The 576,716-nt window shown below is 40.3% G+C and overlaps 3 protein-coding genes across 7 annotated transcripts; 1 reads left to right on the top strand and 2 right to left on the bottom strand.

Annotated features, from left to right (window-relative positions):
• Positions 1-45,106: 45,106 nt before the first annotated feature.
• wtrw (water witch) lies at positions 45,107-57,163 on the bottom strand. The gene is made up of 2 exons (XM_067157023.2): positions 55,699-57,163; positions 45,107-47,347 (listed from the first exon to the last, which is right to left on the bottom strand). The coding sequence occupies exons 1-2, from the start codon at positions 57,130-57,132 to the stop codon at positions 45,986-45,988; spliced, it is 2,796 nt and encodes a 931-aa protein (XP_067013124.2). The 5' UTR covers positions 57,133-57,163; the 3' UTR covers positions 45,107-45,985.
• Positions 57,164-117,269: 60,106 nt separating this feature from the next.
• ArgRS-m (arginyl-tRNA synthetase, mitochondrial) lies at positions 117,270-158,362 on the bottom strand. Its single transcript, XM_068229973.1, has 8 exons — positions 158,214-158,362; positions 157,688-158,073; positions 138,450-139,285; positions 133,696-133,817; positions 132,646-132,794; positions 127,428-127,502; positions 122,313-124,491; positions 117,270-121,988 (listed from the first exon to the last, which is right to left on the bottom strand). The coding sequence occupies exons 1-7, from the start codon at positions 158,247-158,249 to the stop codon at positions 124,341-124,343; spliced, it is 1,755 nt and encodes a 584-aa protein (XP_068086074.1). The 5' UTR covers positions 158,250-158,362; the 3' UTR covers positions 117,270-121,988; positions 122,313-124,340.
• A 362-nt stretch (positions 158,363-158,724) lies between these two features.
• lap (like-AP180) lies at positions 158,725-567,063 on the top strand. 5 transcript variants are annotated; one of them, XM_067157200.2, is made up of 18 exons: positions 158,725-158,972; positions 448,576-448,718; positions 456,812-456,887; positions 478,838-478,940; positions 484,858-485,066; positions 488,802-488,908; positions 492,630-492,671; positions 493,760-493,854; positions 507,689-507,854; positions 511,315-511,470; positions 513,325-513,454; positions 517,231-517,317; positions 527,864-528,619; positions 536,374-536,518; positions 539,742-539,844; positions 540,047-540,103; positions 553,515-553,742; positions 560,419-567,063. In XM_067157200.2, the coding sequence occupies exons 1-17, from the start codon at positions 158,831-158,833 to the stop codon at positions 553,719-553,721; spliced, it is 2,724 nt and encodes a 907-aa protein (XP_067013301.2). In that variant the 5' UTR covers positions 158,725-158,830; the 3' UTR covers positions 553,722-553,742; positions 560,419-567,063. The 5 variants fall into 5 exon arrangements, with proteins under 5 accessions (XP_067013301.2, XP_067013306.2, XP_067013305.2 ...); XM_067157205.2 differs by lacking the exon at positions 527,864-528,619 and having other exon boundaries at positions 536,377-536,518; XM_067157204.2 differs by lacking the exon at positions 527,864-528,619.
• Positions 567,064-576,716: the final 9,653 nt, after the last annotated feature.

The raw sequence follows: 576,716 nt of genomic DNA, 5'->3' as shown, positions 1-576,716 counted from the left end.
TACTACTGTGCTGTCATATCGCCCCACGAAAATAATGGATACAATTAAATGCGCTTAAAAAAGTGGTAAGAATGTGGCAAAAAATAAAATGCGCTTAAGAAACAAAAGCTAAATAACAAAATCAAAAACAGAAAACTCCTGTACAGTGCAAAAATATGAGAATAAACACATAAATAATTATGTGACTTCTCTTGAATAGTGCTAAGCTGCCGGCGATCCACAGCGTAACGTATTACGAGTAACATGTACCAGAGCAAGTCGGAAGGAGCATGAAGGAAGACAACAAAGCGATGGCTGTTCCCTCCATTGTGCTTCCTCCCTGCGAATATACTTATTTAATAGACAATGTTAAGTATTTTTTAATAACTCACGGCTGAAAGCATGCCTCATCCATCTTCTTTCTTTCATAATACAATATAAAATACATTATAATATTCCTTAATCATGTTGAATTATGAATGTCTAAGAGGGGGTATGTTCACTCCTTGTAGGTCCATAAGACTAATACTGTTTTCTCAACTTGGAATGAGCTATAGTAACTAATAGTGAAGGGCAAAACGTAAGAAAAGCTGCTGAACTTCTCTCTGGCATTGTGGCTAAGGCTATATCATGTATTTTCCTGGGAATTAACATATAGTACATTTTGTACAGGTGACATGGAAAATATGCGTGGTGATTGAACAACGTAAGTTTTAAGAAGTGAATAGTTAGATTCTCGCCTTCAAGAGTGCCAGCAGTATGCTCAGGGCACGGCTGCACTAAATGAAGTTTGGTGATTGATAATGTTCCCTTTTCCCGACTTACCATAATTGATAATTTCTTGGTATCCTCAAACGGGGTTACTTGGGACTGTTTCATTTTTCAAATGACTCTACAACCTGGAAATTCAATGTCACTTTTTTTTATTTTACATAAATCCCAGTGACTGTATGTTAATGTCCATTTCCGTCAATTAATTAATGTACGGCTTTTGATTTTACCCCCCAAAAAGTATAATTTTGTTACTGTCCCAAGTTACCCTCGAGTGTAACTTAATTTTCATAATACTCTTCTGTTTTGATGTCTTAGGTTAAGCGGGACACTACAGTGACAAAGTAAAAGGGAATTAAATAATTAATTGTCAAAATAAATACATTTATCACCTAATTGTATAATTTCTTAATACAGACATAGGTACCGTAGCCTAGTTGATTCAAAGAAGGTTAGGTACATTAAATACATATCTACTTTTACTCATTACCTTAACTAGAACAATAACCTTCAAGATTTGCTTTTTCTTAACATCGTCTGTCATCAACTGTAGGAAATACAAATATTTCGTTTTTCTTTCCTTCCTAACTTCGCAGGACTTTACACTGGACGATTCCATCATTTTCTATTGAAAGAAATTGCCGTACAACAACTTTTCCTTCTGTTTCTTAGTGTCTCAGCTCAAACACACAGAGTTTTTATGGTTATTCTCTTTGAAAATGATCTACAATATATAAATTCAACCTCAGTAATACCCGTACCTTAATATTGCCTTGAAACATATAACCAGTATATATCGCTAGCAAACGTTGTGGTTCACTCGTCTGTCGAATTTTGGCGCGTACTCACTGAAGCAAGTGTCGGCAAAGAGTTCCCAAAATATGGGTTCAAACTGTCCCCAATTGGACTGTAGTCCCAAGTAACCCCGTTTGACCAAGACCAACTACAATATATCAGACCTTAACTGACCTATCGAAACTGTCCATAATGGCGGCAGCTGGAGTGCTAGCATGCGTTTGTTTTGATTTGTGTATGCCGTGTTGTTACCAAATATTTACGAAAATTTGAATATTATTAATCGCACATTAAATTTATTTATAGTCTTAAGAAGGTTACAGATCCTCTTTAAGTGTCGTAAGAAGCTGTTTGTTCTCAAAGAGCTTATTTATTCCAACACTATCGGTGGTGATAAGGTTAATGTTGATTCTCGTGTTCTTCTCTGAAAGTATTTTCTTCATTTTTAGTTACCTATGCAATATGTTTATAGTTTAATGTGCTGTGTGCCTGGATGTAAGTAAGAGCTTAAGTGTTCCCGTTTCCAAAAGACCTAGTATTAAGACAAAATTGGGTTAAGAACATTCGTAAGGAAAACTTCGAACCGAATCATAGGACTAACAATGCTGTGTGGATTAATCTTTTTATCATTTTTGAAATCAAATGTATTGTTAGGGAAGACATTATATACCCATAGAAGGTGGTTATCTAATTCGAGTGCCGCGCACACTTCCGAAGTTTAAACTAATTATGCCTATCCTAGCATTTGCCTTATCAGCCAACGTACCTTACTACAAAGAACATTAAATCAGTCCCAGAAATCATGACTAAAATTTATAATTTAGAGATTAAATTAATCTTAAACGGTGGCGCAAGAATGATGTAATAAATTTTCAACGTTTTAAAAATGAACATGCGTAAACTAAACCTAACCCCATTTCCCGTGGAGTGAACATGGGGATTGTGTTCTTTTATACAAAATACAATTATGCCATCAATCCTGGTGAGTTTTAAGCTGACGAGTGCTTTAGATGGTCAAGTGTATCATACAAATATCGCTTGTACCTACTCAACAATACAGGTGGATTATGGAGGTTTGAAATTTTGTTGGAGAAATTTGTTTGCGTGTTTTACATAATGGGCTGTGGTTAATGGTGGTGTTACATAGTATTCCATATAAGGTTACCGTAATCATGTTCTTTGTTGACATCTATATATCGTATTTGCTGACCGGAGATTCATACGAGAAATATTTTTATACTCTCTGTCTGTTTCAACCTGACGTTGATACAATAATTCTCCTTTCGTTATTTTCCCCTCTGAAATGTCATTTAGACTTACAATACGCTTTAATGCTACTTTTGGTGTTTAATTATTCATATTTTGAGTTAGTGAGTTGCATTTCATGACTTTCGACTTGTGATATTTTCTTTAGGTGACTCGAAATAAACATGCATAACTTTCCCTCAACCTCTCATATCACACACCGATGTCCGCCATGTTTATTCTGGATTACGGTCTGATGTAATTGTAGTTGGTCTTGGTTTGACGCTACCTGCTTATCTATGCCCTTGAGAGTTTATTTTTGTTGCCATCTGGTGCTGGTGTGTGATTCGTTGAAGTTTGATATTCAGATTATTTCTTGTTTTCTCTCCATAATGGTACTGAAGACTGTGTGTCATTCTCTATGTCCTGTGCTTAGTCATTGGTTTGATGTAGGCCTAATTCAGTCAAAAGTACACCGAGCTGTTTGTGGAAATTATGAAGTGTTTATAGTAAACGTGTCGTATGAATATTTACAATTAGGCTACACTTCATAATGGACAATGTTCAAGGTTACCTTTCAGCTGGTAATCTCAGTATGATAGGTAAAAGGAAAACAGAAAGTCGCCTACATTATAAAAATATTATTTTAATAATAATGTTATTTGCTTTACGTCCCACTAACTACTCTTTTACGGTTTTCGGAGACGTAAATATTATTTTACCTAGCGAGTTTGCCGTACGGTTAGATTCACGCAGCTGTGAGCTTGCATTCATAGTGGGTTCGAATCCCTCCGTTGGAAGCCCTGAAGATGGTTTTCGTGGTTTCTATTTTCCACACCAGGGTTTTACCTTAATTAAGGCCACGGCCGCTACCTTCCCAGTCCTAGCCCTTTCCCAGCCTTCTGTCGCCGAAAACCTTGGATGGGTTAGTGCGACGTGAAACAAGCTTTAAATAAATAAATAAATAAATAAATAAATAAATAAATAAATAAATAAATAAATAAATAAATAAATAAATAAATAAAATGACTAAATAAATAAATCAATAAAATAAATAAATAAATAAATAAATAAATAAATAAATAAATAAATAAATAAATAAATAAATAAATAAAATGACTAAATAAATAAATCAATAAAATAAATAAATAAATAAATTATAGTGGTACTCATGGAGATGTAATACGTTTAAAATATGATCGGAATAAGGTTGTAATCTATCGTAGGTCCCTTACGTTTTAAGGACTTCGTTCATAAATACTCTCCCCGATTTTTATTGTAATTTACGTTCAACAACAACAACAACAACAACAACAACAACCAAGCTGTTTTACGGTTTTCGGAGACGTAGATATTATTTTACCTAGCGAGTTTGCCGTACGGTTAGATTCACGCAGCTGTGAGCTTGCATTCATAGTGGGTTCGAATCGCTCCGTTGGCAGCCCTGAAGATGGTTTTCGTGGTTTCTCTTTTTCACACCAGGGTTGTACCTTAATTAAGGCCACAGCCGCTACCTTCGTGTTCCTAATTCGTGGTCTGTTCGTATGGCACTGTATGATGATTCTCCTTATAACCTTTCCGAACTACCCTACAATCAGCTGATTGTGATGTTGGCCTCGCGCTGAAACCTGCATGAAGTGTTGGTATTCGCACTCTATGATTATTAATGCTCTAAGCTTTCGGCTGACGGTCTTTAATTTTGCACTAGTATTTCTACAATGCGCATGTTCAGCTGTTTTCGTCATTCGGCAACCACGCTCCCTTGCTTGTGTGACCACTAAAAACATGGTGGACGTTCGTTCAATTAGCTTCAGCCAGGCAGCGCTTCCGCATCTCTATGTTATTCTAGCTCTTTGACTCATCCATTACACAAAACAGAATCAAACCTCGAACAGGAGAAATAAGCATAGAAACAAAACACGTTATGAATGAACCAACAACCTATATTACACTGCATAGACTGGCTGGATGCAAGACCGACTCCAATCCTCAGACCGTAATATTAAAAAACATGGCGGCCGAAGTAGCCGGATTGCTGGTATTGGCTAACACGAAAATATCACGTACATCTTATATAAACGGCGGTAATTTTACATCATAGGGAAAATAGCTTTTACACGTATGAAAACGCTTCGCCAACAAGTACGCATCACATATAATAAACTAGAATCACAGATATTCTACAACAAAAGAGCCCAACAAGGTGATTATTTAGAAATTTCAATTCGTCAAATAACGTTTTCTCTTAGATTTCAATTCGCTGGATAGATGAAAATACATGATAAAACTGTTAAAATGATATTTCTAACATCATTTTGAATGTTTAAAAATAAATTAAGGTGCGGAATTCCTCGATTTATTCGCTGTCATGAGAACTGTGAAACATAATTTGTTACCTTAGTTATGAAATGATGGACAATTTCTTAAATTCAGCACCCAATGATTGGGAAGTACACCCGAAATAATAATGTTATTGGCTTTACGTCCCACTAACTAAATTTTTTACGGTTTTCGGAGACGTCGAAGTGCCGAAATTTAGTCCTGCAGTAGTTCTTTTACGTGCCAGTAAATCTACCGACACAAGGCTGACGTATTTGAGCACCTTGAAATACCACCGGACTGAGCCAGGATCGAATCTGCCAGAGCCTTAACCGTCTGAGCCACTCAGCCCAAGTACACCCGAAATGATTATGTTAACCCAATGAACGGCCCTGGTAATGTTAACATAATTTTGACATATGGCATAACAGCACTTCACACAATGAAGGTAACCTTAGTAATGAAACGTTCAGACACTAAATATATAATGGGTTTTTACCCATTAAAGAACATGAGTGCAAAAACTCTATTGACTAAACATTGATATTTACCCACATGGGCGAGCTTCAGTTCAGCGCTGTCTGCTTGATGACAGATAACCACAGCATGAATCTGAAGGTGTTGGTAATGTAAAACCCTACGTTACAAACCCAGGTAATCCCTCAAGTCACTGTATCTTTTGTGTAACAGTATACAGATTGCTCCATCTGTCACACTTATAAGTTTTGTTATACTCCAGATCCAGCCAAACATTTCCGCAGGCAAAGCACAGATTATTGTAAAATACACTTGCATCTAAATCACTCAACATTTTGAAGCACATAACTTAGACACTGACGGAATAACACAATATCAGTTATATTCTATCTCAATATTTTTCGAGGAACACGAATTGTTTGGAAGTAGAAAAATGGCTTCCCTAACCTCAGACTTACTCTCAAAATGATGTATGCACGCTACAGTTTTCTCATGGACTTCAGAATAATCACGATGTATATTCCTAATCCATTTCTCTCTTAATGTTATATTCCGTAGAAAACTTAAGAATAGTTGTATGAGAAGCATTGCCATAGTTAGACTAAAACCTGGTCCACCTAGTGCACTCATGTTCTTTAATGGGTAAAAACACGATCAAAACAAGCACATTCTCACATTACTGTGTATAATTACAGATCCTATGTGTCCACTGACTCATATGAATACACTCGCACACTTATATTCTACAAAGAAACTAACATTCATCGTCAACTTTCATAAAAATTACACCGACTACATACGATAACAACAAACCAAAACAAACCCACATTTCCAACAATTCCGGCTACTCGATTCGCCATCTTTGAACGATCGAGAGCAGCATTAAGGTCTGAGGATTGGAGTCGGTCTTGCTGGATTGGCTCATACAGCGCTCTAATGTGAGGAATGTTGTAACACGTCCGCCATGTTTCCTGGTGGCACTCGTCAGTAGTGATGGGATAATAGAATACACTTAATAATAGAATAAACTCAACCCGATTAATTAAACAATCGAATAAAATTATCGAATGAGTTTCAAATATCATTCAGTTGTATCGCATAGATTAATTGAATACATCATGATAAAATTTTCGACTTAAGTGTGTCGGATGGATAATCGATTGAAATACATGAACGAAAAGTAGATCATCACCTTTTTCAAATTAATCTCAAAATGTTGAAACTAAATGAATGTATGAATTGTCTTAATCTTTAATATCTGTGAAATAAAGTTCCTTATTCAACTAAATGCGTCTTCTTAGCGCATAAAGGAGGTAAGTCCCGAGTACTACGAATTGGTACATTCTTTTAAATAGCAGCAGGCAATACACCTACTTCAATTGTATGTCAAAGGAAATAAATAAATGATATTAGCTTTAAGATCACAGCAGAGTATTTTGATGATGATGATGATACTAATAATAACAATAATAATAATTAAATATGTGCTAAGATCCCAACTAGAGTACAGGGTCTCTGTTATAAACCCAGACCGAATGGTGTTTGTACTCTGGGCTACGCCAGCTGCAGTATGGGAGGCGCACGCATAGTGCATGACCTTGCAAGCAGCCTGCTCGTGTTCGACCTGGCAAGCATGAGTCGCCAGTCCGAATCTCAGCCGTTAACATGGTGAGACAGTTACAATTGCGACACCGTGCTTTCTATGTAAATGTTTTGGTTTCAACTTAACGGTCGTGTGAATGGTCATGTCTCTCGCTATTGGTGTTTAGAAAATCCTAATGGTGATTATGAAGTCCCCCATTATGATAGGAAGATTGGTGTTTGGTGTGCTGTTAGTGCAAAACGAATAATTGGGCGTATTCTTTTCGAGACGACAGTAAATTCAGAGAGGTACCAAGATGACAATGTGAGGCCGTTCTTCCATCAATTAACGGAAGAAGAAAAATCGAGTGGGTGGTTTCATCAAGATTCATTCCCCGCTCATACATCAAAATATTCCTTTCTTAGAATCTCGGAAGTGTTTGCAGACGAGTGATCAGTGCTGGTGTATATCCCTCTCCTTCTCCAGATCTAACAGTGTGTGATTGTGGGGTAAACTGAAAAAAAAAGTGTATCACAGATTGGAGGAGCTGAAAGGGAACATTACGATTGAAATCAGAAACTTTACAGTGGCAGAACTCACTCGCATCAGCCAGAATGTGGTTACCAGATACAATGCCTGTATAACCCAGGAAGGATTGCATATGCGATTGTATACACGCTTAAAGTAGGGCAGCCGCGCGCGACATAACTTCGGCTGATGCAGTTGCCATAGTGCAGAGTACAAACACTGCTTTTTTTTTTCCGGGGGGGGCCCCGAAGCCCGCTCCCCCCCCCCCCCCCCGCGTGACCATCGACTCAATCTACATGGCCTCCGACATGCTATTATTTCTAAGAAGAAGAAAGAGATAGCAGGGAGGAGTGGGAGGTGATACAAGGAGTATCTGCCGGTTTCCGAGTCAGACTCGCTACCACGGCAAGAGTTTGTGTTTGGTATATGGTGTTGAAGTATGGTATTGAAGGGTCAGGGAAAAACCAGTTCAGTCTGGGTTTATAAGAGGGACCCTGTATGGTTCCATTGTATGGGACTCTCTCCAAGATTACTTGATTCGAGAACTGGAAAAAACCCAAAGACAAAAGCAGCTCGACATGTTCTTGGTGATTTCCGACACAAGAGTAGCGTTAAAAGGTTGTAAAGTTTGGAGTGGAAAGACTTGGGAGAAGGGGATGAGCTGCTTGACTAAGTGTGGCGGAGAGATATCGTGGAATGACAGTAGCAGACGAATAAGTCGAGTGGTGTTTTTAAAAGTAGGAAAGATCACAATGTGAAGATTGACCCCCTAACAACTTTGGGTTACGCTCTTCTCTCAAGAAGACAGGAAGGAGTTAGTAGTTTAGTACCAGGGGAAAGGGAAGTGGGATCTCATCACCAAAGAAAACCCCAAAACACAAAGTCATCACCCCAAAATCATCACAGAATAAATTAAACACATTAAAACTTACCTTGAACCAGGAGCAAGAAAGAAAATCTGCAAACAAATGGAAGCTGAAAAAGAGACCCACCTTTCAACAGATTAAAAGAGGCCATGTCAAGCGAGGTATACCTTATTCACAGAAATAAAACGAGAACAACACATAAAGTTTAACAATTTTAATAAAAGACAGTCTGATAAAATCTATGACAATTATTAAAAAATCCAATGATATTAAAATTTAACTTAAATATAGAGATATCCCCGATTCAATATCCAATGACAGGTTTCCCAAACTCAACAACTTAGTCATAAGGAAAAGAGAAAGCGTAGGGGATAAATGAAGGATTTATTAGGGTACCCAGCAACCAAGATTAATTGATTAGATAGATAATAAAATGAATTCATTTAATGTCCATTCAAAGTCCAAGTGAACCTCGCTGAATGCACTGGTTTTAGTGAAAAACAAAATAAAATCACTCAAGATAAGCTCAATCAACGAAATCAAACCAGTAGTGCCTTGTAAACTACCAAATTATCCACAGAATAATAAGCCACCACCCTAAATCAGCCCATAACCAAAACAAAAATACAAGACAACAATAGACACGCCCCCAGTAAAGAATATACTCCCACGCAAGACACAAGGGGTGACCGTAATACAATAAGCACATCCCCCGCATAATAGAAAAAATAAGACAGGGGAGGAAAGAGAAATAACAAGAATTAATTATCGAATGCATGCATGAGCTTCACATGAACTGAGAATTTACAGAATTTTCCCTTCTTATCCTTCATCTTCTTCTTTTTCTACCGCTTATCCCACACCTGTGGGGTCGCGGGTGCGAACTGTGTCGCACATGTGGATTTGGCCCTGTTTTACGGCCGGATGCCCTTCCTGACGCCAACCCTATATGAAGGGATGTAATCACTATTGAGTGTTTCTGTGGTGGTTGGTAGTGTAGTGTGTTGTGGGAATATGAAGAGGAAAGTGTTGGGACAAACACAAACACCCAGTCCCCGGGCTAGAAGAATTAATCAGAGACGATTAAAATCCCCGACCCGGCCGGGAATCGAACCCGGGACCCTCTGAACCGAAGGCCAGTACGCTGACCGTTCAGCCAACGAGTCGGACCCTTCTTATCCTTCATACAAACATTTAAATAATATGTTGAAAAGGAAGTAACATATTTAGTATAAAGTATGAGTTGGTAAATTTCAAGATAAAATAATAATAATGATAATACCAATATATAGCCCGTAGTTCCAATTTAAAAGAAGTAAAATATCATAAAGATTAATGCGGTCCAGAATCGAATGCAAACTTAACAATAACAATGAGTAGAAATTTACAAGGTAATGTAAACCCTTAACGTTGTAACTCAATAGTATACTGACCAATATCTTAGGAAGGTGTGCCAAGCCATCTAATGTGTTAGGGTAAAACACAGAAAGTCTATATTGTTTTTACTGGAATTTATATTTTCTATCAATGGAAAAAAGGAAAAGATATGTTAGTATCCACATTGGGACTTGTAGTTTTAAAATAGTGGTTTTGTACAGTGAAACTTACATCATTTTCACTATTCTAAACCTGTTGTTGTTATTAATAACTGAGTGTTCAGTCTATTCAGCTGGAAATTATTAAAATGCATAGCATCTATAACAGCGGCTCTCAACCTAAGGGGTGCACCTCTCCCCCTGGGGTGGCGTTGAAGAATATCGCGGGAGGCGTGGTGAACAATGAAAAACACACACGAATTTGCTAAAGACTAAAAAGTTATGACAAAGAAAAGAATTTGCTACAAAAAGTTATCTTCGTCACCGCTAAATCGTACACGTAGAAAAAAGATTTTTCTAAAATTATTATACTTCATAGTAACGTTGGGACAAACAATTCCTGTTTATGATTTGTGCAATGAAATGTGTAAAAAGTTATAAAAAAATACGAGAACTTTTATCATGAAGTATAGTAAAAATTATTGCATGTTTATAATTTTTTACACAAACTTCTCGTACTTCTATAGGAAATGTAAAAAAGTGAAAATAAAGTAATAAATCAACTTATAAATAATAATGTATGACAAATTTACAGAAAATGAAATAATGTTAACGTTGTTATTTTATTTTCAACTTGTATTGTGCAGTTTCCAACGGCATATCTATGTGAATCTGAATTTTCTTCGTTGGCTTACATCAAATCAGAATATCGAGCATGGCTAGATATTGAAAGTGAGGTGTGCACTATCACAGTTAGAACCAAACGTTAGAAAGCATGTGAAAGAGAAACAGTGTCAGCACTCTCATAATTAATTCTGTTCTTACAAATTCAAATCAAACGATGAAATGCTAATTGCAGTGAGCGTAGAATCCTCCGTAATATATTTACTGTAATTTGTTTTATTCTCTTGCTGTATAATTATTTGTGTTGTTGATTACTTGCATAATAATTATTACTTTGAAACATACAATATTATGTATTAAGCGCTCGTAAGTAATAATAAAAATAATTATAAAATATTTTTGAGTTATTAACCCTAAACGCTAACAGAAATATAGAACTTTCGTAAATCAGTACTTCATTAGGGGGCGTGAAATAATTTAAGGATGAAATGGGGACGCAGGCCCACAAAAGTTGAGAACCAATGATCTATAAATTCCCAAAGAATGATCCACAAAATCTCCCTGAAGAGAACATTGTAGTGGATTCATTTTTCATAGGGACAAAGGTATCTCTGCTAACAGGCAGTTTCTTTCTTCTGAAGGGTGTGTAACATATTGTTAATTAATCTGTTCTGTGCGGAGATCGCCTTCTTCAGTTCAGACATAGCGCTAAGTAATATTTGCTGTTCCATCATCATCTTCTTCAGTTCAGTCACTTCTTTTGAAAGGCTTACTATCGCTTTAGCACCTCCTTGAACTCCAGAAGACAAGGTTTGAATGTTAGTGACCACGTCACCGCCGGAACTAATACCATCTCTGACCAGAGATCCTGCTGCGGTGGAAATAGTGCTCAAAGTACTATAAGATCCAGCAGTGTCTTTGGATTGTCTGAGTTGGTTTGCAAGTTTGTATGCAGACTTGAGGACGTCTTTCGGCAATCTTTTCTCCGTAGGATGGAACGGATTTACGGACAATGTATAGTTTATCGAATTGGGGAAAATGAAAAATTCTTTTTTTTAGGAAAATCAATAAATCCTTGGGGAGTTTAGCATTGATCAAAGCTGATTCTATACAAGAAATCAGTCTGGTTTGGCGTTCTAACTTCAAGAGACCTGCAGATTTTTTTAATCCCTGAATGTCGTTAACAGCAATACCAACCAGTAAATTCATGAGGATGATTGTGACAAAGAGTAGAAATATGACGAATATTACATGAGCACTAACCTCCAAGAGAAATGGAGGTTCTTTGCCTTCTTCGTAAGTAAGAAGCCCTTCGAAACTCACCTCTCCAGTCATTAGCACTAACACTGCAATAAATCCAACCAGAGGATTAGAAAACTGTGCTGTTGCTGGGAATATCACACAAAAACTTATAGTAAAACCGATTAGTAAACAGGAGTATGCCACAAAGAGTTTTGCAAATTCCTTCTGTACTCTGGTGTACATAGCGACGTAAGATCCGAACAGTGGGAGCTGTCCAATCATCAGCATCAAGTTGGTCCATCCAATGAGGACGGCAAATGCACCAACGTGACATTGCCAAACATCTGTCCGCCCCGTGTAGATGAACGATATCGCAAACACGCTTACGATCACAGCCCATTCTATAAGATTCTCAGCTTGTTCAATGTACTGCCTCACACTTGAATAGGCAGTAATGACGCATAATTTGCACAGAATTTCGCACACGGTGAAGAACACAAGAATGTACCACTCCATTTCTATAGCAATTGGGTGTCTCCTAAACCATCCCCACACCGCCGAATTGTTCGGACATGGGTCAGTTACACCTTTGGTATTATTAAACGCATCTGCAGCTTGGTCGTAGCACCTGTGCGCCAAGGCAGACATCACGTACATGGTTAAACTTACCACATTTAGGAAATAAAAAATTAACCTTGCAATGTAGAATTTGCTGATCTTCTTCCACTTTAGATGCAAAAATGCCTCACACAGTGGATGCTGGAGTATTTCTTTTTGTCCTTCATCGACGAATGTTTTGAGATAACTGATCTCCCCTTGTGAAGAATGTTGAAGTAGATGCCAGAAATCTAACTTGAGCTCCACGTTTTTGTGTGATTCTTCAGGATCATGCATCGAGATAGCAGAGTCTAGTTTCTCATTCACCATGCCAAGAACTGCTGGAGTCCTGCGGATGATACTGTTCAAAGCAGTGGTGCCTTCATTGTTCTTGGCACAAACATCGGCGCCATGGCTAAGCAACGTTTGCACGCACTGAGAATTTTCGTTGAGAGCTGCGAGGTGAAGAGGGGTGTATCCGTACTTGTCCTTCGCGTTGACGTCAGACTTCTTACTGATCAGAAGCTCTGCAACGTCATAAGCTCTTAGACGCTTTCCAATGGTTGAATGCAGAGGAGTGCGTTTGTCATTATCCACGTCATGGACACCACAACCACGAACTGATAATAGGGCTTCGACACACTCCAAAGACTGAGCTCGAGCTGCTAAGTGAAGTGCTGTCTGCCCACAAGAGTTCTTCTCTGCAGCATTGGCACCTTTCGACAGCAGCAAAGAGACACATTTAGAATAGCCATTCTTGGCAGCTAAGTGGAGTGCAGTTGCCTCTATGTCACGGATCTTTACATCGACGACATCTTTGCCTACGTAGGTCAGCAAGATCTTGAGACATTCAACGTGATTGAGATCTGCAGCTAAATGAAGGGGAGACCAACCTTGGAGATCGATCGATTTTACATCAGCGAGACTTTCTACCAACAGCTGAAGACATTTCGTTGAATTTGCCCGCACAGCAGAGTGCAAAGCCGTACCATCCCCGGTCGTGCCGTCATTATAGTAATTAATCATGGCGCCATTTTCGAGCAGCAACTTCACCGTGGACGGTGAATTACCGAAGGCTGCGCAATGGAGCGGAGTGGAGCGTTTCTTGATGAAGTTCACTTTGGCTCCACTGGTGATGAGGAACTTGCACATGCCTACGTTACCATTGAATGCGGCCAAGTGGAGGGCAGTGAGGCCTTCCGTATCACAGGAGTGCAGGTCGGCGCCGCACCTAAGCAGACCTGGCAGGAGTTCACTCTTGTTCAGGAAGGCTGCCCACAGCAAGAAAATGTTCTTCTCCAGCTGGGGTTTGCTGTTCAATACGTCCACATTATCAGCAGTGATCTTGCCTTGCTCGATTTCTTCGAGATCGCGGATGCTTCCATTATTAGACCTCAAGATTTCTATAAGATTCTTGCGAATCGATTCCTTGTATATGCAAACTGTCGGTTCCTCGGGCACCATTGGCTCGAAGTTGTTATTGGACGGAGGCAACTGTTCGTAATGGATGCTATTGATATCTCCTCTCTCTACAACTTCGTTCGTGATTTCGTTGTATCTCTTGTTAATGGTGCCGTCACGACTTCTGTTGCCCAATCTCCTCAACAAGGTCGAGATATATAATGAGTTAGAGGATGACGAGTGGCACACGGGGTTGCTTTCCGGCATGCTGAAGGAGTGGTACGGCATCGCCTGTATATTGTTGCACCTGCCGATGGTCTGGCTTCTCGGCCTTTCACTATTCGCTCGCAGCATGGCGATGTGGGGATCTGGATCCTGGAAACACAAGACTAGGTTAAGAACCTATACTAAGATGATGCAAAAGAACGTATGATAAATATGTTTATGCTCGACAATGCCGAAATATAAATATTATATGCCAGAAAACTAAATCCTAATGAGGCTCATTATCGTTCAAGTGTCATTATGATACAGGTTATCCACCAATCAGAGTTCAGATTTTCATTATGATACAGGTTATCCACCAATCAGAGTTCAGATTTTCATTATGATACAGGTTCTCCACCAATCAGAGTTCAGATTTTCATTATGATACAGGTTCTCCACCAATCAGAGTTCAGATTTTCATTATGATTCAGGTTCTCCACCAATCAGAGTTCAGATTTTCATTATGATACAGGTTCTCCACCAATCAGAGTTCAGATTTTCATTATGATTCAGGTTCTCCACCAATCAGAGTTCAGATTTTCATTATGATACAGGTTCTGCACCAATCAGAGTTCAGATTTTCATTATGATACATTGTTTGACCTTCGCCCTCTACTATGACTGCGCTAATACGCCTTCCCATTCGCCAGTCACACATGTAAACGACCGAACACGGCGTAGTTACCAGTTCAGCCGCTTGGAGCGCTGAGAAGCTGGCATTAGTCTGCTTGACGAGACACGCTCGGTGATCATTGCTAAGAGCGCTGGTGTAATTTGCGAAAGTAGAAATCGAATGACCCTAGTCAATAACCTTTTCTGTTTTATAATTTCTGCGGTGACTTCAAAATAAAGGTTACGGCAGCATTTTTCTTCTTTAAGAGGCTTTTACTACAGAGCTACATACTTTAACACTCAAAACAATAAAGGAAGTCGAAGCTTGCGGGTTTTTCATGTTGCGCATTGTGAGTGATAATCATAAGACTAATGTTAGCATGATAAGAAGAATGTCTTCTTCAAAACACATTAAACCGAAGATTTGTCATCCTGTTGATAGTGAAATGCCTCTTCTTGCTTTCGACAAAGAGCACGTTCTGGAAAGTAAGAAATTCTTTACTCAAAAAATCTATTTTTGATGGTTCCCAGGATATAAATGGTGATTTTATCAAAACGGTATCAGATGCAATCAAATGAAACTGTGAAACCGGCGCATTTTCCTTACGTGCGAAAACATCGAGCCGTTTAAGTTTAAGGAAATGAATGTGTGGCGCGAGAAAGATATTTTCGGCCGATGACCTCGATGTTAGGCCCCTTTAAACAACAAGCAAAGATATTTTCGCTACTGAAGTAATAACAGCCCTAGAATATCTAAAAGACCATTCGTATACAGATATGTACGATTTTTTAATGCAGGTACCACTGTCAAATGCATGTTATCGATAAAAAGTGTATTCATGACTTTGTATTGAAAGCACAACCATTTGTGCATAAAATGCTGTTGCGTTTATGAGTGACTATTTAGTGCCTGTGTTGCGTGATTTTCCTCACTTCAGTTTTCCTGAAATCGGACATTCATAGTTACTGAGTGAAGTTATTTGCGAGTGTGCTATTCCTGTATTCTTAAATAACATAGCCACATAAATAGATCTTTGAAAGATTTGAACGCGAGAACGCGAAACACTTAAACAGAAAAGTGCGTGAAAATATTTATTTTCTACAGTATTTACTACCTACGGTTAACATTACTTTGTACGATTTCTCCGCTGCTGAGAGATACGTTCTTCAATGAATTTCTTTATAAAGGTGTAAGGTGTGATTCAAATATGTTTACTGAGTGACTGGCTATATATTTGAACAGAAATATATTACAAAATACTTAACGTGTGCTGTAATGAACAATCGTATTTCAATGCCAGCGAAGCAGCACTCGGTGATAAAAATGGGAACTAGGCCCATATCGCCACAACCGACTGGATCCCTCGCTGCGCTTCAACTAGAGCGACGCATCTAGTCGGCCGTGATATCGCTCATATTGCTGTATTGGTAAGGCGTAAACGCAGTCATAGTAGAGGGCGATGGTTTGACCAACTAGGTAGGGATAGCATCGCACCTGCGCTCAACACACTAACTTCGCACTTGTTTCCAAAATCAAACATGTCGGACACATATATTAACATTAATGCATCTTCTACTTCCAATATTCCACAACCACACGGCACATTCCCGCAAATTCACTTCACCAACTGTACAATAAACAATTTGTGTTTGAAATAAAGCTAGGTTATGATAACCTTCTATCAAAGCTTTGAAAACATATGACATTGTCAAGGTCTCTGATCCACTCATGGAAAATCAATAACCCAGCGCATGCGCTCTGTTCAGTAACCTCAACTGTGAAGCGACATCTCGACAGAAGTTTATGAATATTTAAAAAAATAGAGTTATAATTATCGTCGAGCATAAACAGCTGTATGCAAAATGGCATTGTATGGAAATTATAAAACTCGCTTCGCGCGTTTCATAAACATACTCGTGTCTTAATTATTGCCATTAGAGGCTTTCCTCATAATGCACTATTTTAAAAATACAGTCCGTGGCAAAATTGTCTTCGTTGTGAACTCAGGTGGGCTAATTTGCCAACAACGAGGACGGAACAATAGCCTTGTACCTCGATCAGGTACTGTCCTTGAACTGAATATATTTCCAGCATAGTGTGAAAGTTGTTATTTGGAAGTCAGTATCTCAATGATTAAATTGTCAGTATCTTCTTAGTGGAGTTTGTCTTTTGTGGAGGTGTTACGCAGACCCAGAAATTTGATGACATGTCATATTCTAACGTTGCTTACTTATATATACATCCTGATAATGGCCTGCTTATTGCAGAAATGCATATTCATTACCTCATTTTTGCCATAAAATCATATTTTTTAGTTTTGAGTAGAGGAGCAGTAGTGATTCCAATCCATATCGTCAGCATTTTTTTTGGTGAGTCAGCAACCGAGTTCTAGTAGAGGGGCAATGCAGGTTCTAACCCAATGTCATTGACCACTAGTTGAGTAGTAGGGCAATGTACGTTCGCGGATTTTGCATAAGAGAGCAAGCCTAACCTTACAGTCACAATCTTGAGGGGCCTAACTATAGTTTAACGGCTAGTTGCCCTTAGTTTTACGCCTACATGCCCTTCCCGACGCTGACAGTCGTTATCTTGGAGGGGCTTAACCTTACAGGACGTAGTTTAACGGCTGGAGGCCCTTCCCGACGCCATCTTGAGTAGTAGGGCAATGATGAACCTCGCGACGCTATCTTAAGTAGTAGGGCAATGGAAATTCGCATAAGGGAGCACACGTAACCACATAGAGGAGTCTAACTAAACAGGGGCCCAGTTTTATGGCCAAATGCCCTTCCCGACGTGAATTGCACAAGATGGCGGCGATACATAGGCTCTTATGAGACGGCCATGGGCGATTGCACAAGACGGTGGCTATACACGGCTTCTTATGGAGAGAGATGCCGGCTGCGGGCGATTGTACAAGATGGTGGCTACACATAGAGTCTTATAGAGAAAGATGACGGCCATGGACGGTTGCGCAAGAGAGAGGCTATACATAGACTCTTATAGAGAAAGATGACGGCCATAGGCGATTGTACAAGATGACGGCTATACACGAGATCTTATGCTATTTGCTTTACGTCGCACCGACACAGATATGTCTTATGGCGACGATGGGAGAGGAAAGGCCTAGGAATTGGAAAGAAGCAGCCGTGGCCTTAATTAAGGTACAGCCCTGACATATGCCTGGTATGAAAATGGGAAACCACGGAAAACCATCTTCAGGGCTGCCGACAGTGGGGCTCGAACCCACTATCTCCCGATTACTGGATAATGGCCGCACTTAAGCGACTACAGCTATCGATCTCGGTCGAGATCTTATGGAGAAAGATGACGGCTATGGGCGATTACACAAGATGGCGGCTATACACATGCTCTTATGGAGAAAGATGCCTGCCATGGGCGACTGCACAAGACTGCGGCTATACACAGTCTCTTATAGAGAAAGATGACGCTATGGGCGGTTGCGCAGGATGGCGGCTATACATAGACTCTTATGGAGAAAGGTGACAGCTATGGGCGATTGCACAAGATGGCGGCTATACATAGACTCTTATGGAGAAAGGTGACAGCTATGGGCGATTGCACAAGATGGCGGATATACATAGAATCTTATAGAGAAAGATAACGGCCATGGGCGATTGCACAAGATGGCGGCTATACAAGGGCTCTTATGGTGGAAGATGACGACTATGTGCGATTGCACAAGATGGCGGCTATACACAAACTCTGATGAGACTGGGTCAGTGGTTTCTGTGCAAGATGGCGGGTATACATAAACTCTTGTGAGATGGCTTAGGGACCCTTGCGCAAGATGGCGTCTATACACAAGCTCTTAAAAACTGGTCTAGGGGCTACTGCGCAGGATGACAACTATACATAGGCTCTTATGGCCGCCTCCTCCTCCTCCACCTCCGACGGGGTGAGGGCAAGAGGGCAAGAGAAAACATGTTGATATTGAACAGAAAAAACTTATAACACAATAGTTACTGTGCTGTATGTCTCTATCCTGTTACAATTAGTATACTCTAGAATTGATTGTAGAACAAACTAATGCTGTATCTCTTCATCCAACAAAGGAAAACATGTTGACTTTTTTTTTGCTAGTGGCTTTACGTCGCACCGACACAGACAGGTCTTATGGCGACGTTGGGATAGGAAAAGCCTAGGAGTTGGAAGGAAGCGACCGTGGCCTTAATTAAGGTACAGTCCCAGCATTTGCCTGGTGTGAAAATGGGAAACCACGGAAAACCATATTCAGGGCTGTCGACAGTGGGTTTCGAACATACTATCTCCCGGATGCAAGCTCACAGCCGCGCGCCCCTGTCCGCAGGGACAACTCGCCCGGTGTTGACTATTGAACAGAAAAAACTTATAAAGCAAACACAACAGTTAGTATGTGTCTATTCGACAAGTTCAATCCTGTTACAATTAGCACACACTAGAATTGACTGTAGAACAAGCTAATGTTGTATGTCTTTATCCGACGTAACAAGACATATTGACGATTAGTGTTGAGAACAGAAAAAAATCGTTTAACACTACTGTGCTGTATGTTTCTATTCGACACGACAAGGTACAATTAGCACACACTAGAACTGATTGTAGAACTAAACGAAACATGTTTACAATTAGTGTTTAGAACAGGAAAACTTATAACGCAAAACATGATGAGATTTGAAATCTGCATTATAAGAGTAATCTCTCTGTTGATACAAACGCACTTCTATGCAATCAGCGCGCACACATGGAATTGCAAATGTTGTATATCTCCATCCGACGTACTTCTTCTTAATCACTGCAGATAAAATGATTTTACTACTTAGCGCAGGATACTATGAAAACTCTTTGGCGTGAGGAGATGGATTTTTGTGAGATTCGAACACATGCAACAAAAAATGTGTATAGATTTCGAACTCTGATTTAGTTAAAATAGAAAAAAACATGGATTCAAACCTTGTTCTGTTATCACAAACACCATAGAGAAAGAAAAAAATTATAGGATTCGAACATAGATCCCAGATAAAATAACGCAAGACAATACGATTTTCTGCAACTATATCTTCTATCGATATTCATGTTAGAATTTAAAAATATCCCAACTTCTTGTAATCCCGGGAATCAAACACGTGATTACTAAATTGTGCAACGATAACGCTGTAATCATTGACAGATGGGCAACTCCAAGCCAGCGGAACGATAGAAATAGAGGATAGATGTACTTCCTCATAAAACAATAATCATTACTACTACTATTGATGTGATTAGCGCGCACAAGCTATATGCTGCTAGGAATCAAAACCCCAGCCACATAGTAGGACGTTATCGACACTTACAACAGATGTTTAGAACACACAATGTTTAAAATATATCTACGAAATACAGAATTAAACGTTACATTTCTCTTAAAACAATAATCACCACTACCACGATTAACATTACTGTTCGAACTGACTATCTTACGATCCGGAGGCTAACACGTTGCCAACCCTACAGTCTGAAGCTGATTACAGATAAGATACAACTTCTGCTATTTGCCTGGTGCGAAAATGAGAAACTACGGAAACGCATCTTCAGAGTGCAGTTCGAACCTGCCCGCTCCAAGCCGATGCAGTAGCATGTGAATAAACCGTAAAACAATAATCAATGAATGCTATTACTCTGCATCGTAAAACTACACACTCAAACACAAGATGCATCCGGTTTTCGAGGGCGTTGACGTGTAAATTATTAGCAATGTACAGTAGAAACGCACACACTTTCCTGAGATTAACAATACTTACATATCGAAAGGGAAAATAACAGATCTGCATTTAACACACAGTACATTCAAAGTAAATATTTGCATGCAACGAGCTGGCTGGCTGGCGACCGGAAATAAGCGTTAAATTACTAACGACACAGTAGTGTGCGTCGACCGCATGTCGTAGCTCAAAGAGGAATATTGTACCGAGTTAAGATTACGTGGATGTTAAATTAGCCCCCACCACATGCATATGGTGGCAACAGTGAGATTTAGCCCCGTCAGGATAGCAGCAGTGAGGTTAGCGATGTTCTGTTGTTTAAAAGGTGTCAACAAAGCACGTGGATTTTAAATTCCACGCCACTACGTGTCTAAGGTGACAACAATGAGGTTTAGCGCCGTGAAGATGGCAGCAGTGAGGTTAGCGATGCTCTATTGCCCTTTAAAGTGAGGATAGTGTCAGTCAAGACGACAGCTGTCAAAACGCACGTGGCTTTGTTTACAAACAAGAGCAGGTTGTTGTGACGTCAAGGTCACGTGGTATGCTGCGTCAGCACGCGAAGTTGAAAATCCACACCCACGTGGTTAGAACTTGTCAAAAGCACGCGGATTTTAAATTCTGCGCTCTACGTAGTTAAGTTAGTGCAGATAGATAAGACATGCTAAGATAGCAGCTGTCAGCTTAACGAGGTAGGCTCTGTTTCAGAATTCCACCAGGACCTCAAAGATGCAGAACGGCGCTACCAGAGACGTTGGGATGTAAATATGGTAAGGAGCGTGATTGTAGCGGGTGATCTCAATTTGTTGTATGTTCAGTCTTCAGCCCTAAGGCTGGTTGGATCCTCAACAGCTCTGCCATCAGCTGTCATAGATGGCCTAGGCATCACTGAAGAGGGGTACTAGGGAAATGAGGAGTGAGGTACTTTCCCGTTGCTTTCGTCACCGAGCCAGAAGTTCCTATTACATATCAGTCTGCCAAGCCCACTGAAATTCATGCACCAACCGACCCTATGAGCAACATTTTCACACCATTCATAGCAGGGACTGGATGAAGAAGGAATGGCATTACTAGCATCGCTCATACCTCAGTCACTTTCATATTGTCAAAGCCAAGGATAAGACTGAGACAGATCAATGAAAGTAACAAAATTGCTCTAGCTCATATCAGAAGACATAGTGCACAGTAAACACTAGGTCCTGCCAGCAAAGGTATGATCTCAATTTACCAAATGTCGATTGGGAAGGTAATGCGAACGACAGGAAGCATGACCAACAAATGGCGAATAAGTTCATATGGGAAGGGCAACTCATTCAGAAAGTGATGGAACCAACTAGAGGGGAGAATATCCTGGTTGTGGTGCAGGTAAAACCAGATGATCACTACAGAGAAACCGAAGTAATAGGTGGTATTAGTGATCACAAAGCAGTTTTGTGGTAGTTAAAAATATATGTGAAAGAAATGAAGATATTAAAATTAGGACTATTAGGCAGTACCATATGGTTGATAAAACAGGCATGAGGGAGTTTTTAAAAAGTAACTATGATCGGTGGAAAACGGTAAATAAAAATGTAAACTGACTCTGGAATGGGTTTAAAGCAATTGTTGAGGAATGGGAAAATAGGTTTGTACCATTCAAGATGGGAAGAAATGGTAAAGATCCAATATATTATAACAGAGAAGTAAAGACACTAAGAAGGAGGTGCAGGTTGGAAGGAAGTAGAGTTAAAATGGCTGTGGAAGTAAGGAGAAATTGAAGGAACTCACTAGGAAATTGAATCTAGCAAGGAAGTCAGTTAAGGATAACATGATGCCAAGTACGCGGTCATACAAATGTTAGTGATAAATGGAAGGGTATGTTTCCAAGAAGGATATTCCAGGAATCATTAATGAACAAGGGAAGTGTGTATGCGAGGATCTTCAAAAGGCAGAAGTATTCAGTCAGCAGTATGTGAAGATTGTTGGTTACAAGGATAATGTCCAGATAAAGGAGGTGACTAATGCTAAAGAAGTATCAAAATTTATTGTACATATGAAAACAATGACATTTACAGTAAGCTACAAAAGTTGAAAACTAGAAAAGCAACTGGAATTGATAAGGTATCGGGGGATATACTAAAGGCAATTGGTTGGGGTGTAGTACCATATCTGAAGTACTTACTTCATTATTGTTTGCATGAAGGAGCTATGACAGATGAATGGAGAGTTGCTATAGTAGCCTCTGTGTATAAAGGAAAGGGTGATAGACATAAATCTGAAAATTACAGGCCAGTCAGTTTGATATGCATTGCATATAAGCTTTGGGAAAGCATTCTTTCTGATTATATTAGACATGTTCGCGAAATTAAAAACTGGTTTGATAGAAGGCAGTTCGGGTTTAGGAAAGGTTATTCCACTGAAGCCCAACTTGTAGGATTCCAGCAAGACATAGCAGATATCTTGGATTCAGGAGGTCAAATGGAACTGTATCGCAATTGACCTATCTAAGGCATTTGATAGGGACATCATGGGAGACTACTGGCAAAAATGAATGCAACTGGACTTCACAAAAGAGTGACTGAATGGGTGGCTATGTTTCTAGAAAACAGAACTCAAAGAATTAGAGTAGGAGAAGCTTTATCTGTCCCTGTAATAATTACGATAGGAATTTCTCAAGGCAGTATTATTGGACCTTTATGTTTTCTTATATACCAATGATGTGTGTAAAGATTGCCTGCTGTCATTTCTTGACGGATGCAGTACTTTTGCATCCATCACTTGGCACAGGCCAGAGTAAAATGTAGCTTCCACCGAAGTCCCAGTTTCATCCATGGCTGTGACTATGAAAGCTGCTGGGGTTTGGGTGGTGCTTAGTAATGACATTCAGGGCATGACTAGTGCGTTTGAGTGTGATGAAATGTATTGCTCATAGGGTTAGTCGTGCTGCGCTAGCACTTTCTGGCCCAGTGGGGAAAGCAATGGCAAACTAATCCACTCCTCATCTTTCCTAGTACGCCTCATTTTGGTGCTCCCATTGTTTTTTGCGGTTTCCTTATAACCGCATAACTATTGGTGGTGCTATTTGAGGATCCAACCAGCCTCTGGGCTGATGACCTAACAGACCCAAAACCAAACCAAACCCCATGGCACTACAGCCCTTGAAGGGCCTTGGCCTACCAAGCGACTGCTGCTCAGCCCGAAGGCCTGCAGATTACGAGGTGTCGTGTGGTCAGCACGACGAATGCTCTCGGCCGTTATTCTTGGCTTTCTAGACCGGGGCCACTATCTCGCCGTCAGATAGCTCCTAAATTCTAATCACGTAGGCTGAGTGGACCTCGAACCAGCCCTCAGGTCCAGGTAAAAATCCCTGACCAGGCCGGGAATCGAACCCGGGGCCTCCGGGTAAGAGGCAGGCACGCTACCCCTACACTACGGTGACCTAACAGACAGACATGTGTAAAGAAGTGGAATCAGAGCTAAGGCTTTTGCAGATGATCTTATTCCGTACAGAGTAATAAATAAGTTACAAGAATGTGACCAACTGCACAATGACTTCGATAATGTTGTGAGATAGACAATAGGCAATGGTATGATGATAAACGGGGTTAAAAGGCAGGTTGTGAGTTTCATAAATAGGAGAAGTCCTCTCAGTTTTAATTACTGCGTTGACGGGGTGAAAGTTCCCTTTAGGGATCATTGTAAGTATCTAGGTCTTAATATAAGGAGAGATCTTCATTGGAGTAATCACATAAATATGATTGCAAATAAAGGGTACAGATCTCTGCACAGGGTTATGAGGGTATTTAGGGGTGGTAGTAAGGATGTTTAAAGGAGAGGGCATATAAGTCTCTGGTAAGACCCCAACTAGAATATGATTCCAGTGTATGGGACCCTCACCCGGGTTACTTGATTCAAGAACTGGAAAAAATCCAAAGAAAAGCAGCTCGATTTGTTCTGGGTGATTTCCGACAAAAGAGTAGTGTTTAAAAAATGTTGCAAAGTTTGGGCTGGAAAGATTTGGGAGAAAGGAGACGAGCTGCTCGACTAAGTGGTATGTTCCGAGCTGTCATTGGAGAGATGGCGCGGAATGACATCAGTAGACGAATAAGTTTGAGTGGTGTCTTTAGAAGTAGGAAAGATCACAATATGACGATAAAGTTGGAATTTAACAGGACAAATTGGGGTAAATATTAATTTATCAGAAGGGGAGTTAGAGATTGAAATAACTTACGAAGGGAGATGTTCAATAAATTTCCAATTTCCTTGCAATCATTGAAGAAAGGGCTAGGAAAACAACAGATAGGGATTCTGCCACCTGGGCGACTGCCCTAAATGCAGATCAGTAGTGACTGATTGACTGATAAGGATCTGTTTGAGACTGGAACCTATTTCACTTCATTCCAACAGCAGTGTCTTCAATGACTCAGGTAGGGGGAGTGACCTTTCAATTTTATGAGTAAGCTGGTTCTTACAAGTTCTGTTTTTCTTATAAAGTTTTATTCCAGATAGAGTCCTTTTCTGAAGTGGTAGTTGATCCTGGGGACCTAATCCATGATGGACTACTAAATCTCTCTGCTCTCTTTTCGTGTCATTATCCTCCCACCTTCCTTTTTTCTCTTAAATCTTGAATACATGCCTTGGACCAAAAAAGGATAGAATAGAACTTTGGACTTTGCCTGTCGCTCCCATGCGCTGAACGTAGTGAGCTCCCTTCTTTTTTGGAACACTTGGAACGGTTAAATGGTTAATTCCCCAGGCACGGCAACTGGGTGTATGTGCCGTCTTCATCATCATTTCATCCTCATCACGATGGGCAGGTCGCCTATGGGCGTCAAATCAAAAGACCTGCACCAGACCTCTCCGGATGCCAAACGCCATTATAATAATGGTCGTGTGATAAGCTATAAAGAAGTGACATTTTATACAAATAATGCGCCAAAAAATACACACACGTCGTCTTGTCCATGGCTAGATGTTGAAACCAAGAGAATGATGGCCCACCATGACTCGTTATTTCGACATTATAAACAAACACAGGCTTCGAATCTTACCGCATCTTAAAAATCGCTCAAAGCAGTTAATTAGAAATAAAAAATGTACATATTTCGGGAATTTAGCTAACAGCTTAAATTCTAATCGCGCATGGGACCAACTTAGAGCTCTGGGAATTGGAAAACATCAACAGACACAGACAACTCCTGACAATCCACTTGACGAACTGAACGATTATTTCAGTAGAATAAATATTCAACCTACCCCAATTAACTGCACCGACTCACCGCCCTCCCCTCCAACCAATCCACCATTCACATTTCGCAGTGTCACAGAAAATCAGGTTTAAAAGGCTTTGTACTCGATTAAATTAAAGGCTACAGGTGTAGATGATATTCCTATTACTTTTCTACATAACATAATGGGCGCTGTCCTGCCTACACTGACGTACATACTGAACTACTGTTTACTAAAGGGAACTTTCCCTACTACCTAGAAAACAGCCAATATTACACCGGTACCTAAGACTTTAGACCCACAATCGCCCTCTGACTATCGTCCAGTGTCCATACTCCCTGCGCTTTCTAAAGCCTTTGAACGTTTATTATACGAGCAAGTTCTCGAATACCTAAATAAATATGCTCTTTTGGACCCTTTGCAATCTGGATTTAAGAAGGGTCACAGCACCGCGACAGAACTTTTGAAGGTGAATGAAGGCATTAGAAACGCTATGGGCAAACGACTGCTCACTATACTTATCCTTCTTGACTTCTGTAGCGCCTTTTACACTATAGAAATTCCGACTATGATAAAGAAAGTGGGATTGCTAAATTTCGACCTGGCTGCGCTAAATTTTTTTAGTTCTTATTTGAGTAACCGTCAACAGCGTGTAACAGTAAACGACAAGGCCTCTAAATGGAAAATGAAAGTGGTGCCCCACAGGGTAGTATTCTAGGGCCCTTACTTTTCTGTATTTATATCAGTGACATACCATCTGTGACAGAAAATAACACACATCACTTCTATGCTGACGATCTTCAAATATATCGACACTGCAAGACAAGAGATATTAACAATGACCTCCGACGACTCAGTATATATGCACAACGCAATTCTCTTACGATCCTGTTTTTACTTTAAACTCCACAAAATCTCAGGCAATCATAATTCGATCACGAAAATTACTGAGCTGCTCAAACAATGTCGCAATCCCGCGTATTCTACTGAATGGTAACTGCTGCCATTTCTTGATGGATACAGTACTTTTGTATCCATCTCTTGGCACAGGCCAGAGTAAAGTGTAGCTTCCACCGAAGTTCCAGTCTCATCCATGGCTGTGACAATATGGAAGCTACTGGGGTATGGGTGGTGCTGAGTAATGACATTCAGAGCACAACCAGTGTGTCTGAGTGTTATGAAAGTTGTTGCTCATAGGGTCAGTCGTGCTGCAATAGCACTTACTGACCCAGTGAGGAAAGCAATGGCAAACTACCTCACTCCTCGTCTTGCCTAGTACGCCTCATTTTGGTGCTGCCATTGGTTTTTGCGGTTTCCTTATAACCGCAAAATCTTTGGTGGTACTATTTGAGGATCCAATCAGCCTCTGGGCTGATGACCTAACAGACAAACGGTAACATTATTCCCTACAGTAAAACGGTTATAAATTGCGACGTAATTATGAATTAAACACTTGATTGGTCTGATCACACGAAAGAAATACGTAAAAAGATGTTTAGAGTGCTTCACCCTCTTAAAGGGCAGAGGGATGTATTTCCAATTGAGCTAAGGGCCAGACTAATACAAACACTCATTCTCTCTATTCTTGATTATTGTTACGTTGTTTTAGTTTACATGACAACAGAAGAAACACTTAAACTTCAACGAGCACTGAATTCCTACCTGCGATTTATTTACAACATCGGGTACGATGTTCATACCACCCCATACTATCAGGCTGTCTCATGGCTGAAGCCTGATAAACGTCGGCAGCTACACATTTTAACGATGGTGTTTAGAGTGTTAGCTGAAATTCAGCCACTGTATATTTCTTTTAAATTCACCTTTTTATCATTTCAAACTTAAATACACATTCTAGATCCTTTCTTTCTATTCCACTGCACCGCACAAGTAAAATTAATAGATCATTTGTGGTGACCGGTGTCAGATTATGGAATTCCCTGCCAGCTCAGCTCGGAGAAACTAGCTCTTTATGAAGATTTTAGGTCACCTGCCGAGACTACCTGCAGGGTAGTATTCTAGGGCCCTTACTTTTCTGTATTTATATCAGTGACATACCATCTGTGGCAGAAAATAACACACAACAGAATGGTTGAAATATGAATGTGTTCGTGCCTAAGGATTAGTCATTTTTAAGAGTTGTTAATATTAATTAGTTTTAATATTAATTTATTTAGTAATTTATTTAAATATGTTTTCAGTTCTATTAATTTATGTAGTTTTAACTAGTTTAAGTATATCAGTATTTTATTTAAGATTTTGATTAGTATGTGGTTAACTGTAGGAGAGGGTAAATAAATAAATAAATAAATAAATAAATAAATAAATAAATAAATAAATAAATAAATAAATAAAATTAAATATAGAATCTAAGAGGTATGGGTATAGATATTTTGTTAGTTGATAAAGAAAAATACACGTCACAACATATAATAGGTAGGGTTTACCTTGTCCTATTAGTTTCTCTCGCGGTTAGGGCCGCGCGGCGGTTAGCTTGCATCCGGAAGATAGTGGATTCGAACTTCACTGTCGGCAGCCCTGTAAATGGTTTCCCGTGGTTTCCCATTTCCACACCAAGCAAATGCTGGGGCTGTACACTAATTAAGGACACGGTCGGTTCCTTCCCACTCCTAGGCCTTTCCTATCCCACCGTCATCATAAAACATATCTGTGTCTGTGCGACGTAAAGCAAATTGTTAATTAGTTCCCCTCGCAAGCCTGGGATACAGAATAGAGTAGTATAAAGTTACAGTTTTTTGACGCTAATATTTGTATGCATAATTTTTATTAACGTGCCAGAAACCAACGACATGGAGCTGTTGGCATTTCAACATCGTTTTAAAGGCCATCGACTCAAGCCGGGATTTGAACCTGCGAACTCGCACTCAAGAGGACAGCGACTCAACCAACTGAGCCACATGAAAAGGAGGCATTTGTGATTATTGTTATAAATAGATGCAGTTAGTATTTTACAAAGTTTGATAAGGAGCATTTATTAAGGCGTGAGGTGCAAGGCGGTTGGATGCGCAACAGATAGCCTCTCCAATTGCAAAAGTCACCCTCACCTTCCCGTGGTGCTTCCTGTTATCACAGACGAGGCTCTGCCGACCGACTATATGGCGGAATAACCATATCACAATTAAGGATGCAGTAAATGGCATCCTTTCCACCCTTAACATCTGAGGTGGGAGCAAGTGTCAAGGCTTAAAGGTGGCAGCCCCACCATGACACTCGATGAATGTGGGCTAATAACTCGCAGTCGCTTAAAACTAACTTTTTAAAGAAACTAAGAAAAGCAGCCGGACGGGTCCTAAGACGATGACCTTTGGCTTGAAACAGGACATGAAAATTGGATTTTGGAATGTCAGAGCACTGTATCAGACTGGGAAACTAACACAACTTGCTACCGAGGCAGAGAGGTACAGACTGGATATCTTAGGAGTTAATGAAGTAAGGGGGAATACATTTGGAGAGTTAAGAACTTTGAGGGTACAAACATTCCTCTACTCTGGTAAGCCAAATGAAGACGACCCACATCAGGAAGGAGTTGGATTTCTTATAAACAAGAGATCAAAGAACAGTCTAATAGATTAGAAGCCCATCTCATCAAGGATTATCACTGCAAGATTCAAGGGGAAGATCAGGAATGTTTCGATTGTCCAATGCTACGCACCTGCAGAAGAAGCAGAAGCAGATGATAAGGCTAAGTTTTATTCAGAACTACAGAGTACCATTCAGGCAATAAACAAAAGGGGCATTGTGATTGTTATGGGAGACTTCAATGTCAAAGTGGGTTCTGAAAATCTGGGTCTTGAACAAGTAATGGGGCGACATGGACTTGGTATTAGGAATGAGAATGGAGAACTTTTGGTAGACTTCTGCGCGAGCAGTAAACTTGTTATCGGTGGAACCCTATTCTTTCATAAAGAATGCCATAAAGTAACGTGGATCTCACCAGACCAGCGAACTCAAAACCAGATTGGTCACCTGGCAATTAGCAGAAGCTGGTGAAGGTCTCTTTTGGATGTCAGAAATCGAAGAGGTGCAGATATAGGCAGCGACCACCATCTAGTGACTGTCAACATCCGGATTAAGACTGCAACTGCAAAGAGGCGATTTGATCAACAAACGAAAAGGTTTGATGTTGGAAAGCTAGAGGATGATAGAAGTAAGGAACAGTTCAAGCTTGTCCTCAGTAACAGATTTACAGCACTACAGTTAGATGAAGATGATGTTGAAGAACACTGGAAGAAAGTTAAAACCACTTTGACAAACACAGCAGAGGAGGTACTAGGCTTCAAGAACATCAGGAAGAAAGATTGGATGACATTGAACACTTGGGAATGTATTGAACAACGTAGGGAGCTGAAACTAAAGTTGAATAATTGCAGGACACGAACCCAGAAGGTTGAACTCCAAGCGGCATACCATGCTAAAGATCGGAAAGTTAAGAAGAGTGCGAAAGCAGACCAGAAAAAAATGGGTATCAGACCTTGCTGAATTAGCGGAACCTGCAGCAAGAGGTAGAAATATGAAAGGCTTGTATGACATCACAAGGAAACTTGCCAAGAAGAAATTTAAAGAAAGCAGACCCATCAAGAACAAACAAGGAGATATGCTCACTAGTGATGAAGCTAAGTTGAATAGATGGCGAGAACACTTCATGGAGGCGTTGAACAGAGAAAATATAGAGGAAGATAGACAAGCGGTAGAGGTGAACGAAGATTGTGAAACTGATGGTATCAACACTGAACCACCCTCAAGAAATGAGATAAAAGAAGCGATCAGCCAAATAAAGAATGGGAAGGCCCCAAGAGTGGATAATGTAGCACCTGAGCTTCTAACTGTGTACCCCGATATGACAGCCGATTTTTTGCATCCGCTGTTCACAAAAATTTGGAATAAGGAAACAATGCCAAAGGAATGGAGAGAAGGACTCCTTGTGATATTACCAAAGGAAGGTGACATGACCAACTGTCACAACTGGAGAGGTATCACCTTGCTCTCGATTCCCAGTAAAGTGATGACACGGGTGATCCTGAACAGGATAAAAGCAAGGATAGAAAATCAACTGCGCAATGAACAAGCAGGTTTCAGGAATAACCGCTCATGCATAGACCAATTAAACACACTACGAATTATTATTGAACAGTTCCATGAATACAATTCTGGCCTATATCTTCTGTTTGTGGACTTTGAGAAGGCTTTCGATTCATTGAAAAGGAACACCATGTGGAGAGCGCTACAGAAGTACGGCGTACCAACTAAAATCATCAAAGAGACTTACAACGACTTCACGTGTAAAGTAATCCATGAAGGGAAGCTTTCGGAGCCTTTCTCCATAAATTCTGGTGTGCGGCAGGGGTGTGTCCTATCTGCAACTGTCTTTCTCCTTGTTCTGGATGACGTCATGAGGAAAGTTACGGAGGGAAGGCAAAGAGGCATCCAGTGGGGATTGGGTGACAGATTGGAGGTTTGGAGTCTTCTGATGACTTATGCCTATTGACTCAAAAACATACTGATATGGTGGGAAATATACAGGATCTGGAGAGAAAGGCGGGAGCAGTGGGCCTCAGGATAAATGCCCAGAAAACAAAAGCAATGAATATCGACGTGAAGAGCAAGCAGATATTTAGAGTCGGTGATGAAGAAATTAAAGAAGTCGAAGAGTTTACGTATCTTGTCAGTGTGGTTACGCAGGATGGAGGAGCAGCTGCTGATGTCAAAATGAAAATCCACAAAGCAAATGCGGCATTCATACAACTCTATCCGATATGGAAGGCCAGAGAAATATCAATGAAAACCAAACTTCGCATTTTCCGAACAAATGTAAAAACAGGACTGTTATATGTTTGTGAAACCTGGAAAGTTACCTCAGAGATTACCCACAAACTACAGGTATTCATAAACAGATGCTTAAGGAGAATTAAACGTATTTTCTGGCCAAAAGTAATTTCAAACGAAGATCTTTGGAAACAAACAGAAGAATAGCCCATTGGCATGCAAATAAAGCGGAGGAAGTGGAATTGGATCGGCCACACACTGCGGAAGCAGCAGGATGCAGTGGAGAGAAAGGCTCTGTTTTGTAACCCCCAAGGACAACGGAAGAGAGGTAGACCCACGAAGTCATGGAGACGCAGTGTGATGGAGGAGGCAAAACAAGAAAGGAAGACCTTTGGAGAACTCAAGACCCTGGCTCAAAATAGGATACGCTGACACTGCTTTGTCGAAGACCTAGGCTCTGCAAAAGAGTAAAAGGAAATAAGTCAAGTAAGTCAAGTAAGTCATTTATTAAGGCGTACGTTTTCCAATTGTCCTAAATGCACGAGATCGGACGGAAGAACTAGCTGGAAACTAAAGAGCCTTGCAGGGGTGTCGCTTCCTAGACTGTTCACTTTTCCAAACCAAACTCCATGGCGTAACAGCCCCGAAGGGCCATCGCCTACCAAGCGACCGCTGTACATCCCGAAGGCCTGCAGATCACGAGGTGTCGCTTGGTCAGCACGAGGAATCCTTTCCGCCGTTATTCTTGGCTTTCTAGACCGGGGCCGCCATCTTACCGTCAGACAGCTCCTCAATTACTTAGAATTTGCTTTACGTCGCACCGTAGGTCTTATGGCGACGATGAGAAAGGGAAGAGCTACGAGTGGGAATGAAGCGGCCGTGGCCGTAAGGTACAGTCCCAGCATTTGCTTGGTGTGGAAATGGGAAACCACGGAAAACCATACTTAGGGCTGCCGATAGTGGGGTTCGAACCCACTATATCCCGGATACAACCACGCAGCTGTGCTCCCCTAACCGCACGGCCAACTTGCCCGGTGGATACGAAAAGAAAGCCGGTCCTACCGAGTGCGGTGACGGATCTTCAGCAGATATTGATGGTTTTGATTGTTACCATGTCCAATCATAGCTTCTGTACTCTTAACATAAGCCGGCTGCATTACTGAAACTGTTCGTAAAATTGATATCGTTTTTTTGTTTGTGAGGAAGTAGAATCTTCATTTAATTTGTCTTCTTGAAAAAAAAAAATCACTTTGGTACTACACCCCATGAAGGAGGTAGATATTTCAGTTACGGGAGACTCAAGGCCAACTCAACTGCACCCACAAATATGGCTGTATCTTCCCCATCCTATACCTTTCTTAACTCTGTCAGTGCCGGAAATCGAATGCAGGATGCCTTGAGTCAAACTCTAAAATAAGGAGACCCAAAAGTAACCAGGTGACCCCGCGTTGTAGGAGTAGCGTGCCTGTCTCCTACCGGAGGCCCCGGCTCGATTTCCGGCCAGGTCAGGGATTTTTACCTCGATCTGAGGGGTGGTTCGAGGTACACTCAGCCTACGTGATTAGAATTGATGAGCTATCTGACGGTGAGATAGCGGCCCCGGTCTAGAAAGCCAAGAATAACGGCCTAGAGGATTCGTCCAGCTTACCACACAGCACCACGTAATCTGCAGACCTTCGGGGTGAGCAGCGGTCGCTTGGTAGGCCAAGGCCCTTCAAGGGCTGTAGTGCCATGGGGTTTGGTTTGGTTTGGTTTGATTTGAAAGCTTTATCTGATCCTGTAATAATTAAGAGGGAAGGCAGTATTATTGGACCTTTATGCTTTCTTACATATGTAAATGATGTGAGTAAAGTAGTGGAATCATAGAAAGGCTTTTGCAGACGATGTTATTCTGTATAGAATAATAAATAAGTTACAAGATTGTAAGCAACTTCAACGTGACCTCGATAATGTTGTGAAATGGACAGCAGGCAATGGTATGATGATAAACGGGGATAAAAGGCAGGTTGTGAGTTTTACAAAGAGGAAAAGTGCTCTCGGTTTTAATTAGTGTGTTGTTGGGATGAAAGTTCCTTTTGGGGATCATTGTAAGTACCTAGGTGTTAGTATAAGGAAATATCTTCATTGGGGTAATCGCATAAATGGGATTGTAAATAAAGGGTACAGATCTCTACACATGGTTGTGAGGGTGTTTAGGGGTTGTAGTAAGGATGTAAAGGATTACTTGATTCAAGACTGAAAAAATAAATCCAAAGTAAAGCAGCCCGATTTGTTCTGGTTGATTTCCGACAAAAGAGTAGCGTTACAAAAATGTTGCGAAGTTTGGGCTGGGAAGACTTGGGAGAAAGATGACGAGCTGTTTGACTAAGTGGTATGCTCCAAGCTGACAGTGGAGAGAGGCGTGGGAGGACATCAGTAGACGAATAATTTTGAGTGGTTTCTTTAAAAGTAGGGAAGATCACAATATGAAGATAAATTTCGAATTCAAGAGGACAAACTCGGTAAAATATTCGTTTATAGCAAGGGGAGTTAGGAATTGGAATAACTTACCAAAGGAGATGTTCAATAAATTTCAAATTTCTTTGAAATAATTTAAGAAAAGGCTGGGAAAACAACAAATAGGAAATCTGCCATCGTGATTGATTTTGACCGATTGGCAAACACAATGCGCATACCTGAAACACCACCATAATGGATATACGTTTCAAATCAATTATTTAAACAAAAATTCTGAATTAAATCATATCAAATCCCATTATGTCCATTGTCCTCAGTAAGCTGATGCCTATAAAGGAACATATCAACCAGCACAAGTTATCACACTATTATATTTCTATTCGCCCTGCTACGAGCACATGAAGCGAAGGCCTCAAATTCTGACCATTCAATCAATGCAGTCTCTGATTAGAAAATGTTAAGAAAAAGCACTCAAGGCCTCAAACAGTTCGACCACCGGGACTTCCCGACACCTATGCGGATGGTGGCTTTGCACGTGAATAATTGTGGAACGGAGGCATAACGAAATAAAGTGTCTAATACCTACACAGTAAATATAACTACAGCATATACTTTTATGCACTATATACAATATATATATACACAGAACTTACTACAAGGCAAGCACAAGCACTCCACCTGTTGCACTGTTGCACGCGGACGGAGACTGGACGGTATCCGGAAAATGAGCGTCTAATAATACTGCAGTCCAGTCCTTGCACCAAACAGCCTCTACTTCCTGCGTGAAATTATCTTATCTTGCCACAAGCGGCTGACAAGCATTCAAATGTAAATACACAAGGAAAAGAATAATGGAACCTAAATTAGGTTATAATTAATTAATGGTGCGCCTCTATGGTGTAGTGGTTAGCGTGATTAGCTGCCACCCCCGGAGGTCCGGGTTCGATTCCCGGCTCTGCCACGAAATTTGAAAAGTGGTACGAGGGCTGTAACGGGGTCCACTCAGCCTCGGGAGGTCAACTGAGTAGAGGTGCGTTCGATTCCCACCTCAGCCATCCTGGAAGTGGTTTTCCGTGGTTTCCCACTTCTCCTCCAGGCAAATGTCGGGATGGTACCTAACTTAAGGCCACGGCCACTTCCTTCCCTCTTCCTTGTCTATCCCTTCCAATCTTCCCATTCCTCCACAAGGCCCCTGTTCTGCATAGCAGATGAGGCCGCCTGGGCGAGGTACTGGTCATCCTCCCCAGTTGTATCCCCCGACCCAAAGTCTGAAGTTCCAGGACACTGCCCTTGAGGCGGTAGAGGTGGGATCCATCGCTGAGTCCGAGGGAAAAACCGAACCTGGAGGGTAAACAGATTAAGAGAAGGAGATTAATTAATGACGATCATCATCATTATCATCATCATTATCATCATTATCTAAAGGCTTCGCTTTGTCGCTGCAACCATTGATCTCTTCTCTCTGCGATCCTTTTCATCTCTCCATAACATTGGCATCCCATCATCTCAACTACCTCTTCAATGATCTTCTTCCGTGGTTTCCCTCTGCCTTTCTTTCCCATCACCTTGCCTTCGAACAAGTTCTTTATAAAGTTATTATGCCGGAGAATGTGACCGAAAACTGACGCTTTTCTCCTTTTTATCGTTGTTTATTGTTTCCTTCTCTAAGCACTGCTTCATTAGTTTTCTTCTCAATCCAGCTAGTTCTTGTCATCTTCCTCCATAGCCACATTTCCACTGCCTCTAGTCGTTTCACGTCCTCCTTCAAGAGAGTCCATCCTTCACAGCCGTATAGCAGCACACTCCAAATGAACGTTTTGATAAATAATTTCTTTTGATTTAAAGTTAAAAACTTCATGATTGTTCCGTATTGAATAGAGAAATAAGAAGATGTACAATATTATAGGGAAGGATCCATCTTTCAATACTCCGTAGTAAAAAGTAGTTACAACCTGTTTATTGGGACCGGTTTCAACACATTTCAAGTGTCATCATCAGCCAATTAGCGAAGATCTTAAAACAACTAATATATTGAACACAGGCAAAATATTAACATTGTATCATAATCAAAGTGGATATATAGGTTTTAAAATAATTTAAAACGTTAAAAAAGAATAAAGCCAAATAAAAATATATTAAAAATGGGAAGAAATAATGAAAGAAATACGAGGTTCAACTCGAAACAACTTGCCGTAGTAATTGATAAAGAAATGATAAATAGAGAAAGGGGGTGGGGAACGTTTATTAGAGGGTGGTGATGGTGGTTATTGTTATTAGGCTTGCGAGGGCTAGGGAGTCTTTCATTTTCACGCCCTTCGTGACCCTTGTCTTCCTTTAACCGATATCTTCATTTTTCGAAGTGTCGGTTCTGTTCCTCTTTTTTCCTCGAATTAGTGTTATATAAAGGATTGTTGCCCAATTTTATTTCCTCTAATAACAATAACCACCATCACCACCCTCTAATAAACGTTCCCCACCCCCTTTCTCTATTTATCATTTCTTTATCAATTACTACGGCAAGTTGTTTCGAGTTGAACCTCGTATTTCTTTCATTATTTCTTCCCATTTTTTAATATATTTTTATTTGGCTTTATTCTTTTTTAACGTTTTAAATTATTTTAAAACCTATATATCCACTTTGATTATGATACAATGTTAATATTTTGCCTGTGTTCAATATATTAGTTGTTTTAAGATCTTCGCTAATTGGCTGATGATGACACTTGAAATGTGTTGAAACCGGTCCCAATAAACAGGTTGTAACTACTGTTTACTACGGAGTATTGAAAGGTGGATCCTTCCCTATAATATTGTACATCTTCTTAATTTCTTTTGTTCAGTATTTAAGGATTTATTAGTTAAGAGCTGCTTCTTCTCCTCAAAGGCTTTCTTACACAGATATGTACGGTAATTAATTTTAGCCAAAGGAAATTATCTTCCATATTACACATTTTTGCCACTATTTTGTTTGCGGATTAATTCTGTTTTAATACATTGTCGAGCGGAGTGTTAACGCGCTATGCCTATGAAGCTAAGTTCTGAATTCGGGAGATGCGCGGGTTCGAACCCCATCGTTGGCTGTCCTCAGTATAGTTTGCCTACCACCCAAGAAGCACAAAACACAGTGACAAATTTGGTTCTCCAAGCTGGGTTTTAACATGTCTTTTGCCCGTAGATTTTGGAACGTTTGTACCGGAACCATGGCAGTGGTGGCTGAGTAATTTTTTTCCATCTACACGCGTTTCCACAGCTGTGTCCGGCTCCATGGCTAAATGGTTAGCGTGCTGGTCTTTGGTCACAGGGATTCCGGGTTCGATTCCGCTGGTATGGGGGCTGGGTGTACAGTATGTGTCGTCTTCATCATCATCATCATTTCATCCTCATCACGGCGCGCAGGTCGCCTACGGGAGTCAAATCAAAAGACCTGCGCCTGGCGAGCCGAACATGTCTCGGACACTCCCGGCACAAAAAGCCATACGCCATTTAATTTTTTCCACACCTGTGCGCCTAATGATTTTCCACCGACTTTTTCCAGGACCTGAAATTTGTGAAAGAAGTGAACTGTCGCTCTTTGGAGGCTACGTGAATATCATGGACCTCCTTGAGATGTTGAACAGTGCCTTTATCCGTAGGTGATGTAACATCGCGAATACAATAATTCAAATTCTTAACCACCAGCGAGGGAAGTAGTAACTGATGGATCCTTCGTTGATGTTTTCGAAGACCTGAAAAGTTAGCAAACCGTTTGTCACACAAATTGCATAGATGTTGTCCGAACATTCCTCATACCTATAAAGGCCGCAAGCGGTCATTTTGACCGCTGCCGCTTACTGACATACAGTCATGGGAAAAAGTATACGTACACCTTAAACGTTAAGCAATATTGTCGTTTGTAATTGACGCATTGTCCATAGGCCGCTAGAAATTTCACCACTTTCCTATATTTCGGTATTTCACGAAACATGACTATGAATATGTACCGGAAATAACAATAGTACTTTGGTAATATTTGTTTTAACAAGCATATCATCCAATAATTTCGAAATATAGATGCATAAAAAGTATTCGTACAGGTGGAAAATCTTCAGATCAAAAACCTTGATGACATCACTTGTAACGCAGGTGAGCAGTAAAGGCCACGTCTTTTACCAAGTCAGTTGTGCTTCAATCGTTGTAAACAACAAGTGATACAGTCTACCAGTAAGATGGGCCGCAAAATGAAAGAAACAACACAAGAAGGGAGAATGATTATAATTTGGACTCATAATTCCTGTAAATCTCTCTCGGAAATATCTAAATTTGTGAAGAGACCAAGATCTACAATTCAGGGAATTATTGACAGGTATGGTGAGAGAAAATCTTTCAAAAATGCACGTAGATGTGGACGTCCATGCACACTAGACGATCGAACTAAAAGACTAACCTTCAGGAAACTTAAGAAAAATGCTAGAATCAGTGCTGCAAAACTGAGGTCTGAACTAGGAAATGATTTAAAACTTCATATCTGTGCTTCCACAAGTCAAAAGGTTTTATATACGAATGACTATCATTGTAGAAATGCCAGGCGAAAACCTTTAATTACCCCAGCAAACAGGAAGAAAAGACTACAATATGCTACAGACTACAAACATGCTTCTCTACAATTATGGTATCCAGTTATACAGTATTTACGGATGAAAGAATAATTCACTTTTTCAAGAACATTGCAAAAAGGGGAGGAGGAAAAAGAACACAGAAATCGAAGAAAAAAATCGCTTCCTTCAGTGAAGCATGGTGGAGGTTGTTTAATGGTTTGGGGGTGCTTGAGCTCAGCTGAAGTAGGTTCCTTAGAATTCATAGATGGAAAGATGGACCGTAAATATTGTACTGAAGTTTTGAAGAAACGTCTAGTATCTAGTGCCGAAAAAATGGGACTTCTGGGTGATTATGTAGTCATGCAGGATAATGATCCAAACCACACGGCCCTGGATACACGACTGTGGATTTTATAAAACACACCAACATATATGGAACAACTCCCCCACCACCACCACCACCACCACCACCAATCCCCGAATATGAATCCGATTGAAGATGTGCGGGATTATCGTAAAGAGAGACTGGGCACAAGTAATATTTCATCAAAACCAGCTTTGAAAATAGCTCTCTTGGAAGAATGGGGGTAAGATTGACCCCACCTTCACCCCCAAGCTAGTTCATTCAATGCCTAGGCGGCTTGAGGCCATTGTAAAATCAAAAGGATTGCCAACAAATACTAAATATGCACTAAAATCAGTGGGGAATGAAAGTAAAACCGGTCTGTACGAATACTTTTTATGAGTATGAAATCAAGGCATTTTCATTTATTTATGTATTAATGGCAGGGACGTTCATCAATTGTATGTTTTATGGTGTATATGTCTTTACATAGTGTACATAAAGCTAACCTATTTATGTTATACAACGTACATGGCAATAAGTGCACTAAATAAAGTATTTTTTGTTTCAGTATTAAGTGTACGAATACTTTTTCCTATGACTGTATATCTAGCATCCAGGATTTGGGAAACATGCGAATGTTCAATAGTTTATTTTAAAACAACAGTTAACCAGTAAGATGTATTGTACGCAGATCAGTCCATTGTTAAATATTAATAATTGTTCATATTCTCTCACTTATAACAGGTAAAAATAAAATATTTCGGCGGACTTGCTATTGAATGCCTTTTTGAAAAATTGTGATAAAAATAACAGTTTCTATTTGTTTACAAACCTATTTAGGCACTTGACAAGCAATTTATGCAAGTTATTACCTTACACGAACATTTTCCACAGACTACTTTGTTGCACGAAGAACACGTGTCAGAGGTTTTGTTCTGTTTACAATTGGTCGCTTACGACTGGCACATTGAACCTGAATCTGAGGCTCAGGCTGAAGTGTAGGGAGTTCAATCAACCGGGATCTTGTGTTCACAAAATGAGTTCTTGTATTGCTTCAAGAATATAATCATGTCGAGAGATTCACTGTCCCGTAACTACCTTGTAGACTATCCATGAATTTATTGCTGCTAGATCAAGTACGTTGTAAAATACACCTTCGACATCCAGTTCTATCGTAGGTGCGAAGTCTACTGTGTGCATATTTTCATCAGCCGAATCACCATCACTATCCGACATATTATCACACTGTTGAGGTATAAAATCCTCATCGTCACTCATTGCGTCTATATCTGATAATGTATCCTCGTCACCTGATTCGTCTTCTCCTAGCTTTTCAAGTTCTGCTAATAATTGAACAGGAGTAAGTTTTTTTCCGCTGAGCCATTATTACGCACTATACGACACACGGGACAGGCACTAACTCGTCCACTCGCAACCACTGCTAGAGGCATACTATTTATTTACATCATACGCCCCTATAGCGCCACTTGTAAATATATCAAAATGACCGCTTATGGCCTTCCTAGGTATAAGGGACAATATCGGTGTTCCCTTATTATCTACGGATGTAATTTTTGGCGTGAAGGTACATAACCCTAAAATATTAAAAGTCACAAAAGAACAACCTCGTGCGTAAAAAATTACGAGCGTGGAAATACGTTGAAATTCGCTAACGGTCAAAATGACCGCTCTGGCCGTTCTAGTGTTAAATGTTATCTTATTATGGACTAATTTACTCACTTCAGAATAATGGCACGTTTTAATATGACTGTAAACAGATCAGTATTGATTGATATGTCCATACTGCCGATCACACTGCGATCACTTAAACATTTATAGTATTTACCTTCGACACCGTTATAAGGGCTTGCCTCATGTAGCATTGTGGCGAGCTGGCGCTGGTACTGCACTTTGGACAATTGTTTTCTGCTTGTGTAGTCACTCCCAAAGGAGATTAAGTTCACAGAATGTCGTACCCAGCGGGGGGGGGGGGCTAAATGGGCTGTAGCCTCAGGACCCGCTGCTCCACCTCTGTGCATGTATATGAATATTTACGCTCGCAAAATATCGAACACGCACTCTTCCTTCCTTATCAGCTGTCCGCGTTAGTATTTCATCACTGCTATACTGCTAATAATAAGAGTTGGCGTCTGGCATTTCTTAGGGGGAGGTCCGTTTACTGCCTGCCGAGGCGGGATAAAGGGAGTGGCTGTGTGGTTGCCATGGAAACGAGGGTGGGGCGACTGCGGTTGCCATGGAGATAAAACTTCAGGGCAGCTCGTCTTGCTGGGAGTTGCCAAACCTGTCACTGTCACTGATAAGAACCTGACTGTATAAGAGTGATCGCAAATGGGACGACACCGCCTGGCCAGGTAGTCTACAACAGATCACAGCGGTCAGAATGAAGGAGGGAACAAGTGAGCCGGAAGCGAGGGGTAAGAGCATGTAGAAAGGAATGCTGGAATAGGGCAACATCGTGAAATGGCACGTGCAGAGCTCCTCCCCCCAACCTTACCTGTCAGACACCAACTTTAGTTAAGTCTAATATAGAAGCAATTACCGTCCAGAGACACGAATCCTCGCTACTTACGTACTGTAGTTATTGTTGACAAAAATGTAAATCTGGCAGCTTGCGAGTACGGGCAGAGGGGGAAGAGGGGAAGAGGTCTAGGAAGTGAGCGAGAGGGGACAGGGGAAGCGCGCTGCAATTCGCATGCTATACTATATCTTTGCATCAGGAAGAGAACTTCCAGTTAACCTCTGATTATTGAACCATTCGTAAGTTATAACTGGATAAATGGATAGAAAATATTTTAGTGGTGCAAAAAACGTAAGTAATTTTTTGTATGTCGATTTGATAGTGATGATGAGACAAATGTAAAATATGTTTTAGCATTATGAAATATTAACATGAAAAATAGAGAAAAAATTGTAGTCTACTCCAACACTTCCCTTTTCATCAATTTAAGTGGAAGTAGTTCTATAACGACTTCAGTATGCTAGTCTTACATGATGTTACAAAGATGCGCCCCAACATTTTTAAATAGCCCAGGGCCCCCAAACACCTTAATCCGGCAGTGGTCGTACCGACTGAGCGCATGTTTGATTGCTGGTTCGAGTCCAGTCCTGTGCAAGATACGATCCACGATACACACACGATGGGGTGAGAAACTCGCTGGCTTACCTTTTAAAACAATAATCACCACATACTACAAAAAACACTGTGTTCGATATACAGTGGGCCTGTAGCTGTTACTCGGAATCCATTACGGAAAGATTCGTCCACAGTCCGACACCTCTGTATGCGTTCCAACACTGTAGGGCAATTGTGGGAATAATACACTGGCCTGTTAGGTAAATACTGTACTCTACACACACAGAACAAATATAATGTCAGCAATATACAGAGGGCAAAATATACACCGTGTAACCCAAGGTTTGTAACTTGATAAGGAAGTAGAAATTATGCAAATCTTACTTCGCATTCCCACTACAGGAGAGATGTGTTCATTGCAAAGTCCAGGAACCAACCATCCCGCCCCCAGAAGTACATTTACTTTACAGTCAAATAAATAGCAGCGCTCAGCATTCTCCATTGCTGAGAAAGTGATTATTGATAATACAGCAGACACATTTAATCATGCAAACTGGAAGAGATACAGTGGATACGTAAAGCTTTATACATTAATTTAGTCATAGCTCTGAGGCCCAGCATGCATTTTGGTATCTGACGGCGTACGTTCGCACAGCATCTCCTTTATCCTTTCTCTTTTCAAAATATCTTCTAACCGACTACCTATCTGTTTCAGGAAAAGAAAGAAAAATACATCTATTCCATTATTTTGATATCCTTTGTTTGAAATTCGATGCAGAGAACATGTCTTCTTTCTTTCTTAATCTGTTTACCCGCCAGGATCGGTTTTTCCCTCGGACTCAGCGAGAGATCCCACCTCTACCGCCTCAAGGGCAGTGTCCTGGAGCTACAGACTCTGGGTCGGGGATACAGCTGGGGAGGATGACCAGTACCTCGCCCAGGTGCCCTCACCTGCTATGCTGAACAGGGGCCTTGGTGGGGGATGGGAAGATTGGAAGGGATAGACAAGGAAGAGGGAAGGAAGTGGCCGTGGCCTTAAGTTAGGTACCATCCCGGCATTTGCCTGGAGGTGAAGTGGGAAACCACGGAAAACCACTTCCAGGATGGCTGAGGTGGGAATCGAACCCACCTCTACTCACTTGATCTCCCGAGGCTGAGTGGACCCCGCTCCAGCCCTCGTACCACTTTTTCAAAATTTCGTGGCAGAGCCGGGAATCTAACCAGGGCCTCCGGGGGTGGCAGCTAATCACACTAACCACTGCACTACAGAGGCGGGCAGAGAACATGTACCGTGTTAAAAATGATGCCTCAATTTAAATAAAAATGCTGAAAATATAACCAAATATGCCATTATGTCACTAAATTTAGTAAAATATGATCAAAGCAGTAAAAATGTCCAAAATATGCAATATAAAATTGCTTCACATACAGTTAGACCCCCATCATTCACAGTTATTTTTCAAATTTTGGTTAAATTGCCCTCAGGAAAGAAATGTGTTTTTTGAACCTTAGAAACGATTTTTATAAAAAGTTGGAATGAACGGAGCAAATCAGCGAAGAACTTGAAGGTTAAAAGAGATCGTATTCTTTGTGAAGTTTTCACATAGTCCAGCCAACACACACACTCGTATAGTGGAACCTGCAGGAGAACTCCTTCATAAAGCTCATTCCTGCATCCAAATTCATCATGTCGGCAGGACTGAACACTCACATCTTCAGTCTTGATGTGGGAAATACAGGATAAGAAGAAAGATGAATAAATACAAAATTTATTTTTCTAACTACTCAAAGACAAAAAATAAAAATGAATACCAGTGGTTATTTATTTAGTGTATGATTGATAAAATATTATATACAATATGTACAACACTTGGAATGCAAAAGAGGTATGACGGTGACATTCCTTGATTTAGAAAAGGCTCATAATAGCAAAAGTATGGGAAGTAATGCAACGGAAAGTATTTGGGAAACAAATTATAGAATACATGAAAATTTACAAAAATTGTTGCAGCAGTGCGGAGGACAGAGTGGTTTTTGGAATGAAACTAGTGTACCACAAGGAAGTGTGCTGCCTCCACTGTTATTCCTAATTATTATGGATGGTATTGTGAGGAATACAAACGTAACATATAGGGACATGGAGCTGAAGGTTTGCAGATGATACCGTGGTATGTGGCGTAAACAGAGAGGAATTGCAAGGACAACTTGACAGAAAATAATGGAATGAAAACCAGCATGATAAAGAGTTGGACAATGGTGTTGACTAGAGGAGAAATGGAGGGGAAAGGAATTATAAACATAAAGTGACAAAACCTTGAAATTGTGGAGAGCTTCAAGTACCTGGAAATCAAACTGAACCGGAATGCAAGGTTGAACATGGAGATCAGTGAGAGGATTCAACCAGGAAATGCATTCTACTAGAGTGTGAGAAACCTGGTGTGGAGGAAGAAAGTACCAACGAAGTGTAAAGAGGTGATGTATACGATGTACTGGCACATGGAGCGGAGACCTGGATACTGACAAAAAAGGCAGTAGAATAAAATTCAAGCCAGTAAAGTGAAATGAGGACATCAGAAAGGAAATTTAAGTGGAAAAGCTTGACGATAGAATGGAGAGGGATAAACTTTGAACATCTTTAGTGTATGGAAGAGGGTAGGATGCCAAAGTGGATGATGGAAACCCAGACAGAAGGAGGGAGAGCAAGAGGGAGACCCAGACTAAGGTGGTCATTGGATTCGAACACTGTTAAGGAGGAACAATGGTGGTTGGATAGAGGGATACGGAAAGGTGTCATAAACACCCCAACCCGACAGGAAATGAATGAGGGAAATGGATGATGATTATGATTATGATGACTGGCATATTTAGTGCACAGCCGCAAGACGAATTGTTCCTCCCTTTCTTCACACTCTCATAGGCATCAGATCAAATTTCATTTAGGTAGAAGTTCTCCACAACCTTGGGCACATAAATAATTTAATCTCTTGCCACACTTGTGGCACAGCCCCACATTCAATCCGACGGGAAGTAGCAGCTGGAACTGAGAAACTCGAAAAAGGTGTGGACAACCATCATCCTATCTATGAAGTACCTACTAAACATCGTCTCAGATCACGGAGGCGTTTCATTAATAACACCAGAGAGAGAGAGTCAACGTTTTGTAATATAAAACAAGAGCTAAAAGGTTTCCACCTATTCAATACTATTTATTATAACCTAAAAAACAAGTTACATATATCTGAAACTAGTTTCGGTCTTGCTGGAGACCATCATCAATCAAAATCATTAAAGTTAAGGCAAGACATGAATAATGCATTTTTCTAACTTTGCTATTTTGACTTTCAGGCTTAAGTAGGCTATTTTCTTTGCCTGGTTGGCGTTATAATTGTAGGTAATAAATTTCATATTATACCGTATTGAAGAGCCTTAATTTTAATGATTTTGACTGATGATGGTCTCTAGCAGGATCAAAAATAGTTTCAAACTATGTACATTTTTAGGTTATAATAAATAGCCTACTATTGAATAGGTGGGAAACTTTTCACTCTTGTTTTATATTATGTTGTTCTTCAATACATTATTTATGGCGTTTTCTAGTCGTACTCAAAGTCTTTGTCACTTTCACATAATTGCAGTGGGTTGTAAATGGGTCCGTCCTGTCAATATTTATTAATACGTAGTTGGCCTAATTATTCATTCATCGTACATGTTTCGAGAAATTTGTGCCATTCTCTTCATCAGCGATATTACCAAAACATACAATATTTCCTTACATTTTAAGACCCAATTTGAATAATTGCAATTATTATTACAATAATGTACAATTAGACCAACTACCTATGTTTATAAATATTGACAGGGCAGACCCATTTACAGCTCGCTGTGCTTATTTGATGGCCTCAAGTCAATATGGGTCAGTATAAGGCCAAACAATGGCCAAATTTGTTTAATTCTTTGTAACATTTTCTTGATTTTGAAAGGTATCAATGAATGCTGTAATAATTCTTCTTAATTCCATCACTTCCTTTGCCACATCTACATTGCTTTGTGAAACAGCTTCGAGACGAGATGTAAGTTCTTCCACTTTAATGGTGTTGTTGGAATGAATGAGAGTTTTCTCATCTCCAGCTTTGGCATTTGATACTGTTTGTTGTGTTCGTTTCGAGCTCTTCCTTCTCTGAGAATGCCTATAGAGCATTTGCAACAAATCCTTCGGTAACCTCTTCTCCCGAGGATTATGGGGTTTAACATGCAGCACAACTCTATAAGCTGATGGAGAGAGCAGTGCTGTATCCCTGAGCATATGGACGAAGTATTTTGGAAGGTGAAAATGAATATTGAAAAGGGACGACTCTATATGAGAAATCAATCGTGTTTGATTCTCCAACTTCAATATTCCTGCTGTCTTTTGAAGACCTTGAATGTCGTGCACCGCTATACCAACCAGCAGATTCATCAACACTATTGTAACGAACAGCACAAAAACTAAAAATAGTAGAATAAAAATCACGTTGACACCAGCTCGTTCTACTACTAAGAAGTTGATCAGATTAAGTTCACCTGTCATCATTACTAACACTTTTAAAAATCCTGTGTGGGGGTAAGTAAATTCATCAGATGTTGGTAGTATGACACAGAAACTAATAGTGAAGCCAATCAGCAGACAACTGTAAGCTAAGAAAAGTTTGATGAAGTCTTTCTGGACTCTCAAGAACATAGAAACGTAAGAACCGAAGAACGGTAACTGGCCGAGTTTAAACATCATGTTCGTCCAAGCTACAAGTATACCAGTCGATCCAATAACCTGTTGCCACGGTGTGATACAGTCAGCATAGCTAGACAGCATTATATAGATGCTCAGAATGACGTACCATTCCATGAAATTCTCAGGGATTTTCACATAGTCCTTCACTCCAGTATAACTGGATACGCTGTACAATTTCCGACCTGTTTCAAACAGAGTTAGGAACAGAAGAATATACCACTGAGGTGAAATGGCGTCCTCGTGCATGACAAACTGGTCCCAGATCATCAGCTTGTTCTCGATAGGCTTGTAGCAGAGATGAGCTATGGAGTACATGTACGCCGTGTAACTCACGGTCAAGAGAAACCAAAATAGAAGTCTCACATAAAAATACTTCCTAATCTTTTTCCATTTGACGTACAGGAATGCTTGACAGAGAGGATGTTCCAGTATTTCTTTCTGGCCTTCATCTATGAACATCTTTATGAAGCCAACTTCTCCTTCCTTTGAATGTTGAAGTAAAGGGCGGAAATCTAGCTTGAGCTCCACGTCCCGGTGGGAACCCTGCAAGATAGAAATAAACATTAGAAGAATTGTTATATAATAAAGATCTAATATTAATAATAATAATAATAATAATACATAATAATCATCATTTGTTGTTGTTTCTTCCTGGCATTTCCCTCGGACTCAGTGAGGGATCCCACCTCAACCGCCTCAAGGGCAGTGTCCTGGAGTGTGAGATTTTGGGTCGTGGATAAAACTGGGGAGGAGGACCAGTACCTCGCTCAGGCGGCCTTATCTGTGCGATGCTGAACAGGGGCCTTGTTGGGGGGTGGGAAGATCGGAAGGGATAGGCATGGAAGAGAGAAGGAAGTGGCCGTGGCTTTAAGTAGGATACCATTCTGGTATTTGCCTGGAGGAGAAGTGGGAAAACACGGAAAACCACTCCGAGGATGGCTGAGGTGGGAATCGAACCCCCCTCTACTCAGTTAACCTTCCAAGGCTGAGTGGACCCCGTTCCAGTCCTTGTACCATTTTTCAAATTGTGTGGCAGAGTCGGAAATCAAATCTGGTCGTTCAGGGACGGCAGCCAATCACACTAACCACTACACCATTTGGTGTTCACCCAACAAAATTCATTTTACTCCACCGTAATACCCAAGAGAAATTCGATTTTTACTGCCATCTAGTGGGTCTGGAGTAAAACAGAACATCATCATCGACGAGCAAACAGGCAGATGGCGTCAAATTAAAATACTTGGTCACGGTAGCTGAGGACCCCGCCTAGTGGCCATGACCGTTAAGGCGCTAAAGTCTAAACGGTCTGACACCAAAGTTAGCCGGTTCGAGTCCCGTTGGTCGAGAAAATGTTCACCATCAGAATGTTGACTGGCAGAGTAGATTGCGTGCCAAAAGCCTGGATTAAATTCCAAACCTCCCCGCAGTGCTCATATGGAGTGAGGGCATATTACGCTATTGATGGTGATTCGTCCGTCGGATGGAGACGTTAAGCCTTGAGCAGACCCCTTGGTGCTATTCGACAGGAGTAGGCTATGTGCCGGCACCGGGTTTCACCCTCTCCCCACTATCATATATCACGTCATTCATTTCATCTCATTAACTCCTCTGATGAGGTTGACGTCAGGAAGGGCATCCGATCATAAAAACCCGCCACCGACAGATTCATCTCCTCTCATACTGACCCCATATGGAAACGGGAAAAGGGTTGGACAAACAAACATCGGTAGCTGAGGCCATACATCATTATCATCTCAAGAATTACAAAGCATTAGATGAAAGGATGAGGAAAATAGATATAATATAGAATACATCACAACTTATGAATGGAGGCCTCGTATTTACAACTTGTCCACAAATACCTCGGTAAATGTAACATGTTGTAAAAAATAACAAAAGTAATCGGTATTATTACTATCAAATTCTTGCACAAGGGCCATGCCATATCTTCTGTATATTGTAACAATTTTAGTATATCGGATTAAAAGATCTGTGTGTTTCTGTTTTAATACGTAGTACAGTCATTAAGTTCTGAGACTGACCGCATGATGGCGCTGTGGTATGGTACCATATCAGTTAGTCTCTCGTCCCTGCAAGAGACAGTTGAAAGGAGACGTACGGTCGTTATTGTGACGATGATTTGAACGCGCCAGTCGGACCTAGACATGTCACAGTTTGAGCAACGGGCTAACATCAAGTTCTGCTAGAAATTAGGCAAAACCGCTGGCGAAACGTTTGAAGTGATGCAGCAGGTTTACGGTGAGAACGCATTTAGTCGCAGTTTTGTGTTTAGGTGGCACCGACATTTTGTGCAAGGACGGGATAGTTTGGAAGATGATATGCGTACTGGTCGGCCACAAACAAGATCCAAGAAGTTGCAACGTTGGTGCGTGATAAACGCTCCCAGTCGGTAGACGATCTCGCAGCAGCAATAGGGCTCAGCCATGGTACTTGTCATCAAATTCTGGCGGATGACCTCAACATGTGTCGTGTTACCCAGCTCAGTGTGCCACGAATCCTTTCGTAAGATCAACGTGATGATCGTATGACGATTTGTGGTGACCTCATCAGTAGTGCTGACGATGATCCGACGTTTCTCAACCGGATAATAACTGGATACGAATCATGGTGTTTCCCATCAGCGTTGCTTTCCAGCAGTTATACCAACGTTGGCAAACGTGCATAAAGGCCAACGGCGACAAGTCGTGTGGGTGTCTATCCTCCAGGCGTCAAGTCTCAGAACTTAATGACTGTACTATGTATGAGACCATCCTGGAGAGAAAAATCAGAAAATTTGTTGAACCTAAACTTGAGGAAGAACAACATGGATTTAGAGCGAACAGATCAACGCCAGACCTCATTTTTTTTACAAGAATGCTGTTTGAAAAATACTGGGATAAGAATAGAATTGTTATAGATGTATTCTAGGATATTGAGAAGGCATATGATCATGTACCACGTAAGAACTAATAGGAATGTCTGAGACGTAAAAAAAGTGCCAGATGAGGTTATAGTTCTAGTAAAACAACTATATCGAGAGACAAAGAGTTGTGTGCAAATTCAAGGAGGCAGAACAAACTGTTTTGAAACCAAGAGCAGAGTCCAACAAGGAAGATATCTATCACCACTTCTCTTCATTACTATAACGGATGAGGTTATAAAAACAGTGAAAATGAAGGATCAGACAACAAATGCACTTGTATTTGCTGATGATGTTATGCTACAGGGTGAGACAGAAGCAGAAGTTCAAGCTAAACTAGATCTTTGGCAAGAAGAATTTGAAAGAATGGGAATGATCATCAGCCGACCTAAAACTGTCAGTTTAGTTAGGAGTCGAAATCCTGAAGCAGTCCACTTGCGAGTGCAACATGAAGAAGTAGACATTATCAATAACTGCAAATACTTAGCGAGCTTCGTTTCTTCTAACAATACTATAAACCAAGAAATAGGCAATAGAATACAAGCTGCATCAAAATTATACCACTCTGTTCGTCAGTTACTTTGGGATGACACACTTCCCCAAGCTTGCAAGCTCACGCTGTACAAAACATATATTGTACCAATTCTAAAATACGGACTGGAAGCAGCAACGTTAACTAGATCTGCACACAGTCACTTACAGGCCAATGAAATGAAGTTCCTTCGGTCATGTCTCCAAAAGACAAGGAGAGACAAAACAAGGAATGGAAGTATTCGGCACCAACTTGGATTGGACAGAAGCCTATTGGAAACCTTAGAACAGGGCCTCTCAGGGTGCATGCACTGTGCACGGTGCAAAAGACGACTTGGCTTGGTTGACCAGAGTGCAGACCCCCCACTCCTCGATTTGGAGCAATAGCGCTTACTCTCTCTTTCCTCACGCCTGTCTCGCTCTCTCCGCCTGTCTCCCTCTGCCCCACTTGCGCCGTAGCCCTCCAAATCCGCGCTAAGTTGAACCGAGTATAGCCGAGTAGAGCCGAGCTTAGCCGAGTAGCCCAGAGACGAAGCGTTGATCCGAGTCATGCCGAGCGACACCGATGCACAGTGCACGGAGCTCTTGCGCCTCGCTCTGCACGCGTGAGATTTTGGGCGTTTGAGAGGCCCTGTCTTAGAATCAAGCAGATTACGATGGTATGGACATATGAGAAGGGTGGCTCCATTTAGGACCCCAGGGCGAACTGGAAGAGGCTCGCAAACACCCGCACCCGGCTTGCTGGAGCGGAAAATCGATTATTATGATGATGATGAGAACTCACAGGATTAGATAAGGCAAAGCATTACGTAATCCTGTAATGATAATAATAAAAATATTCGTATGGCCTCAGCTCCGTGTGCAGACATTTCGATTTGACGCCATCTGGCTGTCTGCTCGTCAATTTCGACGTTCCGTTTTACTCTAGGCCCACTAGATGGCAGACAGAGTAAACCGGATCTCTCTTGGACGACTATGGCTGAGATTTAATGAATTTTGTCGGGTAAACACCAAAAGTATCACCAGAGATCTTTTACATGCCGACATCGTACGACATGGAGTGTCGAATGGACTTTTTTCCGCCCTTCAAAAATCCGACTACCTCTGCCGGGTTTGAACCCGCTATCTTGGGATCCGGAGGCCGACACTCTACTACGGATCCACAGAGGCAGCTATCCTGTAATGATACAGAGGACGGTGCCACAAAGCAGTATTAATAGACCTTCATGTTTTCTTATATAGGGTCGATGCATACATTCGTGCGGTACTTTTGGGTTGGCAACAATGCGGAGTGAAGGGATTCCTTATCGTTATTTTAACTGAGTTTGGAGTTTGTGTGTTGTGAAACACAGGTTTTCGTGATTATAAACGATATAATTTGTGTATATTTCAGACAAACGGGTATGGAATGTCAAGTTGAGAAAAGTGAGCATTTCCGACATATTTTACTCTTTGAGTTTAATCGAGGATCCAGTGCAGCAGGAGCTGCGAGGACAATTTGTGAAGTGTACGGGAATGAAGCAATTGCTGGAAAAAACAGAACAAAAATGGTTTTCTCGCTTCGAGCAGGACTGTTTGACTTGTCTGATGATCCACGTTCCGGAAGACCTTCAGATTTTGACGAAAATCGCTTGAATGAGTTGCTTTATGAGAATCCTCGTCACACAACGCGGGAAATGGCGCAAGATTTTTAATGTGATCAGTCAACTATTGCACGCCATTTGCATTCGATGGGTAAGGTACAGAAATTGGGTTTATGGCTACCACATGTGCTAAGTGAGAGTAACAAAAATCAACGAGTAAACATCTGTTCGTCATTGCTTGCCCGGCACCGTTTGGCTTGTGATAGGCACGAAGCATTCCTTTCGAACATTGTCAGCGGTGACGAGAAATGGTGCCTGTATGTCAACATGAAGAAGAGGAAAGAGCGGCTCAGTCCATAAAAAAAAGCAACTCCCCTTGCCAAGGATAGTGCCCAGCATGTTGTGTGTTTGGTGGAACAAAGGTGGCATTCTCCGCCATGAACTTCTTCCGAAAAACGTAACGATTACCTCTGCTGTGTATAGTGACCAGCTGAGACTGCTTACCGTTGCTGTTGACAACAAAGGACAAAGATAACAACCAGTCTTATTGCTCCATGATAACTCTCGTTCACGTACAGCGCAATTGCTGAACTTGGCTGAGAATCTCTTCCTCGTCCTCCGTGTTGCCCTGAACTTGCCCCCTCAGATTTCCATCTTTTCCAATCTCCTCCTAACCACATTCAGGAGCAAGTATTTCCTGACAAAGCTCCTCTTGACCAATGGCTAACAGATTTCTTCCAGTCAAAACCAACACAGTTCTACAGGCGAGGCATTCAACTGCTTCCTGAACTTTGGCAGAAAGTCATAGAGATTGGAGGTGAATACATCAGTGAGTAACTGTGATTGTAAGTAACAATGCGTGATAGTGACAGTAAAATAAAATAATATATATAAAAAATAAGAACCGCACGAACTTATGCATCGACCCAATATATAAATAAATTACACGGTAAAGTACTGGAATCACAGATAAGGCCTTTTACAGAATAATAAATTAATGACAAACTTATGAGTGACTACAAAAAGACCACGACGAAGTTGTGATGTGGATAGGAGACAATGGTATGATGTTAAACGGGGTGAAAGTCAGGTTGTAATTTGCACCAAGAGGAAAAGTCCTTTCATTTTGAATTTCTGTGTTTATGGGGTGATTATTGTAATGCACCTAGCTGTCAATAAAAGGAAATATCTGCATTGGGGTAATCACATTAATGGGATTGTAACTAAAGGTTATGAGGTTATTTAGGGGTTGTAGCAAGGATGTGAAAGAGAGGGTGTATAAGTATCTGGTAAGACCCCAATTAGAGTACGGTTCCAGTGTTTGGGACCCTCACCAGGATTACTTTATTGGATAACTGGAAAAGATCCAAAGGGAAAGCAGGACGATTTGTTCTGGGTGATTCCCAGCGAGAGAGTATTTCCATTGCCATACTTCAACCATCAGAAGACGAACAGTCAGCAGACCTCGTCATCCGTTTCATGAGGTATACTGGGCTGTTTTATCGTATACAGGGTGTGTCCGTGATGATGTTACAAAATTTCAGGGATTATGGAGGGCGGCAAATTGATGAATTTGAGACAAAGAACCGTAGTCCGCGAACGTTTGAGTCAAAAGTTATTAATAATCCTGGATCAGACATTCCCTGCAAAGTGGATACGAAGAGGAGGCCCTGTTCCTGTTTCGTGGCCCACTCGTTCACCTGATCTCACCCCACTTGATTTCTTCTTGTGTATGAGACACCTGTCGAGAGCGAAAAGGATCTCTTGGCAAGAATTCTCGCTGTTCAATCGACATCGGGGATATTCGAACGAGTATGACAGAACTTTGTGCGACGACGCCATGCCTGCAGTGACGTAGAGGGACACCATTTCGGAACATTTACTGTAAATAGAGCAGATTTTGAAACTTGTGCAAGTAAACGGACTTAAATGAGTAGAATTTTGCTTAACTTTTGACTCGATTGTTTCCGGAATATAGTTTCTCAAATTTATCCATTTGCCATCCTCTGTCATCCCTGAAACTTTGTAACATCATTACGAATACATTCTGTATAAACGTAGTATTTCCTATTGGTCTTCACATTATTGTTTACTATGAGCACGGACAGGAATTATGTGAAGAGAACAATGAAGACGAAATATGGCGAAGTGAAGGTCACAAAGCAGTTTAAATACCTGGGAGAAATTATCAGCAGCAACGGGATGGATAAAGAGGCCATGGAAAATAGAAGACTTAAGTTGGAAAGACTAAACATTGCCACCAAAGCCATTTACAACAAAAAGAATCTCTCCATCAATGCGAAACTAAGACATTATGATGCTGTGGTAAAACCAGTGATTCTGTATGGGGTGGAAACAGCAACACTAACGAACCTGGAAAAACTACTAAAGATTGAAAGGAGAATATTGAGGAGGATTTACGGCCCAAGGGTGGTAGAGGGAAACTACAGATTACGCTCAAATAAGGAGATATACAAAATAACAGAAGACCTGGAAACAACAATAAGGAAAAGACGGTTGCGATTCTATGGACACATGGTCAGAATGGATCCAACAAGGTTAAATAAACAAATTTTCAATAAAATATACTACTTGAAGAGCCAGGAGGGATATGCCAAGCAGATGAAGGAAGAACTCAAGAGGTTAGGAATTGCAGATGAAGAATGTCGTGATAGAGACCAATTCAGGAAAAGACTTTCCAAAATAAAAGTTCTGGTTGAAGAAAAGAAAGAGCGCAGAGGGGGAAGATGGACTGAAGAGAGAAGAGCGCAACATTCTGAAAGAATGAAGGCACTGTGGAGAAAGAGGAAGGAAGAAAGGATGATTAGAAGGAAGTGAAGTGGTATTGGCGTGGTCCTAAGTTTGGCCGGTTCGCAAGAAAGAAAGAAAGAAGATATATATTACTGCTTTTCAAGGCAATGTCTTATTCTACCGCAATCTATATTTTCTATAATTTTATGAAAAACAAGGCATTGTAAATTAGATCCCCTGATTATTTTAAATTCATAATAATTTTTCATCATAATTTGTTTTAAATTCTAGTCAGTGGATACATTTTAAAAGTTTTAATTATTATGTCATTTCATTCCACCTCGTATCATTAGGGGAATGACCTAGATGTTAGGCCCCTTGAAACAAGAAGCATCATCATCACTTCAACCATCAAAATTTCACGTTTCTTTATTGTCAACTGACACTTCATACGGCAAGATGTCATTCTAAGACACTGAAGCGAACATTGCAGCAGTCGGTAAGCGGACACGTTTCCTACAGTGTCTCGTTAAAGTCAGTATTGCTATCATGCCAAAGGAGAGCATTAATGTAAAGGCAAGAACAATCATGGGGACGAGAACAGTGATGTTACTGAAATTATACTTGAGGAAAAGGAGAGGATGATAAATAAATTCCACTGTCATAAAGTTGTAGGAATAGATGAAATTAGACCTAAAGTGGTGAAATATTCTGGGAAGACAAAAAGGGGCTGTCATGATCAGATTTTCAATATGTACCACGTAACTGAAAAATGCTACGAGAGGAATAGAGCGTTATGTTTCATAGATGTAGAGAAGGCAAATGAAAGGGTACCAAGGGAAAATATAACAGCACATCATCAGCATATACCAGTGTTGTTCTGCAGACTTTATAATCTTGTTCATCACTATTATAAACAAGAATGGTGATAGGACAGTTCCTTGTGGAACACCTTTTCATGTTGCAAAGCATTTCAATTGTCATATCATGAACATTTAAATTCATTTTAACGTAATGTGAAATTTGAAAAAGTGAAATGCTTTAAAGGTGACAACAATTTATATATAAAAATTAAAAAAAAGGTTCTTACCAATAAGTGTATTACTCACCTCACCATCATGGATGGTTATAGATTTATCCATTTTCTTGTAGAATACTTCTAGGCATGCAGGAATCTTGCGACTAACGATGCTCAGAGCTGTGGTTCCAGCATTAGTACAAGCGCCGAGATCTGCGTCGTGTTCCAGTAACTCTGACACACAGTCGCTCTGCTCGTTGAGGGCTGCGATGTGTAGAGGAGTACAGCCGTACTTGTCCCTGGCGTCGACGTCGGCCTGGTGATTGAGCAACAGCCTCACTATCTCGTGATCACGTGCCTCCTTGCCTACCGCCGAATGTAACGGAGTGCGCCTGTCGTCGTCCCTGGCGTTCACGTCGCATTCCTTACACCCGAGCAACGTCCCAACACATTCTATCGCTTGTGCTCGAGCTGCTAAATGTAGGGGAGTCTGTCCATGAGAGTTCTGTTCGTCAGGATTCGCTCCTCTAGAAAGTAGTAATGAAACACAGTCCTTATACCCATTCTCCGCTGCTAAATGGAGGGGAGTAGAATCTTTATCTCTGGTCTTGACATTTAATTTGATTCCTTTAGAATCTAACATTAATTTCATGCTCTCTGTAGACCCTAAATCTGCAGCAGTGTGAAGAGGCGACCAACCTCCTGGCTCAATAGAATTGACATCTGCACCTTCTTGCATTAATAAATGTAGGCATTCTACAGCGTTGGCTTTTACAGCCGAATGAAGTGCAGTTCCTTCCCCAACAACACCATCTTTATAATATTCTACCTTAGCTCCTTTACCGAGCAACAATTTAACAACCTTAGGGGCATCTCCAAATGCAGCACAATGGAGGGGAGTGTATTTATCCTTTATGTGATTCACATTTGCTCCCTGAGAAAGGAAATATTCACATCCTGCAACGTTACCTTTATACGCACAGATGTGAAGGGGGGTGAAACCATTTGCGTCACAGCAATGTATGTCAGCACCACACTGGACTAACCCTGGGAACAGTTCGGTTTTACCAAGAAATGCTGCCCATAATAAAATAATGTTTTTCTCTAACTGGGTTTTATCACTATAAACAGACACATTTTCTGCAGTTATTCTTCCCTGTTCGATATCATCCAGATATTCTTGATTGCTAACGTTAGACTGAACGTACACGACGAAATCTTTTGTGAGATTCTCTTTGTAAATATCGATGCTGTTCCTTTGAGATGTAAGTTCATCATAACTATCGAAATAAACTAATTCATCAGTCGGTGATAAATCTAGCGCATTTAAATGTCGACTTCCTCCGTTTATGTTTAGCACGTGACTGCCCCTTGTTGGTCTCTTCTCCTTCTGCCACTGGGTATGAGAGGTCGAACCCACGGTGCGGTACACCCGGTCTGGTTCATCGTGTGGTTTGTGAGAATGAACTTCACTGGTGGATCTGTCCAGACCCGCTTTTCTTGCCTTAGATTGGATTATTTCCATGATATTCTCCGACAGTGTAACTCTTAAGGTGGCTCTGCCCTGCAACAATGAAAGAAAACAGTTCAGATATAGACAATGCCTTTATCTGCGGCAAAAATAGAGCTCTAGTCGCCTCTCTTAAGGTCACCACATACATAAAGCTAAAAGAAGCTATGCTAAGCAATGGAAAGTTATATTGTGCTATGATATGAATAAAAAGTTTTTAACATCTGAAGCCATCTCTTTGCCTGTTTCAATTCAGTTAATTTATAACAGTTTCTTCAGTCTACCGGAACTAGGGTGACCAGATACAAATAGATAAAAATTATGATGATGCTTGTTGTTTAAAGGGGCCTAACATCTAGGTCATCGGCCCCTAATGGTACGAAATGAGATGAAATGTAATAATGACTATAGTTCATTCCACGTTAAGAAAACACTATTGCTCTTATGGACCTACAAGGAGTGAACACACCCCCTCTGGGACACCCATAATTCCTCTTGATTAACGGATATTATATTATCGGCACACTTTATCTTGGTGCATTTACACCCTAGTGCTGAATCGGTCGACCTCGGCAATCTTCGAGATTCGTACTGGCAACGTTTGAAACACAAACTATGAATCACTTAAGCATCGTTGTTCGACATCTGGCGTACACTTTACGTACTAATATTCTTGTTGTTTACACAGCAAAGCTAAACTATATAATTCATTCTAGGAACAAGATTCGCATCGAGAAATGTTATATAATGTTATATCATGTTATATAATGTGTATGTGACACAGTTGTTGGCTTAAAGATAATAACGGTTTAGAAACTTAATATCGATCGATCATATTCTCGATTCAATTCAGATTTCATTTTCATTCAGTTGGCAGCACTACTGGGAGCGGGACAGCTCCCTGCTTACTCCACACCCCCGTACACAAATGCGTCAAGATAAAGTGTGCCTATAATACTGTACTTTGTCATGTATTGTATTGTATTGTATAACTACACAACATTTCATTTTCATAAATACATTTGTAGGGAGGAAGCACAATGGCGGGAACAGCCATCGCTTCGTTGTCTTCCTTCATTTTCCTTCTTCTGTGTTGCTGTGGTACAAGCCTCGAGTAGTCCCTCACTCCGTGAACCTCCGGGAGCTCACTTCTGTAGTGAAGTCATCTACAGTATTTATTTGTTGTGTGTGTGGTTTTAGGCTTTACATTAGTGCGTAATTATCTTGTGCTGAGTGAAAGTTATGCAATAAACCAACATGTGTGATTTTTCTTTAACAGTAATAATGTGATCGTTTGTTCAGTCATCTACAGTATTTATTTGTTGCATCAGTTTTCTATCCCTTATTGCCTGGAGAAATATATTAAATGCAATTAAATGCATCCCTCACCCCTCGAGGCCATAAAAAATATTTGTCTATTTTGTCCCCCAATTTGCCCTACACTTCAATGCTGAGGTTTTTTATGTGCCTAGTTTACCTCTGATTCTGTACAAACCAAAAATAGCCCCTGTAAACCCCCGTCTCCTCTAGTTCATAAAAATAATTGGTAGCTTAGTTTCTTCCGCTTATTGCCTTGAACTACAATACTGGATTTCACAAATTTATGTGACGCCGTTTTCTGTGATGCTGTTGAGCGATGCCGTTAGATATGGCAACCCTGTTGTCATAAGAGTAATACTGTTTTCTTAACAAGGAATGAGCTATAGAGCCCAGAACTTCGGACATTTCATTTTGCTAAAATAGTCACGCAAATTTAGGAAATAGGTAGTAAAATAATTGAAATTGGCATTTGTAATGACAAGAATTGGTCACTAAGATAATACAGATGCTTTAATGTAAGCTACATAACACACATCTGCATCAAATTTTAGTACTTATTCTTACATCTCTCAGTGGATGGTGATAGAATAACGTCAACGGTATCCCCTGTCTGTCGTAAGAGGAGGCGATTAAAAGGGGGAACAGGGCCTCTCAACTTGGGGGTGTGGTTTGGCGACTACGGTTCCCAGAGCTGAGACTGGCGTTGCTTCCACTTGTGTCAGGTTCCTCGCTCTTACCTTTCCTGTCTGACCCCGTTGGTCAACTCTTGTTCTTTTCCGACCTGACGGTATTAAATGTGCGAGGCCCAGGGAGTCTATCATTGGCCGATACCTTCATTTTTCAAAGTATCAGACCTCTTCCATTTTCTTTCTAATTAGTGTTATTGGAGGTTGGTTACAAGTTGTTGTTCGTCTCAAAATAATAAGGACCACCAGCACTTAATTTTACGTAGGAAGGATGTGACCTGGCAACCCTCATATCATTTATGTAAATGTTACTTTTTATCTATTAAGCTAAACATTTTTTCTTTATTATTAATACATTATATGGAATTATATAGCTTTTCTTTCCATCGCTTAATTTTAATATATAAATAATAGCAGAAAATATCCACAACTTAAAAAAGGCAAAAAGGCAACAAAAAAATAACAAAATAATAACCCGTCCTTCTGTTCCCAAACGTATGGAAATATGTTTATCTCTATTTTACACAACGATATATCCACCTAGATAAAAAGGCATTTGACTAACTTCCGAGCTCTTGTAATGCCAGTTTAAAAGTCCAAAACTCATCCACTGACCAGAATTCGAAGCGTGATGATGAAGAATGAATGGATGAATATGAATTTAAAATAATCAGCGGATCCAGCTTGCAATATTCAAAGGTAAAAACAATTCCAAAATTAATCCACTGACTAGAATTCAAGAAAAGAGACTATGAACAATGATTATGAACTTAAAACTTTCGGTGGATCCGACCTGCAATGCCCCACCTTCCCAAAAAGTATCCTAAAACAATAGTATATACTGACCAAGGAGCTGCTTCCAAAGAGCAATCCTGAATCTATGATGTTTGTTGTCTAAAGGGGTCCAAATTCCAGGTCAGCGGCCCCTCATAATAATAATAATAATAATAATAATAATAATAATAATAATAATAATAATAATAATAATAATAATAATAATAAGGGTGAAACGGACAATAATAATAATAATAATAATAACCCATTATTTATTTATTTATTTATTTATTTATTTATTTATTTATTTATTTATTTATTTATTTATTTATTTATTTATTTATTTATTTATTTATTTATTTATTTATTTATTTATTTATTTATTTATTTATTTATTTATTTATTTATTTATTTATTTATTTATTTATTTATTTATTTATTTATTTATTTATTTATTTATTTATTTATTTATTTATTTATTGCGAAGTTAAAGCTCTTGGTCCTTTCTTACACTTAACCACATTCTATGCAAAAGGTGAATTTGTCTTTTCTTACAAATTAATAAGATGATGATGGTGATTGGGGAGAGCAGCTTTTAACAAACAATCTTGTGTGTAAGTAAGTTATAATATAATATACACTATTGGTTCTAGTGTTAGGAAACTAATGATCTACGTGACTTAAAGCATCTTAATACTAATAATTTACGTCAATCAATCAATCAATCAATCAATCATTATTGATCTTCATTTAGGGCAGTCGCCCAGGTGGCAGATTCCCTATCTGTTATTTTCCTAGCCTTTTCTTAAATGATTGCAAAGAATTTGGAAATTTATTATCTCCCCTGGCAAGTTATTCCAATCCCTAACTCCCCTTCCTATAAATGAATATTTGCCCCAATTTGTCCTCTTGAATTCCAACTTTATGTTCATATTGTGATCTTTCTTACTTTTAAAGACACCATTCAAACTTATTCGTGTACTGTTATTCCACGCCATCTCTCCACTAACAGCTCGGAACAAACCACTTAATCGAGCAGCTCGTTTCCTTTCTCCCAAGTCTCCCAGCCCAAACTTCGCAACATTTTTGTAACGCTACTCTTTTGTCGGAAATCACCCACAACAAATCGAGCTGATTTTCTTGAATTTCTTCCAGTTCTTAAATCATGTAATCCTGGTGAAGGATCCCACAAACTGGAGCCATACTCTAGTTGGGGTCTTACCAGAGACTTATATACCCTCTCCTTTACATCCTTACTACAACCCCTAAATACCCTCCTAACCATGTGCAGAGATCTGTGCCCTTTATTTACAATCATATTTATGTGATTACCCCAATGAAGATCTTTCCTTATATTAACACCTAGATACTTACAATGATCTCCATAAGGAACTTTCACCCCATCAACGAAGTAATTAAAACTGAGAGGACTTTTCCTATTTGTGAAACTCACAACCTGACTTTTAACCCCATTTATCATCATACCATTGCCTACTATCCATCTCACAACATTATCGAGGTTTTTTGCAGTTGCTCACAATCTTGTAAGTTATTTATTACTCTATACGGAATAACATCATCTGCAAAAAGCCTTACCTCTGATTCCACTTCTTTACTCATATCATGTATATATATATAAGAAAACATGAAAGTCCAATAATGCCGCTTTGAGGAATTCCCCTCTTAATTATTACAGGACTGGGCGAGTTGGCCGTGCAGTTAGGAGCGCGCAGCTGTGAGCTCGCATCCGGGAGATAGTGGGTTTGAACCCCACTGTCAGCAGCCCTGAAGATGGTTTTCCGTGGTTTCCCATTTTCACACCAGGCAAATGCTGGGGCTGTACCTTAAATAAGTCCACGGCCGCTTCCTTCCCATTCCTAGGTTTTTCTGTCCTATCTGTGTCGGTGCGACGTAAAGCAAAATAGCAAATATATATATATTACAGGGTCAGGTAAAGCTTCGTCTACTCTAATTGTCTGAGATCTGTTTTCTAGAAATATAACAACCCATTCATTCACTCTTCTGTCTAGTCCAGTTGCACTCATGTTTGCCAGTAGTCTCCCTAGATCCACCCTATGAAATGCCTTACAAAGTCAATCGCGATACAGCCCAATACGTAAGTACTACGTCATTCATTCTCACATTCACTTGTGCATTCCTACAACCAGGCTACAGACTTAGGAGGAAATTCCGGCAAGTTCTTCTAAAAGTTGGCTAGTGTTGTGCAGTTCCTAACTCTCAACGGGGGAGAATTCCACAACCTGGCACCAGACACTTGGAATGAACGGGGTTATACACTGATGTACGATTTTTGGACATAGTAAGAGAGGAGGTCCGCCTCTGTGGTGTAGTGGTTAGTGTGATTAGCTGCCAATCCCGAGTTCGATTCCCGGCTCTGCCACGAAATTTGAAAAGTGGTACGAGGGCAGGATCGGGGTCCACTCAGCCTCGGGAGGTCAACTGAGTAGAGGGGATTCGATTCCCACCTCAGCCACCCTGGAAGTGTTTTTCCGTGTTTTCCCAACTCTCCTCCAGGCAAAGGCCGGGATAGTACCTAACTTAAGGCCACGGCCGCTTCCTTTCTCTTCCTTGTCTATTCCTTCCAATCTTCCCATCCTCCTACAAGACCCCTGTTCAGCATACCAGGTGAGGCTGCCTGGACGAAGTACTGGTCCTCATTCCCAGTTTATCCCCCGACCCAATGTTTCACGTTCCAGGACACTGGCCTAGAGGTGGTAGAGGGCGCGATCCCTCGCTGAGTCTGAGGGAAAAACCAACCAGTTGATGACCTAACTGATGATGATATTAACGCCATAAATGCTCATTCCCGAGTAAATCAAGTAAAATTCACTTTCAAAAAAGTTGGGGCGAACGATGTGAAGCGTGTAATTTACTCCCTCAAGTCTGATGCTCCGGGTAATGACGACATACCATTATCTTTCATAAAAAATATTATTGGTGCCATATTACCTATTCTGACGCATATATTTAATCATTGCCTTGTACAGGGAGTATTCCCAACTGTGTGGAAGCACGGTATCGTCATTCCTATCCCTAAGAAGAATTCCCCTAGTTTACCATCAGATTATCGCCCTATATCCATTCTCCCACCCCTTTCCAAAGTACTAGAACGCTTGGTACACGAACAAGTCCTCACTTACTTGACTAACTTCTCACTGCTTGACCCTTACCAATCTGGTTTCAAGAAAGGACACAGCACAACGACTGCCCTACTGAAAGTAACTGATGATATTCGACAGGCAATGGACACTCGACAAGTGACTGTACTGGTTCTACTTGATTTTTCTAGTGCTTTTGATACTGTTGTTCCTCAACTGCTACTTTCAAAATTGGATTCATTAAATTTCAGCAAGACGGCAATAAACTTTTTCAGTTCGTACCTCAAAAATCGCCGTCAGTGTGTCAAAGTAAATAATAGCAGATCTGAGTGGCTTAACAAACCCCTCGGTGTCCCCCAAGGGTCTGTACTTGGACCATTGTTGTTTGCAATTTACTTACACGATGTTGCCAAATCGATTACACATTGCAAGTATCATCTTTATGCTGATGATCTGCAGATCTACTACCACTCAAGAACTGATAAAATTCAGAGTGCTGTAGAAAAAGTTAATGCTGATTTAAGTCTCATAAGTAATTTTGCATTGAGTAACAATCTCAAAATTAATCCTCTTAAAACGCAAGCAATAATCATTGGTACTTCAAAAAACTTACACGTCTTAAAACAATACGAAATTCCTCCTGTAGCACTAAACAATACCATTATTCCATTTTGTGAAACAGTTATGAATCTTGGTGTGGCTATAAGCGAAACATTGAACTGGTCGCAACATGTGATGAAAGTGTGCCAAAAGGTATATCAAAGCCTGCATCCTCTGAAGCGGTTTAAAAATATATTTCCTCGGTCCTTGAAAATAAAGCTCATTCAATCACTCTTGTTTCCAATTCTCGAATACTGTGATACAGTTTTTATTGATATCAATAACGAGCAAAGCATGAGACTGCAACGTGCCCAAAATGCATGCATCAGGTATGCATTCGACATACAACCATACGCCCATGTATCCCCATTCTATACACAATTATCCTGGTTACGACTGAATGACAGACGTAGACTCCACGCAACTACTTTGGTGTATCAAGTGCTTTTTGAAAACACTCCTCCTTACCTATCCACCAGATTTCGCTACCTTAGTTCCCTGCACCTGTTCAATACCCGGTCAGGCTGTTCGCTAGAAATTCCTGTGCATCGAACCGCAACCTACAACAGATCGTTCACTATCACCGCCACGAGCTGGTGGAATGAACTCCCCAATGACATCAGGGAAGCTAAATCTAAGACAAAATTTAAAATCCTTTGCCAGCGTCATCTTTTAAGCACTTCCAGTCTTTCTTGAGTGTGAATGGGATGCATGAATGAGAGTGAATATGGTTGTTTATTGCAATGTGTTCCTGTATATAATTTAGTTATACTTTACTCACCTTAGTTTAGTTAGTGATACTTTAGTTGCTTTAGTTATACTTTAGGTTGTAAAGATTTCATATGTTTAAATTTTATGTAAAATATACATTGTATATACATGAAGTGGTTAAGTGTAAGAAAGGGCCGGGAGCCCTAACTTCGCCACAATAAAGACGCTTTAATAATAATAATAATAATAATAATAAATTGTTTAAGAAAGAAAGAAAGAAAGAAAGAAAGAAAGAAAGAAAGAGAGAAGGTAGGGAGAGTGTAATGCTGATGAATGGAGGAGAGGTGACTAAGATTTGAATAAACAATACAACAAATGATTATTGTGACTATTATACCACGTAAGGCACATGGTACACACGTGCACGTTAATGGTGTCCCGACATAAACAATCAACACTGCCCCACTGCAGTACTGAAAAGGAGGGGAGAGAGTGAAGGGGTAGTGTTGAAGGCCAATCCAGTACAAAACATGGGGGAAGGGAGTGAAGGGGTTGTGTCGAAGGCACAATGACTCACCTTCTCGCTTAACACATTGCTGCATGGACTGCATGCAGACAGCCCGCTACAAGACTTCGTTGTGATCGAAATGGGCACAGTGGCGGATATATTGAAGTACAGCATCAGGTTACCTACTCGTCTGGCCCCGCGGTGTACGGGGCAACGAGTCCGGCCACCCCGGGTTCGATTCCCGGCCGGGTCAGGGGGTTTTAATTGTAAATGATTATATCCCTGGCCTGGGGACTGCGTGTTTGTGTCGTCCTTAACGTTTCTCACATTCAACACTCAACACTTCCGCAATTCCAAGTACATGCAGGTTCATATATTGTGCAAGTAGGGGCAAAAGAACTCTATAGGTCGACGCCCCGGACAAATAGCATTTTAACATAAAAAAATAAAAAGTAGTCTACTCTGTTAATTACAGTATTAAGAGGTAAAGAAGGTTTTCAACCGAAAAAGTATTTTATACTAGTTAGGAATATTTTGTAGCTCCGTTATATCGGGTCTACCAATCCTTCTTCACCGCGTTCTTGCCATATTTCTATCCATCTCCAAACTGTCTTAAGACTGCATGGTATTGCTTGTGCTATTGCTTGAGGGACCATGTGAGCCTCCCACATGTCAATAATGCGGTCTCGATTCACCTGTGATAGGATAGGAGCCATCTTATTACAATGTTACAGTATAACGCCGGAATACACACACTGTGTATTTAGCACTACCTGTTCACTCCCTTCCCCTCCTTTTCAGTACTGGCCTTTAACACTATCTCTTCACTCTCTCCCCTCCTTTTCAGTACTGGAGTGGGGCAGTGTTGATTGTTTATGTCGGGACACCATTAATGTGCGTGTGTGTACGTCTCTTCAATAGTGTCTAGGCCATCTGTGACAGCTAATGGTGGAACTATTGAGGATCTAACCAGCTTTCGGGCTGAACAAACATAACACATATTATATATACATACTGTATATTGAAACTGTGTGGGAATAAAGCCAGAGCAACAGCAGGCACAAAAGCCTTACATGATATCAAAGAATGAACTAAGCTATCCCTCAAAACTGCGATGAAAACATGAAATGCCGTCCGGCTTTTAGTGCCGAGAGTGTCCGAGAACAAGTTCGGCTCGCCAGATGCAGGTCTTTTTCTTCGACGCCCGTAAGCGACGTGGGCGTCGAGGTGATGAAAGTATGACGAAGACAACACATACACACCCAGCCCCTGTGCCAGCGGAATTAACCAGTTATGGTTAAAATTGGGAATCGAACCCGGAATACCTGTAACCAAAGGCCAGCACGCTAACCATTTAGCCATGGATCCGGACACACACAAAAAAATGCGATAACAAACTACAATACAAAGATTGACCCCATTCTCACGTATGGACTGGAACTAACCTCGAACAAGCTGCCCACGAAAGACTTCTATACTCTAGAGAACCTCAAGGCTCGCCTCTTGAAGGTTACACTAGGTAGTAGTGTCCAGACACACACACACACACACACACACACACACACACACACTTTCTCCAGGCTGATGTACGTGCTTGCCTGTGAGGCCTCCTTGATAGAAGATCTCAGAATGAAACTTGATCTGCCCTACACTCCCAATTTAAAAAAGGGCAATAAACAAGAGAATAGCGTAAAGAAAAGACCGTGACCACCGATATCACCACATAATATGCAGAAATCATTCTTTCCGCGAACCGGACAACTCTGCGTGTATTTTATGTAAAAATATCTGCGTAAGATTATATATCTTATCTTGTACAAATCGGAAGATATCAGTCATTACCGTCTTAATACAGTTTAGTTTATATTTTCTACAAAGTATGTAATCATACATATTTTATGACCACTTTGGCTGACATAAATTCTTCTTAATAACAATTTTAGGCTACGAAGATTGTATTGAAACGATCTCGATTTACCCGTCATTTCGAAAATTAGGCTACTGCTGGGATAGTACCGGTAGGTATTGCCGTGCGCGTAGAGGCGCGCGGCTGTGAGCTTGCATCCGGGAGATAGTAGGTTCGAATCCCACTATCGGCAGCCCTGAAAATGGTTTTCCGTGGTTTCCCATTTTCACACCAGGCAAATGCTGGGGCTGTACCTTAATTAAGGCCACGGCCGCTTCCTTCCAACTCCTAGGCCTTCCCTATCCCATCGTCGCCGTAAGACCTATCTGTGTCGGCGCGACGTAAAGCCCCTAGCAAAAAAAAAAAAAAAAAAAGAACTTGTATGAAGTTAGCGATACTTGGCTTATGCCATTCTTTCTTTCTTAATCTGTTTACCCTCCAGGGTTGGTTTTTCCCTCGGACTTAGCGAGGGATCCCACCTCTACCGCCTCAAGGGCAGTGTCCTGGAGCTCCAGACTCTTGGTCGGGGGATACAACTGGGGAGTATGACCAGTACCTCGCCCAGGCGGCCTCACCTGCTATACTGAATAGAGGCCTTGTGGGGGGATGGGAAGATTGGAAGTGAAGACAAGGAAGAAGGAAGGAAGCGCCCGTGGCCTTAAGTTAGGCAGCATCCTGGTATTTGCCTGGAGGAGAAGTGGGAAACCACGGAAAAGCACTTCCAGGATGGCTGAGGTGGGAATCGAACCCGGAGGTGGCAGCTAATCACACTGACGACTACACCACAGAAGCGGACCTTTTGTGATTCACTGTCCTTAAATGTATATTTTACAGAAATAATGAATGCAAGTAATATTATTAATAATATTAATATAATGCCTGCCTAGTAGCTATGATGATTAAGGTGCCAAATCTACATGGTCTGACACCGCGGTTAGCCCGTTCGACTCCCGTTGGTAAAACAAAAAAAGTTTCGCCAACAGAACGTTGGCCGGCATGTTAGGGGAGGTGGTGGTATACAATTCCTAATCACTAGGTTGCGTGTCAGAATCCTACTTTCACTTCAAAACATTTCCTTCGTGGTCATCTGGAGTGAGGGCAAACGACGTTGATGGTGATTCGTGCGTCGGATTGAGACGTTAAGCCTTGAGCAGACCCCTTGGTGCTATTCAACAGAAGTAGGCCACGTGCCGGCACCGGGTTTCACTCTGTCCCTTCCTACTATCATAATTATATTACCTCATTTTCATCTAATTTACTCCTCTGATGAGGTTGACGCCAGGAAGGGCATCTGGTCATAAAACGTCACGAAGATTCACCTCTCTTCATACAAGACCCCGTAAAGAAACGGGTAATAATAATAATAATAATAATAATAATAATAATAATAATAATAATAATAATAATAATAATGTGTATGTTGGGTATTCAGCCCGAAGGCTGGTTTGATCCTCTGCAGCTCCGCCAACAGCTGTCATAAATAGCCTAGGCGTCACTGAAGAGGCGTACTAGGGAAATGAGGAGTGAGGTAGTTTCCCGTTGCTTTCCTCACCGAGCCAGCCGTTGCTATTACATATCAGTCTGCCAAGCCCACTGAAATGCATGCACCAACCGACCCTACGAGCGATATTTTCACACCATTCATAACAGGGACTGGCTGCATAAGGAATGGTATTACTAGCATCACTCATACCTCAGTCAGTCACTTTCATATTGTCAAAGCCAAGGATGAGACTGAGACAGATCAATGAAAGTGACAAATTTGATATAGCCCATACCAGAAGACATGGTGTACTGTAAACACTACATCTCGCCAGCAAAGGCATAGGCTATCATGATAATAATAATAATAATAATAATAATAATAATAATAATAATAATAATAATAATAATAATAATAACTCCTTGAAGAACTGGAGAAAGAGCGCAAAATTGTGAGAGGAATCTTAGGATCATTTCTTTTTTTTTTCTGCTATTTGTTTTACGCGCACCGGCACAGATAGGTCTTATGGCGACGATGGGATAGGAAAGGGCTCGGAGTGGGAAGGAAGCGGCCGTGGCCTTAATTAAGGTACTGCCCCAGCATTTGCCTGATGTGAAAATGGGAAACCACGGGAAACCATTTTCAGGGCGGCCGACAGTGGGGTTCGAACCCACTATCTCCCGGATGCAAGCTCACAGCTGCGCGCTCCTAACCGCACAGCCAACTGGCCTGGTAATCTTGGGATCAAAGTACAGAAATGCAATCCATCAAAAGAGATCCAACGAGGAAGTCTACAGCAAAATAGAGAAAATTACCGACACAATCCGAAAAAGACGGACACGGTTTTAAGGTTATCTGAAAAGAATGGACGAAAGAAAGTTAACTAAAAGAGATCTTTCACATTTTTTATTCAAACCCCAAAACCACAATTCCCTGGTTTAGAAATACCAAAGAAAACCTGCAAATGCTGCATATCTCAGCTGAAGACGCCCTTAACAGAGATCTCTTCCGCAAGAAAATATTGACGAACGGGCTAAACCGAGACGAGCAACCGAAGAGAAGACACGGTGGCCCTTGGACAGAGGAGCGTAAGCAGGCCCACTCACAAAGAATGAGGGAAATTTGGGCTAAGAAGGCCAAGTACTGTGTCAAATGCAACAAGACTTAACGTGGTCCTTGATGGCCCTAGCGAATTATAATAATAATAATAATAATAATAATAATAATAATAATAATAATAATAATAATAATAATAATAATAATAATAATGTGCCGCCTCTGTGGTGTAGTTGTCAGCGTGATTAGCTGTCACCCCCCGGAGGCCTGAGTTCGATTCCCGGCTCTGCCACGAAATTTGAAAAGTGTTACGAGGGCTGGAACGGGGTTCAACTGAATAGAGGGGGGTTCGATTCCCACCTAGCCATCCTCAAAATGGTTTTCCGTGGTTTCTCACTTCTCCTCCAAGCAAATGCCGGGATGGCGCGCGGCTGTGAGCTTGCATCCGGGAGATAGTAGGTTCGAATGCCACTATCGGCAGCCCTGAAGATGGTTTTCCGTGGTTTCCCATTTTCACACCAGGCAAATGCTGGGGCTATACCTTAATTAAGGCCACGGCCGCTTCCTTCCAACTCCTAGGCCTTTCCTATCCCATCGTCGCCATAAGACCTATCTGTGTCGGTGCGACGTAAAGCCCCTAGCAAAAAAAAAAACTTAAGGCCACGGCCGCTTCCTTCCCTTTTTCTAGTCTATACCTTCTAATCTTCCCATCCCCCCACAAGGCCCCTGTTCAGCATAGCAGGTGAGGCCGCCTAGGCGAGATACTGGTCCTCCTCTCCAGCTGTATCCTCCTGACCCAAAGTCTCCTGCTCCAGGACACTGCCCTTGAGGCGGTAGAGGTGGGATCACTCGCTGAGTCCGAGGGAAAAACCGACCCTGGAGGGTAAACAGATTAAGAAAGAAAGAAAGAAAGAAAGAAAGAAAGAAAGAAAGAAAGACGGGGCAAGTTGGCCGTGCGGTTAGGGGCGCGACCTGTGAGCTTGCATCAACGAGATAGTGGGTTCGAGCCCCCCTGTCGGCAGCCCAGAAGATGGTTTTCCGTGGTTTCCCTTAATCAAGGCTACAACCGTTTCCTTCCCACTCCTAGGCCTTTCCAATCCCATCTTCGCCATAAGACCTATCTGTGTCAGTGCGACGTAAAACGAATTGTAAAATTAGAAATACAGATTATTATTATTATTATTATTATTATTATTATTATTATTATTATTATTATTATTATTATTATTATCCCACTCAGTAGGTGAATGATCAGCGTTGAGACCTTCGGTTCAGAGGGTCCCGTGTTGGATTCCGACGCGCGTAGGTGAATTTAATCGCATCTGATGAATACTTCTGATCCGCGGACTGGGTATTTGTGTTTTTCCCAGCACTTTCCTCTTCATATTCAGACAACACACTACACTACCAACTGCCAGAGAAACGCGTAATAGTAATTACATCCCTCCATATAGACTTGGCGACGGGAAGGGCATCCTGTCGAAAAACAGTACCAAATCCACTTGTGCGACAAAATGAGCACCCTCGACCCCACAGATGTGGGAAAATCGGTAGAAGTATTATTATTAACTCTTTCATAATGAACACATCAACACATATATTAAGCGAACGTAGACAATGACTGCACCATCCCCAGTTACTAGATAAAGCATGAACACCATTGACAACTTAAAGGAAGGAAATACTCTGCGACCTACCTTGGTTCAACTCAGTGTCTCCATAGCGATACCTTGGCCAGAATTCTGGATGAATTAAAAGACTCTCTTCTCGTTTCTCATACGTACGTGAACATATTTCACTTTTTTTTAATGAAACGATACCTTCTTAACTGACTGTTTTTTAGTCACACACCACTACTTCAAGAACTTGCCAGCTGTGTCCTCTGGTGAAGACTACTTACTCACTGAATCAGTGTACAGTTTTCAGACTATGACATCACTCAGCAGGCCGCAAGATACTGGTGGATACTACGAACAAACACGTCACTCTTCATGGAGGCGAAGGTATGCGCTCAGCTTACAGGTAAGGTACTCCTTTGGAGCGTTGACAAAAAAAGGCTTGCATGCAGCGATTTCCTCGACGTTCAGTGGAGTGGGGAGAGACCTAAATAAGTCACCTTTTTAAAGTCCTTCGTTACGTTGGTAAAGACCCACCTTATTATAATAGAGAAATAAAGAGACTAAGAAGGAGGTGCAGACTGGAAAGAAATAGAGTTAGAAATGGCTGTGGAAGTAAGGAGAAATTGAAGGAACTTACTAGAAAATTGAATCTAGCAAAGAAGGCAGCTAAGGATAACATGATGGCAAGCATAATTGGCAGTCATACAAATTTTAGTGAAAAATGGAAGGGTATGTATAGGTATTTTAAGGCAGAAACAGGTTCCAAGAAGGACATTCCAGGAATAATTAATGAACAAGGGGAGTGTGTATGTGAGGACCTTCAAAAGGTAGAAGTATTCAGTCAGCAGTATGTAAAGATTGTTGGTTACAAGGATAATGTCGAGATAGAGGAAGAGGCTAAGGCCAAAGAAGTAATAAAATTTACATATGATAACAATGACATTTACAATAAGATACAAAAGTTGAAAACTAGAAAAGCGGCTGGAATTGATCAGATTTCTGGGGATATACTAAAGACAATGGGTTGGGATATAGTACCATATCTGAAGTACTTATTTGATTATTCTTTGGCCGAAGGAGCTATACCAGATGAATGGAGAGTTGCTATAGTAGCCCCTGTGTATAAAGGAAAGGGTGATAGACATAAAGCTGAAAATTACAGGCCAGTAAGTTTGACATGCATTGTATGTAAGCTTTGGGAAGGCATTCTTTCTGATTATATTAGACATGTTTGTGAAATTAATAACTGGTTCGATAGAAGGCAATTCGGTTTTAGGAAAGGTTATTCCACTGAACCTCAACTTGTAGGATTCCAGCAAGATATAGCAGATATCTTGGATTCTGGGGGTCAAATGGACTGTATCGCGATTGACATGTCTAAAGCATTTGATAGGGTGGATCATGGGAGACTACTGGCAAAAATGAGTGCAACTGGACTAGACAAAAGAGTGACTGAATGGGTTGCTATATTTCTAGAAAATAGATCTCAGAGAGTTAGAGTAGGTGAAGCTTTGTCTGACCCTGTAATAGTTGAGAGGGGAGTTCCTCAGGGCAGTGTTATCGGACCTTTATGTTTTCTTATATATATAAATGATATGAGTAAAGGAGTGGAATCGGAGGTAAGGCTTTTTGCGGATGATGTTATTCTCTATAGAGTTATAAATAAGTTACAAGATTGCGAGCAACTGCAACGTGACCTCGAAAATATTGTGAGATGGACAGCAGTCAATGGTATGTTGATAAACGGGGCTAAAAGTCAGGTTGTGAGTTTCACAAATAGGAAAAATCCTCTCAGTTTTAATTACTGCGTTGATGGGGTGAAAGTTCCTTTTGGGGATCATTGTAAGTATCTAGGTGTTAATATAAGGAAAGATCTTCACTGGGGTAATCACATAAATGGGATTGTAAATAAAGGGTACCGATCTCTGCACATGGTTATGAGGGTGTTTAGGGGTTGTAGTAAGGATGTAAAGGAGAGTGCATATAAGTCTCTGGTAAGACCCCAACTAGAGTATGGTTCCAGTGTATGGGACCCTCACCAGGATTACCTGATTCAAGAACTGGAAAAAATCCAAAGAAAAGCAGCTCGATTTGTTCTGGGTGATTTCCGACAAAAGAGTAGCGTTACAAAAATGTTGCAATGTTTGGGTTGGGAAGAATTGAGAGAAAGAAGAAGAGCTGCTCGACTAAGTGGTATGTTCCGAGCTGTCAGCGGAGAGATGGCGTGGAATGACATTAGTAGACGAATAGGTTTGAATGGCGTCTATAAAAGTAGGAATGATCACAATATGAAGATAAAGTTGGAATTCAAGAGGACAAACTGGGGCAAATATTCATTTATAGGAAGGGGAGTTAGGGATTGGAATAACTTACCAAGGGAGATGTTCAATAAATTTCCAATTTCTTTGAAATCATTTCGGAAAAGGCTAGGAAAGCAAGAGATAGGGAATCTGCCACCTGGGCGACTGCCCTAAATGCAGATCAGTATTGATTGATTGATTGATTGATTGATTGATTGATTGATTGATTGATTGATTGATTGATTGATTGATTGATTGATTGATTGATTGATTGATTGATTGATTGATTGATTGATTGATTGATTGATTACGTTATATCCATGGGATGTTTTCATCGATGTATACTCTATGACGTCCTGACGTAATAGAGATTATTTACATCGATACAGCCAACTGTGGACTATGGTTACACGAACTATGTACTTGTCTCTCTTTCTTTGGCTTACACCTTTTTGTTTAGATTGTAACCAAAGGTTTTTTAACCTCACACTTCTTTCCAGCCGTTGTTAACCTCGATAATGTTGTGAGATGGACAGCAGGCAATGGTATGATTATAAACCGGGTTAAAAATCAGGTTGTGAGTTTCACAAATAGGAAAAGTAATTTCAGTTTTAATTACTGCGTTGATGGGGTGAAGGTTCCTTTTGGGGATCATTGTAAGTACCTAAGTATTAATATAAGGGAAGATCTTCATTGGGGTAATCACATAAATATGATTGTAAATAAAGGCTACCGGTACAGTTCTCTGCACATGGTTATGAGGGTATTAGAGGGGGGATGTAAAGGAGAGGGTATATAAGTCTGTCGTAAGACCCAAACTAGAGTATGGTTCCGGTGTATGGGACCCTCACCAGGGTTACTTGATTCAAGAACTGGAAAAAATCCAAAGAAAAGCAGCTCGATTTGTTCTGGGTGATTTCCGACAAAAGAGTAGCGTTACAAAATGTTGCAAAGTTTGAGCTGGGAAGAGTTGGGAGAAAGAAGACGAGCTGCTCGACATGCCCGGTTTCTGGAATGGTGAGATATCTTTCCGATAGCTATTGCTTTGTTACAGCTGTCGACTCGATAAATCTTCGCTGCGTTGCACAGCGAAACAGCAGCTAACTTATCGAACTGTTAACTATTGGCTCGTTGATCAAGTTTCATAAATACACACTAGATGCCACCCCTCGTACTGCTTTGTTTTTGTGCATTAGGTGTGTTCCCTAGATTGTCAGGCGCATGCGCACAAGTAATGCATCGCATTTGAGCTTTCTGTGCAGCTCCTATTATCCCCTCTTTGCCATGCAGGAAGAAATGGGTATTCGACTAGTTCTTGCAGAAGTGGGTGTCAGTTTCGTGGTGTTTAAGGGCTGTCAGAAGAATTTGACATTGTTTGAGGATTTCTAATGAAATATGCACACGAGTGGCACATGCCACACACAATGCAGTTTGCACTGAGCCTTATGCTAATACCGTATCTCTTCCCTGTTATTACAAAATATGAACATTGTTTGATCACAGTATAACAATATATATCGGGTAATTAACATAATTGTGCGCGTAGAGGCACGCTGCTGTGAGCTTGCATCCGGGAGATAGTAGGTTCGAATCCCACTATCGGCAGCCCTGAAGATAGTTTTCCGTGGTTTCTTATTTTCACTCCAGGCAAATACTGGGGCTGTACCTTAATTTAGGTCACGGCCGCTTCCTTCCAACTCCTAGGCCTTTCCTATCCCATCGTCGCCATAAGACCTATCTGTGTCGGTGCGACGTAAAGCCCCTAGCAAAAAAAATTAACATAATTATATAACTCGTTAGTTCCATGTAATGTAATATCGTTAATTGAAAACAATCCCGCGATAAAAGTATATGCTCACTGCCAATGCAAGTAGGCCTGCAGTAGGCCTACAGCGATAAATGTGTAATTATCTGTTATACTCAGTTACTGGTACCAGTGCTTTTATGGGCACGAATGCAGTCACCGATACAAATATGATAAGACTCAGTAGTACTGAATCTTAAAGGGTATCCTAATTAAATTGATCAACAGGGGACAATGGAAAATTATTCGTAACAGGACGCAAATTGTCGCCTATAACCTCTACCAAACCTGTGACAGTATATTTGTTTAGCCTCAATCTGTCTTTGAATTAGTTTTCACTACTGTATACTTCATTAGAATATTAAGCCGTCGCTGATATAATCGTGGTCGTTCTAGAATGTTGACCGTTTCTACAATTTCTTCGTCCGAAGAAGATGAGAAAGCCATAGAAAATTTTAACAAACACAAGGTTAGCTGCTGATACTGAAGTACTGCGCACGCGTCCACCAAGTTAACAAATAGATATCTCCTGCTCAGGGCCCTCTAAGTTAGCAAGCGATTTATCGAACCGATAGCTGTATCTTACGTTCGTGCAACGCCAAAACACAAGTTAACCATTCGATACCACTGTAGGTTCGATATCTCACGTTCCAGAAACCGGGCAAAAAGTGGTATGTTCCGAGCTGTCAGCGGAGAGATGGCGTGGAATGACATCAGGAGACGGGAAGTGGTGTCTTCAAAACGGAAAAGATCACAATAGGAAGATAAAGCTGGATTTCATGAGGACAAATTGGGGGAAAATATTCGTTTATATGAAGGGGAGTTAGCGACTGGAATAACTTACCAAAGGAGATAATAAATTTCCAGCTTCTTTGCAATCATTTAAGAAAAGGCTAGGAAAACAACATGTAGGGAATCTGCCACCTGGGTGCAGATCAATATTTATTTATTGATTGATTGATTGATTGATTGATTGATTGATTGATTGATTGATTGATTGATTGATTGATTGATTGATTGATTGATTGATTGATTGATTGATTGATTGATTGATTGATTGATTGATTGATAGTGAGATTGCTCCAAGAGTCGGAAAAGAACAAGAGTTGACCAACGGAGGTCGGATAGGATAGATGAAATTGAGGAGCCTGACACACATGGAAGCAATGCCAGGACTCAGCTAAGGGCCCCGTGGTTGCCAACCCACGCTCCCAAGTTCAGAGCCCTTGGGGCCAGATGGTCCTCATCATTATGTCCTCTGGTCTTGTATCATTTACCCAGTAACGGCGGTAAGGAGCCGGGGGGGGGGTCCTCCCGCACATTGTGGTGAGAACATTACATTCTCATTATTATAGGAATTATTAAAACAAGCAACTTGTATAAGCCTTTTCTTAGAAACTTATTTTGCTATTTTCTCAATCGACTAATCTTCCATTTTTGCTGGTGTTTCTGCAGCGTAAAGGCATGCACGGTTTGGGTCAAGGGTTCGAACCCCATTGTCGGCACCCCTAAAAGATGTTTTTTTTTTCATTTTATACCAGTAAAATCCTGGGGCTGTAGCCTGTTTTAAGGAGACGGTCGATTCCAGTCCTAGCCCTTTTCTATCTCATCGTTATCGTAAGACCTGTCTCTGTCGGTGCGACGTAAAACAAATAGGAAAAACTTAGTTTATTTAAATATATTTCTCACACCTGACAATTTCACTCGAACATGCGGTGGACTCGGACTACCTCAAGTAGCTGTCCGCTACTACGCGTCGTATTCCTTAGGATGGACAACCCGAGAACTGCAAAAAATAAAATTAAAAAAAAATGTAAACATCTATGCACTCACACTAGGTAAAGAAACCACGGAGTGAAGAAATCTATCTTCTTTGAAAGAAAGAAGAAAAACTCGTGGTATTTGTCAGAGGTTCAATATACGGGACAGTTGCCGTCCCGGATAGGAACTTTTTGCGTTCCACCTGCGATAAATAAATGAATATAATTACAAATTCAAAACCTAACGTAAAATGAAACTTTAAAAAGCAAGGGAAATTAAGACGTCATTGGATTTTCTGTAGGCTTATTAGTTATTTAATGAACAACCTCCAAACTCGAGTACATATAACAATTTGGTCGACAGTAAATTGTACGTTTTAAAATGCCTATTCCCATCACACTTTATCCAGAATATTAATCTACAGGATGTATCCGTAATGATGTTACAAATTTTCAGGGATGACAGAAGACGGTAAATGGATCAATTTGAGATAAGGAATCATAGTCCCGAAACGATCGAGTCAAAAGTTAAGCAAAATTCTACTCAATTAAGTCCGTTTACCCTCACAAGTTTCACAAGCTGCTCCATTTACAACAAATGTTCGAAATGGAGTCTCCCTGCGTCAAAGCAGGCATGGCGTCGTCGCACAAAGTTCTGTCGTACCTGTTCGAACATCCCCGGTGTCGATTGAACAGCGAGAATTCTTGCCAAGATCCTCTTCAGTCTCGACTGGAGTCTCATACACAAGGCTTTCCACATGGCCCCTACAAGTGGGGTGAGATCAGGTGAACGAGTGGGCCACAAAACAGGACCTCCTCTTCCTATCCACTTTAGAGGGAATGTCTGATCCAGGTGTTCACGAACCCTCAGTCCCAAGTGAGGTCAATTGTTGGCTTCCGACACGTTACAGAACTACTGCGGGGCGAAATTCTGACATCTCGGCATCTGTTCAGAACAGAAGGGCGTTAAAAAATTGAATTATTAATAACTTTTGACTCGAACGTTTCCGGACTACGGTTCCGTTATCTTAAACTGATCCATTTGCCGTCCTTCATCATACCTGAAAATTTGTAACACCATCACGGATACATCCTGTAGAACAAGCGAGCAGGAGCCCAGGCAGGTTAGCGCGGATATCCAGAGATTAAGCTAATGAGGCCCACCCCCTGCTACAGCGACCGGAAATGTCCTTGACCGCAAATCCCCGTTTACAATCAGAGCTGGGAAGAAATCGAATACCTTTCAGTAACATTTGTTTCTAATAGTTATACGTTTTTTAAATTCAATTTTTACTCTAATTTACTTCTCAGAATGAAATTTTAATCTTTACATTCTACATAGAAATCGGTATACTTCGCTGAAAAGGGGAAAATTTAAATGATGATCAGTAGCGGTGAGCTCTCGAGAGCATGTGAGCACGTGTACAATCGCGATCACAAGAAATCCGGGTGGAAAAGGAAACAGGTAATGTTTGGGCGAAGATTTTGGCCAACCCTAAGGATGAAGGAAGCCGGCCCCGTGGTATAAAGGTAGCCTGCCTGCCTCTTACCCGGAGGCCCCGGGTTCGATTCCCGGCCAGGCCAGGGATTTTTACCTGGACCTGAGGGCTGGTTCGAGGTCCACTCAGCCTACGTGATTAGAATTGAGGAGCTATGTGACGGTGAGATGACGGCCCCGGTCTAGAATGCCAAGAATAACGACCGAGAGGATCCGTCGTGCTGACCACACGATCTGCAGGCCTTTGGGCAAAGCAGCGGTCGCTTGGTAGGCCAAGGCCCTTCAAGGGCTGTAGTGCCATGGGGTTTGGTTTTTGAGGATGAAGGAGAAGTAACCAAGGCTACGTCACATGTGTTCGTCTTCCAGGGGGTGTGGCTTGCGACGTTGCGCACTCGGAGGTCACTCCCAACTCCATTTATTCGGGAACTGATTGAGATGTCTCTATGGTTAAACATTCAGGCTATACTAGCTTTTCCTAATAAATTAATTAACTGCAATTTAATTGCGTTGAAGTATGCACGATGTAATCCCACCCCAATATATGGCATTTAATTGCTTGACCAGCGCTGACAATAACTTCATAGGAACAGTTTTCCAAACGCTCTTGCGTCTCTGATAACCATAACTGTTTAATGCCAGGTTATTTTTACTTTGGTTTTTGAGGATAATAATAATAATTATTATATTGACGATAATAAGGGTCGTTCTTTCTTACAGTGGTTGAGCGCAATGCCATTTGATAACGAAGTCATAGTCGAGACCGCTAATATTTCAGCCAGACTTCGCGCACAAGAATAACAAAGAAACTGGAGAATTTGACCCTCAATGAGCTGACATACATATTACGTCTGTTGCCTTGAAGGAGCCGTGTGGTTCCTCCCTTCATTCCCCTCTCCCTTGACTCTCCAGCCAGCGGGATGTGTGGGCAAGCGGGGAAGCAAGTACCTTCCCCTCCGCGTGTGTTTCGTTCATGCTAGACATCCTCGTACTTCGTTTTCTCCACCTCCCCTCACTCTTCAGATGTGTGCATGTGTTAACCCGTCTGATGGATGTGACCAATGAGAGAGAGTGTGTAAGCAGGTACTGGGTGGTTCTGAGGGCTGTACTGATTTCTCGCCTGAAATGAATTATTTCTGGCCACAAGATACTAATGATTTCGAGTGTACACCCGGTTCATATGCATATTCACGTATTCATGGATAATGTAAAATCGTTCCCTTTGTTTCGACCTGTTTTCAGAAATCGATTCGAAAACATTCCATTCCGTTATAAGCAAGTACAGAAAGACCTCACTGAATTAGGATCACCAGATCTGCAGGATAGAAATATAATCAGGAAAATTGTTCACACAAGGGGACTTGAGGAAGACAAGAAAAAACAAACATGACGTGCCTGGTCGGAAGAACAGATATCACAATAATCGATGAAAATGAAGAACAACTGGGCAAGGAGGAAAGCTCAATAAATGTTGATTACGAGAGGTCCTAAGTGACCCATCCTCGAATAAGAAGGAGTAGTTTAACTACTCCAACGGGTCTCGGGTTGGATTCCCGGCCGGGTCGTGGATTTTGACGTTCATTGATGAATTCCAACAGCTCGGGGACTGGGTGCTTGTGCCGTCTTCATAATTAGAATTCATCATAGGTAGGGCCCCATCCTCACAAACGTGCAGGTCTCCTATACGGCGTCCAACTCGAAAGAACTGCACCAGGCCGCACGCCATTATTATTTTTTGCTATATGCTTTACGTCGCACCGACACAGATAGGTCTTACGGCGACGATGGAATAGGAAAGGCCTAGGAATTGGAAGCAAGCGGCCGTGGCCTTAATTAAGGTACAGCCCCGGCATTTGCCTGGTGTGAGAATGGGAAACCACGGAAAACCATCTTCAGGGCTGCGACAGTGGGGCTCGAACCCACTATCTCCCGATTACTGGATACTGGCCGCACTTAAGCGACTGCAGCTATCGAGCTCGGTGCCATTATTATTATTATTATTATTATTATTATTATTATTATTATTATTATTATTATTAAGCCTCAGTGGCTCAAGCGGCAGTGCGCTGGCCTCCGTGGTTCAAATCCCGGTCACTCCATGTGAGATTTGTGCTGGACAAAGCGGAGGCGGGACAGATTTTTTTCTCCGGGTACTCCAGTTTTCCCTGTCATTTTTCATTCCAGCAACACTCTCCGCTATTATTTCATTTCATCTGTCAGTCATTAATCATTGCCCCAGAGGAGTGCGACAGGCCTCGGCACCCGGCACAATTCCCAGCCTCGCCGCTAGATGCGGGCTTCATTCGTTCCATTCCTGACCCGGTCGAATAACTGGAAACAGGCTGTGTATTTTCATGTCATTATTATTAATAATTGGGTTTACGTCCCACTAACTAATTTTGACGGTTTTTGGAGACGCCTAGGTACCGGAATTTTGTTCTGCAGGAGATCTTTTACATGCCAGTAAATCTACCGACACGAGGCTGACGTATTTGAGCACATTCAGATACCAGCGGACTGAGCCAGGATCGAACCTGCCAAGTTGGGGTCAGAAAGCCAGCGCCTCAACCCTCTGAGCCACTCAGCTCCATATTATTATTATTATTATTATTATTATTATTATTATTATTATTATTATTATTATTATTATTATCCAAGTGCCATCTCCTCACAGAAGGTCGGCTACTATCATAGAGATTCTTGCTTTAGATGATGCAGCTCAATAGTGGAACAGTTGAACCAAGTTTTCATATTCATCAATCCAAGACATGCGTCTTCTTCCTGGCCTTCTTGGGCCTTGTACGTATCTTCGCTTGAATGACCAGCTGTAGAAGAGGATATTTCTCTCCTCGCATCACATGACCGAGATACTGGAGCTTTCTGATTTAGACAGTAAGTAGTAAGTTACACTCAACTCTCGATTTACCGCAATCGGATTAACCGCGTTGCGGCTTAACCGCGATATCAAAAACACTAAAAATGCACGAGTGTTAGGAGTTATAGTACCACAGAATTACAAAGGGTCGGAATAATATTGCCAGGATGAAGCTCTCGTCACCGAAAAACTTCTTTTGAGAAACTTGAGAAACAAAATAAAGAAAAAGTGTTTCTCGGTATAAAATCAGAAAACCATGACTGATTATTTTCAAAAACAGTAATGTTACGTAGTCTGAGTTTTTTGCCTTATTAATTTCAATGAAAAGTACTGTTTATTTTTCCATTCATTAATTGTGCTAAGTGTTATATTTATTGCAACGTATTGGGTAAGTTAATAAAAAACAAAGCAGTAGTATCATTTATTGTCATTTTAACTGTACTTTCAGTACGCCTGTTCTATTTTTAACTTTTTGCGGGTAAACAGCGATTTTACTCATCCGGGATAATCAAAAGTTGAGTGCATTTAATATTTCCTTTATCTTACCTCATCGTTTGTGACCTTATCTTTCCAACTCAACCGCAGTATCCTTCTGAACGTTCATAACTCAAATCTGTCCGTTTCTGTTTTTCTTATTGGCCAGGTCTCAACTCCACAGCTCCAACTTGAATGATTATATCTCTGTACTTCAAGGCAATGCCTTATTCCATTGTAATTTATATTTTCCATAACTTTGTTAGAAAATATAGCGTTGTGATTTAGATCCACTCATAATCATTTTTCATCATCCAGACCAAATCCCGTGGCACTACAGCCCTTGAAAGCCTGCAGATTGCGAGGTGTCGTGTGATCAGCACGACGAATCTTCTCGGCCGTTATTCTTGGCTTTTGAGACCGGGGCCGTTATCTCACCGTCATATAGCTCCTCAATTCTAATCACGTAGGCTGAATGGACCACGAACCAGCCCTCAGGTTTGTTTTAAATGCTATAGTCAGTCAAGTTTAATTATCATCTTTTTCATTCCATCTTGTACCATTAGGGGCGGAAGACCTAGCTGTTAGGCCCCTTTAAACAACAAATACCATCATCAACTCCATAGAACAAGGTGGAGAAGACGTAACTATTAGATGTAAACTAAGATCTGCGCTACAGAACACTCTCCTCATTTTACTGAATGCATTTCTGGCTTGGCCGGTCCTGGAATTTGTTTCCTGAGTACAGTCAATGGTGTAGTTCACATTTGTTCCTAAATACTTGTACTGTGTCACTCTCTGCACTGTTTCTCCATTGATCATCAAGCTCTCTTGGTGTATTATTATTATTATTATTATTATTATTATTAGAATGAGATGTTATCAGTAGAGCCTTGCGCGGATATACAAAATAATATCTGCATACGAAAAATGGTTATCCGCGGATATTGTAAATATTTTACTACAGTGTATTACACCCAAGGTATTGAAATGGATAGATCTGTTAACATAATATAACAGGCCTGATAACCCCTACAGTCACAGGTTTATGAGGGATTTTCTCTTGCGACAACTACAGACGTATTGGTATTGACCTTTGTTTCTTCCTTCCATTAACTGCGGGCAGGACCCACGTAGGCTTAGGTCAGATTTACGGCTTTATGGTCTCAAGGCTCTTTATATATCACTATTCTCCCATACCAATGTCAAGGATCGCCTAACCACAAGGAAAAATAAGAGTATAACTGTATGAAAATCAATAAACATCGTTATTTAGAAATCATCGGCAAAATTATCCGCACTGCAGTTCAGTTTGTATCCGCCAAGTCATTAAAGGGGGAGACCCATCTTAACACGGGGAAAATAGGCCAATATTCATTCGATTGTTATATATGCTACAAACGTTGTTGACAAATGCTGCACATATCCCAGTATTGGCATGCTTCAGAGCAATCAGAAGCAACTGCAATAATGTCAGAATTCTATTTATAATAATTTTAAATAAAATGTTATAAATTCCCCGCCTTTTTAACAACATATCACGGTTTCCTTCATAACTATCTTACTGTTTCACAGATAATTATGTTTTTTTTTTTTTTTTTCAGGGTTTCCTTCCATAGTGTTGTACTACAATCTGTACCTCATTCAGATCAATAGGATTTATATTAGATTTTATATAACATATTTTCAATTGCTCGGAATAAAACTCGACAAAAATCGAAATCACAGTCTATGTTGGTGATTGAGGTTCATTTTGTAGGTGGAGGTTTGATACACACTTTAAAAAAGGAAAAGTACGAAAATTCTTATAAACTTGGAATTTATAAGGGAAAAGGTAGGTAAGGGTTATTCTGCCCGAAGGCAGGTCCGAACCTCCGCAAAGGTGTTCCTGAGCCGGAGTTTACGTGCGGTAGGGTGGCCAATTCCTTTCCGCTCCTCCATTCCCTTACCCCCCACCAATAGCGCGTGGCAACCCATCCAACTCCTGACCACGCCCAATGTTGCTTAACTTCGGAGATCTCACGGGATCCGGTGTTCCAACACGGCTACGGTCGTTGGCATAAGGGAAAAAAGGCGGGAAATTTTGAACATTTTATTTTAAAATATTATAATTATTAGAATTCTGACATTACTGAAGTTGCTTCTGGTTGCCAGGAAGCATGCCAATACTGGGTTATGTGCAGCAATTGCCGACAACAATTGTAGCATATTTAACAATCGAATGAACATTAACTCTGATCCAACTTGCTCGCGCATTAGACAGCTTCCGCCGGGCATAGATGGTGTATGACCTCACCTTAGTGACGTTATACAAAGCGTAAGACAACGATTAAGTTCCTAGTCCTTGACCGCTAAGGTCTGATTAAATCACCAGACGCAACGCGTATCCCATCACCATTACGGCCCCTGGTTGCGTAAAGATACCTTGTGTGTGTCCAACTCTGGTGTTCCGAGGTCGGTTATGATGAAGTTCAATGAAACTTCGTAGCGAGTTTTTATGATAAGACGAGTTAATGAGATGAAATGCAATTTTTTTTTTTTTTTTGCAAGCTGCTTTACGTCGCACCGACACAGATAGGTCTTATGGCGACAATGGGATAGGAAAGGGCTAGGAGTGGGAAGGAAGCATCCGTGGCCTTAATGAAGGTACATTCACCCAGCATTTGTCTGGTGTGAAAATGGTAAACCACGGAAAACCATATTCAGGGCTGCCGACAGTGGGGTTCGAACCCACTATCTCCCGAATACTGGATACTGGCCGCATTTAAGCGACTGCAGCTATCGAGCTCGGTGAGATGAAATAAATGAATGGGGTGATATATGATAATAGGAAGGGAGAGGGTGAAACCCGGTGCTGGCACATAGCCTGCTCCTGTCTGCTCGGGTAGTACCATGGCCAACTCGATAGGTAGATGGCTATGGTAGTACCGAACTGGTCTGACGGTCAAAAAAACATTCCAAAGATATTTTTATTCCATAGCGAAAGGTCGTGGTTGAATTGGTCCGTTGGGTAGTTGGCAGGTAGAGGAAGGAATTCTCGAATGGGTTACCGGTACTAACCTAAACCCCTGCCCCTCAACAACTGCTTCAATTCACTAGACGCAGTGTCATTTCTCAGACAGTCTCAGTGCAGTGTAGTACTAGCAGCAGTGTACAATGGTTTCCGTGTTAAATGACAGGGGCTTGAAGTCAGTCGGTTTGGACGGATTTAAATATTCAAAAGGTGACAAGACACAATCGGGTCAACAGTGCCTAAACCTAACCTAACCTAACTTAACCCAACCTAACCTAAGTTATTTGAGGAGGCCGAAAGGCCGCTACATATATTTACTATATTGTCCTGTGTCATTTTATTGGGACGGTTGGTAAAATATATGAGAGAACGATAAGGCTTTTTGGATCCAAGGAAGAAAAGGCTGAACGGCCGCTACATATACTTACTATATTGTCCTGTGTCTTTTTTTTTTTTTTTTGGACAATTACAAGTTGGTAATTCGATCCTTGGTTTTGATACTTAAGCGTCGGACCAGTTCGACCCCGCCCCCAGTGCTAAACTGTTGGACTAACTGATTAATCTACAAATTCCAGTGGCGTATGCTGGTATCAAGACGTGGGCTACCACTAGACTTAGGCTACCCCTTTTCGATAGTTGGTTTAGGGCTGTGTTGTCAAGGCTGCTTCACAAGCTACTGCCCTGGCCTCTGCCACCGTCAATACTCAACACCTGATCAATCGAGTTGGTAGCCTAAGGTTTAGCAAATTGAAGTCCAGCTTTGAGGCTAAATGGATAGAATGCTTGTCTTTGGTCCGACGGCCCCGGTTCAATTTCCCCTGACTTGGGAACTGGGTGTTTATGACGACTTCGCCATTCATTTTATTCTTATTAGGTCACCACCAAGCCTATGTAGATGCCATGCACTATTGTTATTATTATTATTATTATTATTATTATTATTATTATTAACATCGTCATCACAGGCCCCGATTTCAAGTACTTAGCCCCCTGGGCAAACAATATTTAGCCGCCCCCCAACCCCTGCTCGTTTTCCTGTTCCTCTAAAAGATAATTGTTTACAAATTAAATATTACAGTTTTCAAGATTATGAGTTTTAAAACAGCACATTATGCAAATATTGTTAATTCTCTTAATTAAACTTATCAAGCCAAATAAAGGTAACAGCCAAATAAGAATCAGGCTGTTTTTCTTTTTCTTTAAAAAGCCGTTGGTTTGTATGTAAGTAAATAATTTTAGAAAGAAGACACATTTCCTTTATAAAATGTAAATATATAGATTAAATTCAAAATGCCCAGTCCGCCCATTTGTAAATCGGGGCCTGCGTCATCATAATCGTTAACAATGTTGAATTTTACAGCGGTCGTACCCATCGTTCAATGGTTAATTATCTTCCTCGGAAGATCAGTGGTGGTGTCCGACCCATGATCACGGGTTCGATTCCAACCAACAAAAGAGAACACTAAACCTGAAAGATTGCGTTTCATTTTAGCAGATCTACCAATAAAAAGAAAACTATATTACTCCTATAACAGCAGTCCTGCAGTGTCTTCCTACAAGGATGTAGAAGTAAACGGGAGTGAAATACCAGCACTCCGTTATCTATATATTTAAGACAGAAGGATGAGGTGAGGAAGTATATACGATGAGTAACGCATGGTGATAGGTAGCAGTGGCGATCTGACGGACCGAAGCCTAGCACAGCTATCCTCCGCCGGTTCCCGCGCCTGTAGGCAGACAGCAGCAAGCCGCGTGAGGCGAGTCGATGGGAAGGGACAAGAGTCTGGGCTGCAATATCAGTCTCCGAAGCCTTGTTCTCAGAAATACGTGCGACGTGTTTTCTCATTGCTTTCAAGTTTTGCAAATGGAACAATGTGTCAGATGCTTACAATATCTTTAGACAGTGCCGGATTAAGGTGTTCGGGGGCCCTGGGCTATTTAAAAATGTGGGGCCCCTTCTTCGTAACACCACGTAAGACTAGCATACTGAAGTCGTTATAGAACTACTTCCGCATAAATTGATGAATAGTGAAGTGTTGAAATAGACTACAATTTTTCTCTATTTTTCATGTTAGTATTTCATAATGCCAAAATATATTTTATATTTGTCTCATCATCACTAGCAAATCGACATACAAAACAGAACTTACGTTTTCTGGCACCACTAAGATATTTTCTATCCATTTTACATGAACATTACAGTTGTAACTTACGAATGGTTCAATAATCAGAGGTAAACTGGAAGTTCTCTTCCTGACGCAAAGACACAATACAGAATGCGCATTCCGCCATGCTTCCCCTGTCCCCTCCCGCTCACTTCCAAGAATCTTCCCCCCTTCTCCCTCTGCCCGTACTCGCAAGCTGCCAGATTTAAATTTTCGTCAACAGTAATCTTTACAGTAATTACAGTGCGTAAGTAGCGAGGATTCGTGTCTCCGGACGGTAATTGATTCTAGCAGTGATGAAATACTAACGCGGACAGCTGATAAGAAGGAAGGAAGAGTGCGTGTTCAATATTTTGCGAGCGTAAGTATTCATATACATGCACGGAGGTGGAGCAACAGGCCTTTTTATACAATTTTAGGTTCGGCCAAGGGCCGGGGCCCCTTGGCAGGCGGGGCCCGGGGCTGCAGCCTCTTTAGCCCCACCCTTAATCCGACCCTGGCTTTAGATTTCCATCGCTCGCATTTGAGGTTTGGGCTTCACTGATAGCCTTGGTAGCCCTCTGCCAAATTCCTATAAACATCGGACAAATTTGACAACACCCCCTCTGCTCAAGGCTTAATGTCTTAATCGAACGGACGAATCACCATCAACAGCGCCATATGCCCTCACTGCATATGAGCACTGCGGAGAGGTTTGGAATGATCGAATCCAGTCCATCAGCGCATCCGGGAATCAGTACCACGGCGGGTTGATGTGCGCATCAATGTTAAGGCGACACTCCAGAGATAAAAATCGATATTTGGGTAATTTTGCTGAAATTTTTTTAATGACTGAAACTGAAAGGGTTGAGTTTCATTTTTCTTGTCACGAAGTTATTCCGCTCAATTCAAACAATTTATGACTGTAATAATGCTTTGTTTGTCAATTGTAATGCTACGTTTAAATCCCATTTTCTCCCATAATATTCTGCCAAATGTAACAAAATTTGATCACAGCTATATTAAGAAGCCTGCGTATGGAATTTTTGATTGCAGAATTTGTTCAAGTAGTAGGGATTTTTCAGTCCAACATGTTGAATGTAAAAATTACACAGAATTTAGTACGATATATCTCCTTATATAAATTATGTACAGAAAAATCGATACGAGTTAACATTAACATGTTAATTATATTTCATGAAAAAATGGAATTAAAAATTTCAAATTTTTTTGGAAAAACTATTCATTGTATATAAAAGAAATGTTCGTGATATCTCTACTTTTATGTAGGTGACATTCCCAAAAACTTTCGTGAAAATCCATGCATTGCATAAAAATATCTTTTTATCTCCGGAGCGTAGCCTTAAAGGAATGTATTTTGAACATTTCATGTGATATGCTGATAGGTTGCGTTCCTGTGTATGTTTCACATGATTAATGCACAATGCACAGTTGTAGAAAATGAGTTCTAACATGACAATAAAGCATTTCTGGAGCCATATCCGTATACACTTGTATTCCTCCGTTAGATAATCCAGCTGTAACAGGCGGCTCGCGAACGCCGTACTTTCTACTTATAAATGTCCGGCATGCACGAATGATGAATGGGATATCTACTAACTGATTTTTACAGGGGCACTACTGCCAGCGGGCAGGTTACGTCAGAATATAAAGAGATAAGAACCGGACGGTCGCTCGCAGCATGTTACTCAGCGCTACCGGTCTAATGCACCCCTTGCATTAGTAAACCTCGTTTTCCACCGCATAGTTCTAGGCTGGTGTACGGTACAGCAGCACTATATTTGCCGTCTGCATATCGGCAATAGCTAGTGTGTTCGGCAACGACGAAAACACAGACATTTTAATCTAGACAAACCTGGTCGGAATGCAGCCGAAGTTCCAACAGACATCTGTCTTCTACACACGTATTTCACCGAACAGTATTAGTGTTTGTTTCATACAAGCAACTCTTTTATCGAGTGGAATGTCTACACGTGTATAAATTAATGTTATTAAATTTCCTTTTCTGAATCTTTGGCGTGTTTACAAACAGTAGCGGCGGTTAGGGGGTGCAGCGAGGAGGGACAGTCGCTACTGTAACGGTTCAAATCCCGTTACAAGATGATATCTGTATTTTTATTATTGTATGATTTTATCTGTATTATTATTATTATTATTATTATTATTATTATTATTATTATGTCAGTATTATTATTATTTTATCTGTGATATTGTTACTATTATTGTAATTATCCGTTTTATTCAATTTTGCAATTGCCTGTTGCTTGCAAGATTGCACTTAGATGTATACACATATACGTATGTGTAGTATAACACTCAATACCTGTACAGTGAGAATTGTTGTATATATCAGAGATTAGATGTGACGTTGGGGCATTGTGCAATATTAGTGGCGATTCTGCCAAGTCATCGCCGCGCCATGGCTATGTCATCGTATTTATTTAGCAATGCGCGCACGGAGTTAGTCGCCGCGGGGCTATTTCACCACTGTATGTAATATCTGTCGCGTAGGTGGGAGTATGTCATTGTTATTTCTGGAGATTACGTAGTTGTGTCAACCAACGTCTATATAAGGTGGATGCACATTGTAGCGTCAGTCATTACTTATACGGATGCAGTACAGTGAAGTAGTCTACTAGATCAAGAGGCCTTAGGTGGTCAGCCAACCAGTGTGAACGAGAGATGGTGAAGACTCAGTGAGCCGTTATTGGTCATTGAGAGAGTGAGACCAAATGGTTGGTCCGTCACTTAGTGGAAGACGCGGACGCAAGGCTTACCAAGGAGTCAGAGAGGGCAACCCTGGACCTGCCAAGAGGTCATACCATATTGACTTACAAAGAAGTCAGATGATATGGAGAAGAAGCAGTCTCAAGGATGTATCACCACGTTAGGCGTGACACATCTACAGTAAACACCAGAGCAATGGATTACGTCGTAATTACACTCAAAGTGTTAAAGGTACAGTCAAGTGAATCAGTGAGGGAAATATTTCGTATAAATTGTTAAATGTCCGGTCAAGAAGAATTCAAATTCATGCCTAGTTTCTGTCAGTTGCAATGTCATAATTTCATATTCTCATCTGTTTTATCGCAACAAGACTCACTATTTTTTGATATATTATTTAAAGAATATATATTGTTCTATCAAACGAATTCATAGTTTCATTTCATTGAAAGTAAAATATCTTAACCTCAAAATTAATGGGGAAACCGAACGCCAATCTCCTTTTCCCAGAACTTATATGGTATGTTGTCAAAAGTAAGCTTATTACCCCACACCCTAGAGATAGTCAAGAGTCTCATTCTATTATTGCTGTACTGAGTGACAGCTGGCGCCCTTCAAATATCGTATGTGTAAGTAAGCAGGTAACAAGTAAGTGTGAGTACAAGGTTCGACGAGTGTGTATTTTATTTAATGAATGTTAATTTTCATAATTTCCATTTTAAATGCAGATATTCAGATTTCCGTATTTAATCCAGATTTTTATATATGTTTCAAAAGTAAGTCAGCAATTCAGGAACATGTTACAAATTGTCGACGCAACGTGGGACTCGAATAAATTCAGAATTTGTTCTGAATGACAGCATATCATAGGTTCATTTTGGGAGGAGTGTGCGCATTTAAGCCAACGGAAATTATTACCGGTAAATGTCAAGAGTGTAATTTTGTGATATATATTTGTATTTTGGGGATATGTCAAGGGATTTGAAGAGGGAAATTAATTTGAGATCGCGTACTATCACTAGTGAACCAAAGATGGACAAGGAAGACAATAACAAGTCATGTGACGACGAGGTCATTCATTGCTTCTGCGGACTTCCAAGGTGATATTCAGAGTAGGGAGCAGGTGAATACGATGGAAGCTTCTGAGATAATTCAGGAAAGTGCAGAAATTGAGAAGCACACTGAAACTCAAAAGGAAATCGCGGGGGGAATGAACCGAGATTTTTTTAATTTTTTTAAGGCCGAAATGATCGGGCTCAAGGAACAAATAAATACAAGTAGTGAAAATAGTAATAAACGAATGGAAAAGATGAGTGAAAATAATAAAGAGATGAAAGAATTAATTAGTACTAATAATGAAAATAATAAGAAAGAGATGAAAGAGATGAAAGAATTTTTTAGTAGTAGTTCTAGTGAAAATAATAAAGAGATGAAAGAATTAATTAGTACTAATAATGAAAATAATAAGAAAGAGATGAAAGAGATGAAAGAATTTTTTAGTAGTAGTAGTAGTGAAAATAATAAAGAGATAAAAGAATTAATTAGTACTAATAATGAAAATTGTAATAAACAGATTAACTCTCTAAGTAATAAAATGGAACAAATGATTGGTGTTAGTAATGAAAATAATAAGAAACAAATGGAAGAATTAATTGGCAGTAATAAAGAAAATTTTAATGTGACCAATGAGAAAATAGATGCTTTAAGTGAATCACTAAATTATAAAATAGATACTAAGATAGTAGAGGTAACTGGTCAAATATCTAAGTTAGAAAATAAGGTAAATAAAGAGTGTGTTGACCTTAGAGGTGAAATGGAGTTGAATCGGAGCGATCTTCATACTCAAATTGAACATGTCAAAGGAACTTGTACAGAGAATATCAAAGAGTTAAGTAATAAGATTTCTAGTAATCAGGAAGAAATTCACGAGATCATAGATAAAAGACTAGACAAGATCCATAATGCAGTGGGGCAAGATATGAGGGAATGTGTCAGTAAGGTAGAAACGTTTGAAAAAGAGCTTGGGCAGGTCAGAGAACTAAAGAATAAACAAGAAACTTTGTCGCAGAAGGTTACAGAGAAAGAGGAAAAATTACAGGAAGAATTGAGAATAATGAAAGAGAATGCGGAGAAAGTGGCGGAAGAAAAAGTTTTGAATTGCCAGAGGGTACTACGGCAAGAAATGAGAGAAGGTCAGATTACAAGAGAAATAGTAGTAACGAGTGGTTTATACAATAGGGACCAAGATTTGCCTAAGTTTACTGGAAAACAATTTAATCCTATAGAGTTTGTAAAAGTAGTTGAGAAAAGATTTGCAAGTAAGTCGAGGAATAATATTAATGAATGGGAATACGTGGTGGAAATCTTGTCGAATGTTTTTGTCGGTGAAAGTAGAATATGGTTTCGAGTATACTGGAATAATATGTCTAATTTAGGAGAGATTAAAGTGCTCATTGACAGGCTTTGGGAAGAATGTTTACGCGCGCGCGAGAGAGAGCGCATGATGTCTGGAGAAACTACTATAGTAGAGAGAAGGGGAAAAATGTTAGCCGTGTATCAGAGAAGGAGTAATCATGATCCGCAGAGGATTAATAGTTGTGTTGAAGGTGATAGTGGTCGGAAGAGTAATCAGAGAGAATCGGGAGATGGGAGGCGTATGTATTTGAGTTATGAAAGAGAGGATCAGAAGAGTAATCAGAGAGAATCGGAAGATGGGAGGCGTATGTATTTGAGTTATGAGAGAGAAGGTCAGAAGAGTAATCAGAGAGAATCTGAAGATGGGAGGCGTATGAATTTGAGTTGTGAGAGAGAGTATCAGAGGAGTAATCAGAGAGAATCGGAAGATGGGAGGCGTACGGATTTGAGTTATCAGAGAGACTATGATAGTCTTAATATGAATGTTATTCAGGTGTCGTTGTCGAGCCCGAGTATTTCAGATTCACAGGGAATCGGGTAAATTAAGTGAACAGTCCAAAGGTAGAAGATGAACAGGTATTTAGTATAAGTAGTTATGTAATGAAAGTAGATTTAAGAGTATAGTGTGATTGTGACCTAAGTAATGTTAAGTGAGATATTTAAGTAGTGACGTAGTCGTAGATAATGAAGTAATTAGTGGCAGTAGTAAGTTAGACGTAAGAAGTGTTTTGTTAAGTGATGTAAATACCTAGAATACCGAGAATATGACGTAAGTAGTGAGGTAGTAACTCCGATGATGGAAATTGTGATGTGAAGAAGGTAATATTATAACAGCCGTTGGGCAAGTCAAAGTGAGTAAATAAAATGATAGCGGTACCAATCATAATTGAAGATAATTGTAAGTTTCAGCCACGCCTTGTTGTACCAGAACTTGTGTATTCAGTTGTTTTAGGAGCTGACTTGGTTGCAAATCATGGAAGTAGAATAGACTTTAATTTAGGTAGTGTGTGTTTGTTCTGGGAGTAATCTAGCAAAGAAGTACGTGTTAATTATGATGGTTTGAGGTAAGTGTGTTGGTGACGTGTGTTCTTTGAAATATATGAGAGGTAAGTGAAGTTGTTCCTAGTGAGAGGAAATGTGTTGGGTGTGTTACGTGCCTGTACGACCAGTATCCGAGGGATAGTCGGTATGAGGCAGTGACGTGAGGTAATTTGAGTGAATTACAGGAGGAGTAATTTTGTTCGATGTTAGGTAAGCATCGAGATGTATTTAGTGGTAAGTGAGGAAGAACACGTATATGAACAGAAATTTGTAGTACATGACCATTCATCATTTGTGGGAGGTAAGTACCCCATTCAACTTAAAAATGCTAGTGAAGTCTAAGAACAAATAAACATTATGCTGGATTACGGAATAATTGAACCATCTTGTAGCTATGGTATTGGACCTTTAATTATTGTTGCCAAGGAGGATGTGATTTATTGAGACATGTAAGTTAATAAGGGCAAAATTGATTCGTTTGAGTGACAGAGTGCTACTCAGAGTTCCATTTCATCATCTGCAGAGGCGGGAAATATGTTGAAGTTATATTTTTTTATCAGGGGTATTTCACAATTGTGAACCGTATCGGGAAGTGTGCATATTCTTATAAATTCAGGAAGAGGATATTGTCGGTATTTGTAGTATTATATATGTAAAGGAGTACTTCACGTGAGATTTGTTGGGATAATAATAAGATGTTTAATTTTTGTAAGAAACTGGCAAAATAAAACTAACATATGTGAATTTGCGTGTGAACCAAGTGTCGTATTGGTGTATTGGAAGAATAAGTGCTACATTGTCATGTACTGTGTGACAAAAAAAAAGGAGAACAGGACATTGGACAGTTATCTGCGATAACAATATGCGAGAACAGTTCTCATATAAGTGATATTTCACAAAAAGTTTTGATATGTTAAAAAAAAGAAGAATGTAGTGTAATCATTTAAAATTATTTGTATGTGTTAAACTGAGTGCTGTACTCTTGTGATTTGTATGAGAGAAAAAGAGAATGGGACACTGAACAGTTATCTACGATGGCAATGTGCGAGAAAAATTCTCATATGTGATGTATTATAAAATGTATGGATGTTGAAAAAGAAAATTATTGTTGTATACTCATTTAAAGTGTTTATATGTGTCAGTGTTATATTTATATTATGTTGTTCATAAATCAATCGATTCTTTGTTCTTCGATTTATTTATGAGGGAGGCGAATTGTAACGGTTCAAATCCCGTTACAAGATGATATCTGTATTTTTATTATTGTATGATTTTATCTGTATTATTATTATTATTATTATTATTATGTCAGTATTATTATTATTTTATCTGTGATATTGTTACTATTATTGTAATTATCCGTTTTATTCAATTTTGCAATTGCCTGTTGCTTGCAAGATTGCACTTAGATGTATACACATATACGTATGTGTAGTATAACACTCAATACCTGTACAGTGAGAATTGTTGTATATATCAGAGATTAGATGTGACGTTGGGGCATTGTGCAATATTAGTGGCGATTCTGCCAAGTCATCGCCGCGCCATGGCTATGTCATCGTATTTATTTAGCAATGCGCGCACGGAGTTAGTCGCCGCGGGGCTATTTCACCACTGTATGTAATATCTGTCGCGTAGGTGGGAGTATGTCATTGTTATTTCTGGAGATTACGTAGTTGTGTCAACCAACGTCTATATAAGGTGGATGCACATTGTAGCGTCAGTCATTACTTATACGGATGCAGTACAGTGAAGTAGTCTACTAGATCAAGAGGCCTTAGGTGGTCAGCCAACCAGAGTGAACGAGAGATGGTGAAGACTCAGTGAGCCATTATTGGTCATTGAGAGAGTGAGACCAAATGGTTGGTCCGTCACTTAGTGGAAGACGCGGACGCAAGGCTTACCAAGGAGTCAGAGAGGGCAACCCTGGACCTGCCAAGAGGTCATACCATATTGACTTACAAAGAAGTCAGATGATATGGAGAAGAAGCAGTCTCAAGGATGTATCACCACGTTAGGCGTGACACATCTACAGTAAACACCAGAGCAATGGATTACGTCGTAATTACACTCAAAGTGTTAAAGGTACAGTCAAGTGAATCAGTGAGGGAAATATTTCGTATAAATTGTTAAATGTCCGGTCAAGAAGAATTCAAATTCATGCCTAGTTTCTGTCAGTTGCAATGTCATAATTTCATATTCTCATCTGTTTTATCGCAACAAGACTCACTATTTTTTGATATATTATTTAAAGAATATATATTGTTCTATCAAACGAATTCATAGTTTCATTTCATTGAAAGTAAAATATCTTAACCTCAAAATTAATGGGGAAACCGAACGCCAATCTCCTTTTCCCAGAACTTATATGGTATGTTGTCAAAAGTAAGCTTATTACCCCACACCCTAGAGATAGTCAAGAGTCTCATTCTATTATTGCTGTACTGAGTGACAGCTGGCGCCCTTCAAATATCGTATGTGTAAGTAAGCAGGTAACAAGTAAGTGTGAGTACAAGGTTCGACGAGTGTGTATTTTATTTAATGAATGTTAATTTTCATAATTTCCATTTTAAATGCAGATATTCAGATTTCCATATTTAATCCAGATTTTTATATATGTTTCAAAAGTAAGTCAGCAATTCAGGAACATGTTCACACTACTACCCCCACTTTGTGGAGTAAACATTACATTCTTTTTTCCACTTTAGCCAGCTGGAACTAGGAATTATTTAAGATAAGCTATTTGTACAAACCTTTTTGTTTTATCTGCTAATTCTTTCCTTTATTTTCTTTACTTATTAAGATAATTATTGGCGGAAATACGCACAAAATGCCGTTCGTCGCGGCTAACCGATTTGTATAGCGCTACGACAAGTAGTGGAGACTTTGCAAGTGCTGTGAAGAAGGGTAGTAGGGCTACACATTTTTGCCAAGGGCGTGAACACTGAGGTATGATTCACCCGGTTGCCACGCGCATCCATCAGGCTGGCACTCTCTTTAGTGTATGTTAGTTTCTTAGTGTGCATTCAAATACTAAATGATTTTTAATTGTATAATCATGCCGTACTTCTATTTAATTGTACCGGGTGAGCAGGCCGTGGGGTTAGGGGAGCGCAGCTGTGAGCTTGCATCCGGGAGATGGTGGTTTCGAATCCTACCGTCGGCAAACCTGAAGATGATTTTCCGTGGTTTTCCATTTTCACACCAGGCATCAATAACAATAGTGAAGGGACAGGGAAGGGAACTACCTACGTAAATCCTTAATGCCTGATAACCACGTATTACTTAATTGATAGCCAGTGTCCCTATTGAAATTGTTAGGATTTCTACGTATTTCCACAGCTTCCCGTATAATCCTGGATCTATAGTGTCTAGTGTGGGTAAGAGCTCGAGCATCTTGGAACATGACATCATGACCTGACGATAGAGCGTGCTCAGCTATTGCTGATTTGTCTGGCTGGTTGAGACGAATATTTCGTTCATGTTATTTCGTTTCGGTGTTTTCCAATCTCATACGTTCCTCGTCGCCAGATGTTTCATTCCAGGCTTGTGTCAATGTCATACTTTCAAGTGTGTACACCTGTTATGTTATGTGTCCCTCTCAGACTGATTCTGACGGTTCCGTCAGCTTCCGCTTCGAACGCTAGCGCTGTACCGCGTCCGGTGACCCATCTGGTAAGGCATGAACGTACCACTTACACTTCTATTGTAACGTCTAAATTCAGACCTCATTGTTTGAGAAGCCTTTCTCGTGGATAGTCGAGATTTTCTTCCGAAGATGTAGAGCAAACTTCTCTGTGAAACGTAAAGAATTTCACGTTATTTTCTTGACACGACATAAGCCCAAAAGCTTATAAGAACGGACCATGAAAGCATCAACGGCAACAACACATCTACTACTATTCAGGATTTCACTCCTTCCCAGAAGGGGGAGGCGGGTCACCTATATCTCGTTCCATGATAAGAAAACAGTATTGCTCTTATGACAACAGGGTTCCCATATCGAACGGCTCTTTTCAACACCAGCACGGGAAAACGGCGACACACAAATGTGTGAAATTCAGTATTTTTTAAGTTCAAGACAAAAGCGGAAGAAACTAAGTTACACATTATTTTTATGAACTATAGGGGACGAGGGGTTTACACGGGCTATTTCTGGTTTTACATAATCAGACGTAAACTACGGCGCATAAAAATCTCAGCATTGAAGTGTACGACAAATTGTGGGCGGGGGGGGGGGGGAGAAAAGAGACAAATAATTTTTATGGGATTGAGGGGTTAGGGATGCATTTAACTGCACTATCTTAATAAATTTCTCCACGCAATTAAGGCTAGAAAACCGACGCAACAAATTAAAATTGTAGATGACTCTACACAAGATCCCAGTTAAAGGAAAAGGAAAAGAAAAATCACACACGTAGGCCTATTGCATAACTCTCACTCAACACAAGATAATTACACACTGATTTAAAGCCTAAAAACATACACACAATAAATAAATACTGCAAATGACTTCATTACAGAAGTGAGCTGCCGGCGGTTCACAAATGAGGGACTACACGAGGCTTGTACCACAGCAACACAGAAGGAAAATGAAGGAAGGCAACGAAGCGATGGCTGTTCCTGTCAATGTGCTTTCTCCCTACAAATGTATTTATGAAAAAGAAAATGTTATGTAGTTATTTTAATCACTCGCGGGCAAAAAGACCTTATCCTTTTTATCTATCTTTCACAAAGTACGGTATAATATCCCTTAATCACGAGGAATTATGGGTGTCTCAGAGGGGGGTATGTTCACTCGTTGTAGGTCCGTAAGAGCAATACTGTTTTCTTAACGTGGAATGAGTTATAGTAGGGAACACCCGCTCTCTGGCCAAGAGAGTTGTTGGGGCTAATGGCGAGGTGCTCGATGTGAGAGAGGGTGAATCATTATAGAGAGTGGGAGGTTCTTCCACCATAGATAGATTCTAATATATACAAAGTATACCATTTGTTTTTGTTAAATTTCAATTCTGGTAATATATGAGTAGAGTAACAACATAAGATGATAGCTATACAGACAAATAAATGAACAAGAAATGAATATGCTTCCTGATAGCTTAGTAAGAAATTAGAATTCAACGTGCAATTACTTCCTATGAGTTATTAAACCAAATAGATATAATGATCGCCTACAATTGGGTAAGAAAAAAAATTAGTGTCTTCCACCATTGATTGTAAACTTTACAGAAAGTGTACTTTTTCTCTCTTTTACCGAGCTCGATAGCTGCAGTCGCTTAAGTGCGGCCAGTATCCAGTAATCGGGAGATAGTGGATTCGAGTCCCACTATCGGCAGCCTTGAAGATGGTTTTCCGTGGTTTCCCATTTTCACACCAGGCAAATGCCGGGGCTGTACCATAATTAAGGCCACGGCCGCTTCCTTCCAACTCCTAGGCCTTTCCTATCCCATCGTCGCCATAAGACCTATCTGTGTCAGTGCGAAGTAAAGCAAATAGCAAAAAAAAACATTTTTCTCTTTTTTGTTATTTTTTACCGAATTCATTTTTGGTCTTCTACCACTTACATTTGAACAGAAGTTTTTGTCTCTTTTTTCGGCTACACATATCATAATACAGTCTTATTTCTGTAACAGCATTGCTATTTTCTGCAGTATTATTAATGAGAGTATCTAAATAAATAGAACTAGTAGGCTTTCTGCCAATGCGAATCCTTGGCTGAATGGTCAGCGTTAAGGCTTTCGGTTCACAGGGTCCCGAGCTCGATTCCCGTCCAGGTTGGGGATTTTAATCGCTTCTGATTAATTATTCTGGCTCGGGGACTGGTTGTTCGTGTCTGTACCAACACTCTCCCCATCATCAGGCCCCGATTTCAAGTAGTTAGCGCCCTGGGCAAACAATATTTAACCGCCCGCCCCTCTGCTCGTTTTCCTGTTCCTCTAAAAAATAATTGTTTACAAATTAAATATTACAGTTTTCAAGATTATGAGTATTAAAACAGCACATTATGCAAATACAGTTCTCATAATTAAACTTATTAAGCCAAATAAGAATGAGGCTGTTTTTATTTTTATTTAAAAAGCCGTTGGTTCAGTTTGATAGTTTGTATGTGAGTAAATAATTTTAGAAATAATACACGTTTTCTTCATGAAATTTATATATATAGATTAAATTCAGGTTTTTAAGTTAGAGTAGTTTAAAGTGTTTTATATAGTCTAATAAAATAATTGGAATAATGTGTAGAATGTAAAAGTAATTTGAGTGTAATGAATTTAAGACGTAATTCACGCAGGCCATAATTACTCGATCCGCCGGCCGCCGCCCCTCAAAAACTGGCGCCCTGGGCAAATGCCCAGTCCGCCCATTTGTAAATCGGGGCCTGCCCTTCATATCAGACAACACATCACGCTACCAGCCACCACAGAAACACGCAATAGTAATTACATTCCTCCACACAGGGTTGGCGTCAGGAAGGGTATACGGCCGTAAAACAGGGCCAAATCCACAGTTCTCACTCGCGACCCCACAACGTGTGGGAAAAGAGGTAGAAGAAGTAGGCTGCCACTTAATTATATGTACAAATATGAAATTACTGTTAATAGTTATGAAAGGAATGAATGATTACTGCAGGGTATGATAACCAAAATTAAATCCGCAACCTGATAAGAAAATACTTAATGGTAAAAGAAAAGGAAGTTAAATAAAACATTGAACCATACCAACTATATACGTATATTACAATTTTCGAACTGTACAGGTTGCCACATTTTAGCAATAGGCTACATCAGTTTCTATAGCTGGAACAGCTTGTGGGTTCTAATGCTTGCTAATTGTGGCTAACGGGGAGTGCTATTTCATGGTCAGTGGTCTGGTGGTCGATGTGGTGTCTTGTGAGCAACTGCAAAAAGACTTCGAGAATGTTGTGAGCTGGACAGCGGGGTTGTCCGGCTCCATGGCTAAATGGTTAGCGTGCTGGCCTTTGGTCACAGGGGCCCCGGGTTCGATTCCCGGCAGGGTCGTGAATTTCAACCAGCATTGGTTAATTTCGCTGGTACGGGGGCTGGGTGTATGTGTCGTCTTCATCATCATTTCATCCTCATCACGACGCACAGGTCGCCTACGGGTGTCAAATAGAAAGACCTGCAACTGGCGAGCCGAACATGTCCTCGGACACTCCCGGCACTAAAAGCCATACGCCATTTCATTTCAACGGGGTTAAAAGTCAGGTTGTGAGTTTCATTAATAAGAAAAGTCCTCTCAGTTTTAATTACTGCGTTGATGGGGTGAAAGTTCGTTATGAGGATCACTGGGGTGTTAATATAAGGAAAGATCTTCGTCGGGGTAATCACATAAATGGGGTTGCAAATAAAGGGTACAGATCTCTGCACATGGTTATGAGGGTACTTAGGGGTTGTAGTAAGGATATAAAGGAGAGGCATTTAAGTCTATGGTAAGACCCCAACTAGTGTATGGATTACTGTCCGTACTGGCCTTCGGTTCAGAGGGTCCCGGGTTCCATTCCCGGCCGGGTCAGAGATTTTAACCTTCATTGGTTAATTCTAATGGCTCGGGGGCTGGGTGTTTGTGCTGTTCCCAACATCCCTGCAACTCACACACCACACGTAACACTATCCTCCACCACAATAACACGCAGTTACCTATACATGACAGATGCCGCCCACCCTCATCGGAGGGCTAGAAATAGCCACACGAAATTATTATTATTAGCAGGATTACTTGATTGCAGAACTGGAAAATACCCAAAGAAAAGCAGCTCCATTTGTTCCGGGTGATTTCCGACAAAAGAGTAGCGTTACAAAACTGTTGCAAAGTTTGTGCTGGGGAGACTTAGAAGAAATGAGACGAGCTGCGCGACTAAGTGGTATGTTCCGAGCTGTCAGTGGAGAGATGGCGTGGAATGACATTAGTAGATGAATAAGTTTTTTTTTTTTGGCTTTACGTCGCACCGACACAGAAAGGTATTATAGCGACGATGGGACAGGAAAGGCCTAGGAATGGGAAGGAAGAGGCCGTGGTCTTAATTAAGGTGCATCCCCAGCATTTGCCTGGTGTGAAAATGGGAAACCACGTAAAACACTCTTTTAACCTTCGTTAAAAGTGGTGTCTTTAAAAGTAGTTAAAATCACAATATGAAGATAAAGTTGGAAATGAAGATAACAAATCGGGGCAAATATTCGGTTATAGGTGGGGGAGTTAGGGATTGGAATAATTTATCAAGGGAGATGTTCAATACATTTCCAAATTATTTGCAATTATTTAAGAAGAGGCTAGGAAAACAACAGATAGGAAATCTGCCACCTGGGCGACTTCCTTAAATGCAGATCAATAGTTATTGATTGATTGATTGATTGATTGATTTTGTGTAGGTTACGGAGACACAGTCGTCCCTACGGTGGTGGCCGGTCTGTGTGTTGGATGAGGCTTTGGTAATAGTGGAGCGGGGATATGTCGAGGTGTGTTAAAAGTGTAGTGACCAGAGTGGGGATGTGATGGTGTTCAGCACATATAGAGCGACAGATATTTTAACTTACCGTGCGTAAGGTGTAGAAATCACGAAATATCCATATTCACTCAGACTATTTGTTGTCTTTTATAAGATACATTTAAAATTATAATATCAAATACAAACACACGACATTGAAACTCGACGGCTCACTTCCTGAAGGCCGTGTAGAAGTAACCTTCTTATTCACTACGACCTCACTGACGTTGGATTGTGCTGTGCAGATTTCTTCCCTATTCACGGTGGGAGGGACACCCGTCCCACTTCACAGAACTGGTTTCTCGATGACGAAGCCTAGAAAGCGCTCTGCGGGTAGAATCTGAAGCCACCTCACCAAGAGCAACAGAGCTTACCTCCAGATCTCTCCCTACTGCAGGCTTGTGTGGTATCTCAGTACAAGTAGTCACTGGTTGATCCTTCTGTGGGCGGGGGCGGTAGAATAACACCCACCGTATCCCCTGCCTATCGTAAGAGGCGACTAATAGGGGCCCCAGGGGCTCGAAACTTGGGAGTGTGGGTTGGCGACCACGGGACCCGTAGCTGAGTCCTGACATTCCCTCCACTTACCTGTGCCAGGCTCCTCCCTTTCATCTATCCTATCCGACCTTCTTTGGTCAACTCTTTATTATTTTCTGACCTCAACGCTGGTAGAACATTCGAGGGCTAGGGAATCTTTCATTTTCATGTCCTTTGTAGGAAGGTTCACTAGCCCCTTGCGATTTAGTTTAATGCATCCCGTCGCGTTTACTGAAAGGTAAGGTTGCATACCTGGTGGCTTCCACAGATTTATTTATTTATTTCCTAGCTGATGCACCCGTGCTTCGCTACGGAATTCTGCATTTTATACAGAATTCTATGTTAGGTAATGTTCACGTTGTGAGTAAGATTGTATTAAATTGCATAGCGCTTAACGTTACCCTAGAAACGCGACGGGTAAGTCACCATACACCTTTTCTCATGTGCAGACTGCGTTAGGGAATATTCATTGTAATTCTTGCCTACCATCAGTCACAATCAAGTTGGGGAGTTCTCATTATACTGGCAGACACTCTCCACCTGTCTTTTTACATCCTCAGTGGTTTTCCCTACTGAAATCAACATAGGTCATTGCAATGACGTCAGTAGGAATGTCGCGATTTAAAGCAATGCTATCATATGAAAAATCACACATTTTCTCGCTTTTAATAAACAGTGCTATGCTGCCGATCTAACAATCCAAAGTTCCAGAGTTGGAATGACCAGGCCGCAGACAGCCGTGAACATTCCTCTGCCATTATTCCGTTAAGTATGGACGCTGCTCATTCTAATCAGCGCCTCAGAGTAGGCATCGAATAGCTCGAATACTACGATGAAGAAGTGTGTTACGTACCAGCGGTATCAGATAATATATGACCAGAGGAATGGCATGCTAAAGAAGAAAGTTATTTAACTCCCCAGATATATCCCACCGATATTCAGGCAGGTTGTTATACTCGGTACGCAGCAGGAATCCCAACTACCGAAGATGAGTGGCAGCAGAAGAGACAATGAACATCACAACAAACTGCTCAATGTAATGTTATTGTTGATCAATTTTATGAGCTTTCAATATTGTAGGCCTCCACATTTATTTTTTTTCCGAATCTGAAATACCATTCTTATCATAGTCGCTACGGTTAAAATAAATAAAACATAAATGATCGGAAACTGTATTCTCTATAACTTTTGATACACTTAAGAAAATGGAAATTGCAACACCGTGAAGGCATTGGACGTTTGCGTTGATTTTCAAGATATGGAACGATGCCATGTAGGTATGTAAACGACCAAAGTTTCAGACCAATTGGATTGTTGCTACAGTCTCCCCACGTGATTGGTCGCGGAGGAATCAACTCCAGTATACGGACTCTGGTGTAGCGTAGTTGACTTGCAGTCTGTGCAGTGAAGTTTTCCCCGTCAAACATGCCTCGAGGACAGAGAAGAGCACGCTATCAACAACTGTCGCCGTTTGAGAGGGCTCGGATAATTGGGCTGTGTGAGGCTGGATTATCGCTAAGGACTGTCGTTGCACGTGTTGGCCGACAGGCATCTACGGTATGTATGTATGGCAGCAGTGGTCAAATGAAGGTACCCAAACTCGTAGACCTGGCACAGGCCCAGCGCGACGGACAACTGTGAGAGAGGATCGCCGCATCATTCGGATGGCCCGGATGGAACCCCATGCAACAGCAGCGCAAATTCGAGCAGCTGTGGCACCCCACGTTACACAACAAACAGTTGGTAATCGCCTGCATGCAGCTAGCTTACGAGCCCGTGTCCCTGCAGAAGGTGTTCCATTGACCCCGCAACAGCGACGTGTAAGGCTGGCCTGGTGTCGAGAAAGATCGACGTGGGGCGACGAATGACATAGGGTCGTCTTTAGTGATGAATCGCGCTTCTGTCTTGCCCGCAGTGATCGCCGGAATCGTGTGCGCCGACATACCGGGGAGAGGGGCCGCCCAGATCTTATTGTCGAGAGGCATACAGGGCCAACACCAAGCATTATGGTTTGTGGAGCTATTGGCTTTAATGTGAAATCACAATTAGTGCTTGTTGAGGGCACTATGACTGCTCGACAGTACGTTGATAGGGCACTCAATCCAGTGGTTGTCCCTATGATGGCGAACATTGCTAATGGGATGTTTCAGCAGGACAATGCCCGGGTTCACACTGGACGCATCTCCAGAGAAGCTCTCCACGACATCACAACCTTAGACTGGCCCGCCAGATCCCCGGACCTCAGTCCTATTGAGCATGTGTGGGACATGATGGGTCTACAACTGGCCAACAGTCCTCAGCCACCCACAACTCTGAAACAACTAACCCGTGCAGTGCAGCAAGCATGGGCCACACAAATCCACGGCCTTATTGACGCCATGCCTCGACGAATTCATCAATGTATTGCAGCTCGTGGTGGGCACATCCTGTATTGATTGTTGTCCAAACTTGCGGTCAGAGGGACCTGAAAGTGTAATCATCGAAGCACAACCGAACACTCGTCCTGCATGTTCAATTGCAGCAATGTAGCACCACTCCTTCTGAGTGTTGCAATTTCCATTTCTTCGGTGTATGTAGTACTTTTTGATAGGACCAATAACATAGGTATTTAAAAATTAATTGTTTGGTGTCTTTCCCTAAACTACCATTTCATCCAGGGTAAAAAAAAATATTTATAGCCTTGACTGTAGTATCTTATTCCCAGATTCTACATACCGATTTTCATTAAATTATGTTTACCCATTTTCTCGTGGCTCGGCGTTGATATAGATTTGGCAACTTGAATATCTCTGTTATCATAGCCGGTACGTTAAAATGTGTAAGAGATCGGGCGAGTTGGCCGTGCGGTTAGGAGCCCGCAGCTGTGAGCTTGCATCCGGCGGAAGATAGTGGGTTCGAACCCCACTGTCAGCAGCCCTGGTTTCCCATTTTCACACCAGGCAAATGCTGGGACTGTACCTTAATTAAGGCCACGGCCGCTTCCTTCCCCTTCATAGGCGTTTCCTAGCCCATCGTCGCCATAAAACCTACCCGTGTCGGTGCGACGTAAAGCAAAAATGTATAAGACATAAATGATCGGAAATCTATATATATAAGTTAATACTGTATAGCTTTAGTTATGTAGTATTTGTCGATAGGACCTCTAATAACACAAATATTTGAGAATTAAATTTTAGGCCTTTCCCTAAACTACCATTTCACTCAGCGTGAACAAAATTATTTATGGCCTAGATTGAAGCGGCTTATTCCTGGACTTTACATACCGATTTTAAATAAATTCTCTTCAGCCGTTTTCTCGTGTTGCGTGTACATACATACAGACAGACAGACAGAAATTATGGAAAATTAAAAGGTGCATTTCCTAGTTACTCTGGACACGGACGATACAGAAATACCGTCCTTTTAAAATTCTGAGCAATGTATAGACAATACTTTTATTTTATAATCCGTTTACTTTCCAGGGTTCGATTTTCCCTCTGACTCAGCGAGGGATCCCACCTCTACCACCTCAAGGCTAGTGTTCTGGAGCGTGAGACATTTGATCGGGGATACAACTGAGAAGGAGGTTCAATACCTCACCTGCTTTGGGAAGTTTGAAAGGGAGAGGCAGAAAAATGTGAAGGAAGCGGCCGTGGCCTTAAGTTGGTACCATCCCGGCATTTGCGAGGAGGAGAAGTGGGAGACCACGGAAAACCACTTCAAGGATAGCGGAAGTGGGAATCGAACCCCCTTTACTCAGTTAACCTCACGAGGCTGAGTGGACTCCGTTCCAGTCCTCGTACAACTTTTCAAATTTCATGACAGAGCCGGGAGTCGAATCCGGGCCTCCGGGGATGGCAGCTAATCACACTAACCACACTAACCACTACACCACATAGGCGGACTCAACTTGTTCTTACGTTCTATTAAGTAAGCATTTGTTATTCACCACACAATGCTCTTCAAGCTCTGATTCCTTCCAGAGTAGCGACACCGTAATGCAGCAGTTAGCCTCAACTTAGCGTCACAGATGATGTCCTCAAAAAGAATGACACAATTACAGTGGACAGTTTAGCGAGATTTGCTATTGGCGCACTCAGCTGATTAATATACAAAGTTTCACCTGGGCTGCTGAAAAGGTCAGTTTCTTGCAGAAAAGAGCACTGAAAATACTCTTCAATTTACCCATCTGAACACCAATTGCACAGGTCTACAACTATTGTAATGTACTATCACTAGAACAGGTTTTTGTATGATTTATAATAACAAGCAGATATTTTGTTGCCTGTTGCTTTACATCGCTCCGACATAGATAGGTCTTACGGCGACGATGAGATAGGAAAGGGCTAGGAGTGGGAAGGGAGCGACCGTGGCCTTAATTAAGGTACAACCCCAGCATGTGTCTGATGTGAAAATGGGAAACCACGGAAAACCATCTTCAGGGCTGCCGACAACGGGGTTCGAACCCCTATCTCCCGAATGCAAGCTCACAGCTGCGCGCCCCTAACCGCAAGACTAACTCGCTCCGTGCGGTAAAAAAGTTTCAGCTATTATGTTGTATAAACTGAAACAAAAAATAGACGAGCTCATTCCAACTCTCTCCTTCTTCTGTGAACCTGTCTTGAGACAGGTATCAACTGGAGATCCTCCAAAATTCTCTGTCCTGAGCATCTTGTTCCAGATGTTCATAGCTTCTCCCTTGTTTGACATCTATTAACATTCCCAACCTTCTTCTTCCTTTTCCTTTTCTTCCATCTATTTTTCCTCCATCACCCTATGTTGAAGACAATTTTTACGCAGTATGTGACCCAACCAGGGAATTTTCCTCACTCTTATCGTTTTCATCAGGTGTCTCTTCTCTCCTACTTTTCTTAGCCCTTTATCTGTCCGCTTCACTTTTACCATTCTTCTGCACAACTATATTTCAAAACTTTCCAAATACTTAGTTTCTTTCTTTCTTTCTTTCTTTCTTTCTTTCTTAATGTCCATGTTTCAGCTCCATATGACACCACTCTCTCTATGCAGCTGGATGCCAAATAATAATTTTGAGACATTGAGGCTATTTCGGTAGATGAACTAATGCGTATGAAGCCAGAAATGTGTAGATGCAGGCGGAAGACAGTTTCAACATATTCTGTGACAAGGTGAGAAAGTATTTTACTTTGATTATGGGTTATTATGTGCGCTTGTTATTTATATGCGATTTATACGGGCGCTCTCCCAGCCCCAAGCTCAGCGAGTTGCCATGTGCTCGTCCGACCTTCAGCTCGCCCATCTACCCGCTGCGCTCCGCCGGCCCCACTTTGAGTGAAAGACCCTGCATACGATTGTCCCGTTACAACGGCTAGTTTAGAAATTAAAGGAAAACAGGGCTGTTGTTAAGAGTTGACTACATATGAGCTGAATTCAAATTATATTGAGCCACAAACTGCGTCGTGGGGGTCATTAATGGCACCGTACATGTGAATAACTCCGTTATTTGAAATTTCTTAATTGCACCATTATTAGGCTATTTTACTATGATGATATATTACTTAGAGAATTTGCACATAAAGACGGGCCTTCTTAACAATGGCATTGTTTATACACGATTGTTTTACAACCATTTCATCACGAAGTCAAATTCAAACATAATAAGAAATTTAAGAGTTTCATGTAAAGAAGATCAGCATAAATTAAATGAAGTCTATTTTACGGAAAAGGCAAAACTAGAAAAATAACAATTTTGTTCATGTTTCTCATACAGTCTTATTTCACAACACTTCAATTAGCACTACACATCTCTCATCATCTTTATGCTGCTCTTCACAGATTCAATCCATCTTGTTCTAGGTCTTCCTCGTGCTCTCTTGCCCTCGCACTTTCCCTCCAGCATATGTCTTGGGATTCTATTCTCCTCCATCCTCTTTACATGTCCAAACCACCATAGTTTATTCTTCTCAACTCTCTCATTTAGCTGTTCCATCCCAACTTCCTTCCTAACATCCTCATTTCTCACTCTGTATTTCCTTGTCTTTCCTATCATACTTCTTAGGAATTTCATCTCACTGGCTTGAATTCTACTCTCGTGCCTGATAGTCAAAGTCCAAGTCTCAGCTGCATAAGTCAGTACGGGTACATATTACATTTTGTACTTAACTGTTTACTTTTCCTTGGTACTTCTTTGCCCCAAACAAGTTTTCTTACACTTTAGTAGAATGCATTATTCTGCTGTATCCTCCTGCCAATCTCCATGTCCACCCTAACATTTTGCATTAATTCACTTCCTAGGTATTTAAAGCTGTCCACAATTTCCTGACTCTGACTTCCAATGTTCATAGTGCCCTTTCCTTGCCTTTCCCCTCTCGACATCACCACAGTCTTGCTTTTCTCTGTACTGATTTTCATGCCATACTTCTCATGTTTTTCGTTCAGTACATCTAGTTGCTGTCCTTTCCCCACATCACAACAGTATCTTCATCTCTTTATCTCCATAGGCTTCCTTTGTTTTCTTTACAGTTTCGTCCATGACCATAGTTAACAAAATAGGTAACAGCACAGTCCCCTGTCTTAATCCAGTCTTATTCCTAAACCGTCTTTCCAACTGGGGTCAGTACTCTGCTAACACAGTTGTTGTACATTGCTTGCACCACATCTCTATCCCTACATTCTCGGCAAATCACCATTTGTAAATGTTTCTGCCATACACAGCTGATTATTCGCCACAGAGTGACCGCAAAGTTTCCTGTGAATTTGGTGAACTCTCCTCATTTGAGTCAAGCTCTTCTTCAGACGCAGGATCATGTATAGAATTAAAATCAGGATCGTCATCATCGCGATCACTTTGCTCCAATATTATCAGCATCCTCGTCGAGGACAACTTTATTTTCAATAATTTCCGAAAAATTAGGATCCGGAACTGAAACACAACCTTCTGCGACAGACGCCAATCACACAACCTACCCACAGACTCCTTCAGTCACTCACAAAATTTATTGCAATGAACGAACACGCATGACAACATTTACTACATAAACTGCGTGGGGTCGAATGTGGCACCACTAACGATTATCAAACTGTTACAAAACGAACTAAACTGAACAGAACCTTGCTAGCCTAGCAACAGTAACGATACTAAGGCGGGAAGAAACAGCGACTACCAACAATAGCATACGAAACTAGCAAGTTAGTTCATAAATGACCCCAAGACACAGTTTGAGGGTTATTATCAAATGATATGTTCAATAACCGTGCAGTGTTGCCAACTCGAAGGATCGAAGTGCATTTACTAGCACAGTCTAGTAACCCAGTCGCGAGTCCGGCCCCGTGGTGTAGGGGACAACGCGTCCGCCGTCCCCAGGTTCGATTCCCCGCCGGGCCAGGGGCTTTTCATTGTAAGTGATTAATATCCCTGGCCTGGGGACTGGGTGTTTGTGTTGTCCTTAATGTTCCTTTCCTCACATTCAACACTTTACACATCTTGCGCGATTTCCAAATGCATCCAGTAGGAGCAAAAGATCAGGTCGATGCCCTGAATAAATAGCATTGTTAAAAAAAAAACAGCCGCGAAACTCTAATAAGAGGAAGGTTCATCCATTTGACAGCTGGAGCGACACTAGCACCTCTAGCGGCGAGGTAGAGGCAACTTGCTAGCAAACAACAGGAAACGTACTACCACCACAGTCTAAAATGGTCCTAACTTCTAAACCATTCAAGCAAATAATGTCCTAAAAAAGTTATTGTAATCCTTATAAAATAGAGGGGGGAGGTCAAAGAATTTATTTCCATGAGGAGTTCGAAGATATCTGTTATCGTTGCCATAGCAACAGGCCATTTTCGAACAGCGTTAGTCAACTTTTCCTCGCCGGTGGCGCTAAACGTCAGACTTCAACTCTCATGGGCCCTAACTAACAACTGCCATAACATTTTGAATAATCCACGGTAGGTTTATTGTTGAATTATTGTTTAGTTTCACAGCAGATCGTACCAATCCAACTCAACCTTTCATGATTTTATAGTCATTCTGCACCCACTCTGCAATCAATCAATCAATCAATCAATCAATCAATCAATGGATTTAGAGCTATCGCCACTGCCTTCGTGATGTACAGGCCGTACTGTAGCTCTAATGACGTCACGCAAAGAGGCAAACAGTTTCTTCCGTCCGACCCACACAATGCAGGCACATGATACGATTGTGCCTTATGATTAAAAAATATTCCCAAATGTTGTATTAATATAACATATGAGAGTATTAACACCTATAATCGTTTCTTATTTCGTAAGCTAGGTCTAGGTAATTTTAGCAGAAGTAGGCTTATAATGGTATCAAATGGTCAATGCATAACGATTGATTTACTCCACCGCCTATCCAATGAAACGCTCGTAATTTCACGATTGAAAACGCCCGTGGTTGCGTTGCCAACACACGCTCCCAAGTTACGAGCCACTTTGTCGCCTCTTACGACAGGCAGGGGATACCGTGGGTATTATCAAATACAGTAGAGATAATACGCGACACTTATGGATTTCGCCTTGCTAAAATGGGAGACAATTCGACGGTGGCGCTCCTAGTGACTTGACCTGAACAAATCGCGCTGAATCCAAATATCAATGGAAATGTATATACGGAAATGGATAAATAGATTACGTCTAGAAAGAAAGTGTCATTAAGACATTAACTTCGAAGTTGCTAAGGCAATTCTGGATAAATGAATGAAGAATTATTTAAAAGGTTATTATTCAAAGACTGAAATTAGACACATAAACAAGATATGAAATGGGCTGCTGTGAAATGGCTTGATCTTTCATTTATGCATTACTTTTTTAGCTTTAGCATTCCTGCCTGAACTTTTAGGTTGGATTTGTCTTTTTTCTCATTTAAAAAACATTTTATCATTACATTAAGACACTTGTCAATAAAAATATCAGCACATTCCTTACACACATGATGCAATGAATTAACAATTAAAATCTGGACAATTTTCCTCTTAACATGAAGCCTACTAACAGAAAGAAAATCTATAAAATCCCGGCTTTAATCTGAGAAGAAGGATAAAAGAAAGAAAAGTATGAAAATGTTGTCGATAGTGATGCTTTAAGGAATATTTGCGTACAATTAGAGCAAAAATGTAACATACCCTTGGCTGTATTGTCGAGGATTTCTAAAGTCGCTGGCCTGGAAATGATCTGAACAGATCTTATAATTCTTATATAAGCGTAACGTACCTTCTTTCTTGTACACCTTATCCAAATCGCTTCTGTGACATTTCAAAACCCACAGATCACACCTACAACACATCGGTATTGAAGGTTAACTGCTGCACTATACAATAAAATATGCGTATTACATTTTATGCCAGTTAAAATATGGGTCGAGCAGGTCAGAAGATTATGAAGTACTATCAAAATCTCTGTCACTGGAAGAATATATATGCAAACACAATATTACTTACATGTTCTTGTCACGAGGGAACCTGAAGAACGACCGCGCATTTTTCTCTACTTCGTAATTACTGCAGCCAAACACAGCACATACCTTTCCCCTCGTGTTGAGAGGAGATATCAAGGAATGACACACGCTACTATTTAATTATGTCAACTCACTGAAAACGCATAAATAACACGAAAAACTTCACACAAAAATACACGTGTTCTTATGAGAGAATCAGTACTGTTCAGGTCTATCCGCTAGAGTGAGCTCCAATAGCTGTCCCTCGATATCTCGCTCAGTGTCGCGTATTGTCTCTACTGTATTTGGTATTATTATACCGCTCCCACCCCCAGGGGATTTTTGTGACGATTCCCCTTCATAGATAATATGCATTTCTAAGCAGTAGCGGTTATTGGGAATTAGAAGTGAGGGGGCAAAAAACTGCACAGACAACAAGAATAACCCGGGATTGTAGGATAATGCAATTGGGGGGGGGGGTGTACATAAAAGTGAAAAAAAATCTACAAAATGGTAAGTTTTTGAAGCTCTCTGTGCGAATTTCGACACAGTGGTAACACTTTACGAACTTAAGTGCGGTAATAAGAGTTGTTTTTTTTTTGGTCGAGATTTTGATTCAATACCATACAGTAAAATTTTCATCAAAAGAACAATTACACATGTATTACAATTTAATAGAAATAAGGCATGATAAAACAATCATTATTACTTGACTACATACTAAGAACAGACACTAAAGAGACTGTCAGACTGACGAATGCGCACGGCAAGCGGGTGAATCATACCTGTGTCCATAACGTTGGCAAATAAAAGACTGCTACCCTTCCTCACAGCACATGAAAATGCAAAGTCTTCACTACTTGCCGTGGCGCTATACAAATTGGTTAGCCACGACAAACAACATTTTGTGTGTATTTCCGCCAAAACTTGTGTAACAATTTAAGAAAATAGAGTAAGAGCTGAAAAGACAACAGGGCTTGAATAAATTGCTTTTAAAAAATAATTACCAGTTTCAGCCGGCTAAAATGGAATACAAATGCAATGTTTTCTCCACAAAGTGAGGGCAACTGCCCCCCCACCGCCGCCAGAAGTATTTCTGGTGACTTATTTTACTCCTTTCGAATAAACAACACAGCTGGCTGTTCTATGTGGCATCTCTTCAAAATAACGTACATCCATGACTTACGTTGCCTTTCGGATATCGTCATAAAGTTGATGTTACAATTAGACACAATTACGCATTGCACCATCATATAACGAAGTACCTAATTATGACGCGAATACTCTATGACATTGTAAGGAATTATTTCCTTCGTAACCAAAATATCGGTAAACACAAATAGTGGTCATATGATATTGAATGTGGGGTCTGATAACGATGTACACCTACCTGTCCAAAGAACTGGAGGAAACTCAAGCATTTTAGATAACACGTTCCACTCATGCATAATGGTGGTTGCATTTACAACGAGGCGCATCTTGTCCCGTCTCAAGTTCGAATATTGCATGTCTCTAGTATCCAGGTAGGGGTACCTACAGTAGCCATCATTTTTTGTACTTAGCCTGCTCGTTTGTGTACTCACTGCTGCATACAGTGCTTATCCTTTATAATTATGTCATACTGCATCGAAATAGACCTCGGTAGAAATGAAACAAATGAACACCCTAGCCTTTTTTTGACACGTATTGACGGCATGAAGAAGGCCCGTATTTGGCTGTTCGCATATCGGCACAAACAACATTAAGCTTAGGCTACCCGTAGGCCTACGACACTGCTCGCCACACAATGCGGGGTCAACGCTCTCGAGATCTCTTGAAATTTCTCGCGAGAAATAGTCTCGGCGCTAGAGAAATTTCGAGACCTTGTCTCAGATTGCCCATCACTACCTCCTACCTTTGGTAAGTAACAATCAGCCTTGTCAATACTTAGAATTGTTTAAATAATAAATTTTTTCATCACCTCATACACCGTACATGTTTCGAGGACCTTACTGTCCTCTTCCTCAGTGGTTTTTTCTCATTAACAATTATCTCTTGGACCTCTTATTATTACACATCAAACACCAAAGTTCTAAACATCTCTTAACCTCTCAGCGTGGGACGACTTTCGCTACCTGGCTACCCTGTGGTGCGGGAGGAGTATAGCTCCAAGCGTACTATGAGTGCAGGCTTTTAGTTAATTGGGCGTTAATGACAAGTGGTTCAATTAATTTTACCAACATGTTCGCTTTTTTATTAGTGTATAAAGACACAAACAGCATAATTTACTGGAATTATCCAAGGTCAGTGAAGTGGAGGAATCTTCTTATGCTTTCAAATCGAACAAGAGTTATGGCTGAACAACTTTTGTTTTTAATAGAAAAAAAAGACCTCGATACAGGTTTCTGTACCATGCTCATTAACATGCATAATGCATAAACTACATACATTTCCTACAAAGTAACCAGTACACATTCATTTACCCTCGATCAGAACGGAAATAACATACCGTGTGACCGCATATGATGTTAAGCATAAATATTTGCCTATTCTACTACCATCTTTACGAAATCAACACTAGAGAACAACTGAAACTTTTCGCACAGGATATAAACAGTTCTTTGCAGCATTCTGAGACCCGTAATCTGCTGTAAACATTTCCCTTTGCAATCTGTAATTATGCATGTGTTCTCACACAAACCCACCATCAACAACATTAGGCCGATATTTTCCCGTGTACCAAAGGCAACATCAATTCACGATCACTACTTTCACTCTCAAGTTCTATATCCTAGTCCTTGTTTAACGAAACTAAACTTTCTGTATCATTCCATAAAACATTGTTAATTTTCGAATTTGTGATCATAAGAAAACGTTTAGCTGCCATGTCAACAATAGAACTTGTTGGCATTTCAGACGTGATATATTTAATCTATAAGAACTCGATAGGTTTACGCATCAAATGAAAGATCAATGTTTCATCTACAGATATATCTTATTACATTAGTAATAGTTCAAGAACTATTAGCTAGATAGGAGCACAAAGCAGAAGCTGCTACGCACGTGCAACGTAAGTCACTCCGCAGCAGAGAGCGCTGGGGAGTCTGCGTGCAGTGTGCAGCACTCCATGCTGAGTGGTTAATAGAAATCTAATACGAGTCATAATTAAAATAAAATATATCCTAAATGTCATAAAACAACACTAAAACTACACTATTCTATTTACAATCTTCTTAATGTCATCCTTGTCTATTACCTAAGAATGCTATCAATTTATTAAAATTAGGCATAGCTCTGCGGAGGTTCAGACCTGCCTTTGGGCAGAATGCATCCTTACCTTACCATCCGTCCTCGAAAATCCCTACAGTTGTAGCTCTTCGCTCCAATCTAAATTGAATATGCTTTTATCATACCTACACATACTTGGCCTTAACCTTAGCGTCGGATAATATGCCCGTCAGCAGAACACCGATATCAACAACATTTTTCTCATATATTTGCAAAATGGACAATGAGTTTAATAATAAGTGAAATGCACACAAATGTGCAAAGAGTTTAATAGTTATTTGTCTTTACTGTACTCGTTGATTGATCTTGTTCTTTTTTTGCACTTAAGTATGTGGTAGCGATCACACAGCTTATGGTGGAAGCCACGGACTGCCATCCTTGTAATTATATGTCGCTGTTCGTAGTTCGCTTCTGTCCAGTTTTGCTCCAGCATGGCGTCGGTGGCATAGAATTCGAGCTTTATTTGGGCTCATTTCATTTTTCTCTCTTCAGTTATCTTTGTGCTTTGTCTTGTGAATAGGTTGAACCTCTTTATTTACTATTTCAATTTTAGCTGTGATACTTTTCAATACGGAACAATGAAATTTTTGTCTTGTGAATGGCAGAACTGGATTGATCCTTAGATCCTCAATATAGAATGGCTCTTTACAAAGTTTGTATTCTAGTCTGGACTTTGTGTATGTAGACACACCTAATGGCTGAACGATTATTTTGACACCCAAATCTAAAACTCTGTCAGTTGTTCTATTTGAAATTTAGTGTATTCACTTGTCAATCAACTGACAACCAACGGACATCGAGGGCAAGTGAATAAGTGCTCCTCGTATCGGTGTTCTGCTGACAGGCATGTTCCACAATGCTAAGATCAAGGCCAATTACGTTTATGTATGATAACAGCATATTCAATTTAGGTTGGAGTGAAGAGCTACAACTGTAGGGATTTTCAAGGACAGATGGAAATGTCAGCAAAATTTAACTGGCATGATCTCCGATTTGGAAGACTTCAGTAAAAATTTCATGAGACGCTAATTTTAATAAATTGATTGTATTCTGTAGGTAATAGACAAGGGTGGCATTTTAAGAAAATTGTAAGTAGAATAGTGTAGTTTTAATGTCCTTTAAACTGTCCAGCTCCATGGCTAAATGGTTTGCATGTTGGCCTTTGGTCACAGGGGTCCCAGGCTCGATTCCTGGCAGGGTTGGGAATTCTAACCTTAATTGGTTAACTTCCCTGGCACAGGGGCTGGGTATATGTGTCGTCTTCATCCTCGTCATGATGTGCAGGTCGTCTATGGGCATCAAATCAAAAGACCTGCCTTTGGCGAGCCGAACCTGTCCTCTGACACTCCCGGCACTAAAAGCCATACGCCATTTCATTTTTTTCAGTGTTCTTTTATGACCTTTAGGATATATTTTATTTTAATTACGACTCATAATAGATTTCTGTTAAGAGATATTTAGAACTTTGGTGTTTGATGTGTAATAATAAGTAAAGAGGTCCAAGAGATGATTGAGAAAAAAAAATGCTGAGGAAGAAGAGAGCAAGATCCTTGAAACATGTACGGTGAGTGAGGTGATAAAAAAATAATTAAACAACTCCAAGTATTGACAAGGCTGACTGTTAATTATCAAAGGTATATTTATTGGAGTAGGGCCTGCAGGTAGACTGAGCTGAATGTTGTCTGTGCCAAATATGCAAGTAGCCGACCACGGGCCTTCTCCATTCCACAGTGTTCCTTCAATAATAATAATAATAATAATAATAATAATAGTATGGCCTCAGCTACCGTGTGCAGACATTTCGATTTGACGCCATCTGGCTGTCTGCTCATCAATTTCGACGTTCCGTTTTACTCTAGGCCCACTAGATGGTAGGCCGAGTAAACCGAAACTCTCTTGGGCGTCTACGGCTGAGATTTAATTAATTTTGTCGGGTAAACACCAAATGTGTCACCAGAGATCTTTTACATGCCGACATCGTACGACATGGAGTGTCGAATGGACTTTTTTTCTGCCCTTCAAAAATCCGACTACCTCTGCCGGGTTTGAACCCGCTATCTTGGGATCCGGAGGCCGACACTCTACCGCTGACCCACAGAGGCAGCTGTTCCTTCGATAAGTGCATGTTATACATTCGTTTTAGTTAACTATTTTTATTGCGTATTTTGTCTTCTTGTGCTCAATCTTCTTACAGCTGGGGATGTCCCTCATGAGGAGGAAACATTTACTGTTAATAAATATGTAAATATATTCTGCTTATGAGTACTGAACAGTATTGGAAAGTGGACTCCTACTTCATTTTATTCAATACAAGGATTCATTGTTGATATTTCATGTAGAAGAAGTATGTCATTGAGATTGTGAAAGAAGCTTTGCCAAATCCAATCACGCCCTCCACCCTCCACACTCTTATGTGTGACCGCCTGTTCCATGCGACAATTGGCCAACTAAGTCATCAACGGAACTGTCCTATATGAATGGTGGTAAAAGGCACTGAGAGCGATCTCTGATACGAGTATCGACTGAGAAAAATATTTTCCCCTACATACACAAGGCTATGGCATTGGATGAAATAAAATACACTTTCCAGCACAAAACAGAAGCATTTATTCTCAAAATTTCACAGTTACTGCTAATATCCTACTAATACTGCATTTAATGCATTTTCAACAAATTCTTATAAAATTGGTACTTTATTTGAGCTGTGAGCAGAAAGTCAGTGTATAAATAAAACAATTCTAGTTTAAAGTCTAGGCTATCAAAAACTAGAGACTTAACTATATCTTGACTTAGTTCAGGCCCAGCTACATACACTGAGCCTTGTTTGGATTAGCTGCTCCCTTTCATGTGTTTTACAACACACGTTGTCAAACAGTGATCACTAGGCTCAGAAGTTGTGGAAAAATCCTTCTTTTTCTCTCGTCGAGTATCCAAAGACGAGGACCAACATAATATAATCATATATTCACTTTGGGTCATTGTAGGCCAGGAGATAGATTTTATTTGTCCTTTTTCGGCTTACTGGTCCTTTATCCTTTTTTTTTTAGGTCTTAGCGCCTCTTTTTTTTTCCAACATTATCTTTCTTTCGACTACATTTTTACAAGCCCATTCTCAATTCGAATCAGCATTAGTTCATCCATCACCTCAAACATCTTTTCTCTAGTAAATACATTATTTGAACCATGTCTTACAAGAAAGATTGATTGATGCTTGTTGTTTAAAGGGAGCCTAACATCTAGGTCATCAGCCCCTAATGGTACGAAATGAGACAAAATGAAATGCCAAATTAAAAACCCAAAATCCTCCACTGACCACAATTCAAAATGTGAGGACGAAGAATGAATGGATGGATATCACTTTAAAACGATCAGCGGAAGCGACCCACAGTGCCTCACATGCACAGAAGCTGGTGTAAAACAATAGTATTACTGACCAAGGGACTGCTTCTAGAGCATGATACTGAACCGATGAAGCTTGTAGTCGAAAGGTATCCAAAATCCAAGTCAGCGGCCCCTCATAATGGTACTTATTGCTAGAAAAGTACAACCATGGTATTTGTCTTGTTGCGGTACTAATCAAGAGCAGCGTAGACTCGCGGTATTCCACACATTATGGTACTACTCACAGGTAATGAAATTCGCACATGTATTACAGACCTACTGTGTTTCGCACATTGCGGCGCCACTGACAGGCAACGCAAACCTATGGTGTTCATCACCTAAGTGTACTAACCACAGGGACACGTACTATCCCATGTTGTCGCTCACATAGTGCTACTAATCACAGGTACTGTAAAAGCCGTCTCACTCTCGTTCGCTATTAATCACAAACCTACATGGTACCTAACATAGTGGTACTACGTGCAAGTAAAAGCGATCCATGGTGTTCCCTGCATGATGGTACTAACCACAAGGAGTTTCATGGTTCTAATTTGATCATCCCTTGGTCACCCCTTTTAGTCCCCTCTTACGACAGGCAAGGGATACCGTGGGTGCATTCCTCGTCTGCGGCCCCCACCCACAGGGGGTGTCTTACAAGAAAGAAGATGAAATTAAATTTAAAAATGAAAACTACAGCCTGAAAACAAAACAGGGGTATCAAATTATGTGCAAGATAAGTGATACATTGAAAGGAGGACATTTTGATGTGAATGTTTTTGAAAAGGAAGATATCAGTTGCTTCAAGTATGAACCCTGAATGTCTGCTGATGTGGAGAGATGTTTTTTGATGTTTCGCAATGTACTGTCTGAAATCCGACGATACTTTACACCTAAGAACCTGGAGATGACTATTTTGATATTCTGCAAAGACAAGTGAGGTACGGTTTCTAAATTCTAATTTATGTAACCCTAAGCCAAATATGATTCCAGCTGTAACAATTTCAATTTCTTTCTCCAAGATGGCCATTGTGGGTTTGCTGAATTCATTCTAGGTGGAAAAACATTTCATTATAAATTCTGCACGTACTTTTTTAACAAACACTTAATTCCTTTTTTTCTAATTATGTTAATCTAGAAATATATAATGTCTGAAAGAAGTATTTTACTCATATTGTTTGCATTGTATGCTATATATCACCAGAATTTTGCAAACATTAACTCTTTCGCTGCGCAAGTCGACTTTTGTCGACTTGGTACTCTCCTGCTATAACTTCCACGCGCTTCTTCAATAAAGGCCCATTTAATAATACAAACATCCATAGTCATGTATTAACTTTGTACTAAGCATTGTTTGAAAACTTTGCCGCCAATACTGGACCTATGTTTATTTGTTATCTTTCACCCGCACGCCCGCCCACCAACATCCCTGTCAGCTGTCTGGCCGATAGCAGGCTTCACTCAGTAGCTATGAGTGCGCAGAACATTAGTAACGGAAGTGAAGAAATCTTCTAGCTTTTAGTGGCCGATTCTGATTCAGACTGTTCGGAAGAAAGGGCCAACGAGGAAGATCTTCATTTTTTATCGGTCTAGTGGGATATTTGTGATGACATTGAAACTGCACCAATGAAAGAATATTGTACAATAAGCTTTAAAGGAGGGCAATTAGTGCTCCTGACTTCAGAAATTCAGTCATAATGGGACTTCTACAAGAGTATCAGCGAAGTCCGCCGACGAAACGAGGAAGAACTTCCGATTACATACCTCAAGCGTGCCTGACTGAGAGGCACTTTCTTGGGGAGCAGCAGGACAAGAGTCACAAACATAATTGTGTTGCTTGTTCCATATTACCACAAAAATGTTCAAAGAAAAGAAAGGAACTGTGCAAGAGAAAACAGACAGTATTTTTTGTAAGAATTGCCCAGGACAGCCTGGAATGTGTCCAGTTCCATGTTCGGAGATGTATCAGAGTAATGTGTATTTCAAAGTCAAATGTCACTGCTAGTTTGCCAAAGTTGAGTTAAAAATGATGCAATGGTGTTCAATGTCACGTTGAAAAAAAATAAAGTTTCAGTTCATTTGGAAAATACCAAAAAAAAATACATTTTTCTGTAAGTGTTCTGCTGAAAATTAGTGCAGCGAAAGAGTTAAATACGTCATTGAAACTAAAACTATGAATGAGTTTCGATCACATTTTACATCCCTTTTGACAGTTTTTATGTCTTCAACTTCCGAGCTCTAGTGATCACCAAGTGTGGAGCTTAATCCTACAACTGCTCGACTGTGTATCAGATAACCAGAGAGTCAACCATCTATGGTGCATCTTTTCCATATTATGACCACGTCTTTAAGCCAACTACTTTTATCTCATACAGACTGACATTTCGCACAGGACCAATGTTCAAGGTTATGAATTTCATTATTGGTTCTGTATTGAATTAAGATGATATAATTTTACCAAGTTTATTCCACCTACTCAATACAGTACAATAATTGCAAAGTCTATAAATACATTACAATATGTTATCAAGGGACTAGTTACAACCCTGTGTGGTTATCATCAGCCTAAATAAAATACACTTTTGATTTTACGATGTCCTAAAACAAAATTACATTGTGAAAATAAAAATTAAAAGAGTGAACTGTGTATGTGTTGCAGTAATATACATATAAAATGGTGGAGTGGATGAAATGTTGATAGATGCCTTCCACTGTGCCACTCCACCATTTTTTATGTACCGTATTTATGCGAATAATATCCGCATTTTTTTTTTTTAATTTGAGGCACGAAATTGGGGTGCGGGTTTTATTTGCGTCGATGTTGGCTTTTTTTTTTTTTCCAAAATCAGCCTTCCTAAATTTAGGGTGCGGGATTATTCAGTGGCAGGTATTATTCGCGTAAATACCTACACATTTTTTTAAAAATTTGAGGCATGTAATTGGGATGCGTTTTTTTTTGCCTCAATGTTGACATTTATTTTTTTTCAAAATAAGCCTACCTAAAGTTAGGGTGCGGGATTATTCGGTGGCGGGGATTATTCGCGTAAATACGGTATATTACCGCTCCATATACACAGTTCACTCTTTTCATTTTTATTTTCACACTGCAATTTTATTTTAGGACATCGGCAAATCAAAAGTGTATTTTATTTAGGCTGATGACCCACATAGGGTCGAAACTAGTCCCTTGTTAACATATTGTAATGTATTTATAGACATTGCAATTATTGTACAGTATTGAGTAGGTGGAATAAATTCTGTAAAATTATATGCAAGACCAATGTTTTTTCACCCTCTGGGATCCCAAAGTACCAAGCTGGTGATGTTGAATCAGTACTTCATACCAATAACCTATGGTATCGAAACCTGCACCTTCACTGCACTCAAGATTGAAGGCATCTGAGTTGAAGTTCCTGAGGTCCACGATTCAAAAAAAAGAAACTAACTGGACAAATTAAAGAATGACTATGTAAAGAAATAAATGAATACTGGATTAAAGCCACTATGTACATTTATTTATTTATTTATCTATCAATTTAATCCAGCATTTATTTCTTTACGTTAATACAATGAGCCACGAAAATGTATGTTCATTAAAGAATGACATTGTTAGAAAGAAAGCTGGTATTGAGACATCATTGTTAAATCGAGTCAGGTCCGACTCGTTGGTTGAATGGTCAGCGTACTGGCCTTTGGTTCAGAGAGTCCCGGCCGGGTCAGGGATTTTAATCGCTTCTGATTACTTCTTCTGGCTCGGAGACTGGGTGTATGTGTCCGTCCCAACACTCTCATCATATTCAGACAATATACCACATGACCAACCTCCACAGAAACACGCAATAGTGATTACATCCCTCCATATAGGATTGGCGTCAGGAAGGGCATCCCGCTGTAAAACAGGGCCAAATCCACATGTGCGACACAGTTCACACCTAAGTATTTATTTTCCACCTAGTCGATACAATGATTGCTTAAGGCAATTTTTAATGGTCAAAAGTGGTACATGTTTCATGTTTCGTAATTATTATTAAGGACACTTCCTCTAAAGCATTACTTTGTCAATTTTATACATTTTTCATCTAAACAGTGTTATGTGGCTGAAGATGTTGATAATATACGAAACATGTACCACTTTTGACCATTAAAAATTGCCTTAAGCAATCATTGTATCGACTAGGTGGAAAATAAATACTTAATTGTGAATCTATTGAAGTGCGATACGGACCATGAAGCTGATTTTATGTAACAGTTCACACCCGCGACCCCACAGGTGTGGGAAGAAAACAGTAACTAAAGAAGATTGTTAGATCGGGTCAGCATGTCCATATTGGGGTGGTTTGGGCACATAATGAGGATGGAGCCAACAAGGACAGCTTATGTTAACTTGGAGACAGATGTGGCACGATGATCAAAAACCTACTGGATGGACATCCTTAAGATGGGCCTTGAAGATCGAGGAAGGACACTGGAGGACGTTATTAACAATAGATCATATCTCAGAGTGGAAAAAACTCGCCAACAGTACCCGGAAAACTGGAACTCTAAAATGATGATAATTTAATTAACACGTTAACTTCTAGGACAGATACATAGAAATGGCCCGGTGGCCAAAGCTTTCTTTCTACTGAGCGTGTAGTAAATCAGAAGAAAAACAATATTTGAAGTGATATTTCACTGAAGTGTTCAGTATGCGTACTAATACAGCAAAAATTCTAGCACCCAAAGGTGCCGCTATGGCCCCACAGAAACGTTCACCGTATGGTTTTGATCAGATGGCCAGAGCAGTACTAGAAGCTTGCGTACTTCTGGTACTCATTTTAGCCAACAGACTGTACGACAATTTGTTTACTAGCGCTTGACACTACAATCCCAAGGCACTCGCTGCAGGGTTGTGAAGTGATGGTGCCAGGTTTCACCTACCCTGCAGGAAATATTCTCAAGGCAAATGTATAGACTACAAGAGTCTAGTATTATAGATATTGTAAAAAGGGTGATTTCTTATTTTCTAATGTTGAAATTTTACAAATAAATCAATACTTTTCTTGAACATGTATTTCCTATTTACTCCTTGCTAAATGCTCACTGGTATCATTCCTTTGTCGTCAATTTAGAAAATGCAAATATGCTCATGTTTATGCTAAATTTATTGAGTTAAGCAACAGGTATCAGCTCAGAGATATAGGTGCGGGTGCAAGGATTTGGAAGGAATCAGTGTGGCCTTTCGATAAGGTCAATAAGCATAAGCTTGGAGTGAAAATGGGAAACCATGGAAAACCATCTTAAGGGCTGCCAACAGTGAGATTCGAACCCACTATCTCCCGGATGCCAGCTCACAGCTGCACGCCCCTAACTGCACGGCAAACTCACCCGGTAAGGAAGAAAGTAGTATAGGCAGTTTTGCTAATGGTTCTGATAGTGCAGAAAGTGACGCAGAATATGCCCAAGAAGAGTTTTTGCCTCCTGAAGACATGCAACGTCTGCTTACAACGACATCGAGTGGGTGTTGTGCGAGTTGCAAACTGTTCATAGCAAGCAGAAGATTCCTTGTCCGGCTCGATGGCTAAGTGGTTAGCGTGCTGGCCTTTGCTCACAAGAGACCCGGGTTCGATTCCCAAGAGGGTCGAGAATTTTAATCATAATTGGTTAATTTCCCGTCACAGGGACTGGGTGCATGTGCCGCCTTCATCATCATTTCATCCCCATCACGACGTGCAGGTCGCCTATGGGCATCAAATTAAAAAGACCTGAACCAGGCCTCTCCGGAGGCCACACGGTATTTCAGATGATTCCTTTTAATGAACAATCAAGACCACAGAAGGATTTCGCTAGTCCTTTAGATGTATTTTTACTCTTCTTAGATGATGCCGAAGCGGATGGTGGGACCCAGATAGGAGGGGGAAGGGGAAGACTAAAGTGGTTGAAAACGATCAAGAATAGTATAATTAGAAGAAACCTGGACTGGAAAACAATTAAGGAGGAACAATGGTGGTCGGATAGAGGAAGATGGAAAGGTGTCGTACACATCCCAACCGAGCACAAGCTGGACGATGATGATGATGATGATGAAGTATAAATTAAAGTTTTGTCCAGTTTCTTTGTTTCAGTCATATTCATTGCCTCCCAAGTTATCTGATACCGGGAACAGTAATTTACAGGAACTTAAGGACCATTCAAATGCATTCCCTATTACTACTCAGCTACCACTCATTTACTACCTCTTCTTATGTTGGCAGGAACACCAAACGATACACTGCTGCTCACAGCACAAACCTATTTCTAGGTATCTACATCTCTTGGAGAGGACGAAGACCTAGGATCCTCATTCCTTGATTCAGCACCAGTCTGGCAGAGTGAAACAGCATGAGCCTCTGTGAGGCTATGTGACTCTCCTCATGTTTCACTGGCAACACTTTGAAGGCACGGTTGATCAGGTTGCTACAACAAAGAAATAAGTCAATTGGAATAAGTCAATTGAAATAAGTCAATTGAAATAAGTCAATTGAAATAAATAAATAAATAAATAAATAAATTGGAATAAATAAATAAATAAATAAATAAATACTGTAAATAAAAAGGAACAACTGAAAATTGAATACAGTAGGACCTTGATGCATCATTCCCAAAACAGTCGTTTTCCCGTATTCATCGTTTGATTTACGAAGGGGTACCCAATTTATTTATTTAGAGTATGACATTAAAAATAAAAACTTCAATCACGAATTAAATATACAATACACTATGTAGGTTACAATTTCACCATCAAACTCTGCAAATAGTCTATACAAGAAGGATTTGGGTCAAGAAAGTCTTTTGGGCTACCCTGATAAGCACTCAGGGGGCAATGTTCCACTATTGGCAAACTGTTTGCTTAGGGGCACCACAGCTACATTCTGGGGAGGAAAGTTTGCCCCATTTATATAGGAATAACACTGCCGTGGGTGAAGCTTGTGTAGTATGCATTTCTGCTGTTAGGCTTGTAGTATAGCACCGCCTGTGTTGTCGACCTGGCTTGTTCTATTCATCTGCAGCGATTGTTTATGCTAGCGCTCTTTTTGTTCGTTTCATTTTTTATGATGGAAAGTCTAAGTGAACATCTTGCATCTGTGAAATTTTGTTTTCTACTCGGTAAAAATGCTGCTGAAACTGTTTTACTGTTGAAAACAGCTTACAAAGATGACGCTATGGGGAAAACTCAAGTGTACGAGTGGTTTGCTCGGTTTAAAAATGGCGACGTGTCGATTGATGACAAACTTCGTTCTAGACATCCATCAACTGCTCGAATCGACAAAAATGTTGAAAAAATTTGAGAGTTTGTTCTTGCAGACCATCAACAGACAATTGATCAACTGTCAGAGATTAGTGGGTTATCTTGGAGCTCGGTTCAGCAAATTTTAACGGAAGATTTGAGAATGAAAAGGGTTGCTGCCAAGTTTGTTCCTCGGGTTCTGATTGACAATCCAAAAAAAAATTTTGAGCTGAAACATGTCTTGTTTCGGAACAACACCTTGAAACTGATCCAGATTTCCTGTCAAAGGTCATTAATGGTGATGAGCCAAAGTGTAAAATCTGCAGTAAATTAAGAAATACTATGAAATATTTTATTTGGAGAGAATAGTATGGGTACGTACTATAGTACCTGACAACTATTTTTTATGCTACGTCGCAGCGCTTCTGTATGTGTTTTGTTTCTCTAACACTTTTGTGTGTGATGTCTTTACTCACTGAAGTTGTTTGAATTAAATAGGTGTTTTCTTCATGTTATTCATTTGTTTTGTGCCCTAACTCATTCATTAAGTGATATATTTATTGGTTCAGGGACCATGCTATTTTCCTTTCAACAAAAAAGTAATTATTTATTGGTCCAGGGACCATGCTATTTTGCTGTTTGAACTGCCCGGGCTAGTCATATGGACAAAGATAATGAGAATTCACAGACATAGCACTCCCATTCGTCGGTTCTAGCCCTGGACCTCAAGAAAGAAACAGAAGACGGCACGAGCAGCGGAATGCAATATAAGGGAGTCCTGACTACAGCCCATAAGTACGTGTACATATTTCTCTAGTAACGATGGTATTTCCCAATTTACCGCAGATTTTACACTTTATTTCAGTAAAACCAATATTTATCTTCCAATTGGGACAAATATTACAGTGACTTTTCGTGGATCCAATTCGTTCACATAACCATTTAGTGGAAATGAAAGTAGTGAAAGTAGTTCCTGTGATAGTGACGCGAGAGTTGGTAGGGGTAAACAAAGTGCTGTTTTGCTGTCAAATATGTCACAATTCTAGGGCTACAACTGATGCCACAACAATGGCTCCAAATCATATTTTACACGATAGAGAATGGAACTGGGAGCACGTGAGTAATACTCATGCATTGCAACTGGTGAAATAAATAGCGTTGTTCAAAGTCACCTAGGACAATGCCCGAACAAACTGCAAGTTGTGAGCGAATTTCTTACAGCAGACTTTTGGGAACATCTAACCAATGAGACAAATGCTTATGCAAGAAATGTCTTGTGTCAGTTGCCGAGGATATCAATAGAGTAATGTCATATGAAAAGGAACACTGGTTTCCTGTATCTTGGATGAAATGAAGGCCAGATTACCTTGAAGTGGTAAAGTATGATGGAAAAAATAAGTTCAGTTGTTGATTACAACTGTGGAATGGGTGGTGTTTATTCCCATGACCAGAGACTCACATCATTCCTCTTGATGAGGAAGTACGTAAAAGGATACAAAAATATATACTTCTACATGCTAGACATGACACTTCTGAATTCCAACATCATTCATCGCCTCCTCAACCCTGACAAGAAGCGAGTAGGCTTTACCAGCTTCTGGATCAATTTGGCTGAACAGCTGTTGGCAAGTGTGACCTTGCCTGACTATCCAAAATGAGGACACACAAGCCGTGGGGATACAGCACTGAGACTTCGGGGGAGGCAATGGGGACACTTTCCAACCAAAATACCCCCCAACAACGAAGAAAGTATCCCATCACTGAGAGGCAAAGTCTGTGTGACACAGGGTCTGAGGAAGGAATCTGCGCGTATATGACTGTTTTATGATCTACCATACATATAAAGACTTCACAAAGTACATCTGACAATAGTTTGGATATTTCCTCTCATTAAGTTGCTGTAAAGCATGTTTTTTCAGTGTCTGTAATAATATCATGTAAAGTAATGAAAATAAATGGTACACCAAGGCATAAATAAGTTCAGTTAAATGGTATGTGAATGGGTTAATAGCTTAAGCAAGTGTGTAAATTTCAAATTCATTTTCAATTATATCTATCTCCATACCAAAAGTATGGTGTAGTTACATTGTTGACTCAGATGATGAACACACGTCCAGTTACTTACCACAGCTGGAAGAGATAGTTGACTAGGATGCATGCTTCCAGTTCTGCATAAGACCTTCTTAAAACTTCTTCAAATCTAGTAGAAAGATTAAAAAGGATTTTGTTATTTATCTTATGGCATACGTACATATTATTCAAGAAATATAAATATAATGAAACATTAAAGGTGAGGGATCATAAGATGCAAAATTAAAATGCAACATTGAGCCTTTCCATCTACTACTGGGCCTCGTTAGATAAAACGACAAAGTTCTTAACAGAACCATTGAATGCTACCTTGTCACATTCAAAAGTAATGTGTTGAACAGACTGGTTCTGGGAATTATCGCGTACGGTATAGTGATTCACATCTTCCATGAAATGTTCTAACTTGATTGAGCGGAACCCAAGTCTTTCAAGGACAATCAAAGTCTGAAGGGAGATTCTCCTTGTTAAACAGAGGCTGGTAGTCAAAATGAGCAGCATGGAGTCGCTCGCCTACTCTATTGTAGCCTTTGGAGTAGGGCTGCTACACGTTCTGGATTTTCTGGGAGAGGGTCGGCGGTATCAGAGTAGCTTTCAGCCCATAAATGGCCACAGCTGGCCCATGGTCTGACAGTTCTGCACTGTGTCTGTCCAACTGAGCATAAGAGGGGTGGTCACGACTCTACGTCTCTATTCAGGAGATAGACAGGGGCTGGTCCCCACCGTTGCTGTCCTGAAAATGGTTTTCCGTGGTTTTCCATTCTCCTGCACTAAGGCAAATGCCGGAACAGTTCCCAGTATACGCCATGGCCACCAACCCCGTTATCTTCTCCAAGCATCTCCTTCACTAAAACAAATCTCTTGGCTTGGGTATCAATGTCTAGATGGAATGTATACAATCTAATTTAAGTCACACCGACACAGGTCTTATCGCGACGATGGGGATGGGAGTGGGAAGGAGGCGACTGAGGCCTCAATTAATGTACAGCCCCAGCATTTGCCTGGTGCGAAAATGGGATTTGAAACCACTATCTCGCGATTGCAAGCTGATAGCTACATCTGTCCCGTAGCCCTAAAAGAGCTTACAAGAACATAAAAATGTCAGATTTCATCACAATTGAAAATATGCACTGGTTCTTACTTCATGCAATGAGACATTTAAATAATTATGTCTTCACGTACATGTTTGTTGTATGAATTACGATACCGTAAAACAGGGTAACTTCAGCCACTTTCTTGTATATTTTTAAAATTAAAATGTGAAATATTCCCTCTAATTTTCTGAAAAAAATAATATAAGTTCTGCCATGTTTGTTCTTCATTACTAAATAAGAACATAATTCAAATTATTATTCAGTAATGAATTATGATTATCAAAAGAGTGGCCGGAGTTAATGTTCTGGGCTAACTTCGGCTGCCATAAAAATAACTCAAGAAACAAAGTTTTCTTCGATGTAGTGTTACTTTGGCCACTGTAAATGTTTTTTTAAAACCTGCAGAACACCCAGTATCAACAATCACAAACAAATTAAAACGATTTGTGGAGAAACGGAAGTATAGTGATCAAATTCACATTTTCCTCAAAGAAGAAACTAGTTTATTTAGCCTAAGTGTACAAGCATTGTATGATATTATAAATTACATGTTGCATTGCATAAATATTCGTAATGGAACAAAAGATAAATAAAAGGTATAAAAATCATAAAGCCCAACTGCATGGAGAGAAAAGGAGATTGGAAAAGAAGCAATCTTGTAGACTGTTTTCATAATACACTCTCTTCTAAGTTAGAAAATATCTGAGCCATCAATCAAGTTCTTAAATGTGCATCGTCCATGTCAACAGATATCCGTCTATTTATCATTGAAAAATGGGAACAGTCTTTTCCCTCCCTGTCGGGATAAACTTCCCCGTTTATTGTTATTGTGGCTATTAATCTCTTCTAAAGCATTCTTGAAGTAAACAGGATTGTAATTACAATACCCGTGTCCGCGTAATGTTTTCCTGTATGTTCTTGACATGGCTGAAGTTACCCTGGAAGAGGACAACTTTTATCACAAAACTATTCCCTGAAAAACCTATTTGAATAAAATGCATCAAACTGGGTTGATCAGTTACCAGACATACTTACATTTTGACCCCATAAACCAGTGGAATGGAGAATCAAATGCTGGGGCTAGAGAACAGTTTGTTTTGAGTCAATTTTTTTTATTATTTTATGACTTGTGAGGTGTGGCTATATACACTGGTATTTCAATTCATGAAGTTGTTTACGTCTATATTATTATTATTATTATTATTATTATTATTATTATTAATGTAGTTATGTACGAGATGTTGTCAGTACAGACTTTATTTGGTATAAATTGTGGTTGTATCATTTATTATGTGTGTGTTGTATGATATGTCTTGTGTAACAGAACATGTGAAGTTATGTCACAATACATCTGGTGTATGTATATTAATACGACTTTATTTAATGTAAGATAATAGTACATCATTTATTATTATCAGTAAATGTGATGTATAAAGCCGATTTAATGTTGTGCAAATCAATGCATCTTTGTCACTGTAGTTTTCCAGAATGTTCTCTTCATCTGTATATAAGTTATTGGAGACTCGAGAAGATACGAGAAAGCATGTTGTGTCAAACTTTTCTGGAAGCCTGGCCAGGCAAGGTATATAAAAGGACAGTCTTGGGTTGTTTAGTTAAGTATGTGAACTCGTGCTGTGGTTTTGCCGTTAAAGTGGTTATGTTGTGTTGGTACCACATTTGATGTGAAGTGTTCCGTAGTTGGTTGACATGCTAATGCGGCAGTCGATTGAGTTCAAGATGGTGGTTCATTTGATGTGCAACGATTAATGTGTATATAACTTGTAAATAAAACAGTGTACACAAGTGACAGCATCTTGTGTGTGCGTCTTTGTGAATATGATAACTTCACGCACTGGAGTCTCATTGCTGAATCCTTGTGAATAGAAAGGAACAAATTCTGGGAAACTTTGACAAATTCCCAAACAAGATTAATTCCATTCACTCTCTAGCATAAGAAAAATCATTATGTACTGCACCTCTAGGGCTTATAGAGGATTCAACTTGCTTACAAAATACATGAATGGACATTAGGCGAATGTTGATTTGATATCAATGAATTTCCACAAGAAAATTTAGTTTATATATCCATCCGTTTACAGGAAGACAACAGAGAAGGCCGAGAACGAGATGGATGGATAGGGTGAAGGAGAGCATAGAGAAGGGAGGAGTAAAAGTAGGAGGAGGAAGGAAGGGAGTGCTGGAGAGAGAGAGAAATTTGTGGAGGTCCTTGATTCACAACCTGACCCAGAAGACTGGAAGGGGGAAAAGAAGAATACATCCACCTGTTCAATATTGTACAACTATTCATTTATAATACAGTGTAACCTCGATTTAGCGTAAACCCGCATTTAACGGAAGAAATTTCTAGTCCCGAAAAATATCCATAAGAGCAATAAAATTTTATATTTGATTTAACATAATTTGCTATAGGGCAAAACCCGCATTATGCGTTAAGAAAATGTTAAAATTCTCAAACATTTATTTCAACTCGTTTTGGTTATGGGACATTAAAAACCTATGATAAAGACATCATAGGATTTTTAAGGGTGATTCAAGGTGAAAGTTCCTGTTGGGGATCATTTTAAGTATCTAGGTGTTAATATGATGAAAGACCTTCATTGGGGTAATCACATAAATGGGATTGTAAATAAAGGGTACAGATCTCTGCACATGGTTATGAGGGTGTTTAGGGGTTGTAGTAAGGATGTAAAGGAGAGGGCATATAAGTCTCTGGTAAGACCCCAACTAGAGTATGGTTCCAGTGTATGGGACCCTCACCAGTATTACCTGATTCAAGAATTGGAAAAAATCCAAAGAAAAGCAGCTCGATTTGTTCTGGGCGATTTCCGACAAAAGGGTAGCGTTACAAAAATGTTGCAAAGTTTGGGTTGGGAAGAATTGAGAGAAAGAAGAAGAGCTGCTCGACTAAGTGGCATGTTCCTAGCTGTCAGCGGAGAGATGGCGTGGAATGACATTAGTAGACGAATAAGTTTGAGTGGCGTTTATAAAAGTAGGAAAGATCACAATATGAAGATAAAGTTGGAATTCAAGAGGACAAACTGGGGTAAATATTCATTTATAGGAAGGGGAGTTAGGGATTGGAATAACTTACCAAGGGAGACGTTTAATAAATTTCCAATTTCTTTGAAATCATTTAGGAAAAGGCTAGGAAAACAACAGATAGGGGATCTGCCACCTGGGCAACTGCCCTAAATGCAGATCAGTATTGATTGATTGAAGGCAGAAGAGGAATTTAGAGCTTGGGAACTTAGGCTGAAGTGAGATGTCGGGCTTGATACACATCCGACCGGGGCCGCTGTAATAGAAGAGAACCCACGTTTTAATGGCAATGTTGTTATTTTTCTTCAGCCAAAATGAAAGAGACAAGTTAAAATTAAAAGAGTAGAAAGACACTTAAATCAAAAATAAAACACATGAACACATCTTATTACAATAATTGAAGTTTGGATCTAAAACATTAAAAACAACCAGTTCCTTTGGTGTTCTTTGAAGCCAAAATGTTCCTTCACTTTCTTCTTACGTAGATTCTACTGCTTTAGAGAACACCAAAAGTATCGGCTTTTAGTCTTCTTTTTTTTTCTTTTTTTTTAGAAGAAAAACAGTTAAGTATTTTATGTTTTAAATATGTCCGTATGTTTAATTTTTAATTTACCAGTCTTTTTAGTATACTTTGTCAATTTTGCTTTTCAAAGAACACCAATTTTTTTTTTTACTCAAGGCCGAATTTCAACTTCCTTGTCCAGAGACCCTGGGTTCAATTCCTGGCCAGGTCAGGGATTTTAACCTGGAATTCAAGGTCTACTCAGCCTACACGATTACAATTTAGAAGCTATACGACAGTGAGATAGCATTCCCGGTCTAGAAAGTCAAGAGTAACAGCCGAGAGGATTAGTCATATGGACCACACGACACCTCGTAAACTCCAGGCCTTCGGGCTGAGCAGCGGTCTCTGCAAAGGCCCTTCGGGACTGTTGCCCCATGGGCTTTGGTTTGGAATTTCAACTTCATTTTTCTCAAATATAACTTTGCAGTGCTCGTTTCAGTATGGTTTTACATCGGCCAAAAGTTTGATACGTTCTTCTATTCTGTTAAGGTGGTGGTAAAAATGTTGTGGGACAACTTGTTGGAATACAAACCTACCTAGCAATCTCCTGTACTAGAAGAGTGACTTCAGGCTCCTGTAATACTGACGGGTCACACTCCACAGGAAGTACAGCTCGGCAGTTCTTCTCCAGACTCCACAATCGACAGTGAGTGTACTGGAGTCTCACTCCAGTGTCACCTTGTACCTACAGAACGAGATGATTCGAACTACAATTTATTTAATATGATAGCTGATATAAAAAATGCAATAAATGAAATGAAATTTTAATACATATATACAACTATTATTATAGAACAGCATTACCTTTTTCAACATGCAACACACTAGAGGAGTAATTCTAAATCCCATAGCACACTCATATGATTTTACATATTATTCTCAAATAAAGTAACATTTTTATTTAAGTTTAAGACAGAAATGTAATTAGAGAAAATTATTAAAATGTAATATAGTATAATCATTCATATACCATCATTTACTGTGGATCATACTTTACACAGACTATACTGCTTTGACTGGTATGTCGTGTCAGGAGGTCGACCAAGTCTTGCAACTTTTTTTTTTTTTTTTTTTTTTTTTTAACAAGTTGCTTTTACTTTCATAAGTGTTAAGAATTTCATTATGGTCCGTAATGACAATTGATCACCATCAAAGGGTAGAGAAGGGTCCATCTATTCAACACTATTAGTTTAATATAGTGTCCTATATATAGTGTATAGTCCACTATATTATATTAAACACTATATTAAACTAATAGTACTGAATAGGTGGAGCCTTCTCTACCCTTTGATAAGTTGCTTTTACGTTGCACCAGCACAGATAGCTATCTGCAACTGTGAGCTTACATTCGGGAGATAGTGGGTTTGAACCCCACTGTCGGTAGCCCCGAAGATGGTTTTCAGTGGTTTCCCATTTTCACACCAGGCTGTACCTTAATTAAGGCCACGTTTTCTTCCTTCGCACTCCTAGCCTATTCCTATCCCATCATTGCTATAATACCTATCTGTGTCTATGCGAAGTAAAGCCAACTGTAATAAAACAGAGTAGAAAGAATACTACACTTTTATATAAATACCAGTTATTACCTGTGTAGCCTTGTTCCAATCAAACTCATAATCTCTCTGTCTTCTCTGCTTTAAATCATTAATTATGATGGCAGATATCCCCAAAACATCAGATGTTGATTCCAGGAGGTTGGTTTTTGTTGCTGCAAGCATCAATAAGTAACAATATAGGAAAAATCAGATACTTAAAAAAATAAATCTATATGTTCTGTACAGCATGTTATTGTCTGTGTCAAATAGGGAGCTGTTTCCTTTGAGGCTGTTTGTATGACATTAAAATATTTTGGCCTGGCATAAGTAATATTTAAAGCAGATTACCTATCCATAGTGGGACAGAAAACACAATATAGCAGTTGCTTGGTTGGGCAATTTTGCGTAGCCTCTCTGGGACAAAATGCTTACCATTTAACACAGACTATAATACAATAGCTGCAGAATATATGTAAACATCAGCAGAAAAACAAAAACAGTTGCTTCCAAAGAAAAAGAACCAGTTTCCTGTAAAATTCTACCGAATAATAAGCCAGTAGAACAAACTAATTCCTTCAACTAACTTTCCTACCCCGTAACATTTGATAGGATATTGATAACATTGCAAAATAATAATACCTGCTATGGGGTCAAGTAGACCGTACAGGCAGCGGCTCAATGTTGAGTGTTGGGTGGCAGTAAATAACCTGAATATCGAAAGGGGCAGAGGAGCCAGCAGCCAGAGAGTGTTCTCCAGATTAGGGGTGGCCTCATTGAAACCTGGCAGTCAGGTATAAAATGCCTTCAGGTGTGGCGAGCCCACCGTAATAACAGTCTGCACGAAGCATCAAAACGGATCAGAACAAAGATATAAGGAGTACCTTAGAAGTGAAGCACATATCCCGTACCTCTAGGTAGATGTAAGAAGTGAATGCAGGTCAATGATCCACAGCCTGACACAGGTGTTTCCTGAATATGTCTGACAGAATAATATAGCAGATTCCCACTAACTCGACATTCCATACAATCCGACAATTTGACAGGCAATATATATTTTGAATCAATAAATGACTTTCACTTGTCAAGATATAACAGCCATGTTTCTCCCTCCTAACATGACTGGTGTGTCATCCAATGAAACAGGGGATTTTGGAAATAAATAATAATAACAATAGTAATAATAATAATAATAATAATAATAATAATAATAATAATAATATTGGCTTTACATCCCACTAACTACTTTTACGATTTTCGGAGACGCCAAGGTGCCAGAATTTAGTCTCAGAGGAGTTCGTTAACGTGCCAGTAAATCTGTCAACACAAGAATTATTTATTAGAGCACCTTCAAATACCACCAGACTGAGCCAGGATTGAACTCACCAAGTTGGGGTTAGAAGACCAGCACCTCAACCATCTGAACCACTCAGCCCTGCAATTTTTCCTTTTTTTGAAGCAGTGAAGAAGAAATACAGATGTAAACTTCTATCTTCTCTTGTATTAGCCGTGGAGGAAGGGTTTGATATGATTGATAAACTAAAGAAATTAGACATGCTGGCCGTAGTGGGGTGGATATTTGAATCTTGTAATGAAATTGAGTATATAAGCCTCGTTCATTCCTGGAGAAAGATGCTGGACCATTCAGGAAATGTGTTTCAAGAAAGCAGGGAGAAGACAGGAAATGGTGAAACAGTGGACTTAATGAAGAAAATTCCAGGCTGCAAAGATGTTACTGGTGGTGATGTTTGTGAATGAACGGGACAGGATGAATGAACAAACATGGACTGAGAGGGTGTCGAGTTTACAAAATGTCGCGTTTTACGGAATAATGGGTGGGTTATTCACAACAAACTAAAATAGAAATGGAGATGAATCAGAAGACAAGGGGAAAGTTAAAAAAGATAACTAACTGTGAAGGACTACAGGCCACTCAAGGTGCATCTACTATGGAAGGCTTGTTTCTCGTCACCTACACGACGAAGCTAGCCAGCCCCGAGGTGAGGGGTAGCGTGCTTGCCTCTTACCCAGAGACCCCGGGTTCGATTCCCGGCCAGGTCAGGGATTTTTACCTGGACCTGAGGGCTGGTTCGAGGTCCACTCAGCCTACGAGATTAGAATTGAGAAGCTATCTGATGGTGAGATAGCGGCCCCGGTCTAGAAAGCCAAGATTAACGACCGAGAGGATTTGTCGTGCTGACCACACACGACACCTCGTAATCTGTACGCCTTCGGGCTGAGCAGCGGTCGCTTGGTAGGCCAAGGCCCTTCAAGGGCTGTAGTGCCATGGGGTTTGCTTTGGTTTACACAATGAAGCTGCATGGTATGAAATGCGTGCGAGAGACAGTCAAGCATCGAGATATATTTTCCTACAAAGAACTGATCATTTCTTCAATTTTGTAATTTTCTTTTTAATTGTAATTCTTGACAATTTTAGGGTATGTTATACTTTTCTGTGTCCTGTATTATGGTAGTACTTTCATTAAAGTAACATGTAGTAAACCATCATGAGTTGTGAATAACCCACCCCTTATTCCATTAACCTTGACACCCTTTTGTCCACATTAGATTGAGTTTGTGGGACTCTACTATAGTAATAACAATTGTATCTGTAATTTTTGAAAATAGCCCCTTAACCCCAAAACTGTAATTAAGTAATAGTGGCATTCATGTTTATTTAATGGCATCCTTGTTTAATTTTAATTTTAGCAGTATTTATTCTGTACAGTCGCTATTAAATAGGTTCTCTAGCAGCTGAAGATGACCTATTTACAGGTCAAAACCAGTACTGTCTTTTTATGTAAATAATATTGACACTACGTAAAATAAAGTATTGATTAGGTGGAGAACTCATCCATCATACTTGTACTATTTTAAACTCCCAAGAATTTTGTCTCCTACAGTTAGATGACTCTCCCATTGATTTGTTTGCTCCCTCTACTGGACTAAAAAACCAACAATTGGTAAACCTTTTTCTGAGGATTTTTTTAATGTACCGAAGTTGTCAATACTTCGGCTGGTTCCTTCTCGACTGTAATCTACCTATCAGAGGCTTGTAAATATGTTCTCTAGCCTATCAAAACCAAGGGTATGTGTAGCCTATCAGCAAAGAGTTCTGGAAGCTTTCCCTTATTGAACTATAAGATAGGGCCGTCTTGTCTGAATTGCTCCAGTGCTTGGAAGTGCGACTTGACAGAAGCCCAGGAGGCAGGGGCGAGGCCTGCTTGAAGAAGATCCAGCGACACAAGGTAATGGCACAACTTACCTAGATATATGATAGCGCCTGCGGGTAGTTGGAGGGGCAGGCTTCAACCTTTCTTCTTTTAATGTAATACTGTAAACTGGTGGTTTCAATGTAGGATTATCGGCAAAGTGTGAGGACTCTGTTTCTATTCCCTACGGGGAAATATGTAATGTAAGAGAACAAAGACTGATGAGCCTCTGTTTCCCATTCAATCTTGCACTGGGTGACTTACGTTTTTAACCTGAAAATTCTGTAAATCTTGTCTCGGCTTTCAATGTTCCTCATTTAGTCACACCCTGTAGTATAGAATTAGCCTCTATATCATTGGGCCATAATTTCTATAAGGAGTGCAGGTGTTTTGCCTCCTTGCCTTTTGTTCATGACTGGTATGTGCCACCCTTTTCTTTTTACTATTGTAGTATGTAGTATGGACAATCATGCCCCTGTTTATTGTGTAACTGTTTCTGCATTTTGGTTCCCTTTAGGAACAGTGCTTAATGTTACTGTTATTGTGGAGCAATTGATGAACACACTAAAGCGGGGTCACCCGATGGGTTGCTTAGTGTAATTGCAGTGCATCAAAAGAAACCCGAGTGCCTCTGCGAGGCTAGACTAGGGTATTTTGGAGCTCAGACTCCTGTGTAATCTAACTACGAGGAGCAAATTTTGCTGTTGTAAAATATTCTAACTGTTAAGAGCAATTATGCTCTTGTCTATGAAAATTTAACAACTTGTAAATACCTTAAGTTTTGATACCTGATGTTCGGACTTCGAAGTCCCCGATATTGTTAGAGCTGACGAGCTTGTTAATAACCTGTTCTATTGATTGTTATTCATTCAGATTTTCTATCTCTCAATTTTAAAAAAGGAAAGAAATAAAATTTCCAAATTTATGTTAAATGCTGTTCTAAGTAATTCCTTGTCTAACCATTTAACCCAGGCACTTCCTATTCCTCTGTGAGCCACGGAAACCCTGGAACAACAACAACAACAACAATAATAATATGGTCTTGGGTACCGTGTGAAGGTATATTAATCCGAAGCCATCTAGGATTCCTGTGGTCAATTTCGATGTTCTTTTTACACCAAAGTAGTCTTGGGCAGCAAATGGCAAATGAATTTTGTTGAGAAAACACCAACAGTGTCACCAGAGAGCAATTTGCTTCCAAAGAACCTGGAAACTTCTCGCAGTTACATTTGTTTGAATGCAAGGTTCAGCCTTGAGGCCACCAAACACGTCGACAGCACACAGAATCTGTAGCTGTGGGAAGGGCCCAAATTTATATCTCTTTAACTATAACTGTATGTTAAAATTAGTTTTTACTTGTGTCAATATTATCCTCAAAAATTTTGAGAAAAATCTGGTAACCTTAAACTAGATGTATCGGCAAAATTCCATACTCCTGATGGTACGTTTACTAATTTTTACGATTTTTATTTTCAGATGCAAAAATAAATCACAGACAGGATAAGCAACACACGAATAATCGGGTTCTGGTTTAGTTCCCTGTTTTCTTAACAACACACTCAGCAATTAGTAATAAGAAAATAAAAACTTACATACTAGGTGATTCCTGTTGCTTCCTCTTCATAATACTCCTAGTTTCATCCAAGATATCTTTCAGAAACACAACGTTCCCTTTGCGAGTGCTCATTCCTCGCACTCTTCCGAACTTGATATGTTTGAGGGAGTTGGCCCACGGCACTGCCATTTTCCTGAGGACGCCAAACAAGGCCACGAAGTGATCGCTCTGGGCATTATCGACGATGTACAACATCTCGTCAAACTCCAGCTTCTCGTACCGGTCTATGGCAGCGGCGATATCTCTGACTAGGTACAACGTGGAACCGTCGCTCTTCATCACCGGGACCTGAAGCTTGTCGCTCAACTCTACCACCTGCTTACCGTCTGCCTTTTGCTTTAAGATGTTACTGCCCTGCAGGAGATTTAATACTGACTTGACGTCATTAGCACCGTACATAGATTCCCAGTCATACTGGGTGAACTCTACTCCTAACCTCCTGTACAGATTTTGCAATTCGTTCACTGTATATCCTCTGTATGCCTGCCATTTTTCCATGTCACCCAAGCTACCCTGCTCCATTTGCTGGAATATCCTTCTAGCCCGAGCACTAATCTCAGGATCTGTTTCGGCAGCTTTGTTAGCCTTAACATAGGCTTCGAACAGAAGTTGGATGGGGTTCTGCCTGATCATCTCCTCTGTGTAGTTCGATATGTCTAAGCCAACTTTGAGCATTCCAAACTGAGTTCCCCAATCTCCAAGATAATTAATTTTTGTCACACTGCAAGACAGATATTCGTGAAGTTTAGCAATGAAGTTTCCAATTATTGTAGATCTCAAGTGGCCAACATGAAAGGGTTTTGCTATGTTTGGAGAACTGAAAAGAAAGAAAAAGTTATTTTAATTTAAAAAATGCCAAAATGTGAGAAAGCTAACACGGGTGAAATTTGAAGTATAGTAATCAGATGGGGAACAGTGACTTACCAAGTAAGGTATTAATGAACTTGACCATTTTTAGTTTTTATTGGATCGGTATTGGCTACTAATGATTGAACAACCTGTGAGAAAACAGGGCTATTAAGGGTCCATCTGTCAATACAATTTTTTACAATTAGTATATGGTGATTACTAGAGTTCAGGTGTTTAGGAAATGTCACTCTTTTCAAGTCTTCCCATTTGGCAATTTGTTGGAACTAAGTGTGAATTTGACATTTGAGCAAATTTAGCCTTACTTTATAGGGCATATAAATTCATATTTTACCAATTTAAAAAAACGTTTTGTCCATATTTAAGTAATTTTAGTTGCTTAAGGTCATGTTTTGGTTATATATTTAACGGAAAAATGTACTGTACTTTGAATGTGATGTCCAATGTTAGCTGTGTAAATGTGTTTACAGCATTGTGACGGAATTTGAAGCTCGGGTCTCGAAGCTGAAGAATTGACGTTTATTGTATCTCGTCTGAGTTTACATTGCTAGTTTTCAAACAACTTCCATCAGAGTAAAACTTGTAGTGCAGACATTTGCGTCTGCTGGAATGACACCCTTGTTAAGATGATACAGATGTTGATTCCCATAGGGAACATGAAATACCCATCCCGAATGAGCAAATTTATAACACCAACTAGCTGGTGTACCCGTGCTTCGCTACGGGATTCTCAGAATGACTGACTTTGTGATTTTCTTAACCTGAAATCAACATAGGTCATTACAAAAACGTAAGTATGAATGTAGCTATTAAAAGCAATGCTGTCATATAAAATACTCGATCAAATGGAAAGCCGCACGTTTTATCACTTTTAACGAACAGTGCTGCGGTTAGATTGCGGTGCCAATCTAATAGTCCAAAGTTCCAGAGCTGGGATGACCAGGCCGCAGATTGCCACGAACACTCATCTGCCATTATTCCGCTAAATATGCATACTGTTCATTCCAATCAGTGCCTCAGAGTAGGGATTGAGTAGCCCGAATGCTATGATGATCAGTGTGTTACGTACCAGTAGTATCAGAAAATTTATAAACCAGGGGAATGTCATGCTAAAGAAGAAAGTTCTCTAACTCCCCAGCTACTTCCCATCAATATTCAAGCAGGCTGTTACACTCTGTACGACTGGGCGAGTTGACCGTGTGGTTAGCGGTGCGCAGCTCTGAGCTTGCATTCGAGAGATAGTGGATTCGAACCCCATTGTCGGCAGCGCTGATGATGGTATTCCGTGGTTTCCCACTTTCACACCATTCAAATGCTGGGCCTGTACCTTAATTGAGGTGTAAGGCACTCCTAGCCCTTTCCTATCCCATCGTCGCCATAAAACCTATCTATGTCGGTGCGACGTAAATCAAATAAAAAATACTCTGTACGCAGCAGTAATCCTATCTACCGGAGATGAAGGGCAACAGATGACACAAAGCATATCACGACAAACAATGGTCAATGTAATGTTATTGTTGATCAATGTTATGAGCTTTCTATATTGTAGGCCTTCACATTTAGTTTTCTTTCGACTCTGTGGTTTGTAAAATATTTTATACCATAAACTGTAGTTTCTTATTCTCCGACTTTACATACCGATTTTCATTAAATACTGTTTACCCATTTCTGGTTACTCGGCGCTGATATGGACTTAGTAACAAAAATCCAAAATCATGAATATCTTTGTGATCATAGCCGTACGGTAACAATGTATAAGACATGAATAATAGGAAATTTAATACTATATAACCCTAGTTATGTAGCATTCATCGATTACACCTCTTAATAAGAAATATTTGAAAATTACATTTTAGGCATTCCCCTAAACTACCATTTCACTCAGCGTGAATAAAATTATTTACAGCCTAGACTATAGCGACTTATTTCCTGACTTTGCATACCGATTTTCATCAAGATAGGACTACTAATAACAACAATATTTGAGAATTATATTTTAGGCCTTCCCCTAAACTACCATTTTTCTCAGCGTGAATACAATTATTGATAGCCTAGATTGTAGCAACTTATTCCCCAACTTTGCATACCCATTTTCTTTAAAATACGACCACTAATAACAAATAGTTGCGAATTCAATTTTAGGCCTTCCCCTAAACTACCATTTCACTCAGCATGAGTAAAATGATTTATAGCCTAGATTGTAGAGGCTCATCCCCTGACTTCACATACCGATTTTCATTAAATTCTCTTCAACCGTTTTCTCGTGATGCGTGTACATACATACATACATACAGACAGACAGACAGACAGACAGACAGACAGACAGAAATTACGGAAAAGTAAAAAGTGCATTTTCTTGTTGCTATGGACATGAACGATACAGAAATACCATTATTTTCAAATTCTGAGCAATGTACAGACAAAACTCTTATTTTATATATATAGATACAATGGTCCGCCATTGGACCCTTGTTAAGAGACAAGGAAATACCACACACTATACTAGAATAACAGTTCAGCTTCATAAAAGGGAAATCGATGATTCAGGCAGTGAAATGCATACAAGATGACTTTGAAACAGCTCTAGAACACCCAAGAGGAAAACTGCATCCATCTTCATAGATTACACTATGGCGTTCGACCTTCTAAACAGGCAAGAGTGATAAGAAGAATAGAAGAAATCACATGAAGAAATCAAGAAACCGGACACATACAAAGCATCCTATCCAAAAACCAAATAGAAATAGACCAGGTCTCAAGAACAGAGATGACAGAGCGAACGAACGGTGTTCTTCAAGGTGACCCTTTGAGCCCTCTGCTCTTCATAATAGCCACTGCAGCAGTCCCAGAAGAAATAGCAACAGAAAATGTCAACCTACGCAGATGACATGGTAATTGTATCACAAAAACTTCAAAATGCCCAAGATGCCTTCAACAACATGTAGCATGGGCAGAAAAAAAGACTTGAATCTAAATGAGAAGAAAATAGTGAAAATGACATTTAGAAGGGACGGAAGACTGGCAGCGAATGACTATGTCTTGTATAAAGGAAATCCACTGCGAAACTATCAAACTTCAAATACCTAGGAATCACGTTGCAAAGCCGAGAGGACACATACGACCTACACATCAAACAGCCAGGATGGCAGCAAATAGTATAAAGAAACTGAGAAAACTATCTTTGGAAACGGCGATGACCATATTCCGACTGAAGATGGCACCAATTATGACTTTACAATAAACCTAATCACTTAATCACCTTGATATTAGTAAACTACTTATTTCTTACTTTAATTGTAATTGTAAAAATCACAAACATCCTCCAAGGCCCTTTACGACATAAATTTTAATGGCCAAACCTATACGAGTGTCACACCCTTTATTTAAAATTGCTAATAATGCCTTAGAAGATGTTCCAGCACCTCCCAAAATTTCCGCTTGATGAAATTTTGGTTCCCTCCTCGGTCTTTGCTACGGATTAGAGGTGATATGGAAGAACCGAAACAATAAAAATATAGAAGACAGAAAAAGTCGAAGCTCACTTCCTGGAAAGAGTTCTAAGTCTATCAAAGTACTCAACCTCACGCCTCACCTAGGTGCTAACAAAGGAACAGTTCTTCACAGAAGAGGTGGTGGTGATTATTGTTTTAAGAGGAAGTACAACTAGGCAACCATCCTCTATATAACACTAATCAGAGAGAAAAATGGAAGGGATCCGACCTTCGAAAAATGAAGATATCGGCCAAAGAAAGACAAGGGCCACGAAGGGCGTGAAAATGAAAGACTCCCTAGCCCTCGCAAACCTAATAGCGTCGGGGTCGGAAAAGAACAAGTGTTGACCAAGGGAGGTCAGAAAGGATAGATGAAAGTGAGGAACCTGACACAAGTAAGTGGAAGCAATGTCAGGACTCAGCTAAGAGCCCCGTGGTCGCCAACCCACGCTCCAAAGTTCAGAGCTCCTGGAGCCTCTTTTAGTCGCCTCTTACGACAGGCAGAGGACACCGCGGGTGTTATTCTACCGCGTTTTGTTGGAGGTTAGCTGTCGATATGAATACATCGTGATCATTTGTATAGAATAACAGAAGAACTTCACCTAGACTTTCACCTGCCAGCCACCGAAGCCTACTAAGATCTAATAAGAGAACTCGCCAAGAAGAAACAAGAGATATGACGGAGTTCTTCGCCACGGATGCAATGATCTACAGGGACTGGACTGAAGCGAGATATGACCTACAACACATCATGAAGAGAGTAGCGGTCCATGGGTTTCACCATGGAATATGCACAACACAGAAATACTATAACCCAGAAGACAAATGCAAGTGGGTCAAATTGTGACTGATACAATGTAATGTGGTGCAAAAACAGAGGAACCTCACTAACAAACTTCTGTAAGACAAAAACGGACTACATATACAAACACAATTCACTCAGTATTACCTCTCGTAACATGATCTTGCATCTGTATCGTCACTGGCTGCAATTAAAATCTCTTATTAAATACCATAAGGACTTATCTGTCTTTGAGCATATGGCTCTTGACCTCTTCAGGTAGCACCTGAGTTACATTCTTCTCCCCTCACCTTTCTTAAACAATTCAACAGAAGCATTTTGCAGGACTCAGAGTTAACAGTGATATAGCTGACATTAGAATACCTAAAGAAAGTGTTAAATACAGAAACTGCGTTTAAGAGTTTGGAGAGGAATGCTCCGGTAACGAAAGAAAAATGTTCTTCTACAAAGTGTGCAAAGTCAAGTGCTAAAGCGTTTTAATGTCCACCGACAATGGTAGACACAAATTTTCAGATGAATGTAGAATATCTGGTATCCACGGTAACTGTTGGTGCATTCTTAATTCCAATAACAAATACAAATTTAATTGGTTTGCGGGAGCAGCTGTACGGTCTCTGTCACCACTGTATAAGACAGCAGTATTACTTAAGCAATCCTTATCAAGTGTTGCATCTTTACAATACAATTTTGTGTCTTTATTAATAAACTACGTTAAAATCGGTACATGGTTCATCCCTAGAGAGACATCAGTCGACACAAAAATTTTAAAAAACTTGTAAAAATTGCCACACGGATGTTAGCACATTGGTACATGCACAGTGAAAAACATGTTCATTTGTAGATAAAAATTACACGATGTCTTGTCCTTAAAAATCAAATGCAAGTGCAACATTTTTGTTGTGAAAATCTTGAGGAGTCTGACAGTAGGTTGAACATAATTGATGTTGGTGGACTGAGTAGTCCAGAAACAGAACATTTGACTAAGACTGCATAGTTGATGATGAAGTACTGCATAAGTAATCCACTAGCCTAAAAATAGAAAAGTACTGTGATAGAAATATTTAGATAGTATTAAGTAATATCATCTTCAGTACTGATCACAGTTTAATGATAATGAATTTGTGGTAGAGACTAGTGAAATTAAATTAAAAGAACTAGTAAAGAAAGTAACTGAAGCAGTGCAACAAGACTATCAATTTTGCTTTACGTCGCACCGACACAGAGAGGTCTTATGGCGACGATGGGAAAGGAAAGGGCTAGGAGTGGGAAGGAAGTGGCAGTGGCCTTAAGGTACAGCCTGGTGTAAAAATGGGAAACCACGGAAAACCATCTCCAGGGCTGCCGACAGTGGGGGTCGAACCCATAAGACTGTATAAAAATATTGCATAATTAACATGAAAGAACTAATGGGAAAAAATAATTCGTTAGAAGTACATACGTATGGTCATATTTTCTGTTTTAGGGTCATGTTTATCTATTTTTAAGGGCATATTTTGTACTTCTTTAGGTCATAAATTTCCAAACCCTACTGATTACTAATTTAATTAATTTCATCATCATTGTACATGTTTCGAGAAAAATGATCATTTCTCTACAACAATAATAGAAAAAACCAGCCAAAATCTCCAAGGAGGTGCTTAAAATTACAATACATAAGACCTCACCATAAAATACACAAAATAAAAAACACGTTAAAATCTACCAAAATTCTGTTTCATTTCGCTATCCAAAACCAATCTTATATTCTTCTTCTTGACTTTGAATCACGCATTTTTGGGGTACGTCAAATCAATCGCTTCTTAGATGCTTGTGTCCTTTTTTTCTCCCAATAGTTCTTCATTCTGTCTTATTTCCTCCTCCTTTCCTCCTCTGATATCTGAATTGGTTTTCTGGTGTTGATCTTAACTTGGAACCCCTTAGTTTTGTCTTTGGTCATGGTCTTGGCTGTACCATTCTTTAACATGACTTTGGTAATCTTAAGATCTCTCAGATCCTTTTCCACTTCCTTAAACCAATTGGGTTTAGTCTTCTTTTTTGTAAAAGAAGTCAAAGATCTGTTTATTTAAACTGTCAGGATTCATTCGGAAAATGTGTCCATAGAAATCAATCCTCCTTTTCTTCATGGTATCCGAGAGTCTCTCCAACTTTACATAGAGGTTTTCGTTTTTACAGAAAACTTGTTTGTTATTTTGGAATTTGGGACCCATGATCTTCCTCAAAATTTTCCTCTCCTTGATTTCCAATTTCTCCATTTGCCCTTTCCTCCCCATGACTAGTGTCTCTGCTGCATAGAGTGCTTCCAGCTTAATTACTGTGTTACAATGCCTTATGTTCCAAGACAGGACTTTCTTATTGTACATGCTATTGGTTTTCTGGAAAGCTACTTCCATTTTGGTCCTTCTCACTTTCAAAGTGGTTTCATTCAATCCATTCCCCTAGGTACTTGAAACTTCTTTTTTACGTCCCACTAACTACTTTTGACTGTTTTTCTGAGATGCCAGAATATTGTCCTGCAGGAGTTCTTTCACATGCTGGTACATTTAACAACACAAGGCCAATGTATCCGAGCACCTTCAAATACCACTGGACTGAGCTAGGATTGAACCTCCCAAGTTGGGGTCAGAAGGCCAGTGCCTCAACCATCTGAGCCACTCAGCCCAACTATCCTCTCTTGAGGAAAAATATTAAAATCTTGTCACATTGTGAAAACTGAGTGCACCGAGCTCAATAGCTGCAGTCGCTTAAGTGCGGCCAGTATCCAGTATTCGGGAGATAGCAGGTTCGAACCCCACTGTCGGCAGCCCTGAAAATGGTTTTCCGTGGTTTCCCATTTTCACACCTTAATTAAGGCCACGGCCGCTTCCTTCCCACTCCTAGGCATTTCCTGTCCCATCGTCGCCATAAGACCTATCTGTGTCGGTGCAACGTAAAGCAAGTAGCAAACAAAAAAAAAAAAACCGAGTGCAGTCTGTTGAGTGTATCATTCCAATTTTTGAACTGTATTGAATGTATTATTCTAAAAGTATCGGTTGATGCATTTAAATTTAGCCAAAAGCAGATATATTTTGCTTGGCACATGGAAACCTTCTTATTTAAGGAAATCGACACAGTGAAGTTCAATCCTATGTTTTGCCAGCCCCAAAGAATCTTCTTATCCTACAACGAAAAACCTAACATTAAAAATTCCATCCTTGAAGATTTTGACTTTTTTTTCTTTCTATTATCACTGAAGAAGAGAAACAATCCTTTTCCCAAAACATGTACGACAACGATGATGAAATGAATTAAATTAGTAATCACCATATAATAATTGAAATCAAATCCCTGTTGCTGCCACTCTGTTTGAAGGGCAACAACGCAGATGTGAAGAGGCCAGGAGAGAAGCACGTAAACTCTGTGCAGCACCACGCCCTTCTCCAACAATTCTGTGCAAATCTGTGTGGACGCTTATTCCATGCTAGGACTGGTCTGATCAACCACTGAAAGTACATCCATAGACAGAAGTGAATTTACTGGAAGAATTTAATTACTTGGAAAAGAATTAAAGCCGCCGAAGACAAAATCAATTGTGTTGTCGAGCGGACCCTTATTGGCCCCGTTCTCTCACAGGTTGCTAAATCATTACCAAGTCAGTTACACACACAAGAAGCCCATAAAAGTTCAAAATTTCCAGCTGCAGCTTTCATCAGTGGTGGATAGACCAGAACAGAACAGTGGACACAGCTGCAGCGAGGTCCTCATCATCTCACATTCCAGCACTTCAGAGATTCTAGCATTAACTGTAGCTCTAGTCTACGGAAGCACTCTGCCTTAACATAAAATAATCATTCCATTTTTTCCATTCTCTTGTATATCTCGCCGCAGAAGTCTTATTCTAATCCTCCACTTACAAAGTCTGCAGCCAAAAATTTTGGATTTTGGTTTTAGAATATGTCTATTTAGGACACAAGCGGTGTACTTTTCAGAAAAGGCTGGATAAAGAGATCTGGAGAAGAATATAAATTTCTTAGCTTCCTTCTCAAGATCGATTATCCAGGCTTAACATTAAGACAGTCCGACTCCTTGGCTGAATGGTCAGCGTACTGGCCTTCGGTTCAGAGAGTCCCGGGTTCGATTCCTGGCCAGGTCAGCGATTTTAACCTTCATTGGTTAATTCCAATGGCCTGGGGACTGGGTGTTTGTGCTGTCCCCAACATCCCTGCAACTCGCACACCACACACAACACTATCCTCCATCACAATAACACGCAGTTACCTACACACGGCAGATGCCGCCCACCCTCATCGGAAGGTCTGCCTTACAAGGGCTGCACTCTGCTAGAAATAGCCACACAAAATTATTATTAACATTAAGAGAAAATTAATGGACGCTTATTTTGCCTGTTCTCACTTATGGAGCTGAGACGAGGACTGCAACTAAAAAACAGGCCTTCTGATCTGGTATACCAGTGTGTGGATTACTCCACCAGATAAGAAGGCCACATATTCATACAACATAAATGGTAGTTTGCATGTTCTTATCAATAATTACAACTTGAGGACCAAAGGTGTTCAAGTATAGGTCAACTTTTTAATACCAACACTAATGCAAGGTTATAACCACATCAAAGGACACAAGAAATAAATTTCATAATTAATCTGTATTATCAAACTCAACAAGATAGGGGCCGATGACCTTCGATGTTAGGCCCCTTAAAACAACAAACATCATCAACAAGATAGAAGGTCTTAATAATTGAGTAACTCCATCTTTACAATACTGTTCAATACTATTTATTTTAATTTTATTTTAAATAGGGGCATGTTTTGCCTCTTCCTTGTGAGACATCTTCAACCAAAAAATAATTGTGACTCAGCCTATCACATTATGTCAACACAGTTAAAACACAGCTCATGGAGTTGAAATGTTTTGTCATTTTGACTCTTAAGCAATTTACGGATACGTCATTGTTTTTAGCGTTATCAAGAATACCATGAGTTTCTCATTACAATTAGTTTTAGGCTGAAGATGTTCTTATTCTGTCTGGGGTGAGGTAGAATAAAAAGAATCCATAACTTCTTAAGAATTTGTATGCATGGGAAGATATGAAAAACTGAAGATGGAAATATCAATACTTTCAAGTCAAAGCTATGTCTTTCAGGTTGTGTAACACATAATTGAAGTTGTGATTTTAAGAATACCCTTGTTTACATTATTGTGAATTGGATTTTGTGTGCAAGTTGCTTTACGTCGCACTGACACAGATAGGTCTTATGGCAACGATGGGACAAGAAAGGACTAGGAGTGGGAAGGAATCGTCCGTGGCCTTAATTAAGTTACAGCCTCAGCATTTGCTTGGTGTGAAAATGGGAAACCACGGAAAACCATCTTCAGGGCTGCCGACAGTGTGATTCGAACCCACTATCTCCCGAATACTGGATACTGGCCGCACTTAAGCGACTGCAGCCATCGAGCTCGGTGAATTGGATTTCAATCAGAAACGATTTCAAAGGACATCATAACAAATACGTAAATTAAAGAAACATTTTTAATGTGTTATTTTAACCTCCCCCGTTTTAACTGTGCAGTGTGTACATATAACGTACCGTTTTAGATCAATACCACATTTTTCTTACAAGGACAAGTGACCCCAATCAATTTTAGATGCATGTGCAAGCAACATCTATTTGAATAGACTCATATGTAGCCACAAACATATTATGTCACTAAGTCAAGACATACCGACTGTACCATATTATGTTATTGGTGATTGTAATTTGCATGTAATATCCCTTCTATTTATCAATTAAGGCTTAAAACGACCCAATACAACAGGGTCAAAACTTGTCCCGATACATAATAAATAATAATAATAATAATAATAATAATATCAAAATAACGGCATTAAATAGGTGGACCTTCCCATACTTGTTGATAGTGATCAATTTCAATACAAACCAAAATGAAAAGAAACATATATATTTGCCTGCAGTGCCACATTGCACAGAAAAATACCAGCTAGAGGATATTCAAGTGTTGGCGTCAGCGGGACGATTCCCAAAAAGGTGGTGGAAATCATGAGAGTCTTCGGAATCAGCACTGATGAACTCGTGGACTGGCGGCTAAAAACTTTCAGGGGGTCAATCCTAATTTTGAGACGTTTATACCCATCGGAATAAGATCAACCGACCTCAAGTCCGAATCATATTTTAAGTCTGGTAGAACCATGGTATTTCTCATGTAGCAGTACTAATAAAAAGTAGCGTAGAGTCACGGTGTTCCACAAATTATGGTACTACTCATAAGTATTGTACAGCACAGGTAACGAAGACCTATGTTTCTCACATAATGACACCACTCACAGGCAACGCAAACCCACGGTGTTCCTCACCTAGACGTACTAATCGCAGGGACCCGAATTATCACATAATGGGTACTAATCACAAGCAACGCAGACTCACGGTGTCGCTCATATACAGTAGTGGTACTAATCACAGGTACTGTAAACACAAAGTGAACCACTCTCTGCTGCTACTAATCACACACCTATTGGTTGCCTAACGTAGTGGTACTACTTGCAAGTAAAGTCGACCCATAGTGTTCCCCGCATGATGGTACTAATCACAAGTAGTCTCATGGTTCTTAATCATCCCTTGGTCGCCCCTTGTAGTCGCCTCTTACAACATGCAGGGGATACCACAGGTGTATTCTTCGTCTGTGTCCCCCACCCGCAGGGGATACACTACTGTTGGCTGATATGAATTCAGCATAGTGTCGCTCCTGGAATTCGACATAGATATATTCCATTATCAACTGTGAAGCAATGAAAAGTCGTAACAAAAAAAAAAAAAAAAAAAAAAAAAAAAAAAAAAAAAAAAAAAAAAAAAACCAAACCTTACGAATGACTAAGTTATATGCTATTTTTAGACATATATCATCAATATAGACTGTGATGCCTTTCATCATTCACTCAGCAAGCCTCTGTGAATGAACTAATTGCCTCTACAATCCTCTATTTCCGACTAGCTTTGTGGTCTAATTTAGTTTCATACATCTCACATTAGGAATGAGAAAATTAGAGAAGAAGTAGGAATAGATGATTCTCTCCTCAATAAGATTCAGATACCAAGACTGAAGTGGTTTGGTCACATGAAGAGGATGCCAGTAAACAGAACTGCAAGGAAGGAATTTGACAGAAAAGTAGAAGGAAGACGACCCGTGGGAAGGCCACGAAGGAAATGGATAGATTTAGTTAAGAATGATGTACTGCTGAGGTCATGATTGGGACAAGTTGGTGGAGGAAGAATGGTACAAGACAGGATGAGATGGAGGAGGCTCATACACCACACCCGGGAAACTGGAGATGGTTCAGGATGGTGATGATGATATCTTAAATTTAAATAATTAGAAACAGAGTCTAACTACTGTCACCTTATTCCCCCTCTACTCTTCTAGATAACCTATCCTCCTCCATTCACCTTACATGACCCCATTACAAAAGCCAGTTTATACACAAAGCTTCATCCATAGAGTTCAATCATAAATTAGGCTTTATCTCCTCATTCCAAGAACCCTCCCACTTGTGGTTGGGGGCGGTATAACAACCACGGTATCCCCTGCCTGTCGTAAGAGGCAACTAATAGGGCTCTGAAGATGGGAGCGTGGGTTGGCGACCACAGGGCCCATAGCTGAGTCCTGGCATTGCTTCCACTTGTGCCTGGCTCCTCACTTTCATCTATCCTATCCGACTTCCATTGGTCAACTCGTGTTCTTTTCCGACCCTGACGGTATTAGAGCGTTCGAGGCTTAGGGAGTCCTTCATTTCCATGCCCTTCATGGCCCTTGTCTTTCTTTGGTCAAACACCTTCATTTTTCGAAGTGTTGGATCCCTTCCGTTTTTTCTCTCTGATTAGTGTTAATAGAGGATGGTTGCCTAGTTGTACTTCCTCTTAAAACAGTAATCACCACCACCACGACCACCATCAAGAATAAAAAAATATTTCATGAAGTTATTGTTCGACTCGTTAGCTGAATGGTCAGCGTACTGGCCTTCGGTTCAGAGGGTCCCGGGTTTGATTCCCGGCCGGGTCGGGGATTTTAACCTTTATTTGGTTATTTCTGATGGTCTGGGGGCTGGGTGTTTGTGCTGTCCCCAACATCCCTGCAACTCACACCACACATAACACTATCCTCCACCACAATAACACGCAGTTACCTACCCATGGCAGATGCCACCCAGCCTCATCCGAGGGTCTGCCTTACAAGGACTGCACTCGGCTAGAAACAGCCACACGAAATTATTTTATGAAGTTATTTTCAAGTAGTCAATATTTTCATTAATTTTCATTTGAAATTTTTTTTAAAACTTAATCTATGGTTCATGGTGTGGGTTACTGTAGTCACGTCCTAGTTCGTGAACCATGGGCAACGACTGAGTGGCCTAGTAAGTGGTCCTGAGAGTGTCAGGATACCAGTCGCTATGGAATGGGAGTGGGCATCTCGAACATATTCTGAGTTGTGGCCCTCCTTGTGCTCAGACGACTAGGACTATACAATCCACAGGTCGTCCCTAACCCGTTAGAGGAGAGATCCTCACTTGGACTATGTGCAAGTAGTGTAGCATCCTGCTTCATGAATTTACCGAGCTCAGAATATTTTAAGCAAGCCTCAGACCTATGGGAGTAATGGAGTCCCACTCTCATTTGACAGGCGAGTGACACCTTGGAAACAACTTGGTGAAGGAAATGGAATTCGATGGGGAGCTATCAATATTAATGGAGCTTATGGAAGAAAGAAGGTAGAACTGGCTGAGTCAGCAAAGAGGATACATCTGGATGTGCTAGGAGTAAGTGATATACAGGTAAGCGGATATAACGAGGAAGAGATAGGAGATTATACAGTATACTTGACGGGTGTTAGAAAGGGAAGGGCAGAGTGTGGGGTAAGGCTGTTTATCAGGAAAACCACTGCACGCAACAGTTTCTGTTAGGCACATAAATGAGCGAATGATGTGGGTAGATTTGGCAGTTGGAGGAATTAGGATGAGAACTGCCTTGGTGTATTCACCATGTGGGGTGCAGATGAGGATGAAGTTGACAAGTTTTATGAAGCATTGAGTGACGTCGTAGTCAGGGTAAAAAGCAAGGGCAGGATAGTGCTAATGGGCGATTTCAATGCAGGAGTTGGAAATAGAACTGAAGGATATGAAAGGGTGATTGGCAAATGCGGGGAAGATATAGAAGCTAATGGGAATGGGAAGCGTTTGCTGAAGTTCTGTGCTAGCATGGGTTTAACAGTTACCAAGAAATTCTTCAAGCATAAGGCTATTCACCGCTACACATGGGAGGCTAGGGGTACCAGATCCATAATAGACTATATCTTAACCGACTTCGAATTCAGGAAGTCTGTTAGGAATGTACGGGTTTTTCGGGGATTTTTCAATGATAAAGACCACAATCTGATCTGTAGTGAACTAAGTATCTCTAGGTCTAGGGTAGAGAAAGTGAAATCTGCCTGCAAACAAATAAGGGTAGAAAATCTCCAGGATGAGGAAATTAGACAGAAGTACATGGATATGATTAGTGAGAAGTTTCAAACAGTGGACAGCAAGCAGGTTAAGGATATAGAAAAAGCAAGGGAATGCCTAGGAACGACTGTGTGTACAGACGGGAAAAAGCGAACATCTTGGTGGAATGATGAAGTAAGAGCAGCTTGTAAATGTAAAAAGAAGACTTATCGGAAATGGCTCCAAACAAGGGCCGATGCAAACAGGGAATTGTACGTAAATGAAAGAAACAGAGTGAAACAAATAGTTGTTGAATCCAAAAAAGAAGTCATGGAAAGATTTTGGTAATAACCTGGAAAGGCTAGGTCAAGCAGCAGGGAAACCTTTCTGGACAGTAGTAAAGAATCTTAAGAAGGGAGGGGAGAAAGGAAATGAACAGTGTTCTGAGTAATAATAATAATAATAATAATAATAATAATAATAATAATAATAATAATAATAATAATAATCGTATGGCCTCAGCTACCGTGTGCAGACGATTCGACGCCATCTGGCTGTCTGCTCGTCAATTTCGACGTTCCATTTTACTCTAGGCCCACTAGATGGCAGACCGAGTAAACCAAAACTCTCTTGGGCGTCTATGGCTGAGATTTAATGAATTTTGTCGGGTAAACACCAAATATTTCACCAGAGATCTTTTACATGCCGACATCGTACAACATGGAGTATCGAATGGACTTTTTTCCGCCCTTCAAAAATCCGACTACCTCTGCCGGGTTTGAACCCGCTATCTTGGGATCCGGAGGCCAACACTCTACCACGGATCCACGGAGGCAGCTAGTGTTCTGAGTAATTCAGGTCAACTCATAACAGATCCCAGGGAATCACTGGACAGGTAGAGGGAATACTTTGAAAATCTTCTCAACGTAAAATGAAATCTTCATGGTGGTGTCGTGAACAACCAAGTTCATAGGGAGGAAGAAAATGATGTTGGTGAAATTTCGCTTGAGGAAGTGGAAAGTATGGTAAATAAACTCCAATGTCATAAAGCAGCAAGAATAGATGAAATTAGACCTGAAATGGTGAAGTATAGTGGGAAGGCAGGGATGAAATGGCTTCATTGAGTATTAAGATTAGCATGGAGTGTTGGTAAGGTTCCTTCTGATTGGACAAAAGCAGTAATTGCACCTATCTACAAGCAAGGGAACAGGAAGGATTGCAACAATTATCGAGGTATCTCATTGATTGGTATACCAGGCAAAGTATTCACTGGCATCTTGGAAGGGAGGGTGCGATCAGTGATTGAGAGGAAGCTGGATGAAAACCAGTGTGATTTCAGACCACAGAGGGGCTGTCAGGATCAGATTTTCAGTATGCGCCAGATAATTGAAAAATGTTACGAGAGGAATAGACAGTTGTGAAAGCATATGACAGGGTACCTAGTGAAAAGATGTTCGCCATACTGGGGGACTATGGAATTAAGGGTAGATTACTGAAAAAATCGAAGGCATTTATGTTGATAATTGGGCTTTGGTGAGAATTGATGGTAGAATGAGTTCTAAGTTCAGGGTACTTAAAGGGCTTAGACAAGCTTGTAATCTTTCACCTTTGCTGTTCATAGTTTACATGGATCATCTGCTGAAAGGTATAAAGTGGCAGGGAGGAATTCAGTTAGATGGAAATGTAGTAAGCAGTCTGGCCTATGCTGACTTGGTTTTAATGGCAGATTGTGCCGAAAGCCTGCAGTCTAATATCTTGGAACTTGAAAATAGGTGCAATGAGTATGGTATGAAAATTAGCCTCTCGAAGACTAAATTGATGTCAGTAGGTAAGAAATTCAACAGAATTGAATGGCAGATTGGTGATACAAAGCTGGAAAAGGTAGAAAATTTTAAGTATTTAGGTTGTGTGTTCTCCCAGGATGGTAATATAGTGAGATTGAATCAAGGTGTAGTAAAGCTAATGCAGTGAGCTTGCAGTTGTGAACAACAGTGTTCTGTAAGAAGGAAGTCAGCTCCCGCATGAAACTATCTTTACATCGGTCTGTTTTCAGACCAACTTTGCTTTATTAGAGCGAAAGCTGGGTTAACTCAGGATATCTTATTCATAAGTTAGAAGTAACAGACATGAATGTGACGAGAATAATTGCTGGTACAAACAGGTTGGGACAATGGCTGAAGGGTGCTCGGAACAAGGAGATAAAGGCTGCTAGGAATGAACTCTATGGATGAAGCTGTACGCATAAACCGGCTTCGGTGGTGGGGTCATGCGAGACGAATGGAGGGGGATAGGTTACCTAGGAGAATAATGGACTCTGTCATGGAGGGTAAGAGGAGTAGAGGGAGACTGAGACGATGATGGTTAGACTCAGTTTCTAACTATTTAAAGATAAGAGGTATAAAACCAAATGAGGTCACAGCACTAGTTGCAAATAGAGGATTGTGGCAACATTTAGTAAATTCACAGGCTTGCAGACTGAACGCTGAAAGGCATAATGGTCTATAATGATAATGTATGTATGTATGTATGTATGTAAGAAGCTCGTTCAATAATTCTAGTATATCTTCTTCTCTATGAATAATACATGCAAGCGAAATTTCATCTTAATATCTTAAAATCTTTCAGAGTTATCAGGGAAACAGGTCTGAAAAATAAAAGTTACGGGAAACGAGCAACAAACTTACCGATAAAGGGCTTGCTTAGGTGAAAGAGCTTCATGTTTTTGGTCATAACTCCGAAAGTAGTGGGGATATTAACAAAAAAATTTCACTGTTATAAAGAGATAAGTTATATAAGCCTCCAAGGCTCAGGTGGCAGCGCGCCGGCCTCTCACTGCTGGATTCCGTGGTTCAAATCCTGGTCACTCCATGTGAGATTTGTGCTGGACAAAGCAGAGGCGGGACAGGTTTTTCTCCGGGTACTCCGATTTTCCCTGTCATATATATCATTCGAACAATACACTCCAATATCATATCATTTCATTTCATCTGTCAGTGTGGGCTTCAGTCATTCCATTCCTGACCCTTCGAATGACTGGAAATAGGCTGTGGATTTTCATTTTCATAAGGAGATAAGTTCAATTTTAAATTAAATGGAAAAATTGCATTATTTGCTCGGTCAAAGGTGTTGGTCCCACCGTAAATGAAATAGCTCACCACCCCTTGGAAACAACTGTGTATCAGGTAGAACAACAATTGAGGGGCTCGGGAGTAAATAATGGTAAGGTACATGGTATGTTTAATAGCATCTACAAACTTGTCACTTGTCGTTGCTATTAAATAAATTAGTAAATAATAGTAATAAGAATCCTATCCCACACTCTAACTTTCCCTTTTTAACACCTGTTCACTTTATAAGCTCCTATCTCCCCTTTCAGTAACCAAATATCATCCACTCCTAACATGTCCAAACACATTCTCTTTGCTGATTCTTTCTTCCACAAGCCCCATTAATATTGATAGCTCGCTGTCGAATTCCATTTTGTTCTCAAAGTTGTTTCTAGGGAGTTCCTTACCTGTCAAATGGAAGTGGGACTCTGTTGCTCCTATAGGTCTAAGGCTTGCTTAAAATATTCTGGGCTTGGTGGATAGTAATGTCCTAGTTCAGAAACCATGCGCAACGGCTCAGTGGCCAAACAAGTACTCCTGGGAGTTGGGATACCAGTTACTATAGAAGAGGAGTGGGCACCTCAGATACAATCCCAAGTCGTGACCCTCCTTGGGCTCAGGTAGCTGGGACTACACAATCCACCGTAGTCCCAAAAACCATTAGAGGAAAGATTCACAACTGGGACTAAGTGTAAGTAGGGTAACATCCTGCTTCACACAATTTACTGCTATACTATTATTAATAATTAGATGAATGGTCTGTTATGAAATAGTGGCCATGCACTTTAAAGTTCTTTAATAAGCACCCCCGACATGTGCAGACCAATCACAATCATCTATCTCCTGAGATTTACCTGAACATGTAGTAGCAATGTTGACATGATATCAAGGTTTTGGGCTTTTGTTGTCTCAAGAAAACAAGGTGAAATTCTTTACGTTTTGCAGAGAACTTTGCTCTGCGTCTTTAGAAGAAACTCAACTGTTCATGAAGAAGACTTCTCAAAATATGTAATAACAGTGTCCAAGCAAGTGACACAGCCACTAACAACAGAGGGAGACAGCATCAAAAGAAGAACTCTGCAACACTATTTTATATTTTGTCCAATACTGGGTAGCCCAGTGATCCTCAAGATTTAGTTCAATATTTCTAGAGTTCCTTGAAACAAAACAAAACTGGAACACATTATTTCAGGTGTAGTGACAACTGTCGATTTATGGGGCAAAAGAACAACATTTTCAGCTAAGTTATGGAAGATTAGTCCATATTCCTTGAAAAAATAAGTGATAATACCAGGTATACAAATGGAAAACTCAAAAAGCAAGAAAATGAAAAGCACACCAGATCTTGATACCTCAACATCACAGAGTCTTAAAGAGAACAAGAAATGAACACTCTAGAGTTTTCCGATTAATAAATTGAAAAACTGCAACATACTAAGAAATATTAGATGCTGAAGGAAAACTTTACCTATATTCAACCACTACTTTTTTCCCCAGTGGATGTGAAACAACATCAAACAATTTTCCATATGCATTGGGTTTGTGTATCATATCATTCAGCACCTCTTTTACGAAAATATCCCTGTTAATGGTAAATATTACATTCTCTTTGTGTTTATCAACATGTTGTTGGATGCTCGAAATGGTTTCATCAGTGGGTATATTCTCGAAGGTAGCCAAAGTGATGTCGTTGGCATTATTACATAAAACAGTTTCATTTCTTTGGATATTTTTCACCGGTATAAGCAGTTCGATATTCCTACCCTCTTTACTATTCCCTATCACTATTTCCTTCGGTAAACTGATGTGAGCCCGTTCACTGACTTGTCCAACTTTCTTCAAGCTATCTAGTATCTGTGAACAGAAAAAATCCGTCAAATAATATACTAACAGTAATTTATACGTTTATCAAAATAAGGGTAGATCATTCATTGAGGTTGATACAGGTTAGGTGAATGGTTATCGAAGTAGATTTGGCATTTTATGCAACTTACCCGTAAGCTAACATGATGTTTGAATTTCGATGCCATTATATGTAAACACAATATTACAACCCATTAAGGAAAGTGTAATTAAAATATCATACTGTCACACACTGTTCTTTAGAGGTTAATCATATAGGAACAAATACCACTGACCACTGCCATGGCCATCTAAGATTAAAATTCCATTTGTGAATGTAAATAAGGTATTCAGTATTCACTTGTTTTCACAGAATGTGTATAGGAAGTTTCGTAATCGTAACTATTTCAGTAACAATCGATATGGATGACAATCGATAAAATGTGAAATGACACTAGACAGAAGTCAAATGTACAACGATATCATAGGACTTTGAAGGGAAATATTACTTTTTGAAACAAATTTAAGATTTTAAAATACTATATATGTATAAATAGCATTCTATTTTAATATATTTTTGATTCATAAATTTTATTTTGAGTAAAATTCGCTACTGACGTCACTATCTATCTTGCAGTCGCCATTTTATCATGTTGTAGTGTCGGTGGTACAGCTGACCTGTCATTGTGAAGTGGAATTTCAGTGGTGAACAGTGCGGGAATTGGGGGTGTCGTAACCCCGTAGTGTATATAATTGTATTTATTTAATCATGAGTGTCAAAATGGCAGGACAGACAATAAATGATCGGTTACTTGCCGCAAGGCATAGTATAGCCGGCCAAGGATTGGCTAAATCGGTATGCAAGGCAACGACGGAAGAAATGATAGGCCCCAAAAAGAAACATTTAGATTGTGAGTATCATAATTTACTTTAAGAATACGCCCCTCTTATTAATGTATATATCCACCTGTTAATATTCTTAATAATTGCAATTATACCCCTATCTGAGTCTGCCATGCTGTTCATAGTACGTCTGTTCTCCAGTAATTCAATCGATATCATGAGTAGAATGTTAAATGAAAACTATAAGAAATCATCTTCTATATATGTTTCTGTTTATACATTCTCTGTACAGACTTTCGTGTTCTGGAAAGCAGTTGATTTGCACTACTCGACAGGATCTCTTGAATTGATTATGGAATATGGGCTTTATTTTGTGGTGCCGTAACCAGTCAGGATGTTGAAGGAAGAAATCGACAATAAAATAAATTACAAAGGTATTTCACCAGCTTAAGACGATGTACAGAGAGTTTTTCTTTAGGAATTGCTTTTGAAGCCCGCATTTTACTATTGAACAGGTGTCCTCAGGACATGGCTTTTGTCAGTAGCGGGTGGGAACGTCACCTTAAAAATATATCGGATTAAAGTTTGTAAGGAATTGAAAATATATTTAGGTCACGTCCTCGCCAAGTACATGATCATGTTGTAAGTTGCTCTACAATAATTGGACTTTACGGTTGTGGCCTTGTTAACGTCTGTACACAATGGGTAAACCAGTAGGGAATGATTTTGCGCTTGGATCGATGCCCCGAGGCAAGACGGGTCGGTCGTGTGTTCAGTCGTATGCATTTGCTGTTAGCGCGGCTTAGCACCAAAAGAAGTGAACATCCCTTCTCAGGACTGCCTCTCTGGCCGCCGTAGTAGAATAGTGTGTGGTGCTCAGAGGCACGTAATGAAATTGGAGTGTCCAACTGAAAGCATGAAAGAAACGTATGCCTTTAGTTTCGATGGTTATTTGGATGCGTAGAAATGATTCTTAGAAGTTGAAATATAGTCCTTATCTTGGGCCTCTCTTCCTCTTTCGTTGTTCATGTATGTATGTATATATGATTTCTGTCCGGCTCCATGGCTAAATGTTTAGCGTGCTGGCCTTTGCTTACAGGGGTCTCGGGTTCGATTCCCGGCAGCGGTGGAAATTTTAATCATCAATGGTTAATTTTGCTGGCACGGGGCTGAGTGTCTCTTCATTTCATCACGACGCGCAGGTCGTGTATTATACGGGTGTCGATTCAAAAGACCTGCACATGGCGAGCCGAACATGTCCTCGGACACTCCCGGCACTAAAAGCCATACGCCATTTCATTTTCATTTGCGATTTCTAGTGTAATTTTGTACATGAGATGGAATGGATAACCTTTTACAGGCACTTAATGAATTCGGAAAATCCTATTCCAACATTTGTAAAGAGTAGGTCTATGGCCTTCACATCGTTGGCTATTTGGACGCTTATTTCCAGATCTTGAAATATTTGTGGTTTTAGCTTTTTTTAATAGGCAGACGTAATTTTTGTACACGGGAGATGATGATTAGCTATAGGATGAATATGCTTTGATATTTCTTTACGTCAATTTTGGCTTTCTTTGGTTCTGTTTCCCCCGGAAGGAACCAATGCAAATCTGCACGACTTGGATGCCGTCAGTGGAAATATTAAGCCTTACGGTCCCGTTTGGTTTGGATTCTGTGTATTAAAAAAGCTTACTACAGTAGTTTGCATATAGGCTAGTTTGGTTAATTTTTGGCGTGTACTTATCCAAAAAATGAAGGAATTTCAATTTACTTTATTTCTTCGTGTCGATCGATAGTCCTTCTATAAGGACATTCGGAGCTATGAAGTATGACTATATTTACTTCCTTCAGCTTATCCAATTTTCTTTCTGGGGCCAGCCAGGATCGACTGGGATTCCAACTTCAGCCTTCCGGGTGGGAAGCCAGTAACTTACTCTCCCTGCAGTAGCTAAGCAGCTGAACTAATCACGCCCACCTGTGAATATCAGAAGTGGTAACATTTTAACAGCGGTGAAGTATTGAAAAACATACCCGAATCTAATAGTGCAACAATCTCTATTGGTCTTAAATACTCGTATAGCATTTCAAGGTCAAATTCACTGTCTAGTGGATTGCGATAAGATGTCTGATTAGATATAGCGAGAGATTTCTTCCACTTGCTGAAGTTGGACGATCAGTTTCTTTTCAAATGTTGTGTACTGTAATTCTTTAAAACTGTATGTAATTTATTCCGAGGGCCGCAAGTGCTGAATTCAAATTATAAAACCGTGATTTAGTGATCGCTGGGGCCTATTAATACACGATGGTCCCATAACGAAGTTCCATTTATGAGATTGTAGTCTTGCAACGTTTGTCGTGTATCCGTGGAATCTGCTTTTAACATGGCATTGCTAGTCTAGGGCTTTGCCTCTAGTATATCAGTACTGCTTTTTCCTAGTTGAAATGATAAATTGGTACAAAGAAAATGCTATATTTGCCTTTAAACTTATACTTTATAAACTCCATACTTTGTCAACTCGAAAATAAAAGCCCGGATGGTATTTCATCATTGTGAAGCTCAAATGGAGTTTAATAGAATGGAAAATGTACTGGTGTACAGTAAGACCATACCATGTGTTAGAAATCGGTGGAAATAACGTTTTTGGTTTTATGACCCACGACTGTAATTTTAGTTTTCTGGGACTCCGTGGTGCCGGAATTTTGCCCCGCAGATGTTTTACGAGCCAATATATCTACCGACACGAGCCTCACGTATTTGAGCACTTTGAAATACTACCGGACTGTGCCGGGATCGAACCTGCCAACTTGGGTCAGAAGGCCAGCGTACTACCGTCTAAGCTATTCTGCCGGCGTTTAGAAAGAAAGAGAGAGAAAAGAAGGTAAGTTTCAAAGTGAATATGAACGTGTTGCGTGTGAGAATACTGAAATGCATACATGACTACATTTTCATTAGAGGTTTTTCAGCGTTCACCAGTCGGCAAGTCTCTGAATACATTGGATATTTCCATAATGCTCTGTTTAACTAGCGTAGTTTATTCTGCAGCTTTCAAATTCGAGTGGTCAGCATCGTCCCCGCCCTGGCTTCTTACCTACCCTTCACGGCCGAGTCCATTATTCTCGCAGGTAATCTGTCCATTTGCCTCTCATCATACCACTGCTGAAGACTCCCCACTAAAATATACTACGATATCTCCCGCCTGTTCCTACCAGCAGTCATACTATCTGGTCCTGGTATCTCCAGCTTACGGGCGAGGATTAGCTGAACGAACGATATAAGGATAGTTACGTCTGCGAACTCTTCTCCTTCGTACAAAATACCGTTGATTAAAAGTGCACATTTCTACGTTAGTTTTGCTACAGTGTGATTGGATTTCTCGCTACATTCCAATATAACTTAATGGGAATAAGCACGTTTTTCATATGCATGGCATAGGTCCATCTACTGTGCTGAATTGGTCGGCGTATTAGAACACGAGTTTCCGTACAATATCAGACTTAGGGTATATAACATGAGCTGCCCCACGATCTGTTTGAATGTTTTTGGTATTGCTGATAGAGGCGTGATGGCCAAGTGGGTCACTTGTCGTAACCCGTTCATTCATGGGCACTCATGTGACTGTTTGTAGCGGGGGGGGGGGCTAGACCTGGGGGTATGGAGTATTTTTAATAATTTGGAAGATGAATGGCGACTTGTATTCCGCAGTAGAGTAACACACACGGTATCCCCTGCCTGTTGGTGGGGGGTGGTACTACCACTACTACGTAATACAGACTTTTAAATCATTTTCTTGAAAGAAAAACACCTGACTACATTAGATGTTTGCCTTTCCCTGAGAGCTAGCGGGTGCGGCCCCCCTTGCCTCCTCCCCCCAGGGCATGGGCGCCCTTGCGTTCATTGCATGTGAGCTTTTGAGATCGAAAGTCGCATCTAGTGGTCTGGATTCCAAGTGTACTCTTGCTATGACCACAATGTCACTGTTCACGTAAAACTAAAAGTATGCCTACGTTTTTCGATTTGTCTACGCCCCATGTATGTGTCCACAGTCCCTACCATCTGATTTCGTCGCCATATGGCCTATCTGTGTCGGTGCGACGTAAAGCCAATAGCAAAAAAAAAGATTCTGTGGTGCCTTGTAGGGTCATGTACTTTTTTCCTTTGTGGTTTTTTTATGAGCCTCCGTGGCTAAGGCGGCAGCTTCGTTACGTGGTTCAAATCTCGATCACTCAATGTGAGATTTGTGCTAGACGAAGCGGAGGCGGGACAGGTTTTTCTCAGAGTACTCCGGTTTTCCCTGTCATCTTTTATTCCAGCAACACTCTAATTTGATTTCATCTGTCGGTCATTAATCATTGCCCCAGAGGAATGCGACAGGCTTCGGCAGCCTATCCTCCCCACTAGATGGGGGCTTAATTCCTTAAATCCCTGACCGGGTCGAATGACTGGAAGCGGGCTGTGGATTTTCATTGTGTTCTTTTCTAATCATATTTCGAATAAATCTCATCCTAAGAACCTCCGGTTTCATATCCACTTTCATCCCAGCTGAAATCTCTTTAGGCTTGGAAACTGATTTCTAGATTATATTCCCTTAATTTGTTTCACAAGTTTCCCCACTTAAAGCTTTGGACCAGTTAGTTTCTTGCCTTGCTTTGTCCTCGCGCAGTTTGTTTTGTGGCAGTATGTACCTCATCCTGATGAGGATTACGAAAGGGTGGACGGGGGTCAGCGCTAATTACTGTCAGATGTGCAATGCCTAGTTGATCCACGCATGGAAAGATTTGACGACCGTGTCGTTATGACGGGTAATGGAGCGACAGCCACTAGCGTGTGGTTGTTTTAAGAAATAAATTCGATAAGTTTCTCTAACAAAGGAGCTGCCTAATTTCGTTTGAGATGGGTCATTAATCTTATGCTCCCAAATGATCATATTGACAGTTACTACTTTTAGAATTCTTCTTGTAGAGTACACTCAACTCTAGTAGTCTCTATCTACAGATTTTCTCATTTCGATGCTGAAGTTCTGTGTGTACGCACGCAGTTCTGTTGTATTTTATTACATATTGCAGCGATGTTTTTATCTGAAAGGAGAAATCCAGTGTTTTAAGGAGACCGTGGTGATCATAAGGGGTGCGACCGAAAAATGAATGTATCTGCTGAAGAATGGGATATGAACTAATTCATTGGTTTTACGTCCTACTACTACCACCGCTGCGGTTTTCGGGGACTCCGAAGTGCCGCAGGAGTTCTTTGCATGCCGTACTGGCACGGGGCTGCCATATTATTTGAATCTTCAAAAACCTCCGGACTGAGCCGGCATCGAACCCACTAACTTGGACTCGGAAAGCCAACACACTAACCCTCCGAGCCAGTCAGCCCGGCTGGGTTTTGGAAGCTGTGAAAATGGCTCCCTGTGCTTGAAAACCTACAGTCTGATATTATGGATGGATGTGAAAAACTTTGCCAGTGTAGGCCGTCTTTCTCAGCTAGTGGCCGCATGGTTGCCAACTTACTCTCCACACTTGAGCTGCTGTGGAAGAGGTCAGTATGTGGGGTTCAGTCCCGGCGTAGTCCTGTTATTTGAAGTGCTTTAATGCGGTAGCCTAGTGTCGATAGATTTACTGGCACGTTTGTAAAAGGTCCTGCAGGTCATGTTTTCAGACATCTGTGCCGGAAAATTATTATAGTAGTTTGTGTGCAGTATCATTCTTCTTTTTCAATCCAAAGATTGGTTGGCAGCAGTTCTTCTCCATTCCTGTGTCTTGATAGAATTATTCTTGTGAGCCTCCTCTTATCTGTCATGTCTTCTTCCTGCCTTGTATCATTCTTCCACTATTATTTATAACACTATTGTGGCAGTAGAGATGGCCAATTTAGTCTAATTTTCCCTTTTGTTGGTTGTAGAGACTTTCTTACATCTATTATTATAAGAATCTTATTTGTCAGCCTTGCTCATCACGAAATGTTCTCCATTCTCCTCCAGACGTATTCTATCGCATGTCCCAATAGTGCTAGTTTGACCCACCACCGGTGTAGCCAAGAGGGTGGAGGAGAAAGGTGTTATTGGGGGTTAAAACCCAGTCTAGCATTTTTACACAAAGAAAAACTGATAAAACAAGGTCAATAAACTTTTTTTTTACATTAGCAATCGTGCCGAAGTCACAAACTGTTTCAGTATGGAAAATCGGTATTATGATTCATCTTGATATTGATATGTTGTTCTTGCTCCGTATTTGAATGTAAAATTGTGTAAGTGTACTGCAATTTGTACGTTACATGGATATAAGCTTCTCTTGTATTGATGTCTTCATGACGACACACATGCATGCATAAAGCACGCAAAAGCACTTTCATTATGTTCTGAGGTATCTCGATTCCGTCTCTACATTTAGATTCCCTGTTGCAAGCAGCACCCTGTTCTTGTAAAAGGCTAACTTCAACTGGAATTGTGATGGTCAGATTTTTTCCTTATGACCTTCGTCCATAGGACGTTTGGCTATGAATAATGTACAATGATAAAAACTGTTACAGAAAATAGAAAGAAAAAGGTACAGCAAGTTAAGACACTTACAAAATAAGAGAAATGACAGAACAGAGAGAAGAAAAAAACCCTTGAAATAAAGACACTTGTTCTTTAGATATTAACACCAGTTTTCGTCAAGTATATTGCAATAATTGCACTGTACACACGTAAGTATCCAGTTGCCAGTAATGGCGGAATGTGTGAGTAAGGAAACCCGAAGGATGCAGTTCTATTGCACTCGAAGATAATCTGGTTTACATCTCCTGTGTTTCTTGCGCTACACGGACTTTGTGCTGTTTGGAGGACTCCAATCCTGTTGAGGTGTGCGGGAAATGAAGCATGGTTAAACCTCATCCGAATGATGGTCGTTCTTGGCCTCTGGCCCATCTGACGTCTTGATACCATGGTTTGTGCGGGATAGCTGATTGAATGCAGGCATAGTATCTTCCTTTGTGTCGAGTAGTCCTGTTCCACAGAGCTGTCCATTCAGCATAAGTTTTCCTTCTGCTAGTTACATAAAAATCAGTACAGGGGAGGCGTAATGAAGGGAATTAGCCAGGGCGTACGCCTTGTTTGGCCAGACTGTCGACCAGATCATAGTATGGAAGTCCTGAGTGTCCTTTCACCCATAAAAATAATACATTTCCGCGCGATTTCATGACAAGCGATAAATCTAATATTTCATCGATGTAGGAGTGTTCGTATGTGTCTTCGAGGATGTTCCAATTTCCTAATAGCACTTTGAGAATCTGAAAATAAGTTCTCTCGTTTAGGGCCTTTCTGGAAGCCTTTTTTGTAGCCCAAAAGCGTTGCATTCTTTCTCTGGCCGCCTGTCTTCTCTCCTATCCAGCCACTGTTCTGCTTTTGCTCATCGTGAAAGCCCTTACAATTGTTGATTTCTAACCGATCAAAATACAGATCAGTGATGTCCTCATTATGTATTTCTCGCTAATTGGCCAGCTAGAGACCACGATAAGTTTCATTATACATTCTGGCGTTTACTCAGTTTTCGGTTCATCCAGTAAGTTTTCATTAGCTCGCTGTGTCGACCACTTTGCACCATTTGGCCACTTCACATCCCGGAAAGTCCCAAAAGTCACATTGCTTGTTCTGAAAGGGTCTCGTTTTTGCGCGTCATCTGGTCGTAGACCCATTTCTTGGAGGTAATTTTTGACGTTAACGTACCAGGGAATTGTTGCCATTGATGCTTTCACGGCCCGTACTTAGACATGATACTGTATAGGCTTTTGGGCTTATGCCGTGTTCCCCCTGTGGGTGGGGGCGGTAGTAGAACACCCAAGGTATTCCCTGCCTGTCGTAAGAGGCGACTAAAAGGGGGCTCTGAACTTTCGAGCGTGGGTTGGCGACCACGGGGCCCTCAGCGGAGTCCTGGCATTACTTCCACTTGTGCCAGGCTTCTCACTTTCATCTGTCCTATCCGACCTTCCTTGGTCAACTCTTGTTCTTTTCCGACCCCGACGCTATTAGGTTTGCGAGGGGTAGGGAGTCTTTCATTTTCACGCCCTTCGTGGCCCTTGACCTTCTTTAGCCGATAACTTTATTTTTCGAAGTGTCGGACCCCTTCCATTTTTCTCTCTGATTAGTGTTATAGTCTATAGAGGATGGTTGCCTAGTTGTACATCCTCTTAAAACAATCACCACCACCACCACCACCTTATGCCGTGTCATAAAAGGTGAAATTCTTTGTTTCTCGTGGACAGTAGAGATGTTCTTCTGACGCAGAGCACCGTTCTGCGAAACGTAAAGAATTTCACCTTTTCTTGACACGGCATAAGCCCAAAAGCCTATACAGTATCGTACCAGGGAATTGTTTGGTTTTGAGTCGAAATTGTTAAAAATGAGTTGTTTTTTCCATCGAGTCGTCCATCCTTGTGACCGTAGAAGCAAGCCCTGCGTTTGCACAGTGTGTCCGTGATCTTCTCCATCTTAGAGTATACTGACTGATGTACCCGTGCTTCTCTACGGAATTCTACATAGTATATGGTACATAATTCTAGGTTAGGTACTGTACACGCTGTGAGCAAGATTGTATTAAATTGCACAGCTATTAACGTTACGCTAGAAACACTACGGGGAAGTCGCCAAACGTCTTTTCTCATATGAAGACTGGGTTAGGGAATTTTCATTGTAATGGAAGGGGGGTCGAATAGTGCAAAAACTATGTCCTTTTAATAATATATTTCCTAGGAGTGCCCGATGAGTCGTAAAATCTCAATTCAGTAGACTGACGGCGGAATGGAGGAAAAATGTGCCTCCAAGCCAGAGAAGAAACACTCTATTCACTGCTACTGTAATTTGTAATAAAATGAATGTAGAACTTAATAAAAATGGAGAGGAAGAAGTTTTTCTTAAGAAACGGCTCTTTTCAGGGTAGAATTTGGAGTTATTTAGTGAATTCTGGTGCTATAATTTGGAATAGGCCTGAATTATATAGACCAGGTCATACTACTGTTACTAAGTGAGCCTTTGTCTTAAGTGTGCACACTGCTCATTCAAAACAGCGCGTCATAGTAGGGATCGAATAGCTGGAATACTATGATGTACCAGTGTTACGTTCTAGCAGTGTCAGAAAATGTATGACCCAGAGGAATGGAATGCTAAAGCAGAAAGTTTTCTAACTCCCCAGCTATTTCCCGCCAGTATTCAGTCAGGCTGTTCTACTCGGTACGCAGCAGTAATCCCATCTATCGGAGGTGAGTGGCAGCATAAGGGACAAAGAACATCGATATTGTAGGCCTTCACATCTAGTTTACTTCCGACTCTGAAATACCACTCTTATCAGTTGGTACAGTGAAACTGAATAAAAAGTGAATGATCGGAAATTATATTCTCTAACTTATGTTATAGCAAATACAGTAGAGACAATACACGACACTGAGCGAGATATCGAGGGACAGCTATTGGAGCTCACTCTAGCGGATAGACCTGAACGGTACTGATTCTATCATAAGAGCACGTGTATTTTTGTGTGAAGTTTTTGGTGTTATTTATGCGTTTTCAGTGAGTTGACATAATTAAATAGTAGCGTGTGTCATTCCTTGATATCTCCTCTCAACATGAGGGGAAAGGTATGTGCTGTGTTTGGCTGCAGTAATTACGAAGTAGGGGTAAATGCGCGCTCGTTCTTCAGGTTCCCTCGTGACAAGAACATGTAAGTAATATTGTGTTTGCATATATATTCTTCCAGTGACAGAGATTTTAATAGTACTTCATAATCTTCTGACCTGCTCGACCCATGTTTTAACGGGCTTAAAATATAATACGCATATTTTATTGTATAGTGCAGCAGTTAACCTTCAATACCGATGTGTTGTTGTAGGTGTGATCTGTGGGTTTTGAAATGTCACAGAAGCGATTTGGGTAAAGTGTACAAGAAAGAAGGGACGTTACGCTTGTATAAGAATTATAAGATCTGTTCAGATCATTTCCAGGCCAGCGACTTTAAAAATCCTCGACTATACAGCCAAGGGTATGTTACATTTTTACTCTAATTGTACGTAAATATTCCTCAAAGCATCACTATCGACAACATTTTCAAACTTTTCTTTCTTTTATCCCTCTTCTCAGATTAAAGCCGGGATTTTATAGATTTTCTTTCTGTTAGTAGGCTTCATGTTAAGAGGAAAATTGTCCAGCTATTAAATGTTAATTCATTGCATCATATGTGTAAGGAATGTGCCGATATTTTTATTGACAAATGTCTTAATGTGATGATACATTGATTTTAAATGAGGAAAAAAGACAAATCCAACCGTAAGATTTCAGGCAGGTATGCTAAAGCTAAAAAAGTAATGCATAAATGAAAGATCAAGCCATTTCACAGCAGTCCATTTCACACCTTGTTTATATGTCTAATTTCAGTCCTTGAATAATAACCTTTTAAATAATTCTTCATTCATTTATCCAGAATTGCTTTAGCAACTTCGAAGTTAATATCTCAATACCACTGTCTTTCTAGACGTAATTTATTTATCCATTTCCGTATATACATTTCCATTGATATTTGAATTTAGCGCGATTTGTTCAGGTCAAGTCACTAGGAGCGCCACCGTCGAATTGTCTCCCATTTTAGCAAGGCGAAATCCGTAAGTGTTGTGTATTGTCTCTACTGTATTTGGTTATAGGCTATAGTACTTTTCGATAGGATCAATACCATAGGTATTTGAAAAATTAAATTTTATGTGCCTTCCTCTAAACTACTATTTCATCCAGAGTGAATAAAATTGTTTATAGCTTAGACTTTAGTTTCTTATTCCTCCACTCTATATACCGATTTTCATTAAATTCTGTTAACCCATTTTCTCGTGGCTCGACGTTGATATGGACTTAGCAACAAAAATGCAAATCCGTGAATATCTCTTATCATAGCCGGTACGGTAAAAATGTAAGTCATAAATGATCGGAAATTTAATTCTATATAACTTAAGTTATGCAGTATTTATGGATAGGACCACTAATATATTTGAGAATTAAATTTTAGGTATTCCCCTAAACTACCATTTCACTCGGCGTGTATAAAGTGATTTATAGCCTAGATTGTAGTGGCTCATCCCCCGACTTTGACATACCGATTTTCATTAAATTATCTTCAGCCGATTTCTCGTGATGCGTGTACATACATACAGACGGAAATTAGGAAAAGTAAAAAAGTGCATTTCCTTGTTACTGTAGACACGAACGATACAGAAATACCATTCTTTTCAAATTCTGAGCAATGTACAGATAACTCTTATTTTATATACCTATATATAAAGATTTCTTGTCTGGCGTTTCTTATGTACATATCGTTTTTGTAGTTTGGGCCAATAATCTTAAGAATCTCTCTTTGCTCTTACTTAGCGAGCGCTCATTTGTAAGAGGGTGAGTCATTCTACGTTGAAATGAAAATGAAATGTCGTATGGCTTTTAGTGCCGGGATATCCCAGGAAGGGTTCGGCACGCCAGATGCAGGTCTTTTGATTTGACACCCGTAGGCGACTCACGCGTCGTGGTGAGGATGAAGTGATGAAAACACATACTAGTCCTCGTGTCAGCGAAATTGACCAACCATGGGTTAAAATTCCCGACCCTGCCGGGTATCGACCCCTGTGACCTCCGACAGCATGCTGACCATTTAGCCATGGTACCGGACATTATTATTATTATTATTATTATTATTATTATTATTATTATTATTATAGGAGAAATGTTTAACGAGGAGGCAAGGCTCGCAATATCAACAGCAGTAGGACAGCCCGTTTAGTCTTCGTTCATCTGTTGCCCTGTTGAGGTCGATGGTACTTAGTGTTAAAATGCAACAGTACTGTGTCTTTGGTTTTGGGCTAGTTGAACTGCCGCAGGATGGAAAAAAAATTAAATTCTCTCTGAAACGGTATATAAGTTATACGGAGACTTAATACAAATAACAATACAGTATTAAAAGGCTCTTAAATGTGCTTAGGAGATTCCAGTCTTGTAATGTGTCAACTAGTTAACTGTTGAGCTGAAGGTGTTTGTCTAGTGATACTTCCCAACTGTCAACTTCTTGTACCTCTTTTTCTCCTTGTCTCGCCTCACAAGATTCATGAATGAGTAAAGGGCGACAGTTGACCAACTTAACTGCGGATAGGTATTTCGTTGTTGGATATTTTGGTTCAATATTATGCAATAAAACGTTCACCAAAGAAAAAAATAAACACGAGCGCAACTAAGGTTTTATGCCATCAGATACTAATCACGTTTCTGCACGCTGCTGCGCGAGTCTCCACTACTTGCTGTGGCGCTAAAAAATCTGTTAGCTGTCTCGAACGACATTTTGTGCGTATTTCCGCTATTTTTTATTTTTTTATGTTCGCCTCTGTGGTGTAGTGGTTAGTGTGATTAGCTGCCACCCCTGGAGGTCCGGGAGCGATTTCCGGCTTTGCCACGAAATTTGAAAAGTGTTACGAGGGCTGGAACGGGGTCCACTCAGCCTCGGGTGGTCAACTGAGTAGAGGGGGTTCGATTCCCACCTCAACCATCCTCGAAGTGGTTTTACGTGGTTTCCCACTTCAAGTAAATGCCGGGATGGCACCTAACTTAGCCCTTAAATGCACAGCACTGCATATGTGCAATGGAGAATTTACTTTTATCACTGCTTTACGATTTTACAAGTGTGCATTCACTTCTACCTTGATAACGAACCCGCTAGGGGGTCACTAGTATATGAAAAATGAACAATCTTAAGAGTTTTCTTGATAATCAACTGGAGTGAAGTGTAAACTTTAAACAATTAAGGTAAAACAAAAGGTTTTCCTCAAAGAATTTGTGAGTAAGGATATCCCTAAGACGGAAGTGTGGTAGTACAGTCATCGTACAGCTTTGCATATACCGGTATGTAAAACAATCACCTCGTCTTTTCGAACAGGCTAGCCAGTGTTGCGCCGTCTGTCGCAGGAGGAGCTGAAAAGAGAAGTGTAAAGAATATATGCCGGCAGTCTAAATTCCATCGTAACTTCTCGCTTGGTGACAGGAGTGCAAGAGCAGTCGATAACTAACGGGTCAATCTTCGGTGATAAGCATAAATGGCATACTCTGTAAAAAAAAAAAAAATAAATAAATAAATAAATAAATAAAAACAGGGGTGGAAAAAGTTTAAAGTCGATCTCCGTGGTCTTCTGGATAGTCTGTTATCTTCCTGTTCGGGCTTGAAGATCGACAGTTGAGAATTGGTTTCCCTGCTTCAGTTCCAGATAAGCCCGTCTTGTGGCCATGATCAAGGCATCCAGTTTGTATGGTCTCACGCCGTGGTTAGCCGGTTCAAATCCTGTTGGTGGAAAACAAATTCACGATCAGAATTTTGGCCGGTAGGGTAGATTGTATTTCCCCCTCTAATCACTAGATTCCAAACCTCCCCGCAATGTTAAGATGGAGTGAAGGCCGTCATGTGGAGACGTTAAACCTTGAGCAGAGGGACCGTGCGTATAGCGACTGCTGCCATCTGGTGGCTTAATCTGAAGTAACTGGTAGGAGCGGTAGGAGCATTTTTCCCATCGAGTTAGTGAATAGTTTTTTTTTTCTTACTAGCTGTAAGTCTTTGACTGTTCACATGCTTACTGAGGTAGCCTACGTTTTGATTAGGTTCTTTCAGCATATTCTCTAAGCATGAACGAAACTCATAGAACCAGTAAATGCAGTAAATGTCACGTGAACTGTTCCGTGTACGGTTGTAATTACACCTACTAAAACAGCCCACCAGGAACGAATTATTTTTCGTTTTTCCAGCCGCAGCTGCCCATAAGAAGGGAAGCATGGATAACATCTTTAAAACGTTCAACACTTGATGGAAAACCGTGGGTTCCTGCCAAGAATTCAGAATCTGCATCCGACACTTCATTGATGGAACACCTACCAGAGACCCTGATAGCCCTGGATATAAGCCTACTTTGCATATATTACCAGGAAGAACTAATGAGGACGAAATACGGAGGAAACTGACAGTCAGGTACAAGAGGAGGAAAGGGAGACAAAGTGAAATGCAAGAACACACAATTGTTCCTGAATCACCATCTCCCCAAACTTTGTAGTATAGGTATTCAGACTGATTATTTACCATTTTCACATGGCCAGGGAAATGTAAATGTACTATTTTGTCATTTATAATTGCCCAGTGATAATTCAAAATGTGATTCAAAAACTGACAATTTTACACACGAAAGTGTTAAACAAAACGCGTACGGAAGCGCTGCGACGTAGCAGAATAAATAGTTGTAAGGTACAGTAGTAAAGTATGTATCCATATTATTCACTACAAGTAAAATATTTCTTACTTTTTCTTAATTTACCGCAGATTTAACACTTTATTTGAGCAAAAACAATTATCTTCCATTTGGGACAAATAATAGAGACATTTCGTGGATCGGATTCGTTCACGTAACCGGAAAACTTGAACTGAACATTAAGGTTATATGTTTAACAATGTTAAATCTAAGATTATTACAAATTTATAAAACATTAAAAGGATCTAAATTAAGAATTTTTAAAAAATTCTAACCTTGATGTTAATGTTATATGGGGGTTTGACTAACATTTGTCTCTCTCAAACATAAACCAGATACTTCCTTTTAAAGTTTTTCTTCCACCTGATATATGTGATGGCTATCATTAAGCTCTCTTCCTTTCCTCAAAGTAATTTCCTAAAATACTTAGAACTCCACATAATTTTCTGAAAACCTACAAGAATAACAGCATTCGACATAGCTGATTAATTCAAATTATACGTATTCACAACATATTTCAATAAGTAAACAACGACAGCTGATGTTATTCTGGTGTTTCTCCTACCGATAAATAATCGTCTCTTCCGCTAGGGGCGCTGCGGTCGAAAATTTGTTGTTACGCACGGTCCCTTGCCGACGTGCAGGTTGAAATACAGATCCCATCTCACTGACATAAACCTATCATCGGCGAGCACGTCAGCTTATAACTTACGTAACTACGAACACACGCGATGCAGCTTCCCTTTAAGTAATTTGTTTACTGTAATCATTTCGGTAGACAACTGTAGCGAGGTGATAAATTGAGTAAAATTACTATCAATCACACTGCCCTTCCTTTATGTATGATTTTAAATGATTTGTTTGTTCTGACCTTGGATTTGAGTTTACGAGCGTACGTCTGCCAATTTAAACTCAATATTATTTGAACCTGTGCCACAAGGTCTGTCCTCTTGTGCCTGTACAGTGATAAATTCAGATCTCGGACATTTCCTGCTTGAAGTTCCTTGTCCTGTGGAGTTTAGTCACCGCATCCCACCTAAAGGTCTTGGATATTTCAAGCGCGATGCTAGTTGATCGTTAAGAAACCGAAAAGAAAAAGAACGTCTCCAAGGTCGTAGCGCTCCATCAGCGACTGTGTAGCAATACTATGGAACGTGTTAGCCGGCTTTCTGTTTGTACTGTCAGAGCGTCGCCTTAAGGTCTGAATTGAATCCAATGGAATGCATTTCCATGCCGTTGCTAGCATCTTCTACGTATAATTGTGTCGATTAGAAAATATTTTCTACGCGAATAAATGTATAATTGTAATCTTTCGGAGAAGAACCATGCAAATGCAGAAAGAATGGCACTGCTCGGGTCTGGTAAATTACTACAAAAATTACTTGAAAACCTAACTTGGCAACTTTAAGGGGATAATGTAAACTCCTAGATTTATTCTGGAATTCCTAGTGTAATCTCCGAGAAGGACAACAGAAGCTGAATGACTGGAATGCTATATCCAAGCAATTCGGTCTCAAGATAGTCCAAAACGGCACTGCCTGTTAATCGACACATCATTCGTACGAACATCACTCTAGATAGATCAGAGCACGATAGCTGTAGTCGCGGCCAGTATCCAGTATTCAAGAGATAGTGGGTTCGAACCCCACTGTCGGTAGCCCTGAAGATGGTTTTCCGTTTTCACACCAGGCAAATGCTGGGGCTGTACCTCAAGGCCACGGCTGCTTCCTTATCCCTTCGTCGCTGTAAGAGCTATCTGTAACGGTGCAACGTAAAGCAACTTGTAAAAAAAGTCAAAGTTGTACAGTACATCAGTTCTGTTATCTTGGCAGTGTAGTAACAACAGATAGCCGACCATTTGCAGAAATCACTAATAGAGCAGTTTTATCATCTTGTGATAACACTTCTTTGGGACAAGCAAGTTCCATTAGTCATTTCCCAACTCCAGTTTCCCGAGTGTGGAGTACATCTTACATCTTCTGCTCCAGTACACCTCCCATTTGTATCCTCTCTCCTCCACATCTGATCTTAGTCTCTATCCAACGTTTTCTTGGTCTTCCCTGTGGTCTTCTTCCTACGAGATTAAGGTCAATATTTTCTGGCAGGTCTTTCCCTGTTCATTGTCATGATGTGCCCATACCACTGAAGTCGGCGTTTCTTTGACACTGGTAATAGGAACCTCAATACCAGCTACTTTCCTATTAACTTAATTTCTGATCTTGTCCTTTCTGGTAGTTCGGTTCATGGTTCTAAATTAATGCTCTACATGAGCTTCCTTGTACCAGTTCCCACATGCATCCAAACCAACAGAAATTAAATTAAGAACTATGATTCAGAAAACGAGGAGGGACAAAATAAGAAACGTTGAGATACGCCGTCTTGTCTAAAGTGAAAAAAAAAAAAACAACCTTAGTGAGATCTGTGTCGAAGCCAGGTTGAAATGGTCTAGTCACCTCCAAGAAATGACGCACAAAGAACAGCTAGTGTGGTTTATAAAAAGAACTTGAAGGCAAAAAATCAAGACGTAGGCGAAGGAAGAGATCGATAGATCAGATTAGAAATGTGGCTTGATTTGCACCAGGTTATGTACGAAGACATCTACTGTACATGGACAGAAGTAAATGGAGAGCGTTCATTCACAGCACCTGGGGAAACGAGCTGATTAAAGATGAATCTCAAAGTATTGTGAAAATTTCTCTACCATAATAACTTTCACTGAAGTTTACCAGCGCACAATGTTCTTTAACAACTTTATCAGAGTAAACACTGCCAGCGTTGGTGCTATGTTTTTTATACGTGCAGTCATTTCTTAGAAATATGATGAACTGGTCAGTTAACACCTTTTGTAAAACACTGGCACGGTTAGAAAAGTTTCTGCCATCGTAATCGGCATTTTCCAACTTAATTTTCACACGTGTTGTGTAAAAACGTTCGCAATCTCATCTCGTCTTCATTATTCGAGGACATCTTCCTGTCTGAGACCTCTCCTCTACATCATATTTTTGTCTCTATCCAGCTTTTCTTTGGCCTTCCCCTTGGTCTTTTACCTTGGAAAGTAAGGTCAGTATTTTCTGGCAGGCCTTTCTGTTCATTCTTATGTGCCCTTAACATTGAAACCTGCCCGTCGTTCCTGATTTTTTTTCTATAGATTCAGTTCTAATGCATCTTTTTCCTATACACTATAGCCTAAATTTTGATGTAGTCGTCGTTCAGCAGAGTACATGCCTCTAATTCATATGTAGAATTGGTACGAAGTGATAAGTTATGACTTGTCCTTTTTGTGGACTTTGCAGTCCGAAAGTAGGTCTACGACTTGATTGTAAAAGCTTTTCCTTTCTGTATTCTAAGAATTTCCTCCTTGACAGTGTTATCTATCAAGATTGTGCTGCTGAGGTACTTTAAGGTGAGAAACTGATCTTAATTTGGTTCTTTCCAAAACTGTTTGTTCCTTCCCTGATGATGGCCGTGTCTGTCTGTCATCTGCAGGTGAACATATTGTTCCATTCATTCAGTTTCTTCCCATATCAGCACATTATCGTCAAATACCGAGGACATTTTGGTTCATTGGCCATTTCCTTGATATCGTCCAATACTGTTATGAACAAGTGGTGATAGGGCATTTCCTTGAACACCTTTGTCTCAAACCGTTTTAATCGTCCACTGCCTATCTGAACACAGCTGTAACAATTCTAGTTCAGCATTTTAACTTTCAGTTGGGTACTTTGGCACCTTGAAGTCTTCCAGACATAGCCAGATCTTGTTGCGATTAAGGCTGTCGTAGTCCTTTCCAATGCTCAAAAATATAATCGCAATATTCTTTCAGTGTTCCCAGTACTTTCCCGTGAGCATTCTTATGGTAGACATGAGACCCATTTGTACTTCGATCTTGCCCGAATCTGTTCTTCTGTCGTCATAAGATAAAATTCAAATGCAATTTCAAATCGGGTTTCTTTGCTTACTGAAATAAGATATTCTTTCCGATATGCGTGAAAGAACTGTATAATTTAATTTCACGTGCGTTCTTCCTAGGAGGGGAGGGTCCGATGATTCCATTGTTTTCCTTGAAATAAAACCACCCCCTCTACTTCATGTAATTCCAAACTCCTAGAATGTGCTTGGCTACTACTGGACTCCCAGCATATACTTGGGCTAGGCTTTTCCTGGTGGCTATTCTCTCTTCTTCCTCGGTGAACTTTGAACTTTGTTTCCTTCCGACTTCTGCGGCATTACGTCATGATTTCTTACATCGAGGCTTTCATCTCTAATTGCAGCACAATATTTTAGATTTCAGTGGAAAACCCTACCCGTGGGAGAAAGTCTTAACCATCAAAAGACAGAAATTCTTAGTTTTTTTATTAGTGTTAAAGAGGGTGGTTCCTAAGTTATGCCTTTCCATAAAACTATAACCACCACCACGATTGTAACTCAAATTAGCCGTCTCGGCTATCAGGGTTTGTCAAATTCATAATCCCATGTCTCAGAAGGACAAGGTAGTAAATTTTTAAGAAGTGGATGACTTTTGTCACGTTATAAAAGTTCGTAGTGGGCTTGGCCATGCCTTGTGCCATAGCTTAGGTGTTTGTTTCGTGACATTTGTTGGTAGCAGTGATGGGAGTTTGACGGCATCATTAATACAGGGTCATTACATAAGTTTATTGCTTCGAGGCTGCCAATGAATGTTGTTCAGTCGGCACAGCGTAGTATGGTACTTAAAAGAGAAATTGCTGTTGTACCTAACGTTATCTTCAATAGTAGATTCTCAATGCCTGATCATTCAGACCTAAGAAGGGATGCTCGATCGCATACACTGCTTGGTTACAGTTCCTGTCTCACACGGCTCTCCAGCTGCCTGTCCACTCCTCCAGAAACTGAGTTCTGTGCTATAAACCCAGAAAACATGAAATACAGGTACGGGGGGGGGGTCAAAGTAAAAAAAAAAAAGGCGTACTGGAACTCCCAAATTAGTAAGTAAAAAACAAAGTAATAGAAAATACACATTTGTTTTCGCTTCACTTTGATGGGTAAGAGTTAAGGGGTTTGTTATTTTGCATGGTCATTAATAGAATTGCAAACAAATCTGTATATTTTCGTTATAGTTCATTGGTGTTCTTAACTGAAACATTTATACTTTCAGTTTATGAAATTTAAAAATTAGTTCGTACATTTAATGGTGAAAAGAAATGGAATATGATTCCAAGCTACCTCAGCTAATATTTTGCGTACGAAATTTCATTGTATATTTAAAAGAATTAAACATAATATTCCCAGTTATGTTCCAAACGAATAAGGGTAGAAAATCTCCAGGACGAGGAAATTAGACAGAAGTACATGGATATGATTAGTGAGAAATTTCGAACAGTAGACAGTAAGCAGGTTCAGGATATAGAAAGTGAATGGGTGGCATACAGGGATGTTGTAGTAGAAACAGCAAGGGAATGCCTAGGAACAGCTGTGTGTAAAGATGGGAAAAGGCGAGCATCTTGGTGGAATGATGAAGTGAGAGCAGCCTGTAAACGTAAAAAGGCTTATCAGAAATGGCTCCAAACAAGGGCCGAGGCAGACAGGGATTTGTACGTAGATGAAAGAAACAGAGCGAAACAAATAGTTGTTGAATCCAAAAAGAAGTCGTGGGAAGATTTTGGTAATAACCTGGAAAGGCTAGGTCAAACAGCAGGGAAACCTTTCTGGACAGTAATACAGAATCTTAGGGAGGGAAAAAGGAAATTAAGTGTTTTGAGTAATTCAGGTGAACTCATAATAGATCCCAGGGAATCACTGGAGAGGTGGAGGGAATATTTGGAACATCTTCTCAATGTAAAAGGAAATCATGGTGGTGTTGCAAACAGCCAAGCTCATGGGGAGGAGGAAAATGTTGGTGAAATTATGCTTGAGGAAGTGGAAAGGGTAGTAAATAGACTCCATTGTCATAAGGCAGCAGGAATAGATGAAATTAGACCTGAAATGGTGAAGTATAGTGGGAAGGCAGGGATGAAATGGCTTCATAGAGTAGTAAAATTAGCGTGGAGTGTTGGTAAGGTACCTTCAGATTGGACAAAAGCAGTAATTGCACCTATCTAAGCAAGGGAACAGGAAGGATTGCAATAACTATCGAGGTATCTCATTGATTAGTATACCAGGCAAAGTATTCACTGGCATCTTGGAAGGGAGGGTGCGATCAGTCGTTGAGAGGAAGTTGGATGAAAACCAGCGTGGTTTCAGACCACAGAGAGGCTGTCAGGATCAGATTTTCAGTATGCGCCAGGTAATTGAAAAATGCTACGAGAGGAATAGGCAGTTGTGTTTGTTTCGTAGATCTAGAGAAAGCATAATTACAGGGTACCGAGGGAAAAGATGTTCGCTATACTTGGGGGACTATGGAATTAAAGGTTGATTATTAAAATCAAAGGCATTTGTGTTGACAATTGGGCTTCAGTGAGAATTGATGGTAGAATGAGTTCTTGGTTCAGGGTACTTACAGGAGTTAGACAAGGCTGTAATCTTTTGCTGTTTGTAGTTTACATGGATCATATGCTGAAAGGTATAAAATGGCAGGGAGGGATTCAGTTAGGTGGAAATGTAGTAAATAGTTTGGCCTATGCTGACGACTTGGTCTTAATGGCAGACTGTGCCGAAAGCCTGCAGTCCCCTACCATACACGGACTTCCAAAGCCACATTAACATCTTAGAACTTGAAAATAGGTGCAATGAGTATGGTATGAAAATTAGCCTCTCGAAGACTAAATTGATGTCAGTAGGTAAGAAATTCAACAGAATTGAATGTCAGATTGGTGATACAAAGCTAGAACAGGTCGATAATTTCAAGTATTTAGGTTGTGTTTTTTCCCCAGGATGGTAATATAGTAAGCGAGATTGAATCAAGGTGTAGTAAAGCTAATGCAGTGAGCTCGCAGTTGCGATCAGCAGTATTCTGTAAGAAGGAAGTCAGCTCCCAGACGAAACTATCTTTACATCGGTCTGTTTTCAGATCAACTTTGCTTTACGGGAGCGAAAGCTGGTTGGACTCAGGATATCTTATTCATAAGTTAGAAGTAACAGACGTGAAAGTAGCAAGAATGATTGCTGGTACAAACAGGTGGGAACAATGGCAGGAGGGGACTCGGAATGAGGAGATAAAAGCTAATTTACGAATGGACTCGATGGATGAAGCTGTACGCATAAACCGGCTTTGGTGGTGGGGTCATGTGAGGCGAATGGAGGATAGGTTATCTAGGAGAATAATGGACTCCGTTATGGAGGGTAAGAGAAGTAGAGGGAGACCAGGACGACGATGGTTAGACTCTGTTTCTAACAATTTAAAGATAAGAGGTATAGAACTAAATGAGGCCACAGCACTAGTTGCAAATCGAGGATTGTGGCGACGTTTAGTAAATTCTCAGAGGCTTGCAGACTGAACGCTGAAAGGCATAACAGTCTATAATGATTATGCATGTTCCAAAACTCAAACCAACCCTGCCACTGTACGTGAATAACACTGGGTATATGTTAATTTCAAATCTCATGTTGCACAATGTTAAGTTTTCTGTTTTGTACTTCAGCTTTGTTTCTTTGTTAATCTTGTGTAGCAGATTCCTCTTCGTCTGAGGAAATGGAATCGGTGAGCTCCTGGTACTAAGTTACGCATCCAGAGGCAGTGTGTGATAGGATATCTTTGTTGCCACTGAAGGTAACTCATCCTACCGGCTCCATCCAATAACCCCCTCCCTGAATGACCGGAAACTGTTATTCTACGGTCTATATTAACAGTATAATAATCTAATTTTGTATGCAAATAGTTGAGGATAAGAGGACGACGGTGACGAAAGAAAAAAGTGTTACAGGGAATTCATAATTCAAGAAATCAATTTCAAACACTATCGGTTTGCATAAAATTATGAATTCGACACGCTCCTGTTGCTCCGTGTTGACACAGTAATTGTTTCCTTCTCGAGAAGAACTCCAGATTCAAGATCGTTGGAGATTGCAGGGACTTGTACGTGATATAATCGTAATTCGGTAATTAATAAACTTGTTTCAGTTTACTTCTTGGATACATTTCTCTTCCTAAACTGTCGTGATCCATTCTGTTTTCTGGAAGTGCGGCTGCTGGACTCTAAATGTCAACGTTACTTTTACCAGATCATGTTAAAAAGTAATTCCGTTTGGCTACGGCTAACCTGGAGCAGCCATTGCGCATTTTAAGGTATATCCTCCGTGTACGGGAAACAGCGTGTTACGGTGGAGGTTATTAGTGGTGTGCAGAACCATCTATAGCTTCGTTCAAACTCCTTTATAAGAGAAGGGTCTCGTCCAAAGCTTCTTGCTCGGTAACTCTGGTCAATGAGTGTTTGAAAGAAAAACTCGAAAAGACTCAGCTTCACAGAACAGATGAGTCTACCGAAGTGTCCTGTCTAGTCACAATGAGCTGTCGGGGCGAGGAATGAAAGCAATTAAAAAAATAGAGCTGCTCGGAAATTCGAAAGTTTAGGGTCCTCATTCAGTGGTACACTGTTGCCACATGCGTTGGTCCCCGCACATCTTTATTGTACAGCCTTCCTCTTTGCGGCATCATTGCATATAACACCCCGTAGCACGCACACGTGAAGCAGAAATAATGCAGCTGGCTCACACGCACTCCGCAACTAGCAGCAGACCTGTAATTTTTATTTTGGCCACTTTCCGCAATATGTCGGTTAGCCATATAACGAGCTTCAATTGCAAGTACGCCGAAGATATTTTTAAGCTAACGATAGCATTTAACGAATCTCCTGTGGGTGGGGACGCAGACGAATACATCCACAGTATCCCCTGCCTGCCATACGAGGCAACTAAAAGGTGCGTTCAAGGGACGATGACTTTAGATCATGAGATTACTTGGAATTAACGCCATAACGTTCGGAACAGCATGGGGCTGAGTTACATAGCAGTACCATTATGCGAGGAACACTAAGAGTCTGGGCGTTGCTTGCGATGTCATCGTCTGCATTCCATCGGTCGGTTCGACTGCCTTCAGAATGGGCCTGCGTTACGTATTAGTACACATGGGTCTATGTTGCCTGTGATTAGTAATCACTGTGTGAGAAATGCCACGGGTTTTGCTTTCGCCCGTGATTAGTACCACTATTTTGTCATTGTGATGAGTTTTAAGCCAGGAGATCACTAGGATTATCTGGCTGTCGTATCAGGACAGGCCATGGAAAGTGCGCTGACTTGTAAGTACCCTTATGTGCGAAACACCATGGGTTTGTTACATGTGAGTGGTGACATGCCATGGATCTAAATCACTTGGGATTAGTACCACTATAGAAGGTCCTGCTTTACCTGTGATTAGTTATGAGGGGCCGTTGACCTGGATTTTGGACCCCTTTGGACAAGAATCATCTCTCGAAATAAGGAATTATGAATTGGATCCAGCGACTGTTGTGGATTCATCGTTTTTTATCATTCTTTTTTAGGTTTTAGACAGTAATAAACAGTTATATGCCCATCTCTCATATACCCATTCCAAACTATCAAGCAAGAGAAGATTCCGAAAAAGTTCCTTGCTGATAGACATACTAATTCGAAGTGCTCTTAAGGAAATTCTTCAAATACCTGCAGACATTCCTAATGGAATGGTCTACACTGAGAAAAAATATAAGGGGTTGGGACTCTTCTGCGCCACTTGGGAAGCTCATCTTCAGCACATTAACATATGTAAGGTACTATTAAGCTCAGGTGACGAATACATCCGTGCTACAAGAAATCTGAAAGAAAAAATAACTCTCACTACAATCCCTCTATGTCCCTCCATCTGACAATTTGCTGCATCCACGCCTAGAAATAAGATGCCAGGACAGTGAGAAGAGTACTGAGAGAAAGGGCATTCAGTGAGTGGTGTAACTTGCAGCGGAAATGAAGATGTGTATGTTTGTACAATGAATATACTCCTGCCAACTCCTGGGTTCGAGACCATCAAGACCTATCATGTAGTGAATGGCGTGAAGCAATTAAGATGACAGCAAACATTTCAGCAGTTAGATCGGTACCAGGAAGATCTCAGAACGATTCCCTTTGTAGGCGCTGCCTCAAGGAGATTGAAACTCTTGCGCATGTTCTGGGATCTTGTCCTCATGGTGAACTTTTAGGAAAATACGCGTCATCATAACATTCGCTCGTTAATTGCGGCAACGCTAAAAGACCATGGTTTCCAGGTATTTGAAGAGGTTCATGGCTTGGCGGACAACGGAAGCCACAGAAGGATTGACATCATTGCTTTCAAGAATAAGAGGAGGTTACATCATCGACCCCACAATTCGCCTTTGAAAGCCATAAGTCGCAGCCCTCAGATGTTAACCTAGAGAAAAGGAATATTTACTAACCAACAATTCCTTACTACTAGGAGAAATACCAGATAGAGGAAATCGACATAGTAGGTCTGATGATTGGAGCAAGGGGAACGATTCCCGCTTTTGCCGCTAATTTCTGGAAACAGATGTCTCTGCCAGTTACAGCGTGACGGGAGATTGCCATCATAGCGTTAAGGGGCTCACTGATAATTCTAAGAAATCACTGTTACAATTAGGTTACCTTCAACATTTATCAAGTACAGTATATCTATTTATCTTCTAAAAATAAATGTAAAAGTATACTTTGTCGCAAGGCAGCCTCTGCATGAGAGGAGGTATTTCATAAAATAAAATAACATTGTCCGGCTCCATGGCTAAATGGTTAGCGCGCTGACCTTTGGTCACAGGGATTCCGGATTCGATTCACGGCAAGGTCGGGAATTTTGACCTCATTGGTTAATTTCGCTGGCACGGTTGCTGCATGTATGTCTTCTTCATAGTCATTCCATCCTCATCACGACGCGCAGGTCGCCTACGGATGTCAAATCGAAAGACCTGCACCTGGCGAGCCGAACATGTCCTCGGACACCCCCGGCACTAAAAGCTATATGCCATTTCATTTCAGTGGATACATTTTGAAGTTTTAATTATAGTTTCATTTCGTTGCACCTCGTACCATTAGAGGTCGACGACGTAGCTGTTAGGCCCCTTTAAACAAGCATTACATTTAACGATTTCGTTAAAGTATTGAGTCCAAAGACTGTTCTATTTTGTCACGAAATGATTCCGCTTCTCACAGTCACTGCTAATACTCTTCATTGCAACATAGCTTTCTCCAGAGCTCTGTAACACCCGATGATAGATAGCATTGGTCTTGCGTGAGACAGTTTAGACACACAAACCTCAGCAATAGTTGCTTGGGTTCAATCTTCCTTGCTCCACCTCGACTACACTCCAGAGGGATACCCTGCGGAGTCTGAAGAAGTGCTTCTGCTCTGCGTCCGTGGGGCTGGAAAGATTCTCCAGCTTGTAACTGTCGTACTGAAGTGCAAACCATCGTCCACGTTCTGAAGGACTGCCCTATGCGAGCTTTTCCTGGCTCCATCGAGGACATACTCTACATCGAGTGATCCCTGACGCACTCTTGGCTGGAAGAGCTGGACATTCTTCTGTAAGAGACTGAAGGACTTCCACATTAACTTTTTAAATGTGGACGTGGTATATAGCATATGCATATATATATAGTCAATTGTATTTTTTTTGCGCATGTGAAGAACTTGTACATAGTCGATTGTCAACGGTAGCATCATGCGCTAAATAATAAAGCAATAGTTTTCACTATCTGGAAATAGGGCAAAGTAGGGCCGCACCGATTAAGAAGTCTTCGTATTAATTTCATCTTAAATCTACTTTGGTTTACTCCAAGTTTATCTCCCAGTCTAGAACTGACAAGATGATTCGTCATGCCGACCACACGACACCTCGTAATCTGTAGGTTTGAGCAGAAGCCGCTTGATAGGCCATGGCTCTTCGGAGCTGTTGTGTCATGGTTTTTTTTTTTTAGCAATGTCTGCCCGAATACACATTTTCCTACGCATCATTCTTGCTCCGCGGTTTGCATTACAGCTTGACAATAAAACCTTTTTTTTTACCAGATATTCTTATTCCCGCGCTATAGTTCGGTCGTGACCGTTTTTACAGTGTGGATGTGTGCGTGTTGTTCTTTAGAATCATTGGCTCTTGGTCCTCTTGGCATTGTGTGCCCGCATTGCAAAACGGCTGCACTTAAAATACTCCTCCTGATGGTAAAATTGTACGTGGCAGCGATAAATATCTGATTTCCTGCTCCCCATGTGGGTCATGGCAGAAGTGGAAGTGCTATTGTGAAACGAGGAACGTTTATTTGTGTTTGTGTATGCTTTCTGATGTTCACACCGATCTGCGCAGCTCTGTCTGTACCCATGGATTTACAAGGCAAATGTCGAAATTCACTAATAAATGTATGAAGATCTTGTCTGATAATGGATAAAATGAAGGAATAAGACAATACTTTTCATTATAGACAATTAAACTCTAAACTTCCTGTCTGAGCAAATAACCTATTCTACGATCCTCGGTTCTCGGCTAATCCGGAGGTCGTATTTTGCTTCTGTGCCACCTGTCTGTCATTAAAATGTAGTTTTCAGTGAGTTTCCCTCTGCTGTAGTCTTTGCATTTTAATTGATTTATTTAACAATTTAGTCAAACTGAAATTTCACGTACACGTTCATTCCAGTTTATTGTACTTACTAGAAGATCCCATTTCCTGTAGATGTTTGGGCTTGATTATAGGATATTTACAAAAAGATGCAGGAGGAAAGAACTTCAGAAGGGCAAGATAGCTTAGTGACTTAGTTGTAATTGCGGTCCAAATTTCGGCCATTAAAAAAATGGGAAATCACGTCCCAGTGCTTCGAAAAATGATGTCGTGCTGCTATGATCATTTAAACGAAAAATTAAGTTTGCTTGAGAATCATTTACATTTTCAAGTCGTAATTGGGATGTTCACATTATTTTATCCTAGGTATTTATCAACCACATAGGAGCCAAGAATTCATGCTTGTAGGATTTGGGGGTTTCTTGTGATAGCGCCATCTAAAAACACGAAGTATAAAAGTTACGATAAAAGTTTTTTTCAGTAATCTGGCCTTTTCTAGCCTAGATCTCAAGACATCACTACTGTTCCAAACACCCTCTCCTCCAGTTTCAAATATCCTCCTAGGTAATGCAGCACATGGCCCTACCATTCTAAGGAGATTGAAGCGGATTCTGTCAGCTTCCCAATCTGACCATGGCTTTTATATTTCTGTCTTGAATCTTAGATACCGAATCTACCCACCTTTCGCTCCCGCAAAAAGTATTTCTGAAGTGTAATTTGGTTTTTTGAAGTTACGACTTTTTATAATATGCCTTAGCTAGCCATTTTTTTCTCATTCAGCCGGTTTTTCTTTCTGTATTATCAAATGTGCAATGCATCTTGGTAACTGGTTTCATGCAATCATTTCTCAGGGTCCCTTAGTCACAAAAAGAAATTCGGAAGGGTTTTGAAGGAGTGACGAACTTTGTTTTATTAGACTCAGGCCTGTCAGTTTTAAAGAAATGCTCTGTATGAAACAGATTTGTTGTAACTAAACATTCACTTTTCCAAATCGTCTCGGTAGCTGAACAAAACAAAAAACAAAAAAAAAACGGTATATTTATAGTCATGTTTTTCTTTCGTCTTAACACTCTGCTTGTTAGCCTAAACATTTAATATCAGCCGTGAATTGAGCGTGAATTCTAGTTGGGTAACGCTTCAGTCATTGAACTTCTGGACTAGTTCTTTCTAACGTTTATCACGTTTCCGGGTTTGGTGTTTGTCAGAAATGCTTCAAGGATTCCCATGATTCCCTGTTGTATTGATTAGTCTTCGTTGCTGTTTTTTTTTTCCATGAAGGACTTATACTGCACTGTACAGTATACGTAGACAAAACTCGTATTCTGACGAAGATGTCGATTTCTATCTCCCGTCTCCAGCCTACGCACGTGTCGTGTCTACTTTCACTAGTGTGACTTGAGCGGTTTTCACTTTACACCCCCACCCATCTCTCAGGAGAGCTTAAACTGTCGTCACGTGTACGTATACACAGGTACTGCTCGCATCTGAACGAACAGTAGTTCATGGTGTGGCGAACGCTGATTTATCTAGATGAACCCTCAACTCATTGACGGCGATTTTTTTTTCTAGGGGCTTTACCTCGCACCGATACACATAGGTCTTATGGCGACGATGGGATAGGAAAAGCCTAGGAGTTGGAAGGAAGCGGCCGTGGCCTTAATTAAGGTACAGCCCCAGCATTTGCCTGGTGTGAAAATGGGGAAACCACGGAAAACCAGGGCTGCCGACAGTGGGATTCGAACTCGCGATCTCCCGGATGCAAGCTCACAGCTGCGCGCTCCTAACCGCACGGCCAACTCGCCCGGTCCTATTAAGTTGAGAAGCTATTGAGGATGAATGATTGTGAACGAAACTGGGTAAGAGGCTGTGGCCTATGATTAGGAGCTGGCCGGGCATTTGCCTGGAAGTGAAAATGGGAATCCACACAAAACCATTCTCAGGACAGCCGACGGTGGGCTTAGAACCCATTCGTCTCCCGAAAGCGGAGCTTACTTCCTTTTACTCCGCTCGGCAGCAGTTACCGTAACTGTTTTACTGTGCACCAAATTATTCAAAAATAATTACAGCAATGGAAATTGATACTAAGATATCACATTTTAGTTAGAAAATGATACTTTCTTGGTGTGTAGTGTACCTGATCGTATTATGCACATAATTTGCTTATCTGACTTCTTTCGCACCTTTATTCAACAAAAATGTAAAATTCCAACTAACTTGATGTAGTAAGTCAACTCAGTTTCGAACGAGCTCTCTTTGCGCGAAGGTAAATAACATGATGTACGTACACCAGGATTGAGTTGGGTGGTTCGATATTTTTCAAACTTTATTTGAACAGTTTTTGATGTAATTTTGTTCATAGATATTTCTGGGTTGTAATAGAACAAATTATGACTGTGACTTCAGTATCAGAGTGGTTCTGTAGTTATTGAAAAATGAAACCAATTTTAAATAGGAATATCAAAGTGGTGTACGGTTCCGTTAGCAGTTCAGCAGCTTAGCTGTTAAACCACGGAGATAGTCAAATCCAACCTATTAAAACATAATTATTTTTAAAATGTTACCATAATGAATAATCCCTTTGTTCATATAATCTGACAATATATTGTATGAAAGTAGCTAGTGGGACGTAAAATGAAAGTAACATTAGTGTTACGAATAAAACTCCATGCGTTTGATTACTCTTATTTCAGGATGGCGTAGTGCACATACACATAATTAAACACGAACAATTATTCTAACCAGTTAGGAATGGCCACACACTAATTACCAGTCTATTCACAAATCTCTCTTCAGTACACACACCCTGCAGTCCCGGCCGGTTGCTACCTGGGAATGTCTATAATCCTTACATTCACTTTCCCCCAAGTCCAGTCAGCTCCTACAGCCACTGTGCGTAGACAGCTGGATTTGAACAGTGCCTCTGGCTGTACAACACACGACGACTGTTCGTCGGTTAGACTCCAATTATACTCCGGTACTTCAGACAAGCACAGAAGTGAACAATTAGCAACAGCTCAACAGTATCCAACAGCAGGACGATACTCACAACAGCGAATATTAACACACGTCCAATTATCCTCACACTCAAGATAACTGCTTCAATCGCTGATTCACGGCGGTCCTAAATCCACAGCACGCACACACACACACACAGTACTCCTAAGGCAGTAGTCTTCCGTTCTGTCGCTTCCATTTACACACTCTCTGGTCTTTTCGACAAAACTACTCCTGGTGCAAACCTCTGTGGTATACTGTCGCCCTCAGCCCAACCAACGAACCCCAACTCACTGTCACACTGGTTTCACCTCTGAGCCCAACTGTCGCTCACTCCATCGCTGACTCCCACACGGAGTCCAACTCTGACTCTCCGGGGCTCGTCTTCCTTTTTATAGCTCGCGTAATTTGATCGAGAAATATCACGATGTCACTGGAGGCAGAAAATTCCCCTCAATCTCAAAGAAACTGAAATGTAAGCCGGCCGCCCAGAACAATACACAGGAAGGCCGGCTGGGAGATTCCAGGTCGTCTGAGTCACCAGCCCCTTCCTGGAAATAACTAAAGGAGCTACCTCGGGGCTGACACGTAATTATTAATATATTGCGTCAGTTCTTCATAAGTTTTCTTTCATTTGAAGGGGGGCTCGAATTGTTCTTTTCTCAGACGGGTACGTATCACATTCGTTACGCCCCTGAGAACGGCATTCGGCCGTAAACATATCCATCAACCCATTAATTGATGGGGAGAAAGTTCCTTATGGAGATCACCATAAGTATCTAGGTGTTAATATAAGGAAAGAACTTCATTGGGGGTAATCATATAAATGGGATTGTAAATGAAGGATACTGATCTCTGCACATGGTTATGAGGGTATTTAGGGGTCGTAGTAAAGATGTAAAGGAAAGGGCAAATGTCTCTGGTACGACCGCCAACTAGAGAATAGTTCCAGTGTATAGGGCCCTCACCAGGATTACTTGATTCAAGAACTGGAAAAATCCAAAGAAAAGCAGCTCGATTTGTTCTGGGTGATTTCCGACAAGAGTAGCGTTACAGAAATGTTTCCAAGTTTGGATTGGGAAGACTTGAAAAGAATGAAGACGAGGTGCTCGTCTTAGTGGTATGTTCCGAGCTGTCAGTGGAGAGATGGCGTGGAATGACGTCAGTAGACGAATATGTTTGAGTGATGTCTTTAAAAGCAGGAAAGATCACAATATGAAGATAGTTGGAATTCAAGTGGATAAATTGGGGCAAATATTCGTTTATTGGAAGGGGAGTTAGGGAATGGAATAATTTACCAAGGGAGATGTTCGATAATTATCCAATTTCTTTGAAATCATTCAAGAAAAGGCTAGGAAAACAGATACGGAATCTGCCACATGGGCGACTGTCCTAAATGCAGACCAGTATTGATTGATTAAAATATCTCGCCTCATCCTCGACCCTTTATCTGGAAAATGGGACGTAGACATACGCTACATTGAAGACAGGAGTGTGGGTGTCCATGATGCTCATCGACGAAGACGAACAAAATGAAAGGGTAAAAGTTTCTGTAGGCTTTTATTTTTTCCATTGAGAGCCTTGCTGCCCATGCATGACGTATCAGTTCTATGCGATCTGGGTCTGGCCACGGAACTAATCGATGCCCCGAGCTATGCGCTGAGTGCTCTCGGTCTGACACGAACACAGGGTTTGTCTTGCGTTGTATAAATTCAGATGGGCCGAAGTTATTTTTAGGTGAAATAGTACCTAGACTGCTTTGAAAAACCCTCCATGACAAAGTACCCTTTAGGTGGTTGAGGCGCTGCCCTCCTTAGCCCAATTTGGCAGATTCGATCCTGGCTCAGTGCGGTGATATTTGAAGCTGCTCAAATACGTCAGCCTTGTGTCAGTAGAGTTACTGGTACGTAAAAGCGTTGGGGGACACAATTCCGACACCTCGACGTCTCCGAAAACCTTACAAGTAGTTAGTGGGACGTAGTTAACATTAAGTACCCTGCACGAAACATCATCTCTATGAAACTACTGCATTGAATGAATAGCTTCATTAAACGCACTGTTGCAGTCTACATGGGTGAGGGCAGTAGAATACGCCCACGGTATCGCCTGGCAGTAGTAAAAACTAAAGGGGGGGGGGGATCCCTTGAGGTTCTGAGATAGGGAGTATGAGTTGACGACCATGGTTCCCCTACCCGAGCTCACTTTAATCTACCCTATCCGGCCTCCCTTGGTCAACTCTTGTTCTTTTCCGGCCCCGGCGGTCTTAGAGCACTTGAGGCCTAGATCTTTCTCGTTTTCACGCTCTAAGCGGCCCTTGTCTTTGGCCGATACCTTCATTTTTCGAAGTGTCTGATCCCTCCCATTTTTTCTGATTCATCTTATATAGAAGATGGTTGTACTTCCCGTTAAAACAATCGCCACTCCCCCTATCTGAGTCTGCATTACTTCCACTTGTGCCTGCACCCTTGCTTTCATATCCCCTTTCTGATCTTCCATGGTGACCTCTTGTTCGCTTCCAACCCCGACAGTATTATTTTGAGAGGCCTAGGGAATCTCTAATTTTCACGTCCTTCGTAGCCCTTCTATTTCTTCAGCACCAAACAAGTTGGCCGTGTGGTTAGGGTCGCGCAGATGTGAGCTTGCATTCGGGAGATAGTGGGTTCGAACCCCACTGTCGGCAGCCCTGAAAATGGTTTTTCTGCGGTTTCCCATTTTTCACACCAGACAGATGCTGGGGCTGAACCTTACTGAAGGCCACGGTCGCTTCCTTCCCACTCCTAGTCCTTTGTTACACCATCATCGCCGTAAGACCTGTGTCGGTGTGACGTAAAGCTAATTGTAAATAAAAAATTTAAAAAGCTAAACTTCCAACCGTATGGTGTGCCGGAGTTAAATCTTATTGTAAGTTTTTCTATTAAAGGGATTGCATTAAAGTTTCTGCTGCAGTAACATTTGTTTTATAGATAAGTTACACGTATTTTCTTTGAGGAGGCCCAATTTTTTATGCGGTCGTTACGTTATATTAGTTCCGAATCTGTTTGTCTGAAGGTGTATTTGGGAAGGATAGGCACGGCGGTGTTCTGCATAGACTATCTAACCTAACTTAACCGTAGAGTGTAATTTTGATTTAAGTAGAGTTCGTGAAAGAACATTCATATCTCCTGGAGATAAGACTACTCGCCGTTTGCACCTATTGCGGTAAGTTAACCGTGACCCACTTTTTAACTGAATGTACGAACCTTCTCTGTGCATACAGTATGCTTCAAATTCATCGTGTTTAACGCGCTACTTAAGGGGGGCACTACTGAGATTTTTGGTACTACTAGACCCGCCAGCCTCCACTCAAATGCTATGTGATGTTACAAATGTGCCTTGCCGCCCGATATTCTGGAGCGGGCGCCGTGCTGACTATTTACCTAGGCGGTGCCGGCCCATTGCATTTTGTGATGATTGCCATTTACATACGTAAATTAACCTTACTCATTTGATATACCATGAGTTTATTTCAAAGATCTTATTTTGTTTTCTTGGTTCTTAAGCTAAAGTAGGTTTATTTGGAGGCGTTGCATAAAACTGATCAATCGTTTCGGAATTTCTCCTCGAAAACTAAATGGACGTGCTTTTCCTCAGTGAAAAATGAAAATCCTCAGCCTGTTTCCAGTTATTGGACCGGATCAGGAATGGGATGAGTGAAGCCCTCATCTAGCGGCGAGGACAGGAATTGTGACGGCTGCCGAAGCCTGTCGCATTCCTCCGGGGCAATGATTGACAGGTGAAATGAAATGATATTGGAGTGTGTTGCTGAAATTAAAGGTGAGAGGAAAAAACGGTGTGCCCGAAGAAAAACCTGTCCCGCCTCCGCTTTGTCGAGCATAAATCTCACCTCGAGTGACCGGGATTTGAATCACGGAACCCAGCGGTGAGAGGCAGGTGCGCTACCGCCTGAGCCACGGAGGCTACGCTTCTCTTAAAAAAAGAGAAGAGTGAAATTATTCAACGAACGGTATGTTACAGGTATACGTACTAGCTTCAAAAAGTTGTACGAAAAAACAAAACAAATCTGATGTACAAATTTGGCCAGTACGATGAAATTCATTTTCAAACCACACACGGCAGTTCCGGTGGCAGCCCACGTAGTACGCATTCCCAAACAAATGTCTTACTCTTGAGTTAGTGGATAAACGTTGTGTTGGTCAGAGTAACTGATGTAAGGATGTGCAACACTGATATTGATCATTGGGAGACTTGACCTATCGTTCGTCCTGTACGTCTTTAGTCCTCCTTGGTACGTTGCGTTGTGAAGAAAACCGCCGACTAACAGCAAGTATCAAGAGGCAGCGTAGAAAAAACAGCTGTGTAAAATGAAAAAATGAAAAAACAAAAAACAAACAAACTGGCCTTTGGAATGCCTGTCATCACTGCGCCAAATATGCCTCCCGCATTTTGCTGTAGCCTTGTCACCTCGCTCGCAGATCGAGGGGATGCTCTGTTTGTAAAACCATACCTACTGGAATTCGAGCGTCTGCAATCATCGTGCCTTACACTCAACATTTAATACACCGTGAGTTTATTTTAAAGATATTTTATTTTTTCTTGTTTCTAATTAAGGGAAAACCGGTTTATTTAGGGGTGTTACATATCACATCAATGGTTTTGGAATGTCCCCTCGAAAACTAAATGGATGTGCTTTTCCTTAGTGAAAAAGACTTTAGTGAAGGATTGTCATATTGGATATTTTCTTCGATTGGGATCTTCTATACCAAGAACTTATTCCTTAGTGGCGCACTGTAAGCAGTAGACACCCATCGCCTCAGGGACGCAGTAAGAAAGAAACTTCCAGAAAAGTGGATGGAAAGCAGCTAGTATTGCCTGACGATGTAACCTGCATATCGGTCAGTCGTGGTAAAAAAAAAAATGCCAGCAACGTGACTTTTTTGGAACATCCTCCATATTTTCCAGATCTGTCAGCACCTGGCATCTTTCCGTGGCTCAAGCGTCATCTGAAGGAACGATTCGCGAGCGCTGAAGAAGCCACAGCTAGAGTGGAGAGATCTCAAGAGTGCATTCACAAAATGGTTTTCAGCAATACTTCCAAACACTTTACAGGCGTTGTCAGTCTACTTCCTCTATGGCACTACTATCTTGCATGAAATATGGTCTAAAATGAGTCTAGTTGGAATATTTTAGTTACAAATTGTACCTGTTTTTGACATACTGTACCGTAAACCGGGGTTACTTTGTGACTGCAGGGGTTACTTTGTGACAGGTGCGCGCCAAATCATAATTTCATATTTCGCGGGATATGCATTGATGGTCTGACAATGAACACTATGTTTTCACTCCTCAATAATGCTGCTATCTGTGTGTACAATGATAATGACCTAAGTGTTGGATTGTTGGCAACAGAGATCCTTTTGTTGTATTGTACTGAGCACGTGATTTTGTGAACAGCGGGAAACTTTTGTCAGCGACAGAAAACGTTAATGAGGTACACACATCAAAGTAAGTGGAAATCTTAATTTCATGTTTCCTGATAAAAATGCACGATTCGCATGACACTTTGAGTTTTCTTTCAGTTATTTATGTTAAAATAAAATAAAGAGAAGTTTAAGGGGTAACTTTGTGACAACAATGACTCTGCCACAAAGTAACCCCAGTGTTCTAAAATTGCCTTTTTTAGTAATGTGGAGTCTGAAAACGATATTCCACTGTACTGAAGCAAGAATGTCCATCTCTTGTTAAGATCTAATTGAGAAATAGTTAAAAATGGTCTGAATAATCTACGTTCTTGATGCAGGAAATATAGTATTTGCCCTCTAAGCCAGGAAGAAGTGCTGAAGCACATGTATAACAGGGCAATGGATGTAGGTGATGCTGTGAAACAAGCTGTAAGTTTCATTGAACACTTGAATCTCAAAGGGGGTAAGGTAACAAATAATGGGTGAAGAAAGGGGAGATGTATAGATGTGCCACCTGGAAGAGGTATGACAGCTTCAGATTTTGACACTGTAGATGAGATTCCTAGCTGTAGTGGCACCGACGGGAACTGTCCCTCAAAGAATATTAACGACACCCGAAACGAGAATTAAAGTAAAAATGACAATGATGACATCTGTACTGAGTCAAAAGACAACTCGTTGCATGAAGAATTTAATTCTGACTCTGAAGAACTTCCTATTCGTGAAAATCGTATCTTGGAATCAGATTATAAGATTGTTGGGACACGCATAACTGTACTGTCCAAGAATCGTAACAAAAGTATACAAACAAGGTGCAGTTGTCAGTGCTATGGATAGCACCATGAAGCGGGCGGTTATCAAGGATGAAATATAGTATGCAGATGACACAATATGGTGTAAAATTAGTCCAACCATACAAAGGAGAAAACTTGAAATCTGACATTCCAGAACTCACAAAACACAGCAAAAAGTAAACAGTTTGTAAACTATTCACTCTTTAATGATGCAGATATTTCAAGTGGTTATCTCAGGTTTTAAAAAATATACAGTGTGTTGTATTATCATGGTTATGAAAGAAATTCTTTTATATTTAGCCAGAGGCTTAAGTAATGACTTAATGGGGGTAACTTTGTGACATCTGCACCAAACATGGAAATACAATGGTAAAAAGATTGTCACAAAGTAACCCCACCTAACGGGGTAACATTGTGACAAGTTCTTCTTGAAATATTAAGTGATTAAATGTAAATACACATATAAAAATTATTTCAAAACATGAATAAAGGATGGAAGAATACGACAATATAGAAAAATCTTAATACATACATACATACATACATACATACATTATCATTATAGACTGTTATGCCTTTCAGCGTTCAGTCTGCAAGCCTCTGTGAATTTACTAAACGTCGCCACAATCCTCGATTTGCAACTAGTGTTGTGGCCTCATTTAGTTCTATACCTCTTATCTTTAAATCGTTAGAAACCGAGTCTAACCATCGTCGTCTTGGTCTACCTCTACTTCTCTTACCCTCCATAGCAGAGTCCATTATTCTCCTAGGTAACCTGTCCTCCATTCGCCTCACATGACCCCACCACCGAAGCCGGTTTATGAGTACAGCTTCATCCATAGAGTTCATTCCTAAATTAGCCTTTATTTCTTCATTCCGAGTGCCCTCCTGCCATTGTTCCCACCTGTTTGTACCAGCAATCATTCTTGCTACTTTCATGTCTGTTACTTCTAACTTATGAATAAGATATCCTGAGTCCACCCAGCTTTCGCTCCCGTAAAGCAAAGTTGGTCTGAAAACAGACCGATGTAAAGATTCGTCTGGGAGCCGACTTCCTTCTTACAGAATACAGTCGATCGCAGCTGCGAGCTCACTGTATTAGCTTTACGGCACCTTGATTCAATCTCACTATATTACCATCCTGGGAGAAGACACAACCTAAATACTTGAAATTATCGACCTGTTCTAGCTTTGTATCACCAATCTGACATTCAGTTCTGTTGAATTTCTTACCTACTGACATCAATTTAGTCTTCGAGAGGCTAATTTTCATACCATACTCATTGCACCTATTTTCAAGTTCCACGATATTAGACTGTAGGCTTTCGGCACAATCTGCCATTAAGACCAAGTCGTCAGCATAGGCCAGACTGCTTACTACATTTCCACCTAATTGAATCCCTCCCTGCTATTTTATACCTTTCAGCAGATGATCCATGTAAACTACAAACAGCAAAGGTGAAAGATTGCAGCCTTGTCTAACCCCTGTAAGTACCCTGAACCAAGAACTCATTCTGCCATCAATTCTCACTGAAGCCCAATTGTCAACATAAATGCCTTTGATTGCTTTTAATAATCTGCCTTTAATTCCATAGTCCCCCAGTATGGCGAACATCTTTTCCCTCGGTATCCTGTCATATGCTTTCTCTAGATCTACGAAACATAAACACAACTGCCTATTCCTCTCGTAGCATTTTTCAATTACCTGGCGCATACTGAAAATCTGATCCTGACAGCCTCTCTGTGGTCTGAAACAACACTGGTTTTCATCCAACTTCCTCTCAACGACTGATCGCACCCTCCCTTCCAAGATGCCAGTGAATACTTTGCCTGGTATACTAATCAGTGAGATACCTCGATAGTTGTTGCAATCCTTCCTGTTCCCTTGCTTATAGATAGGGGCAATTACTGCTTTTGCCCAATCTGAAGGTACCTTACCAACACTCCACGCTAATTTTACTACTCTATGAAGCCATTTCATCCCTGCCTTCCCACTATACTTCACCATTTCAGGTCTAATTTCATCTATTCCTGCTGCTTTATGACAATGGAGTTTATTTACCATCCTTTCCACTTCCTCAAGCATAATTTCACCAACATCATTTTCCTCCTCCCCTTGAGCTTCGCTGTTCACAACACCACCAGGATGATTTCCTTTTACATTGAGAAGATGTTCAAAATATTCCCTCCACCTCTCCAGTGATTCCCTGGGATCTATTGAGTTCACCTGTATTACTCAGAACACTGTTCATTTCCTTTTTCCCTCCCTTCCTAAGATTCTTTATTACTGTCCAGAAAGGTTTCCCTGCTGCTTGACCTAGCCTTTCCAGGTTGTTACCAAAATCTTCCCACGACTTCTTTTTGGATTCAACAATTATTTGTTTCGCTCTGTTTCTTTCATCTACATAAAACTCCCTATCTGCCTCGGCCCTTGTTTGGAGCCATTTCTTATAAGCCTTCTTTTTACGTTTACAAGCTGCTCTCATTTCATCATTCCACCAAGATGTTCGCCTTTTCCCGTCTTTACACACAGTTGTTCCAAGGCATTCCCTGGCTGTTTCTACTACAGAATGGTTCATGTTTGTGGGTTACTGTAGTCACGTCCTAGTTCGTGAACCATGGGCAACGGCTGAGTGGCCTAGTAAGTGGTCCTGAGAGTCGGGATACCAGTTGCTATGGAATGGGAGTGGGCATCTCGGACATATTCTGAGTCGTGGTCCTCCTTGTGCTCAGGCGCCTAGGACTATACAATCCACCGGTGGTCCATAACCCGTTAGAGGAGAGATCCTCACTTGGACTATGTGCAAGTAGGGCAGCATCCTGCTTCATGAATCGACCGAGCTCAGAACATTTTAAGCAAGCCTCGGACCTATGGGAGTAACGGAGTCCCACTCCCATTTGACAGGCGAGGGACTCCTTGGAATCTTAATACATAATGATATTATTCTTATTGTCCTGAAGAAATCGCCAAAACTGTCACAAAGTAACCCCACTTTACCGTACTGTATACAGTAAGTTCGCTATACCAGAATGAAGCGACCGTGATTTGAATATAGTTGTAATGAAACAAACCTTTGAGAGGAACAAATAATATGCAAGAGCGTCTAATTCAGTCAGTGGTAAGATCTTAGTTGTGATTTTGGTTCAGTGCTCCCTTTTAGTGGTTTTAAAACCTTGACAATTAGTACGGCATATTAGTACGTAATAGTACAGTACATTAAAACTACGAAATACAAAAGTTACCATCAAAGTACCGGGAGAGTTGGCCATGCGGTTAGGGGCGCACAGCTGTGAGCTTGCATCCGGGAGATAGTGGGTTCCAACCCCACTGTTGGTGGCCCTGAAAATGGTTTTCCATGGTTTCTCACTTTCACACCAGGCAAATGCTGGGGCTGTACCTTAAGGCCACGGCCGTTTCCTTCCCACTCCTGGGCCTTCCTGTCCCATCGTCCCTGTAAGACCTTTCTGTATCGGTGCGACGTAAAGCAACTTGTAAAAATAAATAACCCATCAAAGTAACGCATTATGGAGGCTGTGGTTACGCAATAAGACACCGAATTGCAAACCAAACACCTGGAGTCCTATTTTTTTGACGATGCTAGCAGTGGCGCAGTTTGGGGGGAGGGGAATCTCTCGGTAGGCTTTTTTTTTCTCTTGAAATATCTTGATGGGCAGAGTAAATTTGCGCTCCTCGCCCTTATTCCATTTCTGTGTGATTCTTGTGTAAGCGTCAACTGATTGTTTATTGCACTGCAAATAGCTGTTATGTTTCATAGGAATAATGCTAATAATGTAATAAACAGAGGTCTTTGTCTAATTTTAAAAGACGTAATACCTACTTGCGTTCAGATATGGGACAGGAGAGACGACATTCTTTGAGCATCTTATATCTACAAGGAGGTTGCTGTAGACGTCAGACGAGTTCATATCAAGAAATGAACAACAAAATATCAATTTTAGAAAATATTTGGAAGAATGTTTTGTATTCTGCTAGGCCTAAATGTGAATGTTTTAAAAATCGATAGCAATATATGCTTCGTTTACAATTTTCTGCCCGCGAATTCCAGTGCTCTCGTCAAGCATGCCTTATGCCGCCCCCTTTCCAAAGTAATTTTAAGTCGGCGCCACCAACTGCTTCCAACGGGAAAAAAATGTATAGTAACAGTTTATACTGATTAATGGAAATAGCAGCCCTGTGTTACTTTGTTTTGGAAATCGAAAGGTTTCGAGAGAATTGTGATAAAATGGAGCTAGTTTATAACTTTAAAAAAGTCAGAACATGTTTTCGAAATGTGTTTCTTAATAAAATGGTAAATCAATTTTTTGAAAATTTTAATAAATTATAGGTTGAAAATTAAGATGTCCAAATTTTCTATTACTGTTGCGGAATCTGAATCCGGTCCGCGAGGAGTGTAATACACTGTTCGGAACAAGCTTGATCTGACGAGCGGGGACATGAAACTCCACGCGATTTTATCCCCAAGTTGCTTAATGGAACTTGCACAGTCACAAGGCCATACCATCTTGTTGCATTCCGTTGATTGACTCTGCTACTATTAGCAGTTACACCATACAAGTCGGTACTTTTGTACTTCGAAGTTGACCTCGGAGGAATGTAATTTTGTGGCATTTAAGCATGACTCTGACGATTACAAGAACTCTTCCTTAGATTTCTCGGATCATATGTCGTGGCTAGCTGATTAGATAAATCCGCTCCATGGGATGCGGTTTTGTATGTGCTCTTAGTTTCTGTCTGCTTGCTTCCTGTTTGTTTGGAGAGTTCAGCATATGGCTAGAGCCATATACAAAATAATGTCCGCATCCGCAAAATGGTTATCCGCGGATAATTTAGATATTTAACTACAGTATGTCACACCCACTATACAGAAACAGATCTGTTATCATTCAATAGGCACCTGGCACCAGATCTCCCACAGTCGCAGGTTTATGGAGGATTTTGTCAGCGGCAACTGCCGACCTATTGAACTTTGTTCCTTCCTTCCATTAATTGCGGGCAGGAGCCAGTTAGGCTTAGGTCAGATTTACGTCTTCGTGATCTCAACTCTTTATATATCACTATTCTCCTATACCAATGTCAAGGGTCTCCGAACCACAAGCAAAAACAAGAGTATGCCTGAGTGAAAATCAATAAGTCATTATTTAGAAATTATCAGCAAAATTATCCGCACTACCGTACAGTTTGTATCCGCCAAGACACTAACTTACCGGATATCCGCATCCGTGCAGGGCTCTACATATGGCTTCGATGCATCTTCGCGGTGAGATATTATAATTGTCCATTAATTCGTCTGTTGGGCAATCTTGTTCGCTCCAATTCTTCCAGATCTCGATGCTATTACTGTTAATAATCTAGTGTGAAATTCGTCTTGTTTATAAATAATGCGTTAACCTATACTTTATTGCTACCAATGTTGAGCTTGGACTTAATCACCACCACCATCTCCAAACCTACTGCACGTCTGCAGGCGTTAGGAGAGCAGCATGTCGTCTTCAAATTCTATGGCTAGGTAACGGTGAGATTGTGTTAATGAAGCCCATTTTTCTCTCAAGATGTTTACTCCCTAGGTTCTCCTCGGATAGTCTCTTCACAGATAAAGCCTAACAATTTTGAAAATTATTAATTTCTTCTTGCAAGTCCAGTATTGTATTAATCCCTTAACACCACTATTGACGCCTCATTGCGTTCTTTGAATGTTTTTAGTTTTCACTTTTACAGGTATTTTTCATCTTTAGCACAGACCAAACTTATTTTAATCTGCCTGATATTACAGGTGTCCACAAGGTCTAGAATAAATAAAATGTATAAATCTGTATCTTAGAGCAGTTACAACCTTTGCGGCTCATTGTGTGCGTTAGCACGATTATGAATGTAAATAGTGCCTCAGTATACTCATGAATCTACATTTACATTCATTGAACCCAAACAGGCCTTCGCCCAATAGAGTTCATTGCATCATAGCCTGAGCCACCAACACCGTATAAGAATTGAATGAAAAAAGGATTGTAATACATTGGAAATAAATGGCCAACGGCCAAGACACTACCGGAGTGCCGCTGGCCCTGTGAGTAAAACACATCTACCAATATGATTACTGTAAAACTATGATCAGATTGTGTACCCCTCACACAGTGATCATTACCCGGCAGGGCCTGGTACGGCAAGGCTACTTCCCGTAATACCATAGGTCAACCAGGAAATGCCCACTGCTCGCATGAATCTGTACGTGATACCAGTATCCTAATGAATCCCTTCAGTGCTGTAAGGGGAATTGCAGAAGTTGATGAAGAATTAATCGTGGTTTAGGCTTAGACTGTTAGTCCCTCGACTTCAAGGTTTTGAGGTTATATTTTAGATGGATGCTCGAGTTGTATCAATCTTTTCTGGAGGTGGAGATACCTTGAACTTCCTGGACGACCGTGCCGGAATCTTTCCAGTTTTTGGTCAGAATTGGACATGCAGTGACCACAGGAGCGAGGAATGATTTTTATTTTTCTGACAACTGTTCCTGTCTTGTCTGGAATAACTCGTACTGCTGCTACATTGCTGCTAACCTTTGAGAGACCATCTCACCACTCGCTGCTAGATATTGAAATTACAATAACTTCTCAGAAATATTTTCCTACTCTGCTCAGCCATGCGGAGAACTGTATGTGATAAAACTTCCTTACTGACCCATGAAACAGTCTTCATGTTGGGCATTTTGTAGCCATCTGCTGAAGGCGAAGATGCCAGTCATTCACCCTAATGAAGGTACTGGCAAATAACGTATAAATGTTTCAAATGGAAATTCCTTCTTGTAGTTCCTTTTCTTGCAATTACTGTCTTGTGTAGAGAACGTGCCCGGAAGTGTTGATTATCGCGCTGAAACGAATTCTGGAGAGAAAGGCAGATAGCTGTCTAGGCCTCTTGAGTTTAATGGGAGCATGTCTATTGCTCTCACTAGTCTCGTGACATTTATTAGGACGATAATCGCACATGTATAATAGCAGAAGACGGGAGTTCAATAAAAATGGTGACCAACAGAGATAGACTTGGATAGGACATAATCATGAGAGGACCTCTAGGAAGGAATTGAGGGAGAGAAGAAACTAGGATGGAGGTCAGAATTCATAGATGATCTGAAAGTAGTTCGAAACAGACTTGGTGGTCGGGCGGTTTGGTTCACTATTCGGGAGATAGTGGGTTCGAACCCCACTGTCAGCAGACTTAAAGATATTTTTTCGTGGCTTCCTATTTTCACACCAGACAAATGCTTGGGCTGTACATTAATGAAGGCCACGTTCGCTTCCTTCCCATTCTTAGCCCATTCGTATCCCATCGTCGCCAGACCTACTTGTACCGGTAAGTTTTGGCAACAGAGACTCGAAAATTGTGTTCTTCGAAGATCACATTAAAATGAGAATTGCAACATTTTTGAACATGTATAGCACATAATTGAATTGTGTATCTACGGGCTTATACTGAATACATTTTTAAGTATTTAAAAATATACAAACTATTTTACTGCATCACTTTAATTATAACCCTCATTATAGCAACTTTGTAAAAGATAGGATACAGTAGTGAAACAAACATACCTTGGTTAACACTAGTTAGGGGGTTCTTGAGCACGAATGCGATATGTTGAGGGGGACCTCAGGCACGGTTTGGGAAACCTTGTTCTAGGACAAAATGTTCAGTGTAGTAATAGTCAAACAATTTTAAAAATGTATGAATGTATCGAATTTAATGGATTGCAATAAATGAATGCTACCGGGCGAGTTGGCCGCGCGGTTAGGGGCGCGCAGCTGTGAGATTGCATCCGGGAGATAGTGGGTTCGAACCCCACTGTCGGCAGCCCTGGAGGTGGTTTTCCGTAGTTTCCCATTTTCACACGAAGCAGATGCTGGGGGCTGTACCTGAAGGCCACGGCCGCTTCCTTCCTAGTCCTAGCTAGCTCTTCCCTATCCCATCGTCGCCAGAAGACCTATATGTGTCGGTGCGATGTAAAGCATCTAGCAAATTTAAAAAAAATCTGTCCCAAATTCAAGACGATCTGGAACTAGGGGTTGGAGCATTCTATTATAATAATCACCGGCCGCTACTAGTGTGGAGTAGGAATGAATAGTATGAGTTACTTCATTCTTGACTGGGACGCTGACATTCTTCCAGTACCTCGCTAGACAGTGGAGTAACAGGAACGGGAGCACACAAGTGCCAGTTCTATCCACGAGTGTTCCTGCAGGCAGTGCGGTCGTTATCCGTATACCTGATAAGTGCATTGGCGGATGGGACCGTGACCCAGCTCAAGGTCCCAGCATGCTTTGCATGAGGAGGCGTAGGACGTTGCCCTGCCGCTTGACTTTCATCCTCCCTCACAAGTAGCTCGCCGTAGCAGTCCGCAGGGAAATTAACTCCGGAGAAAGTGAAAGTTATCGATGGATGCTCTCGGCTTGATCTACATACACACCACCTCACCTTATTCAACACTCTCATTATTCTAGACAGGTTTTCTCTTTAATTTTCTGTTAAGCATACCTCTACTCTTTTCATATCGCAACAGCCAATGTCCAATGCATCGTGACTGAACCATTGCACAATACAGTGGCTTTCGGATTAGTTGGCATTTGTTTGGTCGGGTCAGGTGTGGAATATAATCCCCTAGATTTAGACACGGTGGTTATCAGGGAACGTATTTCTATGTAAATACATACGTATTTAGGAAACTAAAACGAATTGTATTCTGTATTATCATGACGTCTCCTCTGTGGTGTAGCTGCCACTCCCGGAGTCCCCTGCTCGATTCCCGGCTCTGCCACGAAAATGTGAATAGTACGAGGGCTGGAACGGAGTCCACTCAGCCTCGGGAGGTCAACTAGGCAGGGGGTGGGGGTTAGATTCCCTTCTCTGCCATCCTGGAAGTGGTTTTCCGTGGTTTCGCACTTCTCCGGGCAAATGCCGGGATGGTACCTAACTTAAGGCCATGGCCGTTCCTTCCCTCTTCCTTGTATGCCCTTCCCCTCACAAGGCACCTGTTCAGCATAGCGGGTGAGGCCGCCTTGGCGAGGTACTGACCCAAAGTCTCCCGCTCCAGGACACTACCCTTGAGGCTGTAGAGTTGGGATCGCTCGCAGAGTCCGGGGGAAAAAACTAACCTTGGAGGGTAAAAGGATTAAGAAAGAATTATAACGCCTGGAGTTGAAAAACGCAATACAGTATTTTCCGTATTTTTGAGTTTAGCACATATGTTCCATATTCTTAGTCAATAAAATCAATATAGTCCATATTTCGAGTAAAAAAATGTTAAAATAACATAGTCTCTCGCATAATTTCGTAATTCGAGAAATCCCATTCAACAGTGCGGACACAGTTGTCTGCGACATAATTTCATCAAATTTTTTCATGCATCACAAAAGCACTCAAGACTTCAAAACTCGCATCTGCCACTTCCTGAAAATTAAGAAATCTGAAATCGTGAGTAGTACCGTGTAACAACTGGGTCGTTGCAGAGGTAAAGTTGCAAATGTAGCAAAAATGAAGATGAGCACTGTACTTAAAAAAAAAAAAACCTGCCACCACCTTGATATGAAGGAATGGGAAAGGCTGGTGCAATGCTGCGTGGAGTTCACAAGGTCTACTGGGTTTGAGCCTGTTTTTAAGTTCAAACACGCCCTTATTCCCTCTGCTGCTGTTCAACGCTGTGTCAATATAAATGTGCCCTCAGACAATATGATTAATCACTTTCCGGTACTTAAAAAAATTGTAATCCATTGTTTTGGTAACAGAGAATCAAAGATTGTGTGTTCTTCGAAGATTACATTAAAATGAGAATTGAAACATTTTTGTATCTAGGCCTACTTTTTTAGTTTCATTGAACTTTAATATTTCAGACATCGTCGGTTTTCTTGTAGTTTCATCTACATAAGAATTCCATATTTCAATAAAAATAACTTAAGTATATATGTACATATTTCATTAATAATTACATATAACTCCGTTCGCAGATTGTTCTGCTGCCTTTCTCCCTAATGAGGTCTTCGGTGCGAAATGTCGCACACTTAAACTTCTGGTGCCAACACTATTTGGACTGATGCATACTCTTCCCCTGTGGGTGAGGGAATAACACCTATGGTGTCCCCTGGTTGTCGTAAGAGGTGACTGAAAGGAGTCCGAGGGGCGACCACAGAGTCGTTAGTCGTGGTATTTCTTCCACATGTGCCAGGCTCCTGGCTTTCATCCATCATATCCGATCTCCATTGGTCAGCTCTTGTTCTTTTCCGACCCCGACGGTATTAGGTGTCGAGGCCTAGTCTTTCATTTTCACGCTCTTCGCGGTCCTTGTTTCTTTCGCCGATACCTTCATTTTTCGAAGTGTCGGACACCTTCCATTTTTTCCCTTTGATAAGTGTTAAGAGTATGGTTGCCCAGTTGTACTTCCTCTTTAAAAGTCGCCAGCACCTGATGTATTCACTATAGTATCTTTCTATGGTGCACGGTAGTACGCGGGTAACCAGACGCGATAAAAAAACCCGACCCGGTTGATAATCGAACGCGGGATCCTTAGAACCGAAGTCCTTGACAGGACTAGTCGTATGTCTCAAGTATTATTACAATATTATAAGTCCACCTGTAATTGTAATAATACTTGAGACATACGTCAACTTCAATACGGAACCAAAATGAGAATAGTTACTTGTAACGGACTAGTCGGCCAAGAAATCCATTATCTAGATATTAAATGTGTAACAGATCTTTGTTTAGTCGGTCTATTCTACTGGATCTATTTGCTTCATTTTTGTTTAATTCTCTCCAGAATTACCTGTCGGTGAATAATCAGGTATTGATAGGTCTCATTCAACTTCGAGTAACCCTAAAATCAAATCACGAAATGACCCCTCCAGTAATTGCAGGCGGAGGCTTACCCTAGCCCGCAATGCGTTATGTATTTAGCGGGTTGCACGCAGTTAAGGAGCAATATCTTCACCTAAAGATGTCAGCGAAGCTAACGATAAAAACGGACGGCACCTATAGGCAAACCTGCAATTTCAACCGAGTTTGGTACACACGACTTAATTCAGTCTCAAATTATGTGGGAGTAAGACCCCGAACCTTCCTAGGAATGGAGTGTGGAGGGAATGACTTGTTAAAATAATCGAAAACGACCTATATTAGTATTGCATCCATAGTTTTCGGGGTTGAGGGGAGATAAAGAAAATGGCCAAAATGACAAAGATTATGGATATGTGTATTTTCCAGCATAGCACTCGACCAAACGTGGTACTTTCGGGCTATGACACCCCTATCACCCCTACGGTTGGTGGTTGGGAGGATGTGACGTGTAAAAAATGGTCTAAAACGATCAATATCAGTGTTGAACCCATACTTTTCAGGGTCGCTGAGATAAATTGTGACACTCGGGATGTCGTTTAAGTCAAAGTTCAGCCTCAATGTGCTCGAGGATCAGGGTGGTGGTGGTGGTGATTGTTTTAAGAGGGAGTTAAACTAGGCAAGCATCCACAGCACTAATCAGAGAGAAAAAAACGGAAGAGATGAAGACATCGGCCAAAGAAAAACTGCCACGAAGGGCGTAAAAATGACTCCCTAGGCCTTGGGAACCTAGTACCGTCGGCGTCGGAAAAGAACAAGCGTTGACAAAGGGAGGTCTGATAGGATAGATGAAAGTGAGGAGCCTGGCACAAGTAGAGGCAATGTGAGGACTCGGCTAATGGCCCCGTGATCGCCAACCCACGCTCCCAAGTTGAGCCCCTGAGGCCCCTTTTATTCGTCTCCTACGCCAGGCAGGGAATAGGGTGGGTGTTATTCTACCGCCCCCACCCACAGGGGGGGAGTATAGAGTTCAGAAGGTGTGAAAAAGACAATGTCATATGACCGAATAAGTGTTGTATCCACTTGTATCCAGCCCAGTACATCATATCGGTAGTGCGACGCTTAAATACATACAGTTATCACTTCTTATTTGAAGGATCGTCTACTTCCCAGACAATGTGGGCTGCAACAAAGACGAAGTTCCACGGGAAACAAAATATTCTAAAGCTTTAAATTAAACACCTTTTAAAGCTACCAATAGTTTGTAAAATCTACAACAAAAATTCACTTGACGCATAATTAACAGGTTATACAATCCTAAAAGTAGACATTCAGTAAGTACCCAGACAGTGCATGGAGCAATTTCATATCAAGACTAGTTATCTACAGTTGCTTTTAATATTACCAAAGACAACGCTGTTTCTAGCTTAGTCACCTATCTGTTATGTCATGGTTGAACATCGGATTTTACTTATCGTATCGTTACCGGGAGTGTCCGAGAAAATGTCCGGCTCGCGTGGTGCGACCTACACGTTAGGATGTGGGAGTGAACGGGGATTCAAATCTCGGCTACTGCGTTTATCACTCCGTACTAAATAAAGTACAAATGATTGATTGTTTTTTTTTTTCTTCGAAAGATGAGGATATTGGCAATGGTGTGAACATGAGAATACCTAGGCCTAGCAAACGTAATACGGATAGGAGTTGGAAGAACGTTAACCAATAGAGCAAGCTTGTACAGTGAAACCTGTTCACATCGGAACCTGCCCAACGCGGAAACTGAAAATGTTTCACAGTACACGCCGGAAAATATACAAATATATCCGTAATATTTTCGTTCGTGATGAAAGCTGAATTGTTCACAAGTTTTTGAATTTATAATAATGTTCTTGGTTATACGCCTCGGTATGACTTTTTACGGTTTTCGGAGACGTCGAGGTGCCGGACGTTCGTCCCGTAGTTCTTTAACGTCCCAGTAAATGTACCGACACGAGGCTGGCGTAGTTTGAGTACCTTCAAATACCACCGGACTGAGTCAGGATCGAAGCTGCCAACTTCGTGATGAAGGCCAGCGCTCTACCGTCTGAGCTACTCACCTCGGGATCATTTTCTTAAAATCTGTTTGAATCTATAAGGAAATAAATGATCTTTATCATCGCAAAAGTTATGTCAAAATATTTTTTTGTATTATTAACCATTTGTAATTGTTGCGAGAAATTTAACCATTAATGAATTTCATCGTTCGAGGTCCACAATGCAATAAAATGACTTGAAAAATGTCTGACTACTGTGGAGAGCCCCAACACACAAATACGAGTGCATTATCACGTTTACCTGTTCTCAAGGGAAACTTGTGCACAGCGGAAAATAAACGTGGTGCCATGAGATTCCGTTGCGTACAGGTTTCACTGTGGTATTATCGACTTGACATTATGATGAAATTATAAGAATACACTGTTTACTTTATTAAACCTTTGCACAAGTAAATCTGCCAGAACGTTGCCCTGTCGCTGAAATTAGACATCCTATCATTCTAACAGAATAGGAATACATGAATCTACCTCTTAAACGGGTTCAGACGAAACAAGGTTGGAGAAAGAGCATTCTTACCCTCTGTGAAAGTCTTAAGAGGAGAACCCGCCAAGCGCAACAACCAGATTTCCCAGAAACTTCGCTCAGTGCAAGAGGGGCCGAAATAAGCGAAGACATGTTTCGTTTTATCCATACTCTCTCGACCGGTTCCGAGAAAATTACTAATCAAAGTTTCCGACGTGTGCGTTTTAGAGCGTAATTACTTCAACTGACGCGGTAGCGCAGTGGCTTTCGCCGCACCTTCACACTATTGTCCCTCGCGTTCAAATCCTGAGGGTGGGTTTTGTTTCATGATTATTTTTATCCAGTGACTATCAATACACCAATGGTTTTGTTCAATGTATTGTGAAATAAGTGTGGTTTTTTTTTTATTTATTTATTTTTTTTTTTTTTTTTTTATGTGCTGGCTGGTAAATGAGTAATCAGTTGCAAGCGCCAGTTTTTGGAGAAATGATCCGATATGCCTGATTTGTTGCAAGCTTATTGCCAACACATGTGAAATCTTCAGTATAATGTTAGTTTCTTTTCGGAGTGACATTTCCGCCCAGAAAACCTGCCTTCGCGCCATGCTCGTGGTGTCCGAAATTTCTAGGTTTCGAATGTTTCTACAATCTGTATCGTCCAAGGGAGTGCACCATATCTTCCTGAAGCGTTAATATAAGAACGAACTTACAAAACATTGTTTATCCAACCCTTGTCCCGTTTCCGTACGGGGTCGGATATGAGGTGAGATGAATGTGTCGTGGAGGGTTTTTATGACCGGATGCCCTTCCTGGCGTCAACCTCATCAGAGGAGTTAATGAGATGAAATGAATGGCGTGATATATGATAGGCAGAGGGTGAAACCCGGTGCCGGCACATAGCCTACTCCTGTCGAATAGCACCAAGGGGTCTGCTCAAGACTTAACGTCTCCATCCGACGGACGAATCACCATCAACAGCGTCATATGCCCTCGCTCCACATGAGCACTGGTGTGAGGTTTAGAATTTAACCCAGGCTTTTGGCACGCAATCTGGTGATTATAAATTGTATACCACCACCTCCTCTATCCTGCCGGCCAACATTCTGATGGTGAAAATGTTTTCGACCAACAGGACTCAAACCGGCTAACCTCGGTGTCACAGTTTAGACTTCAGCGCCTTAACGATCACGGCCACCAGGCGGGCTAACTTACAAAACATTGTAAGCCCTGAAAAATACCATTATATAATAAATATATAACACTTATTGTGGAACCCAGTTGTCATTTTAGAATCACCGGAACGCCCTTTTATCCTCTGAATTGCCGCAGGGGGCGGTCATGGAGCCCTTAGCTGAGTCCTGGCATTGCTTCCACTTACTTGTGCCAGGCTCCTCACTTTCATCTATCCTGTCCGACCTCCCGTGGTCAACTCTTATTTTCCGACCCCGACGCTAGTAGGTTTCCGAGGGCTAGTGAGTCTTGCATTTTCACGCCCTTCGTGGCCCTTGTCTTCCTTTGGCCGATATCTTCATTTTTCGAAGTGACTGATCCCTTCCATTTTTTTTTCTCTTAGTGTTATATAGAGGATGGTTGCCTAGTTGTACTTCCTCTTAAAATGGTAATCACCACAACCACCACCACCTATCCACTAACTTGATAAGGAACATTCGTGTTGTAATCGTCTATGGACATAAGCAGGTAAATGAAATATATCACGGTGTTTTGAACATAGTGCGCAAAACCTAAAGCCGCGGCGATAGTCGCTGCGCTACCGCTACAATAACTTTTTATGCTCGAAAAGGCTCCAAGCACGTCGGAAAATTCGACTGCTATTTTCTCGGAAATGATCTAGTGTCTACGGATAAGCCGAAACATATTGGCTTATTTCGATCCCTTTTTTCAGTGAGCGAAGTTTCTGGAAAATCTGGTTGTTGCACTTGGTGGGGTTTCTCTCGTTAGATGGGGATAAGACCGAAGAGATTTCAGGGGCTTACGCTTGTCCGTAACGGTTTGGGCTGAATTACTTATACATCCAGAAAACTAGTTAGTCTCACTTCAGAGGACATATCTGGCTCAGAAGGTAATGAAAATGAACGTTATGAATACTTTATTGGAAAAGACAAAATCACTAAGTGGAGGAAAACTGCCTTTTCAATGGTATGCAAAACTTCGCCTGTAATGGCCAAGGCTAATTGAATTATTCAGTTTTCTTTAGAACTACTCCCGAAAAGTCTTAAGCTTATATTGATTACTGTGCACTGTTTCAGAGTCCGTGTTTCAGATTGAGAAATTTGAGTTTTAAAATCTTAAGATTGAGCAAACGGAATTTTGGCTGTCTTAATAGTGGCAAGTTTGATTTTTTGAAGTGTTAGCAGTTTTTGCGTCTCAAAACTGAACATTTTTTTCATTTATTCAATTCAGTTAGAATAAGTCAAAACTTTCGTCGAAGACGGATTTAGTTTGCTGCGTTCAGTAATTTGATTTATATTTTGTATTTCAGTGGTTCTTATGTAAACACACAATAATGCACAAGCTGAACGCTCAAGTTTCTTAATTTTTATTGTTATGTAATCTGTGACAATTACTTTCTGTAGGGTTAACTTTTCATCATTGGTGTTTGAAACAAGAGCACTTGTGACTCTGTCACCATACATGATAATGTTAGCATCTGGGGAGCGCGTGTGCAGTCTTTGCAAGTTCAGAGACATCCGGCCGGAAATAGGGACGAAGTCCGACAAGTGTCGACTGCTTCTCGTGGGTTTCACTACCTCATTGTTCTCCTTGGGGTTAATTGTAGCTGTCTTTCTCTGTAGTAAGTTAACGGCCTATCCCTAAAGCGGTCGTGTTTTCTTGGTTTTTTTTAAGCAGGTCAATTTACAGGCAAATTGACTTCTGACTAACCTGTTAATTATCTTCGGCCCATGCACACAATGAGTAATGCCTGCTTCTTCTTAAGACGTCGTCTCCAAACGGAGGTAGACGATCCACACGGCCAGCTCTGATCTTGACGTTGCAGCCATGCCATGTGAATTTATTGGAATATCTCTCAGGATCTTTAATGCAGTGGTTTCCCGTTGCCTTCTGCATCCTAATGCCGTTGACCAAACTGGTTCCTCCGCCTTTGGGAACAACTTCTTGTCCCCAGGACAATAGTGCCCTTACCCATACCCGCTCATCCACTCTCAAAGAGACCGTTGGCACTTGGTATAGGGGATCTCCTTATACCGGGAGATAATCGGTCCCTTAATTCGTTAGCCGCCTGCATATAAAATATAATTTTTATATGCAGTCGTTGTCCCCTCTCTACCACGGGGAGGTGAATGTCAGGATTTCAGTCATTGACACAAGGACCAAATGGCATTTCCTTGTATCTCTGGTTCTTTAGAGAGCAATGCCTGCTATACACCATAAATTTTTTCATTCATTTCAATACTTCACAAGCAAAAAAAATTAAGTCTCTTCAGATTGTTCAACATTGCTGAAGGTTTGAAAAGTTTTGTCAAGGTATGATAGAATTTTGTTTTAACACGAAAGAAAGGCAAACAGCAGTGATGGTTTTTGGACTAGCAGTGGGATATATTATTAGAGAGATGAGAAACTCGCATTGTACCATGATTTACACGGGGAAAATATTAATCTTGATTTACTGCTGTAACACCATTTGCAAAAGTTGTGTTATATTGCAATTTACTCACATTAATTGAATAAAAATGATAGCAATGCAACGGAAATTCATGTCTTATTAGCTTACACGAAAACAAATAGGAATTTATCGTCATAGTCTTTATTTATGTAATAAACATAAAAAGCTGCCCATTTCAGACTTGTCAATTCTTTGATCGATTTAAACATGTTATAATTGACTTTAGACTTCTCAAGTATTGCAAGCGATTTGGCAAGTAAACTCGTGAAGTATTGAAAATTCTTCTGAATTCTTGAATTTGGCAAATTTGCAAAACAGGTTGAAAGACAACAGAAGTTGACTGTTGGGCTTCATATGGTCTCATTGAATTAACCGAAACAATGCCAAACGTAAACAGTGAATTAGTATTGCTGTACGTCCTCTGTGGACTATGGCATTTTATGTACACATCTTCATGTTATAACCATGCAGCGTCGCCACTCAAGCCGTGGCAAGTGACTGCTTTGACATTTCCTTGCTGGCTGGTAATATACCGGCTACTCTGTGTCCAATCGCTATTTCTTGTGAAGCTGAGAGATTTAAACCTTACATGACATTACAGAAGATAGTGACATCCTACACCTGCTAAACACGTTTGGAACCACCTGAACAGGTTTGCAGATCCTCAGGTAATCTTACCATGAGATGTTCAACATAACTTACCGAAAGATATCCTGTACTTCTTGTGTAAGGGGTGCTGGTGAGTTCTCTTCCTCTCAACATTCCCCACATTATAATCACGAGGATTTAAATCGGGGGATCTAGCAGGTAACAGAGATTGAGGGACTTGCTACCAAGAGTTCCTATTCTATCGAGCTTTTCCTATGTTAACACGGGCGCAGTTGTGCAGAAGTTTTATCTATATGTACTGTAGTCTTGTTTGGAAGACGGACGAGATTGAAACTGGCGCTCTTTGACAGATGGATAGCACTCCACAATGAAAACACGTTCTAATGTAAACATCACTTTATAACCAGCACTGTACTTTACCCTCCAGCAGGTGCGCCTAAAAATGATACATAATCAGGCGCGTGGTGTACTTTATACCCCACCAACACACACTAGTAAATATCTCACTTTAATCAAATTTTATTTTTCAACATCACTAATAATTACAAATGTTGGCATGTTATACGCTGTAGCAAGTGAAAATGCAACTATAAATGTTATTTGCACGCTTTAAAACGTTTAAGAAATTTGATCCGATTACACAAGCATCTTCTAATACACAGGCACTGCGCTAGTTCTAGTGTAAGTGTACGTGTGAGTACCGGTGTCAACTATTTTATGGAAGGAAGATATTTCATCTTTGATTCCTCTTGGGTTACTTTTAGGACCAGGAGATACTTTAAAAAGATTTTTTAAGTTTTGCATACCTTTGAACAAGCCGTTTTCCTCCACCTAGTGATTTTGTCTTTTCCATTAAAGTATTGATCTGAGTCAGATCCGTCCTCTGAAGTGAGACCTTTCTCAGATTCAGTTTCGTGATCACTTCATATTCCTCACCTGATTCTGCGCTGTCCAAGTTGTCCTCTGGCTGTTCGTGCAGTAATTTGGCTATTTCCTAAGGCGCCAATATCCTAAATAAACGGAAAATATATTTTAATTAGAGAAATAAGTGTTTTTTAAACAGTGACGGCCGTGAAAATATTAGTAAATGTAGTCGAAATACTTGCTCCATCGGGTGCGCGGGGAAATTTGTGGCCCGCCTGTGACACGTTCAGAATTGAAACTACAATAAGCCGTTCTTGTGCACTCACATAGACTCCCAACTATCACATTCAACAACTAAGGTCACACGGAGGAATAGGAGACGAGCATCCAGTCTTAAAAAAGCTACAGTGTTGCCAAGTTGAAAAAAAATTAGCAGTGGTGTACTTTATACCCCAGCGCGCCTGCTGGAGGGTTGAAAACCGCACCGGGCAAGTGGCTGCGCGGGTTGGGTCACGTGACTACCAACTTGCATTCGGGAGATAGTGGGTTTGAACCCAAATGTTAGCAGCCCTGAATATGGTTTCCCATTTTTGCACCAGGCAAATGCTAGGGCTATCTTAAGGCCACAGTAGTTTCCTTTCCTATCCCATCGTCGCTATAATACCTGTGTCAGTGCGAAGTAAATCAAATTGAGGGGGGGGGGGGACATGTACAGCATATTACATGATTATGAATAAAAATATTTCCCGGTATACAATTAAATGGACTAACATTCCGGTTGTCACTGTATTGAATACAGACTGTAATTCCATTGTTAAGGTAGAACACCGAGCAGATGTTTGTATGTCCAACACTTATCGCTTTTCTGTAAGAGGTCGGGAATGAAGCGAGATGAATCTTTGTAGCGATGTTTTACGACTGGATGCCCTTCCTGACGTCAACCTTATCAGAGGAGTTAGAGAGAGAATGAATCGCTTGATGTGATAGGAAGAGGGTAAACCCGCATACTCCTGATGAGTAGTACCAAGGGTTCTGTTCAAGGCTTAACATCCCCATCCGACAGACCAATCAGTCAAGTCATATGCACTCATTTCATATGAACACTGCGCAGCTGTCCCCTTGCATCCGGGAGATAGGGGGTTCGAACCCCAGCTGTCGACAGTCCTGAGATGGTTTACCGTGGTTTCCCATTTTCACAGCAAGCAAATGCTAGAGCTGTATCTTAAGCCCACGGCCGTTTCCTTCCCTTTCCTAGGCCTTTCCTATCCCATTGTCGCCATAAGACCTATGTCGGTGCGACGTAAAGAAAACAGCATTGATGCTCTGTTAACATTACACTTGCAGGTTACGGTGGCGTCAGTATTGTAAACTCCATTCTAAGAATCCTCTGTAGACTTCTAACATGTCCAGTTGAAACGATACGCTCGTTGAGTGGATTTCTATGACGTGCATGGCTTGCTGTCACACACGCGTTGCACAGTGCTGGGGGAGCCACGCCCCTCCCGACATGACCTTGTCTTGTCTATACTTTAAAAAAAAAGTCTGGTCCGCTCGGGTCTTGTAACATTTGTCCCTTCAGGGGATATTCGGTAGTTTTCAGCGTAGTGTTGCGGGATTATTTTCGTCCTGTATACTCATCGTTTTTGGGACTGAAGAATGGGAGAACATGTAGGAATAATCGAAAAAAAACCCGCCGACAATTCTGTGAAAATTCCTGGAACAACTTGATTATCTTTGTACACATTGTACCTATCGATAACTTCCGTCATTCCCTTTTGATTCGACTACTGTAGATGAGCGATATCTCAAATCTTCATGAGGGACAGATCGGCTCAGACGGTCGATGCTATCTTCCGAGCTCAGTTTGGCGGGTTCGATCTCGGCTCAGTCCGGTGGTACAGAACAAGTTCGCTACGCATTTCGAGAGGTGTAACTATTAGCATTCATTCGGGAGAGTGGGTTCGAAGCATACTGTCGGCAGTATTTTTTCCGTGGCTTTCCAGCCTTGTGTAACCCCTGTAAGTACCTTGAACCAAGAACTCGTTCTGTCATCAGTTTTCACTGAAGCACAATTATCATAAATGCCTTTGATTTTAATAATCTACCCTCAATCCCACAATTTCCCCCCTCCCTCCGTGACGCGAACATCTTTTCCCTCGGTACCCTTGTCACGTGCCTGATCTACGAAACATAAATATAACTCTACTCCTCTCGTAGCATTCAATTACCCTGGGCCGGGCTGAGTGGCTCAGACGGTTGAGACGCTGGCATTGTGACCCCAATTTGGCAGGTTCGATCCTGGCTCAGTCCGGTGGTATTTGAAGGGCTCAGATACGTCAGCCTCGTGTCTGTTTACTGGCACGTAAAAGAATTCCTGCGGAACTAAATTCCGGCACTGGGAGTCTCCGAAAATCCGTATAAGTAATTAGTGGGACGTAATAATAATAATAATAATAATAATAATAATAATAATAATAATAATAATAATAATAATAATAATAATAATATCTGGCGCATACTGAAAATCAAATCCTGACAGCCCCTTGTCTGAGACCACGCTGATTTTCATCCAACTTACTCGCAAGCACTGATCGCACCCTCCTTTCAAAGACGCCGGTGAACACCTTAACTGGTATACTGATCATTGAGATACCAGTACCTCGATGATTGTTGCAAACCTTCATGTGCAATTACTCCTTTTGTCCAATTAGAAGATACCTCACGAACACCCTATGCAAGTCTTATTATTAATAAAAAATATCGCGGTCCCTGTGGGTGCGGGGACGCAGATGAATACACCCACGGTATCCCCTGCCTGTCGTAAGAGGCTACTAAAAGGGGCCCCAAGGGCTCTCAACATGGGAGCTTGGTTTGGCGAACACGGGGCCCTTAGCTTAGTCCTGGCATTGCTTCCACTTGTGCCAGGCTCCTCACTTTCATCTATCCTGTCCGAACTCCCTTATTCAACTCTTCTTTTCCGACCCCGTTGCTATTAGGTTTCCGAGGGCTAGAGTCTTTCATTTTCACGCCCTTCGTGGCCCTTGCCTTTTTTCGTCAGTTACTTCTTTTTTTCGAAGTGACGGCTCCTTTTTTTCTTCTCTCTATCCCCTGTGGGTGGGGGACGCAGACGAAGAATACACCCACAGTATCCCTTGCCTGTCGTAAGAGGCGACTAAAAGGGGCGACCAAGGGATGATCGAATTAACACCATGGGACGCGTTTACTTGCGCGTAGTACCACTGTTAGGTTCAAAATAGGTTTGTGATTATTAGTAAGAGTGCGCTTCCGGATTTTACAGTACCTGTGATTAGTATCACTATATGAACACCACCATGGGTGGGCAACACCATGGTTCTGGCTTGCCTATGATAGGAACCACTCTGAGGATAGCACGAGTCCCTGTGGTTAGTACACTTCTGTGCTGAACATCATAGGTTTGCGTTGCCTGTAAATGGCGTCGCAATGTGCGAAACACCATAGATCTGTATTACATGTGCGAATTTCATTACCTGTGAGTAGAACTACTGTATGTGTGGAATACCGCGAGTCTACGCTACTTTTGATTAGTACCGCAACATGACAAATACCATGGTTCTACTTTCCTAGCGATAAGTACCATTATGAGGGGCGGAAGACTAGGATTTTGGACGCCTGTAGACTGCAAGCACGATTCAGTAATATGCTATAGAAGCAGTCCCTTGGTCAGTAATACTCTTGTTTTACGTCGGTTTCTGTGAATGTGCGGCGTTGGTGGTCGGATCCATTGATTGTTTTAAATTCATTTCTATCCATTCCTTCTTCCTCACGTTTTGAATTCTGATCAGTGGGGGATTTTAGACTTTAAATTTTTCATTACATTTCGTCTCGTGTCGTACCATTAGGGCCGATGACATAGATGTTAGGCCCCTTTAAACACCAAGCATCATCATAAAAAAATCTCCTGGGGATATTTGCATTCATATTGGCACAGAGACAAAGGAAGATAGAATCGGATCCTTTAAAAGACGTTTTTCTTTTAGTTTTAAAGCTCCTTAAAGGATAGTTTCTCGTTAATAGAGCCCTGATGTTGATGCATTATTAGGTTAGAATGCAAACTTATCGAAGCGAGTAACGGGTATCGTCTACCTTCACGATTATGCTATCGGGTTTGCAAAAATATTAGGGGCACGGCCCACCAGGATCCCTACAGTTGGATACTCTCGCAACATTTTGGAAGAGCGGGTGACAGACACTTCCTACTAACCAAATTATTTTGCAGTCTAACTTGTTACTGCATAAAAATCCGGGCATTACTCATTAAGGTCGTTCATCATCAAAGTGGTGATTTATATGTATAGCTCGAACAGCCAACCTGCAAGATCTCCGGCTTTTCTACTCGTGTACGTTACTGTAGGTAAGCTATGTCCACTAACGCACTGTATGGCTTGCATGGTGAGTTTCAATGTGAACATGTTTTATTCATTTTCTGCAATGTTCACACAACCGCCCACCTCACACGCCCACACATGACGTCAGCAGAGTCGCGTGCTCCGTACACTGCGATCAATGTTGGTTACCCTACAGTTATCCACCCTAATTAATGGCTCTCTTGATGATTTGCAAGTTTTCCTTATGTCCGCTTTTGTGGTAGTTACCCACAGAATTCGGTTTAGTTTCTGCTTAAATTGAAGTCTGTTCGAACCAACTCGTACTAAGGTACTCCCGATACTTCCACTCGGCTAGGAAAATAACTGGAATATCCTCAAACTCTATGCCGCCATTGCGCTGATCTGAAAATTTACCTCTGTGATGAAAAGTGTTCGGAAATAAAGTTACAATATTATAGTTTCGTTCGTTAGGATTCACAAGGCAAATTCTGAGGCTGTATCATAATTAAGGCTACGGCTGCTTCCTTCCCACTCCTAGCCGTTTCCTATCTCACCGTTGCCATAAGACCTATGTGTCGGTGTGACGTAAAGAAACTTGTAAAAAACGAATGATTATAGTTTTTCTTCAATCACAAAAGTTAAGAAACCTCCAGACTGGCGAGAGCATAAGTCATCCTGGACCTACGGTGCATGAAATAGTCTGTAAACTTAGCATATTTGTCCTAAACTTCGTCTTTATCTCGAATTAGGGAACCAAAATTATGAAAGTTCACTCGCATTTGGCAGAACGTAACCATTTTAACTCCATAAGTAATAAATACATTAAAACAGGAGTGAAGCAGGGCGATGGACAACGAGGCACTCTACAGTTGCGTGTTGGAGAAAGTTATATCAGTGAATGGGTGGGGGGAAGAACGTAACAAGAAAGGTTTACTGAACAAAGTATACGCACTGGAGGTTCAAGGAACGTTGTCAAGATAAACTGCCTAGCTTTTGGTGATGATTAGCGATCCTTTCGAGAAATGCAAAAACAGCTGTAGACCAGGTACATCTTTTGAAACGAGCAGAAAAGGCTGGATTTAAGATTTCCTTTGAAGAAAAAAAAAAAAAAAGTACTTAACATCCGCACAGCTCCACAACAACTGAAGACAAAGTATGATGAGATTAAGAGTTAACAGCTTCAGGTATGTTGGAGATTGTGCAGATAGGATCCATTGAAAGAGAAACTAAAGATAGGAGAGAACTCTCAACGTGCACAAAAAAGGCAATTTCAATTACAGCTTAACTCATAAATCACAGTACGGTGATTAAACCCGAATGTGTATGGAAGTGAATGCCTTCTAGTTACTGGAAAGGCTGATCTGAAAAAAAACTGAAAAATTTGAGAGGAAGATCCTTCGAAAGTTCGTGGCTGGACAATACAGGTTGGGAGGAGAGGAACACCGAACGACTGATGGAATCCATCGAGAAGCGACGACTATTTGGAAAGGATGATAAACGGTTGACTAAAAGTTTTCCATACTCTGTAGTAGACCTAACACATGCGATAACTAGTTCAGGGAGGTCAGGAAGCATATAAAAATATCGTGAAGACATTGCTAATAGAGCCGAGTAGACAGCAGATCAATAACTAAGTGAAGAACAGCAGAACTGCGGAAAGGGGAGAGAGAGAGAGAGAGAGAGAGAGAGAGAGAGAGAGAGAGAGAGAGAGAGAGAGAGAGAGAGAGAGAGAGAGAGAGAGCAACGATAATTCACTGGCTTGCATGCGGCAGATAGTGGGTTCGAACCCCACTGTCGGCAGCCCTGAAGATGTTTCCGTGGTTTCTCATTTTTACACTGCTGTACTTCAAGGCTACGGTCGCTTCTTTCCCACTCCTAGCCTTCTCCTTTCCCATCGTCGCCGTAAGACCTCTGTGTCGGTGCGACGTAAAATTGTAATAAAAATGAAAAAAGCCCGCTGTTTTACGTGTAGCTCGTCGGGTACGGACAACAGATACACAATTACATTTAAAACACACTGTATCTCGTATGCCTTGCTTTCGGTTCACTTTCGGGTAATAATCGTCCAGTTTATTACTAGTTTTCATTGACATTTTTCTTGACAGTCCTCATTTTCCGGAGAGTCAATACATCTTTATAGTGAAACGAATTTTGTCCTGCGTACTCTAGTGACAGATCAACCCATTTCAGTGTCTCGGTGAGCGTGATGACTGGTTCCTCGGTAGCCTCGTCTTCGCTCTCCTAGGCTATACTGTACGTACGTTGTTCGCGGTTCATAGGTATTCGAGAATGTTACAAATTTTTTTTAAACACTCTCCGTTATGTACGGATAATCCGCAAACCGGACAATCCGCAGTTTGCTGTATTACGTTAATAAGTTTCGGATTTTGAGGAAGTCTTGTTTCTTTCCTGAGCTCATTTTACCAGAAATCTGAAGAAACATAAGTGTGAATGATGGATGCCTGGCCCAGTTTATAGTAATGTTGCTTATAAATGCATATTTCGGCAATTTTGTCGTATTTTGCACATTTTTTGTTATATTTTGAGCATTTTTGCTTAAATTAAGCGTAGTTTTTAATGAGGCACACGTTGCAGGTTTAGAAGACCTGATTCCCAAGGAAGTTGCTGTACAGGTGTCTCATTGAAGAAGAGATTACTTCAAAAGATATATTTAGCTGAGAAGCAATTAGCAAACAAGGAAATTCCATGTTAGTTTCTTTTTTTCCTCGCACAGTTCATTCTTGACGGGTCCATTTACAGTTTTGTTCCCCTCTCACGACTAGCGAATTTTGGACACTTCTAGTACTGCTGTGAATCCTATCATTCCTAAAGTGAAGTGCAGTGAAGATGTAACATTAAGAAGGTATGTGAAAGAGTTTGGTGAAGATAGGCTGACCAAACGTCCTCTTTTATCCGGGCATATCCTTTTTAGACCGGGTGTATTATTTAAGAAAACCCGAAATGTCCTTTTTTTAGTGAATTACTTATTTTGGGATAATTTGTATTACTACTTCGTTTCTACAAGTATTCATAACGCGAAGGCATCATAGATATCGTATCGTCGTGATTGTGGATGAACAGTACATGCGATTTTTCTATGCATGCCTTGTATTGCGGTAATTGATGCTACGTTTCTCTCAGCAATACCCCGTCAGAACACTGCTATGTTAATGTGCTACAGCGTAACAAGCGACAGGAGATAAAACTGGGATTTGAAGGAAGTTGGCGCATTGAAGTGGTAATTATGTTGGAAAATGTATTCTGTATTTACAAGCTAAATATAAATTCTTTCAAATTGATATGAAATGTTTTGATCAGTTCTGCAATTTCAAACAATTCCTGAACGAGAGTAGTAATGATCCTGAATTCAATAAGTTACCTAATGGTCAGAAATGGGCAAAGTATTTCGGTTGATTGTAGTTTTCAGAGTTATTGAAACTTGAATGGACCGATAATGGGAAGCGTTTCAAAGTAGAATCTGTGAAAATCCTCCTAATGGTTCAATATAATCACGTGCATGTGTATCTTTCTATAAGTATGTTAGACTCGCCATAAGTAAACTGAATCTTCAGAAAAGTACCAGCAAGGCAGATATTTTAGTTTCATTGTTTAAATGTTGTAAGAATTTACTATATAATTTGTAAATGGATAAATTTTGTTTATGTATGTGATAAGAATATGAACGCATGTCCAAACTCTGTGGTCTCTGTTCGGATCTGGTGACATTATGTGAAGAGATGTTGAGTAGTGACGGAACAATTCTCGTTTGCAAAGCATCTGAAGTTCAGGTAGCGCCAGTGAAGCGATTTAATGTGGAACGCCTATTGGAAGATTTAACGTACTGTAGCTCTGTGCGTTTTCATGATTTAATCTGTCTTCTGCATTAGAACTCGTCACTTTGCTACTTAAAACGTTTGATGTTAGTAATACTATCATATTTGCTTGAATATTTTGTACTTCTTTAGATCATAAACTTCCCAAGCCTAGCTGTTATACTCCTTGTCATTGTTAAACTTTAATGAAAAAAGCACCAGAATATCCACTAACGTAAGCATGAAATAAGACTAATTTCGAACTGCCCACCGTGTGTTACTTCTCCACTAAAAGTGGTTGTATTTGTCCGCAATAGGCTGCTCTGCTGCATTTCGCGAGCACTGCGGAGCATCTCGTTTCCACCAGGTGATAAGTTGTTGGCAGTGGGAAAACTGAAGGAGCTCCTTGTTACACTACAGCATTATCAGCCTTAGCAGGAAACAAGCTGTGTCTGCTGTGCAGATAACACCCATGTACTGTCTGGGGACTGCCTTACTTCCACAGAAAACATATTAGCTTATGTTTTAACTAGCTGGTCCGTGGCTCCGTCGGAATTACGGATTATGTTTAGTATAACAATACTGAACAGTCCAATGAAAAATTAAGATACTTCAGGACTAACCTTTCACTTTGCGTGCCTGTCCCGTAGTCGATCTGCATTTAGGACTGTCGCCCAGGTGGCAGATTCCCTATCAATTGTTTGCTTAGCCTTCTCTTTATGTTCAAAGAACTTGGAAATTTATCGAAAATTTCCCTTGATCATTTATCCCTATCCCGTACTCCTCGACCTGTGAATAAACGTTTGCACCAATTTGTCCTCTTCAATTCCAACTTTCTTTATATTGTGACCTTTGCTACTTTTAAAAGCTCCGTTCAAGCTTATTCGTCTGTCATTCCACGCAGTCTCTTCACTGAAAGCTCGGAACATACCACACATTTGAGCAGCTCGTCTCATTACTCCCAAGTCTTCCCAGCCCAAAGTTCGAAACATTTTAGTAACACTATTTCTTTGTCGGATATCACTCCATTCTCGCATCAAGTAGTCCTAGTGAGGGTCCCATACACTGCAAACATACTCTAATAAAGGTCTTACCAGAGGTATATACGCCCTCTCCTTTACATCCTTACTACAGTGACTGGCGAATACGGAGATTGTTTAGGTTTTTTACTGTGCTTCGGTGTTTGATCTGATATCTGTTGTATGCCTGATTTGTCGAGACTTGTAAGCTGCGTGGGTGTCAATTTCGACGTTCCGTTTTACTGTAGCAGATGTTTGATCTCTAGTTGAGTTTCTCGGGTAAACTCTAAATGTATCGTTATCGATGCTTTTATATGCAAACATCATAAGACATACAGTAACGGAGGGACTTTTTTTTTCCCGCCCTTCTAAAATCCGGCTACCTCTACTGGTTTTGAACTTGCTATTTGAGGGTCCGGAGGCCGGCACTGTAGCACTGAACCACACACGGGGTGGTGGTGGTGGTGATACTCATAATACGGCTTTGAGTGGCTTCCATTTTTCTACACTTTTCGTTGCAGACAATTCTTTCATTCTCTACGAGGTGTCGAAACTTTTTTCTCTATTAAGGCTACGAGGGGAGGGGCTGATAACCTCATTTTGTCCTTGAAAATGGCTTCACGAACCTGGATTAGAAACACTTGGACTCGTATCCCCCTGATCGTTGGTTCGAACCCCACTGTCGGCTGGCCTGAAGATGGTTTTCCGTAATTTTCCATTTTCACGCCAGGCAAATGCCACGGCCGCTTCCTTTCCGCTCCTAGCCCTTTCCTCACCCATCGTCACCATAACACCTATGTCTCCGTGCGGCGTAAAGCAGCACGTTGTAAGGAAAACGCTTACCCACGTCGGTACCGGAACTGAACTCGCGTTGCAATTCCCTTGTGTACCACCGACCGTTAGGTCCTATGTCCCATGACAACTGGTTGGTGTAAATGCACGGTTAGGCCTTTCGATGGCTGACAGCATTAGAGACGTTTAGATGTCGTTGCGACATGTTGGCCCTGTTTTCCAGTGTTGCAGGAAAAGTTGGTGTATAAGAAGTGGAGTAGTTGAAATATAGTGGTGCCAAAATGTAGGGTGTAACAAAGTACCGGCGGGGGTTATGGGTGGATAAACAATTATAGCGTACAGATTGGCACGCATTGTGAGGATTACAAGGAGTTGATTATAGTGATGACACGGGAATATACTAGTATTTAAGTGTAGGGGTCTGATGAGTAGCCTAGTGGGGTTAGATGGTGTAGGTTGATAAGGATAGACATTGCCAATACCTGCATTGGCGAGTGAGACTATGGCGGCGTGATTGTCTGAAATGGGTTGTACAGGGTGGAGGCTGATTTTTGTTGCTTGAGGCGAAGCGGGTGGGTGGGGGGGTGGGGGTGTAAGTAGGTTTGAGTTTGTGGTAGCGAGCGTTGTAGAGGTTTTCTTCTGGCATAATGAGCTTTGATTGCTATTTTAAAGAAAGGTCATTTCTCCGTAGAACGTGGAGTGTGGTTGTCTTCGGAGGCGGCTAAGGCGTTAAAACGGGAGAAGGTGGAAGGTGGTAGATGGTTTTATATCAAATGAGATTAGAAAGCGGGCATTCCTTCAGAGAACTACATTTACCAAAGGAGGCGGTACACTTGGTGGTAGAGTTTTTCACATTTCGTATCATGAAATGCATACTATACAGTATGGTAATACAATATTTATTAAGAAAATGTATTTATGAAGCAAGTTTTAATTTTATTTGTGACTTTTTTTTATAGGAATGATTGCATTAATAGTTGTTCCTGTTAATCATGTCGAAACCTGTCTCTTACAGCGTGTATCATTGGCGCAATTTGCAGCTGAATGATTCAGTTGGAAACAGCTGTAGCACATAGTGATCAGAGAAGGGCAGAAGCGAGATTTCCAGGGGATGGTGCAGGTTCATTTCTCTGGAGGAGCAATGTTTTTGGTGGAGCGGTTAATCTGTTGAGCTACGGGTACAGTAGATTGTTGATGGGTTACAGTTGGCGGTGCTTCGGTTTGGCTAGTCGGTACAGCGCACTTTTCCTACACTCCGCGTGACACACACACTGCAGCTATGTTCATTTAATCAAGATCACTTTAAGGAATTCTTTCACTTTGACTACTTTCACTGCGACATGCATTCCTTTCTCAGAACTGTTACGTGTTCTCGTGCATTTCGAATGTGAAGACTTGTGTTCCACTGTTGTGAAATCGGTAAACAATAGAGATAACTTTGATAGTTCTTTCTGATACGTAGTCACCGTTATCGCTTTTGCTGTTCATTAGTGCACTGCTGCCCCGCTGATTAAATCCGTACGTTATACTTGTTTTAGCGAGATGATATTGCTCGGTTTCAGTAAGTTGCGGATTGATGCCTGTTTGTTCATCATTGAAACAGTCGACTGTGGTCGAGGGGTAGCTAATGAGGTTTTAACATTTTGCTAATTAAATCGCCTCTGTGGTGTAGTGGGTAATGTGATTAGCTGCCATCCCCGGAGGCCCGAGTTTTGATTCCCGGCTCTGCCACGAAATTTGAAAAGTGGTACGAGGGCTGGAACGGGGTGCACTCAGCCTTGGGAGGTCAACTGAGTAGAGGTGGGTTCGATTCCTACCTTAGCCATCCTGGAAGAGTTTTTCCGTGGTTTTCCACTTCTCCAGGCAAATGGCGGGATGGTACCTAACTTCAGGCCACGGTCTCTTCCTTCCCTCTTCCTTGTCTATCCCTTCCAATCTTCCCATCCCTAGCAAGGCCCCTGTTCAGCATAGCAGGCGAGGCCGCCTGGGCGAGGATCTGGTCATCCTCCCCAGTTGTACCCCCCGACCCAGAGTCTGAAGCTCCAGGACACTGCCCTTGAGGCGGTAGAGGTGGGATTCCTCGCTGAGTGCGAGGGGGGAAAACCGATCCTGGAGGGTAAACAGATAAAGCTAATTAAATCGTATCTTTGAAAAAATCCTGGAAAGTTGAAAGTTGCGATTACAACCTGTGTGGGTGGATGCGTAATACAGGCCATTCCAACTCTGTGTTTGAGGGCTACGAAGCCCTGGCGCAACGCCGTGTTTGTTCACGGCTTACTACTACTAACACACTCGCACACACACACACACACACCTTTATTATAGACTGTTATGCCTTTCAGCGTTCAGCCTGCAAGCCTCTGTGAAGTTATTCTTCGCCGCCACAATCCTCTGTAACCCCTAGCGCGCTGGGGGGGGGGGGGGGGGTCGCCACCCCTACTTTGTAGAGAAATTATATTACAGTACATTTCTATTACATTTTAGCCGCTGGAACTAGGAATTATGGGAATTATTTTTTAAAAGAGAAGCAATTTGTACAAGCCCTGTTTTATCAGCTCATTCTTCCCTTTATTTTCTTTGATTATTGACAAAATTAATAGCAGAAATACACACACAATGTCGTTCATCGCAGCCAACAGACTTTTGTAGCGCCACAGCAAGTAGTGGAGACTTTGCTAGTGCTGAGAGGAAGGATCATGGACAAAAATGCATGATTCACCCGCTTGCTGCGCGCATTCATCAGCCTGTCTGTCTCTTTAGTGTCTGTTAATTTATAAGTTTGTAGACAATTGCGAAATGGATTTTAATTGTATATTTACGCCGTACGTCTATTTAATTGTAATACCCGTACGTCTAATTGTAATACATGCGTAGTATAGTTCCTTTGAAAGTTTGATTGTATAGTATCAAAATCTTATCAGTATTACCGCACTTCGTTTGGTAAACTATCAGACTTTACCTCTCTGTCGAAATTCGCTCAGAAAGCATAAAAAACGGACCACTTTGTAGCTTTTTTCTTTTTTTCCCCTGTTCCCCGCTGGCTATATTCCACAAACCCGGCGGCTACTCTTTGTTAGTACATTTTTGCTCCCTACTTCTAATTCCCAATCGCCGTAACTGTAATTGTAACAAGTTATGTTGCCTCGTTTAGCTCTATACCTGTTATATTTACAACGTTAGAAACAGTCGAACCATCGTCGTCTTGGTCTCCTTTAACTGCTAATACACCCAGAAGCATCCTCTTTGCTGACTTGACCGAGCTCGATAGCTGCGGCCATTATCCAGTAATCGGGAGATCGTGGGTTCGAGTCCCACTGTCGGCAGCCTTGAAGATGGTTTTCCGTGGTTTCCCATTTTCACACCAGGCATATGCCGGCGCAGTACCATAATTAAGGCCACGGCCGCTTCCTTCCAACTCCTAGGCCTTTCCTATCCCGTCGTCGCCATAAGACCTATCTGTGTCAGTGCGACGTAAAGCAAAAAAAAAAAAAAAAAAAAAGCTGACTAGGCCATTTATTTTTGTTTCTTTGTTTCTTCAATAAGCCCCATTAATATTGATAGCCCCCCATCGAGCTCAGTTTCATTCGCCAAATTGTTTCCAAGGAGTCCCTCGCCTGTCAAATGGAGTGGGACTCCTGTTACTCCCTTAGGTGCGAGGCTTGCTTAAAACGTTCTGAACGTGCTGGGTGAAAATTCTGTCAAGGAGTATGCTACCCTTACATATAGTCAGAGTGAGGATCTCTTCTCTAATGGGTTGGGGACCTCCGGTGGATTGCAGTCCTAGCCGCCTGAGCAACAAGGAGGGCCATGGACTCGGAATATGTCAGATGCCCACTCCCATTCTCTAGCAACTAGTATCCCGACTTTCAGGACCACTTACTCAGTCGTTGCCTATGGTTCACGAACTAGGATGTACATTATAATACTATGCGTTACATGGGTCGCAGTGGTAGCTGATCTCTGCTTCACATACAAAAGTTGTGAAAGTTCAGGCAGACGTGACAGCTCGTATAGGCGTGTTTTTCATGAAAAATCTCGCAATTTCCAATGTGTTTGTTGCACATAGTTGAACATCATGCCCTACAGATCAAACGGTGGTTCAGTTATTTAGGTATGATACGTACGGCAAAGTTCAGAGCGCGATTGAAATGCACACATTATACTAAATTATTATTATGATTATTATTTATAATTAAATGTTCACGAATATAATTATATTAGGAAAGTAATAGTTAAAATTATCTTAGAGGTGAAATTTCCACGGTGTGTAGAATTAGTTTATTTTCCGTAGACTGATCACTCGGATCGAGTATGGGTATTTCAGTCGCCTTGGCAAAGAATACTGCAATGTATTCGAAACGTCGGCAAACTGTACGTAATGTACAGAAAACACGGTTCAACCCGGAACATTAAATAATAGTTAAAATTCATTACGTAACTTTAGACGTGGATACTATTCTCCTTCCATAAATGCCTGAATCGTTGGTTGGTCTAGGTTCAAGGGAATTTGAACCAGTTGGCGATGCATCGACATACAGTGCTGAGGGGAAGTGCGATAACTTAGGACTGCTATCTGATACGGAGCTCTGGTTTTAAGAAAAACTACTTCAAACATCTACAAACGTGTCTTCTCGCTTAATCAGCGTATACTGAATAACAAAATAGGTTTCATGTGTGTTACCATCTTAAAACGTTTTCAGATATTTAATTTTACAAAGTAAGCTTTTTTCATTATTTAAAATTTGTCCAGGGAAATAGTATTTTCTATTAGGCAATCAAAAAATATTTATCAGGTTTGAGAATAGGCTTTGTATCGCGTGAAAGTTATTTATTTGCAAAAAATAGATTCGTGCCAAAATAACGGAATTGTGAAAATTAAGTCTTGTGTTAATTATTTGACATCAGAAATTGTGCAAAATTCTTATGAACACGTAGTGTAATTTTATTAGATTGCTGACATTGTATTGTTAGGGGATAGAAAAGGACGAAGCTAATTGTAGAATAGGAATTTATTTATTTATCGTATGGTTTATAATCACATCACAATAAAAGTATTTTAAAATTATTTTCACGCCTGAACACATTAAGTCAAAATGTCAGAATAGGAATGAGGCAAATACTGCTTCTAACTCCATTCATACTCATTTAAGGTAGAGGTGCACTCTGTCACTATGGTGATGTAAGAACGCACGCGCTGGGTTGCTGACCTTGTCTTTTTAACCGACATTACAAATTAGTTGAGTGATTTAATGTTGATTTGCAAGGCAAAATTATGTAGATATATGTAGAGAGAATTCGTGCTTTTAACCCGTTACTGCATACTGTTGCCATGAGGCAATATGTCACTTCTCACCTATTTAAGTGAATACAGATTGTGGACCGAGTTTTACGGCACACCAACTGTACAGTCGCACATGTGCCAATAATGATCGGTCTTGGAATGTTACAAGCTTAGCGTAAAAGCGCGAAAAATCGTATGTAATTCCATTATGGCAAATCGCATCGCAAACAAGTCATTAGCCCCAGTTAGGAATTGTTGGTAAATCTAAGACACTGGGAGCTAGTTGAACTTCAAAGTTTGAAATTTCCGTCTCCAAACTCGAACGAAAAAAATCATGCAGTAGAGGGTTGATAGAATTCCCCCGTTTAAAAAAAAAATTACACTGGGAGCTTCTGAACAATTCCCATGTTTAAAACCACTGTGAAGCCCTCAAACAATTCGATATTGACTTAGAAATATAGAACACACATCGCCTGATTTAAGCATTTTTTCTCCTTTTCTGTAAATGTTGAACAGGGTCCAATCAGATTTCTGAGAGAAGTGAAGGAGAGTAAAATGCGAAGGGCGATCAAAAAAGGAAAATTACAAAGCCCGCAGTGAAAAGTGAACATTTTATTTCATACAGCCAGTGCAGCCAATTGATTCATTAGGTTATTTTTCGACATAGTCTCCATGTCGGCTTAGGTACTAGTCGCTTCGTGGGATGAGTATGAATATATCCCCTCCTGGTAAAAAAAAAAAAAAAAAAAAAAAAAAAACTGTCCTTGCGTGTTCAGCCACGTTTTCGCGAAGTTTCACCTCGTCGGAAGCGAATCGTTGGCCTCCTAGAAGTTCCTTCAAGTGAGGGAAGAGGTGAAAGTCTCTTGGAGCGAGGTCCGGTCTGTAGGGAGGGTGGTCAATGATTACCCAACGAAACTGCTTGAACAACGTTGTGGTCTTTTGGGCGGTATGAGGTTGTGCGTTCTTGTGAAGGAAGATGACGCCCTCGGTGAGGGAAGTCCTGGCAGTTTCCTCCTGATTGCTTGGCGCAATCATGCCTAGGTCCCGCATTATCGGTTAATGGTCACTGTGTGCCCTCTTTCCAAAAACTCCGCGAGTATAACACCCGCGCTCTCCCAGAACGCTGTAGCCATCACCTTCCCGGAAGACGGCGACACCTTAAACTTCTTTGTGTTTGGATAGATGTTTCGATTCCTGACAGGGTCGGGGATTTTCAGTGCGTCAGATTAATTCTGGCTCGAGGCTGGATGTTTGTGTTCGTCGCAAGACCTTCATAATCATACAACACACTACGGTACCAACTGCCACAGAAACACGCAATAGTGAATAGGTAGATCCCTCCATATAGGGTAGGCGTCAGGAAGGGCATCCGGCCATAAAGCAGGGCCAAATCCATGTTTATTACACAGTTTGCATTTGCGACCCTCAGATGTTGGAAAAGCGATAGATGTATCTTGCGATACTGCACTAATATATCCAAGCGGCCCCAGGGGCTCTTGACTTGGGCTCCCTTGGCTGAGTTCTGGCATTGCTTCCACTTGTGCCTGGGTCCTCACTTTCATCTATCGTATGCGATCTGCCTCGTTAAACTTTGTTCTTTTCCGACCTTCACGGTATTAGAGCACTCGAAGCGTACGGAGTCCTTCAGTTTCACGCCCTTTGTGGCCATTGTCTTTCCTTGGCCGATTCCTTCATTTTTCGAAGTGTCGGATGCCTTCCGTTTTTTTCTGCCTAATTAGTGTTGAATGGAGGTTGGTTGCCTAGTTGTACTTCCTCTTAAAACAATTAGCGTGTATTTGGGAGATAGTGGTTTTGAACCCCACTGTCGGCGGCGCTGAAGATGGTTTTCCGTTGTTTCCCATTTTCACACCAGGCAAATGTTGGGGGTTGTTCCTTAAGTCCACAGTCGCTTTCTTCCCTTTCATATCCCATCGTTGCCAGAAGACCTGTGTCGGTGCGACGGAAAGCAAATTGTAAAAAGCTTCTCTCACAGCCTGGGCTTGGCTCTTGGAATGGTCCGGCGAATACTTCCACTAGGTATATATCCTGCCTATCGTTATGAGGCCGTTTTTGAAGTACGGAAGAACATCCATTCCGGAATTTCGTTTCGTGATGTCGGCATGTAAATGAACGCTCATATTTGGTGTTCACCCGACAGGATTAATTAAAACTCGGCCGCAGATCACTCAGCTGAGACCTGTTCCGCTGTAATCAGGTAGAGTAAAACGGAACGTGGAAATTGACGCGCAGGTAGTCTAGATTGCGTCAAATTAAAATGGACACTCTCTGTAGTAGGTTATGATTATCATTAACAAGAGAATTGGCTCCTTGGGATCACGCTACAACGCTATTTCTGTTTCTGTGTAGTTTTCTCCTTGTCCAGTACTCCTTCGTGCGTTCGCTGGTCTGTTTGTGTTGTTCCTCTGTCCGGGCTCTTCCGGTCTTAAAACATCCGAATTTTTCACTGGGTTCCAAAATGAATGTGTTTCTAACATTTGGACTGTTCTATATATTTCCGCGTTTCCTTAATTCATACGGTTTTTTTTCTTTTCAGAGGTAATCTCATATCTGTTGAGTAAGTATTGTTCCGTTCATTGTGTAACGCCAGCCTCCTCGTCTCGAGATTTTCTCTGCCTTGTGGAAAACTTCTTTGTTGCTTTGTCTGGACAGCGCCCACAATGCTGCTGAGGATTCTTCTTTCTAAGACCTGTAGCTTCTGAAACTAGTAATTCATGGACATTCTGTTTTGACTATGGTGTTGTAAGAGACCACGTGACTATTCTAATGCTTCATGTTTTGCTGTTCCTTCTTTCTCCAATATTTCATCTGCTCACTATGCCTCCTTTTCCTCTCCTCGGCTCATTTTGAGCCTGTTTTCTTTCCCTCCCGACGTTGCAGTCCTTCCATTTTTAACACGTTCTTTCTAAAAATCCGTTGTTTCTTCCCTTATGTTTCTTTCCAAACCTTCCTCGACTTCATAAATCCAGGTTGACTTCTTGTTCAAAAAAAATAATAATAATAAAATAAAAAAAAATTAAGATCTGTTTGGTTAACCTGTGTCATCCATTCTGTATAATGTCCAAAAATTAAATTGCCTCTTCCGCATTGTGTCTTATGTTTTCAATGTTCTGGTTTCCGTAGCGTAACGGTTAGTACAATTAGCTGCAGTCCTCGGAGGCCCGGGTTCGATTCCCGGTACTGCCAGAAATTTAAGAATGGCAGGAGGGCTGGTATGTGGTTGAAACGGTACATGCAGCTCACCTCCATTGGGGGTGTGCCTGAAAAAAGCTGCACTACCTCGGGATGAGGATAAGAGTTTTTTTTTTTTTTTAATGTTCCGGTATATTTCTACTTCTTGATTTCAAGAGTTCTGTAGTTCTTAGCGGACAGAGTATTTTCCATATATTTTTCCTTTTCTTTTTATTATTGAAAATCCACAACCCGTTTCCAATCATTTGACCGGGTCAGGAATGGAATTAATGAAGCTGTCATCTAGCGGCGAGGATACGAATTGTGCCGGCTGCCGAAGCCTGTCTCACTCCACTGGGGCAATGATTGACTGACAAATGAAATTAGTGTGTTGCTGGAATGAAAGATGACGGGGAAAACCGGATAACGCGGAGGAAAACCTGTTTCACATCCGCTTTGTCCAGCTCAAATCTTACATGCAGTGGCCGAGATTTGAATCACGGAACCCAGTGGTGAGGCCGGCGTGCTGCCACCTGAGCCACGGAGGCTACTTCATTATTATAATAATAATAATAATTATTATTATTATTATTATTATTATTATTGAGTTTCCTACTGTGATAGCACGTGAATGTGCCTCTTGTTGAATCTTTCGAATTAGTTAATTTACTAGGTTAGTAACATTTTCTTTAAGCATTAGAACCACTGTATCTGTGGTAAATTGAGCTCTGCTAGCCGTGTGTGTAATATAATTAAGTTCTGATGTAGGAGCATATTGGAAAACAGCAGTCTGAAAAGTAGTTAACTTAGTACCACCTTAATGTTTATCATGTCACAAATACTTAGAGATGCTGGAACAGTGTTTGTCTTGTACGTTAAACATTGGTGTAGGCGAGAGGGTCCTTCCCACTTTAATCAGTTCGCAGCATGCCATGTTTGCTCATTAGAGAGAAACTTTCATCACATTACATCTTGATTAACCTCCCAGCCCGCCATAATTATTTTACAACCAGCCTCCAGCAAACACGATCCATTCTGACACGGACTCAACCTGACATGCTCAGGAACGAAGCACAATTTAAAGTCGAGAGGCTTCTCTCCTTGCAGGGTTTCAAATGACATTTGACTCTTGTCAGCTACTAGAATATTTCAAAAGAAATAGCTGAAGGTATTCTCAAAAATTAACTTCGCGTACACATCAAGGACTCGGTTTCACTGTCACAAGCCTGAAATTGTCATTTTTAGGTCCGTGTGACCCTGGATCCCAATTTTATGCTTCATCTTTATAGAAAAAGCTGCCAATGTTAAGCCGACAAATCAAGGTTTCTGAGAAGATAACTTGATGAACTGAGAAACTAGTTCTAGTTAAGTCAACAGCCAATAACATTGAGTACATACCGGTAAACCAACTACCTGAAAGTTTCATTTTCATTGGAACTGTTGAAATTTTAACTCTTGTAATGGATAATCCACTTTTCAGTTGTAGTAAGGGCTACTCTGGAACTGAACTGTCGATATGTAGACTTGAGTATTTCTTAAACACATTCCTTTGCTTTTATTTGAGAAACAACGTGCATTGGAAAAATACTGTAATTGAAACCTGTAATTCGCAAGATATTGTAACATTGTTCAGTTGTTACCCACCGGATGTTCATTTTCAGCTCTTCGTCTAAGAATGCCAGGATTTATGAAAAATATGAAGAATTTTGCACACATTTACTCATCCGAATGCTGTTTGGAAGCTTTCTTAAATGACATAAACTAGTTTGATTTGCATTTCTGTAAGTTAATAACACTCCTATGAAAATCTTAATTTCAAGACACTGACTGTGTAATTATTTCATTTGAGGAATACCTGTAAGAGTTACACTCAATTTATAAAATGGTTACAAAGTTTATTACAGTAGACAAGTAGAAAATCATATTGGCAGTGTTCACTTTGGTTAGTGGGTAAACTTTAAATAATGATTTCATTTCGTGCCAGCAGGATCCGATGTTAGGTCTCTTAAAACAAGCCATGTTGGCAACAATTAAAATATATATATATTAAAATGATATACACGTATAAGGATTAGAGTCCGCAGATATTGGCTACTATTTCTATAGTTGAGAAATACCGAATCACTTGTGTGCGGGTACGGAAGCTAAGTTGAGTAATAATTTGATCCAGCAATTAGATTTGAGACCAACGAAAACTAGCCCGAAGAGCTCGATGCGGAAGAAAGAATTTATGAAGAAACGGTGGACTTCCATATGCAAAAGTATAAGCTTTCATCCATCTCTGTAATCGGCTTGATGTTAAGTATGGAGATTTCATCTATAACACTCAATAAGTCCGTCATGATCTTCAAGAACCATGCTCGCGGACCTCAAATGTTTGACGTGCCTCACTCGTTTGCCTACACACGTCGTACGATCGCATTATGTACTGTATATCCATTATTGTTGTTAAGGTACTCTTTATCCTTGGGCAACCTGCAGCTGTTGCAGGAAGATTGTATAATAAAATAAAAATAGCTTTCACGACTGCAGTTATAGCAGGTTTAGGAGCCAATTTTGAATTTGACGTTCAGCTTGTTAGGATATCTAGTACACATGCCTCATGGAGCACAAAGTGGATTTTTACTTCCGTAAAAAAGATCGGACTACCTCCTGACAGGTTTCATAACCAGCAATCTTGGGATCCGACACACCTCCAAGGATACGTAGTTGTAATTAGGGTTCGGGTTTTTAAGAATTAAACATCGCCCAAGTATGCTCTTGAAAATTGCTAAATATGAGCCAGAAATGGAAAATGACTAAACATATGTAATTTCAACGAATGATTTCTTTGCCACTAGTTCTTTAGATTCATCATACGGTCTTGTTGCACTACTTCAATTACTTTTCTTACTGTTCTCTATCAGGGGTTTGTTATTCATTAAACTATGGTCAGTACCGAAGGCAGTTGTCATTAATGATGCACTCTTACACATATCGCTGCTCCTGCAAGCCAGTGTAAATCGTATTAGTTATCGGAATGCATAGACAGTCTCCGTGGGCATAAAATACTTAATTGAAGTTAATTAGGAAATCTATATATTCACCCTCATCAGTTAACACGAAAAATATGTTTTTTTATCTGTCGTTTACATGTAAACAGTGTTTGAGTTATGACTCAAAATTGAAACTTGTCACTGTCTTCTTATTAGAGATTTCTGTGCCTAGTAGTGTCGCTAAGCTTCTGGACATTTAAAACTTTCGGTAGTACTTCGCACACTTCGCAGAGCAGGCCTTAGTTTCCTTTGGTAGAGAAGCATTCTTCTCCGAACTCGACACTTTCTTTAGGTATCATTGTCAGCTCTATCACTGTTAATATATTAGTGAAGCTTTGAAAATTCTCTGAAAAATAGGTTTTCCCGTCAGATAATCCACCGAGCGAGTTGGCCTTGCGGTTAGGGTTGCGCAGCTGTGAACTTGCGTTCGGGAGATGGTGGGTTCGACCCCTACTGTCGGCAGCCCTGAATGTTTTTTCCGTGGTTTCCAATTTTTACTCCAGCAAATGCTGGGACTGTACCTTAATGAAGGCCACCACCGCTACCTTCCCACTCCTAGCCCTTTCCTATCCCATTGTCTCCATATGACCTCTGTGTCGGTGCTACGTAAAGCCAATTGTAAAAAAGAAACGTATACAGGACCGTTAAGAGGCGTGAGGGTGCAGTTTGAACACATGCTGTACAGACCGTTCGTTACGCGTTGCAGTTGTCGCCTTGCACGTTATGGCGTATCTTGATTTTCAGAGCATGTTTGTAATTTCTGTAGGCAGTGTTGGTTTTGCTGCATTCCGTATTACCTCGGGAGTGGGACTAGCTTAGTATTCGGATATCACACTGCAAGCAGACTTCATTACTTTGAATGAGTTTCGTATAGTTCTTATAATTGTGTGCTAACAGATTTAGGATTGGTGGTCTTGAATATAAACTGATGTTGTACAGAAGACACCACTGTGATAGCTGAAAGTAAGGATGACCTGGAGGCTCTCTTGTACTGAAAGTGAAAGAGCAGAGAGAGAACTCCATCTAAATATTGGAAAGATGCTCTTACAATCGGTACACACATGCACAGCAATGGTGTTCCGATGTAAACAAAGCATGGCGTCCTCCACCTCCTCGCTTAACGCATTGCTGCAAGTAGACAGCTCGCTACAACGACTGTTGTTATTGAAATGGGTGCAGTAGCGGATGTATAGCAATACACGCACCATGCCTTCATCACCATTATGTTTAATCCCTTTCCCTCCTTTTCAGTACTGGAGTGGGGCACTGGTGTCTGTCTGTCTGTCTGTCTGTCTGTCGAAACACCATTTCCGTGCATGCGTGTACACATTCAGATATCAAGATACATGACTGTCATCAAAGTGGTGTATTATTTTTTGTTTGCGTTCAACCATTAATAGTAATGGCTTTAGCGATTCACAGATCGGCCGTTGTTTAGCACTTGACAGGCCAGCATTCAGAGACCTACACAAGATCTTCAGATCAGATGTATCTGTGCATGCTAAGCTCAGAATGCTTAAGGTATTAGTTTTTCACATAGTAACATCTGGATGTGAAAGCTACACTATAAACAGCGTGACAGAAAGCGCATTTGACCTACGATGTTGGAGGTTTCGCGTATGCCTTGGGTAGCCAAGAAGACGAACAAGTGGGCCTTTCAGAAAATCCAGATGTACCTCTTGAAGCATTTATGACGAGGTAAGAGCGGTCTTACATTCGGCATTCTATGAGGCAGTCTGGCTTGGAATGGTGGAGGGGACTCGAAGAAGGCAGCCTGCATATATATATATATATATATATATATATATAGGTAGATATCATAGAATTGCGAAGAGCATTTCCTTGCAAGGTCTAAAAGGCTATATAGACAACAGAAGAATCTGGAGACACTCCATCCTTGCAGTCACCAGGAGTCTATGTAGACGTGATGGCTCACAGTAGTCAAACGATGTAGGAGAAATCGTGCCTTTTCTGAAACTGCAGAGAATACTTGCGCTCGACGCCCAAGGGCGTCCATTTACAATTTGTCAGTTAAGTTCCCTCTTTGACAGAATGTTAACTTTCCAACCCAATGACGGCATATAGCATGTATTATTTGTTCAGTTTGTTGGCAGAAATCCCATTACGGACAGTTATATAAACTGGGGAGCTAGTTTTAAATTTAGCGTAACTGTCTGACAATAGTGGAATATAACGTGCGAAGATGTAAGGTACAAGATAACAATCCTGGGGTTCCTATTTAGGAATTCAAGATGCTTCAGTCTACGAGCAATAAGGTCAGCTTACCTTTGCATAGTTCGGCCTGTACTGACGTATGGTCAACCTGCTTGACATCCAACAGCAGAAAACATGGGCAAGTTGCAGAGAATACAGCGCCGCGCCGAAAGGCTAATTCACTCCCCCTCCCATCCAATAAGGTCTCCTACGATTGAGACAGTAGCCAAACAAACTGACCCGATCTTTTTGTGGAAATTAATCTGCCTGTACAGAAATTGGTCCTTTCCAACGTCCGTCACTCGTTCACCGCTCAGCTCAGAGGCGAAGGAGTTAAGAATGAGCAGTATGTCTATATTGCACAGTACCGTACTGTTTTTAAGTATTTTGTGAACAATGTAAAGATATGATCTTTAGATAGATCAGGGAATATTTTATTTGTACGTGGGGCTTATCGTTTGTCTCTAGACGTTCCATATTTATGCTCAAAATTGTGGTAGATACAAATTCATAAAAGATGCACTTCTGGCTACGTAATACTGTAGCCCAGAGCAAAAGATTGACAACTCCTTGTCATGACCATTTTGTACATTTCAGTGTCGGCTGAAAAAGATCAATCGGTAGACAAAGCACACTATATACTCTATTACATTCTATGTAATAACGCAACACATGGCAGTTCGGGATGCTGCTTAGCTTCGGGAATTACTCTACATTCTGAATGGCTCGTAACATTCGAAATTTTTACCTCGGTAAAGCCACCAACTTCAACGAAAACTGTTGTGTGAATTTGTTATGCAGCTCACCTGTGTAGTACTTAAAAGAAAACCTCACGGACGTTTTTTCTATAGTTAATCAAATTTTAAACTTTTCTCTAGTTCATGTTGTGAGAGTATTTGTCAATAATGAATGAACGTTCCTCTAGACGCCAGTTCAGTGACAGAGGATACCGTTTCAAAGCTGGACGTGCTGGGACTGGAGATTAGCAGTTTACATAAATTTGCGGAACAAACAGTCGTAGCTAGCTGAATAATGTATAAGAGCTTGCCGTTTCTTACGCCGATCTTTTTAGAAGCAATAGAGAAAAACAGGAAGCCTAACGTGGAGGAACTAGACTACATTCGAATAAAGTGAGTGTTTCTTGCGACGTAAGCCTGGTCTGTTTCTGCATACATTTATAACGTGCCGTGCTAAGCAGATGCGTTTCCTTGCAGATTGAAGAAATCAAAATGAGCACTTCATTGCACCTGTCTGCGTTGACAAATCGTTCCAGGTGTCTATGGAACAACCTACAGGACAGGGAGTGTATTACTGTGAATCCTAGTAACGTTGTGCCATGATGATACATATAATAAAAGAAACGTTGGACGCAAAAATCAGGCAACAGTGAGATACGCGGTCGAGACGATGACACTATGAAGGCATGGGGCAGTGCAATTTGCGAAAGAGTGAAAAATTCTGATGAATATACTGGGACGAAAGATGGGAACGAAGATGAAGGGACGAACTGTACCGAAACATGAGGACGATCTTAGAAGAAATAAAACTCAAAAGAGCAAGATTTGCTGGACATGTGATCAGGATGGACATGTGGGAGACAACTGGTAGCACGAGAGGAAACAACTAAGTGGCTGTCGAACTCTAGAACTGGACTGAGATGATCAAGATGGGACAGAGAACTGGAGAAATATACATCAACCAATCTGCCAGAGACTGTAAATCATACCTTTATCGAAGGCAGCAGTGAGGTCTATACATGCAGCAGATACTTTAAGCTTATTTTGGAATCCCGCCTCAATAACAGAGTTCGAAGAGGACATGGAAGATGCATGGAACTCTACAGGTGGAAAATGAAATGAAATGGCGTATGGCTTTTAGTGTCGGGAGTGTCAGAGGACATGTTCGGCTCGCCAGGTGCAGGTCTTTTGATTTGACTCCCGTAAGCGACCTGCGCGTCGTGATGAGGATGAAATGATGAAGACTACATACACACCCAGCCCCCGTGCCAGTGAAATTAACGAATGACTGTTAACATTTCTGACCGTGATCCCTCTGACCAAAGGCCAGCACGTTAACCTTTAAACTTCATTCAGCCACAACATACTTCTGAGAAAAGAAATGCGAAATAACCAAACGCAAAGAAAATCACCTGTCATGTGAATATTATTTTGTGAACGGCTAAAACTATTATAATGTATAAGAATAAAATATTCTTTTATATCATTTTCCTCCAATGATAAAATGCAATAAAGTAGTCATGACTTATAAAAACGTCATCGTATTCACTAAAGACCGAACTGATTGGCTCAGACGGTTAATGCGCTACCTTTCTGAATTCAAGCTGGCATTTTTGATCATGCTTCAGTCCGGTGGCGTTTGAAGGTGTTTAGATACGTCAGCCCCGTGTCGGTAGATTTACTGACACGTAAAAGAACTCCCGCAGGACAAAATTCGGCATCTCTGAGTTTCCGAAAACCGTAATACTAGTTTCTGGCAAAAATCAGTAACATATTCATAAGTGTTTGTAAAGAAGCCAGATTTAAAATGACGTGATAGAAATCAGAGGCCTTAATGACTTTCAATAGGGGAGAGAGAACATCATCTGAAATGTCTTAAACCTCATGTCGCTCTTCGTTGATATCTTTTGAGTATTTGAACACGGAAGAGAATTGGCTTTGATTCACGGTCTGGTCAGCGCTAGAACGTAATTCATTCTTGGGTTCAATATGGTAACAGTAATGGAGAAACCCATTGAGACTCCAGGCCGTTGCCGTCGGCTGTTGCGTGACTGCTACCCTCTTCCCGGCGAGAGGGAGGTAATCTCCCATGCATCACACGTAATTGATTTAGAGCCAGTTTTCATCGTCGGGCAGCTCGTGGTTCAGCTGTCACCAACAACTCCTGTGGACTTACTTTGCTTTCAACACTACAGCTATGAAAGCGCGAAACATTAGCGACATCTCTCTAGCAATTTTAACATTTTTTAGAATCTACTGTATGTAACAAGGAACGTCTCCCTTTACCATGAAACTTGGTAACCATTTCTATTCCTGTTGAACGTTGCAGGAAACCTGAGTATCCTATTTTTTCATGTGAGAACAGCTAATTTTTTTTATAAACTCGTTAATTCGACAAAACATCAGACCTCTGTATTTTCTATCTTCGCCATAAAACATGTGTCAGTGAGACTTAAAAGCAAATTCTAAAACAAAATACTGTATTTTTCTATATTTTGCTGCTCCACAGGTTTTTGTATGTCAGACGTGTGTAAGGAGCGCTTGACAGCTATAAATATACTGGTTTGCACGAACACTGGCTGTAGTAATATTTAATGTTTTCATATTTAATCATATGCGCAAAACTTACAACAGTTTCGGAGATATTTGTCTAAAATGTTTTCTTTTTGTTTCAGGTAAGTACCTGCTGATCCTTTGATTCTAGACATATTGGTAAGTTGCAAACGGGATTTTTAAAAATGAGTATCAATATAAAGGACGTGAAGACCAACATAATCCTTTCAGAAATGGATTCAGAAAATTCAGTCGTAATAATTTAAACATGTAGTTGTGACCCGTTTCTCTCTTGCTTGATTTGGAAGACTGGTGTTATTCACGTTTGATCTGCATTGTTGATCTGTAACTGCCCCTTTTCGTATGCAGTACTAGACTGAAGCTAATATAGTTTTATTAACATTTCCAAGCCATCCGATGTTTAAAGTGTTACTCTCAGTTTTGTACAAAGTCATTTTCCATTTTCTTCCAAACTGTAGTAGTTTTCCTTGAATACCTTTCAGTGTTTTGGCTCATGCTGAATTTGAACTCCATGGAAGACATTGGGCGAAAATCATCATTGTTAACTGGTGAAAAAAATGCGCCCATGACGTAAATGGCACAAATTGTTGATAGGAACTCCGCATGTGTTAGCCATTTGAATGGCATCACGCGTTGGTTGCTGTGTTGAGGTGCGGCTGGATGCAGAAATAATGCCTAGCTTTTTTTCCTTTTTCTACTGAGCGGCTATACATATTAAATTTCCATCTCTACCGTTCATCCCCCTAATGCACTGGAGTTACTGATGAGAATTTACGCACTATCGCGAGTGCGGAACAGCCTGCCGTTGACTACCTGTTTTGGGGGAAACGACGTGGAAGAAATCCATACCGTTCGGAAAGCAAGAGAGTAGAATAAAATATACCAGGGAAAATGTAGCGAGAGGATTGGGAAATAGCGAATGGTTACGTGTCAACGTGTGAAACTTAGTTTCTCTCCCGGTCAGTTTGGATTTAGTGCTTGTAAGAGTCCGAACTATCAATCTACTGTGAAACGGAAACTATCCTTAATTTGTATTTCGTATTTTATTTTGTGCGTTTGCTCACAGGCGATAGTTAGATCCGACAATATCTCCAGTCCTTTCCAGCCTACTAAAGGGGGTTAGGCGGGGTTGGGTTGCTGGTTCTGTTTAACATTTTTTGGAAATATATCAAGGGAAGTCTGGGCGGTTTAAAAGTAGGACAGCTGATAAACTTATTTCAGGTGGCATGGTGCTCTGTGTTCAAACAAAAATGAAAGAAAAATCACAGCAGTAGTACTAAGCTTCAATGTTTAGGCGTTTCGCTCAGAACATGCCACTTGGGCTAATCAGTTGATCTGGCATGCCGCTCAAAGACTCTGCTTAAGAGTGGCAGTCTGCTCAGTCCTGCCGTGTTAGAAAATAAGGATTGTTAGCTCCTGGTAAAGGAAAACATGTTCTCCGTTATTTAAAAAAAATACTCCCCATAAGATATAAATTGTCAGTTAGGCTTTCAGGACGCCAAATCGATAAAGGGAACACTTCTTCAGTGATTCCCCTAAAGGAAAGGCTGGCACAGCGCTCCAGTTCAGGCAGGTAAAGGAACAGTGTACAGCCTAGCAGCTGCTTGCACGGCTCTCGGTTACAACTAGTGAACTTTTAAGTTTTGTTATGCCTACTGTCTCGTGTATTTAGTGCATTAATTGCGGTGAGGAAACAAAATGCGTTGTTTTGTATACAAACGCCTTGTGCTAAGTAAACACCTTTATTTATACCATGAAGGTGGGTGGTGATCTCGGCCATTTTCAATGTGACAAATGGAGTAAGGCAACGTTGCACATTGTCACTTCAACTCAACATGTATGCAGTGTGTCTCTTCCAGAGTTTTCGATGGTTGGAATGGTGGAATCTCGATTGGCGGCAGAAAACTTAGCAACCTGCGAGTTGCAGATGACACTTTCCTTATAGCTGGAAGTGAAGAGGAACTCGCTTACCTGTTTGCAAGAGTGAAGAATATTAGGCTTAACTATGGTCTAGAGATAAATATTTTAAAAAAGACCAAACTAATGGTAGTTGATGGGCAAGGTCAAATCCAAGGTACAGGATGTCTAAAGGACCTGGACGTGGAGGTAGTAAAGGAATTTGTATACCTTGCGTCAGTCATCAATGACACGGGAAGCTGTGAAATAGAGATCAAAAGGAGTATTGTTCTAGGTCGTGATGCAGTGGTAACGCCAAGATCTTGCAGAACCGGACAATATCAAAAGTTGCGGAGATGCGCTTAGTGGAGTCATTAGTTTTCTCAATCTTTTTGTACGGCTGTGAGACCTGGACCGTGAATGCTAGATACAAAAGTCGAATTGACGCCTTCGAGATGTGTTGTTGGCGGAGAATACTGCGTGTACGCTGGATGGAAAGAACAAAGGTTTCCCTTCTGAACGAACTAAGCATCCAGAAACGTCTATCTTCCCGTGTGAATGTTACTTCCAGTTCCCTGACCACATTTTCAGAAGAGAACTTGGAAAATACCATTTTGCAAGGCAAAATTGAAGGCAGTAGACCACGGGAAGAACAGAAAGTAGATGGTTAGTTCAGGCAAAGGTCACTGGCCTACCTCTTGTTAAGAAAAGCTGAAAACGGCTCTGGATGGAGGCATCTCGTCAAGGCTGCAACGCAGAAATGGTTGAGGTCTCGACGCTCAACAGTGAGCAAAACCACCAATGATACTAATTTTATTAGTTTACACGAAGGAAACAAAATATTTTTGACATGTGTAACTACTCCTTCGACTGCTACATGTACTCCTAAAAATACTGTAGTCCAACGTAACACTTGTTTAGTAATACAGTATAAGCATGAACGACAAACTGCACGATTGTATTGCGTAAACGTAATATACTCGGCCAGGTACATTGCTGTGGCTTTGCTTGCGTCTTGACTCTCAATCTGTAGCTGCTCTCGGCTCTTCCCGCGCCGAAGAAGCGAGGTTCTCTCATTGTCCACCTGTGCCGTAAGGCGACTACACTCTGCATCAGGATGGGGTTCCGCCCCATTTAAATTTCGCGATAGTCTCATCCCATCAGCATGTGGGGTGAAGGAAAACTTCCAAAATTACGGATTATGGATGTATCTATGCATATTCCAGCATAGCTGTTGAGGTAACCTTTAGGGAAAGGGGTGACATGTAAAAAAGGAATCGAAAAGTACTGTTAGAATTCATAGTTTTCGGATTCGTTAAGATAAATAGCGACACTCCTGATGCCGTTTAAATCAGTTCAGTTCATCGGTATCGGGGGGTGAGAAGGGGTGAAAAAGGAAAATACTCAAAATGACACGTGGCATTTTTTACAGTGCAGCTCTCAACAGACTTCGTGTACATAATGCCCTATCTGAAAAAAATACTACGGGCGTAACATACCCTTAGCGCTCCTAGGGGTGGAGGTGGGTGTAGGTTGACGCATAACAGTAGTAACAATGACGAATGTTAGTGTCGAATCCATATTTTTCGGGATCGCCGAGATTGACACTCTGGATGCCGTTTAAGTCAAAGTTAAGCCCGCATTAGCACGGGGTGAGAAGGGGTGAAAAAAGAAATGACCAAGATTAGTGTTGAATCCACAGTTTTCGGGGCCGGTAGGTTAAGTGCCAGTGACGCTTGGAATCGTGTACGTCATATATATAAAGCGACGCGTAAATAGTTATCACTCATTTGTTATGTGAAAGGATCGTGTCCTTCCCTCAGTGCTGCCAACACGGTTTGGTGGGTAATCCCATTCTATCGTTGGCAACACTGCTTCCCGGACAATCTGGGCTGCTACAAGGACACAGTTTAACGCGGGAAAAAACTTAAAATTAAGTAAATCTATAGTCACTAAATACTTGGTAAAATATCGTCACAATGAAGAAATCTACAAAAATACAAATTCTCAAAGTAAAACATTCAGAAAAGTACTCTCACGGCCAAGTTCTATTTATATGGATGTTTTGCCAGTAGTTTAGGATAGATTTTCAGTGTAAATTCTTCAGTGATTGTGAAGTGAATATGGAAAATTGAAAGTACAGCTAAGGCATGAATTCAAAAGAAGTTTATATCAATTACAACACAATTTGTGGTGATCACATTTCCGGTTTAAGGAAAGAAGCTTCTGTCGCTAGTCTTTCCTAAGAAAGCTGATTTTCCTCTGCGGCTGTATCTCTGCAAAGGATAAGAACTGGTGATGTGGCCTACTGAACTGCTTCACTTGACCTACGGCGACCCTCGAGATATCGGCGGCAGTGAAGCCATTCTCAACGGGGCAGACCTTCAACTGTGTTACGAGGAAGAGAATCCATACCAAAATCGTCTTAAGGACACTCCTAATTATATCACGAGGTACATTGTACTGATGTGTGTAAATTTATAATTTTGGTCTACTCAAGATAAGTTTGTCTCGGTGATCTTCATCATTGTAACTTCATATACGGAAGTATCGAAATTCAGTAATCAATTTTCTTGCGATGGTAGAGGAGACTACAATAAACTCTTTTGTTGTAAAGAACCGTAGGTCTGAAACGAATTGACTGAAAAAATCAAACTGTACTCTAAGGGTATAAATTATGATTCATCTTTCAAAGCCAACAATAGTAGTCTCTAAAACTCGACCTAATGTGGATTGTTCAAGGACTCCTCGAAGGATAATGTTTAAAACACTCTTCAGGTTATATTAAAGTACCGAAAACTTTAATCGTGAACAGGCTAAATGAAAATGTAAACCCCAATTTAAACTATCTAAGAATAATAAAACACGTTGTTTTTAATCTCCTTTGGAGAACATTGTGGTGATTGTTTTTCGTACTCATTCCCTCGGACGGCTTCATCGCACAGACGTCGGAGGAATAAAATGTCAATTGCAGATGCACCTTGCTCCTAGAAATAACGCAGCATTCCTTCAGCAGCTTTCAATTTTTCAGAGTGTGTCCTCTTTCCGTTTTATTTTACCTCCTCGCCCTCGTCTCCATCTTTACCTTCCGTCTCTCTCACCACTGAAACTATTCCAATGTCGCCTAATAATTAACCATTTTCATCCCGTTTTCATAACGTTATGTATTACAATATGTTCAAAATGTACTTCCCCTAGTCATAGTATGCCAGTCGCAAAGCTCTTATAGTGGTGGGGACGGAGCGAGTAGAACTGTAGAGTAACTCGGTTCTTGAAGTTACGTTACGTCACAGCAGAGCACCGATTCAACTCGAATACTCTGTATACCGCTGCGAGTGCTTCAGTATACCTTCCAGCCAGGCTGCACTCGCAACACCACTGTGCTGTTGTTCAGACTGAGACGTCTATTCTGTTTGTATGTTTCCTTATACATATATATTTGTTCAAAGTTGCTGCGCTATATTTTCTATCGATATTTGTAATAAGAAAGAAGCAATAATGCCACAAAAGTCCCCCCAAGCATGGCAGTATTTTACTAGTCCAGGTAGAAAAATCCGCTTCTTGTAAAATTTGCGATCAAATCTGCTGTACAGGTGGAGGAACGTCAAATTTGTGGAATCAAATAAAACAGGCGCATCGTAAGGACATGGTACAAGATACAGTTGCACATCGTGCAAGTGATGCCATTCCTAAGTATGGAAGAGACAGTGCAGGAAAAATAAGTTGCATAGGAGTTTGGCTACTTTCGTATTATGAAGACATGTAGTCACTGGAGGTTCTAGAGGACAGAGGATAGAACCAGACCTGTAGCTTAGATGCTTTCGAACAGAGCAAAGATGAACTGGGCCACCATAGCTCAATTGGTAGAGCTACTAACGCGAAATCGGGAGGTTATAGGTTCAGATCTCACAGGTGAGGTTGTCAATTTTTGTTCTGTACTTAACATCTCAACACGTACTAAATGTACGTTACACGACCTAACAGTTTTAAAGTCGATAACGATTTCAATATTCGTTTACTCTTTAAGTGAACTTGCTCTTGCTTACCTTGGCGTACCTGCTACATCTCTGCCCGCATAGGTGTTTTCATGTGTTGCAAAACGAGCTGAAACTCTGATATTTCTGAGTAGAAATTCCTCCTATATAATACCTGTTACATGCAAAACAAAACATTAACATTACTTCCCATACTGCCTGTGTACAACGTGTTTGATTTTAATGCTTGTCACAAGTTGAATTGAGTTCATGTATACTTTTCCATTACTGATATCTTAAGTTTCGTCATTTATCCCCCTACCACATAGTCATCAGTAAAATGTTTGACATAGGAGTTTAGGCACATTTAAAAAAAACTAGATTTCGTTTCGTCAGTTATCACATTATGGAATACGGTACGTTGATCCATATGCATTAATATTTATATTATTTATTTCATATTTATATTTATTTATATTTATTGGTTTTAGGTCCCACTAACCACTTTCAGGTCGAAGTTGACATATTTCAGCACGTTCACCACAGGACTGAACCAGGATCGAACCTGCCAAGTTGGACTCGGAGGGCTAGCGCTCTATCAACTGAGCTATTAAGCCCGGCTAACAGCGCATAACAGTAATTATAGAAATATATAATTGTGATTCATTTATATCTGATACCTTTTTACTGTACGAGCTGTAATAATGGAGATCAATCTTTATCACAAAGTCCATTAGCAGCAAGCATTGCTGACGAGGAAGTAATTGTGATGCCGCCACAGTACGGTTTTCGGAGGCGGCGAGGTGTTTCTTAATTAAAACCACCGGGGGAATTGGCCGTTCGGTTAGGGGCGCGCAGCTGAGAGCTTGCATCCGGGAGATAGTGGGTTCGAATCCCACTGTCGGCAGCCGTGGGGATGGTTTTCCGTGGTTTCCCCATGTTCACACCAGGCAAATGCTGGGGCTGTACCTTAAGGCCACGACCTTCCTTCCAACTCCTAGGCCTTTCCTATCCCATCGTCACCATAAGACCTGTCTGTGTCGGTGCGACGTAAAGCCACTAGAAAAAAAAAAAAAAAAAAAAAAAAAAAAAAAAAAAAAAAAAAAAAACATGCGGTTGCTTAGGCTTACATCTGGATGTCCGACTCCATGGCTGAATGGTTAGCGTGCTGGCCTTTGGTCCAGGGGGTTCCGGTTTCGATTCCCGGCCGGGTCGGGGATTTTAACTTTCGTTGGCTTGGGGGCTGGGTGTGTGCCGTCGTTAGAATTCATCATAGGTAGGGCCCCATCCTCATAGACGCGCAGGTCGCCTGTACGAGCTTCTGTAATATATTGACTGAATTTTAATCAGTACAGCCGTAGTCACGACGAGTAGATCGTACAGTTTTTCTTGCTTGCCGCTTGGAGCGCTGTAGTCGCCTCGGCTGAAAAAATAACAATATCGCACAGAGCTTTGAGACTGGTATAAGTACACAGAAGGCTAATTTCATGATTTATCCCTTATGAAAAGAAAAAGAGGAATTTCTGCAGATGTAGAGGTTTTACGGAAGGTAGAGTTCGTGTGTAGTTTCCAGGCCTGTCCCATAATTTCATCTCTAATGCTGTTTTCTTTGAAGATTTATTCAGTTTCGATTATCAAATTCTTGACTTAGTGGAGAGGCATAATTAAACATGTCTTTCGTTGTCCATTCTTAGAATATGGCCATAAAATTTCTTTTTCTAATAGGGTCTTGATATTTTCCGAGAAAGCTGGTATAATTCAGAAGACCACAGTCTCATCCACACACCTATGTATACTGGGCCAGAGATTTTCTTGAGGAATTTCCTTTTTTTTTCTTAAGTTTTAGTTAATGATTTGCCTCATACGATCAAGGTTTCAGATTCGTATAATGCTTCAAGTTTAGTGTTAGTGTTTTAATTTAGCGTTCCGAAATATTTCTTTCTTGTAGCTGTCCCATGTGATTCTATAGACATTTTGTAATTGAGAAATCAGTCTGTATGCTTCACGGTTTAATCCGGATGGTTGGACGATTTCCCCTAAGTATTTCAAATCAGGTGGTAGTATTATTAATCGGACGTCGTATGGATTTTCTTTCTCGGCGTTGGTAGCGAAGAATTTTCCTTTTATCGGCTTTCCAACTTTCATCTTTTGGACATTGCGTTTCTAGTTTTGCTGTTAATTACAGCTGTAGTCTATTGTCTATAGAACTTTCAACTCTTTCAGTACGCTCTAGTTTCCTTTGTGGTCCTATAATGTGTAGCCTGCTGTTCGGAGCACATACTATACATTTTGCATGTTGCTATTCTTTAATGTCCGTGGTTCATAGAATCAGTGCCTCACTGCAGTACCATAGGGTTTGTCTGGCCAGTGTACAAAATTATTTAGGCGGAAACGGGTGTGTTTGTCCAGTGTATGGCTTGATTATACTGTTTCGCATTCCTTTTCTGGTATGCTTTGTGGTAGATTTTCCTGATGAAACAGGTTATACTCCCAGATAATTATTGAATTCATAAACCTATTCTAACATTTTATTTCCTAAACCTATTTTACTTTTGTAGAAGGTCTCATCTTTTGAAGACAATGATTTTGATACTTTTTCAGCTGATATACTAGCGTTCAACTTTGGATAAGCATTCCGAAGATTAGCCCCAGCTCTGAACTTTGGAGCGTGGATTAGCGACCACGGGGCCCTTAGCTGAGTCTTGGCATTGCTTCCACTTGTCAGGCTCCTTTCGTCTATACTATCTGACCTCCCTTGGTCAACTCTTATTTTCCGACCTCTCCATATTAGAGTACTCGATGCCTAGGGAGTCTTTTATTTTCACGCCCTTCGTTGCCCTAGTCTTCCTTTGACCGATATCTTCATTTTTCGAAGTGTCGGATCCCTTCCATTTTTTCTCTGATTAGTGTTATATAGAGGATGGTTGCCTAATCGTACTTCTTCTTAAAACAATAACCACCCGTCGCCATTAGACCTATCTGTCGGTGCGACGTAAAGCATCTAGCAAAAAAAAAGAAAAAAAAATCATTCCGAAGATTGAACACAGGTCTCTGCAGATCTTCTGATGTTGCTGATAGTGGTAAGTCATCGGCAAACTACATGGCATCCAGTTCCTTCGATAATTATCTTTGTATTATGAGTGCAAATATATTAATAAAGAAATGAGAATAATTTAATATTAAATTGTTCGAAGTGAATTCCATGTTGTACTGTTCTTGGGTAGATCGTGTCATAATGTGAATTACATACAGTAAATGGCATTCAGTACTTGCATATACTGTATTTGGTCGATAAAGGGTATTTTATTTACATTTGCAAGTTTGTTTGGAGAGTTTTCTCTACCCAATATTGATTTGAAAAGATAGCATAGCGTCATGGCCATCATCGTGGTGAATGTCTCCGTTTGTAAATTATTCCAATCCCTAACTCCCCTTCCTATAAACGAATATTTGCCCCGATTTGTCCTTGAATTCAAACTTCATATTGTGACCTTTCCTACTTTTAAAAACAGCACTCAAACTTATTAGTCTGCTAAAGTCATTCCTCGCCATGTCTCACTGACAGCTAAGAACCGGCGGTGCTCAGAACGTACCACTTAGTCGAGCAGGTCTTCTTCTCTCTCCCAAGTCTTCCCAGCCCAAACTTTGCAACATTTTTGTAACGCTATTTTTTTTCTTTTTTTTTCAGAAATTACTCTGAACAAATGAGCTGTTTTTCTCTGGATTTTTTTCCAGTTCTCGAATCGAGTAATCCGGGTGAGGGTCCCATACACTGGAGCCGTACTCTAGTTGGGGTCTTACCAGAGATTTATATGCCCTCTCCTTTACGTCCTTACTACAACCCCTAAATACCCTCATAACCATGTGCAGAGACCTGTACTCTTTATTTACAGTGTGATTACCCCAATTAAGATCTTGCATTTTATTGACACCTAGGTACTCAGTGATCCCCATAAAGAACTTTCCTTCCGTACAGGTAGACTTCTTTCTCCCGGATTTCTTGACCCCCGAACTATAACTGTAAACACCATAACAAAGCTGCGTAGGGCCAGATGCCATTCCGGGGAAGAAATGAAAATCCACAGCCTGTTTCCAGTCATTGGACCGTGTGTCAGGAATGGAATGGATGAAGCGCTCTCTAGCGGCAATGATATGAATTGTGCCGGCTGCCGAAGCCTGTCACACTCCTCCGGGGTAACGATTAGTGACTTGACAGATTAAATGAAATTATATTGGAGAGTGTTGCGGAATGAAAGACGACAGGAAAAACCGTAGTACCCGGGGGAAAAATCTGTCCCGCCTCCGCTTTGTCCAGCATAAAGCTCACATAGAGTGAATGGGATTTGAATCACCGAACCCAGTGGTGAGAAGCCGGCGCGCTGCCGCCTGAGCCATGGAGAAATGTCCAGCTTAATTTCCACTGATATGCTTCACAAAAATCGTGGCATTTTGTCCTGCTAACAGTTCATTGGAAGCAGTTGTGCCGAAACATGACTATTCTCGCTTCCTCCTCTGCCCAGAATTCCTGAAGAGGACAATGTACATGATCATGTGAAATTTATTTCGACTCTAGGGCAGTAAAGAGGTGCGTTGGTTGGCTGTTCTGTACGCTGTAGTTAGTCAACAGCCCGTGTTAATAACTTCAAACAAGCCGACCAACTGACCGATATAATGTGAGGGTTATTTATATTACTATACAACATTGACCTTCCACAGCGCGTGCTGCACTGCCTTCTGCACAGACTGCTAGAGCTAACTCCTCAAGCAAGGCCTAATCCTTCGTTAGAGATTATCTTCAGCAGAATGCAGTAGAAACTAGATTGATCATTATTATTAGTTACGGGTTCGGGAGAGGCAGTGCCGGATTTCAGAGTAGATGTATAATACACGGTAATCACTGTACCATCCGCGCCTGTCTATGACGGAAATGTATCTAAACAGCCTGTTTCAATTGGAATTTGTTTCTGCATCTTGGGTAAAGGGCTATGAATGGGTCCGCTCGTTCAGCTTCTGCTAATTTTGTTGTTTCCGTTCCGAAAAATAGATCTGTCAGGAAAGGAACTAGAATTTCGTGTTTAAAATCTTACGTTGTCAACGGTGTGTGCTTCTGAGTTTGTTGCCTTTGTATAGCTAAGTGAATCTCGTTTTTCTTTGTATTCTTACTAATGTATAAGGCGAGTACATGCAAATACACCGACCGGCAAAATTAATGGATGGTTTGAATTTTCAAAGGAAAAAGCATGTTAAATTTTGAAACATTTGTTTTATTTGCATTGCTTATTTTCGTGAAAATATCGATGTAATGTTATCAGTCTGTCATTGCTACCCGTAGTTACATATTTTTTCCCTTCAAAATAATGTAAATAATAAAACAAATGTTCCGTAGTTTAACATGCTTTCTCCTCTGAAAATTCAAGTGAGCCATTGATTTTGCCGGTCAGTATAGAATAACAAGCGCACTAAACCAGAATATGCATACAAAAAAAATTGAGCACTGTAGAATGTAAAATCATAAAAACATATATAGTAGTCGCGTGATTTATTTTTTGTCACTTGGTAAGTCATAAGATATGAATTTAATTATGGTCACTATTGACAATTGATCACTGTTAAAGAGTAAGGGTAATACCACTAGTTTATATATTGTTATAACACTGGGACTAGTTTCGACCCCATATATATTGGGCCATTGGTGTTGATATCCGTACCAAGTCCACGTAACTTACGAACAACATAGGGACATTCACCTCCAAATAGATTAAACAATAGATCACTATATTGATAAGGAAAACCTAGTCAAAGTACGAGTGTTCCCTTTAAAGCTACATAAGTCTTGACCCATATTATTATTGAACAAACATGAATATCAGTAAAGTTGCTCATCTACACAGAAAAGGATACAAACTCCCAGATCAACTCAATGGCTGGTGTAGAAACGACAAAATAGTTCGCCATCAACCACAACATTTTTGATGTGTTATTTAGTTTAAAGAGAAGATTTCTTATTCAGACTTCATCAATGGTTTAAATTAAGACTATAAATTGTTATATCAGTGTCATGTCATTATTGGTTATGTGTGTGCTTATGTCTTCCACTTAGAGCGTGGCTGAAGATAACCCAATATATATGGGGTCGAAACTAGCCCCAGTGTTACAAGGCAATATAGAAACTAATAGTATTGAATAGGTGGACCCTTCCTACCCTTTGATAGTGAATTGGTAAAAGAACACAATGACGACGCTGGGTCAGCACGTACAGTCTTGCAGACGATGGACGTCTTTGTTTGGACGGCCTGGGGTGAGAAATGCCTGGCGTACTCCCTGGCTTGCTGCCCGCACCCATTCAGACAGCGACGGGATCGTCTCGTCTGGCTTATTAGTTTAGACGGTAGCCAGTGCCTTTTCGCTTATTATTCCACAGATCATGCAGGTTAGGAATTTCGCCAAGAAAAACCTGTTCCGTTACTTCCTTTTTTTTCTTTTCTAAATGACGTATATTTTCTACACCTTACGTGAGCGACCAGCATTGAAAGCTTCCATTATATAAACAAGCCATCTCTGGATTTTTCTGGAAGTTTCCTCGAACCGCCAGTATCTTCCAAGGACGTATTTTTAAAATAATTCAGTGGAAATGTACCTGCATTCGGAGCGGCTGGATTTAGGACCCATTCTCTCTCTCCAGATGAATCGTAATTTCTGTATCTAATTGGTCTGGTCTTACAGCTAAGTTAGTAATAGGGTAATTAATTTTAATACTTGTCGTCTTTGCTGTCTAACTGCTCTTGGCCAATCCCTGTTTCGCAGTTAACTTTGAGTCGCACAGGCAGATATGGCGACGATCGGACTGAGAAGTACTAAGAGTGGGAAGAAGGAAGCCACCGTGGCCTTAATTAAGGTACCGCCCTAGAGTTTGCCTGGTGTACAAATGAGAAACCACTGAAAACTATCTCCAGAGCTGCCGACTGTGGGATTGGAAACCAGAATACCGAATTAGCTTACAACTACATGACTTACGCAGAGCAGCCATTTGCTCGGTCAACACCCCGCCCCTTTCCCCGCGCCTTTTTTTCTTCGAGTAAATGGAGTGTTAATTTTCAGATTTTTTGCGAACATTCTCTCTCCCTCTTGTTTTCTGTTCAACGGATATTTACATACTTCTGTCTTCCCCCCCTTCAGTTAATATTAAGGACTGAAAAACTCCTTAAAACGACATTTTATTTATGTAGTTATATGACCAGAAGGAGCAAAATGATAGGGGCACATTTTAAGACCCCCAGGTCTTGTTCAGTTTTTGAGGGAACTGTAGGCGGTAAAATCCACAGGGGTATACAAAGGTCTACATGTGTTGCAGATTTATCATTGTGCACAAAACCCTACCAATGTGCCACAGATGGTCATAATACACACTGTAATACTTAACATTACAAATGTTTTCAAAAAAATGTTTCAAAGAGTGTCACTGTCGGATGATAATATCCAGGCAAAATAATCACCTGAACCTACATACGAAACCTGATCACTATCAGATGAGCTGGCCTTCCTGGCTTTCTTAGGAGTAGTGGATTTACAATTAGTTTTACTGCCCGACTCCTTTGATTTTGGCAATTTTTCATTCTCTAGCTTCTTTGGAGGTCATACTTGTGATACAAAAAGCTGTGGTTGATAGCAAAGAACTTAGCCCTAAAGATTACGCCGTGTTCTAATTACCCCGTAAATGTTCTATTTATCCCCTGTACATTTATTGCAGATTTTTAATGTTCCAATTACCCCAATGTTCAAGTAAATATGGGTAACTAGAACAATTCAGAATTAATGTAAAGTAAATTTAACTCAAAATTGTGCTAGTCATAAGTATAAAAGGGTACTTAACATGAATATTTGAAAAAAGAAAAAAACTTTTACAAATTGAGTAACACTCGAGAATGTGTGGGAATGCAGAAACATATCATGAATACTTATAAATTCTGTAACAATATTAACCAATGAAATGTGACATACGGATTCTGAACAACCTTAAGATGTATTTCCCTATCATTTTTTTTTCCTACATGTCGTATTTATGATAATGTTTCTAATTACCCCGGGTTCCTTTAGTAGTTACGTAGAAATGAAAAGGTTAGCACGGGATAAGGTGGCATGGAGAGCTGCATCAAACCAGTCTATGGACTGAAGATCCATACATTTTCTACATTTCAATGAAGTTCTTGAAGATGCCTTTAATTTGGGCAGTTTAGACCAAACCACATTTGTTTCAAATAGGTTATGTAATGTTCATAAACCGTTGCGTCTAACAAGTAAACTATTTTTGATATTTTTAACATAATAGGCAAGAGAGGAACTACTCAACTTAAAGCAGCAGCACTTAATTCTCTTGATATCTCGGCATCGGAGTTGTCATCCCATTCAGTTATGCCAGAGGAGTACTCCGTTACTGTGAAGAAACTGTCGGGACATTCGCATTCGTGTTTCTACTACAATCTCGAAAATTCTTTTCCGTCCCTCACCGATGAGAGATGCAGGAACCTTCTGTCAGATCATTTGCACGTATGTTTTGGTCTTCGGCATCCTGCACACCTACAGCAAGATCATCGCACCGGAACTGTGACCGAATGATCCGATTAACACTATCACATTATCCAGCGCGATGAATAGCAATTTCAAATTAGTGAAGTCTGTAATAGTGAGGGTGCCCTGTAATTAAATTAGTAACAAATTGCCTCGAATGATGCTAGTCACTCTGTTAGTAACTATGCAAGTTTGACATTGTGCATTGGATGAATGCAATATTTTACTGTATTTCATATAATATGCAGTCTTCGTTAAACAGTTATATACATTAAAAGTTTGGGTGGAGAATGTATCCCCAGGCGGCAGCTTCTGATCCCAAAACGTGGCCCGCCGTAGTGAGAATGAGGGTTGTCAATCGGTTTCTTTCCTCTGGACACAAGAGACGCATGTCGTTAAAAAGGTAGTGAGCGCTGTCGACAGCATGCTTGTCATACTTTTGCGTCGATCATTTAAACATGTTAGCATTTAACTTATTCTCAATACAAAATACAAAAAACCCGACCATGAACTACAGCACAAATCAATATCCCAACATGAGAAATACAATGGTTCTACTTTACTAGCGCTAAGTACCATTATGAGGAGCCGTTGACCTGCATTTTGGACCCTTTAGACAAGCATCATCGATTAAGGATTGTGCTTTGGAAGCAGTCCCTTCGTCAGTATATACCATAGTTTTAAGTTAGTTTCTGGGAAGGTGGGACATTGCGGGACGGATCCGCTGATTAAGTTCAATCATTGTTCATCGTCGTCTTTTTGAATTCTAGTCAGCGGATCGATTTTGAGATTGTTTTAAATTTTCAGTGTTGCGAACTGAATCCGCGGATTACTTTAAATTCATATTCATCCATTCGTCAAGTTTTGAATTGTGGTCAGTGGATGAATTTTGGATGTTTAAATTGTCATTACATTTCGTACCATTAGGGCAGATGACCTAGATGTTAGGCCCCTTTAAACAAGAAGCAGCAGCAGCATCATGTCTCTAGGCCGTCGATAATGTTTAACTAGGTTTACGGGCTGTAAGAAAGACTTTAAAGGCCATATTTCTTTTGCAATGCTACTGTGCTCCGGAAGTGAACGTGTTCCCGATGCAGCCGCACAGAGGTCGTCCGCCTGTACTCCACTAGTTATATTTATTGCCGAGCGACATGGATCATGTGTTCGGTGAAGTTGCGTAACGCGTATAAGAAACGAATGACCTTGCCAGCTGCGCTGATCCAGTCTGCTGTGTGGAGCTAAGCTATTTGTCCTTTCTGTCAATCCTTTTCTGTACTTGTAGTGTGTTCATGTATCCTATCATCTCTCCTTCCCTCATGGTCACCTAAACCAGATGCACCTTTTCGTCCTTATCACGAACTGAACAATATATTCACTCCTTTTAATTAAGCAATATCAATTTCATATCAAATAAGTAAGGCTTATCTCTGAAGATAATAGGCAACTTGATGTTTTTAGTGTGTACAGACCGAGAAAGGGTGGTGCAGACGCTGATTCGTAATTATTTAAGATAATCGGCTATGTGGGGAAACTATATAGAAAGGAACGTGATTCTAGAGGGTGATTTCAATTTACCAAATGTCAGTTGGGAAGGTAATGCGAACGACAGGAAGCATGACCAACAATTGGCAAATACGTTAATCTGGAAAGGACAGCTGAATCCAGAAGTAATGGAACCAGCTAGAGGTAAGAATATTGTGGACGTGATGCTGATAAAACCAGGTGAGATCTATGGAGAAACCGAAGTAATATATGGTATTAGTGATCTCGTATTTACGTACGGAATCTCCTTTCTTTTTATTTTAATGAAATGAAATGGCGTATGGCTGTTAGTGCCGGGAGTGTCAGAGGACATGTTCGGCTCGCCAGGTGCAGGTCTTTTGATTTGTCTCCCGTAGGCGACCTGCGCGTCGTGATAAGGATGAAATGATGAAGACAACACATACACCCAGTCCCCGTGCCGGCGAAATTAACCAGTGATGGTTAAAATTCCCGACCCTGCCGGGAATCGAACCCGAGACCGCTGTGACCAAAGGTCAGCACGCTAACCATTTAGCCATGGAGCCGGACTTTTTATTTTAACAGATGGTAATAAGAGAACTATGCATTTTTATTCTACTTTACCGCAATAAATGCGCATTGCAGTTACAAAATACGGATATACATTAAGTCTTCAAACTAAATAATCTGAAATTGCACTTCTTGGCAAACTTGACGTTCAAATGAAGTTAGAGCGATCTAGAAGCAATCATCCTGGGGCGAAAAGACATTTTCAAACATGCGTTGTTTCCGACGTATTTACCAACACTGAACATTCCTGTATCAGAAACAAGTTTGAATCGGCAACAGTCTGAAACTGAACTATTCCTAGTTCTTGAAAGCGGTCATTCAGCGCGAACAGCTTCTTGTTTTGAAGATGATTTCAAATCGATTTCCATGCAGAGGACATTCACGGATACATAACCGTATCTCTGGGAGAATATTCACGATATAGCAAAATTAGCTTCTCTGGTCATTTTTTGAATTATTGTGCATCTTTCTTTCAGCATCATGTCTTAATACTTACAAAAAAAAAAAAGTGCTGTATTTTTTTTTTTGCCACAAAGCAAAATACATACGAGAAGGCAGAAGAATGAAACGTAAAATCATTATTCCTTTTTTTTCTATGTAAAAATACAACTGTTTAGTACTGACGTATTAGATTCCTTCTGGTTCATTCTGGAAATAGTTATCAGTGGAAACGGGCCATCCACGTCGCTTAGACTGTAGAGATGTGATAAAGTTCTGTTCATTTCCTCAACCCTGGATAGAAAGACGTTACATTGCCTGGAGGGTACTTAAGGCAACGACAAAGGGATCCACGGTGACTTGATTGGAGTGCAAACATCTGTCCTTCCTCGAGATCTCATTTTGATGCATCATTCGCTTGAAGTAGGCCTGGCTTCTGTGTGACGTCATTTAACTAACACAGCATGGTAGCTAATAATTTTGTCTGCATTCTAATCGGAAAAAATCATACCACTGTCAATATTGAAAGAGAGCACACTTTCAAAATGTGTGTCCAATTCTTTCACCAGTTTTGAATTGATGTTCCTCCAGTATGGGTTGTAATCCCTACCAGCGTACTCGATAGAAGCAAACAGGTGATATTATTCGCCCAGTATCCTGGTTAACGACTGCCTCAAGCTCATCAGCTCCACGTCATTTACCGAATTCCGAATAATGTGTTGTTGCCACTTGACCTACTTGCGAGTTATCTGCAGTAGGCCACCTGCTGGCCGTTTCGGAGCAAGTCGGGTAGATCGGCATATGCACAGTCTACTTGCGGAGCTTGTAATCCCAGCAATTTTCGATGGTGTTATCGTGTGCAAAATGACTGGTCCTATTTTGTGAAAAAATACATTCAATCCGAGTGTTTGTAAAATGCAAAGAGTGAAAGAGTTCAAAAAGCACACCTGAGAAAGTGCATTGAAGGAACTCGTATAGCACATGAACAATGATTGTTTTCAGTCACAAAGCGAAGAATAGAATTCGGAGGTTACTGCTTGCTATATCATTGAGATGAGCAAGAAAGGAAACATGTACGAAATACTAAATCTTACGGGTACCTACTCTACTAGTTTCAGACCAACTACCTTTTTGGTACTTTATTGCATGTAGATGTTCACTTAGAGTACATACAAACTTTACAGTTGACCTGAACTCAGATCAAATCTGCATGTACCAAGGGCACATGCCCAGTAGGAGCTAGTTACCTGCTTGGTGGTTTGAAGAGCTGGTCGTGCTTGTCGCTGGTACTCGTCGAGGTCGAATATTGTCGGTGTTGCAGGAGGATGAGTTTGAGATGATCTGCTGTATGTTGGAAAAAAGGCTACGGGACGTAACAATGGGAAGGTGAACGTAGAACAGCTGGTTGTCTACAATACATCAAGTAGAACCTCGCTATAACATGAGAGGGAGATCTTTTGAAATGTGTTTCTTCCCAGATCTCAAGGTTTCGTTCGGGCTGGTCTTTGGTGAGGAAATACTGATGTTGGCTGTTGTGTAACCAGTCCAAAATGGGCCTTTACTACTTACCTTGCCTGTACATGACCCCAGTCTGGTTCAAGCAAGGGAGTTTGAAATGGAAACTTAAGATCCTTTGGTTTTCTAGCTAATGTAGTGTCCAGACTTTCTGTACTCGAATCCTTCTGCGAGACTTCAGTATAATTTATGCAACACTAGCATTACAATGGCTTGCTCTCTTTTTTAATATCGTGCTGGCATGTCAAGATGTTGCGTGGCGATGTGGAAAGTCGTTCAACTTGAAACAGGTCCGTAATCTGATAAGAGACAGATTTGGTATTTCGCAGCAGCAAGGTGTAGGCTTTAGACCACCTTTAGGTAAGAGTCGTGTTGATTTTTTTTACTTTCAGCTCTAAAAGGTGGAAACAGCTCAGTGTTAGCTTGCCATTTAATATTTGTATGTGTATTGATAATAATTTCTAGTTAACAGTCCAACAATGCATGCTGGCCAGCGTTATCAAAGAATTGAATAGCCGGAGGAAGCAGACATATGCTAATTTTGCAAGTTTTAGATCTGTTTTAAATGAACTCTATAAAGAATGTCAAAGATTCAAAGAGCTCTTTAACCCTCACTGTGTTTCGGGGTCATCGTCGATACCAGTGAAACTGTGTACCGCTAATCACTTCCTCTGTCATTCCATTGTGGGCCATTCTCTGTACCCTTCCGGCAGTTCAAGGTAGACGGTAGACATACGCTAAGTGAACACATTGTTGTTTTTCTGTGTGCGTTGCAAATTTTAGGCGGTTCCATTCTTTTACTCCACGGCGCCGGAAATGTTTTTTAGATTCCGGTGTCAGTGTTCGGCATTTGATATATCAATTTCTACGATATCCAATTATAAAATATATGCTATACTTTCAGACTTGTCTCAATTCAGTTTTAAAATTGTTTTAAATTCTCATCTTATGATTTAGCCTTATTTTCTCCAATATTATTAACAAATACATCGCAGTTGGGAAATATCCTCGTGGCAATGATCACTTACCGTAGTGTGATAATAAAGTAAGAATATAATTACTCAACAACTACAAGCTATTTCATGGAAAGAAAATATTACAAAAAATACTACTAGTTTAACGTTCTAAATCCAGCATCATACACATCATTGTTTTGTTGAAAAGAAACTTGCAGATTAAAATATAATTGATCAACATTTGTCATAACAAAATGGTCATATGTAAGTATAATTTTTTTACTTGGTACCGAAGATATCGTGATGACCGTCTGACTGGGTGATTGCGAAAGAACGATACATTTTTTTAGGCTCAAAAAAATGGACACTTCAGAAGAAAATAAACTAAATCTGTTCTTGGGAAGACATATCTTAAAATAATGCCAAATATTTTCAAGTTTTTAGATGGAAAATGTGATGTCCGACTGACTTCATATAGTTTTAGTTCCCGAGACACCGGGCAGTTTTCATGTGGAAGTCGTTCGTTGCGAGCTGCTACGTTAAAGAGGTCTCAACATATGACAAAATGTCATTGTGAATATTCGGTATTCATATGAAAGATATTTTTTTTTAAATTTGTATCACGTGAATATCTTATTAAATTTTAAGTAAACTAGGCGCTTACAACGTTCGAAAAGATTGAAACTTTGCTGATAATAAATGCACATCTGTGAGTTTGTCGATTTTGTTCAGCAGTAACATGTCTGTTGGTTAAAAAGCAGTAAGTTGCTAATATGACTGAAAGAAACTAACCTTGAATGTATGGATACACACAAAAACATCTAGATGTAACTGTATACAGTTGAAAGTGGCTAGTTTGTCCTAAGAAACTCTTGTAATACACTGTGAAAGCAGCATCAGGTAGCTTTCGTCACTCATCTAGCACTTCTCAGACAGCCCGAAGGCATTCTCTTCTCCCAGTGCTCGTAACAAAAGACGTAAAGACATGGATCTAGCCTCTCCGTAAGCACTCCTTAGCGTCCTAGTCGATATAGTTTACCGCCTTAAAGTACACCATTACTACCTAAGCCGCTTTTAGTGAGAGAAAATCTTTAATTACATAGTAAATACTTTTTTCCCTTTCCGAAAGTTGTCCAATCGAATAATGAAATTTTCAGTTCAGTAAGAGATCTGAAACAGATCATACTGATATGTATACCAAAGTCTTTTTTTCTACTACAAGGTAAAATATTACTGATTCTTGTTAACTGAAGTGCCCTGAATCGACGTGTGTTCATATTTTCTGTATCACATCAGTTTTTTGTAATTTTGAGAAGAAAATGGAAAAACATCAAAATTGGCAAAGTTCATCATTTAAAAATGCATGTTATTTAATAATATACCTGAAGTGACTGCTTAGGTACTGAGGGATTAAAATCTAAGTCTGTATTCGTATTTTCTCTATGGTGCCCAGTTTTATGTAATTGTTAGAAACAAGGACGAAAATCTTCAAAAATTTGAAGAATTTCAATGACGTCAAATTTGGTATAGACTATTGTTTGTAAAAACTTGCTTAAACCCGTAATACAAGATTCGAGTGTATTAAAGTAACTACAAAACAGTGAATTATATTCATAAAAGTTCTTAGTCATCCAATGTTCGTTTTGTCGGTGAAATGTTGCGCCGTTTTGATGCCCTGCTGGGACTGAGATGTACTCTTCTTTAAGTACCAACATTGCTTCATTCCACTTGCCCTGGTACCTTATTTCCATCGTTTCAATATTTTCCTGAGACCTTTCAAGGAATCGCATTTATAGAAATGTAGAAATGAATTGAGGCTTTTATAAAATGTCCTTGTTAGGCTATATTAAGCAAGAAAAAGAATTGCAGGATACTTAGTTCATAATTTTTAATTTCACTTTTGTTTTATAAGATTTTAGTGATTCCATTATGTCTAAATTACCAGCTTTAACGCATTAGGAATAGTATAATTGATGTAAAGATATACATCATATATTGATTTCAGTATTTATTAATTTTCATTAATTTCAGAAAAGTTGCCATTGATGCTTTTTAGGCCCGTACTTAGACATGGCAAAGGCTTGAGAAGCCTTTCTCATGAACAGTCGAGATTTTCTCTGTAGCAAAACGGTTGCAAATCAGTGATATCAAAGTCGTGATCGAGACGCTGCATTATATTGTTAGATTTCTAGCTGTGATAGGAATTTGAGGTAATCTGCAGCGGGGTGGACTCATGCTCCTGGTCATCTTAAGTGTTTTTGGTGGTTTTTCCACCTAAACTGAGATAGTACCTAACATGCTGCTCACGACCTCACAAACCCGGTACCGTGGTGTTAGAAAACAAAAGTTGACTGTTATGTGGGTGTCCGACGTAATAGGGAGCTGAAATGAATCGTACACTGTCTGTGGTTGCCGAATATCTCTTATTGGTAGCTCACAGGGTTTCTTGAACTCTGAACTAATGTTTTCAGTCTTATTTATTCATGCAAGTTGACCTCTGGTGACTGTTGCAGGGTTAAATATCGAATATCGGCAAAGTTGAATGACGTTTTCGGAGGTGTTATTAATGGTTCTTAATTTTTCATCTCCAGTACAGATTGAAAAGTAAATATTGATTGGTTTGTGGCCTTGTAACTTTCTAATTTAACGTCGTATTTGTTTCTCCCTCTTCCCATCTGTCGTCTTCATGCTCTTCGGAGCAGTCGCTAAAATTGCTCCCTCGGCATGTAGAATTCCAAACGTGCCTCGCTCATTCCTTCGTCTTTTATATCTTGCTCTTCAAGTCTGCATACTAGAACATATTTGCATTCTAAACCAGAGCTATTGCATTAACCGCGAATTGTCCCTACGATAAGTTTCAAGTGGGTCTGTTCAGCCTCTTGATTTGTGTTTTTTTGCCTTGCAAAAGAGTTCTATAGGCATTTTGCCCCTTAGGAATGTATCATCAGACTGCCTTACACCGCTGGTTCACATTTAGGGAAACATGACTGCCGCAGTGTACCAACACCGCATGGAGATGGGTTTACTCTGCAAGCTGTGACTGCATTAAAAACTGTATTTCATGTTCTGAGGAAGTTCCTTACTTTGTGTTGTCACATATTGAGGTTTTTCTTTTCATACTGGGTCCAAAGTTAGCGAGAATTGAAAGTGTTTGTTTCCTGTTTCGAGTATGTAACATAATATATCAGTACCACTTCAACACTACAGAATCTGGTATATACTTGCTAATTTTTTGATGAGTGTATTTGATACGAAGCTGTTAACAGATATCTACAGAACCAATGGAGTTGACCGTGCGGTTAGGGGCGCGAAGTTGAGAGCTTGAATTCGGGAGATAGTAATGGATTGGAACCACTGTCGGTAACCCTGAAGATGGTTTTCCGCTGTTTCTCATTTTCACACCAGGCAAATGCTGGGGCTGTACTTTACGGTCACGGCAGCTTCTTTCCCACTCCTAGCTCTTTCCTATCCCATCGTCGCCATAAGACCTATGTGTCGATGCGACGTAAAGCAACTTGTAAAAAAATCTACAAGAATTGATGTAGAAATCAGTAAGGGTGACAGAACAGAACGTTCAGGCATATTCTAGGATTTCTTTTAGTGCCACAGATTCATGAGTATAGCTAAGTTAATTTTGTGTATTTTCTCTCCATTCTAAGTTTGTTTCGATGTTTAGTGTGTGTTTGCTTTATGCTTTTGTATCCATTTAAAATATACATACGTACTTATTTTACTACTAGCTCTGACACCGCGATTAAATTTTGACTTTAATATTAAGACATTACGTAGATCTATCAGAATTGTCTGTTTCTCTTCAAGCGCTAAATTGCAAATATATAAACTCTACAAAATGCTAAGTATACAAATAAAAATGCTACAGTTCTGATTACAATACTCCGAACATCACCTCTTTTAGGAATATGTACGTATTCAAGACCATAAACAGTTCTATGCCAGCCCCGTGGGGTAGGGGTAGCATGCGTGCCACTTATTCGGGAGTGCCTGGCCTCGATTCCCGGCCAACTGAAGGGTTTTAAATGTGATCTAAGGGTAGACACAAGGCTAGTTCTCGTGAGACCAACTTGAGCTGCCTGATATGAGACACGGTGGGTCCAGTCACGAAAGCCGAGCAGTACGAATGAGGATGACGCCACTTGCTTCTAGACTACATAGGCAAGTAATCTTACCAAGCCTGGGTCACTGGAGAGAGAGAGAGAGAGAGAGGGGGGGGGGCAAATAATTTTGTCATTTGAACAAGTTCATTAACAATTTAAGACAGTTTTTTTTTTTTTACTTTCAACTTCCTAATCTCCCATTCGGTTAAAGTTATGGTCGCTGGAACGACTTAATTTTAACTATCGAAAAATAATTTTCACTTTGATACTAACCGTGTGGATACCCACAACAAACGTATCTATACCTTCAGTTTGTTCGAGAAAAGCATACCTCGAGGAACTCAAACAATACCATATTGTGTCAGTGAGGAAATAACTTTTCAATATTCCTTTCTTTTAATCCGATTCGTCTGTCCTATTGTATCAGCACTGGTTTTAAGCGATCAGATGGATTACAAGAAAGAGGTAAGAAACTACCAGTCTTCTGATTTATCATTTCAAGACTATAAAGAAGCTTTTTCATATTCCGGTCAGTGGTTTGATATTTCTAGAGGAAGTTCCTTAGTCTAGTGTTAATTTCGGAAAATGGGTAGGTGTAGTGTGTGTGGGGCTCTTTTTGCCGGCTCCGTCTTATTACGGGAGACGAGGTGTGTGGGCGAAAAGCTCGACCAGGCGAGTCGTGTTGTCAAAGGCTCTTGTTTTGTTCGCTCCAGAGCACACAGCTCGCACAACTGGTTTAATGAGACTTACATGTAGTCCTAGTATGGAGGAGAGCGCGTTGAAATATGAGGCTAGATATGCTGGCTCCGTGGAGATTTTCTTACGAAGTACGAGGATTGATGAATATTGAATTCTCAAAACTGCATTGTACTCGAAATAGACTTTCAGCCTATTAGGTAATGTTCAGTACATACAGTACGTGTTATGTACAGAACAGAAATGGCCAGCAGACACCAACGGGATCCGGACCCACAACCTTCCGATTTTGTGTCTATTGAGTTTTGAGATAGTATCACGTGAACCAAGGAAGACGGCTTGTCACTCCAGTGCTACGCAAATTACTGTATATGGTATCGTGGGCTCAAATGGGTCCCGTGGTTACAAGAATTGGATCAATCAAGCAGTGGGGTCGAACTGGTCAGACGCTAAAATATCAAAACCAAGGATAGAAAAAGCCTTTCGTCCGCTCATTCCAACTGTCCCAATAAAATGACACAGGCCAGTATATTAAATATACGTAGAGGCCTTTTGGCATTGTCAATAACGTATATCTGTAGTGGCCTTTCGGTGAGATTAAGTTAGGATCGCATCTTTTGATCTGACTGTGTCTAGTCGCCTTTTGAATATTTAGATCTCTCAGAAACTATTTAACTTAAAGCCCCTCTCACTTAACATTGACAATATTGTACGCTTCTACTAGTAGGTCACTACACTGCACTTACTCTTGAGAACTGACGCAGTCTAGAGAAAGGAGACAGTTGTTGAGGGATGGGGAGTTAGGTTACTAACCCATTCGGGAATTCCTGCCTCTACCTGCCAACTACTCGTCGGACCTGTTAAACCGCGACCTTTCGCTTTGGAACGAAAAATATCTTTGGAATGTTTTGACCGTCGGACCAGTTTGGTACTACTTCTCCTTGTCAACTTTCAGTAGCACCGAGCAAGTAGCTGTGCCGTTCGGATCACGTAGCTATGAGTTTGCATTCCGGAGATAATGGTTTCGAACCCTACTGTCGGCAGCCCTGAAGATAATTTTCTGTGGCTTCCCAGTTTCACACCAGGCAAATGCTGGGGCTGTACCTTAATTAAGGCCACGGCCGATTCCTTCCAACTCCTAGGCCTTTCCTATCCCATCGTCGCCATAAGACCTTATCTGTGTCGGTCGACGTAAAGCAGATAATTAAAAAAAAACTTTCAGTAGACACTTGTGTTTTTGAGACTTCGAATCTAATTGTTTGGTCACTTAATATTTCCGCCTCGGTTTTAATAGAAATAACCTAAGAGGAACAAGAAAGGTCATTTTGTCATTGGCGAGGTAGCATTTCCTGACCTCTCTTTAGTTATTTCATACTAGTACCTTTCCCTCCCTCCCGGGGGTCGTGGTATCCTAGGTGGCCGCTGTCGTAGGATGTTTGAAATAGAGAACTACGCCCCTTTAGTTCGGATTCCATGTTACGAGATTGCATTATTGTCGGTGACGTCTGAGTGCAGACCGTGTTTGGGGAACGGTGTATAGTCTATGATGCTTAGATTGATACACTTTTGTTTTGTAACCTGTACGACACCAACTGCACAGCTTATACGGAAAGAGATTTCCAGCAAATGGAAGATTGAGGGTGCCCGGCAAGGAAGTGCCGTGAAAGGATAGATGAACTTAGTAGCCCTGTACTCGGGATATTAGGAAATTAAGACAGGAAATATGACAAACTTTGTTAATTGCAAACGATTATTCAACTGGGGCTTTTCTCGCAATGTATGAATCGTTTTGGGGATATTTTGAGTCTGAATCAGATAAGGTCATGAAGAATTCTAGCATGTAAACAAGACAATGTTTGGAAGCAAAATAGGTGGTGGTGGGAGAGGCTGGAATACATTTCAGTATGACGTAAGGTATTTGAGGAGAGAGGCCTGGCGGTTTACAGAGGCTGGTCGATAAGATCTGTAAACATACTCTTTTCTACGTTGGGCGTGTCCCACCGCCTTGTTAACCTTGCATTGGATGATCATATATTTCTGAGTATCCGTGACGAGTCGCTTCCGATTTTGTTTGCACATTGTATTACCTTTCTGTGCTTGTCAGTCCCTGCCTAGTGTTCTGTTGGTCTTTATGTTGAACTTTGTTAGAAATTAGCCTTCCTGTAGAAAGTCCTACAGACGAGAATAACTGCCTCCTGAGTGCTTTTCGTTCATGATCCGTCCAAGCGGAACCAGTTCTCACTTTGGGCCAGTTTGATGTTTTACCGCTGAGGCAATCTCATCCAGCCGCTTGATCCATAGCTGCCTTAAATGCAGGCACTCTAGCACCATTGTTGCAATTCTTTAACCCACTCTGAAATATGCACCGCAACGTATGACTTGCTTTACAGTGGGAATGTGCGGCATGTTAGCATAACCTAATGCGGTGTAGAAAATTGACAGAACATTCTTTTTAAGTGGATTTTTGACTAGTCTGTTGCAGTTCTTCAGTCAATGTACTAGCCTTCCACCAAACCACCCGACCATGTCATTCTTCGTACTCACGTAAGTCATTGTAGGGGACTGAATGTTTATACAGTAATAGGTTAGAATGCAAACTTACTGAAGCGGGTAACAAGTAGCCTACCCGCACGACGGTAATGCTATGAGGTTTGCATAAACATTAGGTGTTCGGCCCATTAAAACCCCCTATAATTTCGTTAGTAGGAAATGTCGACTAGCCCGCTCTAACGTTATGTAGTGGGAGTAACATACATTCTAGGGGTTCTAATGTGCCGAACCCCTAATGTTTATGCAAACCTCATAGCACTACCCCCGTGTGGGTAGACTCCACTTATTACTCCCTTCAATAAGTTTGCATTCTAACCTATTACTGCATAAACATCCGGGCCCTAGCCTCATTACGCATAATACCTCGGCACGACTGAGGTTAACACCCATGTATGTTTCTCCTCGGCCTTCTGAGGAAATGCTTGGATTGATGCAGATTTCACCTACCCTATCCCTTTCGATGCTGCGTAACTAGCACATCCTACAGAACATCAATCCTAATCCTCGTCATATTGATCCTTTGGTCTCCCTTGGCCATTTTTATCCCCCCCCCCCAAACTTTATCACAGAATGTGACCGTCCAACCAGCCAGATCCAGATCCTCTTCACACTTACTTGGGTCGCTAATCTCATCTTCAGCGTTCTTCTATAACACTGCACTTCGAAGGCCTTTCTCTGTAAAATTGGAACTACATAAATTAATGTATTGACTTGTTTTGGATTTTCATGAAATTACTATTTTTACCGATTAGATTGGAAAATCAGTTTCGAAACTCGTTCGATAAATGACCAACTCTACTCGTATGTTAAACAGCTAAAAATGGAAGGACGAAAACTGTATTGTGGAAAAACCAATTTCATTCAAAATATTTTCGTGATATACTGTCGTCGTGCATTACTGTTCTTGGTTGCTCAACTGAAGTACACAAGTCGATCACCACTGATTTAGGTCTGTCGCCCAGGTGGCTGATTCCCCATCAGTTTACCTGGTAGTTTCTTGTGTGATTTTAATAAACAATAAATTTATCAAATATCTCTCTTGGCAAATTATTCCAATACCTAATTACTCTTCATATAAACGAGTATTTACCCCGGTTTATCCTCTTGAATTCTAGGTCATATTTCCTTCTTTTAAAAACTCCACTTCAGCTTATTCCGTAGATCTCACACCCACGGTCCTCGTGTCTTCCTTCTGACGATCAGGCCACTGCGATCGACAGGGGACTCGCCGTCCTTGAATGGGTAGTCCTTGCCCATGTCTCACGTCGTTCGGGTGGAGACGACGTGCATCGCTTATGGGGAACGCCTTAACCATTAAACTTCCATGAATAGCAGCGACAACAGTTTGCATGTGATGTGTCGCTTCATCTGCCGTTGGATTTTAAATGAGCCGCTCTTAACATAGGTAACAGACGCTGTTGATAGCCGCCCCTAACCTGGAGTTCAGACGCTATCTGATTGGTTTAAGTGGCATTTCCTCCACTTAGGGTCCATCACTCTCTCAAAGGGACTCTTCCGCCCGAAGCAGTTGACTTCCTTGGGTTGTCAGGTTATTTCCCACCGCCCAACCCTCGGTGTGATGTCGTTGGCTGTACGGTCTACTCCATTACCGTAGCAGGGTGACCCAGCCTGACATAATCACTACTAATACATTAGTAGTCGTAAATAACTGCAACAAAAAATGTTAACATGGAAAATAACAAGAAACCAATCTCAACTTTACGGAAATTTACAGCACAATCTAATATACTTGGTATTTTTTCTTAACAGAAATAAACATAAATATTCTGAATATTTGGTTGTGACTTGCTAGAATATGATTAGAGCCCCGGATTTTTATGTAGTAATAGGTTAGAATGGGAACTAGATTAATAGGAAGTGTTGCCTAGCTCGTTCTTCCGTAATGTCTGTCTTATCCTTGGCTTTGGCAATATGAAAGTGACAGGTTGCCCGGCAGGATAGGAGAGATTGCGTGCCAAAACTCTTTTCAGTGTTCTCATGGAGTGAGGGCATACGACGCTGTTGGCGATTCGTCCGTCATATGGAGGACGTTAAGCCTTGAGCAGACTCCTTGGTTCTATTCGACAGAAAATACTATGCGCCAGCACCGTCAGGAAGGGCATCCGGTCGTAAAAACTCGCTATGAAGATTCAGCTCACTTCACATCCGACCCCGCAAAGAAACGGGACAAGGGTTGGACGTACACCGTGGCTTGTGATTTGAGTTTTAGAATAAGATGTTAGACCGTAAAATGAGCGCACATTTAAATAGGAATGACTCCTTTGACGAGAATTTCCGGTCGTGTAGGAACAGGTGTATGGTATGAAGAGCTAACCAGTGAAATAATTAGTGTCGGACAGCGTTCTCGGTAACCTGCTTTTTTCGTGACTGTCTGGTATTTCCCTTCCTCTCTAAAGGCTGGTGTAATCCGAGATCTTCCATGAAGATGAACAAGCATTGTACCGTCTCATCTATTGTGAGGAGGCGGATTAGGCTTCTAGCTACCATTGTTTTAAATATCAGATGTACTGGCAGCTTGGCAGCCTCTCGCCATCACTCTGCCTTTCATTGACGCTTTGTGTGGCTCGTTTAAGGAATTCAGAATTCACTTCCAGGTCTAGTTGAAACGTATACTTATTGATCTTTCTCTCTAAAAGAACAGCTCTGGCATATAGTCCTCGGCAATTGTAAGCGAAGCCACTAAGGGAATAACCTAAACTCTTTCTCCCCTATGAACACTGAAGGTAGAGATTTATAGCAACTTCCTAACTGTTCATTTCGATTCAGTGTTCCTAACCATACAGTTTAGGGACCCTGCTTGCCGATACGTCGTCTTCCAGTTGCTTTTCATCTCTCATGTTGGTACTATGTAGTCATTTTTCGTGACTTGAGAGATAATACGTACTGCCACTGACGTGCTGTGGAAATCATTACTGTTACATTTGCGCGTATAAGTAAAGCCTATTTTATTTTTCTATAGGATTGTAAATCTATTTGGATAATACCAGATAAGTAGAAATGTGGCATGTTGGAATAATAAATTTGATAACTTAGTTGGTGTGAAATGACGAATTCAGCAGTTTGATTGATACGGTCTTATTTCGTCCAATTATGTCTTATCTCTCTCTCCTTTACTGCTTATTGAAGAGAGGAAAAGCATTCACGCAAAAGAAAGGAAAGACGCTAATTTCTGGAACTCTTGAAACATCACACTGCAAAGAGTTATTAAATCAATACCGGGCGAGTTGGCCGTGCGGTTATGGGCCGCGCAGCTGTGAGCTTGCATCTAGGATATACTGGGTTCGAACCTCACTGTCGGCAGCCCTGAAGGTGGTTTTTCGATTTTTCACACCAGGCAAATGCTGGGGCTGTACCTTAAGGCCACGGCCGCTTCCTCCCACTCCTAGCCTTTTCCTATCCCATCGTTGCAATAAGACCTATCTGTCGGTGCGACGTAAAAGCAACTAGCAAAAAAAAATTGCATGTTTAAAGACGTAGGCTATCCCTCTTAAGAATACGGTTGGTTAAAGTAATGCGTATATCAAAATAAAGGCAGAATTGTATAACATTAAATTGAGTGAGGGTGAGATTATGTTAATTCCTCATTGTGCTTGAAATCAGACTTCATTATTATCTTTTCATTTTAACTTTCGTGGTTAACTTGGGTGAAGCGACTTCAATTATCGATGCTTACATTGAGGTTAGTTTGTTACGGTTATGTCCGGTGGTTTTAATATGTAACTGGTCAAGTTAGCACCAGTGATAAGGTATTAAAAAGGAATAGGGCGGCGATATGTACCTTCTTTTACTAACTACGCGTGCCGAGGACTATACTATAATACATCCACGGTATCATCAGCTTGAGATGAGAGCTGATTGAAAAGGGTTCTTAACTTTAGGGCGTGGTTGTCGACCACAGGGCTCCTCCTTAGGACCGGCATTGTTTCCACGTACTTGTCAGCCTCCTCGCAATTAATCTTTCCAAACAGACCTGCCTTGATCAACTCTCGTCCTCAGACCCTGATGGTGTTCAGTTTGCGAAGCAGAGTCACTTTCCTTTTCACATCCTTAGTGGTCTTTATCTTTTCCGGGAGCGACGATTTTCCGAAGGGTCGGAACTTTTTTTAAAGTTACTTCTTATAGTGGTTTAACGTCGTACTAACACATGGAAAGTTTTCGGCGACGTAACGATGGGAAAAAGCTGTTACACCCCAAACTTTCGCTGACGGTGGGATTCGAACCCACAATCTCCCGAATAGAAGCTCACAGCTGTGCAGTCTAAATCGCGTAGTCACTTTGCTTAATTCCATTTCCCCTCTAATATTAAGATGAATAGGTTTCCTATTTGTACTTGCTTTTAAAGCAAAAACCACAACCGCCACACTCGCTTGAAGAAAATTAATTTTGTTTGAAGTCTATGGTGCATTGACTGCTTGAATAACTATGATTATTCGTGAGGTTTCGCATCTGCAAGTTCTGAGGAATTATTAGCACAGTGCTCTTAGAACGGAAAAGTCTTAACACCAAATAGATGAGGTTTCCTTCAAAATGTCTACAAGAAAAATAGTTCTGGATTATTTTTTGAATTGCTTGTATTTTAATAGAAAAATACGTATCCCCTCTCGATATTCATGAGACACGTCATAAATCAGAAAACCCAGTTTATACCAGGTGTAGGGCTGTTTTTATTTAAATAGCACGAACCCTGTGGAATGGTGTTAAAACTCATCTCTTCACTGGGCATGTTGTTGTTGTTGTTGTTGAGTCATCAGTCCATAGACTGGGCATATGTATAAAAATTACTGGAGTAAACTCTTGGCCATAAATACTTGGCGGATATCTAGACTTTAGCCGGTTCCTTTTGAGATCAGGCATATCATAGAATGGGGTGGTCCGAGTTTCCTAGGATATTACTCTATTCTCGAATTGGAGCAAATTTGCCCAGGACTTGGGAAACCAATAGGTGGGAAGCAGTCTGATGAGGCCAGTGAAAAGTGTCACGATGAATGTTGACTAACGGGACTGTTTACCTATTGGTGCACAATATTCAGCAGTAGAGACAAAGACCTAAAGTAAACACCTCAGAGATGCTGCAGGAGCACCTCAAGTTGGCGTCTGTTCGGAACACCAAACCGGCCCAAAGTAGCGAAGAGGTTAGCACCTGGACCTCATACACAAAATGTAGATCCGAAAGATACAATGTCCAAAACCAATAATAATAATAATAATAATAATATACGGCCTCAGCTACAGTATGCAGGCATTTTAATTTGACGTCATCTAGGCTTGTCACTTTCGACGTTTAAGTTTTACTTCACCAGGTAGTAAACTGGATCTGTTTGGTAATGTTTGGCTGGCTTTTTAATTTTGTCGGATATAGAACAAATGTCGCCATAGTTAGTTTACATGCAGACGTCATGGGGTATAGAATAGACTTTATCCCTCCCTTCAAAAGTCCGAATACCTCTGCCGGGCTTGAACCCGCGTTCTTCGTATCCGGAGGCTGGCACACAGCCACTGTTCCACAAGAGAAGCTTAAAGTGTAATGTATACCATTCTTCCACAGGCAGATAAGGGAATGTAAACCAGTCGGCAGCTGCCCTTGATCATATTCCCTTTTGGTCGACCAGAGTGCACTTTCCCAGAGGACAAGTGTGCGTGACAAAGACTGCTGCTATAAAAGTGTACATTTTTTAATTCTTTCAAGGCAGCGAGTGTACTTAACAGTTCATGTCTAGTGGGGGAGGAAGTGTGACTCATTGACAGCACTGAATCATGAAAGGTTTACTCATACTTGGTAAACACAAACAGTCGAGGCGTCCAAGAATTGACTCCTAAATATTCAGTGGGTGTAATAGCCAGCTGCTGCTCTAAATTGCAAATTCAGTTCGTAGGTTTACTGTTCGTTTGTTTACATCTTCCTAGTTTAGAACGAAGGTAACCAGTATGGTTCTGTCGCATTTTTACCTTACAAAGAGAAATGCTGCCATGGCAGACCAAAAATGGTCCCAGTTAACACCAACGATCTTAGTCCTTGATCTGAAACACCATGAATGCCACTGTGATGGACCTCCCCTTCTGCTGTCTCGGAAAGCTCGAGACTCGTCATAAACAATCTAACCACGTGCGTATAGTGCTACTGACTTTCGTGATGACATTCGTTACCTAACCGTTCACTACGGAACATTAAACTACACTTTCCAAGATTACATTGGAGATATAAACCTATCAAAGATATACTATTTTTAACTCGAGTTATTAATTTCACGGAGACTCCAGTTACACACATCTATATAAACTGTCACGACTGTGCCAAAGCAAAGCTGATACTCAGCCACATAGTACACTAACCTGGAGCAACGGTTCTCAAACCCCCTCCCCGGAGAGGCGTGGTCAGCATTAAGAAAAAAATACACGAATTTGCTAAACAGTAAAAAGTTATGACAAAGAAAAGAATGTAGTACAAAAGCTTACCTTTATCACCGCTAAATCGTACACTTAGAAAAATGTTTTTACTATAATTATATTTAACTTGCTTCTTGATGGCACACATTTGAAAAGGGAATTGAAGAATTTGATCTTACAACATCTGTCATCCTTGAAAACCGAAAATGGTTCCTGCTTTCCAGACACTTCTTCAGATAGCTGGCAATTTCAGTTGACACGAAATCCGTTCGAAGTAGAACTGGATTCGATTCCTGATTTCCTTCAGGAACAGGCAGTCTACCTAAAATGTGATTCCGAAGCAAAAGCTGTTGAAGTTTGGTGCAACTATTTTTCAGTATACCTACAAGTTGCTATGGAAGCTGCAACGTTGTTGATGCGGTTTCCATCATGTCTGAATCTTTTTCGCTGGCTTACATCAAATCAAAATACCGAGCACTGCTATATATTGCAAGTGCTGAGGTGTGCACTATCACACTTGGAACCAAACATTTAAAAAACTTCTGAGAGAAACAATGCCAGCCCTCTCATTAATCATTAATTCTGTTCTTACAGAATCAAATCAAATGATGTAGTTTGAAATGTTAATTTCAGTGACTGTAGAATCCTCCGTAATACACAGGGTGGTCCAAAAATGTATTCACCGTTTGATAGTCCATATCTTGTGACAAAACTGCAGACCAAATTACAGCTGTCCGTGTATCTGGCGTAATGGCAGCACATGACTCAAAGATTTCTCCACATGAACGTGAGGATGTACAGGAGACCAGTAGACACCACTGTGGCGGACAGTACCGTTAAGTTTGTGCCTTGTCAGACCACACAAATTTCCCTGCAAAATCCTCATCCTCGCGAACCATGCGCTCAAACCATTCACATTGTAGCCTCATGTGCCGCCATTACGTAGATACACGGACAGCTGTAATTCGGTGCCATCGACGTTGTTCAGAAGCTATTAATGGTTGTTTCAAATGTATAATATTATTCTCTGTGCCAAAAATTGTACCTGTAAGTCAAATTTGTCAGAGGTGGACTATCAAATAGAGTACCTTTTAATTTTGGACCCCTGCGTATATACTGTGTTTTATTCTTTTGTTGTATTTGTTATTCATGACTTTCTCTGTAAAGTGATTGCATTATAATTATTAATTTGAAACATGTAATATGTATTAAGCACGCACAAGTAATAGGTAAATCATTAAAAAAAAATTCTTGAGATATTAACCCTAACTGAAAAGCAGAACTTGTGCAAATCAATCATTCATTGGGGGGGGGGGGGACTAGAAATAATTTACAGATGTAAAGGGGGCGCAGGCCCACAAAGGTTGATAACCACTGGTCGAGAGAAACGCACAGGAAAAGAACTTATTAAAATGCCCACCGTTTGGATTGAAACATGCATCAACCCACCGTCGCAGGAATACATCAGCGTATCCGGGATTGAATGAGACAGCGGATTGATGCATGTATTAATGCTAACGGAGGGAATTTTGAAAATTTCATGTGGTATGCTGGTGTGTTCTCGTATGTCCTATACAGAGTTGTAGAAAATAAGTTCAGACATGGAAATAGTATTTCTCGACCCATGTCCATTCAACATATTTTCTTCTACGTGTGAGGAATGTGCTGTGAAAGTTTGGTCGCACCTTACTGCCACACACTGTATTAACACTTCATGCCGCATTATGCTATATATGAAGGATGAACTCGGAATGTTTGACCTCTAGTTACCTTGTTAACAAAGTTGTAGGACGCAACTTTCGTGCCTTAATTTCTCCCTCAAAATCGGAAACCGACGAAGATCCCATCATGGCACGCAACTTAACCTGCCCCGGCACTGTGGCATGGACCCACTTCTCAACACAAAACAGGTACCGGTATGTATGTTGGGTATTCAGCCCGAAGGCTGGTTGGATCCTCAACAGGTTCACCATTAGCTGTCATAGATGGCCCAGGTGTCACTGAAGAGGCGTACTAGGGAAATGAGTGAGGTAGTTTCCCGTTGCTTTCCTCACTGAGCCAGAAGTTGCTATTGCACATCAGTCTGCCAAGCCCACTGAAATGCGTGCACCAACCGACCCTATGAGCGACATTTTCACACCATTCATAGCAGGGACTGGCTGCATAATGAATGGCATTACTGGCGTCACTCATACCTCAGCCACTTTCATATTGTCAAAGCCAAGTATGGCCGAGACAGATCCAGAAAGAGAACATTTCCCTAGTAAGACAGCATTACTGTGTGTCCAACGCACCGTCCCACTTCATACATCCCTTGTGGGCGGGGACGAACAATACGTCCACGATGTCTCCCGTCTGACGTACAAGGTGACTAAAATGGGGAACCGCCTCTCAAAAGACTCTAAAGTTCGGAGATTGAGTTGGCAACTACAGGGCCCCTTGTAGAGTCCCCACTGTTTTCACCTACTAGTACGCCTCTTTGCTGTCATTTTTCTTATCTGACCTCCGTCCGTAGCTAAGTGTTGGCCTCCGGATCCCAAATAGCCGGTTAAAATTAGAGGGTGTCGGATTATTTAAGGACGAAGAAGCAAAAGACTTAGGATCCATTCTATGTCGTACCATATCGTCGTGTAAAAAAATGTTTTCCCGACAAAATTAAAGCTCTGCAGTAGATCGTCCATCAAAGATAAATTTCTTTGTCAGGTGGTAGAATAAAATGAAACGTCGAAATTTGTATGAAGGCAGCCTAGATGGTCATACCAAAATACCTCCATGGCTGGCCTTGGGTCAGAGGAGTCCCGGGTTCGATTTCCGGCAGGGTCGGGAATTTTAACTATCAATGGTTAATGTCGCTGGCACGGGGGCTGGGTGTACGTGTCTTCATTACATCACGACGCGCAAGTCGCCTACGGGAGTCAAATAAAAAACCTGCACCTGGCGAGCCGAACATATCTTCAGACACTCCCGGCACTAAAAGCTATACGCCATTTCATTTACCTGCGCACGGTAGTGGAGGCCATATTCCTCCCTTCGTGAACTCTTACGTTCGACCTCGACGTTTGAGAAACTTCGAAATTTCATGACCTTCGTGGCCGTTCCCCTTTCTTGCGTATGTCTTCATGCTACGAAGGGTCAGGTCTTTCTCTTCTAATTACTGGGGCCTGTTTCCACAGACTTCCCTGTAATTTTCTACCCGCCCAACATTATTCCTATTTTCTGGTTGCCTGTTATCACTCCCTCCCCTATTGTTTAATCCTCTTGGCTGAACATCATTCCTGTTTCGGAAACCCCAATTTTCCTTCCGGGCTCATACTTCCTTCTGTGAAAACCCTAATTGTTTTGTCCTTGATACATTTGATAAAAGGCCAAGGCAAAGGAAGAGTTCCTTATCACAGTTCTTCTGATTTGACAATGAAAAATAGATTTTCACATTACGAGGATATCTTTCCACGAGATTACTTTGGGGATAGTAGATGTTTGTACACCTATACTTTCCCTTATAACGATGACCAGTACTAGCACCGCTTCATAAAATCTCCTAGTTTCTTCATAAATAGTAAAAGCTGTCATTTTGGCAGACCGTGGTAAGGGCCAAACGGTCTCTTTATGTTTAGGATTACCCGACGAATCTCCTACAGTTTCCTCTCACACACTACTTCCTGATGGGAATAAGTCACACAGTGAAAACTGCAAGTCCTGACCACACTCGTTGCTTGTCTCACTAAAATGACTCGAGAAACCTACCACGGCATCTGCTGAGATGCAAGTTGATGGCATTGTAAACAATCTGCCGCCAAGTACGGTATGTTCTGTTCTCAGATTTCTTCACTCTTCAAACTCCTGCGTGTGTCGTAAGCCTTTTGGGTGAATTACAGCATCACGAAGAGAACTAACGCTCTCATTGTCAATGTTAGCACCTCGACAAGTAGGTCGGCTCTTTTTCAGTTCCTGTAGCCCAGGGACACACTGCTAATATAACGGTAGTGTACATTATACTGTGTACTTATTCCTTCGCGCGACAGCCTATGAAGGGCCCTGGCCTCCTTGACAACTTACGCCCAATTTCTTATCCCTTGCTTTAGTTCGCCATCTTCCAACTTCATTCTCCTCAGCTGCTCTTCCAATCCTCCTGGTCTTCCCTTGAAAACATTGGCCTTGAACTCGTGGCATTCTTTCCACATAGCCCAGCGATCGCAGTGTGATATACTATTTTTCTTTTCTTCCACATCTATGCGGTTGCACATGTGGATGTGCCCTGTTTTACGGCCGGAAACCCTTTCTAACACACCCCTATATAGAGGGATTTAATCACTTGCGTGTTTCTGTGGTGGTTGGTAGTGTAGTGTGGTGTGTTGGCTGACTCTGAAGAGGAAAGTGTTGGTACAAACACCCAGTCCGCGAGTCTGAATTAATCAGACGCGATTAAAATCCCCTACCCGACCAGTAACCAAACCCAGGACCCTCTGATGAACCGAAGGCATCAATGCTGACCATTATTATTATTATTATTATTATTATTATTATTATTATTATACGCCCCACTATCACGGTTTTTGGAGACGTACATGCCATATCAGAATTGTATGTACAGGCTGTTCCAGTACGGAGTCTCATGTACGGTGTATTCCTTCTTCGCCCAACCCAGCGATCGGGAAAACATTGAGGACAAGTTGTACTACGTCTTACACTATGATCTGGGCACGATCCTGCTGGCATGGTCCTCGTCTGTAATGGAATGTTCTGTAACACGTGTGTAAATTCCTATATTAGGAAGGTGACATTCTTGTTAGGATCCAGTGACCCGTCGTTTGAAAATGGTCCTGGGAGATGAACCATTATCCCACATCGCTTATGCTCCTTAGCCTTTGACGTTCCACTTAAAGCCAATGGGGATTGTTTACGGACCACTAGTGCAGGTTTTTAAGGTTGACTTGGCCTTGATTTGTAAGTTACTTCGTCCGTAAACGAGATACATGACAGCTCTGCGTATTCTCTTAATACCCATTCACAAAAGTTGACACGATTCTGAAATTAGTTTCCTTGTAGCTTTTGGTGGAGATAAGTGGAACCTATGACAGCAGAACACGCGGAGTAATACTTGCCTGACTAATGCCTTTACCCTCGCGAAAGCTTTGCAGCTAATGTGAGGATCTACTGCAACAGCTCCTAGAACATTATTTCACCCTCTTCTCCAGTCACGCGTTTGTTTCGGGAGCTTCTCGAGATTTTACACCTCCAGTTTCACGTATTCGTCAGAGAGATTAACTAACGGGCGTCGATAGAGAAGTCATCAGGAAATCTCTCGGTATGCCCATTGCAAGAAAGCATTGCATTGTTTCTGAATTTGTCAATGTCATTGTCTCTAGCTTATCCCGTGCGACTTCCTTCTATACAATACCACGAAGTACTGACTACGAAGTCTTGCAGTAATCCGTATTACAAGACAGATTGAGAATGGTTACGTAGTTGTACTTCCTCTTAAAACAGTTACAACCACCACATTACAGAACGCACAAAACGTTAACATTTGCGTGCACACTGGTAAAGGCAGAGGGAACCACGCATTCCTAGTGGCCATTCACCTGGACCGAACAGCACTCCTAGGAAATCTTGGACTACTGCACCAGGACTCGACAAAAAATTGCATTGTGATTGTAGCCATCTCTACTTTTTAAATAGGATACTCTCAGAGGACAGAAAGGAAAGTAGGCCTTCCTCAAATGTACAGGTGTGAAGGAGGGATGGGAAGGAAATGGGGAATTGTAGAAGACAGGTGGTCTAATGTTTTAAGGGGAAGGATATTGCAGGCTAAGGGCTCTGTTCAGGATCAGAATTCAGCACAGGTGTCTGTTAGAAATCTGTACGAGTCACTGCAGGTATAGAACAACCGAGGGAAGATGAGGAACAGGGAACTGTTGCTGAGATGTGTGGAAGTAGGAGGAAGGGGAAAGCTAGGAAAGGGAAATGTAGTGTGGTGGAAAGGAAAAGACAGGTAGAACAGGGTCATGGGAGGGAAAAAGGGAGTAGGAAGTAGCTTCTGCAGCAGTGAGATTTTTTGCTAGGGGCTTTACGTCGCACCGACACAGATATGTCTTATGGCGACGATGAGAGAAGATTGGGCTTACCAGGAGGGGAGAGGAGGGGATCAAATGAGGTGGGTAGGGTTGAGGCTCTGGTCATGGGGATTCCATCGTTAGACAAGTGGGGAAAGTGTGTGGAGGAAAGGGAACCAGGGTAGAATGTTATCCAGGAATTAGGTTGAGGTAGATGTTGAGGAAAGGAGAAGAGAAGAAAAGGTGGTAGTGTTTCACGTTGGTACTAACAACGTAAGGCAAGCAGGTGTAAGTACCAACATAGTTCGGGATGTGTGGGATCTGGTAAATGCAGCACGGGTGAAGTTTAAGGAAGCGGATATTATCAGTGGAATACTGTGTAGGAGGGATACTGACTGGAATGTGATTGGGAATTTAAATGAGACTATGGAGTGGATATGTGGGAAACTGGGAGTGAGATTTCTAGATTCTAATGGGTGGGTAGGAGATAGGGATCTGCGCTCAGATGGCCTTCACTTAAACCGCAGTGGTACATATAAGTGAGGAAACTTGTTTTAAAGGGTAATAGGGAGGTACATTCAGGGAACTGGAAATCAAGTAGGGATGACATCAAAATGTTACTGCTCAACTGTAGAAGCATTGTAAACAAAGGAATCGGATTAAGTAATTTAATAGATATATACTTACCGGATATTGTAATAGGAGTTGAATCACGGCTGAGAAATGATATAATGGACGAAGAAATATTCTCACGGAACTGGAGTGTGTATCGTAGAGATGGGATAGGAATGGTAGGAGCGGGAAATTTTCATTCTGGTGAAAGAAGAATTTGTAAGCTACGAAAAACTTAAGGATGAAAAACATGAAATTCTGGATGTAAGTCTCTTCTCTAAAGATAATAGGCAACTTCATGTCTTTGGCGTGTAAAGACCGGGAAAGGGTAGCGCTGACGCTGATTCAGAATTATTTGATAAGATAATCAACTATGTTGGAAATGATATGTAAAGGAATGTGATAGTAGCCAGTGATCTCAATGTACCAAATGTCAATTGGGAAGGTGATGCGAACGATAGGAAGCATGACCAACAAATGGCAAATAAGTTAATATGGGAAGAGCAGCTGATTCAGAAAGTAATGGAACCAACTAGAGGGAAGAATATTTTGGATGTGGTGTTGATAAAACCAGATGAGCTCTATAGGGACACCGAAGTAATATATGGTATTAGTCATCACGAAGCTGTTTTTGTCGTAGTTAAAAATGAATGTGAAAGAAAGGAAGGTATTAAAATTAGTACTATTAGGCAGTACCATATGGCTGATAAAACAGGCATGAGGGAATTTTAAAAAAGTAACTATGATCGCTGGAAAATGGTAAATAGAAATGTAAATAGACTCTGGGATGGGTTTAAAGCAATTGTTGAGGAATGTGAAAATAGGTTTGTTCCTTTAAAGGTGGTAAGGAATGGTAAGGATCCACTATATTATAACAGAAGTAAAGAGACTAAGGAGGAGGTGCAGATTGGAACGAAATAGTTAGAAATGGTTATGGAAGTAAGGAGAAATTGAAGGCCAATGGACTGTGTTGCGATTGACCTATCTAAAGCATTTGATAGGGTAGATCATGGCAAAAATGAGCAGTTGGACTAGAAAAAGTGACTGAATGGGTGGTTGTATTTCTAGAAAATAGAACTCGGAGAATTAGAGTAGACGAAGCTTTATCTGACCCTGTAATAATTAAGAGGGGAATTCCTCAAGGCAGTATTATTGGACCTTTATGGTTTCTTATATATGTAAATGATATGAGTATAGAAGTGGAATCAGAGGTAAGGCTTTTTACGTATGATATTCTGTATAGAGTGATAAATAAGCTACAAGATTGTGAGCAACTGCAACGTGACCTCGATAATGTGAGATGGACAGCAGGCAATGGTATGTTGATAAAGGGGTTAAAAGTCAGGTTGTGAGTATTACAAATACGAAAAGTTCTGTTTTAATCACTGCGTTGATGGGGTGAAAGTTCCTTTTGGGGATCATTGTAAGTGCCTAGGTGTTAATATAAGAAAAGACCTTCATTGGGGTAATCACATAAATATGATAATAAAGGGTACAGTTATGAGGGTATTTAGGGGTTGTAAAAGAGATGTGAAGGAGAGGGCATATAATTCTCTGGTAAGACCCCAACTAGAGTATGGTTCCAGTGGAAGGGACCCTCACCAGGATTACCTGATTCAAGAACTGGAAAAAATCCAAAAAAAGCCGCTCGATTTGTTCTGGGTGATTGCCGACAAAAGAGTGGCGTTACAAAAATGCTGCAAAGTTTGGGCTGGGAAGATTTGGGAGAAAGACGACGAGCTGCTCGATTAAGTGGTATGTTCCGAGCTGTCAGTGGAGAGATGGCGTGGGAGGACATCAGTAGACGAATAAGTTTGAATGGCGTTTATAAAAGTAGGAAATATCACAATATGAAGATAAAGTTGGAATTAAAGAGGACAAATTGGGGCAAATGTTTGTTTATAGGAAGGGGAGTTAAGGATTGGAATAACTTACCAAGGGAAATGTTCAATAATTTTCCAGTTTCTTTGCGATCATTTAAGAAAAGGCTAGGAAAACAGATAGGGAATCTGCCACCTGGACGACTGCCCTAAATGCAGATCAGTAGTGATTGATTGATAGGTATTGTTCCATTTAGAAACACAGAGTGCTCGAAAACCTCTTTCCGAGCATTGTTGGCATCGCCCAGTGCCCGTGCTAGAAATACCCTCCCCCTCTGTGCACGCGAGCACAACTCTTCCCCTCAGTAGGCTTGTACTTTGTTAGTGTGTGTTTGTATTTGTGTACTTTTGTATCAGTACAGTTGCTCGAGGAGATCCTTTTATCGAAGCCTATTCTCCTTTAATTTTATGTAAACATCACGTTTTGCCATGGAAATGGTATAGTATTCGGCATTGTTTCATATAAAATTGTTCACAGGGGAGTTCAGCATGTTAAGCCGTAACAAAAAAAGCCTCTTATTTTGCACTTAACACTTAATGCCAACGTTTAAAGTAATTATTTTCCTAGTATACAGTAATTCAAAGCACGGTTCTTGACCATTTTATGCAAACGACGTGTTGAACACATTTACTTATAGATGATCCTGCTGTATATGAAAGAATTTATGTACATGTTTTGGGGGTAGTACCGTAGTTAAGAACATGTACACCTCTCCAGGCTTGCGCTATCTGATAACGTCCTGGGCTAGCGCTCGTTAATGCTGTTCCTCATGCACGCAGAGCTGTCGGTCAGCTCGTAACATTGACATGCCTCCTCTCTGGGCTGCATTTGTGAGCCATTGTATGTGCTACCGTTCTGTGAAGACAGCGCTAACATTGTACATTTCGTTTCGGAAATATTCGCGGTGGTAGTTCAGGGTCTAGAAGACACCAAGGCGCGACCTTCACACCAGTTATTACCAAGCAGTGGGATTGAAAGCAAGTTAAGATATCATTGTGGTTTAAAGGTGAATATCGCGCAGTTATCCGCTAAAATTTTGCTCGTGTATTAACTGTTGACTAGTCCCTGGAGGAAATGACTCCTGTGCTGGGGAAAGACTGTCCACATCGGACAACAATTTTCCGCTGGTACAAAGAGTTCCAGAGGGGAAATTTTGCGGTTGAGGATAATCCTCGTTCTGGGCGACCGTCTGAATCGGTGACTGAGGAAAACGTTGAAGCAGTGAGGAAAATATTGCAGCAAGAGAGGCGGTTGACATATCGGCAGGTAGACTCTCCACATCCCTGCACCAGCTATTCATTCAATTCTACACGACCATCTCCATGTTAAAAAAAAGGTTTGTTCCCTTTGGGTGCACCATTCACTTTCAGAGGAACAAAAGGCACATGGAGTGAAATGGTGCCGAAAAAAAGCTAAAACAGTTTGAAAATGTGACTTCGCGTATTGTCGATAGCATCGATACAGGTGACGAAACTTAGCTTTATTATTACGATGCCCCAACAAAATCCCAGAAAAAGGTGTCTGAAGATGAGGGTACTCTTGTGACTGTGCGAAAGTCAAGGTCATTGAAGAAAAGGATGATTTCAGTATTCTTCGTTAAACTAGGCATCCAGACTCGGGTTGTGCTAGAAACACAAAGGACAGTTACTGCGAAGTGGTACAGTGAGACTTGTTTGTCTCAGGTCATCCAGACTGTCAAGCAGCTTCGTCCAAGGTCGCGGCTCAGCACTTGGCTCTTGCATCTCGACAATGCTCCAGCACATCGTGCTAATGTAACAGTGACTTTTCTTGCCAGATCAAGGTTAACTTTGCTTGATCACCCTCCATACAGTCCTGATCTTGCCCCATATGACTTCACACTCTTCCCAGAAGTGAAGATGAAGCTGAAAGGGCGGCGTTTTGCATCAAACGAGGAGCTTCGGCAGCATGGGATCAAGTGTGTGAAAATGTAACCGAAGAAAGTGGCAAGAGTTGGTTCAGTGACTGGTTTCGACGTATGGAGAAGTGTATTTAATGTGGTGGATATTATTTTGAAAAAGTCTAACGCGTTCACTCACATTGCGAAACTTTCCTAGTGCCCTTTGTATATGAACACCACGGGAATACCGGCGCCCGTGAGTAGTACACCTAGGTGAGGAACACCATCGGTTTGCATTGCGTATGATTGGCGCCATTATGTCAGAAACATCATAGGTCTGTGTTTGCTGGGCGACGTACAATGCGTTAGTACCATAATGTGTGGAATACCGCTAGTCTACGCTACTTTTGATTAGTACCGCAACATGACAAATGCCATGGTTCTCTTCTAACGATAAGTACCATTATGAGGGGCCGTTCACCTGGATGTTGGACCCCTTTAGACAACAAGCATCCTCGATTCAGGATTGTGCTTTAGAAGCAGTCCCTTGGTCAGTAATGCTATTGTTTCACATTTTTTTTGTTCTGGTCGGTGAATGATTTTGAACTGGTCATTCAATTTCTTACCATTAGGGGCTGATGACCTAGATGTTAGTCACCTTTAAACAAGCATCTTCTGAAGTCTAATGGCGACGATGGGATATGACAGAGCTAGGACTGGAACGGAAGCGATCGTGAGCTCAGCATTTACCTAGTGTGAAAATGGGAAACCACGGAAAACATCTTAAAGACCCCCGACCGTGGGGTTTGCGCCCACAATCTCCCGAGTGAAAGCGCACACCTACGTGTTCCGAACAGCGTAGCCAATTCGCTTGGCAGTGGTGTTGCTCCTTTGAGTTTGTCGCTTCTGTATTTGCAAGTACGTGTATTCAAAAAGACGCTTGTTGATTCCCACTTGATGTGTGGGCTGAGCCCTCTTCAGAACTCTCCTTGCACAACAAATGAAGCTTAGTCACATCATCGACGTATGAAATGCTTATTCTCTGTACTCGTATTTACTAGTGCAATGAATGGCTGAGGGAGTGAATGAATTGCACTCAGGAACGCATTTGAAGTTCTGTTGCAGGATCCTGCATCGAAATACGACAAAGCAAAACAATTTGCAGTGACTTGAGTAACTCCTCAACAATAAGCCTGTTGCAATTCCTGTAACAAATGGGGGAGAAAAAAACCTCATATATGGGCAGCGGGGAGCTCAGATGTAAACATCAAAACGGATAATATGTTTTACTAAAACATTCTCATGTTTAAGAGTTCTGTGTTTTTCACAACATGTTGGTGCATCTGTAGTGTTTTTCGCGCTTTTGGACTGCCATTAACGTGATATTAGCGCTTATGGGCTGTACTCGTGTAAACATGCTAATCTGAACGTAGGCGTGCTGTACGTACCGTGCTCATGGATGGTGAACTATTGGTACTTGATAGCACGCAGACATTAGCGATCAATCATGCTGGTTGAAGTGGAGTGTCTTTATTTACACGTTTCAGCACTTGTTCACGACTGACCGACGACATCGTAACACAAGACGTGTGTGTTGTAGACTGCGGACATTGGCTGTCCGTTCTCCTCTAATCAGATGTCAGACTGGCCCGAGTAGATCACTTTACACGTTCTCTTTTTTTGTAAAATGGTTTCACTTCCTTTCCTCATCCTGCATTGTTCAGTGGGCGGACAACAGGATTGTTCATTAAGAGATACTTCTTAGACGAAGCGATGTATTGCTTCTTCCCTTACAGATTTCTCCTCGGGCCATCGAAACCTGAGAGGAAGTTGTGACCTAGCGACTTCACTTGGCTCTTCTCATTTATTTCATATGGGACTTCCCTTGGGCAAAAGCTTCCAATTTTTCAGTCTCATATATTCTTTCGAAATCAGCTGAAATTGAAAGCACAATTGTAATACACTCTCGTTTACTTATTACAAGACTACTGGAATCTCTTATTGATGGCGGTATGAAGAAAGTAAGCCGGCCCCATGGTGTAGGAGTAGCGGGCCTACCGAGGCCCCGGGTTCGATTCCTGGATCTGAATTCCACTCAGCCTACGTGATTACAATGTAGGAGCCATCTGACATAGCGGCCCCGTTCTAGAAAGTCAAGAATAACTGCCGAGAGGATTCATCCTGCCGACTACACGACACCTCGTAATCTGCAGACTTCAGGTCTGAGTAGCGGTCGCTTGACAGGCCAAGGTTCTTCGGGGCTCTTGTCGCATAATGTTTGTTTCGTTTAGAAATAACACGGACACTTAGTGTGGTCTAGTGACCGACACGGATGTAGAAATTGGCGTTCTTCTCTCCCTGGCGATGCCAGTTTCAAGTCTTTTATTCGATTGCGAAGACCACAGTCATTTTGGCGATTGCAGAAAATTGTTTTTGGTGTATGGCACTTCGTCATAACAGCCTTTCACCTAATATTTGGCCAAAGAAGCGTCTGCCAGAATTTTCCATTTTGAAAATTTGTCTTCAGTTTGTAAACGGGACTTCACGTATACTCTTAGAAACGATTCTGTTTATTTTTTAGCCTGTTTTAACTCCATTTCTCCGAGGTGACACTATAGGGCTTTGAAAAGCATATCCTCCTAAAGTTCTGATTTAAATTCAAGCAAACTGGAAAGTAATCGGTTATGTACTCTCAACTATTTAAGAAATTAGTGAAATGAAAAAAAAAGGCAAATGCGAAGTCTCTATAGTTTTTTGAATGGATTTTGTTTTTCCTTTTTTTATAACGCTCCCTCGCACAAAGATTAAAGTCCCGTTACGCGTTGCGGAATTACTGATAGTCCCATAGAATGCCTTACAGAGTTTACACGAGGACAGTAGACTGGACAAATCAGTGATCCAAGACAATATTGTCCTCGTGTGAACGAACTAGCCGAGGACAGGACAATGAATAAGCTACTGTCTTACGAGTTAGCCTCGCTTCCTATCTATCGGGACAATGCCTTCCCCCCCACCATCGCTCTTATTGTCCTGTTGATAAGTATGTTAGAGTAATTTGTAATTTTTCTCTGGCGGGTATTGCTTCTCTCATTAATGTATCGTTACGTTGAATCATCGGTGAGACCTTCCTCAGAAGGTCTTCAAAACATTCAGTTGACATCTTCATGCACATTTTATATTCTCGAGTATCTTCTAAATCGTTTAATAATAAAACAGACGATCCTAATGAAGATCGGCGTGACAACCATTTCCGTAACCATAATCTCTTATTTTTAGTTATAACGTCTTCAACTATATCTAACACATCTTCGTATAAAATATGAATGAATTTCCTTCATTTTCCTTCAAGAGCACGACGTAGTGGATCCATTTTGATGGTGGAAAGCGGACGACTTCATATTGTCTTGCCCTGCGCAAGGGAACTGTTCACGGAGCACAGGACAATGCCAGGACAATACAGTATTGTCCTGTATTGCATACTGTCCTCGTGTAAACTCGGCTAGTACTTGGTACAACTATAGTGACAAGAGCCTAGTCTCGTCACTTGTTTGCGGAACCCGCTTTTTTTTTTTTTTTTTGTTATGGTATTGTTGACTGTACGTTCGTTGAGAGTGCTGTCCATATGGCATATAGTGTAAGCCTCATTATCTTAAGTTTTGTATGAGTTGCATTTACTGTGTTTGCGAGTTTGAAATGGAACATAACGGCACAGATGTTATGCTGCGTCTGCTGATTCATGACTCTTCGTTTTGGAAGAATACTTCTTGGCGATAATGGGAATCATAAATTGCTCATCTGTTATCTTTGCTGACATGTTGTGGTATGCGAACGTTTTGTAATGTATCATTCGTGGCCTCGTCTTCGTGCTTGCTGTTAAACTAATTGAATGTCTTTATCGCTTACATGGCACATAAGGATCTAAAGATGTCTCTGCTGTAAACTTCTCTTGAATGTTTTTTTCCTTTAGGAAAGATACTTCTTGTTCATACTCGGTGAATGGAATGCATATTAATACGTATTAAGTGGACATCAGATATATATGCAAATGCATACAGACAAGGAAGTGAGTTTGAAGGTGAAATTGGACGAATTACGATGGTCGATCAAATATAAACGGGATTTTTGTTCCTGAACAATTGGTAGGACTGCCCCCGCGCTTCTGCTATGCGTAGACGAGAGCGTTAGGAGTGGTGAGAGCGTGCTGTTAGATATTTTTCGCAGTTTCGTCTGTAACGCTCACGATGTCGGAGCAACAGGTGCGCCTCTCCACTGCGCAACTCATAATTATAAAATTCCTTGCTCGCGAAGGAGTTGCAGCGGCGGAAAGTTGCCAGAGATTGACTGCACAGTTCGGTGATCAAACACTGTCAAGGACGCGTGTGTTTACCTGGCATAAAAAGTTCAGGGAAGGACGAGAACGTGTGGAAAATCAGCAACACGATCGCCGTCCTCGGACCAGCATTACAGACGAAAACATTCGTGGAGTTAGACATTATTGACGACGGTCGACGAGCGAGAGTATCAGAAATTGCAGAACAAGTCTGAATCGGTTATGGGACTGTCAAGCAATCATCACAAACGACCTACAGTTCCGTAAAGTGTGTTCCAGATGGTTCCGTCGCCTTTTGACCGTAAATCTGCAGTTGAGACGTTTGGTGGTCTGTCAGAGGCTTACGGCAAGGTTTGCGGAAGGTGATGTATTTTTGAGTCGGATCGTCACGTGAGACGAAACATGGGTCCACCACGACTCCCGAATCTAAACAAGCCAGTAAGGAGTGGCGGAGGAAAGAGGAGTTAGCCAAGACTTGACTGTCGGCTGGCAAGATCGGCGAGGCATTTTGCTGATTGTTTGCATGAGCGACGCACAATCAATACTGCTCACTACTGCGAGCTGTTGAACAAGGCGAGGAAAAAAGACATTCGACAATGCGCGGCCCCATACTGCAGCTGTCTCCAAGCTATAGGAAATGCACTGGACTACACTTGATCATCCTCCTTACAGCCCGGACTTATCGCTCTGAGATTTCCATTTGTTCGGACCGCTTGAAAAAGCTCTAGGAGGGCAACGATTTGAAGATGACGAGTGTGGAAGACTTCGTGCTGAACTGGCTGGTGCCAAGACCCTATTTTTACGACGAGGGCATCAAAAAGCTGCCCATACGCTGGGACAAATGCATTTCCAAAGCAGGAAACCATGTGGGAAAATAAATTGTAATTGCCTTCTGTTTTTCAATAAACGAATTTATTTAAAAAATAAAATCCCATTTATATTTGATTCCCCCTCGTCAGTTTAATAGCGCATATACAGTATATGCATATTTACATATTTCAAATTTCTGATTTATTGTGCACGTTTTCGGCCTTTGTTATGCATATTTTAACATGTTTTACAAGCAGTCTTCAAGAACATGTAAACTAATTAATTCCGTGAACTCTTGCGGAATGAGTGGCCTTGTTCTGAATGAACATTACAGCTGTTAAGATTTCAAGGAAAAATCGAGACAAAAACACAGCGTACATTCCCGAATTCAAGTGCTGTTTTGTACAGCAAATGATAGATAGGAAAAATAGGATGTGCAGTGTAAAAACAGGAATGTGTATTTAAGTGTTTTTTGTTACACGGTTTTCTTACATCATTAATAATTACGATTTATTACGTGTATTAAGTCTTACCTAGGAGACTTGTGCGTATGTATTAACAGTGAACACAGATTGATACATCTTACAAACCATGCACGGATTTGTTTGTACTAGCGGAACAGCCGCAGCTGTAAGTAGTGTGATTTTCATCCAGTTGTTTATTCGTGAACATGATTTTATGTATTCGTGTGGATGAATTGCGTGAGTGGGTTATGTGAACGAATTGGGTCCCGTAGACAGGGCTTCCATATGTCGCACGAACATGTGGATTCTGAATAAAGGTCTTTCGTGCAAGGTGTGTCAGTGGATTGTCCGCTACTTTGAACATACAATGCGCCGAGAAGGTAAGTCTTGAAAATTGGATTGGTGAGGGCAAAGTCCAAGTAACCAATACCACGAGGATAAGTACTGACGCGGTATATCGACATGGCGAATGACCCGTTGGAGAGTTTTCTCAGTGACCACAATAATAGAGAATAATTGCGGAGTATGGTCCATCAGCTAAATGACTGAATTACCGTCGTCGCGTCCGGCTCCATGGCTAAATGGTTAGCGTGCTAGCCTTTGGTGACAGGGGTCCTGGGTTCGATTCCCGGTAGGGTCGGGAATTTTAACCGTAATTGGTTAATTCCGCTGGTACGGGGCCTGGGTGTATGCAGTCTTAATTTCATCTTCATCACGATGCGCAGGTTGCCTAGGGGCGTCAACTCAAAAGACCATCTGGCGAGCCGAACTTGTCCTCGGACACTCCCTGCACTAAGTTATATGCCATTTAGTTTTACCGTAGTCGCGATGCTTCTGCCGTGACGCAGAACGAATATGACACGAAGTCCATACAATCCCCAATCCGGAAATTTTTTTTTGGATAGAAATATCAAACTCTGAGGAATGACTAAAATATTAGTCCAATATTATCAATAGATCCTCAGATATGATGCAAGGAAATGTGATTCGTTAAAATATTGACATCTGTTGTTATAATTTGCCGTAATTCCTTTTTATCTTCGACCGAATTTGAGAGATGTCTATATGAAAGTTATTACCGTACATAGGTTTTTCAGTACTCTATTCAAAAAATTTAAACGGACGTGCTCTTTTGTAAATTCATTACAAAAATTAAACACGTGGCACTGCTTCTGTGACGGTAGAAAGGTTCATACATTTAATATAAAATACATAACTTTTTTAAAAGGGATTCCTTAAGTAGGTGGGAAAATCCGAATTGCTATTCTAATTCTGTTTTTTATAAAACTTCATGTTTTTACTCCCCCACTGATGCAAATTCTAGCTCTTGAAAAGTTTAATTGGTTGTCAAAAACGAGCTTATATCACGCGCGCGCGCCTCTTACGTGGCTCCAAATTGTATATATTCGATACTACTTTGCGAATATTTGAATTTCAAGAGTTCATAACTGTGTGTGTTATTTGACAACACTCCCGTGAGTGTTTGAATTTCACGAGTAGAGAAACTAGCAGTGAAAGCTATAAACACAGTATGTGCAAAATTTGCCGTGAGCTTTGAACTGCGTTACCAAAGTAAATTCCGTAGGTCGCCGCTGTGGCCATAGTAATTAACGGTGGAAACTAATGGGGGTAATTGGTATTGAGTCACGCTATGAGGAAGGCTGTTCCGCGCCACGTGGCTCATATTAGTTGGGAGTAACGGAATGACGCAGAAGTCTCCTATTTAAACACTAGGAATACACCCTTACCTTACCTTTACTATATTACTGTATTATTTCCCTCTTGCCCTGACAGGGCCGATGACCTAGATGTTAGGCCTCTTTGAAGTCTCCTTAGCATTGATTCTTGTACGAATAGGACAGTTTTCTCTAGGGCAGAAGTTCTCAGCCTTTCTACACCTTCTAGCATACGATTATTTCACTTGAAAAGGCACCAGGGGATGAGATTTTTTTTGTTTACAATTAGCTTTGCTTCGCACCGACACAGATATGTCTTACGGCGGCGATGGGATAAGAAAGGGCTAAGAGAGGAAAGGAAACGACCGTGGCCTTAAGGTGCAGCCTGGTGTAAAAATGGGGAAACCACGGAAAACTATCTTCAGGGCTGCCGACAGTGGGATGTAAGTTCATAGCTGCGCGCTCCTAACCGCAGGGCCAGCTCACCCGGTGATTATGTATTTGTCAAGTTATTGATTAGACAACCCAGAAAAATTTGACTTACACTAAATTCTTATGCTACCTGATGTCCCATTGCTATAAAAGATTTTCGTCCACTGATAATCCTAAGAGGAGATTCTTGGGTGAAATCCCGAGAAAGCAGTTCTTTTAACTCTTTCGCCTTCTCGTAAGCAATGAGTTTAATTCCTGATCGGTATTGACAAGTTTATCACCATCAAAGATAGGGAAGGTCCACTTATGCAATACAATTAATTTGATATTTCTATGTTTTATTAATAATGGTACTAGTTTCGACCTCTGTACTTCGGTCATTTCCAGCCATATATACCAAAATGGAAACTATCAAGGCGGAAACTCGCCAAATATAAAACCCAACTTGGCGTTTCTTAAATTTGTCGGAGAAACGTGTTCAAATTCACATTGTCTTAACCAGGTTGTTGACAAATTAGTGAATACAAAGTCTAATGGGCTTGTGCGGCAACTTGTCCCCTTGTTAGAATGACTAGAATCTTTATTCATAAACATTGTGTGCATGAATGTGAAGCAATACAGTTAAAACGAAGTGGAATAAAAACCCATTCAAACTAATTTGTGATTATGCTAAAATTGTGGGAATTGTCCTTGTATTTCCTTCTCAATTCTTAACTTGTCATGAGGTCAGATAAAGCACGTATATTAGAGGCGCTTAATTTAAAACAAGTTGTTCCCTAATGATTCGAGGATATACATTTACAAGTGATTTTCGCTTTATGCAGGCGTGGAAATACCACAATGGATCTACGTGTTATAAAGTCTTTGTGAACAACATTATTTCTATCAATATGAGTTTGAGAAATAATAATGAATTTCTTTCTCAAAATTGTGATGAAATAGAAATATCGAAGATGTAACCCGGGGTGTAGAGGTAGCGTGCTTGCGTCTTACCCGGAGGCCCCTGGTTCGATTCCTGGCCAGGTGAGGGATTTTTTCTTGATCCTGAGGGCTGGTTCGAGGTCCACTCAGCCTACGTAATTAGAACTGAGGAGCTGTCTGACGGCGAGATAGCGGTCCCGGTCTCGAAAGCCAAGATAACGGCAGAGTGGATTCGTCGTGCTGACCACACGACACCTCGTAATCTGCAGGCCTTCAGGATGAGCAACGGTCGCTTGGTAGGCCAAGGCCCTTCAAGGGTTGTAGTGGCATGGGGTTTGGTTTTTTTCTTGTAGAATGGGCTTTCTACTAGCAAAATTGCCTGTTTCATAAAATTAACGTATCCATTGAAGAAATATTATTTCCCATTTAGCGAGTTCCACATGCAACTAGACATACATTTCAGAAAATATGCAATATCTCCGCAGTTGTTTAATTGACCAGATTATTATTATTATTATTATTATTATTATTATTATTATCATCATTGAACGTGAAGGGAGTAATTTTGAGTAATGAGATTGGTTATTAAAATATTTACAAAATGTTATGATTTTCGAAAAAATATGGCAAATAGGGGAATTTAAAATTTTTTAAAAGCAGAAATTGTTTTTCAAGAGCAGTGATTGCAAAACCGTTCAGAAACCGGGGCCCGGATTTTTTTTTCATTATACCGAAGACCCGGTGCCATCAAATTTTATCGTAAATAGGCCTACTTTGATTTTTTTAAACTTAGTTTGTCATAAACACGTTGCAGACTCAAAGAATATATCACATTGTACGTAAGACATGCTGGCATGTATTGGCTGGGGTCACTAGGAAACCTCTTGGCAGCGACAAGACGAATTTTTACTTTCGGCTACTAGAATCATAAGTTGAAGTGTTATTTTTTTTCTCCTACATTCAAGAAAATACAGTACCACATGGTTTTGTACTGAGTGTCACACTGTTTTAAATGCCTTTTCCTCTTAATTTCTTCAGGGAGGGTGGCTACCTAGTTGTACTTCCTCTTAAAACATAAACCACCACTCAAAGTAGGACCAGATTCATAAGTGAATATAACAGACTGAACTGTGAAACTAATGCTTGTTCGAGCGCACTTTTCTATTTAATATTTAATTGAAAGAAATAGGATTCCTTGGGCGTGTTCGTGTTCGCGGCCGCTTGTTTATTCGCGCGACGAGAGCACCATGTTGAGAACGCCTGATCTGAAATATTTCAGAACGATAGTACTCGGTAACGGAATTCTTTTACTAAAGGAGTACTGGTTCATATATTTGTAGCCCTTCCTTCGCATTAAATCAGTTTTTAATCCCTTCCATTTTGCCAACATTCTTGTACATCTTCAGTGCTTAATTGGTATGTCAGATACCATCAGGAGTGCATTTTTGGAATAGCTTAATGTTAAAAAGCGGCTATACCATCTCCTTCCTTGTTCAGTCACGCGCTGTGTTCTTGTACGTCTGTTCACGGAAGTTCGTCGGCCATCATGGAGTTTTCTCGATTTCCTTCTGGTTTTCAGTCTGTATTTGTCTTAATTGAATATTCAGTCCAGAGGCTGGTCTGTCGTCACTAAATGATGCCAAGCTGTACAGTTGTTTGCTGCTCTTCTCATTGCTACGTAGTTTCCCTTTCCGGTATCTTCCTGGATTTGAGATTCGTATATCTTGGTCTTCTTCAAGGTTGCTTTCCGTTAATCAATCCTTCCACGGTAATTACAATCAGCTGAGAATGACGTAAGGTGTGGCCGTACGGAAAGACGTCTATGGCGATTTAGTTCTGTTAGAGATCTCTTCTGATTTACTCTATATCCAGAATCTCGGTATTTGTCATCTTTTCTATCCATGAAAGTTTAATGAACCACATTTTGTAAGTCGCAATATTCCTCACACAACTCATGTTCATGCATGGTTCTAAGGAGTAAAATTGAACATTCCCAACAAATGAATGTGGGGTCCTTATACGAAAGTGTAGACTTATTGCTACACAGTAACTACTTCTTTTGCATAAAAGCGATCTTAGCTTGAGCAATACAGCTCTTTATCTCTTTCATACTCCTTCCATCATGAGTTATTTTTTTTGACACACATAGGTAAACATTTGGGCTTGTTTGATCTTATTGTGGATCATTAATTGGAGTTGTTTTGGTGATTGTGATACGGCCATGCATTTAGTCTTCGAGGTGTTTTTCATTTCGTACCTTTCCACATTGGATGCAGTTTTAGAAATCATTAATTGTAATGAAGATACACTACCTGATAGTAAGGCGTTGTCATCTGCAAACTTTATTATCTGGTAAATGTTCCATTTACATTTGTTCATATTTGATTCTTCTAGTGCCTCTTCAGTTATCCAAAAGCATCGAATAATTCTGATGACGGGGGACATCCTTGCCCTACTCCCTTTTGATGGGCGTACAGTTCGAATGGCCATTCTTTAGGAATATTACAGCTTTTTGACCACGGTACAAATCCCAAATAAGAGAGATAGTCTGGTCTTCAATACTTATCTTGTGGAATAGAGGGAACAGTTTATGCCAGGGCACTCTTATCGAAATGGAGGCCTCCTTTTCATCACCAGTGAAACAAATGTACAAGGTTCTGCTAGGATTCTCAAACAGCCGATAGCATCTCTCGTGCCCACACCCCGACGGAAACGAAAAGGAGTTCCAGTAAGGTAGTCATTTACTTTTCCAATATTTTCTTTATGGTATGCGATAGAATCATGGATTCATATTTATTCAATCGAATAGCACCATCACAGAACACGTTAAATCAATACTTCGGTTCTTGCTGTTTTACTTCTTCCTCTCCGCCCACGTTTGTTTCATTCGTTCTGATCTTTTTCCAGAGTTCTGTGTCATGTGGGTACTTTCTTTACCTTTCTTGTTCATCCCTGAATCACGTTTTGAATTTTGTTTTATTATGTATATTCTTCATGTCAGCGTTCGCTTCTTTGCCACGTCTTATCTGGTTATTCAAACTAGTAATTCGCATTTTTGTTTACTTTCTTCGGAATCGACATTATGACCTATTTACCAAATTCAGAGCCAGACACCGCCCTGGTAAATTCCTTGGATCACATTGTAGAGTAGATTTTAAAGTTCGTCACTCGCTGCTTTGGAAGGTTGTCGGTATCTGGAGCTCTCCCATTTATAATATTTGTGCCTTAGTGAATTCCTCGTTAGTCACAGGTAATAGATCGTTCTTATTGTTGATACAAGAATACTGCAAATCTTAATTGTAAGAGATTGTAGTATACATTTCCCAGTGCTTTTTCTGGTCATCTACAATTAGAAATGTGGCCGAAATGGGCTACTTCCCTACGTTAAGGCAACGTGATATCCCACTTTGACGATGGTGACGTGATCTACATATGCAATCTTCAACATTCATGTGATTAATCTCAAAGTTAAAACTCTTTAAATTGATTCGGCGATCCATCAAGATTCACCACACACGCTAGAAACTGAAGTGTTATGCCATACTTTTGAAAATTCTCTTTTTGTTTTCCAATATCCCTTAAATGAGTGTAGTTTTAAAGGCGCGGCATGTTCTCTGCTGTGAATTGGGGCGTCATATTGCGGCCGGCACAAGCATTGATCGACCGAGGTGGTATTGTGGACAGCCCTACCTACACGGGAACAAGGGAGCATTGCCCGTGACCTACATCTGCTCGTGTGGTATTAAGAAGACAGGGCAGGTGCACATCGCGTCCCGAATAGCGAATAGACCTAAAAGTATGATAAATATTTCTTGCGTTGCCGAGCTTTGAGGGGCTAAGACCACACTTACTGGGACCTTAGAAGTCAAGAGCACTCCGCTGGTGCTGCGTACTGGAGCACCTTTGCTGAGTGATGCGGGAAGTTTGCCAGCCATTGAGGCCTCTAATATTATAGGACTTGAAATTACCTCCATGAATAAAATAAGAATGACACAGAAGTAATGTGTAGAGTCCCTTTAGCGTGTATATTCAGCATTTTTTCTGAAATTTCCCTCAAAACTAAAAATGTTAACTTAAAGAAAATGTTCAAGAATACTAATACTGTCATCGCTTTCGAAAAGTTTATCCCATTGAGTGAGAAAATGAATTCTCTTACTTTCGCTGTTTTGCCGTCGAACCAAATTAACTCACCCCCCTCCCCCACCCCCAAAACTGGACGGAATTTAATGAAATTTTGCAGAAACTTTCACAGAGGAACTATAGCATGCTGTTTCATTTCAAGACATTCACCCGAAAAGATAACGAAAAAGTTTGGATAACTGTCTATTTAAAATAGATGGTGTCTTTCTCGCTCAGTCGTACCTGTACTACTTGGCCAGTTGAGTTGAAGTTTGGTATGGCTATATCTCTAATATTAAAGTTCAAACAAGTCTATTCTGATTTTTCAAATAATTGTCTAAAAATGGCAACCATTAATATTTACTGAACTCGGGTATGTTTTGTCTTCTATAAACCAAAAATAATTGGGAAATGGTTAATCGCATCACAAATTCAAACCCAGCGCGTGTACTTCAAATTAGGGTTTCTATAAAAAAATGTCTTGTGCATTTTCGTTATTGCTACAAACGTTCACGATGAAATTACGATTTTCCGTGTTAGCACGCGCTACACAGCCTTTGAAGGCAATAATTAAATTTACTTGTTAGTTGAAGTATGCGCTCTCTCTACTACTGTCACTTATCTCCATTAACTGACACTACTGCTGCAATTATTGTGTGGAACTAACCCGTCAGCGACGGAATATGGCGCAGTGAAATGGAGTGGCAGTGTTAGTCTTGATGCTTGGCGTCTGCGAGTGCCTCTTCAGAGTTGCTCTAGGCGCTTCTTTCGCGAAGATCGTTTATGAATAGTAGACGGCAATAGCTTAGCTTTCTTATTTGAACGACCAATTGTAAATAGATGGGTTATTACGGAAACGTTATCGTGAAGAGCCAATCTGTTTTCAAGCATTGGTCGTAAAGTTCACCCGCGGAGATATGGTATTTTAACTTCTCGTGAAGAATCCGCATAACCTTTTCAGTCCCGTTCCAATTTAGATGTCTCCATTCTCTGCAGAATGTTAAGTGGAGGTGCGCTGTTTTTAATGATCTAGTGACTGTAGGTAACCAGCTCTTCAAGCTAGCGTCTAGTTTATGAATAATTTACGCAGCGCGGGGACACTGTCCAACTCGACTGCTTCTATTTGTAGAACGTTCTTGAATGAGGTCGGTCTCCAGGTTCGTAGTTCGTCTCCGGCGAATGGAGACGAATCTTACATTTCCTATTCTGTATCGCAGAAAGTTTGAGACATGGTGACGAGAGACCAAGAAGAAGGAATGGACGAACTCTCCCCCCCCCTCACTTAAGTCAGATCTATATTTGAATATAGTTAGGGCTGAGAGTAAATTGCATAATATTGTATTGCTTTTAGCAAAACCTAGCTTTTGAACCCGGGTTTTTTATGATTTCAGCTGTACAGTAATGCCATCTAACGAAGGTGAGTCCCAGCCGTAGAAAGAGCACATCTCAATTAACTGCCAGTTCGATTATCAGTTTTATGGGCTGAACAAGATTGTAGACCTCCGCATTTAGTTTTCTTCCGGCTTGGCGACGTTGGGACATTTCCATCTCCCTTCAAAACTCCTTTTACTAGTGTTATTTTCCTTATGTCGATGTATATCTTGATTGATATAAACCGATAATCATGCAATTTTGTACCCTATGGGAACAACTATAAAGACTATGATAGTTAATTGTTTCCATCCGCTTGCGGGTAGCAGTGGTAGAATAACACACGCTATTCCTTGCCTGTCTTAAGAGTTGACTAAAAGGCCCTGCAGGGGCTCTTAACTTGCAAGCGACCATGGGTCCCTTGGAGTAATAACATGGCTTCCACTTGTGCCAGGCTCCTCACTTTCATCTGTCCTATCCGAACTCCCGTGGTGAAATCTTGTTCTTTTCAGACTCCGGTGGTATTGCGTTCGGAAGCCCGGAAATCTTATTTTTCACGCCATTCGTGGCCCTTGTCTTTCTGTGGTCGATACATTGTTTTTGAAGTGTTGAACCCCTTCCATTTCTCCCTCTGATTAGTGTTAAGAGTATGGTTGCCCAGTTGTACTTCCTCTTAAAACCACCACCACTAATTCGTTACTATACCGCTTAAACAATTTTTCTATGCCAGTAATGTTCGCCGTTGATGGACTTGGCATTTATCACCCGAATAGAAATCGTGTCCGTAAAAGTGAAACGCACAAAAGGCTATTGTTTGCCTAGAGAACACTCAAGTATTAATATTTTTACATGCTCATGCAATTGCCAGCCCTCTGGAAGCTCCCTTCCGTATAGGAAGGAAGGAATATTACTTGTAATCTCCCTTTTGTTTGGTGTCTGCGTGGGCTTTCTGGAAGGCGAAACTAGAATGTTCATAAACCGGCCGCGCCTTGGGAACATTCTAGTACTTCGTCGCCACGGATATAAAAGCAGGCTCGCCGCAAACAGTGGAGTAGTGTTGGAGATTGGCTGAATTCGTGTTGTCTTATTGTCTACTGATACGTATTTAGTAATTCACAGTGTAGACCAGTCACGTGCATTTTTGGTTTTCGGCCTTGTCAGGAGTTTAACCAAATTTTAAATTGTTGTGCTACGCGATAGTCTGCAGACTTAGTGTATAACCCGTGTGCATGTCACATGCGTGGTGGTGCGTGCAAAGTGAAAAGTGAGAGCTGTCAAAATTACTGAAGGGTCGCCCGTTCCACGTAAATGCGAGCCATCTGAAGACTCGCTGTGGTGACTAGATATTTTTAAATGAACATTCCAATTTGTTTACTAATTGGATCATCCTAAGTTACAATAGTCCAATCAAACTGACAGCGTTTTATTCGTAACGATAAGGATTTGGGCGAGAAGTGTCTGTATATCTTCAGTGTAATATGAGAAAAACAATTGCCTTTTTCTGTCATCTTTCTAGATTAAATGATAATAGGATAATAAAACAACTATTTAATTAGTTTTGGAAAAGTAAAACAAAAAGTAATTGGATTCTCAAGAACAAACAAATAAGATTGTCATTAAAAACTGTCATATCTGAAGAAAGGGCAGCCAGGACAGCCAGGTCAGCCAGAATGAAGAGGTTTTGGGAAAGGAAGATGATGCAAGCTAAATCTTCAGTTAATTCTTCGTTAACATAAATTATTTGGGTTTGCTCCAATGTGGGCGTAAACTATGTAAATAAATAAATAATAAAAATAAAAGGCTTTTCAGTGTGAAGTGTTCGAAGCGCACAATACACCGTAAAAATGAACGCATTATTTGAAGATGGCAACATCACTGCACATACCATCTTCAGCGTTGCCACTAAATCTCATAGCATAATGTTAACAGAAACTACTTACTCATTTGACCAGATGCGTAATATACACGGAGCAGTTTTCAGCGATCGTATTTCTTAAGCTTTCCTACCAACATTCATGCGGTTCGAAGTGTTCGAATACGCTTTCCCTCGTTACCGCTAAGGATTGGAATTTTTGGAAGCCTTCTACTTTCCTCTTCTCCAGGAGATTTTACGAGCCGTAGGGATAATGACTTTGATAGCTCTGTTATGAACTGAAAACTGTTTCCACTGTTTACACCGGATTCCTCCTATATTTATATCATAGCATTTTTATTAGTTGGGCTCCCTCTCACGATAGAGCGTTCATCTTCTGAGCTCGTTGACGGACTGGTGATACTTGAGCCACGGTGCTGGCTCGTGGGGGAAAATTCCAGCACCTCGTCTCTGGAAAAGTAAAAGGGGTTAGCGCAACGTACAACCAGTATTTTACTTTTTTAGATGCTCCATGGCTAAATGGTTAGCGTGCTGGTCTTGGACACAGGAGTGCTGAATTTGTCTCCATCATTTAATCCTCATCACGACTCTCAGGTCGCCTACGGGCGTCAGATCAAAAGACCTGCATCTGGCGAGCCGAACTTGTCCTCGGACACTCCCGGCAATAAAAGCCATATGCCATTTCATTTCAGCGGATGAATAAGCTTATGGAGCTTTTATAAATAGGAAAGACCCTATGAAGATGAAGTTGGAATACAAGAAGACAAATTGGGGCAAATATTCATTTATAGGAATAGCCTCCGTGGCTCAGGTGGCAGCGCGCCGGCCTCTCACCGCTGGGTTCTGTGGTTCAAATTCTGGTCACGACATGTGAGATTTGTGCTGGACAAAGCGGAGACGGGACAGGTTTTTCTGCGAGTACTCCGGTTTTCTCTGTCATATTTCATTCCAGCAACACTACATTAACATTTCATCTGTCATTTATCATTCTCCCAGAGGAGTGCGACAGGCTTCGGCAGCCGGCACAATTCCTATCCTCGTCGCTAGATGGGGGCTTCATTCATTCCATTCCTGACCCGGTCGAATGACTGGGAACAGGTGTGGATTTTCATTTTCATTCATTTATAGGACGAGGAGTAAGGCATTGGGATAACGTATCAAGGGAAATCTTCGATTAATTTCAATGTTCTTTGAAAACCTTTGAGAAAAGGCTTGGGAAACAATTGATAGGGAATCTGCCACTTGGGCGACAGTCCTAAATGCAGATCATTGATATTCAGTTAGCATTTCCAAGACTGGACAGGATTATTTATATGTTATGGTATTGAGGGTCAGGCAGGAAATACAGTGGGGAAACAGGAACGGGTAAAACATCTCAAGTTCTAGGATGGTAATGACTACCAATTGATTATAGGGGTAGCGAAACTACATAATGCAGTGAGCTCTCAGTTGCGGCCAACGGTGTTGTATAGTAAGCACTAAGTAGAAATTTACTTTGGTCTGCTTTGGCAGACTGTGCTGTAAGGGACTGAAAGCTGGGTGGACTTAACATCTTTTTCATAACTTGGTCTTCGGCTTGCTGTTGGATAGGCTCAAAAATACAGACCTTCAGTGGAATCGTTTTTCACACTTCTGTTGAAACCCACCTTAGACATTTGTTAGTTGTCAGAGTGCGCGTACCAGAAGACAGTAACTTTTTAAGAGATTGAACTATTTAATTTGATGAAAACGTTGCCAGTGCGCGGGAGGCCTATAAATTGATGCATGATGCATTGATAGTAACAAAGGAAGACTGGATTTCACGTGTTCGACACGCAGAACAGTTGCAAGAAGGTGATTTCTGAAACGAACTAGTCCGAGACGTTGCAGGCATTTATTGTTAATCTGAGGGATGACAGTGACGAGTCAGGTTTAACGAATATCGGAACCGAAGGGTAGGGAGAAGACGACGACTTAGCAGTTCCGTCATAAATCACTTGCACGCGGAATATTTACCGATCCAGCGACTATGAACAACACTTTCGGTAAGTAATAGTTAGTGCCTTAATATTGCTGTCAGATTAGGCTTGGTGCTGCTGCACTATAGTATTTGTGTTTATTAACGGGTCCAGTCCCCGCCGCTAAGCTAAGCTAATCATTGGCAACATTGCAGTCACTCATCATTTGATTCTGTGCGTGTTCCTTTAAATTTTGTCTCGTATGATGTTCAGACACGTAGATATGAATCAGTTGGTCGTGACGATGGGCGGTTTGTTGGTTTCCTCAAAGACAGTCATTACAAGAGTAGACATACGACTTACAGGGAGAGTCCCTGCGTCCAACAGATTTCAACGAGCTTCAACTCGACAGTAACTCGTGTGTAAAAGGGTTTAGGTCAATACACTTTCGTTTAAAAGAAAAGTCAAATGCCATTACCTAGGATCCGCTTCGGATCAAGTGGAGGTGATAGAACACTAAAAGGCAAACAAATTTTAATTTTGGAATTGAATTCAGGCTTTTGACACGTAATGTAGCGAGCAAAAATTCTATACCACCACCACCATCCCCTCTGCTAACCTTGCCGACCAACACTGATGATGAAAATTGTTTCAACCGGCTAACCACGGTATCAGACCATAAGTACAAAAAGTCCTTCGTTGTGACTTTGGAATAAACTTCCAGCTGACGTCAGGAACTGTAAGATGTACCGGTATGCTATACAAAATTTAAGACTGCTTGCAGATATTGCCTTCTGAACACCGCTGACTGTTTCGTGTGACTGGTGATGTATGATAGACTGCGTGGTTGGACCATTGTGGTACGTGACAATGATTTAGAAATTAAAACATGAATTTCTTTCCTAGAACTGATATAACATTATTATTAGTAGTAGTAGTAGTAGTAGTAGTACAAATAATAGCGTGTGTGTAATACTCGAGGCATTTCCTGTTTGTGATTTTCTAGTCATTAGAAAATCATTGTGATAACCGGCATAGGTTATGCATGCTGAGCGCTGTGATACACGTGGAGCTAACCTGTCTAGACTCGGTCCCATGTAACGGACTTCCTTAGGCTTACAACAGAGAAACTTTCACCACCTTCACTTCTCTCCCTGGTATTGTTTTGATGTACAACAAATCCCGTAATAATTTGGCTTCACGTCATACTACACTCGCTTGCATTGTGCAGTAATCCGCGTTCCCACATTTCCACGGCTTTTGTTTGGTACAGAGACGATAGCGCAACTCACTCGGCAGTAGTCTGAGAACGTGAATTCAGCTGCTTACACAATATTATGCACTACTGTATTTCCCGTTTTGTGGCCAAAAAGTAAAAGTCTTTTCTCGTTTAAAGAAAATGAACTATGAGATACGCCGTATTAAAGTTACTCCAGTACACAAGTATGTTTGTATTAGTTTTACGTCTTACAGACGCAGGGAGGTCTTATGGTGGCATTGGGATAGGAAAGGGCAAGAACTGGGAAGGACTCAACCGTAGCATTAAGGTACAGCCGCACACATTTCTTTATCGAGTTTTGTATTGTATGTGTAATAGTCGATTATTTAACATCGAAACGGTACAGAGAATGAAAAGTGAGGTAAGTTCACCAGGGGGAAAATTCCTTAATTGTGTTGATAGGGTGATGGTAGCTCATGGGGAACACTGTAAGTACCCAGGTGTTAATATAAGGAATGGTGTTCGTTTGGGTGATCGTATTAACGGGGTTGTAGTGAGAACTTAAGAAGAGGGCGTGTAAGTCGCTGATAAGACCCCAGAAACCCACACCAGGATTACTTAACACGAAAACTGGAAGAGATCCAAAGGAAAGCAGCACGATTTGTTCTAAGCGATGTCCGACAAGAGTAATGTAAGGATGTTGCCAACTTTGGGCTGGGAAGACTTGGGAGTAAGGAGACGAGCTGCTAGTCTAAGCGGTATGTTCCGAGCTGTCGGTGGAGAGATGGCGTGGAATGACATTAGTAGAAGAATAAGCTTGAGTCGGGCTTTTAAAAGTAGGAAATAGTTTGAATTAGAGGACAAATTGGGGCAAGTGTTCATTTATAGGACGAGGAGTAAGGGATTGGAATAATATATCAAGGGAAATGTCCGATAAAAACATTTAAGGAAAGGCCAGATAAATTGATAAGGGACGTGCCACCTGAGCTACAGCTCTAAATGCATATCACTGATATTTGAGATTACTGGTGAAGAAAGATAAATGTGGGTGGGAGACGGTATCCCTTGCCTGTCTTAAGAGGCGACAAAAAGGGGCGACCAAGGGATGATCGAATTAGAACCATGAGACTACTTGTGATGAGTACCACCACGCGAGGAACACCACGGGTCGCATTTACTTGCGCGTAGTACCACTATGTTAGGTACACAATAGGTTTGTGATTAGTACCATACCGTGTGGAATACCGCGAGTCTACGCCACTTTATTAGTACCACATGACAAATACCATGGTTCTAGCGGTAAGTACCATTATGAAGGACCAGTGGCCTGGATTTTGGACCCCTTTAGACTACAAAAATCATCGATTCAATATTGTGCTTTCGAAGCAGTCTCTTGGTCAGTAATACTATTGGTTATTGCTAGTTTCTGGGAAGGTGGGGCATTGCGGGTAGGATCCACTGCTTGTTTTAAATTCATATCCATCCATTCATTCTTCGTCCTCACGTTTTGTTTTTCGACTTTTAATTTGTCGTTAACATTTCGTACCATTAGGGGCCGATGACGTAGACGTTAGGCCCCGTTAAACAGTCAGCAGCAGGTAAAGAGTGCATCAATTTTTTATCTAAGTTGCCTATGAAAATAAAATGTATAGGCTTGTTATGCCTAATGGTTTTCGAAGTCCAGCGACCTATAAAGGTAGATATAAAAATAGCCATGAGTTAATGAGGTGCTGCCAAACGCCCTTTAAAACTTCACATCAGAGAACTTCATACCTCTCCCAAGTCCCCAGAGAAATTGAAAAGCTTACTGAAGGGGCCGATCTGGGGGATTTAGAAAGTAGGGTTCAGCAAAACTACCGAATTACGCAAGCATATGCATTTTCCGCCCGGTGTGAATTTCTTTTTCGCCCCAAAGGTTTGTTAAATGTGCTTAGGATCAAAACATGTATTGGCCAAAAAATCCCAAACCCCTTGGCGCTACATTCCTGAAGCGTGTTGACCTACGAAGCCACCAATGTTTAGCCTGAATGCCTGCATATTAAGAGGTGACACGTAATAAGTGCGACGAATCCTCTCGGCCGATATTCTTAAGTTTCCTAGACCGGGGCTGTTATCTCACTGTCAGATAGGTCCTAAATCACCATGTAGGTTGAGTGGACCGCGTACTAGCTCTCAGCTGCAGCTAAAGGTACCTGAACTGGTCTGGAATTGAATGCGGGGCATGCGGGTAAGAGACTTGCTCTCTGCTCCTAGATCGTCGGGCTGACTCATGTTTGACACTTCAAATAATACAAATGTTAAATAAATCTGTACAGTATGCATCAGATTAAACGGTACTGCACTGACATTACAAACAGAATGTGTTCAAAACACGCACCCTCTCGTCTCTCCTATTGTCCTGTCGTTCGTCGAAGATTGCCACAAGGACACTAATAATGACCAACATCATCCGGGTTCGAACAAGGTTGAGCAACAGCACACGCCACGAATATCGATGGCAGCTGTATGATAACCGTATAATTAAGGAACGGTGACATTGCATGGCCCTCAAGTTTGCTAGATCTTACGACATGTGATTTCTTCCCATGGTGTGCTACAACGGAAAAACTGAAAGCAAGAATGCGGGAGGAAATTGCCAGAATTCCTGTTGAACTAATACGTACGGTAGTCCTGCACAATGTCCGTAAGAGACCACAGGAATGTCTGAGTAGAGAATAGTCATCTGATATCTTCAAAATATAAGTTATGCGTATATAACTCAACAAGGAATAACCTCTACTGGAATACAGTGATCTCATCGCCTAGTTCCGCACCGTCTGAAACTTATTAAATTCGGTGCATGCATTGCATTATTTCCTTAACATAATTTGACTATTACTACACTGAATATAGTTGTTCTAGATGTTAATGTTATATAGTCTAGGACGGGGATGGGAAACCTTTACCGACTACCGTGTCAGTCTTGTGTGCCACCGGCTATTTTCCTTTAAAATACTCATGGAACTCTTTATTTGACTTCATTTAGGTATTAGATTGCGTTACATATAAATCTATTCGACTGAACGTTTCATGATTTTATTTTCAAACATCGCTGAAAATTAAATTTTAAAAGTCAGGTAAATTTTAGGAATAAGGTATATTTTTGCTCCAACCTAATACAATTGTAGAAATATGGCCATAAAATAAATTGGGACATACTTCTTTATTAAAGCGTAATGTTAAAATGTTATGTTGCTAGACTTTCGACCTATTTATTACGTATTTAAAACATTAAAATGTTAGATGTAGTCAGTGACAATATAAAGACTGTAGGACAGTTATGTTACAAAAGCAGAGACCAAGATTGTGCTCAGAATAGAAAATAAAATAGAGGAGAATGTGGGAGATAGCCGGTTTTGTTTTAGAAAGGGAAGAGGAACCACAGATGGAATTGTATTCGTAAGGATGATTGCAGAAAGGATGTTACAAGTGAATAGGGAAATGTATATGTTTCATTGGTTAGAAAAAAAGCGTTTGACAAAGTGAACTGATGAGGATTCAGAAAGATATTGGTGTAGACTGAAAAGATAGAGTGATAAGAGTTGTATAAGTATCAGAAGGTGATTGTTAGAGTAGATGAATATGAAACAAGTGGGTATTGGAAGAGTGAGACAAGGATGTTGCACGTCACCGGCTCTGTTCAATATGTATGCCGAAAAACTGTTACAGAAGGCCCTGGAAAAAGCAAGAGGCGTTGAAGTGGGAGAAGAACCAATAAAGACCGAAAAATACGGAGATGATTGTGGCGGTATTAGCGGAATCAGAAATAGATCTGAAAGTCATGTTGGAAAATATTGAGAGAGTGGGCAAAGAGTTCGGAGTGAAGATAAACATTGAGAAGACTAAGGTGGTGAGAGTTAGAAAAGAGGAGATTGCTGTTAGTATAACATTAGAGGGAAATAAATTGGAGCAAGTAAAGTCATTCAGATATTTGGGAAGTTTGTTCACATGGAATGGAAGCTGTGCAGAAGAAATAAGCAGAATATCTGAGAAAAAAAGCGTTCGGAAAGGTGAGAGGGCTTTTGACATCTAAGGCAATCCTTATTGATTTAAGATAGAGGTTCGCAAAGGGTTTTGTTTGAAGTGTAGTGTCATAAGGTGCTGAAACATGGATATTAAGAATGAAAGAAAGTATTTGGAAAGTTTTGAAATATGGTTGTGGAGAAGAATGGAAAAAGTGGACAGATAAAGTGAGAAATGAAGTGCTAAGTCGAGAGAAGAGACCTGATAAACGATAAGAGAAGAATATCCTGGTTGGGTCACATACTACGTAGAAATAGTCTTCAGTGGAGGGCGATGGAGGGGAAGAAACAATAGGAAGGGGAAGAAAAAGTTTTGGAATGTTAAGATGTCAAACAAGGGAGAAGCTATGAACGATTGAAGCAAGATGCTCAGGACAGTGAATCATGGAGGCTGTCTAGTTGATACCTGTCTCACGACATTCACAGAAGGAAGTCTTTGACGTGCCACAGAAGTCGTATTTGCGTGTCACCTGCTGGCACGCGTGTTAGAGGTTTGCCATCCCTGGTCTAGGACAACGTGCATCTTCCCGTTTCTTAGCTTATTTAGTGCTTACTTTGGTGTTATCCTACCATTGCAATATACATTAAGTTGAATCGGTGGATGACTGCATGAATTCGTACTTAGAGGATTTCATGGTTGAAGTGTGGTCATGAATGAACGAATGACGCTCTTCTCGCCCCGTCACGGATAGCCACTAACTGGGGAAAGAGCATTCATTGATGAGTGATTGACTCGGTGGACTGAATTGAATATTCCATAATGAATGAATGGACATGATTCTCCCCCGACCGCGAATAGGCACAAACTGTGGAGTGTTTCATGAATTATGAATTGAATGGATGCTTCAAAGATTGAATTGTGAATAACCTCTTAACTGGCTTGTATTTATAAAGTATACTCTTCCATTAATAATCGTTCCACAATTTACCGTTCTTTTGAGTCGTCCTGCATTACACAGCGTGGAAGGGACATTTTCTTGAATTCGTTGCTGAATTGCCGGTAAAATATAAAAAATAAACACACCTCCTGCTCACAGGCAAGGACGCCAGTAGGTAATTGATGAACTTGTGATTAACTACGCTGTGTTAATTGTAGCGGCCTGTTCATAAATTGAACCTGTGATTTATGTGCTCTCTCCGATCATTGATGCGACTGACATTGCAGTATGCAATGAGTGGATATAAATCTCCACGTTCTTGCTAATAGAACGTAAGTGGCGCGTATGTTCCGGTGTGGTTCTGGAGCGGTAGAATACATCGTCAAAGGAGAGGAAAAGGGGATAACAGGAACTCTCATCTTGGGACTGTGGGTGGGTGACCATAGGGCCTCAGAATCTGGCATCGCTTCTACTTATGCCAGGCTCATCTCTTTAATAACTGTGTGATCTCAGCTCTTGTTCTTTTCTTACCCCGACGGTATTCAGTTTGCGAGGATAAGGGAGTGTGCCGTTGTCTCGCACCTCTTTTGCAGACACCTTCATTCTTAGAAGTGCCGCCCTCTTCCCCATTTTCCTTCGCATTAGTGTTGAGAAAGGATAATTCCCCAATTGTACTTCTCCTAGAACATTCACCCCCACATGTTTCGATATCACTGTCTCCTGTCGGAACTGTTTATTATCCTTATGTATGTTCAGCCCCTCAGCGCTAACGCTGGTGGGATCCTCAACAGCTCTGCCATCAGCTGTCGTAGATGGCCTAGGCATCACTGAAGAGGAGTACTAGGGAAATGAGTGAGGTAGTTTCCCGTTGCTTTCCTCACCGATCCAGAGTTGCTATTACATATAAGTCTGCCAAGCCTACTGAAATGCATACACCAACCGACCCTATGAGCAACATTTTCACACCATTCATAGCAGGGACTGGCTGCATAAGGATTGGCATTACTAGCATCGCTCATACCTCAGTCACTTTCATATTGTCAAAGCCAAGGATAAGACGGACAGATCTATGAAAGTAACAAAATTGCTCTAGCCTATACCAGAAGACATAGTGCACTGTAAACACTAGGTCCTGCCAGCAAAGGCATATTATCCGTATATTCTTAATTCTAAGAATTGAGCGCACCTGACTGAGTGGCTCAGACGGTTGGCTTCTGACCCCAACTTGGCAGGTTCGATCCTGGTGTTTGACTATGTTCAAATACCAGCCTCGTGTCGGTAGATTTACTGGCACTTAAAAACTCCTGCGGGACTAAATTCCAGCACCTCAGCTTCTCCGAAAACCGTACATGTTAGTGGGTCGGAAAGCCAATAACATTCTTTTTAAAAAATATTAAGAATTCAGCGTATTAACGCTAGTTTTTAACCTTTCACTAATTCTTGGGCAATATCACGTCTATAAACTGGCACATTGTCTTCACCCTCTGTGGGTGGGGGACGCAGACGAAGAATACACCCTCGGTATCCCCTGCCTATAGTAAGAGGCGACTAAAAGGGGCGATCAAGGGATGATGGATTTGGGACCATGAGATTACCTATGATTAGTACCATTATATTGGGCCGGTGACCTGTTAGTTCCATTTAAACAATCATTATTCAAGGTCTTTACAGTAATGTTTCCCGTCGAGACGAGGAGCTTCGGAACGGAAAGCCGCGCCTCATTCTACCACACATTCGGAAGATTACAAGGGACCCTGGTGAGTGCAATAACATACAGAACAAAGGCGAAGAGAAATCCGCCTCTTCTCCAGAACCGTTTCAATAATACTTAGCTTCCGCTTTGAGACGTGCGAATACACAGAATAAAAGTAAGGAGAAGCTTACGAGATGACCGAGAGGGAGACTTACGAAAGATTACAGCCTGGTAAAAGTGGAAGCATGATCAGACTCGTATGGGGTCACGTCGACACTAGTCTACCGTTCACAATGTGTGAACGCTCGAGGAATAAAACATTTTAAGCACTGACGAAATCCTAAATTTGGTGAGTTTTTTGATAGTTGAAAGTAGAACTTCCCGTCAGTCTTATGGTACCTTCTGTTCGCTGAAGATTGCAGACTGCTTTGCACCATTTATTTGTATTTTGCGCTTCTCGTACCAGGATTGTCATATCGTAGATATTGAACCGCTGTCTGAGATTCCGTGCCTAGGGTAATACTCTCATGAATAATTGAACTAGAGATACCTAGTGAAGAAATTGCGCTGTGGTTGGCCCGGTGAATGTGATAGGAGGGTGTGGCATGTAACAGCGAGGACGTCGTACTGGCTGTATGAGCAACAATTGACTACAGGTTGGATAACGCACAAGCCCTCAGCGCATTTGATTGCGGACAGCTTGTCGGCGCAAGGTGAGAGCCACCGTATCAAGAGTGTGCCGTGAGTACGTGGATTCAGACAAAACCGTCGCCTCAGTCAAATATCGCGTTGATGACAGGGGTCTCCGTCGGCTAGTTCTGACCGTAAGAGCGGTTAGACGGGCCGAAGTGCAACAGATCACTCGTCAGTTCAGTACTATGTGTAAGCGGCCATACCCTCCAGAATCATCACTTGGTCATGGGGTACAGAAGCAAGCAAGCATGCATGCCACGAGGGTATATCTGCTCAATAAATACCCGTCACAAGACACGACTGACATGGCCAGAACAACTCCGTCATTGGAAGCTCAAAGAATGGAAAAAGAGGTCGCCTCAACAGAGGAGTCGAGAGATTGAGTGCGTCGTCGACCGCATGAAGCAAGGCTACATACAGTTCGGGCCGGTCGGTGGTGGTATACTCGTATGGGTACTGTACCTGTGTGATGAAATGAGACTCCTGGTGTATTTGACACCGTGTCTCACCGGCGAACGTTAGGGTAGCTTGGTGGAAGATAATGTTTCCCCTTTTGGTTGCAAGCGAACTGTACCTACAGCAATACAATGCTACTGAATTGTGTGTGATTGGTTCGATTAGACATGGTGGTCCTTATTTTTACGCCAAGAATCGAGGAAAATTGCTAGCATTACGTCACCTATACATCGAAGCCCAGCTGTTCATCTTCCTCAACAAATAGTAGACAAATAGCCTGCACATTGCCATGTTGATCATCAAATTGACTGCTTAAAAGAAAGATGTCTAGCACTCTACAGGGAGGGAGAAGCAGCTAGACATCTCAGAAGAGGGGGAAAATAAAATGGCGTAAGGCTTTTAGTGCCGAGTGTCTGAGGACATGTTCAGCTTCCCAGGTGCAGGTCTTTCTCGATTTGACTCCCGTAGGCGACCTGCGCGTCGTGATGATGAAATAACACATACACCCAGCCCCCGTGCCATAAGTTAACCAATGATTGAAATTCCCGACCCTTTCGGGAATCGAACCCGGGACCCCTGTGACCAAAGGCCAGCACGCTAACCATTTATAGTCATGGAGCCGGACCTCAGAAGAGGAGTTAAGGCGACACTCCGGAGATGGATATTTTTCCTACTGCATGGATTTTCACGAAACTTCGTGGAAATGTCACTCACATAAAAGTAGGTGTATCACGGAAATTTAGTTTCATATACAATTAAGTTTTTAATAATTTGATTTTTGAATTTTTAATTCAATTCTTTAAATGAAATTTTATGAACATGTTAATGTAAATTTGTAATTAGGTAGATAATACGTCTCTTAAAATTTTTCTGTACATAATTTATATAAGGAGATATAGTTCTAAAGATTCTGTAATTTTTTCGTACTAAAATTTAGGACTAAAAATTCTCCACTTGAAAAAATTCTGCAATCAAATTCCATACGCTGGTTTCTTAATATAGCTGTTACATATACCATACAAATGTTGTTACAATTGGCTGAATGTTATGGGAGAAAAATAGGATTTAAGTGTAAACAAAATTACAATTGGCGGGAAAATTAAATCAAAGTTAAAGTGACGTTTTCTTCCTGATTACCTAAGTCACCAGAACCGTTTGTTTTACCTTCCCTTCCTTAGCAGCTTCTGTACGAATACTGGTAACTCTGGAAGCTTCTCTCTTCTCCTTCTCCAAAGAACGGAAAATGATTCACTTGCATTTTGTTCTTCACAATCTTTTCCCGAGTCGAAGTTATGGGGATTGTAGTTTGTCATGTCATGATTGTTGGGTATAGGTACAGGACTCACATGACTTGAAGTTGATGAGACACTTTCGTGATGAACAATCTGATTCGTTAACATCTCATGACCGTTTGTCCCTGGTTTCTTCAATGGAGACTCCTGTCCGATAATAGCTGATCCCCATCTCTTTCCTATAAAAAGTACACCAATTCGTCGTTTAGCTAAGGGGCCTAAGGCTGATTTATGTTTACGCATACTGTTTATTCCCTTGAATACAAGCGATCAATTATTACAGCACACTGTCTTTCAATAATGAAGGTATCTTGATACACAACTACAAGAAGTTACTTGCGCGCGTATTTCACAAAAGTAAACAGACCGGCTGCTACCACAGAACCCACAAAAAAGATTAAACATACACGAATAACAAAACTTATAGTTGTCCGCACTATTGTAGTACCGTCAGGAATACCAATACAAGCATAAAATGTTGCTCAGCGACAGTCGAGTACTGAAATATTAGTCCGTAACAGGCTTTATAAATTCATTCGGAAATATGGTAGATCTTAGAGCTTGAGTCTGTATAAATACATCGGGAGATGTGTGTGTGTGTGTGGGGGGGGGGAGGCGCTCTCGACCCATCCCATGGATGCGTAATTGCAAAGAACAGGCATATTCGGTTGAATGAAAACATGACAATGACATAATTAACTAACAGAGCAGTTCAACAGATACCACGCTCATTTCTGCTGTGTGCAGACTGGCAAACAAAGCATTATGAAAGTGATAAATTGTTTGAATTCAACGAAATAGCTTTGTGACAGGAAAGAAACTCAATCCTTTCAATTTCAGCCATTAAAAAAAAATTGCCAAATTGACCAAAATATCTATTTTTATCTCCGGAGTGTCACCTTAAGCTGTAGTATACATTCCACGAAAAGTGGAAACATCTTTATACAACTTTAAATGTTCTGTTCCTGACATTAGTCGCATTTAAGAACGTCAATTATATACCTACGTAGGGAAGCACGAGGAAGTGTTCAATAAGGAAGATTGAAGTAGGAATGAATACATTGGGTGAAATTGCTTTGACGCTGTTGTAATGCGAGGCGAATGGAGATAAAACGAATTAAAGCTTGGAGAGCAAAAGAAGTAGCGACATTTTAATGGTGTCAGTGTAGGGAACATGCCCTTCCCTTCGGAATCTCATTGCCTTTTGAATAATGTGAGCACCTCTGCCAAAACTTCTCATACTTCTCAACGAAGGATGCCCTGAGACTGAAGTAAGGATCCATTTGTAAGATGTGTAGTTGGTTGCAGGTCTTTATCTACTTTATGCTGGTGTTTATAAATTTACTTGGTTACTAATATTATGCTTCGTCTTGTTTCAGGTAAGTACCAACCAGTATGCTCCTGATACTTCACTAGAACTCGTAAGCTGTCGTGGTAAGTTGTGGTGTTCCTTTTAATTCGGGAGAATTGCTCCAGTTGTGTAGGCATCGTCATGGAAGATACGGGTGGAAAGTGTTAGGTTTTCCTCGTTGCAAGAATAGGGCATTTCGATTGTGCTCTTCCCCGGGAAGAGAGAGAAAATCAATTTTTGATTAGTGTGTTTTTGAAGTTCTGAAATCCTCTAAATTAGGGCCACCCACTGGTGTACTTTCTCTTTAAATGCAGGGCCAGGAAAACGGCTAGAAATTTGGGGGTAATTATAAATGAAACGCTTCACAGGTATGAGCACACAAGAGAAATCCGGAAAATGTGGAGCGCTTCACCCTCTTTAAGACATGGGGATGTATTTCCGTATGAGCTAAAGGTGTTCTCCCTGTGTGTACTGTATATCAAACTCTTGTCCAGTCTCTTTACGGGTTCCGGTATGGAGTGATATGAATATTCGTAGAAGTTTTTATCACCGGATTCCCTTCCTGATGTCAACGTCATCAGGAGAGTTAGACGCAATGAATGAGGGGATAAAACCCTGTGCCGGCACACAGCCTGCTCCTGTCGAATAGCACAAAGGCTTAACGTCTCCATCTGATTGACTAATCCCAATCAGAACCCTCATATGAACACTGAGGAGAGGTTTTGGATTGAGTCCAGGCTTTTAGTATGCAACGTAGTGAGTACACCACCACCTCTCCTACCCTGCCGGCCAACATTGTAATAGAGAATTGTTGTTCGACTAACGGGGCTCGAACCGGCCATATAGACTTGACGCTTGAACGGTCATGGCTATATTTTGGCTTTTGATTCTTGCAGATATGTTTTTCCTAATGAAAAATGAAAATCTAGTCATTCGACCTGGTCAAAAATGGAATCAAATGTCCCAACTACTTTTACGGTTTTTGGAGATGCCGAGGTGCCGGAATTTAGTCCCGCAGGAGTTTTTACATGTCAGTAAATCTACCGACGCCAGGCTGTCGTATTTGAACACCTTCAAATACCACCGGACTGAGTCAGGATCGAACCTGCGAAGTTGGGGTCAGGTCAGCGCCTCAACAGTCTGAGCCACTCAGCCCGGCAGGAATGGAATGAAGCCCCCATCTAGCGGCGAGGATAGGAATTGTGCCGGCTGCCGAAGTTTGTCGTGCTCTCATGGAGCAATGATTGACAGATTAAATTAAATGACACTGAAGAATGTTGCTGGAATGAGACTACGGGGGGAGTACCCGAAGAAAAATCTGTCCCGTCTCCGCCTTGTCCAGCACCATCTCGCATGGAGTGACGGATTTCAACCACGGAACCCAGCGGTGAAGGCCGGTGCGCTGCCGTCTGAGCCACGGAACTCTTCGCTTTTCCTTAGGATAGTGCTGAAATACAAAATCCTTGGCTTTGAAGTTCCATCTCCGCTAGGAGAGCTGTTTGTTGGCCGTCTTGCACTTGGGGCCGTCCAAATTTTCCTATATTTGACTGTCATTCTTAACCTTGCCAAAACGGATTCCATGCATTCTTAGGAACAGATTTCTGAAGAATAGTATTTTTTGAAAGTTTCTCTTGTGTCTAGCACAGAATAGCAGGTGACATGTGACTGGTTCGTTGTACAAAAGGTAGTGCGATGTTCGGCCAGCGTGCGACAAGGCTTGTCAGACCCGATAAAGCAGGTGTCGGGTGGGTGAATCCAAACAATGCAATCTGGCGGTCGTATTGTGACAATACAGCGTGACGCTCCGGTGTGATGGAAGAGAGGTCACGGTTGCAGTATCGTACATTTGTTTCGGGTGTTATTTTGTGCGATTAATACTTCTCGGAAGGAATTACTACAGATTTTGGCGGTAGTTCTAGCTTTGTCAGCGACATATGCTTAAAAATGTGTCTAAGGAATATCCTATCCAGAGTAGGCTACTATACCTTACATGACTCAAAATGTCGTCCGTATTTTATCTTACAATCTGTGAAATATTTCATCACCCTATTATCAATTCATGGACTGGTTTGATGCAGCCCTTCACGGCACCCTATCCTGTACTGACCGTTTAATTTCTACGTAAGTACTTCATTCTACATCTGCTCTAATCTGTTAGTCACATTCATATCTTAGTCTAGCCCTACCGTTCTTAACGCCTACACTTCCCTCAAAAACCAACTGAGCAATGACTGCGTGTGTCACGGTATCTTATCATTCTCTCTTCTCGTCATATTTAGCCAAATCGATCTCCTTACACTAATTCGATTCAGTATCTCTTCATTCTTAATTCGATCTATCCATCTTCTGTAACACCACATTTCAAAAGCTTCTATTCTCTTTCTGAACTAGTTATGGTCACTGTTTTACTTCCATACACTGCCGCGCTCCAGACGAAAGTCTTCAAAAATAATCTTAATTCCTATATCAGTGTTCGAAGTGAGCAAATTTCTTAAGTATTCATCTACTTCCTTCAAGACTTCACTTCCTACTCTAATATTCCCAGCATCACCGAACTACATTTGACTGCACTCCATTACTCTTGTGTTGGATTAATTTTCTTCTTGTGCTCCTCCAAGACTCTGCCCATACCACTCAGCAATTTCTCCAGCTCTTCTGCAAAATCAGATAAAATAAAACAGTCGAACCTCGATGTCTCGAATCACCTCGGGAGCTAAATTTTATTTCCAGTTCACGAAAGTTCCAGATATAGAGAATACCGTTTTTGAGCATATATAGCACATAATTGAATCATATGTATCTACGGGCTTATATTGAATACATTAACAGTATTTAAAAATATACAACACTCTATTTGACGGCATCACTTTAATTACAATCCTTATTATAGTAACTTTTTAGAAGACAGGGTACAGTACATACAATAGTGATACATACTTCGGTTAATACCTTGGGGAAAAAAGATCAGTCTTTTCTGTTACTGTTAACTTGAAACTTCTCGTCCAAACCACGCAGCCGAGATTCATAAATGGACCTTGTCATCCGCAACTTCGGGGGTTGCTTTCGTACGATTTTCCGATCATTAAAAGTTTTAATTTTTCCGTTCCCGTCATATTACCTCCCAGCATCACTGTAAACCTTTCTTTACTTAACTGTTCCTCACAAACCACAAATGCCGTATTGCACAATTAATGTTGTACAAAATTCAAGTTAGAGTATTTTTTGCATCAAGGGAGGAAATGTTTGCTTCGAGAAATTCGTTTAAGCGAATTTCGAGGAATAAATACACATGAAGAATAGGACAAATGGCCGGGAAATTTAAGTTACTTCGAGATACTGAAAATTCGAGTAATAGAGGTTCGAGATATCGAGGTTCTACTGAATCGGTAAATCTGAGTTTTGATTGCCTCTGTTTCGATTGTGATTCCCTTTCCAAATTCCTCTTTGAATTCCTTTACAGTCTGTCTTATGTAAACACTGGAAATAGAGGGGACAAACTGCAGCCTTGGATTGCTGCTGTTTTTTCCAAGCCCTCGATTCTTGTCACTGCGGACTGATTTTTATACAGATTGTAGGTAATTCTGTCTGATGCGGATCACCTTCAGGATCTCATGATCTCATAGTTTGGGCCTCAGGGGCTCTGAACTTTGGAGCGTGGGTTGTCGACCACGAGGCCCTCAGCTGAGTCCTGACATTGCTTCCACTTGTGCCAGACTCCTCACTTTCATCTATCCTATCCGACCTCCCGGGGTCAACTCTTGTTCTTTTCCCACCCCGACGCTATTAGGTTTGTGAGGGCTAGGGAGTCTTTCATTTTCACGCCCTTCTTGGCCCTTTCCTTTGGCCGATACCTTCATTTTTGAAGTGTCGGATCCTTTCCATTTTCCCTCTGATTAGTGTTATATAGAGGATGGTTGCCTAGTTGTACTTCCTCTTAAAACAACCACCACCACCACTCTCATAGTTAGCTCCAGACAACATTATCGAATGCCTTTTCTAGATTCTCGAACACAGTGTACGTGGGCTTGTCCTTAATTCTGTCCTTACCCTAGGAGTAGAAAATGGCATTGACATCAGTGTAATGTCGACCGAACAGAGACAAAGCAGGAGACGAGTGAGTTCGAACCCCTGAGAAGTTTTGTGATTTCTCATTTTCACTTCCCAGACAAATGCCGGAATATTCCTATTCATAGTCCACAAGTTTCCTTCCACTTCCTTATCCAGTTTTAGTCGCCATCATTGATTTACTCTTCATTAGTTCCTGATCTGAGGTTGGCGACAGGAAGGGCATCCGGCCGTAAAACATGCCATAATTTCTACCACATCTCCGACCCCGTATCAGGAAGCGGGAGTAACGGGTAGACACGCATCAGTATAATGTCGGGTCATTAATTTCAATGAAAAATGGCCAAAATTATACAGCACTTTTTTTTTTTTTTGCTTAGTTTATAGTAGTTTACATTGTTTAATTTAGTTAGCCTATTTTGTGACCCATTAATTCACCGTATATTTGTTCAAAGTATCTTCATAGCTAATGCAACAACCACTTTACTCCTCCGTACGAACTGGAGAGGTAAAAGCTTGCTTTCGAGAAATTGTGGATTCGAACCTCATCCGCAGCAGCACTTCAAGATTTCTTTTTCCCCGTAGTTTCCTTTTATCACACTAGGCCAGTCTGGGGCTGTACCTCAACGCAACAGCAGCTCCCTTCTTATTCCATCGTTGCTGAAAACCTATCTCAGTGCGACTTATGGCGTTACAGTCCTGGTGGGACTTGGCCTACAAAGCGACCGCTGCTGAGCCCGAATGCCTGCAGATTAAGAACTAACACGTGGTCAGCGTAACAAATCTTCTCGGCCATTATTGACTTTCTAAACTGGGGCCGCCATCTCACAGGTAGAGAGCTCATTCGCTCTCGTATAGACAGTGGACCCCCGAAATAGCCCTCAGATCCTAGTAAGTCTGGCCTCGCCGGGAATCGAACATGGGACTTCTGGGCGAGAGGCAGGCTCGCTACTCTAGAACGCATGACCGGCGATGGGAAACCACTCGTGACTGCCGGATTTTAAAGTTCTAGACTGTGTTTTTCTACTAGAGCTCATTCGTCCTGATCACTGTCACAGTCTTGACTAAAAATAACTCTTCTCGAACTTCCATCTTCCTACTTTTATCTAGTAGTTTGGGAATTTCTGCTGTTTTCATGACAATCCCACTTAAAAAGTTTCTGGCTCGCCTTGTCGGGCGGGATGTTATCCGTTCTGCTGCAGACTCCGCTGGTAGTATTAATGTACTTCATGACATTTCTAGGAATGTTCCACAAGAAAGAAATTTAAATTGCATAATGCTTGCGTATTTGTAGGAAATGGTTTAGAACGATTTTTAACTTCGCACCGCACTGTAGGTAGGTTGAACGTTAATAACGGCGTTTATCCTGCAGAGAGGCTTGGTGCAGGTCTTTTTCTGATAGATGGCCTATTGGCGACTTGCACCTCTGAGGGTGCGGCCGTACCTAAGATGATTGCTACCCCCTGTGGGTGGGGGACGCAGACGAAAAATTCACCCACGGTATCCCCTGCCTCTCGTAAGAGGCGACTAAAAGGGGCGACCAAGGGATGATTATATAGAACCATGACACTGCTTGTAATTAGTACCACCACGCGGGTAACACCATGCGTCGCTTTTACTTGCGCGTAGTACCATTATGTTAGGTACAAAATAGGTTTGTGATTAGTATCACTATATGAGCGACACCATGGGATGAGGGAACCCAAAGTTCTGGCTTGTCTACGATTAGTACCCACTATACGAGGAACACCACGGGATAGTACGAGTCCCTATGGGTAGTACCATTATGTGATGAACACCATAGGTTTGCGTTGCCTGTAAATGGCGCCGCACCGAGCTCGATAGCTGCAGTCGCCTAAGTGCGGCCAGTATCCAGTATTCGGGAGATAGTAGGTTCGAACCCCACTGTCGGCAGCCCTGAAGATGGTTTTCCGTGGTTTCCCATTTTCACACCAGGCAAATGCTGGGGCTGTACCTTAAGGCCACGGCCGCTTCCTTCACACTCCCAGCCCTTCCCTGTCCCATCGTCGCCATAAGACATATCTGTGTCGGTGCGACGTAAATAAACTTGTAAAAAAACTGAACCGCGCTGTATATACGTTCAACGCAGAACAGACTAGTTAATTCGGTATTAAATTGCGGGAGGGGGTGATTGCCCTCAATTTCGTCATTTTATGTAGGTTAATGTTGCACTGACGTGAAGAAAAGACTGGGCGGTAAATTAAAATCATGGTCCAGGGAACAACATATATGCATAGTATTTGCTTTCTTCCCAATTTTGTCTATACTCCACAAAGTCTCATACATAACGAAAACTTCAGTAAGGAACGATGTTATGGAAATTGATGCCATAAAAACTTGAATAGTGTTTCAGTTAAGGAGTGGCTATTACATACGTCGATAATAAAATTCACTGCAAAGCAAGCAAGTATTAAACTACGGGCGATAATTTCAGTGTTCCAGAAATGGAACAATGGATAATTCTGTGGCTTGGTTCTGAAAGGGCCAGTGTCATTTTTTATCGGAATTGAGATATTGACTGATACAAATGCATTTTATCCTGGCTTGCAACATGTTAAAAGGGCCAATGTCTCTGTTAAGTACTAAACGAACAGTTAACGTTTAATTAAATAAGCCCTTGCCAATAATGTTCGATTACCAATAAAGATTAGAGACCTGGCAATTTTTAAAGAATACGATAGAAAAAATTAGCGTTTAATAAGGTGACTTCCACAAAGAAAGTATAAAGTTATTTAAAGTTAGTTGTCGAAAAAAATAATTGGAAAACTATAAGCAAAACTTCAAATGCTCATAGCTCAAAAACAGGTTTTTTGACATTGGCCCTTTTAGAACCAAGCCACAGAATTATCGTATGTCTGTTGGGTTAACGTATGCCTGACAACTCTGGTTTTCTGAATCGAACCCCTCTTGTTTACCTTTCCTCCGTAGAAACGGCTGAAATGAGCTGTCCGTACTCCGTTAGAAGAATGGTTTACAGTCCACGTACATTCCCTCGGGGCAACTTGGGCTATAAAACGAGCAGCGATGAGACGTCAGCCATTATTTTATCGTTAAGTGGTGGATGTTGATCGATCTCTTGCTTTAGGGCAGGAGACGCGTGCTGTGAATCAACCCTTGGGCTTTGTGTCGTCGTTTGAGCTGCTGTTCCTCGCATGTTCCTTAGTGCGCTTGAAGTCAGTCTGCGTGATGTATATACAGTACTATTAAAAAACCCGGCTAGTAGAACGCCTAAACGCTGTAGAACTGACCAATTGTATGGTAAGCTAAAAATATTTTTTCGTGAAACGGCTTGAAGCATCCGCGTCTGTGTCAGTCCTCAGTTCGAAGGCTGGTTGAATCACCAATAAATAAATCCGCAACCGGCTGTAATACGTAGCCTAATTGAAGAGGTGACTGAGCGAGGTAATCCACTGAACGCCATACACCAGTTAGGGAAAGCTCGAATGTCGTCAGAATGTTTACAGTGGAAGTGAAGTTCAGGGTAGATGACATCACTACAGTAGGTTCAGCGAGTGAAGACAAAGCGTAGCAGTAAGAGTTATTGGATATCGTATTCCAGTGTCCCCGTGTAAAACTTCTCACTTTTAGATGCTTTCGTTCAATATAATATGAACTCGCAAGATAATGGGCAAGACAGTATTTGATATATTTAAGGATTTGTCATATTTTGAAGTTACTGCTTTTCACTGTCGACTAGGTCAGTTTATAACAGTCAGATTCTTCAGTCTGTCGAAATTAATAACAATTTAGAAACTACTGAAAAAGGAAACATGGTAAGAAATTATACATGTGTATTCTTTGAGTCATCAGTCCATAGACTAATTGGATGCAGCCTTACATGACACCCTATCCTGTGTTAACCTTTTCATTTCTGCGTAACTACCACATCTGCTATAATCTGCGTGTCATGTTCATGTCTTGGTCTACCCGTACAGTTCTCACCTTCTAAATTTCCCTTCAGTACTAACTGAACAAGTCCTGGGTGACTTTCGACGTCTCCCATCATTCTACCTCTTCTTATGGTCAAATTTCGCCAAATCGTTCTTCCCTCTCCTATTCGATTCAGTATCTCTTTTGTGATTCGATCCACTCTTCTCACCTTCAGCATTAAACACCTCATTTCAAAACCTTCTATTATCTTTTTCTTGAGCTGGTTATCGTCCATGCTTCACTCTCATACAATGCCACGCCCCAGACTATGGGATACCGTACGCTGTTTTTAGCCCGGCACCTTCGCTGAATCGTCAGCGAAGTGGTTTTGGGTTCCGAGGGCGCCGGATCGACGCCCGGCCGGGTGGTGGATTTTTTAACTGCGTGTGGTAAATTCCTGTGGCTCAGGGACTCTGTTTTTCTCTTAACGCCTATTGTTCTCCCTGTACTGACATGTGGTTGTGAAACGTGGACATTGAGCGAGTTTGTTAAGCAAAAACTCAGAACAGCCCGAAGACGGTTTATGCTAGGCTTCACGAAGAAAGACAGCAGATTACATCAGGTCAGTCACAAAGGTCAGTGACATTTTAGAAAGGGTGGCTACCATAAAATGGCAATGGACAGGCCATGTTGCTCGGAGAACTGATGGTAGGTGAACAAAGCTTCTGCTTGAGTGGTGTCCGAAAGATCTGAGACCAAAGGGAAGACCACCGGACAGATGGGATAAAGACATCTGGAAGACTCCTGGGATCAGTTGGCAGAACACCGCTCAAGACCGTCCCAGATGGAGAGACCTCGTGAAAACCTACCTTGCTCCGGATTTAGAGGCCACATCGCAAAAACGATTGAATATGGCTGATAGTGATACAAAACACCACACTACCAAGCACCACAGAGTAGATTACAGCTCTCCAGATAGGGTTGGTGTCGGGAACATCTGGTCGTAAGACTGGGCCAAATTCACAATATAGACTCCAAGAAATTTGGAAAAATGCGAGAATGGAGAATTATTAGTGTGTAAAACAGAAACACGCAGCCGTTAATGACAGTGTTGATTACCACTCCTACCGACTTATAGCTGGCGAGTCGAGATGACTAACCTTGGAGCACGAACAGCGACGGGCCATATGGCCCAGCCTTCGCTTAGATCTGCGCATTTATTTACTATACTTGAAGGGAAAACCCTACAGTGTGTTCTTGTGGTACCGAATTCATCGTGGCCCACATCCTCAGAGTGCGTTCATCTTTCTAGGCTAATAAGATGGAACCTCGGTCTGCAGGAGACACTCGAGCTTGTATTAGCTGATGACGAGAATACTGATCTCGTAATTCGTTTTGTGTTAGTGGATTAATCGAAGGCGTGTGCATTTAAACTAACGTACTTTTGATGCGTATTTGTCCTTTTTGGCTTAATTTTTTAAACTTCATTTTCAAATTCGTTCCTTGAATACTTTTTTCCATTCACTTTGAGAGGATGATTGCCAAGTTGTGCATTTCCTCTTAGAACAAAAACTACCACCACCACCAAAGCCTCCAGTGGCGAGTTTGACAATATTGGCATAGCCGATCCTTTGAGGGCCACTTCACCATTCACCATTGACACTAACTCCCTATTTTCTTTTTCTATAATTTTTCTCACTCTGGTGTATTCACGCTTGTAAACTTGGCCCTGTTTTACGGCCGGATGCCCATCCTGGTGCCAACCCTATGTGGAGAGTTTTTCTTTCAATATTGTGTGTTTCTGGTGGGAATTGGTAGTATAAGTTGGAAACACAAACGCCCAGTCCCTGAATCAGAGAAATTAATCAGTTAAAGTATTACAAAAATGGGATTTGGGAGGGAGGAGAATTTTTATCGTAAAATACATAGAATTTATTGTTCTAAATCCCTTCAGTTGCTGTGTGTTTCGTACCGCTGGAGTTCTTTGATCTGCCGAATGCCAACGAAACAAAGTAATCAACACTGACTTCAGTCGGGAACGAACCATGTCTTGGGAACTGATGGACTGCGTCATTGATCTAAAGACATGTTTCTATGTGAATGTGTTGTATGTAAACACTTCTTGTTGTGATTTTAAAAATGAATTGGCGTAATAGTGTTTATTGGCATCAATTAACACTATTTACTTCAATTCTGTAATTATTATACGGAGTAATCAATCCCCGGAAGAAAAATCAGCGCCTGTCTTAACTAAATATTTGGACCGCGGAGCCCGCTTTATTGCAATATTACCATCAAGATGGACCCCAGGGAGAAGTAATTGAAGACCCCCGTATACACGATTACAAAACAGCTCCAGCGCCAGTTCGTGTAACTCGGAAAATCGTGAAATTAAGAATAACTTACAAACAGAATGGCTGTCAAGGTCTTTTCCATTGTAGAGTACACTAGTGTTAAAAACTAAAGCAACAAACGGAAATCCTGCCCTCCTGTGATTTTTTTCTACAAAATGCTGTAGAATCTGATATAGTCAAATATAAAAGTATACACAACGTGAACACTGTAAATCTTGTCTGTGTCGGTGCGACATAAAACAGTCAATAAAATCCCTAAAACAGTGTGCACCTTGAGTAATCGACGAACTGGAACAAAGCTAAATAGCGTAGGTTAATTAGATCACATCATGAATCATTAAGCTGTTAAGAACTCCTGCCAGTCATTGTTCACGTTCATAGAAACTAAGTACCACTCGTTAACTTCAGTGGCTTCATATCCTACATGATTCACATAATTGGAGATAAATTATTTCTGCTTTTGTGTTTTGTATCGACCTGAAGATGCTCGCTGTGCAGATCCTACGCAAAGTTATTATGAAATATTGTACGGTTCAGCTCCGTTCGCCCCCCCGTACGCAGCACTCGTACATTACAATTAGGAAGTTTCAGCATCGCTACCACCCGCCCGTGAAGTTGAAACATTGCAGGGATTTTCTGTATCAGTGGATGGCAAATACAGTAGAATTCTCAAGGCTGCATTCCTGCCATCAGTTAAAACCAGCGCCATTGCATCCAGGTTGTGCTGTGCGCCTGACTCTCCTACTCCTTGCCATCAACTCTATCTCCCCACTGAAGCTCGTGATTTTATAGTTATTTTCTAACTGTTGGGTTTGGTTCACTGTTGCTAACCGTGCAGTTTAGGAACCCTACTTGCCGATAAGACGTCTTACAGTTAGTCTTCCACGTTGGCACTATACAGTTCTGGGTGGGTTGTTTTATTTGCGTATTACTGCTGCCATATTCCGAAAATCACTAGTGTTACATTTGAGAGTATAAGTAAAGCATACTTTTCTTTGCCAGTACGGTTATAAATCTGTTTGGGTTAGTAGAATTGCGGCATGTTCGAATAATGCATTTAATAACGTGGTTGGTGTGAAATAACGAATGCGTCATTTTAATAAGACGGTCTTATTTCGTCCAATTCGTATGCATTGAATGCAGTTAAGAAGTATGAGTTCGAAGGGCAGCCCTGAAGATGGTTTTCCGTGGTTTCCCATTTTCACATCAGGAAAATGCTGGGGCTGTACCGTAAGGCCACAGCTGCTTCGTTCCCACTCCTAGCTCTTTCCTCTCCCATCGTCGCCATAAGACATGTGTCGGTGCGACGTACAGCAACTTGTAAAAAAAAAAAGTATAAAAAGCAAGAAAAATCTGCAAGAACTCCTCGGAAAAGGAAAGCAACATTCTCCTCAATAAATATCAGTTCACTTGAAATGGAAAGATTTTTTTAAAATCAACCTAACCTTGTCTTGTCACGACTTGAGTACGGTTTGCAGACTGTCCTTGTATCCTGAGTGACTTACGGCATATGTACATGTATTTTTTTTTTTTTTTTTAATACATCGAGTTGAGCCTCTATGGACTGCGTGGTAGCAACCAACTTCATTTTAGTGTCTAGGGCTTGTTCTTGTTCTGGCTTTACTTCCTGCCGGTATCTTCTGAGCCCAGGGACGAGTGCCTGTTTATGCTCTTCAGACAAAGGTCCACTCAGTCTTCTGGAAATTGATGCAGTGTTGAAACCCTGATAGTTCTTCACCAACCTTCTGAATGTGTTCCTGTCAGGAATTTCTTGGTCTGAAATACCAATCTGCCTCAGGTCGGCCTTGTTGCCCTAGATTGAATAAAATTCCATATTCTTTTTGTTAGTTGATCATCAGTCATCCTCAAGAGATGACCGTAAAATATTAGCCGTCTCTTCTTAATTGACGCTGTGAGAGGTTATGTCTTGCTGTACAAATCCTCATTTGGTCTTATTCGCCATTGTCCATCAACCCACCTATTACCTAGGATTTTTCTTAGTACTACTACTTAAGGTCAAAGTTTCAGACACACATAATCCCTCAGGTTTTACAACTGTTATAGTGTCGGAACTTGGCCTCTATACTCAGACTTATTATAGATATTGTTTGTCATTTGGTATGCCTGGTCTAACTTCCTTATCCTGACATTGATTGCTTCCTCTTCTAATCCATTCTGCTGGATGACTTAAAGATATCTGAAATTCTTGACTCGACCGATTTTTCCAAGATTAGTGATCATCCGTTCAGGTCCATCATAGATGTTTGTCATATATTTTGTCTTCGGAATAGAAATCTGGAGTCCTACCTTTTCAGCAACTTCTGACAGCCTTTGTTTGATCAAATTTCTTGACGTATCGTCCACTCCAAACTATTCCAAAATATTAATTACTGACTTAGGGTCAGTGGAGTCGTTTGCTCTCTGAAAGTCAACAAACACAACCACGAAGTTGTGTCCTCCTGTCTTGTATCTGATGATGCTCCTCAGGTTCAAGATCTGTTCTGGGCACGAACGGCTTTTTCTTAAGCCACCCTGGGATTCCCCAATCTCTTGGTCAAGGTGAGCTTCTATTCTGTTCTGAACTGCTTTGGAGAGAATCTTACAAAGAACAGATACTAATGAGATGCCCCTATAGTTGTTGACATTCTTTTTATCACCTTTCTTGTGCAGAGGGTGGATTAGTGCTGACAGCCCTTCAATCGGTATCATCCCAGTTCTCCAGATATCTTCAAAAAGCTTGACTAGTACATCTAGTGTAATCATTCGCCAGCTTCAGTAGTTCTGCCACTATCGAAGCTTTACCAGCTGCCTTATTATTCTTTAAGCTGATCATAATCTGTTTGATCTCCTCTTTACAAGGAGGGGGTGAGTTCTGTAGTTTGTGGATCGGGTCACACACAGCCAATCCTTCTTTTGGTTCATCACAATTTATTAGTGCCCCCTTTTTTTTTTACAGTGGCGCTGTTAGTGCTCGAGGCCCTCTTACTTAGCCACATACTAATCAAAATGTTAAATAAAACAGGCTACATAAAATAGTTAGAACTACATAAATTAATAGAATTGAAAATAAATTTAAATTACTAAATTTATATTAAAACTAATTAATATGAAAAACTCTTAAAAATGACTAAACCTCAGGCACGCACACATTCATACTTCAACCATTCAGGAAGCTGTCCTTAGCTGCCAGGGAATTCCATAATCTGGCGCCGGTCACCACAAATGATCTATTTATTTTATTTGTGCGGTGCACTGGAGTAGAAAGAAGGGATATGGAACGTGTATTTAAGTAGTGAAATGATAAAAAAAGTGAATTTAGAAGAAATACATATAGTTGTTTCTGTGTATTATTACAGCGTGGTTTCACTTCAGTGCGAGAAGGAACAGCAAATTTCAAGAAGGGAGGTGAATTACTTACAACAGGCAAACGCCGAACAGTACGGTTATAGTGTAGTGGTAGTGGTTCTAAGAGGAATTACAGCTTGACAACAATCATCTGCATAACACTAATCACAGAAAATATGAAAGGGGTCCGACACTTCGAAAAATGAAGGCGTCTGCCAAAGAAAAGGCCACGAAAGGCGGGAAAGGGAGACTCCCTAGGCCTCGAGTGCTCTAATACCGTCGGGGTCAGAAAAGAACAAGAGTTGGCCAAGGGAGGTCGGATAGGATTGTAACTGTTCCACCTCATCAAAACACTTGGGGAGATGAAAGTTATCTTGGGACACATGAATATTAAATAAACTATTTGTGGCTTGCCCGCAAATTGCCACGCAAATAGAAACAATTAACATTCCATGGTTCCCCATTTCTCTATGTAATGTTTGGGCGCCATGGTTACAGCAAAATTTATATTTACTAGCATAGAGACTTATACTTAAATCACAGGGGTAGGATTTTAAATAATTAACCATTAAGTATCGCTTAAGAAAGAAAATTAATGCAATATTAAATACAAATGAATTTATTATACAAAAAAAATGAGATGAATCGGAAAAGTTTCCTTAAAGCGTGGAGAGATTTAGAATTTACTGAATTTACTACTGCTTGCTTTATCTAATTGAAGCTCACCAATTACAGCTTTCGTTGACGTCATCTGGTTTCCGTGGTTACTCGTTCTCTTCTTCTCTATGTAGACTCTGCTCCATGGACATCCTTCCTTCTCTGATATGGTACGGGCTATCTGGACTAACACTCCCTGCTTGCCTAGTCTTTAAATTAGACATTGGCCCTATACTTGTAAAAACTGATCAGCGTTGATCGTATGAGGAGAAAATTCAGAGATATGAATTTTTCCATATTAGTAGAAATCTCAATCCAACTGAGCTATACTATTTATACGGTACAGACTTGTACCAAAATTCCGTAGACTTGAACTAAACATAGTTCTTCGTCCACAATATTGACTGAATATCACACAAGCCATAAGCTTGTTTCGTTTCTCGTAGATCCGATAACATTACCGCAGCGACAACACATTGTACAAAAGTAACTATGTCGCGGAGCGACCACACACTGTATCAAAAATCAAATCACGTCGTTCAAAGTAGATGTTCACAGTAGTAGTAGTGATGGAGTTTCTCGTTAGGATGTTAGCTTCACAGCAGAAGTTGTACTTAGTTAGGTGCCGTTCTCGTGTTGAGAATCAGTAAATATCCGGGTTCACCCCCACTCTTGGTAACAGTTAAATCTCAAACCTCATATACAACGAAGTATCTGATTCGATAGATCGAAGCATCAACTCCCCTTCTCTTCCTCCTCGACAAGTCCAGAAGGCGTGGCGATGATAAGCCTCGCGCACGGGTCGCTGTTTACTAGCCTTGGTCATAAAATAAACCCATGATTAACGCAAAATCCCAAGCTTCAAGAATAACCCTCCGTATACACAAACATGAGATGAAATGAAAACTATGTCTCAACATATTGACCGTATTTACAACATAATGAATTCCTATCCTACATAATATAATAATTTAAATAATAAAACGATGTTATCATATATACAATATGATTCCAAAAAGCCTTGATTACAAGTGATTGACGTTGAATAAATATGTTATTACAAATAATTGCCAATGGCGGATAAACTTGATATCAAATTATATCGCGTAAAATATTATATTACATTAGTAGGGCTGGAGAAGCCTGGACGGTTACAGGATAGATGAAAGTGAGGAGCTTGGCACATGTGGAAGTACTCGCCACCCCACGTTCCCAAGTTAAGAGCCCCTGGGGCTACGATTATAGTAATGCGTATATCAAAATAAAGGCAGAAATATGACATTAAATTGAGTGAGGGTGAGAGTCAACTTCCTTAATTCCTCATTGAGCTTGCAAAGAGAATTATGAATATCTTGATTGATCATTTACTTGGATAAGGGTACTTTTCGATTATTGATGCTTATGTTGAGGTTAGTTTATGGTTATGTCTTGTGATTTAAATATGTAACTGGTCAAGTTGGCAGCAGTGATGAGCCATTAAAAAAAGAATAGGGTGGCAATATTTGCTGTTAAATGTATAGTCTTAAAAGTACTAAAACTCTATCTCCTTAGAAGTCTTACTTCTGTGACTCTTCAATCTAACTGAAAATTACTTGTTGGCAGTGAGCACTTACATTTTGGTGAGAACTGAATTACTTTTTGTTTATTTCTTTCGAGAAGAGCAACTTACGACAACAGATTTGCTACTGTGCTACGACGCATAACGTCATGCGATCAAGTCGGTGAATCAAAACATCCGGCTTGCCAAGCATTTGGCACACACATTGTAAGAGGCAGGGGGAAGGAAGCCTGAAAGTACTAAACAGTGCCGTGCCACAGAGTTGCTCTCCTTCCTAGCGGAAAATGATCGCGGTTTGCGATAGGACGTAGAGATTAGATTTGATAACAAAATACCGGACAACCGGCAAACATCCACATTACCAGAAGAGTTCACCAGTTATTCTACCTAATATACTGGTACAAGATTCTACAAAAATCAATGTTACCTTGTTCAAATGAACATATGGCGTTTCTCCGAAAAACGCATTGATCCAGTGTCTTTCGAACGAAGCCCGGACAATTCAAAAGCTAATACGGTTCTTGATAGAAAAATAGCTTGAAGATAGCGTTGTTCTCTGGTGGTGGTGGTGGTTGTTTTTGGGGGAAGTACAACTGGGCAACCATCCTCTCTTAATTCTAACTAGAAGCGAAAACGGAACTGGTCCGGCCCATCGAGGCATATTTGTAATGAAAAAGGGAAGAAGTGAAAATGATGCGCCTTAGGCCTCGCAGACCTAATACCGTCAGAGGGAGAGTTGATCAAATGTGGTTAGATAAGCCTGGCACAAGTGAAACCATGCCAGACTCGGTCGACAAAAATCCACGCTTCCTTTCAGTCTCCTTTACAGAAGGCAAGGGAATACTGTGGGTGTATGCTATCACCCTTACCAAGAAGGGGATTAATGTTGTTTCATGGAGATGTTAAGTCTAATCATCGGTTTACCATTTTGATTTTAAATATTAGTGTACATCAAAACAAACTTTATCTCCTTATGCATTGGCCAAAGAAGAGAGGAAATTTATTTAGCTAGTTATTTTATGGGTAATAAAAGTTTTCATAATATTGTTTGCAAGCTGTGGAACGTGGCTAGGCTTATGCCAATTATTCCATCAAACTATGGCGAACAGAAATTAAAATTTTGTACCCCTGTCCGTAGGTACAAAATCTCCTTACACAAATTTTAGTATATTGTAAGATAAACGCCAGAAATAGGTTGGTTTCCTGAAAAGTAAACTGTTTTGGACTTGACGGATTTTGCCGTCAACCAGTCTGTTGTATTGATAAGAAAATGTGATATTTTGAATTTGTCAGGCTTTTTTATTCCTCGAGCAAATCTTGAAGATAGTATCCAGTGTATTTTAGCTTCGGGCAAGTAATAATTGCAGATCAACAAAACTCGGACGACAAATTCTGTTTTCACAGATATTAAACACACAATAAGTGCACAGGTCTAGTATTCAAAGATACCACTCGGGGGCCTGCGACAAACCATATGTAGTGTGACGCGAGTCTTCCACACAGCTTGTGTGAATATAGTTTTAAAACTGATAATGGAAATTCATTACCGTTTAGTTATTATAATACTATATATTGACTGTACATCGGGAGCTTTATTTATTGAATCAATTTACCCAGGGTTGGTTCCTCCCCCTCGGACTCTGCAAGAGATCCCTCCTCTACCGCCTCAAGGCCTGTGTCAAGGAGCGTGAGAAATTTGGTCGGTGATACAGTTGGGAGGAGAACCAGTACCTAGCCCAGGCGGGCTCTCCTGTTATGCTGAACAGGGGACTTGTGGGGGATGGGAGGATTGGAAGGAGTAGGCAAGGAAGAAGAAAGGAAGTGGCTGTGGCCTTACGTTAGATACGATCCCGGCATTTGCCTGGAGAAGTGGGAAACCACAGAAAAACAATTCGAGGGTGGCTGAGGAGGGAATCAAAAGCTCTTGACCGAGCGAGTTGGCCGTGCGGGTGTATTACCTGTAAAATAACTAGCTAAATAAATTTCCTCTCTTTGGCCATTGAAGTACCGGTACACTGATATTTAAAATCAAAATGGTGAATCGATGATTAGAGTTATCACCATGTAATACAAGGTAACATTCGGGAGATAGCGAGTTCGAACCTCAATGTCAGCAGCCCTGAAGATGGTTTCGTGGTTTCCCATTTTCACACCAGGTAAATGCTGGTGCTGTACCAGGCCACGGGCGCTTCTTCCCCACTCCTAGACCTTTCCTATCCCATCGTCGCCATAAGACCTATCTGTGTCTGTGCGACGTAGCCTAAAGCCAATTGTAAAAATTAAAATAAAATAGAACCGTAGGGTTAGCCAGTGTTAATTCTTACGATAAGTTTTTGCATGGACCTATTAAAGGGATTTCATTAAAGTTTTGCTTGATCTGCTGCAGTAACGCATGTTTATAGATACGTTTTACGTAATCTTCTTTGAGGAGGCCCAATTTTTTCTGCTGGCGTTACGTTCGTTACGTATCTGCTTCTCTGAAGATGTCTTTGGGAAAAATAGGCACGGCGCGGTGGTGTTCTACATTGGCTATCCAACCTAAATTAACCGTCGAGTGCAATTTCGATTTAAAACCTTTGTATTAATGCGACGTAAACCAGATAGGGGAAAAAAAATAAAAATAAAAAGAAGCCTCCCGAGGCAGAGTCGGGAATGGAACCCGGGCCTCCGGGGGTGGCAACTAATAACACTAACCACTACACCACAGAGGCTGACACACGTACATCCATTCTAGAAGGCGGTTCTAGAGCGCCCCAACTGTACAGCTGTCTGTACTTATATCATTAGCAGACAGGGCTTTCACCCTTTGAAGATTCTATCACACTTCCCGTAGTTGCGCAACTCATTGATTCTGGCAACTCGGAAGTAACATTTCGGAAGTCTCCCCACTGTATTTTCCCTGCGGTGCGGGAGCGAGGAAGGATACTGGTTTATTTATAGATCCGTCTTCCCACGTCTCAGATGAAGCAAACCTAGCTCAAGAACCTTGAAGTTAGCCGAGAGCTGCTACACACACACACACACACACACACACACACACACACACACACACACACACGAGGAACGGAAGTAGGTAATGGGACCTGTGTTAGGGTTGTCCATTCGCGGTAGATGTTTACTGTTCATTAAATATGTTAGAAATGTATTGTGTAGACTGATGTTGAAGTTTTGAGGAAATACATTAATTTTCATTAGTCCCAGAGAAGAATGAGTGATATAAGTCTATATTAATGACAACATTCAGTATGGCTTCCTTCTTAACAAGGTTGTGGTTTTGAATGGAGAAAAGAGGTATAACTAAACTCATGTCGGCCATCATAAGTCAAGGTTAATATAAGCATAGTGACATGTTCATCGAAAATTACGATGCAAGTAATTTTAAATGTAACTCGGAACGCTGAAGTGGATCGATTGAAGTGGAGGAAACATTGCAAGAAGGCAGACCCCACATAAATGGGAAAATGCAAAGATCACTAATATACCTGTAAACAAAAATACACTATTAAACAAAGAATGGCGTGCTTCGTTCTACAAACACATCCTCATATTCTGTCAGTCTGTGAAACGCAGGAGTTAAAATATATAACACCATATCATATCTGAAAAAAAAAAAAAAAAACTACGTCCGGAAGCAGTGATTGAAGGCAACGGACTACACTTCAGCAGCTTAGATAAGTACAGAAACATTTCTAGAAGTTAGTACGGTGTCGGTGGAATACTAATACATTTTTTTTTTTTTTTTTTGTTAATACTTGTCAATGAGAGATGGCGATATTATAAACAAGTTTACGCAACGTTAACAATATTGTACATATGTAGACATGATTTCAAGTGATTCGATAGAATCTGAGGATGTTTGTAGAACGAAGCACGCCATTCATTGTTTAACAGTGTATTTTTGTTTGCAGGTATATATTATAATCCTTGCATTTTCCCATTTATGTGGGGTCTGGGTTTCTTCCACTTCTGTCGATCCATAGAGTTCCGAGGGCTGAGTTTTGTGAGCCACATGCCGTCTCACCCTGTCTAGCCAGCGTGTTTAAGGTCGCCCTCGAGGTCGCCGATCCTCCACGTTCACTTGAAGGCCAGTCTTGGCAACTGAGGTTTCACTGCTACGGAGTACATCTATACCATCGCAGGCGTGATTCACGAATTTTATCTGTGCTGGCGGCAGCCTTGAACTTCTTCCTCACAGCATCGTTCCTGATATGGTCTAGTCGAGTGAAGCAATTGGACCACCGCAGCATATGAATTTCTATTGCATGAAGTGCCTGTTCATACTTCGATGGTGTAGGTCTGCATTCAGGTCCATAAAGGGCCATCGGTCTAATCACTGTGCGGTAGACTTTACATTTTAGATGAAATGGAATTTTCTTACAGCTGCTAAGTTACATTTTAGTCGACACCGGAAAGTATGACTTCCTCCTTGACAAAATACACAACCTCGTTTATCCGGATTGAGACCGGAACTGTTCGGATGATCGAAAATCCGGATAATCCTGAAAAATAAAAACAAATGCAGTACGTGTTATAAGTTGTACAGTAATACCTTTTTTCAGTTGTACAAGGAAATATAAGAACACTTTTCGTACATTTACGACTGTTTTATGCACAAAAATGTGATCTTTTACATTTGTGTAGCGTTTGCGAGCAGCACGATCACGAAGACGTTTTACTAACAGTTCTGCCGGTGTGGTTTCAGTCAAGGATTCTAAATAGGCCATCAGTTTGTTCAGCTGCATTGTTGCATCTCCATGAATCATTGTTTCTTTTGATGGAGCGCCGGTTTCATTTTCGAATTCACCATCAATGAACTAATAGTGCGTTGCATTCAGAAGAGTGTGGGTTCGAATCCCAACTCGGCCGTCCTGGAAATGGTTTTCCACGGTCTCCCATTCTTAATTCCAGGCGAACGCCGAGACGGTACCTTTGATAGACCGTGGCCGAATTACTTCAAATTCCTGTCGTTGACTATCCTTGGCGGAAGAGAGATTCAAGAAGAGTCGAAGCCGTAAAAAAAAAAAAAACTGTACAAGTAAAAATAGTGTTCTTATTTTCCATCCGGATAAACCAGGTTGTGTACATAGTTTCATTGTGGTTTTTAATGGAGAAAAGGTAAAACTAAACTTACGTCAGCAATCATCGGTAATGACTTATATCACTGTCCGCTGAACTCAACTTTAATCTAACTCGCATAAACGGACTCTTACCTCTTACGGTGGCAATAACTGTCGTATATCAGACTGTACCTGTTCCAATAGTAAGTTTCTGTCTTCAAAACAACTGCCCGCCTAGTGGCAATAATCAAGTTTCCCATTGGTGGAATAAATTGTCACCATAACATTGTTGGCCGGCGGGGTATGACATTTCTAAAGACTACATTGCGTGCTAAAACCCTGGATTCATTTCCAAACCTCTTCGTAGTGTTAATGTGTAGGGAGGGCATATGCCGCCGTTGGTGATTCGTCAGTAGGATGCAGACGTATAGCCTTGAGCAAACCGTTTGGCGTTATTCGATAAGAGTAGGCTATGCGCCGACATCGGGTTTCATACTCACTTATTGAGTTGCGATAAATATTTGTGTTCATTGAGCTCGCTGTACGAGATACGGTATTAGAACCTTGAAAGAATCTCACTGTTACCTGCATTATAAGCGAACGAATTCCTAAACTTTAAAACTTACAAGTAATGGTACATTGCGAGCTATCTATTCACGTAGATTTGAAAATTAGTCCCACGCAAAAAAGAATGGGCACATTAAAAGCAAACAGAGCATTCTTGGTATAGTGTTTCAAGTTTCCCTTCAATTATTTTTCTTCTATAACGAGTTCTTAAATTCTGTGAACGGTATATGATTTCCCTTTGGGAAATCAAATTATCGTAAGACTTTCAATAAATGAAACTCAAATTGATAAAGATCAGTTTGCATCAAACGAATAGTTTTCGAGTGTAGAATTCAGTGCATCGATAGGGGCGGGGAGTACCTGACCCAAAGCCTATAAAATGCTCTCCAGAGTATGAGATGAGGCCTCTTTGAGAGCCTTCTATATGTCTGAGGCATGACCATCCGTACTCTAATGCCCCTCTTTGATAATATGTCCTGGCGGGCTCAGTGCCTCAGACGGTTGCGGCGCCGGCCTTCTGCCCCTATTTGGCAGGTTCGATCCTGGCTCAGTCCGGTGGTTATTTGAAGGTGGTCAGATACGTCAGCTTCGTGTCGGTGGATTTACTGGCACGTAAAAGAACTCCTGCGGGGCAAAACTTCGGCACCTCGGCGTCACCGAAAATCGTAAAAAGTAGTTAGTGGGACGTAAAGCAAATATTATAGATACGTCATGGCCATATATCACTACTGCTCATCACAACCTACAAGCGTCCTACTCTAACGCCCGTCTTTGATACTGCGTCTGCCATGGCCATCAGTCTCTACTTCACATCACAGCCTGCACGGTTGTTAGGTGGCACGGCGTCGCAAATTTTCTATCGCTAATTTCGTGACTCAGATTTTCAGATCATCCGTAAAGTCTGAAAAATTTCAACAATAATTTAGACATCTTCACATGGTTTTCTAGAAAAATAGTTATTCCTGGTATTTTTCCAGTTACTGGGATTGGCACTTCGTGTGGATGTAATCCTGGCGCCAACCCTCTGTGGAGGGATGTTTTCACTATTGGGAGTTTATTTGTAATGTGTTTTATGTAGAGGAAGATGTGTCTTAAGAGGCACACACACACACACACACACACACACACACACACACACACACACACACACACACAGCCTCAGTTGTATTTATTTATAAAGTGACAAAGTTAGGGCTCTTGGCCAACTCTTATATTTTACCACATACAATTTTTAGATTTTTGCAGTATTAATTTAATTAGTTAATGAGAGGAAAAGATGTCGGTCAGCAATGAGTAACAATAATATTCTAGCAATATTATTGTAACTAGACGTAGTTAAAATTCCCGATCCGGCTCGGAATCGAACCCTGGGCCCTTTTGAACCGAAAGCCACTCTGTTGACCACACATCTGAAGAGCTGGACCTCCAGGAAGGTTAACATTAATATAAATTGTAGTGCGAATCTGGGGCATATAGAGAATTGTAATATTTTTCGCCCAAACTACCTTAAGATCCAAGATCCTGATACATAAGTTATGTTGCGGTGGTAGTCAATTACGCTCTTTGGCATGTTATTCGTGGAGGAGCAAGTTAGCCGATCATATTACCCATACATCCTTTGTTTTACGCCCACATTGCCATGAAAGAGTCCATGCTGTGGATATGCTGAGGATCTCCTTTTCATAAGGCGAAGGCAACGAACGGGAAAGTAGCGAGGATGATTGCTGGTACAAGGAAGTGGAGGGGTCAATGGCAGGAGGGTATTCTAAATTAGGAACGAGCGCGGTAGATGGTCGTCGTATGAGCAGCGCAAGTGAGAACTTCAAGGAACAGATTGAAATTTGGGAGATGATTGTTACGACGAATACGTGGGCATAATAAGCTTTTGGGCTTTTGCAGTGTCACAACTCGCCACGATAGATTCATCTCACCTCATGCCCGACCCGGTAGAGAAACGGGACGAGGGTTTGTGTGTATTGTAAATGAGGGCAATCCTATTGTATGCTTCCAACAAACATCCACAGTCCTAGCCATTCAGGCAAGTAACTCGATGTTGAAAACATCCCAGGGATATGAGCTACGAATTGTAGGTGAATAAAATATGAGAATATATTCCTTATTTATTCCTAAAAATTACAATCATTTTTCTTAATGATCGTTATCCAGTGGATTAGATTAGAAGTTTGCCTTTTTCTACCACTATCAGCGCTAATAGGACTCAATGCAGAGTTTCACGTAAGTCCTTATAACTGCATTCGATGTGGACATTTTTCAAAAAAATTCAAAATCGCCTGAGGGTATTGAACCAAGGAACACATTACAGAAGTAATTATGTAAATAAGTTAATTTGGCTAGAATTTTAATCAAAAAGAAAACTATTACAGAAAAAAATACTTTAGGCTGTTTTTCCGGAACTGCATTTAGGCCGGAAGTGATTTTTTTTTTTTGATAGAACTATCCGAGACTCATAATTTGAAACCTTTCTGGGCCCCTTAGCCTTTCAACGCTCGGCACAATTGAGGAAATTTCTTAATTTTACGTTTTTCGTAGTCTACTTTGTCTTAGAAATTGTTTTCAACATTAAAACCTTGTAATTATCCTGTCAGCTACAATCATTCTAGCATTCACCTTTATTACAGGTCCATATTTGCGAAATATACTTTCAAAGAACATAGAGCTAATATATATTGACCTAACAACTACCACCTGATTACAGCGACCTAGCGGTGCTGTTTAGAAAATACTGCTCCCACCTGCCATATTTTCTCATGTGTAGTTGAGAGTATTGAACATTTTGTTACTCTGGCAGGAAAAGCTAGATACTTGGTATCCATATGGATTAGTTAAGGTTTAACAGTGTTTTATCGTAACTGAATCATGACGGCAGCATGCTTTGATTTTGGACCGTAGCAAATCTACACGATGTGCGACCTTTCCTTGAAAATTGAAGGCAGGCTGAAGGTACTCTGAATGAGGAGATAAAGGCTAAGTTAGGATTAAACTCGATTGATGAAGCTGTACGCATAAACCGGCTTCCGTGGTGGAGTATAGAGAAGAGTAGGTTACGTAGGAGAATAACGTACTTCGCCATGGAGGGTAAGAGAAGTAGAGGGAGACTAAGACGACGATGGTAAAATGTATAGAACTAAACGAGGCCATAGAACTGGCTACAAATAGAGGATGTTAGCGGTATTTCGTAAATCCAGGGGCTTGCACAATGAACGCCGAAAGGTATAGGTCTATAATGATGTGTATTTGTCTTAAATTCAGATTAAATTGTAATTTTTCAATATTTAGTTTCTTTTTCATTTAATTTTATTATTATTTGTAGTTTTAAGTAAGCTTATGTTAATTATTTTAGATTGTAAACAGATTGTGGTTAAGTGTAAGAGAGGGTCACTGTACAAGGTATAAATAAATAAGAATATTTGTTTGTGTTCAGGTTGCGATTTTCGAAAGACTCGGCGAAGAAGTTTCACATTTTTTTCTTTCACGTACTCTTGGCTTTGCTTCTGTCAGAATCATACTCCTGACGCCTCACTGTTATGAAATCCTTTTGATGCCTCAGAGTAAATTTACAGTGGCGTCTTTATGTTCCAACAAAACTTCAAAACGTTTCACGTTCCAAGCTAATAAAAAGAACCCTTGAAGCGCACTCACTTTTTCCGGTGAAGTGAATTAGGTTACGTGCTACACAAAATGAAGAACCGGACGCGATAAAGGAAAGCGAGAGTAATTTAAAGGACATGCCTTTTGAATGGACCTTTGAATTAAAGTAGAATAAGAAGCATGCTAATAAATGTCTTGCATACTAGGAACTTTGTTTTAGTGCATACAAATAAACGGCATTAATCAATAGCGTTGATTATTTAACGAGTAAAGTATTAGTGTTGTGTGACTTTCTGGCCACAGATGCCTTTAGTGTTTACTTGGAAAACTTACAGTAAATATTCTTCAAAATGTATGGAAAAATATCACCAGCGACTGTCTTAGAGCCTTTCCCAATGGGCCGAAGCAAACAAGAAGTTCAGTTTATTCCTTTGTTCCATGCAAAATTTCAGCTGTGTATGACAAATGGTTTTTGAGCTCCTGGAGAAAAAACAACTTGACCTCAGTAATTTAAAATAACACCATTTATTGCGCGACTTTCGCGCGTATTGATAATTCGTGGACTAGCGAAACATAATCAAATCATTTTGATAATGTCAACGTACTGTGTTATTAAATCATAATTAACGTGCTACTTTCACCAGCGTATAATTTGACAATATCAGAAATCCGAATTATTAGATATCAAATCACCAGTAATGGGTGTCACAATGCATCAGTCTTCGCGGTATGAAAATCTGGATAAATATGCATTTTATAAGTCAGGCTATTCCAGATATATATGTGGTAAAATTCTTTCTCTTGGTGCTCTGAAACCACTCGTCATACGCAGCTGTAATTTTGCATGGAATATACACTGCACTTCTCCACCAAGGTTCATGCTGATGTCTATGGGGGAGGCGTGTCAATTAGGAACGGTTCGACTAGCTGATTCCTGCCCGTGGTGCCCCTGCTGAGGTAGTTGGAATTAAATTTTCATTACTGAACTGAACGTCAGCACTGCAGAAGAATTTGTGAGCTCGAGATCTACATCATGACCATCGATGCAATGATTATCAAATAAACTTCGATTCGGTTGGCCACGTCGCTCGCATGCCTAACACAAGTCGGCCGTACTCTCAGTAAATAAAAGGAATGACAGCGTAATCCGTCAGTACAGACTAAATGCTGTAAGGTCGTTCTAAAATCTAATGTAAAACTGACGTCGGCAGCTGGGAGGATGTTTCGTCTGATTGGCCGATGTGGATGAGAACCCGCAATATTTCGAGCACGATTACGATTAGACATCATGGTGAAAAAATCATAAGAAATGCCGACAGTGCCCTGTAACAAGAAGCTTCCACTGATTTGATGTGCCAACATTGAGGCACAGCTTGTGGTTCTAGAAATAGTCTCTTCAGCCTTCGGAGAACCCATGAGCGGAAGACAATTGTTACTTGCTAACGAGTGGATGATGATTACTATTAGGCCTACCTACGAATAAGCGGCACACATCAGTAATGTTCCTTATTTAACAAAGGAAGTACTGGTGTTTACGCTTGCTGGCCTCAGATATCCTCCGTGTTTACTGCTGTACCTATTTTTGGTCTACTCCGACGGTCGCGGTAGCCATAACTTGTGGTTAAGTATATTTCCTGTATTAAAAACTTACATTTGCTCATAACTTGCGGCTTAAACCTTTATGGTGCGTGTTAGACATTAATTTGGAGATTTTGGGGATCCACGCATAGGCCTACACAAGGAAATTGTTTGTCTTCTCGCTAAGAAATAGTCCATGAAAGAGTGATGACGCCAATATCGTGCATGAAAAAATGTATTAAGTATTTTTTTAAATCCACACGGGTGACTTAGAAAATAGAAATTGGTCATCTGAGTAGACATGATAGATGAATGAAACCCCGTTCAAAAAAACTCTAGGTACTGCTTATAAAATGGGAAAACTATCCATGACATTGTATTACTTTCATTGCTACTCAGAATCGAAGACCATTATAACGTTAACGATTGGTGTAAGCTGGAAACTAATAAATCCAGAACCAATACGCGTATCGTAGAAAATTTGTGTACTGTACCTAACAAAAGTTTAAGGGCGCCATTGAAAATCAGTTAATGAACTCCTATCCTACAGGTATCGTACGAATTGGTCTGCAAATATGTTTTGGCTTAGTCGTGTTGATATGCAACTTATGAAAAAGAACCGTTAAAATATCGAATGAAGTTGGAGTTATAATTTGTGAAACATTTTGAGAACCTGTGAAAGTACCCCCGTTTTGGTTGTGAAGGCTATCCTGTTCACTAAATTACAGCAGGTGTTACGGCTACTTTTTTTTTTCTTTTCTAAATATCCAATATTGTGTACTTGCATAAAAGATGAAAGAAATACAGGGCCGCTTTTCTGCATTTTTCACGACATTCACTTCCCAGTTCGGACGGTGACTGTAACCTCAGAGATAAGATGCCAGTCAACGATGAATCTGTCGGTAACATGTATCTACCCAGATCTGTTGAGCGAGGCCTGTACTACGCAAGTGCAAGTTCGGTGACGGTAGCTCATTCCAAAGATATTTCAAGCATTTCCAAATGGTGTTTGAAACTTCGCATTTAAACAAGGGCATCCCCAGAAAAAATACTCTAAGATAGTTTCATCTTTCGGCTTTTATGCCAATATACAGTACACGCTATTGGGTAGTTACTTGCAAAAATATAAAGTACCCATATACCTTCTATGCCTTTGCTGGCAGGACGTAACGCTTACAGTGCACTATGTCTTCTGGTATGGGCTAGAGCAATATTGTTACTTTCATTGATCTGTCTCAGCTTTATCCTTGCCTTTGACAAAATGAAAGTGACTGAGGCATGAGTGATGCTAGTAATGCCATTCCTTATGCAGCCAGTCCCTGCTATGAATGGTGTGAAAATGTTGCTCATAGGGTCAGTTGGTGCGTGCATTTCCGTAGGCTTGGCGGACTGATATGTAATAACTTCTGGCTTGGTGAGGAAAGCAACGGGAAACTACCTCACTCATTTCCCTAGTACGCCTCTTCATTGATTCCTAGGCCATCTACGACAGCTGATGACGGAGCTGTTAAGGATCCAACCAGCCTTCAGGCTGAGGACTATACGTACATATACCTTCTGTAGTTTAATGAACAGGATGCTCTTTACACACAAACGTAGGGTGGTTTTTATAGGTTTTCAAAATGTTCGAAAAATTCTAAGTCTTTAAATCTCATTCGATATTTTAGAGATTGTTTTTCTTAATACAGTACCTATATAACACGAAAGAACCAAAACATATTTTTCAGAACAATTCATACTCAAAATGTAGGACCAGAAGTTCATTAACTGATTTTCGCTGGTGGTCTGAAACTTTCTTAGGTACCGGACGAGTTGGCCGTGTGGTTGCGGGCGCGGAGCTGTGAGCGTCCATCCGGAAGATACTAGGTTTGAACCTCACTGTCGGCAATCCTAAAGATGGTTTTCCGTGGCTTCCTATTTTCACACCAAGCAAATACTGGGCCACGGCCACTTCCTTCTCGCTCCTAGCCCTTTCCTATCCAGTCGTCAATCAATCAATCGGTCAATACTAATCTGCATTTAGAGCAGTCGCCCAGGTGGCAGATCCCCTATCTGTTGTTTTCCTAGCCTTTTCTTAAATGATTTCAAAGAAATTGGAAATTTATTGAACTCCTTTGGTAAGTTATTCCAATCCCTAGCTCCCCTTCCTATGAATGAATATTTGCCCGAATTTGTCCTCTTGACTTCCAACTTTATCTTCATGTTGTGATCTTTCCTACTTTTAAAGACGCCACTCAAACTTATTCGTCTACTAATATCATTCCACGCCATCTCTCCGCTGACAGCTCGGAACATACCACTTACTCGAGCAGCTCGTCGTCTTTCTCCCAGTTCTTCCCAGCCCGAACTTTGCAACATTATTGTAACGCTACTCTTTTGTCGGAAATCGACCAGAACAAATCCAGCTGCTTTTCTTTGGATTTTTTCCCGTTCTTGAATAAAATAATCCTGGTGAGGGTCCCGTACACTGGAACCATACTCTAGTTGGGTTCTTACCAGAGGCCTATATGCCCTCTCCCTTACATCATTACTACAACTCCTAAACACCCTCATAACCATACGCAGAGATCTGTATCCTTTATTTACAATCCCATTTATGTGATTATCCCAATGAACATCTTCCTTATATTAACACCTAGGTACTTACAGTGATTCCCATAAGTAACTTTCACCTCATCAACGCAGTGATTAAAACTGACATAACTTTTCGTATTTGTAAAACTCACAACCTGACTTTTAACCCCGTTTATCAACATACCATTGCCTGCTGTCCATCTCACAACATTATCGAGGTCACGTTGCAGTTGCTCACAATCTTGTAGCTTATTTATTACTCTATACAGAATATCATCCGTAAAAAGCCTTACCTCCGATTCCACTTGTATACTCATATCATTTACATATATAAGAAACCATAAAGGTCCAATAATACTGCCTTGAGGAATTCCCCTCTTAATTATTACAGGGTCAAATAAAGCTTCGCCTACTCTATTTCTCAATCTATTTTCTCGAAATATAGCAATCCATTCAGTCACTCTTGTCTAGTCCAATTGCACTCAGTTTTGCCGGTAGTCTCCCATGATCACTCTATCGAATGCTTTAAATAGGTCAATCGCGATACAGTCCATTTGACCTCCTGAATCCAAGATATCTTGTGGAATCCGAGTTGAGCTTCAGTGGAATAACCTTTCCTAAAACCGAACTGCGTTCTATCGAACCAGTTATTAATTTCGCAAACGTCTAATATAATCAGAAAGAATCAGAAGACTTATCTGTGTCGGAGCGACGTTAAGCCAATTGTAAAAAATAAAAACACTTCGTTAGGTACTGTACTTCACAGGTTGTGGTGTAAAACGAAACGTCGAAATTAACATGGGTCGGCCTAAATGACGTAAGATCAGAATGTTCGCAGATCGTAATGTAATTCAGACCAGGTTGTTATTATAATTAGAGGCTGAAGGAATCTGCATGCTTTGCCACAGATCAGTTGCAGTGGTAGCATAATTTTTTGTTCCATATCTCGCCTGCTCTATATTGTAACTTGAGAGATGTGTTCTATTCAGTAAAAGCAACCCTGACCAAGAAAGTCTGTGTTTTAATGTGCTTGTCGGGCGTGTTTTAATTTTAAAAATGTCATTCACAATCTCGGCTAGTGCCTTTTGTATTGTCGGCCCACTACACAGGGAGCTATCCGGGTGAAAGCAGCTCTGTTTGGTGCAGACATGTTTTTATTGCATTTATGTAGATAGTAGTGGCGAATGTATGGCATAGTTCTTAAGGATACATCGGTATTGTGTGTGCTGACCACGGTGACTCAACGCGGTAGAGCGCTGGCAGTTGTGGTATACCCATGGACTTGGATTTTCGAAATGATTTTTGCCAGGTTTTCCGCTTTCTGCTACTGGAAAATGCTGGATTGGTACCTTGCTAGGGCCCATGGCAGCTTTATTCGTAAGCTAATATGCCTTCTTCAGAAAATACAGCAGGTTAAATCAACGCCTTGACTCGTGCCCCTTTTCATTCAGCACAGGACTTAGAATTCAGGCCTCGCCAGTGCCTTGAGAGAGTGATGCAGTGTTTTACAGGTGGGAAAAGTAACCTCTACATGCTGATTGCAGGTTGTTGCAGTTCCCAGGGTGAACGTAAATTTGGATACCACTTAAATCCGAAATCATATTGTGAATATATATATGACACATACATACATACATACATACATACATACATACATACGGGTTAGACCTGATATTCGCCGAGCTTTGGAAGTGTGTGGGTGATAAAGCAGTTGACAAGCTTACGGATATCATCCGGGATATTTGGAAAACAGAGACTGCCAAGTTACTGGACATCGGGGCTGATTCACCCCCTGCACAAGGAAGGTGATAAAGCGGACGCAAACAACAATCATGGCATATCACTCCTCTCGATAACATACAAGATTCTCGCGAAAGCACAAACGAGATCTGAAGCACAGCTAGATCATCGATTGGGGAAATACAAAGGAGGGTTTAGGAAAGGGCGATCTTGTGTTGAGCAAATCATGAATCTAAAATCAATTCTATCGTACATGAAACTGAGAAGTAAGAAATTCGTAGTGACCTTCGTTGACTTCAAGAAGGCTTACGACTCGCTGGATCGCAGAGTCCTGATCCAGGTTGTAAAAGATTTGGGTTTAGACAATAAGACAAGAACAGTCATTCAGAAGACCCTGTTGGACACGACCTCCAGAGTGAAATTCTGGGGAAAGATAGTCCTTTGAAATACGGTTAGGGGTAAGGCAGGGAGATGAGTTCTCACTTCTGCTATTCAACTGTGTTCTCGAGAAAATTATTCGCGAGTAGCGTAAGGAATTGTGTAAGGAAGGTGTAGAGAATGGGGACAGACTAGGTTAAGGAGGATCTGCCATAGACTATTTAGCCTTCGCAGATGACCTTGTAATTATAATTCTCTTGACGTGGCCCCACAGCAAATCGGTCATCTACAGATGCAAGCAGCAAAGGCAGGGCTTCAGATTTAGTTTAAGGAAACACAGTTCATAACGAAAATAGTCAGCACCCAGAGAACTTAAGGTGAACGACGGAGAAATAAAGAAGGCAGAGAAATTCAAATAACTGGGCAAGTGGATAGGGCCCAACATTCGTAAAAAGGATGATTTCCTGTCAAAGATAAAAAATATGGAAATGGCTTACACTCTAACCAAAGACACCTACAATAAACGATCAGTGTCCTTCAAGGCCAAACTCGGGCACTACTGTACCGTTATTCGACCGGAGGCGCTATATACATCAGAATGCCTTGTGATGAATAAGAAAGGCCTGGTAGAACAACTGGAAGCCAAAGAGAGGAAGATTTTTAAAAAAAAATCTTGGGCCCGGTCAAAGAACAAGGATACCGAAGACGACACAACGATGAACTGTATCTATAGGCGAAGAAGACAACGGACACCATACGCAAAGGGAAAATCTTTCTATGGCCGCTAGACACGAATGTGCTCCGGAAGATTGTCCAATCGAGTCTGTCTACTTTGCGGGAAAGAAAACCAAAGGGATCTGGTTTGTAGAGGTGGAAAGACCTACACGAATTGGGGATCTTACATGAGGACCTCTTGGAGCGTGACTCTTTGAAGAAGAAACGTGGAAGTACAGAGTTTTCAGCCAAAACCCAAAATGAAAACTGGTAAGAAGTGGACCGAAAAACGGAGGGATGCTCACCGAAGAAGAATGCGGGAACAATGGGCAAATGTGAAAGATAGGAGAAAGCAGTTGAAATTTGATGAGAGGGGTGGGTGATAGTACCCCGAGAAAAAGGCGACCAACGGACACACTAACTTCGGCAATATCTACGAACTCTATTGTGTTAACGTATAGAGAAGCACCTACTACTACTACTACTACTACTACTACTACTACTACTACTACTTTCCTTCTGCGCACCGCATGGAATGCAAAGACATTTGCGTACTCTTTTTAACATGCTTCGCATGTACACAGATAAGATTTTCTATTTTCTGATTGTCGCTTCACTGACTTATTTCCTGTTTCTCAATGAACTTCCCCCACCGGACTCTGTTCCGCGCCATAGTCCTGATCTCGATCCAGGTCTTCCCTCCTTTCTCCATCCCTTCCGCTATTACACTCCTCCACGTGTGCCTTGCTCTGCCTCTTCTCCTGTTACATTGTGGGTTCCATTCCAGGGTTGTTGTGTTCATCTCGCCGTAATGTATGTCCAATCCGCTTCCATTTTCCACGACGCATCTCAATGTCAGTGGCTGTTTGATGGGTTCTTCTCCACAGCTCTTCATTGGAGATAACTTGTGGCTACCATATCCTCAGGACATTCCTCAAACTTCTGTTCACCAACGTTTGGAGTCTGGTGAACAATTGTTTGTTAGTCTTCAAAGTTTCTCACCCATAGAGCAGTACTGGCTTGACATTTGTATTGAAGATGAGTAGTTTGGTATAGGTGTTAAGTTCCCTTGATTTCCAGATTGGTCTCAGCATTGCAAATGCTCCTTTTTTGCTTCACCGAGATCTTTAAATTTAATTCTCTTCAATTTTTGTTGTGTACCATTTCGAAGTGGCAGTAGTAACGTGTCTTGCCAGCTGTGATGTTACAGGCCCACTCTCAAATAAGTAAATATACAAATTCGGCAGACTTTTGGGATTTGTGCTGAATGACGAGTGCGGGTCATTGTTTAGTATCAGACGGTGACGGTTTACATAGCAGGCGTGCTGTGCTCTCTCGGCGGCAAGCAAGCAAGGAGAGATCAATAGTTGCTGTATTGATTACAAGCGCGCAGTCTTGAGTGACAACCGTCGTCTGCTCTACATACACAGCAACCAGTGGCCGCTCTGGTGTCTTATTGGAGTGACTCCGAGCCATGGCAGTGAACTTCCTGTCGCTTGATGCACCGATATGTAAACTCTGTTCTACACTCCGCACGAGCGCGTGATGGCTTCTTACCGTTGTCTGTGCTCAGGGATGCGGGATAGAATTCCACTTAAATTCGACATGCTGGGTACCAGGCGATTTCCTAGCACCTTAAAAACTTAATACCCTAGGTTAGATTTTTTTTGAGACAACTGGCAAGCAAGACACGCTAGACACGATTTCAAATATTTTGACATAAGTATGTTTTCAAGCTGGGAGTACCTTGAAAGATACACAGGTCGTGTATCTGTATGTGATGGCCATCCACTCAGTGCTTCACATCACATCCTACACGAGTACCAGATAACATCGCGTTACATTTTATTGAAAGACATTTAAGATATGATTTCCCAAAGGGAATTTAATCAAATTATTCCTTTATTATTATTATTATTATTATTATTATTATTATTATTATTATTATTTAGAGGACCTGTGCTGCTCCGCAGCGTTCGTTATAAGTGGGTCAGATAACTCGTCTTGGTATGCCTGTCGTAGTCAGAGTTCATCCATTCTGACATCATGCCGTCTGTTTGGTAACAAGCTATCCATATATTCATTTTTATTTTGCAGTTCTTGTAAAGCTTGGTATTGCGTCGTAAAGGGCAATGGTATTTTTAATCGGAGTTCTATATAGAACGGTTATCTTGAGCTCATAGGTTAGTTTCGAAGGAGCATTTTTACCAGGCAGATAACTTTAAGATACATGGCCTTCACTCTTTCTAGGGTAGCTAGGTTATCCTTCGATAGGTGTTCCCAGATAATGTCTAAGACGTACGTCATGATGGGGCCTGTCCGTACGTAGACTTTTCTCTTGTCTGCATGTTAGTTATTAGGAACGCTCTGCCATATGTGAAATATATTTAGAAGCTGGGAAAGGTGAGAGAATCCAAGAGTATCTATCAGGGAATAGTTTTCTTCCGTGATCAGGGGAAGTGTATATTCTCTGGCTTGACAGGTAGTAAACACACCTGGTTGCATGCAGTGACATTACTCCGAATGAAAATCAGATATCTGAATATTAATGAAAGTGTTTGTCGTTTAGCAACCTGCTAAGTACATAATTTATTGCGGGTTAATGTAAGTTAATGTAAGTCTTCGACAGCAATTATTGTAGTGATCATTTTAATGATCTGATTTTATGATTACTGAAAGTTGGCTGAACTTAGAGACCTATCAATGTCTCACGTTTCTCCGGCAGGTAATTCCGGAGTGAATAAAACAAAAATGAAGGAAATCGGCCCAGTAGAACAGACGGACGGATTTGCCAAAGCTGTTTTTAGTAATGGTTGTTTATAGATAATGTTATGTCCCAATGTCTACTTTTCGTTACGAGTATTAAATACAACTCAAAACTGCGGCCGATCATTATTTTGTTCTTGTAAATTTTCACGTGTCAGCACGGTTACACGCCCTTGTTTTATCTCTTTTTGGTATGTTCGAAATAATCACCGGAGTGAAGAGCGTGTGATTAGCACAGTAACGTGTTACTTTTTTTTTACTCGGATGACTGAGCTTCGAATCCCGTGTTGGAGCTTTTCACCTGAAAACTCTTGTGGTATTAGGAAGGACGCCCGGTCAGAATTCAAAATGAACCTGGGTGATTGCTGCGAACCCAGATGTGGGATACGCTGAATATACGGTGTTTTTGTGTTGAAGTATTCGAAGCTTCAATGTATTAAGTTACTCTCAAGCAGATTTTTTTCCCCCTGTAAAAGCAGATGCCACGAGATTTGACTATTCTTGTCCATGCGACACTTGCATTTCAGTACTTAAATAACTGAGATTTATCAGGTAGAAGCTAAAAGGGAGAGAACAGAAAACTGGTCAGTGTGTCCGGAACTCAACTCTCCGCACAATGTAAGCCATAACGTAGATATTGTGAAGTCTGTTTGAAGGGAGCGTTTAAAAGGAAATACAGTAGTTGAAACGTGTTAACTTTCGAATATTGGTTTCCTTCACAGTCCCAGTAAGTCTTTCGTCGCTAGTTCCGTGTGCTGCTATACTTTCTAGTAACTCTTTTTGCTCCCCAGTGTAGAGTAACGTTCCTTAAATGTAAATATTTGGGTGTAGCGATGAGGTTAGATGTCTTAGAAATCATACTTTGGAAAATGTCAATCCCTGGCTTTCAACATCCTTCCCGACGTAGTGTTAAATAGATTCAATAGTGTTCGATAGATTTACTGGCATGTGAAAAAGAACTCCTGCGGGACTAAATTCCGGCGCCTCGCATTCTGTGAAAACCGTAAAAAAGTAATGGGACGTAAAGCCATTTATTATTATTATTATTATTATTATTATTATTATTATTATTATTATTATTATTACGTGGAGGACAACTTAGACATGTTTGGAATGAGAAGCAAATGATGGATGAAACTTCGACGCACAATGGTGTTTTGGGCCGAAAGCAGAACTTGAAGGTGGGATAGTTTTATAACTGCTTGTAGACGTCAGAGATCAGAAGACTCGTCTTGAGTTTTTATGAGGTTTAGCGAGCTCGCTTTATTATTGCTATAGTCTGTTACTGCGCCTTTTATGTTCAACGTAAAATCTTGCGGTGGGTAATTTTGAAGTCTCGGCAGGTCTTCACGTTCAAGCCTGTCTCTAGCACAGCCACAATTATGAAACCTTCGGTAATTTCAGAGCCAGTTTAGTTCGCACACAGAAAACTTGTTGCCATGCCGAGTGGCTCAGACAGTAAAGGACTCTGTCAGTCCAGTTTTGCTGGTTTGATTCAGCTCAGTCCGAGGTTACTTGAAGGTTCTCAAATACGCCAGCCTCGTGTCGGTAGATTTGCTACCTCATGCTTCTTCTAATGCCTTATCCATTTCGGATGTTGACAATAATTTCGATTCGGGACTTGTTGGTAGAGTTCCGAAACAGTTGGTACGTAATGCAAACGATGCGATTAAGCCCGCCAAGAAGCGAACCTAGCGGCAAAATGAGGAAGGAGATTGAACTACCGCTTGTAATGTTGTCTCGCGTCTCATTTCCAGGCCTCTTTTATAACCAGCGCTATGACTTTGATGACATGTCATGTTTTAATTGGTTCACAACAGACATCACTAACTTGTATAGAAATCCTGGTCATAGTTCCCATTGTAGAAATGCTCATTTATTTGGTCATTTTTTTGCCATTTTGTATTTTGAAGTCATTTCCTAAATTATACATCGTTATTTGGTCACTTTATGGAATTTATTAGGCTATTCTATGCTTTTGGAATCATTTTGAAGCATTTACGCATGTGGTTTTGGATATTAACTCAACTTTTAATGAGGATGAATATGGAGACTTGAGAATCTTGACAACGTTTTGTCAATCTGGGGACTAAAGAAAGTTTGTTCGCCACTACTTGAAAATGTCCACATTCCAGGAAATCCACCTCAAGTTGAAGTCCTCGTGAACAGTCGAGATTTTCTTCCGAGGACGTGGAGCAAAGTTCTCTACGAAACTTAAAGAATTTCACCTTGTTTTCTTGACATGGCAATAGCCCAAGAGCTTATTATGTCTAACATAAATATGGGCTATACCAACTCGATTAGTAAATTGATCGTAAAATTTATTTAACATTTGTCATTTTTTAAAGTTTTTGAATAATTTTACTGGATTTTCGCTGTCATTTTATAGATGGTTTTGAAATTATTTTTAGGTTATAAAAATCGTGGCCCTGCTTATAACGTATGCTACGATTTGGTTATAGGAGCACATGGAAAGTGTGCACTTCCCGTACAGTATGTCACCATCCCTCACGCATGCGCGAAACCTGCTACAGCGAGAGCACAAGACGGATGTGCACGTGCATGCAGTGCTGGAAGTTTGGGGCGTAGAACTTAAAAAAAAAAACTAGGCCAAATCCACATACAGTGCCGACCCCAAGAAATTAAGAAAAGGCCAAAAAAGTGTTCTAAATGTTAATTTTTCATCAAAGTGCTAGTCGCCTTTGAAAGTAAACGGGGCAGGGGCGTAACATTAGGGCAAGCCCGGTTCTCGCAAAAAAAGAATAAAATATATCTAGCCTAATGTCACTCTGTATGGAAATGGTCCGGGCAGTTTTGTAGAATTAGTCTAAATAGTTTTGTCTTACAGTTTGTTCGTTGAGGAATTGCCATTTCGTTGTATCTAGTAGCAGTTATAATAGCACAGCTGTAAACAATACTATCCCTCGCAACACCGCGGTACGCTCCTCACAAGACGTGCACCAAATTATTTAATAATTACTAAAATGAAAATTGGTATCGAAATCACATTCATTAGAAAATGATATACAATACATTATGCCAATTCAACTTCGAGCGACCTCTCTTTATGCGAAGGCCATCAGTTTGATATTTTTCAAGCTTTATTCGAACAGCTTTCTTAAAATTTAATGTTGTTAGTATAATTTTTTGTTATATAATCGAATAATTTTTTTAATAACTCAGTCCATGGTATCGAAATCGATTTCAAGTACAGGCAGCTAAGTTGTGGTTCAGCAGCGTACCGTTAAACCACGCAGGCAGCCAAATAAAACACATTAAAATTGTTTTAATGATATTACTATAGTGAATAATCCCTTTGCTTCAATAATATATTGCGTATTATGTACCCGCTGTAATTAAATTTATTTTGGTAATTCGTAGGTTTTAAGTTTAATTTTAGGGGGCCCGAATTAGTTTTGGCAGGCGCGCCCGAATCACATTGCTTTCGCCCCTGAAACTGGGAATAGTTTTATAGCGGCATAATCTCTGATAGTTATTTCGGATGGTTACCTCCTTTGGAAAATGACAACTCGCATGGTTTCGGATGTAAAGTGTGTTGTAAAAGTAAACTCTTCCCTTCTTACAACTTTTCATCACATTGCTTACTGAGCAAGGTTGACTTTCGTAACAGCTCACGGCAGTCTTTATTGATCTAGTGAGAACTTTTAATTTTTAATAGCTCTTCTGACTTTCGGATAATGACGTGTTTTCTTTGCAGGGTTTGTAGGTGGCTGACATTGAAGTTGGCTGGCTCGATACCAATGGTATTTGAAGGTGCTCAAATACGCCAACCTCATACCGGTAGGTTTACCGACATGTAAAATGAACAAATGGAAAAATGATGGTTCCAGTGACCACTTCACAATTTCAGTTCTGAATAGAGCCACGCCCAAAGCTTTGTCTGGACATGGCAATGGACATGAAGAACAATGTTAGGTGTGTTGTTCTTTTTTTTTTTTTTTTTTCCACGTCTGTCGCGGTCGCGTATTGAGACATGACACACTCCATTCTTTTAAGGATATGTGAGGCCTCTAATCGTTTCATGATCTTTCCAGCCAGTATTTTTCAAGACGACTACATTCGCGTTAGTTAATGCTTTCCGTAACTTACTTTATTACTGTTGGGTAGTACACCAGATCATTTTATACGGAGACTGCCTAAGTTGCTGAGAGAGTAATCTTCTCATTTTGCGCCCCCCCCCCCCTCCCCCACCCCCCTAATCCGATAGTTCAACCTGGCGGTTTATGACGTGACTTGTACCTTCTGTATAGTACTCGCTAACGGAGTAATTTCAGGATCACTGAATGATGTATTGAAGGGCATGATCATTCTCATCTATCTGTATATGCTTGGTTCTGGCCTGAACCAGCACTTGCCTGCAGATCTTGTCATCCGCTGGGTGAGGGTGAGCCCTACAATACATTCTAAATTCAAAGTGGACCGTTACTGTGAAAATACAGTTCTTTTTCGTTTAATAATTTCTATTTAGATATTAAATTATCTTTCTCTTGCTCAAATTCTTTTGTTCTTTTTGCGTCGCGCCAGCACCGATAGGTCTTACGGCGACGATGGATAGGAAGGACTAGGGGTGGGAAGGAAGCGGCCGTGGCCTTAATTAAGGTACAGCCCCAGCATTTGCCTGGTGTGAAAATGGAAAACTAGGGAAAGCCATCTCCAGGGTTGCCGACAGTGGGATTCGAACCCACTATCTTCCGAATGCTGGATACTTGCCGCAATTAAGCGAGTACAGCTATCGAGCTCGGTGGTTTTTTTTTTTTTTTTCTCAAACGGTTAATATGAAAATTAGTTTCCAAGACTAAAGCTATGTCAGTTCCAACTATTGATTTAAAGGATGACCGAGCGAGTTGGCCGTGCGGCTAGGAGCGCGCAGCTGCGAGCTTGAATGCGGGAGATAGTGGGTTCGAACCCCGCTGTCAGCAGCCCCTGAACATGGTTTTCCATGGTTTTCAATTTTCATACCACGGAAATGCTGGGGCTGTACCTTAAGGCCACGCCTGCTTCCTTCCCACTCTTAGCCCTTTCCTCTCCCATCGTCGCCATAGGACCTCTGTGTGTCGGTGCGACGTAAAGCAAATTCCGATTTACAGGTTGGGAATACAAAACTGGAACAGATGGCTAATTTCAGGTAGGCCCTATTTAGGACGTGTATTCTCACAAGATGGTAGTATAGTGGGTGGAATTGAATCAAGGTACAGTGAGCTGCGATCAACGGTATTTTGTAAGAAAGAAATTGCTCTTTACTTTGGTCTGTTTTCAGAGACTGCTGTACGCGAGTTAAAGCTGGGTACTCTTTTTTTCGGTTTCGGTAGTAGGTTCATGTGAGCTGAACGAAGGAGGAAGGGTTAAGAGAAGCGGAGGAAGACGAAGGCCGCGCTGTCTGAATTCGGTTTTGGATTCAACGATGAGAGACATCGATCTAAAGGGGGACACAAGGCCCTTGGAAGAGTAGAAGAAAAAGGCTTCCGCTATCCGTAACCTGGCAATAAATGGTGTGCTCAGCTCTCTGTCCGGCCACCTTTGCCTCCAGGCATTAATCCGGTGCTAATTTTTGGAGGAGGTTGAGTGAACCTCAGAGCCAGAAGTGGAAATCTTGTTCTTAAAAGTTTTGAATTCCTAATAGGGAATCGAACCCACGCCTTTACCGCCTCAGCCAGGCCACAGACTAGTTGCAAATAGCGGATTGCGGAGGCGCTTGGATATTTTAGATACTTGTAGACTCAACATTAAACATTTTTAACAGCCATTAATGAAAATGCATGTTTGTTTCTTGTTTCCCCATTTTAAGAGTAGCTGATAATCACGAGATTTTGTCATTTAAAACAATCACCCCTCGGAAAAAGATAAAGTACTCTAAATTCCTTTTGTTATTGGAAGCGTTCTGTGCTACGAACTAACCCCTTCGTCGTGATTGTAATGTTTTCTTTATTCTTGAAGTCTTAACACCCTTCATTGTTTCTAACCCGAAGTGATAAATTAAGTCTTTATGTCGTAAATCTTTATCACCATTTTTGGTCTTTAATTGACAGTGTTTTCTGTGTGGGATCGGTCTCATCCTGGCATGCATTCAACCTACACGTATGCGAGGTAATTAAAATTCCCATACTAATCTCCTACCTGTCGTGTCGTTACTAGGATCGCCGTATAACTCAATTTGAGCTTGATTGCCTTGTTATCAATTTTACCTCTGACGTGGAGGTCGTGCTGTGATGAGAACATTATCATATCAGGCGAGAGTTCCCCATTCGGTCAGCAGACTACTGCAAAGCAAATATTCATTCTGTACACCCAAGGGGTACGACGGTGGGCTTTTTGGATAGTAATGCCATCTCTCAGGACAAGGAGATTTGGATTCTTGAAGTTCTTTTCTTTTCGTAGTGGTTTAACGTCCCACCGAGACAGATAAGGCTTAATTAAGGTACAACCCCAGCATTTGCCTGGTGTGAAAATGGAAGACCATCTTAAGGGATGCCGACGGTCGGATTCGAACCCACAATCTCCCGAATGCAAGCTTGCAACTACGCGACCCTAACCGCACGATGGACTCGCTCGGTGATTGTTGAAGGTGAGAGGGTTGGCGGCAGTGGCCTTTACTACAAACTGTCCCGGCATTCACCTTACTGCAGAAGAATGGGAAACCACGGACCAGCCGACGGTGGGGACCAGCTCCTCTGCTCGGTTGGTCGGTCGGAGTGCAGAGCTGTCGGACCACGGACCAGCCGTGGCCACTCTGCATACGCCGACCTTCTCGATAGAGGTTAAATTGGAATCTTGTTTATAATGTGCATTTAAAATAACTCTTAAGTATAGTTCCGACTTTCAGGATTTACAGTTGGGGTGTTAGGATATTTGACAGTCCTTCGAAAATACTCTCCTCAATCGGGAACGAACCCAGTAACCACGAACCTACTGCGCTGGCGTAACAGGGGGAGAGGTGATACTCCAAGGTGGCGCATAGGGGCGGGGGGGGTCCTAACCGGCTTGCCGGCGGACTTGAAATAAAATACCTCTCGCGGACCGAACACACCACCCCCTGTGGGTGGGGGACGCAGAAAAAGAATACGCCCACGGTATCCCCTGCTTGTAAGAGGCGACTAAAAGGGGCGACCAGGGGGGTGATTAAAATTACATGATACTACTAGTAATTGGTACCACCACGCAGGGAACACCATGGGTCGCTTATACTTGCGCGTATACCACTGTTAGGTACAAAATAGGTTTGTGTTTAGTAGCAACAGAGTGCGTTGGCGGCTTTTACAGTACCTGTGATTCGTACCCCTATATGAGCAATACTATGGGATTAGCGACACCATGGTTCTGCCTTGCCTATGCTTACTACCCACTGTGAGGAACACCACGGGATAGTGCGGGTCCCTGTGGTTAGTCCACTTACGTGAGGAACGCCACAGGTTTGCGTTGTCTGTAAGTAGCGCCGCAGTGTGCGAAACGCCATAGATCTGTATTACATGTGCGAATTTCATTACCTGTGCTTAGTACCGTACTATGTGGAATACCGCGAGTCTGCGCTACTTTCGATTAGTACCGCAACATGACACAGCATGATTCTAATTTCCTAGCGATAGGTACCATTATGAGGGGGCCGATGACCTGGATTTTGAACCCGTTTCGGCTAAAAGCATCGAGTCAGTATTGTGCTTTAGAAGCTGTCCCTTGGTCTGTACCTACTACCATAGTTTAACGCTAAGTTTGTGGGAATGTGGGGCATTGCGGGTCGGATCCACTGATTGTTTTAACTTCACATCCATCCATCCATTCATTCTTCGTCCTCACGTTTTCGAATTCCGGTCACTAGAGGATTATGGATTTTTTTTAAAATTATACCATTTCGTCTAATTTCGTACCGTTAGAGGCCGATGACCTAGATGTTAGGCCCCTTTAAACAAGCATCATCGAACCCAAGAACTTGATCATGAGTCGGACGCTCTACCAGTTATCTCGGCAATGCTGTCATTTGCCTTTCCGGGAAACGTACAATATTTCCGCCTGGCACTTTTCCAAAACGTGATTATAGTCAAGTTTGGTAACTATGGTGATGAGGTAGGGCCTATAAACTCAGAGCACTTCAGCTGTCCATCTTTCTTTGCATGTTGAACAGCCCTCCATCGTGCGTTTTGAACAATCCGTCCAATCTCCTGTTAGGACATATTCACAATTTGTCTTCTAAAAGCTTGAATTTCTGAACCAGAAGTAATAGAAAATTACTGAATATTTACATTTCAATGTTCTTGTGGATCCGAATTCGCTGTAGCCCACACAATCCTCAGTGGGCCAATTTCTCTGGCCTAAGACCAGGTGCGGCCGTCCGTACCTTATGTCCTGAAGTGCTGCACCACATTGTCTATTTGAAAAATAAATTGCTTTAAAATATTATCTACACTCAAATACAGTGCATTGAAAAAGACGTCAGCCAAAGAATAGGAAGTCATTCAACTCCCCTCACAAGCAGGTAACTAGTGCGCTCCACGCCGGGTGCTGGCTGTGCTGATCACAGCTCAGCGAGAATTTCTAAGCTTTTTGCCAGAAACAGGAAGTTTGCCCTTTGCGCATGCGTGCCCAACTTTTCCGATGTGCTGTGGAAACAGCCAAGACATCATTTCAGTGATTCGTTCGACCACAGAGGGCAGCACTGTTCACACTTGTCTTTCGACAGAAATGAGAAGGTGGCAGGTGGCACCCTCTTCACTCAGAGGTAGTATTTAAGAATGAATCTCATAGCAAACGAGAAACAAAATACTGTTCCCGCCAGGTCTTTTGATACTGCCAACTTGCCTGTTCCATAGCCACACTTGTGGCACTTTCATGTCAAAATGACATGACATGATATTGTGATTTTCTATAATTACAAAATGTCTAGACTATAAATTTCGCTATAACAACTTAACATGTAATTTTTTTCATTACGACGTTCTTGGTTTCATTTCAATTATTTTAGTAACATTCAGAAGTTCTGTTTTTACACGCTCACACAGTGTTTTGAGTTCGTGAATGTTTCGCCATTGCAGATGTTACTGTGTGTTTAGTTTTGTGTGGGGAATGTGTATATGTGTTGGTTGTTTGCGTGTTTTTTCAGTTTGGAAAAACTCTGTGGAGAGTCTCTTGAAAACCGCATGTGTTCCTATTATTTTTTGGAGGTTGTTTGGGTTACAACACACACATTTTCTGCGCCGGCCGCCACTGCCTAAGACGGAACCTCGGCCTGCAAGACACACTTTGAATCATACCAGCCGATGACTAGAATACTGCTGATGTCGTCGGAGAATTGATTAATCAAGAACATATACATTTTCAAATATACTGTTCTTTTCGGGTTAATACGTTAAAACAAAACTTCAAATTCTTTCGTTGAATAGTTTTTTTTAAATTTTGTTTCAGTTTAATTTGTTCAGAGAGGATGATTACCCAGTCGTATTTTCTATATACACCTAACATCAGCACACGTACTCTGTAACAACAAATATTCTGGATTTTACAAAAACGCTAGTAAACGTAATGTTACAACTTGAAAAGAAAATTCGTATGTACAAATTTAAAAAAACCTGTTTGGACTCCTACTTTACGGGAGGAAAATAACCCATTTCATAGGGGATTCTCTTTCAGTCAAACAGTAAGCACCACCACCTGTGGCATATAATGCATGTACTCGATACGACCTAACAAATTGGAACAGTGTGGTAACACCACCTAGATGATTTTAAAGCTTGCTGTCTTCCCTTATTGACGGAGTTCGTGGATCTTCTTGGTAGGTGGTGGTGGTGGTGGTGGTGATTGTTTTAAGAGGAAGTACAACTAGGCAAACATCCTCTATATAACACTAATCAGAGAGAAAAAATAGAAGGGGTCCGACACTTAGAAAAATTAAGATATCGGCCAAAGGAAGACAAGGGCCACGAAGGGCGTGAAAATGAAAGACTCCCTAGCCCTTGCAAACCTAATAGCGTCGGGGTCGGAAAAGAAAGTGTTGACCAAGGGAGGTCGGATAGGATAGATGAAAGTGAGGAGCCTGGCACAAGTAAGTGGAAGAAATGCCAGGACTCAGCTGAGGGGCCCCATGGTCGCCAACCCACGCTCCATGGAGCCCCTGAGGCACCTTTTAGTCGCCTCTTACGACAGGCAGGGGATACCGTGGGTGTTATTCTACCGCCCCCACCCACAGGGGGATCTTCTTGGTAATGGCCCATTTCTACTCATATGAATGCATAGGTACTTCCCCTGAAGACAGTTCACTTGTCCTGAACAACGAAGCTAATTAATTTTTTAAAAAACCATGGCACTACAGCCCTTGAAGGGCCTTGGCCTACCAAGCGACCGCTGCTCAGCCCGAAGGCCTGCAGATTACGAGGTGTCATGTGGTCAGCACGACGAAAACTAATTAAGTGGTACAGATTAATTTAGTGTACTCATTCGTTAGCTTTTTTTTCGCCCACTACTTGATTATTACATGTTTGTAGGTGCTGGTACATGATTAAATCTTAGTAAAAATATAAAACAACCTATGGACCTTGTATGAATACTGTTGATACCGGTATGCATTATAAATATTTTAACGCTACAATATATCTTTGTTTTGCTCTCACGGTGGCAGACTGAAATTGGTGGTGGTGTTTCTTTACGTAGTTGTTGCGTTGGAGAGAGAACGTAGGTGGTGGTATTTACATCTTGGGTTTGCGTGTTTTTTAGATCGTGCCCTGGTCAGTTCGTGAAGAGGTTAGCAGCTGAGATCGTAATCGTTCGTAAAGTGGCAACGTGTATGACTACTTCCGTAATGCTCGACTGTGTTATTGTTTATAAAGCAGCTAAATATATTTAGTCCACGAAATCTTAGATCTTTCAGTCTTTTAAAGACAATCTTAAAGGGGCTTGCAACTGTTCGATGGCGTGAGCACCAAATTTGACCTGATGAATCTTTAATTTTTTTCTGATCCCCTCTTAGTCAAATGGATTATCGTCAGAACATGTAGCGCAAATTATTGGTGGGGACTGCAGAATACATTCACAGTATCCCTTGTCTGCCGAAAGACGTGAGTAAAAGTGTGTCTCAGGGCTTCTCAACGTAGGAGCGTGGCGACCACCCTGGCATTGCTCTTTCACTTGTGACAGACTCCTTTTATCTTTCCCATCTGACCTCACTTGGTCAGCTCTTGCTCTCTTCCTATCCCGACGATATTAGCTTTGCAAGCCGTTACGGAGTCTTTCATCTTCATGCCCTTCGTGGTCGTGGCCGTTATTTAAATAATAATAATAATAATAATAATAATAATAATAATAATAATAATAATCGTACGGCCTCAGCTATCGTGTGCAGTCATTTTGCTTTGACGCCATCTGGCTGCTTGCTCACCAATGTCGACGTTCCATTTTACTCTACGCCTACTAGACGGCAGAGTAAACCTAATCTCTCTTGGGCGGCGTCTCTGGCGGAGTTTTTCTTTAATGAACTTTGTCTGGTAAAACCACATGTTACCAGAGATCTTTTTACATGCAGACATCGTACGACATCGAGTGTCGAATGGACTTTTCTTCCACCCTTGAGAAATCAGACTACCCTGCCAGGTCAACACTCGACCACTGATCCACAGGGGAGCTTTTGCCGATGTTTTCATTCTTCGAGGTGTTGCACCTCTTCTTTTTTCCCCCTTCTCGTCATTGAGAGGTTTGTTGCCCACTTCATGATACATTAATCTGTCCAGTGTTACGGACTTTGAATCCCATTTCCAGGGTGATTGGCTCGGACGGTAAAGCACTGGCCTTCCGAGTCCAGTCTGTCTGCGCAGTATCATTTGAGACAACCATATTTAAAATTCACACTAGCTTACTTGAAAGTCGATAGCTGTAGTGGCTTTAGTGCGGCCTTCGTCGCCATAAGACCTATCTGTGTCTGTGCGACGTAAAGCCCATAGCAAAAAAAAAAAAAAAAAAAAAAAAAATATTGCGGCCAGTATCCAGTATTCGGGAGATAGTAGGTTCGAGCCCCACTGTTGGCAACCCTGAAAATGGTTTTCGGTGGTTTCCCATTTTCACACCAGGCAAATAATGGGGCTGTACCTTAAGGCCACGGCCGCTTCCTTCACACTCCTAGTCCTTTCCTGTCCCATCGTCGCCATAAGACCTATCTGTGTCGGTGCGACGTAAAGCAACTAGCAAAAAATAAAAAATAAACAAATACATTGCAATGGTGTGTGAATCTCTCTCATGGTATTGTGACGATGAAAGTCGCGGGGTAGGGTTGATACAGAGCCGGCGTGAAGCGACGACAGTGTGTGCTGGGCCAGCATCGAGCAAAACTGTCCGTGAATTGTTGAGGCTCGCGATAATGAAACTCGTTAGAAGAAGCTGGACGCTCATTAACAAAGGAGCAGGCGCCCAGAATGATCTGGAAATGGAAACCACGAAAATCTTCCGCGGGCCTATTTGAACACCGCAGTTACGGAGCCATTCTTCAGTGAGTCTGAATTGCGTCACTAGCGAAAGAGTTACTAGACGCTCTCGTCGGAGAGTACTATAATGAATCGAAACGGTCTCGATTACGTAGCGGAAACTGTACAATTAGGTAAATACCTATTTGTATGCATACTCCCTGTTTTTTAATTAACTACTGTATGTAGTTTATTCCATCTTTTTTTAATGCACACTGTTCTTACTTCCCATCTCGAATGAATTAGTTCTGCGTCTATTTTTCATTGCCGTTGATTTTTTTTTCATGAAATGCGCTTTTATCAATTTCATAATTTCGTTTTGGATTTTACTTTTCCTCTCCTAAGTCACTGCTGAGGAAACATCGGACGTAAACAAATATGGCAGCATTACAACCTGAGTGGAGCAGCGCTGAAATTCAATCCTGTCGACGTAGTCAGGACAGTCGTGGTTTGCTTCTGCGAAAGAAAAGTCTTAGTGAACAGTCTAGTTTTTCTGCAGTTTGTTTCACGCGACATAAATCCCGAGATCATGTCTATTATTCCTGGCCATCAAAGCATAATTCAAAACACGGTACTATGAATTTTATTAATGTGTTCCGATTCTCAATTGACCGGTTAACGGTCTCTCTTTTGAACCTAGTATAGACACCTGTAGCCATTACATGGTTTAGCGACGTAAGGAAGACTGAGGATTAGCAGCAAGTGCTTACAGTAACGTAAGTTTTGAGGCAAGTTTAACACGCGCAATATGAACACGAAAATGGTACGCCCGGGTTGGAATCGCTAAAAGATAAAACTTAAGCGGCATTTAGTTCTTCTCTACAGAACGATTATATTGAATCCAATTTTTACCAGTACCAAGCCTAAGTTCACGTTCTCCTTTTCTACCGGCTTGCGAAAAGGGACTATATCGATTTATCGACTATTTGAACGCTACTTCGAGCTCTAATAAAAGTGGTGGGTCAGGCAGCTTGCTGGGAGAAACCAATAAGCTCCCACGTTGTGAAAGGAGCGGAGGTGCTACGACAGTTACCTCGAATGTCCCACCATCTTACCTCGAATGTCCCACCATCTAACCATACAGTATATTGAGTGGAATCAACTAACTGCTGTTGTGTTTATCTAAGGAAATATTTCTAACACATGTCATAGAAGTTTCAGTGCATATTCTGTTGAGAAGTTCTATTAATACAAAGATCTCGAGGCATTGTGAATGCCCCTTTTGGTCAGATATTTCTATTATAGTCCACTAAAACGGCGTTCGTCTAGCTTCCCTGTATTGGAAACTTAAATTAAACCTGTATTATAGTAGGCACCATTTGGCCTTAACCATGTGGCATCCTTGCGCGATAGTTACCGTCCTTAGTTGCCACGTATTCTTTTCTCTTATATTTGATCACAGGTACAACGGTAGTTCAAGGGGACCGTGTTCTGGCTGTCGAGAACGGCAACCTGCCATCTGAACGAAGATCTGACAACATTTAACCCCTCCATTCCATGTTGACTCGACGAATGACTATGTTGTAGAGTTTGTGTTGATCGAAACACATGATTCGTATTTCAGACTAAGACAGTCATGATAGGTCACAAGGAAAACATTAATAGCGCCATTCAGATATCCATAATTTCTTTTTCTGCTGCAGGGTCTTATGGTATTTATTACCCTTTCCGATACCTTCAATGCTGGGTGTTTCGTAATGCAGTAAAACTTTATGTTACTGGGGTTTGATAACTTGTTTTTTTCCGTTAAGCGACACCAATAACTTGGAGCAAAGTAATAGGATCATTACTTATAACTATTTACAGGAAAATTTAAATTTCTCCAAAAATCTAGTGGCACGAAAAAGTGTATATAGAACACTCCCTGTAGGTGGGCGTGGTACAGTGCATCCACGGTAACTCCGTCATCAAGTCCGGCCGTTTTGTTAGAATAAGAAGGGAAACTCCATTACTTAGATTAAGTCAATACACCTCTTCCCACAAGCGAGGCTTGCGAAACATGTTCAAGTATTGAAGTAAATTAAGAACCTGTTCTTACGCAGTGCTATCGAGGAGAATGAAATCGCTGCACCTGAGGTGTAAATTTGTAATGTCGTTACCTTGGCCTGCTAAATGGTGCATTGTACAGCGGTGCCTGATTCGGCAACAGCTGGATGAAAAGAAATCTACCGTTGTAACTCGTTCATTTCCTTACTGCCATTATTCGTTATTGTAGTTTGTCATTCGACGGTTAAGACATTCTAGAGCAAACAGCAAAGTAGTCCATAGGAAAGTACCATTTTCCCCATACATTCTCGTTCACACGGTGGAATTCTGCACCTGTGAAACACCAATGCGTCAATGATCTCTCAACTGGACTCCCAGGATTTCATGCATAAACAAAATACATCACAAGATTGTCAGATTCTATTTCAATTGAGCCATTTGTTTTTCTTGTAGTAATGAAGTATCTAAACTGCTTGGGGTTTCCTGATCCAGTCGTACATATCAGATGATAACGGACGTAATTATGTTCTAATGTTGAAAACATTTCTAAGCACCGGGCGAGTTGGCCTGCGGTTAGTGGCGCGCAGCTGTGAGCTTGGATCCGGGAGGTAGTGTGTTCGAGCCCCACTGTCGGCAGCCCCGAAGGTGTTTTTCTTGTGTGTGGTTTCCCATTTTCACACCAGGCAAATGCTGGGGATGTACCTTAAGGCCACGGCAACTTCGAACTCTTAGCCCTTTCCTGTCCCATCGTCGCTAAAAGTCTTATCTGTGTCGGCGAGACGTGAAACAAATTGTAAAAAAAAAGAAAAAAAAAGAGCAAAGTAGGGGTCCCCATACTAAGAAAACTTAAAATTAAGCAATTTTCTCAATTGCGCCGAACGTTGGAGAGCCGGACAGGTTTTAAATTGTGAGTCTTGGATAGCCCTATCAAACTACGAAAACAAATTTCGAAAATCACTTCGGCCTAAATGCAGTTTGGGAAAACGGTAAAAAAATCGCTTGTTTCTTTTTTAAAATCTACATAACTCTTTCTCTAATGTGTTCCTTCGTTAAATACCCTCAGGCGTTTTTGATTTTTTTTAAATGTCCACACCGAATGTAGTTATAAGAGCTTAAGTGAAACTCAGCATTGATTCACATTAGCGCTCGTAGTGGTAGAATAAGGCAAACTGATCATCTAATCGACCGGATAACCATGATTAAGAAAAGGATTGTAATTTTTAGTAATAACGAACATATTCTCATTCATATTTTATTTATCTAAAATTCGTAGCTCATATCCCTAGGATGTTTTCGACATTGAGTTGCTTGTCTAAAGAGTTAGAACTATGAATTTTCCTGACAGATATTCCAGATTGTCTAAGCGGTTATATCTTCATGTTACAGTGCATGATCCGTTTTTGCGGAACCTCGCTTGGGAATCTGGTTCGTTATCCAGCTAGCAGTGATTCGATTCAACCTGTCCGATAATTATCGAGCTATGCGAGAGTTTGGTACGATAATGGCTAAACATTCGATCATTTTGAAAACTGTTCATAATACCGTTCATCGGTCCATGAGTTCTTAGTGTGGGAATCTCTGGTTTGTACGGTTAGGGCGATCGTGCTTAAAAATCCTCTTATAGGTGGCCTAATTGGGCACTAAAAATATTATCAAAATTTGCATGAGCGTGCATTAACTGTTTAAATTGCGTGTGTTGATGAAGTTACTGATCTCACAGCTTTCGTAGCTGCCATTCTGGATTCGATTCCCGGTACTGCCAGAGATTTAATACTGGCAGGAGGGCTGGTATGTGGTTAAAATGGTACGTGCAGCTCGCCTCCATTGGAGGTGTGCTTGAAGAGCGCTGCATCACTTCGAGCTGAGGCCACCAGTTTACTCGTTATTGATCTGAGTTCTGTGAAGACAGAATGAAACGCGGTTTAACGTCGCTCTAATAAACTCAGCTTTTCGGCGATAGCTGATAGCGATATCCTCCAGTAGCTGCGTACACAGAATTTCGTCGGGGTGGGGTCATATTTTCAGGACTCTAGCATGCATTTGGAGTGCAGATGATGATGATGATGATGATGATGATTATTCTTCCTGGCCTTTCCCCCCAATTGTATCGGTGTCAGCACTTAATGTGAATTTGGCGCGAGTTTACAGCAAGATATCCTCCCAAATGGATGGTTTGTTTGAACTGTACTTCTACTCCTCTGTGGGCTACTTCAGTTTCTGTGCAACATCTCTTGGATCACACTGTATGAATAATGTTCAGTGGGGGAGAGTTTAAAACCCCACACCCACGTTGCGTACGCATCTACTGCCAGCTCCTAAATCAAAGCTTCCCATTTTTCAGAATGAAGGTGCGATTTTAGTTCTTTTTTTTTTTTTCCTTCTAATTCTTAAGCTCAAATTATTTCCTTTGGCCCCTGCCATTTCGGTGTTGTGAGGCGTGGTTCAGTGAACCGTTGCCTGGTCTTAGTTTGGTCTGATAAGGTCAAGTGTCCCCGCTAATTGTGTGCTGCTGAACACATTAACCGTCATTGGTGCTGTCGCCGTAGTGGAATTCTTTACACTTAGCTTTTGGCGGGGCAGCCTTGACCTTGCGAGTCGTCTCTGGAACGGGTACACATCACACCGCATTGGATTCCATGAGAGTCTCGTAGAATCCACGAGACTTGCTATCTCTTATACAGAAAATTGTAGGACATTTTCGTTAGGATCTTCTAACGTGTTTCTGAGAGTTTTCGGGGTCGCAAGATTGCTGCGACATAGTTTCCATTTGTGCCAAGGTCATTTTTGTTCCTTTCCTGGGAGTAAATGATGATGATGGTAATGATAATAATAATAATAATAATAATAATAATAATAATAGGAATCTAGGTACTATGCTTCTGGTATTTTTTAGATCATTCTAGGTCTGTTTTGTCCCGATTTTCTTGGGAGCTATTCTTTGAGTTCTCGAATGAGGCAGTCGCCCGCCAGACTAATCTGAGGGATAGACTCCGTTCGGACATTCGGCATACGTGGCTAAACCACAGCAATCTTCCATCTTGAATCACTTCTTTGATCGTTGGTTGGTTGATAATAGTAAACGGATTCGAAATAGGCCCACAAAGTAATTCTATTGGTGGATGTGTACGCGATATTGAAAGGAAAAATAAGACTGTAATTCATCCCTTCGCACCCACATGCTTCCCCATAGCATAGATAACACTGTAACTTTCCCACATTTTGATGCGGCAAAATCATTTATTGCGATTTAAACTAAACAACCACCCTTAGACCTCACGAGATTAGTTTATTACTGAAGCATTCCAGCTATGAAAATAGTTTGAAATATAATAATCTCCCTTAAATATTTGTTCATCTATGTACAGCCTCTGAAAAGTTCGGTGAATGGTCGCCTAGTTTGTAAACCGTGCTAGTTCGAACGATGCGCTCGCGCATATGCATTGCGAGACATGACACAAAGTGCCCCCTGTCGGTCAACTCAACAGTCAGGCAACTGGGAAGTGTGAAAGGATCAAAAAAGGCACTTTTGTTTTTTTATTTGTTTAGATTCTCTTAAGTTTTCTGAACAAAATGATGTGCATTTTAATATTGTTTTATGCATATTTAGTTGTTAAAAAACTATTTAAAAGTACTGAGCGTCTCTGTAAGTTTAGTCATGCCACGCCCCTTTGCACTCTGATCTTAATTTCTCCTTCCCCCGTGGTGATAAAATTTTCTAGTAAATTTTGTTGAATTTGTTTTTATGTTGGCTAGTCTGCTGTAGTCTGGGTATGCGCTGTCACGTCGTCTTTTATTGTGTTGTGTTTGTATAAGTAAACAAGTTGGTCCATTTGAAGTTATAAACGTTATTTTGTCGCACGTTGGTTTCATCTTCACATATAAATGCTGTTATAAAATAGTGATAATGCCGAGAGTCGGTAGTGTGTACAAAAAACGTAAATTCCAAGGGAATAAATACACTAAAGTAAACAATTGCGAACCTCTAGTTCATTCTAACCTGCAAGAACAAAGTAGTCAAAGTGATAATATAGGCCTAAATATTCCAAGCTGTTCAAGTGGGAAACTGCCATATTTGAGTGAAGGTGTTGACAGTGATTTTGTAAATAGTACTGCTAAGGGTAATATTATTGTTAATGTACAGTTATCAGAATTCATTAGCAATAACACCTGTTGTAAATACTGTAAATGTGAAGACTCTTTGTTTATTACTGAAGATACTAGTGTTAGGAAAGGACTTTCTTTTAAACTGGTAATTATTGTCATAATTGTAACATAAATAAATCAACTAGGACTTCAGGAAAACTTCAAATATTATAATATAAATTTAAGAATGATATGTGATGCTGTTATCACATTCAATGAGGGTGCAATGGGGAGAATTAAAGTTTTGAAGGCAATGGGCATAAACCCAGGTCGTAACACCACAACAGCTTTGTGTCGAATCGATCAAGATCGAGTAAAATATGCTGAAAGAGCTGCTCAGGCCTCATCAAAGGAAGGTATGATTGCAAAAAGAAAAGGGAAGGTAGATGAATCAGCTGAAGCAGATAATGACTATTCTTCAGGGATGCACTGAAGTAGATTGTAAAACTAAGTTTTATGTTTACATCACTTTTTCTCAATACTACATTTTTGTAAACATAGGTACATTTTTTTCAGGAACTGTTAGACATAGAAAGCTGAAATTTGGACCATACATTGTACATGAAATGACTGCTGATAAGTACAATTATGCAGTTAGGTTTAATAGATTCTAAGATATTCATTTTTTATTTTTAGAATTTTGGCAGACATTTTTGTGCAAGTTAATGATTTTCTTCACTGAAATATATTTCAGTTAGGAATTTGAATTTACTTACCAAAGTCGACTAATAGTGGTAGAATGACATAAAAATCTCAAGTCCAAAATTTTGAAAACGTTCTCAGAAATTGTACCTAAAATGTCATTTTTTTTAGAATTTTCTGTAAGTTTATGACTCGTTTACTTACAAGTTTTTTGATTTAGAGTAATGAATGTATGCACAAAGAACAGGCTTTGATAAACTACTGAAAAAATAAACAAAATCCATCGAAAACTTTGTTTAAATGGATGAAATACCAGGATGCGCATCGCTCTGCTTGGAACACTTCCCGGTTCCCTTAAACGGAGTTGAACGATGCAACACATCGCACAGAGTCCGTGTGAGGACTCGTGTCATTGCACAATGGAGTGTAAAACGGAGCAACGCGTTAACATGAAGTTTTGCTTCCACCTAGACAAAACGACAACGGAAACACGCGCAATGTTAGTGTAAGTTTACCACGCTCAAGCAGTGAGTAAAAAATGCGTTTATGACGGGTTTAAACGCTTTCGAGATGGAAAGGTGTTCAGGACGAGGCGCGTTCGAGTCGACCAACCACAAGCACATCTCCAGACAACATCGAAAGAGTGCGACAGATGCTTGCGAATGATGGGCGACTGTCCTTACGAATGATAGCCCTGAAAGGCCACCGGTTCGACAGTGTAGCTATCCAACAACGCGTGACAAGGGTTCTACTTCTCCGGGAGATTCCAAATGAAGCGCTTGCTACCAGCTTCCAGCAGTTTTACAGTCTATGTCAAAAGTATGTTGTAGCTAAAGGAGAATACTTTGAAGGCCAGTAAAGGAATTTTGTGTGTAACTTACGTTATATTTATTTAATGAGACCATTCACCGAACTTTTCAGACACAGGTTGTATAGTATTTTTCAGTGTTCGGCATACTTCCCAGGGTTCTATTTGTTTTATAATTGGCTTTCACAAAACTTTTGCACATGAACATTATCAACAAGGAACTTTTCAGAAACTCGTAACTATCGACATAGGATGCACCGAAACGCTTTAATATCAATTCCATAAAAGTGAGTTACTCGTAGTTTAGGCCGGAACAAAATACAATTTAACAGCAGTTTTCTTTTAACTTCGAGGACTTAATCCATAAGACTAAGAGTTTCAACGTTTTGTTACTTCATGGCGTTTTGATAAAATAGCTTGCATTGCAGATGGACGAAGTAGTTCCTTTTGTTGAACAGTTCCGGTTGTTCCTATTCCGGAAAAATGTTCTAAATAACAGTCCGGGGTTTAGGAGGTGGGGAATGTTTTTTTTTTGCAACCGAACTGGCCATTTAGTGTTTGAAGTACATGAATTTACGACTCTTGTTTCCAGGTCTTATTCACTATAGAATTTCACCAGAGACTCTGTTTTCATCTTAGTTTAACACGTGTTACCTCTCACATTGGTCACCGCACCTTGCGCATGTACAGTTCGTACCGGCCTCGTGAAAACTCTGTCAGTGTGTGGTGGAGTATCCTCCCTGCATCCATTCACGGCTTGTCATAGCGTCAGTAACGTAGAATTCCTCCTGTATCTTGCGTTTCTTCTCACGCAGTTCCCTCAAGTCCTGGTAGGCTAACGTCGCTGGTAGTAAGAGCTTTAGTCATAACCGTTCTATAAAGAAGGGCGCTCTGGTAAATTCGTACGCGAGCCGGGACGGTGTGTATTTGGAGAGACAGAGCACCCTTTTCAAGTATGAGTCCTTCAGCTTCTCGATCATTTCGAGGTTTGTCTTCAGATGTGTCCGTATGTTTTCCAGTTCGTATGTTACGACAGGTTCAAGTTTGAGTTCGAACAGTCGTAGGGCTGTTTCCAGAGTGTTTACCTATTGACTTACTGTCACTTATGACTCTCGTCGCGGCGCTAACCCAGTCGTTTATATGACGTGTGAATACGGTTCCCTGTGTCTGAAGGGTAACTCCAGGTACGAGAAGCTGGTGACTGACTTTAACGGTGTCTCGCCAGTGTAGAAAGTGCCGGGTCTTCCCCCTCTTCTGAAGGTCATGGAGACTGGCTTCCTTTAGTTCAATGCCAGGTAGTTTTCTTGTGCCCAGCCCACCAACTGGTTGAAGGTTTTCTGCAGGTAGCCCTCTGAGTTTGAGGTCAATGCCATTTCATCCGCATTCATTAGAAGGTTTACATTGTCGTGTTTTATTGTTTCGACGATGTCTGCTGTAGCTACGGATCAAGAGTGAAGAGCTTAATGGGTTCCCCTGCAGTACCTCAACATTTTGTTGTATCAGGCTCGATTTATCTATGGCATCATGTATTTCCACCCAGTTATTAGTGAGAAGGTCTCTGATGATTAGCAGCAGGTAATGTCTTGAGCCTAAGGCGGTTTCCAGCTTCTTCATTAGAATGGATCTATTGATTCTGTCGAACGCCTTGGTGTAATCTATGAAGGTTGCATGAAGCTTTCCCCCACGGTTTGCTAATGCTATATCTAGATCAGCTTGGAGACGGTGTTTAGCTTGTGTAGTTGATCTCCCACATCTGAAACCAAACTGAGAATCTGAGTTTCTCATCGATAATATCTCGAAGGCGCTTACATAAGTGTTGTAAGGATATTGAGTGGGGTGTTCTCCAGCGCAATGCCCCTATACGTATTTGGGTCAGCCGCGTTACTTTTTCCCTTGTACAGCCTTATCACCTTTGAGCGTTTCCACTTGTCTGGTACAGTACCTCGTTTCAGGCACTCATTGAGGAGTGCTGTGAGTGGAGACACTAGTGCAGGAAGCGTAATTTTCAGGTGCTCGTTGTAAATGTTGTCTGGTCCACATGCTTTCTTCTTTGTACTCATATTTTTGTGGATTATTTCATCTTCTGTGAAAAAATTGATCTCCTGCGTAGGGGGTTGAGTTACTGTGGGGCTTACTGTCTGCGGGCGTGTGTCGTTAGCCTCAAGGATTGAGCTTAGATGTCTTTCCCAAACCTCCATTGAGATGTTGCTTCGGCTGAAGAGCCTTGTACGGTCTCCGCCTTGCTGTTTCTATGTATTAAACGTTTTCCCTCTTCCTTCCATAATGTTCTTCGCGCTTCCTTAATCTTGATTTTGTACTCTCTTCAGCTTATCGTAGCGGTCCAAGTCATCCACGATTGAGTTATTCTGGCTTTATGCATGGAATTGATGGCTTTCCCTCTGACTTCGTAACATTCCTTGTTGAACCATGGTTTAGCTCGGCGTTTTGTGTTTTCTACTGTGTGAGTGGTCTTCAGGATGAGTCCTTCTATACTTGATGCTGCTGGGGAATTATAAAATTTCTGGCCCAGCCACTGTCTGTCTTAATTTAAAGTTCCAGGATAAAGATTTCTAATTGTATATATTTTTTATCATATGAAACATGCTTTCCATTTTGTTTACTCGTATATCTAAAGCTACCTTTCCTTTTTGTGTTATCAATTTTCCCAGGTATTTAAAGGAATCTGTCAGAGATATTATTTTTGACATTTGGAGGGGCATTAATGATGCTTGTCATGAGCTTTATTTTTCCAACTGATGCTTGCAATCCTATTTTGGCCACTTGTTTCTGTAATTTCTCGTATTTGTTCTTGAGCATTATGCAATGAGTCTGTAATTAACGCCATGTCATCTGCCAAAGCTAGACAGTGTGTTTTTGTTTGGATTTATTCCTAGTTGCACACTATTATTATTATTATTATTATTATTATTATTATTATTTGTGGCCTAGGGAGGTGCCTGGTACAGGTCTTCAGAGTTGTCGCCTTAGAGGCGACCTGCACACATACCCAGCCTCACCGAGCGAGTTGGCCGTGCGGGCACGCAGCTGTGAGCTTTAAGTATAGTGGTATCCTGGGATTTTGTTAAAAGCATCGTAAAACGTCCTGTTTAAAGTGGTTCCTGAATAAATAGGAAACCTATCGTAAATGGACGTTCCCTCCGGTTCCATAAAGCTGCATGCATCTCTATGCAGTCTAAATTGGAACCTGCCCAACATGGAACGGTAGACTATGCTATTTCCAGTCCCGCGAGAGACGCACGGAACTCGTATCATTGTAATGTATAATTTAAACAGAGATATCAAACCAGGGATTGAATTGTGCAATAGATTTCTGGTAGAATTTGCTACGCAGTCAGTGTCGCATAGATGAGCTTGCATTCGGGAAATAGGCTAGTGTGTATTGAGATGGGAGCATACAGTACCTAACAAAAGGTTTCAGACCACCAGCGAAAATCAATTTAAAAACTTCTGGCCTTACATTTGATACGAATTGGTCTGCAAATATTTCTTGGCTTATTCGTGTTGATTAAAAAGAACTGTTAAAATAGCGAATGAACTTAATGCGTTATAATTTTTGAAGCATTTTGAGAACCTGTAAATGTACCCCACTTTCGGGTGTAAAGGCCACCTGTTTACTTAACTACAGCGGGTATTATGGCTACCTAATTTTTCTAAATACCTGTCGAGTGGAGTGTCTATTGCCATAGAAGCCATAAGATGGAAGTATCGCAGGTCTTCCATTTTCTGCATTTTTCATGACTGTCTCCACTTTGGACGGTAACTAACCTCAAAGGTTCAACCCCTGCAATCTGGTGAGCGAAGCCTGTGCTACGTGAGGAGTGCGAGTTAGGTGACGGTAGCTCATTCCAAAGATTTTTAAAGCATTTCTTAATACGGTGTTAGTCGATTAAGTAATATTAAAAACTAGCACTTTACAGAGCACGTTAAATCAATACTTCGATTCTTGCTAATGTTCCATCCTCCTCTCCGCACACCTGTTTCATCCGGTCTGATCTCTGTTGCCGTAGCTGTGCCTGCTTTCTTTTTCTTTCTTGTTCATCCGGGAAGATCACTTTTAGAATATTGTCCCTAAATAACTTCCTGTTATGTGTATCCTTAATATCAATGTTTGCTTCTTTGAGATTATTTAATGTCTGTGTAAAACTTGCTAGTTTTACTTTTAAGTTTTATGATTTTTTAAATTTTTTCGTCGGTCTGCCATTCATTTTCTGGTCAAATGTCCGAAAAACGACTATCTTCTTTTACGCGTGGTGTGCACTATATTCTCCACATGTACATAGATTTCTTTATTAGATCGTGGCCTTTTATATTCTGCTTGTGTTGGTAGTTTTTGTTATATAAGGGCGAAATTAAAAAGCCGTCCCCAGAGAGGAAAAAAACTTAGGATACTTTCGTCTTTCTGCTTTTATGCCAATATATACTCTATTGAAAAAAATTAAGTAGCCCTGTACCTTCTGTTTTCATTGAACAGGAAAAGTAGGGTATTTTATAAGTTTTCCATAATTATGACAAACTTTGTTCGATATTTCAACGGTTGTTTTTCGTAATGTATGCATATTAACATAAGAAGTTACAAAATATTTCACTGTCTAATAATGGGAAATATAAATATGGATTCACTTTAGTACACTAATAGAAAATTTCAGACGTATACAAGAACAAAACAAGGGACTGTTCAGTAGAGAAATGATTCACTATTCTAAAATAGTGAACGAGTAAGGATCCAATAGGGAATTTTTTATCTTTTATCACGACAGTTGTCTAATCACAAGCACATGCAATATACAGTCGAACCTCCATTACTTGAATTTTCAGTATCTGGAAGTAACTTTAATTTCCCGGCCGTTTGTCCTATTCTTCACGTGTATTTTTCTCTATTACTCGAAATTCGGTTACAGGAATTTCTCGATTTCTCGAAGCGAAAATTTCCTCTCTTGAAGAGAGAAAAAACAACTCTTCAAGTCGAATTGTGTGCAACATTAATTGCAATACGGCATTTATGGTCTGTGAGGAACAGTTAACTAAAAGGTTTACGGTGATGATGGAAGCTAATATGACGGAAACCGAAGAACAAACTTACAGTGATCGGAAAAAATGGAGAAGCCTCGCTGTTTCTCGGGTGTGAATTTATTACCGGTCACGTACCAAAGCAACCTCCGAAGTCGCGGATGACAAGCTCCATTTACGAATCTCGGCTGCGTGGTATTGACAAGAAGTTTCAGCGTGAAGGGACGAAAGGTTAACAGTAACAAACAGAAGAGACGTAACGGATTTTTTTTTCCAAAGGTATTAACGGACGTATGTCCTGTCTCCTAAAATGTTACTATAATAAGTGTTATAAAGTGACGCCGTAAATTAGTTTGTCTATTTTTAAATACTATAAAAAATAATGTATTCGGTATAAGCCCGTAGATACGTATGATTCAACTATGTGCTATGCATGATCAAAAACGGTATTCTCTATATCTCGAAATTTCGATAACTCGAAATAAAATTTAGCTCGCGAGGTAATGAGATATCGAGGTTCCACTGTAATATTTTAAGTGTACCAGTAACCAGTATTTAAAAATTAAGTTATTTCAGTTACTTTAGGAAACGTGTAATAGCAACAGAATGAAAGGTTTCAACGTGCGAAGAAGGCTGATGAAGGGATTATAATAGAATCCCGAAACATGTACTGAACACTATAAATTTTAGATGTATGTTCAGTCTTCAGCCCTAAGGCTGGTTGGATCCTCAACAGCTCTGCCATCAGCTGTCATAGATGGCCTAGGCATCACTGAAGAGGCGTACTAGGTAAATGAGTGAGGTAGTTTCCCGTTGCTTTCCTCACTGAGCCAGAAGTTGCTATTACATATCAGTCTGCCAAGCCCACTGAAATGCATGCACCAACCAACCCTATGAGCAACGTTTTCACACCATTCATAACAGGGACTGGCTGCACAAGGAATAGCATTACTAGCATCGCTCATACATGTCACTTTCATATTGTCAAAGCCAAGGATAGGACGGAGACAGATCAATGAAAGTAACAAAATTGCTCTAGCCCATACCAGAAGACATAGTGCACTGTAAACACTAGGTCCTGCCAGCAAAGGCATAAATATTAGGTAACAAGTATTGACTAGGCGGACCCATAACATAGGTACTCAATAAGCCTGGCTTGCACGAGTCGAAAACTCAGAATATGACTAGTATCAAGCACTATTTGGTTACTACTGCAGTATAATTACTCGATTGTTGGTGCTACGCGCTTTGCATTGCAAACTGTTATGTACAAGACTGGAGAAGAGCTCCCTCTCGCGGAGTCTGACGAGTCTTCCTTGGAGGACAGTGAAGACACGAAGACGTGCTCTCAGCCTGGTCATAAACCGGTTGTACTGCTTGATGACTGTTTGGCGAGATGGGTCGTGAACTTTGTCGGGCCAAGGACAATTCTTCGTGCCAGGATCGTCCAGTATTTTTTTTTTCTTATTTTTTCCGGACTGTGTCGTATATTTATGATAGAATAGGTTCTGCGGATTCACTATCGCTGGGCTGAGTGGCTTAGGTTAGCCGTTCCCAAGCTGTGGTCCGCGACGATAATCCAAGGGGTCCGCAATAATGTCGCTTTCATATTGTCACTCCTGGCTTTAACACTATGAAAGTGACTGAACTAGGACATTTTTGCGTAGAATGTGGGTAATAATGCAACATGGCGTACACTGCCCTTCCTTGTTGAAGATCACCTTATATTTTCTGCTGTCACACCAATGAAGACGAAGTACAGAAATAGAGCCAGTGCAGAGGCTCATCTTCGGTTCGAGTGACTACGCTTGTAAAACGCTTGGTCTTTCGAAAACACCACCATCCGTCCTTTTGATCCAACAACCGCACCAAGTGAATTTTCTCAAAGTTTCCAGATCCAGAATGTTGTAATTGTTAGTAAAGTGTCACATTGTTTTATAATTTTTATGCATATATAAAGTATCTTTAAAGGAAAATAAATATTGGTTCTAAATTAAACGAATAAACTCAAACATGGTATCATTACAAAATTGTTCTTTGCGTACTGAATTCAATATGTTCTGTGGCTAGGGTTTCCTTGGACATGCCCAAGGGACCTCCGACACAGAGCTGGGGAAACCCTGGCTTAGACTATTGAGACGCTAGCTTTCTGACCCGGACTTGGCTCAGTCCGGTAATATTTGAAGGTGCTCAAATACGTCAGCCTCGTGACGGTAGTTTTACGGGCACGTAAGAACTCGTGCGGAACTAAATTCCGGCACTCCGGCTTCTCCGAAAACCGTAAAAGTAGTTTGTTGGAAGTAAGGCTATTATTATTATTATTATTATTATTATTATTATTATTATTATTATTATTATCCCTTCCATTTTGGGATCTACTGTAAAAGATTGAGGGCACCCTTACGCTTCGCTACACGTATTAATTGCAGTGTTTATTAGGAACATGTTTAAACGATAATAATGCATATTAGTCTACTAGTGAAATGGACCGTATTATATAAAATTAATGTCCAGGTGAAGTAGGTCCTTCACGTTCTTCAAATAAACGTATTTAGCAAAGGAACTTGTGAGAGAAAACGAAAAATCCCAGCTTTCAACTTGCTACGGATTTCCTACTGTATCATGTAGACAGAATAAAACTTTTTACCTCTTATCGCACCTGCACAAGTAGTTTCTATAATAGAAAAAACTAAGATTTCTAAAGATTTCTAAAGTCACGAGTTCCAAGGTGGGATGATAGTTTGATACAGCGTATACTTCATCTGCGCATTTTCTCTTCATTATCGTGGTTCGATTTCCAACGTCGTGACTATTCTCGCAATTTCGTGAGCAGTACTGCCATCCGTACTATTCTTTATTGTAGCACATTCGTCTCACCAGATGACGGCCGAAAACTTGTCAATATTTGCCTGTGGATAGGCGTGCGTTACGGCAACCCTTAACTGCATTGAGAAACAAGCAGATGAAAGACAAGACTCCGTATTGCTGACGTAGATTTAAAATTACGGTAGAATCAACCATTTACACAAAATACTTCGAAAAACTTTCAAACAGGCCATTTTAATCCTGATTTTATAATTAAAGTTATTTTAAAGGAACTAAAATTGATGAAATACCAATGTTTGCATACTTTAATGTCCTTGTTTTAAACTCTTTGTATGACTGATGTGTTGGAGAACCTCTATAGTTAGCTATATTTCAGATCATAATGTCGGAACTGTGGTAGAATTTCACTATTTTTAAGAGAATGTTGGAGTGAAATCAGAAAAAAAAAACGTTTTTCGTATGATCAACGGTGTAATATAATAATAATAATAATAATAATAATAATAATAATAATAATAATAATAATACTCCAAAATTGCTAGGAACGGATGTTGGTTCAATCGAAAGGGTAAAGCCATTAAAATAGTTTGGGGAAACAATCCAATCCAATAAAATAGCTTGGAAACATCTGCTATAGAGGGAAGGATACACAAAATGGAAAGAGCATATGGTGTCACAAAAAATACATACAACAAAAAATGTTTATCTAAAAATCTTAAAAAATAAAGCACTACAACAGTTGTGAAACCAGAATGCTAAAGCCAGTGAATGCTTAGTACTCAATTATAAACTTGAAATATTTGAAGTACTGGAAAGAAGAATTATAAGAAAAATATTAGGCCCTCTAAAAACTGCAGAATTTGTTAAATTAAGAACTACCGACGAAATTAATCACAACATAGAAAACATATCTATAACAGTACTGAAGAGACTATTTTTGGGACATATTTACAGAATGGACGACAGTAGACTAACCGAAAAGATATTCACGTATCTTTGGAAGGAACAGCCAACAACCACATGGATTCAAGAGATCAAAAAAGACTTGTAAAGAAACATCAGAGGAAGTAATGGAAAGACATTTTCAGGAAGAAAGTTTTAAAGATGGAAAGATTCCAAGGAAGGGAGGTAATGAAAACCAGCACAAAGTGGTCTGAAGACAGAAAAAAACATATTGAAACAATGAAGGAATATTGGAATAAAAGGAACATCAAAGGATGAATTGAAATTGGAATGTGGTCCCTAGTAGGTCCTAACGCATGAATAACAACGTTACTAGCTTTATGTGCATCTCACTACTTTTACGGTTTTCGGTGACACCGAGGTACCGGAATTTAGTCCCGCAGGAGTTCTTTTACATGTCGGTAAATCTAGACACGGGGCTGACGTATTTGAGCACCTTCAAATAACACCGGACCGAGCCAGGTTCGAACCTGCCAAGTTGGGGGTTAAAGACAGCACCTCAACAGTCTGAAGTCACTCAGCCCGGCTAGGTCAGGGGTGTATATTCCCTCCGTAAGCATACATATTATATCCACTGAATGGGTCGAAATTCCGTCCCGGAAGGAGACAAAGCTATTGATGTAATGTACCCAGTCGGCCTAAATTCCCGAAATATATTCGCGTGAATATATTTCGGGATTATAAAATAAGTTCTATTTGTGAAAGGTGCAGTTAAGTTATTCATGACTCCCAGAGTAGTGGTGCTTGTATTGGTTTGGTTTCCTTACCCAAGTGGCATCGATCGATGCTGGTTGGGTGCTCTTGGAGACTAGTACATTATACATGCTTCTCTACGAATACCTAATGGTTCTCGACTTGAAATAAAACGCTCGTTACGTTCATACACAGGAAGGCAAACGCTTTACGCACTCTTCGGATAGACCTTAGCATTTCAATGCTTTGTTTTATTTATGCATAAGTCTTCTGTTCCACGTGGGGACACACACACACACCTAGTAGGTAAACCTCTGTTCAGTAGTCGAAATTACTGCATGTGAAAAGTAATTGGAAAATCGAAATAAACATATTAATGCATTTTAAACTTCAACGTTTCCCATATTAAATATCAGAACCGGTATTACGGAGTGTTATCGAGAAAGAACCAAGCATGTCAAATTAGACTTCATTTCACTAATCTCTACCATGAAAATACCTACTACGAAGCATCCACGACCAAATTTTTTTTGATGCAATTCACCAAGCACCAAATTCGGTGACAAGATTTATATCTCGTGCTCATAGTTCACGGCAATGCTGTTGGATACGCCGGAATGGTGATTGGTTTACTTCATCGTAAGAACATGCTTTTCACTAAACAGCTCAAATATTATTGTCAAAATTGAATTGTAAAAATAGCTGGTGCCAATTAAAGCCTTCTGAACGTTTTCGTTTTCTTAGTCGACGCAACTCGGGGTTGGACGGACTTCGAACTCATGCCAATTGATATAGCCTTATACATGCTTTTGCTATTAAAAAAAAATAGATTTAGTAAATAAGTCAGTCATGGCCTATAAATTCTTACGATGTGATATTTAAAGAATGAAATAAAACCTTGCCCTTTGACTTTCTGTAAATTTATCTTTCTTTGGCTTTGAAACACACGGTATCAATTACTTTTGTTATTGGATGAACACTTCGTAATTTCTGCCATTCAAGACCATTGTTCGAGTAGTCATCCCTTGAAGCTTGCTTATATATGTATTTTCGTTCTTAAAGTTTGCTTTGCCCAGTCAAATCTTATATTGTGATCGGTCCTACCGAAGATATTTCTTACTTCATTCGCTACCGAGAACGGAATCTAATTGGTATTACGCGGGAAACTTGTAGATTTCCTTTGGAACATCGTTGAACTTGACGCTTTTTATGGGAGATACTGCGTGACTCGGTACATTTATGGCTTTAACAAAGTAAGTTCAGCACACAGACGTACATTTGACATTGATTGGGTTATTAAAGGCGTTCGGAATTCATTGTAATAGATAAGAAAAGGAGTAAATTTTATACCTTCGGGTTAGTAATACTTTCTTGCCATTGTTCTTTAGTCTTCTTCAGCATCATTACTTAGTCCCGCTGAGACGCAGGGTATCTGATGCGGATCAGTCTCCATTTGTTTGTACACTAATAGCTCATTCTATGTTAAAACAGGATTGCTCTTATGAAAAGATAGTTGCCATTTCGAACGGCTCTTCTCAACAGTATCACGGAAAGACGGCGGCACGGAAATGTGTGAAAATCGGTATTTAAGTTCAGGATAAACGGCGGGAAGAAGCTAAGCTGCAAATTATGGACTTAAGGAGACTGGGGATTTAGAGGCGGGGGGCTCATTTTGGTATTCAGTGTAATGGTGAAAACGGTGGCATGTACATTAGTGACTCTCAGCAAGTTCAAGTTAAGTACGCCTTGATACATAAAACATTCGCATCGCATAAATAGAAGACCTCTACAAAAGTGATCTGCCAGCGATTGAGAGTAACGAATTGCGCGTTGAATGTGTAACTATTTGATGACTACCAAATAAAATCATGAATAAAAATTTCATAAATAAATAAATTTATAAAATTAATAAAAATAATTAACCGTGTATATAATGCTGCGTACTGGTACATATGCTACTGGCCTTACCTAACCTTCTGCACCTATACTTCGCACGGCCTTACTTCTAAATTGAAGTTTTGCAAAACAAATGAGCATCGCCTTCCCTCTGTTGCCAGCGTGCTACACCCCTGAGAAGAGCTGATGCAAAACTACCGCGGTAAACATCCCTTTTAAATTGTAATACAGTACTCAGAAAAAAATGTGAATATGGATTGAAATCAAATTCACACACAAGAACTACACTTTCTAACAATATCTGGCACTAAAAGAGAATGAGGAAATAACACATCACTAACGGCTAGGAGGTTGTGGCCTACAAAGGGAACACTCTACTGATCTCAGAGTCACTGGAACCCTCCAACAATATGAAAAACACACTAAATATTAAAGGAAAATGCAAAAGATCGCGAACCGTACCGATTACCATACACTCTGATCGAGATAGGTAAACCACGTGGCAAATGTAAATATTAGAGTTGGCAACTAGGTTTCGAGATCGTGCTCTGTCGATATAAATCGATATGAATGGCAGCTTGGGATTGGTTGGATGTCTATGCTTCAGCGCATAACCACCAGACAGAGTCAAAATCTGCTAAAACGTCAATTTAGAAGGAGAGACGTACGGAGTATAGGTTCTACGGAGTATAGGTTCATCAATAACTCCACTAATTCTAAAATATCTAATTGTATTCTCAATGAAATCCGTGCATGAGCACCTCATCAACACACCAAAATACACTTATAATACACAAATAAAAGATTGCTGGAAGACTCCATATTTACAGCTACAACAATAATGAAAACCCTTCACTGTCTCTGTATCAATACGACTTGCCGATTCTCATAATAGGCAGTTACAAAATCACACAGGTACTGTACCTCGTAATACTATGTTCACGGACTTAAACACCTGTTGTAAAGATATATACATTTGAGAAACACACGCTTGTCGATCCTGAACATAAATTATGGAAAGTCTGAGATAGCTTTCACCAACATATAATGCCAGGCCGCCACAAGTGCTACAATACTTAATGCGCAAGCACTCCACAATCCGTCGATTAGCCACTTTCCACGAACGTTGCAAGTCCAGTCCATTGCAGCCGTGTCACTCCAGTACCGTGTATCAGCACCACTTCCTTCTCGTACAGTGTGTCAGTTGTCTGTCCGTACAGAGTGTCTGTTGTCGTTCCCTTCCGCTGTGATGTCGAAGTATATCATACTTCATCTCTCACCTGATACGCCGAGATTGATCCTTGCCAGCCAATCATTAGTGATCCTCTTGTCAAGACCATGCCCTGAACTTCTTCTTGCTCCCAAGACATAAACAAACTCTCTGGTGTTTTACATGAGTCATAGAACTTTCCTAGTTACAACAAGAAGCTCAACTCATCAGACTGGGATGTCCGCATGAGTCATCCAAATTACCAGAGTCCAATATAGCAATGTTTTCCCAGTACAAAACAAAACTACATATGTGGATATATCCCAGCTTACAAACATAAATGACAAAATATACAAATAAATTACTTATAATAATAATAATATAATTTTAAAAATAAATTGAATACTGACAATATTTCTCACTTCTACATATAGTGCGAGGGTGTGCTATCACATGTACCAGAGCGACACAGAAGGAAAATGAAGGCAACAAAGCAATGGCTGTTGCCTTGCGAATGCATTTACAGGAAATCTTTAGTTACTGAAATAACTCGCGGGCAAAATATACCTCACCTTTTTTTTCTTTCATAATGCCATTTTCCTTAATCACGAGGATTTATGGCTGTCTAAGAAGGGGGAGGGTGTATGTCCATAACAGCAATACTGTTTCCTCCACAAAGTACAGTTCTTTACGATCGGGATGACAGTCCAGTCTCGTACGGGGCTTACTTCGTCTGTGCCGGGTCCAGGCATATCTAAGAGGCTTCCTCTTCTCACTACGTGACTAAAATATCTCGGTGTCTTGTTCTACATCTTGCCCTTTAACGTTGGCCACGTCTACCCTGTCCTGTATAGTTTCAACCTCTATACTGCCATTGTATGTAAATCCTTGCTGTACAAAAGACACTTTTCTATTAACAGATACAGTGAAGACACCTCGCTTAACACATCCTGAGGAGTATGTATTGGAAAAGACCTATCTTCTTATATCCTGTTTAAAACAAGAGTTAAGCCGGTGCCATAGTATACGGATAGCGTGTCTACCTCCTTCTTTTGAAGGCTGCGGTTTGAATGTAGGGTCTTCCAAGGAATTTAACCCTGGACCGAAGGTTGAAGCGAGATTCATTCAGGGACCAAGTGACGAGAAGCTGTCTGGTATGAAAGCTAAGAAATAGGGTTAGATATTTCTGGCTATGTGGTACTCCATTATTTGCAGGCCGTCTGGTTCGCCCTTAATGGTCATAATGAGCCACGTATTTCAGCGTAAGTTACAGATCTTTCTTCAGAATTAATTTTATTTAACTTCGGACCATTTTAGGAAGTGATTTAGAGATGCTGCTCTATTTAGGACGCGTAAGGGTGTTTGGATAAATAGTTGAGTGGTCAATCTTGGCATTCGGTCCTTCGGGCCCGCGGTTCGGTGCCCGGTCAGATCGAGGAATTTTTAATCTTAAATTGTTCATTACTTTGGCTCGGGGACTGTTTGTGGTGTCCTCAGCATTCCTGTAACTTGTATATCACACACAGCACACTACGGAGTTTCCCATACGCCAAAATTACAGAATGTACATTTGCCGACTTCAGCTATAGTTTCCGAGCGAAGAATATTCAAAAACTTCAAATTACGAATATAATAATGGAACAATTTTATATACTGTTTGTGGTGTAGGGGTAGCGTGCCTGCCCCTTACCCGGAGGCCCCGGGTTTGATTCCCGGCCAGGTCATGGATTTTTACCTGGACCTGAGGATGGTTAGAGGTCCACTCAACCTACGTGATTAGAATTGAGGAGCTATCTGACGGTGAGATAGCGGCCACGGTCTCGAAAGTCAAGAACGGCCGAGAGGATTCGTCGTGCTGACCACACGACACCACAATCTGCAGGCCTTCGGGCTGAGTAGCGGTCGCTTGGTAGGCCAAGGCCCTTAAAGGGCTGTAGTGCCATGGCGGGGCGGGTGTGTGTGTGTGTGTGTGTGTGTGTGTGTGTGTGTGTCCTTAAACTGGTCCTGCGGCAGCGTTTCACCGTTTGACTTGGTGTATGTGTGTCCGTACTGTCAGAGTTAATAACCACTCCATATTTTCTAAACGAGATTGATACACACACAATACGAATTAATAATTGCCCCCATTCTGCCCATGTCCCAGAAACTGAGAGGGCGCATTGAATCTCTCTGAAATATTCGTACTTGGTAGTTTCTGATGCTCAAAACATTTAACTTCACACGCAATACATCGTGCGACACATAAATCATTCCCAGTCTGATTATATGAACGTGATACACTACATGGAAGAATATTATGTAAAGTAAATTAATAGCTTCACTCGTTACATATCTACAACCTAATTTATCTGACACTTCGAAATGGATTATAATACTGTTTAATGCAAGTTCCTTTTAGGTTTATCTTTAGGCCAGTTAAACTTTGCCCCCTTTCTCATTAGACATTTATATTCGTATCTTCTTCCCCTGTCACTTTTTCCTCGCCTTGATGGCAGATACGAGGCCTGGCCTAGCATTTACAGCCAAATGCCCTTCCTGACTTCAATCCTTTGGCTATAATGAACCTTTACTCGAATGTTTGGTTTACTGTAGTATAAGTTCACTGACCGAAAATCTCCCTAATGGTGCCATTTTGGTTGCCTGCCTAGCAATTTTGACATTCCGAATGGGCTGACAACCGAAACGAAATCAATGGAAAATTAAAAAGCTCGTAACTGTTGTGAAGAAAATACCTAAGAAGCAGAACCTTTTATGTTATTTCTATGCATGAATATCGAAGGTACTGTAAAAACCTACTTAAGTTGCGCTGTACTTCTTATTGTGAACGTGCTAAGCGTCACTCTTCTATTCGTGGGAAGTTCAAGCTGGAGGCGGAGCTCGAACCGCAGTACTGTTAACAGGAGCTAGTTTTTCAACCGGAAACGTTCGAAAGACATGATGGCCTTCAGAGACTTCTTCAAACCTTGCAGAAAGGAGGTGTGATGGGTAAAACTTACGTGACTTTCTTGGGGCTTAATACATTCATGTTATGAACGCTACAGGCTCAGTTGAAAGTTGTACTTGATTAATTCAACTAAAAATAGCGAAAATGGGTATTTAAAACTGCTTAAAATTATAAATGGTGCTGTTTTAACGTCCTTTCCTATTTCTGTGGGTATTATGGGTCACCGGATTGTCGGAATTACGATGATATATCAATAAATTTGCATTATAAACGGTTAGGCCTTTCAGCATAAGGTCCGTAAGTTAAAGGTGCAAATAAGTACCACCGGTGGTGGTGGATTGTTTTAAGAGCAAGTGCAACTGGGCAACCGTCCTCTATTAACACTAATCAGAGGGGGAAAAAATTGAACGGGTCCGAGACTTCGTAAACTAAAGGTATCGGCCGAAGAAAGACGAGGGCCACGAAGGGCGTGGAAATGGAAGACTCTCTAGGCTTCGCAATCTAATGCCGTCGGGGTCGGAAAAGAACAATAGTTGATCCAGGGAGGTCGGATAGGATAGATGAAAGTGAGGCGCCTGGCACAATTGGAAGTCAATGTCAGGAGTCTGCTAAAGGTCCCGTCGTCGCCGACCTTGGCTCCCGAGTCGAGAGCCCTTGGGGTCCCTTTTAGTCTCCTAGTCTCCTCTGCTATAAACCTCTGTGAATTTACTGAGCCACTCGTTAATCCTATATTTGCAACTTGTGTGTGTGTGTTTTTAATTCTACTACGTAGACTTTATTTCCTCATGTAGAGTACCAATCTTCCTGCCATGGTTCCCATCAGTTTGTACCAGCAATCATTCTCACTATCTTGATGTCTGTTATTTCCAGTTTATGAATGCGATATCCTAAGTCTGAATCTGTACGAAGTCGGTGTGCTGGGATGATCGAGGGGTTGGAAAAATAAGCACCAATCCACAAAGAAATGAGGCAAGTCTGGAGTTTGTCCGCTCTCCTTTTCATTCTTTATACAGAACAGGCAGTAAAGGAAATCAGATTGAGTTTGGAAAGGGAATTAAAATCCAAGGAGACATTACCGGATGATATTTTATCTTATTGTTTAAAAAATGTGGATAATTTGTTGAGTAGTGTGGACAGTCTTGCATGAGTAGTAAAAGATGAAAATAATTAAATCCAAAACAAAAGCAATAGAGTGCAGTCGAACGAAGTCGGGTGATACAGGAGATATTAGATTACGTAATAGATTAGGTCTTAAAGGCAACAGATGCATATTGTTACTTGGATAGGTCTAGTAGACCAACCAACGATTGCAAAAGCGAGGACGAAAAGTGCAAACTACCACAAGCAAGGAAGGCCTTTCTTAAAATAAACATTTTCACTTCGAACGTTAGAAATTAGAAAGAAGTTTCTGCAGACTTTCATCTGGAGCGTGCGTTTGTATGGAAGTGAAACATGAACGAACTACCTCAGAAAGAAATAGAATTAAAGTTTTTGAAATGTTGTGTTAACAGAATGCTGAAGGTGAGATGGGTTGATCTAATCACGAGTGAAGAGATAATGAATCGAACTGATAAGATGAGATCGATTTGGGTAAATTTGACAAAATGATGGGGCATCTTAAGACACCCAAGACTTGTTCAGTTAGTTTTCGAGGAAAGTAAAGGTGATAGGGGTAGACCAAGGTGTGAATGTGACAAGCAGATTAGAGTAAATGTAGTAATTTCGTAGAAGTGAAAAGGTTAGCGCAGCATCATGACTCGGATCATCCTGAGCCCACCCGCCTTTCGCTCCCATACAGCGAAATCGATCTGAACGGAGATGTAAAGCCAATTTTGTCTGAAAGCTCACTTCTTGCTTACGGAATACAGCTGTTAATCGCGGGTGTGAACTCGCTGCATTAGCCTCGCTACTTACTATACTGTCAACCAGAGATAATACAGTGCACATAGGTTGCTGAATACTTGAAATGATCCACCCCTTCCAATGTTACTTCCTACCAGTAATCATCTTTGCCACAGTTTTCAGGCATTGCTAATAAATTCACGTCATTTAGGCTGCCTGAGTATAATTTTCAACGTTCCATTTTACTCCGCCTAATGAGAAACAGAATTGTGCCGTGATTCGATCCTGCTTCATAGAGCTCACAGGACGAACGCTTAACAAACGGTCAGATAATTATGGCAGGTGCTTACCTCCCTAATAAGTTCGTGTACTGTCTTGTTTTCTCGTTTACAAAACTTTGAATACAGCAGATCCCTTATAGAGAAGACATTGAACTCGTGTTCGTGGACTTGACAGGCTAGCACGCAGTCAGTCCGGCAGTGTTATTCAGCACATCCGTACGCAGTTTACCTGAATTCCGGTATCACATCCGTTGACGATCACTCAGATGTGCTAAGAGAAAGGCACACACGAAACCGATAAACCGTTCCTAAATTGCAGCACCCCATCGTCGCTTCCACTAGGTGGAGTTTGATTTCTTTTTTCATTTCAGTCAAAATGATATTATTCCCCCCCCCCCTGTCTCTCTCTCTCTCTCTCTCTCTCTCTCTCTCTCTCTCTCTCTCTCTCTCTCTCTCTCTCTCTCTCTCTCAGCACTATAAGATCGGGTCCTTCATTGCTGAAGAACTTCGTAGGAAAGGTGCATGAAGATGCGTGAACATGTCCATGCCATATTATGTAATGGTTGTTCCAGGCGAATAAACACATTGTGTACCAGAAGGCTACATAATACTATGTGCGTCTCAGAAGTCGCGACAGCTTGTAGGTGCGGTACGAATAGTAAATACTACACTAGCCTAGAAACATTAGTACTGATAAACAGTGCTCTGCGTGTTCATTACGCAGTACTTACAGTAAATGTGTAACTAAAGCGCAATTCGACTACCAGTACGAAACTTCACAGCTGCACCTTAGTTCACAAGATTCACTGCGGACAGAAGCGATGTTTATTGTCAGGCCTTGAGATTTGAGATTGGCGCATGCGCAACAGCCTTGCCTGCCCTGCGCACCCCTCACCCCGCATGCACGTGACTTCTAGTCAGACGACCATAGTAGACCCGACTAACCAGATTTGAGGAAGGAGACATACACAACCCAGCCAAGCCTTACTGCAAAGGGTAAATACCACCTTGATGAGATCGAGGCAATTGGGCTGAGTCTTTCCCAGCACCAATCCTTCGCGAACCTCCATTAGCAAGAATTCCCTTTTTTTTTTCTTTTAGATTGCCCTATACAGTTCATTTTTATATTATAGATGATCTGGAGCACGCTTCTTTTCTCTCCACCTCTTTAAAACCACGTTTTCATTTCTCACTTTTTCAGTCCAGTTGCCTTTTTCATATTTGGCCACATCCATATCTCAAATGCTTAAATTCTTCTCTCATACTCATTCCTCTTCGTCCAGGTTTCTGCCCGATACAAAGCAACACTACACACCAAGCAGTTCGCGAGAAGTTTCCTAGTTTCATTATTCAGGCTACCACAAAGCAGACTCCTATTCCTGTTAAATGGTTATCGTAGTTTTTGCTATCTTAATTCTGATTTCTTGTCCACATTGCAGATACTTGAAGGCTGGTACCTATCCCTATAAATTAAATATTCCTTTGCGAAGCCAGGGCGGGTGGCTAGTTTCTTTGAAGTCCGTTGTGAAAAAAAAACTGCGATAGAAGCTCGCACTGCATAAAACACATTAGAGACTCCGTATGAACATGGGTAAATCCCACTCTTTCCGCTAATAACAGTGGTTCAGCGTCGACTCGTGGGAACTGAAAGGCTGATACTACTCACTATGCAGATATTCCAGCAGCAGGAGAGTGCGTTTTAATAATAAATGGTGTATCGCGGTGCATAATTGGTTGGCTAACATCGGCGATCGCTCTTTGCATTGGGGTCATGCCGAGCAAGGCCGAGAGGTTCGATGTGTCTGCAGTCCAGCTCGTAGGGGGCAGTTTAGACCGGAATGATCCGAGTCGGTAAAAGCCTGGGATGGCTCGTATTAACTGGAATAAGAATAGACAGGAATCTCTCTGGATAGAATGCTCTAACGCCACCGTGCAGTTTTAAAAATCAAATTTAGTAATTGAATGAGTGTTATTTCGGCTGTGTTTATTTCAAAAGGAACTTGTTGCTACCTATGTTTTAGAGGTGAGCAATTGTGTGTAAAATTATCCCGTTGTGAACTTCGAAAATAACGTTACCTGTCAGAATAATAGACTTGGCCGTGGAGAGTAAGAGCGGTAGAGGGAGGCAAAGATGACGATGACTTTGTTCTTAATTGTTAAGTGTGGAACTAAAGGATAACGTATAGCTGGCTGCAAATATAGCATTGTAGAGGTGCTTGTTGACTGAATGATTATTTCGTGTCAGTGTTGATACAATATGAACAGTAAGGCCTACCAATAATCAGACGGGAATTCCCTCTTCGGTCGCTTGAAAAAGGTCTCGAAGTTTACACTGGACAGGGCATAGGTGACAATATACATGTGACTGAATGCTGAAAGGCTGTAACAGTCTGTAATGAATATCATATAATGTGTTTATGTGAACTTCGGATTTTTATCCCGTTCTATCTCATTTACGTAAGAAAACATTGGAAGTGGCTCCAGCTAAATTTCAGATACTTTATTGCCACGTTACTGAAACTCCTTTGAGTCTAATGTTACAATACTTTGTGTTCAAGTGGAAGATCGATTGTGTTTTCTTCCGGTAGTCTCCTCGCAGAAGGTTATCATCCTGGAGTAATTTTTCCTGTTCTGGATTTTCTGTATCAGAGTTGGTCTCATGGATGTTCAGCCACTGTTCGGAGATTCCGCACAAATACATAACATTTTTGGAAATTATTTCTGATACTACCATTACGTATCCTACTTCGATAGAACTAATATTAACGTAGAAAATTGGGAATTAATGTTTTGAACTTTCACCTCCTTCACCAAGAAATGGAGATTTTCCATCTCCACATCAATCGAATGGACAGTGATTTTTTTGTGTAGTCAGATATGAAGGGATCTTGTAGAACAAACATTCGGAAGTTGAAGACAAAATTATCATTTTATGTGCAGTCGAGTGCACGGAATCTTGCCGATATAGTTTGTTGGTAGTGGGATGAGACAACGCCTCTGCCACGCTCTCGCCAGCCCCCTATCTGGTTCTAAGAGCTTCCTTGGCTTGAATGGCATTGTACCTTACTCATGGTTCGCAGAGTCTAGGCTGGAAACTTCAACCAGTATTCAGAATAGGGGGCTGATCTTTGTTCATAGGTTGTGCGTAGCGAAATTTACTTCGAATCAATAAGAGGCTGCCTCATAAAGGGGTTGATGTGGCGAATTTTTGATAAGAGGAATTTTAATTTCGCGATTCGAAAGGCCTAAAGACCTATGTTTTCAGTATTTGCAACCGGTGAAATTAAATTACGGTTTCCTTCTGGAAAGATTGTTGAAGACGAGACTGTTGGAAATGAGATGCATCGGCACAGTTCTGTGCTCTTGACTGTTCACAGCCTACTTACTGAATAACGTCCTTCGTGCAACATATTTACAATCTGTGGATCATATTTATTACAGCTTAAAGTCTGGTTTCAACGATGGTGGTTAGGTAAATACTAACAAGTTGTTACAGTTTGTTAAAACATTTCAAATGCTAGTCTTACGTTTCTTAAAACTTTTTCCTGAGACATGTTGGCTAAACGTTAACTCTCGCGACAGTTGCGAACAGTGCAAATCAAGAAGGCAGTGGCAGAACCATGCGGTTTTTGAGTCCGCTTGTTAAATTAGTAATTCAGTCACCATTGATCTGGATTTCGCCAGGCAGAGTGGTTCAGACGGTTGAGGCGCTGGCCTTCTGACCCCAACGTGGCAGGTTCGATCCTGGCTCCGTCCGGTGGTATTTGAAGGCGCTGAGATACGTCAGCCTTGCGTCGGTAGGTTAACTAGCACTTAGAAAAACTCTTGCGGGACCAAATTCCGGCACCTCGGCGTCTCCGAAAACCGTAAAAATGTAGTTAGTGGGACGTAAATGAAAATAACTTCATTCGATCGCATTTAGGGCTGTCGGCCAGGTAGCAGATTCCCTACCAGTTGTTTATCTAGTCTTCTTCTGGAATAATTTCAGAGAACTTGGACGGGGTTAGCTCAGTGGTTTAGCTGGTGGCTTCCCACCCGGATGGCTAAAGTTCGAATCTGGGCTCAGATTTTCATCTCAAGAATCAGGTGGCGTCAGGAAGGGCATCGGGTCTTAAACCCCGGCCAAAACAAAAAATGAGCCTCGGTGGCTCCAGCGACCCCAGAAATGACTGGGATAAGCTGAGGGAAGTTTAGTTCAAAGATTTTGGAAATATATCGAACCTTTCCCTTGATAAATTGTTCCATTCCCTGATTCCTCTTCCTGTAATTGGAATATTTGACCCAATTCGTCCTTGAATTCAAACTTCATCTTCATATTACGAGTATATTTCCTACCTTCTAAAAACTACACTCAATCTTATTTCCTCTTGTCAGTTCACTCTCTGTCCACTGACAGCTCGGAACATACTGCTTTGTCGAGCAGCTTGTCTCCTTGCTCCCAACTCTTCCTAGCCCACACTTTTGCAACATTTTTGTAACCCTATTTCTTTTTCGGAAATCGCCTACAACGAACATTTGAATACAGCTGCGGGGTCCTTATCGCCGCCACTGCCTTTTAACCCTGGAACCGTACATCTGTGTTTCAGAAACGCTAACCGTACATCGGGGCAGCGAGTACCCAGCAAAAATAACACGTATTTTATACATTCGGGCTTAAGATTCATTTTAAAACCTCATGAAATCAATGAAATGGGTTATTTTCAATACGTAAATATATATTACGATTTGGAACAGCGCTGTAATCGCTGGTAATGAAATAAAAAGGTCACATTACAGAATCTTCATTTTTGTTTTTGGTACTACTATAAAATAAAGGTTCACTTTGCAAAAATTGGACAAAAGTCTGTATCCACTAAGACGCCCACAAGATGCTGTCAGTTGATACTTATTTATTTCACCTTAACTTCACATAAACATGCACATAACCTAATCAACTGCTGTCACAAACAGAATGCACACATCAACAAACCGCCATTTTTAACAAATGCCTATCACTAAGCCAAACGGAGATAGCAGCCTTAAAGCAATTGACTGCCTACGAGCATGTCATAACACGTGGTCACAAGTATAACTCCTGTTAAACCATGATTCCTACTAAACAATAACTCGTCTCTGCCATCAAGACCACCTCTTTCTAAATGTGCCTGACTAGGCTTCTAGAAAGATACATTCTCGTAAATTCTAGGGTGCTTAAGGCCCAGATATAATGTACAGAGTTCGCTTCTACCCAGTACCATTCTGGATGTTAGAGTGTTTCACAACTCCGTAGTGGATTACAAATAATATATCCAGGTAATAATAAATAATAAAGGTTCATACATTAACTGAACTCGTATAAATATCTATATACAACAAATGTTTCATGACGTAACCTCACAAATAATGCGATCGTAAACTGATACTAATAGTGGACGTACATCACAAGTAATAATAATAATAATAATAATAATAATAATAATAATAATAATAATTCGAGCTCGATACTTGCATTATTTACCCATGGGTGAGAGAACATTGTTTTCAAGTTATATTTCTCACACTTGCGTCAAGTCCAGCGTATGGTTTTTGCATACGAATATCTTTTGTTTATTGCAAGTAATAGTGATTTTAGACTTTTTGGACAGTCGTTACATATTCCAGACCTAAGACTGACTCGGTGGATCCTCTGCGTGTTGATGGGATTTCTAGTCCTCGTCATACCCAGGATCTGATTAAGTCTTCTGCTGGCATGAAAATACGTTAATCGGAAGCACGAAAGGAAAATATATTCTACCACATCTGCTTCAACAACGTTTATTTCCGTCGTCTAGAGCATCGGCGAAATCAATATCAGGTTCAGAACTACTTAATTCTAACGAAATCTGTTCACCGTTTTCAACGCAATCGATTTCAAATACTCTTAAGAAAGTACAAAGGTACATGTTGGAGAATGAAAAACGAAACCGTACACCGGGGAACTGTATGCACCAAATCTACGTTTTGATATACCAGCAGTCGTCACTCGTTAAAATTAATGCACGAGCTGAGAGAATATGAAGGTCAAAGAAAAATTACGGAGGAAGAAGAATATAGGGGATGCGAGCACCAAGTTGCTGCGGATTAAACATTGCCTGGGGTAGTCGGTGTACGGTTCCAGGGTTAAATGCTCAGATATGCAGAAGAAATACCACGTGGATGACGGGCGGTGAGAGCAGGTAACCTTGGTGCCCCTGCTTGTGGACAATGCCCTCTGTATAAACCGCTACAGCTTATGTAAGCAGTGCTAATGTACTTGTCAGCTAGAACGTAGACGAGATACCAACACTGTGCAGGGGATATTACCATGTCACAGAATCCATAATGGTTTAAGCAGGTCATGGTTTGTCTTTAAGTGACTAGCGAATTCGAGGGATTTAAGAGTAGGTCCTTTCTCTCGCAAACGCATTGCTTCGAAATATGTGAAACGTTGAAGGAAACAGTCATGGTCTTAATTAAGGTACAACACCAGAATTTGCCTGGTGTGAAAATGAGAATCCACGGTAAACTAATTTCAGGGTTGTCGACAGTGGGGAGGGGTTCGAACCCACTGTCTCCCGAATGCAAGCAGACAGGTACGTGACGCAAACCGCGCAGCCACGTGCTCGGACTGAGCAGTAATAACACTAACGGGGTTCACGACCTTGACAATTAAATGTTGCGCGTAGAGTTTTCGCCACCGACCTGTGCTGCAGTTTTTTTTACTGTCTGATATTGTTAATTCCAAACACTCAAAGAGTATTTCTTACCCCATACACAAGGAGTATTACTCGTAGGTTGACGTCGAATTTGTAAAAGCGAAAATCCGCAGAAGTTGTCGGAAGGCCACCCTGTTAATTATATCTGGAATTTTCAGTCTTTATGGATACTATCGTATCTCTTATAGTCAGCCGGTGGTGTGTTTTAATTTGGAGATACGATCAATTTATTGAAAATATTAATTTGCATTATTAGAGGATGCCTAAAACTCTCATCTGATTACTGTACCGTTCCATAGTGCACCACCCCCTCCCGTGGTGACCAGTAGATGTCCGACTCGTTGGCTGAACGGTCAGCGTACTGGCCTTCGGTTCAGAGGGTCCCGGGTTCGATTTCCGGCCGGGTGGGGGATTTTAACCTTAGTCGGGTAATTCCAATGGCACGGGGGCTGGGTGTATGTGTTGTCTTCATCATTTCATCCTCATCACGACGCGCAGGTCGCCTACGGGAGTCAAATAGAAAGACCTGCACCTGGCGAGCCGAACCCGTCCTGGGATATCCCGACACTAAAAGCCATAAGACATTTCATTTCAGTAGATTTCCACTCTTAGGTGCTAGCGTACTGAGGAAAAAATAACGCGTTGCTATCCCAGTAGACGTGTACCTACTACAAAGTGACCTATGGTAATGTATAGTACGCGAACCTTTTCTTGATCCCTGAGCTCCATAGTGCTGAATGGGAACTTGGGCTCAAGAAAAGGTTCGCGTTCTATACAATTTTTTCCAATTGCAGATAGGTTATGAGTCTTGCTCTCAAACACAGCATCTCATATGGATTCCCTCCATTCTGAATGATTTGTCACCGACACACTATCATCTCGTAACTGTACGGCTCCATGGCTAAATGGTTAGCGTGCTGGCCTTTGGTCACAGGGGTCCCGGGTTCGATTCCCGACAGGTTCGGGAATTTTAACCGTCATTAGTTAATTTCCCTGGCACTGGGGCTGGCTGCATGTGTAGTCTTCATCATTTCATCCTCATCACGATCCGCAGGTCGCCTACGGGTGTCAAATCGGAAGACCTGTACCTGGCGAGCCGAACATGTCCTCGGACACTCCCGGCACTAAAACCCATACGCCATTTCATCTTGTAACTGCCTTTTCACTCACGACTGATTGGTTTCAACAGACTGAAGAACCTAACGGTTATTAAGTCAAAACTGAACAGCAATTGCTTTAATTTTAACATAGGAAGGAAGAGTTTTCATAAATGTTTCAATATTTCAATTTAGCCTTTGCTGGCGAGATATAGTGTTTGACTTCTGGTATGGGCTGGAGTAAATTTGTTACTCCTTGGCTTTGACAACATGAAAGTGACTTCTTTTGGGATCCCAAAATTTTCCTAAGTATTTTCCTCTTTTTTTCTTTCTTTCTTTCGAGTTCCTCTTGATCACCTCTTCGCCTCCGTAGCGTAACGGTTAGCACTATTAGCTGCCGTCCTTGTGGGCCAGGGTTCGATTCTCGGTACTGCCAGAAATTTAAGACTGGCAGGAGGGCTGGTATGTAGTTCAAATGGTACATGCAGCTCACCTCCATGCGGGATGTGCCTTAAGAGCTGCACCGCCTCAGAGTGAGGACATGAGTTTACATTTTTTTACCTCTTCTGTTCAACGTTAAATCCCTGGTTTAATTACAGTTGTGTAGTCTGATTTTTGTCTGGAAAGATATCTATAGTTTGTAAGGGTGTTACGTGAGTTTATAAGCCTTGTCCATCTTCAGCCTCTTTGCAAATTGTTACAGTCCATTTGACTTCGGTTCGTTCTCCCAGATATTTAAATTCATCAACTCTTTGGATAATTGTTCATGTTCTGCTGTTATGTATTTTTCTCCGTTCTGTGTGTCAATATTGTTTTCATATGAAATTTGAAGACTAATTTTAATGGCTATGCCATGTAGAGTTTCCACCATTGTGTATAATTTGTCTTCTGAATTTACTGATATTATTATTATTATTATTATTATTATTATTATTATTATTATTATTATTATTATTATAGTGATGTGTGTGTATGATGGTTATTTTTTGATTCGTTATGCCCGCCTAAAGAGCGCGTGTGAACTTATTAAGCACAACGTTTCTTCTTCGTCTTCCCAAAATCTCTCCATCCTTTCGCTGTGCTTTTTGCGTTCTTCCGTCCATCCTGTAGCTTGTCTTCTAGGTTGATAAGTAAATTTGAGATTTCTGAATTTTTTTCTGTCTTACATTATTTCATCATTTATACCAGTTTCCTGAAGATCTTTATTTCTGTAAGCCAGTTGTGATTTTTGAGATATTGCGAGATTTAGTATTTTCTTTGTTAGATTGTTACCCATTCTGATCAGGTGACCATAGAATTGTAATTTTTCTAATGGTGTCCGTGTGATTTTTTTGTTATTTGATAGCTTTCCTGCGATTTCCTTTTCATCCCAATGCCATTTTCGCATTTAGGTCGTAGAATTTTCTTCTCTTTGCCGATATTTTTTTATTTGTGATCTGCCACAAATTATCAGGTCTTCTGGTTTGACAACTGTTGTAGTGTCGCAATTTTGCGTTTTGGGATATAGATTGTTTCCTCCCGACAATTTTGTTTGCTTTTTGTAATTTTGTAATTCTTTGTTTGCTTGCTGATTTATCCCATTTGGTTGTACAATTTCGCCTAGGTATTTGAATTTATCTACTTGGTAGATTTTCCCATATCTAGTGATTAGAGGATGGTTGTTAAATCTTGATTTTGTACCTTCCATATACTTTCTTTTCATATGAAATTTGCAGACCTGATTCTTGCCGCTATTCCATGAAGTTTTTCTACGGACTTACTCCAGTCCGTAGAAAAACTTCTTGCTTGTTGTTGGAGAGGATTGCCTAGTCATCTGCAAAAGCGAGGCAATCAATGTGATTTTTTGTTTAAGAATTATACTAATATTGATCCTTTTAGTTTCATTTTTCCGTTCTTGAACCACTTTTTCCAGAACTAGATTGAATAGTAGTAGTGATAATCCATAGCCCTGTCTGACTCCTGTTGTTGTAATTTCGAATGGCTCTGAAATTTCTTCTAAAAATTTAACTTGCGTTGTTGTGCCTGTTAGTTTGCTTAATCGATTCCCGTGTTTTCTACTTGAAATTCCTCAAGTATGTTGAATAGTCTGTCGGTCTATTGATTCATAAGCTTTTTTCAAGTCAACGAAGGTAATCATTATTTTTGTTTTACGAATTTGTAAAATAGTTTAGTTTCAAGATTTGTTCTAGGCATGATCTTCCTTTTTCGAACCCCTGCCTGATATTATCAAATTAGGTGGTCAGATAGTTTTTCTAATCTATTCAATAGGGCTTTATAGAGAAAATTAAGGAAATTCCTCTGTAATTAATATCTGATTTTATTATTATAGTGATGTATTTTTGTGTGCATGTATGTACAAGTTTTAAAACTTAGCAAACAGTAGCAATTTTGATTAGTGTTCTTACTCGCTGTTTATTAATGACCAAAATGTTTGTCCAGCAAAATAACAAAATCCCTTCTGTGGCTACTGAGGCTGGTTCGACGCCTTTGAATAACCAATTCTGCTGCACTGAAAGGAATTTCACTATCCGCATTTGATACCAATAACCAGTCACCACCACCAGCTAGATAGTTAAACTTACACTCCTTAAGATGTTCCGTTCTCGAAAATACAAATTTTCTCTTTAACATCCAAGCATCTCCATGTAGATTGGCTGTATTGTTAGTCACAGAATTAAATCTGGTGCATTTCTCCCACCAGGAGTGTAAATATCTTACAGATAGCTGGGTACATAAATAATAATTTCGGTGAGCTGCTGGGGAAGGTGGCTGGGATAGAAAGATGGTCGGTTGTTCGTACTGTAATGGTCCGTCGGCACGTTGTAATGACAATGTATGGATGATGCGTGACCCACTTGCAGCCGGTATAATACACGGACTGCATCAGCTAACTCGGCTGATTGGAATTGCCACGCCTCCCTCTTGGATCGCATTGTTATTGCCTGCAGTAAGTAAGTCTGCATTCAAGTGTACAATACTATAGAACTTCGCAGAGTAATAACAATTACGAGGATCTTTATCAGTTTTAAAATCACATCTGTATTCATAGTCCTAAATGTATTTTTTAATTTCCCAATGTTTAATGCTATATCTTGTATACTGTGTTAATTATTCACATTTCATTTTATTTGTTGATGGAGTTAAACTTTGTCCTTGTGGCAATCCAGAATGTCTGGAAAGTAGTTGAGTTTCTCATTAACTATTATACAGACATGCGTGTACATTTTACTGTTTAATTTTACATACAAATTCCCGGTCTGTGAGCAGAAGACACGAGGTGGTGGTTCGTGACAATTACAGAGTAAGTTTTCGTATTTTGTATTTAACGTTTCAGAATTGCCATCTCCACATTTCCCGTCTTCCTTGCCTTCTGTGATCGGTTGGTTGCATTCTCAAAGTTTCCGAACATGAAATTGCAGGAAACAATATAAAAATATCAGCAAGAAATAGTCAACACATCCGAGAAGTTGCTGCATAGGAGACGGATGCTTTAAAAACAAACTATTTTTAAGTTTGCTAGCTGGTTGTCCGTACTTCTCTACGGTGAGGGTGATTTTTATTCATTTCTCGGAAGATGTTTTAAACTACTTCGTCGACTAGTGGCTAAAGAATTCACTTAAGCTGTGGAATTGTTGTGGTAAACGACATCGGACAAACAGTGCCGTTGAAGAAGGGATTTCTATGTTCGACACTGATAGACATTCCGGCTTCAAGGAGTTTGAAGAAAGAAACTGAATCATCTGATCTTCAAACAGCCAGGGTGGATGTGAATCTCGAAGGTTCGAAGAGAACAAAAAATAGGTCTACATCTAAATTCGAGTAGGACGAAAATGAAGGCATCGACATTTTTTTTTTCTTTTAGAAAAATCTCTTACTTTATCAAAATGAACTGAAACCTGTCGCAACGTTCTGACGAAGAAATTTTAAAAATATTCATAATAAAATAAAATGTGTAGATAATCAGGATTTTACATGTATGACAAAGCAATAGGTGCGTTTTACAAACAGGGACTAGGCTCAACTTTACGCGGGTTCATGGCATCCGTGGGTCTAATGCCCCTCTGTCGTAAATGTTTCTGCGAGGTTATATGGTAGGCCCACCGTAAGATTGAGGTACAGTTTTCTGGAAAGGGTACGTGGTCCCGGCTGGTGCTAACAGTAAACCTTTTCGCACCTTTCTGTTTATTATATTAACACTGTATTCGCGGAGGGTATTTTGAAACGGTACCTCCATTGGAATATCGGATATTTTGAGACTCGTCGTCCAGGTAGCAGACTGGCTCGTTACAAATTCTCTGGAATTCGCATGTTTTGAGACATGATCGGTTGTATCAGGTTGTTTGACATTTCGATAGATATGACCAAAATTGGGTACTATGCTGCGTTTTGGCTAGGGTTAAAACTTCACAAGATTTCCCGGCTCGACGGGTAACGGGCTCTACCCAAGGAATCTCTAACTTTCTACATAAACCTCCAATTTCACATTCTGCAGCCAGTTCATTGACGTCGACTTCGACACCGTAAAATACCCCGTTCCCTAGGTTCTGATCACTTGAAACAGGGCCTCCCTTAGTGCCCATATTTTTGCCCCTATAATGCTCTGGATTTTCCAAGCGAATTTAGACTTTGATGCAGTTTATGTTCAGTATTTGCCATCTTCCTCTTCAAATACCTCGTGCCAGTCCTTTCATTTTTGCTCGTCTTATTTGTTTTTTCCACTTAACGTTCGATGCTATAGCTCGTTCATTCCATGTTGAAACATGTATGACAACATCGAACTATTATGCTCAACAGCATCACGGGGAAGTGGTGGCTCATGTATTGGTGGAAATCATTACTTAAGTTCAAAATAAAAGAAGGAAGAAACTAAGCTACATTTAAACAAATCTAAGGTACAGGAGCTGCAAAAGGGGAGAGAGGGTTACTTATTTAGGGTTTTACAGCGATATGGGTAAACTACCACGTAAAAAACCTCGGTATTGAAGTTCAAGGCAAACTGGGAGAAAATAGACAAATCATTTTTATAGGTTCAGAGTGGGGGGATACAGTTATTACATTTAATAAATGTGCCCAGGCAACGCCCAGTACTACTGTGCCGTCATATCGCTCCACGAAGAGAATGGTAACAATTAAATGCGCTTGTGAAAAAGTGGTAAAAATGTGGCAAAAATATAATAAAATGCGCCTAAGAAACAAAAGCAATAAGAGTAGAAACTGCTATACAGTACAAGAATATTAGAACACACGAAGTGATAAGCTGCTAGCGATTCACAGCGGAACATGTATCAGAGAAACTCAGAAAGAAAATGAAGGAAGGCAACAAAGCTATGGCTGTTCTCGCCATTCTGCTTCCTCCCTACGTAAGTATTTATTAAATAGAGAATGTTAAGGAGTTATTTTAATAACTCCTGGGCAAAAACACGCGTCATCCATTTTCTTTCACAATACCGGTACAGTGTAAAGTGCATTATAATATTCTTTAATCACGAGGATTTATGAGTGTCTCAGAGGGGGCGTGTTCATTCCTTGTAGGTCCATAGGAGCAATAATACTCTTTTCTTGGCATGGTATTGCCTCTTATTGACTAACTCTAATTCTACACCTTCTATCTACCACCTTAGCAGCCTCAGTAACGCAGAACACTCCAGCTCCACAATTTCAGAAACACACGTATTGCACTGCCAATATTCTGATGTTGATTTCTACATCAGAATTCCATTCTTGTGTTAGCCAGCACCCTTTCAATGGTGTTGCCATCCTCGATGATAACAGCGTTGATTTTCTCTTTGCTGATTATCATGAATTATTTTTCTGAATATTTTAATTTCGAACTCGATAACTTTCGTTAGCTCTTGGACGTAGCATTGCCTCGTCTAATCAGTTGTGATTAACTTGGAATTTTTGTCGCAGTTGAGAGCGGGAGAACTCCATATTTGACAGTATACCGTAGTTGGTCATAGAACGACAAGAATGCGGATCTGGCTACAAATAACGCAAGTACAGTATACAACACTCTGTTTCGGAACCGAACCCACCCAGACTGGGAGAAGTCGTGACTCATGCTTGCCTCTGTTTGCCGACAAGGTCAGCCTCTGCCACCTCGTTGCGTCTCCCAAGTATGCGAGTGGTGGATGTGTTACAGAATCCTGCCGGAGCGGCATACATCAAAACACTGGGACAGTATCAAGAGAATTGCGTCAAGTCTTTCTTGTTGGAGTGTACCTGCTTGATATTTTTCTTAATACAGTACAATACGTCTGTAATCAGAAACACTTTCAATCGAAACGACCAGGAAAAATACCTGTTCAAACGAATTAAAGAAATATAGTTTATAACAATGGGTATGAGTAACTGAATGCGTGGACTTTGACCTTCACTGCCTCCATCCCTTCTGTATTGCCAACTCAGTTTTTCTTTTATTAGTAACTGTCTATGCAGTGGTGATTATACTGTACCTTTCTTTTGCGACGTGTTATTTTGCGGTAGCGGAAATGGGTCGTGGTAACGATATAAGAAAAAAATAGCAATTACACGAATTTACAGTACCGTAGTGAGTTTTTGCGTACACTGTTAGCCGATTTTGGGGTGGCTCCAGTGTTTGATTGGGTCTAAAATGAAAACTAACTTTGAAGATCATGGTTCAAAATATGCGCGACAAAAGTGTGTTAAAATGAGGCAGTTTTTTAATACTTTGTCGACTACTCAAATTAGTCGCTACTGATCTGCATTTATGGCAATCACCCAGATGGCAGATTCCCTGTTTGAGGTTTTCCTAGCCTTATCTTGAATGATTTCAAAGAAATTGGAAATTTATTGAACATCTCCCTTGGTAAGTTATTCCAATCCCTAAATCCCTTTCCTATAAACGAATATTTGCCCCAATTTGTCCTCTTGAATTCCAACTTTATCTTCATATTGTGATCTTTCCTACTTTCAAAGACACCACTCAAACTTATTCGTCTACTGATGTCATTCTACGTCATCTCTTCGCTGACAGCTTGGCACATACCACTTAGTCGAGCACCTCTTCTCCTTTCCTTTCTCCCAAGTCTTCCCAGCCCAAACTTTGCAACAATTTTGTAACGTTACTCTTGTGTCGGAAATCACCCAGAACAATATGTTACCTTCATTTACTATCAGCTCTATTTCTTAACCTGTAAAAATACTTCATTATTTTATCCGAAATTTTGGTTATCTGAAACCACCTCTCCCTCCCCCTATTGTTCCGGTTAAAAGGTTCTACTTTATCAATTTAATTTATTACAGATTATTTAAAATTGGCCTGTTGCTTCCACTGAAGCCCGGTTCGTTTATTGCTGTGACTGGGGAAACGTAGGAGGTATAATTGTTGCTGATTAATTACTTTACGAGAAAGACCAGAGCGTTTGGATGTTGCGAAAAGGTGCTACTCATACGATATTTCGTGCTGCAATGGCACATTCTGGTTCGGTGAAGAAAGCCTAGGACGCGATCACATAACCTTAGGTAGAGCTAGGATCCAACCAGCATCTAGGCTGGTTAGAGAAGTAAAGGGTTAAAGTTGAAATGTAGGGTGTACTCGGTTGACGTGCATAAACATGGGCTCACTTCCCCATCAAGAAGACCAGAAGTTTCGAAAGGAGACTTTCACTTTTGGGGAAGCCCTGATGTTCACTCAGCCTTCACCAGAATAGAGTACCAAGTTAATTCCTGGGAACATCGACGGTCAGTTGGACTAACCATTTTATCCCATTTAGTGCCAAAGTTACGAATAGTGGAAGCGTTTTTAAGTCAAAACTTGTTCGGTGCCCACATTGTGACGAATTGGAAATCTCTCTTCTCGGTAATTGTCAGTCTCAACTTGCCCATCGGGACCAAAACTACAGTATATGTAACAGGTTTTATTTATCGTACCTACAGCAGTCTCTCTTTCAAAGTTTTGATCTCGAACAGTCTTATTTTATGTGTTAGCCGTATGTCACACGTTCTTTTGAGTTGTTTTTTCTCTTGTTAGAATTATCATTCTGGTGATTTATCTAATACAATTTTGTTTATTTTTCTTTCAGGTAAGTATCAGCAAGAACTCCCAACTGTCGTCGTAAGGTAGGGAAGTGTTGGAAATCACAACGCTGCATCATCTCCTTTCCTTTCTACTATCCACGTTTATTTCCCGCATTTGTAGTGTGTCTCCTGTCCCAAAGATCGCGTATACAGACCGAACAGGACATACAGATTCAAAGATGCCACTATTTTCAAAGTCAGACTAGTACTTCTCGAAAAAATATTTCAGTCCTGTCTCGTTTGCCAAGTGTGCATCGCGCTGTTCAAACAATCGCTAACTAGGCGACCAAGGCACACGCTACGTGTTCTGAGCCTCTTAACATACACAGTGACCCTTCACCTTATAACAGATAAGTATCCTATTTGATGTGCACATAAACTATAACACCATGATTTAAAACCGTCCGTTTTGTCGTAGTTAATGGGTAAAGAAAACTCGCATACGTGAACGTTCTAAGTGGCATTATCCTGTGATAACTATCGTCCTCGTTGTGTACTTTTACCCGTTGTTAATTCGTGTTGAACTTATTACCGAATTTGTCAGTCAGGTCATCAGCCCAGAGGCTGGTTGGATCCTCAAATAGCACCACGAAAGGCTATGCAGTTGTAGGGAAACCGCAAAAACCAATGGCAGAGCCCAAATGACGTCTACTAGGCAGGATGAGGAGTGAGGTAGTTTGGCATTGCTTTCCTCACTGGAGCAGAAGGTGCCACTGGAGCACGACTGATCCTATGAGCAACACCTTTCATAACACTCGACACTAGTTGTGCTCTGAATGTCATTACTCAGCACCACCCATACCCCAGCAGCTTCCATATTGTCACAGCCATGGATGAGACTGGGACTTCGGTGGAAGCTACACTTTGCTCTGGCCTGTGCCAAGAGACATACAAAAATACTGCATCCATCAAGAAATGGCAACAGGCGGTATTACCGAATAAGTACAACTTGGGTTTAATGATTAAATGTTACACGTTGGTAGCAGTTCCATATGTTCTTTACGTGTTATCTACGACTATATTAAAGGGTTAAATCATAGTGCCATCATTGTATATTTTCATGCACATTAGAGCGAGTACCTAGTATTCAGAACAGGGTGGAGGATCTCTGTATCTCGACAGGCTCATGATTAACACGCACAATAGTGCGTGCCTTAGCCGCCTGGTTAGTGATGCATTGGAATAGGGCGGCAACGGCTAACAATCGAAGCAAATTTTGAAGACTTTCTCGAAATATACCATAGTGTTAGGAGTAGTATTGCAGTTCTAAAATAAAAAATAAATCTGGCAGATTTGAAGTGTTCAAAGAAGTGATCTATATCTAGACTGTTGGGTCCAGAAAACGTGCAAACATCGGCGTTGCTTAAGAGTAACTGTTCACAGGCCAAAGAAGTTGATTCTGAAGACACACTTGGATCAAAAGTATCACATACCCGCCAGTTGCTGGGAGGTCATTCGGTTGCTCTTTGGTGCCCCAGGGATCAAACACCAAATTTTCAATCAACTTCTTCTTTAGTTTTGATATTCCTATTTCGTTTCTAAAATAAATTTGTGTACATGTTTTACGTAATTCATTGTCAATAGTAAATCACCATTTATACGGTATATGCAAAGAACAGTAAAGTATTCCTGGTCGGGGATAGCTGTACAACAGGCGAATTTCAAAATTAAAAAAGTACGTAAGCTCATTTTATCTTCAGGTAAATGGCGTGGAAATAATGTTACTGTACGGTACCTCTTGCTCTAGGGGCAGCTATGCCTTGTGGATTTTCACTCGGGTTTTGAAAACTACTTAAAATTCCGAATTTGCGTTGTCTCTAGCTCGAATGCTGCGTGTAGAAAACCATACTTTCTTTTTAATGAAAGTTAGTATCGTCATCTTGACAGAAATTGATTCCCTGAAGTAGTAGTGCCAGTTTGAATGCTTTGGTAACACTACCAAAAGTGAAAATTTGTGTTCAGACATCTTGAATTCTTTGAGTTATTTGAAGTGGACTTTTAAACGTGCTTCACCTTTTATATGTTGTGAGAATAGACATACAAAAATATTTTCTTGGGGTGTAGACAGTAATCCGCAGAAAATCGTAGTGAAGTTATTTTATCTGCTGTGTGTCTCCTTGACCTTAAGACTGATGTCCAAAGATTTCCTGAGCCTCTGATATGACCATCACTATCTTGGGGACCGCCTGTGATGAGTCATGTTGGAAGATTTCCCACGCAGTTGAAATCTCCGCCAAGTTTACAAAAGCATAGAAGACGAATTTCATATTCATTTTTCAGAACATTCGCGATAAAGATTTTGAGTTATTGATAATCTTATCTGAGCAATTTTATAAATTATGGTGCCATACATTATAAAGATTTTTCCTTGTTGACAGACATTAGTTTTCCTCTTGTTCTATGTATGTTTGCTCAAAAGAAGGTTGGACGTTCTTATCTACATGGGAGGTTAATTACTTCTTTTAAAATAAGTCTGATAAAATATACTGGATATGTCAGTGCACCGCTTTCACCGAGGCCTTCACCGTCTCGCCCCTTTCTCCTCTTATGATTCTCAAACTATTCTTCCGCTTTCACTAAAACAAAACGAGAACTCTTAAACCAGAAAACTAACTCCGTGGCACTGCCTTCGTGATGAGCAGATTACAGAATTTGAAATGTGTGCATTAATCTCAAATATATGCAAAGATGCATATGTATGGACTATTAAACCTAATAATTTCCCCAGTTGCCCCTTCAAACTCGGTTTTGGAGGTCTATATATCGGCAAACAAAAAATACATTTGTATACAAATCCGATGTCTAGTAATCACGTACGCTTAGTGGACCTCCAACCGACCCTCGGTTCCAGGTGAAAGTCCCTGAGCTGGCCGGGAATCTCACTTGGGACCTCCAGGTGAGAGGCAAGCACACTACCCTGCGTAACTTATTAACCATTAGTTGAAAGAGTATTTCTTGTATTATCCAATACCCACACATTAGACACCCTTCAATGTCTCCAAAAGTACTCGTATGATTTGCAAAAGAAGCAAATCACTGAATTTGTCGCCCTATTCTCAATTGTTCCGTTGGTTGAAATTAGTATAGTCCCTGTTTCTCCGGAATTACGTATGCGATCGAGAGGAATAGGACTGTACTTTCAGCCCCTTCATGCAATTTAAGAATTTGATATCAAATGTCTATCTTCAACGGGTCACAACTTAGCTGGGCGAAATCCTCGAACCAACGGGACAAAATAGTCCAAAACAACCATGTCCAAAAACTCGGAAAAGCCTATGGGAGAACAAGAGAAATCTACAACAAAAATGTGTCTCTCTCCACTAAGATTAAACATTATAATAATGTAATCACTCCTGAGGCGTTATGTGCAGGGGAAACTCTAACGCTTCATAAAAAGGGTGAGCTGGAATATATCGTAGTAAAGGAGCGAAAAATCATGAGGAAAATGTTAGGACCAAGAGACACGGACGAAGGGTACCGCTTCCAATCCGGGAAATCCACATAAAATTATCTAATATTGCGGCAGACCTCAGGAAAAGGTTAAAATTTTATGGGCTTGTCAAGAGCCTTCCAGAAACCAGACTAACTCACCAAATTCTTGAAAGAGTTGATAAACTGAAGAATTTCCCTTGGACACAACAAACAAAAGCGGAGATAAAGAACGCACAAATTCAGCTTGAAGAAATTTTGAATATATATTTGTACAGAAAATTGACAAGTGGGAAGTTACTCCAGATAATGAAGCACCAAAAAAAAGAGCAGATACAAAGTTGACGGAAGAAAGGAAGAGTATCTTTAGTGAACAGATGAAAGCATCGTGGATCCTCCGCAAACGAAATCGTAAATAAAGCTTCGCATTACATTTATGATTCGCCTTTCTAACAGACCATATTGCTTTCATTCTTTCGCTGTGTGCCTGTTTTCTTTCTTCTGACCACTTAGTCCCCGATCTTTTAGGGACTTCATTCTCTGGCTTTACTACCCATCTATGTATCTTGTGACGGTAAATGTTTCTGCCCACTATTTCTGATGGTTCTATCTGGGCCTTTTCCAGATCATTTTTGACATCTTATATCCATGATACTTCTTCAGTTTTTCGGTGTATGTCAAAATCTTGTGGGTTAGCCTTGAAGACGATAGTCTGTGAACGTGTCCATAGAATTTCAGTCTTCGTTTCCTGACGTCTGCGGCAAGGTTAGGCAGTCTTTCCGTAGCTTTGCGTGATTTGAGCCTATACCCTTCTTCCTTTTTATCTGGGCCCAGAATTTTCCTCAAGATCTTCATTTCCTCCTTCAAGATGTTTTCCAGATCACCTTTATTATTAAGAACCAAGATTTCACGTGCATACAGCACTTCAGGTTTAATCACCGTATTATAATGTTTGATTTTTGTATGTATGGACATGCACTTCTTGTTGTAGATGTCACGGGTTCTCCAATATGCTCTTGAGTTTTTGTAATCGAACTTTCTGTGCTTCCTTTTCCAACCCTGTTGGTTCTAGGATCTCACCGAGATATTTAAAGTATGGAACTCGTTTGATGTGTCCATATTTTGTTTGTAATTTCTGAATGTCGAATTTAGTGTAAATAAACTTGGTCTTCTCGAATGAGATTTTAAGTCCAGTTTTCTCAGCGCATTCTTTGAGGATTTCAATCTGTTCGATCGCTGAAATTTCACTGTCTGTTAGTATCGCTAGGTCGTCTGCGAAAGCTAAACAACTGACCTTAATGTCATCATTCTTTCGGCCAAGTTGAATGGGTTTTCAGTGCTTCTGAACTTTTAATTTGCTGTATGGGACCAGATGTAAATCAGATTCGTAATAATTTTTTCCCTCTGGACTAGTGCATTACAGGCAAAAACATGAAGGTGAAATAAGTTTCACACAATACACAAGCACACCCGTCATAATTTTCTCTAAAGGCCATGACTTGGTGTAGCCTAGTTAAGAGTGATTGTATTAACTTCGTGCTGTTAGCTGTCAGTCGGCGAACATTTAATAAATTTCATAATTCATTTTGGCCTTTTATCAATTTAATGTACAACCACTTAGATTGTTAAGATAAGTGGAAATACATCAAGGGCGTGATCGATGAAACAAGTCATAATTGGATGGTATAAGTTATTCTTCCGTTCTAGAACGAAAGGGTCGTTAATTTACGTGACTGCCGGTCAGCTTGCTTTAGAGGAGGTCATGAAATTTGAAATCGTGGAGACTGTAGTCGCTGTAAATATTTTGGTCGCCACTAAGTGCATTTCTCACAAATAAGTAATAAAATGAAAATTCCCCAGTCTTATTTGAGTTTCTCCTACACAGATGGAGTGTTTAAACAAATGAGGTAATATTAAAGGCATGTTCAAACATTACTATTAAATACAAATCTTAAAATGCATATTTTACAACGATCGTTGACTTGCCTGAACGGTGAACTCGCTAAAAAAGAAATCTGCTGTCAAAATATCAAAACATTCCTATGTACGGGAAATGGGAACAAGATTTGTAAAACAGATAATCAGTGTAAGAAATATAAACCAATCGGAAATCACTACCGTCCACCCTCATCGGTCGTCTAGAGCCGGTCTTTTGTAAATATTAGCTGTTCCAAATTGTTAATCGGCAGTGTGGACCTGTTGGCCGGTTTCCTCTGCTGTCGCTACCTTGCCTAGAGACCATGAATGTTGTAGTAGTGCTACTAACCCGCCAACGACGAAGGCACAGCAGCTTCGTGTCCTTTTTATCTACCACATTTCTTTTCATTTATGAAAACTGCCATTTATATCTGCGTTTATATCGCGTGTCCTATATTAAGTAATTTTCTCGGTAGCACTTTTCGTTAATCTGTTTTCGAAACGATAGTGTAAAGGTTGTTGGAAGCGAGCCAGAATAGTCTCTGATATAACCACATGTGTCTCCTACCTCTGCCTTCCCTTCCCCGACAGTATTCTTAAGTTACAACAGCTAAATCACTTAGAACATTTGTTTACGATCCTTAAACACAAATAAACCAGTCGCGTTAAGTTCTCGGCGACAACTGCCAGGACCGTCGCACGACAATACACTCCGTGAAACTCGGAACCCTCTTCCTCCGTAACCCATAGCATTTATAACTTGACTTGTGGCCTTAGTTTATGTTCCGGAACAATAAATTAGCCTCGTTCAAATCTCAGCGACAACTGAACGGACCCTTCCTTGTCAAACGCATGAGGTCGCCCACACTGGCTATTACTCATTTCACAAGCAGGTTCGTGCTGCCCCTGCTTTGCGTAGTAAATCTTTAATTCATGTTTAGATTTTCATTTGCCGGGCTGATTAACTGGGTGGCAGAGTCCAAGTTGGCGAGTTAGATCCCAGCTCAGTCCACTGGTAATCTTTCTTGTCTAGATTATCCGGCAAGGAGAGGAACTCTAGCAGCATAACATTCATGCACCTTAACGTCTTCAAACCTGTGGAAATAGTTAGTGGGACGTAAAGCTATTGTTTGTGTCATCAGTCCATAGACTTGTTTGATGAGCTCTCCATGCTACCCTGTCCTGTGCTGAGCTTTTAATTTCTACGCAACTGCTACATCCTACATCTACTCTAATCTGTCATATTCATACCTTGGTCCACCCCTACACATTTTTACCACCTACGCTTCCCTTAAAAAATAAATTAACAAGAGCTGGGTGTCTTAAGATGTCCTGTCGTTCTGCCTCTTCTGGTCAAATTTCGCCAAATTGTTATTTAAAAAAAGGCGTAACAGCCCCGAAGGGCCTTGGCCTACCAAGCAATCGCTGCTCAGCCGGATGGCCTGCAGATTACGAAGTGTCGTGTGGCCAGACGACGAATCCTCTCTGCCGTTATTCTTGGCTTTCTTGACCGGAGCCGCTATCTCACCGTCAAAAAGCTCCTCAATTAAAATCACGTAGGCTGAGTGGACCTCGAACCAGCCCTAAGATCCAGGTTAATATCCCTGACCTGGCCGAGAATCGAACCCGGGGTCTGCGGGTAAGAGGAAAGTAGGCTACCCATACACCGCGGGGCCAGCTCGCCAGATCGTTCTCCTTTCACAAATTCGATTCAGTATATCTTCATTCGTGGTTCGATGCTACCCATGTAAACTTCAGCATTCACCTGTAACACCACATTTCAAAAGATTCTAGTTGTGCTGAGTGGTTCAGAGGCGCTGACCTTCAGACCCCAGCTTGGCAGGTTCGATCTGGCTCAGTCCGGTGGTATTTGAAGGTGCTCAAATACGTCAGCTTCGTGTCTGTAGACTTACTGACACGTAAAAACTGCGGGACTAAATTCCGACACCTCGGCGTCTTCGAAAACCGTAAAAGTAGTAGGACGTCAAGCCAATAATAATAATAATAATAATAATAATAATAATAATAATAATAATAATACAACAAAAGATGTATATCAAAAAATGCAAAATTACGACATTACAATACAGTCATCAAACCAGAGGCACTTTATGCATCTGAAACACTGATCATTGGCGGCAGGTCACAAATGAAAAGCATTGAGAAACAAGAGAGGAAAATTCTCAGAAAAATCCTAGGACCAAAGTTCGAAAATGGAATTTGGATGAAAAAGAAACCACACGAAATTTTTCAATTCACAGAAAAAATCAGATACCATCAGAAAGAGACGACTAAAATTCTACGGACACCTACACAGAATGGATAACAACAGGCTGACAAAGAAAATTCTAAACCTAGCTCTAACCCTGAAAATCCGCAACAATTGGTTAGCAGAAATACATGAAGATCTACAAGAAATGGGTATCGAGGACGAAACCATTCAAGATAGAATGAAATTTAGAAGCTTAGTAAACAAACATAAATTTGCAGAGAAACCAACAAGAAAAAATACAGGCTGGACAGAAACACGCAGAAAGGAACACAGTGAAAAAATGAAGAGATATTGGGAAGAAAAGAAGAAGAAACATTGTGCAAAATAAGTTCAAACGCGCTCCACAGCTGGGCACAACGAATCAAAAAAATAATAATAATAATAATAATAATAATAATACTGCATGCCTCTGTAACAAGATACACAACAAAGGTGAATGGCCAGATGACTCTTTTTTTAAACAATCATCATACTAATTCCAAAGAACAAATTCCAAGAAATGCTATGATTATAGAAGTCGTAACCTGATATCCAATGCAGTCAAAGGTATTATTTACGCGTATTGGCTAGAAGACTATGGAAAGTAATAAATATACTACGATCACGGGAATATAGAACCAGCTTTTGGGTGGTTAGGCCGTGTGCGTTTGCAGAGTTTCGTCCAGACGTGCCATTTGGGCTAATCAGTTGGATTGGCACGGTATCGTTTTCGAAGAAGTAAAGGGACAGGTTGTGATAGGACTGGTGAGAACCATAAGTGAGGAAGGAAGGTTTATGGTGTTTTTATATATTTAGAAAAGGCCTTTGGCAGAGTGCAATGGAAGAAATTCTTGGACATACTAATGAAGACAGCATTGGATTGGAAGGACAGACGATTGATCTGGGGCCTATACTTACAACAGAACATCTGAAACAGTTACGGAATGAGATGTTGGAAGAAAGCAGAAATGGGAGGGGATGTCGGTATTGCTGTCTTTCACATAGTGTTAAATCTTTACCTGAAAGATGTTGGAAAATGCCTAGATAAAAGAAGTATTAGATTTGCGGATGGGATGGTGTTATCAGAGAGAGAATGTTCTAAATGGAATGCTAGCAGACCTGTGAGCAATATGGGATGAGAATAAGAACAAGACAAAGAGCAAGGTAATAACCCCAAGAGAGAACAAGGCAAACATCAAGATTGACCAGGGTGGTACTTAACAAATATCAGCTTTCAAATACTAGGAAAAGTAACAGATGATATTAGAAGCAGTAATCGTATTGCTGTTGCTAAGGAAGACTTCAACAGAAAGACTCCTGTGTGGCCAGTTGAACTGGAGATCACGGAAAAGGATAACGAAATCCTGTTTGGCGTGTGACACTGTATGGAACATAGACCTGGACGCTAAGAAAGGAAGATGAAAGGAGACTAGAAGCGTTTGAGATGTGGTTATGAAGAAGGATCGAACGGATATCGTGGGTAGATAGGGGAAGGTGCCTTAGGTACTGGAAATAATTGTAGGAAAAATAAAACTATTAAATGTCATACACATAAAGAAAAGGAACTGGCTAGGGCACTGGCTGCTAAGAGAAAAGTCTGCTGACGGACGGTTTAGGAGTAGAAGAAAACGGAAGGAGTGGAAGAGGACGGAGAAGATATCAGTTCGTAGTCAGTGTCAAGAGAGCAAGAGACTACCAACAAACTCCGAGAACAGCTGAAGACAGGAATGCATGGAGAGATGCATGACGACCAAAAGAGACTATGACAGTTGACCGTTCCTGTCACTCCACCAGCGAAGAGTTATTTGACGTCGCAAATAGGAATGTGGCAAGCTCCTAAAATATCCTCGAAATTCTCCGAATAGTACAAAGCAGCAGATTTTCTTCGAGGGAAAATTAGAATAGCATATTTTATGTTCTGAGAAATTCATCATAGCAAAATGACGGGGAAAAGTGAATGCATAAATTAATTTAGGCCTATAGGTACGAAGGGCAAAAAATCTGATATGCAGCAAAGGCTGAAATAGGCAAAATAAAAATTGGCCCTGCCATTACGAAATATGCCAAAACATATGCCAAAACATGTTTATCTGTGTATAATTATTTCATATATCAGATTGGTATTAATTTGTTTTATTCCTTTACCTCCTACTTGTCAATTACTCAGTGTTCAAACCATTGTTCAGTATACATAGGAGCTTCAAATGATATGTTTCAAGAATATGAACATTTAACATTTCGAAGACTAGTGATGTAATTTGGGAGCAATACTTCAAGACTACTGCAACAAGTGGATCATTTCAAGTATTTACCCGGGATGGTAGTATAGCAAGTAAAATAGAATCAATGCGTAGCAAAACTAATGTAGGGAATTCAGTTGCGATGGTTTTCTGTAAGAAAATATAGTGTTTCCAGACGATATTGTCCTATTTGCGGGAATGAAGGCTGCATGGATTCAGGACGTCTTATTCGTGAGCTGCAGGTAACGAGAATGACTGCAGGTGGGAACATTGGTAGAAAGGTACGCTGGATGAAGAGATAAGGACTGTTTGGAACAGCTCCAATCTATAAGTTGTGTATGTCGATTGGAGAACAGATTACCTGGAGAAGAACGAACTTGGCCATAAAGGTTAAGAGAAGGAGAGGGGAAACAAAGGTGATCATGGTTACACTTTTTAAAGATGTCAAAGGAAACAGCGTGGAAATAAGCGAAGCCATCTTGTTACTTGCATTTATTCATTTGCTAGGGCCTTCAGTTAATTTGCAATATAGTTCAGTGTCCCTTCATAATGTGCTTACATTTGCAGATCAGCTAATGCCGGACGTGTTAGCGGTTAACCCCTCAATGCAGTAACCGATCCGTTGTGGCATTTGCCAATTCCACATCAGGGAGGCAACTGTGCGGTTTATGCGGTGGGCGGGGCTATCTCAACCATCCTTTTGACCGGCTTAGTGATGAAAATGCTGTTCTGCATAAGCTGCGTGTTCGTCTGTTAAACTGGAGCAGTCCTGCTTCCGTACACTGCCATGGGTCAGTAGACGACACGGAGATTAGCTCTGCTTGTTTGTAAACAGTGTAGTAGACGTTAGCAGAGTTCGCTATCAAGAAGTGGTTCATTCAAAGAAGATTAAAAAAAACTTTCCTAATGATAGAGAATTTCCCTTTGCATCACATTATTTTGAATCGCCAGCTCCCTCTGTGGTAGTATCAGGCTCAGATCCCAAAATCGTGGGTTAAAACTCGGCAGAGCTAGTCGGATTTTTGAAGGGCGGGGAGAAATCTATTCGGCACGCAATGTCCACGACGTCTGCAAAGAAAAGATCTCTTGTTACACATTTAGTGTTTACCCGACAAAATTAATTAAAAACTCAGCCTTAGGTCGCCCGGCAGGGATCCGGTTCACTCTGCCATTCGCTAGAATAAAATGGAACGTTAAAATTTACTCTCAGGCACCCCGAATGGCGTTAAATGAAAGTGCCTGTACATAGTAGCTGAGACTATGTAATTCTTTATTTAAATTTATATAAACAGCATGTTAGAAGTGCCGATGGGCAGAAAAATGAAAGTTGGAGGAAGATAACGTTGCAGTCAAGTTCGTGGACTGGCAGTCTAGTGTCGCTGTAGTGCACTAAAACGGGAGCGTTTGTACCGCAGGATGTTGCCGTGACAGTGCTTCCCTTACGGTCTCTGTTGTGAAGGGTAATTGAATGTCAGCGGTGAAACTTAATGTCGGAGTTTCAACAACGTGCGTATTTCAGCTTCTGCCAAAAATTAGGCAAATCCGCTAGCGAAACACACAAAGATGATGAAATCGTCCAGATCACCACGATGGGAAAAGGGATGCGAAAGGACGGGTCAAAAAACTGATCCTTGAACTGTTTCCGGCAGTTCAAGAAGTTCACTGCAGTGCACGAGTGTACGCAGTATTGCCTAAACTGTAGGTGCCAGTCCAACTGACTGTAAACTCCGCACAGCAGTGCTTTAGCCTACTTCTAAATTGAGGCTTTGGCCGATTTTGGGTCTGTCTGGTGGTTATGCGCTGAAACATAGATATCCAACGAATCCCAAGTTACCATTTCATATCGACTTATATCGACAGAGTGCGATCTCGAAACCTAAATGCCAACTCTTAATATTTACATTTGCGACGTGGTTAACCTGTCTCGCTCAGCGTGTATGTTATCCGATAAAATTCGCGATGTAGTGCATGTTTCTTAAATAATGTTTTCTTATTAGTCTTTATCTCTCTAGTATAGTACAGTATATCGTAATTTACAGCATAGCATAAGTTAGTAAAATACATGTTTTGTAGTTCAGTGTATAAAAACAGCTGTAGTTTTATTTACGTCAGTTATTGGTTAGTGTACTTACTTAGTTCGTGCATGTTCAGCAGGTCTCAGTGTTGTTCGAGAAAGACAAGTGTCAAGAAAGTGACAGATCAGTGGAGTGTTCCCTTTGTAGGCCATAACCTCCCTCCTGTGCGACCCCTTAGCGGCAAGTGATGTTATTTCCTCGTTCTTTTATTCTTAATAATGCGTTCTCTTTTTAGTGTCGGATATTAGTAATTGTAGTTTTTGTGAATTTGTTTCCATTTCCGATTCATTAGCTTTTCTGAGTATGGTATTACATTTTACGAGGGCTGTTTACCGCGGTCGTATTGCATCAGCTGTTCTCGCGGCAGGAACGCGCTGGCGACAGAAGTAAGGCGATCCTCATTTGTTTTGCGAAACGTCAACTTATAAGTAAAGCCGTGCGGAGTCTAGTAATGTTATTCCAAGTAAGACGCGTTCTTTTAACAAATATATCTGTTATAAGAACCTTGTTAATTTTCATTCTTAACTAAGCTCCTTCTGTGAATCAGTGACACAGTGTCTGCCCACGCATCCCAAGATCGTGGATTCAATCCTAGCAGAGGTAGTGTATATTTTTAATTTTCTTCCCAATAACCACTCCTGCGTATGAATTAAGAAACATTGGCTCGAAAGCTCTGTACATAGTGGCCAAAATTGAACAGAACCACTTTCAACGTTTCCGTTGACGCCGAGGTGTGTGAATTTTCCCGTGCAGAAATTACCTTGCGTACCGGTAAATCTGCCGTCACGAGTGATATTTGGAAACCTTCACGTACTATCGGTCTGAGCCTAGATCATTAGGAAGGGGAGAAGTACTCCCTGGAGATAGCTTATGCCGAAAGGGAGAACGATGGAACTTCATGTATGCGAATTGCTCTCTGTTTATAGATGAGTTAGAACCTAGAATAGAACGTCTTGGAATGGCTAGATGATAATGAATGACCCATATTTGTCTGGTAGCGTACATAGAAATTCTCCTTTAAATTTCATTTTAATTACTTCTCGCTTTGTGGCACGCCATTATGACGAAGCATACCACACTTTTTCTCAAATACCTTGGTAGGGTCGCACGTGCCTGGACGTGGCCCAGAATTACGACCGGATGCCCTTCCTGGTGCAAACTATGTGCACGGATGCATTCGCTATTGTTTCCCCTGTGTGGTGGTTCGTAGTGGGAAGCGATGTTTGTGAATGAAGAAATGTGCATTAAGACTAACGCAAACTCCTAGTTCTCGAGTCTGAGGAGTTAAACATGGCAGTACAGCCCTCGAGGGGCCTTGGCCTACCAAGCGACCGCTGCTCAGCCCGAAGGCCTGCAGGTTCATTTTTATGTATTAATTTTCCTTTCGTTACCAGGGAGTTTCGTGTCATGGTGTAATTTCTTCTAATGTCTTAGTTTTCATATTATATAATTTGTTTACGTTTAATTTCGTTCCTACGCGAATAATAAAGCTGAGTAGCTTTCTGAGTCACATGCGATACATTTCATATTGATCCGTATTGACAAGTAATGAACATATGATAGGAAAGGGTTCATCTATTCAATACACATGTGTTAAACTGTGAACTTGTATTGTCATGCAAAAATCACAGTGACTAGTTTCGATCTTGCAGAGCTCGATAGGTGTAGTCGCTTAAGTGCGGCCAGTATCCAGTATTCGGGAGATAGTGGGTTCGAACCCCACTATTGACAGCCCTGAAGATGGTTTTCCGTGGTTTCCCATTTTCATACCAGGCAAATGCCGGGGCTGTACCTTAAGGCCACGGCTGCTTCCTTCCCAGTCGTAGCCCTTTCCTGTCCCATCGTCGCCATAAGACATCTGTCGTTGCGATGTAAAGCCAATAGAAAAAAAAAAATCTATCTTCCATTACGAAGTCATCCTCAGCCGTTACATTAACCATAAATTGGTAGTTATTGAATCGTGAGCACATGCAAAATACGTGTTAAAACAAAACACTTTGTCCTCAATGGCTTAAAAGAATTTAGGTAAAACTACAAAAAAGCGTAACTGTATTTACAGTAGAGTATTTGTGCAGTAAGACTGCAAGGAATTACATTGGCTTTCGCTTGAAGAGTAGGTCATTTTGTTCCTTTCTGTTTGAACGATCTAAGTATTGATTCTTCAATATCTTCGTGCTCAGATGATCTGGCTCGCTTCATTTTTTTGTTTTTTTCAAGATTTTGTTGTTCAGTGTGGTGCAGCAAATTCCTTAGCGATGCTGACATTGGTATCCCCATTTTCTTATCGCCATGTTACGTCTGACTTTTCTTCATTATTAAACACTTCCCTTTTCTTTTGCGTCATCTTCACAGTGATGCCTGCCTTGACTATTTAACGGACTGATTTGAAATCTACAATAATAAGTTACATTGTCAGCAATCCTCAAATATATGACAAACAAAACTCAACCCTGGACGTTATAGCCGATACATTTATCCGAAAATGTGATCAAAATACGACGTGTTATACGATGTCTTAATAAGCTATTTTTAAAATACAGTGCTTATGTAGGATTTAGACTGGACCGTTAGATTTCCCCGTTATATCCAATACGTCGTTAAAAGCGATGTCTCAGTAAACGGGTTCGACTGTAGTTCAAATCATTTTAACACACGTCTATTGAATAGGTGGACTCTTTCCTATCTTGTTGCTTTCTGTGCTCAAGTGTTCGGATTCGATCCCAGCTCATTCCTCAGGTGGTACTTGAAGGTGCTCAGATAAGTCAGCCTCGTGTCTCTGGATTTACTGGCACGTAAAAACTCCCGCGGAAGAAAATTCTAGCGCCTCCGAAAACTGCAATAGAAATTAACGGGCCTTAAAAAATCGATGGCTCGCGGTGGACTTCTTTTATACTTTAAAGATTTGGATGGCCAGTGCCAACGCTGTCTCGCTTCTTACCAGATTATTCCTTGTATCCTCATTCTGTAGCAATTTGAGACGGAAGTCAGAATCTTGTTTTTTAACTGGTGTTAAAAAAAAGTCGAAATCGGTATAGTAGCAGACAGTCGCGAGTGTTAATGGCGTCCTTGCGTGAGGAAGTTGGCACCGTGGAGTGAACTGAACCAAGACGATAGGAGTGTAACGTCCGCTGGTAGAAGCGTAAGTATAAGTTAGCGGAAATAAACAGCGTGCGTTATGAGAGAGGTGGAGCGGAGTGCTTGCTGCACAAACACTCGCATAACTCATTAATGCCCAGAAGAGAAACGAGCAGTTATTTTCATCATATCCTTATTGTGACGTAAGTATAAATGATGCATTATTTTATACGCTTCAATGGGAGTCGGTACCGGCATGACAAAGGAAATTGCGGGTAATGAATTGTTAACTTCCCAATGGGAGAGAAAATCCGTCATACTAAGTCTTCATGGATGGACCACCTTTCAAGCGACCGCTACTCACACTGAAGGTCTGTATACTACAAGGTGACAAATCCTCTCAGCCCTTTCTTGACCCGTTTTGGAAAATAAGGAAACTAATCACTGTGCTTTTACGACGCTGTTATAAAGACCTCGATTTCCGAATGTGGATGTTATAAGGGTACAGCCCTGGTATTCCTCTGGAATGAAAATGGGGAAACCGCATACCATTTCCAGGGTTGCCAACTATGAGACCTACATGGCAGGGTAAAAAAATCGTAGGTTATACAGTCTGACGCCCGACTGTATAGGCAAACCGTCAAACGTTGCTGTGAAGCAGTATTGTATAACAGAACAGAAAATGAAAGATCCCGCAAGGTCTGTTACGTTCGTACCTTTCTGTCTGTCAAATCTTCTGGCAATTCGTTTGTTTGATGTAGAGTTATACCGCTACCGTCACCATCACCTACATAGTCGTACGGTATGGGGTTTCTTAAAGTCCGTTCCTACAGTGACTGGGAAATGTTTGTTTCATTTATTATAATCTAGCATTGCCCGCCTAACGGTTAGTGCTACTAGCAGACCCGTAACAAAATTGTACTATAAGATGGAATTATCTTATCAATAGTAATCACCCAAATAAATAGTCCTTCAGGAGAACCCAATCAGTCCAGCATTGTTCAGTATCGCAGCAGACATTACTGAAGTAATGGAAAAAACAGAATCACACAATCATTGTCCCTATATATGCATGCAGGCAGTTCATCTAACTTGCTAGACTTAAAAGTAGCCCTGAATACTGTGCATACCTGACCGCAGGAAAACTAATTACTCATTAACTGCAGAAGGACAGATCGCGTGGTATTCTGGAGAGGAGTGGTAAATGAAGCTGTGTCAGTAGGAGGAGAATGAGCTTGAATGAACTCTTCTAAATACTACAGGCAGCATGCAGGTCTTTCAGGATCTATTCAAGGAAAAGGACTATAGCTGCGTGAGAGGCATGTACGAAATCAAAAACATCAGACTCACGGCATAGACAGCCATAATTCTAATCCACGCCAAAATATTACCAATCTTAACATATGGTATAGAACTAATATGGGAAAGACTACCCTTAACTGACCTCTTAAGTTTAGAGAAGGTCAAATTCTGATACCTGAATAGGGTACTGGGAGTAGAGAGAACGACCCAGTCCAGATTAGTATACCAGCTACTGAGAGAAGAGTTCTACATAGAAGACTTGCGGCTTTTTCTGCCCGTGCCATATACCAAGCAGTGGTAGCAATTACTACACATTAGGAAACAAAAAAGACTAATTCTTAAACACTTCTGTGCGACCGCCACCATGATGTACAGAAGGTGGAGTAAGGAGAACCACGATCTAAGTTCGGTCTAACGAAGCTTGCAGTTCATGAGTACCATCACAAAAGATGCAGTGATTTAAAAAATCAATTTCGAATCCCACTGCCTGCAGCCCTAAAGATGGTTTTTCGTGGCTTCTATTTTCACACCAGGCAAATGCTGGGACTGTACCTTAAGGCCATGGTCACTTCCTTCCTACTCCTAACCCTTTCCTATCCCATCGTCGCCATAAGACCTATCAGTATCGGTACGATGTAAAGTAGTTTGTGAAAAGTAACATTTAAAAAATCTTCGAGCCGAATTGCGAATGTGTGTATGCTGTGGCAAATACCATAACTCATTGCGAAAAGAGGGGGGGGGGGGAGGAATAATTTGTGGACTACATGAAAGTTTAGGTTTAGACCGATATTAATGTAGAAGCTCAATGTTATGCAAAAGTGTCCAGCACTTTTTTAATAAGGTTATAATTTAAGAACCTGTTTGTAGCGTATAAGGTTAGGTATTATGCAAATATGTATCATTTATGGTCATTTAGCTGCAATACATTCTTATTTATTTACACATAACCTAGTGTCAAACCTGCTCGTACATTCCGTCGTGTCCTGGGCTAGCGCATTCTCTGTCCGTCCTTGCCGCCTCTGAGAGATGGCGGGTTGCTTCAGGATGATCCTATCCCACAATGGGATCGGGCAGGACACAAACCAGTAATGCCAGACCACCTAGTGGGATAAAGCGAGACGAAAGTCTTGACCGATAGCCGAGATTTCCTTCTCGGCTTCCAGGCGTTGAGAGCTGGTCTGTAGCCTGTGATGGCGAGTGTTCACTCCAGGCGAGCACAGTCGATTATCGAAGCCCTGAATGGTTCATTTGCAAAGATTCTTTCATTACAGCAACGCGTCTTCGTGTGTAAGAGGTATTTTAAATACGAATCAGCTCGCGCGTGCGTGCATGTGTGAGAGAAAAAAAAAGGTTTGAGACAAATTCTCAGACAATGAAAATGAAAACCTACAACCTGTTTTCCAGTCAGTGACCGGGTCAGGGATGTAATAAATGAATCATATATAGGCTATTATTACGATGGGGTCGCCACTCCCAAAGTGGTATATTAATGAATGATAGATGCTACGAAATGAGAATGGAGAGTGTTGCTGGAATGAAAGATGAGAGGGGAAAATCGGAGTACCCGGAGAAAAACCTGTCCCGTCTCCGCTTTGTCCAGCACAAATCTCACATGGAATGATCGGGATTTGAACCACGGTATCCAGCGGTGAGAGTCCGACGCGCTGCCGTCTGAGCCACGGAGGCTCTTCTCGAGGAACTAAAATAACATTACGAATGAAATCCGTAACATTGCTTTGGAAGAACTCGATCGCGTCATTTAGAATGTGCTTTCTAGATACAATGCCTGTATAACCCAGGATAGACAACACTTCGAAGATTGTATTGTATTCATAGCATTTGAAGCAGGAGCCGGAGAGTGCGCGCTGCACGCACGCTTGGTGGTGGAGAGGTGAATGCATCGGTAAAGTGTTAAAAATAAAGCCCTGTAGTTGCAGATACATTAGAGCATTGCTCAGGCGCTTAATTCAGAGACTTGCAGGCTGAACACTGAAGGACATTACATGATGTATCATCCCATGGTCTCGGCTACCATGTGGGCACATTTTGATTTCATGCCATTTAGGCTGCTTCCGTGTGAATTTTCACGTTTTGTAGGCACTGAGAAACCAGAACTGCGTTCGGTAAACATCGTTCATACGACTTGAAGCGCCGAATAGACTTTTCTCCTTCAAAAAACAAAAAAACAAAAACACAAACCCTCAGTCGGATTGAAATACGGAATCTTATGGGCCAGTACTTACACCATGATCCATAGAAGACGAGAACACAGCTCAAATGAGCTGATCTTTTGTTTTAAATTCTAGTCCGTGGATACATTTTAAAATTTTGATAGTCATTTCATCTCGTACCATCAGGGGCCGATGACCTAGATGTTAGGCCCATTTAAACAAGCATCATCACGAGTTTGATATTCCCGACGTATTTTCCCTTAAAATAATACACACAGTGGGTCCTAGATGTTGGTCAGTAATGTAGGGATGAATCGGTCGAGAACCCACCGTGCCCAAGACTTCAAGTATTGAAGCAGAGTTGATAGCATTCTTTCCCATGTCTCGTCATTCATTTTTACGAATAAAGGAAAATTTTACGAAACTTTTAATATCATCAAACAGAAGTCGCTGGAAACAAAGGAAAAGAGAAGGAAGAAAATTGGTTTACAGATTATGTACGAAAAACTGAAAAACTCGAGGTAGAATTTGGAAGTATTACTTTTAGCATAATTATTTAAGAAGGAAGGCATATTTTCCAGTGTAGGCTTAGTTAACGTAGCTTCAAAGCTTTTCACTCTGTCGAGAACGCTAATTAAAACACACAACACTAAAATAAGTACACAAAGAATGGCATGTTTTGTTCTACAAGAACATCCTCAGATTCTATCACACCGCTTTAAATCATGTGTATATATGTAAAATATTGTCTTCGTTGTGTAAACTTGTCAATAATAATAATAATAATAATAATAATAATAATAATAATAATATGAGTTGGTGATATGATGAGCAGTAATAACAAATAATGATTGCAGTAGTCTACAGCTGTCACCTTAACATTGGTAGAGTCTTACAGAAGGGAACAAGTAATTCTTTGTTTAATAGTGTTTCTTTTTTGCAGGTATGTTATAGTGTTACCTATTTTAACATTTTCGACAGACTGTAAACGCTTCAAAAGTTGCATTGTTTAATTATTATTGAACAAGGAATAACAGCCGAGGGTAAATAGCTTCGAACTTGAGGTTAATTTGAAGTAGTTCGCGGAGGCATAGAAGAAGAAAGTCATTTCATTTACAGCGTTCCCCCCCCCCCCCCCCTTCAAACACTAAAGATCGCTCCAAGACGCAAGCAAGCTGCAGTCCTTCCCGCAAAATTCATTAACGTTCGTGTATTATCAGAGCTAGCAGAGAATTGCGGCACCGCCCAAGACATGGGCTATGGCACAAGTCTAGACTGTTCTTACTGTTCCCTCTACCTTATTATTATTATTATTATTATTCCCGAGTCTAAAACATACGTTTGAGGTAATATCAAACGAATTAGTACTCCACGCAGCCTTGGTTAACGGATAGCCTGAAGCTAAATATTTTTTTAAATTTTTGCCTTTTTTTTGGGAAAGGCAATTCAAAATGGTATGAATTAGTCATTGAGGATGGGAGTTAAGAAAATATTGCGACAAAAATACACCAGGAATCCACTAAAGCATATTGCAGTAGGTGTTAAATGTAATGCTAGGATTACTTTCAGAAGTCGCGCACCTTTAGACCACAAAACACAAGGAGGAAGTTGATAACGACACATTCATTTTGACACTGTTTTCTGGCTCGACAAGATTTCTTTCATTGTTGTAAAATGTGCGTACTTCCGTGTACAGAAATATTAAACGCCAGCTTATCAATTATGAAATTCGACGCCTTACACCTGTATCCAATCTATCGTGATGGGGGTGATGGTACCTCATGGCGAACACTGGAAGTACCTAGGTGTTGATATAAGCAATGATCGTCATTGGGGTAATATTAGCGAGGTTGTAAACGAAGGGCAACGATTTGTTCCCATGGTTATGAGAGTATTTAGGCGTAGTAGTAAGGATGTAAAGGAGAGGGCGCATACGTTTCTGGTAGAACCTCGATTAGAGTATGGCTCCAGTGAATGGAGCCCACACCAAGACTGCTTGATACGAGAACTGGGAAAGATGAAAGGAACATTATTTTTTGTTCTGGATGATGTACGACAAAAGAGTAGCGTTACGAAAATGTTGCAAAGTTTGGGCGGGGAAGACTTGGGGAGATGCTCGACTAAGTGATATGTTCCGAGCTGTCTGTAAAGGGATGGCGTGGAATGACATTAGTGGAAGAATAAGCCTGAACGGAGCTTTTAAAAGTAGAAAAGATCATAATATGAAGATAGTTGGAATTAGAGGAAAACTTGGGACAAATAGGCCTATTAATTTTTTATGGAACAAGGAGTAAAGGATTGGAATAAATTATCAAGGGGAATGTTCGATAAATTTTCAAGTTCTTTGAAAACATTGAAGAAAAAGCTAGGTAAACAACTGATAGGAAATCCACTTTGGCGGTTGCAGAGTGGTCCTCGGCTGCTCCAACAGCTCTGCACACCGGGCGAGTTGGCCGTGCGCGTAGAGGCGCGCGGCTGTGAGCTTGCATCCGGGAGATAGTAGGTTCGAATCCCACTATCGGCAGCCCTGAAGATGGTTTTCCGTGGTTTCCCATTTTCACACCAGGCAAATGCTGGGGCTGTACCTTAATTAAGGCCACGGCCGCTTCCTTCCAACTCCTAGGCCTTTCCCATCCCATCGTCGCCATAAGACCTATCTGTGTCGGTGCGACGTAAAGCCCCTAGCAAAAAAAAAAAAAAAAAAAAACCAGCTCTGCACTCCGACCGGTCAACCGAGCGGAGGCTCTACGCCTGGTCCCCACTGTCGGCTGTCCTGAAAATGATTTTCCGTGGGCACAGTTCCTGGTGTGGCTACGGCCGCCAACCCTCTGACCTTCTCCGCGCATTTCCTTCTCTGTTACAAATCTCCTGGCCTAAGAGACAGCATCACAGTCTAGGAGGCCCGCCTCCCCCTTCAGGGGAGGTAAGAAAACAGTTTAGTAGTAGTACTAGTAATCTGCCACCTGGGCGACTGCTCTCAATGATGATGATATTGTTCTTATCCTAGCTCGACTGTTACAAGAAGGAAGTATGTAATTCCCCTCCGCTTTTCATTGCCCCAAGCTGTATTTAGCTGATGTCTTTTAAACTGCTAGCGTTATCATCATTGGCTGATAATCTCATTTTATCCCTTAAAGCAAGATTTACCACTCATCAGCCTTTGTAGATTATACAATATTACCCCTTTAAGGATGTGCCTTCATCTTCTTTATGACCGCCATCATCCCGTTGCTTGGTAATTCCCCTGTGCGATGGAGGGAAGTGGAACGGAAGGGAATGCGAAGTGGTGGTAATTAATCCTGTTTCAATTTGCATATATGCAGCGAGACTTCGCCCGCAGCTCTACTCTTTAATTTTTATTGCCAGTAGCATGAAGTGTAATAGTAGCGAGAAATATTGTAATAGCGGCTACAGCATTAGTATTCTCGCGTATGTGACCAGTCTGCACGAAATACGCGACAATGTAGCCTTATTTGTGGTCGAGAATTACTCGCACCGAGCTCGATAGCTGCAGTCGCTTAAGTGCGGTCAGTATCCAGTATTCGGGAGATAGTAGGTTCGAACCCCACTGTCGGCAGCCCTGAAAATGGTTTTCCGTGGTTTCCCATTTTCACACCAGGCAAATGCTGGGGCTGTACCTTCATTAAGGCCACGGCCGCTTCCTTCCCACTCCTAGCCCTTTCCTGTCCCATCGTCGCCATAAGACCTGTGTCGGTGCGACGTAAAGCAACTAGCAAAAAAAAAAAATAAAAAAAAATACTCTCTCGACGGATCATCGGATGAATCGGACACTGATTTCCTAAGTTTGTGGGTTCGATTTTAGTTTAAGACGCATTTTTGAAGGGCGGTGAAGAATCGTGGCACCCCCAGTTGGTTTGTGTTTACGGTGCGTTGCCGAATTACAGAAAGCTCCTTCAAGTTCATTCGCAGGGCCTGCATTTGATGAAATATCTTTTAACTGGTGCAACATACACATTGCATAAATCCTGACCATAGCCACCTGATTACATAAATGCAGGTATTTATTTTAACTTTTGCCATTTTTACTTGATTTTTTTTCACCTTTTCTTCGTAATTTCGTCATTTTCAGCAATTCGTTACGTGAATATTTTTACTTTTAATTCAATTTTTATTTGTTCTGCTTTATTATTGGTCATGTTTATGCACTTACATTGGTTATTACTATTACTAAACATACGTTGATCAATATCAGAGCTTTCAGTAAACGAGAATACATCAAAGGGTTAGGGGCCGATGACCTTCGATGTTAGGCCCCTTTAAACAAGCATCATCATCAACATCAAAGGGTTCAGTACACGGTTCGAAAACTGTAAAATAAAGTGTGTTTTTTTTTTCATTTGTTTGCTTTACGTCGCACCGACACATGTGTTATGGCGACGATGGGGCAGGAAAGGCCTAGGAATGGGAAGAAAGCGGCCTTAAGGTACAGCCCCAGCACTTGCCTGGTGTGAACATGGAAAACCACGGGAAACAATCTTCAGGGCTGCCGACGGTGGGGTTCGAATCCACTATCTCCCGGATGAGAGCTCACAGCATCGGGCTCCAACCGCACCGCCAACTCGCCCGGTATAAAATAAAGCCACCTTTTAAAACTGTTACCTGGGCCCTGTTTGGTTTCATGAAACTAACAATATTACCTAATATTATTAGAACTCATAATTATTAGTTAACCAATTTTTGTTTCATCAAGATTTACACATGACTAATAAAATATCTCCACTAATAATATTAGTTCATTAGTCAGCTAGTACAAATGGAGGTTAGAATCGGTCTGTTGCATATGTTCTGGTTTGGGTTTGTTCGTAGCGGTAGGCTAATGCTTGACTACAACAGACTATTAATCGACATGTTCGAGAGGCTCACTTGATACTTTCGTTGTGACTTTGATACAGAAAATAGATTAAAAGAAGTGAAGATAATGTGAGAGAAGAAAGTTTCTTTGCGGAAAGTGATAGAGTTAAAGCGTTAACTATTCGCAGCCTTTTGCACACTATAACCCTCTTTGTTCCTTTTACTTTTTTATTTCATATGCTCTTAAAAAACTGAGATGGACCAGTAAAATCTTTGTTTACTACCCTCTGTTGGTGGGGGCAGCAGAATAGCAGCCACGGTACCCCCTGCCTGTCGTAAGAGGCGACTAAAAGGAGCGACCAAAGGATGATCATGAAACTACTTGTGATCAGTACCACCACGCGGGGAACACTATGGGTCGCTTTTACTTGCGCGTAGTATCATTGTTAGGTACCAAATAGGTTTGTATTTAGTGGCAACCGAGAGCGCGACGGCTTTTACAGTACCTGTGATTAGTTTCACTATGAGCGACACCATGGGATGACGGAACCAATGGTTCTGGCTTGCCTTTGATTAGTACCCACTATATGAGGAACACCACGGGATAGTAAGAGTCCCTGTGGTTAGTACACTGTGATGAACACCATAGGTTTGCGTTGCCTGTAAATGGCGCCGCAATGTGCGAAACAGTGTAGGTCTGTAATACATGTGCGAATTTCATTATCTGTGAGCAGTACCATAATGTATGGAATACCGCGAGTCTACGCTACTCTTGATAAATACCATGGTTCTACTTTTCTAGCGATATATACCATTATGAAGGGCCGCTGACTTGGATTCTTGACCTCTTTCGACTCTAAGCATCATCGATTCAGTGTTGTGCTATAGAAGCAGTCCCGTGGTCAGAAATTCTATTTTTCTACGCCCGCTTCTGTGCATGCGAGACACTGTGAGTCGCTGCCACTGATCGTTTCAAGTTTCCATCCATCCATCCATCCATCCATCCATCCATCCATCCATCCATCCATCCATTCTTCGTCCTCACGTTTTGAATTGTGGTCAGTGGATGTTTTTTGGGCTTTTAATTTGCCATTTCATTTCGTACCATTAGGGGCCGATGGCCTATGTTAGGCCCCTTTAAACAACGATCATAATCATCACCTTTGTGCGTTGAATCTAATATAACATTCTTAGTTATACCACTATGATGCACTACTCCCTTAATGCGAATGCCTGGCTCACCAGATATCCTGGTGTACACTTTCGCTGTAGTTGACAAATCACCACCATGAAACAGGGCCCTGTATTCCGTGGAAACCCACATCCCTCAAGTGCGATATGAGACATTGCTTCTGATGTGGATGGGCATTAATGGAAACTGTTGCAGAATGTGGAATGCTGTAAACTAGGAGAAAATGACTGTGACTAGCGTAAATTCGTGAGCTAATGACTGTTCCGTCAGAGCATGTAGAAAACTTCTTTCGTGAATAGCTATCAAACTCGGAAATTGTAAAGAAGGTAACCGGATGAAACTACGCCACAGACAAGCGTTAAGGTAGTCAGCTAATTCTATACTAACATAATCAGAGGAAGTTTCGAGAATATGGTTGGTTTATGAAGGTGCAAACGAAATGAAGCCACGACTTTTTCCATCGATTCTAGTCATGGTCGATGTTACCGTTACAAGAAACTATTGAGTCTAGAACTTCGTTATTCCTGTTTACATTGAGTACTTTCAATTTCTTCTGTACATTTCTGAAATTGTCTAATAAGACGAGGAATCCTTCCCATTCGACACCCCGCATGTAGAGATGAACCTTGGTGGACGAGTAGTTGTTTATTCATGTGGTTTATACAAACTTTCAGCTGTATATGAAGATTTCCGAACACCAAGAGGAAGGACAACCAGATCGGGATTAGTTAAAAACCTAAAAGTATAACACGATTCATTCTTTTATGACCCGTATTTGCATGTTGAACAGATGGTATGGCCTTGTTTGCTAAAACAATGGAGGAAGCAAGGGAGCAAATCTTTGAACTAGAGAAAGAAGCAGCTAAAATAGGTCTTCACATCTCCTTCGAAAAAACCAAAATCATGGCAAACGCACACCCACATAAATCCTCAAAAGTCCAAGAACAATAGATCGAAATAGTAAAAGAATTCAAATATCTCGGAGAATGGATTAGTTCAAATGCTGTGAAATGCAAAGCAATGGAACCTTGGAAAAATTAACTTCAACTGGCCTTCCAACTAACAAGATACATACAAGAAGAAATCCCTTTCACGAGGGTCCAAAATTAAACATTATAAAACACCACAATAAGCAGCAGAAACACTAAACATGAATTTCAAAGGCTAAATCGAGAAACTCGAGCTAAAAGAAAGGAAAATTTTAAGAAACATCATAGGACCAAAATTTCTGGACAATAAGATTACATAAAGAATGAAACGCTCTACAAAAAAAAAAAAAATGAAAAACTCAGATACTGTGCGAAAAAGGATAAATGTTTGTCATCTCAGAATGAACTCTGATAGATTAACCAAACAAATATTTGACTTCTTCTGTAACAACAAAACAAAATTGGTTTAAAGAAACTGACCAAGACCTAGTGGAGTTAAAAATCACAGAAAATTGACTATTCGATCGAACAGCTAAAGTAATAATTAAAGACGAAAATGATTCCAAGACAAATCTACATTAAAAGGCAAACCTATTATCTCGGAAGACGAGAGGAAATGAAGATCAGAAAGAATGAAGAAATACTGGGCATTAAGGAAAGAACACACAAAGAAGTGATTGATTCTGCGTACCCCAAAGAGGGTGAAAAGGAAGAAGTGTAGACTAGCAACATTTTGGCCTAATCATTTTGATAACATAAGTGGTATGGTGTCCCACTATCACCAAAGTATCAGAAGTAAAGATTAGGTGTGAAGACGCCAGTCAGCAACGTGACATTCAAGCAGTACAGCAAAATAGTAGTTTCGTGATTTTGGGAAATGGTGACAACAAATATGTCCTTACTCTTGGTGCTCTGAAACATTAGTCACACGCAGCTAAAATTTCGTATGGGCCATATGAATAAACTGGACTTATTGTGTACCCAAGCTCATATCGAGGGCGTCGATTGGGAACGGTTCCTTGTCCGTTCTGAACGGAAGGAACGATTTCCATTTCAAGCGGGATAGTGCGTGTAGTCACGGTGTGTGATTACAATGAGATGGGTCGTACCGCAGCGGCTGCTTACGTAAAGAAACTCTGCCTGGTACCAGTGTATCTAATGCATGTCACACGAGTCTCTGTTCGATAACATCGGTGCTGAATACTAGTTGTCCATTAAGATTTAACGACTGGACGTGGGGGTATCTTTAGACCAAAGACGTTATAGTACCTAGACTTGTGTGGAACGTAATGGAGATCTGCGGCGGTTCCCAGCAAACATACGCCTTTCTATTCTCTGAACAGAATAGTTGGCTGGCAAGGGAACAAACTTGGGTGATTGATCAATGAACATATTATCTTGAATTTAATGGTAATCATTTTCCATCCAATAAACGGCAATGCTATATTTGGTTGCTGAAAACAAATAGCCGGACTGGGTGGAACAGTTAATTGATGTGCAGTGCCCCCGCGAATGAACTGTAGAAATTATCTGACGGTTCTGTTTAAAAGTTACATTTATCATTTTATACAGAAAATGATAGTTTGATAACGCTAACAGAATGTCACACTCTACAAACTTACACATGCAGTATATGAATCTATACAATATTAGCCGTTTCCCTCGGATTCGCTCGCGAGGATTTCGTAATTTGATAAAAATAATCGTTCCTCGGTACTGCACTGACATTATCTGAAAATCGGTAGAGTATAAACCCTCACTAAAAAATTGAGTTTCATTTACCACCAAACATCCTTTGTAAACTACGTTTGTGGTATTGCCTTTTGGGGCGAAGATTACCAGGCTAAACTAACTCTGGAACATGCGACATGAAAATCTACACGCGAGAAACGGTCCTCTCTCAAGTCGGAAAAATAGTGTTAATTTATTCTCAAAGGAGATTCCAAATACCCATTTCCACATTTGTAAGATCTTCAGTTTTTGAGATATAATTATCCTCATAAAAATAATTCAACTCCTTCACTTCTCACCTCCTTCCCCCTAAGTGAATTTTCCGAAAACAAAAAATGCGTGTTTCTTTATTTTTAAAGGAGATTCCTAACACCAATTTTCATGTCTTTAAGCTGTTCGGTTTTTGAGATAAAGAAATAAATTTTAAAAATTCACCTCCCCTTTTCACCCCGTTAGCTGAGGAATATCCAAAAAAATTCCTCCTTCGTGAGCACCTACTGGGATATAAATGTATCCCCCAAATTTTTCTTCATGTCCAGTAGTTTTGGCTCGGCGATGATGAATTAGTCAGGACATGTTATTTTATACATATAGATTAGGATTTCAAAACTTCTGTGTTATTTGTAATGGAAGCAGAACTATTATGCAGTGCTAAGTAAATATGAATACTAAACCTACAAAATATTAAAAAGATAGATCACGGAATATACATTTAAGGCGACACTCCGGAGATAAGTCGATATTTTGGTAATTTTGGTGAATTTTTTAATGACTGAAATTGAAAGGAGTGAGTTTCGTTTTTCTTGTCACTAAATGATTCCGCTGAATTCAAACAGTTTATCACTGTAATATAGCTTTGTTTGCCAATTGTAATTTTACACTTAAATCCCATTTTCTCCCATAATATTCTGCCAAATGTAACAAAATTTGTATTGTGTATGTATCACGGCTATATTAAGAAACCTGCGTATGGAATTTTTTATTGCAGAATTTTTTCAAGTATAGGGATTTTTAAGTCCAAAATTTTAAAACGTAAAAATTACACAAACTTTAGTACGATATATGTCCTTATATAAATTATGTACGTAGTGCTTTTAAAAGTATTATCTACCTAATTACAAAATTTACATTAACATGTTAATTCAATTTCGTCAAAAAAATGGAATGAAAAATTCAAAAAAATTGGGAAAACTATTAATAATTGTATTTGAGAGAAATGTTCGCGATATCTCTACCTTTATGTAGGTGACATTCCCACAGTTTCGTGAAAATCCATGCATTAGGTAAAAATATATCTCCGTAGTGTCGCCTTAATTCGATGACGATTATGAAAATGACTGAATAAATAACTAAAACCCATAGCTGCAGTTCTCAAATATGGATAAGCACGCTTAGGAGTCTCAACAATAGAATTGTAGTATCCAAACGCTTTCCGTAGAATGGCGCACTTATTCAACTGGTTGCTGTTGATAAACGAACAACGCATTTATGCACAGCCAAAAACACTGATAAGCTGAATTTTCTTGAAAACTGAGTTACGATGGAAATGTATATAACGTTTCTTGTAGAATATTTAATTTCAAGGCCACACGGTGCACTTGGTTTTTCGATAGAATCAACCGTTTACTCGTTATTTTAGTTGATGTAGGGCAAAAAATGCCCAGATTTGAGACATACCCCTATGAAATCCCCCACTAGTTCGAAACGTTGAGATGTATAAGATTCAAAAGTATCCCTTGAGTGAGTTGGTATTTCAAGCTGTATTGTTACTAAATTTCAACTCAGTCGGCCCAGTAGTTTCCGAGCTTTTCCGAAACAGATACCATCTCGTTTATATTAATAGCATAAATTAAATCTTCCGCCTCTATGGTGTAGTGGTTAGTGTGATTAGTTGCCACCCCCGGAGGGTCGGGTTCAATTTCCGGCTCTGCCACGAAATTTGAAAAGTCGTACGAGGGCTGGAACGGAGTCCACTCAGCCTCGGGAGATCAGCTGAATAGAGGGGGGTCCGATTTCCACCTCAGCATCCTCGAATTGGTTTTCATGGTTTTCCCACTTCTCCTCCAGGCAAATGCCGGGATGGTACCTAACTTTCGGCCACGGCCGCTTCCTTCCCTCTTCCTTGTCTATCCCTTCCAATCTTCCCATCCGCACACAAGGCCCCTGTTCAGCAGAGCGGGTGAGGCCGTCTGGGCGAGGTACTGGTCCTCCCCAGTTGTATCCCCCCGACCCAAAGTCTCACGCTCCAGGACACTGCCCTTGAGGCTGTAGACGTGGGATCCCCCGCGGAGACAAAGGGGAAAAACCAACCCTGGAGGTTAATCGTATTAAGAAAAATGAACTCTTTCTCATCTTTATGTAAACATGTCTCCTGTTTTCATGTAATACTTTATCAGCGTAAACGGGGAACATGCCGTCTAACTGTTCAGAATCACTTTATCCTTCTGTAGACGGCCTATTTTAACAGCAGCAGGCGTGCAGCGACGCCCTGGTAACTTTCGAATCGACGCCTTTGATACACCAAGTTCCATTTAAAATTTCAATGACATTAACTTTTAACTACGTAAATATTATTTTACGGCAGAAAGACGATTCGTGATACCTTAGTTGGTCATCCAACAAAATGTCATTGGCATCGGTCTGGTCCCACCTAAACTGTCATCAGAGATCTTGTACACGCCGACATCGTATGGCATGCAGTGTCAAATTGACTTCTTTCCGCCCTTCAAACATCAACAACCTGTGTGCTGGGTTTGATCCCGCGTTCTTCCCATTTGGAATCCGACATGCAACCTCGGATCCCCAGATACAGCGGTTTACACTCACTGGCAAAATTAATGGATCACTTGAATGTTCAAAGCAAAAAAAAAAAAAAAAAAGTAAAACATAGTTGTATTTACAATGATTATTTTCATGAACAAACTATCGAAGTAATGTTTGTTATTGCTACCGTTAGTTCGATAATTATTGTTTCATGAAAATAATCATTGTAAATAATAAAAATATTTCACAATTCAATTTTTTCCTTCGAAAATTCAAGTGCTCCATAAATTTTGCCGGTCGGTGGTGGTGATTTTTAGAGCTTTGAAATCAGAAATTTCTCATTTTAATTTGTACATTTTGTTTTATTTCATTTATATTTTGTAATTTAACATTCATTGAAAAAAACAATTTCTCTGGGTTCTGGTAAGCTCGTAATGTCTTTTGATAATGTTGACGTAAAATAATCATATTTGCATAGAGCTAATACTACAGTAAGAATGCATAAAGTATAAGAAAATGTACATTAAATAATTGGTTATAGGCTAAAGCATAACATAGGAAAATTCATATTTAAGCGAAATTATGATTTAAAAAAAAATATACAAAATTAACTGGTTATGCTCATGAATCACATACTGTGGAATGTGTAACTGAGTATTCTCTCCGATTATTTATGATTACATTTTATTTACGGAAATATCTTTTAGCATATTTACTGTTATTGCTCTTATGGGCCTACAAGGAGTGAACACACCCCCTCTGAGACACCCATAATTCCTCATGATTAAGGGATATTATACTGTACTTTGTAATGTATAATGAAAGATAGATAAAAAGCATGAGGTATTTTTGCCCGTGAGTTAATAAAAGTAACTACATAACATTTCCTTTTTCATAAATAAATTTGTAGGGAGGAAGCACAATGGCAGCAACAGCCATCGCTTCGTTGCCTTCATTTTCCTTCTGTGCTGCTGTGGTACAAGCCTCCTGTAGTCCCTCACTCTGTGAACCGCCGGCAGCTCACTTCTGTATTGAAGTCATCTACAGCATTTGTTTCACGTGTGTTTTTAGGTTCTAAATATGTGAGTAATTGTCTTGCGTTGAGTTGAGAGTAATGCGATACGCCTACGTGTGATTTCTTTCTTTAATAATACTGTTATCTTCAGTTGCGTCTGCCGGGCTGAGTGGCTCAGACGGTTAAGGCGCTGGCCTTCTGACCCCAACGTGCCAGGTTGGATCCTGGCTCAGTTCGGTGGTATTTGAAGGTGCTCAAATACGTCAGCCTCGTGTCGGTAGATTTACTGGCACGTAAAAGAACTCCCGCGGGACTAAATTCCGGCACCTCGGCGTCTCCGAAGACCAAAAAGTAGTTAGTGGGACGTAAAACTATTATTATTATTATTATTATTATTATTATTATTATTATTATTATTATTATTATTTGTTGCGTCTGTTTTCTAGCCTTTCTTGCCTGGAGAAATGGTATTAAATACATCCCTCTCCCTTCGAGCCAATAAGTTAATTGCCTGTTTTATCCCCGAATTTACCTTACACGTCAATGCTAAGGTTTTTTATGTGCCGTATTTTACCTCTAATTCTGTACAAACAAAAAATAGCCCCTGTGAATTTGTAACTTAGTTTCTTCCGTTTATTGTCTTGAACTTAAATACTAATTTTCAGATGTGCCGCCGTTTTTCCGTCATGGTATTGGGTAGAGCCATTGTATATGGCAACCCTGTTGTAAGAGCAATACCGTTTTCTTAACATGGGATGAACTATAGTAGCACGTCAAATACATTGAGAGCTACGTGGGCGAATTCTGTAAGACGTTCTAAGGGTGCACAAGAAGAAAAAAGTTTTGTTTCGAAAATACAGATAACGGTATTTCGCATTGTAGTATTTCGTATTTTGAGTAAATTTCTCATTTTATATCGTATATTCAAACTACATGTATAAACTAGTTTACAGGTCGTGACAAATGAAAATACGAATTTAATTAAAACTCTGTGTTCTGTTTCTGCTGGTCACGTGGCCCAAAAATGGTTCCGTATTGGCTGAATGGCCACGTTATCTTCCAATTCACCCCGAAGAAGTTGGTACTTATTTGTCATCAAACGAGGTAACGCCCTCTTTTTCAGGATTTCTTTTTCTTTGATATTATGGAGCTTTCTATAAAGTCATAGCAATGTTGAAGGTTTCGGATTTGGTACCCTTTGGAAATAAGCGACTCAAATGTCAGACTGAGAAAGGTCAATAAAAAGTAAATTGGTTCTATCCCATATATATATTAGTTGCGTAGAAATGAAAAGGTTAGCACAGGGTAGGGTAGGATGGAGAGCAGTATCAAACCCAAACAGGTTAACACTGAGACGGTAGTTATTTTTATTTATAACCTCTGTATAATAAAGTTGTTGGTAAAAAGAAGAGCAAAATCATAGACAAATAAGTCGTCCAGTTTATTCGTGGGCTGAAAAGCCACTACAGATGTATTACAGCATACTATCAGCTGACCCACATTGGCTAAGACGGTACTTAAAATGACGTCATCTGCAGCTCCACATGTGCATTTTATAGTCCGAGGAGGAGGCACAAGTGAGTAAAAGGACTTGTAAACAGAGAGGCTTCATAAAACAGAGCAGTCAAACATTATCAACACAGACAAAACATTGCACTATCTCTGTGAGCTAAAGTAAACGATGGTGTTCGGGCTTTCCTCGTAGCACTAAAATCTGTTTTACATAACAAGCAGACGTGGAATGAAGTCCAGACACTCCTAGTGTTCTCATTGTGCTGATTTCCGGTCTTGCGACCGATTTTGTTCGGCCGTTCTCACCAACTACTTTCGGTGGCTTTACCTTCCCTAAGAGTCGGTTACGAAAAATATCTATAAAACCAAAAACCAAACCCCATGGCTCAACAGCCCTGAAGGACCATGGCCTACAAGCGACCGCTGCTCAGCCCGAAGGTCTGCAGATTATCAGGTGTTGTGTGGTCGGCATGACGAATCCTCTCGGTCGTTATTCTTGGCTTTCTACACCGGGGCCGCCATCTCAATTGTAATGATGTAGGCTGAGTGGACTCCAACCGGCCATCAGATCCAGGTAAAATTCCCTGACCTGGCCGGGAATCGAACCCGGCGCCTCCGGGTAAGAGGCAACCACGCTACCCCTACACCGCGGATCCACCGCAAGATATCAGTACTAAATTAAAAAAGGGATGGTGTTTGTTTTGTTCCGGATAGGCTAGAAAACTGCTGGACTGATTGAGCTGAAATTTGAAATCCCGAATCACGCAATTGATATTTTCGATTATGATACATTTCACCGTTTTGAACTTGTACGGGGTTTTACCGGATGAGTTCCCAAATTTGGGCAATTTTTGTCGTACATAAACTAAAACGATGGTTTAACGATTGGCCCTGTCGAAAAATGAAGTGCACGATGTGGCCTTTAATTTAGATTTTCTGAAAGAAAAGTCATTCGTAACTAACGGTTTTCGAGAAAATTCAGCTTTCTTGTCTTTGACTGTGGTAGTCTTCACTAATGAATAAGAAAGAAAAGCCATGATGGCCAGTGGAGGGGTGGAAGGTAAAGGCTTTCACTACTCGTAACCTCGGCACTTGATGCGGTAGAGTGGTTAGCTCTACGTTCGGCCGCTGTTGCCCCCAGGAATTAAACTGGTACTCATAATTTGGTAGGCCATGTGGTTCTTCGGAAGTAGAAATCTAGTGTCTTAAATTTTTCGATTTCCTGATGGGTGAACAGAGCACGCCTTTACCGCCTCGGCCAGGCAGCCCCTATCCACACTGAATAGCTCATTTGGCGCATAAGTAGGGATCGCGTGAAGCAGCGTTCATCATCATAAGTCGTTCGTTCTCAAGTCAGCGAGCGCACCATGAGGCTACACTTGTATTGTCGAGAGTGATATGCGTGCTTGTCCATTCTTCAGAACTGTTGTGGGCTGTAGTTGATTTTTTTCAGCTATTTTCATGATCGTATTATGTTCACCGTTTCTATATTTTCACATTTCATTTTGCCTTGTCTTAGACTAGTTATTGTGTAGGCTTAGTTTTCATGTATTTATGTACCGGATGAGAAGGTCGTAGATACTATCAGGGCTTGTTTGAAGACACGCACATATACTTGCGGACAACCTTAATTTAACCACTGCCGGGCTAAGTGGCTCAGACGATTGAGGCGCTGGTCTTCTGACTCCAACTTGGCAGGTTCGATCCTGGCTTAGTCCGCTGGTATTTGAAGGTGCTCAAATACGCCAGCCTCGTGTCGGTAGATTTACTGGCACGTAAAAGAACTCGGGAACTAAATTCCGGCACCTCGGAGTCTCCGAAAACCGTAAAAGTAGTTAGTAGGACTTAAAAACAAGTAACATTATTTATTATTAATTTAACCACTTTACAGTAATGCTTGCACATAAATCCGTACGGGGAACGGGTACCTTAGCTAGTACATTTATATGGGCGTAAATAAAACATAATTTAGTTTGTGTATTTAAAATTCTTAACTCGTGCTTCGTATTTATCTTGGACTAGGCATTCAAAAGTCGCAAATAGGTCCAGTTCATTTTAGGTCAATATCACGGAAAAACGGTTCAACAGCGTCTTCGGAAACTTGGGTTTAAAGTACAGGGGTAGCCGGAATGTCCTCTAGGCTATTTATTGTTTGTAAAGTGACGTAGTAATATTAAGAGAACCAAAACAGAACATCCATAGATCATCCGTTAATATTAGCTGCATTGAAAAATTGAACGTAGTAAGTTTCGTAAAATACTGTGTAATTTCTGATCTGCGGTTCTTCTGTTTTTTAACTCATAATAATAATAATAATAATAATAATAATAATAATAATAATAATAATAATAATAATAATAATAATAATCACGATTTTAATGTTGAAATGAAAGTTTAATCACGACGTGTTTCTTAGAAAACCTTGCACAACTTCTACTAGTTTCCCGTCCTTGTAAATACAACACGTTCATTACAATCTTGCACTTCTCATCTTCAAGGCTGTGAAGCGTATGAACCATCAAAGAACTGTGGCGTCATAATGGATACATTTACAACTAACCTGGCAGATCGCTTCGTTGTTATAGAGCACGTCAAAATTGAACGCAGTTAAACCTATTTCCGTAAAGAACACCGGTTAACGGAAGGACGAAACAGCGGAGTTGAAAGCTATTTTTAAAAACTCTTTACCTAAAATTCCAGCAGCGATGACATGAATTGAAGTAACCAAACACTACTCGAATCCATTTCAGTTCAGATGATAATTAGGTAATTACTAGACATCACAATTATGTGCTGTATTAGTTATCATTATAAGCATCCACCTGTGCTACAAAAAGTGTTGAAATACGGTATACATGAAACTATGCACATATTTCTTGCTATTGAACACTAGTATGAAATGCAGACTCACGCGATTCACCCACACCAATACATAAAAATCATGATCATGAATAAACTACTGAATGAAAAAAAAAAGTTACAGTTGCGGCTGTTCAAACTAGTGCAAACAATCCGTGCATAGTTTGTAAGACGTGTCAGTCAGTAATCACTATTAAAACAATATGCACAAGTCTCCTCGATGAAACAGTGTGTTAATACATATAATACATAAATTCTTAAAGTTGTAAAAAACTACAGACGTGAAGAAACACTTAGACATCATACTTCTCTCCATAATTCTCTTTGCAGTACACTACAATAGTCTTGTCCAATTTTTCTGATATAACTCCGTGGCGTTTCTGTTACAACCAGATTCAATACGGAGAATGATCTAAATCTACGGATGTTACAGGACAGTACTTGAATTCAGGAGAACATTCTGGTAGATGCACAGTATCACTACCAGCCAGCTACCGTGATGTCGTAGCCCGGACATCACGGTATTTTTGTTTGCAGACTGAGTCCGAGATTTTCTGGGATACCTTCCAGTTCACTCTTCACGTTCTCGGTAATGTACAGCAAATCGCCGAAGCAATCCAGCTGTTTGTAGCTTCTTGAGTGATTCTAGCTGGCATGATTTCGAAGTGTGTCTTGAAAGTGCCAGTTCCCTCTCAACCGTGTCATTGCCGAAAGAGACTTAGTATTTTCTTGTAGATTGCTTGTAAAATTTGTTAAAATATGCACAACAAAAGGAGAAAACATACACAATAAATCAAATTTGAAATGTATGCACTAAACTGAAATATATTCATTGTTAAACTTAATAATTCATACAATTTCTCCTTCAAACGCAATTCCTTGTCGGTTTTAGGGTCTACATCTCGGCAAATAAATTATGCAAAATCCAATGTCTAGTAATTATATATTCCAGTTCTTCACTTGTAGATACCTAATTATGAGAAATGTCAGCGAATGCGGTTCTGGTATGGTTTATATTATTTACTTCAATGGAGTTGCCGGGCTGAGAGGCTCAGACGGTTGAGGCACTGGTCTTCCGACCCCAACTTCGTAGGTTCGATCCTGGCTCAGTTTGGTATTTGAAGGTGACCAAATAGGTCAGCCTCGTTTCGGTAGATATGCTGGCGCGTAAAATAACTCCTACGGGAAAAATTCCGGCCCCTCGGCTTCTCCGAAAACCGTCAACAAGTCAGTGGTATGTAAAAATTATTAAACACTGATTCAATAAGTACTTTCGGTGTTGGTGTTGTATTGAATACGAGACTTGACAGCAGTTTCCTCTGAAAGTGCTTTTAAGAATTCAGCACTCTCGGGTATGGAGAACAATGGAGAAAAACAGCAGTGAAACTAAGTTTGCGCTGTATGCTTGGGACGTTCTGGTGCCTATCAGTTTGAGTTCAGAAATGTCTTAACCAGCAACAAACTGGCTTTGCTGGCTTCATTGATTTGAAAAAGCTTTTAACTACGGTTAGACATGATAATCTTTCTAAATCAGCTGAAACATACTTCACCGAGCTCGATAGCTGCAGTCTCTTAAGTGCGGCCAGTATCCAGTATTCGGGAGATTGTAGGTTCGAACCCCACTGTCGGCAGCCCTGAAGATGGTTTTCCGTGGTTTCCCATTTTCACACAAAGCAAATGCTGGGGCTGTACCTTAATTAAGGCCACGGCCGCTTCCTTCCCAGCCCTTTCCTGTCCCATCGTCGCAATAAGACATATGCGGCGTGAAGCAACTTGCAAAAACATACTGTGATTGACAATGAACATGCGAAAATAAAGTTGCTGTATTGGAACCAATCAATTCACACCAGATTACAGAGCACGGTACAGAAATGGTTGTATCCTCTCTCCAGTTTCTTTTAATTTATACTCTGAAATAATTGATCGAATTAATGAAGGAATCAGGATCAACGAAAATGAAATAAACACTATTCACTATGCAGATTTAATTAATTTGTTTGTTACATACATCATTATAGACAGTTATGCCTTTCAGCGTTCAGTCTGCAGTCCTCTGTGAATTTACTAAATGTCGCCCACAATTCTGTTTGCAGCTAGTGTTGTGGCCTCATTTAGTTCTATAGCTGCCCCTGTGGATCAGTGGTGGAGTGTCGGCCTCCGGATCCCAAGATAGCGGGTTCAAACCCGGCAGAAGTGGTCGGATTTTTGAAGGGCGGAAAATAATTCCATTCGACACTCCATGTAGTACGATGTCGACATGTTAAAGATCTGTTCACACGTTTAGTGTTCAGCCGACAACATTAATTACATCTCGGCCATAGACACCCAAGAGAGTTCCGGTTTACTCGGTCAGCCATCTAGTAGGCCTAGAATAAAACAGAACGTTGAAATTGACGAGCAGACAGCCAGATGGCGTCAGATTGAAATGTCTGCACACGGTAGCTGAGGCCATACTATATTATTATTATTATTATTATTATTATTATTATTATTATTATTATTATTATTATTATTATTATTATTATTATTATTATTATTAGTTCTATACCTCTCTTACCCTCCATAAGAGTCCATTATTCTCCTACGTAACCTATCCTCCTCCATTCGCTTTTATTTATTTAGCGCTTAGCTTTTAGTGCCGGGAGTGTTCAATGACATGTTCGGCTCTCTCATGGGTGACCTGCGCGTAAGGCAGGGAGAGGGTGAAACACGTCGGCACGCTACCTACTCTAGTCGAGTATCATCAAGGGGTCTGCTCAAGGTTTAACATCACCCGAAGCACGGATCACCAATAGCGTCATATGCCCTCACTCCATATGAGCGCTAAGGGGAGGTTTAGAATTGAATCCAGGTTGTTGGCGCGTAATCAAGTGATTAGTGATTATAACCTGTCAGCTCAGTACGTATATCCTTTCTTATATAGAAGTTGTGTACGTAAAACTCATTCATTTGCTCGTAATGGATTCCTATACTCATCTGACCAGGCTTGCGAAGTTGAATCCGATGATAAAAAGGGGAAATCTGTGAGTAAACGCGTAAATTTGTGGAAAGTTAAACGAGTTTACTTCGGTTTTCACGCTGACTTTATTTGTGGTCGGCGAGTGTACTCTCTTTCTCGTCTATTCAAGCTGGTGATGCTCTGGGCATCTGATGCCCGCATGATGTTTGAACGTCGTTCAGGGAACGTCATGCTTTTCATTTAAACTAATGTCCTTCCCACTATTCTTGTAACAAGCTGCTTTCACTTCATGTCTATTATGACAAAACGACGTGGTATCCATTTGGCTGCGCGTAGGCGTACCAACTTAACCACTCTTGAATCTAATAACTGTACTCGGTAATGCAGAAGGTCAGAAATTGCCCCCTCTGTCTGGTAGTGAGGAATACGCTGCCGTGGCAGTCGGTTACAAGTGGATAATGAATAGAATACTCTTTCCTGGTCATGGATGACCAACAGGGGAGAAAGTATTCATTTATCATAATTAACACATGCAGTTAGTTTTTTTACAGTACATAATATTAAAGAAAATCCAAGAAAAATATTACAAAATTATTCAAGTATACTTACGAATATTTCATGTGGCTATTAGTAGCCGAGTGCAGCCCTTGTAAGGCAGACCCTCCGATGAGGGTGGGCGGCATCTGCCATTTGTAGGTAACTGCGTGTTATTGTGGTGGAGGATAGTGTTATGTGTGGTGTGAGTTGCAGGGATGTTGGGGACAGCACAAACACCCAGCCCCCGGGCCATTGGAATTAACCAATTAAGATTAAAATCCCCGACCCGGCCGGGAATCGAACCCGGGACCCTCTGAACCGAAGGCCAGTACGCTGGCCATTCAGCCAACGTGTCGGACACTTACGAATAGAAGTGTTTAGATAGAAGTCTTCTTCTGTACATGCATGAATACGTGAACGAACTCCATTTCAGGGCAACATTCCGCCCCAACAAAGGTCTCATTAAAACTGATAGCGATAGCATTGAATGGACGTCATTTAAAAAAAAAAAAATATGTAGGTATGTCCTGTCGTTTCGAGTCGGTTGCTTCCATTCTTCACGTGCTCAGGAGAAAAGCATCCCCACTGCTCCTTAAGTCTTACACATGGGAGCGTGGGTTGGCAGCCCTGGCTGAGTTTAACATTCCAGCCGCTGCTTGTGCCAGGCTCTTCGTTATTGTTTCCCATCTGGCTGTCTTGGTCGACTTTTGTTCTCTTCCGACCCTAACTGTGTTCGGTATTCGAGGTCCGGAGGTCTTTAATTTTCGGGCTTTTCGTATCCCCTCCCACTTTTTTCCGGTACCCTTATTCTTCGAAAGGTCGCAACTGGTCTCTTTTATTTTTTTCTTTGTGGTGTGTATTAAGATGGAGTGGTCGCCTTGTTGCACTGCCCATTAAAAACAAGTAACCACCACCACCACCACCACCACCACCACCACTGTTACTGATTTTACGCCCCGGTTACTATTGTTACGGTTTTCGGAGATGCCGAAATGTCCCGCGGGAGTTTTTTTTACTGCCGGTAAATCTGTCGACACGAGCTCGACGTATGTGAACACCTTCAAATACCATCGGACTAAGCTGTAATCAAACTTGCCAATTTGGGCTCAGGAAGCCTCGGTCCGGGGCGTCACCACAGCCAGAGTTATCGAAATTGAGTGGGGGGGGGGGGGCACCGAAGACACGATTTGTCCCCAGTTTGTTTCACAAGATCGCAACAGTGTAGAGATGGGATGGCTCGACAGCTAATTTCTGAGCTACGTAAAACCATCTTGGCGTCCTGGGAATCGGAGTGGCTAGCCATCCTAACTCTACAACAAGCTGCGAGCAAAAGACAACTGCCGTTGACGGTCCGCTTTCCGGCCTTCACGGACGGAGGCCGTAGGTAGTTTGGTGTAGGCTGAGGACAGTTCGAGGATCGACGCACTCTTACTACGTACTAAATAGCGAAGACACTACAGTGTGTTCTTGTGGTGCCGAATTCACCGTGGCCCGTATCCTCGCAGAGTGCGCCGATCTCTCTGGCGTAAGACGGAACCCCGGCCTGCAGAAGACGCTCAGACTCGTACTAGCAGATGACGAGATTACCGCGTATCTCGTAATTTGCGTGTGAATTTCAAGTGTTCTGCAACATGACGGGTAAAATTTCTTCCCCTGCATCTGTTTCTCTTAAAGTCTCGTATTGTCCAGGGTTATTTTCATATACCCTTGACTTAACATACACGCGTATAAATAAGTCACATGCAGTGGGATTGGGTGATCTTGCGGGTCTTTCAAGATCTCCCCGTCTGGAAAGGACTAGTTTTTGAAGTGTTTGTGTCAATTTCAATAATAAAATATATTTTGTTTTTAAAATTCGTTCTTGAATAATTTTTTCTTTCCACTTAATTTGTTCAGAGAGGCTGATTACCTGGCTGTACTTCCTATTAAAACTCAGCACCACCACTATTTGGGGGGAGGGGGACTTGACATTTCAGAAGTTTGTGCAGTACGTCCTTGCAATAAATTAATTGTCCGGAAGACTGGTGCGCGTGGCAGGCGCCGTTGAGGGGCGTGACCATTGAGAGGGCGTTCACAGGGCGGAACTGGACTCCTATTACAGAGATAGCTGACGCCAGCCATGTGGTAGGTGGATGGCGATGGACAATGATCTAGAAGTGAAACTCGCCATGGCAACAAGATCACAGCTGTGGGCACGGGGATATAATTTATATTCGGCGAATGCAAGTCTTTTGAATATACAGGAACTTATTTGCTAGTGGCTTTACGTCGCACCGACATACAGTCCTTATGGCGACGGTGGGATAGGAAGGGGCTGGGAGTGGGAAGGAAGCGGCCATGGCCTTAATTAAGGTACAGCCACAGCATTTGTCTGGTGTAAAAATGGGAAACCACGGAAAACCATCTTCAGGGCTGCCGGCAGTGGGATTCGAACCCACTATCTTCCGGATGCAAGCTCACAGCTGCGCGCCCTTAACCGATTATTATTATAGTAAAATCTGCCTTCGGAACCTTTCTGAACAGGAAAACTATCCATATCGGAAAATTCACATCTAAAAATATCGGCTTAAAACTCACGAAACGATTAGTTTTGACATATGTTTGGAGCGTATTTCTGTAGGAAAGTGTGGAGCGTATTTCTGTAGGAAAGTGGGATCTGGACACTAAGGGTGGCAGAGAGAGAGTAGAAGCTAGCACAATGATGCTATAGACTAATATTGTACATTTCTTGAGTAGATAGTTACTAACGAGGAAGTAAGGAAGAGTTGAAGCTTTTAAATGAACATTAAGAAAATAAGAAATACATGGAATGGGCATGTAATCAGATATGGTAGTTTATTAGCCTTCATCCTGGAGGGCTCTGTGGAAGGAAGAAATTGTAGGGGAAGGCCTAGACTGCAATACATCGGTCAACTGGAGGAGGGAGGAGGAGCTGGGATGTCAATCTAATGTAAAACTGAAGAGTATGGCACAAAATCAGAACATTTGAAGAGCTGCTGACAACCAACCTTAGGTTTGTAAACTTAAGTAGTATTCATGTACGTTTACCTGTATTTAGCGGAACCTGTCTGACGCGGAAACGTAAATAAATTTTGCTAATATTAACAGAAAAAAGACTTAAATTCCTTTCCTAAACCTTTTCAGTACATGTGTGTTCTAAATGGATCTAAGATAGCCGAGATACTGATTGCTACAACACTCTTGAACAGTGTAATTACGGTAATATCAATGCAAAGGATTACATGGCCATTGATCTAGAAGTGGGATACAGATGGCGTTAGAAAACATCGAGGAGTTCGTTAAGTCACCTTCAAGGAAAGGAACAGAATTGGTAATGAAGACGAGAACGAAGACGATGAACACGATGGTTTATGAAACGTGAAGTCCTACCGACATTAGCCGTAAAGAACACTCGGTCTATTTCACTAACGAAGAATGACGCGGAATTGTTAGACATTTGCCATGCCCGTATTTTAATTATTGAGAACCTTGCTACCAGGGATAGTAGTGTACAATTCTGAATTCGCCAGACTGACTCTTATAATTATTTATTCTAATTTTTTAATAACATAGTCTTAGTGTATTCATTATCTTAGGCAGTCTCCAAGTGGAGGAAGATTTTAAACATAAAAAATATTAGTGTTTCTTCTATAAAATATGCATTGTGTAATTAAGTGCATGTGCTGTTCTAAGCAAGACCATATTTGAGTCAGTTAAACAAGTGTATATGAGTGTGTGATTACTGGTTAGTCACTATTGTATGGGGAACAATGTAATTGCCTAGGTGTTAATATAAGGAATGTTCTTCGTTACGGAAGAAGAAATATGGGAGTATGGTCCTACACTTTGTGAATACGGCACTCAAACCACCTCACCACCATCCCTAACGGACATCGGTACCAAAACCACACCCCAAACCATAGAAATTGACATCCAAACGGGTCCAAAAATCACAACCTGCAGCCACAGAACCCACTAACCAATCACTACCCTCGCCTCAACCACAATCATACCCCTCCCCTGTCTGCCGACCTGCAACTGCCCAGAATCGAACCTGTACTAATCAAATCAAACCTCGCCCACAAACATCACTATTACTCGTGTGCTATAACTGCCTTCATTTAAACCATTCAGCAGCAAACTGCCCAAACCTAACCCGTTGCAACAGATGTGGTGACCACCACCATCACACCGTCTGCCCAGTCCCTAGAGATCAGGCCAAATGCGCAAACTGCAAAGGCCAACGTATCGCATCATACCCAGGCTGCCCATTCATCAGAAAAGCCATTAAAGCGCGCAAGCACCTCCGCCATCCACAACAGCCTCACCAACAAATTCCATCTCTACCAAACCTCAGCCTCAATCCCCCTCTCACGTACCATCTAAACCGCCCATCACAAACCATAGAACTTCGTAAATATCTCCTCTACTAACCAGCACCACATAATCCAAGTACCGCAACTCCAGACCTTCCCACCCAGAAACACTGCATGGCCCAACAACCAGCAACGCACCCCCTTAAATAAGTCCCCTCTAAACCTCTCAATAAGCCCAACTGATGGTTAGCACCTTCCTAAGCACAAATAAGTCTCCTATTCCCAAGTCGAAAACAACGGCAGACACTGCCACCACCACATTTCAATAACTGCATCCTCTCACCTCTCTACCTTTCCTGAAATACTGGAAATTAAATACCAAACCAACCACGAGTCTACGCTCTAAGAGTCAGGGGTTATGAACTTCATGTTGTTGGTCCGTATTGAACTGAGATTACATATACATTATAAACAAAGTTTTCCATCTATTCAATACATTGTTTTATTTTCACGGCGTGTATTTACACAACATGGGACTAGTTTGAACCCTACTCGGGGTCATCAGCCATATTTAAACATACACAATATATGACGAAATCCACATGTTTCTAAAGGGCAGTAAGAACAATGTATGAAACAAACATGTAGTTAACACTATTATGTGTGGTTGAAATAGGCGAAGTGCTGTGGTGCCACAAATGTTGCATATGAAAGTGAAATATTTCGAGTGACGATAGGTGAGCAATATATAATAAAAGTATACAAATACGTTAAAAAGTCTGGGTATAGAAGTACAAATGAAATGCTCTATGTTGTGGATCAACTTGAGTCGAATGTTTAGACACACGGTGTTTCATATAGAATTCAGTACGTCTTGGCAATACATTACGGTTATGGACAGTGTGTTACGGTACTAATAATGAACACAATATAATGTGACGCTTATAATAAGCGTACCAGTATGTACAAATGTTTATGTAACAAATATGTACACGATACTCTCTAGAAGAACCTGTGAGGAGTTGATTATACACTGTATCAGCTTAAGCAGAAATTTTGGTACTTGGTGTATTAGGTAACCAAGCTATGTTGACATGACTGCAGGATTGATTGCTGGAACTGTACAGGCAATATATGAAGTTTTAAAATTCTTCTGGAGCCCAACTAACACGAACAACCCAAGACTGAAATGGGCGCTGCTAGCTCGACGTACTTTCTGTATAAGTTCTATAACTAATTTCATCGGCTTGTAAGCGAACTCCATTTGACTTCCTCTTGCAAGCTAAAAGCATCGTCATAGTTTTTACTGTTACTGATCCTTTGGTTCATGGCGAGGGTTACTGTAGTAACGTCCTAGTTCGTGAACCATGGGCAACGGCTGAGTGGCCTAGTAAGTGGTCCTGAGAGGCGGGATACCAGTTGCTATGGAACGGGAGTGGGCATCTCGGACATATTCTGAGTTATGGCCCTCCTTGTGCTCAGGCGGATAGGACTATACAATCCATCGGTGGTCCATAACCCGTTAGAGGAGAGATCCTCACTTGGACTATGTGCAAGTAGGGTAGCATCCTGCTACATGATTTTTACCGAGCTCAGAACATTTTAAGCAAGCCTCGGACGTATGGGAGTAACGGAGTCCTACTCCCATTTGAAAGGCGAGGGACTCCTTGGAAACAACTTGGGCGAACGAAATGGAATTCGATGGGGAGCTATCAATATTAATGGGGCTTATGGAAGAAAGTAGAACTGGCTAAGTCAGCTAAGAGGATGCGTTTGGATGTGCTAGGAGTAAGTGATATCCGGGTAAGGGGAGATAACGAGGAAGAGATAGATTATAAAGTGTGCTTGACGGATGTTAGAAAGGAAAGGGCAGAGTATGCGGTAGGGCTGTTCATCAGGAAAACCATTGCACGCAACATAGTTTCTGTTAGGCACGTAAATGAGCTGATGATGTGGGTAGATTTGTCAGTTGGAGGAATTAGGACGAGAATTGTCTCAGTGTATTCACCATGTGAGGATGCAAATGAGGATGAAGTTGACAAGTTTTATGAAGCATTGAGTGACATCGTGGTTAGGGTCAACAGCAAGGATAAAATAATGCTAATGGGCGATTTCAGTGCGAGAGTTGGAAATAGAACTGAAGGATACGAAAGGGTGATTGGTAAATGTGGGGAAGATATGGAAGCTAATGGGAATGGGACGAGTTAGCTGGACTTCTGTGCTAGTATGGTTTAGTAGTTCAGAATACATTCAAGCATAAGGCTATTCACCGCTACACATGGGAGGCTAGGGGTACCAGATCCATATTAGACCATTGTATTAACAGACTTCGAGTTCAGGAAATCTGCTAGGAATGTAAGTTTTCCGCGAACTTTTCGATGATGCAGACCACTATCCCATCTGTAGTGAACTGAAAGGTATAATATGGCAGGGAGGGATTCAGTTAGGTGGAAATTTAGTAAGCAGTCTGGCCTATGCTGATGACTTGGTCTTAATGGCAGATTGTGCCGAAAGCCTGCGGTCTAATATCTTGGAACTTGAAAATAGGTGCAATGAGTATGGTATGAAAATTAGCCTTTCGAAGACTAAATTGATGCCAGTAGGTAAGAAATTCAACAGAATTGAATGTCAGATTGGTGATACAACGGGTCGATAATTTCAAGTATTTAGGTTGTGTGTTCTCCCAGGATGGTAATATAGCGAGATAGAATCCAGGTGTAGTAAAGCTAATGCAGTGAGCTCACAGTTGCGATCAACAGTATTCTGTAAGAAAGTCATTGATGTAATTGATGCAATTATGCTAACAATAATCAATATTTATCACTTAAATAGACAATTTTACAGCATTTACACTCTAATTTGGAGCACCTCATGACTCAGATATGAAGAGTGTCTGCTCGAACGATCCTGTTTCTACCTTACGAAAGTCTAGGGAAAGGCACAAGAAACGTACCCATGATGAGGTTTGCACAAATTTTAAGGAATGAAATCTTCCTGATCTGGATTGCTCATGGCAATCGAAAACATTCAACTACTGCAATACATGTGCACGAAATACTGATTTGTTTTTTAGGTGGAAATAGCACCGTCTGAACATAATCCTCATATGTATTAATATTATGTAACTAGCACATATCTAAGTTGTTAGCCGGGTGGTCTGTAAAACGGCTTATTATTATTATTATTATTATTATTATTATTATTAAAGCTCTAAGGTCCTTCGGAGAACACTGCCAAAAGTCCTTGAACAGTTGCTAATTAATGGAACAAGAGTCTTCAAGCACAAATTTACTCATATTCACAGTAATATATAAGCCATATTGTCTAGGTGATCGTAATGAACCCAACAGACCTCTGTACATATACAATGTATAAACATGTTACTTCTATTATGTATTTGTTGCATCATTAATTGTTTAAAGATAAAATCGTTTTTGTTCCAGATTTAATCCACTGTACAAACGAGCCGAACGTGTCGATACCACAGCTGGCGAATCTACTTATCGAGCGATCTCAGAACACCAATTGGGTAGTGGTGTTCAAGGCGCTCATCACTGTCCACCACATGCTCTGTTACGGGAACGAGGTAAGGGGTTTCAAAGTCTCCGTAGAATTACTCTAGAAATAACATGTGTTGTCTATACATTATGAACATGATCATTTTTTTTTTTTTTTTGGCAAACGAGTCTTATTTTACACGATCCCACCCCCACCCCCTCCAAAAAAAACATCGACAAGGCTTAGTATGTTGTGTGGGATGGCGGACTGATCGGTTTTCAAGAAGGAGCCCCTGTCCGGAAATGCACGGTTTGGGCGCCGGAGAGCGTCTAAGTTTGAGAACGGTTGTGACACATTGTTCCAATTTGGTGTCTTAATACGGAAGGTATGCAACCCTTTAGCCATCTGTGTACTGCGGATGGACGACTTCAGCCTAATAACATTCTTGCGCATGCGCTACATTCCTCCACACAGTACTTGATGCGCATCCTACTGCGTTACTTGTGTACTGCAGTCTGCCAGTGCGTGTACCAGTACACAGCTGGGGAAATGACAGACATGGTGCTTGCATACGGCAAAGTGGATTGCAATGGTAGAGCTGCTGCAAGATTGTATGCGGAACGTTTTCCAAACAGACGTACCCCCACATCATTCCACGTTCGCGGCCATGGAAGCCCGGCAGTTTTACGTAGGCAGTATGAAGAGTATGGCGTATGACACGCCTGTAACGTCAGCGGAGGACCTTATTGCTCGAGTCCACGGAGCGATTGACATTCTTCAAAGACAACCGCACGTAGTAAGTCATGTGCGTGAGGCTCAGCACCGCCGATGTAGGGTCTGCAATGACGTAGCAGGTACACAGTTCGAACCCAGTTTGTAATGAGCCCGATGTGCTTCTCATGTTGGGTTTATTGACGACGTGCGGAACGCACACCCATCTCACACTTCAATGCGCTACAGCGTCCAAGCCGTGCGTTTCTGGATGTTGAAAATGTATCTGTTTGCCTTCTCGAGCGTTGTCGGTGGGTTTTTTGTGGGGGGGGGGGCACCCTGTTATAAGTTCACCTGCCGAATAGTGTAGAAAAATATAGTATAGTAGAAAATGTAATCTCGTATGTGCTAAGTGAATTACCAGTCATCGTCGGGTACAACTGTTATTGCAATATACAAATGTTACGTACGAGTTAAGTATTACGATTCTATGAATTCGTATAAGCCTAGATATTATATACATATGTTACGTTAATGACTAATATCGCCGGTTCATTCAGTAGTACGGCACTCTTACCTCGAAAAAAGGATTGTCCAGTGGAAGGGTAAGAACATTCTAGGGGATCCATTGAGAGCAAGTATTAACATTTATTATTTTCAGAATATTATTCATATTAGGTGTGTATTGGTACGAATGCACAGTAGGATGTTCTTATTCCGTTGTGTCGCTGTTGTGTTAGAACTAGATACGTTTATCGGTTCACGTACAAGTTATCTTCTCGGAAATCCTCTTTTCGACTACAATTACTAGGATTTTCATGCTTTGTTTGGGGGGGGGGGATACAGATATCAAGAAAATGTTTTGATTTGTAGCAGTATTGCACTCTGAGCCCATTGATGTGAAATTTCGGGTCGTTACACCTGTGATCTCATTTATAAGGTCTTTTATTTATTCTTTCATGTTGACATCGAGTAACTTGAATGTTCTGCTGTTTCTTGTTTGACATAAAATCAATGATCATATTTAATCCATTGTGTACCGGGAAAATTCCGTGAACAACCTAGGAATTATTAAACTGACTCACATTGGTCATCTGGACAGACACGCTCATATAGAGTCCGGCTGAAACGTTTGACGATTCTGCGACGGTACTGCGAGAAGACAACCCGATGGGATGGGAAGTGAAGTGACCTTGAATGCCCATGTTGCTCGGATCGAAGCGTTTTAGTGACCTTGCCTAATTTGACCTACTGTTCGAATTTTTATTATGGACACAGTTTAGTCTTTAATTACAAACGAACCGATAGACCTATTGTAAAATGAGTTACACCAATACTTGTTTAATTCTGCATTGTGGTGTATGAGACATTGTTTTTAGCCCCATTAATTATTTTTTATTTATAGTTGCAGTGATAGTAATGAAATTGTTATAACCACATGTATTTTTAGTGTAATGCTCGAGTTGCAACTTTTTTCTACCGTCTCAAAAGTTCTTATTTTTCTAAAGAAACTCTTTCTCAGCCCAGGATAAACGTACGAATATTTGGCAGGAAATAAGATTCATCGCAATGACTTATGTTCCGAGCCGCAGTACTGTTAGCAATCTGTGTGGGTTGCAAACTTTCGAGAAACTTGAGCCTGCCACAAACAAAAAACCGTCGGGAAGGAAACCAACTGTCAGATCTCGTACAAATATTGAACATGTGCATCATGCGTAGGTCAGAAGCAAACGACGATCGGTTGACAGGTAATACCACTACTTTAAAAATATCCGATCGCACAATGCGTCGCGTGTTACATAAAAATGAATTTTTTCGCACATAAAGCAAACATTCTTGAATTAAGTGAACAGGACATGTTACGTCAAAAAACATGTAGGGAAGTTCTTTTGACCGGGCAAGTTGGCCGTGCGTGTAGAGGCGCGCGGCTGTGAGCTTGCATCCGGGAGATAGTAGGTTCGAATCCCACTATCGGCAGCCCTGAAAATGGTTTTCCGTGGTTTCCTATTTTCACACCAGGCAAATGCTGGGGCTGTACCTTCATTAAGGCCACGGCCGCTTCCTTCCAACTCCTAGGCCTTTCTTGTCCCATCGTCGCCATAAGACCTATCTGTGTCGGTGCGACGTAAAGCCCCTAGCAAAAATAAAGTTCTTTTGAAATGACAAGTTCTAATAGATGGAGCAAATTTTCGACCTAACCTGTGATTTTAGATCTATAAATTGAGGAGTGTCTGTTCAAAAGGCGCTATTTCCATCATAAGAAAGTTGCGGTAAAAACGTATAAAATTTATAATAAAAGGCACATGGAACGTACGACCATGATCGGGTGTGGTACACGTTTTAAGTAATTACAATTTTTTTTTTAACTGGGTTGCTCACGAGATTCGATAGTATTAGACTGCTGCAATGCATATTTTTATTTTGAAGTGGAAATAGTACCTTTCTAAAGACGCTCCTCAGTTGTCGTTATGGCCGCCTCAGTATCTCAGGGGAATTCATCAGAAAACTCTTCTTTCTGAGAAAGTTGTTTGATGTCTGTTGCAATTCGGAGTGGTTGGTCTGCTTTTTTTTTTTTCAAGACAACGGGCAAGTTGGTGACAGTAAATTCAATCTGCTACCTAGAGATGTTTCATCTTTCTTTAGACCTGTACTGAAACAACGTATACAAATCCAGCAAGATGGGGCTATGACTTGCTAAGCGAGAATTTGCATGGCTTTACTCAGAGAAATGGCATTTTTAGAGGGGGCATGTTGAAAGACCCGCAAGATCGCCCGATCCCAGACCATGTGACTTCTTTATGAAAATGTATCTTAAGGGTATAAGCCTCCGTGGCTCTGGCGGCAGCGCGTCGGCCTCTCACCGCTGGGTTCCGCGGTTCAAATCCCGGTCACTCCATGTGAGATTTGTGCTGGACAAAGCGGAACCGGGTACTAACACACTATCATTTCATCTGTCAGTCGTTAGTCATTGCGAGGAGTGCGATAGGCTTCGGCAGCCGGCACAATTCCTATCCTCGCCGCAAGATGGGAGCTTAATTGCATCCCTGACCCGGTCACTGACTGGAAAACAGGTTGTAAGTTTTCATTTTCATCTTCAGTCAGGGGTATATGAAAATAACCAGACAATGGGAGTCTTGAAGTGGTGCCAGGGAAGAAATTTCTCCCGCCGCGTTGCACCGAATGGAGAACTTTTGGAAAAGGTTGCGTGAATGCATGGACAACACCTATATATTTTTTTCAAAATCTAATGCTTTGTCGTGTAATTAATTCTGTCGCTTGTTTAACCCTTAGAAAATGTGCATTTTGTTTTAAATAAAACGGTAGGGTATTTCTGCCAGACCCTGTGTATTTTCGATCGGATGAGAAGCGGGAGTTTGTTAGGCGCACGTTTCCTTTTGCACAATGTAGCGAAATGAATCCTAGCATCGTCAGTCTATAGGAGTTGAAAAAATATTAAATTATTTACTTAACATCCATTCTACAGATACAGATTTTAAGCTACGTCAGGGATGATTTGAATCTCTTTCCCTACCTCGGAGATCAAGAGTTGCAACTTCATTTTAAGTGATTTTGAGGTTCTGGTATCGTAAGTATTGTTAGAAAGAAATATATTTGAAAGATATACAGTGCAATTCCGTATGTTTATTTATATCCATTATAGGTTGTACAAAGGAAACCACGGTGAGGTTAAGTTATGTCCATTTTAAAATACAAGCAATTATATAAATAGTATGTTAAAATGTATACATTTATTCAAATAATAAAGGAATAAAATCGCTAAATGTAAAATAGTCTAAACTGCTCGCCAGTAATAAGAGGGCAATGAATTGCCTATGCATAATTTTTCACCTCTCGTGGAAAAATTAGTTAAGACTCTTGACCTCTTGGGGTACAGATACGTCAGAAGCCAACGACACGGAATGATCATCTTTAAAGACGTCCAAATGCCACTGACATTACCTAGGATCGAAGCTACCATCTTGGGAAAATAGGGATAATGAAGAGATACGCCAATGAGGTCGGCGGACGTACCGTAATACTAGTTATAATACTATACGTATCTTCATTACATACTGTTCTACCTCCCAGCACTGTCTAAAATCTTTGATTCTCCTCTGTGGTCTCGTTGAGTTGTACAGATCGTATCTATAAACAAACATTGAGAAAAAGGAAAGAAAGTTCTTCAGAAAGATTTTGGGTCCTACGAAAATGTCAGAAGGTTTTGTCTTTCACCCGAGGTCAAACAAGGAGCTATTCGCAAGAGTCGAAAAGATCACCGTCATGAAGAAACGAAGGTTAACCTTTTATGGATTCCTGAAGAGATTAAATCCTGAGGGATTGGCGCATAAATTGTTCACTTTACAGGAAAAACGGAAATCTCATCCCCGCTGGCTGAAGGTGCTCAAAGACATGCGGGTAAATAGGAGACCAGAGAACATAATGGAGAGGACCATGTTTAGGAAGAAAGTTGCGGGGTTAAGGGATTGATAAACAGCGGAATATCTCGGCGGAAGAACGGCTGAAAAGAAACGAGAGATTTAAAAACCTTTCGTAACAATGTAGAGAAAAAGGGCGTTCGCTTAAGAGAGGCAGGTGGTTTGTGTAACCGTAGTCCACAGTTGGCTGTATTGATGTAAATAAATATTAAGCCTAGCAATCGTCACGTCGATCTCCCTCGGCATCTTCGTGTCTATTATTCGTATTCTCCTTGGTAACCTGTCCTCCATGCTCACATGCCTCCTCCGCCGAAGACTGCCTGTGCGTACTGCTTTATCCATCGAGCACATTCCTAACTTAGCCTTTATTTCCTTACTCCAGTTACCCTCCTACCATTGTTCCCAACTCTTTGCATCAGCAATAATTCTCACATCTTTCATGTCTGTTACCTCTAACGTGTTATTTTGGGTCATCAGTCCATGTAGCTGTGTTAATCTCTTCTTTTCTACTGATGTACTACTTCCTACGTCTACTATAATCTGCTTGTCATATTCATACCTTGGTCTATCCTTACCGTTCCTGCCGCCTACACTTCTCTAAAAAAACTAACTGAACAAGTCCTGGGTGTATTTAAAGATTTGTCCAATCGTTCTATCTTTTCCCGTCAAATTTAGCCAAATCTATCTTCTTACCAATTCGATTCAATATCTCTTAATTCGCGATTCTGTATACTAATCTCGCCTTCAGTATTCTTCAGCAACATCAAATTTCAAAAGCTTACATTCTCTTTCTGAGCTAGTTTTTGTCCATGTTTAACTTCCATACAATGCCACGCTTCAGACGAAAGTCTTAGAACAGATATTTCTGATTCCTGTATCCGGGTTAAGTGAGCAAATGTCTTTTCTTAAGAAAGGCCTTCCTTGCTTTTGCAAGTCTGCAGTTTGCCCTTACTTCTGCCACCGTTATTCTGCTACCCAAGTAACAGTATTAATCTTCTTTTAAGACATAATTCCCTGATCTAATATTTCCTACATCGCCTGACTTCGTTTGGCTGCACTCCATTAGTGTTCGACTCGTTTGCTGAATGGTCAGCGTACTGGCCTTCGGTTCAGAGGGTCCCGGGTTCTATTCTCGGCCGGGTCGGGGTTTTTAACCTTCATTGGTTAATTCCAGTGGCCCGGGGACTGGGTGTTTGTGCTGTCCCAAACATCCCTGCAACTCGCACACCACATAACACTATCGTCCACCACAATTACACGCAGTTACCTACACATGGCAGATGGTTGCACTCGGCTAGAAATAGCCACACGAAATTATTACTCAATTATTTTTGTTTTGGATATATTTTCATCTTGTACTCCTTATCCAAGAACCTGTCCATTCAGCGATTTCTCCAGATCTTCTGCAGTCTCAGATAAAATAACTTGTATTAATAATTTATGAATAGGATATCCTGAGTCCATCCAGCTGTCACTCTCGTACAACAGTCGATCTGAAAAGACCATTGTAAATATAGTTTCGTCCGGGAGTAGAGTTCCTTTCAACATAATACTGTTGATCGCAACTGCGAGCTATCTGCGTTAGTTTTGTTTACACCTTAACTCATTGTCACTTATGCTAAGAGTCCTGGAAGAGCCGGGCTGAGTAGCACAGACAGTAGAGCGCTGGCCTTGCGAGCTCGAGTTGGCGGGTTCGATCCCTGTTCATTTCAGTGGTACCTGAAGTTGCTCAAATACGCCAGGCCTCGTGTCGCTAGATTTATTGGCGCGTAAAATAACTTTTGCGGGACAACATTCTCGCACCTCGGCGTCTCTTAAAATCCTTGAATGTAGTTAGTGGGACGTAACTGCGTTCTACAGTTCGTCATGAGGGATGTAGGGTAGATTTGCTATAGCTGCCGGTAGCCTTTTTTCGTGAGAGATTAGAATAACAGTATCTGTTTCGGTTTCTAGAGGCGCGTGATTTCTAGCGCCAGGACCATGTATTTGCTGGATTTTGACGTAAGTATGTCTTTTGACAGGGGATCATCCGAAAATTTTATGTACCGTAACGCGACAAAATGTGACACAGAACTGTAACCATAGCAACGGTACAGCCAGTGATAGAGGGATGGGATGTGATGGGCATGTCTTGGCGCATACAATCTGTATGACAATGCGGGTAATTTTGCTGACAATGTCTAAATGAAGAAGTTTATCGATTTTCACTCCGATGTCCTCTTAGGCTATTTTTGCATGTGGTTAGGCGACACTTGACTTTCATATGGGAGGATGGTGGTGTATTAAGAGCGATGAGACGATAAACCCGTAAATCTGACCTAAGCCTAACTGGCTCCTGGAAGCAATTAGTGGAAGGAACAAAGGCTCCGAAAGAGAACAGCTCAATATGTTGGTAGTCGCGAGAGAAAATTCCTAATAGATATCTCTGTAAGGATCTGGTGATAGGTATCAGGGCTATTACTTTGACAGATCTATCCGTTTAAATACCTTCGGTGTAATATAGTTCAATATTTACAGTAACTGCGGGTGCGGATAATATTTTGTATATCCGCGCTGGGCTCTTGCTATGTCCTGTGTCTAGTGATCATCTGGCATTAGCAGCGGTTGATGGATGATTGGGAGACACATCTATAATTTGATTTTCGCAAAGTGAAAAGTTTTTTTCTGACTATAGTTTGCTAAAATCCTGATGCAATTGGTCAGATCTCGAGATTTCGAAAATTTAGGGCGTGTTTTATAATTGTCTATCTTGACAGTGTATAGATCTCAGAACGTGTTTTATATTTAACTTTTATTTCTTGGATTGTTTTCGCGTTAAGGGAGTTCGGTCTATGATCCGTGTGTTCTGAAACAGTGTATCTGATTGAGCGAGGTAAAATTTGTTTGTAGGTATTATAGCGTTCCTCGAGACAGAGGAATTGAAGTATATTTTATGACTTAATTTTAAATTCCAGCTTGTGGTTGGAGTATAATTAAAATATGTTGGATATTCTTTAAATTATTTAACTGAAGTATGATTCTTTATTTTTTTCAGCGCTTCACGCAGTACTTAGCTTCAAGTAATAGCACCTTTCAGCTGAGCAACTTCCTCGATAAGAGTGGCGTACAAGGTAAGCAGGTTGAAGTCTTGTATTCTCTCTCATTCACACCAGAAGAGGAAGCTCTCGTAAAGAATCATTTACCCATGCATCCCATTCCTACCCGCCTTGGTGTTTCTATCGACAAAACTATCGACTGAATAGGCCTTAATGTCCTCCGATTGGGTTGTCAGCAGTTTTGTTTGGGAATCCCATATACTCCTACTATTTTGAGAAACATGTTAATCTTTTTTTAAATATATTTTTTGCTAGGTACTTTACATTACCCCATCACAGATGGGTCTTATGGCGACGTTGGGACAGGGAAGGTCTAGGAATGGGAAGGAAGCGGACGTGGCCTTAATTAAGGTACATCCCCAGCATTTGCCTGGTGTGAAAATGGGAAACCACGGAAAACTATTTTCAGGGCTGCCGACAGTGGGGTTCGAATCCACTATCTCCCGGATGCGAGCTCACAGCTGCGCGCTCCTAACCGCACGGCCAACTCGCCCGGTTTTGTTAGTTTTAACCACTTGGAGGATGACATTTCACCGCATTCGGTCACGATACCTACAGTCTAATTTTTAATATGAACACGTTTGCGAATGCACTATTTGTTCTAGAAAAGGACAGAGGGTCTACATGTCTTAAACATTTTCCCTGGTTTGTTTAGATTTGTTATACATTGAAATAGGGACCTATTCTCGGGTACAATTTTAATTCAGTGTAACAAAACTCAAACGAGAATAGCATGAAACGAAACAGAAAATACCTCTATCCGGGAAGACATTAGTTTTACATACGAAGTGTGTGTTCAAAAAGTGCTATTTTCACTTCCAAAAAATAAATCGGAATTTCGTCCACATGTTGAACAATATAGATTGCCTTGAACAATCCAGGTACCGAGAGCGCGGTAGCTGCAGTCACTTACGTGCGGCCAGTTTCCAGTATTCGGGAGATAGTAGATTCGAACCCCTACTGATTTCCGTGGTTTCCCATTTTCATAAGAGCCTCGGGCTGAACCTTGAGGCTACGTCTGCTTTCTCATCACTCCTAGCCCTTTCCTGTCCCATCGTCGCCGTAAGACCTGTCTGTCAGTGCGACGTAAAACAACTTGTAAAAAAAAAAAAAGAATCCAGACAGGAAAGATAAAATTTCTTTAAAGTTGTGCCGAACTTCATCATTGGTATGTTCCATGTGCTATTTAAGTTTCTTCCGCTTTTCCCACCATTTTCGTAAGGTAGGAATAGCGCCTTTTGAACGTACGCTCCTCATATCTTTAGGCATTTTTCATTGCAATTCCTTGGACTGTAAGCTTTTAAGACAGTCTTTGAGAGTTCTGTTATAACTCCTAGTCAAAGTGTGTACTCTCACCTTCACCTTCATTGAAACATCCTTCAGTTAGTCTCGGTATTATTATTACTTTCTTCAACAAATACGTTGCAGTTGGGAGGTATACCAATGACAATCCCCGCTTACAGCTGTATATGAAGTGGTGGTGGTGGTGGTGGTGGTGGTGATGGTGGTGATTATTGTTTTAAGAGGAAGTACAACTAGACAACCATTTTCTATATAACACTAATCAGAGAGAAAAAGTGGAAGGGATCCGACACTTCGAAAAATGAAGCTAACGGACAATGAAAGACGAGGGCCCCGAAGGGCGTGAAAATGAAAGACTCCCTAGGCCTCGGGAATCTAATAGCATCGGGATCGGAAAAGAACCAGAGTGGACGAAGGGAGGTAGAGACGGATAGATGAAAGTAAGGAGCCTGGCACAAATAAGTGGAAGCAGTGTCAGGACTCAGCTAAGCGCCCTGTGGTCGCCAACACACGCTCCAAAGTTCAGAGCCCTGGGGCCCCATTTAGTTGCCTGTTACGACAGGCAGAACGAAATAAAATAAAAACATAAATTACGTAACAAAAATTAGCGAACATTTACATGAAAACAAACCAAAAAAATACATGACAATTAGAAATTAGTCCGGAGTAGTGTTCCCTAATAATAATAATAATAATAATAATAATAATAATAATAATAATAATAATAATAATGATAATGATAATGATAATAATAATGATGTTGATGATGATGATGATGATGATTGTACAAGAATCCATACTAAATGTACAGATAACTTCGTCTTCCCTTACCTGTGTAGTCGCTCGAAAAATAGAATGCGGGAATGGTATTCTACCGTTGCGGCTCGAAATACCGCTATGTGACAAAGTTGAGGGGAGAAATGTTGACCCGCGGCGCATGTCACTCGGAACGAAAATTCGTTGATACCGCTCATGCAATACTGAAACCTTAGGCGACAGAACCTTTCTGGTCAGCGTTCAAGCTGTTTTTCTAGACACAACGCTGCTATGTTCCTCGTATGTGATTTTATCAGACGTGTTTTTAAATTATTAAAAATATAATTCACCTCCCATGTCGAAACAACCTTGTGGATTCCCACAAAAAATCTAGGTTTTTTTTAGACACTGTAGATAACATAACTTTGCGCCTGCGGAAACCGCTGCCGGTATTTGAAATATTTCAGCTTCAGAACTTAGGCCGGTGAAATTCTGTTTCGTGCGAATTTCTCGTGTCGAACCTCCATTGCTCGCATTTTCAGTATCTCGAAGTAACTGAAATTTCCCGGCCGTTTGTCCTATTCTTCGCGTGTATTTCTCTATTACTCGAAATTCGGTAACACGAATTTCTCGAAGCCAATGTTTCCTCCCTTGAAGCAAAAAAAAAAAAAAAAACTCTGTAAATCGAATTTCGTACAGCATTAACTGTGCAATGCGGCGTTTGTGGTATGTAAGGAACAGTTAAAGGGTAAAGAACGGTTCACAGTGATGCTGGGAGCTAATATGACGGGAACCGAAAAACTAAAACTTCTAGTGATCGGAAAATCTGCGAAGCCTGACTTTTTTTTTTTTTCGGGTGTGAATTCATTACGCGTCACGAACGAAAGCAACCCCAAGTCGTGGTATTGGCGAGAAGTTTCAACGTGAAGGGAGGAAAGGTTAACAGTTCACAAAACAAGAGACTAACGGATTTTTTCCTAAGGTGCTAATTGAGGTATGTTTCTTGTTTCACTACTGTATCCTGTCTTCTAAAAAGTTACTATAATAAGCGTTATAATTAAAGTGATGTAAAATAGTTTGTATATTTTAAATACGAATATAAATGTGTTCAGTATAAACCCGTAGATGCATATGATTCAATTATGTGCTATACATGCTCGAAAACTGAATTCTCTATATTTCGAAATTTCGATAACTCGAAATAAAATTTAGCTCCCGAGGTGGTTCGAGATATCGATGTTCCACTGTGGGTCAATATTTCTCTCGCAACATTATCACATAGCGGTTTCCGTAACCGCAACGATAAGATAATTGCATCAGTCTCTCGGAAATTCTCTTGAAAAATAATTCCAGTAGCATAATAATTACAACGCATGCGGCCAGAAATTCAGACAACTTTTCACTTACTACTAGTTTAATTATTGTACGTAGATTGGAGGTACCTTATCTGATTTTCTGTTTCAATCAGTCAGTCACCACTGAACTACATTTGGGGCGGTCGCCCAGGTGGCACATTCCCTATCTGTTGTTAGCTGGTCTTTTCTTTAATAATGGCAAAGAATTTGAACATCTCCCTTGGTAAATTATTCCAGTCCCTAAATCATCCTCCTATAAACGAATGTTTGCCCCAATTTGTCTTCTCGAATTCCAACTTTAGCTTCATATTGTGGTCCTTCCCGTTTTTAGGAACACCACTCAAACTTATTCGTCTACTAATGTCGTTCCGCGCCATCTCTCCAGTGACAGTTCGGAACATACCACTTGTTCAGCAGCTCGTCTCTTTTCTCCTAAGTCCTACCAGCCTAAACTTTGCAACATCTTCGTAACGCTGATCCTTTGTCCGAAATCGCCCAGATCAAATCGAGCGGCTTTTCTTTAGATTGGCCGATGAGCTAGCTGTTAGTCCCCTCCAGACAACAAACAGCAAATATTTCTATGGATTTTTCCAGGTCTCGAATCAAGTAATCCTGGTGAGGGTCCCATACACTGGAACCATACTCTAGTTCGGGTCTTACCAGAGACTTAATATGCCTCTCCTTTATATCCTTACTACAGCCTCTCAGTACCCTCCTAACCATGTGCAGAGATCTGTAGCCTTTATTTAAAATCCCGTTTACGTAATTGCGATTCGGATGTCTACCTTCGGAAAAGTGTTTGGAAAATAAAAGCAGTCAGGCATAGGAGGGTCTATTACGATAAGAGATTTCTGATTCCCTATCATGTCATTCCACGGAATCTCTCCACTGACAGCTTCAGAACATACCACTTGTCGAGCAGTTCGTCTCCTTTCTCCCAAGTCCTCCCAGCCTGAATTTCGCAGCATCTTCGTAACGCTGATCTTTTGCCGGAAATCACCCAGAACAAATCGAGCTGCTTATCCATCCCTAAACGAACACCGCTCATTGAAAAGTATGGCTATAATAAGGTATAGTTTCACTTCGAAACGACAAAAACGTTTTTCAGTCCGGGTGAGTTGTGTAGATTTGGATAAGCGAAAGTTACATTTTAGGCATGTCGTGACACTTTCATCATGTAAAGGGGAAAATGCCGCTGTGTATTGAAAGTTATAATAGGTGAAACATATGGACGAACCTTTTCCCCTAAAACATTCCAGATCAATTTGATTCTGAGTGTAAAGAATCTGTGGCTCAAAGGGTTGACATACTTTTCATGGTCTAATTTATTTAAAATTTCCTCTTGGACTTAATTTGTGGGGGTGGGGATTATATACTCTGTCTAGGGTGGTTAGGCGGTGTCGAATTAGGTACAACTCGGGGTGAGGTACCACTCCTGCTAGATTGAACGGTGGTCGTTTAGGGATGGAAGTTGGAAGGGGATATGCTACCATTTTGAAAATGACGCAAGTCATTTTGACGTTCTGTCTGAAGTAAAGGATGGCCGAGGGCAGGAATTTTAAACTTCTGCTCGGTTATACTCGCAAGGTTGAGTTCACCCTACTACAGCCTGCGTACCAGATTCTCAAGCTTTGAGAGACCTGGGATCGAACGCAGGTAATATGCTGGTGAAGTATGTGTCGATCCTCTAATATAAATGAGCAGCAAAAATAGAGATACCGGATCCGTATAGTGTATTTGAACGCTGTAAAATTCTTTTTTTTTTTAAAGTGGAGTTTTGATAACCGTTTCAAATTCCGCCCTCCTCGGGTTCATGAAATCAATGATATTTTTACAAACATTGGAACGACGATTCAGTTATGAAAAGACTAAAGTATTTTTTTTTTTCATATTCAAAATATACCATTAAACAGTATTCAATAGCCACCACCATCTTGGAACCCCTTTTCTGTTTTTTTAATGGAGAGGGAGTTGCTTTTTAAAACAAACTATTTGTAGTTTTGTACAAATGTAATACGGTATAGGAAACAAATCATTTTTAAATACAAAAGAAAAAGCTGCAGCTTCCCTTATTGCAGTTTTAATCATTATTTTTAGTTAGTGCCTATTCTAGATTTTATTCAAAACCAGGCCTTGTTTCTCGGCCTGAAATAACTCTTTTTTTTTTTTTTTTAATTGTATTATATTACGCGTGATTTAAGCAGTCAGCATCTCGAATGTTCGTAGATTTCGCTGCTTTACTGCGCTACATCAACCCTAGAAATAAGACCATATCTAACAACCATTTGCTTAGTGGGTTGGTGGTCCACTTTTGCTCTTTAGAAGGTACTGCATGTTCTACCTTGGGATAAGTTCTAGCTGATGGGAAACTGGTGTGGTTGTTTTGTCAAATCTGTTTCAAAGCGAAAGTAAATTCAATTCTTTGATAGCTGTTGAATATCAATTGTTTTTAATAAGCCCTTGAAAAGAACCTATAAATTCCTTAGCTTCTTTCTGGTGTGACGATTCTTTATTCAAATGTTTGGGCTTGGTTAAGAACTTGGTAATGGTTACAAAATGTCCCTAACATGTAATGTAACACAACTTGAAAAATTATAATTTGAAATAGCTTATCATACTCTATAAATATAAACCTAACTTTTAAAACTTAATACTTAACATATCTTTCTTGATATTTCTTCCTGTTTCTTCATCAAACTTTCTATTTTCTTGCGAGGAACTCTGAACTCTTGCAGATAAATTTCAATTTCTCACGTACTCTGCTTTTGGTTGTGTGCATTGTGCCTGACTATTCATAAATAATTAAAATTAGAAAAGCCTGTTGATGCGTTCAGATTTCCTCACATGTAAACTAATTTTTTATAAGTTCATATTCTTGTGCTATTTCTTTCTTGCAGACATGTTTATCCATCTTCATTGGCTCACAAAATGGCTCATTCAGGAATACTTGTCATGTTCTCTTGTAGATTGCATATTCATCAAAATGAACATTTTTTAAAACAATTAGACGGGATACATTTAGAAGTAGGTTGGGGATATTTTTATTATGTGTGTGACAGCAATATTCATTTTAGCTAACAAACGACGTTGGAAATCTATATACACTCTAAAAAATATATAATTATTTTGCGAATACAGTGTAAGACGAAATTAAAAACCAATGGAATAGAATTGCTGTATTCAAAATTGAATGTACATTGACCAGTATTTGAGGCTGGCGTCATTTTACTGGCGCTCATGGAGATCGTTAGTAGCTTATTCAGAATGGGAATAGACGATAGAGGCTTGGCATTTAGAATTTCAGATAATGTTTGAAATTTCTGTCCCCATGCTAGTTTGAGTAATGCAAATTGTCATTTTGATTCCCCATAATTTGTTAGACTTGGAATAAAGAACTATCAGTCTTCTATAACAGTGTATGATGATAACACTTGCGTAGTCACTCTGCTAGGCATGCTAACATTTCACACTCGCTAAATATACAATTTCCTTTTCCTTAAAGTATTAGAAAAAAACAAAAGGTGAAAATGGGGACATCGTCTGATAATCAAGATAGTTGGGACAAAGCAAGGGTGACATTTGAGTTAGATGAAGCAAATCTCAGCTTCTTGCGTAATATGAATAGTGATTAAATGTAAGTTTTATAGATTAACTTTTTTGCGATTTCTATGTAAGTGTCATCTATTACGAAGTTTTATGTAAACTTGCAGTTACAAAAATAGCAGCAGTGAGAAGAATGTAAAAGACTGCAGTATTGCAGAACTCTCGGTAATAGCAGCATTCTGATGAATTACTTCGTATGAATAAACAAAATTCCCTTTTCATGTTAATTTGTTTAACAGCGTCTTTAAATGTCCTATTTCCATTTCGTTTTATAACTCCATTGTTAAAGCCCATCTAGTGTTCTTTGAAGATGGATGAACTCTGTGAATGTTTATTCATGTGTAGTGATGTAACAATGCAACATTATGTAAATTTAAAAAAAAAGGTTTTTGCAATTCACGACTTCGCAATTTTTACCAACAATATAAGGAAATATTTAGTCGTGCTACGTTGGAAGTAGAAATTCTATTAATATAGATTCGAGCGATATTCCTCGAAGTTTATATTCGCCCGAAAATAACTACTTGGGTGGTAACAGGGAACATGGAGAATAAAATATTGTGCCACATGTTGTGACCTTGAAAGCTTTGTAGCTACTATATTGACAATGCATCTGTTACTCGCTGACGTACAAGGTTTGCAATACCAAAATGTTGACAGTTTTTCAGAATAAGGATAAATTTTACAAACCTTGGCTTAGAAATCAAATAATTTTTCTTTGGGTCTAAATATAGCCCAAATACTATCATTTTTGTGAAAATGGGTCATTGCAAAACATTTTCAGGAAAATATTGTAGAATTCTCTATTTTAAGTCTAGTTTTCAGAAATAAAGTGGCTGCTAATAACTGAAGAAATCGGTAGCTTATTAAATTCTGGCTATTTTTATCTAGAAAGTTTCATTCCATACATACGTTACACAATATAAAATGCATAATATTAAATACATTTGTTCACCCGAAATTGTGCTGGGTAATACGATCATGAAATGTAAAATTTTCATCGCGAATTTCCGCCGAAATTAATCTTCAGTATGTTCAGATTCCTACTTTTCTCTGTATCACTGAAGATATTCTTGCCTGAACATTTCTTCGCCTTAGGTGGTCATGAAATGTGTCCAAAGTTATATGGTTTTAAATTTGCTGTAAACTGGAGCTATTGCCCACCAGAGGAGGCTGTGAACGAAATAAGTTCCTTTGTTGCTTTCTTCACTTTCTAGGTCCAAGAAGTCGTTTAGTCATCAGTTCATTAGAATATTGCATTCAAAATCGTAACTAAAATAAAATTCCTTGACCGAAGAATTACATATGCGAGTACTTGCTGCAATAGCCTTGTGTTATGTAAAGGTATTCTGTGTAAGATTGGGCCTCTAACTCGCCGTTGTTAAATAAATTAAGTAAATAAATAAATACATCTCGAGTTATTCTCGCACAATCGCAGGATCCGTATAAAAAATAAGTTTCATTAGGTACGTGTTTGTTCCGAATAATATTAAAATTAAAAACATTAAGCTCTTTAGGTCTTTTCAATCGTGAACTTACCAGAGTTTCGCCCCAGTGTAGCAGTAAACTAATCAGTTGTATGACTACACCTTTCCAAGACGCTGGCGGCTAGCGAGCCGTTGAGACACCACTGCAAGCCTCTTATGTAGGACAATGCAGTGACGGTGCACTAGGGGAAGCATGTGTCTCCACTTTTATAATATTAAAATTGAAAGTACACTGAATTCGCGTCTGTGGATTTCATGGTAATGTGCCTTTCCCCCACCCGATACCTTTAACACGCTATCGCATTCTGCTTTTAACTTCTAGAACACAAACTTTTGTTACTATGCGCGTCGTAAATATTTAAAGTTTGTTATAGAACTGTGGGCGATGATATTGACTACCTACTGTAGTTGACGAAGGTTTTAAAAACATGATACATGAAGCCATTACAGTAGAATGGTATTCGAAGCGGAATGTTTCAGTGGTTGCAGATTTTAAAATGGGATATTACCTACTACTTACTCAAAAATGGTCTTGGAGGGGGGGAAATAGCAGAAATTTCATACAAAAGTGTCAAAAATAGTTCTGTTTAATTGTACCATAATTGGTATGTTAATGATTTTAATTTGTTACATCGCTACATATGAATGTGTCTAAACTTTATTTGATAATTATGTATCTTGAAAACTGAATGTGTTTTTCTTCTCTTGCCATGCCCACTAGGTGCTCGTGTCGGTAAGTAGGATGTGGAGACAAGAAGGCATGAGTAGAGTAGAATGTAGTCCTAATTCCGTAAACTCGGCTTTTCTTAACCATTTTCATCATTTTCTTCATGTAACTAAAGAAAATGTAGTCTTGCATTACTATTGCATCTCTCTTCACCCTTGTTACTAACAAATTTCTTCTGGAATCTTCATTTTCAAAGAGCATTTAGTTTTCACTTTATGTGTGTGAGATTTGAGTAGTAGATGGAATACAAAAGTCTTGACTATAGTGGCTCAAAGCATGCGGCTCCTATGTGTTGTCGAATGGCAGTGGATGTCTTGATACAGCCATTGGATATAGAAATATAACTTCAATGTTTAGATTATAAAAAAAGATGTTGAATTTGCTGTACTTGTTAAACTTTCTTTTTTAAAAACTTTTCGGACCAGAACAAATATTCGTGCAGTATTGTAATTGTTTGTAATTACAGCAGAGATCGTTTACCTCTCCTAAAGTCTCCTATTAATACAGTGTACATAAAGGTGGAAGAGGACACTTCGAATGTTTGTGTAACAACACATTATATTAGTGTTGTGCGAACGAATGGTAGGACAAGCTCAAGGCTAATATAGTCATCAAACAACTAGTCTTCTTCAGGTTTCTGGCAATAAAGGAGGATAATGAAGAAGTGCATTCTAGATCTACGCTCCAAAAACAAAACTCACCACGGTGTGATGACCTGAGTCCTACATGGCCTACTTCTTAGAGCAGCTATGTTTTGTTTCCAATATAGCCTTCATTTACATATCTGGATAGCACATCGACGACTGTCGATGAGAAAGAAACATAAGACCTCTCTGGAAATATGTGGCAAAAAATAAGTGTTCTATGGAAATAGTATGCGATAAACAAAATGTTCATGTAGAAAAGGCACGAAATTCGAATGACGAAAATCCGTTTCAGGAATTGCATCTATAGTGCTGGTGGTGGTTTGATGCTGTTTTTGAGGAAGACTCCTGTTTCCTCTGAGACAATAGGACAGAGGCCCGATATCAATGCTCGAATTCGGGAGCATTTTCCTAAGTCTGTTTCCTCCGCCTCACGTTTCGAAGTGTTCGCAAGAGCTGCAAAACAAATACAATGGAAAAGTAAAAGATAATGGAAATAAATTCATTACAAAAGAAATGCACTAAGAACCTTTTCGTCTAAATAGTAAACACGGGAATATTTGGGTTAATTCCTACCCTGGGCATGTGGGCAAGCAGTGTTTTATTTTTCAAATTGCTCATATAGTCCTATGGCCTCCTTCACAAAATGTAAGGACATTCCAACTAACGCTTGCCTTGCAACCGTTTGTTTCGAGCCACTTCTTTGCTCTCCTGTAGTGATACTAAGTACATAAATGTTTGTCAAAATGAGGTTAGTGCTCGATCAGAGAACTTCCAGCCGCAGAGTTTTCTTCTATCTTCTTTCACATATGGTAAGTTTACGAAAAATTAGTCAGTTTTAGCTTTGTGTTGGTTATTGTGCTGTGTTAGCCGCGCATTTTCGGTTGGTGTTGCCTTTTATGTTGCTATGGGGATGTACATGTATGACTAAGGCACCGATTATTTTTTAAATATCGGTATACGATGGAAGGGGATGGATTTCCTTCCTTGTTGTAATATATGCTTGTATACCTTGCTTCACAGACGGGAACGCCACCTCATTTGTAGTGAGGATGAGATTGAAATTCATTAATGTAGCAGAGTCTGCTTCTTGTACATGTGCTTAATGATATTTAAGTTGTGTTGTAAAATGTATTTTGAAAGAGTCTTTACGGAAATCTAGTGTGTGGAATCAATCAAAACGCTAACCTGTATATAATTTTAAATTTATATTATGTTACTTTCAGACTTCACTCTTTTTCTTTAGAATAGCCTTCACTTCTCAAGTATCAACTACCAAGGGATTAAGCTGGGATGTTTTATTATTACATAACTATTTACGATGTGCTTACAGTTACTAATTATTATTATTCTTATTATTATTACCACTGTTACTGTTATCTATAATGCACAAAGGTAAACGGAGCATGAACATGTTCTGTATCAAGGGGCTTAGTTTTCACTTGTACTTTAGTTACTTAACAGTAACTATGGCCGCACCAGTGAGACATGCATACGTTTCATGGCTATTCAGAGGCCGGATACTTATTTTTCAAAGGGCCTGTATACGAAGAAAACCATCTTGCAGTCAGCTATGCGAAAGCAGCAGGAACGCAACAAAAACACAAAATTGCTAGGCCTATATGGTATTTTGAACACAACGTTCACTGCGTGCCAGAGCAGTGCACCTCGGGCCCTGTGGCGTGCGACGAGGCATACTCAACACCAGATAATGTAACCTTTTCGGAAGCAGATTATGCCACTTCTGGACAGCAGCTTGTCAGTTGCTGGATTTTGACGGGAGAATTAGGATGGCGGGCAATTGCTGTCTTCAGTCCACGTCATGTAGCCACATTTTTGGTCATGCTCGCTCGGTAGGACGTGCATACAAAGTGGAGAAATACTTCTCCCCTACTACGTCGGCACTGCATTGCACTTATCACAGGTTAGATTTCAATATTGTCTCTACCGACGTACTAGACGGCCAGCATCTTGGAAAGGTGCCATATCAAACTTACCAGTCCATGCCGCTCTGGACCAAAACACTAGTAACTTGGTGATTGAGTTTCGTGAATTTTATTTAGCTACATCAATCGGAAGCCATATTTTGGGTCAACGCATTTCATGTCTGTAGAAGATCCCCGCCACACCATTCGCTGTATGTCATGCATCTGGATGGAAACGAGCATTATCCACATTATCCTCATCCACAGTGGCAGCAAATCTTGTAACTACAGGTTGGAGGATATTGTCCCTGTATACCTGACCAGTCATGTTCACTGGACAGGAATTAGTCGTACGTCGAAAAAAGAAAAAAAGTGATCCTACGCCAAAACATGATGGAACCCCGTTTCTCCCGATGGGGCTCCATGATAAGGCTCGTTACATCTCTCGCCGGATCGTCTCAAGAGTCTAATGCTATAGTATGGGCGCAAGTTTATGGCGACCTCATCAGACAAGAGCGTACTCTTCCACTATTCCTGATGTCATGGGCTATGAGTAGTTGCCATCTCACACAGGCTCCCCTGTGGTGTGGTTTAAGAGGTGCTTTTTACTCGTGCCTCCTTGATGTCCTCCGTCGTCCAGGTGATTTCGCACTCTGTTCTGACACGTACAATGTGGTGGCCCTCGAAGATCTTAGCAGAACGAAGTAGCAGTGGTCGTACGGTCTGCTGAAAGCAACAGCAGATCCTCCCTGCAAGTTGTTTTACGCGTCCTGTCAGTTGTCGGTTAGCTACTGTTTCTCTCTCGGAACTTTTTCCAGACTTTGGAGACACCACTCTGACTCGCTACAACACCGAGCAGCGACATCCATCATGCTGCGATATCACAATTCGAATGCGGTCATTAGCAGTAATGGGAACTCTTGACATGTTTACATCAGACCTACACGTGCTTACAAACGATGTTGTTAAACTGACACATCATATGCTTTTTATCGGACCAATCTCGAACCAGATCTGGGTTTAGCATGCAAAACTTAGAGCACTTCAAAAACAAATACCGAAAGAATTGGAGTAAACTCAATCAAAACAAAATGGTAAATCTCCCTCTACATGGAAGGGGTTAGTTACGTGTTTATTTCACTTAATAGTTCTTACGAGGACTATTTATTAATCTGTATGTACTTGGGTTTTCTATTACCTTTCTGAATAACAGCTGTAAAACCTTTATTTTTGATTACTGAAGGCTATTTATTTATTATCGGTTTCTTGATAAGAAACTCGTTACGAAATGTGTTCCTTTGAATGTACGTTAAATAGAATAATTGTTTTATTGATGTCGCTCGTGGACTGCAATAGTGGCACAACTAAAAAAAAACACGAAATTAAGAGTTATTGTAGACTCTTAACATGGTCCGTAAATTTGTTTCACTATCATAAGCTGCAGACTCCCAAGATAGTAAGTCTATAAACATAAAAATAATTGCAGCAATAGCGAAAATCTCGTGGTCTAGGTCATATCTTCGGCAGGGGATTGAAGAATAATTTTTTTAAGTAACATGTTTATTAACTGAACTATCGAGCCATTTAGTGCCTCTTGCTCCTTATTCTGTACATTAATCTTATGATTTCTGAATTTCACTACTGCGGGAAACTTCGTACTCGTTTATCTCAGAACTTGATTTTTGAGTTGTATGATCAGTAAAATTTCATTTATTGAAATCTTTATACAGAAGTTCTCCTCTCACCACGAATCGTTCAACAAGAACATGCAAATTTTCTATTACTTTTACTCATTCGTTTATTACATTGGGGGGGGGGGGGATAATTTCTACAATATGGTGGTGTAAATATGTTCTTACCCTCACGGTTATACCTGTTCGGTAATGAAGTTGCGGTGGAATAAAGTTTCCATTGCCTCGACATTTTTCGAGGAAGAATCTATTTCATTGTTCTGTGAACTATTATTTGTTGACAGTCTTAATTAATTTCCTAGTAAAGGTATGCGTGATCACTAAAACGTTGCAAGAGAGCAAAAGAGGCATAGAAATATGTCGAATTCCTAGTTGAAACTTGGAACAGTTCTGATATGAGAGCAAATGCAATACCTTCGCATTACTCCAGAGGAAGTTCCGATGATTCATCAAGGATGTCCTTCAAGATTATGCTCAAAGATTGTGATAACACTGGTGCAGAATATAATGTAGAAACACCATACTAATTCGTAAAGAAGTCCTGAGTATCCCTAGTCTTGCGAGAGGAGAAATTTGAACTTTGCGTTTTTTAAATTTCTCTGGAAAACTGTTATCGTAACAATGTGTTAGTGTTAATATGTATAAATAACAATTTACCTTATATTTTAAATTATTACTGTAGCAAAATGTAGGTAGCATTATGCGAAAAGTGTGAAATTTTCTTTGAGATGTTTGATATTCGAAAGTAATAAATGCCATATGCATTTCGCATAGCGTACACATTTGACGAAGATAGGTTCATAATTTTCTCATCGGTTAATTCATCTTCGAAGTAGACCGTTTGAAAGTAGTCAGGGCAATCTGTGGCACGTAAAATAACTACTGCGGGACGAAATGTAGGCACCTCGGCGTTTCCGAAAACAGTAAAAAGTAGTTGGTGGGACGTAAATCCAGTATAATAAAATGATTAAAACACGTGGTTTCGTGAAGATAAAACACGAAGTAGAAATCGGGAGATGTTAATACTACTTTTTTTCAGCCCTCATAGTTTCTGACTAAAGTATTACATACTCCGTTATTTTTATATTACTTTTTATTACCGCATGTTGTCTGCGATTTCTATTTAGAGTCATTAACATAGTTGCATATCTGGTACGGAGGAAGCAGAATTATCAACAAATTCAAGGACCTTTTTGTTGTATGGTTCTTTAGTTAAATGGTCGGCATATTGGTCTTCGGTCCAGAGGGTCTAGAGTTCAATTCCAGGCCAGTCAAAGGATTTTATCCGAATATAACTCGGAGTACAATCATTACTGAAATATGCAATTGTGAATATATCTCTCCACTTAGGATTGCTCTCAGGAAGGGCTTCCAGCTAGAAAACTGTAAGTAATCAAAATGTAGTGCAGACCCCAAAGCAATTGGCGAAAAGGTTAGGAAAGAAAATAACTTCTCATCGCATCGTATATGCTACGGTATTAAGTTTGACGAAAAGATAAATCTCCAGATTTCTCAAATCGAACACCTCGACACACACAGCTCCTCATAGGTCTTGATCTACCACAAGACTGCTGTCTGTCACGTGGATAATGTGGCGACATCGTCGGTTTCATTACTTTGATCCACTGCTTCTCTGTTGGTCTCAAGTGAACCCCGCTCTCGACAAGTTCAGTGCCTCAAAAGCTCGCAGTTCGAATCTCTGAACTATGTGCCTGAATTCATACCAATAATAACTTCATCAAATTAGTAGAGCTACTCATGGTTGACTCATGCTGTTTAATAGAGATCAACTGTTTTTTGCCAGTTAATCAGTTCTTTCTTCACGGAACTTCTCTGCTGTGTTAAAACAAGTCGAGGCTGATATGTGACGCTGGTGGTATTTGTGAGCTGGTTAGGTTTCCTGAAAGCCAAGACATGAGATTGAATTACATTGTGTTACACTGTCCCAGGCTGAATATTTCCCGAATAGGCATGTTGCCAGCAGTTAAATGTGCCTGGCGCTGCCTGGCCGCCTCCTTATTGCCCTTTTAGAGATGAGTACTGTCATCCGATCAATGCAAGACAGCACGGTTTATGGAGGGGTCGGCCCTTACTACTTCGTGTATGCAGAGTGGGCATTGGAACGGTGATCCAGTAGGTTCATTGCCTATTGTCTCACTGCGAACTATGGCTGCTGTGATCTGTAAATATGTAATATCCAGTGGGTTTAACGGAGGTCAAACTCCTTGCTGTAACATATTAAGAGTGTACTTAGGTGTTCTTTCTTTTTATCAAGATCGCCGTGCAGTTCATAAATTAGTTGCCTGTTGAAACTATTGAGATTAATTGGCCAATGTAGTAGAACATTACAGATTTAAATGCCACAGTTATTTTTTGGGAGATAAAACGAAGTAAACATTTATTCTTTATTATTATTTTTCTCTAGATCACAGTAAACATATACCAAATTGATCCGTTGAATGAGAAAAATAACAGCGTTCAACTTCAGCCACACACACAAACTTCTACTAACTTTAAAACAAACAGACATAGTTGATATACAAAGAAAGAAAAGAACATCACAGATTATAGGCAAAGACAAAAAGAAAAGAACACCACATAAAAACCTACTGTCCGGCCGAGTCATCACCCCTGGTGAGAAGGCCGCCTTCCCGATGATGACCCGACCGGCCCTGCCCGTGGAGACCTCCTGAAGGCCCCAAGATCTAACCAGATGACAATGTCTTTCCTCTCACCATTCCAATTCTAAACGTACCCCTTGGACATGCCATGAAGTCCGTCGGATACTCCGGATATGTGACTTCCTCTGATAGGGTCGCCCAGTAGTCATCCTCAGTGTTTTCATGTCATGTCCCGCCTAAGTATATTTGTCTTGGGCCCTTCCCCACCCCGACTTCTTACGGGTGAGTCCTCCTCACCCTTGTCCCTCTTTCCTTGCCATCTACACCATCATTTCTCTATACTTCTCCTGCACCGCCTGAAGTAAACATTTTGCTTTTAGTATTTCGTGAAGAAATTATATGTTGTAACAGTTTCTTAGTATACACTCGTACATATGCAGGTGTTAGAAAAAAAAAATACTGATTTAAAGAGTACGAACGTACCACGTCGGTGGGAAATAATATTCGATTTACTAAGACATTGTATATTCTTCGTTAATTACGGCCGACAGAGATCTTGGTGACGTGCTTGTTTATTTCATTATTGTGATAATAGAGCGAAGGCGGGCACAAAAAATGAGCAGTGCTCCAGCTCAGGCGAGTAAAGGAGCAGTGTGCAGTACAGCCTTGCATAGGCGTGTTCTTACAGCTAATAAAGGGGCTCCTGTCATAACAGATTTTAACATTTTAAGTGTTATTGTGCCTAATGTCTCGTTCTGTTCAGTGCATTAGATTATGGCGAGGAAACAAAATAAATACTCCTTTGTCTACGACCTATAGTCCTGGAAATACTGTAGGTCAACATGAAAGCTTGTTAAAGAATACAGCATTGGTTGAAGAAGGAATAGTTCGCAAATAAATCTTTTTTTAAAAAATTGAAGCTTTCTTGCAAACATCACTAAAGTCAACCTTGACACTTTTTGTTTTTGTGTTAAAGATTCTTGTTGGAATGACAAGCTTGCGCGTTTTCAAATGTAAGTTGGGCGTGACTTAGATGTTTCTTGCACGGTTTCAAACTGGAGCATATACAAGTCATTCTAACAAAAAAAAAAAATTAACGCAAAAACAGAACTGTTTAAAAAAGTGACTGAAGTGGTATTTGCAAGAAAGCTCTTCAATTATTGAAGTTACAATTTACAGAAGGTTTTTACTAATTGTACGAACAATTTGAGAAATAATTCCTGCTAAACTTGAGATATAAGTATGATTCCGACTTGAGGCCAGTTCATCTTATTTCCATTACATGTCTTGAAATGAGAATAGACCCTCAGAGAGGTTTTAGCCCCCGTCCGCGAGTTCATTAGTCTTGATTCCGAACTCTCACAATGAACGACGAACTAAGATTGTATTGCGTAAACATAATAATACTCGGTCAAGTGCAATGTATAATTCGGCTCGATGAGCCCAGTATGGTAATCTTAAATCATTATTTTACGAACTAGTTTAGTTCACTATGCCTTTACACCGGCCAGCATATCGCCATCTAGTCTTTACAGCACAAACTATTAGAAGTCGGTTGCTCTCTGCTCTTCTACAGCGCTCATGCCGGTAGCTTATGGAGCGGGGCTCTCCCCTTGTCCACCTATGTTTTTGAGTATAATGAAAGTTCATTATGATGCGATGGAATTCAGTATTTTATTAAACGGCTGTAGGATATCGGTAAACAATCTGAAGAAATACTAAAGGAATTACTAAATACAGCGATTTTCTTAAACGAATACGTTGTTCTGAACATCATCAGAATCCAGGACTCTGTACACCAATGTGTTTTTTTTTTAATGTAAGAGACTCGTATAAAATTAAAAGAATTGGAGGAGCATCCGTATTTGCTCTCAAGTTGAAGGCACGTATTCATCCATCCTGGTAAAGGACATCTTGATGAGCTGCGATAATCTGTTTCTTCCGGAGTAAAACAACAAAATTCAAGACAGAAAAAAGTCCTCAAAACTTTCATCACTCTTAGTTTTAAATTTTTTGCAACACCTCTTTAAAAACAGTACGGCAATGTAAATCATTGTTTTCCTAACTAAAACTTAATTCACGATGCCTTTAAACCGGCCACTTCAGATACAAAATTGAGAAAACTAGAAATTTGCACTTTCATGTAAAATGAAATGTCTGTACTGTATTTGGAGTCAGATTAAAATGGCCGGTATTTATAATTTGGCATTATATACTTGGACAAACTAAAAACAACAAACGTCCAAGCCTTAATAATTTCGTTTACAGAATGTCTATTCTTGTGCAACATAAATGGAATTTTGGAAGTATTGTCTGGATAGACATTATTTGGAAGTGACACGTAGTGGGGTGCAGATGGGAGTAGAAGTCTTACGAAATGAAAATGAAAAGCTGGAACAGATTATAAATAAAAGTGAATCAAATTTCAGTGAAGTTTGCGTTGTGTGAAATTCGTCTCAATGAGGCAGATTTGGAGCGTGAAGTTCTTGGTGAACATCTGCCATGTGCCATCTGTTACGGAAGATCTACTGTACCGGTACGATAGAAACGCGGAGATAAAGATGTCTTCACACGATTGGATGAGGAGCAAGTTTGCAACAAACTAATACATTATTATTATTATTATTATTATTATTATTATTATTATTATTATTATTATTATTATTATTATTATTCACTGTATAGCAAGTCATTTTAATTCCTGAAGGCAATTGAACCTTCTGAATTAAGGTTGCACTAATTGGCCTACTGCATGTCACTTCGCTCTTTTTTTCAGTATTTTACTTCTACCATCTGATTCAATCGTAATAAAAAAATATTCACACAAATAATTAAGCTCACTTTACAGGATACTGTGGTTAAAATCGTGAAAGAAAAAATGTGACAGTTTCCAGTATTACAGATGAACGAATTAAACAAAATGTACACATCAGCTATTAAAGTAGATGATTTCAAATTGGGTACACGCGCAGAAGAATGCACACATTACAACCCAACAGCGCATTCTTGGTCCACTGTTTCATATTTCCCTTCAGATTTTGTTTCCAAAAATGTCACCATCAGGGAAAAATTCTAAGTAATTATTTTTTATCAAATACTGTGAATAGAACTATTATTAATAATCAGATCACTGCACAGCCACCCGTAACACAGTCTAAGTTCAGTGATCAGTAGTTATAATATAATGTAGGCCTGCCTAATTCTATGAAAAATAAAGTTCTTGGAAATCGTCATTTCCAGGAAAATTAGATGGTTAACATAATAAAATCAAGTTTAGTGTGAATTCATGACATACAGCGAAGTGTGATAATATTCACCAGTCTTAAGTTAGTGCCACCTTAACTTCTAGAAAATTCTTCTACACTTAGGCACCGCTTTAGGACAATTCCGAGCTACGCTAAGACGAGAAACAGACGCTGCATCATTCTTGGTGTAGTGGCTGTATGAAGTGGAATCCTATTGAATGGTGAGTTTGTATTGCAGATACAATGGGACACACCGAAATGATTAACGAACAAATTTCCATAAAGATGTACGTTTTGGCTCCGTCTGTGCTGTCATCCCCTTTTATTGAAATTGCATGGAGCTAGCTAGCGATTGGGAGTAAAAGTTTTGCATTACAGGTTTGAATTCGTAGAGTACTTCAAATGCAATTAGAGTAATTGCTTTGTTGTATGCTTCTCCTGTGCTTGTTGTGTAGAAAGCTATGTTTAGAAATGCTCGTTCTACTGTACATTATTCCATCGAAAATGATTGCTTGACTGTGTGACGTAATTATGAACATGTGTGTTATAGAATGCAATAACTGTTTTGCTATGCTGTACATTTATTCGCTGTTTATAGATAATAAAGTAGTTTCAGTATATTTCATTATTTTAAAAGGTAGAAGAGTCACTGTAATACGTGTTCTAAAAAAATTGTTAGAATATTTTTGTGTTTTTTAAAATTCGTATCATTCCATTGGTTTTTGTTTTTTAAAAAAGAGGGATAAACCTTGAAAGCTAGTTTTGCAGCGTTCTGAAAGGTGACCTTGACGCGGGAAATCGCCAGAAATTCACATTGTAGTTTAGTTTACTATTTGAATAGAGAAAGCTTTTCGAAATACAAAAATGTGCTCCCGTCAGCGTTCAACTATCATAACATTTTCGAAAGAGACACTCTAAAATGTGCCGATTGACTGTCAGTAGGGCGCAGGCAAATGCTTACCAATACAAGATGTGGTAAAGTCTTAAATACGAACGACAATGAAGTTCTGAATACGGGACATATTTATAGACACTAAAATATAAACTACAGTACTTTCCTCAAGAACCATAAGATCTAGAGCAATCCAACTCGGTACCCTTCTTAAATTGCCTAAGAGCTACAAGAAGTACAATTTGCAAAGGGTATTTTCAACTAAAATTTAGCGTAGTATGGCACTAACCACTTCCAAATTTCGGAAGTGAAAAAATATTGCCCTTTTTAGAGCCCATTTTGGTGGGGTGAAATACTATCTGGATATCGCTTTAAGTCTTTATTTTAGGTACTAATATTGTTAACTGTCACAAAACGAATTATGACTCGTGAAGTTTTAGCTTCCCTGAGAATTGTATCTACATTTGAATTTCTAGATTTAAATTGCTCCAATTTGCATCCATGTTCATGAATTAAAGGAAATAGTAGATATATTGAATGCATTTTGCCCTAATTAATATTAAAAGCTGAACAAAATTTGGTAGTCTTTGAACTGTAGATTCTTAGATATGAACCTACGAAGTAGGTCTTAGAGCAAGCACGCCTTTAAGTTCGTGGACCTCAATGTTTTTTGTAACCCAATGAGTGATTTAAAATCTGGTAACAAACTCGTAGGCTTTCCAATCACTCAAGTTCAGAGTATACAGATTGTGAAGCTACTTCTAGACTCAATGTTGTCAATAAGAAAAAGAAGTCCATTGATCCATTTAAATTTAAACATACGGGTTTCTTTTATAAAACTGAGAATTTCAAATTTTACTATAAAGAAAATGAGTAATGAAAGAATCTTGTTAGCCGTTGACGATATCATAATTATGACATATGGTTGTCAGTTACTTGTTTCTGCATTCCTTTCTTCTCACATTAACTTTTTTGCTCTCTCTCTGCTTGATATAGATGTTGATTCCCATACGGAATCTGAAATATTTGTCCCGAATGAGTAAATTTATAACCAATATACATGGTCCGTTATTGGACATAATAAATTTTCAAGCTAACTCATTCCTGGTTGCCAGCGTTTCGCCCTCGTGTTCTAGGTTGAGTTCATCAGTTGCTACCTAGCACACCTACCAAGACGTTGGCTAGTGCATACCGTAGAGGTCACTGCGTAGGCTACTTGGAGCCACCGGCAGTGCCAATGCACTATCAGAATCAACATCTATGTCATCTGAGATAGCCAAGCAGGCATCAATTTTTGATAAAGAGACACTCATAGTGCATTGGCACTGCCGGTGGCTCCAAGTAGCCTACGCAGTGGCCTCCACGGTATGCACTAGCCAGCGTCTTGGTAGGTGTGCTAGGTACCAACTGACGAGCCCAATCTAGCACACGAGGGCGAAACTCTGGCAACCAGGAATGAGTTACCTGGAAAATTTGTCTCCGTTTGATCAAAACAAAATATACCTAATGACAAACATATGGTTATTTCTTTCAGTCGTTGTTAGACATGAATTATAACTTTGTTGTTATGTATCTTTTACTTTGCTTTTCTTGTACATATTTGTGTGTATGTGTGCTTCGTAGATGCTTTTGGGAGATACGTTAAGTGCATCTTGAGTCTTTTCCCCATGTGTCACGTCGAGAATTATGCTTGCACATTCCTACTGCTCTGTTTCAGGGTATGACATGTCTCCATTCATCAGGCGATACGCCAAATACCTTAACGAGAAGGCCCTGTCCTACAGAACAGTAGCTTTCGACTTCTGCAAGGTGAAACGAGGGTAAGTGTTTGTAAAAATCAGTAATGTCTTTATTCAATGTAGGACTGTTTTTGTTCTAGATGTGCTCACAAGAAATGATTGGCGAAAATTGGGCCGCGAAAAGTAAAAGACAAATTAATATTGATGTTTTCACGGCCTGTAATTGTAGACATGACAAGCTTTTGCCACTTCAAGAAAACCAGGAAAATTCTTTTCGTTTGGCAGAGAACTTTGCTGCGTGTCTTCAAAAGAAAATCTCTCCTGATCACGAGGAAGACTTCTTCAATGAGGGTTTGGATTTAAGAATGTTGTGCCGTTGGTGGTATAGTAATTGATAGATTACTCTCTTATCCGTGCTGGATGATAAGCTGTCACTCGCTGACTAGTATGATTGTCTTCCTCGGGTATTACTTTGAGTCTGAGTTCTTGGGTGAATGTGGAAGCCAATCCTCGAGCCACAAATTCTTCCACAGTGGTGTCAAAACATTGCCAGCGTTGAGATCCAGTTATTGAGGGTTGTTCATCCTAAGGAACGTCCGCTCTTTCCGACCAATTCACTTCTCAGTTTCAAATCTCCGGCGTTGTTGTTCGATGTTCTTAGGACCTTCATGGATAAGACGACGCCATACAAGGCGGTTAGCTGCTTTTGTTTTCCCAGTTAGTGTTGTTGATGTGGCGATTCTTCATGTCTGACTTTAGTACGTCCTTGAACCTTTCTTGTTGTCACCCCTGGTGTAGATGGCCTCCCTTCAGTTGAGTTTTGGGAGTCTAAAATCAGGCATACGAACATGACCTGTCCGAAGTCGATGTTTCATGGATATAGCCTCAATGCTGATGGTACAGGGTTCTTCTAAGATACTGGTGTTAGTTCGGTTATCCTTAACGCTGTGGTCGCAAGGAGAAGTTTCGCTGTATAATCTCTTCGGACTCCGGCCTATCCACAGTTTACGAATGTTTCGAGAATGTATAAAATTAAATATTTCTTTATCGGCCAGTTTTTGTGCTCTTTTGAGTGCACATTTTACCGTGTAGGAATACGTGCTCTTGTAATAAAATTCTATTAAATTTTGCGATTTTATTAAAATTGTTTGTCGAACGTTTTGACTGTGAGAAAGATACTTCAAAAGTTCGACGATTTCTAGAGGGAACAAGTGATAGGACGACATTCGCGAGGATAATTTGAGACGTATGGTGCAATCGCAAGACCCCAGATAAACTGACGTTTTGAGATTGTCATGTTAACAGGGGAAAAAGCTCCACCTTGTTTTCTTAACGACATAAGCCCAGAAACACACATTATCTCTACAAATACAGCCCCTGAAAGCATCTATGTTAAACTGCCGTTTATTTGATTTTATTATACCAAACCCGTTCTTCTATATATTTAACCTTCCGTGGCTGAAAATTATTTTCCGTAACCCAACGGTAGCTTTCCTCGCTCTGTCTTTCTGTATCTTTTTCTCCTTGCAATGGCCAAAACATTTGCTTCTCTTATAGAACTAAGTATCTCTTATTGCTCTTAAAGCTGAATTACCAATCGTGCACCTGTAAACGCAAGATTTACTAAGATAATTCTACTCGATGAGGCTCAATTCCGTGTAGATTCTGGTCGTCAAATGTAGGGCCCGGACTTTTGTGATATTAAATATGTAAATATTTAATAGTCAAGTATGTATAGTATTAATGCATTAAACATACAAAAATGTTCGTGTATTCCTTTTATTATGGCTTTAGGTACGCAATCTAGTGATTATAAATTGTGTACCACCACCCTTCCTGCCGGCCAACATTGTGATGGTGAAACGTTTTCGACTTGTGGGACTCGCACCGGCTAACCACGGTGTCGGACTATATATAGACTTGACGCCTTAATGATCATGGCCACCTGACGGGCTGCCCTATAAATCGCGGAGTATTTTACAAATTCATTGCTGTAGCTAAATTCCTGTTGCTCTCATCCTGAATATGAAGAAAATAACGTTAATGAATAAATGTAATATTGTTTACACAGTCAAAACTGTTTATTACGACGTCTCTTTTTAACAATGTAACGGCCCCGTCTGAATCCTATATGAACACTGTATTTTAAAAACTCGCTTAGTAAGTACGACATATCGTATAAAACGACGAATTTTTATCACATTTTCTCGGCTATAACATCGAATGTTAATTTTTGTTTGTTAAGCACTTGGGGCAACCATGTAACGCTTGTTGTTATACATTTCAAATCAGCCTGTTAAATAGTCACAGCAAGCATCGCTATGAATGTGTCTCACAATAAAAGGAAAGGAAGAAAAATCACAACATGGCGATTAGAAAACGGCGAAACAAATGTCAGCATTGCGAAGGAATTCTGTCACACTGAAGGATTTCTACCATTTGGAAGGAGTCTCTTTTTTGAGGAAAATTTGTTTAAAAAGCACGAACATGTTGAAGAATCTTTACTTAGATGGTTGAAGCAGCAAAAATAATAATAAATCAATCGAAACTGATATCCAGTTACGACAGTCTGCCAGGTGGCACATTCCCTATTTGTTGTGTACCTCGTCTTTTATTAAATATATCTCGAATCACCTCAGCAGCTAAATTTTATTTCGAGTTATCGAAATTTCGATATATAAAGAACATAGTTTTTGAGCATGTATAGCACATGATGGAATCATATGTATCTACGGGTTTATAGGCTTAAGAATACATTATTTTTAACAGTATTTAAAAGTATAGAAACTAACTCTGTTTTACGGCATCATTTTAATTATAACCCTTTTAGGAGGCGGGATACAGTACATACAGTAGTGAAACAGGAAACATATCTCCGTTAACACCTTTAGAAAAAAAACTGTTAGTCTTTTCTGTTTGTTACTGTTAACTTTTTCTCCCTTCACGTTGAAACTTCTCATCAATACCACGCAGCTGAGATTCGCAAATGGAGCTTGTCATCCGCGACTTCGGGGGTTGCTTTCGTACGTGATCGGTAATTAATTCACACACGAGAAACAGCGAGGCTTCGCCCATTTGCCGATCACTAGAAGTTTGTTTTTCGGTTCCCGCCGTATTAGTTTCCAGCATCACTGTAACTCTTTCTTTACTTGTTAACTCTTCCTTACAAACCACAAATGCCGTGTAGCACAGTTAATGTTGCACAAAATTAGAGTTAGAGTACTTTCTGCTTCAAGGAAGGAAATGTTGTTAGCTTGGAAAAATCGAGAAATTTGTGTAACCGAATTTAAACTAATAGAGAAATAAATACACGCGAAGAATAGGGCAAAGGGCCGGGAAATTGAAGTTACTTCGAGATACTGAAAATAGGAGTAATGGAGGTTCGAGATATCGAGGTTCGACTGTAATATGCCGATCAGTGTACCTATTCTTTAAGCGAAAGCCAATGGAATTCCTTGCAATCCCGCTCCACTAGTACTGTACAGTACTTACTTCAGTGACGTTTTTGGCGTTTTAACTTGATTCTGTTAATTGACCATGCAAGTGTGCAGTGTATGACTTGCAGGTGTGACATTTTTAGCAACAAAACAGCAAAAATATTTGTGAGACTATCGACTATAACGGCGGTCGCTTTGAAGTCGTTAAAACCGGTGTCGACTGTATGTATAAAAATGTTGCATAATACGTGAAATATGTAATACGTAAAACGAACCCCAAGTAGAACCATATCAGAACGACCAAACCAAACACCATGGCACTACAGCCCTTGAAGGGCCTTGGCCTACCAAGCGACCGCTGCTCATCCCGAAGACCTGCAGAGTACGAGGGGTCGTGTGGTCAGCACGACGAATTCTCTCGGTCGATATTCTTGGCTTTCTAGACTGGAGCCGCTATCTCACCGTCAATTCTAATCACGTAGGCTGAGTGGACCTCGAACCAGCCCTCAGGTCCAGGAAAAATCCCTGACCTGGCCGGGAATCGAACCCGGGGCCTCCGGGTAAGAGGCAGACACGCTACCCCTACACCACGGGGGCGGCTATCAGAACGACAGTTGATCGATATTGTTCATTTTCACTTGTCAAGTAAAGGAATGGAATCTGTTATGACTAGGACTCGGAAGTTCAGGCGTTTATTTTTGCTAAAATAGGCAGGTAAATAAGCACTTAACATTTAGGAAATATGCAGTAAAATAGGCATTTATAATGACAAAAATGTGCAGTCAAATAATAAAGATGGTTTAATGTAAGTTACCTAACATACATCTGCATCACATATTAATACTTAATCTTACATCCCCCTGTGTGGTGGGGGTGATAGAATAACATCAACGGTATCCCCTGCCTGTCGTAACTGAAAGGGGGACCAGGGGCTCTCAACTTGGGAGTGTGGGTTTCAACCACGGTTCCCCTAGCTGAGTCCGTTGTTACTTCCACAGTACTTGTCAGGTTCCTCGCTCTTGTCTTTCATAGCCAACTTCGTTGGTCAACTCTCCCGACGGTATCAGGTTTTCGAGGATTAGAGAGTTTTTCACTTTCACGCCCTTCGTAGCCCTTCCCTCTCTTTTGTCGATATCTTCATTTTTCGAAATGTCATACCTCTTCAATTTTCCTTCCGATTATTGGTAAGAGAAGATGTTTACCAAGTTGCTTTTCCTCTTTAAACAATAACAACCACCGCGACTTAATGTTACGTAGCAGGGACGGGACCTGGCAACCCTCTCGACCACTTGGCCTATAGAGTGAGTTTTCAGTAGAGGTTTGTTTAATATTAAAATATCTATCATCACCTGCAGTTTCCAGCTGTTGGCTGGGTCTACTTATCGTATATCTATGAAGTTAATATGAAGTAGTCTGTGTTAGTAACATGTACATTGGAATCATATTTTCTTTTCTTCCGATTGATTATTATATAGCAGCAGAAAATATCTACAACAACTTTAAAAAGGCATTAAACTGTCAAATAGGCTACGGAAGCTAAAATAAAACAAGCAAAATAACTGGTCCTACCGTTTCCATATACACGGAAATATATTTCTTATTTGCCACTTCGATATACACATGCATTTCCCTAACTTCCGGGCTCTAGTAATTCCGTAAGAATCCGGGGGCACTGTGAGCTATAACATGCTCTCCCAAGACGTCCTTTCTGCGTTCGTTCAGAGCAGGTCTAAGCTGAGCAAAAGAGCAATCTGGTGTAGTAGCACGAACAATAACATCAACCGAGGAGGGGGAGTGTCCTTGCCTGACAGGCAGATGACAGATGTGTTACTTCACATAACGTTGCGGAAAGGCATTGTCACGAACTGTTAGGAACGGGAAAGGATACAGAGCTATGAATAGAACTATTCCACATAAGGAGTATATTTAGTTAGTCATCGCATCAACGTTAAATCATTTCGTTCATTCTACGGGGCGTATCCGTGATTATATCAACTTTCAGGGGTGATGTAAATAAGCCATACGATAAGTGTGTTCCAATCCAGCTTTCTTCTAATACTGTTCTTGTTTTCAACCACCGTAGTATCTTCTATCTGGTTTTCCATCATCCGCTTCGGCATTCCTCCCTCTTAACAGTCCAAAGTCAAAACCATCTAAGTTTATCCCTCTCCATTCTGTCGAAAAACTTTTCCACTTAGATTTCGTAGTTTTGTATTCCCGACATGACATTCTGCACTAATAGTGTCGGGAGTGTCCGAAGAAATGTTCGGCTCGTCAGGTGTAGTTCTTTCGATTTGATGCCCGGAGGCGACCTGCGCGTCGTGATAAGGATGAAATGATGAAGACGGCACTTACACCCATTCCCCGTGCCAGCGAAGTTAACCAATGACGGTTAAAATTTACAACCCTGCCGGGAATTGAACCCGAGACCTCTGTGACCAAAGGCCAGCACGCTATTTAGCCGTGGAGTCTGACATTATTATTATTATTATTATTATTATTATTATTATTCATAATGAATATGGATCGTAGTTGACGTATCTGTTCATCTTGTGTTCCAGGAAGGAAGACGGCACCCTGCGCACGATGAACGCAGAGAAACTGCTCAAGACTCTGCCAGTATTACAGAGCCAGCTGGATGCTCTCCTCGAGTTCGACTGCACTGCCAATGACCTGACCAATGGCGTAATCAACATGGCATTCATGTTACTCTTCAGAGACCTCATCAGGCTATTCGCCTGCTACAATGATGGCATAATTAACCTTTTAGGTAGGTAGACGCTTGTACGGGAGACGTACGTTTGCTTACTCCTCGGCCGGAAGGCTTGATTGAGTACCCAGTCAGCCGGCATATCCCAGTCACCTTCGAAGAAGCGTACTAGGGAAATTAGGAATGCGGTGCTTTCCCGTTGCTTTCCGCATGGTCCCGAGTTACTGAAGACTCGTTAGTCTACAAAAAATATAGAGACTGACCGATCGCACAAACCATATTTTCACACTATTCATCTCGGGCACCGGCGTAGCTGGACCTTACTTTTAAGGGGATGGGGGGCAGTGGCTTATACCGAGGGCTACCAAGGCTATTGGTGAAGCCCAAACCTCAAATGAGAATGACGGAAGTCTGAAGTACCTGTTCCGTTTAAAAAAACTTGAACGCAGTGAGAAAAAATATCGCACGTATTTCTGAGAGCAAGGCATCGGAAACTGATATTGCAGTCCAAACGCTACGTCCTTCTCCCCTCGCCTCACCTCGTGCGGCTTGCTGCTGTATGTCCAATAGGTGCTGGGACCGGGGTGATAGGTGTGTTAGACTTCGCTCAGTCATATCGCCACTGCTAACAAAACAATCGTGTTACTCATCATATTATTCCTCACCTCATACTTATTATATAGGTAACAGATTGCTGGTATTTCACTCCCATTTACTTCTCCATCCTTGTAGGAAGACACTGCAGGGCTGCTGTTATAGGAGTAATATACTGTAGTTTTCATTTTTTTTTTATAGGTAGATCTGCTAAAATGAAATGCAATTTTTCAAGTTTAGTGTTCTCTTTGGTGATAATGGGTCGGATACCACCACTGATGACTCAAGGAAGCTAATAAACCAGTGAACGACGGTGGGTACGACCGCTGGTAATGCTGTAAAATTCAAAATGTTAATGTAGTTAATAATAATGCCGGGCTGAGTGGCTCAGGCGGTTGAGGCGCTGGCCTTCTGAACCCAACTTGACAGGTTCGATCCTGGCTCAGTCCGGTGGTATTTGAAGATGCTCAAATACGTCGGCCTCGTGTCAATAGATTTACTTGCACGTAAAAGAATTCCTGCGGGACAAAATTCCGGCGCCTCGGCGTCTCCGAAAACTACTTTTACAGTAGTTAGTGGGACATAAAGCAAATAATAATAATAATAATAATAATAATAATAATAATAATAATAATAATAATGGTGCAGGGCATGTGTATAGGCTTGGTGGTGACCTAATGAGGATGAAATGAATGGCAAAGACATCATAAAAACTCAGTCACCAAGCCAGGGGAATTAAGAGTATGAAGGGATTGATTCTGAGAATTGAACCGGGGCCATCGGTCCAAAAGCAAGCATTCTACCCATTTCGCCACAAAGCCAGACTTTAATTTGCTAAACCTTAGGCTGTAATCTCCTCTGATGAGGTGTTGAGTATTGACAGTAGCAGAGGCCAGGGCAGTAGCTTGTCAAACCACCTTGACAACACAGCAGGCTACTCCATTGGCTATTTGTTGCATTTCAAAACGCTTTAGATTTGACATTCACTAAACTAGCTAATGAAAAGGGATAACCTAAGTGTAGTGGTAGCCCACGTCTTAATCCTAGCATTCACCACTGATGGGAAGTGGGGAAGTGCTGAAGCCTACAAGAAGGTTGACTAAAAAACTAACATGGAAGGTTTTAAATTGAAAAGTTACTCTCTCCAGAGCAAACGTATAACTTGATTTAGTTGCAAAACTAGTCCTAAATATTCAACTGTTATGATCTAGCTTCATCACACACTTTTTATTTTATAGTATTTGCAATTTTATCACGCATTGCTCTTCATACTCTGCATTAATGCTATCACAAATGACATCCAGATGAGACATCGGTGGACGTTACTATACGCTGACAATGTAATCGTAGCTAACGAGATACGTAAGGGCCTCAAACAGAAAGTACAAGAGTGGAAGATGAGTCTCAAACAATTTGGGACGGAATTAAATCTCAAGAATATGGAGTACCTGGAATGTGCTAACCAAACTGATGGCATGATCACTATCTGTGGGGTTCTTCATGATTGCATCTAGTTTCCTTCCTCTGCAGAGAGTTCTTTGTCTTCCAGCCAGGCACTTCTCGTATTTCAAGTGCACTTGGACTGTTCTCATGTGTCCAAACCACTTGATTCTGTCCGGTAGAGAAGTCTTAATCTTGGCTTCCTGCCTTGCCTCCTAATTTCTTGTCCATCCTGGTCTTCTGGATAGCGCACCTCAGGAACTTAACCTAGACGAGTCTCTTTGTGAGGGTGCAAGTTTCAAAGATCTGTATGAAGTAGCTGTTAATGTGTCATGTCCTCACACAACGTTGGCTATCAGTAGCATTATCAGTTGTTGTTTGTTCCTAGCTGTTCTGTGTAGAGTAAGCTTAGTCGCCCCAAACCACTGGCTCAGGTTGCCAAACCATGATGTACTACTTCATCCCAGACCGCATTTTCCATTCATTTTTCTCTCGTGTAATACTTGTAGAAAGTGGTATAAATTTACTGTTCTGCATCATACTGTGTGACCAAAGTATTCTATCTTCCTATTCTTAATGGCTGTGAGAATTTCTGGTTCTCCGTTCATACAGTGCAAAAAAACTTCTATATTGGTCATTTCAGCTATCCAAAGTATCTTCAGCATCCGTCAGTGCGTTCACATTTCAAACGCTTGCAATCTTTTTCACGTGGTCTCGAATGCTGAAAATGTAGCACAGGAGGAGTAGTGTAATGTAAAGGTCACGGCTTGTCAAAAGTTTTCTAAATTTTTGAAAAGAAGTTCTAGTCTGCTCAGTTCTGCATCAGATTTCAAGAACAAGGTCCCAGTCATCAATAATGAGATCCCAGGTGCTTAAGTGTTGCCACACTCACAATCAGGCCTTTCCTGCTTTGAGACTACCCCGAATATAATCTTCCCTGCTTACAGCGATGCACTTGATCATCTTTACATTCACCCTCGAGCCCATGGCGTTGCTGGCTTCATTGACAATCCTAAGTAGTTCCTGGAGATTCGTTGCAAGCGCGACTGTGTCATCGGCATACCTGATGTTATTGATGACTCCATTAACCACAACTCCTTCAGTCTTCCCATAAAGAGCATTTCAAAAAATCCTTTCTCGATAGATGTTGAAAATAATTCGTGAAAGAATACAGCCATGGGAAGTTCTTTCATAATTAACACTTCTTCTGAGACACGACCATCAACTCGAACATCAAGTAGCTGTTGGACACTGCCAATTTTGCTTTCTTTGGTATTTTAGTCATAGAGAAAAATAATTTGTTGGCAGAAGAGGGAACTCGTACTCCCTGTAATTATCTCTCTTGTGGCTATGCTATTGCTGAGGACAGTACTGTAAACTCTCTGCTCTCCAGCTGGTGGTCTGCTGGTTTCATGCTTGCTTATAGTCACTGGATTAGTTTTACTGAAATATTATCAATTTGTTATTCTAATAGTAGAATTTATTCAGAGAGAATAATTGAACTGGTTATCACATTTGTGGTGCCTTCAGAATACTTAAATGGGATAATAGAGCATACTAATGCTTCAAGCTTAATTTTGTGAATTGATAGTTCGTAGGAAAAAGACAGTAACTTACCTCTGTGAACACTAACGGGACTTTAACTGCTGTTAAATATAATTTTTTTCTTTGTCCATAAGCATTTTCAACTGTAAAAATTTTCACTGTGTATTATTGAACATAAATTTATTGAATTGTTTTTTTTTCTTCTCCTATTTACAGAAAAATACTTCGATATGAACAAGAAGCAGTGTCGAGATGCTTTAGATCTGTACAAGAAATTTCTCATTCGAATGGACAGGGTAGCCGAATTCCTTAAAGTAGCAGAGGTATGCACAACATAATTTCAATAAATTATGAAATTAAGTTAAGATTAAGTTCACTCGAGGAAACCTATAAAGAAAAATTTTCCCGCAGAGAAAACCAGTATTGTTGAATACACGCTTCTCAGTCTAAAAATCCAGTGTTTACCTGATCATGGCAATGGTTTTGTCAGCTTGAATTATGCAACTTCCAGAAAGATCACTCTGGATTTTTAAATGAAGAATCCTGTATTCTTTTTTTAATACACCTTTTCCATTTTCTATTCTTTGTTGTGTAGTTATGGTGGCAGTTGTTTGTAGTGTCTGTAAAGTAGCGCCTGACTTGTAAGGTGATAGCATTATGTATGTGGCGTGAACAACTGAACCTTCCTGAGCAATAGAATCAAATTACAAAGTAAATGCAAACAGAAACAATATTGTATCATCTTCAAAAGAAAGTCACCCTGTACATTCAGAACTCATTACCACTGGTTATCAAAGTGTCAGGGAGACACGATGCAAGGTTGCTTGATCAACGAACATTCAGTTCGAATAGGTTTGGCTCCACAACATACACATGACCAGTGTTCTTGTATAACTGAATAGCCCAATGGAAGAGCCACATATTTTTCTGCAGTGCCTGCTGATATTTCCTGAAAGGCCTGCTTGTGGGAGGAAAATGGTCTTTTTGTCGATGTATTTTCTTTCTTCTATCTGCCGCATTGAGTCGTCAATTGGCTTACAGTATCTCCACACCATTATTGATGGATTTCACAGGCTAGATTTTTCCCAGGTGTTGACATATGCTGCACTTTAATAGGCTAGCTTTTGCGACATTTTTATAAGGTTCCTATGTTTAAAGTTCCCTTTTCTAAGCTCTGAAAAGATCACTTGTTTTGGAGGTCAGGAGCTTGGCGTTCAGATCACATGATCTAACCAGTGCAGCTATGCCTAATTATCACGGCTTCAGTGCTTTTTGTATTAGCCTCTTCCAAATTTTGCTGCACCTGTATTGCCATTTTATTCCAAGGATCCTTCGTCGACAGCACTGATGATGATATTAAAGTTTCTTGAGGTTTTTTTTTCAATATGTTGAACATTCACATCCATTTAGCAACATTGGAATAATTACAGAATCTAAATGGATGCTTCATTTGTATCGATCATGTGATTGTCAAAAACTCTGTTCCTTAGACGACCAAAAGGGTTCATGATCACAATAAATACAGTGCTGTATCTCTGCTATCAGTATCAGTTGTGTATGAGAGGATTCTACCCAGATAAGAAAACTGTTCCACGACTTGGCAAGATTTTCTCCACCGGTGGTGACACTCTGCTCCTGAGCATTCTCCCTGTACCGACAGTTACGAAGTTGGCATATTGCAGTTCAGTTGATGATGATGCCATGTTCTTATTTTTAACCTTTTTAGGTTGAAAAGCCTACCATCAAATCTTTGTTATGAGAATTCCCAGAGGAAGCTCTTCCTTTACAAAATCAAATGACAAAATTCCACACTTCAGACACACTGCCTTCCTGCTCATCAAAACCCAAACAAAAGATATTAAAATTATGTCATCAATTATAACATCACTCATAATTTTCCAGTCCCAGCTGTGGTTGATCATAATGTTATTGGACATTATAAATTTTCCAGCTAACTCATTCCTGGTTGCCAGCGTTTTGTCCCAGTGTGCTAAGTTGGGCTCATCATTTGATAAATAGCACACCTACCAAGACGCATGGCTAGTGCATACCGTGGAGGCTACTGCGTAGACTACTTGAAGCCACCAGTAGTGCCAATGCAGTATGAGGGACTTTATCTCATTTTCAGAAATCGATGCCTATGCAGTAGCCTCCACGGTATGCATTAGCCATGCGTCTTGGTAGGTGTGCTATTTACCAACTGATGAGCCCAACTTAGCACACTGGGGTGAAATGCTGGCAACCGGGAATGAGTTAGCTGGAAAATTTATAATGTCCAATAACGGACCAACTATATTGGTATTATAAATTTACTCATTCAGAATAAATATTTCAGGTTCCGAATCGTCTTATGTTGTTGATAAAGCGCTCGCTACTTTTTCCCGTCTTAAGTATAGTTTCTCTTTCTCTAAGTCCTCCGACTTGACATCTGCTGATCTCTGATATCATTGAGATTCCTTGCCCTCCCAGCTGGCCTCTCCCCTTTCAGTTCTGTCAGAGTAATTTCTTGCTTTTCTCGTTCTGTCCATCTTCATAACATACCCAAACCATTGTAGCCAGAATCTTCCTAAAAGCTTGATAGCAGGTATTTTGATGTTTGCTTAATTTCGAATCTTGTCCTTCCTGATTTTTTTGGTTCATTGTTCTGATGAATTTAATTTCTTTTGACCGGATTTTACTATTCGCCTTATGTAGGGTACATGTTTTGAGTCCAAAGGTGAGCATTGGAGTGAGATGGGTATAAAACATGGTCAATTTTGTTTTCTGGGGTATTTTATCATTCCAGAGTAGATTTCTCACTTGACACACCACTGGCCGTTATATTCTGCGGACTGCCTTTTCATGCTATTTACAGAGGAATTGCAAGAAATGAAACTGATCTTCTGGTTCCATGTTGATACTATTATTTACTTGTTTATTGTGTTACCATATGATATAAACGTAATCATGATCAGTATTGACAATAAACATTCACATTAACATTTCTCTCCACTTGATGAGTTGTTTTTTCCTGGGTATGTGTGCATAATTTGACATTGTGAAGGGACCTATTCACTCAGTACTAACCTTATTGACAAACAGCTCATCAGTTACAATTTTGACTAGTCATTTTGGTTTTGCAAGATCCCTTCTATGAAATAATTAAATTGTATCTACTCATTGTGTGTATACTTGTTTAAGCACAGCTGTGATGCATTTGACACATGTCTCACCAATACATGTTACTTAGCAAGGTACATTTTACCAGCTAAGCACACAAGATGGTTAATTTAATTTTCAACACCAGTGTAACAACTCGGGTCCAATTTTAATATTTTAATTCTACATGTACAGGGGTTACTTACTATGACTGTTCATTTTATATTTTTTTGCTATTTGCTTTACGTCGCACTGACACAGATAGGTCTTATGGCAACGATGGGATAGCGAAGGCCTAGGAAGTGGAAGGAAGCGGCCGTGGCCTTAATTAATGTACAGCCCCGGCATTTGCCTGGTGTGAAAATGGGAAACCACGAAAAACCATCTTCAGGGCTGCCGACAGTGGGGCTCAAACCCACTATCTCCCAATTACTGGACACTGCCGCACTTAAGTGACTGCAGCTATCAAGCTCGGTGCATTTTATATTAATAAGTGACAATGTCACATGACAAAATTAGACTAACAGACTTCAAACTCACTAATTATAGCATTAACACAGGTTTGTTTGTTTTTTTTGCCTCTCTTGTAATTAATTTGTGATATGTACATAATATTTTTGAAGTGTTCATTTGATTGTATTTGCACTATATATAGTCAGTTTTATTCCATGGCTGAAGATGACTCACAATGGGATCTAAACCAGTCCCATTGTATAAATGATTTGACAAATGAAATGGTATTCAATTCATGGATCTTTATTTTAATTTCTTAATAATGTGTTTGTGTTATCGTTTGAAGGTATTCGAAGTTAGAAACAGATTGTAAGAGTTCCCTCCAGAAAAATGTTTGTATCTGTGCCTTCCCTGTTGACTAAGATGTATTATTTTTGTTTTGTTTCATTTCAGAATGTAGGCATAGACAAGGGCGATATTCCAGACCTTACCAAGGTAAGTTGTATAAGCGTTCTGTCTTGGTAACTTTTCCTTTAAACTGTCTCGGGTGGAATAAATTTGTATGGGTGTTTCCTTAGGGGAAAAATAAAATATTTTGAAAGCACTCGTTTGATAAAATGGGGGGTGTAATTATTGTAATGTCTATAGCATAGACACAATGTCTGCAGCACCGGAAATTACCCTCACTGTGTTGTAAGTTCTATAAATAATGAACAATTTGTGAACTGTACTTTGTCTTTCTGGAAAATGAACATGTATCCGAGATGGAATGAAGTGCAAATTGTCAGAAAGCTTTTGCTAGATTATTGATTTTAGAGTTGGTACCAGAACCTTCTTATAACCTCGAATAATTCATCCTGCAAAATTGAAATGTTATAATTATATATGGATAATGTCAACAGTGTTAACTATGGATATGGAAATGAATAGTGGGCCTATTTAAGATGTTCAAGAGTAAAACTAGCATAACTTCACAATTCTGCAACTTAGCTGCTAGTCGGCAACAGAAGTTAGCAGACTGATGTCTTGAATTCACAAGTGCAGCACACGTGAGAAAAAGCTGCTGACAATGACAATTGTTAGTACCCTACAACCTACCATTATCGTAGACCAGTTCGTCTAAAACTCAAAAACAACGATCAGTTGTTACGGTGCTGCAGAATCATTCCTGTTGTTGAAAAATACATAAATGATTGTGTTCACACCACCTGATCAGAAATCTAATTTTATAGTACTGTGCATGAGGAGGCAGCTGGTGCAGATTGGCCATAGGCGCAGTCATGCAAAAGACTTATCAGAAGGTTCTGCTGTAGTTGAAACACTAAATAACTCGCGGCGGGTACTTCATAATTATCATAGCTACTGGGAACCCTTACTTAGTCTCACTCTGTTTACATTGATAAGACAGTTGAGATTTTTATTTTTCAAGTCAAAGATAACTGTGAATAATTTCACCCTCAACGTTTTGTCATTGTAGAAAACTGCTTATTTTCTTATGTCAAGCATCATCCTGCTGTTTACTTTTATCATTTTCTTGAGTGTATTGTTTGTGTTTCTGTGGTAATGGAATTTCTTGTGTGTAGGCTCCGAGCAGTTTACTGGATGCCCTCGAGCAGCACCTAGCATCCTTGGAGGGCAAGAAGGGCTCGGCAGCGAACACCCCCACCCAGACTGCAAGGTAAGATAAGGAGTTTCCGTTCAGTGCTTACTATTCCAGCACCAGTTTGATAAGGTCCAAGAGGGGTCAGCATCTTGATTCAGGGTTGCACACTTTGTGTGTGTTCAATACAGGCAAATCCCAGAGTGACACACAGGATGATATAGAACAGAGGTGCTAGGCCGAGCGCCCACTGTGGCCGGGCTGGTCTGACGCTAATGCAGGCAGGTTACGTAGCAAGCTTACGTAGCAGAGAAGTGAAAGAACACACACTCTTTGCAGGGAAGGGAGCAACGACATTTGATTGCAATTACAAAGCTCTTCTCCACCACTCAACAAAATGCTGATCGGAGTACAGTGTTTAAAAACAAATCAGGATATTCAGGTTTGATTTGTACTGTGCTCGATTTTGTTTTCTTATATTTATACATTCAAAGAAAATTTTTCTGTTACCATCTATAAATTCAGAGGGTTTAAGCTTACAAGCTAAGATTTAAAGTTCATTGGATGGGAACGACAGTATTTCCATTAAAAAATAAAGTAAAATTCCTGTTATTCATTAAGAAAAAGTAATATATTTACATAATTCAGCACGTTTACTGTTCGATTTTGCAGTGTTACAGTGTTGAGCGATTTTTCTCTGTTCACTGAATTTCTGAAAATAGTTTTTAAAACTTAACAGGCATCCAGTGATAATAGCTAGCTTGTAATCTACCAAATGGATGTACAGTGAGCCTTCACATAAATAACCTAATTGATGCTATTCCTGGTAGACACGATTGGATTGCTGCGGAGTTTTTCAGATAATTTAAACCCAAACAACCGCAAGCCACAGCTTATCTGCTTTAGTTCCGTATTATATTAGAAGAGTTTCTAAAGCACCTCCTAAAGTTTAATAGTGAAAATTCATTACATACATTACAAATATTTCACGTTGTAGGCCTAACTCTTTTTTGTATCCGGTCAAAATATATAAACTGCAATGAACATAACTCATTTCTTACAACGTAAATTTAAAATTATGCGAATTTTTGCCCTCTTTCTTTCTTTCTTTCTTTCATGGTTTTCTGTCACCATTTCAAACTCGGGTATCGCTGCAGTGGTCAACAATGACTGGGAGAACTTCGCCCAAGCTTCACAGCCTGTGATGTAACCACATCATCGCTGTGGTTGAATAGCATATGTTCATCCCCTGCCTGTTGTAAGAGGCAATTAAAAGGGGTGACAAGGGATGATTGAATTAGAACCATGAAACTACTTGTGATAAGTACCATCATGCGGGGAACACCATGGGTCGCCTTTACTTGCGAGTAGTACCACTGTTAGGTACACAATAGGTTTATGATTAGTAGCAGCAGAGTGTGGTTCATTGTGGTTTTACAGTACCTGTGATTAGTACCACCATATGCAGAACACAGGCTTATGTTGCCCGTGATTGGTACCCACTATGAGGAACACCACGGGAATACACCTATGTGAGGAGCGCCATGGGTTAGCGTTGCCTATGAGTGGCGCCATTATGTGAGAAATGCCATAGGTCGTACATTACTTGTGAGTAGTACCATAATATGTGGAACACTGAGAATCTTCATTACTTTTGATTAGTACCGCTACGTGAGAAATACCATGGTTCTCACTTTCCTGTCCGGCTCCATGGCTACATGGTTAGCATGCTGGCCTTTGGTCACAGGGGTCCCAGGTTCGATTCCTAGCAGGGTCGGGAATTTTAACCATCATTGGTTAATTTCGCTGGCATGGGGGCTGAGTGTATGCGGCATCTTCATCATCATTTCATCCTTATCATGACGCACAGGTCACCTATGTGCGTCAAATCAAAAGACCTGCACCTGGCGAGCCAAACATGACCTCGGACACCCCTGACACTAAAAGCCATACGCAATTTCATTTCTTACTTTCCTAGCAATAAGTACCATTATGAGGGACTGTCGAACTGGAATTTGGACCCCTTTAGACAACAAGCATCATAGATTCAGGATTGCTCTTTGGAAGCAGCCCCTTGGTCAGTATATGCTATTGTTTTAAGATGGTTTCTGGGAAGATGGGGCATTGCGGGTTGGATGCACTGATTGTTTTAAGTTCATAATCATTGTTCATAGTCTTGTTTTTAAATTCTAGTCAGTGGATTGATTTTGGAATTATATTTAACTTTTAATATTGAGTTGAATCTGCTGATTATTTTACATCCATATTCATCACAAAGTTTTGAATTCTGGTCAAGTGGATCAATTTTAGAATTTTAAATTGTAATTACATTTAGTCTCAATTTGCATCATTAGGGGCTAGTGACCTACATCTTAGGCCCCTCGCAATCATCATCATTGTAACACATTAGGAATTTGGGGGGGGGGGGATTTGCCTGTTCTGTATTAAATATATCCAGAAGAGGAAAATTTCTGTATGAACTTGGAATATGGATCTCATCATTTTGATAAGTACTTAGGAGAGAAGTACAGCAGCATCAAATATGGATTTTTAATTTCTCAAGATATAGTTTTGGGTGATTTATCCACAAGGCATAGAAAATCATTTCATTCCAACTAGACTTGCAGTGCCAATCAAACGGAGCTGTAATGTGTCTCATATTTGTAGATGAAAGGTATAAATTCCTATGAACACTCAAATTGGGATCATTTCTTCAGTCTGAATTTGGTGTTGCTGATATTTTCCTCCTTAGAGTGATAAATCTTTATATTTTATCTGGAAGGAAAATGCTTGGTGCGAAACAGAACTCATTTTTACCTGTTGAACTAGTTTTTTTTTTAATTGTTAGGTTCTTCAGTCTGCTGAAACTAATTTTGAGTGATAAATTTATTAACTACCTTTATATAATCATATGACCTCGGCTATCATATCAAGGCATTTCAATTCAACACCCTCTGACTGTCTGCTCATCAATTTCAACGTTCTGTTTTACTCTAGGCGTACTAGATGGCAGACAGAGTAAACCAAAACTCTCTTGGGCGTCTATGGCTGAGATTTTGTTAATTTTGTCGGGTAAACAAATGTGTCGCCAGAGATCTTTTACATGCCGTCATTGTACAACGTGGAGTGTCGATTGGACTTTTTGCGCCTCTCAAAAATCCGACTACCTCTGCCGGGTATGAACCCGCTATCTTGGGATCCGGAGGCTGACACTCAACCACTGATCCACAGAGGCAGCTATAAACTACCTGGAAAAAAAATCTGATAACCGCTCTACCACTAATCCACAGAGGCAGCAATAAACTACCTGAAAAAAGAAAAAGCATATGGTAACAGTATTAGACTTGAAAAAACAAACAGCTTAACTAATATAGAATTCTCATCTTGATTTTCCTTCCAAATTTAAAATGTTCCTTGTAAATTTCTTTGGCTTATGCCTTATACTTAGAAGTATTGCGCTGTCTTGACTTTAAAATGAAATTCATAGAATCTATTTGATGCTTGTAATGAATGTTTCTGAATATGGTTTTGTAATATTTTTTTTTGCTGCTATGCCTTGTACAAAATACAATTGAAACAAAACCTTTTTTTCTTTTCCTACAATCCTGGATAACACAAATTACATTCATTAGTGATGAGTTGGTTTTATTATTATACATTTTTTTCTCATTTTGTGTTAATTAATGTACATTTTTAATTTTGCGTAACTTGCATGCCACAGTCTTCTGTCTTCATAGCAGAAATAGATAGAAAGTTCAGTACTATAGACAAGAATACCTTTTCTTTCCTGCAGGACAGTAGCATATGTGCAAAACTTACTGTAGTAGTTCCTACACTATGTAGACCGCATACCTGCTCTTTAGCAATGAAAACTTTAAAATGATAAATATTGAAAGAAAGTGAATTGGATTGGACATAATGTTATTGCTTCAGATCTTGTTGGTAAATGCTGATTTCATGTGCATTATCTTTGTGATTAGATTAACTAAACTTGACAGTGTCGCCAGAGATCTTTTACATGCCATCATTGTACAACGTGGAGTGTCGAATAGACTTTTTGCGCCTCTCAAAAATCAGACTACCTCTGCCGGGTGTGAACCCACTATCTTGGGATCCGGAGGCTGCACTTCATCTAAGGCAGTGATAAGAAAACTATATTTGACTGGGTGGTTAAAACAGAATATTTTAATTGGTTACTTAGCAAAATTGGTATAAAAACATTGTATGGAAGCCTTATGTATTATCAAGGTACTCTTCACGGTAGGTTCATCAACTTTTTAATTTAATTTAAAGGAACCGACATATGACAGTTGTGTATAGCGAGATTGTAAAGGGGAAAGAAACACACAATGGGATAAATAGTGTGTCAGGTTAGTGTGGATTGAGGGTGAAAAACAAGGGATAGCCAAAGCCAAGAACAAACATGAAAACTCCCAAAGGGCAAAGCGACGAGGATAGGAACTGTGTTGGCTGCTGAAGTCTGTTGCTCTCCTCTGGGGCAATGATTGACTGACAGATGAAATGAAATGATATTGGAGAGTGTTGCTGGAATGAAAGAAGACAGGAGAAAACCAGAGTACCCAGAGAAAAACAAGAAATTTTTAACGGTAAAAACTTTTTTCTTAAGTTATCAATTTATTTTGAATGAAAAATTATTTTGGAAAAATAGCTTTTTCCTTTTATGCTGAAAACAATTAACTCGGCTTAAAATACCATTTCCAGACAGTCTTAATGGGAATTTGAACAAAGTTGAAAATATATGCCATTGATTTTTTTATTGTTTCAATTGGTGCTATATAAAATTTATTTTCATTTAGTTTTATGAAAGGAATCTTCTAGTTTTACTTCCCCTTAGAACAATGATCACTGACTTTTTGTAGTTCATGAAAGAAAATAGAGGCTAGCTTAGGTAGGCAGGTGCTTGCCTTCACACACAATAAAAATGGATTTGTAGCTGGTCAGTAACCTCCTGTTCAGTACAACATTATGGCATTCTTAGCTTTCCAATCTCCTATTTATATACAGGGTCATCCAACTAATGCAGAACCACAGTTGAGGTGAGGCAGAGGCTGGCAAGGTATAGTTTCCCACTGGCTGGGCAATGCAAGAGCAAATTGGGGTAACTGCCTAATAAATTCTAATGCACTTCAAAAGTACTCATGCCTAATTTCTCATCATGAAGTTTCTTATGGAGCAGATTACATTTTTTGCCACTCCAATATCTGCTCTTGTGAGAATTTATGTACCCATGTAAGTGAAACTACGCATCGTCTGAGAAGAGAACAGGATGGGAATAAATTTCTCCATCGTGCACTTAATTCGAAATCCATTCACTAAATCTAATCCTACACACAGGGGTTTAAGTTCTTGCACCACAGTACATTAATAGGGTTTTAATTTCAGTAACTTTGTAGCCCTCTGTATGGAACCGTAAGAAATTTCAGTTTGCTCAGAAAGATGGCTAAGAGATTTCTTAGAATTTTTGCGGGCGTTGTCTGATGTCTTACTTTTTTTTCTGTTAGCACTAGATGTTACCTTCTTTGCTTCATATCATTAATATTTCCCATTTCATGACATTTACTAACTATTCTATGAACTGTCCCTCGACTTTGAACTCAAACACCCAGGAACTTCTCTTCAAATAATATAAGTGTACAAGCGGACTCCCTACGAATATATGAATCATAAACATCCACTTGATGTGGAATAGACTTTATTTTTTTAAATTTTTTTCATTCTCACTTCACATTCTACAGAAGTGTTGCTCACACAGAAACGCAGAACCATAGTGCCTGCATGCTCTCCTCCATCGCATGCAGCTGTTGGCTTAGTCGCTGCCAGCCACTGCTCCGGTTCCAACATAATTGGATGAACCAGTATTTTTTCTATAACAATGGGTGGGATGTTAAATTATGTTTGTTTTCTAATGGCAAATTTTGGATTTATTCTTTTAATATTCTGGCATCTGAGTATAGCTTTGACAGGTTGTTTTTGTTTCATTAGAAAGTGTAATTAAAGTGCAAGATGTTTTATTCAAATCTGATGAGCTGACTGAATAAAATTATCTTAATATACTAGATTGTTTTCCTTCAGTATTTATCATTTCTTAAATGTTATGTTCACTAAGTGTTATCCCAAACCAAAATTCAATAAAATCCAGATACTCACTGGGCACAGTTTTCTAAAGCACAATTGTTTCACTTTCTAGAAGTTTCAACTGTGGTGGTAATGTCTTAAAGATTTCTGTAGCACATGTGCAAAATGTTCATTAATTCCTCCGAATTAATGCATGCGTATTGTGATCCTCACTTTTTTTTTAAACTGGTGGTGCAGGGCGTTGTTGTTAAATTGGAGTTTATCGATCCTCTGGAAAGGAATATAAAAGCACTGTTTACTAATGGTAATTGTGAAAAGAATTTATTTATTAGCCATTGTCTAAGTAATGCTTGTTGATTCAGAGGCTTTCAGCAACACATTTTTACCAACTTTTAACCTAGGAAGCAAGTTACTAGAGAGGCAGAAAAAACACAGTATCATCTGGCAATTGTCATGCACAGTGGTGGTTCATTTTTTATTTTATTTTTTACATTAAGACTGGGTGCACTGATCTTTTTCACTTGCAAAATTGCCTCTCATGGTTCACTGTTGACTCAATGTGGATATGTTCTCCCCCTCCTCGGTACTCTTACTCTCGACAGAACAGGATGGCGTTCATGATTTTGCTATCTCCAAGTCTGGCGGTATGTCGTTACAAGGGTTGTCTCGTGGAAAGATTTCCCCTCCAGAGGCTGCAGCTGGTCCACCCATCTGATTGGATGTCTTCCTCGCGGCTTCTTCCCATTAATCTTTCCCTCCACCACAAGCTTCTCCGGGGGGCCTCTTCTTCTGGTGATGTGTCCAAAGTACCAGAGGCAAGCCTGGCTGATCTGCCTGAGAAGCCTAGTCTGGTTGTGTAGTTCCTCCAGCATGGATTCAGTCTAAGAAATTAGGAAAATGCATTGCTAAACCCATATCTTGAAGACCTCTATTTTCCTTTTACCTGCCTGTTTGATTGTCCAGGTCTTGTGGAATATCAGGGAGTGAGCTAGTTGCAGTTTTCTGTTCTTTGTAACTGTACAGTCCTTCCATACTCAGCTTTGTGGTGGCGGCCATGGCCATTCTCTTTATGTTGAATATGTATGAGGGTAGCCCCGAAACGAATGCACTTATTTTTTCAACAATTATTTATTGAACACAATGAAACTTATACACAAGAAAGAATGATATTTCTTCTACACTCCCTATTTTTCCACGTAATCTTTCTCGTTCTATGGCCTTTCTCCAGCAAAACACAAGGCCCTGTCGGTACCACTCCTTGTTCTGTTCACAAAGCCATTTCTTCACAGTGTGAATCACCTCTTTGTCATCCCCAAAATGTCTCTCACAAATTACATTTTTTTTTTAATGGCCCAAACAAGTGAAAGTCAGAGAGCTAAGTCAGGGCTATAGGTTGGATAGGGTAACACTGTCCAACCCTGTTTCGCGATGTGTTCCATCGTCCTCAAACTTGTGTGAGGGCACGAGTTATGGTAAAGCAATCTCCTGGGTTGTTTAGTGTATGAGTCACTGGAAGCACTTCTTGAGTTTGTGTATGAGTATGTTCCCATATGCCTCAGATTATGTGGTGCTGCCTCTCAGCATCACGTCAATGAGTACAACACCATCACAGTCCCAAAACCTTATCAGCGAAAGCAGTTGCTTTGAATTTTTTCTTCTGTGGAGAGTCAGGATGGCGCCATTCCATTGATTAGTTTATAATATCACCTATTCAAAACATTAAAATTTTAAACAGTTAGAGATTTATCTTTATTTCCATACGAGACAAAGTTTTGCCTTTCATTGAAGGAATCATCAGTCACAGTACTACCTCAAGGCATAAATCAGGTACCTGATTTGTATTTAAATTATAATTAAATTTGTTATGAGCCATTATGGTTGAAGAAGTCTCAAATTAGACCAAATATGTTCCAAAGTATGTTTAATATATTTTAATATTGAATAATTTTCACTTGTAAAGTGGTGTGTGTTGATTGGGTGGACCATCAAACCTAACACTAATTCTCAACATACCACTTAGTCAAGCAGCTTGTCTTCTTTCTCCCAATTCTTCCCAGCCCAAACTTTGCAACTTTTTTATAACGCTACTCGGTCAGAAATCACCCAGAACAAATTGAGCTGCTTTTCTGTGGATTTTTTCCAGTTCTTGAATCGGGTAATCCTGGTGAGGGTCCCATACACTGCAACCATACTCTAGTTGGGGTCTTACCAGGGACTTATATGCCCTCTCCTTGACGTCCTTACTACAACCCCTAAACACCCTCATAGCCATGTGCAGAGATCTGTACCCTTCATTTACAATCCCGTTTGTGATTATCCCAATGAACATCTTTCCTTATATTAACACCTAGATACTTAGTGATCCCCAAAAGGAACTTTCACCCCATCAATACAGTAATTAAAACAGAGGGCTTTTCCTATTTGCAAAACTTAACCGGACTTTTAACCCCATAAATCATCATACGAACCAATGCTGTGAGGACACAATCTGTCGGAAGAAACTGAAACTTTGGCGCGCACTTCGAAAACTTCAAAGAATTCATATCTAACGTTTTTCATTCGTACCATTGTTGGGGGCTGAGAAAAAGAATTGTGGTGTGTTATGTTTTGGGCCAACTGCTTAAATCATGGCATTTGTAAGATGTGATGGCTTCTGCCTCAATCTGCTTCTGTTCGCTGGTTGGTTCTTCTGGTGCAATTTCCTCACAAAAAGTTTGACCATCGTGGAATAATTTCTAATATCGGATGCTGTATTGTGGATGTCGGAACTTTTCTTGGAGGATCCATGTCCATGTTCCCCTTCTGTCTTCCTTCTATGACCAGGTATTTTGGGATGTATTTGCAATTTTGGAAGATTTGACTTGTATAGGCTGCTTTCCTCAGTTTTGTGAGGGTTCAGACTTCACGATTTCTTGGCTTGATGGAGTACCTCGTTGTTGGCGACACAGCCTACCCTTTGTATCGTGAGGATTGTGCGATACATCCAAATTTCGAAGACTACAGATGGTTTGTTGACAAAGCTTTCAGTGTCAATCCTTCGACACCGCAGAGTGCGCCAGTAAGACGGACACTTCACAACACGGCAGCTTATTTTGAATTCGAGGCATTAATTTCAGAAACACACTTGCTGCATTGTCCATTCCGGTGTTGATTTCTACATCTCGGCCCCATTTTTTCCCACCAGCATTCAGCATTGGTGACTCTGCTTGCTAAATACAATGATTTTTTTTTTTTTCGGAACATAATTAGTTCGTAATGTCAAAGTGCATTAACCTGTCAGGCGACTTAGATATTTTCACCCACTGAAACATTAAGATTATTTCAGCAGCAGTGTTAGCTTACCCTTAATGTTCAAAGAATTGTTCCCCCTGCCCCTCTATCTTGAGCATTCTGAAAAATTATTAATAGCTGGATTAGCACTTCTATAGTTGTATAGATTTGAGTTGTAGGATGTAGGGATTAATTTTTCTAAAGAAAATTTGGGAGAATATTTTAACAATTTCTTATTTTACTTAACTGTTGACTGGTTGGCTCTTCTGGTACAGTTTCCTCACAGAAAGTTCGACAATCGTGGAGTAATTTCCAATATCGGATGCTGTATTGTGGATGTCGGAACTTCTGTTGGAAGATTCACATCCACTTAACAGTAAAATAAAAGCTCTCAAATATTTATGTATATAAAATTTGTGATATAAAACATTGTGAAAATTAAAAAGAAACAACATTTTAAAGGAACTATTCACTGACTGTAAGCAATTTTTTACTTTTATAAGTATCAAATGTGCATAAAATTCCAATGGATAATCAGTCTACATTGTTTCTGAATTTGTATAGTTAAATAAGTTGAGCACATTATTAATATAAAGACCTCTTTCTTATTATAGATCTGTCATTCATTTCATTACTATATGAGGTGACAAAAGATTTTTTAAAATTACTGATTAATCACAAAAGAAAAACCACCAGCACATAGGAATATCACAATTGTGTATAATAAGCACAAGTGTAACACCAACACCAGAACACATGTGACACTGTTGATACCCAACCTCTGCTTATTTTTAATTTCTGTTTGTTGTGACCATGTTTTGTTTTTGTGATTGTGCAATATGATCATGTGTTACACTGTAGATGACAATCAAAAGACCATAGTTTTTATATCGTAAAGTCACACTTTGCCAGTCTAGAGTAGTTGGAATTTGTGTAGTGCCTGAAATGGTGCCAAGAAGGTGGTGTGAAGATCAAAACTCTGTAATTGATAATATGTTTTGTGTTGTAAATACGTTTGCTAGTGGAGGGTTTGGTACAAGAAATCACAAGCTGAAGATAAGGGAAATTATATATATATAAAACCTAAATAACCCACATTTTTCCTTTTCTGCGGTTGAAACTTCTCTATCAAAATGAACTGTCCAGTACTTAAATAAAACAACAAAAAACACATTTAATTTCCTTGTTCACTATGCTGCAAATTAAGCATCCATCCAGGAGGGATATCAGAGATAAGATATTGACAATATCAAACGTCCTGTTTCAAATCAATAAGAATGTACTAAAAAATTTAGGTCGTTGTTTTGCATCAAGAATTATTCTTGCATATAAAACATATGTAAAACAAAATGCTATTATATTTTTATATACTTTGTTGTGTAAAGTTTGGAACAATGTTTATAGTGAAGCAGTTTCTCTGCTACTTTTGGATGGGAGTAAATTGCTTTACAACACACTGACGAATTTTTTCATTTGATATAAAAGTATTCGAAAAATCATTAGTCATGTTGCTTATTTCTGAATGTTGCGAAGCAGATTTTTGTTGCATTCATTATATAGTTCATTTACATGTTAATAAATTGAATGATACTTTTTTTGGGAGTTGTCCACCGTTTACTATATTCACTTAGTTTTAAAGGAATATACAGATACGTTGACATATAATATTTTGTCCTCATTTCAAGGATATCTTCAGCTGCAAATATACATTATAATACAGATTATTTTTTAGTTAATCATTGACCTTCCAAGTCTCTACTGCTTAAAGGGCAATGTTCTGGAGTGAGACATAGTTGTTTGGGGGATGGAACTGAGGAGGAGGACCAGTACCTCGCCCAGACAGCCTCGCCTCCTATGCTGAACAGTGGCCTTGTGGGGGATGGGAAGATTGGAAGGGATAGACAAGGAAGAGGAAAGGAAGCAGTTGTGGCCTTGCGTAATGTACCATCCTGGCGTTTGCCTGGAGAAGTGAGAAACCACGGTAGACCACTTCAGAGGATGATTGAGGCAGAAATCGAAACCCCCTCTTCTACTTGTTTAACCTCCCACGGCTGAGTGGACCCTGTTCCATTCCTCGTACGGCTTTTCAAATTTAATGGCACAGCTGGGAATCAAACGCAGACCTCCAGGGTTGGCGGCTAATCACATTAATCTTAATATTTAACATTTTTAAAGGTTAATTTTAATCCACATATATATTTTTTCAAATATTGTAGTAAACCGAAGTTTTTGGTCGTTGATACTGTCCAATTGGTATAGAGCAAATTTAAGGGAATATTTTAAACTTAAAAAATACTTATAAGCTCTCCTGGGAACATAAAACCATACCACCTTCTTCGAACTTGCAGGTTTCTATTCAATTAGAAAATTAGTTTTACTAAAGAGAACCAGACTGAATACTCATTATAGTAAGTTTATTGTGCAGACCTTTGGAATAATGAAATATTTTAAATATTCAGATTTTAAAAATAATGTATAATCTTATGAATATTATTTGACTACCCATACTGCAGATTGGAAAAAAATGAACCTTACCTCTTATATAAAACATCAGGTACAAATGTGTGATAAGAAAAATTCTCAAAGATGACTGCAGGCAATGTTAGTTTACCAGTTCTAGGTTAATGACCTTGTTTATGTTGTATCACTCTATGAATCAAAGTAACATAGCAGGGGTCTTTTTCAATGATAGAAAAGGGAATTACAATGAATTACTACTTCACTACCAATTTTGATCATAAACACTTACTTCATTGGGCATTTTCAGTCTATTTTGTTGCTTTTTTGAAGGTGGCCAAACAAATTTGTCAGTAGACTCTTAGGTAACTATAAATAAAATAGCTTTGGATTTGGTCTTCTATAAACCAGAGGCTGTTGATGTTGTATTCTCTGTAGGAATTTTTTTTTTAATATGTAGGGTAATATTTGTCTTTAAAAAAAGTTTAACCATTGTTAATCACTTTTAAATATCTCCAATTTGTTTTTAAAACTGTGGGGGGGAGGGGGTGACGACTCTTTTCATCCAAACTTTAAAAATTATTTTTAAATTCATAACTAAAAAAACAGTTTAAAAAATATGAATTCATACAAGTTATCATGCATATGTATTTGGATTCAGTGGTTAGATGCTGATGAAAATGGTCCTCGTAGCACAAAAAGAATAGAATGTTGATCAAACCTTCGTTCAAACTGAATCGTCCACATATAAAATAGGTACGAAGTCTAACTTTTCACAGTTACGAGATTTTACTTTTTTAAAAGGAAAAAAATATATCCAGTGGTCAAGTGCCCTGTAAACCTACTGTTATGACTACATAGGTTTGGTTCTCATTATCTCAATTCTTCAGCCCTGTATATTTTCTTGTGTGTGCTTATTGTATGAAAATGTTTCAATTCAACTGCTGTATTAGATAATGCGTTTCAAATAATATTGGTTAAACTAATGACTTTTTTCTTTTTTGTCTAGTTTATACTCTTCCTAAGTCCATACAAATATTAAAAATCCTGGGTTTGATAACCACAAAATGAATGAAAATCAATATTGTTGTAATATTGCAATCTTTTTTTTGGTATGATGATCTGTAGAAAATTTGTGCCTTTCAGTTACAGAGAAAGGTAACTTACTTTCAGTATGGAAGGGACGAAGCTCTAACAGAGGATGAAACTCTCATATTTCAATAATAATTTTAAAAATGTAAATCATTTGGTAAGACTAAGAGATTCCTTGAGATTCTTGTAGCGTGAGAATGTAATCATTTCATTATAATTTAAAGTATTTTGTTCCTTTGCAAACTAAAAGTGATATTAAATAAGAATAATCATTGCATGATCTCCTAGATTTTCGAAAGTTTTCATTTAGGCTACCCGTGTACCAGTTTCAGCATACATATTTCTTCGTGGAACTCTGTAGTGGTAGTTAATCCTGTTCGGTGGACATAGAATTTTCGTCCAATTTTTTAAAAATTCGGCTGAATCATCTTGTCAAACCAATAATTTTCGATACGTGGTTGACATTCTTATTCACCGAGGCAGCAACCAAGAGAATCTTCCTACACGGGTTGATCAAATGTTTACCAAAGTACTTTCTTACTCTTGCTAACTTACTGAAGTGGAGAGGTGTGTACATTTGCAGCCCTCAAACATCCACAGTTCAGCTAGGATTAAATGCACATTCTTGAAATATAACTTGTCAACAGCTCCAGCAATATGCTTAAGGAGTAGGTTTCATTAAGGAAACCCTGCTATAAATGTCTTTGAGAATTCATCAGTTATCAGTCTCGAGTTGCTATCGAGAGTTCAGTATTGTGTACACCATTTCCACAAGCATATTCATTAAACTAGTATAGGAGTATTTCTTTTCATTAATATAGTCAAACCCAGATAACCATGTATATAAGAACTCGGTATGGGGCTGAAAGTGTTGAGATTGCATGCCTTAGATCATCACACTGCTTTCTCTTTTTTCAAACAATGTTTTTTGTTTTGAGTAGTTATTTTGTTTATTTTATTTGGTTTTGTCCCCCTCCCACACCTCCCCACTGTGCAGCAACCGAACCAATGTAAAGTCGGGAGTGTCTGCACTGTCTTCCACCAGCACGGCGTTTGGTACGGCGGCAGCTAACACTCGACTAGACTCTCACGCCAACGGTATCGACGAGACGCTCAAGCAGCAGGTTCTGGCAGAAGAGGAAGCAGCCATGAACCAATACAAGGTGAGGAATTTCATTTTGACCATTTAGTACCTAGGTCTCAGTCTTATTTTAATATTCTTGTACTTAAGATTAGTCAGTGTTGCCTAATGTTGCTCTCCAATATGTTAGTTGCCATGCTCCATTTGGCAATCCCCACCCCCCAATGAAGTGCCATTTTGTATGAAAAATGGTATCTTCGTATTTCCTATTTTATTGTGTGTATGTATTTACTGGTAGTAAACCATAGAGGAAAAAATGTTAATATTCAGGGACTCTCACTGCTGTGCAGATTTGGTCGCCATATTTCCTTTTGGTCATTACAAGCGCGTAATAAAAAACTGTCCACCCTATTTGACAGTGGCCTTTCACAGATGATTTGGCACGAGAACTTCAAGCCACTTTATTTGCTTACTCTCACTAAGTCAAAGTATATTGTGCGAGATTGCTTGGATGCAAATGGCATCCTTCAAATCTTTGATGGTCCCTTATAGAGTGAAAACACACATTGGTGGAATGGACTGCGATGAATTGGATGTTACAGGGGCTGGACCCTTCATCACACAGGGAATAGGCTATGGCAGTTCTAGAAGTGATAGTCATTTGAAATACATTGTGATGTCAAGTCGGTCCTCTTCCAAATAAGCTGAGAATGAACTACGAAGGCATAGAAGACGCCTGAGTTTCCCGGAAATAATGTGTGGTATTATGTCGTTTCTGGATCTATCATATTGGCACTGGGAGGATTGACATCCAGGCTGGTCCCACACATTCTATCTGGGACAGATTAAGGGATCTTCGTGCCCAAGGGAGCAGGCAGTTCATAGAAACAGATGCCTTGAGTGGATGAGTGTTGTCCTGTTGAAAGACTGTACCATGATACTGTCTCATGAGAGGTAACACATAAGGGCTCAGAATGTCTGACATACCATTGTGCTGTCAGAGGTCCCTAAATCACTACCAGAGGTGATCTGAAGTCTTCCTCGATGGCTTGTCACACCATGATTCCAGGGGAATCGCCAGTGTGCCTCTCCAGAACATTAGCAGAATGTGTACTCTCCCCTTGGCACTGCCATACTTGCAGACGACAGTCATTCATGGTAGTGCAGAACAGAGAGAGAGAGATTCATTGCTGAAAATGATGAAACTCCACTAGTTGGTAGTCCATCTTTATGCCTAATAACACGGTAGCTTGGTGACTACACTAATGCACTTTGGTGGCTGTTCTAGCCATCATAGATCATTGCAACTTCAAAATCATTTACATACCTGCTGATGGTATGCCTGTGTGAGAAATGTCATTGGACCATTCCTTCTGGGTGTTTAACTTTTTTTTTTTTTCACTCAGTATATTAATATATTTACAATTAATGGAAATGTTTCCTGGTTGTTTTGGTCATCAATCCATAGACCTATTCAACCTACACAGGTAGAGTTCGTCTTTGTCCTTCTGTATTTTATGTTGGTCCTTCTCTTCTCATTGTTATTCCCTCTAAGTTCTATTTGTCTTCTGAGTTTCTTCGTATCCTTGTTCCTAAATTTCCATTTTGAATTTACATTTGTAGATTTTCTTTGCATAACATATGCATGGATTGATTCTTGAATTATTTTTCTGTGTGTGTTTGATCTGTGTTCCTTATAAAGTCATATTATAGAGACAGGAACACATACTAGGATGAACACAATGGCAGTTCGGTGTGGGGAATATGAAGCAACAGAAATAGGAGATGAACACAGGATTCTTTGTTACCTGTGATTGGTACCACTATACGAGAAACATCATGGTTCTGCTTTACCAGTGATTAGTACTATTATGAGGAGCCAGTGACCTGGATTTTGGAACCCCTTTGGACAAGCATCATCTCAGAAAATAAAGCATTGTGAATTGGATCCACTAATAGATTCGGTTAATGGTAATTTTCTCGTCATTCGTTTCAGATTCTAGTGGGTGGATAAATTTTGAAGTTGTAATTATTGTTTCATTCTGTTGCACCTCATTTCATTAAGGGCTGAGGACGTAGCGGTTAGACCCTTTTGAACAACCCTCATCAACAACACATCATGAAAACTCAAAAAGGACAACCTCCACATCTTCAAACACTAGTGTCTTCAAATAGATAGGCTTCTTCGTCAGGGTGTTCGGAAACAACACAAAGCCGATATGAGTATTAGAGGACTGGTCCTGCTGATAAATAATTTTAAAAGTACATATCTCGTGCTCTTTCCATTTTATCAGCTCCTGAAGTACGCCAATAATATTGCTTCATGAGCAAATTTAAATGGGCTTTGCAAGGTGGTGGCGCTAAATATGCACGAGAAATCGGCATGAAAGATACTCGCTGCAAATTGCAGCCATTGTGTCTGTAGCGTAATTGCTATGGCACGATCCTGTCAGATTGGAGGTCTGTGTTCAAATCCCCTTCGTGCAGATCTGCTCAGTCTTGCCTCCTAAAGAGGGGAGGCATCCCAGTGTGCTCATGTGGTGCTGCATTCACTGTGGCCCACTTCCTCACCGGGTACGTCACTCCGTCTCTCTCTGCGGCCAAAGACAGCCTGCAGGCAATGCTCGCTCATATGAGCCGATGACTTGATCTCGTCAGTTGCTTTGTATGCAAGAGTGGACTAATCTAGTGGAACATGATTGAGCACAGGAAGCAAGCAAGCAAGCATCTAACCATCTCGTCACCAGGCTGTTTAACAAGTTTGCTTGTTTATCTTATTTGTTATTGAAATATTTTGTGTAGTCCTGATTTTACCAGTTCTCTCCAGATCCTGTTACGTTACACCCTTCGTACCCCAGGGAGGAATTGTGTACGTTATAATTTTCTCTGAACTAAGATTGAAATAGTTTCATTAGCTCAGTCTCTTCTGAAATATTTGATCATTTGTTCCTTACAAATACTGCAAATAACAACTTGCATTCTATTTAGTTTTCATATAAAGGTAGATAAAAAAAGATCTCTTAGATGCAGTATTGTACAAAAGCATCAAAGGTAGTTGTTGATGATTATTATTTAAAGGGTCCTAACATCTAGCTTATTGGCCCCCACTGAAGGTGGAAGCGCAGTATTCTCAAACTTTATTAGAGATTAATTTTAAAACTTTCTCTCCTTGAGATTTGAAATTGATAACCATTAGTAATTACTGTATTAGAATGGAAAAGACAAGATCAGTCAAGAGGAAGAATTGCTGTAATTATTGTAATTTGTATACTTTGTAAAACTACTATTTCAGTTTTTAAATTATCATAATCATTATTATTTCAAATTCAGGATGAAAATCATGAGGTTTCTAAACTGTGTTCATGACCCTTTATACAGGATGGCAGAACTCTGTAAAATATTTGTTTTAAATGATTGCTCTTCTTTTTTTTTTTTTTTTTTTTTTTTTTTTTTTTTTTTTTTTTTTTTTTTTTTTTTTTTTTTTTTTTTTACCATGATGACTGTGGGATAGGTTGTAAAAAAGAACTGCTGGTATGTTACAGGCTAAAGTGTCATCACCAACCTCTACTGCTCCCAGCACCAACCCATTCTTGAGCTCACCAACCTCCACTGGTGGACCCAACGCTCAGCAGTCGCAGCAACCTATCGTCGACCTGTTTGGCTCGCCACCTGCTTCCGCCACTGTCGACGGTTCTCAGGTAAGTGCTTCAGGAGACAACGTTCAAGTTTGTATGAACTTCAAGGACTGTTAAATAGAATAGGGGTTGAATACTAGGCTGGATCCTTGTAAGTGGTATGTTATGAATTACCTGTTTTTTTCTTCAACGCTGGAGAGGGCGCATAAAAATAAACCCGTGAGGCGGCGTGCATGGTGTTTTATAAAGGGCCATGAAAATATAGCACAAATTAAGCAAAAACTATTTTTAATGTTACAGAACTAGTAAATAAATTTGCACGAACTTGTAAATAATTTTCAAAGGTATTTTGACAATACAAAAATTGGAAAATAAATGAAAATAAAACAAAACTGACACATTCTTGAACTGAAAAAATAAAGTAAAACTTAACTCATAAAACACCCATACATCATTGGGCACGCCAGAAGTTTTACACAGTCCGTCAAGCAATGCGCTTAGACTGAAACTGAGGAGCATGAGGGGTGAATTGTTTACGCACACTGATAGTGAACAGGTCCAATGTAAGGTACTGAGGGGAGGGAAGCTATTAAGATAATCGTGAATGTTGGCATAGTTTGTTGCAAACACTGGAGGTACTCGTAGAGGTAAGATCTTGGCAATCGATAATAAAAAAAGAAAAGAGACAGCTGTGAGCTTGCACTCAGGAGATGGTGGTGGTGGTGGTGGTGATTATTGTTTTAAGAGGAAGTACAACTTCGCAACCATCCTCTATTCAGGAGATAGTGGGTTAGAACCCCACTGTCGGCAGCCCTGAAGATGGTTTCCCATTTTCACACCAGCCAAATGGTGGGGCTGCTTCCTTCCCACTCCTAGACCTTTCCTGTTCCATCGTCGCCATAAAATGTATCTGTGTTGGTGCGACGTAAAGCCAGTTGTAAAAAATAACGGAAAAGATTAGGCTTAATCATTGATCCCGTAGTTTGGTTCATCACTGATAGATATTAGCCATTGCTCTTTGACTGAAAAATGAATAAGTTTTGAGCCCAGGACAAGTTTTTCAAAAAGATCTACAGCCTTAAAGACCTAACCGTTCCAAGGCTTCTGGTGGGATGTAGGGGGACGATTCCTAGATAATTTTGTCACCCGTACATATGTTATAACGGGTTCAATTAAACATCTGTATAAAAGTCTAAATAATCCTGTAGGATGTCTGAATTAATACTGTGATGATTGCAGACTCCTCGCTACTTACAGCAAAATCATACAAACGTTAATTCGCCAGTATGGTTTTGAACATCGCAAATGTCACACCGCAGGCAACAAAACTATGTAACAAGTCACATTTACGATAGATAACATTTTTCACTTCTAATGTTTAAAAGAAGATTGAGAAGAAAATTCCAAGTTTAATGGCAGTGACAAATTTTTCAAGACATTTCTCTATTCAGAGATGGGCGTGATAAGCATCTGTATTTAACTACTGTCTTTAAAAATGACTCAAGTTTACATTTTTTTTTTACAATTTGTGTCTTGGAAAGGTAGTGGCCATGGCCTTAATCAAGGCACAGCTCCTGCATTTGCTTGGTGTGAAAAGGGGGAAATCGTGGAAGACAATTTTCAGAGCTGCCGACAGTGGGGGTTCGAACCCACTCCCGAATGCAAGCTAATAGCTACGTGACCCAAACTACACAGCCACTTGCTCGGTTTTAGATTTAAATCGTGGGCTGGTATTTTCACCTGAAAGATTGCACGGTGCAAGTAGGGGTGTAAATGAAACTAATCCAGAAATATGGAATGAACTGTAGAAAGTTCATTTTGTATCTGTTCTAAGAATGTTGTGTTATTTTAAAATAGAATTTGATCATGAAAGAGTTTTTTTTACTGCCTTTGTTATATTAATAATGTGTATTGCAGGCGGGGAAAGCATCAGACGATCTCCTTCAGCTGAGTGGGAATCCTTTTGCAGATATGTTTGGAGGAGTTCCCCAGGCTGCACCAGTTGCTGTAGTACAACCTTCCTCTCAGGACATGTGGCTTTCCAATGGTAACATTTACTTCTTTTCCCTACATTCAAGTGTGAAGTTGATAATTCAATTTGTTGGACTTAAAGAAATTGTATCCCTCTTCTCAGGAATGAGACTCTCCTATAGTACTCAGCATGTAAGCGAATAAACTAAGGAAACATTCTTTTTCCCCTATTAATGCTGAAGGTACTGATTTATAGTTATTTTCTAACTGTTGGATTCAATTCAGTGTCGCTAACCAGAGAGTTCAGGTTGTCTACGTGCCGATATGTCTTCTTACAGTTATCGTTCATCTCGCATGTTGGCACTGTAGTTTTATTTTTTTCATCACTTGCGAGATTATACATACTACCACTATTACATTTCCGAGAATAAGTAAAGCATATGTTCTTTTTCTGTGGGATTGTAAATCTATTTGGATAATACCAGGTAAGTAGAATTGTGGCAAGAACTCCTCTGAAAAGGGAAGGAAAGGAATATTACCTCCTCTATTCTGTAAGTTTCTGACATAATGAGAATAGGTTGAAATGGAAAAAAATTTTCATTAAAATCTAACCAAATCTTGTCTCTAGCCTCATGGTACTGTAGGGAACGAAATTGAATTGGCGCTTACAACCACTTATTATTATTATTATTAATAACCTCAGGACTGGAAGTGTGCCCTCATTCACCCATTACACAAACAGGGAGATAAGACTGACGTGAACAATTACAGGGGCATTTTTCTTCTCCAAGTGGCATACAAAATTCTTCCAGCTTGCCTTTTGAAGAGAATGCAAGAACTTGAACAAAGTATTGGCGAATATCAAGCACGCTTCCGCCCTGGTTGCTTGTGTGCAGAACAAATATTCAACTTGGAAGGCAACACTTAAATACAAAGCACTGAGGAACAAACCGGTCATCTGCATTTTTATTAACTTCAGGAAAGAGTACCACTCGGTTGATACAGTCTTTCACCGGGCGAGTTAGCCGTGCGCGTAGAGGCGTGCGGCTGTGAGCTTGCATCCGGGAGATAGTAGGTTTGAATCCCACTATCGGCAGCCCTGAAGATGGTTTTCCGTAGTTTCCCATTTTCACACCAGGCAAATGCTGGAGCTGTACCTTAATTAAGGCCATGGCCGCTTCCTTCCAAATCCTAGGCCTTTCCTATCCCATCGTCGCCATAAGATCTATCTTGGTTAATAAATTTCATGATGTTCTGTATTGATATCTGTAGTATGTCATAGAAAGAAAGAGATCCACCTTATCAATACTAAATTTAAAAAAAACATAAGAAAACATTAAAAAAACATCAAAAAAAAAACATTAATAAATTTAGTATTGATAAGGTGGATCTCTTTCTTTCTATGACATGCCATAAGATCTATCTGTGTCGGTGCGACGTAAAGCCCCTAGCAAAAAAAGTCTTTCTTAGTTATTCTTGAGGAACTGCGGCTTGATTCCAAGACCCTCAGCCTCATCAAGGCAACACTCGCTGACACTACCTCGAAAGTTAAATTCATGGGGGAGATTCGGAACCATTCCCGATTAAAACTGGCGTCAGACAAGGTGACGGCCTATCTCTGCTTCTTTTCAACCTCGTCCTAGACAGTCGTCCACGAGTGGGAGAAGGCATTGAAAGACATGGTATCATAGCGCCCCATACGACTAGGACGACGCAAAGACTGTATTGAGATAACCTGCCTCGCTTTTGCAGATGACCTGGCCGTACTGACAGCCGTTAAACAAATTGAAACCCTTAGGGAATGTGCTGGAAAGGTTGGCCTACAAATTTCCTTTGAAAAGACCAAGTTCTGCTCAAAACTTGACATCCAAAATATGAACATGACTTATGGGCAAATCAACAGAGTACCACACTCCAAGTACTTAGGAGAAATACTTGAACCAATGGGAGGCGAAGGCTGCCCAGAAAATTCGCCTACAAAAATTCCGGAAAGCTTTCGGTAGAGGTCACAACATATACAATAAAAAGTGCTTGTTCCGCCATGCAAAGATCACACTATAATACAGTCATCAAGCCCAAAGTCTTGTATGCCAGCAAGACCCTTACATGTAACGGAAAATATGACCTAGAAAACATTTTAAGAGAAGAAAGAAGAATCCTGAGGAAAATTCTTGACCTTGAAAAACAGAAGATGGTTATAGACTAAGGTCACGCAAAGTGACAGAGCTTTCCAACATTTCAACATGACATCCGTAAAAGACGTCAGAAATTTTATGGGCACGTCCATAGACTGCCGGCAAGTAGACTGACACACAAGATTCTCACCTACATAGAACATCTAATAAACAAAACCAAACCCCATGGCACTACAGCCCTTGAAGGGCCTTGGCCTACCAAGCGACTGCTGCCTGCATACACCCCAGCATCAGTGGGTAGGGTCTGACACATCCCACTCTGAAGAGTCTAGTGTCAGACCTAAGACGAAATGCTGGTTAAAAGAGCAAACACCTGAAAAGCCATACATCTAATTTTTGATCTGGCTCAGCCCAAAGGCCTGCAGATTACGAGGTGTCCTGTGGTCAGCACGACGAATCCTCTCGGCCATTATTCTTGGCTTTCGAGACGGGCCGCTATATCACCGTCAGATAGCTCCTCAATTCTAATCACATAGGCTGAGTGGACCTCGAACCAGCCCTCAGGACCAGGTAAAAATCCCTGACCTGGCCGGGAATCGAACCCGGGGCCTCCGGGTAAGAGGCAGGCACGCTACCCCTACACTAAGAGGCTGGCAGAACATCCACTACCCATGGAATATTTTTTTAGAAGTGAACAAGGATCTGGAAAAATCCCAGATGAACTCAACTGACACCGCGGACAGAAGAGTCTATAGGAAAAAAGTTAATGGATGGAAAGTGCAACCAAAGAACAAAGTGAAAAAGACTGGAGCAAAGTGGACAGAAAAACTAAAAAGGATCCACGGAGAAAGGATGAGAGCTGTTTGGCAACTCAGAAAACAGAATAGAGCTTTGCATTATCCATTGGGTCCATACGCACTTGTTGTTGTATTAATAATAATAATAATAATAATAATAATAATAATAATAATAATAACAACTTTATTGGCCACATAGGACTACTTGAGTCATTCCACGTTTACTTTCTCTTCGAAGGTTGTACTGTTTAGTTTTTGTGATCTGCCCAGTACTTTTTCATTCGTACCAATCTTAATTTTCTCAATTTGTCTGAAATCGCTATAGTCCTGTCATTTCTGCTGAAGATTTGAGTCTTGAGAAGGGTGTTAATTTTATTTTTGTTGTCTGCATCTCCTATCTTGAGTCAAACTGCTTAGAGATCTTCCTGTATTTTGTGGATCCTTTGCCTTCCTGTCTTCTTTCCGAGATTTCTCGTCACTAATTATCATAAAAACTGTCTTCCTGGCAGTTGCAAGATATGAAAGAAATGAGTTGCTTTTCTTCTTCAACCTAAAGCTATTAATTTGCTTGCTGCGGATATTTCTCTGCTACGTCAAACCATCTTGGTGTCCTGGAAATCAAAGTGGCTAGCTATCCAAACTACCAACAAGCTGAGAACAATATTAAGTAGTAGACTGCCATTTGGCGGTCCTCTTTCCAGTCTTCACAGAGAGGCTGTAGTTTTGTGTAGGCTGAGGGTAGGTCATGGAAGATATACCCACTCTTACCTCCTAAAGAGGGAAGCCCCTTCCCCAGTGTGTTCTTGTGGTGCTGAATTCACTACAGCACAGGAGAAGGGTGCATATAATATGATTTTTGTGGAGGGACATTTATGTCTTTTCTATTTAAGAAACTAGGGATGATTTGTTTATGGTTTCAGGGTTCAGAGCAGCTCCAGCTACCACAAACTCGTTTGTTTCGGACCAGAGTTTCAATTCAGTGTTTGGTACGACAGACACTGGGTCTGGTGAGTAACACATCCTTTCTGGTTTGTTGGTCTTTCTCTTTGCTCAAGAATTTTCTAGCATTCCTATTGTGTGTGCGTGTGCTCTTTTAAAATCTTCTTCAATAGTTATTTGAAAGGTCGACTAATCCAGTGCTTCAAACCTACAGTTCAAATTTTGTGACTTGAATTTCTTATGAGAAGAATTAAAACATTGTAGAAATTAAAATTTACAATTTTTAATATTTATGAATATTACTCGATAAATGTGAAGATAATCCCAAAATTAAGGTCTACGATTATTTTTTATAAATAAAAGAACCATTTATTTCTGTAATATTTAAACATTTTTAAAGGTTGAACATTTATCTATTTTTCTACAGTCACCATTTTGGTCGATGCATTTTTGTAGACGCTGTAACAGTTAGCTGCCATGCCGTTGAGGAAGTGTCGAACCTCATCTTTCATCTCGTCATCGGTGTTTGTTGGAATTTTCGTGGCTTGGGCGAAGAGGGATGCCGTCGCTTGCATAATTGTTTACTCTTTGCTATGCAGACAATAAGGACAAGTGTTTGGACTTGATTGCCCACTTTACACCTGAGACCAAACAACAATCGCACGAGTAGCGGCATACCTCTTCATCCAAGCGGCGAAAACGCAAACATAGGCGACGAGGTGAAAAATAAGGTTCAATGCTTCAATGGCATGGCAGGATGTGGTATGATGTGGGCATATAAAAACTGTCACATGTATAAAAACGCATCAACCGAAATTTGATTATGTAGAAAAATAGATAAACGTTCAACCTTGAAAATGATGTACCGCAAATACTATAGAAATAAACTTTCATGTATTTATAAATAATTTAAAAAAATTGACTTCATTTTTTGGGATTACCCTCATACTTCTTGAATCTTAACTTGGTTGTTGAAGGGTTTCCTTGGCCATCTGTTAACAACTTAAGGTCAGTAGTAGGATTGGTGTTTTATAAAATAATTTTCTTTTTCTTTTTAAAAGAATGAAACAATAAAAATATCAGTCAGAAAATGTAAAGTGCTTGTGAAGTGGTCTTCACATATTTTTAAAACTACATTAAAAAGAACCTACATGTCCTTTTGTTCAAGACTTTATCATAAATGTTTTCATATACCTGTCTTGCCTAATTTTGATTTTAAATATTTTTTTGAAGTAGAGATAATGAAAGTTCACTTTTGCTGGAAGGTACAAAGACTTCCCAAATGTGAGGGTATAAATGCATTTAAAAGATGACAAAACGTCAGTAAGAGCTATCAGGTGTTTCATAGAACAGAGAGGGTATGGATGTCCAGTGTGAAGTCAGTGTGGTGAAAAGGGAGAAAAGGACGAACAAACCGCAAAAGGAAACGCGACACTAGACATCTTCACGCACTGCTGTTTTAAATAGTCTTTCTCCCTATCAATCCCAGTTCTACTACGTACTTTCCTTCCCAGCCTCTGACAAGCTAATTTCTGCTTCCCAAAATCAAGATAGAGGTAAACACTAAACTGTTGGGTTCCTTTTCTCCATTAAGTGTTTGCCCTGTGTTTTGCCCTGTGTTCCTAGAATTTTCCACCTCTATTCATCTCTTCCCCTTTCCTGGGCTCCTGGCTTTCTTTTTTATCTTACACTTCTCAGATCAAGACATCTGTCAAGACGAGTGTTAACCGGGCGAGTTGGTCGTGTGGTTAGGATCGCGCAGCTGTGAGCTCACATCCGGGATTTAGTGGGTTAGAGCCCTGAAGATGGTTTTCCGTGGTTTCCTATTTTCTCACCAAGCAAATGCTGAGGCTGTACCTTAAGGCCACGGCCCTTTCCTATCAGGTCATTGCTATGAGACCTATCTGTGTTCGTGCGATGTAAGAGCCAATTGTATTTAAAGAAGTTAATGTCTGCCCTCCTGATGAAACTGGGAAGCAGAAACTAGCTTGTCGGGGACTGAAAAGAAATGAATGCAGAAGAATTGGGATTGATCGGGAGAGACTATCTACTTTGAAGACGGCAGTGTACATGGATTTGTCCTTTCGTGATTTCATGTTTTCTGTTGCTCTCTCTTTTCCAATGCTTACTTGTAATTGTGTTTATCCTATTATTTTGTGTGTTCCCATTGATGTTCCTGTCTTGAAAAGTGAAGTAGTGGAAACATATACAGGATGTCAAAGAACTATACTGACAAAAAAATCAAGGATGCTGTTTGTGTTATCTTAAGAACGATGGTGCAATCGGATTGGCGGAGAAAAATTTTCTTTTTGAGAAAATGAAGTTACTTTACTTCCGGGTGCGCGATCCAAATTGACGAACTCGCAGTGTTGGCCAGAGCACAAGCCGCTGCCGTGCCATGGGGTGTATGATGGAGACGGAGATAGTGCTCTGCGCGTATGCACAGGTAGCTACACACACAGTACAAGAACACTCTTGTCAGTCAATGAATGTACCAGATTGCTTCTCTTGTCTGCTGGGTTGCAGTAACATTCTTTATTATTTAACATGCTCGAAGATGGCAATGCTGTTGCCCCACGATTATATATTCCTTCTCTCAAGTCATAAATGGAATGAATGAATGAATGAATGAATGAATGATCGATGCAAGATGCCCAATGCTTTGATTACAGTAGATGTTCATTATGTCCCCCTCCTACTTCGATGCACAATTCACAACGGTGTAGTAGTGACCTTTGGACAGAACGAACACTTCACTCCTTACTATGGCTGGAAAGAGACTGCGCGAAATGAACAAGAAACTTGTGCTTTTGCACCTCTCTTCCCTCCTGTGACGCACAGAAACAGGCAGCGGCTGGCTCTCTGACATAGTAAATACGTCAAGTTTGCTGATTTGAATCGTGTCCCTAGAAGTAACAAAGAGAAATTTTCTCCTCAAATCTGACTGCACCATTGTTTTTAACATAACACGAAGAGCAGCCCTTGTTTTCAATATACTGTAGTTCTGTTTTCAAAACACTTTGACTTCTATTGTAAGCTGTGTGAATATTCTAGACTAACCATTAGTATGAATTTGGCTGAATTAATTTCCTTTAAATTTCATTACTTCAGAATTCCTTTTTTATATTGGTCATGCACAGAATTACAAGTAAGCCTTAAATAATATACTTTGAACAAACAATAATATTTAAAAAAAACCTATTTTGTAAATTTAATCTGTCGTGCGTTGAGAACTGTTTAAACCATTTGTAGGTATTCTGTTTAACTGATCCTCCCAAGAAATCAAAATGAAAAGAGTAATATAAAAATTGTTCTTTTTACTGTTAGAGGTAACTGTTTTACTGCCTGTGAACCGTGACAATTTATTGCTTTTTGCATTGCATGAGAAATACAGCTTATTAATATATAACCTTTCTTGCAAGTTGAATTTAATACATATCAAGTCATTTTGCATCCTAATCATAATACATAGTTTGAAGCACTGGATGGTACTGTTGGTTGGTGCAATGTACATATGGACTTACTTGTAAAAATTAACAGACCTCTCAGTCACTCCCAGAATTTGTTTTGGGCTCTAGGGAATGAATGGTGTAAACAAGTGATTGGTGTTTACCACTGCTTCCATTACTTTGTTTCCCTGTAGAATTGATGTTCACTCTTATAACGAGAATTTATCAGTCCATTCTTCCATCCCCTTCAGAAGTTTTGGATCAATAGATTGTTCGTGAAGTTTTTTTTTTTTTTTTTTTAGGAAGAAGCACTTCGACAGATACACATTTACTGATACTATTAATGGAATGCATATCGTCCCCTTAGCCCCGCAACCCAATACGGTGTTGGATATGAAGTGAGATTGTATTTTACACCATATTTTTAAGACCGGATGCTCTTCCAGACGCAAACCTCAGTTAAGATAATGAATATGAAATGATGGTGAATGAAACTGGGTAAGGAAGTGGAAGGAATCGGCTGTGGTATATGAATAGGAACTGTCCCGACATTTGCTTGGGAGTGCAAGAGTGCAAAAGGGAAACCACAAAAAAGAAAACCCACATTTTCAGGACCGCTAACAGTGGTGTTTGAACCCACTCGCTTGCCGAATGCAGAGCTTGGCTCCATAGCTGTAACATGTTAATACGGGCGGCTACTCCGCTCGGTGATGCTATTACTGAAATATATTGTTGATCCTAGAACTGGTATTATCAAAAACATTTATATTTGGGAAAAGAATAATTTATCCGAGGAAGGGGTGACGAGCGACTATTCTGCACGAGATTCATCATTACTGTCCCGCACTTTCTTGTAGTTCAATATCGCCACTTAGATATTCTCCATCTTCATTTTCAAAATATAGCTCTCCAGAATCACTTTTTATGAGGAAACATTCAATTTCTTTTCAACAACAGATGAATGTATGCTTCAAGACGCCATGATGGCATACGTTAGCGGGAAAGATCTTCCACTCCAACGAAGGTCAAATAACACCAGATCTCTTTCAAAACACGCGAAATGGAGTGGTATATCTGCAGTACAGAACTTCTTTGAGGATGACATTATATCGCGTTCATTTGTGAGATCGGTGAAGTACACACTGCACCAAAACTTAAATATATGGGTTTGGTGGACGTGGCATGGCGTTCAGTAATATATATATATACGGGTTTGGCAGTGAATGGGTTAATATGGCTCTGTGGCTAACAGGAAACTTGTAATAATCGATAACTGTTGAAAAAACCTGCCGAGCTGTCTGTTGTAGAGTGTGAAGCAAACTTATATAAGTTAAAGGAAGGGTATTGGGTTTGGAAATCTCTAGCTGTATGTATGGTGGGTGAAGGAGAAATCCTGATCAGCTTGTATTCTTACTCCAAATCTTCCCATCCTAAAGTTTGCAACGTGACAACTATTTGCATGTTATAAAGCTCATTTCATATTGACGGCTATCACTTTACAAATCTAAAATTCTTTATCCTCCTTTTCAATGCAAAAGTATCCACCTGTGTTAAATGGGACAATGTCTAGACATGTTTTGGCTTATCTAAAAGCAATTTTCAGTAGAAAGCTTAAAATGTTACATATACACACTGCACAAATAGACAAAATACTCAAGATAGAGAGAAGAATCATTAGAACGTGCATCAACAAATCATATGAAAGATGGACACTGGAGAGTAGCTTCTAATGAAACAGTCTACAAGGAAATAGAACCAGTAATGAGCTCAATCAGGAAGAAACACATTTCATTTTTTGGACATCTAATCAGGACACCAGAGAACAGGATAATCAGGAGAATAGTAGAAAAATTATGAAATAGTAAGTGCAACATTAAGTGGATTACAGAAATCAAGGAAGGTATGGATGAACTACAAATTACAGTGGAAGTCGTCAGAAACAAAACCGACAAAATCAAGAAACTCGCAGACAAGCAAACCAGACTGCAAATCAGAATCGACAGACAATAGGAAGGGTGATTTCCGATGAAGAAAGAAGGATAAGATCAGAGAGAATGAAGAAGTACTGGGCTGACAGGAAACTGAAAAATTCCTGGTATAAAGTTGGCTAGAGTGGTCCAATAAAGGCCATAAAATGTAAATAAAATACTCATACAAATAAAACTGAGAAAAACACAAGTGTTGATGTTGAGGTAAAATGTCCTCTGGTCTAAAACTCCTCCGGTTAAAGTAAAAACTTTTCTAGTAAAATGGAAAATCTATCTTCTAAGGTGCAGTTATTCTGTTAATGGAGCAGCTGGATTCAATTGGTCATGCAATATCTGAGGGTTTCTCAATTGTTGCTCAAAGTAGTGAAACTGTCTATAAGAGCATTACGAGTGAATGTAATCAGCAATCGGGAGGGTATTAAGAGGGGAAATAAACTGGTATTTAAGAGTTCAATGTTGTTGGGGTGCTCTCAAAATATACTTGCACAGGCATACTAATATTGGTTTTATAACTTGTATGGATGCATGGCATTCTGGCATCTCAAAAGATAAGCTGTAGTTAAAGATATATTAAATTCTTGTCATTGGAAGTTTTTAATAGTTTCTTTCCTGTTCAAAGTTACGAATACATTGATTCAAAGATCTTGAAGCATCATTAGTATTGATCCAAACTTTTGAAGACTCCTATAACCCTGGTCCTAAGTCCCATGTGGAAGCTAGTGGTACTGCGAGTTTATAGGGTAAACCAGTGGGGCCGCACATGTACTGCATGCCTCACCTGTAGCCTGGCCTGCACTTGGGATTGTATGTCCACTGGTTTGCTAACCTGAGATGGCGTGCGTGGTCTGTTTTTTCCTTAATCTTCCGGTATTTGGTGCTTCCATTTTTTTCTGGTATATCATGATTTTGGTTCTCAGTTGTCCTGAAAGCAGAGATTTGGAAACAGAGGAAAAAGCAAAGCAAAGATTAATGAAATTTAATATGATAAGGGTTGCCACCTACTTTGATGATATTACATCTAAAGGATGATTTTTTTTCTTCTTTTTAATGTTATTAATCATCCAGGAAGTGCTTGTGTTGGGAACACTACATGTAACAAGCTTTAACAGCTTCAGTTTTGATAAAATCCCATATTGACTATAAAATAAAGTGGCAAATATTTAAGAATAACTTAATATTTAAGCAGTCTGCCTATTCAATACATATATAATTTATTCAATCTAGTACATGTTTCTTTCCCTAAAGGACATCATCAGCTAGAATAAATCGCAATATATCAGATACAAAAATTACATTACACGATTGGTAAGACAAATTAAAAACACTTTTATACACAAGGACATTTAAAATAAAGTATTAGCAAACTTTCTGAAAGATTCAAGTCATATAGGCATTAAAATAGATGTGAATTGTTCATTAAAATTCTTAATGACGGAGTTCCTGGAAACTAACATTTGTATTTGTAAAATCGTAAGATGAACATTGATGTGAACAAAAACCTTTGATTTAAAATATTTCTTGGATCCTTAAGATCTTTCATAGACATTCCTTTACATTCCTTTGCATTTGAGAATGAACGCTTCAGGATTCAAAGTCAACATGGGGCTGAAGCAGGAAAGTTATGTGTAGAATTGAATCCGTTTCCTTGTTATTGTCCCCGATGCGCAGAAAAGAATCTCCTCTGCTGAGGAATGTGCGATTTATTCTAGCTAATGTCCCTTAACGGAAGGAACATGTTGCAGATTTAATCAATTATATATGCATTGAATAGGCAGACTGCTGAAATGATATTTTTCTTAAATATTTGCTACTTGGGAACACTATGTAAAGAGCTGTTTCAAAAACACATTTGTGACATGATTTTGTATTTTCCTGTAGTTTGTGTTCTTACAAATAATTAAGGAGGACGAGTAGTTTTCGCACACATTTTATGTATATTTTACAAAACATTGTTCTTTATCTTGAAATATTAATACCTTGTGTTTACACCCTATTTTTACATGTTAAGTGTTGTAGGAAGATAAAATGTTCTTCCAATACAAAATTAGTCTTAATAGAAACACTTTTCTTCAGAGTTTAATAAATTCTTTGATATGGTGTAGAGCTTATAAACACATCATTTAATTGACTAAAACATGTTCTTTTAATGTCTCTTTCCAGTACAGGAGTACTAGCATTATATCGCATCACAGCACACACAGGTCTTCAAAAATTCACATTTATGCCCTGAGATGTACTCTAATTGGAACAAACCCTACACAGTCTTGTTTAGACACCAAATGACAATCAAGGGCTTGTATTTGTTGCTTTAGGAACATTGCTACAATTAATTTTTATCTTTGCATTAAACTGCACTTTCTTCCTTGTTCTTTGAGTCAGCAGTAATTCTAGGAGTTGCCATGCTATATGTCAATCATCTGTCACTTCCTCCAAAGCAAAAAAAAATTAAGCAGACTACCTAGACACTTCTCTAAGTGGTCAGTTACGGAAGCTTAGCAAATACAGATAGAACTGCTGTATGTTGAAAAAACACTTTGAGTATGGTCCTCATTTTCAATACTATAATAATATATTCACTTATTTTTAAAGGAATATACAGTTCCATTAACATAGTTCTTTTGTCCTCGTTTCAAGAACATCTTAAAGCTACCAATTCACATTAGAATACAGATTCCAATATTTAAAAGAATATTCATATGCAGAATAATATTAACCTTTAAAGATGTTAAACATCAAGAGTAACTGACTGACACCGTTTTACTCAGTCTTAAAATCTGTAATGTTTTATGAACTTGTGAAAATTTGAATTTATAATTCCACCTTTACAATACTGTAATTGTCTTTATTATTAAAAAGACTACATTAAATTATACTCGTGAAACATGTTTCGTCCTCTTGTGGGACATCTTCAGTCAAAAATACAAAACATTAAAAATAAGGCGAGGACACGTTGAAATAAGTGAATAAAAAAGTCTGTATCCTGTGACGTGGCGTGATGGCGTCTTGTCAATCTTCAATGTTAAAATGGTGCGACGTGAACGTGATATGAAGCATGAAATCCAATTAAAATCACAGATTAAATTGTTGTTCAAAACAACGAATTTTCAATTATAAAACAAAGTGAGTGGCTGTGAAGTTTATAACGTGCACTGTTTTATGAAAACAATAATCAGAATGTATTCGTATGAAATGTAAAGAGATAATGTACAAGATGTACTATACCCCTGTATTAATGTATGCATCAGAGACTTGGACTTTGACAGCAAGAGGCGAGAGTAAAATTCAGGCCACAAGATGAAGTTCCTGAGGAGTACGGTAGGGACGTCAAGAAGAGACAGAGTAAGAAATGTTGAGGTGGGAGAAGAAATGGGGTAGGAAAACTGAGTGATAGAATGAAGAATAAATTGAGATGGTTTGGTTATGTTATGAGCATGGAGGAGGGAAGAAAATAAGTGTTGGAGGCTGAGATAGAAGGAAAGAGGGCAAGAGGGGAAACCCAGAGCAAGATGGACTTGTCAAGAACAGTATAAGAAAAAGACTGGACTGGAATACAATTAATGAAGAGGAGTGGTGGAAGGAGAGGCGACGGAGAAGTGCCACCAACATGGCAGGAGCTGGACGAGGGGAACTGAAAATGAGTACATTTGAATATATGATAGGGTCTATTTGAACTGGAGAACACTTCAAAGAATGAATAGTGGTGAAATGTCTTGAAGAAAACTCCATTTTAATGTGTTGAGTATGTTCTATGACAACAGCAATATATTTGCCTTAACGTAGGCATTACCGAGCTCGATAGCTGCAGTCGCTTAAGTGCGGCCAGTATCCAGTATTCGGGAGATAGTGGGTTCGAACCCCACTGTCGGCAGCCCTGAAGATGGTTTTCCGTGGTTTCCCATTTTCACAGCAGGCAAATGCTGGGGCTGGACCTTAAGATCACGGCCGCTTCCTTCCCAGTCCTAGCCCTTTCCTGTCCCATCGTCGCCATAAGATCTATCTGTGTCGGTGCGACGTAAAGCCAATAGCAAAAAAAAAAAAAAAAAAAAAAACCTAGGCATTCTGATAATTTTTATAAGAAAACAAACATTACGGATTTTAAGACATACTGAATAACTGACACTGTTGTACTTAATGTTTAACATCTTTAAAGGTTAATATTCCACTTATGTATATCTTTATTAAAAATATTTGAATCTGTATTCTAATGTGAATTTGTAGCTGAAGATGTCCCTGAAATGAGGACAAAACATGTTCCACTGTGTTTACTCATAACTGTATATTCTTTTAAAATGAAGTGAACAAGTATACAATATAGTCTTAACAAAGTGAACCACTCTGTGTTATTCGTCGTCAATACAGATCTGTAATCATGAAATTTATTACTCAAGGGATTACTAGCCTTAGAATTTAAATGCAAATGATAATACAGTGATCAGCTTTAAATTGAAATGTATGTATGTTGAGTCCTCAGCCCGAAGGCTGGTTGGATCCTCAACAGCTCCGCCATCAGCTGTCATAGATGGCCTGGGCATCACTGAAGAGGCGTACTAGGGAAATGAGGAGTGAGGTAGTTTCCCGTTGCTCAATTGTAATCTATTCAAAGATGTGCTTACCAGAAAAATATGCTAGTATAATACTTGTTATTGCTACTTACATTGGAAAACAAGAGTTGATGTTTTGAAAAGCCTCTAATTTATCAGCTGCTGCAGGTGACTAGATTAGCCTTGACACTATAGTGTTGAAGGTGCATTCCCTGCAAAATGAGACAAACAACTGGTGAACTTGACACTTTCCAAAGATCTTGCTTTGCTCCTCAGAACACCAGTAATGTTCTGATGAAACAAAGCAGTCATTTGCTAAATATAAAATTTACCTGTAGTTTTTACTGTAATTTTGACTCTGTCTTTCCAGTTTTCTTAAAACTGCATATCTTTCAGGTTCTGACCAGCCTCTGAACTGAAGACTTAAGACTTGTTTCATTTCTCGCATGACATACATAAATTCTGAAGACTTGTCATATAAAATTTTCTGAGCTGTGAAAACATAAATCAAAACATTACAATACTTTTTTTTTAATATTGAAATGCAAGTACTTCTTGAAGTGAGTTAATATGTGGAAGGTGGCACCCTCATTCGAGGCTTGTAACTCTACATGATGTGTTGTCTCTCTCTGCAAGCTGCGACTGCTGGGATGGCCGCTCCGAATCCGTTCATGTCAGACTTTAGCCCGGCTCCTGCTGCCTCCTCCTCCGTGCCGCCTGTTGTTGATGGGGGAACTGACTTTTTTGGGGGAGATTTTGGTTCTGTAGCTCCGGCTGGTGGGCAGAGCACCACAGACTTGTTTGGGGATGTCACGGGGGATGGTGCTGTCTTGCAGCCTACAGAGGCCATGTCCTTCACCATGGACAGCAAGCCACAGGTGGGCGACGATACAAAGCTGCAAGGTGGCGAGGATTTGACCAATGCCCAGTTTGCCGCTGGTTTCCCTGCCCCGTCTTCTGTACCTCCCAGCTCTGGTCCTACTCCTGCAATGGCTGCCTCCAAAGTGACTTCACCACCTCCCCCTCGTCCTCCTCCACCCGCGGCCTTGGTTGGCAGCGGCTCGCCTCGTACCATGTCCCCGATACCGGCGAGCGGCTCTCCCGGCCGCCCGTCTTCCGCGGCCTCTAAGAGCGCCTTCGATGATTTGAATGACAGCATCCGGGCCGCCTTGGGCGGATCTCCGACCAGAGCTCAGCCGCCGGTGAGCACCACTCCCCCGCAGACGGGCATGCCTCCCGGCTACGGTGCAGGTGCGATGGGAATGGCAGGGTTTGGTGGATTTGACATGCAAGCGCAGGCAGGAGGAGGAAGCGGAATGGTGTTCGGCCAAGCGGCCGGTAGCGCCCCTCTTGGTTACGGCTCTCCAGCTAAGCAAGGACTGGGCATGACAGGTGACGATTGAATGGTGTTCTGCTGTGTAGTGCTGCATCTTGCTTGCTCGTACATTTCTGCTTGTGGCTTCTTCATTTTCCTGTCTTGTCTTTGGCTTTTGGAACTTGTCTCTTAACTATTACAATATTTATTGAAATATGCTGCTATTCTGTCTCTAAACTTGAATGGAGTGCAAATGAGAGCATATAATTCTTAGTTAATATATCTATAATTTAATGTTTGTTGAAATTGAATCTGTAATAACATATTGGAAAGACCTACAGGACTTCATAGGATTCCTTACTTCTATCTAATCTGCTCTAACTAGTATGAAGGCCCCAAATAACCATACAAAATTTAAAAAGTAAATGTTTTTGAGATCTAGATGTTTTAACTTAAGTGATGTTACATCACTGCTGACTGCTCCTTACCAATGGTTTGTAATGCAGAGTTGAAATAACTTGAATGGTTGTGTTGCACTTTGCCTGTGGGAGGAACTAAGCTATTGAAACATTTGTCAGTCATCAATGATCTGCATTTAGGATGGTTACCCAGGTGGCAGATTCCCTATCAGTTGTTTCCCTCATAATTCCATTACAATTTTTTAACTGCCTTTTTCTTAAATATTTTCAACAAAATTGGAGATTTACTCAAATATTTCCCTTGATAATTTATTCCAATCCCTTTTTCCTCAGGCCTATAAATGAATATTTGTCCCAATCTCTCCTTTAATTCTTACTTTACCTTCATATGATGGATCTTTCCTACTTTTAAAAGCTCTGCCCAAGCTTATTCTTCTACGTATGTCATTCCATGCCAACTCTCCACCAACAGCTCGAAACATACCACATAACTTATAAATCTCATTTTTTGTCCCGTATTGGGATCAACTCGACTGTTAGGTTGAATGGAGAATCCCACCTTCCAATACTTATTTGTTTTTTATTGCTAGTCTGTGTATTTATGTAACATAATCCAGCTTTAAATCTAATTATAATATTAAAAAGTACATGTTTCATTCCTATACTCGGTCAGCTGACGGCATGGCGCAAGGGGAAAAGTAAACATAGCGGGACCGGCTATCTTTAAAAAATCAACTCAAGTTCGGTTATTCTTTAGGAGTTTCCCCCTATAATTGTACTTTAAAATTTCACATTTTAAGTCTTTCTTCAAGATACTAAAAGTACATAATTCTCCAGCTTTTGAAAAAAGATCTCTTACGTCAGATTTAATTTCAAACTCGAACATTGACTTGTTGAGGTTTTAACTCAACATGAACATTTTATCTTATAGGTGTTTTTCTTTATGCCAATTTTTGTATCTTTTTAGCTGAAGATGTTCCATATTAGGAATGAAATGTATATTTTTAACATTGTAATTAGATTTTAAGCTGGATTGTTTACATACACTAGCAATAAAAAAAGCAAATAAGTGTTGTAAGGTGGGATTCTCCATTTACCTAACCTTAGTTGACATACCACATAGTCAAGCATCTCGTCTCCTTACTTCCAAGTCTTCCCAGCCCAAAGTTTGCAGCAGCATTTTAGTAACTCTACTCCTTTGTCGCAAATCACCCAGAACAAATCGTGCTGCTTTCCTTTGAATTGTTTCCAGTTCTCGTATCGGATAGTTCTGGTGAGGGTCCCGTACACTGGAGCCATACTCTTAACTGCGGTCTTACCAGAGTCTTACGTGCCCTCTCCTTTACAGCCTTACTACAACCTGTAAATACTCTCGTAACCATGTGAAGAGATCCATAACCTTTCTCAACTAGTTAGTTAATGATTAACTCAATGAAGATCATTCCTTATATTAACACCTAGGTACTTACATTGTTCCCCATGAGGCACTATCGCCCCATCAACACAATAATCAAAACTGACGGGATTTTCCCTCTTGGTGAAACAACTTGAATTTTCATCCCATTTACATTCATACCGTTGTCTACTGTCCATCTCACCACATTGTTTAAGTGCCATTGCAGCCGCTCACTATCCTGCTGTTAGTTTACTACTCTATACAGTATAACATCCGTAAATATCCTCATCTGTGATTCCAGATCTGTACTCATATCTTACATGTATAAGAAAACATAATAGTCATCGTTTTGCTCATTACTGAGCGTCTAGACCTCGTAACATAAAGGTCCAATAATACTGTCCTGTGGGACAACCCTCTTAATCATTACAGAATCAGATAACACTTCACCTACTCTACTTGTCAAGAGTTCTATTTTCTAGAAATGTAGCCACCCTTTCAGCCACTCCTTTGTCTAGTCCAGTTGCACTCATTTTTGTTGGTTATCTCCCATGATGTACCTTATTAAAATACTTGGATAAGTCAATAGGAATACAGTTCATTTGACCTCCTTAATCTAAAGTATCTGCTATATCTTGCTGGAATCCTAAAATATACTTTCTGCCTGAAATACTTGACATTTTGCTGCATTGTTAGCACAGTCTTTATTTCCTCTGGTGATGCATAATACAAGTTTTAATGAAATGTCAAGAATGTGAAAATTGATTCTTATTCATTACGTATCAATATATCAAGACTTCTCTTAATATTTTCGTGGAGCCTGGTGAGCAGTGATTTCAGACCATTTTCATAATTAATGAAACACTACGAAGGCTGGGTTTTTTTTTTTTCTCCAACCTCTGATGGGGCTATAAAAGAAACACATTGACATGAAATTATTTCATCACTAAAAGTTTAGTAGTTTCATACTTACTTTTCATATAATCACCAAAACTATTTAATTACTTATCGTATTGCGACACCAGCTTTCCGATGTCCTCTGCAAAGAAGTCTGTCGCCAGTGAGGTAATGTGCTTGTCGACAGCCTCCTGCTCCATAAAGTCCACAAACAAGACATCTTATGGTCCAAAAAAAACAGCAGTCATTGCGTTCCTGTTCCTCAGTGTTGTTTTAAACTTTTTTGGTTGGTTTGGAGAAAATGCATCCGGGACCCAGCATGAACAAAGTTTCCGGTATCCTAAGTGTTGAGTCACAATTATGTACAGAGAAAACCTTGAAATGTTTGGGATTGTTGTAGACAGTTCACTGGTCTTAAACCTCCATCTGTGGTGTACAAACTAAGAAATTAAGGAGGCTTTTGAGACGCAAGTTACCTCACTGGCAGCAGACTCTTAACAGGGGGCATCAGAAAGCTGGTGTCACGATACGACAGGTGCCTAAATCGCTTTGGCAATTACGTGGGGGAAGTGATAAAATAATTTTGTCAGTGTATCTTTTCTTTTTATATCCCATCGGAAGTTGAAGGAAAAAAAGCAGTGCTTCTAATTTAGTCTATGGCTTGTAAGTGTAACCTGGGGCTCTACATTTATATTACAAAATTTTTGTTTGAATACGAGCAGTATAAGATAAAATTAGTAACGACCTTATATTAAATTGTCAGTGGCAATGGCATAAAGTAATCTCAAACATCATGGGTGCCTGATGCTTTTATCATTAAATTTTAATGCTCTTAAAATGGAGCAACATTAAAAGATCAAAGTTTCTATTTTGCAAAGAGTAGCAGTTATTTCAGTAAATATAATATTTCTCATTCTCTTTCAGTTATAGATTGAAACTTAGAATAGTGTTGGGATTTTGATAAATTTCTACTTAAAATATTTCTTGCTTGGTTCAGATTCTGATTTCTTCATTCCTTTATTTGCATGGTTCTGAGTCCACTCTGTCTTGTTTGGAGAAATTGCACAACTTGTCTTCATTCTTATTGGTTTTTTATTTAATTATTTACATATCTGTAATAAAAAATACTTCCCTGGCATCTAATGCCACAAGATAGATGCAGACAGATAAAATAAGTTACTTTTAGTCTTAGCCTATGCAGCAGTTAGAGCAGAGCAGACACTTTCTTCCGTAGAAAAGCATAGAAGCTATTGTAGATTGTGTATTAGATGCTATTGTGGAATATAAACTAGTTTCACCTTTATTTTATAGCCTTATATGCAATATTTTGTCAGTTTGAACTAGTGCTCAGTACAAAGCAACATTACTTTTCCAAAGAACACCTACCAGATTGTTTCTGGTTGTGGAACTCTGTTTTCTTGTGTGTGCCTGCCGTTCATCAATAAAATCTTTATACCAGGTGTTGAAATTTCGTCGGTAATTACTAATCGGTCTTATTCATGGCAGCATTTGGCAAGTTTCTAATATAATTTAGACATACAGTATCGTCCCACAAATATGCCAAGGGCTGTATAATTTGGGTTTAAATTGAAATGGTTCGAGCTCTAGGCTATTCTCGGTGAGCAGCAATGCTGAGCTACCTGGTACTCTTCGAACATAAGTCTATTAACATTCTCTCGAACATCATCTCTTCTGTTGTCAGAATGAGACAATGTTCCGTTCTTTTCCTCTCCTATTCTATATATACAGTAATACATCAAGAGGGAAGTACTTCAAGACTTGGCAGCAAGAAAATAAACGATCTCAGTTATGTGAATGACAATCTGATAATCGCAACATATGAGCAAAAACTAGAAACTAGTTACATTTAATGAACTTCATAGTGGTTCCGTATTGACATTTACTAACATATAATTCTTATTTCTTTTCTATTGTCCACACAGTCGGTACTAAAATGTTACAATTTTATTTAAATAATTCATGAAGAACAGTATCTGCGAACTCGTGGGTGGTGAAATCCTGTCATCCTCAGAATGGAGAGACAAGCTGAAAATGACGGCAATGGTCACCCCAGTGCGCACTCTTCCTGGACATTGTATGAGCACAGGCCACTGCAGGTACTGTAGAGAGTATGAAACCCCAGTGTTCTCGGGAGCTACCCTCCGGGACAGTTATTTCACATTAAGCTTCATAACGCGGAAAGATCTTTATTAGCAGCAGTCTCGAAGAAAAAGTCTTGAGGTTCCACTGTTGAGCAGAGGGTGGAAGTAACCATCGTATTGATATAATTGCTATCAACTGCATAACTGAAATCATTGATCCTACGATAAAGTTTGAAGACTTTTTTCCCAGCCAGATGTTGTAGATGGAATTGTACTGGACAGTTTCCATTTTTATTAATACTATTAATAAAAGGACGTTGAGAAAATAGAACAAATACTGAGGAAAACATTTGGACCCAAGATTCAAGATGGTATCTGGATGCGCAAAAGCTCAGAAGAACTGCATTTGCTGACTGAACGATTCACCTCACTTGCACGAAAAAGACATGTGTGCGACGTAAAGCCCCTAGCAAAAAAAAAAAGACATGTGTAATTCTGCGGGCATATAGCACAAATGGACAACTCTTGCTTGACCAAGGAAATCTTCCACATCATCAATGGAACCAGACAATGCAAAATACACTGGTTGGTAGACACCCAAAATCACCTCACAGAAATCCATATTGACCCGCTGGCAGCTACATGGACTACATACAGGCAGAAAATCAATTCACATAACTTCATACCCAAGAACCCAACAGGAAAGAATTCGAAACTGTGACACATGAACGCAAGAAAGAAGACAGTCCTAAAGTGGAAGTATGAGGAAATTTTACGAAAATAACAAAAAGAACAAGAAAAACCAGTGGTAAGTAATGATTCTATGTGCTTCGTAGAGGGTAAAACACACTATATATATTATTAATAAAAAACCTTATATATTAGTTTTCTATAAATGAACGACCCTCTTTTGGAGCTCTGTGGCTCATGTTAAATTCTAATTTTAAATAGGGAATAATAATAATAAATTAATGATGATGCCTTGGGAGATGTGCTGCAACCAATTCAGCCACATGGTATTTCAGGAAGGGTCGTTCAACTGCTGAACAGATCCACAACCTCAAAACTATCATCAGGCATCATAATCTCAGGTCCAAACAGTACATGTCAATCCTTGTGGAATTTTAAGAAGGCCTACGATTCGATAGACCACAAGGTTCTACTAAACATATACGAATTTGGGGTTGACCTGAAACTGCTGGCATTAATTAGAGCCACCCTGACTGACACAAAATCCAAAGTAAAGTTCCTAGGATGCCCATCAGATTCCTTCGAGGTCAAAACAGGTGTCGGGCAAGGAGATGGGCTCTCTCTGATGCTTTTCAACTGCATGCTCTAAAAGATCTTTAGGACCAGGAGAACAAAATTATTATGAGCTGATTGTAGTCCTCTGAGAATGGGAACAAAATCTAAGGGGATCATAATAGACTGCCTAGCGTTTGCTGATGACATCTCCATTCTGTCTAACTCTGTAGAAATTGCTAGGATCCAAATCTAGAAATTGTTGAACAAACTGGCTTGCAGATATCTTTTGAAAAAAACAAAGTAATGACCAACATCAAAGATGCCCCAGCAAAACTCCAGAAGAGCAACAGAGTAGAAAAATTTAAGTATATAGGTGAGATCAAAATGAAAAATGGACTGGACAAAGGAGCACTTCAGGAACGAGTACGCAAGCTTGAAATAACCTATCGAACGTCGTGCTCAATCTACAACAAAAAATGTCTGTCTCAAAATATTGAAGTACATTATTATGAAAGTGTTCTGAAGCCAGTAGTTATGTATGCAGTCGAAACCCTATCCCTAAATGCTAATAAAGGACTCCTTGAAGAACTAGAGAGAGAAAGAGTGCAAAATCGTCAGAAGTATCATGGGATCCAGTTACAAGAATGGAACCCATTATAAAATGTCCAGCAAAGAAGTGTACAGTAAAATAGAGAAAATTGCAAAAACAATCCGTAATAGACGGGCACGATATGTCATCTTAAACGAATGGATGGAAATAGGCTGACTAGACAGATCTTTCACTTTTTTTTTTTTTTTTGACTCCAATTCCAAAACCACAATGCCCTGGTTTATGAACACCAAGGAAGACCTCCAAATGCTGCATATAAAACCTGAAGACTCCTTCAGTAGAGATCCCTTCTGCAAAAAGATGCTGACGGATACAAAGTACCACCTGGACAGAGGAATGCAAGCTGGCCCACTCACAAGAAAGCGAAGCAAACTGCCAAATGTAGCGGGACTTAACGTGGTCGTAGATGGCCCCAGTGAATAATATAAGCGTTCTCTATTTTCATGCTAGTAATATGGTCGCCCTATCTTAGTAGCCTTTTATGACATGCAGGGAGTACAGATAATGAATGCATGTTTCACTCCACCCACAAAGGAGAGAGAGTTCTAATAAATCAAAAGAAATAAATTTCCTCTTTTCAACAGTGTTCAGAATTTTAATTGATGTTTTCCCATCAGAATTATTCACCATTGCTCTGTTTACAGTCTCTTTATAGGTCTAATATGTCAAAACATCAGCATCTTCCAAAAACATGCCTTTCCATCCACCAAAATGCATGTGACTTACACTGGTTGCTTTGTTACGGTGTCGGTAAAAGCTGAATTGCTTTGCTTATGCTAATTCCGGGTAGACCACCAGCCCAAAAACGTATCTAGGATGAGATGAACTGTGGCTTGTTAAAAATACAGCAGGGTTAGTTGAACTTGTTACCAGGCTGGAACCCGGTAGGTACGTTAAATTCAACCCACGAAGGTCGACCCTGTTCCACTCGACAAAGTTTGTCGGTTTACGGGAAACTTTTTTGTCGTGATTGCTGGTAGATGATGTAGGTTAGGCTTGTTGTGCAACAGTGTGTCTCCGGTAGACAAGTGGCCTTGGAATCTGCCTGCTTGCTAGTTGGCTATCGCATGGGTGACGGATGCTTGTTGGTTGTATTCTGCCACACCAGGTTTTGATGCCTTGGGAGATGTGCTGCAACCAATTCAGCCACATGGTATTTCAGCAGCAGGGGCTCCCCTGGGGATGAGCGGCGGACCTCAACAGGCGACGGACAGCGGCAGTAAGGTGCTCACCGGCGACCTCGACAGCAGTCTCGCCTCGCTGGCGCAGAATCTCTCCATCAACAAGGGCGGCCCAGCAGCAGTCAAGTAAGAGTCTCTAGTTATTTAGTCCTGTGGACTATTGCAGGAAGATTTCTTAACTCTCTTTAAATACTTTGTGTACAGAGAAATTCATAACAGCAGCAGCAATGCTTAGTATATTTTGTGAAATTTTGAAGCCATTTCTGTTCAGTTTCAACTCAGTAAATAACTGTTAAGTTCTTCAGTCTTTCAAAACTAATTTATGAACAAATAAATTCAGAAAATATCTGAAAAAGAGATGGTAACCTGAAAAATTTTAGCTTTTCTTTTTATTTCAAATAGTTTCTAAATCTATTTATTCATAGATAAGAACCTAAGTTAAAAAAAAAAAAGCTTAGTATAATTCCAGTATGATTGGTCCATTACTGAAAATCATATTTTTTCCAGCCAACTCATTCTTGGTTGCCAGTGTTCTGCCCTAGTGTGCCTGTTTGGGCTAATCAGTTGGTAACTGGCACACCTGGCAACAGATTTTGTAAAAGTCTTTCATAAGGACATTGGCACTGCCTGTGCAGTGGCCTCCTCTACGTGCTCTAGCCATGTGTGTTTATATATATCATTACTAGGCAATGAAAACCTAATTTCACTCCAATTTGCCTTTTGAAGGTGTGCCACGTTTCCTGAGAAGGGAATAGAAGTCTTCAATGATAGATTAATTGGGCTATCATTAAGCACTGAAAATAGCAAGAACAGTTCTTTGGGCATTGCTCACCGCACAATTTCGGGCTTCCTCTGTAAACTTGACTCTGAAGGAGTAATGAATTTCCCTTTCCACAGCGATGTATATACAGTTGTGATAGTACATATATCACACCCCAGAATTATATGTAGAAGTTAGAGATATTATTGTCAGTATTCGATTTTTAAAATTATTTATATTATTATTATTATTATTATTATTATTATTATTATTATTATTATCAGTATTTCATTTGTATATTTTGCCATTTATATTGGTAAGCTGGAAGATATCCACATATGTAGGTATGAGTAATTTGTTTTGCACGAGTGGGAAAACATTGCTTTAATAACTCTGGTAATGTGAATGAGTCATATGGCTACCCCAGTGTTTGTTGTGATGTACTTGTGTCGGGAAATTCATGAGTCATGTATATATCCCAGCCTGATGAGATGAGCTTGTTGTTGTATTAGGAAAATTTGGTGACTCATGGAATATACCCCAGAGTTTGTTATTGTCTTGGGAGGAAGTAGTTCAGGGCTTGGTCTTGACTAGAGATCACTCATGATTGGTGGGCAAGCACCAATCCAGACGTATCATCTGAGAGGAGGGGGATGTTGATGTCTATAAAGGTTGATCATACGGCGGCAACCAGGAACATTGTATGGGACATTGTATGGGTGATGGTAAAGGAACTAGAAGGAAGACAACTACTACAACTACAAGCAGTAACACTGTATGAGAGAACTACAACTGACGCACTGTACGGGAAGGAAGTAGTGCTGATACACGGTACTGGAGTGACACGGCAGCAATGGACTGGACTTCAAACGTTCGTGGAGCGTAGTCTTGTTATGTTCGTAGAAAGTGGCTGATTGTGGAGAGTGCTTGCGCATTAAGTATTGTAGCACTTGTGGCGGCCTAGCATTATATGTTGGTGAAAGCTATCTCAGACTTTCCATAAATTTATGTTGAGGATCGACAGACGTGTGTGTATATATATCTTTACAACAAGTGTTAAAATATGTGAACACAGTAGTACAAGGTACAGTATCTGTGTGATGTGATAACTGCCGATTATGAGAATCGGTAAGTCGAATTGATACAGAGACGGTGAAGGGTATTTATCTTCATACATGTACATTGTTCATCGGACTATCTACAAATGGTAGCTTAGTTCTCGCTTTCGTTTTCCCACGATTTTCATTTTTGTTGTTCTTGTAAATATGGAGTCTTCCAGCAATATTTTATGTGTGTATTATATGTATAATGTTGTATGTTGATGAGGTGCTCATGCACGGAATCTGTTCAGAATATAGTTAGCTATTTTAGAATCGGTGTTATTGATGAACCTAGGTGCAGTTCCTACCTAATTAGTCGTTTTCAGGAGGTTAGGTAAGGCCTGCAGCAGATGTACCAGTACGCAGCAAAATGTACACGCCCTGGGATATACAGTTTATCATGCTCTTATCTAAATTCGAGGGATCCATTCTGGTGAACTCTGGCGCCCATACTACGGACATTTCGGTTAATTATGCTTATTAATGTTATTAAGTTTTTGAGTAATTTTATTTATATATTTTATTCATGATTTTATTTTTTAGTAATCATCAAAAAAAGTTACACAGTATATTGTTATTGGGGAGCAGAATGGTGCATCGGCTTAGTTGCTGCCTGCCTGTCATCCCGGCAACCTTACTTTAATTCCCTGTGTCGCTGGAATGGGACTTTCAGTTGAAAACGCCTTCCTGTGGTGTCAGGAAGGGCATGAGACCTTAAATCCCCGGCCTATACCTCAGTGCGTGCAGGGAGCTCGAGAAAGCAGGATAAGCTGTAGAAAATATCATGTTTATAGCTAATGTTGCCGGGCTGAGTGGCTCAGACGGTTAAGGCGCTGGCCTTCTAACCCCAACTTGGCAGGTTCGATCCTGGCTCAGTCCGGTGGTATTTGAAGGTGCTCAAATACGACAGCCTCGTGTCGGTAGATTTACTGGCACGTAAAAGAACTCCTGCGGGACTAAATTCCGGCACCTCGGCGTCTCCGAAGACCGTAAAGAAGTAGTTGGTGGGACGTAAAGCAAATAACATTATTATTATAGCTAATGTTATTTGGCATCCACCACCAATAATTTATTTCTGGTATAATCGCAATATACCCCTACTTTGGGAGGTACGAAGGTAAAACAATTGGATTTTTGGGGTACGCCAACCAAAGTTTGAATACCACGGTCCTACGAAGACTCAACCAAAAAAGGAATGTAATTTATATATTTTAGAGTTTGTGATGTATAGTTTTTGAGTTTATAGTTTTAACTGAAGGATGGTCTTAGTAACAGCTCAAAACTAGTCCTACTGTAAATGAGATAGAATAAAATGCTGCAATACAATTGACAAGTGTTGATTAGATTGAATTCTCCAAAATAAAGTTACTGATATACAGAGTCAGCTTGAAAGACCTGCAAAGGCCTCTTTGGAAGCCACCTGACATTATTACTATTATTATTTTACTATTTAGAGATTGAAGTAATTCTACTTTGTACGTTGTTTCAGGGGTGTTCAGTGGAATTCTCCGAAGAATGCTGCCAAGCCTGGTGCCACGGGCTGGACCCCACAGCCTATGGCTGCTACTACTGGTGCAGGCTACAGGCCAATGGTAAACTAGAACCAAAAAGCTGGAGCACAGTCTTTCCTTGCACTTTGCTTTCATATATTTTTTACCCCCCTTTTATTTCATCTTATCAGTAATGAACACAAGAGTAGCTAGATTTGGTTTAGATAAATACAGTACCATTTATTTAGTTGTGCACTGTGGCTGTATTATGCATGACGGGAGCAATTGTCGTGGACTATTTCAGGGCCAGGGAATGCCTGCAATGAGTATGCCTGTTCAGTTCCAACCAGTGCCCACCCTGGTGAGTATGTAGATCTGGCTTCTCTAGTGCTGCTTCTCTTTCCTTCTATTTCTCTCAACTATCGGGGAATGGACTGAAGTAGAACTATTCAGTTGTATTAATTTATAGCTCGTTAGTGAAATATACTATATAAATAAAAACTAAATCTACAAATTAGCATCTAGATTTGAAGCCTGCCTGGTAGCCGTGATTAAGGCATAGTCTTGCTTTTGTTCACCTAGTATTTCCTTGATCATTGATGAAAGTGTGGCAGAATTCCAGATGGTGTAGTTGTGGACTAGAAACCATCACTATTGCTACATCTTTCTTTAAACATTCATGTAGTTAACAAAACAATATCTGATATTTGACTGAAGCTCCATTGCGGATAGGAACATGGCGTAGCGCATTAATTTGCAGACTGATACCAATATTTGTAATTATGTGCAGAAAGTTTATCATGGGTATTGAGTGCTAGTGAATTGGATATTTCTAATGATTAACGGCTAATGCTAAACAGGGAGTAACCCTACAGAAAATTCCTTGCATACTTGAATACAATAGGTACACGAAAGTCGTAAACAGGATATTCGTACTACTCTGTGCTTAGAAAGATCATTAAATGGAACCACAAATGGTACTGCTTTGAAAAATATCACGGTACAGACTACTAAGCAACTTAGCGAGTACATGTTACAAATTTGAGGTTGATATCTTTTTGAGTTACAGTACTTTGAGTGCAGCAGTGTTATTTTTTTCTTGGAGGTTTGAACTATCCAGTCTACATGGCGTAGCAGCCTCTGTTTACGATCAGTCTTCAAATAATCCTGATAAGGGTCCCATACACTAGAACTAAACTCTAATTGGGGTCTTACCAGTGACTTACATGCCTTTCTATTTAAAAGAACGAAAAAAGCCCATTGGTATTAAAGCTCAACATAGTCTCACTTGTTGAGTGTTCAACCAGAGCCAGTTAGCTCCCCCCTGCCACGTCAGGCTTTTCCAGTAAAATCCCCAAGTACAGTCACAATTTTCCTTTTCATAGAAATGAATAAGGTATGATTGGTAGCTCACTCCCTATTGTTGCCCCCCTTAGTGCAATAACTTATGGCAGCAAGGAATCCAATTACTTGGTGATGGATAGAGTAATTAAAGCATGGATAGGGACTCATGATGGGCAGCAAGTGCCATGGATATATTTTAACACTTAGTCACGCACAGTCTTAAAGACCGGATATGAAATATAAACTTCATTCTCGAAAAAAGTCCTAGGAAATCGGAATACATGACAAATAGAAACTACTAAACACACTTAAAGTTCATATGTGTGCGCACTTTTTCTTTTCCTAGCATATATATTCCTTTGTCCACATATCAGGTTTCCATGGTTGGATCCTTATATTCACATAAGAATCATATTCCTTCTTAGTACAGAGTTTTGAAATATAAAAGGGGTATATTCACTGTATATGGAGCCCTGCTAATTCTTCACTTGCTGTGCTAATCTGCTGCATGATCATCAAAAGCACACACTTCACAGTATGTTGTATGCTCCTCGCAAATGTACTTCCAACAGTTTGCACACGTAGCGCTAGTCTTCCTCTCCTGCTGCAAAGTACAGAAATTGCATCTTTGGCTTTGTCTTAATTTTTACTGGTCAGGAATGCCGAGCAGCTGCTGGATTGAGATTTCTGTTGCCAAGGGAGGCTTTAGACTGTAGCTCTAGACATCCAATACTTACGTCAAGATTTAAGGGAAAGAAGAAAAAACAAAATCACACTCGGCATGTGCAATAACAGCAGAATATTTGGATAGCTGCAACTAGTTGCACACACAAGTTGTGACTGTTGGAGTACACTTACTTACTTACTTACTTACTTACTTACTTTTGCTGCCAAAAACATTCTCTAATTGAAAGTAACCCACCCGAGTTGTCAACAGTGGTTGCGGGGAACATTACATGATGATTATCTTTGTTGCCTACAAAGCTGCAAAATATGATGCACGCGGCGCAAAAATAAAGGAATAATTTGTAGGAAAATTTTAAACCCACCACATCGGAAAAGTATTCCCATGGGATGAAAAATAGTTACGGTTGTATATTTAATCTGTTTTGCTTCTGAATCCTAATTTTGAAATTCCTCCCTTCAAAGCTCTGGCTCCTTGGCGAGTTTAGGGAATTCTCAGTTTTTTCTAGGGATCTTCAGGATTATTTTATTTATTCAGCGTACGGCTTTTAGTGCCGAGACATGTTCGGCTCGCCTGGTGCAGGTCATTCTGTGCGACTTTCACAGGCAACCTGCACTTATTGTGATGATGGTGATCGTGTAGTCAGACGAAAAATACACCCACAGTAACCCCTGTCTGTCATAAGAGGCAAGGCAACTAAAAGGGTCAACCAAGGGATGATTGTATTAGAGCCATGAAACTAGTTGTAATTAGTACCATCATGCGAGGAACTCCATGGGTCGCCTTTACTTGGGAGTAGTACCACTATATTAGGTACACAATAGGGTTGAGATTAGTAGCTGCAGAGAATGGTTCACTGTGGGTTTACAGTACCTTCGATTTAGTACCACTATATGAGCGACATCGTGGGTGGGCTTTGCCTGTGATTAGTATCCACTATGCGAGGAACACCACAGGAATACCGGTGCCTGTGATTGGTACACCTATGTGAGGAACACCACGGGTTTTCGTTGCCCGTGAGTGGTGCTATTATGTGAGAAACACCATAGGTCTGTGTTACCTGTGCGATGTACAATACTTGTGAGTAGTACCATAATGTGTGGAACACAGGGAGTCTACACTACTTTTGATTAGTGCCGCAACATGAGCAAAAACCATGGTTCTTCTTTCCTAGTGATAAGTACCATTATGAGGGGCCGTTGACCTGGACTTCGGACCCCTTTAGACAAAAAGAATCATCTGTTCAGGATTGTGCTTTGGACGCAGTCCCTTGGTCAGTAAGACTATTGTGTTAAGATAGTTTCTTGGAAGGTGAGGCATTCCGGGTCAGATCCACTGATGGTTTTATGTTCATAATCATTTTTCGTAGTCTTTTTGAATTCTAGTCAGTGGATCAATTCTGGAATTTTTAACTTTCAATATTGTGCGTTTGAGCTGCCGATTATTTTAAACTCGTATTCATCCCTTCATTCTTCACCATGTGAGTGGATATAAATTGTCATTACATTTTGTCTCATTTCGTACCATTAAGGGCCGATGACCTGGATGTTAGGCCCCTTTAAACTATCAACGTTCTGATAGTGGTTCTTTTTCTCCCTCACCAACAGGATTAGTTGGCTAACCATGGTGTCAGACTGGACTTTACACTTTAATGATAACTGCCGCCAAGCTACCTATCTTCAGGATATAAAGGTCACTGGTACAAAGTTTTAAGTTTATATGGAGACTGGAAGTCTATTTTCATTTTTATACCTACTTCTTACACTACTGCTCTTCCATTTCCATTTATTAGCATACACTAGACAAGAATAAACTGCTCATTTGATAATTAGTTAAGTTATAGATTGTAAAATAAATAATAATATAGATCGGAGTAGCTATCTTCTAGTCTTCTATTATTGCACAAAATAAACTCTAAATAGAAGATTGAAAACATTACAGGTCTCTTAAGTAATTTTTAGAAAGAAACAAGGGACAAATTAGATATTGAATAGAAAGGTAGGAATGGGAACAGGTAACACAGTGAGAGTTCATTATGGTAGGAGGGAGATGAGATGAAGACAAGCAAGAAAACACAAAGCAATAGGACAGTCACTGTTGTCTTCAGAGAGAGGCGTCATGTAACATAAAAACTTTCCAGTCTGTCGCACACAAATTTCAGTATAAATTATAATACTATAAACATAAAAATGACATATTTCATTCTACAAGAACATCCTCAAATTCTATCAAATCATGCTTATTGTTTACGTTGTGTAAACTTGTCAATATAGTTAGGTGATAATATGAACAAGTATTAAACAAATAATGATTTTATAAGTATTCAACCATCACCACATTAACATAATGAAATATGTCTGATTATCTAGACTTCTGAAGCCTAGTCCATTGTCTCCAAACACTATTTTAGGACTGTGTACGCTTAACGGCGTTTAGAGTATGGTTTATCTTAAAAATAACTTCTAATAGATACACTCTATGTAAATTCCATACTTTATGTAACTCAGTCATTGACTTGCATTTATCCATAATACATAAAATACATTATAACATGAAGAAAGTTAATAACCTTATCTCCCCTCTCCAGTAGATGAAGGAAGGTTCCACAATGTTCTCACTCTGCCCCTACTTCCCCATCCGCTCTCCATGGTACAGTGTGCTAGATAACATGGAGAAGGAATTAACCTTCTCTCCCCCATCCAATAAGAATGATCCAAAAAATTCCATTCGCTCCTCCTCTCTTCGTGGAACAGTATGCTATGCCCAAAACTTTTCACTAGCCTCTCCATGACAATAGTCCTGAAAAAGTGTTTGGAGACAGTGGACTAAGCTTAGGCAGTCTTGTATAAATACAGAAGTATTTCATTATGTTAATCTGGTGATAGTTGAATACTTACAAATCATTGTTTAATACTTATTCATATTATCACCTAACTCTTAATCATTGAGAAGGTTGTGCAACGTAAACAATACTGTACATATCTACGCACGATTTAAGTGATAGAATCTGAGGATGTTCTTGTAGAACGAAACACGTCATACATTTGTTTCTTCTTGGCCCCTGACAAGTTTATTTCTGCTTCCCAGCTTCATCAAGAGGGTGTATCACTGCTCATTGAGGGGCCGTCATTACAAATCTTCAGTCTTCATGCGTATATGCAAAAGAGTCCATCTGCGAGGGTTGAAGCCCTTCGTCCTGATTAGCCTGGGAAGCAGAAACTCTCTAGCTGGTGGCTGAGAAGAAAGTAATATAAAACAATAGACTGTTTGAGAGAGTTCATATAATTGAAGACAGCAGTGTATGAAAATGCAGAGATTGTCCTTATGTGTTTTCTTGTTTGTCTTGCAACGAACATTCGCAAAGTGCCTCATTAGTATTATCTCATTATTCGTAAATAGGTGTAAATGATAGACTAGATGACTGTAATGCCCATACAGGCTCGTTAATTATTTTTTCATTCCATCAACAAAATCTGTTCATAATTCCAGATAAACACGTACAGGTAAATACGATTTCTCCTCTGTTCAATCTTTGTAAGCATACTTTTTTTAAGGTTCACCAAATATTTTGTGACACTACTTCCACTGGACAACATTGATATTGACCTCCAGAGCCATAATGCTGTGACGTACCCACTTGGCCCACAGATGTATGACAAATTTATAACGTGGCGGGTCACTTTAATATTAAAATAAATAAATGATATGTCATTGTTTCTCCAGAAACAGTATCCCAAGGGCGCCAGTCTTCAAGCTTATGGCTTGAAAACAAAAGTAGATAATTAATAATAATAATAATAATAATAATAATAATAATAATAATAATAATAATAATAATAATAATAATGCGTAATGAGACTCAAAAAACTCCCAGGGGTGAGGTGAATGGAACACAAACCATTAAGTACACTAACTTGGAATTTAAGGATCATTAATAATCATTTCATAAAATACAGATTAAAACAGCTATTTATTAAGATGAAAAACGTGACGTAACGGCATTTAAACGACATCTGAACTTACGGAAGCAAAAGAAAAATTGAATGAAATTAATTTTAAAAATAAACTGTTGCGCGAAGACTTGCAGTAACTTATACCATAAGCTCACCATATGTAGACTCTGTTGTCTTGAAGCTGATGTGTGGATCTCGTACTGGCTGCCTTCTCTGTTGTTGGATTCCAGTCCTACTTCTACATTTCCTGTCCTTAACACTTCCTACTGTTCTCCTTACATAAAGTCGTAATGAGTCCTAATTTTAAGTGCAAAACCACCATGGGTTATGTTCACGGGGAGAATACATTCGTATTCTTCCGTACGACGGAACAGTAGCGTAGCTAAATTCATAATAAAAGCTCTCCTGCCCTATACTAGTCAAAGCCGATCTCCCGTTGACTACCTCTCGTCATTGAGATAACAAGTCCCAATGAGAGTAACTTTTGAGTAGAATATACTCAGATGCGAAGTGAACTAAGTTAAAATCTTTTTAGATGTGTAGACGTAGAATCGTAGTAAGAGTATCTTCCAAGCATGAGAATCAGAATCAGAATGTCCGAATACAAGTGAAAATCTGCTCACGAGTAAGAATACGAGTATGAATGTGAAAACGACTGCTAATGCTAATAAGAATCTGAATGTCTACTCCAGCTCTTGTCGGTGGTATATATCGGTTCAAAAGTCTCCTTCCATCAGCCATATCACATGGTCCAGTAAGATTCGAGGTCTCATCCCTTCTCCGATGTATTGCTGTGAACCCATCACGTTGCTTCATTACGTTCATTCACATAGGCTGAACTTTCCCGCTGAAATAAAGCGTCCCGAAGCGGAGTTTGAAAAGTGGGTGTTAATAATGTATCAACTGTCTCTTCATGAGGTAGAGAGGGTAAGGTCTCTCGTAACCTAGATGACGTACTTTTCCTGGAATTGGGCTGAAATTAGCCTGCTGACTCTGGTCACCTCACAACGGCTATTGGAAAATTTACTGCAAGTTATAAATATGCATGATGTTGAAATACTTTACCCAATAATTTGTTCGTTCAGAATACGTTATAGCCGCGATACAAAGAAATGAAATGATGATTGAAATGGATGATAAAACCCTATATATACATACACATATTAATTTTAAAATGACCTATCAGTGATTAAATATATACATCTTATCAATTAAATATATAGTTCAATAATTAAAAACATTCAGTGATGTCCCAAACTTCACAATGCTATCGTCAACCTTCTTGAGTTTGTCCATAATCAATTCATTGACCCCATATTTAAAATTAATTTAAAAAAAAAACAAAAAAAAAAACATGAATGTCTGGTAGAAAGCTATATTCCAGTTGAATGCAATGTCTTGAATGCTCTTGACAATGTTAGCTGTAACAGAGTTGCTAACTCCCAGCTGAATAAATGCAAAGGAAACATGTTAAAGTATACGTAAAGACAACTACAATTAGCCTTAGCCAAGCGTTACACGTGTTTATCCAGAATTTTAAATTGCACACTTTTGCGACCTTATATTTTAGATATTAGCCAATAGATGTCAGGAGCGTATACACATGGCCCTTAGACTTCATGCAAGCATTTGGAATGAAAAGATAGGTTTTGCTGTTAAATGCAATTTCCATGGTGATGTTCTTTTCAGAAGTTTGTTGACATTGCAAATGTTGTGTTTTAGCTATTGTAGACATTATGTCCCAAAAAAGGACTCTATAAAAAGTATGAAATTATCATAATTACTACGTGGTTTTGATGAATACTCAAAAATGACCAATAATGGATGAAAAAGCGAAGGAATAAAAAGTTAAATTGATGCTAGTGTAAAAACATCGTAAGTGAGAGCAGGTTCAGAGAATGAATACCTAGGTTTTATCGGTGGAATTAATTGTCCAAATTCGACAGTCAATGATATTTACGATCAAAAATAAGGGTAAGGTTTTCCACTTGTTAATACTACAAAATAGTGAAATTATTAAAACATGACATTTTTATTTAATGTCATTTCTGGTACCAGTTTTGGCAAATTAATTTGCCATCATCAGCCTAGGAGATTGTTGCATGACATTTTTGATAGCTACATTAAAATAAACAGGACCTTTTAAACTAAGTTTTGTGTTATTTCCAATTGCGTATATACCTTAAAGCTTATGTCATTGAAATACCAGGTTCTAGATAAGTCATAAAACTTATGCAATCTTTTACATATACAGCTCCTTGCGTTGTCATATTGTTTGTAACTATTATAAAAATTTACTACGACACCAAACTTTCAAATTTCTTTTAAGTATATCTTATTCAGCTGTTAAGGATGTACAGTTAGCCTTGAAGAGGCATAAAAACATTTTTAAATTTTTTTGTCTTAGGCTCTGTTTAAAACAACAAAGATCTAGTTTCATTCTAGAATATTACTGCACAATATAAATGGGTAGAAGACCATTTTCAGTGACCAATTTTTTATAGACATTGACATTTAAAAAAGTCAACGATAGTGATTACGAAAGTGTGGAGTGGTATGAGGTCGCAAATCATGATCCAGGACTACATAAAATTCTACCCCTCCAACTAAGATTGGAAGAGGCTCTGTGAATGTTCTGCATGAGCAGAAACATATCAGGAGGAGGAGGAGGAGGAAGAAAAAGTCAGAACTGCTTTGTGGCGTACCTTTTGCCACTTTTGCATGAAAAGTCAGTTTAGTCTTCATTTCTTCCCGAACAAATGAATACTTGCAATCTGTTCTGATTAAATTAGGTATGAATGACTAATTTATGCTCAACTAATATTTTTGTAGTCTTCGTGTGTGTTAATGACAAAAATTACTTGCGCTTGCAATCAAAAACGTAATCAGCTTGGTGGGAGTTAGTAGCATTATAATAATATATTGCTGAGTTTTCTTTTGTATTTATTATTAAACCAATATCTATCTAGGATCAAACATGTATAATTACTCCTTTGGAAACCTAAAATTGGTACAATAAGCACTGCTTACAGCTGAACTTCCCGTCATATTTTGTTTATACCATTATTAGTCGGGCACTTTGTAAACGTTCCTTGTTACACTCCTTTCTCTGTTGCTCCCTCTTCCCACATCAATCTGTCAATGTATTTCTCCTATTGTCTGTTCTTATTGTAGGTTGCATTCGGGGGCATTCAGACAAGGCTATTTTGTCAAAGGCTGTGATCTGCTGCATGGCTTTGCTGTCGGAGACTGACAATGTTCTCAGGCTTTCACGTAAAATTCATCCCATTGCAATTGCCTGCAAGCTCTCTTTGCAAACCTGGATGATATACACTGCTGTGCAAAACTTAAGGACGAGATGGATAAAGCCACATATCAACTACTCAGAAATGAATGAAAGTGCAGTAACATGTTGCCAGAGTTCTCCCACACGTGCATAGAAACCTGGCGTGAGATCAGCGCAACTATATGGGTCTAGCCCTGCAAAAGGAGGCAGTTGAAGGAACGGGACAAGGCAGTGAGAGTAAATTAGCGAGCTGTTACGGTACACTGTGGTGGTGTTATTCAGTAAAACATGGCCCGGAGAAGTCATTTCCATTACTTCATCATCGGAAAATTTGAAGGAGGACTAAGTGTGACGAGTGTAGCCCAGGAGTTTGGTATTGCTCACAGCATTGTTTCGCATGCATGGAGAGCACTCCGAACCACAGGCAGTACTGCCCAAAGGAGAGAAGAGGATTGACCTCGGTAGACTACAGCAGCAGATGACCGCTACATTGTGCAATGGGCAAGAGGAGACTCGCGTCAGACAGTAGGTGCAATTGCAACTACATTTAACAGGATCGCAAGGCACCCATTCTCATGCTCCACAGTAGCATGGCGACTGCATGGGGGTGGTCTGTTTGCCGGACGACCATTACGTTGTGTTCCGTTGACACCCGCACATCGGCGGCAACATTTGCGATGGTGCAAAGAGCATCAGGTCTGGACCGATGAGGAATGGGGTCGCATGCTCTTCCGAGATGAGATCAGGTTCAGTCTGAGTAGTGATTCTAGATGTACCCTCATCTGGCGAGAGGTGGGGACACGTTATGCACCCAGGAACATTGTTGAAGATGATCATTTTGGTGGTCCAAGTGTTATGGTGTGGGGAGGCATAATGTTGCATGGGCGTATCGACCTCCAAATCTTCGAACAGGGTACACTCATCAGATAACGTTATTGTGATGGTGTACTCCTTCCCCTTGTGCATATTTTCAGGGGTGCATTCGGCCCTAACTTCATTTTTATGGATTACAATGCACGGCCGCATCGAACAGCACAGGTGGAGGAGCTCTTGGAACAGGAGGATATTCAACAAATAGACTGGCCTTCCAGTTTCCCCGACTTAAATCCCATCGAGCACGTGTGGGACATGTTGGGCAGATGTATGCAGCATATCCAACTACACCAATGACCATCCAGCAGTTGTCAACCACGCTGGTAGAGGAATGGAATGCCCTACCACAAACTCCTTACCAATCTTGTGGCTAGCATGGGAACACGTTGGGGAGTATGCATAGCTGTCTGTGGTGATCACACACTTTTAAGAACCAGGTCCCTTCTTTTGTCATGTCCAGGGAATCGGCATGAGTCGCAGTGACTTATGTGTAATTTGTCTCTGTATGAAAGTTTCATTTCTGTTTGTCTCATCGCATGTTCCTTTCCATTGCCTACTGTACCATACTGCAGCAGTTCTTCCAATGTATGGTTCAAGTTTCATCAAACTGTTACTTGGCAGTGACAACGTGCAGAAGTTACTTTCGTTCCTTGAGTTTTGCACAGCAGTGTGTGTGCATTGTAGCTAATATCCCCACATGAAACATTGCCCTTTTAAAAATTCATATCTTGAGCTAATAAAACTTATTTTAGGGGCCAATTTATTAATATTTCACTTCAATCATTCAGACTACCAAGCTCGATAGCTGCAGTCGCTTAAGTGCGGCCAGTATCCAGTATTCGGGAGATAGTTGGTTCGAACCCCACTGTCGGCAGCCCTGAAGATGGTTTTCCGTGGTTTCCCATTTTCACACCAGGGAAATGCTGGGCTGTACCTTAAGGCCACGGCCACTTCCGCTTCCTTTCCACTCCTAGCCCTTTCCTGCCCCATCGTCGCAATAAGACCTATCTGTGTCAGTGCAACGAAAAGCAACTTGCAAAAATATATATATATAATTCAGACTGGTGTATAATTTATGTGCAGAGGACATGCATCACGAAAGGCTAGCAAGCAGTAATAGCCTTGTGGGGAAAGGGAGTTGATAGTACAGTAAATATTTTTAAAATGTATTCTGATGGATCTTAGACACATTAGCGATATTTAGGTAATATTATTGACACAGTAAATCAAACCCCAGATCAGTTGTTGATTTATTTCATATAGTTATTGCTATCTGCACTCTTCCTGCACTTAGTTATTACCAAGTATTGTATAAATATAATAGCGGTTAATGTATGTATAATATTGTATTGTGATTTCCTGTTACTAACATACTTGTATTATAATTGACAATAATATTCATACTCTGGGCAAGTAATAGTTAAAGTAGACATTGTATGTATAGATAACTCCCAAATAACATTATTTGGTCTTCAATATTTCTATTGTACATAGAGGCAATTGGTGTTCATTCCATAGCTATATGAATAATGTGAAAGATGTTGTTCTTGTCTGCAGTGTGGTATTCGTTACAGCTAATTTGCATGATTTGAACGATTACCCTGCAGAGGAAGATCATTATAAACTACCTCAAAAGTTACAATTACTTAGTCTCCTATGATAATTATCTAGGTCAGATGTTTGACTTAAAAGCTAAATCTCCGCAATTGCAAAGTGTATATTCTACATATCGTAGCTTGGTTCATTTTACTACTGCCTGCAATGTGTCTTATTTACGTTTTGGCCATTCTTGGAGTGGTTTTGTGGTTTCAGCACTCCAAACCTAAGGAAAAGCCATGATAGTGGAGTTCTTATAAGGGAAAATTGATTCTTAAAAGAGTTTTCTTGATGCTAGATGTTTACAAACTGAGCAGAAGTGCGACTCGTTCCTTTCTGTTCCATCAGTTACCTCGCCTAGAATTGGACGCTCAGTGTGGGGGGGGGTCCCTGAAATTTTTGTTTAAGCTGCATTTTCAATGTTGTTTTTACAGGTCTTGTTAATTAATACACTCCTCATAACATGCAACATATTTATTGTGAGCAAAAGAAATGAAAGATATAGATAAGAGTCCCTAAACCTAAATTTAATGTTGCATTGTGGCCTAATTTTTACTTGTTTTTTTGTGAAGTCTGCTCCTGAACAAAACTATCTTTACACCGGTCTATTTCCGGACCAACTTTGCTTTATGCGAGTGAAACCTGGATGGACTCGGCATGTTAATCATAAGTTAGAATGATCGCTGGTACGGGCAGGTAAGAGCAATGGCAGGAGGCCTGTTTTTATATTGGCACATTAAGAAAACTGTTCAAGCAAGCAATGTACAAAAATTGTTGCAGCAGTGTCCAGATGCATGTGGGAAGGACAGAGTTGTTTTAGAATGGAACTGGACTATAACAAGGAAATGTGTTGCTGCCACTGTTGTTCCTAACAGTTATGATCAAAATTGTGAAGGACTCTCAGAGGAAGGAGGAATCTGTTGAAGTAGTCAGCTTTATCAAGACAAATTGCTGAATTCTCGCCTGCAATATTGTGGACGGTAAATACGAGGTCGGGAACGCTGATGAATAGTTCTGACGAATATTAATATAACCAAGCTTGATCAGGAAACTGAACAAGATAGGGATCAATAACTCTGTCATGCAAGTTAATACTCCATTCACAGAATTTAATCCTACATTTGAGATTACCTGGTTCAAGTCTCTGAACTGCAGTAAACTTGAACAACTTCTTAGCTGTTTGTACTGAGCCATAGGAAATTCCTGATTGCTGAGAAAGGTTGATTTCTTTCTAAGTGATGCTCATTGTCATTGAGAACTACTTCCATGAGCAGCGAGTCATACATCTCGAACAGTCTCAAGTTCCCAAAATTCAACTGTGACTATGCAGGATGACTTGGAACTTTGTTACCAGACAATTTTTCATGGAATAATCTTACACCATGAATCGATTTGGTGCCCTCCTATGAATCGTAAATAAACAATCTTTCTGGAATGGAATACTTAACGCCTATTATTAGCCATGCCTTTCTGTTCACTCGGTATATTGTTGTTTGATGGGTATTTTTCTGCGTAAGACTGATGGATGGCTTCTGGTGGATTACAAAGAAAATAAACAATAATTATTCTGGCTACTTGTTTATTTGGTCAAGTAGTGGAACACTGATGATATTGATGAAATGTAGAGTTTTAGAACTTTTCAGGTTAAAACAAACAAAATATATTATTTTTCATACGAGATATAAAAGATCATAGTTTCTTAAAAAGATACTCTACTAATATCACTGAAATAAGATTTTCAGAGTTCATGTCTACCCTGTATAGTTACTGAGGAATGGTGGCCACATTGAAGTGAGTGTTTGGAATAACTGTAAATATGTGATACTCTTTAAGCTGCTTTTTTTTTTTTAACTTGACTGTCAGGATGTTTCCTTGTATGTTACTAAAATTTGGCTTTTCCTTAATTTTGGCTGTGAAAGCACAAACATCTACTGTGTAAATAATGGTGGTAGAACTTTGTGTATCCTCCTAACTTTCCTTCTGTTGGGTGATGTATGTTTGCAGTGTACATAGTGTAGCATTATTGGTCATTTAGGGCATGCAACCAATGGCACCTGGTATGAGACCAATGGGAGTGGCCGCCCCCTTGATGGGCGGGCCAGCGGCGGCACCCGTAGGCATGATGGGTGGTGGTGGAGCGGCGATGATGGGCAGCCCGCGGATAGGTCAGCAGCCGACGGCGACCCAACCCTTGCAGCAGACAGGTGGTCCCCAGCCTCTAGACCCGTTTGGAGCACTGTGAATCGAAAGGGACTGTATTTAGGTAGGATTCTTTCTTGCTGTACAGTGATGTACATTACTCATTTCATCTGTGAAACAGTCTTGGAGAATACTTGTGAAGAAAGTTTGCAAGAAAGCTTCTTAAATAAGAGGGTGTTGGTAGAAAGGTCAAATTTTCGGGCTGATTGCAGAAATGGTATTGTCTTAGTTTACCGTTAAATAATGTTGAAGTATGGCTGCCGCATTGCAGACATGTTAATCACACAACGAGTTGACCGTGCAGTTGAGGGGCACACAGCTGTAAGCTTGCATTCAGAAAATAGCGAGTTTGAACCTCCCTGTCGGCAGCCCTGAAGATGGTTTTCCGTGGCTTCCCATTATCAAACCAGGCAAATGCTGGGACTGTACCTTAAAGGCCACGGCCGCTTCGTGTCTACTCCTAGCCCTTTCCTATCCCATCGTCGCCATAAAACCTGTGTCAGTACGGCATAAAGCAACTTGTTTCAGAAAAAATAAATTTTTCACTTAGACACCGTCTAAAGCTGATGTTCAAGAGGCCATGTTTAAATACTGCTGAGGACGCTGTTTAACCACACATTTTAGAAGTGAATCACAATCGCAGGTTATGTACTATGAAGCATACAATTTGTATAATGTTGAAACTATTCTTGGAAGAATGGTTAGTCCAACGGCCTCCTGTGGGTCGTCTGCTGTGAAATCGCAGCAATTCATTTGAAATGAAATGTATGGGGTGGTACAAATAAATAATATCAGGGACTTGTTTCTTGAGCCTCACTCAAGACACAGTCCAGTAACTGTCATCTTGGCTACAATTCTTGGCAACCAATATATTTTATTAAGTTTTGGATAATTTTGCTGGAATAATAGGTCATGTAGACTACATCCATATTAGAATAAGTTGCCCCGATCGTCAGAGGGCTGTCATACATCAGTTGCCAAGTAAGCACACACAAGAGATGCTTCAAAGGTTTCTTTTTTTCCTGGATACTCGTTACATTAATTCAGGTAAGTTTTCACCAATGATGATAGGAAACGGCAAGGTCTGGGAAGAACGAACGGTGGCTGTAGCGACAGCCCCAGTATTTGCCTGGTATAAAAAGAGGGGAAACTATGTAAAACAAACTTCAGGCTACTGATGGAGAGTTTCGAACCGACAATCTCGAGAATTCAAGCTACATCTATATGGCCTGGAGAAATCATTTGGTCACAGTTCTATAGTTTCATTTTCCCCTTGTACGGTGGTGTCTCACTTTACTCTCGATATTAGTATGAAATTACATTTCCACCGAAAACGATATCTGTCGGCAAGATTGTGCAAGGTGTAGCAAGAAGACAGCTGACTAATATTTGGCACGCACACAGACGAATTTTATTGGTTGCGACAAGCAAGAGTTGCTTGGAACATACTGCTATTTCCATTTTCAAACCAATATTGTAAGTTTAAACGAAGTCTAGCTAAACACCGGCTGAACATTGTTCATGCAATGGAACACCGTGCGCAACTTAGAAGTTGTTTAGGTAGACCATTTCTGCAGTCGGCTCATAAATTTTTCTCTTTAGAATGTTGTGCATTTCGGTTAATAATCTAGAAGACTCTGGGGAGAAATTAAAAAAACAAGTTACATTTGTTTTGAAGGTAACGAAAAAAGAAACGCTTTATTTCCATGTCGGGAGCTCATTTTCTTAAACTCTACGTAGTACATTAATCATGGAAAACGTGTAGGAACATAATGTACCAGAGTACCACAGGGAATTTTCTTACGTGAAATGTTTAGAATGCTCTTGGTTAGCATTCAGGTGTGCATCAGTCTGCTGTCACATTGAATCCCGGGTACATTGATGTATTCCTAGAGTTTACGTATGGTTTCGCAGCCTTCCATAATACAGGCACGAAGACACTATGCATCTTGTACAGGGATTCGATACACAAGAGCTTTCAAATCTCGCTACAAGTAAGTCTAGTGGTTTTAGGTCCAGAAAGTGTGGAGGCCAGGTAAATGGTCTATCTGTACCTCCTACCAATCTGTCATGGAATCTGTTTTTAGAAGCAGATGGACATTAACACTGAAACTAGGAGGAGCTCCATCCTGCATGAAGTACAGTGCAAGTTCACTTGTAAACTTGTATTTTCCCACAGAACAGGTAGAGTATTATGTAAGAAAGCATGGCAAGTTTGTTTGTCTGCCCCTGGGTGGAAGAACGTGAAGGCCTAACAATGCTGGCCCAAACACTGACAGAAAATCCTCGCTGATGACGTACTTCAGTGATTGCTTGACGATTCGAAGTCCGCTCATACGTGCAGATTGTGAAAATGTACAATCAGATCTTGTTGAAATGACTCATCTGTGAACAGAATGGTCGTACTTATATTGTTCAATAAACTATTTGCAGAGGTGTACTAATGCAGAAAAATCAGCTGCACATGCTGTAAATAGTATGGATACAGCTGGTTTTCGTGTAACTCGGCAAACAAATTTTAAATTTATTTTTGGATTGTGGTGTAACGCCACGCTAACACATTCAAGGTTTTTGGTGACATAAGGATGAGAAAGGTCTAGAGTTGCAAAGGAAGCAGCCGTGGCCTTGATTAAGGTACAGCCTCAGCATTTGCCTGGTGTGAAAATGGGAAACCATGGAAAACCATCTTCAGGGCTGCCGACAGTAGGGCTCGAACCCACCATCTCACGAATGCAAGCTCGCTGCTAAGTGACCCTAACCACACAGTCAACTCACTCGGTATTCTCCTGCCAGTCATGTGGCAAACATTAATTGTTGCAGCTAATTGTTACGTTGACATTTAACATATTCTCCTTGTCTACGTGTGAGGAATGTAGTCCTGAAAGTTTGGCTGTACTGTATTGTCACATCCTTTATGTAGTCATCAATAAGGTAAATAGTTAATAAAACTGACTGAAAGTACCTTATTGACCCAAATAAGTCTATTTTTATGTTAAACTATAGTTGCAAAAAACGTAGCAGTCTTGAATCCACAGACATTTTTCACAAGGATCTATTTATATTATTCCCCAGCTGTACTGGCTTGTGCATTGGAAGTCACCACGCAGATCATAACTGAGCACTGGGTCACTTGTAAGCCAAACTTCGATGACTTTGTCAAATGTTTGCCTTGTGATCTAGTGTTGCTTGGCTTGGTGTTATCATGTGAAAAGGAAAGAGTAGTCGTCCCTACAGTTAAATAAAGGAGACCGGAGGAAGTTATGATATAAACTTCAAATTACAAGTTTTCTGCGAGGCAGAATGTCCTAATATCGTACAGGTTCTGAAAAAGATAGTGTTTTAAGAGTATCCTTTGTTGAGTAAAATAGAGTAGGAGTCCAGTTTTCAATACTCAGAATACAATTGCATATTAACAGTACAGCCTCAGCTGTAAGATGATTTTGCACAAGAAGTCTTAAAAATATACACAAATATTTAGTTAAAAATATTATATTACAATGTACAAAATTATTTTCATGATGGGTAATTTTCTTTTCTTTCTAGGAGAGCAGGTCGAAAAGTAAGACGCAATATTTTTTAATTAAATATTTGAACAGGAAAAACAAAAATGCATAGTAAATATTTCACCTATTTTTTAACATGTGAAGCAAAGTTGAATATGCTTTATTCATAAAGTGCCATTCCCTGAAAGTACAGCCACCTGCACACAACAGATTTCACTTAATCTGAATCGAAGCATTGCTCTCCTAGGAATTTCTTCAGTAGTCCGAAGAGGTGAAAGATGGTGGATGTATGATGTACCTCGCAGCCATTCTCAATTTTAGCACAAACAGAAGCTGCAACTTTAGGGCAAGCATAATCTTGAAGAAATCTGACATTTCAAGGTCTCTGTTGGGTGTTTCAAGGGGAAGAAAGGCTTTGCGAGTGTTGTAGCGTAGATTTCAGCATTCGTGGTGGTCCCAGTTGGAAGGAACTCCACCAACAGCACTCAAATGTTCCAAAATTGCGTTACTAGGATATTTTTCACAGATTGGATGACCTTGAATTTCTTCAGTGGCAAGGAGTCTGAATGTCTCCATGTTATACTTGACGACCTGCTTCAGCATAACATAAAGTGGTCCTAGTGTAGGAAGATTCTTTAGTCCTGCTCTTCTTGACAGGTCCTTGGGCATCGAGTGTATATTGACTTTACAAAATCCTAATGTGTTGTGCTCCATCTCAAGATGTTAGTCGGTACTACACACTTCCAGCATTTCCCTGTGCATTTTCCTTTTGTCCATATTTCCTGTTCCTCGAATGAGGAACATGATAGTGCATGAGCTGGAGCAGCACTACGTCGAGCCACTGCTATCTTAGAACAAGCTTTCGTGACATCCGGATCCAAATAGTTCTGCATAATTAAAATTAATTTTAAAGAGTTGTACATTATTTTTCAATTTACCTTAATACATCTTGGATTTAGGGGTGTAGTTTAAATTTATGTGCACCTTATATTAAAAAATATACAGTATACTGTAACATGATTAACAAGCATGAACCTGTGACCAATACTGTTATCATGACGAATAGAATACCTAGCGAGAGAGTTGAATTGCACTCCCGCAGAGTGAAGCCAATAACCAAATACAACACCCAGTTGTTCAGACTTCTGAACAATACTGTCAGAGAGTTGTCAATAATATTCTCAGTCCCCCTACAAAGAAATATCTTCGGACTCTGAACACACAAGATAAAGTAAAACATTACAAAGCAGTATTGTGCTTTACATATGAGATGCTATTGGCTGTTGGGTATTGGTAAGAGAACTAGACTGACCTTGAACTACACCGCTTACTGTTGCCATCACTGCTTCACTCGCATCGTGATTCTTGTTCCATACTGTCTTCATTCCATTTCCTAGTGTGTGCCTTTCGCGGTTTTACCTCAGGGGTTGGGTGTTGCGGTAAATTTGGAAAAATGAGGCACCCCTCCTGGTTTTGTTTTCCAACCTCCCATGAGGAAGTTTTGAGTTTTCACTGTTAAATTAAATTAATAAATAAATAAATTAATTTAATTTAACAGTGAAAACTCAATTAATAAATAAATTAATTAAATCTTCCGAAAAATGCAGGTTGCATATCCTGCTATTGGCCTACTGTTGCTCATCTTTCCACGGAATAAATCTCGCCCACTTCGCAAGCAGTTTCCTTTTGGAGGTGTAAAAAAAATTGTCTACCATCAGGCTTCCTTCCGTAACCTGATTTAAAACCAGGAACAAAACAGTATGACATTTTCTCGAAATAATAGAAAAGTAGTGGATTGCACACACACAGCACTGCAGATATAAATACAGACTTTCGGAAAATATCAAAACAAATTTCCTTGGTAGGCTTTAAAATTGTTACCATGACTTCATACACGCACGCTATTACCTTCGTCAACAATTTGGTTGCACATGTTGTAGCTGGTTCGTTACAACTGCAGTGCCATAATCCGGCAGGGCGAGCAACGACAGTGTTGAGAGAGTGAAGTGATTACACTAGGTATTCTATTAGTTATGCTGTTAGTATTTTGGTTACCTTTCTTTGTCCCATTTTGTATTAATTTACTTGGTTACATACCATAATGTGGGGGGAATACAGATCTATCTTTTTTTGTAACTTTCCCAGGAATTTCAATATTGAACTTGCCATTATTTTGGGAATGAATTTAATTTTTTCAGCTTTCCGTAAAATAGATTTTAAATGTTTTATGATCGATGTTACCCATGGTATGGGTAATAACTGATCATATACTTGCTTTGCTTACTAAATGGTAAAACACCATTATTGATGTTATACTGATACATATATTTTAAGTTTTAAAAAATATTACTGATGGTTCTAGATGGGATGCAGCAGCAAAATTTACTTAATTTAAGAACATAATGATAGTCTAATCCAGAAAACCTAATGAATAACCATAATAATAAATCGGTGGATTACAATTTCCTTATATCTATAGGAACAACCTTAGATAAATTAAAAACAAGTTTTCACATTCTGGATATAAATAATTAACAATCACTTTTGAGATGATACACTCTATTCAAGCTGAATTCCTTTTGTGTTTGTGAAGGAAAACCTTCTATGAGAGCAAGATATCTTGGTCACTTTCCTCACTTTTTGTTCCTTTTCCACTTCTGCAATATCAGGGTTGTCTGGAAACACGAAAGTGATCGTATCATTCTTTAATACTTTCTTGGTCATCAAACTGCCCTCACATTCTAATCCTGGGATAGTCTTCACTTTTTTGTATAAAATATCAAACTGCCCTTTTAGTATGAAATCTATTACTAATTCACCAGCAAATACAAGCATTTCTTGCCCAGAAATATTGTAGTTGTGTAAATATGTTTATATTAACTGAAAAACACAACTAAATTCATTTTTCACATCATGAGCGATCCTAGATCACATTTTTAACATTGCCTATTTTCTGAATGCAGCAAGTCTTACTGTGCAAATTAAGTTATTCTTGTAATTTTAATAATACAGATTTCATTCTTCACTATTGGATCTCATTTTCTTTAAATAATGAACGCGTGCGGTCGGTATTCATTGTTGACAAGTACTTTACCTTTATAGAATGCCTACGCTTGGACCAGATAAAAACCAGGGGTGCTCAGTAGCATTAAATATTTTTTAATAATGAAAACGATCGGTGTTACCCCAAATTACAGTACATGTTGTTTGATTATCCTTTTTTCTTTCTTTTTCCAGGATTTGAAATGGAATTGAGGCATCAACTGTACATATTGTCCTCAAGTGAGCCGTGGAAATTGTCCCTCCTTACCCCCTCGTAAACCTCGTCCTTTCCTCCACCTGTCTCCCTCTCCCCTTCCTCAACTCTTCAGTGACGTGTCCTCGAGGTAGAGCACGAGTCGAAGGCTGCGATCCAGCCTCCACCGGGGAAGGAAGACATTAGTACTACCGTCATGTTTTGAGGGATTCAATGTTCTCTGGAACATTTTTAGTAAACCTTTTTTTTCCCCCTTCTATTTCGTTACATATTTGTCTGTTCAGAGGTGCAACTTTGTTTCTTGTCGTTTAAAAGAAAACAGTTGTGCATGTGTATTGAAACTTGTTAAAACTTCTGTATTATAATAATAAACGTATACAAAAAGAGAACAGATGAAGCAGTGAAGCTAAATTTAGTAATTTAACTACAAATCTAAAAAGTTCTTATTTGTTATTTTTGAAAAAATATGTATATTGGGAATTTAAAAAGTTTCTAGTACTGTATAGTTTATGTTAAGGGTGAAACTGGCTAGTGTAATGATCTTTTTGCCCCCTTTACCCCATACTACAGAAGACCAAACTGTTGTTGTTTGTTGATGGGCACATAGCTGTTTACTGTGGTCCTCACTAGGAAATCTTGTGCTAGCCTGCATGGACTGCATAGTGTTAGCATTGTTATATATAAATAAATATATATATAGACGGAATTAAAAGAAAATATGCTGGTAAGGTAGTTTGTCTAGAGAGATATATATAATAAATATATAAAACAAATATATATATATTAAAACGGCAAAGTGTTAATTATGAAAAATGCAGGTGGTCATCGTCAATACCCACTCACTCCTTACCTGCTGCAGTGGAAAGAGGAATTACTCAGTGTGTCATTGTTGTGATTTAATTTGAACAAATCATCATATTAAAGAAGTGATACTCAAGATTTATTATTATGTAGCTGTATTTAGCATGAAGAATTTGTATGCTGTTGTTAAGTGGGATCATGGATTTGATTTGAAATTAATTCCATGGAAAATTAAAGCAATTGTAGTATTCCTTCCATTCTTTATCCCCCCCTGAAAGATTTTGTTAGTAGGTTTCAAAATATTATTTATGGATGCATGTAAATAGAGCAGGCTGGAAGTGCCAAAACCAAATTTTCATGTCCTTTAATCAAGCCAGTGCACAATCCTAGTATCTCTAGGAAAAGGTGAATGTCTAACTTGCTTCTTTAAAAGGCTGAGTATGCAAAGTATTTAAAAAAGTGTTTATTGAAATTATAAAATTAAACCGAAATACCATGTTACATTAAGTCTTTATTATTTTGTATCTGAAGGAGCTGAGATGGGTAGAGTGGGCTGTCTCCATGATCTCGTACAAAGACCTACTAGTAAGACATAATTGAATAGTAGTGATTTGATTGTAGTATTGTTATTTTTAGTTACATTGGACATGTGAACATTCGTTTAATAGCAACAATATTATGTATATAAAAATAAAATTTTTGTTGTTATTGACAGACATGTCCATTTTCAGTAGGAAACCATTAGATAAGATGATAAACATGCGAAGTAAGAGACATGAAGCAGGTACACAATATACATCATAGTGCTTCACCATTAGCCACGTTCCGCTTGGTACACTGCCTGGAAGCTACATAACCATCCTGGAGCAGTTTAATCCTTACCCACATTATTCCTGTCTGAAACCAGGGTTTCCTGTAGGTTCAACTCTTCTGACATCGTCCTTTATATAGAACAGCTATCTAATATTTTTCAGGTTTTGGCACTTTAAGCCGTTTCAATTTTCATGCTGCAATTTCCACTTCAACCCCCTGCCCTCTTTCATTTTATATGAAACATTTTTATATATTAGATGTTTGCTGTAACATTATAGAAATAAGCTGCTCCTTGAACTTGAAAATCTTTTGAGCTGAGAAAAAATTATTAAAAAGTACAGAAATTCAGTCCATCTATATATAATGGTACATTTTTCTATTTTTCTTTTTGTGAAAGATGTAATTAAATTAAACACTGTAGATGATGTTTGACGTAAGACATATATATTTTTTGAGTAATGTGTGTGTTGTCGCTGTTGTACATCTTGAGGCTTCATATCTCGGTCGGTATCTTCCTGTCGTTGCCTTTTCTTTCAGATGATGACACAAACCCTGTTTGAAAGATAATGAGCTCTGTAGATCTGGGTCATGCTCCATTTCACTTAAGACGAGTGGTATACTCAGTGCTAAACAACTGCAAATTATATTTTCGGTGCCCCCTTCCGTTCTTTCTTTAAATGCTTGTGACATCACAAGTCATTGGTATACTCCTTGAAGGTGGTTCCTTAGTAAGTTCAATGAACCTTTCTCCCTGGAGAGAGAGATTCTTCATTAATAAAAGCATGTATATTCTCAAACTTTTTGCAAAAAATGGCAGTTCTCTAGCTCCAGTCAATTTGTGACTGTTATTTTCTTGTTGATTGTTGTTGTGTTTAGTTCATAGGTCCAGCACTTCTCTTTGTGCTCTGTGGCAGCTGCTGCTTGCCTTTCTCCATTCTGAATGTGTCAAATAAAAATCAGCTGTTTTAAACAGAAGGGTTGGAAATGGAGTCATTAAGCCTTCAGAACCACCTCCTTCCACTCAATTTTTCTTTTGTAGGGCTGATATTATTAGATCTAGTCTTAGAGACCAAATGTAGGAAAGAAAACTATCAACAAGCGGAAAGCTTGTGAAGACGCATTGTTGAATAAAAAAGTTTAAATAAACATTTTATGTCATTGTCAACAGTTAAAGCCAAGTCCTAGGTAGATTTAGCTGCAGATGTAATTGGATTGTTTCTTTGGATTTTCCTTTCCCTTCAAAAATGTTGGTATTTTAAAACAAAAAATACCAATCTGATTACCATAACCTGAATCAGAGGAATATTCTGAAAATTTTCCAGGTTATAATTTCTATCCATTGAAGTACTTTTCGAGGATGTAAAATAAAGATGATCAGTGTAATCGCTACACGATTTTTGGAAGCACTATGTAATTCCAGCCCGTATTTTGAAGAGTTTCATTTCCAAACATGAATAGTAGGGATTGTGGGACTTAAAACATCCTTTCTTCTACACAGTAACTGGTGACATTGAGTGTACCACTCGATTTGATAAGGACATCCCAACCGATAAACAAGTGAGAGAGATAGGGTTACTTTTGCTGTGTGTCTGTGCCTTCCGCTGTGTGTGTGTGACTGTCATCTCTAAAACGTAGACTCTGTGCTGTGTGAGGTGCGTTTATGAATAGACAAAATAAAAAATGTATCATATGTATTACCTTATGTAAATGTATAAAAAGCAATTCCATATATATATGGTATGAACTTGAGATGGATATGTGTTGTATAAAGTAAATAAAACCTGTGTTAAATGAGACAATATTACATGGCATAACTGTCAATGCTTTAGTAATCTGTACCTTGAGGAACAAGAATACTTCATCTGTGGTGAAATGCATTATTGCAATACTTTTTTTTTTTTTTCCTAGACTGCAAATGTAACCATCTCGGTAATGAGAGGAATGTAGATCAATGCTTGCACTGAAGCGACTTAAAAACTAAAAACAAAGTAAAAATAATGCTACTGTAATCAATTAAGCAAGATGTTGAGCTTTTATGATATTTTTGTCTAAACTCTTGTTACTGGTTAAAATGGAAGAAAAATATTTTTTTGTTCAGTTTTGCTCAATCACTTTAATCACATTGTTTTTCCTCTAAAGTAACTCTTGCTTCGTCCATATTGTCATTGAAGCACCAATTATGAAGGAATGGTTCTACAATCTAATTGCCAAAGTTGGTAGTTTTAAAGTTCTCCCAGTTTTCTGCTGGATTGTAAAATTGTTGAACTGTAATAGATATTCTTGTCAGCAGAATATCTCTAATGACTTCACATTCTATATCTATGTTACAAGGTTCAATTCAGAAAAAGGATTTGTTTTTTCATTCTAAAAAGGTCCAATACAAGAAATGTACCAAGTATACTTTTGAGTGTACAACAAAAACTTTTTGAAGGTGACACCACATGGCGTAGGGATGTAAGAACCTCTGATAAGGTATGAGGACGAACCTGGTATTTAAAACTCATACATCCTGTATATACTTATTTGTACATATTGTACAAACTGTTTAACATCCCCAAAAGTAGTCTCCTAGGTTTTCTGTGGCTTATTTCTGCAGTTGAGGATGAATAAAAATACTGTCTGCTGCACGAGATTAGTCAATGTGCACTACCTCGCGTCGAAAGGCTCGTACGATGTCTTATTTGTTGGCAAAGTGTTTCCCACTCAGTAGCTACTACAGTTTGGGAATAAGACCAAAGTCGCACGGACTGAGCTGTACAAACTCTGCTTGGCATGCGTTGCTTCAGTTACGCACCGCTGACAACTGACATCGGGAGAGTGATCACAGCCAGAACGCTGGCAGCATTACAGAGTTCATATAGCGGACTTTTAAAATGTTATATTAGAATTACATGTTTGGCATTAGGAAATAATCATTGCCATGATTTCTGAATTAACTGTCCTATAATCATAATTATTACTAAATAATTGATTTTCGAAAGTTCAGTTGTTGCCAAGGTTTCCTGCATGTTTTGATAAAATAATGTAGGTTTTTCCCCTATATTATAGATTTAAAATGATCTAGATTACTAAATTAATGTGATCTTGAGATTATCAGTTCCATCACCAGATTGCTTGATTATAGTTGAACTATAATAAAAATTCTTGCTAGAAACAGAACTTACTCAAATAGTAGATCCTTTCGAGAACTGGCATTATTCTCGATTTTTTTAATTGGAAGGGATGCAGTAAACATAATCCGTTTCCTCTTAAAACTTGTAACATGTAGTTGTAAATCTGCCTACAACTTTTTTTTTTAATATCCTACAAGTTTGCTAGTAATGTATTTATTGACCCAAAATGAAATATTAACACACAAATAATTACTTCACGCTATAAGTACACTTGAGTTTTTGGTTGTGCAATATTATAATTATGTATAAATGTCATAAGTCTATCTTTATTGTAAGCATTGTCTTGACTCTAATGCCATCTTTTATGGAAAACTTTGGCAACATTCAGCTGAGAAATCTATTGCAGTTTTCATAACTGTGTGTTTATGTTGTGAACATAAATTAGATTGGAATATGTTAATGGCAGTATTCACTGCAACTTGCTGCGCAAATTGATCATATTATTTTGAGCTTCAGAATACGTAAAGGTTGAGAGGGGGTGGGGGGTACTTCAGGAGGGAAAAGCAAAATTTTTTAAAGTGGTATTGGGTATCTGTCCTCTAACAGTATAACCTAAAATATTGAAATATCATCCATCCATATTAGTCATAAATTAATGGATTTTTAAGTTTATTTCAATGAAATTTTGGCCGACAATAAATCTCCGTACAGCAGGTTTCAAAATTATAGGCACAACCTGCAGGGGTGAGTGGAGGATATTGAAACAATGAGAAGTCTTAATGAACACAGACTGTTAAACCAATCATTTCAGAAATATGACAACTGTATTCTCAACCATTACAACATGCTTCATGCTTTTTTCCAGACACTACGCTCCATAGTGAATGTCAGCAGCATGTGGAATTTGTAGCTCAGCATTTCTTTGTCAGAAAACTTCTGAGGTACCATAACAATTACTTCAAACGCCACCACAAATACAAGACTCTGTTGATATGCAACATAGAGCCTGGTATCTGGAACATATAGCACAAACGGTGAAATTGTGATTACAGCCTATCTCTGAAGTACTTGCTTACTGGCCTGTGTTTATTATGACTTATTTCCTTGTTTTATTGTCTGGCATGCACCCCTGAAGTTCCTACCAATAATTAATTTTGAAATGTCTTGTATATGAAAAACTCCTGGGTAATAATTCTGTATTTTCTCATTGTGTTTTAGAATTTTGCTGCAGTGCAAGCATTAAGAATGCATAAAGATGTAGTCATTTTACTTAAATTAGTTTAAAGTGTGGCAGATCTAGAGCATGATGGAATTCAAAAATGTAAAATGTGTAAAATAATAGATAATAATACTGTACTGTCAGTTGAAATAAACATAACAGATTGAAAATAATCTACAGGCAAATGAGGACTCCTTGGATTACATCACAGGCATGAGATGATCTTGAAAGTGTTTCAGTACATTCCAGAGAGAACTGGTCGTTTTTTTTAAACTTTCACGGTAACTGTAAACTTCCCCATAGCACCAGGATCCTAGCAAAACATTCTCCATTGTTTCATTGGTGTTTAAGATAAAGGTGATAAATTTTAGTGGGGAAGTGGATTATTAATTTGTATACAAAGGCATTAGGTAATATAACTTTATTTCTAATGGAAGGAATTGTTTTAAATTTTGCATGAAACCTGAATTGTTCCATATAATTTATTGTTGGGTGATGTTGAAGTATGTGATATTTGTGTACGTATGCATGTGTGGCTGAATGACATAATTTGCCTCACAAAAATTATCGATGTTGATTTCTTTCTATTTCTTCTGTGTGTGTCTTTTGTTAATTTGACGTTGTAGCCAATAAGTTTTGTGTAAATATTATGCTGAGTAAATCAAACTGATGCCTATTAATTGGTATTGTTCTGTTGGCTATCCTCCTCAATTCCTATCACTCTTAACATCCAACCCCACAATCAAAAATAGCTTCTCTTAAAGCAGTGTTGTGAAGAATTGCCTCTAGTTTATCTATGACCCTCTGCCCATAATTGTTCGCGTGCTGAGCTCCGTAGGTCTGTCCTCTCGCTGCTCTGTTTGAGACACGCCAGCTAGTGGAGGTTCCCACTGCAAGAATAATGGCTGTGTTGCAATCTGTGGGTACGATTTGGTTTCACTAGTGATGGGCAGTCTGAGACGAGGTCTTGAGATTTCAGGATATTTCGCGAGACTAGCGCAGGCGCTGTTTCTCGCGAGAGATTTCTCGAGAGCGTTGTCCCCGCATTGTGTAGCGAGCAGCGTGTCGTCGGTCTACAGATAGAGCCGAATGTTGTTTGTACATAGTATGCGAATAGCCAACCACGGGCCTTCTCAATTTCGTAAATAATGTCAACAAGCGAATAGGGTGTTCATTTCTACAGAGGTGTATTTTGACGCAGTATAACATAATTATAAAGCATACACATTTGGGCATTGTATACACTGGCAAGTACACGAATGAATAGGCTAAGTACAGAAACTGACGGCTGCTGAGGTACACCTACCCGGATACTACAGGTGTGCATTATTCGAACTGGAGACAGGACAAGATGCGCCTTGCTGCATATGAAACTACCATTACGCATCAGTGGAATGTGTAATCTAAAATGCCTCGGTTTGCTCCTATTCAGTTTAAGATATTACCAAAATTTATTAGGATCAACCTATTCAATACAATACCTATTCAGCCGAATTTCACTCTAACTTTAATATGGCAACTTTAGCCATAGACCTTCTTGTTATGTGGATAAGGCCTAGTTTGTCTATTTTATAAAATATTTTAAAATTACTAGCCTTTTCTTTGCGAACATTTTAAATGAAGTTTCAATTGTTAATTATTATTTAAGAACTCATAACATTGTATAATACTCATTTCCAATCTTATATTCTCATTTTTATATTTTTTACCATGACAATCAGGATCCTGATTTTTATCTTTGAAGTACGAATGTAAAAAGGCTGATGATGCCCTTATAAAGGGCGAAACATGTCAAAAAAAATTTTTAAATTTGGTAATATCTTAAACTGATATACATTTCAATACGGACCAAACATAAAATTTGTAACGTGTAATTGCTCCTATTCTTTCGACAGGTAGGTGTACATCGTTATCAGACCCCACATTCAATATCATATGACCATTGCTTGCGTTAACCAATATTTTGGTGATGAAGGAAATAATTCCTTACAATGTTATAGAGTATTCGAGTCATAATTAGGTACTTTGGAATATGATGGTGCAATGTGTAATTGTCTAATTGTACGGGACAACTTTAAGACTATGTCCGAAGCGGAACGTAAGTCGTAGATGTAGGTTATTTTGAAGAGATGCCACATAGCACAGCCCGCTGTGTTGTTTATTGAAAATAAGTAAAATGCGTCGGCAGAAATACTTCTGGGATGGTCCGACACTTAAAAACACATATCGCTGAAGGTAGCGATGGGCGGTCTGAAACGGGGTCTCGTGATTTCTCGAGACTAGTGCAGGCACTATTTCTTGTAAGAAATGTAAAGAGATTTTGAGATCGTTGTGCAGCATGTCGTAGGCTCAAAGGTAAGCAGAGCTGAATGTTGTTTGTGTAGAGTATGCGAGTAGTAAACTACGAGCATTCTCCATTCCGTAATGCGTGTCAGCAAGCGACTGGGCCGTTCATTTCTACGGAGGTCTATCATAAAGGATATACATACAGTAGAGTCCCGCTCATCCGACATTCCGTGTTATCCGACACTGGTAGGCTTAATTTGAACTTTTGGTGGAGACTAAATTCAGGGACACCCGGTGTGGAGGGTGCGACCGTGGGACAAGCACTGGCCTGACCGCTGGCGGTAGGACCGGTTTTTCTCTCAAGGACAGGTGCAGAGAGTCTTCAGTCATTGTTCATTGTAGTATTGGTTGGGTGCGGATGTTAGTTTTCATATCCTCTGCGAGTATGGTGAGTAAACGGAAGAAAGTGGTTGTTTCTATGGAAGACAAGTTGAGTGCATTAAAGAGACTGGACAAAGGGGAAACTCTTCAAAAAGTGGCTTCAGATTATGGTGTTGGACATGTTACAGTGGGAGACTGGAGAGAGAGAGAGAGAGAGAGAGAGAGAGAGAGAGAGGCCCCATTCTGCAAGAAAAGGCGGTGTATTTCCAAAATGAGTTTAATGAAGGGGACCCTAATTTTACTGCCAGTGCGGGGTGGCTTGATTGGTGGAAAAAAAACCGGTACGGCATTACGCAGCTGAATATCTATGGAGAAAAACTGTCGGCTAAATCCGATGAGGTTGTGAAATTTAACACGTTCACTGCGTATTAGCGGAGCGTGACATACCCACCAAACTGAGCAAAATATTTGTATGGGACTCTTTAAAAGTTGTAATTATTGAAGTTTTGTATGTTGGTAGGAAGAGTTCTATCGAACTCGTGGACTTCTCACTCGCGCCTGGTGCGTGACCCGCACGGTGGTTGAAATGGAGAAGTAATACTGCTAGTGATGTGCACGAATGACTCCTGGAACCGCGAGAATCTGTTCCTACGACTCCGAGACTGCACTCAACGTCACATGCAAGGAATTGGTTCTGCGATGACTTCACCAGACTGTGCTGGGTGCAGTCACTATAGTGAGCGGTATAGAAATAGGGAAAATTCAAAGGTTCAGTATTTACTTTTTCTTTTGTATACAGTATAGTAAGATATAACACCCATTTATTGGTTATGAATGAATTATGCAACATAATAATGAAATAACAATTTAACCAGTTAGTCTGGAAAAAACATTACACATTTTGACACTGGGTGTAGCAATCGATGTTGTTATTTATGCTTGTACTGTATTCTGCTTCTAATGTACTTTTCAAATATCACTAGTATAAATGTATAAAGTCTGGAATTAAGTCTCATTTCTAATAAGTACACAACTTGTTTGGTAGCATACCGGGCTTCCATTTCATTTAATTTACAATGAACATTTCATATTAATACTAAAAATTGTTATGAGAAAATGTTAGAATTACTATTTTTGTTTTCGTCACTGCTGAACACTAGCTAAGGTTGTCTCTAGTACAATTGTATTCTGTTGAAATAGTAGCAGCATTTGATTAGTTCCAAACAGATAATTATATATTCTGATCAAATTACAGTCGTATTAGAGCATATAACTCCACGACACTAAAATGAGTGCAGGTATGGCTTGTAAACCGACCTGGTTATAAACCGAAATAAACTCACATTACAGAACACATTCGTGCTGCATATGTTTACGTATCTGCATCATAGATGGTGCTACTAGTTCCTTGGAATCTATTCCGGAATTGGGTACCCGATTTCCCAAGGCATATGGAATAGACAGCCGGCCCCGTGGTGTAGGGGGTTGCGTGCTTGCCTCTCACCTGGAGGCCCCTGGTTAGATTCCCGGCCAGGTCAAGGATTTTTACCGGGACCTGAGGGCTGGTTCGAGGTACACTCAGCCTACATGATTAGAATTGAGGAGCTATCTGACGGTGAGTTAGCGACTCCGGTCTAGAAAGCCAAGAATAACAGCCGAGAGGATTCGTCGTGTTGACCACACGACACCTCGTAATCTTCGGGCTGAGCAGCGGTCGCTTGGTAGGCCAAGGCCCTTCATGGACTGTTGTGCCATGGGGTTGGTTTGTTTTTTATATGGAATAGACTCCTACTTACTGGGAAGTCTCACAGATCGCAGCACAGGAGAATCTGTCTCTAGAGCATTGTCCATTCCTACCCTGTCGAAAGAATTGGAGCAAACTCAGGAATTTTAGATTACACGTTCGACTCGTGCTTAATGGTGGTTGCATATGCAGCGAGAAACATCTTTCCCCGTCTAAAGTTTGAATAATACATGCATCTAGTATTGTAAAATTATCAACTAATTATGCAGGGTTATTCAACTAAGATGTACACCTCTAATGAGTTGTGAACAGTTTAAGATGACATTCTGTTTACACTTTTGTTAATGGTATTAAGGTGTTCAAAGTTGAACATGCAGTACTTTTGCAAGCTTTTGACAAAATTTATAGGCATATGCGTTTCCACATGAGAACGTTATTTCACATAACTGCTTATGATATACTATCAAGCTTACACTCGTAGTTACTGGGACGTCGCACAGATCGGGGCACAGGATAATTGGTCTCGAGATCTGTAACGTCGGTCTCGGGAGTCTCGAGCGAGAGCATTGCCCATTACTAGGTTTCACTCACCAATTGTGATTACATCCTATCTCTGAAATGCTTACTTTAATGGCCTGTGTTTATCGGGACATTTTCATTTGTTTCATTGTCTGACACACCCTGGAAGTTTCTATCTAATAATTTTGAAATGTCATATATGAACAAAAGTAATTTGGTACTACATATTAATTATTAATTAATAGATGTGATCGGAATTAGTGTTTGTGTTTTGGTTCGGTGCGCAACAGATAAAGTTTTTCATTATTATTATTATTATTATTATTATTATTATTATTAGCGTCCAGAATTTTATGTAACCTTACACTAAAAAAAATATGTACATACACTCATGTTCATAAACAAACACCACCTTGAAAGACTAGAGATGGGAAGTTCATATTCACAGGACATGTTCATTAGTATGTTTTGCAGAAATGACTAGCATTTCAGTCACTTAGGTTCAGCATGTGTCCTGTTGCCTTGTAGGCATGTATCCTCCATGGGCACTGATAACGTGTTCCATGCATGATGGCATCGATGCGTATAAAGCACGAATGGTGTCCTGGGGTATAACCATACATGTTGCATTCACCTGGTTCCACAGTTCATCTTTGGTGGTTGGCATTGGGTCACAGCGCGCACCCATTGTTTCACCACATCCCACACATTTTCAATTGGCGACAAGTCCAGTGATCGGGCGGGCCAGGACAACAGTCTGATATCCTGGGACAAAAAGAAGACACGTGTTTGTGCAGCAACATGTGGTCGCGCATTGTCCTGCTGAAATATGAAGTCTGGGGTGTCGTGCAGAAAGGGTAAGGCTACGGGTGGCAGGATGTCATTCACGTAGGTCATACTAGTCGCAGTGCCCTGGACACGCACCAACAATGTTTTGTGGTTGTACCCAATAGCACCCCACATCATAAGTAGAGCCCTGCACGGATGTGGATATCCGTGAAGTAATGTCTTCACAATTAAAATAAAAAATCTTTAAGGTTCCACCTTGTTCAATACAAATACACTGTATTGGTTGGGTGCGGATGTTAGTTTTCATATCCTCTGCGAGTATGGTGAGTAAACGGAAGAAAGTGGTTGTTTCTATGGAAGACAAGTTGAGTGCATTAAAGAGACTGGACAAAGGGGAAACTCTTCAAAAAGTGGCTTCAGATTATGGTGTTGGACATGTTACAGTGGGAGACTGGAGAGAGAGAGAGAGAGAGAGAGAGAGAGAGGGGGGGGGGGGCAGGCGCGCGCCCCATTCTGCAAGAAAAGGCGGTGTATTTCCAAAATGAGTTTAATGAAGGGGACCCTAATTTTACTGCCAGTGCGGGGTGGCTTGATTGGCTTTTTACAACATATATTTTATTGCAGTACTAGTTTCGGCACTCTATTAAGGCACCATCATCAGCTGCATAATAAGTAGACACACTCGTCGTGCTGCAGGCGCCGCACAAAGTACATAGCCGTTGAGGGTTATTGAACTGAGAGGCTAAGCCCGCTTAATAACATCAGGGCAAATAATCAGTTCCAACCACTAGAAATACAACATAAGAACTAAGCTTCTACATATCAACAAACATCGGAAGGACGGCACAGTCTAGCAATTTAATGAATACGAGTTTTTATTCAATACATGGCCACTAACGCATCTGTGAAATGAACATTTTAACATTTTAAGATTTGATTCAGCTTTAATTTCATGATTCTAAGAATGTTTGAACTTGATTTTTATGAATGTAAAAATAATAGCCATCACAGAATCTTGAGGACAACTCATCACTCAGAGATGTGATTTTATAATTTCGACTCACAAGGGTTATCTTGCTTGTAACTTACCATTAGATAGACATTAAGGAGTTAAGTATATCAGTATGTTGTTTTGTACTGTTATATCTTCAAGTTTCCCTACTTATTACGCAGCTGATAATGGTGCCTTAATAGAGCGCCGAAACTAGTACTGTAATATGTTGTAAAAAGCCATCTAACAACAGTGTATTTGTATTGAACAAGGTGGAACCTTAAAGATTTTTTATTTTAACTGTGATCTCAGTTCAATACGGGCAAATAAGATGAAGTTCCTCACGTTTAAGTAATGTCTTAGCGGATACAAACTGTGTCAGTGCGGATAATTTTGCTGATCATTTCTAAATAATGATGTTTATTGTTTTTCACTTATGTATACTTTGTTTTTGCATGTGGTTAGGCAACCCTTAACAGTGGTATGGGAGAAGAGTGATATATAAAGAACTTTGAGACCATAAAGCCGTAAATCTGACCTAAGCCTAACTGGCTCCTGCCTGCAATTAATGGAAGGAAGTAACAAAGGTCAATACGTTGGTAGTTATTGCAAGAGAAAATTCCTCATAAACCTGTGACTGTAGGGGTTCAGGTGCCAGGCCTATTGTATTATGTTAACAGATCTATCAGTTTCAGTACCTTGGGTATAATATGATGTAGTTAAATATTTAAATTATCCATGGATAACTATTTTTCGAATTTGGATAATCATTTGCGGGAGTGGATGAAGGAAGTGCGAAGTGGATATTATTTTGTATATCCGCACAGGGCTCTAACCATAAGGCCTCAAGTGGGCACTGATGTTTTGTGCGATTGCAGTCAATGTGATGCCTCTGCCCCTGCCTGCGGCAAACCAAAATGCGGCCATCATTTTCAAACAGAACCTGGATTTATCTGAAAACACTATCTGCTGCCATTCTTGTCCCCACTAACATCATTCCATACACCATTGCAGTCTAAGCACATTAGTCAAAGGTAGGTGGAGAAGTGGACGACGCGCCGGTAACCCAGACCGTAATAAGCGATGATGGACTATCACTCCTGATAATGTACGATGTGTTACACTGTTCCGCCAGATCCGAGGAGGACTCGGATCTGTTCTGCAATGCCATTCGGACAAGGTCTTGATCTTCTCGGGGGGGCGTCTGTCTGGGTGGTGCGACCAGACCCATCTTGTCGTGTTCAACGGCCTTCTGTGAACCATTCTGTACACACTCGTTGCACTGCCGACACACTTCGTCCCACACGAGCACCAATTTCCCAGATGGATGCATCACGTTCTCTCATGCCAATAATGCACCCTCTTTCAAACTCGCTCATTTGACGGTACGGTTCTCACATACATCTGAGAGGCATCCTGCACATCTGCTCAAGTCACACTGATCCATTACCTTCGGTTTATAGCAACAACGAGAGCTGCAGGCATATTTTACCAGTCAGCAGTGGTGTGCCGAGATATCGATGTGGACCTTTGAGCCTGAGGGCCGACATGGTTTAAATGCTAATAATTTCTTCAGAACATACTAATGCACATGTCCTAAGAATATGAACTTCCTATAGAGATAGTCTTTCAAGGTGTTCTGGTTTTTATGAACATTAGTGTACATATGTAATTTCAAAACATTAACTAAGTATGTAATATCAAAATTGGATCGACAGTTAATAATTGTTTCTACTTATTCCAAATAATTTAAGATAATTTTCATTTAAGCTGCACTTTTCAAGAAGTCTAATTAGGTATTAATGTGATTCTCAATGAAATCAAGCTGTGAAATATAATTTACCAAGATCTTGTATACAGTATTCGTGAAATACTGCAAGTTTTATTGACTATCAGAAAGTATGTCCTTATACACCAACAACCATCTCGAAGCATTGCACAATGTCACAGAAGCATACTTCAGTACATACACGGATGTGGTTCTTTTCTGAAGGAGTCTGCGTTTCTCCACTGAGGAATTATTTAACAGCAGATAAAATGGCATAACCTGGAAGGCTTCGAATTTTTTTCATGACTTGTTCACCTACAATTCTATCGACAGCACAGAGTTTTTTTTTTTTTTCATCACAGATGATGTCAAGAAAAACCTCATAGTTGTCTATGCTTTCAGGAATCCTTCTAAAGGTGCAGTCGATCGACTCCACTTAACATGCAAATTATACTGCAATGCATCAACTTGTGCAAGATGCAGAATCTTCGTGCCCGTATCAATGCTAATGGAGGGCATTTTACAAATTTCATATAAGAACGAGTTCCATGTGGTAAGCTGGTAAATTCTGTTCCTGTGCATTTCCCACGATTAATGGTACTATATAAAGTTGTACAACAGAGGTGCTCATTCTACAAAGGAAATTTAATATGTCCTCCTATTCAATACACACAAATCTCCATTAGATGGAGTAATAACAGTCGTACATGTTTCAACTCGTTTCAACCATCTACAGTGAAAAAAAGGTTAGTTATTTACATAATTGATGCTAAAAAATGTGTTAACACACAATGAAGAAAAGAATGAAAACAAATGAGACATGACTGAATTAAAACAATAAGTGATTATGGCGAGGTTGTGGTCCTCTTAGTCTAAAACGTGGAGTGTGTTAAATTAAAAAACCAGGACAAATTCACTGTCTAAAATTTTAAATGACAGTCTGTCTTAATTGAATCACCATTTTTCTTTCATTCTTATTTCTTCACTCTTATTTTTTCCTTATTTGCCCAAGTTTCTCATACAACCTCATTTTTTCCATTACAGATTTGAACTTCATTGGCAGTTTCTACTTTCTGTCACATTTCACCTAGCATTTGTTTGCTTCTCAAACATACTTTCTCAGTTTTTTGCTACCCTCTTAACTATTTATGATGGTGACATCAAACAAGCAAAATAGTGCAGTAAACAATGAAAAACTAATCAAAGGAACTAGACAAGGGAAAAACAAACTACAAGCAGCTGAGAAGAATGGCTGGTTATACACAGGCAGACTTGCCCAAATATGACCACAGAGGCTTTGGTAGAATGTCTACAGGAAAATGGTCATTGGCAAAACCTGCAACATGGTAAGCGACACAGACACAGGTAGGGCGTTCAAGATAGGCATTCCATTGAAGGAAATTGATAAAGTGTACGATGAATCTCTCTGCCCAGCCAATGTGATCTGTCGGCCACTACGTGTGCCCTGGAAATACAGAGGGCGGCAATGAATACATGAGTAATGAACTGGAATGTTGAAGGGTTAAGGGGTATAATATACCGTATATGTGTGTGCTGACAGAGACTTTCATAATTGCAGATTTAAGAATTGACATTGAAAGATTCTACAATATTCATGTGTTAGCAAAGAAAGACGTTAGCGGAAGGCTGTAAGGAGGGGTAACATGCCTCATAAAACCGGAACTGTCTCTGTTCAAAATTCTGTTAAGAGAAGGCCAATTGGTAGTGAAAACACAAATAGAGACCATCATCAGTGTCTACTTCAAACCAGATTATAGCCCTATAGATGTAAGACAGTATACAAAGAGCAATCAGTGTTGTGCCAAATAATGAAAGGATTATCTTATCTGGAAAT

Source organism: Anabrus simplex, chromosome 13, assembly GCF_040414725.1.
Source record: "Anabrus simplex isolate iqAnaSimp1 chromosome 13, ASM4041472v1, whole genome shotgun sequence".
NCBI lineage: Eukaryota > Metazoa > Arthropoda > Insecta > Orthoptera > Tettigoniidae > Anabrus > Anabrus simplex.
Note: the sequence above shows the minus strand (reverse complement) of the source record. Positions and strands in the feature narration are given on the sequence as shown.

What these genes read in the sequence shown, in the direction of transcription:
- ArgRS-m (XM_068229973.1), bottom strand. Translation starts at nt 158,249, where the DNA reads ATGGCATCGAAATTCAAACATCATGTTAGCTTACGG. An exon ending in GAAGCAACAGGAATCACCTA is followed by an intron (nt 133,818 to 138,449) that starts GTATGTAAGTTT and finishes TGATGCTTGCAG; the next exon opens with CAACAAAAACCAACCTCCTG. An exon ending in CTAGTACAGGAGATTGCTAG is followed by an intron (nt 127,503 to 132,645) that starts GTAGGTTTGTAT and finishes TCTTTCTACTAG; the next exon opens with ATTTGAAGAAGTTTTAAGAA.
- wtrw (XM_067157023.2), bottom strand. Translation starts at nt 57,132, where the DNA reads ATGGAAATAATCCAATCTAAGGCAAGAAAAGCGGGTCTGGACAGATCC. An exon ending in TAACCATCCATGATGGTGAG is followed by an intron (nt 47,348 to 55,698) that starts GTGAGTAATACA and finishes TCTATCTTGCAG; the next exon opens with GGTTCCCACCGGGACGTGGA.
- lap (XM_067157200.2), top strand. Translation starts at nt 158,831, where the DNA reads ATGAGTGTCAAAATGGCAGGACAGACAATAAATGATCGGTTACTTGCC. An exon ending in CAAAAAGAAACATTTAGATT is followed by an intron (nt 158,973 to 448,575) that starts GTGAGTATCATA and finishes TTTTTGTTCCAG; the next exon opens with ATTTAATCCACTGTACAAAC. An exon ending in TCCAACCAGTGCCCACCCTG is followed by an intron (nt 540,104 to 553,514) that starts GTGAGTATGTAG and finishes TTGGTCATTTAG; the next exon opens with GGCATGCAACCAATGGCACC.